Source organism: Phocoena sinus, chromosome 17 (genome assembly GCF_008692025.1).
Source record: "Phocoena sinus isolate mPhoSin1 chromosome 17, mPhoSin1.pri, whole genome shotgun sequence".
NCBI classification, from domain to species: Eukaryota; Metazoa; Chordata; class Mammalia; order Artiodactyla; family Phocoenidae; genus Phocoena; species Phocoena sinus.
Window position 1 is genome coordinate 64671963 of NC_045779.1, and position 493939 is coordinate 65165901.

Here is a 493939-nt window from a genome sequence, read left to right on the forward strand (position 1 = left end):
TCTGTGTCCAAATTTCAGAACCTATAGAAACTCAGCTGACCAGAACAGAATCTTTTCATTTTTGAGGCTTTTATAAATTCAGCAACTCTGTCTGGGAAAGTATAGAAATCATATCCTATAAAAATTACTGTAATACTGGAAAGGTATAAAAGTGTTAGCCTTGGGAAGCTATAAAACTAAAAGTAAAGATTACAATGAAGAAAATAAACAAATTTAAATTCCTCGTATTAGCGCTTTTACTACTGGTTTTCATAATGCAAGTGTATGCAACTTTTCAGATGGGCTACCTATGGGCTACCAGTAAGATACCTTTCTTGTTCTCACTCTTGCTTTCCATCTCTCTGTAACATTCCTCATAGAATTAGCCAAATATACTGAATGTTATCGGAAGTCTGGGGCCATAAAGAGCTGGATGTGTAGCTAAACACATCTGTAGTGCAGCTCTTACCCCCAGAACTCCCAGAAGAAATGTGTCCCTCCAGTACTATCTCCAGGGTAGGAGACTGACAGAGTTAAGGGGCTCATTTCCAAGGCACCACAGCCTCTGCTGTGGGAGTATTTTGCTATGGGATTATATCATCATTTCAAGAAGAATGTATACCAACAATCCATGCACTCAGTTGAAAATATGCTCGTAGACCTCCTCTTAGTTTGCAGTACGCGGGCCTCTCACTGCTGTGGTCTCTCCCGTTGTGAAGCACAGGCCTGGACGTGCAGGCTCAGCGGCCATGGCTCACGGGCCCAGCCGCTCCGCGGCATGTGGGATCCTCCCGGACCGGGGCACGAACCCGTGTCCCCTGCATTGGCAGGCAGACTCTCAACCACTGCGCCACCAGGGAAGCCCTCTCCTCTTAGTTTTTGAGCCATATATCAGCAGCAAGTCTGCTCCTTGTACAAGAGGAGGTGGAAACGGTAGTTTCCCTCACATCTATGAGTAGTATCTCCCCTCTGGCTTTCCAGTGTCTCAGAAAACATTTCCCTGGAGTATAATCATTTCTGTAGTCAAAGTGACATGCTGTGCTTGTGCTGTCTCCTTCATAAGGTGTTTAGAGCACGTAAAAGAATCTGATTTATTAGATTCATAGTTTTAATTATTTGTTTATATAACAGCTTGATTACAAATTTGAAATCAATGTTTAAAAGTCAGGGGAAATTTAATGTTAATTTTTAATGCTTTAGTTGATTATGTGTAAATAGTGAATAAATATTTAGAAGTGTGAATGCTAAATATTAAAAGAAATGTTGTTTTAGAGGTTAATGAGTTAATACATGCATTAAATAAAAGACAGCTGAACTTTTCTGTCTATTAATAGCCACTCAGACATTAATGCTATGCCTAGCCAAGAATAGGTGTTATAAAAGCTAGTTCATTAACTTTTGAATTTCAGTCTCCTTATCTGTACAGGCAAGGGGTTGGACTCCATCATTGCTAAGGTTTCATCCATCTCTAAGATACTGGATTATTAAAATTCAGGAACTCTTTTGCTCATGTTTATACCAGATTTTTACCATCCCAGAACAATCAACCACACAGATACATGGAAGTCAGATCCTCCACAACAACTTACACCTCCAGCATGCCTTTCATTCTTTTATAATATCACAGCTACCTCTGTGTAAATAGACTGTCAGCATTTCATCAAGGCACATGGCTCATTGATAGGTTTGCCGGGCACACTCACAATCAAAACTCAGCCGGTCTCGTGACCAGCTTCAGCACGTCTTGGCTGCTGTCAGTAAACTTCTTATTCTGTGCGCTAGCTTCCCACAGCAATGGAAGAGAACAGAACTGCCCACTTCTGACATGTTCCGTTAAATTTTTACAAAGGTTGAACATTTGAATAGTGCTTCACTGTTTACAGAGCAACTTCCCTTTCTCACGATTACCCTTGTTTTATAGATGAACTAAAACTCAGAGAAGTCAAATGACTCCTCAAAATCTCACAGCTAGTAAGTAGCAGGGCAGGACTCGGACCCAGGTAAGGCTGACTTTAAGCCCAATGGCTTTTCCGTAAAAATAGCCCCAACTGATAGCAACATCTGTGGACCACATAAGGTGGTCATGAAAGCTGTTTTCCCATTTGCTAAAATAGAAACACTGAGTAACACTCATTCCAGTATCTCCTCTCCAGTATATTAGTTCTTGGCCAAGGTTGTCTTTAAAGGCTGTACAGAAGGAAAAAAAACACCTGTGGTTTCAATTAAAGTGTATCAATCAATAAAGAGAACTAAGAGGAACTCCAAAATGTTGGTGCCTTTCTGCCTGCTGTCTGTGCCTGGTGCTTAGCTCTGTTATAGCACCATGGAGGAGTGTATTTTTTCCTTCCAACTGTTAATTGCCAACTGCTAACTGCTAACTGGCCAAGGTTGCCTTGCTGATATCACGCCTGGTCATGTGACCTGCTTTGGCCAGTGAAATGTGAGCAGAAGTGATATGTACTAGGTACCAGCAGAAGCTTTGAAGAGCTACTCTCTTATTTCCACTCTCTCTCTTTTCCCTCTGTCATGAGATCAGCATCTTCTAGACACAGGCTTCTCCTACTAGCATGGTCCCATAATGAAGATGTGGAGCAGAGTTTTAGGCAACCTATAAAGATCAAGTAATGTGATACTTTATTTTTGTCAGCCTTATTTTTGTCAGCCACTGAGATTTGGGGGGCCATTTGTTATTGCACCATAATTTATCCTAAGCCAACAGATTCAAGCAGTTATGCCATTGTATTGGAAATTTTGGTCAACTCCACGGGACACTAGACTCCTCAAGCAGGTACTATTCTTTACCATCTTTCAGTCCCAGAGCCTAGCAGAGTGCCTGGCATACAATAGGTAACAAATGAATCTTTGATGACTGGATGAATGGATGGAAGGAGGGATGGATGACCAGTAGGATCTTAGAATGATACTGTGAGTTCAAAATGGAGCATAGATTCCTCAGGATAGAACCATGCACTAACAAAACTCACATGGATGCCACTGTGGGCTCTGATTTCATCAACTCCACTGCTATCCAAATAATCGTGTAGGACATAGCTGATTACCTCATATCATAATATTCTAGCTCCTGCCATCCAAATCTGCACTTCCTAAAACATCATCTCTAGATTTTGCTGTTTGTGTGACTCCATGAGCCAGCAACTTATGTAGACTAACCAGGAAGACACAATAGGAAACATGGCACAATAGCTGTCTGCTCTGTCCCTGATGTCTTCAATGTGGCTGACCCTCCCACCCACCATGCGCATGTGAGTGGGAGAAAGGCAGGTTCAGGCAACAGCTCTTAGCCCAAGTATTCACCAAGAAGACACTGTGATGTTTCTTCCTTCTTTCACTGCCTGCTGTTTTCTACATGGCTGCATGTTAACAGTAGAGCATAGTAGTTCAGAGAACAGTCTTGATAGAGTTGGAAAGACCTTGATCAAACCTTAATTACACTATTCACATAGCATTGATGCCATTTGGAACTCTGGAACTATCAATAGAATGGCCTTTCAGGATTGTCCCAAGTTCAGCCAAGATGAAGAGGCCAGTGTAGAGAGATCCATTTCTTGAACCCTTTTTTCCATCTTCAAACCCCGTCACATTTACAGCCATTCAGCCTGTTTGCTGTGACCCTGAGCTCAGGAATGTGGCTGGACCACAGTCTGGGAGCTGGAATATGCAAGTTGAAAGAATTTTTTAGGAGACTTCTCTTCTTGCTTCTCCTCCAGTTCTGACAATAGATCAATGCATTTCTCCAGAATCTGCCATGAAAAACCTTACCTGAAGCTGTCAGGACATGTCAGATGTCACCTGCTATATCAAAAGTCCTTCAGAGTTATCAGGAACTTTTCTTCCCTGGCACGTGCCTCCTAAATCACGACCCAAACAACTCTGTCTGCTGTTCCCAGGGGAAGGAGAAGCAGCCATTCATCCCATCCTTTTCCTTCCTGCCCCCAAATGATCAACTTCCAGCCCCTTTTTCTCCTCTGGAGCTTTGTTCCAGGTCACAGCCAGCAACTGTGGGTTCAACCACTCCCTTCCTCTGAGGAATCCTGTTGACAGAATACATACAAGATGATGCACCCTAACAGCACAATGACTAGGTGTTCTTTGTGGTTTGACACCTTAACCTAAAGTTTGCATTGTTTCTCAGACTTTGCCTCTTTTCTAGGACAGTTCCACCAGGCTGCTAATGTACTAGGAAGCTCTTCCTGCAGAACCCCTAATAGGCTGCCCCTACTGGAGCCTGTCTCCCTCTGGCTCTGTCCTGACCCCTCTCACAGGCTACATCCACTGTGGACGGACATTCTAGCAGCTGGGGAGGGGCTCAGTGCCTCACCAGCAAACACCACCCTCCCTAGGAACTGTGAGGAGTCATGCCACAAGTTGGGAAGTGGCAGGAGGGATGGGCTGGTGAAAAGTAGGAGAGCACAGAAGGTATGGCTGGTGGCCTAACACAAGTCTGTTCGTATAAAGCTTATTCAACTTAAATTTCCAGTAACTTCATTAGAAATTCTGGTGACGATAGTGGTTTTCTAAGGAAACAGAAACACAAGTGCAAAAGGCAATTCTCAGGAAAGGAATTCCATGACTTTTTTCTACATGAACATTTTCACATGATTTCATGCTTAGAAACATGGGGAAGTCCCAACATGGATGCTGCGTCCAGCATTCTGGGGACAGGAGGAAGAAAACCTAATGTATTTACTGTATGCCAGACCCTGTTCTTAGCACTTCCTCATGTTAATTCCTTTAAACCTCCTAACACCCTATGAGATAGGTTCTATTACGATCATCCCCACATGACTGATGAGGAAACTGAGGGATACAGGTGTTAAATAAGCTTGCCCAGGTGGCAAGTTTGCCAGGTGGTTACAGAGTGGCAAAGCTGGGTGTCACATGTTATCACTATTTTTCTGTATGCAAAGTAATGTCCATTGAGTACCTAGGTATTCAATCCTCTAATTCTCTAATGAAACTCTCAAAAATCCTAGGTAAGTATTATCAACTTCTGTTTTACAGATAAGAAAACTAAGACAAAAAAAAAATTTAGTGACTACCAATGTCACAGAGCTAGCAAGCTAGGATTTGTTTTTTTGTTTGTTTGTTTTGGGTTTCTACTTTTTATTTATTTATTTTTTGTTTTTTATTTTTTAAAATCTTTGGCTGCATTGGGTCTTTGTTGCTGTGTGCAGGCTTTCTCTAGTTGTGGTGAGCGGGGGTCTACTCTTCATTGTGGTGTGCTGGCTTCTCATCGTGGTTGCTTCTCTTGTCGCAGAGCATGGGCTCTAGGCATGTAGGCTCAGTAGTTGCAGTGCATGGGCACTAGAGCACGTGGGCTTCAGTAGTTGTGGCATGCAGGCTCAGTAGTTGTGGTGCACAGGCTGAGTTGGTCTGCGGCATGTGGGATCTTCCTGGACCATTGTTTGAACCTGTGTCTCCTGCATTGGCTGGTGGATTCTTAACCACTGCACTACCAGGGAAGTATGTGGTTTCTACTTTTTAAAAAAAATTTTATTGAAGTATAGTTGATTTATAATGTTGTGTTAATTTCTGCTGTATAGCAGAGTGACTCAGTTATACATATATATGTTCTTTTTCATATTCTTTTCCATTATGGTGTATCACAGGATATTGAATATAATGCCCTGTGCTATACAGTAGGACCTTGTTGTTTATCCATCCTATATATACTAGTTTGCATCTACTAATCCCAAACTCCCAGTCTTTCCCTCCCCCACCCCCCCACCCCACCCCTTGACAACCACAAGTCTGTTCTCTATGTCTGTGAGTTTGTTTTGTAGGTATGTTCATTTGTGTCGTATTTCAGCTTCCACATATAAATAATATCATACGGTATTTGTGTTTCTCTTTCTGACTTATTTTGGCAAGCCAGGATTTGAATGCTGAGATGGAATTCCACCTTTTAAGGTGGCTGAACAGCAGAAAGATACTACTTTCCCAAGGAGATGAGGAGCAGTGGCTGTTTTCTGTACAATTGTTCTAGGACAGGCTTGTGGCCAGAAGTGGGAATGAGCCTGGACAGTGAGGGTGGGCACTGCCCAGTGTCCCAGCAGATGGCTGCCCTCCGATTCCAGAGCCTTGGCCAGCAGCCTGTCTCTCTTCACGCCATGACCTATTTTTGCTCACCCACTTAGCTCTCTGGCCTATTTCTTTCCTGAAGAATTATTTCATAACCTTCGCTGAGTAACTACCACATGCTGAGCGTAGCATTCGTGAACTTGGAGATGGAAAAAAAAATGTATCTTCAAATGATGCAGAGCAATATTCTCAATCCAGGTAGAAAAATCAGAAGGAAAATTAAGAAGATTCTTGGACCTTCCCTTTCCCTTGCATCCAGGTTGGCTTCATTTTTACTTGGTATGCCTCAGATGGTGACAGTCAGAGGGCATCTTTACTTGGTATGCCTCAGATGGTGACAGGTCATCGGCGACTGGGGGCCTGGATTGCTAGACCCGCTTTTCAGCTGGTTCCTCTGCATCCAGAAATTTCCACAACCTATTAGGTTAAAATCTTTCTCGACCCTGCTTTTCAGCGTTGCATCTTAAGTACGTCAAGCTGGTTTCCCATTGCCAATAAAACCCACTGTCCCTGCCGGGTCCTGCTGCCAAAATCAAAGAGTGAGTCAAAGAGTGTTGGTAAGTGATATAGAGGTGTTAATTTGGCAATGTGGTTGGATACTGTTGGAAGAGCTGAGCTATAAGATGCTAGGACAGAGGGGCTGCCTATACAACTAAATGGGTGTAATTAGATGTAAAAGCTCCCTTTTCCTCTCCTTTCTGTTTCTCACGTGCAAACCTGCTGGTTCTGGTGTTTCTTCCTTGCTTGTTTGTTTTGCTGTAGGCCTCCTACCCTACTCCTCAAGGTATCTTATCTCTGGCTCCACCTTATTGCCTTATTCTCCAAAGAGAAATCCATGAATCTTAGGATTTTATAGAACGTAAGGTTAGAAAAACAGCAAACATAGGGAAGTTGAAAATCTCACAAATTTCTTATGGGCATGGCCTCTTGTCGTTAGCTCTTGGCTCCCTCACAAATGTTGATTGGAAGCCCAGTTGGACCAGGACTCAGCTCTGAAGGTGGGGCTCACTCAAAGTCACTCTCCTGGCCTGACTCCCACCCTGGGATTTCAACATCCAAATCAGAATGTCTTACTCCCCCTGCTGGAAACTCCCCAGGCTTCCCGGTGCTTAGAGCAAGCTCTGCACTCCTTTACCTGGGCCTCCAGGCCCTTCAGGATTTGGATTCTGTTCCTCCAGCCTCATCTTTACCACTCTCCTCTTCATCCTGTACTCTACCCGATCTGGTCCTCTTGCTGTGCTTTGAACACCTCCAAGTCTCTGCACCACAGGAGCTTTGCACAGGCTAGTCCTTGTCCCTAGAACACCCCCATCTGTAAGGATGATTCCTTCTCATCTGTGGGTCTCAGCTGAGACAGCTAAATGCAATATGTGATTCTGAACTGGATTCTTTTGTTGGCATCACTGACATAACTTGAGTAGAGTTCTGAGAATTAGATAGTAGTCATTATCAATGTTAATATCCTGATTTTAACACCTATATTTTGGTTATGTAGAAAAATTACTGAAAAATCATACTGACAAAGAGAGGTGATTGCGGTAGCTTGTCTCCAGCATGGCTGGCCACCACAAATTCTTTCTCCCCTATACACGCAAGCCAGAGTTGCAGCCTGCTCCCTTAAATGTGCTCCCTTAAATGTGTCCTGACTTATGACTGTTTTGATCAACAGAATACTACTGAAGTCAGGCTGTGTGACTTCTGAGGCTAGGTCCCAAGGAGTCTTGCAGCTTCTGCCTGTGTCTCTCAGAATGCTTGCTCTGAGGGAAGCCAACTGCTATGTAAGAAGTGTGAGTACCCTGAAACCACCATGCTGTGAGGAAGCCCAAGCTAGTCACATGGAAGGATCAGGTAGAAAAAGATGCCCTCTGACTGTCACCATCTGAGGCATACCAAGTAAGAACTGCCCCATTGAGCCCATCAGGCCCAGGACTCTGAAAGATAATAATAACTTGTTTTAACCACGTTTTGGGTTTGTTACACATTTGTATATAACAAGAACAGTGGTTATATTTGAATGGTAATGGAACTATGATATATATAAACTTCTTGTTTCTCTCTCTCTCTCTTTTCTTTTTTTTTTTTTTTGCATTAAGCATTTATTAAATTTGTAATTAAAGAAAACACTTATTTTCCCCTAGCACTTTGGGTTAAGAGTAGCATTACCTACTCCCAAGATATGGCTGTATCCACTAGGCAGAATGAATTACTCACCGTGATATCCATAGCATCTAACACAATGGATGGATACAGCAGATGCTTCATATTTGTTGAATAATTGATGTATGGGCAGCACATTGAATAAATTCCTTCCGTATAAAAGGCTATTTATTCATCCATTTAGTTACTTAGAAAGATTTATGTTAGTCTGGCATCATGCTTTTTTTTTTTTTTTTTTTTACAATTAGTTCAATGCTTTCTTTAAAAGATCTCTTTAAAGGAGCCTTAAAGACACCAAAAAGTGAGGCCACATGTTTAAGGTATGATTTATCATCTTTTCCCCCCCTATACATTTATATCTCCATGTGATTTTCTCTGCTTCCTTCTATAACTTCTACTCTATGTGGACATTTTGCCACCATACCTCTCCCTTTGTACATGTCTAAGAAAAGGTAGCACAAAAAACTAAAATTATAAACCAATCTCTTTTAGGAATAAAACTTAGATGAAATACCAACAGCTCAATTAAATCAATATATAAACAGACTAATACTTATGATCAAGTAGGATTAATTTCAAGAATACAAGGATAACATAACATTAGAAAATTGGTTAATATTAATGAGTATGTTCCATAGATCAAAGGAGAAAAATATGATCATCCTAATTTAAAAAAAATTCTTAGTAAACTGTATCTTGAGGAATACTTCCTTAACATCACAAAAATTAATATTAAATGAACACTTACTGAGATATAGTACAGTGCATTAAGTTTTAGGGACTAAAACATTAAATAAGACAAGTTTCTGCTTTCAAGAATCTGAAACATGTACTATTGATCACAAAACATTACCAGTCTCCTTTTTCTGCAAGTGGACCTTTGATCTCATAACTGGGAATTAATCCAAAAGATATATTTCAAATTAAGATATTTTCATAATGTTTACTGCAGTATAATTTTTAGTAACAAAATCTCTTAACCTTAATGTCCAATAATAGGGGGATAGTTATGGAAATTTCTTTGTATTAGCTCAATGGAATATTACACATTCATTAATAAGTTTCATTCAGTACCCACAATGTGCCAACAACCTACCACATAGACTAAATTAGTTCAAAGACAATGTAGTAATGTTGAACACTGTATATGCAGTAAAACTAGTTGTAAAAAGTATAAGAGAGTTTCTCAGCATTTTGGATCAGATAATTCTTTGTTGGCGGGTGTGGGTTTGTCCTGTGCATTGCAGGTTGTTTAGCAACATCCCTGGCCTCTACCAGCGGGTCAGTAGCACACCCTCCTGCTTAGCTTTGACAACCAAAAATGTCTACACACGGTGCCAAATGTCTCCCGGGGAGCAAATTTGCCTTTGATCAAGTATAATACATATTCAACATATAACACAATTTTCCATATATAGTTTTGTCTACAACTATATAAAAACCTATATGTAAATGAAAAAAAAGTGGAAGAAACAAGAGGGAATAATACTTGCTATGATTATTGATGGAATTCTGGTTGTAATTTCTTTTCTCAGACTTTCTAATTATTTTAGCAGTAGATACAGCCCTTTTTTTTTTTTTTTTTTTAATTTATGGCTGTGTTGGGTCTTCGTTTCTATGCGAGGGCTTTCTCTAGTTGCGGCAAGCGGGGGCCACTCTTCATTGCGGTGCACGGGCCTCTCACTATCGTGGCCTCTCTTGTTGCGGAGCACAGGCTCCAGACGCGCAGGCTCAGTAATTGTGGCTCACGGGCCTAGTTGCTCCGCGGCATGTGGGATCTTCCCAGACCAGGGCTTGAATCCATGTCCCCTGCATTGGCAGGCAGATTCTCAACCACTGAGCCACCAGGGAAGCCCAATACAGCCCATTTTTAAGATGTGCCTTTTGAACAGATTTAGGAAGAGCTTTCAGTCCAGGAACAGCAGTACTCGGTGGCAGTGCCAATTCACCTTGGTGGGTGGATGTGTGGTCTTAATTTCCCTTATGTATCCTCTGAGTTCTAGCACTCCACAAAGTGCCCTTGGCTAGCTGTACATCTCCCTACATGTGTGTATCAGGACCACCAATTTCTGCTTATAGCAGTTCCCAGATGACTTGGTCTATAATTTCTGGTGCACCTTTGATACCAGCTGTGATGGTTAGTTTTGTGTCAATTCAGTTGGGCTACAGGGTGCCTAGATATTTGGCCAAACATTTTTCTGGGTGTTTCTGTGAGGGTAATTTTGGATAAGATTAACATTTAAATCAATAGACTGAGTGAGTCAGATTTCCCTCTATAATGTGTGTGGACCTCATCCAATCAGTTGAAGGCCTGAATTGAACAAAAAGGCTGACCCTCACCTGAGTAAGAGAGAATTCTCCTACCTGACAGCCTTGAACTAGGACATTGGTGTTTTTCCCATCTTAGACGCAAACTGAAACTTGGACGCAAACTCGGGTCTTCCTAGGTTCCAGATCTTTGGACTGAGACTGGAACTAAAGCATTGGCTCTTCTGGGTCTCCACCTTGCTGAATCCGTCTGCAGATCTTGGGACTTGTCAGCCATCAGGACCAGCAGGCAATAGTTACAAAGATAGATAGATAGATATAGATTTGTTATAATATAAGGAATTTATTTGTTTTATTTATTTATTTGTTTTATTTATTTATTTGCATACTATTTACATACTATCTCCTGTTTCTCTGGAGAACCCTAATACACCAGCAAAGTTTCACCTCCAGGTTCAAACTGGGCCTTTCCAGAGAAGTCCAAACAAGGTGTCACCAGACTTGTAAATTCATCAGAATCAAACACGAGCCCCCACTAGTCTGGTTTCCATGTCTAATTCTCAAAAGGCTTTGACCTTGGGGGATTTCCCTGGTGGCACAGTGGTTAAGAATCCACCTGCCAATGCAGGGGACATGGGTTCGAGCCCTGGTCCAGGAAGATCCCACATGTCACAGAGCAACTAAGCCTATGGCCACAGCTACTGAGCCTGCGCTCTACAGCCCACAAGCCACAACTACTGAGCCCGCGTGTTGCAACTACTGAGGCCTGCATGCCTAGAGCCCATGCTCCACAACAAGAGAAGCCACCGCAATGAGAAGCCCGCACACTGCAACGAAGAGTAGCCCCTTCTCGCCACAACTAGAGAAAGCCCACACGCAGCAACAAAGACACAACGCAGCCAAAAATTAATTAATTAATTTTTTAAAAAGGCTCTGACCTTGGGCTGGCCCATCATGTTGCTTATCACTACTCAGATCTGACCTTTCTCAATGGGTGAACCCACACTAAGCCTTTGTGCTCAAGGGCAAAGGTGACCTTTCCCTTTGCTTCTTCTTTTACTCTAAAGACATGATTTTGGCAAACTGTCTACATATACCCTAGAAACAACCTCAACTTGCTTTTGTATTGATTTCACTTCTCCACTTTCAGTGTTGGAAAATGATGGAAATCGGCAATCAGCAAGAGACTTCAATGCCCTGCTATGTGACTGAGAGAGGACAATTCTCTCCTAGCCCACTGAGCTTTTTTTTTTTTTTAGAAATGCAGCAAAAATGTATTCTGACAGATGCCTTTGGCTCCCTTTGCAAACACAGCTATATAGAGTAGGCTCAAAAAAGTGACAGGATGTTGCTTTAACTGCACTGGTGATGGAGAATGAGTTAGATAGGACACAGCATACACTGACACAACAATCACCCATCACAACTGTGGCCTTAGGATGCCCATGAGCTTTTGGAGGCAGGCATACTTGCTTCAAGTTTCCATATATCTAAGTGTTCCCAGACTATGTTACTTTGTGACACAGGAGGGAGTTGTTACCAACCAGTCTCCTTTGCCTACCTCACAGCAAGCCAAACGCTGAGATGCTGAAGTTCATAGCTGAGAAAGAGTTTATTCACAAGGCAGCCAAGAGACGAGACAGGAGAACAAGTCTCATATCCACCTCCCCGGTGAGGAACTTGAGATATTTATGGAATAAAGAAGCAGGCTGGTCTTAGGCATGGGGAAAGGGGATTGGAGGTAGGGAAAAGGTGAGGTAATTGGTGTCCTAAGCAGACATACCTGGGTTACATACTTCTTCATGGGACACATGTTCAAAATTAGAGGCACTTAGCATGATCTGAGGGTGAAGTTTTCAGCCCTCTGACTTCAAAAGGTCATTCATTGGACAGCTGCACAGGCCCAGTTTTGTGATCAGTGGGTCCAAGCAGTGTTGGCTGGCTGGAACTGGGCAAAAGCTGATTACAGATTCCTGGAAAACAACTTAAGCCTCCTCCTGCCCCATTACTATAGTGACCCATACGTCAGAGGCATTGTCTATAAGGGTGGTTAAGAAGTCTGGTGACCTCTGTGACATAAATCACAGCAAGATCTTTTTTGACCCACCTCCTAGAGTAATGGAAATAAAATCAAAAATAAACAAATGAGACCTAATGAAACTTAAAAGCTTTTCCACAGCAAAGGAAACCATAAACAAGACAAAAAGACAACCCTCAGAATGGGAGAAAATATTTGCAAAGGAAGCGACTGAGAAAGGATTAATCTCCTTTTTCAGCTCATGCAGCTCAATATCAAAAAAAAAAAAAATAACAACCCAATACAAAAGTGGGCAGAAGACCTAAATAGACATTTCTCCAAAGAAGATATACAGATGGCCAACAAACACATGAAAAAATGCTCAACATTACTAATCATTAGAGAAATGCAAATCAAAACCACAGTGAGGTTATCACCTCACACCAGTCAGAACGGCCATCATCAAAAAAATCTACAAACAATAAATGCTAGAGAGGGTGTGGAGAAAAGGGAACCCTCCTGCACTGTTGGTGGGAATGTAAGTTGATACAGCCACTATAGAGAACAGTATGGAGATTCCTTAAAAAACTAAAAATAGAATTACCATATGACCCAGCAATCCCACTACTGGGCGTGTACCCTGAGAAAACCATAATTCAAAAAGAACATGTACCAAAACTTTCATTGCAGCACTATTTACAATTGCCAGGACATGGAAGCAACCTAAATATCCATCGACAGATGAATGGATAAAGAAGATGTGGCACATATATACAATGGAATATTACTCAGCCATAAAAAGAAACGAAATTGGGTTATTTGTAGTGAGGTGGATGGACCTAGAGTCTGTCATACAGAGTGAAGTAACTCAGAGAAAAACAAATACCGTATGCTAACACATATATGTGGAATCTACAAAAAGGGTACTGATGAACCTAGTGGCAGGGCAGGAATAAAGACACAGACGTAGAGAATGGACTTGAGGACCCGGGGAGGGGGAAGGGCAAGGTGGGTCGAAGTGATAGAGTGGCATGGACATATAGACACTACCACATGTAAAATGGATGGCTAGTGGGAAGCTGCTGCACAGCACAGGGAGATCAGCTCCGTGCTTTTTGACGACCTAGAGGGGTGGGATAGGGAGAATGGGAGGGAGGCTCAAGAGGGAGGGGATATGGAGATATATGTATACTTATAGCTGATTCACTTTGTTGTACAACAGAAACTAACACAACATTGTAAAGCAATTATACTCCAATAAAGATATTTTTTAAAAAAAGGAAGGATAAACTCAAAAAAAAAAAGTCTGATGGTATATTACTTAGGCTTCATGAAGCTCGGAGGGTATGCACTTAAAGAAAAGGAAAAACAAGTAAAGCGGGCTTAATTAGTAAAGGCAGGTTACAAGCAGAGTAGTTTTTAACAAGCTGTTCCATAATCTGCTGTTCTGTAAGACACACCTGAGGACTTCTGTTAAGGCACCAGCTTCTGTTAACCCTATGGGATATGGTTCCAAAGTCTGTACTTATGTGCTAAAATTACGGGATCATAGGACTGAAGATACTGTTCTTAGCTGAACCCAAAGGATTCTGACCAGGGCCATGCTGTTGAAACAGGCTGGGTAACAATGGAACATAAACATAGCCAACCCATGCTTAATTTTCTTCTCTGTCAAATCTGGGCAACCTATTTTGTAGGGTGTTTGTGAGAATCAAATGAAATAATAATAACAGTGATAATAGAAAATACTTACATAGTACTTATTACACGCCAGGCACTGTTTTAAGCACTTTTACATGTATGAACTTATAGCAGTAGTAAAAAATTAAAAATTATAAAAGCATTCTGCAAAAGTAACGTGGTTAGTATTAGAAACATAATCACTAATCAGTGTTATCTTGCACTTTTGCATAAGTAACTATATCCAGAAGCAAGTTCTTGCTATAACAAATATGGCAGTGACCACTGAGATACTAATGGTGACCAGGAAACAAAATGATCTAGCCAGCCAGATGTGGCAGCCTATCCTCACTCTAGGAAGCCTCATGGCCTTAACCACATGCTAGAATCTGCCTTTCCCAGCAGAAGGGCATGGACACTGATAATACCCAAGCTGCTTGCTGCCCAGCTGTCAGACCATACATTGTCCAGGTTGTCCTTTCTGACTGTTTTCACCAGCTCTTACTCTCTGTCCTGTAGAAGCCATGTCATCTTTCCTTCCTTTATTCTTCAGTGCATCCTCCAAGTACTGGTCATCTCTCTTGAGCTTTGGGGTCCAAACTGATCAGCCACAGTGGTACAAAACAAAGAGAGAACTGCTTCTTCATTGACCCAACCAGCTCTGTTTTTTGAACTGTGTTATTCAGAACTGAAAAGGCAGTAACTTTCAAAAAAAGAGATGAAGATTTATGTCTCTTGCTGAAGAAAAAAAATGAGCAGGGCAGTGTGCAGTGTACCTGTCCCCTCTGCTTCTTCCCACTGATTAAGGTCAACATGCATCCAAGTATTCCTGAGACCGTCCTGGTTTCCAGTTATTGTCTCAGAATAATTATTCATAGAGCTTTTCTCACTTTCTGAAGTGTACTGGCTTGGGCAATAAATCATATGGTTACTTTATTTATGAACAGCCGTGGAGTGCTGCATCCTGATATAGGGTGAGACATGCTAAGAGTAGGGGCTGGAAGACCAGGGCTCTAGACCCACCTACACCACTGGGCCATGGGCTTGGGCAACTCACTTACCCTCTCAGAACCTCAGTTTTCCTGTCTGCAAAATGGACATGGTTCCTGCTCTGTTCTCTTCGCAAACTTGCAGTGAGGAATAGGTGGCATTTTGGTATGAAAGCACTTGATCAGCTTTGCACTACCACACAGATGAAAGTTCTTTTTATGATGACAATATAGATCAGATTATTTCATCCTATTATCTAATACCTCACTAGGCGTTTTCTCCTTCATGCAGAGGAAGAGAATCCATTTTAGAATAGGGACTGTCATAGGTAACAACTGACTTGTTCTGCACATGAACTTGACATTATGCAGGTGTCACATTGTAAAGTGCCACACCCTTTGTGGATTTCCCCTCCCCCCTTTCCTCTCCCACCCTAATAAAGAGTCTCCATGTAATTCATCCCAAAGGACATGGTTGATCTTTCTGGATACTAATAAACAAAGAACTTGATGGTCCCAATCCTTTGTGAAAATTCACATTCTTGGTCATTTGTCCTGATGTTTCCTAAGACATTTATTCTTTTGTGGCAAAGAAAAATCTCAACACTGATTGCCAAACGTTGGTGATCTGAATACACAGGATTTCCTGATAGAATTGTTTTCTAGTGCAGAATCCTATCTTCACCTTCTCACCCGTATGCGCTTCCCACAGAGATGGTGGACAAGGAGGCATGACTTCCTTCAGGGACGTGACAGGCTTGTCTGGGCAGCTCCACTAGGACTTAGGACCCATGAGGTTCCACTCCTGAGAAGAGGTCACCATTCATGGAATATATCCCCAGCTTTGCTTGCCAGAAGCAGGCAGGCACCCAGGGCATCAGTTTTATTTTATCTGGACTTTCTGAACAATTAGTGGCCCAGTGCCATTAGAGACGTCATTTGTCACACTATAAACTTTGCAAAAGAACACAGAGGAAGCAAACCTGGAGAGCAGAACAATGAACCATAAGTCAGAGATGCTCCTTCCTTAGATCTTTCAGGATGCGATTTAATGAAGTCAGTTCTCAGGATTTCATCTACAAGTAGAGAAATCCAGTGAATGAATTCAAAAGCTTTAAAGATATCCTCTCAAATTGAAGCGTTTCTTCTTCTCCTTCTTTAGATGTGAAAGAGAGAGGAAGAGGAAAGAAAACGCATTCATTCATTCAATAAATATTTATTGAGCTTCCAGGTATGTTTTTGATGCTGGGAATACAGTAGTAATTAAATAGACAAAGAACTGCCTCGTGCAGTTAACATTCTAGTCAAAGAGAAAGGGGAAAAGCAAAGAAACAAGTACAAAACAGAATGTCAGGTAACAGTAAGTGACTGGGGTGCAATTATTAGACAGGGGTGCCAGGGAAGGACAGAGTGGGTAATAACAGTGTTACCTTTGCCTTCAGCCAAAGGGCTTCATCTTCTTTCTGCAACGCCCTTAGGAAGAGCTCTTTGACTGAGTCCCAAACCAGGCCCTTGATATGCTAAAGAACTTTAAATAATCCTCTCTCAAAACAAGAGCTTGGTAAAGAATGCAATTATTGTCTTGCAGCAAAATCTTAGTTTTGAATGTCAAAAGCTAAATATTACCCCAGTCTGTCTCTTTGTAGTCCCTCAATAATAAGTCGTGATATCCCCCCAAGCAGATGAATGGCTCAGGTGAGCTGAAAAAAAAGGTAAAATGCATAAGCAGGTAAATAATTTGCATAAGCACCCTCATAATTTCTAAGCTCCTACTGAGCTGTAGACACTGTGCCAGCTCCCGACAGAACAATGTAAATAAGATAACGGTCCTTTGCCTCAAAGACAAGCCTCATGGAGTCATCTATAAGATGAAGAGCTGGGACCAGATCGGTGTTTCTGAACAGGATGCTTTTGCATTTGGGACAGGACAAATTTTTGGTGTGTAGAATCTACCATCCTGTACTGTGTAGGGCATTTAGCATTCCTATCCCTTGCAGTCTTAGTTTGCTAGGGCTGCCATAACAAAATACCACAGACTGGATGGCTTAAACATCAGAAATTTATTTCTCACCATTCTGGAGTCTGCAAGTCCAAGACCAAGGTGTCAACAGGTTTGATTTCTCCTGAGGCCCCTCTCCTTGGCTTGCAGATGGCCATCTTCTTGCTATGTCCTCCCATGGCCTTTTCTTTGTACACTTGCATCCCTGGTATTTGTCCCTTCTTCTTATAAGGACGTTAGGATTAGGGCCCCACCTTTATGACCTCATTTAAATTACCTCCATAAAGCCCTGTTTCCAAATACAGTCACATCAGGGGGGTTAGGGTTTCAAAACATGAAATTTGAGGGGACACAATTCAGTTCATAGCAATTGGCCAACTAACTACTGGTAGCACCAACCAAAGATAGTCAAATATATTCTCACATATTCTCAAATGTCTTCTAGACACCTAAGAGGAATTCCTGTTCTATGTTCTACAATGCTGAGGATTTCCACATCTACTTTACATAGTTACAAATACCTGCTTGCCTGCCAACTTTGGCTCTCATTTTCTGATGACTGGGAGATGGTTCTCTGAGAAAAGTGCTTTCTTAACCAACTCCAGTAGAAATGCAATGCAGTACTTATATCATTAGGTAAAGCTGATAATATCAACTCTCTTTCAGAGTTTGGCAGCCCTAAATTAAAATACTATTAAACACAGGCAGATAGACTTAAAGTGTTATTTATATAGTGCCTCCCTAGACTGAATACATTTTTTTTGACAAATGAATATCATAAAAGTCAGTAGCATCTGTTTTGAGATCTAAAGCAAAAAGTATTTAGTGAGGAGTGTAGAGGGAGGAAGAGTCTCAGGGGAATAAAACGTGAGTTCTAGATACAAGGAGAAGACAAAGCATGACCCTCCGGCCAGCTGAAGTTAAGACATTAAACACGGTAACCAGGAGGTCTTTTGCATGTGATTTCCATATTAATACCAGCCCCATGTATGGAGTAGTTACAGTGCCAAGCATGGTAATATGAACGTTCCATATATGCTGTTATTTGATTTAATATTGTTAAAAGCCAATTAAAATATAAGGATATTTCTGCAGCTCTTCACTCTTCCTCAACGTCCCCCTTCCCCCTCCACACATACACCTCTTGATCCAATTTGGAGACAGAGATACCGTGAATGAGAGTGATGGTGCACTGGCCTAGGAAAGTGACAGTGGGAGAGCTGAGAAGTGGACATATTTGAGACTTATTTAGGAGGTGGGCTCAGCAGAATTTAGTGACTTTGGGTTGTTTACGGGCTAAGGGAAAATGAATAGTCCAAGATGGTGCCCGGGGCAACTTTTTGCCAGGGGCTGGCATTCACTGCAGAATAAAATACTGGAGAAGGAATGGGTTCAGGAATTCAAAAGAGATCTATAGGGCTGCCATTGGGCAGGAAAGATTTTGTTGAGGGCCTTCACTCCCTCTACTTCCTAGGGGCTTTGTAATTATCTTAAGCTCTTTGTGTCAGTTTCCTCAAAATGTGAAAAGCTGGAATACTCATTCCTACATCATACAGGATGGTTGTGAGGATGAGGTGAGAGAACATACGTGACAGTGTCTGGGGCATGGAAGGCATTGATCAAATATTCTTCTTCTTCACCTTCTTTCTTCCTGTCAACTCTGGGTCTGTGATTCTACAGATACCCTCGAGTACATCAGCATCTGTAGGGATGGGCTGAGAGACAAAGGGTAAAATGCAGAGGCTGGATGAGGTAACATCTGGTATATTGGTAGATCAATCTGAAATTAGAGTTCAGGTGAAGAGTGGTATCCAAAAAGAGCAAGTGGAAAAATGTCCCAAAGAAATTATGCTGCTTTCACAGTTCTGACTGGTAACCACTCTGCTTTCCAGAATTTGGTGTATTTAGAAATGAATGAAGTACTCTTAGCCACAGACCAGGTTTCATAATGTGTACTCACACCTCAGATTTCCAAACGGTGTCCTCCTCTTCTAGGTTCCTGCATAATTCGAGACCAGTTTTCCAGCTTTCTACGTTGTACAGCTCTGTGGCTCTAAGAACTAGCGTGCGCCTCCATAGCCAGGAATGAGGCCTGCTTCTTCTTGATCTTCTGTCTTCTGGAGGAAAATTGGTTTGCAGTAGGGTAGTGGCCAAGATGAGAACACTGCAGACAACTAACCTTAGAGAAAATCTGGCCAAAGAGGAGAGGTCAGACCCTTAATATTCTGGAGACTCTCTCTCTCTCTGTGTGTCTCTCTCTCTGCCTCTCCCTCTGTCTCTGTCTGTCTGTCTGTCTCTCCAGTATTTAATTCCAAATGGTTCATATTAGAAAGTATCCATGCTCATAATCCACTCAGGTTTATTTTTGTTAAATCTAATTGTTACAAATAGCACCTTATGTTTGCACAAATATTCTTTGAGATTATACAGGGATGGGTTAATCTGCTTAATTTGTATTCTGTGGCAGGCTCACCAAACAGCTGCCTCTGGAGCCACCTGCTGACACAGTTTAGGATCCCGAGCATTTAATGTGACTAAGGAAAGAGTCATCCGGGCTAATATGAGAAAGGCACAATCTACACCCTGCTCTCTTGATCCCCTTGACTTACTGTAACACCAGAAGCAAATCCATACAGACATTTCTTTCCCCTCGCAACCCACACACCCAACCCTCCCACCCACCTTCAAAAAAGATGTTGCAATTTCCTTGGTATCTGTTTCAATCAGGAAATCCTCTGTAGTGGGAGTCTGTGGTTCTTGGGCTTCTGATATCTCTGGCGCTCTGTGCCAGCTCCTCCTCCTTCCCTAAGCTGAGTCTCTCCTCCATTAGACTCCACCTCGGAGGTGCTGAGTCACAGGTACTTGGAGCAGTGATTGTTTCAGTAGAAAATCTCTGCACATATTCCCAGGCCAAATAATGCCAGGAGAAGTGGGAAGGGGAATGACAAAGAAAAGGAGCCAAAGATCTGCTGAAAGCACCAGAAAGCCCACCACTAAAAGTAATGAGGATAATCCTCAGGATGGAGAAGATGGTACCCAAGTTACTTTGGCTTAGAGTAGTTCAATTTCTTAGTAAAGAGTCACAGATCTTGTATGTGAGGCAAAGAATTTAATGATTAGGACATCACACTGCTACTCACCACATGGCTGTGTACCATCTGCCAATCAGTGATTCCATCATTTAAACCACCTTCTCTTTTAAAATGCAAATATCCCTGCAAAGGCTAAAACCTGACAGTGGACAATTTAGTGTGAGCTGTTCTGATCATACAATCAGATCAGCGCTGTATTACTCGACAAAATACCGTATACTCAGTGGTTATGGTTCTGGAGGTTGAAAGTCTGAGATCAGGGTGCCAGCGTGGTCCGGTTCTGGTGAGAGCTTTCTTCTTGGCCTGCAGGTGGCTGCCTTCTGACTGTGTCCTCACATGGTGTGGAGAGAGAGGGAGTGGGGTGGGGAGAGAGAGAGATATCAATCTTTGGTGTCTTATAAGGGCATTAATCCCATGAAGGTCCCATTCTCATGACCTCATCTAAACCTAGTTACTTCCTGAAGGCCCCATGGCCAAATACCATCACATTGGGGGTTATGGCTTCAACATACGAATGAACCTGGGGGCACAATTCACTCCATAGCAAGTACCAAGTTTATCTCTTGGGCACAGGATTATTCCTGGGCTTTGGAAAAGAAGAGAGAGGATTTTTTTTCCCCTGCTGGTGGTGGCGGTGGTGATGGTGATAGTGGTGGAGAATCAGCAGTGGTGGGACACTTCTCACCATCTTAGGCAAGCAGGAGGATGCAGGGAAAGAGGGTGGGATTTGTAGGCAGGAAGGTTCCTGTTGTATAACAAAGAATTTGGCTGGTCTTTGTCCCCAGGTCCTGCGAGGGAGCCTTTAAATACCTGGAATTTCCCAAGTGATAGGAGTGTCCCCTTGGACCACACCTGGGTTTATGCTAATGAGGAAACTCCTGGTAGGACCCTAGAGAGCTTATGCAAATGAGATGGTTCAGGGTGGGGGTTGGCACACTGAGGAAGACCAACTATGTGATCAGAGCATTAGGGCTTTTAACCACATGATATCAGTACAACCTCAGAGAGGGGAAGGGGGCTGAAGATTGAGTTTAACCACATGAGCACTAATTTAATCCATCGTGCCTACATAACGAGATGCCAATAAAACATCTGGACACTGAAGCTCAGACAAGCTTCCTTGGTTAACAATACTCTGTGTATTTTTACACACTGATGTGTCAGGAGAGTGATGTGTCCTGACTCCACAGGGAGAGAACACAGAAGCTCCATGTCTGGGGCCCTCCCAGAACCTCACCTTATGCATCTCTGCTTTTGGCAGGTTCTGATTTGTGTCCTTTTCCTATAATAAAACTGTAATAGCAAGTATAGCTCTTTCCTGAGTTCTGTAAGTCATTCTAGTGAATTATTGAAGCTGAGGGGATAGTGGGAACCCTAAACTTAGTCAGAAGTGCTGGTGACCCCCTAATTTGGGACTGGTGTCTTGAAATAAAGGCAGTTTTGTGGATGACTAAGCCCTTTACCTGTGAAGTTTGGCCTGACTTGTAATTAAATTCTGTGTATTACAAGTGTCAGTGTTGCAACTCACCAAGCAAACAATGGCCAATTACACTTGTAATTTTGCTGAAGGTCTCAATGGGGCAGTTGTTTCACTGGAAATGAGCCTGGGTTCAACTTAAAGGTGCCATTGATCACACCTGGCCATAAACATCAAACTCCCCTAAGAGAGCCTCCTTCCCCAGTCTGCCTCTCAGGTTAGTCATTTTCCCTTTCCCTTTCCTCTCCAACTCTGTACCACACCCAATGGGAGAGAAAAAATTTGATGAGAAGAAAAAAGGGAAGATATGGGCAAAGCCCTAACCCCTCTCCCCTACCCCACGCCTCCACTACTTTCACCCTCCACTGCTAGGTTACAATGTGTTGGCGACTGTGGTGTTAGTGGATTCCCTATCAAACAACAAGAGATCACAAATGTTCACAAGGATGTGAAGAAAAGGGGACCTTTTTACTTTGTTGACGGGAATGAAAACTCGTGGAAAACAGTATGGAGGTTCCTCAAGAAATTAAAAATAGAACTACCATTTGATCCAGCACCTCCACTTCTGGGTATATATCCAAAGTCAATGAAATCACTATCTTGAAGACATATCAGTACTTCCATGTTCATGGAAGACAGTTTTAACTGTTATTCTCATTGGTTCTGGTGCCTGGGAACAGCCACGGTTGAAGAAAGGCAGAAGCTCACTTGACTAGTCCCCTGTATCAGCCAGCCAGGGGTCAGGGCAATCTATTCAAACGCCTGTTCAAGTTGACCCTCTCAGGAAGTCAAGATCAGGTAACACTAAATATTTGTTGAATAAATGAGTGAAAGAACAGAGGAAATAAGAGAAATGAGAGGAGAAATAAAAGAACTGGATAAGTTTTTCAAGCTTCAAAATAGGATATGCCCTCAATGCCTTCCAGATCTTGTATCCTAAGGAGTTAATTTAACCATTCAATATTCCCTGCCTCCTACTATGTGCTATGTGCTTGGAATATAAGAATGAGACAGGATTCCTGTGCTCAGAGAGCTCACCTGTTCACCTGGGTAAAGATATCTACACAGCCTGCTGCATCGTAAGACAATATGGTAAGCAAATTCATTCATTTATTCATTCTTGAATCCATTTCAAGATGTTTACTGGATGCCATCCTCAAGAAGCTTGTAGATATAGAAGAAAAGCCATTCTTTTCTGCTCTCCACATTCCTGCAGCCCCATAAAATAAGAACTTCCATTTTTTTTGGAAATAGCATAAAGTATCTTCTGCTCTTTATACCCCTGCCTCAATTCTTACCCCTTACTCATCTATGGGGTCAGGAAAAGCAACTTATTTGAGAGGTGAGATAGGGCAGAAAAGACTGAACATGTGTGTGTGGTTCAACCCACCATGGGCTAAGATTTTCCTGTTCATTTTTCACTTGCTCTCTGCTTCTTGTGCATATGATCAGTAACATTTCTGGGCAGGGCTTTTCTGCCCTGCAACTGGGAGAGTAAGCCCATCTAATGCATGGGAAGACATAGAAAACCTTGGACCCAAGGCCAAAGTCTTGGGTCCAAGAAAGTACATGATAAAGAGGTCTTGGGAATCCCCAAATTTTACTGGCAGGAAACAGGCTATGAAAACTACTCAGCCACAAACATGGGCTACTGTTGAAGGGAACCAGAATATGACACCCCAAAATATGCCTCTGACATAAAAATTGTTTTAAGCTGATGCAGTTAAGAAAGAGCAAAGGTAAAACATGCTCTCTCTACCCTCCTCCTTTTCTGCTGAAAGGCAGGATATAAATTCTCCTTCACTGCAGATGACTCTAGACTCTTATCAGTACCAGAGGAATCTACAAACAAACCTCACTCCATTAGGTTCCTCCCATATATTTACTTTTTCACAGTTCACTGCCCTTCAAAGCCTAAACTGCTTTCCTTTGTCTTATCATTTCTCTACTGATTTATTGTGCTTTGTTGAAGATGCTATGTAAGCGAGAGATCTACGCCATCTCTTTGAGTTACTCTTTCCCTGAGTCTCTCCCATGTATATATGAAATGTACATATTAATAAACTTCTATTTATTTTTATTTTGTTAATCTGTTTGCTTTTTTGTTTTGTTTCATTTTTGTTTTTGTTGCAGAGGGCCCAGCTGAGAACTTAGAAGGGGAGAAGAAAAATGTGTTTTTCCCCTCTCCTACACTGGCAACAAGATAACATCTAAATTTTAGGACCTTTCTGTTCAGTCTTATTTCTGGCCACCATGCTCTTCCTACTGAATGCCAAACTGTTTGTGGTTCTCAGAACACAGCTTGTTCTTTCACAGCTCTGTGCCTTACTCTCCCCCACAATGTCACTGCTCCTGGCATCCCTACCCTCATCACTCTCCCCAGCTCCCGTCTGTCTGTGCAGAAAACGTCCACTCCTCATTTCAGCTCAAGTTTCATCTCCCAAGTTCAGCCTCCTCTGACTCTGTGCCTTTCAGTCCCAGCTGACATAATACTTTCAGAAATCTTGAGGCTTTTGTTATGTCAACATATATCTCGCTCACACTATTAGACAAAAGCAACACCCACAAATCATGAAATAACCTGCTTCCACCCTGGCCTCTTTGGTGGTTGCTGCGGGCAAGGCCCTAGAGACTCTTTGAGAGGAGCTCTTCAATACAAACCCTTAAGATCCTTAAAAGGTCTTTTGTAATTTGCTGACCCTTATTTAGACTATATTTTTTTCCCTAGGAGCACCTGATATTTGAACATTTCCCAGAAGCTATTTCTTAATTTTAACATGTTCTCCATCTGGAGAGGCTGAGATGAGAAAAGAAATTTTTTTCAAATGCAGCAGGTTCTAACTCCTATATATTCAAGGGCTGGTACTTTTAACTTATCTCTCTTCTCTCACATTTTATCATAGGCAGCAAGAAGAGGCCATGTGGCACTTTTAATATTTTATCTTGAAATCTCTTTAGCTAGAACAAGGGTCAGAAAAATACCACTGATGGGTAGGCTGTCCATTTCTTTGTAACTAAAGTATTATTGGAACACACTGGTGCCTATTTGCCAATTTTGTAGACTCGTGCCTTCGTGCAATTATGGCAGAGTCGAGTAGCTCCTCGAACATGAAATAATTACTATCTGGCCCTTTACAAAATGAGTTTGCTGACTCCTGACCAAGATTGTTTAGTCCACTAGGTATATTTCTTGTTTTCGATGTTGGCACAGATGACAGTGTTGCCAAATTTCTTCCACTACATAACAAGGACCTCTTTCCTCCATCTTCCACGTCTCCTCATTTTCCTTTAAACCCTCACTGACAATCTCCTCAAGATCCTTAGTCTTCCACTAACTGCTCAAGGACCTTCCCTTTCTGCTTGCCACCTGTCTCCGTAGGCAATATCACATGTTTTAGGTTTTTGTTAAAAGTAGTACCATTCTTCAGTGTACTAAATGTATTCTGATTGTCCATAGCTGCACAACAATTCATTCCAAAACCTAGGAGCTTTGAGTAAAAATAATCATTTTATGATTTCCTCTCATAGTTCTGGAGGAAGACTGGACTCTGCTGGTTGTTCTCACTTGGGGTCTCATGTGGTTGCAGTATGATGTTGGTTGGAGCTGAAGTCATTGAAAGTCTTTCTCACTCAAGCCAGAATAGCTTCACGTGGCTTCTCCAAGTGCCCTGGGCTGCCTTGCAGCATGGTGGCTGGGTTCTAAGAGCAGGCATCACAAGAGAATAAGAATAAGTCACATTCCGTCACTTCCCTCAGACTCCACAGTTTGAGACAGTTGTACAGGATTACTCAGTTCAAGGAGAGGAGACACAGAAGCCATCACTGGATATAAGGAGTGTCAACATCACCTTGCAAAAATAACATGTAGTTCGGGATACACTGTGGTGACCATCTTGGGAAAACACAGTGCTACACACCCTGCCGCTCGTCTACAAGAAATGTCATATTTCTCTACTTTTCCAAATCGTGGTTTGCCTTGGTGCACCCCACTGACAAGGGTTGGTGGAAAGTTCAAATTCACTCCTGTTCTTGTCTTCCCTTGGAGTTAAACTAGAGCTCTGAGTCTTTGTACAAACCAGAAATTTTGAGTAAGGTCTTTTTCTGTCCAGTGGTTGGTGTTGACAGATTGCCACGGCCAGAGTATTCAGTTAGAAGGCAAGCGGCTCTGTTCATCCAGCACCTAACTCGGACTGGGGTGCTGGCCGCAGCCACCTTACATGTATCACCCAGCCATCCTCCCATTGGGAATTCTGTCTCCAAGCTAGCCAAAGGTCTCTGCCACTCCATGGAACTTCTATAAACTTTGTCCACGTGTCCCCAACCTTAAATCCATCTCTGTAGCTTCCTTACTAGTAGCTTTCATTCTTAGTTAGTTTCCATTGCAGAGAACAGAATCTCCTTGATTTGACATAAGGAGAAGATTTGCTATAACCATTAAATGGCTTTTGGAATCCTTGGGAGGGCTGAAGAAACAGATTGGGGGCTGAGTTTTCAGGAATGCCTCTCAAAACTGCTGCTTCGGGACTTCCCTGGCGGTCCAGTGGTTAAGACTCCCCCTTCCAATGCAGGGGGTGCAGGTTCGATACCCGGTCGGGGAGCTAAGATCCCACATGCCTTGCTGCCAAAAAAACAAAACATAAAACAGAAGCAATATTGTAACAAATTCAAAAAAGACTTGGAAAATGGTCCATATCAAACAAAAACAAAAACCCTGCTGCTTCAGCTACTGCCATTACTTCAGATAAGTCTGGTAAAGCTAAAATGTAATTGTAGCTTTCTGACTATATTAGTTTGCTTGGGCTGCCATAAAAAAAATACCATAGGGGCTTCCCTGGTGGCACAGTGGTTGAGAGTCTGCCTGCCGATGCAGGGGACGTGGGTTCGTGCCCCAGTCCGGGAAGATCCCACATGCCGCGGAGCGGCTGGGCCCGTGAGCCATGGCCGCTGAGCCTGTGCATCCGGAGCCTGTGCTCCGCAACGGGAGAGGCCACAACAGTGAAAGGCCTGCGTACTGCAAAAAAAAAAAGGAAAACTGAAGGACTGTTTTGGTGTGGAGGTGGGAGAGTCAAGGGTTTTGTTGATAGTGTAAGGCAGGGGTCCCCAACCCCCAGGCCACAGATGGGTACCGGTCAGTGGCCTTTTAGGAACTGGGCGGCACAGCAGGAGGTGAGAGGCAGGCGGACAAGCAAGCTTCCTCGGCTGCTCCCCATCGCTGCCATTATCGCCTGAACCATCCCTCCCCCCAACCCCGTGGACAAATTGTCTTCCAGGAAACCAGTCCCTGGTGCCCAAAGGGTTGGGGACCACTGGTGTAAGGATCCCATGAAGGTGGGAAGTAAAGTGACTGGTAGTAGAGGGCTCATTTTCAGTGCCAAGCACCAAGGCTCTGTTGTAATAGGAAGGAAGGAAGAGATGGTTGCGGTGCGTACTTAGTAGATTTGCATGTTTGATGTGAGGGAGATGACGGCTTCTGTTTTCTCTGTAATGAAAGAGGAGAGTTTAACTGCTTCTCTAAGTGTTATTCATAACGTTGCCTCCTAAACTAATTGTTTTATATGTGGATGGATGCCTTAGCTCTCTCACTGTTTCACAGGTAGCTAAATATACCTCCTAGTTCATAGCAGTGGGAACACACACAGAAGGCGCTTAAAATACTCGCTTCATTTTAATTCTAATGATGATGAGAAATCTAATGATGGCAAAGAAAAGTATAAGCTCCAGTTGGGCCCCTATGATAAGGCGCCTGATAAGCGTGAGGGATGAGAATCAGAGTTGGCAAAAGACAAAGGCCACAAGGGAGAGAAATCCACCAGGACGCTCCTTCTTGTCCGGTAACCTAAGGGTTAAGACCAACGAGAACGAGCCATCACTGTTTCCTAGAGAGGCCCCAGCGAGCCCGCTGGGGGAGATGGGGGTACTTCCTGTTTCTGTCTTCCGGGTTTGAGAGGTTAGGAACGTGGCTTGGTGGGGTCAGAAGCAGAGGCGACGCTTAATTCCGGGACGGCTGGGCTTGCTGGGGGTGCGGGGCGCCTTGTGTGTAACCCCCAGCACAGTGAGTTCCTTCTCGGGTGGAAGGGAGCCGAGGGCTGCGGGCCAGAGGAATGAAGCTGCGCCGCCCAGGAGAGGGATGTCAGTCCCGGAGAGGGATGCGGTTGCTGTGAGGGGCGAAGGCCCAGCCAGCATCTCTCGTTGCAGGGGCAACCGCGCCAGCCTCGCCTGCGGGGTCCCTTGAAGGACCGTGTCGACTGGAGATGATCTGCTCCCCTGGAGCTCACCCCGTAGTGTACCCCCGCCTGTGCTCCCTGCCAGCGCTTCTTTAAGCTTCAGGCAGTGCATTTTCTTTGGAAGTCTTTTTAATCCAAAGCACCGCCCCATCGTAATCACCTCTTTGCTCTAGGAGAGTGAAAACAGCCTTTCTCTGTTGAGTGACATTTTTTAAAAATTATTTTAATTTTTTTTGGGCTGTGTTGAGTCTTCATTGCTGAGGGCGGGCTTTCTCTAGTTGCGGCCAGTGGGGGCTACTCTTAATTGCAGCGTGCGGGCTTCTCATTGCGTTGGCTTCTCTTGTTTGCAGAGCACGGGCTCTGGGCGCATGGGCTTCAGGAGTTGCAGCACGCGGGCTCAGTAGTTGTGGCTCGCAGGTTCAGTAGTTGTGGCTCACAGGCTCAGTTGCTCTGCAGCATGTGGGATCTTCACGGACCAGGGCTAGAACGCGTGTCCCCTGTGTTGGCAGGCGGATTCGTAACCACTGAGCCACCAGGGAAGTCCCTGGAATGACATATTAAGGACAGCCTCTTAATACCATTTATGGCCTTGAGTTTGCTACCCTTTTGCTGAGAAGAACCTGAGGGCTCTTCTGTTACCAAAATTAATAGTTTCTTAGCAGGGAAAATGGTAGCATGGGTATCTGTTACCCAGACTCTTGCTTCTTTTGTAAAGACTTTGATAGAAATACGTAATTCAGACGGCAAGACATATTACTCCATTTGAACAACTTTCCTTTTTTTTTTTTTTTTTTTGCATTCAGGTATATGTTTTTTTCCCCCACTTAAACACTGGGCATATTTGTAATTTAGACAAGTTTCTTTTAGACTGAGGGTGCTTAGAGAATGTCAGCTTCCTTTGGCATAAGGTCTAGGGATGTGAATTGGCTTTCTAAAAACACAGTCAATATAGGAATTCCCTGGTGGTCCAGTGGTTAGGGCTTGGCGATTTCACTGCTGGGGCCAGGTGTGGGGAGTGGTGGTGGAAGTCAATATATTCCAAAATAAAGGTCCTGATCATTTGCAGGTTGGGATTATGCCCAGCTCTGCTTTCTGCTCTAGTTGTTTACTGTATCAGATAAGAATGTTGAAGTCAGTGTCCAAACAGGTTTGGGACTGAATCCTGCTCTACTACTTTCTGGTTGTGTGTCCTTGGGAAAGTTTCGTAATGTCTATTTTGTTCACCTACAGCATGCTGGTATCTGTTTATACACTTCAGAGGGCTGTTGTAAGAATTAAATGAGACACGTGTAAGGTATTTAGTTCACTGCATGCCACATAATAGGCAGTAATAGGGTGAAAATTATAAGTACACCATCTTTTGTTTTCCATATGTGTGCCTTCTTTTGAGCTTCCATTTTTCCTGAATTGTGCTATTCTTTATATCCTGAAATGCCAAGTCCGTGTATAACTGCCTTCCAGTGAAAGGTCACATTTCCAGTCCCATAAAGTAGCTCAGGGATTGTAGTTGGGTCCAGAAGATAAAGTTTAGGCTGAAAAGGATATTGTGATTATGATAGAGAGGAAGAGGCAAGGAAGAGTTTCCTCGTTGGCCTCCCTTTTATGTTTAGAGATTATTGGCTATAGTTATTCTAGCCCTACCTTGTCTTAATTTCTTGTTACTAGTTAAGTAAATCCTAACTTTCTTTTGAAATTGACTTCAAAGGTTTCATCCTTCTGTCAAGGACCCACTTATTCTTTGTAAATGAAACAGGGTGCTTTCTCTTTAGCTGCTTCTTATACCTGCATATTGATTCCTTAATGTCTTATTATTGGTGCCTTTTCCAAAAAACTACTTCATTTTTTTCAATTAAAAGTGTTTCTAAATTCCAAGTGGACAGTGAGTATTGGTAGTCATTCTGTTTTTGAAGCTTGATCCTCAGACTTTAATGTGAAGGTTTAATTTTTAAATTATTTCCCTAGGAAAGGTAAATCAGGTAAACTCATAATTCTAAATACCTGCATCTGAGATAAGATTTTCTAAAAGGATTTCTAAGGCCCATGTTTCTTATTTTTAGTATGGTCCACAGAACATTCTATGCTTACAGTTGTTATGTTGCAGTAGTTGGAGAGGAAGGAAGAAGGAGAAATGTTAACAAATGCCTTCAAGCATAACCTGTTTCCTTCCACAGGATTTCTGATCCCTAACCTGACTGTGACCATTGTGATGGAACAAGAGCAAAAACTGTTGGTCTCAGATTCTAATGGCTTCACAGAGAGGGAGAGTTTGAAAAGCACTTTTACAGGTGAGGGATCAAGAAGATCTGAATCCTTTGGAAATTCGTTATACAATGTGCTGTAGAATGTGTAGAAAGATCAGGGCATTAGAATGAGACAGACTTTAATTTGATTCCCTACTCTGTCACTTCCAAGCTATGAAAACTCCTACAGCCTCAGTTTTCTCATCCTTAAGAAAAGTGAATAATAATATCTGTCTCACGTATTTTTTAGGATTAATGATACGCTATATGTAAAGTTACTGTTCTTGCTAAGTAGTGGGTATCATTGTTATTTCTATGTTTGCTTAGGTTTAAAAAGAAATTTTTAAAATTAATTTATTTTTGGCTGCACTGGGTCTTCGTTGTTGCGCACGGGCTTTCTCTAGTTGCGGCGAGTGAGGGCTACTTTTCATTGCATTGCATGGGCTTCTCATTGTGGTGGCTTCTCTTGTTGCAGAGCACGGGCCCTAGTCGTGCAGGCTTAAGTAGTTGTGGTGCAGGGGCTTAGTTGCTCCATGGCATGTGGAATCTTCCCAGACCAGGGCTCGAACCTGTGTCCCCTGCATTGGCAGGCGGATTCTTAACCACTGCACCACCAGGGAAGCCCCTGTTAACATGCTCAGATTTTAACTAAGGTCTTATCTAGTTTTCACCTCAGATAGTGTTCTATTCATCTTCTCCCTTACTTTTTTCTATTAAGTCTTTATTTTTAACTTGATATCCCTTGTGGCGATCGGTGAGAACTATTCAGATACCTCATTAGTGTTGTTGTAAGTACAAAACGTTCGTCTACTTGATGAACACATAGAGTAAAAGAATTAAAACTAGCTATAAAAACTTTTTTTTCATATAAAATAGTTTACGAGGTTTGAGTTTGTTATTCCCTCTCTTTCACCATGATTCAGAATTTCTTTCCCGTGGCAGAGACTAGCGAATGTGTTTAGACTATTTGTTTATTCTTGCAGGAGATGAAAGTAAGAATAATTTGGAAACTGTTCAACACAGTAACTCTAAGGCAGATAAAGAGAGAGCCTCAAAATGGTCTAAAAGTGATGGCCCACAAAATTGTAAGCATGAGGACACAAAAAAAATGCCATTGACATGGTCCCAGGGACGTGAAACTGAGTGTGATGATTCCTGTGAGAATGATGGCAACTTGGAGAATCAGGGAAATTCTACAGGAAAAGAGGAGGAAAAACCCAATCACTGGGAATGGGACCCAGGACAACATACCAGGGCTGCCATCCAGCAGACTTCATCCTTTGGGGACAAACCTTACAAATGTTCTGAATGTTGGAAAAGCTTCAATAATAGTTCTCATCTTCGAACTCACCAGAGGACCCACTCAGGAGAAAAACCTTATAAATGTTCTGAGTGTGGGAAATGCTTCAGTAACAGCTCTCACCTGATTCAGCATCTGAGAACACACACAGGCGAGAAGCCCTACCAGTGCGGTGAATGTGGGAAAAGCTTCAGCAACACCTCCCATCTTATTATCCATGAAAGAACTCACACGGGAGAGAAACCCTATAAATGTCCTGAGTGTGGGAAGAGTTTCAGTAGCAGCTCTCACCTTATTCAGCATCACAGATCACATACAGGTGAAAAACCATACGAATGTCCGGTTTGTGGGAAATGCTTCAGCCACAGTTATGTCCTAGTAGAACATCAGAGGACCCACACTGGAGAAAAACCTTATAAGTGCCCCGACTGTGGGAAGAGTTTTAGTCAGAGTTCTAGTCTGATTCGCCACCAGCGGACACACACAGGTGAGAAGCCCTACAAATGTCCTGAGTGTGGAAAAAGCTTTGGTTGCAATTCTACTCTAATAAAGCATCAGAGAATACATACAGGAGAAAAACCCTATCAGTGTACAGAATGTGGGAAGAATTTCAGTCGAAGTTCAAACCTTATTACACACCGGAAGATGCACACAGGTGAGAAATCCTGTGAAACGTCTGAATATGAAGAAAGTTTGAGTCAGAACTGCAGTGTGATAGACGAATGCAGAATCCAGCCAGGAGAGAAACCATATAAATGTTGTGAATGTGGAAAGAGTTTTGGCCTTAGCTCCCACCTCATAAGACATCAGAGAACACATACAGGAGAAAAACCTTACAGATGTTCTGAGTGTTGGAAAACTTTTAGTCAGAGTTCCACCCTGGTGATTCACCAAAGGACGCACACAGGAGAGAAACCTTATAAATGTCCTGACTGTGGTGAGTGCTTCAGTCAAAGCTTTAACCTTATCAGGCATCGGAGGACCCACATAGGAGAAAAACCTTACAAATGTACTGACTGTGAGAAATGCTTCAGCAGAAGTGCCTACCTCATTCAGCATCAGAAAATTCATATAGAAAAGTCTTCTGTGTCTCCTGAAGTTGAAGATTTTCCTCATGAATGGACTTGGAAAAACTGTTCTGGGGAAATGGCTCTTATCTCTTCATTTTCAGTCCCAAATTCATCTCCCTCCTGAGTCCCAAAGTCTGTTTTGGTTTTTTTCCCCTTTCTTTTCTTATCGGAGCATTACAATTAAGGTGTTCTCTGATCACAGGGTTATAAAATTTCTTTGGTTTGTTTGCCAAAACATTTGGGAAAAGTCAACCTCCCACCTTAGAGGTTGGGAAGACCCAGATCATCGGGTCATCGGATCTGCCCAGTGAGAGATACTGCCAATGATGGAGAGAAAGAAGAATATTTTTTATTTAAGGTAAGATAGGAATAGCTTCAAAGAAAAACATGGAGAGAAATCCTGGGAGTCTGAAGATGAGATTGTCATTGAATTTCCTTATTTCCTGTTGCCTGATTGGGTAGCAGCAAATCATTTCTGTCCTCGGGGATTTACCCAGAGAAAGGTTCATTTTGAACAAATAATGTGATTTCCTGGCTATTTTGTTGGGTCTTAAGGAAGAAAAGACTAATTTTTTTTTTTCTAATGTGTTTTTATTTGCTGAAAATTAACTTTTACAGTATCTGGAACTGCACTGCCTGGTACAATAGCCACTAGCCACGTAATGGATATTTAAGTTTAAATTAAAATGAAATGAAATTAAAAATTGACTTCCGTAGTCACACAGACCACTTGCTGAGTGCTCAGTAGCCACACATGACTGGTGGATGCTGTATTAAATATCACAAATAGTTCTTTCAAGATCATCATTCTTGACAGATCTAGTTCCTATAAGACTGTAAGAAATGTGCTCTGGGGTTTCTGCTCTCCAAGAGGAATTTCAATATAGACTAGAAATGGTATAGAGTTGTTTTTATTTTTTTAATTTTGGCCACGCTGTGTGGCTTGTGGGATCTTAATTCCCTGACCAGGGATTGAACCTGCGTCCTCGGCAGTGGAAGTGTGGAATCCTAACCACTGGACTTCCAGGGAATTCCCTGGGATAGAGGTTTGAAGGTACTCAGTCCAAAAATTGGCTATTCTGATGATTGTATGTTTTATATTCAGCCATCTCAGTCATCTAGTGACATGATCCCATTGTCTCGGCCAAAGCCAGATTAGGATGTAGGATTCTTGAATTCTATTTTAAGGTTTCCTGTCAAATGGTCCTTTCCCCTCAGTTTTACTATTCTATAAGTCCTCATCAGATCAGAAACTGGGTTCTTTTTCTAATAATTAACTCACTGAGTCTGAGCCAGTGTCCAGGGACAGTTTGCCATTGGAGCCTCAAATTCCTTAGTTCCAGCCTTGACAATTTTCTTTTGCCCTTTGGCTTATGTGGTGTGTGGATCTGGTAACTGAGACATAATCCTCCCTGCTCGTCTGTCCAATGGGAATGGTGCTTTGTAAAGTATTAAGATATTCCCTATGCCCCCACCTCCAGTTCTTCCTGCAGTGCAAAAGGTAGATGTACAGGATGGTCAGGACTTGCCTAGGATTTCATCTTTTTTTTGGAGTCAAAAATATATTTTATGAAGAATAGGTAGAGATGCATATTAGGAATGTGGAGCCAGAAGGGGCCAATTACAGCTGCTGCAAAGGGCTATAGATCACTGGTGGGTAGCTGAATTGCATGGGGATTATTTCTTTTGTGATTGTGGTGCCCCTGATACTGGTGAGGCAATTGTGTCTTTCTATATTGTGATAGGATTTAAAAATGAAGCAAAAGCTAACAATTATAAGTATTCAAGAAGTCTTTGGGGGTGATTTTCTGCTTTCAGAAAGGGGGAGAATGTTATTGGGCATCATTGGCTTTAATGTGACCCTTACCTAAGCATACTTTTACCTATGTATGTTACATAGTATTATGCAAATTGTCTTAAACTCTAATATCTGAGGATAAGTGTTCATAGTAGTTTTTACCACAGACAACTGAGTTTGATTAATGTTTGATAAGAGTTTGATTAACGATCAGTTGCAAGGCAGTAGCTGATGAGGTGGTGCTCAATCATCGATCCTAGTATGTATGGCAAGTAACCACTCTGAACCCGTTTCCTCATCTGTAAAGCAGAGATAATGTCTAGCTTGTGGGGTTTCGGTAAGGGTTAAATAAATGTCTGTAAAGCAGCTAGCCCAGTGCTTAAAATATAATGGGTCTAAATAAATGGTAATTGTTTATTATTAATGGAAACAAATTGAAAAATATCCTCCACACATTTCAGAAGCAGCAATACAGCCCCAAGCTTTCCTACTTGGGGATTCTTTGTGACAAACCTCAGGAACTCTGAAGAATAAGGTAGTATAAAAACACAAGACTGCATTGTGTTTTAAGTTTGCAGACTGTTGAAAACACTTTTATTTGATTCAGCTAATTGAATTTTCTTGTTATTCATGAAACAAAGGATTCAGTTTAAGTCAGGAAAGAACAAAACAGCAAGTTCAATTTCAGTTAATTTGCATCTGAAAGAGATTAACAATTGGTACAATTTATGTCTTATCACCATCCCTACACTATGTTTTATGACTGCCCACAATTATATAAAACCCACTCCACAAACCTCAAATGTCTGTAGGAGCATAGACATTCACATTTTAGATGGGTTAAGATGGGCTTTATTAGTAAAACAATTTGTCAAGCATCATTGTCTCTTTGGATTAAAAATTAGGAAAGCAGAAGAGAGATTTGTCGCTTACAATGGAGAATTTAACATAGTCAAATTTAATCCTATTTGATGCCTTTGCCTCACTTTCATTCATCAGCAAATACGTTCTTTGTTTAGCTCCCGAAGAAGTAAATATTCTGTATTCTCTATTTTTCTTGCCAGCACAAAGGATTCGACACCTGATTAAATAAAGCATTCTTTTTTACAAGTGATGTGTTTCATAGTTTCTTTTTAATTAAAAAGAAGACTCCTTCCTGTATTCATTTTTTCGTACTCACAGTGAGGGTTTGTGTATTTTTTCCCTACAGTGGAGTGGGGAAATTCATGTTAATGCATATATTCACAAATGGAGCAGGGAACTCACTCCCCAGCTGCTTTATAGCCTACAAGGAGGTATGCAAACGTATGTCTCTATTAAGTACCTGAGATAAAAGTTTACTTCCATCATTCTAAGCCATTGAAGTTTGATCTACCAAATGGTCTTCTCCTTGGTGCTGTAGAAGTTTCCTTATTGATGGTGAGAGGTAGTAGAGTATGGTATGTGACAATTGCTCCTTATACATTAGTCCCACATATTCACCTTTGCCCATCTCTCAGTTTCTGGTAATCATTGTAGTGATAAGACTCATTGCTTTTTATTCTGTATTTGAGTTTGTGTAATTCCTTTCAAGCAGCATAATCATTCATTCAGCGAAAATTTACCTGATGCCTAATATGTGTCTAGCAGAGGTCAAATGACAGTAGGAGGGACAGATGTAAGGATAGATTAATAGTAGGAAAATGTGCAGCTTTTCAGATGACTCCTTTCTCCTTGCCAACTCCTAAATTATGTTTATTATGCTGAACCCTCCATCTTCAGATTTAATAATTTGATAATCTGAGGAACTAGAGATAACTGTAGATTAAAGTGGGTTAGGTCTGCTCTGAAAATGCAAGCTTGGTGAAGTTTGACACAATACTTTGCACATAGTGGTGCTCAATAGTTACTGAGTGGGTGTCACGTGCTTATATGTTTTATGGTAACGTCCAAGAGTATGTCCTTCCAGGATGGGTGTTTCTACTAGACTGTCAACTCCTTGAATGAGAGAATGGACTTCATTTTTTGTAATCCCAGAGCCTGACAAAAAGCCTGGCATGTGAAGTGTTTGTTGGTTTTGGTTGAAGGGTATTCACCAATGGATAAAGTCTACTGGATTAGGCTGTATAGCCTCAGTGTCCCCCTGGGCCCTATAACACCATTGCTTGCCCAGTCCACAGAGGCTGGGGCTGACTTGGAAATGAAAGTGACTGTCCTAGGAAGCTGGGCCTATCCTCACACTAACGCTAGAGGACCCTAAAATGTCCCAATTGTTCAGAATCCTATGGAAGTAAGACCCTGGGCTTTTGGTTCAGACTGTCTAGGAGGGGTTTAAAACTTGTTTCAAATTCATGTTTCAGTCACTTACTAGCTTTGTACTGTGTACTCACCTTGTAAGATTTGGTAAGCAGTGAATGAGGTGAGATACCTGACATAGAATAGGTGCTAAGGAAATGTTTTTCTTACCTGTTCACCCTCATTTGCTTATAATTTTGCCAAGTGTAGGCTCTAGGCATGGAAATGTTCAATCGTTTTTCGGATTGATTGTTTCTATGTTTCTAAAATAAAGATATTAAGAACATTTAGTTCATGGCTTTGTTGTGAGGGTCAGTGAGATAATATATATAATATGCTTAGCATTGCTGATACCTAGTAATCACTCAATATTAGCTATTGTTACCATCATAGAGTGGCTCGAGACCACAATGGGTCTTTGGATTATCTTTGAAGTTAACCTCAGAGACAATCAAGTCAAGGCTAAGGATGGTCCAAATGCTTGCTTGTAAAGATAACAGATGGAAACAAAATCTTGGTAATCATGACATAGTGGGCACGTAGTCACTTACAAGCAGAGGTAGCTTATGGGTGCTAAGATAGCTAGCTTGCTGATCTAACATTGCTTAATTGGTAAAATCAGTAGATATTCTAGGATCTGACACAGTGAGGGAGGAAGTGGAAGCTTTGGTTGAAAAGGGATCATGATTAATTTTGACCCATGCTAAGTCATATGGATAGATGGTCAGATTAAAGAAAATATTGACTAGACTGACAAACACAGGTGAGAAAAATTTCCCCTTAAAAATAGCTTACTTTCTGATCATTAAATTGTACTTCTTTGTATATTTTACAATTAGCAAGTATTAGTGTAGGAAATACATAAAAATATGAAGACCAAAATACAAATGACCCATAATCAATTTCTCCAGAGATCATTCACCATGGAAGTTCTGGAATCTCCCAGTAACCTCTTTTCTGAGCATGTATCTGAATAAATATTTTTACAAAATGGATAATATGGACTATGTATATAGCATTGTCTTCATTTTTTCCTAATCATATAATTTTCCAACTAATTGTTTTAAATTAGTTATGAGGTTTTTAATGGCTTGATAATATTACACTGAATGATGTACCATAACAATTTAAGTGTTCTGACCTATGTTTATATTGTTTCCTGTAATTTGCTATTAAAAATAACACTTTTTTGAATAGGTTTTTTTTTGGCTGTTTTTGTTTTGGTATTGTGGTTGTGATTGTTTGGTTTTGCTTTTTTGCTTTTTGTTGGTGTACAAATCTTACTGTCCATCTCCTTTCTTAGAGTGAATTCCTAGAAGTAAGATTATTGAGTCAAAGGGCATAAAAGTTTTTAAAGGTATATTACTTCATTGCTTTTCAGAAATGTGTATCAATTTAAATTGCCCCAATGAAATAATTTTGTTAAACATCTTATGGAGCTAATGGGGGAGATAAACATGTAATTCAAGACAAATACATCTAATTGATGAAAACCTTTTTTTAAGGCAGCTTCTTTGGATATGGATAATCTTTTTCCTTTTTTTTTTTTTTTCTCATCCCTCTTACCCTGTCTTGGGTTAGGATCAGCTGAGACTCACTTTGGGTTGAAACACTTTAAGAACTGCTTGGCGATATGAAACTGGAAATCAATTACAAGAAGAAAACTGGAAAAATAAAAACACCTCACAAACACATGGAGACTAGAAACATGCTACTAAACAATCAGTGGGTCAACAAAGAAATCAAAGAGACAGATGAAAATGGAAACACAACTTTCTGAAATATATGGGACACAGCAAAGGCAGTTCTAAGGGAGAAGTTCATAAAGATACAGGTCTACCTCAATAAACAAGAAAAACATCAATCTAAATTAACATTAAAGGAACTAGAAGAAGAGTAAGCAAAGCCTAAAGTTAGTAGAAGGAAGGAAATAATAAAGATCAGAGTGGAAATAGATGAAATAGAGACTAATAAAACAATAGAAAAGATCAATGAAACTAAGAGTCGGTTCTTTGAAAAGAAACAAACTTGACATGTCTTTAGCAAGGCTCATCAAGAAAAAGAGAGAGAGCCTAAATAAATAAAATCAGAAATGAACGAGGAGAAATTACAACCAATACCACAGAAATACAAAGGATCATAACAGAATTCCTTGAACAATTATTTGCCAACAAATTAGACAACAAAGAAGAAATGGATAAATCTCTGGAAATATATAATCTTCCAAGACTGACTCATGAGGAAATAGAAAATCTTAATAGACCAATTACTAGTAATGAAATTGAATCAGTAATATAAAAACTTCCAACAAGCAAAAGTCCAGGTCCAGATGGCTTCAAAGGTGAATTCTACCAAACATTTAAAGAAGAGCTATTACCTATCCTTCTCAAATTATTACAGAAAATTGAAGAGGAAGGAATATTTCCAAACTCATAGTACAAGGCCAGCATTACCCTGATACCAAAACCAAAGACATAACAAAAAAAGAAAATTACAGGGTAATATCCCTGATGAACATAGATGCAAAAATCCTCAACAAAGGGACTTCCCTGGTGGTGCAGTGGTTAAGAACCCACCTTCCAATGCAAGGGATGTGGGTTTGATCACTGGTCAGGGAACTAGATCCCACATGCATGCCGCAACTAAGAGCTTGCAAGCCACAACTAAGGAGCCCACTGGCCTCAATTAAGGAGCACATGTGCCACAATGAATGAGCCAGTGAGCCTCAACTAAGGAGACCGCCTGCTGCAACTAAGAAATAAATAAAATAATTTTTAAAAATCCTCTACAAAATATTAGCAAACCAAATTCAACAATACTTTAAAAAGATCATACACCACGATCAAGTGGGATTCATTACAGTGATGCAAAAGTGGTTTAACATCCACAAGTCAGTCAACATGATACATCACATTAAGAAAACAAAGGATAAAAATCATGTGATCACCTCAATAGATGCAGAAAAAGCATCTGAAAAAATTTAACATCCATTTATGATAAAAACAAAGTGGATATGGAGGGAACATACCTCAACATAATAAAGGCCATATGTGACAGACCCACAGCTAACATCATACTCAACAGTGAAAAGCTGAAAGCTTTAAGAGCAGGAATGCGACAAGAATGCCCATGCTCATCACTTTTTATTAAACATAATGTTACAAGTCCTGGCCACAGCAAATAGTCAAGAAAAAAAAAAAAAAGACATCCAGATTGGAAAGGAAAAAGTAAAACTGTCACTATTTGCAGAAGACATAATACTATATACAGAAAACCCCAAAGACCCCACCAAAAAAACTATTAGAACTAGTAAATGAATTCTGTAAAGTTGCAGGATACAGTATTAATATACTGAAATCTATTGCATTTCTATGCACTAATAACAAACTATCAGAAAGAGAAATTAAGAAAATCCCATTTATAATTGCATCGAAAAGAATAAAATACCTAGGAATAAATTTAACCAAGGAGGTGAAAGACCTATGCTCTCAAAATTATAATGAGGAAAGAAAGGTAACACAAATAAATGGAAAGATATACCATGCTCATGTATTGGAAGAATCAATATCAATAAAATGTCCGTACTACCCAAAGCAATCTACAAATTCAATGCAATCCCTATCAAAATACCAATGGCATTTTTCAGAGTAGTAGAACAAATAATCCTAAAATTTCTGTGGAACCACAAAAGACCCCAAATAGCCAAGCAATCTTGAGAAAGAAGAGCAAAGTTGGAGGTATCATGCTCCCAGACCTGAAACTGTACCACAAATTTATAGTAATCAAAACAGGATGGTACTGGCACCAGAACGGGCACATAGATCAATGAAACAGAATAGAGAGCCCAGAAATTAACCCACACTCATATGGTCAATTAATCTATGACAAAGGAAGCAAGAATATACAATGGGGAAAAGACAGTCTCTTTGATAAATAGTGTTAGGAAAACAAGACAGCTACATGCAAAAGAATGAAATTGGACCTCTTTGTTACACCATACACACACAAAAAAAAACAAATGGATTAAAGACTTAAAGGTACAAACTGAACCCATGAAACTCCATGAAGAAAACATAGTAATCTCTTTGACCTTGGTCTTAGCAATATATTTTTTAAAAATATGCCTCCTTAGGCAAGGGCAACAAAGTAAAAATTTAAAAATGGGACTACAGCAAACTAAAAAGCTTTAGCACAGAAAAGGAAACCACCAACAAAACAAAAAGGCAAACTCCTGAATGGGAGAAGATATTTGCAAATGATATATTTGATGAGGGGTTGATATCCAAAGCATACAAAGAACTCATACATCTCAACATCAAAAAAACAATAGCCCAATTAAAAAAAAGGGGTACAGGACCTGAATAGACATTTTTTCTGAAGAAGACATACAGATAGCCAGCAGGCACATGAAAAGATGTTCAGTATCACTAATCATTAGGGTAATGCAAATCAAAACCACAATGAGATATGTCCTCACACCTGTTAGAATGGCTATTATCAAAAAGACAAGAAACAAATGTTGGTGAGGATGTGGAGAAAAAGGAACACTTGTGCACTGTTGGTGGGAGTGTAAATTGGTGCAGCCACTGTGGAAAATAGTGTGGAAGTTCCTCAATAAACTAAAAATAGAACTACCATGTAACCAGCAATTCAACTTCTGGGTATTTATCCCAAGAAAATGAAAAGATTTTCATCAGGGGCTTTGATTTGCCTGAACAGGAGAACTGCTTGAACCTTTATTGAAGCCATTTTGGTTTGCATAAGCAACCAGTCAAAGAGTTTGCCCAGAAGCTGGGCAAATCTGTGCAGAAGATCAAGAGTTTCACCAAGTCCTTGGATTTGCTGCTAATGACAAGATTTCATTCTTTTTTTTTATGGCTGAGTAATATTCCACTGCATGTATACCACATCTTTATCCATTCACCTACCAATGGACCCTTAGGTTGCTTCCATATCTTGGCTATTGTAAATAGTGCTGCAGTGAACATAGGGGTACATATATCTTTTCAAATTAGTATTTTCATTTTTCTGGATGGATCTGGAGGGTATTATGCTAAGTGAAATACAGGCATACTTCATTTTATTGTGCTTCACAGATAATTGCATTTTTTACTAATTGAATATTTGTGGCAACCCTTCATCAAGCAAATCTATCATCACCATTATTTCAACAGCATTTTCACCCTTCATGTCACTGTGTCACATTTTGGTAATTCTCACAATATTTCAAACTTTTTCACTATTAATATATTTGTTTTGGTCATCTGTGATCTTTGATGTTACTGTTGCAGAAAGACTACAGAGGTGATTAAATGATGGAATGAAAAGACCAAATGTGCTTTTTGTTTGTTTTAAAGGTTAACTGAATATTTACCTTAAAGGAGAAAAAAAATGCATTCTAGTCAAACATTCCTAGATTCCTAAGCCAGATTTCCTGGGCTTGGGTTCAGGCTCTGGTATGTATTAGCTGTGTTACCAGTTCTCTGTACCTCAGTTTCCTTGTTTGTAAAATGGGGCTAAAAATAGTATCTGCCTGATAGTGTGGTTGTGAGGACAAAATTAGCTAATGTACGAAAAAAAGTTTTAGAATGCTGCGCATACTATAAAAGTGTCAGCTCTTGTCATGATTACGAAAGTATTATTACTTTCTGCCAGTAAGTGGGTGATTTTGTGTCATATTTCGTTGCCTTCGCTTCAGGCTTGAGTGACAGATTTTTGCTTTGGAATAAGTGCAGCCAGGCCAACATTCAAACATACTTAAGTGATGGTTATATAGCATTTAATTCAGTTCAGAAAGTATAGGCATTTAGGACGTGCCTTATGCTAGGTATCACAAATGCTCTTCTTGCCCCCAGTTTGGAAGTGTATCTTTGACCGTACACACATGAAGAAAGTGACTTTCAAAGGATTAAAAAGTTATCTACTTAGGGAATTCCTTGGTGGTCCAGTGGTTAGGACTCTGCACTTCCACTCCAGTGGCATGGGTTGGATCCCTGTTCAGGGAACTAAGATCCTGTGTGCCGTGGACAAAAAAAAAAAAAAAAAAAAGAAAGTTACCTACTTAATATGAAAAAAATCCTCTTATGATAATCTCTAGTACAGGGTAATCAAGTAACAATCATCCTGGTGATAGTTGTATTCTCTTCTACAAGAGTCAGCTGACCAAGCCGTCTGTCGTTTTAGCAGTATAGGAACTCACAGATACCAATAAGCAGTTTATTGAAGAATTATCTTCAGGAAAACGATTTCCCACACGTTAAATTGATTTTCTTTTCTTGAGTTGTTTTTAATTTGATGTGTATTTCAAGCAGCTGAATTTGTTGATACCAGTGAGGAATGTCAAGGAAAAAATCAAAGTCTTGGTTTTATAATGGAGAAAAGTTAAAGAAGTTATTGATTGAGAGTATTGGGGAGCTTCCCTGGTGGTGCAGTGGTTGAGAGTCCGCCTGCCGATGCTAGGGGTCACAGGTTCGTGCCCCGGTCCGGGAAGATCCCACATGCCGCGGAGCGGCTGGGCCCGTGAGCTATGGCCGCTGGGCCTGCGCGTCCGGAGCCTGTGCTCCGCAACGGGAGAGGCCACAACAGTGAGAGGCCCGCGTATCGCAAAAAAAAAAGTATTGGGGAAACACAAGATTGGAGACCAGGAGTTTAACTTTTGGTTTCATCACTTATAAACTGATTTGGCCAAGCCACTTAACCTCTTTGTTTCATATTTGTTATTTTTTAAATCACAGTGGTTTTGAGTGTCTAATGATGCCTGTGAAAGCGTTTTGACACATAATTATTTCATTAGCAGATAAAACATAATATTTGGGGTAAGAAATGATAAGTACTACACTTACATAAATCAGTAAACTGCAAGGAACTTTAAATTTCATGAAGACCTTGCCTTCTCCCTTCAGAGGTTGACTGATTTTACTTGTGCAAGGTCACAAAGCTGGTTAGTGGCAGCCAGAATATAGGTCTCCTGATACTAGTCACCTGGCCTTCCTACTACACCACTGTCATTCATCATTCATTCATTCATTTTTATGGACGATAAATTAAACGCAAAATATTGTGCCAGGTGCTGTGGGTGATTCTGATTTATCAGACAGATCCTCCTTCTCTCAAGGAACGTAGGAGCTAGTGGGGTAATAACCGTAGGTGTATAGTCAGAGATTGGGATGATAAGGTATGAATAAACGCTTGTGTGACCTGGTGAGGATCAATGGAGACTTGGTAGAAGAGATGACAATTCAGCCATGCTCCAAATGGCAGAAAGGATTTGTACATAAGTCTTAGGGTTTAAAATAGGCAGTCCGGGGTTACAATAAGGTGAGCAAAGGCCTCAGTAAATTCTAGGAAGTTTCATTTTTTCATAACAAGGGCCAGCTCTCACCCTGAGAATCGTGTAGATTTTATTGTTCCCTCCAGAATGCTTGCCCTGGAAACAATTCATGTAACTTGCCTGGTGGCCTTGCTTGATTCACTCCAGGACGAGTGAAGGGCTGCTTCCCGTTTCCATGGTTCCCTGCCCACCCACTTTCTCAGGGCACTTACGACACATCTCTATTTATTTTACTTCTTTGCTCCGCACCCTCCTCCCTGTTTCTGATGTTAAGAGAACAAGGGCTACGCGCACAGCGTAGCTTCAGCCTGAGTACAGTGACAAGTGCACAGCTGCCCGACAATTTGGGGTGAAGGAAGGGAACACCTGGCATATCCTCTCCTTTCTTCCTCCAGCAAACGCCTGCCTACTCCTTCCAGATTCAGCTGTGAACGTCACGTTCTCCATGCACCTGTAGCTGTTTCTACCGCCTCCCAGCACACAGTAGGCACAGGACAGAAAGACTGTGTCTGATTCCTCTCTGTGACACCTGGGCCTGGCAGGTAGTAAGCGTTCCACAAATGCTCGCCGGATGAATGGAGACCTTCCGACATTAGGCGGCGGATCTACGGCGGGGTTTCCTTGGAACCAGCTCCACCTCTTTCCGGGTAGAATCCCAGCGGCTGGGACCGCGGCACTCAGGGCATCACCCCCTCCAGCCACACTCCCTCCCGAGCCAGCCAGTATCTTCCCATCCGCCCAACGGGCGGCGGGCCCCCATCCCCACGCCCCCACCCCACTCCACGCAACCTCGTCCCAGCTCCTCTCTGGGCGGCACCTCGCGGGCCGCGCCGCCTACGATTGGCCAAACACGACATAGCGCCATCTCGGCCTACGGCGCGGTGCGCGCCGTCATTGGTTGGCGGAGGCGGCGGGCGGTGACGGTGGGCGGGGTCCCGTCCTCTGGTCCCTGGCCCAGGCCTAGCCCATCCTCCGCGGAGGCGCACTGGGCCTGACCATCAACTAGGGCTCCAGGCGGTTACTCTGGTTACTGCCGAAGCGCCGTGCTGGAAGGCTGCCGCCGCCCGCGAGGGATGCTGGTGAGGAGTCCGTCGGGAGCCCTCGCCGCCGCCGCCTCCGCCTCCGCCGCCGCCGCCGCCGCTGCCCTCTAAGGGTAGCGCTGTGGAAACTGCCGTGCAGCGGCTGGAAGGTTCGGGGGCTGGTGCCTCGGGAGCCGCGGTAAGGTGGAGATCTCGAGGTAGGGGCTGCGCTTCCCTGCCCTAGAGCCGCAGTCTCCAGTCCGAGGCCATCTTTGGTGGGCGAAGGCGGTCCCGGCGAGAGAGGAAGCTCACTCCTCACCGCCGCAGCCCTTGGCGCTTTCCGACCCGGCTGGGCCATCGCTGTCGGACGAGGCGAAGCCGCATTTTTCCCAACGCGAGATATTTCTTTGATGTTTCTCCCCGTTCCTCTTCTGAAAGGGCATCTGCTGCTGGTGAGAGAGAAGAGCAATTTTACTGCACGACGAGCCAGCAACAAAATTTAAAACATCATCCGGAATAGCCCCCAGGACCCTCCTCGCCTTCCAGAGAAAAAAAAAGGGGGTGGGGAAATACATGGATTGCTTGAAAGGGGAGAGCCTCGTCGGGAGCTGTTGGAGCAGGAGATTTTTAAATACTGTTTTTTAAATCCTGGAGAACGTTCCCCTCTTCTGATACTTTTATACTAACTTTATGTGATTTTGTAAATTAGTCCGATTTGAATTGTAATCCTGGACGGTGTTTACTGGACTTTGGCCGGTCCCCCGTGCTACTTTTGGCAACACCTTTTGGGGAGAACATCTAAACACCAAAACCCTACCAGAAAAGATCGGATCTGAACATTGACCCGGTGTCACCGAGGAAGCCTTTAAACCATGTGGACTTTTCTTGGCATTGCCACTTTCACCTATTTTTATAAGAAATGCGGAGACTTCGTCTCTCTGGCCAACAAGGAGCTCTTGCTGTGCGTGCTGGTGTTCCTGTCGCTGGGGCTGGTGCTGTCCTATCGCTGTCGCTACCGGAACGGGGCCCTCCTCGGGCGCCAGCAGAGCGGCTCCCAGTTCGCGGTCTTCTCGGATATTCTGTCAGCCTTGCCTTTCATTGGCTTCTTCTGGGCCAAATCCCCCCCTGGATCAGAAAATAAAGAGCAGCTCGGGTCTAGGAGGGTAGGTTGAATTCCAAGTGGGCAAATGAATGAGTGTGTTATATTAAAATTAGGACTGGGGTTACTCAAATGTAAATATTCTAATTTAAAGGGCGAAAGGCTGCAGGTTAGATACTGTGGTAGGAATTCTCATATAGCTGGGTTTTTTTGTTTGTTTTAAAAGCTCTTGACTGTTCCTTGGCTAAATCCTTGAGGCTCTTAGGAATGATTGAAAAACCTTTGTTTCATTTAGTGTTGGTGGTGCCGATGCTAAATAGAATTGGTTAGATTATGGATGTTGATTTGATGATGGAAGTTGAAATGTTTGAATCACTAGGACAGAATCACAATTCATCTGTGTTGGAAAAAAATATTTTTTTAATTTAAATCCTTTGGTAAGGATTATGTTTGAACGTGGGAAGAAAGAAACCCGCTGCAGGTTAAGTCTGCGGCTTATAAGAAGGGACCCAGCTGCCTGGGGAAAGTCACAGAACAGTGGGAAGAGCTGGCAGAGTAAAATGCTGTGTTTTAAAGTTTTAGGCAAAACACCCTCCCCTCCCCACGTCTGCGGAGCCTTGAGTAAATCAAGGTCCTAAATCAAGAGACTAATTGATGTGTGCATTTCAGCCACGTTCCTAAATCCAAGGTGGGTCTTCAAATACACGTGAAGTTATGATGATCCCTGCAAAGACAGCAGAGGAGGACGGTGGTGGGAGATGAGGGGGGAAAGGTTGTCGAGGTCAGAACATTTCAAATTTGTTGCCCTTGGGTGTTTATACTTTTTCCCAAGAGCACTGGAGGATTCTAAGTATGGGAGTAATGATATTCGATTTTTACTTTTTAAGAAGCACATTCCAGTTTCTGTGTGGAGAGTGGATTGTAGGAGTACAAGAGTGGAAGCAGGGATGTGGGGTAAGAGACTCCAGCAGTAGGCCAAGTGAGGGACGACAGTGACTTGACGTTAGGGTGCGTGGCCAAAATAATTCACTCTTTTTGGGTTCTGGATCCACATCATTTTCCTGTATCTGCAGTACAGATCAGCACGGTTTGCAGAAGAGGGGGGGCTTGGTTTAGAAGTTTTGCTTCACCACTGCTGACTGTGAGACCTTTGGCAAATTGCTTAGTTTCTGTAAGGATCCGTTGCCTCTTTTAGGTGGGAACAGCACTAACCTTGCTGGTAGTTATAGCGAATTGAATGAGTTAATGTTTGCAAAATGCCTTGTTCATAACTGTGATAAATAGTAGCTATTAACATTAGTCTAAAGGTAGTCTCTGTCAGGAACCTCTGAAGTGGTGCTGAATTCAGTGATAGGGTGGGTGTGGGTTGGAGGAATGGGAGGGGAGGGAGAGGGAATCTTAAATCCTCAAATTGACATCTTTGGTATCTTTGAGATAGTGTCCCTCTGAGGTCACTGAGCACTAGTCCAGGTGGCTGGAATGTCGTTATACCGTAGAGAAATTTGGGGGTAGGAAATCGGATTACCAGCAGTCACTATTGGTTCCACTTTGTGAATACCTCAGGCTTTCTGCTTATTTCCTAAATACCTGGGAATTGGTAGACTGTAATGAGTACTAAGTTCCCATTAGTGGAAACTGCTAATCTACTGACCAGGCTCTGAAAGACGTAACTTTCTCCAGAGTTCCCCTTCCAGGATTGTGTGTGTGTGTGTTTAACAGGGAAAATTTAGGAAGAAAAACTAATAACAAATGGCTAAGATGACAAAAGGGGCTTTTCTTGCTCTCAGAACAGTAATTTAAATACAGACAGTTGCTCTGGCCATTAAGAAATACTGAGAATAAGAGTAGACTCTATTGTGAAAAGATAATTTGTCTAAGAGAAATTATAAAAAAGTAGAATGGATAGGAATGCCCCAGTCCATTATACAGGTGGAATGAATATTAGAATCACAGAGAATTAAAATTCTAAAGGATTTTAGGTTTTATCTCCTTCCTTTTTTATTAAAACCCTGTCAAAATGGCATTAAAACCCCATCAAAATTGCATTTAGTCTTAATCGATAAGGTCAGAGAACTCAAGGAGGATGGTTCCTTGCAACTCTGAATCTGAATTGTATCCATATTTGTGAATCCACATACCAAGAGAAAATACTTATTACAGTATTGAATTGGTACTTCCCTGGCGGTCCAGTGGTTAAGACTCTGCTTCCAATGCAGGGGATGAGGGTTCAGTCCCTGGTGCAGGAACTAAGATCACACATGTGCAGTACACACGGCTAAAAAACAAAACAAAAGAAACAAACAATATTGAATTATTCTTAAAAAAAAAAGTAACAGGCACTGTTATGCTCAGTGGGCATAAATCTCTCAAAACAGGCCTTTTTCATCTTCTTATAATCAAAGTTAAGGTTTTTACTGTCAGCCCAATGAGTGATAGGTTTAATGTTTGTCCTTATTCCTAAACTGGAGGGCCACTTGTTTGACTAGGCTCTCATAAGAGTATCAGGATAGGGGAAAAGGAAGGTAAATTAAATATATTCTTATATGTAAGGACTAAAATTGTGAACAGGTCGAATCCCAAGGGACAGAATGAGTTATTCTCTTGGAATTTTACGATAAATATTCTCAATTAATAGATCAATAGCCAGGATTTGACAGTCTTTTTGTTATATAAAAGTGATTTTAGATTAAGGTAGATTTTTCAGATGAAAATCCAGAGGGAGAAAATAAAGATGAATAGTTGAAATATTTACAGGGTGCTGAATAATTTGCAACATGAAGTCATATCAGAAATTGTGTATGGGACTTCCCTGGTAGCGCAGTGGTTAAGAACCCCCCTGCCAATGGGACACGGGTTTGAGCCCTGGCCCGGGAAGATCCCACATGCCACGGAGCAACTAAGCCCGTGCGCCACAACTACTGAGCCTGCGCTCTAGAGCCTGCGAGCCACAGCTACTGAGCCCGTGTGCCACAACTACTGAAGCCCGCACACCTAGAGCCCGTGCTCCGCAACAAGAGAAGCCACCGCAATGAGAAGCCCGCGCACCGCAATGAAGAGTAGCCCCACTCGCCACAGCTAGAGAAAGCCCGCGCGCAGCAATGAAGACCCAACGCAGCCAAAAATAAAATAAAATAAAATAAATTAATTAATTTAAAAAAAAGTTGTACATGATTTGCATCTGGTAGATGCTCAGTATATGTTTGAAGCATTGAGTAATTAATGATAGAATTTTCCCTGTAAGTCTTTGAAGCCCCTTGTAAACATTTTTTATGTTTGGCCTATTATGGATTTATAAATACGTGACAGCATTTTCTAAATATGTCTGAATGATGGAAGACACATTTAATTTTATTGGGATATTATTGTACATTTTTGTTTAACCAATATTTTGATATCGTTTTTTATATATGATCTGGATTTAAAAACATAACAGTTCATTTGGTTTGATAATGTTTAGGGTATAGTTTTTACCTAAGATGCAAATGTCCAGTGTGTCTATATAGTAGTAGTATGATTTAAAGACAACAAATGTGGCTACATAATTCACTTTTTTTTTTTAAAACAGTGCAAAAAAGGAACCAGTATTTCAGAAACAACCTTAATAGGAGCAACTGCCTCTACGTTGATATCTTCTCAAAATGATCCAGAAATTATCATCGTGGGGTCTGGTGTACTCGGCTCTGCTTTGGCAGCAGTGCTTTCCAGAGATGGGAGAAAGGTGACGGTAATTGAGAGAGATTTAAAAGAGCCTGACAGGATACTTGGAGAATTTCTGCAGCCAGGCGGTTATCATGTCCTTAAAGACCTGGGTCTTGAAGGTAGGTTCATAGTGATTTTTAGGAGTTACGTGGCATAAGCAAGCACTCATTGCTATGACTGGTAAAAAGGTATTCCATTTTATTTTCATGTATAAAAGTTACTCTATTCATTTACCAACAAATTTGCATGAAAATGAGAGCAAAGGAGAAAATAAGCATGAGGAGATATGAAGTAGCCTTAGTGAGATAAATGAAGTGGCTAAAACATTGTAATGGTCAAAATTGAAGACTGGAAAACCAGAATGAGGACATGAAATTTAGTGAAAGGTGAAGGGAACTATCATTTGTAGAGTGCCTATGATGTACTTGTTATGGAACCTTTTTTTTAAAGCATCATTCATCCATTAACCCAGTGCTTTTTAAATACTACTCATTTAGGAAATACTTATATTTGCTGTATGCTTTGTATGAGGTGCTGTACTGGGTGCCAAGGCTATACCGGTAAACAAGACAGATCAGCTATCTACTCTTGGGAATCAAAATATAAATATAGGCCCAGGCTGTGAACTGAGAAAGAGCTGGCTTGGTATGTAGGGTAGGCAGTATGTTGTAGTAATTACCAGCATTGATTCTGGCACTAGATTGCCTGGGTTTGACTACCACCTCAGATACATAAAAAGCTGTGTGATCTTGGCTAAGTTACTTAACCTCCCGTGTATTAGTTTCCTCACCTGTAAAACTGGCACACTTAAAACAGTCCTTGTCTCGTAGTTTAAGAGGATTAATTAAATTCATAAAGACAAAGCATTCAGAACAGTTCCTGGTATGTAGTAAGCAGTATGTGAATGTTTGCTATTTTATTCAATGAACTGAAAAGGAGACCCATGTAGCCAGAAAGTATTGGGTAGTGGGGAAAGGAGAGTGGCTTGAGATTAAGGTTGGAGAGGTAGGCAGCTGCCAGGTCATGCAGGGCTTTGAAGGCAGTGGAGCAGGAATATGACAGGATCCTGTTTACGCCTCTATAAAGGCTTCAGACCTTTGACAGCTACTCACAATGACAGACACACCTTACATCCTGACTCAGTACCTACAAACATACCTAAATCAGACTGAAATTTTACTTTTTAAATACTTGTCATGATTTTACCCAAGTATACAATTCACAGCTCGAAAGTCATTTCACAATTTACCGTTGAGTCACATCCTGCAGTTTGGAGAAAGCTGTTTTAAAAGAACGTGTGGATATGGTGTGGTGAATAGCCTCCAAGACTGTAGTGGTGCGGTAGCAAGAGTCAACTCAAGGAGTCTGGTGGGAGCTCATTGCTAAGTCCAAATGACAGATGATGGTGGTTTGGACTAGTATGGTAGAGAGGATGTAAAGAGAAGTGGACAGATTCATGACCAAATTAAGAGGCAGGAATGGCATGACTTACTAAAGGACTGATGTGAGGTATGAGAGAGGGGGTATTAAAAAATGATTCCTAGGTTTTGATTTGAACAACTGGTAGATGGCGGTGCTGTTTGCTGATAAGAAGACCTAGAGAGGAACAGACACTGGGAGGAAGTTGGGAGACCTGTTGAGATATCCAAGTGGAGATGTCAAGTTGAATATATGAATCTCGAGTGCAGAGGAGTGAGTGATTTGAGCTGGCTGGAGTAGACATTTCAGAGATGTCAGCATATTGGTAATACTTAAAAGCCACAGCAGTGATGGAGACCAGCCAAGGAGAGTGTGCAGGGAGAAAAGAGAAGACAGAATAAACCAAGTCCTGGGAAACTGATGTTTAGAGATTGGGTAGAAGAAGAGGAGCTTGCCAGGGAGACCGAGCGGGAGCCAGCAGAGTGGCAGGAAAGAGCCAGGAGAGTTTGGTGTCCTTAATCCAAGAGAGGAAAATGTTTCTAGCTGGAGGGGACGGGTACGTATCAGGAAAGGAAAGGAGCCATGTCATGGTTTGCTAATGAAGGGTCAGGTAAGATGAGTGTAGAGAAAGGGCCATTGGATTTGGCCATTTGGAAGTTGCTTGTGACATTGACGGTGTTTCGGTGGAGTTGTGTAGATGAAACCTAGACTGAAGTGAGTGGGAGATTAAAGAACTACTAGAGACTAGAGAACTACTCTCGAGGAGTTTTTCTCTAACAGAATACAGAAACGGCAGAGGTGAGATGCAGATGTGAGGATAAAGGAGGGTTTTTTTAAAAAATTAATTTATATTTGTCTGCATTGGGTCTTTGTTGTGGTACGCAGGCTTCCCATTGTGGTGGCTTCTCTTGTTGCAGAGCACGGGCTCTAGGCGGTGGGCTTCAGTAGTTGTGGTGTGTGGGCTCAGTAGTTGTGGTGCACGGGCTTAGCTGCTCCGCGGCATGTGGGATCTTCCCAGACCAGGGCTCAAACCCGCGTCCCCTGCACTGGCAGGCGGATTCTTAGCCACTGCGCCACCAGGGAAGTCCCCAAAGGAGGGGTATTTTGATACTAGATAGAGCATGTTTGTGTGGTGACAGAGAAGATAAAGTTGAGAGGGAGGCGACTAAGGGGGTTACATTCATTGCTTCATTTAACGAATATTTATTAAGCATTGGCCATATTGTAAGTACTGTTCTGGGTGCTGAGGCTACAGTAGTGAACAAAACAAAGATTCCAGCCCTCATAGAGCACACATTCTAGTTGCTAGTGTAGAGGGTGGTGATAAAAGATGAATAAATACAATTTAGAGTGTATATTATGGTTATAAGGGCTTTAGAGAAGAATCAGAAAAGGGACATAGGGAGTTGAGGGTGGCGTGTAATTTTAAATAATGAAGTGGGAGAAGGGAAAGCCTCGCTGAGGAGATGACATTTGAGTAAAGGACTGAAGGTGATGAAGGAGTTAGGGCTACCTGGAGGAAAGGACTCTCTCTCCAGGCAGAGAGAATCAAGGGGAAAAGCCTGGTGGGAGGAGTGAGCCTGGCCTCTCTGAAGAGCAAGGAAGGAGAATCGTGTTGACTTGAGTGGTGTGAGTTATAGAGAAAAGGTCAGATGGGCAATGGGGGCTGGATTCCACTGTGGTCCACTATATGGATTTGGCTTTTACTCCAAAGGGAAGCCACTGGAGAATTTTAAGAAGAAGAGTTATTAGATTTCACATTTTAGAAGTATGATTAGAAATATTATTTTAAAATATTCTTGTTATTGTGTAGAAAAAAGAGTAGATCAAGTCAGAAGCAGGGAGACCTGTTAGAGATTATTGCGGAATCAGTGAGAGTTGTTGGCTTGGACTAGGGTCATAGCCGTAGAGGTGGGGGAAGTGGTCACATTCTGGGAATATATTTATCTTCGGAAGGAAGAGTCAGTAGGACCGGCTGATGGATCAGATGTGAGGGATGAGAGAAAGAGAGGAGTCATGGTATTTAAATGAGACTAGACGACATTGCCAAGAAGAGGTGCAGGACGACCCCTGGGGTACTGTAACGTATAGAGGTCAGTGAGGTGAGCCGGAGCCAAAAAAGACGACCGAGAAGGAGCAGGTGAGGAGGAAAAGCAAAAGACTGCAGGGCTCTGGACCCAAGTGGAGAGAGTGCATTGTGAGGAAGGGAGGTCCACCTCTGTCCTTTTAAGTTTCCTAACCACCACCCTTCATGAGACGGTCACTTGAGGCAGATGTGACAGTATCCTGAGACAGGATTTTGTTACCTTTATCATTGAACATCAGGCAACTGGAAATGCCCTCAGACTAATGACTGGACTTAGAATCATTTAGAAATCCAGCCTCAGGGGATATGTCCAAGGTTGTGGCAGCAAACCTCAATGGGTTCTTACGGGTAGTTCATGTAAGGGTGAGGAGAGCCGTGCAAGAGGGAGGGGAGCCACTGAGGTATTTTAGCCAGTCCACGCATCATGTGTACCTTTAGTATCATAGCAAGAGTCCTTTTTAACATTCATTATGCTATCAGTTCCCCCTCAGGTGTGATGAGCTATGGATAATAGAAGCCCTTGAAATAGTTACTTTTCGGAGTGTGGACTTTTAATATAATACTGACTGACCCATCCTGGTGTGTGGGTTTTTAATAAGTGAATTGATTGCCCTTTGGCTTAAGCTTAATATCTAGAACTCTTCAAATGAATACATTATAATTTAAATGCTATATCTTTATAATAAGTCTCATTATCCAGTGGGGAACCTCCTCCTCACCTCACTTTCTTTAGGATTATCTTGACTTTTCTTGGCCTTTTTGCTTTTCTGTGTATAAAATTTAGAATCAGGTTTCAATTCCCATGAAAACAAACCCTGTCAAGATTAAGACTGAAATAGCATTAAATGTCTAGCTCAGGTTTAGAAAAATTGTCTTGGACTTCCTAGCCATGAATGTGGTATACTCTCCCTTCAGTTAGGTCTTGAGTGTATTTAAATAAAATGTCATAAATTTTGTTTGTCTTTTGTTATATTTACTCCTTGACTCTGATTTATATTTGGACTTCCATAAGTGATACCTATTTTATTATGCACTGTATACTCATTTTGAGGTTCAGACTTCACACCAGGTCATGGTACAAAGTTATGATTGGATTTCTTATGGATGACTCCACCCATGGCCTATGGTAGATGGCTTACTTCCATGCCATGTCTCAGGGCGTTGAATTGATTTTTTCTGGTCTCTGTCGTATTGACAAGAAATTTACGCATGGTGCCAAGTTCCAACGTCCATTGCCTGTGGGGGCCCCTACCTCCTATCCAGGAGTGGCCCTTGTAACTCCAGCCTTTTAGGCTTGTGGTTCTGATGCCCTTATGCTATTGCCTTTAAAACTTGCTCACTGGTTTGACTTTGAAGTTGCTTTTCATTTTTAGCATATGCAGTTTTTCTGTTGGTTTTGTTTTTTAGCTTGCCTTTTCATAGAAAGCAATTCTGCATTTTTCAATGTGGAAGAGTTTTCCATGCCAGTTTATCTGATATGTTGATAGTAGTAGTCTAATATTGGAGCTATATGGTTAATAGTTAGTGACAGCTCTAAGTCCCATCACTGTCTTCAAAGTTATTAACTATCTAGTATTTGTGAAGCCTGAATTTCATTAAGGTTTAGGGTGCCATCTTCCTGCCTGCTTAAGGAAGTAAAAGTGCCAAAGTCTGTCATGTTTGATTTCATCAATAAAGTAGAAAGAGAGAGAAAGATTTTTCAAGAAATCTTAAATTAGACCTTGTTTATATACTTGACTTAGGATAATTTACCCAAGGAAAAGTTTTACTGTGCTACTATATACTTTTCACATCGTCTATATACTTTTCACATTGTCTGTTGTGTTCTAAATTGGACAGTTTTAGCATTTAAAGTTCTTCCATAATATAATTATGGCTTAAGAAAAACAAGCTATCTCAGTAGCTGACAAAACAAAAGTAGAAATACTAGATGGGCTTTAAACATTTAGGTCAGTAAACACTGGCAAAGAGATCCAAAGTGAATACACTGCTAACTGGAAGCTTTTAGGATGTATGTGTACTTTTCTCTGAATGAATTTTAACTGGAGTAATTTAGAAACCATACCAAAAAATTAACTTACTTTGGTCCTAGGTCGGATGTGTGACAAGTATTCATCCAGCTTGTCCCTGACTGGACTTTTAAGTGTGACTAAAAAGCATATCAGAAACTGATTTATTTTGATCTTAGCATAGATGTGTGATAAAAATTGTTTATTATAAAGTTTTCCTTTCATCAGAAATGAAGTTATTTTAATGTACTTAATCCTAATATATTTTAATGTATTTAAATATATATTATGTGACTATTTTAATATACATGCTAAAGTCCACTTTTTCACAGAAATGTATTTCCAATTCTGTTAGCCATTCTTTAACATAATTTTAAGCCTGTACATAGTATTTTCTCAGTTCATACTTAATAATGTACTTTACCTAACTTAGATTCATATTTAGGTTATTTACAGTTATTCTTATTAGAGGTAACACTGTAGTGAACCTGTTTTTGTATACACCTTTAATAATTATTAAAAATATAAATTATATCTTTAGGATGAATATCTTAGATGGATTACAAGACTAAAATTATTATATCAAAGGATGCTAACTTCTTCATGGTTCTTGATAATTATTGCTGTACTTATTTTCTAAAATGTTATTACTTTATAATATGACCAGTAATATATAAATTTATCCATTTTATCTTTAGCTCACTAGCAATTTTGAGAGATCTGGTGTCTTATTGTTTCAGTTTTATTTCATTGATTTTTTTTAAATCAAGTTTTGAACACTTTCCCTGATATGTTCAATGTTTCTGTACTGCTTAGTGTGAATCATCTATACACTTTTACCCATTATTGTTAGGGTCTTAATATTTTTCCTATGAATTTTAATGAGTGAATTTTATATGTAAATATTTACCTTTTGTGATATTACGAATTTGCTAAGACTTGTCTTCCAGAAGCATTAAGATTTCTGAAATAGTTATATTAATGTCCAGTTCTCCAAATGGTATCATAGCTTTATGAACACAGAAACTCATTTTCAATGGTCCATGTCCTCTTGGTGCCTAGTGTAACTCTGGGTATATTACAAAATTGATTTTTTTGACCTGAATTGTTTTGCAGATACAGTGGAAGGTATTGATGCCCAGGTTGTAAATGGCTACATAATTCATGATCAGGAGAGCAAATCAGAGGTTCAGATTCCTTTCCCTCTGTCAGAAAACAGTCATGTGCAGAGTGGAAGAGCTTTCCATCATGGAAGGTTCATCATGAGTCTCCGGAAAGCAGCTATGGCAGAGCCCAAGTAAGACTATAGCTTCAAATACATGATGCTAAAGAAACACATTTAAACTTGGCCTTCGTACAAATACTATTTTATACATTTCATAAGTGTTTGGGTATGGGTTAGAACATAGCTATTATACTAAAATAAACCATAAGTTAGAAGAATGTTAGCTCTTCAATGCCTTTGTTAAGAGTATCATATAGATAACCTTCCTTTGAATGACATATCCTTTGACTAAATATGTGATCTTTTATGTGGTTGGAATTTAGAGGATATAGTTGTTGTAATTAAGGTTTAAGTTCATATGTGCCCATTTGGGAGTTGGGGTTTGTGGTTATGGTACTTTTTATTAAAAGTCAGGTTAGAGAACTTCAAGAGAAGATCCCTGTTCCATTCATATTAAGGACCTAGACTGACAGAACTGGCTGCTTCTCTCTCTCTCTTTATTGAGTTATAGTTGATGTACAATATTATGTAAGTTACAGGTGTATAGTATAATGATTCACAGTTTTTAAAGGGCTTCTCCTCTTAACTATTAAATTATATTTGTCTCTAGCCCTATGCATTAAAATGGAGGTTTAAGTTTTAAACATGAGAACCCTCATGTCATTGGCAAAGGCTTAAGTGTAGACAAAGCAAGTGAAATGAGTGGATTATTCTTAGAACTGAAAGAATTTGGTATCTATGGAAGTAGTATATGTTCACTGTAGAAAAATGGAAAAATACTCAAAAATATAAAGAAGATTGTAAAAATTATCCATGATCCTTCTAACTAGAAGTAACTACTCTGAATAATTTGGTAGATAAATTCCAATTCCGTGTATGAATTTGTGTGGGTATGTAAAATATTTCTGCATGTACTTTATTTTTTAACGAATGAGATAAAACCTCGTGTTACTTTTTAAAATGCTTTTTAAAAAATCATTACATTAGTAATATGTATTCCATTTTAAGAAATTAGAAAATTAAGGGCTTCCCTGGTGACACAGTGGTTAAGAATTCGCCTGCCAATGCAGGGGACACGGATTCAAGCCCCGGTCTGGGAAGGTCCCACATGCCACGGAGCAACTAAGCCCGTGCGCCACAGCTAGTAAGCCTGCGTGCCACAACTACTGAAACCCACACGCCTAGAGCCTGTGCTCAGCAACAAGAGAAGCCACCGCAGTGAGAAGCCCACACACCTCAACGAAGAGTAGCCCCCGCTCGCCGCAACTAGAGTAAGCCCGTGCACAGCAACGAAGACCCAACACAGCCAAAATTAAAATAAATTAAAAAAAAGAAAGAAATTAGAAAATTGAAACCACACCAATTCTAAAATCCGTTAATGATCTTTTTGCTTTTCGTCATTCCAGACTTTTTTCTATGTACATGTGTGTCCAGTTTACATGGGTAAACTCGAGATAAAGAAAAGGGAATTTTTCATTCCTTATTTAAATTGTTCAGTTGTGCTACCGGAGAATTTATTTCTGTTTATTTATCTTTTAGCACAAAGTTTATTGAGGGCACTGTGCTGCAGTTACTAGAAGAAGATGATGCTGTGATGGGAGTTCAGTACAGGGATAAAGAGACTGGAGACATCAAGGTGAGGTATATCAAATATTAGCTCTTCCTAAGAGATTTTTATTTTCTTTTTCTCCTACTCCTTTAAAAAAGTAGGCTCACCAATTTATTATTCATCAAAGGGACCAAGATCTAAGCCCTCTGCACCAAACTGAACACATGTTCTTTAGAGCACTTCAGAATGCTGTTCAAATAACTTCAGAAACAAACACCACGATTTTAACTGTATTAAAAACTGAAATGAGAAATGTACCCTAGGAGAGAAGCAGAGGGGAACTGGAAGATGCAAAAAGGAAGGATTCAGCATAAAAGAAATAATTAGAATAAGATATTGTTTAAGTAAGAAAGGCAAAAAGTAAGAGAATGTCTGGGGAAATAGCAGAATAAAATAGTTTGCTCCTGTTGGTTTAGTAAAGAAGAGAAAGTCCAAGGCTTATCTGTTGATTCTTCCCAGCTGCTCCATAGGGTAACCACGTCCTAGGAATTATACTCTAATGGGGGCAATTACAAAATAATATAAATACATACATCTACATGTACAAAAATTCTTCTAAGCCCTAGCCACTAGCCACTAACTGTGAAGTTAGAAAATTCTAGAATAAAGGAATGTGGTTAGTCCTTGGAATTTGTAATGAGATTCAATCCTCTATGGGCTGTGCTTGCTTTGTAGCAGTTTCCCCCAGTGTCCATCAAAGTAGCTTAATCCCAGATGGTTTGGATGGTAGGGCTTTGGAGGAAGGTGATCCTCAGGGACTCAAGGGGAAGGGTCTCTAGAGATTGGTCGTGCATTACCTTCAGCCCATGTAACAGCTCCTTCAATAGCATCATCTTCAAATACGCTGTAATGCCCCATAATGTATTTAAATTTGTTCGTGTACCTTTTAAAAGAATGTCCTTTTCACTGTGTACTTCTAACCATTTAGCTGAGTATTCTTTGTTTTTGTTGTAGGAACTCCATGCTCCATTGACCGTTGTTGCAGATGGACTTTTTTCCAAGTTCAGGAAAAACCTGGTTGCCAATAAAGTTTCCGTTTCTTCACATTTTGTTGGCTTCCTTATGAAGGTACCATAGGAATGCAATTGTAGGAAATAAAAGCAACTTGAAACTTGAAAATTATTAAAATATTTTATTTATTTGTTTTTCTAGAATGCACCACAGTTTAAAGCAAATCATGCTGAACTTATTTTAGCTAATCCGAGTCCAGTTCTCATCTACCAGATTTCACCTAATGAAACTCGAGTACTTGTTGACGTCCGAGGAGAAATGCCAAGGAATTTAAGAGAATACATGACTGAAAACATTTACCCACAATTACCTGGTAAGAAATAGTATTTCACTGCCATTGTAACCTACTGTCTGCAAGCAAGTCTCACAAAAGGCCCTTCATTTCCAGTTCTCACTGAAGCTTTGTCTAAATTAGGCCAAAGATAAGGATGGCAGGTGAAAAATTCATCCAGTCAGCTACACTGGAGCTGAATGAACTATTTAAACTAGCACATAAAAAAAATCTCCAAGTAAAAAAAATAGTTTCAATGTATTTTTTCTTAGTAATAATTTATAGTTTTCTGAATAATCATTAATAGTGGCATATATGGTATTTTTTAAGGTAGTCTGGATAGCAGTGTAGGTATGTGAATTCTTGAAATAGCTCTTACACTTAATTACTTCTTGTGCTTGGTTTTTGTAGAAATGGTAGCTACCATATATTGAATGTCTACCATATAAGAGGTGTTTTACAAACATAATTGAATGTCTACACAACTACCCTATGAGGTAGGCATTATCATGATCCCCATTTTACAGATGAGGAAACTAAGATTCAGAGAGGTTACTTAGCTTCTCCAAATACAAACCTTTAGTAAGTGGCAGAGCCAAGGTGGAAAGCAGGTCTGTCTGGCTCATACATCTCTGACCTCAGAACATGAGGGTTATAAGGGGTCTTTCAGACATCTTTGTAAAACACTCATTAAAATTATTATTTTTTGAGAATAGGAAGATGTAAGAAAGAAATGTAAACAAATTATTAAGAATATTGATAAAATTGAAGGAAAACCCTGCTTGCCAGTTATGATATGATTATAGTAATAGCACATTATCCTTGGTATGACTACATTTTATTTAAATATGTTTTTTAAGTTATTTTTTAAATTAAGCAAAGTTATTTTTTAAACTTAAGTGAAAGCACTCTATTTAATAATTAATGGAATATTAACAGAAATTAAGGTGTACATGGACCAATTTAGATTTTTAACAATGACATTTTCAGCACTTCAATACATTTTCACTCAGTTAAGCCATTTTTGAAGCTTTCAGATGGAAAGAATGAGTTATGCATATTTAGGAAAAGGATAGTTAATAATGTGATAGTTTTAGCATTTTTTTCTTTTATATAGATTTTTTTCCCCCAATCCGAAACTTAGTTGCAGCAGACTGCCCTGTGTAATTTTATGCTCAAATTAGCTAAGTTATGGAAATTCTACTCATTGTAGGAAGGAATAGTTTCAGCGTAGGCATTCTGCTCCTGTATTGCCAGATTACGAATTGTATGAAAAGAAAGTTTATTTTCTATGCAGGTAGAAGCACAAAACTTTAAAACTGGGAAGTATCTCAGAGATAAGCTAATCCAACTGTTTCATTTCTAGATGAAGAAACTAAAGCTCAGAAAGGTAGTGCTCTATACACCTTACCCTTTTTCTACTGTACATACCCTCCTGCTGTTTGTGAATTGGTGGTATATTTCATCTGATCTTATAGAATATGGTGGTGACAGTAAATTAGGCGTTAAATATATGATACCTAGCATTTAACATTTGCAAGAGAGGTGGGTGGTTTTTCTCCCTGTCTCATCTCATCTGGATTTGCTTCACTTTTCCTCAAGTTTTCTGGTTCACCCAGCTCTATGTTTATCTATTTACATTAATTTTCTCTTAGATTCCTTAGTAATTCCTTAGCTTGAATAACTAGGTGCTTAATGAACAATTTTAGTAATAATTAGTTCTTGATTTTTCGCAAGGAATATATGTAACAACCATAACAGATGTGTAGTAGGTATTTGTTTATTCTTGATAAGAAAATGTGGTAACTTGAAATTGGAATGTTATAAACCATTTATTTGGTGGGGTGGGCTTTACTGCAGATCACCTCAAAGAACCATTCCTAGAAGCCACTCAGAATTCTCGTTTGAGGTCGATGCCAGCAAGCTTCCTCCCTTCTTCACCAGTAAACAAACGAGGTATTATTTTATTGGACTGATTTTATAAAAGATATTCCAAATATTCAGAATGACATGTATGTGGTACAGTTTGTAACATGTGGTATGGAAACTTGATTACTGTGGATTAATGCATTAGTAATACCAAAATTAGTTTTATATCTATTATTTAATATTCAGTACATATAGGTCACTGTTCTAGTTATTGGAGATACAACAGTTAATTAAATACAGTCCTTAATCTAGAGAAGGCAGTTTTCTAGTGAGAGATATAGACATATAATTTCAGAACACTGATCATAAATGCTGTAATGAAAGCCCACTCGTGGTACCCCAGATTCACTGCGAAGGGGTGGGGTGTACAAAGCAGGGAGGGGAGCCTGTGAACTGGGAAGGGTGATTAGGGAAGACATTGCCCTGGAAACAAAGCTGGACTTGGGGCACGGAGGGTGAGTGGGAGCTCATCAGGTGGACAGTGAGATGAGGGACTTTTTCTTTTTTTTTTTGGCTGCGTTGGGTCTTCATTGCTGCCCACGGGCTTTCTCTAGTTGCGGCGAGCGGGAGCTGCTCTTTGTTGCGGTGCACAGGCTTCTCACTGCGGTGGCTTCTCTTGTTGTGGAGCACGGGCTCTTGGCGCACGGGCTTAAGTAGTTGCAGCACGTAGGCTCAGTAGTTGCGGCACGCAGGGTCAGTAGTTGTGGTGCACGGGCTTAGTTGCTCCGTGGCATGTGGGATCTTCCCGGACCAGGGATTGAACCCACGTCCCCTGCACTGGCAGGTGGATTCTTAACCACTGTGCCACCAGGGAGGTCCCGAGAGATGAGGAACTTCTAAGTAGGCAGAACAACATCTACAAAAGCTAGGATGGCCGAGAAATGGCGGCACTAAGTGAACTCAAGTAGCTTCCTATGGCTGGAGCATAGGATAGGTGTCAGAGTGGTAGAAAGGTAAGATATTTATTTAAAGTTTAGTTTTAATCCTATAGATGATGGAAAGTCATTGAAAAGTTCTCTTTTATAATAGCTTTATTGAGATATAATTCACAAATCACATAGTTCACACATTTAAAGTGTACAGTTCACTAGTTTTTAGTATATTCATAGGTCTATGCAACCATCACCACAATTAATTTTAGAACATTTTTATCACACCAGTAAGAAACCCTGTACCCATTAGCAGTCACGCCTCTTTTCCTCCCAGTCCCCAGGCAACCATTAATTTACCTTCTGTCTCTATAGGTTTGCCTCTTCTGGATATTTCCTATAAATGGAATCATACAATATGATCCTTTGTAACTGGCTTCTTTGAGGTTCATCCATGTTGTAACATGTATCAGTCCTTCATCTGCTTTTATGGCCAAATAATATTCCATGTATGGATATGTCAGTACTACATTTTGACTATCCATTCATCAATTGGTAGACATTTGGGTTGTTTCTACTTTTGGTTCATACCTGTGTATGAGTTGTTGTGTGGACATTTATTTTTATTTTTCTTGGGTATATACCTAGGAGTTGAATTGCTGGGTCTTAGGGTAACTCTGTTTAAATGCTTTGAGCAACTGCCGAACTGTTTCCCAAAGTGTCTGACCCATCTTACGTTTCCATTAACAATGTATGAGGGTTCCGATTTCTCCAGATCCTTGACATTGGTTATTATCTGCCTTTTTGCTCATAGCATCCTAGTAGATGTGAAATGATATCTCACTGTGATTTTGATTTGTATTTCTCTGATGGATAATGATGGTGAACATATTTTCATGTGCTTATTGGCCATTTGTGTATCTTCTTTGGAGAAATGTCTGTTCAGACTTTGCACATTTTTTAACTGGGTAAATTAAAAAAAATTTATTAAGTTCTAAGAATTCTTTATTCTAGATATAAATCCCTTATTAGATATGATTTGCAAAGTTTTTCTCTCATTCCATGGATTGTCATTTTGGTTTCCTTGATGGTGTTCTTTGAAGTTTTTAATTTTCATGAAGTCCAGTTTATCTTGTTTCTTCTTTTGTCACTTTTGATGTCATATGTAAAGTCTTTGCTCAACCCAAAGTCATGAAGATTTACTCCTATAATTTCTTCTAAGAGTTTTATAGCTTTAGCTTTTACAGGTAGGTGTTTTGATTCATTTGAGTTACATTTTATGTATGGTGTGAGGAAGGGTGAGTTCAGCTTCTTTTGTATGTGGATATCCAGTTGCACCAGCCCCATATGATGAAAAGACTATTCCCTATTGAAGTGCCTTGGCAGTCTTGTCAAAATTTGACTGTAAATGTAATAGTTTATTTCTTTCAACAGTATTTTGTAGTTTTCAGAGGGTAAGTTTCACATTTTTGTTAAATTTATTCCTAAGTATTTTACTCCTTTGCATGCTATTATAAGTGGACTTATTTTCATTTTAAGATTCTTCATTGCTAGTGTATAGAAAAACATTGACTTTTGCATATTTAACTTGTATCTTGAAGCCTTGCTGAACTCATTTATTAGTTCTAATAGTTCATTGAAAAGTTTTAAACAAGGTAGTGGCACGACTAGAGTTTTGTTTCAAAGATATTACTCTGATATGTTGTGGAAGGTGGTTTGGAGGAAAGTTCAGACTAAAGCCTATAGTAAGGCTATTTAATTATTCCATGTAAATGATGATGAAGGGCCTGAACTAGGGTGTGGCAATAAAAATGGAAGGTAGAGAATGGATTTGGGTAGCATCTAAGATGAAGAATGCATGAAACTCAGTGATTAATGGTAGTAAGAAACAGTGAGGTCTCTTGATGGATCCCAGGTTTCAGGCTTAGATAATTTTGCCACCTATTTGCTGACATCGGAAATATAGGGAAAAGTGTGTAAGTTTAGGGAAGTGTGGAGAGATGATGAGTTCACTTTTGGACATAGTGTGAAGGGCTGGGAGGTCATTTGAATGGCCAGGTGGAGCCCCACTGAAAACAGGAGGGTGGAGCCCTGAGGAGAGGTGTGAACGGGAGCTGTCGATATACTGTGGCTCCTGAACATTAACAGCTATCATTTGCTATGGAAAAACATGCATCATAAACTACCAGTCATATGAACAAACTATACTGCAAAGCAGAATGAAAGCCAGTGCCAAATTGATATAAACAGCATGCTGTGAGAACATATCCTAGTTGGTGGGATTGGTAATGTTCCATGGAGAAAGAGGAATAAAAGCTGGTTATAGTTCGTGGTTTTTAGTGAAGGTGTTAGACTAATACATAAAAAACTTGGATTAATATTAGAATATACCTTTTCATAAATTAACATATATTATGTGTATTCTATAATTAGTTATAAATGTAGTATATTGTGACATTACAGAAAAAAATTATCCATAATTCTGCTACCTTGCCACTATTATTATGGTTGGCTATTTCTCTCAGAGACAAAATTAAATAAATACTTTGTTTAACTTCCCTCTAAGTCATAGGTCATTAGCCAGGCTGACAACTGATGGGAACCTTAGTCAGGAGCTTGGTCAGGAGGTGTATCTCGAGTCAAAGTGCAGAGCTTTCTGCTTCCGTAGTTTTGTTTTTAAGGGGGCCTAATTTTCAGCTAAGATTCAATCAAGGCTTATTCTCCTAAATTAACTTCTGATGGTTTTGGGATATCTGCCTATTCCCTTGGAACCACACAGACATCTCTCTATAACATGCTGGCAGCAAATATTACTGTGAAACGTCAACGACCTCTTGATTTTTTTCCCTTGTGGAAGGCTTGCTGTTTATGCATGGATGCCTGTACATTCTTTGTTTTTTCGTGGAAGAGGCCTTATAAATATTTTGACATTGTTTGACTTAATCTTAGGGTCACATGTGAGCTTTTTTTGTTGTTTTTTAAAGATGATGTTGGGGGTAGGAGTTTATTATTTATTTATTTTTGGCTGTTGGGTCTTCGTTTCTGTGCGAGGGCTTTCTCTAGTTGCGGCGAGCGGGCGCCACTCTTAATCGCGGTGCGTGGGCCTCTCACTATCGTGGCCTCTCTTGTTGCGGAGCACGGGCTCCAGACGCGCAGGCTCAGTAGTTGTGGCTCATGGGCCTAGTTGCTCCGCGGCATGTGGGATCCTCCCAGACCAGGGCTCGAACCCGTGTCCCCTGCATTAGCAGGCAGATTCTCAACCACTGCGCCACCAGGGAAGCCCGTACATGTGAGCTTCTTGAGGGCAGGGACCATGCTCTTGTTCTCACTGTATCCCTAGGGTCTGGCATATATTAGTTACCCAATGAATATTAAGTGATTCAACTCTTGAATTTTTGCCTGAATAAATTTTAGTCATGATTTAGTCCCTTGTATTTTCACATTCTCATTTACTAGCTCACATTCAAAATGTTTATAAATTACCAGAGTAGTGTTTTTGTTTGTCTTAAAGGATGCTCCAGGATGATGTCATAATCTACTTTCTCTCTTTTTATAGGTGTTCTTCTTTTGGGAGATGCTTATAACATGAGGCATCCTCTTACTGGAGGAGGAATGACTGTTGTTTTTAATGATATAAAACTATGGAGAAAATTGCTAAAGGGTATCCCTGACCTTTATGATGATGCAGCTGTTTTCCAGGTAAGATATTATTCTTTGACAAAAATGTCACAAAACACATTTCTTTCTGGGGCCTAAGAGGAATGGGGCTTTGAAGGGGAGGTCTGTACCTAGGAGCCTGGTCCTTAGTAGTGATTCTTAAGCAGTCTTGTTCAGGATTAAGAACTTGACTTGTAACCTATGAATCTTTTAGAATCTCTGTATTTGGATATTATATAACATTGGATTACATGGGCCACTTAGCTTCAGAGATGTAACTCATTGGAGATTTTTTTTTTGGTGGGTGTGTATATGTTGAACAAGGCATAATTACTGTACAACAGTCCTCAGGATAACTATCAGTTCAGGGGATTATAAACATCAGTTTGTGCTCTCTCGCTCTCTCTCCCCCTCCCTCTCCCCCCTTCCCCTTCCTTCCTTCTTCCCTCCCTCCCTCCCTCCCTCTCTCCCTTTCTTCCTTCCCTTTACCATATAATAAGTGATCTTTTTCCTTTTTAGGCCAAAAAATCATTCTATTGGACAAGAAAAACGTCTCATTCCTTTGTTGTGAATATCCTTGCTCAGGCTCTTTATGAATTATTTTCTGCCACAGATGGTAAGTGCAGATATTTTTAAAAGAATATTGCTGAAGTGCAGGGTTTTAGCACAGGAAGGGAACTTAATTACAAAAAAGTTAGTGATTAGGCCAGAACTAGAAATGTTTCCTGAGTTTGCTAACTTCCAAGTTGGTAGTCCTTTTTGACTCAGCCCTTGAGCAAGATTTTTTCTAATCATGTAGCCACCACTTTGTGTGGAAGGCTGTTGCTTCCGAAGACAGCCTTAATAGCAATACCTCACTAATGTGTCATTATTCACCCCTCTGGTCCAAATCAGATGCATAAGATTGCGATGCAGATCTTATGCAAATGATGGAAGATCTTTCTGGCCATGAATTAAAAGGCAATAGAGTTGTTAATCTTTTTCTTCCTGAACACTAGTTTTAATTTCTTTTCAAAGTAGTATTTTGTAAAATGAATATGCGCTTCATGTCAAGCCTAGATTTTGTTAAAGTGCACAAGCAGAAATATTCCCACGCTTTTGTTTTTGTTTCCATATGAGGTGATGGTCAATCTATATGTTAAGGAAAACATGACTAAGCAGAAACAGTGGTAGAAATGGAGGAAAAGGCATCTGTGCCACCTCCCAACTATGGCTGTGTACAAATTAGTGAGTGGCAGGTTAGTAAAACTAGACCTTTACGTTTTCAAGAATAAATATAACTTGAATCTCATTACCTCAGGTGTTTACGACAAAGCTATTTCTATGACCTGGCTGAGGCCCTAGTGATCTGTGCTTTGGTGATCTGATTACAAAGGATGATACAGTACAAATACTTCCTGTAGAGTTTCTAAGCCATCGTTCTTGCTAAAAGAAAAGACAACTTACTGTGATATGCCAAGCAAATCTCTCTAGTTGAGCATGGAAGTTACAGTGGCTGGTTGGGCAAGAAAAGAACTAAATTTGGAGTGTTTCTAAGCTCTTCTTTCTAAGCTTTTCTAAGCTCTTGAGTTTCGTACATGATGAGTTTGAATCTGCCGACAAAACAACATTAAAAAAGTTACGAAATAGTGGAGGAGGAATGAGCTTTATTGGAGTAAAACGTTACCTGTTGTACCCTTTTTCATCTTTTGTGAAGAACAATCTAGACATACTTGAGAAGAACATTGGTTCTGTACTATTAAAAAGGTTATTGATTGATTATATTATGTTGTGAGGGTTTAATGAATTATTTTGAAAAGTATAAAAAATGTACACATATAAGGCATTATTATTTACTCTTCACAGCTGTTGTTTTTACTTGATAATTTACTGCTCCGAGATATGGATCAGGCATCTTAGAGACTGGGAATCTGGTTTCTAGAACTGTGTTTTTATAAGAAAAGTGTTTACAACAAAGTAGTTTGCATCATTTAATGAATTTACAACACAGTCAAGGAAATAGCTTTTAAATAACTAACTTCTAAGACCTGCATGTTTAGTAATTATTTACTAGCAGAAAAAGTTTATTCACACTTAAATTACTATGTGTAATGTGACTTATGAAATTTAAAGGAAATCTTGGGTTGCTGAAATGCCAGCACTAGATTTTTTAGAAATTATCTGTAAGGTGTAATAAATGTTACACATTCATTTTTTTCTGACATTTCATTAATACCCAACATAAATGTGTGGATAATTTGATCGGGAGTAATTTTTAACTTTTATTTTAGATTCCCTACATCAACTAAGAAAAGCGTGTTTTCTTTACTTCAAACTTGGTGGAGAATGTGTTGCTGGTCCAGTTGGGCTGCTTTCTGTGTAAGTTGTTTCGATGACACAGAGGAAACGCGTGTTCCAGGTTTTCTTAGGACAGTTGGGTTTATGAGTGACTGCAAGTGCCATTTTATCCTTCAGTTTATCATTCAGTAGTATCCCAAACAAAACGTAGCCCAGAGAAATGAAAACAGGCAATAGTTAGTGCTGCATTTTTGTTCTAGGAAACAGGGTTGATTCTATGGGAACCATGATTAATAGAAGTTTATATTTAGAATTTAATTCTGTTGGGACTCAATGAAACTCAGTAACAGTTCTGATGGTGCAGACATATGTAGAATTATTCTTGGAAAGTCTGCAAAATGAAATTCTTTAAGATTTTTCCCCTTTGTCTGCTATCTGAATGTCAACACTGTTATCTTTTGAAACATCTAGACTCAACAAGCCAGGCAATCCAGCTATTTCAGACCGAGATCTCAAGACTAGTGAGAGAAACAGCTCAAAACAGACAATTTAATAAACGAAGAGGAGGTACTGGCTTCTCTGACAGGGGTGAAGTCTAAGTAGTTTCTTGTAAGAAAAAAAATTTTTTAATTTGTCCCTTAGCTGGCAGATACAAGCTTGTAAAGTCCCCTAAAATGTAGAGTGTGTGTTTACCTTTACAGATGATATATAATTGGAACCTCTTTATGAGTCAACTTTCATTTCCAGGTCTTACTAATATATATACTTTTTATCTTTCCTATTTATTACAGATTGACTCCTAATCCTCTGGTTTTAATCGGACACTTCTTTGCCGTTGCAGCCTATGCCACATATTTTTGCTTTAAATCAGAACCTTGGATCACAAAACCCCGAGCCATTTTCAGTAGCGGTGCTGTATTGTACAGAGCGTGTTCTGTAATATTTCCTCTAATTTACTCAGAAATGAAGTACTTGGTTCATTAAGCTTCAAGGGGAACCATCTGTGAATGAATACTGGGAACTTGCCAAGTCTGAAGAGACTTGGAAGAGATGTACATAGCACAGTACTATACCTCTTCTAAAGTGGGAACTCTTGGACCAAGATTGGGATTAATTTGTTTTTGAAGTTATTTGTATATAAACATGTAAATATATACTTTAGTTTGCAATTTCAAATGAAGGGTACAATAAGATAGACATGTAAAAGAAATGACTGTTACCATAAATTAGTGCTAACACTGAGGAACTGCAGTTTGTCTTTTGAATTCAGTATTTGGGATGAGTTATTGTGGGGCATGCAAATAAAATGAAGAACGAACTCTCATGTCTTTTTGTCTCGTGCTGTGGACTTCTTTACGTAACTTCATGAAAAAGAAACCAAAGTGGGATGGAAAATGCGGAGGGAAACCTATTCTGTTAAATAACTCCTGACGCTGGGGAAGCTGCCTTAATATCTCTGGACCTTATTTTCCTCATCTATCCACCTGTCTTTCCTCACTTATGCAACTGGTTAAGGTTCTTTTCTGAGTTCTTGGAAAATATCACATTTATATGGAAAGGCAATCGAGGGCTTTATATAAATTCCACTGTGTAACATTAATAAGCCAGGCTAGGCTTATTTCAAGAAACAGTGAATGAACAAATAAGCACTTGCAATATCTGGCATAATGCCTTAAAATCAGTCAGACTTTACTGAGTTTACAGTACATTTGAAGAGATTATGGACATTCAGAAGGGTATCATGAGACTTAAGTAAATCCCCAAATATCACCAAAGTAAATTGCTTCCATGAAAAGAGCAGTAAAAGACAACCAGGAATTTTAAGTAACTACTTCAGATTCTAATGATTAGGGCTAAAATTTTATTTATAAAATAAAGCTTTTATAATTAACATTTCTCTTGTTCAACTTTTAAGTTGAAATTTTTTCAGTTGAGGAAAATTTTCACTAGCCAGATCACTTCGCCTTGTTTTAGCACAGTGTATGTGGACTCATTTGCTTGGTTTTGTGAAATTCCCCTCTGATAAATCATACACTTCAATTGTCTGGTTAAAAATACACTTTCTTAGATCTCACCTTTTTATTAGCAGCTGGCTTTCTATGCGGGGAACATTTTCACAGAGAACTAAAGCTCTCATTTCATGCAGTTACTGCAGTGCATCTGATTACAAATGAGAAACAGCAAGATAGTTTTGAGAAGTGGACGTACGATGGCCACAGACTTACCAGCTGAGTTCACATGTCAGCTTCGGTGGGTGAGACTCCCAAACTCCTTACATGCCAGGCAACTTTCAGTTCACTTTTAAAATTCCTCCCTGGGTTTCCACCAAGCTGGGCTGATAAGCCTTCTGCTTCCCTCTGCTGACTAGATGCTTTTTAAAATCCTTTCTACAATGATGGTGAAATGAAGCATATAAAGTCATTTTTTTTCTCCTCCAGTATCTTAGGATTTGAGACCTTCTGACAAAAGAAATAACTTATCATAAAATCAGAAAACTGAAGGGAACCAGAGAAATCATTAGCCCTGATTTTATAATGATGCCAGTAGGCTACCTTGGGACAAAGTTTACCTAGTGGCAGAATCAGGACTCAAGCTTTGCCTCCTGACTACAAATTAATGCTGCTTTTCTTACTACTTGCTAACTGACTGTCAAGCACATTTCAGATACTGGGTGTTTTTTGTTTCTTTTGCTTGTTCCTCTCCTCTCCAGAGGACATAGCTATACAGTCAGAGTTAAAACACCTTTCTTACTCTTATCCAAATTGCCACAAGAGGATGGCACCTCCTCTTTCAGGGTAATTTTCATTCAGGAGTGATTTAGAATTTTGGAGGAGTTAAAAGCTAATGGCTAAGCTGTTATAAAAAAAAAAGGGAGTGGGGACTTGGGGTGGGGCTCAGGGCTTGCTGAGGAAGGAGCAGCTGAAGTTGGGGAGTCCTACAGAAGGGCTGCAGGGAACCCCCAAGGTATCTGGATTGGAAGAGGACATTGAGCCTCAGACATGAACAAACTTCCATGGTACGTGGTCCACGGATTGCATGGTCTCTGCATCTGCTACTAGTCTCTCTGGTCACCATGTGCCTGCCAGCCTGTCGTGGATGTGACCATGGACACAACACTGGACCTACCAGGCTCCTCTCTTACCTTCCAGACAAGGTTTTTTGCAGGGTGAATATGTGGTTTTTGAATCACAGGCAGAAGGATGACTTTGGGTACTGGCAGTACTATTTTACTGAAAATCTGGAGTTGCACAAATAGTTCTTTAGAACATAAAACTAAATGGATTTAGACACAACAATTACACTCATCATTTATAAGAGGCAGTACAAAATGTGTTCTGCTTCTACATGATATAAACTGTATATAATACCATGATTTAAACAATATTAATTAATTAGTTCCGTGAAATACATCTTACTCAGAACGTCTGACGTTTCCCACAATAAAGGGGAAAAAAATGCAGTTCTTCGAGCAGTTGGGTTTCTTTTCATTTCCAAGTTCATTTTAGTGACGGTGGGAAGATTTAGGGATAATCCTTCCACTGAAGACGCAGACGTCAAAAAACGTCACAGGACTGTTCTGAACTCATCAAAAATGAAATTAGGCACGTGTGCTTCAGCAACCTAAAAAAAATAAGAGTTAACTTTCACAGTGTTCTAAGAAGCAATTCAGATTTTCCCATATGAAAAGTAAAGACGCGAAGACATCCTTTGGAGCAAGTGAATCACGGGGAAATACTGGGCCACTAACTGAAACCGCCACCTTCTGCTCCTGGTGTCCTACCGCTGGCGTCTAACTTCCTGGCACTGCTGACATCTGAAGGGATGCTATCCAGCTCCCTGTCCCCCCACCCCCGCCCCAGACGTGAGCTCCTTGGCTCTTAAAGGCACTTGGATATGCAAGGATGCACATGCCTCTGGGAATTACTAAGGAGTAGTCTCAGGTCACCTCATAATTAACTGATGGCCAACCTCAGTCACTTGCCAGAACGGGACATCTGGCAAGTGACTGAGGCCAGAGGAGGAAGACCCTCAAAGGCAGGCATTCCTTAACTGTGCTGGGGAAGCCCTCAGAGGGGTGGGACTGGGTAAATGGGGTGGAATGTAGAACTAGGTGATCTCCAAGCACTGGAAATTGGTAGTCTTTAAGAGCAGTATTTAATTCTTTTCTGACTATAAAGTTATCACCTGCTAATTAGAGAAAATTTAGCAAATGTAGAGAAGTATAAAAAAGGAATAATCTCTAATCTCAATTCCTTAAGAGAAAACTAAAACTGCTAATTATTTTGTATCAAATTCTTCCAGTTTACACACACTCACACACACACTCAAAACTAGAATCACATAATTTTCTGTCCTTCTGCTAAATTTTATGTTCTGAATATCCTTACATGTACATCTTGGTGAACTTTTGCATATATACCCAGCAGGTAAATTTCTAGCAGTGGAATTGCTGGGATCAGTAAGATATTACAAAAGTTTTTTTAAATAGATAAAGTCAAATTGCCCACTCCAGAGATAAGCAAATTTACATTCCCATTGATAGTACTGAGAAGTCCCATTTCTTTGAAACTTTCCCAAGCACTGGGCGCCCAACATTTTACTTTTTGCCCATTTTACTGTTATTTTGATTCATGTCCCTTTAATGTAAGGTTGAACATCTTCACAAATGTTTCTTGGCCACTTGTATTTTTCCTGAAAACTGCCTGTTTCCTGAAAACTCCCATTTTTTTTTTTTCGGTTGGATTGGTTATCTTTTTCTTATTGATCTAGAAGACCACACTATAAGTTAGAAAAAAAAAAGTTCTTTTGTTAATAGTTTTCCCAATTTTTAAAAAAAAATTTTGAGACATCTGACAGAGAATTGTTTCATTACATTCAGCACTTATAAGAGGTGAAATCTCTAAATCCTTTGTGGCTTCCTCCTTTGGTGTTATATATAGGATGTTCTGCTTTAGCCTAAGTTTTATGAATTTTTTTTTTTTTTTGCGGTACGCGGGCCTCTCACTGTTGTGGCCTCTCCCGTTGCGGAGCACAGGCTCCGGACGCGCAGGCCCAGCGGCCATGGCTCACGGGCCCAGCCGCTCCGCAGCATGTGGGACCTTCCCGGACCGGGGCACAAACCCGTGTCCCCTGCATCGGCAGGCGGACTCTCAACCACTGCGCCACCAGGGAAGCCCAGTTTTATGAAATTTTTAAAAATTCTAACCCCCCTCCAAGTTATAAACATTATCTGGGATTTTAATTATAACTGCAATAAGATTATAAACTAGAAAGAACTAATACTTGAGTTTCCTCATTCAGAAACGTGGACTTCAAAATTTTATAGTTTTTTCCTAAATATTCTTTCATATTTCTTACAGAGTTTATTATTCTTGGCTATGTTATTTCCTTGTTAATTCTGTCAATAGGATCTTTTTCACATTATAGTTTTGAATTGGTTATTAGTATATTCACTTTGTATATTATGTAATCAGCTTACTTTCTGAATTCTTATTGTTTTAATAGTTTTCCACAAGTTTCTATCGGGTATTCAAGGAAGACAAATTCATTCTCAATAAAACAAATTTGTCTTTTCATTATGCATTTTAAATCTTTCATTTCCTATTCTACTGTCTGGAACCCGTACAACAAAAGCAGCAGTGAGCGTCAGCATCACCATGTAACTCTTATCGTCCTGACCTTGATGAGAATGCCAGTAGCACTTAGAATTAAGTCTGACCTTGCTAGTTAATTTTAAAAGCATCATCTTTGGTTTTTGTTATAAAAAAGTAACTTTGATTCCTAACCTACTAATTTTTCAAAATCAGAATGGCTTTTCAGCATCTATTGAAGGTTTTTTTATATTTCAGGGTCAAGCTCTCCACTCTCAGCTAAAACTTACCAAAGTGGAATTACTACTGAGAAAAGAAAAGAGTATCTTAGAAGGTGGAAAGTAATCTGTCATTTTTGGAAACGGTGGTTGTATAGCACTTCAACCATAGTGTGAACTTAGCCCAACTTGCTGTGGGAACCAGGTTACTGTAGAGATGAAAAACGAAGCACACAATCATTCTCTACCCCGACCCCTTAAGGAATTCTCCCCTGGAGCTCATCTTAGCTCCTCCTCAACAGGCTGAGCTGCAGACCGGACGAGGGTGTGGTAGAGTGCAAGAAGAGGGAGGAAGCTGTGTTCAACCCTGTCTTCTCGCAAAGCACTGAACACGTGGAGGAGGGGGGAACATCTTAGAGCCGAGCCGGGAGTAGAGCAGGGCAAGGGGCTCAGACGTGTCCACTGGGAATGAGCCTCTGGACTTCACTCCTCATGGGTCCAAGGCCATGCTTCATACCATCTTTCTACAAAAAGGGCATTAATATTGTTCTTTATCTACTGCTTACCCTCCTGGGTAGCTTTGTGTACCGAACATAATCCTCCAGAAACAGAAGGGCACCCACAACATCTGCAGGCATTTCTGGTATCTTCTGGCTGCAACAGAGAACAGTCTGGATCAGTTAACTGCTTTGTACACAGTGGACCCTCAGTCAAAATACTGAAAGACTAAAAAAATGACAGATGACTAAATGAAGCCAAAGTAGAAACAAATCTACAGCACCTCTTCCTGAGTCACAGCAAGCCAGACCTTGCTGGCCTATCTTCAGAACACAGCCCGGAGGACGGAATCAAACTTCTCTGAACGGCCTACACGGGCCTTCACCACATGGTGCCTGCTGACCCTTAAGGGTAGCGGAGAAGGAGACTCAGGACCGAGCATCTCAAGCAAATAACTTGTTTCTATCCCAGAAAAGCCACATTTGGGGTGCGGGAGGGGAGAACTAAAGGTTTACAAGCTTTATATCACGTAGGAACTTCCGTGCAATTTGTTCCATTACACACCAGGAACTCGAGCTATGCTGCCCACGAGGTGCTCCCCGACACTCCACTGGAGGGTGGAGCCATCCCTGGGGAGTGGCCCCGTGGGAGGACACGGGCTCACTGAGGTCTGAGCACAGTGTCCAGGATGGCAGAGGGGCAGGCCTGTACTTTCTCCCCACGGAGCTTGCTGCTGGTGGTTATGACTCATTCACAATGTGTGCTCCCAGGGCTCCTCGGCAGAGTGACTAAGGACGGGCACACCTTTAATTGCCCCAAACAAGGAGATGTGCCCCGACCTGCTTTACAGAGCAAGGTGAGCAGTCAGTTCCTGTCTCTACTAGGGGGATGATACGAGGAATTTGCCATGCGAGGTTCCCAGCCCATTCTGTAACATCAATTCCATTTTTTCCTGGTTGGCCTTCTGTACCTTGTACACTGCTCCACTGTGGAGCGGATAAACTGGCCGATCAATGCCAGGAACTGTTCTGTGTACCGGGAATGAAACTGCTTCAGCAGGGTGAGCAGTCCCAGCACGAGTGGCGGCCAGTCCACAGGGTCGGCAGGTTTTCGGCAGACCATGCCTGCAAGGACCGACAAATTACAAATTACCACCAAGCGAACTGCTTGCCTTAGGCAACATTCATTTAGTATGAATGTTCGTCAATGTCAAAATGTCTGGGGCCCACATCATCACTGGCAGATGATTATGTGAGGGAATGATAATCCAGGATTACATTTTGAATTAGGCCCAGGATTTGGTGGAGGCTTCTAGTGGTCTGAAGGATTCAACATCCTAAAATGGGTACTAATTTTTATAATTACCATCACTGTTTCTTTTGGATTATATAATTAATGGATGCAACTGTAGAAAAATTTAAAGATATAGATAAACGTAAATGAGGAAATAAAAATTGCCTAGAATCGGCTTCTGTTAATGGCACCATGGCATACTAAATACCTTGAACTACTCTCTTAAATGAAAACATTCAAAATGCTGGATAAAATTTTAAAAGTATCTTTAAACACAAGGTTAAATGTTACACAAGAAAAGAACGTGCAGAAATCAGGACAGTCGAAGAAGGAAATATGTCAAGTGAGTGAGTGAGTGCCAAAGCTGGCCTTTTCACTAAGGATTTCTGCCCAAATCTGGAGACCTTGACCTTCTGCCTGAATGGCTGTATGGGGAACAGGAGACAGACCACAATGTTGAAAACAAAACAAAACAAAAGGACGTGGGTTCGAGCCCTGGTCCGGGAAGATCCCACATGCTGCGGAGCAGCTAAGCCCGTGCACCACAACTACTAAGCCTGTGCTCTAGCACCCGTGAGCCACAACTAGTGAGCCCGCATGCCACAACTACTGAAGTCCGCACGCCTAGAGCCCATACTCTGCAACAAGAGAAGCCACTGCAATGAGAAGCCCGTGCACCGCAACCAAGAGGAGCCCCTTCTCGCCACAACTAGAGAAAGCCCGTGCGCAACAAAGACCCAACACAGCCAAAAATAAAAATAAATTAATTAATTTTTAAAAAAAGGCAATCAACCCAATTTAAAAATAGGCAAAAGACTTGAACACTTAACAAAGAAAAATATAAAGAAACAAACAAACAAGATATAAAGAACGGCCAAAAAGCACTTGAAAAAGTGCTCAACATCATTAATCATCAGGGAAAGGCAAGTTAAAACTATAATGAGATACCATACACACTCATTAGAATGGTTCAAATTAAAAAGACTGAGATGGCCAAATGCTGATGGGTTGTAAAATGGTACAACCACTTTGCAGAAAGGATTGGCAGTTGATTATAAAGTTAAACTGGTCAGACAGACCCGCAGATCCCATATTTGGGTTTTTGTGAAGACTGGAAAAACTTACTTAAGATGCCAAAACAAGTTACCTAACCCAGGCCTTGGCAATTCCAAATTACTCAATGCCCACTGCAAAAGACTCTAGCCATACTCAGAACATGGAGAAGTAATCCTTTCCAGGTGGAGAACAAAAGTGATGTTTACAACAAAAACTTCCTCTGAATGAGCACCAGAGATTCTTCCTTAAAAGACCAAGGCAGGCGTGCGTTTCTCAGATCAGTCTTGAGAACAATGCTTACAAGGTTAAATAAATGTTTTTAGGGTCCACAAACATGCTGATGTTCCTTCCTCAGTCTTGCTTTTCTTTAATTTGATCCCCGACTTAACACATCGGCCTAATTCATGAAAAGTACTGTAGCCAGGGAATTTCTCTGGTGGTGGAGTGGGCAGAATGCAGGGGACACAGGTTTGATCCCTGGACAGGGAACTAGATCCGCAACTAAGAAGTCAGCATGCTGCAACTAAGAAGTCAGCATGCCACAACTGAAGAGTCTGCATGCCGCAACTAAAAAGTTCCCACATGCCGCAATGAAGATCCCACGTGCTGCAACTAAGACCCAGACGGCCAAAATAAATAAATAAATATTAAAAAAAAAAAAAAAGAACTGTAGTCAGGTATACATACATTTCTAAGACACTTAACAGTTTGTTCTGTTTTGTTTAAAGATCTGGGAATTCTGATCTTCCACTATCACTATTCCACTGGAATAGTGACATATTTCCCATAAGGAGTTGTATAATCAAGGAGCCTGACCTTAACCATACATGCAATGAAAGAAATATTACCTAAGAACGAGACCACTGAACAAACTGTCTTAATGAAAACAAGGTATCTTCATGCACTGACAATTCACCATTTTAAAGAAGCATATATTCTTATTTTGTAATAACACAGGGACAAGAGAGGGAGGTCATGAATCTCTGAATCTTGAGATGAACTTTTAAGTCCATCTTGGGATGGTTCTTTACATTGATTTTGACCAACATACAGGAAAGGATCCAGCATCAGATAAGCATTTGCTCTGTGAGAGGTACTGTCATAGGTATTTTTGAAATCTGCCTGGCGTGAGAGGTTAAGTAACTTGGCCAAAGTCACACAGGTGATAAGTCATGAAGCCAGAATCCAAACACACATGTGTTCCCTCCCTCTTATGGCAAGGACTTACTGGGCGCCACCATGCCCTGCATTCTGTGGCTGTAGCAGGTATTGTTATTGGGGCTGTGTCTGGAATCAAGGAATCTTTTTGAATGAGGGAATAAAAACCTTACAGAGAATCCACATCTTTATCCTAAAAAAAAATCTTTTGGAATAGGAAGGGAAATACTTGAAGGAAGAAATATATTTTGGAATTGCTGGCTAAAAAAAGTATATGGTTACATTCATGGAAAAGCTCTTACAATACTTTTAAAGTAAATTAAACTCTACAGCAGACTCTAAAAATCTCTACTTAGATATAAAGTTTGGAGACAGAGGAAATACCCGGGAATCTTATAAAAATGTTCAAGATAAAGTCAATGACAAAAAAACATTGGGTTATATCCTTGGACAGGACAAATATACTGATAGCCTTTGGTATCTATTGTTTGTATCAAGTATTTTCAAAAATAAAGTACTGGATATCCCTAGATTAGTCTCCTGTATGTAACTATATTTTTACTCTTCATACCAAAGTTCCAGATACACAGTAGGCACATGACACTTGTTGAAAGAACATTAACCAAAAAGAAGTTTCTTTCCCACCATAATCAGCTCCTTAAAGAAGAGAGAGAAGCAAAGGTCCCACACATTTTACAAGTTGGATAATCAGCCACTGTAAATTAAAGGTGGATTATACTTGGTTGATATTAAGTCCACCGTCTGCATCATATTTCAGAGGCCCAAAGACATGGATTTTATAAACATGCAATTAACTATGAAAGACCTCATGGGTGACATAGCATTCTATACCAAGAGCTGTTTGGTTAGATGTTAATCTACCGTTATTGTTCCTTATTGCAAAGAATAAATGTCATACAGTACCGAGGTTTTTGCTGTACTGAAGTTTTGGCAACTGGGCAATCAAAAATAGAAAGTTGACAACCGGGAAGTAGGGTAAGCGCTTTGTCGTTATGTATATCTGGAAAGAGAAGGGAAGAGATGGGTTCTTCACATCACACAATACCACAGAACACACTTTCAAATGAAAGCTGCCATTTTATTTGTTTGCTCTTCTGACTGCTGAAAACTAGGATGGTTCCATTAACTTGCTGCCTTCAGAGTTTTATTTAACACCACTGACCATTCCCCCACCAAACAGATACCCACTTGACAATTAGCCCTGTTGGGATGGGAACAATTTTGCTTAGATTAGCAGTTACCTCCCCCCTGAATCCTGTTAATGTCAGCAACAGAAGGAGGGGAGAAAAAGGCGATTAGCAAGAAAGTCAAGGCAAAGCTGGAAGGAGGGCAGAGGGAGGGAAAGAGAAAAAGGGAGAAAGAAAGAAGGAAAGATCCGCAGAGCAGTGCGTGGCAGCATGTAAGCAGAAAGCAAGCAGATGTCTCTTTGTCCAGTGGCTTTCCCGCAGGCAATGCCACAGAGCAGTCTCTGGATGTAGCATCACCCCAGTTCACGGGGCAGAAAAGTACAGTCAGAACACACCCAGCCGTCTCCCTCCTCCCCGTCAGACTGGTTCCCTGGGAGGTGGGGTGGCATCCTGGCCAGGAGCGCCAGCTCTGGTCAGACTGCCAGGCTCCATGGCTGGCTAGTGTGGAGCCCTGGGAAGTTATCAACCTCTGAGCCTCAGGATCCTCCGCCAACAAGGGCACATTTAAGGGACTGCTTTTTTTTTTTTTTTTTTTTTTTAAAGTAATTAACTTATTTATTTATTTTTGGCTGTGTTGGGTCTTCATTTCCGTGCGAGGGCTTTCTCTAGTTGTGGCAAGCGGGGGCCACTCTTCACGGCGGTGCGCGGGCCTCTCACTATCTCGGCCTCTCTTGTTGCGGAGCACAGGCTCCAGACGCGCAGGCTCAGTAGTTGTGGCTCACGGGCCCAGTTGCTCTGCGGCATGTGGGATCCTCCCAAACCAGGGCTCGAACCCGTGTCCCCTGCATTAGCAGGCAGATTCTCAACCACTGCGCCACCAGGGAAGCCCTAAGGGACTGCTTTGAGATCAAGTGAGAGCACCCATCGTGGGGTTAACACAGTGCTTGGCACATAATTACAAAACGATAGGTGCTATTTAGGTTCATAATTTTTTACCCCAAACCAGGGGATTGTACAGATTTCAGAATTTCATATTACAATAAAGATTTTAGAAAGGTAATATAGAGTCTAGTGTAACAACCTGTAATGAAAGTTATCAGTATTTCGGCATCAAAACATGAAAATTCACAGGAGTATAAACAGCCCCAAGACAGTTTGGGACAGGTTTTGGCACCAAGTGAGATCTGGCACCAACTTGTGGAAAAACTTTCAGTTCTCAGAGGTTTATGGAGATCAGAATTGCAGAAAAGGACTTGTGGCCCAAGACTATGATTGTGATTACTGTCAGCCACAGAGGGAAGTATCTCTGGGCAAGAAGGATCAATGCCACCATTTAGCTGCAGTTCAAATACCAACCCGCAGAGAAACCTAAAACGCACCTCCTATAGATATAGCGCTTTTCACTTTTCAACGAGTTCTGACAAACACTGTATCACTTGATTCCCACAGCCCCGAGTCAGGCAGGGACGGTGTGATCATCCTCATATTACACGTGGGAAACAGGAGCCCAGAAAGGGCGGGAACTCAAGAGAAGGGAGGCTCCAGGATGGGAACCAGGTCCTCCCAGTACCTGAGCACAGCGATCTGGGCCAGATGGCCTTAGGTACCACCCTATCCCCCACCACACCATCATATACTTTAATCGTTAACCTTGTTCAGTGGGTTGTGGATGCCAGCTGCCTCCAGGTAGGCTGTGATTTCATATAAGAGTGTGTTATCTTCTTTGGGGTAAGGAAGTGAAGGGTCCTGGTAGTGGGCTTCAATATCTGCTAGGAGAGCCCTAGATGAAGGAAAAAAAAAAAACAAAAACCAAAACAACAGTGATAAACATTAGAGATAAAATGAATCTAGACAACAGTTAATACAAGCTATGATCTTCCAGGGATCCAGTGTCCTCACCTGTAAAACAAGGGCTTGATCCTTCTAATTCTCAATTTCCATACCTGTGATTGGTTACAAATGGAAAATTTGACCTAGAATTACATTATCTTTTGGAGTTCACCCAAATCAAATGCTTTCACCATTCAAAGTTTTATGAATTGACTGAACTGTTTTTTCACTACCTACTTTGTCAAAAGCACTGACTTTGTGACCAAGAAGCACAGATTATTTATCGTTAAGCAGGAGGCTCGAAATGAGAGTAAGCTGAAGGAGAGGTAAAGGGTGTGGCTGTGCACCAGGATGCGTTCTCACAGCCACACCTGGGCATCAGTGCGCTTCCACCCGCCCTCAGGAGAATTAGTGACTCAGTCCTGTGGAAAGCCAGGTGTGGATTTTGGTAATAATTGCCTTCTCAGTCTGTGCAAGTACCTAGCATGGTGTCTGGTGTGTATTAAGTGATCAATATATGTTGGCTGAATAAATGAGTCTATCAAAAAAAAAGAAAAAAAAATGAGAGACAGACCAAGACAGATTTGATTACCTATGGGAAGAAAGCCTGTAAATTCAGAGAGCCTTCTCACTCAAGAAGAACTTAAAAGAGCAGGTATTGAACAAGAAACTGGAATGCTAATTGATGATGAACAATCCAGGCACACGGCTGGCTGTTTCAAATGCCGGCACTTACTTATTGAGATTCTCCAAAGCAGCTGCCAGATGTTTGGAGTCAAACCGACAAGAATAATTTAATTCATTGGCAATCTGTTGTCTCAGAATCTGCATCTGCCCAACCTGTGAACAAGCAAGAGAGAGAACAGGTAAAATACACAAGCATTTCAAGCAGCGAGGAGACAAACAAAAAGATGACGAGCTTTTATTGGAAGGATCACAACATTCTAAAGAAACATTCAAGGATTTCCTGGACTGCCTTTATGGCTAAGGCCAGCATCATCCCTAACGGAGCAGAGGACCCTTCAAGAAATGTCTAGAGAGATTCCTGTACACCAACTTCAAAATAGCCCTGACGTCTAACAGTTTACAAAGTGATCCATTCATGCTCAATTGTCCATGGATTAAAGGTGTGTGTTTTGAAGCTCTATTTTTGATCTTTTGGAATAAATTGGAGAATTTACCCACTAATGAGAAGCCCTACTTCCTTTATTTGTCCTAAACTGAAATTTCTCAAGTCCTAAGGATGTCATTTCACTCTAATATTCGGTCAGTATAAGCCTGTCTACATCACTCAGGATTACAGATCAAGAAATAATCTAGGTAATAAAATAGTCTACATACAATCTTCCAAGAAGGCCCTTCTAACAATGATAACCCCGAATCCGGAGGTTCTTAACCTTTTGTTGGCACCTTGGACCTCTTAAGGAATCTAGCGCAGACTATGGACATTGTCTCAGAATAATTCTTTTGAATGTACGAAATAAAACATACAGGATAACAATGGAAGCCAATTGTAACAAAATGTAATTTGCAAGCTATTAAAAGAATGGATTTGTGACCTGGAGTTATGCTAACATGGTGGATCAACCATTGTAATTTCCAAGTAGTGATGAGCACAAAGGATATTTGGAGGTATCCATGGCGACTGTCAGGTGTTAGGGAACTATCTTTGGGTCAGTTTGAGGTAAGAGTTCAGCTGGCTCTGACAAGTTCAATTTGTTGGTATAAAGTCAACAGTATACCCTAACTTTTTATGCAGTAAATTCTTTCTCTTTTCTAGAAAAGCTATCCCTAAAAGATTAGCAAAGGGGAGAGAAGGAATACGGAGGGAGGTTGTTTAGTAATGATGGCAACAATAAAGAAGAAATGAACACATTTCCTCTGAGCTGTTGGGAGCAGAGAAAGGAAAAAAAAGAGTGGTCTTCTCTAAGAGCGAAGGAAAGGTATCATTTAGATCAATGGAGCTTATAACAGTTAAAAGTGTCAAATGACCTCAAATGTACTACCTTTGCCCACTATTCTTATGAGGCTACCCTACTTATGTCAAGAAAATAAAAGTCAATCCAAAAAAATGCTATTTGTAAGTAAGAAACCTTTTATTAATAGAAAACTATTATTATTTAAAAATTAGAATAGGGCAAGGACAAGAAAACAGTGGGTTCTTCCAGGCCACTCAAAAATGTCCCTCCAACCTTGTCTCTGCCCATATAATTCCTTGCTTAATTCTAGATACTGTATGTCAAGGATTCCCTAGAAAATACCAATCTGGAAATGGAAACAGAAATAAAGGCAGTTTTAGGTAACTTGTTCTTATTTAAATAAGATCCTGGAGAGGTTAAGGAGCCTGGGAGGTGATAAGCTCATTCTACCTATTTGTTCGCCTATTAGAGAGCTTTGGACTGTCACTCTTTCTCTCTGTGATTTCTCTAGAGCTGCACTGACCAAGAGAGCAGCCACTGGCTGCCTGTGGTTGTTTAAATTTAAACGATTAAAATAAAATAAAATTTGAAATTCAGGTCCTCACTCCCGACAAGCCACGTTCTAAGCGCCCAACAGCTCCATGTGGATAGTGGCTGCTGTCACTGTTGAACAGCACAAGTATTTCCGTTCTAAGCGCCCAACAGCTCCATGTGGATAGTGGCTGCTGTCACTGTTGAACAGCACAAGTATTTCCATGCTGTTCCAGATTATTATGCCCATTTAGTGACTGCAGGTTCCCTAATTCAAGACAAAAAGACAGATTGGTCCTTGGGGGTTTTAATGTAAAGATCAGTGATTTAGACCAAGACTTGACTACTATTGAATTACCACCAATTATTGATACAACTAACAGTGGTCCATAACAGTCACTGGGAAACCTCCAAAGCCTCTTCTAAGCATCTCTGTAATCTCTCTTGGCTTCCTACAGAGGTGAGACTCAGGCCAGTCCAGATTAGGGTGGCAAACTGACAGCAGCTCATTAATGAACTTGTTACATAAGGATGGAGTATAGCTGAGGGAGGAAAACTTCTATTTCCTTCTGTGAAAGCACCTCTTGCCAAAAGTCATTTCAAAAATGAAAGTTTTCTTCAGTGAAAGAAAAACAATAAATAGGCCAATGAAAAGCACAGTCAAGAACAGCCAAAGATCAAAAGAACTCAGAAATAATGACAAACTAAAATGATGTGTTTTTGTTTTGATGGCCAAAGAAAGAAGAGTGGCTTTCTTTGGGCAACCAAGTTACAAGAAAATAATAATTAAAAAACCATAGCCTTGCTTCTCCCCTCTCTCCCACAACATACCTTCATGATAGCTTCCAGATAAGCGGTCCATATCTTCTGTGTTTTGGCAATGGCAGAAAAATAAATTTTATTCGAATTTGCTGAAAGGTTAAAATATGATTTTCTATTTAGTAACTTTGGAAAGGCTACAGTGTTCTCTCTACCTCAGCCTCGTTTTAGAACACTTACCTACAATGCTTTTTAGGGGGCTGATGGCATTCATGAGGGTTTTTAAAGTATCCTGCACAGTTCTGTCTCGCAAGATAATTTTCTGAAACATGCTGAGGAAATTCTAAAACAAGAAGGCAGGATCGAAGAGCAAAACATAATGAATAAATACTCCAGTTAACTAAAATGCTATGCAGAACACAAACTAGCTGCATTCACACAACGCTACAAATAGGATGACGGGGAAGCAGCAACTTCCGGTTCCCATCAGAAACAGTCAGGAGGAGTTGCTGGTTTCCAAGATGAAATTCACAAGAACAGTCTACCCATAAAAATACTATGCTGGCCAAAGAAACTCATTTATTCTCAGTTCTTATCTGTTTAACAGGAGTCATATACACATGCCTGATATCAGTCTAGGAAAGCACGAAAGAAAGGTTAAACGAACTACTCTCTTCTCCACCAGGGTAGCAGAAAACACGCACGAATGCCAAAAAGCTCACCTGTAACTCTTTGACAATCATAAAGCACAGAAGCCTGTCTAACCCATTCAGACCGAAAGTCCCCAAGGTGTTCTGGATTTCTGAGAAGAGGCGGCTGCTAGTCACCTCTTGATGGGTTTTCATATCATACCAAGTGTTCAGCTGGTCAATGTGGCATGTCATTCTAAAACAAAAACAAAACAAACTCAAAACCCAAAAGCAGCTCAGAATTCATCCTGAAGGGATGTGGGATGCAACAGGATTAGGGGCATTGGATACGAAGAACAATGGTTTCATGATTTGCGCTTTAACAACCTCTGCATCTAGGCACCCAAGACATCTCACGGTGAACGTTCACTGGGCCAGGAAGGCAAAATTCAGTTAAATCACCTCTTCCTGCCCTTGCTATGTGACCAGTTTGACTGCTTCATTTCCACTGGGTTGGGCTGCTGTTTGGAGCCCTGTCTTGAGGACAAGGCTAGATTCAGCCATCAGGCTGGAAGGCTTTAGAGCCCTGTTGTCTCTCTGGAGGGTCTTTCTTTAAATATCCAGAGACTAGGGACAAAACACAGTCTTGTGTCATTTCCAATTTGGTAAGAAAGGAACTTCGAATCCTTGTGTCCTCACATCTGAGACTATGATGACAAAGCCATTTCCTCTTTCCTCCCAGTTCTGGTCATTGACCAGCAATTCCCTTTTAGACTCAGGAGTGTGAAGATGGCAATGATAACCACCAACAACATTTACCGAGTGCTTCCTATGTGTCAGGCACTGGGCCAAGACCTTTCCGTGTGCTCACTCTTCATCCTCAGAATAGCTGTGAGGTACGAGCTGTTTGACCTTCATTTTATAGATGAAATAACCGAGGCTTCCAACACCATACCCATAACCACCATTTTAATGGTTCTCAAATGTTGGCGTACGGACCTTAAATCACTGGTAGAGCGTGTTAATAAACAGACGCCCAGATCCCATTTCTGGAGAGTTGGATTGGGTAGGTCTGGGGTGGAGTCCCAGCCTCTACCTTCAACAGCCTCCACAAAATAATATGCCCTCAATCCTAAGAGCCAATATGTATCTTTACTGAAATGAGGCTTGGGAGGGAATTAAAAGAGGCTCAGGAGCAGGGAATTTTAAATTTGGAAGTAAATGGAAGAACAAGATGACTTCCAGAGCCACAGTCTACTTTCAGGCCTCAGTGTCCTGCCTCCAGCGGTCAGTGCTGGCACTCTGAATGCGTCAGCTGAGAGGCTCCCAATTCTGATGATGAAATCATATACGACATGGAAATCCCAATCATGCTTAATCCTTTCTGCCAGTATTAACACGGCACTAGGTGAGTCAGGCGGATAGTTTTCTAGGAGGGCTTCGGTGATCAACCCATCGGTGCCCAAGAGGAGTCACAAAGTGTTTCGGATCATTTATGCTTTCTGGCCCATGAGGCATAGACAGAACTCATTTCTGCTGAAGGTGACATCTGGTTTGTGAAGCTTCATAAGTTTCGAAGGACAAAATCAGCCTGAATTTGAAGGTAGTATAAAGAAGACATGTGATACGGACATTCAACTTACACAAAGCCAACTATGCACGCACAGCTGAACTGAAAAAGAAGAGAAATCATCTTTCCATGGGTAACCACACCAGGCGGAATGACCGAACAAGCACGACCCAGGGGTGAACATAAGACAGCAGGCAGGAGCCTGCTTTCCCCTTGGTTGGGCTTAGTACTAACTGCTTCATCAGAGGCTCAACTGAAAAAAAATGAGGAAAACTAGCTCAGCTGGACTTCTGAGACAGGCAGCATCAAGCCTCCACTGTGGTGCCCACCTGAAATATTCTCAGGGCTGTTTTGATTATGAGATTTTCACCCATGTGACTGTATATAAACTGTGAGTCACGGCTGCAAGTCTGCCCTTGAATGACACATGCTTTAACAGTTGGGCTCCAGAGTCAGAGCACCTGATGTGTATTCTGAGTCCACTGTTTATTAACTTCTGGGCAAGTGATTGAGCTTTTCTGTGCCTCAGTTACTTTGATTTAACGTGGGACGAATAACAATGCCTACCCCTTAAGACTGCTGTGATGAGTAAGTGAAGGGATGTGTGCCAGGGGCTAGGAAGGGTGCACAAGGTGAGTGCTCAAGAAATGCTGGTCCTGGGACTTCCCTGGTGGCACAGTGGATAAGACTCTGCGATCCCAATGCAGGGGGGGCCCAGGGTCGATCCCTCGTCAGGGAACTAGATCCTACATGCACCGCAACTAAGAGTTCACATGCCGAAACTAAGGAGCTGGTGAGCCCGCATGCCACAACTAAGGAGCCCATGTGCTGCAACTAAGGGGCCTGCCTGCCGCAACTAAGACCTGGTGCAACCAAATAAATAAATATTAAAAAAAAAAATTCTGGTCCTTATGCAGAAGTGCCTGGGTGGGGCTAAGAAACAAGGAGGTCATCTTAAAAGGTCAGGGTATGAGCTGGCAAGTGCAAGAGCCAGTGACTGCAATGCAGGAGTGTGCCATAGGTACACAGGCACAGAGGAGCAATTTGGAATTTTAAAAGTTTTAATTAAACCAGAGAGTCCACAAACCCAAGTGAGTAAAATGTCAGCTGGAAAGCAAGAGAAGCAGACTAAAATAAGAGGTGGCCGAACAGACCTTATAATTGTTTTCACCTATATGTCTTTGGACTGGGGTCTCCTCAGTCACACTGAGGAAAACATGCAGTCTCAGAAAAAGTGAAGTTAATAAACCCATTAGAAAGGCTCCAATTGTGGCAGGAACAAGGGTGTGATCTAAGTAGATGTGATATACGTTTAGAGAGACACTGTCCATGGTGTTCAAAGCCCGGTGGAATTCAGATACACCTACTTTGGGTCCGTGATCCGCAAGATTTCTCTGCAGAGTCTACCAATAAATGTTACGGACTCATCCACAGGGGTAAACTTTGGTATTGGAATATGTGTGGACTGGTACATACTTTGCCAGTCTTGAATCTAGAAAAAAAAAAAAGAACCCCAAGAACATAAATATTTAGTACATCTTTGATAAGGTAACCTACTTATCCTTTTCTCATATAGTTTTACAAAGACAATGTTGCATGAACAGTGAATATAAATGCTCCTTGATTTTGAAGAAGAAAATTTTTAAATTGTATTAATAGCCTCTCAGAAATGCCACATATAATATATATAAAAAAAGAAATATCTGTGAAAAAGTGAAGTGATTGAGGAGAAGTGGAAAAAGACAAGAATTTCTGGCTTTCTGTCTTGTAAGTTAACATGTATCAATGTAATAATAAAATCAAAAATATAAGGCTGGAAGATACATAATCTTTTGAAAATGTCACCTGAATCATGTCAGTCACCTAATTAAAAACTTGCAGAGTGGCTCCTTGTTAACTACCAACTAAAATCAATCTTCTCAGCTGTGACACTTAAGAATTTGGTGCTCAAGTAACCCAATAAAAAAACAGACATGGGGCTTCCCTGGTGGCGCAGTGCTTGGGAGTCCGCCTACTGATGCAGGGGACATGGGTTCGTGCCCCGGTCCGGGAAGATCCCACATGCCACGGAGCGGCTGGGCCCGTGAGCCATGGCCGCTGAGCCTGCGCGTCCGGAGCCTGTGCTCTGCAGCAGGAGAGGCCACAGCAGTGAGAGGCCCGTGTACCGCAAAAAAAAACAACAACAAAAAAACCAAGACATTTTTCCAAAGAAGATATATAAATGGCCAACAAGCACATGAAAAGATGCTCAACATCATTAGTCATGAGGGAAATGCAGATCAAAACTACAATGAGATGCCATTTACACACACTGGGATGGCTATAATTTAAAAAAAAAAAAAAGGAAATTAACAAGTGTTGGCGAGGATGTGGAAAAACTAGAACCCTCAGACACTACTGGTGGGAATGAACAAATGGTGCAGGTACTGTGGGAAACAGTTTGGTGGCTTATAAGTTAAATGCAGAATTACTAAATGACCCAGCAATTCTGCTCTTAGGTATACACTCTGATCAAACCCAGCTGACCTCCTAACTCTTTGGAACTCCTGATCACTCGAGTTATAACGACTATACCAGATAGCTTCATTCTGTAGCCATTTAATTAATTAAGTCTGCTTTCTCCTTAGGAAAGTAAATTCTGAGAGGTGAGGTGTCATATAAACTTTTCTGTGACCCTCACAGCTTCTGAAGGTATTCGTGACTGTGTAGTGGTTACTGATTTTTAGTAACTATTGAAATAAACTTTGTTGTTGGCATTTCTGAGGTTTGGGGCATGTCAGAAGTAACAAATAGAGTCAAGCATATTAAAATCTATTTAGATACCTTTGTTCTTAGGAAGTTATTACACTCTTGTTCCACATTGTAATTTATAATACGAGATACTTCTTCCTGCCAAATCTTCAGACCGTAAATGTTGACATAGTCCTGAATGTATTCAAAAGAACGATGGAACCCATCCATGGTAGCTCCCAGCTCTTTCAGCTTTGGCATCAATTCACTTGGCTGTGCATAATAAGAAACAGAAACCTATTATATTGGCATAGACTGTCACCCCCTAATACCTACATTAGACTTTAAAGGATACCCCAAGTGAGAGACCGCAGTGACGGTTTGGGACAGCTCTGGAAATACTCATTTCCTACCTCATCTAGGAGGAATGGTAATTTATGCCAGACATCCAGCAAAGAATAGATTTCATTCATTTGGAAAGAAAGCCTCATATAAAAGAATATATAAAAACGGAATGTCAGTGATTTCTCTCATATCATTTGATGACTCTAATCTTAAGAGTTAAAACATTTTAAATTGAATTTACTGATGTGCAAGGTACTCTAGATGTAAATTTCGGGCCTATTCTTTTTCTCTTGAGAAAAATGACCTTATTCCCAGAAAGATCAAGCAAAAGAAAAAATTACAGCCTTTATAGTGCCAATCTGTTTTAGGTTTAACAAATTCTTTTCGCTATGAGAAGGAACCTGGAATCATAAACATAAGTTTAATTCTTAAACTTGGGGATCAACAGGTGAAGGAAAGGACTGGTTTTGAAAAGGATTTTCTTTATGAATGGATTATAATATAGGATCAAAAAACATGTCAATTGACTGTTACTGAACATGACATAGTAGATATATGTTAGAAGGTAGGAAAGGTCTTGTTCATAACAGTTAAAAATGGTGTTCTAGAACATTTTGCAAGCCGAGTAGAGGGAAAGGACAGACCCACTTTGGTGATCTGGTACCTTGGCTCGAGGGTTGAAGATCAATCCCCTATGAAGAGCAAAAGCCACACGCTTAACCAGCTCCTTCCTTATTCCATCCTCCAGCAGTTGTTTTGGGTCCACCTAAGTGCAAATCAAAAAGCAATAAATTCCAGGAAGGAAAAGCTCAGTCCTGAAGAAATCCGGAGGAAAGATAGTTTCCAGAGTCCTTAAGGGAGCACTTTCCTATCTCATTACTTGACAATTAGGATTTCTTTTTTGATTTTGTGCAGCTTGGATAGAATTATTAAAACCTGTCACCTCTGTAAGACTTGGTTTATCTCAGTAAAATTCATGATAATTTTACAACATGACATTTCAAAGATGGTGGGTATGGAAAGTTTTAAACTGCCTCACATTTTAATCATTTCATTAAAAGTTAAAAGTGCCTCTTCTCATCACCAGGAGGAGGTGGTAGATTGAAGGGCCTGCATCTGAAGTCAGTGCACATGTCTCCTATGGAAGTTATCTGAGGGCATCTATAGTCGTATGAGCAGAATCAAGTTTGGGGTTGGACCACTGAAGATTTAACAATTCTCTTTTCTTTCAGCATTCTTGGGATGTTGTTAGTAATTAGGGAGATAAAATAGGAAAGCAACTCTGCTATCTAACTATATAGCTTATTTTGCTGATTCTTTTTTTCTGTAATGAGAAAGCTTTTGTTATTCCCTAAAAAACAGTCTCCTGTCAAATCCATAAAACATCATATAGTTTTAACACACTCCTTTGAATTCCCTGAGACTTGTTTCTTTTACTTTTAAATTTGTCAAGAGCTACTATTTTAAAAGTTATAAAGACAATTGATGTGTTCCATCTGGGTTTGATAATATTTAAATTTCAAGGAAGATAACTGGAATGAAAAAGTTGCTGAAAATACAAAAGCCAGAGGAACTTGTTGGACTACAGCGTGACCATGCAATCAGTAAGAGCCAGACTGTGTAGAGATAACAGGTCAAAGGCCTTGGGTTCTTCAATAGACAAATTTTAAGGAAAGAAAGGAATGAGGGAGAAATCTGAGGAGTAAATCAGCCTTAAAAGACGTATATTTTTTGAATTGCAAGTCTGAACCAGAGTGTCTAGAAATTTATTTTTGGATAATAAAACTAAACAGAGAGACTGGGAGTAGGTCAAGCCCATGAGGAGGATCCTGCGGTGGGAGCTGTGGCTGAATTATATCTCTGGGCTTGAGTGGTGGTGAGAATGAGTGGTCTTTACCTTATAATAACCGATCAAGCTACATAACTGTTTCTGTAGCTTTCAGCATCTGTGCTCTATTTTACAAGAGAAAGGTAAATTATAAATAAACATAGTCAATGAGAACAAAATCAAAGAAGCAACATGAAGTTTCCAAAGAAATATTCCTTATAAAAACAGATTTAGTGGAAAAGAGTTAAATGTTTTATGAATCTCATGGTCTTAAATGGCTCTACCCAATTCTTCCTAGACTTCCACCAATCTGTGGAGTGCTCCCAGGGAAGGGAAAGACCCCTTCACACAGCCCCTTCCTCGCAGTTCTGTCCACACCCCCTGTGGTTAACAACAGTTAATAGTTTTCATATGGATCCTCCAGACCTTCCTCTGTTAATTTATATACGTATTTGTCCTTAAATATATTTAATTTAAAAAACTATATGGGATCATAATACATACATATACATATACACACTGTTCTGCAATTGCTTTTTTCACTTTACGTTTTGGAAATCTCCTAGTGGCAAGTTACTTTTGAATGGCAGCAAAGCAATCCACAGTATGAATGCACCATGATATATTTAGCCATTCTCTTACTCATAAAATGTCTAGGTTATTTCTATTTTTTTGGCTACATCTAACAATGAACATTATATGTATATCCCTGTGTATATCTCACTTGTTTTAAGTCATATTAACTGAAGTGATTTTAAACTCTTTGTAAGGGTTTGAAATAGATCCTCAACATTCAAAGGTTAAAGATTAGTGAAAGCCACAGGATCCCACAAAAAGCCCTGAGTTGTTAAACTGGCAGAGACAGTCTACTAAGTTTGAATGAGGTCAAGATGATATTCCCTCTGCTTTTATTATCTGAAAGATTCTGGCAAAAGACTTACATTTTTCTTAAGCAATCCTTTCTTTGATAATTATTGCTAATTACTAGGTTTTATTACATCCTACTGGTCACTTTGCATTTAAGACTAACCTGGTCCTAGGATTTATCATCATTTAAGGATGTTAGGAGTGATAACCTGTGTGTGTACTCTCTGAATATCAACTGAATTAAACTGGCACCAGGCCTAAAGCATGTTTAATAGAATCTATTAATATTCCAGGACTACAATGGTATTTCTTTAACACATTTCCAGAAACCACATGGTAAGGTTCTGTTTCTATTTAGGTTCATTTCCTGTATTTTCTTGCATTTCATTAACACAAATGTTATGTCGATGAAAATTTTTTTAAAAATCAGAAATGTTAAGATTTTGCTGATATCAGACAAATGGAAAAATAAATAAAAGCACCATGAACTGTGTGACTGGGTCACATCACATCACTAGCATTTTAGGATTACAAATTAAAACAGCAATGAGATACCACCTTAGACCCCTTTGGAGAACAAAAATTAGAAAGTGGATAATGGCAAGTATTGGCAAAAATGGGGGAAGATACACAGGAAACAAGTCATGTGAGGAGGCACTCTGGCATTATTGAGACAAAGTAAGTACAAATGTGCCCTAAGACTCAGTGACCCACTCCTGGGCAAGCAGATTTCAGAGCAATTCTTACACAGGTCTGTGCTAGGAACAGGTTCAGAGATGCTCATCTTGACACTGTTTATGGTAACAGGAAGCACAGGTGTGAAAATGAGTGGCATAGGTGTCTGTGCCCTGGGGAACAGTTAAGTAAAATATGGAATTCTCTGCAGCAGCAAGAAGTAACCAACTACCTGACCCACAGCAACATAAATTAACTTCAAAGCAGTAACTAGTGGAAAAGTTGGAAAAAGAATGAGACTTAGAGAAGAATATGATTTAGATAAATCAAAACCATGTGCATACATAAAATAACACCACTTGCTAAAAATAAGGATACTTGCATATTTATGGAAAGAAATCAAACATATAGAGTGGATGCTATGGGGCATGGGAATGGGCATGGGCATCCAGGAGAAGAGAAGGAAAAAAAATAAGAGAGGAGCTTGCATGCCTCAGTGATGGCAATGGCCTGTGGTCAGAGGGGTACAATGATCTCAGCTCTCTGCACCTGGAGTGCGGTATAAAAACACTAAAAAGAAAGAAAGGCTGCAGGCAGGGAAGGGAGAAACAGTGACTGAGCGAGCTACTTTGTCTAAGGGAATTGAACTATTTTGTTTTCTGTGTTATTACAAAAATTCAATAAAACAGATTTTTGTTAGAGTTAAGGAACTCCTGGGTGTTATGAAAAATAAGGATTATAATGCTGTCTTTTCCTCTGTCAATGAGTAAAGTGAAGATGTGAAATGAGTAAAGTGAAGATGTGAAAGCTGCATGTGAAACAGCGAGAGGCATAAGATGGTAACACTACCCCACAGGATAAATTCTGCAATAATCCAAAGGACGAAGACTTACTACGGGGCCACAAAGGCCAGCATTAAGACCATTACCTTGATGATGCCGACCAAAGTTGTTTTCATCATTAAGATGCCTTCAGTAAAAATGGAAATAGCATGAGTAAGCTTGGCAACCTTTAACAAAGAAAAAGAGGTTAATGAAGTACTTCTCATAAACGACCCATCACTTCTATGGGAAGCTAAAATAATTGACTAACAGTTCTGGAATGGGCAAAGACAAGAGAAGCAGCGTGCAGCTTTAGGACACCTGTGTATACACGTCCTGGTCAGAAATGAGGTTCTGTGGTGTTGACCACTGTTAGACATACTGGGTGGCTGAGTCAGAAGATGTTAAATCGTTCTTTACCCTTTGACCAATCATTTCCCCTTCTTTGGGCTCAGCATTTCATGCATAAGATGAAAGCAGGACTCAGTGATATGGATGATCCCTTCCAAAAAGAAAAGGCTCAAGGGGATTCTGAGAAGGTAATCTCCTACTGCCATCCACATTCTTTTCAAACAACACCAGGAGACATTGGTAAGGTTGACTGAGGCTATACTTTTGAGTTAGAATCAATGTAGAAATTCTGAGCTTGACAATCTCAATTCCACATTCATGTAACTTTTGGAGCTGTGTCAGAGGATATGAAATTGATGCTTGTTATCACATTTTCAAATTTCACTTGATTTTATTTTTCACATCTTTAAGTTCAGGGAAAAAGAAAAGCAGAGGTGTTTTGGGAAGAACAATTTCTGAGGCTGCTTAACTGTGGAGTGGCCTTAAAAGTCTGGCTGCAAGAAGTGGTTCATGGACTATGGATTACTTTGAGCCACTGATTTTGTGTACAAAGCAGGAACCTGAATGGGAAAAGTCTAGGCAATGTAGCCCAAAGAGAAAAAAGGTTGATATGCTGAGACTATTCAAAAGAAAAGTAACCAGCTGAGCTCTACTCCCTCTGAAAACATTCTGGCAGGCGAGGCCGTGAATGACACCAGGACAAGTTAACGAATGAAGGTATAATTGCACTAAAATGGCAAAACCTGGTTATTGCTGAGAGTGTGGGAAAAGATCAATAAGCCAGAATTGATCTGGTGGTCCTGGGGATATGGCAGGTGACACGGACCTGTGCTATTTCATGGTTTGGGGGTTTCAAAATCAAAAGGCAGAAGTCAAAGGGACACAGCACCTCATATCTTGGGCCAAGCTGGGCATAGTCCCTCAGCTTGTCCTTGTCCAGCCGGGTTGGCACTTCAATGATATCGTGGGTCTGAAGCTTTATGATCTTTAGAAGGGAAGTAAACATGCTTTCCGGAATGATCTGCAAAACCTTTAATGAAAGGGAAAAGAGGAAAAAACAAACGAACCTCTATTTTATTTCTTAGCTGGTAAATGGTATGATGACAGTAAGCACAGTGCCCGTGTATATGAACAGCCCTTCGTCTGCAGGAAGGGCTGCTAAGGGCCTCACAAGAGCTATTTTAACAACTGCTCTCAGGCACAGGGCTACTTTCCTTCAAACATTAATTGCTCACAGGATATAGAGCTAATTCTCATAGAAATGATGCAAAAGATGTATCATTTCCACATTACAAGTTTCTAAAAGGCTGAGGTTCAGAGATGTTAAGTAACTTGGCTGTAAAGCCCTCAGCTAGGATGTGACACAGGAAAATTTTGAATCCAGGCCTGTCTGGCTCTATGCTACACCACAAGTTGTTGAAACAAGGACCAAAATGCTCCTGAAAACTTTGATTAAGTTCCAACTAGAATGTGCTGGGTCTAGATCTGGCTCTTTTACCAACTATGACTTTGAAGAAGTCACTAAGATCTCTGTTTCTCCATCTCTACACCTATAAAATGGGGGCTAATACCATCAGCATTTAAAAAATAGGTATGAAAGTTCTTTGAAAGTAAAAACACAGCTGCACACCCACAGTACCGGTAAGAATAAGTTTATTTTCAGGTATTGCAAATTTCTGGAATTAAATTAAGAATAAGGGAAAGGTATACAACACTACTATGTATAAAATAGATAAATAACAAGGATCTGCTGCAGGGAACTATATTCAATGTCTTGAAATAACCTACATATGTGTAAAACTGAAGCACCTTCCTGTACACCTGAGGCTAACACAACATTGTAAATTAACTATACTTCAATTTAAAAAAAAAGGATAAGGGAAAGGAACACAGGTGTACTTTTTTCAGGGTCCCAAGCACATCGTTTGTATTTAAAACAGCAGTTAGTTTGCCATTAAAATAAACACCATCTTGATGCATTTCTTACCTTTCTCACATAGGACACCAATTCGCCAGAATAATATTGAGATACACTGAGAAGGTCAGGGCTATTTGCTTGATTAATACGGAGAAGGGGCAGGTCAAGGGCAGAGGCAAGCTGGAAGGAAAATAAGATGTATCTGTTTCTCTGTTTCAAAAAGTCCTAGAAATCTCTCTTTTTCCAGAAATAGTAACATACAACAAAACTCTTGGGCTTTGCCCAAAAGAGAGTAACAACTACTGAACTTCATCAATGTCATTCATAGTTTCTGACAAGATACAATTTTTTAAAGTGACAGTCATCTGCTACGGCAGTGGTTCTCAAATTGTGGTCCCTGGACCAGCAGCAACAGCATCACCTGAAACCTTGTCAGAGATGCTGATTCTCTGTCCCACGCAGATTTACTTAATCAGAAACTCCGGGGCTGGGGCCCAGCAATCTGGGCTGTGACAAGCCTTCCAGGTGATTCTCCTGCATGCTCAAATTTGAGCCACTGAGCTACAGAAGGCAGCTACTCCTCTATGGAAATCAGACATTCTGATTGATGGACTACCATACTGAGTCTAATCTAAGATGACATGGCTTGTAAGAAGTGCCATTATTTTATGCACTGCTCAAAAAGAAAAATCATGCCGACAACTATGATATACCATCAATTATACAACACATCCCAATTACAGAGATGTTAAAATATGAAAGTGCACCTCAGAATTGATATATATGGTAATTCCATCAGAAGACATTAAGTAAATTATTTGTTCATTTATCACGAAATGAAATTACCTTGAGAGAAGGGCCAATCTATGCCCGTGTTGTTTAACATTATTCCCTAACCTTTAGAGGAGATCCTAGATTGTAGCAGAGGCTCAACAAGAATTTTTTTAAATGAATAAAAGGATTTTATTCATGTCTAGCGAATAAAGGACCCATAGGACACACATTTTTAGTATCCTGTAAAACTTTAAAAAAATCTATTCATTTAAAAACAATTTTCTCTAAGACACTAACTTCTATTATTAATTCAAACTTTATTTCCGGCATCTTTTGCAACTATGCTCTCATGAAAAACTTCCTAACAATTTTCAGTCTATAAAAATACTTAAATTAACCAACTTTCTAAAAAGGTGAAATCTTGAACTGAATTAATGAATGAGGTAATAATGAAGGCCAACTCTTCCCTAGTAACTGAGAATGCAATCTTACTGTTATCTGCTTACCTTTAGGAATGTAGCTCTGAGTTTAGTGACCATGGATGGGTTTACCCTTATGCTCTCTTGCATGATAGATGTGAAACTGTAAAAAGAGATAAATGGTAAGGAAACATTCATAATGGCCTTCATTGAGGACAAATGCCAGGCTGTCCACATTACCTGTCAATTAACTGCCAAGCAAAAGAAAGGTCCCCAACGATCTGCATTGTGATCAGGACCTCCTCTTTAATGTTAATGGTTCGGATCATTTGGTGGAGAAACTTGCGAGTATCAGCAAGAAACTGACACACTTGCAGATTTGATTCCAACTGGTGAAATTCTTGAACCTGAGTTACATAAACACACTGGATTTTAAAATTCTGAATGGCCTGTATAGTGTTCACTTTTCCTTGAAAACACTTCCAATAAAGCACACTACTTACTAAGAATGTCTTGGCAAAATTTTAATTTCAAATTATAATTTCAGAAATGTATAAGCCAAGTCAGAAAACAATGCATAATTTCTGAGATTAGAAAATGTTCCACAATTTCTTATCCTGTACATATATGACGTAATAAGCAAATACTCCCATTTTCCATTTCAGTATCAATAAACATGTATTGAGAAATCCTTCTAATTCTGAAAATTTGCAGGATTGTTAAAAAAACAAAATAAGTCACATCACAACCAAGGTGCTGGCACTTGCACATCTTTAAGTTCTTTTGATGGGCTCTTTAAAACAAAATAATGATTCCACAGCGTTTTGACATTTTAAGTACATAATTCAAGGGGCCTGGGCTATATGCCAAAAGAAATAATGCAAAAGAGAAAAAGTATCAGAGATTTACAAAGTTGCTTATAGTGGTACTATAGACTAGAAAATCCAAAAAACAACCAAAACAGAAATAGCACAAGTGAGCAATTGTTCTGGAATAGCTAGGGAAACTGGCATGCTAACAATGGAGCATTATACTGTGTTGCTATAATAGTGGCCATCCTAAAATCCTTGTAAAAGTAAGAAAGAGCCTATAAGAAAGTCTTGCAAGTGAAAAAAGTCTTAATGTACACTTATATCAATTGGAAAGGGTTCCAGATGAGGATGGATGATGTTTCATATAATCTATATGTTTATTGTTCTGATGCTTTTGTTTATTTTCCTGGTTAAACATACAATTAAACTTTTAAGAGTGTGGAGGTATAGGAATTCCCTGGTGGTTAGGATTTGGCGCTTTTACTGCTGTGGCCTGGGTTCAATCCCAGGTCGGGGAACTGAGATCCCGCAAGCTACGTGGTGTGGTCAAAATTTAAAAAATAAAAAAAAGGATATTATAAAAAAAAAAGGATTGTGGAGGTATAATTCCTTTTTTTTTTGTACAATCATTTTTAAGTAGATAAAAGAAAACTTTTTTTCAGAAAAAATACATCACTTTAAAGCATATGATCGTTATACAACTATTCTCATTTTTGTGTATCCATCCCTTTCCAGGTTTTCTCCCCAAGGCACACACTTTTTACAAACCTAAAAGTAGCACATACAGTGCAATTTTGTTTTTGCTTTTACCTCCTTACCACAGTTTTCCCAATGTTTCTATACTGTCTTCATAATTTTTTTTCCAAGACTACATGTTCCTGCGAATTGAAGTATCATAATTTTTACTACCATTCTCTTTATTATTGTCATTTAATTATTTTCACAATTTTAGGGCACTGCACATATTACAGTGAACACATTAATTTATATTGCTTTTGCTTCTGATAAAATATTCTCTTAAATATATTTCCAGGAGCAGACTGCTGGGTAGGTCAAAAAGTATGATTCATGATCCGAGAACTGTCATTTAAAAAGACTTGCCTTACCTCTTCCAAAGCCTGTATTAGTTGCACAGTTTTTCTGCCCGCAGCAGTAGAATCATCATAATTTAAAGACAATATTTGTTTTGAGATCTCTCTGAACCAAGCTTGAAGATTTTCTATTAATACAGAAACAAGAAAAGACTACTGAAATCCCAGAATTCCTGCAGTGGTGGCTTTGAATTTAATTAAGTAATCCTCTACAAATCTAGCTCTTAGTCACAGAGCTTTTACTATGTACCTAACATTGGTCTTAGGAATTTTCCAAACAACAACAACAAAAATGCCTCAGGCATGTGACCTAGTAGAAGAGATGAAACTTTCTATATAAATAGCTTAGTTTATAACACCTGGCAGAAAAGGGTTAAAGGCCCAAGTTTTGGGTGGGCCAAAAAGTGCCTTTGGTTTTTTAAGTAAAAATAAAAGACACATTTTTCATTTTCACCAAGAACTTTATTGAACAACCTAATCACACTTTTTGTTCCACTACTTTCTGCCAATTTTCAGGCAACTTCATAATTCCATCTTCCCAGAACTCTTTATGTTTTTGAGCAAAGAACTGTTCCAGGTGCCTTTTACAGTCTTCCAGGGAACTGAAATTTTTTCCATTAAGAGAATTTTGTAAAGACCGAAATAAAGGGAAATCCAAAGGTGCAATGCCAGGTGAATACGGCAGATGAATCAGAACTTCCCAGCCTAGCTGTAACCGTTTTTACCTGGTCATCAAAGAAACATATGGTCTTGACTTATCCTGATGGAAGATTATGCGCTTTCTGTTGACTAATTCTGGACGCTTTTCGTCGAGCGCCACTTTCAGTTAGTCTAATTGGGAGCAGTACTTGTTGGCATTAATCATTTGGTTTTCCAGAAGGAGCTCATAACAGAAGACTCCCTTCCAATCCCACCATATACACAACATCACCTTCTTTGGATGAAGACCGGCCTTTGGTGTGGTTGGTGGTGGTTCATTTCACTTGCCCCACGATCTCTTCCATTCCACATTATTATACAGTATCCACTTTTCATTGCCCATCACAATTTGTTTTAAAAACGGAACGTTTTCATTACACTTCAGTAGAGAACTGTATGTGGAAATATGGTCAAGAAAGGTTTTGTTGCTTCACTTACGTGGAACCCAAACATCAAAGCGATTCACATAACCAAGCTGGTGCAAATGACTTTCAACTTTTTTTTTTTTTAATTGATTTATTTTTGGCTGCCTTGAGTCTTCGTTGCTGTGCGTGGGCTTTCTCTAGTTGCGGTGAGCGGGGGTTACTCTTCGTTGTGGTGCACAGGCTTCTCATTGCGGTGGCTTCTCTTGTTGTGGAGCACGGGCTCTAGGAGCACGGGCTTCAGTAGTTGTGGCACATGGGCTCAGCAGTTGTGGCTAGTGGGCTCTAGAGTGCAGGCTCAGCAGTTGTGGCGTGCGGGCTTAGCTGATCCATGGCATGTGGGATCTTCCCGGACCAGGGCTGGAACCCATGTCCCCTGCATTGGCAGGTGGATTCTTAAGCACTGCGCCACCAGGGAAGCCCAGACTTTCAACTCTTGATTTGGATATTTTGAGTATGTCGGCTGTCTCCCGTATGGTAAAACGTTGATTGTTCTCAATTATTGTTTCAATTTGATTGCTATTGAACCAACCGGTCTACCTGACTGCGGAGCATCATCCAGAGAGAAATCTTCAGCACGAAACTCTGCAAACCACTTTTGACATGTTCGATCAGCCACAGTACCTTCTCCATAACTGCACAAAACTTTTTGTGCGTTTCAGTTGTGTTTTATACCTTTCTTGAAACATAATATGCCACAAATGTTGTTTTTCTTCCATCTTCAATATTAAAATGGCTATTCAAAAATTCACCAATTTGTATAAGTGTTTTTTTAAATGCATGCTGATGTGACAGGTGTCACATACAATCTAACAAAATTGTTTCGAATGAAGTTAAAGACAACTAAGTGCTACTAGAGCCACCTTACGGGAAAAACTGAACTGGCCTACTAGAGCCACCTTACGGGAAAAACTGAACTGGCCCACCCAATAAATGTTGTAAACTGATGTGTGCAAAGACAGTAGTGCAGGTAGGGAGGAGTCAGGAAGGAACTGAAGGATGTGACACAGAGTTAAGAGGATGGGTAGAGGTCTGGACAGGCAGAGGGAGGAAGAGGGAAAACCTGTCCCTAGATGAAGAGACAGACATGAGCAGAGGCTTTGGGGCAAAATGACAATGGCGCGTCTTGGAGGGCAAAGAGGGACCAACATGCAGGAGAGTGAAGTGTGAGTGGTGAGTTGTGGGGAGTCTGAATGGATTAAGTGGCGCCATTTGCACTCACAAACCAGCCAGGCATTTCTCAAGGCAGAGATGGGGAAGGCCGTTAACATGCTCTGAGGACCCTCAGTGAATCAGGCCAAGTTTTAAGCTTAGTCTCATTTAATTTTCACAAAAATCTATGGAGTAGGAATTAAAAGCCATTTCTCAGATGAGGAAGCTGATGCCCAGAGATATTATGAACCCTCTGCTGCGTCACACAGTTACTAAATGGAAGAGCCAGGACGTGCAAACCGTCAAAGGCTTCGCTCTTTTCACTTCACCAAGTTGATTCTGTAAAGGTTTTTTGTTTTATCAATGGAATGATTTCACTTTAATAAAAGCACTTAAGGGCTTATAATCTAAGTTATTTTAAGAATTGACATAAAGAACTAGCTATAATTTTTAAGACTTTTTCTAGGACCGAGGGACAGCTATGGAGTAGCTAAAAGAACATAGGAGGTAATGAGTGAGATACAGGCTCTGGACCTTTGTTACCCTCGGCAAGTGATTATAAAATAATAAAGATGTTTATCTCACAGGGTTGTAAGGATCAAATGAGAAATATCTGTGAAAGTACTTCCTAACTGAAATATGCTATAGAGCCAAAAAAGTATAAGATATTGTTTTGAATAAGCTTTGAAACATTGCTAGTATTTATAAGAACTTAAAAGAGACTAGAATACAGATTAATGTGTCTGATTAGACAACTAATCTGGTTAGATTGGTCCTGGTGATTCTTTGTTTTTTAGATACAATATGCTGACCTGCAAAACATGTTGCTAATTTATATCACACCACTAAAAACTGCTCTAGTTTTTCCAATAGGAATATTAATGAAATTTGGACATATTTTTTGACCAGCAACAAATAAATCAAATACAATAGTCATAAGCTTGTATTAACAATAGTGAAGCTTTTTAAAATAAAAATCTATATTATTCATCAATTCTACTGTATAATTAACTTTATCAGAAATAAATTTGACAGTTAAAACAAATATTAAGCATCAAAAAAAATAGTTTAATTTGTCACCTTAAAATTCAGAATGGTCTTTCAGGGGCAATTTGAAAGGATCCTATCTATAGGACAGGATCCTTCAAAAATCTGAAGTGATACCACAATTTTCCTATAGATAAAATTTCCTAAAAGAAGCAAGATTAAAATTGTTAAAGTAAAACTTGAGCTATGTTGTTTCAAAACAGTCTGCAGGTCCCCACTTGTGCCACTAGATGGCAGATGCGTCAGTGAAGAAGAACCAAATAGGACTGAACACAAGACTCTTAGATATCATTTATGTTAGCAGTCGGTAATATTCTTGGGTGAAGTATCCTGAGAAGATCATGAAAGTTATGCCCCCATCCCCATGCACATAAAGTTACAGACTAATGACACACCAGTTTTGCATACTATGGTGGTAGGAGGAGGATATGACTCTATAAAATACTATTGTATTTACGAACCGGAGTACAAGAACCCATGATTTAGCCCAACCTCTTACTTCAAAGATAAGAAACCTGAAGTCCAGAGAGAATATGAGATTGACCAAGGGAGCACAAGGCTAGAGCAGCCAAAACTAAACTTCTGATCTTCATTAGCAACATCCCAGCATACAATGAGGACACAGTAATGACTTTTTACTCTGCTGGTTTCTAATAATCTGTGTATACTTTTCAAACACACCAATAATTCCTCTTCAGCAATTACCATTTTTCTCCACTCTGGTTAGGGGTTTCACTCCTGAAAAGACATCAGCAAGCTCCGTCATCCGCTCTGAGCCCTCCTTCTTGTAATGTTCCCATTTGGCCTGCTTTTCCGAAAGCATTTGCTTGAACATCTGTTGAAGAGACAGAAGAGATTTACTGATTTAAAAGAAAATCCAGCTTAGGCAGTTTACTAAGAAAGCCTGAGCGAAACCCAATTTATTATAAAAATAGGTGCCTAACATCAGTCTGATGCCACCTCTTAAGCATTACTACTTTATACAAATTGGGGGGCAAAAGCTAGACCATCTCTAAGACAGTGGCTCTCAGACCAACTGAGGCAAGGTGAATGTTGGTTCTGAATTGGCATTAATGTCTAGGGCTAGTTCCTGAGGCCACCTGATCCAAACCCCCAAAGTTACTTTTACAGAACCTGGACATTCCCAGGCGTCTGTGATTTTTATTATGTCCATAGAGGCTTTTTTAGGAGTAAGACCAAGCCCAGAATTTCCTTGACTGAACTCAAATCCTCCAGGTCCTTAGGTCAACCTTGTTAAAATGCAAACTACCACCCTACTTAGGCCCTTTCCAACAGGTTCTCGTGGCTTTTAAGATGAAGAATAACACCCCGCAAGGCCCAGCGCAGGCTGCCCACCTGTCAACCTCACTTCCTACCACCTTTATCTTGCATTCTCTCCCCTGCAGCCAACTGGTCTCTCAGATCCTTGAACTGGCCAGGCTCTTCCCTACCCAAGAGGACTTAGACATAATCTGTCCTCTCGCTGGGATGTTCTTCATCATGCTCCCCCATCTTTGTCTTAGCTAACTAACAGGTTCCTTCCTCAGCTCCCTTCTGAAACTCTTGCTTGTCTTCTTAGGGAAGCTGTCAAAGCTAGGACAGGATCCTTTATTTTAGGTACCCAGAGACCTATGTTCCTCTCCTATAGAGCTATACCTGCTTTTATTCATTTTCATTTGTGTAATTCTCTGATTACTGTCCGCATGCCTCATTAGACTGTAACTTCCACCATCTGGTGCATTTTTTCCTATCACTGTATCCCTAATGACTTGTTTAATCCTGCCCTTTTCCTATAAGAATGATCTCAGACAGCTAGAATCTGTAGCCTGAATCAGAGACACAGCTATAAAATCCTAATCTTTAAAAAAATTTTTAAGCATAAAAAAACTAAGAATTTGGTGATTATTCATTCAATAGTTTTACCTCTTTGAGTATAAACTCAAATTGTGCAGTATCCAACAGCAATTGAAAGAGGATCTTCGGATTGTACCTAGAGTCTGTTAGAATCTGGTCCTTGATTTGACGAAGGCGTTTGTTGTTTGGGTCACAGGCTAGACATGAGAGAAAAGAGAAAAGAGTTTCCAATTTATTAAACGTGTAGAAAATATCTACAATAAATAAGATGAATTCTTAAATACTTTCATTTCCCTTTTAAGCATTTAAAAAGTAATAAGCAAAATATATATCAATAACAGGTAGTAAAATAAATTATATTACACCTATGCTATGGGGTATGCACAACTGAGCTGTTAAACATGACACTGAATCTGACATGGAATGTCACCGTGATGTATTGTTGAATGAAAACAGCAAACTGAGAACAGTGCTGCCCAATTTTTTAAGCGTTGTGTGGGTGGTTTATTATCGATTGTCCAATATGATGGGTCGAGCCTTCTGGCACCATTTCCTAAGTGCGTGGCCTCCTTGTGTCCTGTTTGAAGCTGCTTTTGTTTTAAGCATTGATCTCTGCCGTTTAACTACGGACAGGTGTGCAGAAAAGATTTAACACAGCAGGCCCAAGACTGCCGTCTTCAAAAAGGCTTGTTTGCAAGGCCGGCTCTTGGCTGGCATTAGGGAATGTGGATTTTGGAAGAGTTCCCACCATTTTGAGAACTGGTAAGAATGGCCCACCATGCTTTAACTCTTTGTACAATGTGGTTTATTATGAACACCTGCTTTCCTCTGGGAGTTTGGAATTTTGTTACCTGCCAGGTAGAGGCTGCCTTGATGAGCCCCCAATAAAATCCTGGGCACTGAGTTTCTAATGAGCTTCCCTGGTTGACAACATTTCACACATACTGCCACAACTCATTGCTAGGGGAATTAAATGCATCCTGTGTGACTCCATCAGGAGAGAACTCTTAAAAGCTTGTGCCTGGTTTCCTCTGGACTTCACCTCAGGCACCTTTTCCCTCTGATGATTTTGCTTTCTATCTTTTTCCTGTTACAAATCATCGCCATAAATACTACTATATGCCGAGTCTAGTAAAGCATTGAACCTGGGGTGGTTTTGGGGACCACTGATACAACAGGGAAGCAGGGTTACCCACACAAAGATGTGGCACCTCCAAACAGGAAGAACCAGACCTGAGACCATTCTGCTCTTTGTAAAGGCATGACTGGCACTCAGAGCTTTCTGGATTATCCACCACCTAGACCCCTCTCAGCCAGAGAGCTTATGGCTACTAGGCCAAATTCACAAAATTAGGCAGTGATGACCCAGGGGTAAGACACTAGATGTCTTGATTCCCTGGTCAGCCTCTCAGTTGCCAAGCTAAATCATTTCAAATAAAATAAACATTATGTTAAAAAAGTATATAGGATAAAAAATACTGATATTTGCTGAAATTGGTTTACGGGGTCAATTATTTATGTAAGAAAGAAAAATAAAATAGGATAAGGTAAAATGTTTACAAGTAAAAGCTACTTAGATTGCAAATAAAGTCAAAATAAAAACTTTAAGACAATAAACATTGTCAGAAAGTTCACAGCTGATAAGGTACAAGGACCCTGTTAGTTGCTCTAATATCACCCGTGCTTATTCCTGCTTTCCAAGCCCTCCTATCAGCATCTTAGGAGGTCTGGCATGTACAGAACGACCACGCTTTCCGAGCACATCAGTGGTGTTTTTGGTGCTTCAGTCACAGTGAAGCCCGAGCAAGGCTATTTTACATATTGATTTCCAAGTTACTCCATCGGAAGGAGACTCATGACAACCTGGAGGAGGGCTCAGTTTTCACGGGAAACTGCAGAGTTCTGATTTACCATGCATTCTCCAGAACTCCCTAGGAAGAAATATATTGGCACTGATGACATTGATCACACAGAGACAATTTTTCAGCTTCATGTTTGCCTAACGTAAAAAAAAAAAACAGAAAAAAAAAAACAAACTTGGAAGGAGTTCCACTTGTCTTTATATTAACTCTAATTCAACAAGAAATCTTCTGATACTAATTTGCTTTCACTGTTGCACAGGAGACATCACTGTGCATTAACAATTAGCTGCAGAGAGTTAACAGGAGGGAATACGAGAAATCTGCACCTTCCTTTCTGCACGCCACGGCCAAAACACCATGAAAGCTAAATAAGCAGTTACCCTCCCCACATATGACTCACAGCCAGATAGGCAAATCATTTGATTCTTGTAAACTCTGAACTTGTGCGATCAGGTCAGACAATTGCCAGCTCAGAAGTGGAAACAGATGTGGCCGAAAAGCAGAGAACCTGGCAAGCCGAGGCTGTCCCTGGCAGGGGCACAAATCCAGGAGACCGCTGGCTTCCAGAACGCAGGCACGGCTGTCAGGCACAGTTGTCCAGAAGAAAAAGAGGAGGCTGAGTCACTAGAAACCCACAGTTGCCTTTATGACAGGATAAAGAGAGGGCTCGAGTTGTTTATATGCTTCAGAATGTAAGACTTTTGGTAAAGAAGATTACAAGCTGAGTCAATGTAGTAAAATCCTCAAATTAGGACTGGATTTCATGTTAAACATAAACTCGACTAATTAAAGACTGGTCCACTAGATGATTCGGCCCTGTATTCATGCTGAGAGTAAACTGTAAATTGGAGAGAGATCTAGGCCAAGAATCGAAATGATGAAAAAAACAAAACTGGAAAGCAGCATTTGTGGGAAAGATTTAAGAAGCTGGAGATTTCTGGTGTGAAGAGGGAAGGCTGAAGAGAAATTCCACGTTTTCAAAGAGATGAAGGATGAGGAAGTCCACCTGCTGTTCTCACTGCTGACCACTCACAGGATGTGGAGACAGGCGGCAGCTAGAGGAAGTGTCAAGGGCATCTTGCCTGGCCGGTTTGGGAGATGGGGCCACTGTGTTACCGAGGTAGGCTGCAGGATTATCTGGCGTGTGGACAGTTTTTCTTTGAGAGACACAGTCTTACTTGAAAGAACAAGGAGGTGTTGAAAGTGGGACCAGGGTAGGTGCTCAAGAAAAGTTAGCTGAGTGAAAAACAAAAAGCAGAGGCTTGGCTTTCCAGAGCTGCTAAATGACACCACTCTTAGGGGAAGGAGCGTGCAGCTCTGGAGGAGGGAACTCTTTAGTAATTAATATTGATCGAGCATTTACTAAGTATGAGGACTGCGTCAGCTCCGAATAAGCTCAGGTATTAGTCCAACCTACTTAATTTTGTACTATTAAACCAGGGGTTTTAAACTCATGGGTTTAGGGAATTCCCTGGTGGTCCAGTGGTTAGGACTCTGCAATTTCACTGCCACAGGCCCGGGTTCAGTCCCTGGTTGGGGAACTAAGATTCTGAAAGCCGTGCGGCAGAAAAGCTCCTGAGCCTGATGGCTAATAGGGTCTCTAAGAGGATCATGACCCAGGAAAGATTAAGACCCCATCTACCGTAATTAAGCACCCGGGTCTAGCCAGTTCCTCAGCAAAGTGGAGCCATGTTTCTCTGTCCTTCTAAAATCATACTTTTCTTCCATCATTTCCCCAGACTAGAATTTCTTCTGCTTTTTACTATAAAATCCTATCAAGGGCTAGTCAGTTCCTGTCTCCTCTGTGGAGCCTTGTTAGACCACCTCTGCCCTTCTACCCCAAGCAATGTTTCTCTTCTGCTCTGGGCTCCGGACTCAAATCCTACCAACTATTTTACACATCTGGCTGTTAGGTGCTGCCCTGGCCCTTGTATTAGTTTCCTATTGCAGCTGTAACAAATTACCATAAACTCAGTGGCCTAAAAATGACACAAATTTATTCTCTCACAGTTCCAGAGGTGAGAAATCGGAATGGGTTTCACTAGGCTAAAATCAAGGTAGCAGCAGGGCTGTGTTCTTTTTTGGAGGCTCCAGGGGAAAACAGTTTTTTTGTCTTTTCCAGCATCTAGAAGCTGCCTGTACTCCTTTGCTTGTGGCCCTTTCCATCTTTAAAGCCAGCAATGGTCTACTGAGTCTTTTTCATGATGCCATCTGTCTAGTTCTGACTCTTCTGCTTCCAGAAGAGTCCAGTTTAAGGATATCCCAGTTTAAGGACACTTGTAATTATGCTGGGCCCACTGGGATAATCTCCTTTCTTTAAGGTCAGCTAATTAGCAACATGAATTCCATCTGCAACTTGAATCCCCCTTTGCCATGTAATATAACATGCCCACAGGTTCCAGGGACTAGGCCATGGACATCTTTGGGAGGGTGGGGTGGGAAGCCATTATTCTGCCTACTACAGATCTGCAGCTATATTTTTTCATATGTAGACATCTGATCTCCTCAGTCTGACCAGTGACAAGTTCCTCAAACTTGGGAGGTAAATTTCCTCATATTCTCAAGCACCTAACAGGACCTGACACAGGGGCTGTTCAGGTTGGCCACTGCTTTATCCAAATTGACACAAAAATGACTAACTTAGAAAAGCAGCGTGATTCTCATTGAAGGGCTAAACCACTTTGCATCACGCAGATCTGGGTTCGGACGCCTATATATGGATGAATGCAGATGGTCACACCTTTTCGTGTGTTACCTGAGTCTGCGGTATGAAGCATCAGCCATCGAATGGTGACATTGCAGTCTCTCAGGCAGTTCAGAAGCCTCGGGATGTTATCCAGAACCAGATCCTCCCTCAAACAACCTTCTTTCAGGAACTGCTGCGCTTGTGCGTGCGCCCTTTCGCTGACAGTAGCGTATCTGCTTGCCTGTGAAAAGAAAAAAAGACCTGAATTACATTTCAGAGAAAGAGAGAATCACTTATCTTGAAAGTGAATCACACTCAAAAGAATCCCTCGACAAATAGTAACATTTCCATATGAGACAAACAGCACACGGACTGTAGTTGATAAGGCTCAAAGGCAAGTGGCTTATTGGATATTTTTGAAAAGAGCACTGGACTTAGAATTGAGAGACTAACATCTAGAAATATTGGTGTGACTTTGGATTTAACCTCTGAGTACTGGTCTCTTCAAACGTAAACTGGAGAACTGGAGTCGCTGGCTCCTGGTGTCGCTTCTATTCGTAACTTGGATGGAAAGAGACACAAAGGCAGAAGCTAAATTGACCATTCTTCCTATTATTATCGACTAACAAGGCAGAGCAGAGCAGAAATACTCAAAAGGTGAGTTTCTACATATAAAAGCTTAACAAAAGAAATACATCTCAGCATATCAAAACTGACCAGCCTTTTTGGAAATTTGGTCATTCTGCTTTACCTAAAGCAAGAGTTAAATGGTAAACATCATTAACCTAGTCAGGTTAGTTTAAAACAACCACAAGATGTGGCACTGGAAGCCTCTGAAGAACTTCTTGTAATGTCATGAACGAGAAGATGTGATTTTGGAAAGGAATTTCAGCCATGAAAAATTAATGCTCTGGGGCCAGTAAGTATGGGAGCGCCACTTTCTCTAATATATTTCTAGGGGATGTGCCAAAACTGAAATTATTTTGTGCATTATTTATGGAATTCAATTTGCTTGAATAAAACATGCTGAAGTTCCTTGAGTCAGTATTATTCTATGCACATTTGGAAACTCAAAAACTCAGACAGATAGGCTGAGGAAGATAATCACTGTTTAGAAATATCAAGTATGCTCCCCAATAAAAAGATTTTATTTTGATTCTTCTGTTTACTCAGATATTTATTTCCTTTTGCCCTGGGTTCTCAACAGAGACAGAATATAGCCATTTCAACTTTAAGGAGATGCCTGTCTTTAGTCTTGTTGCTTACTTCACACACCCGAAATGATGAGCTTAAATTACAGTGAAAGGGTCTATTGTCCACATCCAATTACCATCTTCAACACTCATCCTTATGAAAGCATTAAAATTCTAGCTACTAGTGAAGGGAGCTCTGTCCAAGAGGACAGTCTTTAAGCAGGAGTAAATGAAGTCACCTGGGGCCAGATGTCACACTGGTTCATTTTAGGGTGTTGACTCTTCCTCAGGATCCAAGTCTCCAATTTATACAGCCCACATAAGTTAAAATTCTACAATTACCTCTCTTATTCCAATGTGCAAAATTCACCTTTCATTAATCATTGCACTAAAATGTCTATGTGGGCATCTTCCAAATCGCTTAGGAAATCTACTTAGCTCGTTTCCTACGCCATTAAAGCTGGTGTGCAGTTGTTTGAGAATCCTCCCGATTAGCCAGAACCTACCTGTTCTCTGACGTTTGAAAGGTCCAGGGTATTGTTTAAAGCAGTTTTTGCAGCTTTGTAGGGTTCCCAAGCATCTGCTAGATTAACTGTGATCCCCATGTAAATACTAATGACCTGAAAGAAGAGACAATCGTTCAGTATTTGTTAAATATCTACTCGCTTCAAGGCAAGGGGCTGGGAAAATACAAAGTTATAGAAGACATCACCCACTCCTTCAAGTTTAAATGCCGTTCTGGTGAAAAACCAAGATTTTCCAAATATACAGGGAAGTGGTTTTCCTTATGAGCACTTGGGAACAAGAGTGACTATTAAATGTTGCTATTCATGGGAAAATAACTAAAACAAGGTTTTCCTTTCAAACTGCTGTGTGTAGGAGTCCTTGGATGAACAAAAATGAAAGGGGAAAGAAAAGTAGACACTTTGACTGGAGTAGGGGTTTTCCCAAACATTTTCATCTCACCTTTATACTCTTAAAATCAAACTAAACTTGTCCCCCAAATTTCTGTGAGCAGAGTGGCATTGTGTTTCACATTCATTCTTTTTAAAATTATATGCAGTCCCTCTTTATCCCTATTAATATTCTCCTTTAAAACTCTTTGTGGTCTAATATTTTCTCACTAGCTTTTTATTGGTTGGCATTTGTCTGGCATATCTTTTATTTTATTTATTTATTTTTAAAAATTCCTTTATTTTCAGCGCGCCAGGGTGCTTTTTCAGGAATGTACCTTGTAACTATCATGTAATTGGACTTCGACCTTCCTTAATACTAAAAGTGTTTCTGAGTATAGCATTATGGACAGAACCTCTTTGTTAAGCTTAGGCAAACGAAGCCAGACTCTCGGAACTTTCCTCTTGGCTACTCAACTCCCAGCACATGGGTATGATTCATTTGTGGATAGGAAGCATCATCTCCTAATTATAGGCTGCTCTCCTCCCCAGTAAAGCTCCTCATTCAGGCCCCTCATAATAGCTGGTAAGAAGTGAAATAAAATCTGCTCCCTGAGGACGTGATCCAATTCACTGTCCTCTGTTAAAAACTCTATGTGCAAAGAAAACATTGCATACATATTAAGTACAATGTCAGTCTTAAACCTTTAAGAATCAATATTTTTAAGTGAAATAATGTTTAAAAAGTTATAAGCACATCCTTGCAGTAATGTAAACCTTGGCCCCATCAACATTAGCTTATAGATAAAACTTACTATAAATGTGCAATTCCTATTCACAAAGTGACAAATTAGGTAAATTCTGCTAACTTAGATTCATAAAATAGAAAAGAATAAAGAAATGCTATGTAACTTAGTTGAATCTCAGTAGCTAAAGCGAGATACATTTTAACACGAGGTTTTACCTTGAGACTATCCATTTAAAGAAAAAAAAAACACAAATGGAAGTTTCAGGGAATTTTACTGACTGATTTATTCCTTCCTGATTTATAAAATTCTCGACAGGCTTAAAGCAATTTTACTTAAGTGAGTTTATGTTTCATTATTTCAACATTATGACCTTTGGATTACAGGCCAAAAGAATGGAAAAATCAGTTCTCCGGCGAGCTTATCATAGAGAAAAAAAAGACTAATAGCAATACTTGCCCAATTATCTGGAAAGTATTTATCCACTATCTCTCTCATTTTTGCTTGATGGGTATGAAGAATGGAAGGCTCAAAGTAGAGAATTACATACAACATGGCGGCCTGATTTGCCAGAGCTGTGCTCCGATGTTCTGGCAATGGATACGCTGAGACCTGCAAGACAGAGACCAGACCAGGAGAGGCAGATGTTAGCAACAGCTGAACTTACGTGTGCCAAATAAATGACCCAGTTCTAGGACACATCAGCCTCTCAAAAGTCCGTGTCCTTTGAGGATCCCGGGCACTGGAAACAATTCTCGGATTATGGCACTGGGAACCAGGGCCTTCTTTCTTATCTCTAGCCACATGACATTCTCTTGACTATCCTTGACTCTGCTGCAATTCTAACTCTTTTCCCTAAAAAAAGAAAAAAAATGTAACCCTGTGTCTCCCACTAGTTGTCCATTTCTGAGTCTCTCCCATCACAGACAAGCTCTTAGAAATGACAGATTCCACACTCACTGGTGCTCTCACCTCCTGTTTATTCTTCAACTCACTGACATTTGATCTCCACCATTACCTCAATGGAACTCCCTAGGGCCACTCATGACCTCACAGTCAGTTAGTTCAATGGACTCTTTTTAGCACTCTCACTTAAATTCTCTGAGGAATGAAATTCTCTCCTCCTCTGGTTTCCCAGACACCACTCTCTCTTCTCAGTCTGCATGCTTTGTGCTCTGCTTCTCTCTGTCTTTCATATGCTGCTGAGTCCCAGGGCTCCATTGCCTCATGTATTAGGAATCTCTGGCTCCACGTAGTACATGGCGCCTCGAGGACCATGAGCAGAAAGGGAGGTAATTATTACAAGGACAGACACAGCAATGCCTCATGGAGCCCGCGGGCAGGAATGTGGTCGGGTCCTGGGATGGGCCTGGAGCTTCGAACCAGAAAGCCTTCACTGTTTCTCCCCTGGATGTGTTTGCTCAACTTTTCTCTCTCTCCAGACTGTTCTCTATCACATGGCAGAATGAGGCTGCCCAAACTCCAAGTCTTGCATGTTGTGGGTAAACCCATGTCCAGAAATCGTTTCTCAGGCCCAATTCCAAATTACCTGGAGACAGGGAATCTGATCCATCTTGGGTCAAGTGACCGGCCCTGGTCCAATCAGCTAGGGAACAGAGGAGGTGGAGGGCAGAGAGGGGTGGACACACAGCACAACCACAGCTCAACCCCGGTGTTAATAGAGGTCACAGGGCAAGGAGAAAATTGAAACACACTCCCTTGAGATATGGACAAAGTGGACCGCCTAAGAGGCAGAAGGGTTAATAGAAGGGTTAACGAGAGGCAGTAAAGAAACAGCGTGGGCTTTGAAGTCATACAGGCCTGCATTCAAATTATGGTTCTGCTGCCTGCTTATGTGATGTTGTGAAAATTATGTAAGCTCTCTAAGCCTTATTTTTCTCAACAGCAACATGAGGATAGTGCTGTCTATTCTGAAAGATTATTGTGAAAAATAGAGAAAACAGTATTTGAAAAAAACCTCCTATGATTCTGGTTCATGTTGAATTCTCAATAAACGGCAACAAATATTATGGAGACCTGGTATCTGCAGGTAGCTCCTCATTTTGAGTTGTCTTAGAAAACCAAACAAAAGATGTGGCACATATATACAATGGAATATTACTCAGCCTTAAAAAGAAACGAAATTGAGCTATTTGTAATGAAATGGATAGACCTAGAGTCTGTCATACAGAGTGAAGTAAGTCAGAAAGAAAAAGACAAATACCGTATGCTAACACATATATACGGAATTTAAGAAAAAAGAAAATGTCATGAAGAACCTAGGGGTAAGACAGGAATAAAGACGCAGACCTACTGGAGAACAGACTTGAGGATATGGGGAGGGGGAAGGGTGAGCTTTGACAAGGCGAGAGAGAGTCATGGACATATACACACTAACAAACGTAGTAAGGTAGATAGCTGGGGGGAAGCAGCCGCAAGGCACAGGGATATTAGCTCGGTGCTTTGTGACAGCCTGGAGGGGTGGGATAGGGAGAGTGGGAGGGAGGGAGACGCAAGAGGGAAGACATATGGGAACATATGTATATGTATAACTGATTCACTTTGTTATAAAGCAGAAACTAACACACCATTGCAAAGCAATTATACCCCAATAAAGATGTTAAAAAAAAGAAAACCAAACAAAACAAATAACAACCAAAAACTCTTTATTTACACTTAACATGTTCATACAAAAAACTAGCAGGCTACCTAAGAACTGTACAGAACAGGTGTGCTCTGTAATAAATGATATCCAGTTATCACAGGTCCAACTCTTTACTCTCTTCTAGTAAGAAAATATATATATAATACCTAAAATTACGTTTTCTTTAGGAAAATGAAGTCAAATGGTAACTTTCTCTGGTACCATTTTGAGTGAGTGAATGGTACACATACTGGAGAGGAAAGTGAGCCTTTCCAACCCTGCTCATGCTGCCTCATTTGCCTGGGCTGCCCGGATATCCCCTTTGTCACCGGTTGCAATCTTGCTGCCCCTGTCACATGCTTCACAACACTCTGCACTTCCCCTAAGGTAACACCCATCTGGCTTTACTGGAATTCTTTTGTCTGTCTTCTTTCTTCAGCTACAAGCTCATTATGAGTAGGGACCAGGGCCTGCCTTCTTCAGCAATGCATCCCCAGCACCAAGCACACGGACAGGCACATACTGCACACTCAGCAATCATTTAACTGAACCCCTAAAAGAATGCATCTTCTTTCCAAATATAGCTCAAATCTCATCTCCTCCTTGAAACCTCTAATACTGCCCTAATTAATATCCCTCTTTCCTTAACAATTCCAAGGCACAACTCAGAAAGTTTTAAATAGTTTCTAGCTGCTTTTACTCTTCTGAGGAAGGAGAAAAGAAAGGAGCAATTGAGGAGGAAGGTGAAATCAGTCTTTTAAACTATTAGGACAGATTTAAAAATAGACTTAATCCCCACCTGGTTATAAATATCATCAGATCTTAGCCGACCGATGACCATGCTGATGAAGGTCTCGTTGATAGGCACCCTCTGGAAGTAACTGTCAGGATAGCTGGGTGGTCTTTTGGCTCCTGGTTGGCTGGAATAACCTGTACTTCGAAGCAGCTTACAAATATCATCCATATTCGAATCAGCAGAAGATCGAGCAGCACTGAGCCATGTTCACAATGGGAAATAAAGGGCCAAAGAAACCGCATATATCAGAAATGCAAAGTCCAGCAAAGCAGAAGAATTTCAGTATAAACTTGACTTTATATAATTTTAGATATGACTGTAGGTCAATTTATATCCCTAAAATTCAAAATTATATTTTCAACAAGCCTGTTGTAATATACCAAACTGATAAGATGGGTTCCTGTATGTATGTACAGTTTTATGTGAAGGTCCATGATCCGTTTCCCCAAAATCCTTGGAGCTGGATTTGTTTCAGAATACAGCGTTTTTCAAATATAAGAAAGTAATGATACATATATCATGTACGATATAATACTCCAGCAGGGTCTTAGATGGCATTCCATGATCAAGATATATTAATATTTCTACATTAAAATTTATGAACATTCACACAAGTGATATAAATAAAGACTGTCTATAGCCTCATGTCTGCTCCAGAAAGGTGCTGACTCCAAGATTTCAACTTAGGTCAGGTTTGCTGCCAACGCAGTTGCTCTGTATGCATGTTGTGCATGTGTGTATGTTCATATATTTTTGTCAGAGTTCTTTGGATTTCAAAATTGTGGATAAAGAATGTGAACCTGCACCAATTTTCATAAATTTAAACAATAATTTTTAAAAAGTCTATCAATTTCAAGTGGGATATACCAACTGGTTTTTCTTGGCAAGATGTACCTTCTACAGAGATTTAAGCAGAACATCTGTGATTTTTCTGGTGGCTTGAAGTAGTAATCCCCCAAAGAGACTCAATCTTAGACTTGAAGATGACCTCCTATCTGATGTAAGAATGTCCTTTACTACTGCTCTGACTTGTAATTGCTCAGTGTCTCTTCAGTAGTGGATCCTCACATTCTAATGAATTAGCCATTATACCCTAAGGGACAAAGCCAGATTGTCAAAGCTGGGCTTGATTAGCAGATTTTTTTTCTTCTTCTTCATGTTGTTTATGGTTTTTGTTTTTCCAGGTACTTTCAGAAATAGAGGCAAGACCATTCATAGCCCATTTTTAAAAACATGGATGGTCAAACTGATGTGAATGAATTACGCATGCTGGTGGATACTCTCCTCACATCCTGATAAAGCTAAAGGAACAGGCCAGCTGAGTAGCCTAATTTACTGCTGAGAAGGCAGCAGTACCAAGTGTGGCTGAAAATACAACATCCCCAAACAATCCCTCTCTGTTGAGGATCTGCATTTTTGCCCTATTTATTTTGTCCTAATTTGTAAGTCTGAAAATGTCAATTCTAGCCTGCACATCTTTAGCCCAAGTTCCTGACTCCTGCTTATTGACTGTTTCTTCCCCAAATCTTGATTATTTCTGACATTAAACCTGTATCCAGATTCTGACTCATTTATTTAACAAATTGAAAACTGTATATTAGGGACTGAAATCACAGCTGGTTAAGGTGGGTCCTGTTTTTAAGACCCTGCTTCTTGAAGTCATAGCTCCGTAAAGACACATGTAACACATGGTTGGGATGTGTGTTACTGTTTGTTCTGTTTTTGGTTCTACATATACATGGGTAAGAATTCATTTTCAACCTGGCCCTGAATGATAACTTTTCAAAATGTATCAACCTGAAAATGATAACAGAAAACTCATTCATTTCCTTACATCTGCCAAGGAGTATTTGAAAACTTAAAAAAAAAATTCATTAGACTGCCAAAATTCCCAAATTAATCTTTCAGGTAAGGAAAATTCACATTCCTTTTAAAAAAAAACTGAGGTATCATGATGGACATGATAAGCTATATATCGCTAATAATCTACAATAAATTACTCTATATATACTAGATTATAGGACATATAATCTATTACAATGATGATCTAAAACACAGATTGTTATATTTCTACATTATGTATTATACTTAGAAGTGATAAGAATCTTACACTTTTGCATTCTAGATCATATAGCTGCTGTTCACAATACAAGGAGGATGGACACCTACACTGTACTTTAACAATAGCAGTGCTTTTGGAGGGATACCTGTATCGATAGTAAGAAACGAGCATTCTCTCTCTGATTTCTCCTTCAATCTTTTGGTCGATGACCAGGAGCATAACTCCATATAGGTACAGTGCTTCACACTATGATGAGAAAAAGACAACAGCCAAGTTCACAGGAGTACACACGCTTATGGAGTGAAGCTGATAATGTGTAGAAGGATCACTCTGCTCTGGTTCCTCCTAAAAACTCTATATTACAGGGAGAATGCAGGTTCCCCCCAAAGGGATCTCACCTTCTGTACAGAATGAGCTTCGAAAAGTTTATGCAAAGTAAAGTTTAATTTACAATGACTATCTTTCAGTTGGTCTATTTTCCTATTTTGCTTGGGATACCAAAATGGAATCCCAACATTATGAATACATTATAAGTCATTCACTTATTTAACAAACATTTCTTAAGTGATCAAGATGTACTAGGTACCAGGCTAGATGTCTGGGATGCAAAAGATAAAGAAGATAGGATTGTTACACTGAGGAAGCTCATAACCTGCACATAATCTTTATTCACTTGTAGCTCTGCTCAAAGTCTACTATGTTCTAAATTCAGACAAAGACCTGCCAGTTAGAAGATAATTATCAGTTTATTTTGCTTCTCCTTAAAGAAGGATACACTGTATGTATTTGTGACTTACAGGAAAAGAAGTAACGCTAAGTTTGACATTCTTGATTTTTAAATTTTAAGTGGTCACTACTACTTACTAGAAGTTGTTTTCCATCTTCATTGAGAAGCACCGTTTCCAAGGTTTGCTGAATATAAACACCTTCATTGAGATCATCTAGATACCTAGAAATGAAACCCCAGAGCAAGTTATTCACTGATAATAAAAATGTTAATATCTCTGAAGAAGGACAGTAAAGATTTTTAAAAGATTAGGCAAGATACCAGGCATTCTGGCCTTCAAATAGTTTGTGGCCATTCATGCTCTTGGGAATAGATTGGTGAGCAGGAACTCATAGTGATCAGGGCCACAGATTATTTATGGCCACTCCAAGTAAAAGGAGTATTCCATAGTCCTGATTTATGAATTACAGATATCTTGGGAATAATGGCATAAAAACATGGACTAGTTAGTTTAAAAGCTAATGAGTAATGAATTCTTATGGGCTAGAAGGAAGACAATATTGTCTGGTCAGGGATAAGAAGGAAGACTATGGTTACCAACGCTACAAAAATAAGTTCCTTTTTTTTTCACTTCTCATATATAATAAACTAAATTAGGATCAAGATTGAAAGCCAACTGACTTGGTACAAAGCAAGATGATCATAATCCTTAACAAGAGCAGGAAATTATATTAAAACTCTAAAATACTTAAGATGACTAGTGCCACAGGAAGGAAAAGACAATTATCCACGGTATAAGCTAGTAAATTTCTTAGTAACTCAGAAAGATATACACATTCTAGTCCATCCCTTCTCCCTCTCCACTATTTACTATCAAAATAAGCTATGACTAAATTAGTCAATACCTGTTTAAGTCTACAATATATTTATGCACACTTTGAAATGCTAAATAAAATCTGGTCACAATTTCTGTGTTGTTTTCCCGAAACTCTTCATCTAAATCCTGTAGCTCTGGCTTAGCTTCCAGTTTGCTTTCCCATAATTCTGGACCCTAAGAAGAAAAACACATTTATGTGAAACATCAAGAAAAGAGTCACAAACCAATAGAACTATCGGTAACAATTTCAAAACAGTGTTTTAAAAATTTGTTCTTATGCCTCAAAAGGGATATCAAAAATTGAAAGCAGAGGAACAGAAAGTAATGAAGATCTCAGAAGCACAGATATAAAATCCCTTTGAAAGAAATGGACTTGAATTGCAACCACAATTGACATGCTTTTAAGTGTGGGGTACTTCAATGTGAAACACATTATACCAAAGTTAACTTTTTAAAATTTGATTATATTGTGTTAGGGCTTCCACACAGTATATTATTTTAAAGTTAGCTGATACTAAATTTGGTTGAAAAGCTTTTCTTTTTAACTCCTTCTCCATAATTACTTAACCTCTCAGAGTCTCCTGGTTTCCAAGGAAAGCATGCTTTTGTAGAAAAGACTGGTAAGAAAAGCTGTTGAGGAAGATTACCTTAAAATAGCTGAAATCAAATATGATATCTCCGTATTTCTGTTGATCAGCTCGGTCTTTTAACCTGAATACAGCAGGAATAAACTCAGAGAGCCTCAGAAGTTCAGCAATGATGGCATTGCCACAGGAAACAATTCTTAGGATTGCTTGGCCACAGAGGTTATTCTCAGCCAAAAAGTCCAACATCGTGAGGATAATCAACTACTCTGTGCCCGGCCACAGGGAAATGTGTAACTGGCTTCAGAGCTGGGGTCTGTAAATCATCAGATGAAACCAGGTCTGCAGATACACTGGCCGCTCCATTAAAGGACCTGTATCCCCCCCCCACAAAAAAAGTATGAAAATCTCCATTTTTTTAAGGAACCACGTGAAACACACACACAATATTTTTCTTCCAAACTCACTGAAAAAAATTTATAACACATAATGAGTTCTGATATGGAGGGAGGGCATTTAATTTCCACTCTTCATGTTTTCCTTGTAGAGGAACTTTGCTAAATTGCTACTCTTGGCCTCTTTCTCAACACTTTATTCACTTCTCTCCATGAGAAAAGACTTGATGTAGCTGATCCCTGAGCTTGTGAGAAGGTTCCAAGGTGCCCCAAATTGGGAACAGATTATTAAATTTTCCTTACAGGAATTGTACCACTTCTTTTACCTTTGGGAAAAGATAACTATGTCCTAAAATCTACTAGAATTAGATGAGGGAACAACCTTTAAAAATGTTTTTTTCAGGGGATTCCCTGGCAGTCCAGTGGTTAGGACTCTGCGCTTTTACTGCTGAGGGCCTGGGTTCAATCCCTGGTTGGGAAACTAAGATCCCACAAGCTGCGCAGCACAGCCAACAAAAAAAGAGAAAAAAAGTTTTTTTCATATGTCAAGTATGGGAGGTCCTGTGATTGAGACTAATATATGCCTGAGAAATGTGACAGGGTGACTCTAAACATAAGGACAACTATTTCATACTAAGCAGTGGAGAAGTTCTGATTAGGAATGTATCTTCAAATGATATCATCAAAACTTCTGACTAAGTTTTATGCTTAACAAAATTGAGAGTAAAGTTGCAGAAACTCTGTACTCAATGGACAAACCAAGAATGAGTCAAAAGCTGACTTCATCAAATCGTGATTTCGATAATACAGTGTTTTGTACTCCACAGTTGTCTTTCATAGTATGAGCTTTAAATGGGTAATTTTTGCAAAAAGTTTCCAAGGCATCCTTCATTTTTCCAAAGGGCCTCCCAATTCTTTTTCACCTCATTATCTTTTGAAGTGTTAATTGTGTCACCATCTTTGTTGCATTTCTCTCCTCTAATTGTTAATTTAGCTAGGTCATCATTTGTGAACTTCATGGAAGCCTAAATTATTTTTCGACTTCATAAAGGCCTGTGACTTCCCAACATTTGCACTTTCACTTGGCATTAGGATCCTGCTCTATCAACGTGATGTCAACAATAAAGAAAACTGACCAAGGGACTTCCCTGGCAGTCCCGTGGTTAAGACTCTGTGCTCCCAGGGCAGGGGCCACGGGTTCGATCCCTGCTTGGGGAACTAAGATCCCCACATGCTACATGGCCTGGCCAAAAAAAAAAAAAGACTGACCAAAAAGTAAGAAAATTAAGAATTTAAAGACCAAATAGACAGCTTTGGACAAGGATATGTGAATGAGGACTAATGTTACAAGTGGTCAGTTTATTAAGATGTTTACATCAATGCCACTTTTGAGTTCCTCTGTAGCCACAGCAAAACATTCCTCAATGCCTGTCACACATTTTTAAAGTTCACCCACGTGATGAGCCACCTACTGTAGGTATCTATTACCTGGAAGCTCTGTATAACCCTTCAGGGTTTTCTTTTTTCCTTTTGGAAGTTTCTATCATTGATTCACAATTTGGAAATGTCTTCATTTACTGGGATGCTGTGGCAGCAACTGCTGGCTCCTCAACAGTACTTCCCACTCACCTGCTCCTTTCTTATTCTAGAGGACAAAACATTCAGATCCTCACTTTCCCTCCTTTGAAGCCAGGTTAGACATGTGACTCACTTGTGACCGATGAGATAGAAGAAGTCTATGGTAGAACTTTTAGGAAATATTTTTTTTCTCCAGCTACAAGGAGAGAGGCATGTCAAGAGAAATTTCTCTTGTTGCTCTGGCTATCCTCCTTCTTCTTGCCTTTGAGTGTGGTCCAATGAATATTTGATGCCTGAAGCTGCAGTAGCCACCTTGAGACCATGAGGTAACAGGCCTAAGAGAAAAAAACGCCAGGAACCTGCAGACTGTGGTGCGGAAGGAAAGAATCTAAATTCTTATTGATGTTACTGATTCCTTGATTCAACTGTGGCACTACCTACCTCTGTAATCCTTGTTAAATGGACTGCTTTATGGTTTACCTAATGTTAACTGGGTTCTGGATTATATGCAGGTGAAAGCATTTCCAATGATACAGATTCACTTACTCAACAAATATCTACCCAGTGCCTACTATGTGCCAAGCACTGTTTTAGGACCTGAGGCTACCGTAGTGAACACAACTAACTTCCTGCTTTCATGAAGCCTACATACTATTGGGAGTGGGAAAGAGATAAACAAATAAACATATTACATATCAGGCTTTGATAACGCTGTAAAGGAAAGCATGACAAAGGGATGGAGCATGTGTTATTTAACATACAGGAGTGTGTAAAAGCCTCTCTGGTAAGATGATATTTGAGCAGAGGCCAGAAGCAAGTGAGGGATCAAGCAGTAAGGGTATCTATAGCCCCTAAGATGGTCCCCAACGACCTCCACCTTCCTATTCATTCCCTGAGTGTGACTTACTGTCTCCCATCTAAAGAAGGGAATAGGGCAGATGTGAAAGATACCATTTCTGAAATGAGATTGCAAAAAATACTGTGACCTCTGGCTTGGGAGCCCTTTCCAGCGTGTGTGTCTTGGGAGAAGCAAGTTGTTCGGTTGTGAGACAGCCCTGTGGAGGAGCCCTTGGGACGATGGAGAAGTCTGCCAACCACCACTTGAGTTAGCTGGAAAATGAATCCCCCCAACCCCAGTTTGTGTTCACAGCACAGCAACCTCCCAAGAGCCCCAGAGCCAAAGGCACCCAGCTAAGCCACATAGCTGATTCCTGACCACAAACGTTAATAAGACAATAAATGCTTATTGTTTTATAGCCACTAGGTTTGAGGGTAATTTGTTAGTTTACTGATAGTGATCTAAGAGAAGGGCATTCCAGGAAGGGGTTACAAGTAAGTACTACGGGACAGAAGCAGAGATAGGGGAGGTGGAGTTGGGTCCCATAGTAGAGATCACTGAGAAGCCACTACAGTTGTCCACAACTCTCTCTCGAGGGTTGTGTATAATACATATTAAGGCATAAATTAGTAACAAGTGTGTTCAGTTTTCTCTGTGATGCTTGCTTGTTAAGACACGTTGATCTCTAACAGGCTGAATTTCAGATAATTTCATTCCATTTTTCCCACTGAAACGGCCTGCCTTGGAAAATAAGACAAGTGAGAAAATAAAGGAAAATGAGAACAAAAGTCACCTGAAGTCCTCTGAAGACCACTAAACTAACCCAGGTCTCAGGAGGATGAAACTTTAGACTCAATTCAGAGGAGGGAAGGCTATGATGAACAGGTCTAACTGCTACCATTTGGATATCAAGATAGGACAGACAATGTGGCCAAAGAGAAAACAGCTTAAAGCAAGGCGACATGACCTGCCTTCTTTCCCAACAAACAGACAGACAGGTATACTCAGTGCCTGCACGCACGTGGTCAGGGAGGCTTAGGCCTGGGATAATGACTTAAGTTAAAATTCTTGTGTGTCCAAGTCTTATTTTAATCCTTTTTACCTAAGAGTTATACTGCAGGCAACTTTCAAAATATTATTTGGCTAAAGTCTTTGGTAAATAGCCTCACTGTCGGCTGAAAAACTGGTCCTAAAGAACAGAATCTAAGAAGCATAATTAAAGATGCCTAATCATGCTGCAGTGAACTCAGAGGTAGGTGGCTTTATAGAAGATGTTAAGACTTAGTTGAGATTAAAAAAAAAATTCACTCTAGAATGAGATGCAAATAAACATGGTAGAAGAAGCTATATTAAATCTTCCTTTTTTTTTTAATTGGGGTATAGTTGCTTTACAATGTGTTAGTTTATGCTGTTCAGAGAAGTGACTCAGCTATATGTATACATATATCCCCTAATTCCCTCTTTTTTGGATTTTCTTCCCACTTAGGTCACCACAGAGCACTGAGTAGAGTTCCCTGTACTATATAGCAGGTTCTCAGTAGTTATCTATGTTATACATATTAGTGTATATATGTCAATCCTAATCTTCCAGTTCATCTCTCCCCCGCCCCCAACAAATCTTCCTTTTAGAGGTTCTGCTGGTGCTAGGGATGAAGACAACTCATAAAGACCAGCTTTCTCAGTAGAGGCTCTCTTACTATTTGACATGCAATGAAACCAGAGATCCCACTCAATTTCCTAATTTTGTTTTTACAAGGCACCCAGAAAAGTGGTTGTAACTTCATTTTCAAGAATTTGGTACGGAATTATGATTTTTAGTTAGGAAAGTAATCCTAGACAAAAGACAACATGCCTTCAAGAATAAAGCATGGCACCATCATACCAATTACCCAATGAGTACAGAACTGAATTCTGAAAATTAAATTGCCCTGGGAAGAACCACTCTTTATCCTACTCAGAGGACAAAAGAAGACTGATCTATTTTAATCCTTTTATAAAACGGCAGTTCCATAAAGAAAGAAGCACTGGTCTCCACCAATCCGTTATCAGGAACAAACTATAGCGGTTGTTGATCAAAAGGGACCGGCATATCTCTTCCAGAAAAGTTCTAAAATAAGCCTAATCACTCTAGTCTGAGAATCCTGAAAAAGAAAGAAGAAAAACCGGAAGGTGTTCCCTGTTGTGGGCAAAGGCAGTAAAGCCTCTCTCTCCCCCTTCTCCCAGCAACTCCTAGGCTGGAGGAAGCTCCACGCACTTGGAATCAATCAGGAGAACCGGTTCCATTACCGGCTCTGTGTTTTTTAGTTTTTTTAACTGTACGACCACAGACAAATTAGGACCCTCGAAACTATTTTTTGAAATTCAAAGGACTTTGGCATGTCGTACATAGGTGGGGGAATTAAGGTGCAGAGAGGAGCAATGATTTGCCCAAACTCACAGCCCGTGGTAGAAATGGAATTCAAACCCGGGTCCGTCAGACCGTAGAAGTTTCCACCAACCACTCAGGTTTCTGGAGAGTAAATGGAAAAATGACGACGTCCACAGAACACTGCTCCCGGAAACTTGGAAGGCTCAGACGCAGACTTAAGCAGCTGTACATCACTTCCTAAAGCGCCAAAGAGGTGTGGAAAATTGTTTCCACCTGAGTGGAGGAGATGCAGAGCCCGGACTGCAGCACAGCTCCAGGAAAACCCTCAGTCCTCCACGCCAGGCTCTCCCATCCAGACCCCACCCCATGCCGCAGAAGCCCCCACCAAGGCCAGCGCGGCCCAGCCCTGGGGCGGGGGAGGGGACGGAGGACGTGAAGGAGTGGGCGCGCGCACAGCGCCCCTACTCACCTGTCACGCGGGCCGCGCCAGGGCGCACGCGCAGGGCCGGCGGTCGCACGCAGAGTCAGCTCCCCGGCCACCACCCCTCCGTCTCTGCAGGGGTTCCCTTCTACCCCCAGCCCTTATCCACAGCCGGCCAGACCCCGGCTTCCGCCCGGGGCTCCCTCAGCCGTCACATGACAAAGGGGCAGAGAGCGGGGCGGGGGCGTCATGTGACCACTCGCCGGCGACGACTGATGACGCCTGAGCCCGCGCTCGCCGTTTCAGCGACAGAGGAAGGGAGTTAAGGAAGTAGTTGGGGGTCCTGGTGTGGGAAGTCTGGGCGCAGCCAGACGGAGCTACATCGGGCAGCCAGGTAAGGCAAGAGTGGGGCATGGCGGTGGGGAGGGTGATGGGAGGTGTTGCCTCCCTCTCGGGCTCTTCGCCGGTGCCCCGAGCTACGGTCTGTGGACCTGTGTTATGGTCCTGGTTCTTTTCACGCCACAGCAATGAGGCTGGGGCGGTTTACCTCCCTCTCCAAGACGCCATCTCTCCATCCTTGGGCTCTATGTGTGTGGGGCAAAGATCACGAATTCTTTTTTTATTTTTTATTGAAATATAGTTGATTTACAATCTGTTAATTTCAGGTGTCCAGCAAAGTGATTCAGGTAAATATATATGTATAATTATATATATAGAGAGAGTGATTCAGGTAAATGTGTATATATATATTCCTTTTCAGATTCTTTTCCTTTATAGGTTATTAAGATATTGAATATAGTTTCCCGTGCTATACAGTAGGACCTTGTTTTGCCTATTTTATATATAGTAGTGTGAGATCACGAATTCTTGATCTAAATAAATCTGGTTTGAGCCGGCTTTCAAAGCAGGGCCTTGGGCAGATCGTTTAAATAAACTCTCTGGGCGTCAGTTTCCTTTTCTCTCCTATAAATGGTTGTGAGGATTAACGATAATGAGAACGAATTGTGTAGGGGCATCAGTTTATGGCTTGCTATAGGGAACCTAGAAATGGTGTTTTCTGTTATTGATGTAGCTCTGCCAAATCTTTATTGGTCACCGATTTTGTGTGAGGAGCTGTTCTATGTTATGTGGAATCTGTCAGAATTCTAGTTTAAGTTGCTCCCAGGGTGAAAGAGTGGCAGATACGGGAGCAAGTAGTTATGACGGTTTTTAAAATAGAACGGGGTGGGGGGGGGGAGGGGGAGAGAGAGAGAGAGAGAGGGATAGTGGTAGCATAAAGGAGAGAACAAGCAACTGAGAGAGCTTCATAAAGATGTAACCTTGCATATTGGAAAAGAAGATACAGTTATGGCTGAACTTGTATAGGGCCCTGTGGATTTAAAGGAGGTCAGCACAGTATCTAAATTATTTGCTCTGTGCTTACCACTTGTACAGAAAGATGAGAGGAGTATTTTTATTTTTACATTAGCTAATAATTGGCCTCACCTACAGAGAATCTTATAAACCTGCTCTGTTCTGAATGTTTGTGTCCTCTTCCTACCCCCACCCCCCAATTCATATGTTGAATTCCTAAAGCCAGTGTGATGGTATTAAGAGGTAGAGCCTTTGGGAAGAGCTTAGGTCACGAGGATGGAGCCCTCCTAGTAGGCTTAATACCTTTATAAAAGAGGCTCCGGAGAGCTCCCTTGCCCCTTCTACCACGTGAAGACACAGAGCTAGAAGGCCCTGGCCATGAATCACCAGAAGAGGGTCTTCACCAGAATGCGACTATGCTGGTGCCTTGACCTTTGGACTTCCCAACCTCCAGAACTGTGAGAAATGTTTTTGTCGTTTATACGTTACTGTGTCTGGTATTTTGTTACAGCGGCACCAACAGACAAGACAAGGCCTGTTAGGGAAGGCAACATAACATGCTAGGGAAAAGCTCAGGAAGTGCATAACCTTGTTTTAAACTTTCTTTGAGACCATAGGTACAGAGAATAAAACAGTCACAGTTCCCTGGGGAAGGCTCCAAAGGGGGTTAGTTTAAACCAGGGTTTCTCAACCACTGCACTGTTGACATTTGGTGCCAAATAATTCTTTGCTGTGGGGGGCTGTCCTGTGAATTATGTACTTAGCTGTACTTAGTGGGAGAAATAGGGAAAAGTGCGTTTAGTCCATCTTTCGCCTCCAGCCATTCTCTTTGCTCCTCGATCTGAGTCGTTCCTGTTGATAGTGCAGAATTAACAGACGAATGTTTTCCCCACCTCTCTGCAAGTGTAAAGTTTCATTGGAGTAATGTGAATTTTGCATTCATATAAGGATGGCTACCATGTAGTAGACACTTTACATTTATCCTGGATTACATTAATCCTTATATACACTGTGTCGTAGTCAGCTCAGGCTGCTATTAAAAAAATACCATAGACTGGTGGCTTAAGCAACAGAAATTTATTTCTCACAGATTTGGAGACTGGAAGTTGGGGACCATGGTGCTGGTATGGTTGGATACTGGTGAGAGCTCTCTTCCTGGTTCGTAGACAGCCACCTTACTGTATCTTTTCATGGTGGACAGAGAGAGCAAACCTTGGTGTCTCTTCCTCTTCTAATGACACTAATCCCATCATGAGGGCTCCCCCCGCATTTAAACTTAATCAACTCCCAAAGGCTCCATCTCTATATGTCATCACATTGGGAGTTAGGGTAAACATAAATTTGGGGGGGACAAAGTTACCTCAGTGTTCTCCATACTTGAATTATTTGGGGTGCTTCATAAAAATACAGTTTCCTCAGTGTCCACTAGAGACTGATTCAGTAGGTCTGAGATAGTATCCATTAATAACTGTATTTTTAGCAAATATTTCAACTGATTCTTAAGATCAGACAAGTTTGAGAAAACTACAAAATTTAATTTAGGGGACTTCCCTGGTGGCGTAGTGATTGAGAATCAGCCTGCCAATGCAAGGGACGCGGGTTCGAGCCCTGGTCCAGGAAGATCCCACATGCCACGGGGCAACTAAGCCCCTGCTCCACAACTACTGAGCCCGCGTGCCACAGCTACTGAGCCTGTGCTCTAGAGCCTGCGCTCCACAACAAGAGAAGCCACCGCAATGAGAAGCCCGGGCACCACAACGAATAGTAGCCCCCACTCACTGCAACTAGAGAAAGCCCGCGCACAGCGACGAAGACCCAACGCAGCCAAAAATAAATAAATAATAAATAAATTTATTTTTAAAAATTTAATTTATTGTTATAATAATGCTGTGAGATAGATGTGATTATCTCCTTTTTACACGGGAGCAAACTGAAGATAGAGAAGTTAAGCAACTCAACCAGAGTGATGCAGTTTTAAGTGGGGTGGACAAGGTGGAATTTCCAGGCATTCGTGTCCGAGGTCAGTTCACTTATGCGCTATTCTGTATTGCTGCTCACAGTATTGTATGATTAACTTGATGGTAATATTTGCTCTCATTGTAAAAGATTATATGCCAGACATTATTCTGAGTGTTTTGTTATGCGTATGAACTCATTCAGTCCTCCCAGTAATCCTTGAAGTTGGCACTGGATCATGCCCATGTTGCAGAAAGGAAAAGTGAAGCATTGAGAGGTTAAATAACTTGCCTAAAGTTATTCAGCTACTTAATTGGCAAAATCAGGCTTCGAGCTCATGTAGTCTGGCTCCAGAGGCTACAGTGTTTAACCCCTACTAGAGTTTTTAGTCATTAACCCCTACTAGTATCACCTCCATATTCTACTCTATAATGTAACTAATGTTTATTTTTAATATAAACGTGTTTCATGTTATCTTTAAGTAAAATTAATATTCCAGGAGGATATATCATGTTCATACTGTGGCTTTACTCCATCTGGCTTACCCCCTGGTGTGTGTGTATGTGTGTGTGTGTGTGTGTGTGTGTGTGTGTGTGTGTATACACTTTGATAATTGTGTTTCCAGAACAGTGCTATCCAATGCAGTAGCCATTAGGCACATGTGGCTATTTAAATTTTTTTTGATTTTGCGTTATTTTAATATAGCAAAGCATTGACAAGAATAATAAATAGGCAACTTATTTGATAAATTTGGTTTTATAAAAATATTTGTTGAACAGAGTTGCTTGAAAAGAGGCAAAAAGACAGTATGTAAAAATATTAGTGATGAAATATTTACATATATCTATTTCAAAAATTAGAATAGAAAATATTCTCCATCTAGAAGCATTACTTCTGAGATTACCAGGTTCCCTGGCACCTGTAGTGTTTCACAATTAAAAAAAATCATGGTCTTCAGAGAAGAGTCATATGAAGGTGTCAACAGTTTCACATTCATATCATGACATGCAATTTTGAAGAGAATCATGGGAAATTCTATGAAAAATTAAAATAATAAGACCACATTGAGATAATATATCTTCAGAAAAATACTAGTGTCATAGTATTAAAGACAGAGATGGCTAATAAACTGATTAATGAATGTAAATATGTACCAAGAATGACAGTTTCTTTTTTTTTTTAAGTTTTGGTAATCAATATAAAAAGATTTCTAAATCTGTTTTAATGCATGTAGTTATATGTTACTATTATTTTTTAAAAGTGTAGTTGACTTCCAATATGGCTATTTAAATTTAAGTCGATTAAAATTAAATAAAATTTAAAACTCAGTCACGCTAATCACATCAATAGTCATGCTATTATGACTCTCAGTAACCACTGCTAATCAATAGTCACACGTGCCTAATAGCTTCTGTATTGGACAGTGCAGATTATAGAACATATTTGTCATGGCAGAAAGTTCTATTAGACAGTGCTGCTCTAGACAATTTAGACTTACACTAGAATCAAGATTGACTAGAAAACTGAATTCTTGAACCATATCGTTTGATCTTTGCAGGATTGTGTTTTTTGAGTAACAGTTGGTGTTATAATAGGTATACCCCCAAATCTAAATGGCTTTGCACAATTGAAGTTTTTTATTTCTTTCATGCATGGAGCCTGATTGGTGGGCAGTTTTCCTCCAAGCAGTGAAGTAGGAACCTAGGCTCCTTCCATTTGGTGGTTCTCTATCTTCAGTATGTGGCTTCTAAGGTCATTGCTTGCCTGTTTCAACCTGACAAATGGGAAAGAGTGTGGAGATAGAGTGCCATTTTCATGGATGGGGCCTGGAAATGGCTTCTGTTTCACTGCCTTGAATTCAATCATACTGCCACACCTAACTGCAAGGAAGGCTGCAAACTGTGGTCTAGCTGTACGAGCAGGTTGAAGAGGAAATGGGTTTGGTGGGCACTGAGCTGGAATCTGCCACACATGTCCTGCCTGTCCTTAGCTTACCTTGAGACATAATCTAAGAAACAGTCCTCAGAAGCTTACTATTACTGTATCGTAAGAATATTATTAAGGACATTTTTCAGTATGATTCTTATTATCTCATACGTGATGATCCATGCTGCCTTGATTGCCATGGAAAGCCTTATTTTTCTTGAGTTCTCGGTGTACTTTATGGAGAAAGAGAATTCTGTAATTTTCACTTTTTGTTTTGCTTGGCAGGAAATCTCATAGCCAAATTTGTATTTACAAATATAGTGCTGTGTAGAATCATAAAGAATCCTAAAGCTTATATGATTACATTCTAAATATTCTCATGTACTTGGTTTTCCCTTTAATCTGTTTTTTGGTCCTGATTTTTATGAATTTACATATTTTCCCATCTTATTGCATATGTTTGTGTTTATATTGTGTTAACCATCCCAACTTGTTTGGTGTAATAAAGTGAGATTGTAAATAAATACTCTCTTTCACCAAAACACACATATTCAAAACACCATTATTGTTGTTTTTTTAAAAATTTTTTTTATTGAGGTATAGTTGTTTTACAATGTCATGATAGTTTCTACTGTACAGTGAAGTAGAGTTCCCTGTGCTATACAGCAGGTTCTCATTAGTTATCTACTTTATACATATTAGTGTGTATATGTCAACCCCAGTCTCCCAGTTCATCCCACCCACCCCCCCCCACTGCTTCTCCCCTTGTCATTATTGGTTTTTCATTCATATACACGGTCATGTCTTCTCTCAGTGTGAAATTTTAACACCACAGAAACTCCCAGAAGATAACATAATGAGAACCCTTGTTCCATCATCTGGATTTTAACGTCTGTAACATTTTGCCATATTTGCTTCAGGTCTTGATTTTTAAGATCATTTAAAGAAAAAAAAACAGATAAAGTCCCTGGACCTATAAGGTCTACCTGGACCTTTATCCTTCATTAAGACCCTCTATGCTATGTTCCAAAAAATACTTGCTGAGTATTTGTTAATTGAATAATTTGAATTGATGACGAGTTGTATTGTGGATGTTTGTAGTAGACTAACACCTCAAAAATAGAAATTAACATCTTATACATCTTCTCTGTGACCTTCCCTTTTTATACCCTGTGTCATTTTTAATGAATCTAATGATTGACAGGCCTACTTGTTGAATGAATGGATGAATTTAATGAAAAGGGACCAATAATTGAGAAACTCCTGTAGTAATCCAGTTGTGAGGTAAACATGGTGGCAGTGGAGAGGATTGGAAGGGCCACAGATACTAGACAGCTCAGAGACAGTTAAGCAGTCTGTCCATGGTCACTCAGCAGTACAGTGGCAGAACCTGAATTCATGCTGTATCAGTATGGTTATGAGAAAATACCTTTTGCTACCATACAGCCTTTCCTCTAAGCCTGTGTAAATTCTCTCCACTTTTCTGGATGGTTTCAGTGGACTGAATTTCACGTGGTTTGTGAATTAAGCAAAGATGTCTTTTTGTAGGGAGCTTTACGTAATTAGTCCAAAGCTTAAAGAGTTGTTGATTGAAGATACAGATTAGGGAGTGTTTTAATATGAAGATAATAATTGAAACTGTTACAGTGGGTGAGCTACCAGAAGATAAGAATTTACAGACAAATTCTGTTTTTTTCTTAAACAGAATCTGGGATCTCACCAAGTCTATAAATCTTAGAACCCAGAGGAACTGTCAGAAATAAAAGTTTTCTTATAGTTTTCAGAATTCAATTTGTATCAGATAAGTTAAAAATTACAGGTTTTCAAAATTCTCCCTTATTAAACTATTTTATTGCTACTATTTTCATTTTTTTGGAAGAATGCTTTATATGAGCAATGTACTTTTTCTGACACACTTATGTTTTAGGTTTTTAGGAACTGTGCTGTTGTTGAATTCTTTAGAGAATCAGGGAATCTTTTGGAAGAGGGTGTTCTCCCTCCTTTATATACTGAAGTACATCTTCTTTATTTATTGAAATTCATCTATTGTGTTTGGTGGCCCAGATGATGGGACAATGCTTTGATACCCTTTCAAGTGATATAGAATGTAGATAATTGTGTAGCACTTGTGGGATATTGGATACATTTATATGGATGTTTATAGTGGTTCTGTTTTCCTATGCAGTTATTATTCTTATTCATAAATTTTGTTTCATTGTGTTTGAAAACTTAGGTAATAATTTCAAGATGCCAGGGCGTTCCACTTCAAGTTCAGGTTCAGCTGGTTTTATATCCTTCAGTGGTGTAGAATCTGCACTCTCCTCCTTGAAGAACTTCCAGTCCTGCGTCAGCTCTGGAATGGACACGGCTTCTAGTGTTGCTTTGGATCTTGTGGAAACTCAGAGTAAGTAATAATTAAAATTTATTTCTTTGTGTCTATTTTGATGTAACCCTGAGTGGTGGCATTGCTCTAGGGATGCAAGATACTGCTCACCTTTTGGGTAACCTTGGGACAATCATTTAATCCCTCTGGGCATCTGTTTTCTCATCTTCTCTTACATACCACATAGTGATGTACTGCGGATAAGATGAGATTGACTCATTCATATGTGTTCAGACCCCCATGAGCCACTAGAGACTGCACTAGAAATTTATGGGCTGAAACATGAAGGTATCTGACCTCAAGGAACATACAATCAAAAGTATGTGACATTTGTGGGACTTCCCTGGTGGCGCAGTGGTTAAGAATCCGCCTGCCAATGTGGGAGACATGGGTTCGATCCCTGGTCCAGGAAGATTCCACATGCTGCTGAGCAACTAAGCCTGTGCTTCACAACTACTAAGCCTGCACTCTAGAGCCTGTGAGCCACAACTACTGAGCCCACACACCGCAACTGCTGAAGCCTGAGTGCCTAGAGTGCATGCTCCGCAACAAGAGAAGCCACCGCAATGAGAAGCCTGCACACTGCAACGAAGAGTAGCCCCTGCTCGCCGCAACTAGAGAAAGCCTGCGTCTAGCAACAAAGACCCAACACAGCCAAAAAAAGAAAAGGATGTGACATTTGTGAACTGTACAGTATACAGCATTATGATAGTTATTTTCCAGTAATTTAACTATATTTTGTTCATGCTTAATTACTCAGTAGACAGACTAAGCCGATGCTAGGGGTACTGGTAAAGGAAGGCCTCTACAAAAGATGAGAAAAGTTCAGTCTTGCTGCGCTTGACCACAATTTTTTGATGAGAAGATCTAGAAAGATGTTATTTGTTTGTTTGGGTTAAATTTGTTTTTATTTTATATTAAATATGGAAGCAGGGGAGCAACATAATCTTTTTGTTTTTCTTTTAATATCACTGTTTTTCAGCAATTTGATTGTGATGTGCCTTGGTGTGATTTTCTTTGTTTATTCTGCCTGGTGTTCTTCGAGCTTTATAGATTTGTAGGCTTACAGTTTTGATCAAATTTGGAAAAAAATTCTGCTGCTATTTCTCTTCCCTCTCTTCTCCTTCTGGGGCTCCAATTACATGTATGTTAGGCTGCTTGGTAATGTCTCATAAGTCACTGAGGCTCTGGTGATTTTTTTCAAGTCTTTTTTTCTCTCTGACTTTAGTATGAATAGTTTCTTTTGCTGTGTCTTCAAGTTCATTAGTCCTGTCTTCTCAAGTGTCTAATTGACTAAATCTATCCAGGGAATTTTTAATTTCAGAGACTGTATTTTTCAGCTCTAGAAGACATGAAAAAGAATTAAATGGAATCTTATTTCTCTCCTCATTATGCTCATGTTTTCCTCTGTATGCTTGAGCACATGGAGCGTATTTATAATAGCTACTTTAATATCCTTGTCTGCTAATTCTGGCATCTCTGTTGCCACTTGTGTGTATTATGTTGTTGAGTTTGGGGATTTTGTCATCTTCTTTTAAAGAGTATTGACCTTTGTTTTGGTTGGCAGCTAAGTAATTTGTGGATTAGGCTGATCCATCCCAGGCTTGTTGTTAAACTTCCTTAGGGCAGGTCTAGTGTAGCTTTACTTTAGGGCTAATTTAGCCTTGTTACAAAGCTTGCTCTTTCTGGAGTCTCTGTTGATTGCCCAGAGAGTTCAGCGAAAAAGCTCTACTCTGCTGGATGGAATTTGAATGTCTTCCAGTCCTGCGTAAATTCTGGGAATTGTTCACTTCACAGCTCCCAGCAGTTGTTCCTCAGCAGCTTAGGATTCAGCATCAGACTCAAGGGCATCTCTGTGCAGATCCCTCATGGGCTTTCCCTGCATGCCCCCTTCTGTCTTGCAAAACCCTGCTACTCATCCTCCCTGAACTCCAGTCTCTGTCTTCTCAGTCCTTTAAGACTGCTGTGCTCCTCTTGGATTCCTCTTCCGTTTTGCAAGCAAGAGGGCAATTGGAGGACTTACCTCACTTGTTTTCCTTTTCGCAGGCATCCCAGTTCTGCTCTGCCTATTGTCCCACTGCCTGAAAGCAGTTGCTTCATATATTTTGTCCAGCCTTATAGTCACTCATGGCAGAAAGGCCAGTTCCATACTAGATATTCATTCACAGCTGGCAGCAGAAGTCACCCATCATCTTTAGTGGGTGGCCTCTAAAGGTCTTACCCCTGTCCAGCCTGATTTGTAGTCTCTTTTTGATGGTGATAGATATTCGGCTTTGGTAGGTAGTCCTGGGAAAACTCATAATAAGATCTTAAATCATAAGAGAGAAGGGCTGGTACGTAACCTCCTGGAGGATTGTAGTCAGTGTTTTTCAGGATTTGCTTTGAAGGCTTCTTAGTATGTTTGATACCGAGTTCATTTTTGTTTGTTTTTGTTTTATTTTTTTAAAATAAGAAGTATATTTTGATGCAAAATGCAGCATCTGTTTCATTTAAAAAGAAATATAAGCATCATGTTTTGAAAGATTCATGCTCTAAAGCAGGGATTGGCAAAGTTTTTCCATGAGGGGTCAGATAGCAAATGTTTTCAGTTTTGTGGGCCATGTGGTCTCTGTTGCAGCTCCTCTGTTGCAGGTCTGACAATTATTATAAAAATAGTTTTGACCCTGTGGACCTTGTGGAAGGGTCTTGGGGACCATATCCTGAGAACTGCTTATGAACCTGAATTGGAGTGCTTATGAGCAGGACTTTGGTGACAGGAGAAACTCCCTACGGAGAGGATGCCTAGGGTGACCCCCACTGGAGTAATAGAACAAGAGCTTGTTAGGAGAGCAGTTTTCACCTGACACCCGACTGAGGTGCCGTCTGAGGACCCAGAGAGTAGAAAAATACCTGGTATTTAAGTAAATTTGAAAGTAACTCAGCCTCTAACAGTAAATGAAAGACTTTTAGGAGACAGAGCCAATATTGCTACTTAATTGCAGGACTTGGAATCAGCCTGATACGGTCTCTAGTCCCAGTTCCAGCTTTAGTTCTATAACTTGCTCAAAGATAGGTAATTTCTTTGAACTTCTAATTTTTTATCTGTGAAATAGAGATAAAAATGCCCATTTTATAAGGTTGTTGGAGTTAAATAAGATACTATATGCAAAGTGCTCTTAGCATAGTGTTTATTCAATAACTATCAAAAAGTATAGCCAGCAATTAGAAATTTAAGGGTCAGAGCTTAGAAGAAGGACCTGTGATGTGAAGAGGGGAGCAAAGGTGGATGAGTTTGGAGTCTATTTAAGGCTTTTGGTTTGTGTGCAGCTAAATCAGTAATTCATGTTAGCCAGCATTACAATGATTAATAAAGGTTTCTTCCTTCAGGTTGTTTACAGTTTAGCTGGGAAGCAAGACATATACATGCTGTTCAAACATTAAGTGAACACTGAGGGCCTAAACATTGAACATTAAGGTCCTGAAAGAAGTTAGGACTTTATTATTGGATGGTTTAAAGTAGAGGAGGAATGTGGCAAGATCCAGGTCTAGAAAGATAACCTCATGGCAATACTGAGGATGCTATGGAGGATGGAGATACCTCAAGTAGCTAATGAAGTTATTTCAGTAGCTCAGGTGGAAAAAGTAAGTTCAACTAAGATATCATAGTTGAGGTGAAGAGGATTCGATTTGTGTGCTTTGTGTCTTATATTATGCCCCTACATTGTGATATAGGCAGGATAGGGTAATGTAAGAGTGCAGAGCTTTGTGTACAGAATGCCTGGGTTCTTGTCCCAGCTCCATCACTTATTATTTTTGTGTCCTTGGACAAGTTTTGTAACCTCTGTTTTAGATTTCTTATTTGTAAATGGCATTATTGTGGGGAATAAATGAGATAATGCTTACAAATTACATAGAGCAGTCATTAATACTTAATAAGTGCTCAGTAAATGTTAGCTATCATTTAGTCATTTGGTTTGCATTTGAGTTGACTATTTTCTTGGGCAATAGTCCATGGACTGGGAGAAATTAAAGTGCAGAAGAGCAAGTGGGAAAGTCCATCAACTATCTTCAGAGCAGAAATATTCCCTTTTCTTCTTAGCCTTATAAGATTAGACACACTTTCTGTTGACCTTTCGGGTTGCCCAGTTTCATCACAAATTAGAATGAATTTTGACAAAATAGGTGGTAACAATCACTTGGGGATCATTTTCTCACTTTGCACCACAATTCTCTTGTCACTATATTATTAAATTATTGGTGGAGGGGATTCCTGCTGCCGAGAACTTGGGTGGTGATGTGTTTCGTTTTGTTTCCTGTTGGTTGCATATTCCTATACAGGTGCTTGTCCCTATTCAACTTTCTAGCATATTTGAAATTATCACCTTTCCTCGTGTTACGTTACAGCATATGGTGTCTGGGCAATTAGACTTTTGCTGCCACCCTATCTATTAGTTTTTCTCTAAATTTATTGGTATTCTTGTAATTCTTTATTTGAACTAACTGGGAAATGAAATTTGTTACGTTAGGAGATTTTTCAGATAACCGGAGCTTACTTTTCAGATTTTAAAGTTTATTATGTACTTTTCTGTCTTCTTAAGCAGAATGTACTGATCTAATTTATCAGAGCTGTAGGTATCAACATCATCTTTAAGCAACTGAATTTTCATAAGCCCTTTAAGTTTAGTCAAGTAAATTTGAGGAATGGCCCTTCCCTAAAATGTTAGTGTACCTCAGGGTTGCATCCTCTCGTCCTGCCTTCAGATGGCCTTCAGAGGTTTGGTTAACATTCTGCGATTCCATGGAAAATGTATGTGCCTGAGGATTGACAGTTCTTATCAGATTCTTGCTGAATATTTGTGAGGAACGTTTGGAAGAAAAGAGTAAAAGGATGTATATTTAAATTGCCCAAGGGTCCAGTAGATGAGAAGACTGTTGGAGAGCTTCTGGATTTTACTCTCTATATTGCTTTTCTTTCTGTGACTTGCTGAAAGAAACAGAGCAGAGAGACTTCAGTTATTATGGTCAGGCAGGTAATTGGATGTTTGTTGAACTATTCTGAGGTACGGTGATGATAATGACGGCCATAATGATCAAAAGATGATAATAGCTTGATTGGCTACACACGTCAAATGTGTGCAGGCACTGCGCTGTTTTCACAAGTGATTTCTCACTTGGTCCTAACTAATCCTTCAAAGTAAGGACTGTTGTTATCCCCACTGGGTACATGAGCCACTGAGGCTTAGCGAAGTTAAGTGCTCTCCAAAGGTCACACAGTTACGGAGTAAGTGGTGGGAGTTGAGATTTGAGCATAAGGGACTTGATTGCAGTTTCTGCCCGTAACCATTACACTTTATTGAAAATTGATTGTGTTCGTCTAATGGCATTTGCAGCAATTGGATAATATTGAAATAACATTTAGTGGTATTTAGCTCAGAAAATTTTGATTATTTTGTTGAGGTTAACATTATCTGATTTTTCTTTTTTGTCCCTCTTCTTCTTCCTTTCCTTCTCCCTTTTGAATTCCGAAATGAGGTTGCATGCTTTTTCTTAAACAGCCCATCAGCTTTTGTCCTGTTCTGCTAGTGAAGTTCTCAATGACTTCCCTTGGACACTCACGCGTTCCCTGGACTTTAGTGTCTTCTACTTGTAAAGGCAGAGTTGAGTCTGGTCATGGAAGGAAGAAGCTGGGAACTTTTGGGGTCATTGTACTGACCCTAGTCTGTCTATTAATGGACTTGTTGTAATGTTAGGAAAATCAGTTCCTTTTTGGTTAAGTGATGGCTGTCAGGTGTCCTCTCCATTGCAGCCAGTTGCAGTCCTGACTGATAGAAGTGATACAGTGAATTGATTGAATGATAGTCTGTTCTTTCATGTATCCAGAATTTGTATTCTCATTAAGAATCATCATCTTTTTAAACCCGATTCCTTTTTTTCTCACCTTGGTCTCCACCTAGGCAATAAACAGAGCTTTCACTTTGTGACAGTTACTTTAGAGTTAATGATGAACAAAAAACAGCAATCAGAGTTAAAAATTACATGGCCTTAGAAATTTGTGCTTCTCATGAATAACTGAACTTTCAGATTTGCAAACCTTAAGCATTCAGTTCAGTGCATACTTCTGAATCTGGATGCTTTGGTGGGTAATATTCTAGTTTTTCCCCTGATATAAGGCATTCTAAAAATCTAAAAATTTGAGGGATAGAGAGAAAAAGAAAATTATGAACACCCATAACCCTATCACCCATCACCTAATTTTATGAAAAAGGAGTAATTATTTTACTTAAATCTTTTATGTTAAATTTATTTTGAAAATTACTTAATGGTTTGAGAAGCCAGCACATACTGACCTCACATTCTTAAGACTTCTTTTCTTAGGAAGATCTACATTATGGATTTTCATTATGCTGTAATAAATTTCTCCATCTAGAGAACTGCTTCTTATAGCCAGGACTCTAGTTAAAGTGGGAAGGTTTCTTTTTGGCCTTGCTCTTATACTTTATTCCATAATTATGTTATTGAGTAGAAGCAGTAATTGGAAAAAAGTAGTAATAGCGGGGTGGTGGCCACAAAGACAATAAAAATAACCATAAGAAGCCAATGTTTGTATTTCTTATATAGCTTTTAAAGCTGGAGTCAATTATAAAAGCAAAATGTTATTATAACTTAAATGAAGGCCATTGAAAATTATGGTATCTGTAGTGTTAAAAGTATAAAGGCATTGCCTACAGAGTGGTAAAAATCCAGCTCTCTCAAAAAGCTCAGTTGTTTTGCCTATATCTTCATATTTCCCAGATGTAAGGAAAAACTGCACTGTTTCTACTCTGCTACTCACAGTGCTTGTGACACTTCTAGCTCCACTTCCCACTCCAAGCAATTCTCCAATTCTCCAATTCTCCAACTGGGTGTCCTACAATTCAATTCAATTCTGATACTATTTACCTGGAGTTAGTGTCAGATCTCACAGGTTAAGCGCTCAGTCCCATAAGACTGCCCCCACTGCCATTGGGTTCTATAATTTGCTAGAGCAGCTCACAGAACTTAGGGAAACAGTTTATCTACTAGATTACCGATTTATTATAAAAAGCTACATCACAGGAAGAGCCAGATGGAAGAGATGCAAAGGGCAAGGTAAGTGGGAAGGGGCACGAGCTTCCATGCCCTCTCCAAGCTTGCCTCGCTGCCAGCACCTCCATGTGTTCACCGACCTGGAAGCTCTCTGAACCCTGCCCTTTTGGGTTTTTATGGAGGCGTCATTCAGTACCCACGCACGCGCAATTAAATCATTGGCCACTAGTGATTGAGTCAACCTCCAGCCCTCTAATCATGTGGTTGGTTTCCATGACAACCAGCCCCCATCTTGAGGCTATCCAGATAACCCCTAGCCACCAGTCATCTCATTAGAATACAAAAAGACTTTTATCACTTTGATGATTCCAAGGGCTTTAGGGGCAGAGACCAAATATATATTTCTTCCTATTATGTCACACCAGGACTGTGTGTGTTTGTTCATTGTAGTGGCATCTTTGTAGACTCTACAGTTAATCAAGTGAAAAGAACTTGTGATGAAATACATTTTTGGAGAGGATTGAAATATGCTAATAAAAAGAATCACAGGGAAAATTTTGACAACGATGTATATATTAGGGCAGTGCAATAAAGTGAGAAAACAGCCTTGTAACATCTATTAAGGCCCACAAAAAGATTTACCAGAATGAAATTTCCTGTTCCTTTTCCTCAATCCCTCTTCTTTGTCATCAGCAGTATTCATATTGATAATCCATTAATGCCATTTTGAGGCTGAAAGGAACCTTAGCGGTTAGGTGATCTCTGATGCTTTTACTCACTGGTTCTTACTTCAGGGAATGGGAGCTTTTCAGAATGAGTGAGGTTTGTCAGCCTCTAGGGTTGGGCAGAGAATAGGAATGAGGAAGTGGGGGTGTGTGACAGCCCTCCATTCTGCTCCCTTACTGGTTATGAGAACAAAATGAGTACATTCCCTCTCTTCTTAACATTAATAAAATTTAGACTTGCTTTCAGATTGTGCTCAGGAAGTTGCCTGTGAGCACATGATCTGAAAATCTGAGCATGTGTTTTGTCTGGCACAATTAGGTCCTTGAAATTTAGAAGGGCAACATGTCCTCTTCTCAGAATCTAACTCTTTGCCCTGCTTGATTTTTCTCCCTACTACTTAACGTCACCCCACCTTCTCACATACTATATCATTGGTATAGTTATTTGGTTTGTTGCCTGTCTGCCCTGTGCGTAAGCACCATGACTGCAGGGATTTTTGCCAGGTGCCTCTAATTCCCCCGCCCTCTCCCCTGCTGTTGCCTCTATCAGCACTTGGTATATAGAAGGCACTCAAGAAGTGAATGAATATATTTAAAACCTAGTAGGAAAATTAATATAAAAATTTCCTCTAATTGAGTATCTAGCTCATTTATATATGCACACAGGTTCATATCCGTGGATCCATATATCCACTCCATCCCTACGTAGACCCCATCTATATAGCCGTATATGCATAGTGTATATACAGTAGTGGGTGGTTTTGCCCTCAAGGCACCTTTGGCAACGTCTGGAGACATTTCAGGTTGTCACAACTTAGAGGCTCGTGGTGAGTGTGCTACTGGTCTCTACCAGCCTCTAGGTGTTTAGGTGTCGCTAAATATCTTACAATGCATTGGACAGCCCCTGGGCAACATCCAGCCTAAAATGTCAGCAGTGCTGAGGCAGAGGAACTGTGATATACACATATGCACATATTCATTAACTCTGGTAAAAGGAAAATATTGTTTTTCACCCAGAGAGGTTTTGAAATTTGCCTAGTAGAAAGCATAGGCAATATTAGGGGTTCTTTAGGTAAATAATACCTGAACTTTTATTGTATGTACTGCTTGCTGGAAGTTAGGGATTTTTCCCTGTTTTCAGAGGTTCTTCATGTTCTCCTTATATTTTATATTTCTTTTTTGTGTTTATTGTATTTCCCTGTCTGGTCTGTAAGGTCCTTGAGGGTAGGATTCATCTATAGTCATCCTCATACACCACCTTCAGAGCCTGGCAGAGGGCTTTATACATTTTAGGTCGTCTGCAAATGCTTATTGATGTATCAGTCAATCAATCAATCAAGTAATTAAGGAATTTGGGTGTTGGGTTGAAGCAGCCATAGTAGGAGAATTAACCCCACTCACAGAAATGGGCAAATGCCACAAATGAAGCTGTTCTCATCAACTGGAGAGCTGGACTTTCAGGTTACCAGCATGCCACGGGGCATTTCTCACATTGGAACATATTTGCATTTGGTAGGTACGGTTGGTAAAAAGACTCCAAAGGTCACAAAGCCTGAATGCTGGGGGAACTTCAGGGTCAGCCTTTTTCCTCAGCTGGTGAGATTCCTGGTACTGTTGACTTGTGTCTTCGAAATATGTGTGAGATGTTGCTATTAAATGTATCACTACCATAATTGTATTGTTTAGTCTTGACCTGGGAACATGCCTCACCTTTTGATGTAAGCGTTTCTCAAAGTGTTGAAGTGGGTGAGGAAAAGAGAGCCGCCAGAGCTGACTATAGGCAGATACTATTAAATAAAGGTGCGTGCGGTGAAAATCACTGAAAATCACTGAAAGACGTAGCTGTATCCTCATTCTACAGATGGGAAAATGAGGCTCACTGAATTGAAGTAACTTACCATAGGGCACACACCGAAGTGGCAGCCAGGGAGTTTGAATTTGAAACCAGTTTGGCCTGATTTCAGCCCCTTGACCTAGATTAATCTGGCGCCCCTTTCTCTTTCTGATGGCCCTCAGTTGATGGCAGTAATCCTTTCTAGCTGTTAGTGATGTGAGAGGCATTTTTTGGGTATATTTTCTCTACTTCTTAGTATATTTTCTCTACTTCTTATTGCAATTATATGAGGTTTTACATCTTTTTTTACAAATGAGAAAATTTTAAATCCATCTTAAGATTAATTAGTGAACAATTGAGCATTTGAACTGGCAAAGTAGTACGGCACTTAGCCCCGTACGGTGGCTCAACACAGATTCGTCTTTGCAATGATAGTGACAACGAGGAAAGTTCTTTGTAAAAAATCAGTTCCAAGACTTTTTTTCTCGTGTTTAAAAAATTATTATTATTTACATTTTGCTTTTGACCCATCTTTCTGTGACATATTTTTATGAACTCACTTGTGGGTAGAGGGAAGGTTTGAAGAGAAAAAGGAAAGAAGAGTTTTGTCAGAAACTCATCCTATTGTGGGCATTTGCTCTTAAAATGTTAGAATTAAATAGTTGGTCTCTGTGGATATCTAAATTTATATCTTGAAAGGACAAAATCAAAATTAATAGAGCAAGTCTTTGAAATTTCTTTATATTTTATGCCGCCGATATTAATGTCTGTGATGTTACCTGTCATATTGGAGGCTTGGTTTTGCATGGTTAGCCTCTCAGAGTTGATTTTTTTCTGTTAACTGGTAAGTTTGCCGTTTAAGCCATGGAGTAAGGGATGGTATATACTTAATTGTGACTGTGTGGACCAGTGGCCATACGGGGCGTATATCTCATGACCCAGTTTTCTTACTTCAAGCATATAACTTTTTAATCTTGAATAAATAGATATTTATTAAAAGGGTTTTTTTGGGCTTCCCTGGTGGTGCAGTGGTTGAGAGTCCACCTGCCGATGCAGGGGACGTGGGTTCGAACCCTGGTCCGGGAAGATCCCACGTGCCGCGGAGCGGCTGGGCCCGTGAGCCATGGCCGCTGAGCCTGTGCCTCCGGAGCCTGTGCTCCGCAACGGGAGAGGCCACAACAGTGAGAGGCCTGCAAACATCTAGGTGCATTATGGGACTTCTCTTACTCAACCTCAGTTTAAGTCAGTTTAAGTTATTTAAAGTAACCAAGTTCTCCTCTAAGACCTAAATAGAAAATAAAGTTTAGCAGGGAATCAAGAGAAAGGTTTTTCTCTTTTCTCTTGATTACTTTATAACATAGGTGCACAGGAATCATTAGGGTAGGTGACTCAGTTTAAAGATCACTAGTGTTCTACCTCCTTGGCTTTTCATGTGTTCCCCCTTTTCAGGTGAGCCCCCTTAAGATGCCATAACCTGATATCCTGATACCAATAAATGCCTTTTCTTTGTTTCACAGGGCTTTTGCTTTTTTATTGTATTTTTGTTTTGTTAATGTGTTTGGTCTTTAGAAATTAGAAATTGAGCACTTTTGTTCATTGATGAACCTAAGTTTTTAAAACTTTACACTTAATTTTTGTGTAAGGACTGATTAATCCAGTGGTTCTTAAACATGGGAGGGAACCACTTAGAGGGCTTGTTGAAACAGATTGCCGGGCCCCACTGCTAAAGTTTCAGTAGATCTAGAATGAGGCCAAAAATTTGCACTTCTAATGAGTTCTCTGGTGATGCTGATGCTACTGGTTCAGGGACCACACTTTGAGAACCCTGGTCTAATCGTTATTTCCCCTTTGACAGGAGAAACCTATGCCACTAGGTGGCACCAAAACACTTCTCATGAGGTAGCCATTGGCGCCTTACTGATCTGTGTGTGTTGATTGCGGGGTTCAGGATTGTGTAAGAAGTACAATCACTAAATTATTGGAATCTAGTAGCTTGGAGCCTGAATTATTCCATATATCTCAAAATACAAAAATTGTGCTGTTTCTATCAGACCAGAAAAACTGTAGGGCTATTAGGATCACAACATTTTAAGATCAGCTCTTCCAGGAATGAGGACTAGACCGCTCATTTCCACTAGCTTTATTTCTAGTTATCACGGTTACTCAGTTCATTTACCAGCAATAGATGCAGGCCCTGTCACAAAATAGAAAGGTACATCTCATATTTATTATTTATTATTCTGAGTTAGTGATCTTGATTTTTGTTGTTGATAACATTTAAAAACCACTTTAAATTCTATCAGTGGGCCAAATGTATGGGGCACAATTTGGGGATATTAAAAAGTGTGAAATGTATTTTCCTCTCCTATTGACTTCCTTAGTCAGAAAGTTGAGTAGTTTCCTTTTTGAGAGCTACGGAGAGGAAAGTTTGAGCTGTTGTTGGCCTCACCTCACCTCACCTCACCTCACCTCCCCTCCCCTCCCCTCCCCTCCCCTCCCCTCCCCTCCGGTTGCGGTGCACTCTCACTCCGTGAATTTCCAACTCTTCCAACACCTCCAGATTTTCTTTCTTCCCCAGACTGTAAAAACCTGAAGGTTGGCTTGGTTTCTGCACATGATGGAATGTGTGGAAATAATTGCTTGCTGTACTCTCCTGTTTGCTAAGCTCCCATCCACACTGGGATGTCCCTTTTTGAAATAGTAAATGAGTCATATTTTAGTTTTTAAAACAGAATACGTATAGTACCTAAATACTGCCTGGGTTTTTCTAGATGCTTGCGAATAATATTTGTGTTGATTCTATTTTTTCTTTTTCATTTCTTTTCTTTTTTTTTTTTTTAAACCTTTGGAGCAGAGGCATGAGTTAGGTTTCAGTGACCTAATAGGTATGAAAATGACTATTACAGGAAAAACCGAAGTGGAGTCACTCGATCAGATTCTAAAATTAGACTAGCTCTTTATCATATATCTTTGATCATTGAAAAGAATTAAGACTAGTTTAATTCTAGGCAAAGATGACAATTCATGGCAGAAGTAGAACAGGCTTTAGGATCGTTTTTGAAACATTAGATCCTTTTTAAAAGAAATAAAAGTTTGTCTTTCCCTAAGCAGAAAGGAACTTTTAGTAGGTTGGTGATTAACAGGTGAAACCAATGTGATTATTCTAGAGAAGATTTTTTTATTATCCAGACCTATTTCTCCCTCTTTCTGTACTTCACACCTGAAATTAAGTGTGTGTTCTGGGGGCTTCCCTGGTGGTGCAGTGGTTGAGAGTCCGCCTGCCAAAGCAGGGGACCCGGGTTTGTGCCCCGGTCCGGGAAGATCCCACATGCCGCGGAGCCTGCACGTCCGGAGCCTGTGTTCTGCAATGTGAGAGGCCACAACAGTGAGAGGCCCACGTACCGCCCCCCCCCCGCTAAAAAAAAAAAAAATGTGTTCTGTATAAATGTAATGTGTTATTTGTATGTAGCAGCACTGTCCAGTAAAACTATAATGTGAGCATGCGTAATTTAAAATTTTCCACTATCCTCATTACAAAAGGTAAGAAAAAAGAAGAGGAATTAATTTTAGTAATATATTATTTAATGTGTCTAAAATATTACCTCGACTTGTAATCGTTATGAAAATTGAGTTATTTTTATACTTACATTCTTTTCTCAGTCCGGACTAGCCTCATTTCATATGCTTAATAGCTACACGTGGGAAATGGCAGAGGGCGTTTCACTTTTCAGTGACTATCACAGGAGGGCAAAAAATTGTAATGGTAGTTAGATCATTTAGTTTTGCAGCTTTTTAGCAGTTTTGGTGAATATTCACATTGAACCAGTTGGTAAAACAAGATAATACTATCTATTGATTTCTTTTCCTTTTTTTTTTTTTGTACTTGTCAGTCCTTTACCGCTGGCATGATTGGTATTTTAGGTTTTTTCCAAAATTGTTTAACCCCCTTAAAATCACTTACTTCTCCAGATCCTATTAATATTTGCCTCTTTTTGAAATGTCGCATCCTAATTTGACTCCATACCTACAGTACTTCCATATTTTGTAACTGATGTGGTAAATTAGTTTCTTGCTAGTGTTGAGCAAGCTAGAGAGGCTAAGCCTCTTAACTTCAGCCAGAATATACTGGTTGCTGTAATCAATTAGGCCTGTCAGCAGTTGACCTTGGAAATGCTAATTTGCTTATCCCTGGGTTCTGCTTCAGGTACTGCCTTTCCCTCTGTGGGTGGGAGTTATGAACCCAGTTTGGAGAAGAACTAGAGGCCCTTGGGGCAAGCTCCAAACGGATGTGCTTCTTGCTTCACTTTTGCATGTGACCAAGTTGCAGGAGGCATTCCTTGCATGAATTTCTTTGAAGACCTTTTAAAGTCAGCACTTACGCCTAGACAGAAGTTGAGAGGAAGCTTCATTGACATTTGGGTCTATCCTTCCCCTGCATTCTAGCACCATCTGCCATAATGAAGTTGATTAAAAATGAATCCATTACTATTTCATTATATCCCTTGATGGGATTTTACTTATGATAAGTAACCTAGCTTTCTTTTTAATCCCTCCCAGTTAATTGTTCCATTTTTTATGGCTAAATAATATTCCACTCTTTGGATATACCACATTTTGTATATGCATTCATCAGTTAATAGACACTGGATTGTTATTGTTAATAAATTATTATTTGGATGTTATTAAGAAATGCTACTCTGAACATTTGTGTACAAATTGGAATCTCATTGTGGTTTTGATTTGCATTTCCCTAATGGACAGTGATGTGAAGCTTCTTTTCATGTGCTTACTGGACATTTGTGTATCTTCTTTGGAGAAATGTCTATTCAGATCCTTTGCCCATTTTCGAGTTGGGTTATTTCTGTTTCTATTTTTGAGTTATAAGAGTCTTTATATATTCTAGATACAAGTCCATTATCAAATATATGATTTGTAATTTTTTCCCCTTCTGTGAGTTGTCTTTTTACTTTCTTGATAGTGTTCTTTGAAGCATAGAAGGTTTTTATTTGAGGAAGTCCAGTCATCTGTTTTTCCTTTGTTCCCCATGTTTTTGGTGTCATACGTAAGAATCCATTGCCAAATCTAATGTCATGCAAATTTATTCCTAGGAGTTTTATAGCTCTAGCTATTATATTTAGATCATTTTGAGTTAATTTTGTATATGGTTTGAGTAAGTGGTCCAATTTCATTCTTTTGCATGTGGCTATGCAGTTGTCCCAGCACCATTCCTTCCCCAATGAATAGTCTTGGTACCTCCTTGTTGATAATCAGATGACCATTGACACACAAGTTTATTTTTGCACTCTCCATTAATTTTATTGCATTGATAGAATTCTGTATGCCTATCCTTATGCCTGTACCACACTGTCGTGTAGCTGTTGCTTTGTAGTAAGTTTTGAAGTTGAGAAGTGTAGTCCTCCAACTTTGTTCTTCTTTTTAAAAATTGTTTTGGGTCTTTGGGGTCTCTTGTAATTCTATATGAATTTTAGGATCAGCCTGTCAGTTTCTAAAAAGAAGCCAGCTGGGATTCTGATGAGATTGCATTTATTTAGATCTTATTTAAGTTCTTTCAACAATGTTTTCAGAATATTAGTTGTACATTTCTTCTGTTAATTTATTCTAAAACATTTTATTCTTTTTGATGCAATTGTAAATGGAATTATTTTCTTAATTTCATTTTCATATTCATTGCAAGTGTATAAAATCGAGCTTGTATCCTGCAACCTTGCTGAACTCATGTGTGCGTGTGTGTGTGCGTATGTATTTTTTTTAGTGGATTCCTTAGGATTTTCTTTATGCAAGGTCACGTCATCTGTGAATAGAGATAGTTTTATTTTTTCCTTTCCAATCTATTTGCTTTTTATTTCTTTTTCTTGCCTGGCACTAGAACCTGCAGTAAGTTATTTACTCAATACTGAATACAAGTGGCAGGAACAGACATCCTTATCTTGTTCCTAATCTTAGGGCAAAAGAAAAGTCTTTCATCATTAAGTGTAATGGTCTCTGGAGGACTCCCTTCCTCCTGCAGTGTCCTGGCAGCACCCTCTATTGAGAAAGCTTAACATTATGCTCACTGTAAGGAGAAATGCTTAAAGCAATTTCATTCATTATCACAGAGCATGTATAAAAAGATAAATTTTGAGCTGAGAGGCAATAAATTGATTAACTGGCACAGCACACAAATAAGCAAGTGGAATAAAGCTTTAAAAGGGCTGTGATAGAAACCTGTGTGCAGGAATCAATGGGGGCATCATGGAGTTAATAGTAGATTCTAGCTGAGGACCTTTAGGAGAAATTTCATGCCAAAGATGATGACCAAAAGATGAATAGTGTCTCCTATAGAATGGGAGAGGGTATCTCTGAGGAAAGCAAAGGTGAGAAGTAGTCCAAAGAACTTGGTATCAAGATCTGTGAAGGATCTGGGGTTTTTACCCTACATGGACGCTATCAAGTTAGCCTGCCACAGTTTCGTGGATGCTGGCGGAAGACAGGAGACTCCTAGGTAAGAGACAAAGGCCTTTCTTGTACATCAAGCCATGTGAGTATTATGGTCCTGTAGGTTCACTCCCCATCCGAGTCCTTACAGGGGTGGTATGGAAGAGCCCAGGGCGATACTGTGGTGGGCTTGGGTTGGAGCTGAGGAACCTTGAGCTTGGGGAACCCAGATTTTTATAATGGGCAGTAAACCTGCCTGACTTTTGCTCTGGAGGAAGACATTATCTTTATTACACTGCCCTCTGCTTTGGAGGGAGACACTATCTAGTCTTCCAAAGCTTTGTTCATTATGCAAACATCCTTGAAAAGATAGGCTGGAACAAAAGGGCAGTGCATGCTTCTACAAGATGTTCAGAGATGTGTGAGACCCGTGAAGAATTGTTTCCCAATGCCTGGCAGATTCAGGGAGATGCAAGTAGTTCAGATTGAAGATTATCTTCAGTTTGGGCCTTTCTAAGATTTTTACCACCATGTGTTATAGCTTTAGTACTGTCACATCGAGAAGATGTCGTACATCTCACAATATAGTAATAAGGCCTTGGTTACTGCCAGGTTCCTTTCTTCTTTCCCTTTTTTCCCTAATGGACAGCAAAATACTTTGGTTGGCCAGGCAGAATAATTTAGGACTTTAAGGACCAGTTCTGGAATCAAGTAAACTGGGTTCAGACTTGGCTATGCTAGTTAATAACATAGTGACTTTAGGTTTTGGTTTCCTCATCTGTAAAATAGGGGATAATATTGTAAAATAGGAACTAATATCTAATGAATGTTTAATTGTGTGACGACAAACATCTCCCTTATTCCCACCTTATTTAGGGTTGATGTGAGAATTGAATAATGTGTTTAAAGTGCTCTCCACAATGCTTGGCACGTAACACTCACATTTTATTGGTCAATTACCTTTTTTTATTAAACACATACTATTATTTTTATTTATTTATTTATTACTATCAGCTGTAGTTTTTATTCAGTCTCCAAAGAGTCCAAAGAGCTATTTTTATTAGATCTTTTTTTTTTTTAATTGAGGTATAGTTGATTTACAATGTTGTATTAGTTTGGGGTCAATTACTTTTTGACCAATACAAATAACAACCCAAAAATGTGTTTTTTTGTAGTTATTTGGGCCCTTTGCAGAGTAGAAAGGTGGATCCTTTGGAGCTCTTGGTTGAGAATTAGTATTGTATAAAATTAGTATTGTACAAATTTAATAATGTACAAATAGCCCTGAGTTAAAAATGCAAGTTCTGGTATCTACTAGCTGTGTAAGTTTGAACCAGTTACTTCACTTCTTTGTGTGTGTAAAATATGGCCAATATCTCCTTTTCCTAGTTCAAAACAGTTTATATGCTTTGTCATATGCCGGATCTACTTCTCACCTTGGCTGGTCAGCCTGTAAACACGTACTTCAACTATAAAGAGAATAAGTGAAAAAATGACTTTAAAGTATATACCTTCCTATTGGGATGGAGAATAGCACTGAGAGTGTGTGTTGAGTGAGGACCAAGTGTGTTTGTGAGGAGGAGGGGGAGAGGGAGTATGGGCATTACCTTCTTAGTAGGAAAGAAGTGACATCTGTGATGGTTTCGGAAGCAGAAATGTGTTCTAGTTTCAGAAAAATTAGTATGGGATTTAATTTCAAGCAAAAAGGATCAGAGCTCCTTTGGGACAGACTAAAATAGACATTTAAACCAGTTACAAAGAAAGATTATGTAAACTGTTACATAGAGGATGCAGTTTTTGTTAGTGCCCTCTACTCTCTTAGAATGGAGACTTCCAGAGTCCTTAGGTAGTTTTGGAGTTTGTTGAATTTGAAAGAATTGCCCTGTATCTGCCTTATCTTTCCAAAGAGCACTATGCACTTGTGTTTAGATACTTACTAATTGGGAAGCGAAATACCAACACTAGTCCGGTAACGAATCCTACCAGATTCACATATCAAATTCCTATAATACCCAGAAGGCTTCTTATAGACCCAGAGGGCTGTCAGAGATTACCATGCAGGTCTAAGAGATGTTTCACATGCTCAACTGTGAAGCACTTTCTTTTCTTTATTGTTTTATTTTTTGGTTAACTGATTGTATGTTCCATTAATTTACCTCTCATTCAGGTATTTAATGAATGTTTGCATTTTCACTCCAATGATATTGTTTTTGCTTCTCATCCTTACCATTCTTGGCAATATCACCGGTGGGGGAACCTCTCAAAACATAAGCAAGGGCTTCCCTGGTGGCGCAGTGGTTGAGAGTCCGCCTGCCGATGCAGGGGACACAGGTTCGTGCCCCGGTCCGGGAGGATCCCACGTGCCACGGAGCGGCTGGGCCCGTGAGCCATGGCCGCTGAGCCTGCGTGTCCGGAGCCTGTGCTCCGCAACGGGAGAGGCCACGACAGTGAGAGGCCTGCGTACCGCAAAAAAACAAAAAACAAAAAAAAACCCATAATCAAAATCCTTCACATAATCTGACCCTCACATTTTAGTACAGTTATAGCACAAGTGGAGCAGATGACAGCCATGTGAATAGGGATTTTAATATACTTTTGTTCTATATTTAATGCTTTTAATTGGTCGCAATTGAGCACCATGGGAGTAGATTTCTCAAAAGAACCTTCAAAAAATACATTTGCCCAGATTTGAATTATCAGTTAGAGTTTAACAGGTGACTGATTTAACTTCTCTTTTTCATTAAGAGTACATTTTAACTCTGGATCTGGAAAAGAAATGAGGTTTTAAGAGATAGGACAGGCACTCATACATTTATTAGAGATATTGAGTATTTCTCATGTGCTGTATAACTACTCTCCAATGATGGCCCCCAGCAAGTCTTCCCATCCTTGTGATTGCATGCTCTTCCTCCTATCAAGAGATGGAGCTTACTGGGGTAATTTAAGGAGCAAGAGATGAAATTGGTACCAGGAGTAGAGTTTAAACCCACGTTGGCATATGCCCTTATTGCTGTAAAACAAACTACCTTGAAACTTAATGTGTTAAAACTGTAAACTTTCTTTTGTTACTGTCTCATGATTCAGTGGGTTGACTGAACTGGGCTGGGAGGTTCTTCCGCTCCATGTGAGGTCAGTTAAGATGGCAGCCATTTGGGGGCTTCACTGGGTTAGAGTTTGCAAGGTGGCTCCCTTACACAGCTGGCAGTTGGTGCTGACTGTTGGCTGGATGATCAACTGGAGTTATTGACCAGAGCCCTAGGATTCTCCTTCACGTAGCCTCTCGACATGGTTTGGGTTTCTTCCAGCACAGTAGCTGTTCCCAGGGGAAGGAAGCAGAAGCTGCCAGACCTGTTAAGATGTGGGCTCAGAAGTTCCAGAACCTCACTTCTACTGTGTCTAATCAGTCAAAACAGTCACAGGACCAGCCTCAATTTATGGATAGAGAAAATAAACTCTACATCTCAGTTAGGGGGGAGCGTTCATGTGAGGGCCGAAAGGATTAATACTTCCTGTGCTAGGTGTTGCCAATATAGCAGTGACTAAAATAGACCTGGCATTTGTGTACTGAGCAGAGGCTGGAGAGAATAGGAGAGGGCTGCAACAGGGGTAGAAGGCTCTCATAAGTCAAATTAAAGAGTTTGGACTTTTATCTTTCGGGCAGTGAGAAGCTGTTAAAAAGTTTTTAAAATCGGAATAAGGTAATTTGTATTTTGCATTAATTCTCTGGCTATAATGTGGGAAATGGCGTCCTAGGAATGAGCCTAGAGGTAGACCAACCAGTCAGGAGGCTGTTGGGGTCCCAGGCATTAGATAGTAGTGACTTGATGAAATTCAGTGATCTACTGAATATGGAGATTAAGGGAAGGGAAGGAGTCAACAATGATACTCAAATTTCTGACTGAAGTATCCCCGTTAAGAAAGGCCCGGTTTGGGCTTCCCTGGTGGCGCAGTAATTGAGAGTCTGCCTGCCGATGCAGGGGACACGGGTTCGTGCCCTGGTCCGGGAAGATCCCACATGCCGCGGAGCGGCTGGGCCCATGAGCCATGGCCGCTGAGCCTGCGTGTCCGGAACCTGTTGCTCCACAACGGGAGAGGCCACAACAGTGAGAGGCCTGCATACCGCAAAAAAGAAAAGAAAAGAAAGGCCCAGTTTTCTAGCCTGGTGGCCATTATTTTGCTATTGCTGTGGGAACAACTTACCACAAACTTAGTGGCTTAAAACAACACAAATGTATTATCTTACAGAGCTGGAGGTTAGAAGTCTGCAATGGGTCTCCCTGGGCTAAAATCCAGCTGTCAGAAGGGCTGTGTTCCTTTGCGGAGGCTGTAGGGCAGAGTCATTTTCTCGTCTCTCTCAGTTTCTAGAGGCTGTTCATACTCCTTCCATCTTCCAGGTCAGCAATGGCCAGTCAGGTCTTTCTCATCCCGCATCACTGTGACATTGACTCTCCTGCTTTTCTCTTTCACTAATAGAGACCCCTGTGATTATATTAGGTGCACGCAGAGTAACCCAAGATAATGTATCTCCCCATCTCAAGGTCAGTTGATAAGTAACCTTAATTCTCTCTTTGCACGTAACATACATACTGACAGGTTCTGGGGATTAGGAAATGGACATCTTTGGGGGGCTGTTATTCTGCCTCTGACAAATGGGAACTGGAAGACAAATTTTTGGGGGGAAATGAAGTCAGTTTTAGACATGTCTCCCGAGTAGAGATGACCAATAAGCAGTTGGTCTTTGAGTTCAAAGTAAAGGTAGGGTTTGGAAATAGCCTACATGTGGGATTTGAAGCTGTGAAATATATATTTGTTTCTGAGAATATGTTAACTGAAAAGAGGGCCTGGGCCAGCATTCTGGGGGGGTTGGTGCGGACAGATGAGATTGAGGAGGAGCTACTGGAGGGTTAGGAGCAAATCTAGCAGGATTTGGTTTCAAGGAGCTTGTTGTATCTTTGCCTGGAAAGGATCCTTAAACATCTTTTTTAACCTATTTCTATTACAGATCAGGAAACTGAGGTCCAGAGAGATGAAATAACATGTCTAAGATAGTTGAACTAGTTGACAGATTTGCTTCTTGATTCCTGCTTCAGTTTGTTTGCCACACTGCAACCTGAGTCTGTTTAATCTTTTTATTTTGAAGATGGTGTTGAGAAAAGATTCTGCCTGTGTGTGTGTGTATGTGTTTCGTTGGGATTCTGAATACCAAGAGAGAAAGTTTCAGTAATAATGTTATCTAGCTAATGCCTTAATTATATGCAAGTAAATTCTTTATACCAAATAACAGTTAAGAATTATTTTTTTAATCATGTAGACTTTTCTAAGTGTAGCTTCACCTCTTTGGGCAGTCTCTCTTTCACCTCATTTTGTGTGTACGTGCTTGCTCTCTCTAAATAAACTTTTTATTTTGGAATAATTTTAGGTTTACGAAAAGTTGCAGATAGCGCAGAGAGTTCCCATATACACTCACCCAGGTCTCCCAGTTGTTAAGATCTTACATTTCCATGGTACGTTTGTCAAAACTAAGAAACAACATTGGTACATTACTATTGACTAAACCAAATAGGAAATTCCAGACTTTGTGGATTTCACTAATGTCTTTTTTCAAGACATTGTCCAGGATCCAGTCCTGGCTATCATATTGCATTTACTCACCATTTGCATTTAGTCACCATCTCCTTAGTCGTCTTCATCTGTTTCTTTTTTTCATTTTTTCTTGGTTTTTATAACCTTGACAATTTTGAGGAATCCTGGTTAGATTTTCTGTAGAATGTCCCTCAATTTGGGTTTGTCATGATTAGATCTGGGGTATGTGTTTTTGGCAAGAAGACCACAGAAGTCTAGTGCCCTTCTCATCACATGATACCGGGGGATACATGTCATCAACATGATTTACTGGTGATACTGACCTTCATCACCTGGCCCCAGGAGTGTTTATCAGGTTTCTTTACTGCAAAGTTACTTTTTTTTTTTCTCCTTCTACATACTGTTTTTTGGAAGCAAGTCTAACTCCACCCACACTCAAGCGGGGAGAGTTAAGCTCCACCTCCTAGAGGGACAAATAGCAACATAAATTATTTGGAATTCTTTTATAAAGAATTGTATTCTCCCTGTCCCAGCCCCCAAATCAGCTGTTTCTCCAAGGAGTTCTGGTTCCTTATATCGGAAAATGGTATTTAGAAACTAAGATCTGGGCTCTGGGTGTGCTTGTTGCTACCAGAATGTCACTGCTTCTAGGTCCTTTCAGCAGCAGAGTTAGGAAGTATATGTATGGATACTAACACGTGTACACACATAACTGTCATTATTTCTGTATCTATCCATCTGCATTTATATTAAGGTAACCATGTGTTCATACTGACGTCTTCAACTCTAACCTAGTACCACGTGCTTAAATTGTAGTAGTATTCTTCCCTTGTTTATCTGTAACTTCCTTCTTCAATGTTAAGAGATCTGGTTCCCACTACCCACCATCCGTTTACTTATTTGTTTACCCCAATATACATGTAAAGCAGTTTCAGAATTATTAACCCATACCTCCATGATGGACAGCTTCATCAGCTAGCATACAATGCTTATGTATAGTTCTTCTTGTCTTTAGTATTAACAGTTTTCAGTCAAAACACCATTCAAGGTTACTTGGGTCAGCTCCTTTTTCCCCCCACTTCCTTCAGTGAGCTTATTATGTCAAACATTTGTAATACAGTTAAATTCCTTTGTCATAGTCTACGTTCCATCCCAGGATGCTTCTGATCCCTGATTGTTGCTTTCTTGTTGTTCTTGTTGTTTTTGTATGCGTTAAGGTTTTGTGAGTTAAATTCATATAGGTTTTGACACTGCAGTCTCTGTCTGAAAACGTGTGCTATACTGAAGACATGTTTGCTGACAGCAGTATTGGAAGTGTTATTCTGAGACCAGGGCTATGAATGAGACCGTAGTCATGTTTGTAGGTCAGCATCCAGGGTTAATGAATCTACCATGTTCAGAGGTCAGGAATAGCCCGTATATCAGGAGCCATCAGTAGTCACAGGTTTGGAGGTGGTGGGGTTTAGAGGATTAGGCAGATCTCAAATACAAGGTAAAGAGTTATGTTATGTCATTGAATCAGGACACAGATATTGGAACTTAAAGTGATGGCAAATGGAATCTACATGAAAGGACCATATTAGGTGTATGTGGTACACAGCCAACAGGAGCAGCACTGTGGTAGCTGCCGTGAGTTCTGAAATGGAAAGAATGCTTGGAGATTTTAAGTACTTGAAGGGAAACATTCTTTCTCTTTGAAAAACCCATACAGAAATGTTTCTCAAACTGTAGTCCTCAGCAGCCTGTCTTAGAAACAGCTGGGATGCTTATTTAAAATTGCAGAATTGGAGCTTCTGAAAGCAGAGCACAGGAGTCTGTATTTTAAAAAAGCATCCCAAGCAATTCTGATACATCCTGAAGTTTGAGAACCTCTCCTCCTGTAGTGAGGGTGAGATGCCTTGCACAAAGTAGCTGTATACTTGTGTTTACAAAGTGAATTGCAATGAGTTCTCATGCCTTCTGAGCAGAGAGCCAACTTCGCAAGTAATGTTAATACAAATATCTAAGGCTTATTGAGTGTTCATTCTGTGCTAAGTGCTTTCAGAAGATTAGCTCATTTAAGTTGTATGGAGAAGATACTATTATTATCCTCTTAACAGAAGATTGATAAAATTAAGGTTTAGGAAGTTTGAATAACCTCCTCAAGATGACAAATAATTCTTAAGTGGTAGATTCAGAATTCATACCCAGGCATTCTGCCTCCAGAGTCCATGTTGTTAATGATGTTTGAAATCTCTGCTTTTAGGAGTTCATGCCAGCCATCCCTGTAGTTTCAGAGATAAATTAACCCATCTAAGAAAGAATAAGAGACTGTTAAAGTCACACTACCATTTTGGTGCTTCAACAACTAAAAGTTTGCATGTGTTCATATTTTACTGTTCATATTCAGTGTTAGAGTTATATTCCTGAATCCTGAGAAGAGGCATGTATCCTAAAACAATTTTAAAACTGTTTAAAAATACTTAAAATAATTTGACAGTGTCACATGAATGTAAAAGCACAGTACATAGAGGATAAGAGTAAGATCACAGATGTATAGATTCTTAGACCTGAAATGGACCTTAAGGTCATCAACTCTCTCTTATAGTGAGGGAACTGAGACCCAGAAAGATGAAATTATTAACTCAAAGTCTCTGAGCAAATTATCGACAGCCCCAGTTGTCCTGATTCAGTTCAAGACCATCTCCACTTTCATTCTGTTTCTTGAGTATCTTTATGAAACAATTAAAAATTTTATAACTAGGATTATTTTTCAAGTCCATTCCATTTAGATGAACCTAATTAAAAGTTGCACAGGTGTTCACTGGGGGTGACAATTCGTGGCTGAAATTAGAAGCAAATCTTGTAAATTTGCAAGGAATGTTGGATGCAGTTGCAAAAATAGATATGAATAAATGACTGTGATATTTAAGTAGAAAAGTTTTTTTTTTTTTTTTTTTTGTTTTTTTTGCGGTACGCAGGCCCCTCACCGCCGTGGCCTTTCCCGCCGCGGAGCACAGGCTCTGGACGCGCAGGCCCAGCGGCCATGGCTCACGGGCCCAGCCGCTCCGCGGCACGCGGGATCCCCCCAGACCGGGGCACGAGCCCGCGTGCCCTGCATCGGCAGGCGGACTCTCAACCACTGCGCCACCAGGGAAGCCCGAAAAGTTTGTTTTAAAACGAAGGCTTTTGTAGAATGCATTATTTATGGGATCTTACATTCAGTTCTAGTCTTCTAGCTTAATAAAGGGCCAAAAATAATTCAGGAGTATAAAAATAGGAAAACAGCTGGCTGAGTTATAGATTTGTTGAAAACATGGATTTGAAGTAACATTTCCTTTTTTGTCTTAAAAATTCTTTGAATTCAGAAAGAATCTCAGAGAAAAGCAATTTATCATTTTAACTTTAAAACAGGGCTTCCCTGGTGGCGCAGTGGTTGAGAGTCCGCCTGCCGATGCAAGGGACACAGGCTCATGCCCCAGTCCAGGAGGATCCCACATGCCACGGAGCGGCTGGGCCCGTGGGCCATGGCCACTGGGCCTGCGCGTCTGGAGCCTGTGCTCCGCAACGGGAGAGGCCGCGGCAGTGAGAGGCCCGCGTACCGCAAAAAACAAAACAAAACAAAACAAAAAAACGTTAGAACGATGCATCTCAAATTTTACCAGGCTTCAGCATCACCTGGAGGGCTTGTTAAAAATACAGATTGCTGGTCCCCTCCTCAGAGTTTCCAATTCAGTTGTCTGGTGTCAGACCTGAGAGTTTGCATTTCTGACAAGTTCCGGGGAGATGTTGATGCTGATGTCAGGCAACCACTCTTTGAGAACTCTGAAGTCAAGAAAATGATTTACAATAAAAAGCAGTCATACTCCGGTGAGGTAATTACAGACTGGAAGCTGGTCTCTTCGGTATCTGTTACATAAAAGATTTCTGTTGATTCATGTTTCTATATTTTACTAGTAAAACCGTAACGATGACACTGAGAGACATTATAATGTTATGAGGTCCCTTCTGAGTCACTATGATAAAATTAAATTGTATTAAATGTGGTTTAAATTATATGGTTAAAGGTACTTTTTTGGTAATATAGTTGTCTGAAAATTAGGAATCTGTGTGTGGAGTATATTAAGGGAATACTTTAGTCATTCCATATGCTCACCAACACTTGGTCAGGGTACGCTTTAGCCATTCTGTTAGATACGCAGTGGTATCTTACAGTGTTTTAATTTGCATTTCCCGGGTGACTGATACTGTTAAGTACCTTTTCGTGTGTTTATTTGGCGTTCATCTCTGGTGAAGCGTCTATTCAAATCTTGTTTCCAGTTGTTTGGAGCTATTTTTTATTTTTTAGTTTTTTGAGTTTTGAGAGTTCTTTTTGTATTCTGAATACAGTTCTTTATCAGATATATGATTTGTGATACCTTCTCCCAGTCTGAGCTCTTAACAGATTATTTTGAAGAGCAGAAGTTTTACATTTTGATGGCATCCAGTTTATCAATTTGCTGTCGTATGGATTGTGCTTTTGGTTTTGTATCTAAGAAATCTTTGCCTAACCCAAGTTCCCAAAGATTTTCTTTATAATTTTTCTAGAAGATTTATAGTTTTACATTTAAGTCTGTGATCCATTCTGACTAAATTTTTGTATGTGGTGTAAGGTAGGGGGTATAGATCAAAGTTTCTTTTCCTGGTTTTTTTCTTTTTGCATATGATAGCCAGTTGTCCCTGCATCATTTGTTGAAAAGACTATCCTTTCTCCACTGAATTGCATTTGCTTTTTTGTCAGATCGGTTGTCCATATATGTTGTATGTTTGTACTTCTGGACTCTGTTTTATTCTGTTGGTCAGTCTTTATCCCAATACCATGCTACCTGGATTACTAAAGCTTTATAACAAGTCTGGAAATTGGATAGTGTTAGTCCTACAACTTTGTCGTTTTCAAGGTTCTTTTGGCTTCTAGGTCCTTTGCATTTCCATATAGATTTTAGAATTCGTTTGTCAATTTCTACAAAAGGTCTGCAGAGATTTTGATATTGTGTGCCCTGCAGCCTGGAAACTCCCTCAAGATAGTAAGATGGGCCAGTTATAGGTCTTATCTCATATGGTTCCAATCACTCTCCTTCCTTCTTCCTTGCATAAGTCTGTTGTCTTGCAAACCACTTTTCATTTGTTTTTTGTTTTGTTTTGTTTGTTTGTTTGCGGTACACGGGCCTCTCACTGTTATGGCCTCTCCCCTTGTGGAGCACAGGCTCCAGGACGCACAGGCTCAGCGGCCATGGCTCACGGCCCCAGCTGCTCCGTGGCACGTGGGATCTTCCCAGACCGGGGCATGAACCCGTGTCCCCTGCATCGTCGGGCGGACTCTCAACCACTGCGCCACCAGGGAAGCCCCTCATCTGTTTTTATTTTGAATTTTTTGTGTGTTTCAGGCAGGAGAATAAATTTGGTTCCCATTATTCTGTCTTGGCCAGAAGTGGAAGTACTATGGTAAACTTTTGATAAACAAGAGTAACGTCACTTGTACTTGAGAATTTGTTAACAACATGGGAAAAGGATTAGAGGGGAAAAGATATTGGAAAAGGAACTCATTAAGGAAGCAAACCAATAATATGAGAAAGAAACAATAAAGATTGAAATTAAGGCAGCTGTAGTTGGAAAGGAGATAATAGTTGACTTGAGCGGGCAGAATTGATCGAACTAGGGAACTAGTTAAATGTATTATGTGCTAAAGAGAGGAGTCAAGATGACTTCAGGGATTAGGTCTTGTATGTGGTTTATTTGTGTTTGGATGCAGAGACTGAGTGCCTGTATGTGGGATGTGATTGATTGGACCCTCCCATTTTATAAATACTACTGCAGTGTTCCAGAGCCACTTAGTTACTCATTTAATATTAATAGTTCTTTATTTCTTACTTTGCAGTTCATTGTAATTGTCATCCAGAAACCGATACAGTAGTGGGAGATAATTCCCATTACAGAAGTAGTTTACTTCATCCAGCAGAGTTCTCTGAGACATTTCTAGTCAGTTTAGGTGTTTATAGATTATTATTTCTTTGATAAAGAGGCTTTTTTTTGAACTCTTGAATTTTATTTTTTTATACAGCAGGTTCTTTTTTTTTTTTTTTTTTAGCAGGTTCTTATTAGTTATCCATTTTATACACATGAGTGTATACATGTCAATCCCAATCTCCCAGTTCATCCCACCACCACCACTCCCGTGACTTTCCCCCCTTGGTGTCCATACGTTTGTTTTCTACATCTGTAGGCTTTTAAAGAAGGCAAGACAGAAACAGTATTTGGAGTCACTACTGATTTAAGTCAGGCAAAGTGAAAATAAAACATCTTAGAAATGATGAGATAAGTAATGAGAAAAATAAGAATGACCTTATAAAATCTCTGAGACATCTTTTCAGGATCTTGTACTACGTGGAGGTACAAACATAAGGAAAAATGCTGATTAGATGGGACAGTTACTATAATGCTTGTAGTAAATTATGATAGACGTATTTTCTGGCGCTGTCGGTGATTTAAGATTGATTTGCCATTGTTTTCATGAAATCAAATATATGTTACCTCCCAAAAATAATTAACATAGCAATTATCCTGCAACAGATAGGAACGAGGAATACAGTTGTTCCCTCTTGTGACTGTGGCGCTTCCACTCTTAAAGAAACGTTTCTCAGACAGAATACTTCTCGTTTAGACCAACACTTGAGAGTTAGGTAAATGACAGAGATTACAGTCCCTGTCACCATAGGTCTTATGATCTAATAAACTTCTTATCATATCTCCTTGAACTTAATTTTATAGTTTTTGAGGACTTAATTTCTGTTTAATTAAAGTGTTCCTTAATTAACTTTCTATTTTAAAGTAGGCTTACCCCATTTGTAATTTTTTTCTTGGTTTAAATGTATTTGAAATGAGTACGGTGATATGCTGGTCTAAGGTAGTTGCTATTCATTACCCTTATTTTGAGTAGCCATCTCATTTTATGAACTTACTTGATGTTTTTGTTCTTGATCATCCTAATTTCTCTCCACTCCCCCATCCCCTGTTTTGTTGTTGTTGTTTGGTTTTGTTTGTTTGTTTGTTTTTGACCAGAGCAACTACCCTGATACAGTAGGAATGCTTTCTGCATAGATCTTAGGAAGGCATTCGGCAAAGTCTTATGACATGGAAATGGGTTATGCCAAAAGGATGATGATTACTGATGATAACTGCAGTTAGGGGAATGGACTCTGTTATTTAATCGACCCTGATTTGCATCTTCCCTCTGCAGCTTGTTACTTGTATGATGTTGCTTCAAGGTACTTAACCTCTCTGAGCCCATTTTTTTTCTTCCATCAAAGGAATGACAGTGTCTTATCCACAGTTATTGCAAGGATTGAATGAAATGATGCATGTAAATTGCTTAGCATAATGTCTGACACATAGTAAATGCTCAGTAAATGTTAGCTATTATTTTATTTAACTTCTTGGGAAAAAAACTAAGGTAAGGTTGTCAAATTTATGGATCACAGAAAATAAGGGAGGCTACCTGATATTTAGATGACATTTTGAAATTTGGAAAGACCTCCGCCTCCTGAATAAAATGGAGTAACAGCTTTCAGAAACGTGAAATTTGACAATCTTAAGTTTTGAATCTTTAATTGAAAAATTCAATGGTACCAATATAGGAAGGGAGAGGTCTGGCTTAATAGCAGTTCCTGTTGAGTTTTTTGTTTTGTTTTTAATTGACAAGGTCAACCCAGGATCACAGTGGTACACATGTAATAATAGTATTATCATAGTCTTAATTGGTTAGCCTGTGGCTGTAATTATCGTTTTTTTTTATTCCAGAGTCCATCTTTAAAAAGGGACACTGGTACATGAAGCGTGTTTAAATGAAGGCAGGAACTTGAAGGAACTTGATGATCATTAGTTATTCTGATGAAGCAAAGACTCGCAGAGTAGGAGATATTTAATAGCCACCTTCAATAGTCATTCATATCTTTGAAGGACTGTGAGCTGGAAAAGTTGACTCTGTGTGGCCCAGCAGGTGGCTCTTCTGTAGCTCTGGAGTTGAGGACCGGGGTTCAAGTTCTACTGACATTGAGGCATGACTTCAGTGGCACCACTTCACTTCTCTGAGCCTCAATTTCCTCAACCATAGAAAACAGAAAGTAAAATAACTCTACACGGAGGTTATGAGGTGTAAATGAGTGAATGTGTGTGAAAGAGCAATTCAGATTTATTGTTGTCATTGCCTAGAATTATTCTAGGGAGGCCCTGAATCAGCTCTCTCTTTGGACCAACTCTAATAATTAGAACCGCTCAGCAGAGTAATAAGCTTTCCCATAATACCAAGAGCCAAACAAAGGCCACATAGTTATATCAGGGCTTTTTAGAGATTTTTGTGTAGAGTGGAAATTTGTAAGAGTTCCTTGAGGGAAGATACAGTGTTTATCTTGTTCACTGCTCTCTCCAGGGCACCCAACACAGCGCCAGGCACATGGTCTGTGTTTCGTAGGTATTTGTTCAATGAGTGGATGGAAGTTCCCCCATTAACACTCATATTGTATTCTTTGTTTAGCATTACTCTTTTCTTGTATTTAATGTTTGTGTTCTTTTCCCAGCTGTTTTTGTTTGCCTTTATGTTATTTTAGAATGGATATTTTGACTAAATATCAAAGCATATTTTGACTAAACTGAAGCAGCCACTCATGGTTCTTTCTATTCAGGCACATTTACTGGCGACTAGGGCACAGAGAGAATACTGATATGATTTTCAATGTCAGGCATTGTGAGATTTGTCTTTCTCCAAGTATGGCCATTTAAAATTTCTTATTTCTCTGCTTCTGTAAGTATCTTAATTTCTGTAGACCTTTTTAAGAGAGGATGCCTTATATGTAGAATATTTCCATGGGATTGCATTCCCAAGCACCTCATAACAATGATTGTCTCTGGGGAGAGAATTTGGGGATTGGAGACACCACCTTATTGTTCTGTTTGAATTTTTCAACCATGTGCTTAATTACTTTCTTAACTATATGCCCTATTACTTTGCAAAAGTGAGGTGACTCGATGACTCCATAATTCAATAGATACTAGACCATTTGAATAAGCTTTTCAGAGAATTTATGCTTATATCTCTTTGCTAAGTTTTTCATTGGGCAGTTTGTCTTTTTCTTGCCTCACTGTGTTTTTTATTTTTTATTTGTTTTTAATAGATACTAGCTCAAGTGAAATAGGTTTGTATTGGGGAATATTGCAAAGTACACATAGTTAACAGTAAAATAGCCTTCTTTTATTTAGGGTCCACTATGTTTAAGACATCCTGTTGGGTGCTTTACCTACATTCTCATTAAATGTTTTCAGTGTTCACATGAGGTTTAAGCCTTACTTCCTTTGGTCTTTGCTGCCATAACTTCATGCCAGAGCTTTGATGTTGAACCAGAAGTCAAAGCCAGGCTTTGTTTCTTAAGCCTCCTGGGCCTTCAGCCCTCCCACTGTAGCTAAAACTTGGGCATAGTCAAGGATTTGAAAACCAGAGAGAAATGGCTGTCATTGAAATTAAATATGTTGGCTGGAATGCTGCTGTAAATACTGCTTGCTGCCTTGAATTCACTGTTTCTTTCCAGTCTGCCAGGGATTAGATAGGAACAAATGGACAGGAAGGGTATAGAAAAAGGATTTAAATCATGTAAAAGACAGACTTGACCTTGAAGATTCGAGGGGCTTATAATAGCTAGCCAAAAGAGGTCTGTGGATATGTTTTACAATGATTGATGCCCATAGCCTGAGATTCGTAGTGCTTTTGGTGACTGGTAGAGACTAGATTGTATCCAGAGATTGAGTTCTAAGTTTAATTCTTCATAGAATTTACTTCAAGCAATATTTTGAGTTATACCTTTACTATGGTGGTTTATACACATTCTAAGGAAATATCTATCTATATAATGAAAGACCTAGGTGGAGAGGACCGAGGGCATTTATTTAGCCTCTGCACAAGCCGGTAAACATCTGATGCACACTACCCTTCCAGACACATTCACCCCCTCACTTGTTAAACCTGTTAAACCTTCTGTGGGCAGGCTTAGCTGCTCCTTCTTGCTTCTAAGCATTTTCCCCTCTGCCTGGCCTGTAGTAAGTGCTCAGTAAGCATTTGCTAGGTAAGTGAGTTTCTGGACAGTAGTGTGTGGGTGGGTAGGATAGCGGATTGTTGACAAAGCTTCTCATAGAGCGTTGCAGTCTTGTGAGTTTAACTTCATGCTTTGGTCTCTAGTTAGTAGAAACAGCTGAGAGAGTTAAAGAGATGATCTTCACTTGATTCTTTTTGGTTCTAAGGGCAAACTGCTTTCAGCGTTTAGACTAACTACATTTGCAGAGTAGTTATCCATTCTGTAATAATTATAATGGCAGATAACATTTTGTCAGTGCATACTGTGGGCCAGGCCCTGTGCTGATCATTTTCTCACTTAGTCATGTTGTGAGTTAGATACTGTTATTGCACCCATTATACAGAAGAGGAAACCGAGACTCAAAGTTACGTGCTAAAGACTACACAGCTAGCAAGTAACATAACCTAGATTTGAATGTAAATGGACTCCAGAGCTGGCTTTTTGAGTTACTGTATTATATAACTTCCCTCTTCTGTATGACTATGATAAGAAAATTGTATAGGGGGTAAAGATGATTATAAAGGTCAGTATTTCACAAAGATTTCCCCCGTATTCACTGAGCTTATAAAAGAGCCAGCTGCTTCCTAGTTTGTGTCATAAACTGTTACACTTTTCACTATTATTTCTGGTGGGAGGCAGTTATGTAATGTGGATTCAATTTTAATTTTACCACACTAATAATATCTGTGTGGAGGAATAATGGGGACTAAAGTACGGGGTAGTGAGAAGTAAGCAATTTTCTATTAAATATTGCTCAAGCAGTGAATAAGTCATTAAATTTGACTTCTGATGAATATATAATGATTGCTTAATACTAGGCTGCCAGGAAAAACATACACACACCCACTCATAGAGGAAGGTGTGTGTGTAATATATATTGCTTGAGATAGTTGGAGCTATATTTTAAAAGTGGAAGGGGTTTTTTTCTACAGAAGGAGGGAGAGGCAATATGCTTTATACTGCCATTTATTTGAGTTCATCCAAAAAGAAGAAATTTCTTGCTTACAAAATATAGAAGAATCAAGTTTTAATTGGAAGAGATTAGGAAATACTTATTCCCTGTTTCAGAAAGTAAAAATCTCCCTATGTGCCACCTATTCTAGGAAATTTAAAACATAAATTGGGCGATTCCTGGCCTCCTCTCCTTCCTTCCTCCTTTCCAAAACGGACACATATACTTTATGGCACTGAGAATTTATCAGATCCTTCTGAGTGTGTGATTCATGTGGAATTGGAGTCACAGCCCCAGAAGAACACTAAATGACTGCTTTGTCTGAAAGGTTTGGTATATTCCTAATAAAATGCATGGAGTTGAATTTATTCAACTATATATAATTGGTATTGTTCCTGTTCAGACATGCCTATGCATGACTTTGTAGAATAAAAATCACCTGCTTCTGTGGTTTTTGTTTGGTTAGGACAAAATCTCAGGAAGCAACTTGACCATGGGCAAAACTGCAGTTGAATCAGGGACAGAAAGTTGGAAAGGACAAGTAGATGAAATTTGTCTTGAGGGTGTGCCGCCTGAACACATACACCTGCACACGTGTCCTCGTTGTAAAGGTAAAGAGGGCTTATGGACCAAGAAGGCGTGACGCGTCCGGTCCTAGTCTGGAGCTTAGGGAGAATTCTGGAAAACGACCCTGTGGCTGAAATCATAGGCAACAGCAGAGCAAAGGAAAAAGACATCCAGTAGTGTAGAGAGGGAGCCTAGAGATAAAGCTGGGATGGACATGCTAGGGGAAGGAGGAGGACAGGTGTCTTCATCGTCATGTTTGTTTCACTGAAGGCAGTTCTGCTGAAGACTTGAAGGACGTTGAGGGAACTTATTTGGCTCTGGGTCCTGTGTGCTCCCGGACCTGCTTCAGATGTGCTTCCCAAACCTTAGGGCTAGGCCTCAGGGAAGAGAATTTATTTTCTCTCCAGTGCATGGCTTAGGCTGCTCCTCAGGACAGCTGTGGCTTGGGAGGGGCCTTAGAATAGTTGGTCAAGAAGCTGCACCTCTTAGTGGCATCAGTTACCTTCCATTCTTGCTGAACTGGTTGCTGGTATGGAAGAAGAGCTTGACTGGTCTGTTGACCATGCCCATCTGGACTTGGGGAAGCCAAGATAAAGAATCTTCTTTATCCCTATTTTTTAACCAGTAGCCAAGAAAGTGGCATTATGTGGAGCAAATAAGGCGGGAATAGACACTAGACAATCTTGGAACTCACCCTGGATAAACTCTCATGAGTCTGAACTGTGCTACATAAGAATTACCATATTGTTAAAGGCTTACTACCTATTGATACCTTGTTTAGCCACAGGGGACCTGAAATTTGTCTCACCTGAGTCTGCCTACATCTGTGAAAATAGCTAGTCTCCTCCCTTGCTCTCCTCTCTCAGACCTCCCTCTTCTCCCTCATTTTGCCCATCTTTCACTTTTGAGACAACCCGCATTGATTGCTAGTTTCCATATAATTGTTTTGCTTTCGTAAGTGTTCGTGCCTCAGCCATTATCTTCCTCCCATTGAAGTCTCATGAATTTTAAGTTGAATTTGATTGCAACACTAAATCACCCATTTCTGCTTAATGTTCTTTATGTAACATGTACCTTTAATGCCTTATTCAGCACTTCAAAATGAAAGAATAGTAATAGTTCTCATATTGCTGTTAGTGCTTCCTGACATTGAACAACAGGTGACATGTCTAATGATTAGCGTGGCTGCCTAGATTGCATAATTACAGGTTTGTTTGACTTTAGGAGAATCATATGCAGGCCAACTGCATCCATTCAGATACTTCTTATGCTAGATAAATATCAGAGCACTTCAGTCTAAAAAGAGGTCCTCTTTCAGCGATTATCACTCTTTAGTTTTCTAGGGCTTGCCAATGAACAGGAAAAAACAAAATGAAACAGAAACCATCCTTAAAGAATGGGTTTAATTCTGTGGCCCTTCCTGGTCTAAATGACACTTTGTGAGTTCTTCAGGTCCTGTTAGCAGCGCATGGTGTTTGGGATAGCGCTGAGCAGGGTCACTGGTACAGACAAGGCACGTTTGCCACGCTACTGGCGTCCTTACAGAAGCAGTTATAATTGTTTAATACAAATCAAAGATTATCTGTGCCCTCTGGACTTAATTTGCTGGGGCAGGGGTTAGGGGGACATATTTCAGCGAGTTATTGAACTAACTTCTTGGAGCAGTTTCTTAATCGGTGTGCCAGATGTGTCACACCGGTCCCACCGAGTCTCTGAGCTCTCCCCAGGAGACCTCCCCACATATTTATTGGCTTGTAAATGAATGTTCAAGTGTATCATTTAGGTTCATTTGATTAACACAAGCAAGGGTTGATTATAATAAATTAATGCTCCTTGAATGGCACATTGAAGAAAGGAGAATCTTCCTAGACTCCCAGACCCCGCTTGGCCAGGGGAGGACAGTCAAAGACACGGATAATAGGAATGGTTTTGACACTGGGCTCCACTCAGAAGTACCTCTGCATGTGAAGCCTTCCAGGGCTCTTCCCTTCCCCTGAAACAGTTCCCTGTTGCTGCCCTTGCATGGCTGCTACTTCCATCTCTGTTGTTGCTGGTGCTCTTGGCCTGGTACAGATTGACTTGCCAGCTGCTAGAGCTGACTTAGTTATTCTCCTAGCATTCAGTGGGTGACTTGGTTACTTTTATAGCCCCTCCAGTTAGCCTTGCTGATGGGAAGATCACTCTCTTCACCAGTGTTAAAACTTAGCAATCTTCTAAAAGGGGAAGATCATTTTCTTTTTGTTGTCGGTTTCCTCTACTAAGGAATTTGGGAAAGCTTTTCCCAAATGTGATCGGACTGGGCCCGATCACATCTGAGTGGCGTTGGCCAGTGTCCTACTTGGAATAGACCACCGGGAGCTGAGATGAAGCTCAGGGCCATGACTTGCCCCCCAGTCCCCCCCACCCCAAGGGTTTGTTCCCTGGATATCCATGGAGGAGTTGGAGGTGCTTGTCCTTCTCACGTTTAAGCACCTTTTAGCACAGGAGGCTAGTGTACATACTTTGCAGCTAGAAGGTCTGAGTTGGAGGCCTAGCTCAGCCACTCACTACCGTTGTGTCCTTGAGCAGGTTACTTCAACTGCTTGGTGCTTCGGTTTTCTCATATATAAGGTGGAGCTAAAACTACCTTTCTCTTAATGCTGCTGTGAGGTTTAATGTAAACACAGTACGCTAAGTAGTCCTGGCTCATAATAAAGTGCTTACCAATTGTTAGGTACAGCTATTATTATTATGTATATATATTTTATCATTGCAGTTACTTTTTGGCTTGCAGAGGTGTGCTACAGTAATATTTGCCTCTCTGAGATTGTCATTCTGTGAATTTTAACATCATTTTTGTAATCTCCCCCCCACACTCAGCGCTGGTGCCAACCTTTTTCCTGTGGAAAAATCACACTGAAAATAGAACAGGCAAATAAGTTTATATTACATGTCTTCCTTGCATTTTAATTCAATTGAATATCAGAGGCAGGACAATTTCTGGTTTGGTGAAAGTTTAATTTTCAAATTTATTATATGATAGCCATATAAGAATATTGAAGGAAGAGTTCCTATAGTTCTTTGTTGGATCCATCATTCTTGCCCTCAAATGGATTAAAGTCTGTTTGGAAAAATGAGACAAATTCATATAAGAAAACAAGATTGTTTATGGTTCAAAGTGCCAAAGTATCAAGTATAGTTTTTAAGATAAATTAAGTGAGATCCTTCTAGGCTGGCAGAGTTTAAAAGCAGGTAGGGCCTGAGCTCAGCCCTTGAAGGATGTGTAGGATTTGGTTGGTGTGGATTTTTACGAAGGGCTTTCCCTGTGAGAGTGGGAGAATTTTGGTAGTGGGATTATATACTGTGGAATGAAGGAGCAGGGAACCTCTAGCTGGTCAGTCTCTCTGCACCTCCCCAACGCCCCAGCCACTTTTTAGTCAACAGCCAGCTCCCTGTTTATGTGTTTATCCCTCTTTTCCTCCTGAGTTCTTCAGGGCTTTATTTAGCCTTTTTCATGCAACACTATGCTCTTTCCCCACCTCAGTTCTTTAGTGGAACAGGACACATTCCCTGTGCCTTCCTTTGCCTGGTATTTCTGAAACATGAACACAAATAACATACTTAGAAAGAGGCTTTATTGTAATAATAAGGGAGACAGGGGTTAACAACTACTTGATACGGATGTTCTCATGACCTGTCTTCCAGATGCCATTGTGGGAGTCTCTTGTCTTCCGTCTCTAGTCTCTCCAAGCCCTTTTCCCCAGCAGATGAAAACATTGACTTGAGCCGGAAGTTATCTGACTGAGCATCACTTCCAGGTGTGGTGTGGTGTGGTTCTCGGTTCTTCTCAGGAGTAGCTTCCTGCTCTCTTCTGGTGTTTCCCCTTAGTCGCCTCAGGCTGCACTATTCATCACTTAGGTTCTTTAGCTTGTCCCAACATTCTTGGGCCCTGGAGCCTTAGCTGAGGCTGCATGTCCGCAGTTGGCCTCCTCAGGTACTTCCCTTAGGCTTCGTGCCATCAAATACTGGCAGCCATCGCTCACGTTCTCCTTTGCAGGGAAGGTCTCCTTGGCCTTGTATTTAAAATTGTTATCTGGTTCAAGTCTTGCTGTTGTCTATGGACCTTGATAATGAGAATCATCATCCTGCTTACTCTGAAAACTTTAATGTCGAAGGCATATTTTTAAGTGCTTTAAAAAATTAACTCATTTAATTCCAGAGGGAGGTTGCCAACGTTATGTCAATTCCTACTGATTTAAGCCCCTGACACATTTTTATTTCTCATACTTGAAAGACTTTTGCTGCTGATACATCCTTTAGTGAGTTTCTGTTTAGGTTGAAGTTGCCACTAATTATTGCACTTTTGATAAAGCAGTTTATGCTGTTAGTCTCTGCTCAGGTTACCAGCTTGACCCACTTTTTCAATGGTCCCAGTGTCAGAATCTATTACACATAAAATATACTGATTCCACTAAGAAAAGGAAAAAAACACACTCACACACACATCATCATTTCCTTTAACTAGATAAGGTTTGTGTGAAACCGGGGGCCTATTTTTCTTTCTTTCTTCTTTTTTTTTTCTTTTTTTCATTATTTTAAATGGGAAAAAATTAAATTACAGGCCAACCCCAAACCCCTAACCAATTTACTTAAATGTAACTATATACAGTAAAATGCCTGTATAAGTCACAACCCATCATTATTAGGATATAAATTGTTTAAAATTCTCTTCCTGATCATCAAGCAATTAATAGGATTTTTAACAAACATTTGTTGTATATATGGCAATAGATACACGTTGGTACCAGCAACAGCTAAGCAACATGTCTCTTTCATTGATGTTTGGAAATTTTCAAACGGTCTAACAATTTTATATGGAATATGACTTGAGACCTTTCTCATATACCGCTTTGTTAAAAATGTATTTAATTTGGGGAATGTAAATACAAATTTTTCTTATATAAACATTGCCCCTTCCCACTCCTCAAAAAAAAAAAAAAAAAGCTTATATTGAGGGATATGAATATTCTGTGAAGTCTGGGTGTTACCAGCCAAGAGATATTCTACCAGAAGATATTTTATGGAGGGTGCTTATAATTGACTACTGTAAAACTAAAGCATAATTTAGAAGTCCAGGAAAATCATTTTTTAAAAGCCAAATGCATGTGGGTTTTATATTATTTCATGACTTAGAGATGAACTGTTGTACTGTTCTTCAGAGTAGACAGGAAATACTGCCATTTGTCTGAGCCAAGTTATTTGAATGAAGAGTCTTTGAGTGTGTGCATCCCCTAATATGATTTAAGGACTCCAGTTTTATTTTCATTTCTTTCAGCTTTTTTAATGTTAACGTTTTTATTATCCTGTGTTCTCTATCTTTTCCCGATCTATTATTAAATTGTGTGTCTAGAGCTTAAAAAAAAAAGTTTAAAAGCACTTTGAAGAATATTATCTTGCTTTTCCGATCTACTAGTCGCTTTCTATAGTCTCCTGTTTTCTGAGGGTCTTTTAATTTTTAAATATAGTAAGTATAGTTGTTTCATGCTCTGACTGATATCTGAAACATTTGGGAATCTGTTTCTGCTGATTTTTACTCTTTTTGGCTTGTTTTCTTGTGTTTTTCCTTGTAAGGTTTTTTGTTTTGTTTTTATTTTTTTCCCCCTGTAATCTACTCATTATCCTTAACAATTATTTGTAGGGTTATTTGAGGCCTCAGATACAGGTGTCTTTTCCAGAGGGGAGTACGTGTGGGTACTTTCATTGTGAGACCACCTCCTACCAACATCAGAGCTCAGGTTCCCAGCACCACTCAGGTGAGGGGAACCCAGGCTGCAAACCCAGGCTGTGGCTTGTTGATACAGTTTTTCAGAAACATGTTTGTTTTCTCTCTCTCTCTCTTCCCTCTGTTCTGCTCAGTGGCCAAGGCCAACCTCCCTGCAGCCTGGAGGAGCAGAGTGGGATTACTTACGGTTCATCTTTATTCTGATGAGTGGGGACCCAGTTTACTGGGGGAGGGTATGCAACTTTGATTTCCTGTGTTCAGCTTCTCTTTTTTTGGTTTTCCCTAATTTTGCCCTGGTTGTTTCTTACTATCTTGTGACCCTTTTGTTTTTAAGGAGATTGCTCTTTTTCCTATTTTATCCAATCATTTTACTTATTTATTCATTTTTATAAATTTATTTATTCATTTATTTCTGGCTGTGTTGGGTCTTGGTTGCTGCATGCGGGCTTTCTCTAGTTGTGGGGAGCGGGGGGCTACTCCTCACTGCCGTGCACTGGCTTCTCATTGTTGTGGCTTCTCTTGTTGCAGAGCACGGGCTCTAGGTGCACGGGCTTCAGTAGTTGTGGCACATAGGCTCAGTAGTTGTGGCTCACAGGCTCTAGAGCGCAGGCTCAGTAGTTGTGGTGCACGGGCTTCGTTTCTCTGCGGCATGTGGGATCTTCCCCGACTAGGTCCCGAACCCGTGTCCCCTGCATTGACAGGCGGATTCTTAACCACTGAGCCACCAGGGAAGCCCTCCAGTCATTTTAGTTGTCTTCAGTAGGAGGATTGGTCCACATAACCCAACCTACCATTACTAGAAGTGGAAATCTTCCTTATTTGATCTTTAACAATACTACAAGGTTCATGTGCAGATATATAAGTGGGCTGCTTCAATGGATGAGGGAACTGAGGCTGAGAAAAGTGTAGTGGTTGATTTAAGATTGTCCAGGTAGGTGGCACAGCCTGGAACTCCTGAGTCTGAGTCTACATTTCCACCTTTGAGACTTTTTCTACTGGGTGTCTTTGAATTTTGAATGAAGCAGGCATATATTGAAGGCATTTAAAAAAATATGCAATACCTTTACAAAATCATTTAGATAGACCATTGACTGATAAATTATGTTGGTACAGCTTTTTCCAAATACGGCATTTTAAATGGAAAATGATCATTGCTTTCCTTTCTTTTTCAGCTGAAGTGAGTAGTGAATACAGTATGGATAAGGCAATGGTTGAATTCGCAATGATGGATCGGGAACTAAACCATTATTTAAAGGCTGTTCAATCTACAATAAACCATGTAAGTTTATACCACTCACCTAGTTATATTTGGTTACAGCTCACTGACTTAGAAACACAAATCAAAATTCTTTTCTAACCTTTAATAATTTCTTATCCTTACTGTAGTAGCTATTAATCTCTTCTTAATCAGGAAGTTCATAGAATAGGAATCTTAAATATTTTCCCAGATAGGCCACCTAGGTTTAATTAGGATATTACATCTGTTTTAGATTTCCTTGCATTTTTTGGTCTCGAATTTTTTAGTCTAAGCCTCCTTCGAATGTGAGCAGTTTTTTATAAAATGCTACAAATTGCGTAGGACTTGTTTTTATTGTTATATTTGCTTAAGCATACAATTGAGACCAGGTTTAGTTACTCATTCTCCAGCTTTAACGAATATGCAGCTATTGCAAAATTCATAGAATCAGATAATAGGGAGAGGTTTTAGAGCAAGGTTACAAATAGAGAAGCATGGCCTTTTGGTTTTTCCAGAAGCCAAACTTGTCTTTGTTGGCTCCAGCATGTCACAGGAACAGCACACAAGGCAGTTAAGGTGGGAACACAGCAACATCCTTTTCAGCAGTACTGTGTTGAGCAAGAAATGAGCAGTATGATTGCAGTAATGCTTCTGAGAAGTGCTTTGTCCTCAGAGCAGTGGAAACTCCCCTTTGAACTGATTTCATATACCTGTGTAATAGGATGTCTTGTACTTCTGGTTTCTTTATTTGCTTTTTCTTACTTCTATCTATGGGAAAATTCCAAAAATAAAATGCTTTATAAGATTGGCTACTATTCAGTGGGAGATAAATTTTTGAATATGGTTTAATACTAAGCTATAGTTAAATGGGTATATATGTTCATGGTTATATGCAGTTTTTCTGTTTTCTTTCTTTAAAATTTTTTTTCTGTTTTTTTAATGGTTAATATTTATTAAGTGTAGCAGTTGTGACTAACTTAAGAATGTCTGCTTATAGCCAAGTAATACACTCACTCAACTTGTACATTTCTGGTGTTTCTAACCATTGTGACTGTCTTGGGACTGTGAATATTCCTTCCATAGGAAAATATGAAAATGATGTCATGTTAGATTCTTCAACTAGATAGCAAAGCACTTAGACCAGAGGTTTTCAACTCCAGCTGACCCCTAGAAACAGCCAGTCCCTACCCTACACTAAAGAGATTCTGATTTCATTGATCTGAAGAAGGATTGGGGCACCAGTATTTTTTAAAAACCCATTCTGTTATGTATCCAAGGTTGAAAACCACTGCCTTAAAAGAACAAGGCTGACTTTATAGAATAAAGTGTGTTCGTTACCAAAGATCAGAGTTAAGCTTATTGTATAGATCAATCCTGCCTTGACCCTTAACATTCTATGGAGGTTATTTGATAGGCTTTTCTATCTTTAACCTTGATGTTTTGCAAATATTACAGCACGATGTACATTATAGATAAGAAAACAGATTTTGGAAGTTGAAGAACTTAATGTGGATTTTTTTTTTTCTATTAAACCCTAGGATTCACAGATATGTAAGGTATTTTTACGTGAAGAATTGGACTTTTCCCCCTTCAAAAAACTGAGTCATAAAAAAAGAAAAAGCAACGCTCACCCTCATGCACATTCAGTAGTTAATAGCATTTCTTTCATCCTGAGGCCTCATCCCATTACACCCACCCTACTAATCAGGAAAGAATATAATTGGAGTTTTATCCAGCTTTTCAGCCCTAACCTTACGCTAGACTATGGAGTAACTTGGATTTAGTGATTCTAATGCTTGTCGGGAAGGTCCCTGGTCTTTAATAAGAGAACACATGTTTATTGCGGTTTTTTTCTCATGCAAAGTTGTGCTCTCTATATAAGCTTGATATGAGACCAAGAATAGCAAATCATAGTTTAATAAGATTTCTAAGACCTAAAACCATATAGGGACATAGTGGGGATGTGACCATTATATTAAGGGGAATATTTTACCCTCTTTATATACTGTGTACTCTTTACATAGTATGGACATTTATGGACATTGCTATCTTATTGCCTGTTTTGATGAGGAATAAAGAATGAACAGCAGATTCAGAGAGTCCAGAATGGTATAGCTGTTCTGTGCTATAGAAATAGCAGTGGTCTAGGGATCAGAAATTCTTCCAACCCTGGTGCTTCCATTTTCTAAGTTATGATCCCGGGTCAAGAAACTTAACCTCTTGGAATCTCGTGTTCTTCATCTATAAGATTCTTGGCCTGCCTATTTCACAAGATTATTATGTGAATCAGATTAGATATTGTGTATCAAACACTTTGACATTCATAAAATTTGATGGAGATAAAGATACTATTTTATTACAAACCCAGATTTCCAAACATACTCCTGAGGAAGGTGGAACTGGATCTTTCTTAACGAGTACTTTGCTCACTTTATTTCAGGGCTTTGAAATAAAACTTTTATTGGCTTTGACCTGTCCTCTGGAATTCAGGAATCATATAGGATTAGCTATAAGCGGGTAAAGTTTACAATATGAGGTCTTTATGATCTCTAAAACAAAGAAATTGTTTTAAGTCAGATTATTAGGAAAGAATACAGAAAATAGGAGCCCCTGTTGAGTCTCATTTCACTTCTGCTCTGTCATAGACTTTTAAGAGCTGCAGTACTTCCATTCCTGTATCATTTGCCAAGATTCTCATCCACCCCGTGGTCTTTCTGTTTATGAATTTTCATATAGTCATAGAAAGTTAAAAAAATTTTTGTCATCATCAAAGAGCATTAAAGTTTATCATTTAAATAAAGATCTCGCTCCTGCTCTCACCTTCACAGAATTCTGAAGGTTATACACCGCTGAAAAGGTTTTAGAAGTTTACTTTGGAACCTTAGATGTGGTTCAATTTACCAACAATCCCTGGGAAGTCCCTTTGGCATCCAACAGAAGCTCTCAGATTGCCTTTCTTTGTCCTTTAAGAAAATAGAGCTGCTAGAGCTGAAGAATAGAGCTGAAGACTTTATTTGGAATCAGTATTTATTTCAGCGCTCTGAAACTTAAAAAAAAAAAAAAAAAAAGGGACTTTGTCCCAGCTGTTTTGTAGAGGGAATATCATGCAGTGAGCACCTAAGGGGGGAAAAAAAATTCCCAGACAGTCTATAAGTTATTTATAAAATCTTTCAGGATAAGTGGGCTATATACCTGTCACAACTCTTTAAAACATGTAGAACCGTAAACAGAATTTCTGTATGAACGCTTTGGAGACTTTCAGTCATGAGACTACACGTGATGAAAGTGTTTTGAAAGGTATAAAATGGCACATAGATATGCTATGATACACTTACTTCTTTTATTGCTGTTACTGCTGAGGAAAAACTTCTCTCAGTTTCATGTTGAGAACAGAGTGATGTTCTGAACATTAGCTTTTGATGACCTAACGTTCCCTTCCTTGATTTCTAAGCTTTTGTTATTTGAGTATCTTGAAGGGGCACCATTGGCTGGCTTTTTGTTCTCAAACATTCACTGAACAAATATTTTCTAAACATACGTGTGCCAGGTACTTCTAGGTGCAAGAAAGAGGAGGTCAATCAGCAAAGCCCATATGATCTCACCTTCAGAATGTCTGAAGCCTAGAGAGGGAGACAAACATTTAACAAAGAACAATACAGATGTTATTTAATGATTGTTGTGCTGTGTACTACAAAGGGAAAATAAAGTTTTCAAGGAGTTAATAACTCAGGGGGCATATCTGCTGGGGGGGGAGTGGGTTGGTGGTTAGGGGACTCCTTCCTGATGAAGTGATATTGAATCTAAGATGAAAGTCAAATGAGCCTCAACATGGGGATCATGATATATAACTTCCCTGTCTATGTGACTTTTGCATGAAATGGAAGCATCTTTTTTTTTTCCTCAGTGTCAGAGTGTCAGAGTGCCTTGATCAATCCAAAGGCTTAATTTGAGAAAATTAAGCCAGAGAAAGCCGATTTTTATACATAGAAAGTTTAAAGTCTATAGAGTAGTTGAGTAACCTACCTAAGGTTGGTCGAGGATTCATTCATCCACAGATGTGACCGGCTACCATGTGCCAGGAACTGTGCTTATTAAAGCAAGTTATGGCAGTAGTTGATTTAAGAATAATTTCATTACCAGTATTCTGCTTCTCAAGCCAGTTCACTTGTCAAATGGGTTATCCCTCTTGAAGTGAGACTCTTTATCATGTATTGAATAAACAGTGGTAATACTGTGTATTTCTGGTTCTGGATTTATGTGGTGGTTTTAAACTAAACGTGGAGTCCATCGTGGGCTTCAGATTCCAGAGGGTGGGCACCAGCTTAATTCAAGGAATCTTCAAATCTATTCTCAGGTATGTGTTTTTTCAAATAAGAGATGATAAAGCGTCCACCAGTATCGTTGGGGTGGTCTTCGCAACTTTTTTATAGTGTTAATTCTCATAGTGAGAAAGGATGGGCCCCCTGAAGCTAAATGACAAATGACCTAACAGGTTCAGATTAGTTGTAGATAATATTAGCAGTCAGTGGTAAAATATATATTTCCTGTGCTTTTTGATGAGCAGCCTAGTCCTAGAGTTTAGCAAAAATAACTAAAGCTTAGGATTCACATTATACTTTGCATTTTCTTTATCATGATACTTAATAGTGCAATATTACTGCAACAAACTTCAAATCTTAAAAGAATTGTCAGATTTTACCTATATATGGTTCTTTTAGTAGGTGCTACCTTAGCATGTTACTTTATGGAAAATCCAGAGTGTTGAATTTTCTTCACCTTCCTCTATTACTCTGTTTTGGGCTACATGCATCTTAGAGATTATCTAAGATTTGGAAGCATTTGAATCAGATTGCTGCCACATATTTGTTGTGTGTGTGTGTGTTTTTTTAAATAAATTTATTTATTTTTATTTTTGGCTGCGTTGGGTCTTTGTTGCTGCATAGGCTTTCTCCAGTTGCGGTGAGCGGGGGCTACTCTTCATTGCGGTACGTGGGCTTCTCATTGTGGTAGCTTCTCTTGTTGCAGAGCACGGGCTCTAGGCGCGTGGGCTTCACTAGTTGTGGCACGCAGGCTTAGTAGTTGTGGCTCACGGGCTCTAGAGCACAGGCCCAGTAGTGGTGGCGCACGGGCTTAGTTGCTCCTCGGCATGTGGGATCTTCCCGGACCAGGGCTCGAACCCGTGTCCCCTGCATTGGCAGGCGGATTCTTAACCACTGTGCCACCAGGGAAGTCCCTGTTGCGGTTTTTTAAATCAGTTTTTTATAACAGTTCCTACCAAAAGCGTAGGGAGGGAGGATATTTTTCTTCTTAACCTAACAGGGGCAGTTAGTTGCTGGATCGGTTTATTGTGTTGTTTCTTATAAATCTGTTCATGGATATGTCCTGTGTACTGTGACTTTTACTTGCTAAGCTAACCTGAACATTTAGTCTGCATTTTAAAAGTAGCATGTTGAGAGTTAGAAGAGTGGAAATATACCTCACGTAAGTTGTTGAAACCAACACAATCTCAGATATAATAAAAGAACAAGGTGGGTCAAAGGTATAGCTTACCTCAGCCTTGACATTATGCAACTAGTTTAGAATGTTTTTAATATCACTTCCCTATGCCTCTTCACCCTTCACCCTTCATCAACTGGTAAGCTTTGCCTTTCGTAAATCTTATTTTAAAGTTACCTTAACATCTTCTGCTTTAACATGAAATCTTATGAGCTATCTTGTAAGTTGGGAGTTACTATTTTAGTTATACCAGATTTGGGGAGCATTTCTCACTTAGAAAGCTAAAAATTTATAGTATCGGAAGAAAGTTCCAGGGCAGAGGATGTGATTTATTGGCTATCACCATCTTCTGACTGCATCTAAGAATGCACCTCACATTGTGAATCATTGACAGAAGAGGAAGCAGGGTAAATTTATTTGGGATTATGACAGTTGAGGACAGAAGATTCCTGAGCATGAGAGAAATGACTGTTGTCAGCAGAATAGCAAGAAGGTGAGAGAGGACAGTGGAATTAGTGAGAATCTCTTGGAGCCAAGTGGGAAAGTACTGTGGAATCCCCCTCTTCTCCACTGCCCGCCCTCCATGGTGGTGTGTGGTCTCTTAACACCTTTCCTGTCAAAGTTAACAGATGCTCCACATATAAGCCTTTTCATCTGTAGGAATATTGCCCAGATGTGGAAATTAACCAGGGGGAAAAAAAGTTGACGTAGGTATTCACTCTTCAGCCTCTTGGCCCTGGAATGTGTGATTACTGGTAATTAATTTCTATTCCGTTCCTTTAGAACTCCCTCTGTAGTTATTCCGAAATTAAGGTTGTGTTTGGTAGCATTTTTTCTAATGCTAACAGAGAGAGTTAGGTCTGGATATAGTATTTCACTAATTGAGTTGTCTCTATAGGAAAGAATCCAGATATAAATCTCTTAGGTTACCAAGTGAAGTAGCTACTAATAGGTGAACATTCTGGTCTTGTGCCATATTAAGACTTCTTATCATGGGTAGTTTATAGAAATCCATCTTCGTGTTTTTTAGGTACTAAGCGTTGGATTTTATTCATAATTATAAAAACGTCTACACTCTACTGGGTCTTAATGTGCCTCTAATGCAGCATTTTCAGAAGTTTGCTCTGTAATACTAATTAATCGCGATGTGAGTAAGTATAATAGGAAAAAAGGATTTTGTGGTCAAATAAGTTTGGAGAGTGCTTGATTAAAAGAATTTCCTTAAAGACTCCAAAGCCCTTAATATGCTTTTATGCACTGTGATTCTCCAAAGGAGGAATATTTAGTAATTTCCTAACCTTACTTGAAAACCTCTTTGGGGGAAGGACTGGTACTCTACAGAACCCAGTTTGGAAAACGCTTCTGTAGTCTCAATCCCTGTACCTTACAGAAGAGGCTAAAAGATGGATTCAGCAATTTGTGGTAGAGTTTTTGTGACATCCAGGGAACTGGGGAGTATATCAAACCCCCTACCTAAAATGGACCTACAAGATGTTTCTATGCAGAAGATCAGGAAAGGGCCAGGACTCTGAAAAGACTATGTGTTATTCCAACAGTGAAAGAGAGGAAAGAAAAGTTTTTAAAAACATTCAATGGTTGCTTGGCTATGTCTCTTTGAAGCCAACAAGACCCCCAGTGTGGGGTATTGGTTCAGGAAAGTGGAGAGAAGGAAAAGTTTTCAAGGAAATGAAGAGAGGAGGGGATAGTTTAGGTAGAAAGGACACAGCAGCAGTGTGGACAGAAAAAAGCATACAGACTTTGAAAGACCTGGTTCAGCACAACTCTCAATGCTTATTGAACACCTTGGCCTCAGTGGTACTGGGCAATTCTGGCAGGTAACTCCTTGAATTTTTTTTTTTTTTTTTTTTTTTTTTGGCTGTGCCACGCGGCATGAGGGATCTTAGTTCCCCGACCAGGGATCGAACCCACGCCCCCTGCAGTGGGAGCTCGGAGTCTTAACCACTGGACTGCCAGGGAAGTCCCACTTGAATTATTTAAATGATGTGAATGTTCTTTAATATAGCAAACTCCTGCTTATTTCTGACGTTGGGCATAGTCCGTATGTAGCATCAAACCCTTATTTTAGATAATCACTTGAGCCTCCTTCCATGTCAGACTTTTCACTGTACTTGATAAGTATTAAAGATCTTGAGATGTTGGCCATTCCCCACTATCTAGCAGTGGTGCTCATGGGCAGTGAAAGAGTGTAGGCTAACTGCAGAAGAGAGATGGGAAAATAGTTCGAACCACGGAATGGATCACCAAATGTTAAGATTCACTGTAAAATGAATGCATTTGCAGAGTGTGGAGTTGAAAGCAGTTGCTTGTTTATTAATCTCATCATTAAGCTGTTCAGTTAGCGCCAATAGTATGCTTAGTCTAATGAAGAGACAAAAGCCTCTTGACGTGTGTATATAAAATAGCTACAAAATAGTACTAACAGTGAAATAGTTTGACACAGACAATAAAAACATGCTTAAGAAATTCAGAGTAAGGGAGAAGAGCCTTTGCTTAAATTCCGGCTTTTCTACCCTCTCACTCTGAGCCTCAATTTCTTCTTAAAGTGGGGGTGATAGAATATAGGTCAGAGAGTTCTGGAAACGATGAAAAGTGATAGCATGAAAGCACCTAAAACAGTTCTGTCAAGACTCGTTTATAAAGTTGCCCGGAGAGTTCTGTAAAGGAGAAGTCATTTCCTTTGATCAAATTTAAATAGTATCTGAAGAGGAAATTTGAGTTAAAATTTAGACAGTAGAGTAGGCTGCAGGAAACCGTTGGGAAAGGGCAGAGATGATTATGTCCTTGAGAGGTTGAAGGAAGGGCTTCTTTCCTTAGAAGGAGTCTTCTGGTAATGGGGGCAGAGAGGATGTTGGGGGGAAGTTGGTGCTCATACTGTTGTAAGCCAAAAGGATTGGGCAGAATATGGGGGAGCAGGCCAGTGAGATGCATGGCATTTGGCCAGTTGGATGTGAAGTCCCCGGATCAATAAGTCTACTTCTGTCTGTAGCAATGACAAAGAGACTGCTCCCTTTAACATATGCTAGTTAGGGTTTCCCTGGTGGTGCAGTGGTTGAGAGTCTGCCTGCCGATGCAGGGGATGCGGGTTCGTGTCCCGGTCCGGGAAGATCCCACATGCCACAGAGCGGCTGGGCCCGTGAGCCATGGCCGCTGAGCCTGCGCGTCCGGAGCCTGTGCTCCACGATGGGAGAGGCCACAACAGTGAGAGGCCCGCGTACTGCAAAAAAAAAAAAAAAAAAAATATGCTAGTTAATGGCAATGGAGGGGGAGCCACACTAGAGATACGGACCAGACAACTAAGTGAAAACTTCGGTAATTCACGAATAACATTTGATGTTTTCCAAAGTAAACAAAAATTACTTAAAGATGTAAGCAAGATAGTTCAATAAATAGCATAATTATATATACCCAAGTGCACAGAGAGAAATATATCTTCACTTACATTTCCATCTTTAAATAATATTTTTTTATTAGTAGCACCCATTTGAACAAATATTGGGAGAGAAAAATGTGTTGGATTTACCCCTCTGATGTATCATATGCAAGTTGTCAGCTCTGTTTCAAATGTGTAATCTGTATGAATCGTTGACAAATGAAAGAAAAGAAAGTGTATAAATGGAGAGACTGTAAATGGATTTAATTTTTCAAGCCCTGTGTGAGTTTGCAGTTGTACTGGTAAGGAAAGCTCTTTCATTCTGAAGTGGAGCCAGTGCCCAGTGAACTGTCATTGAGAGAATGGTGAGGATTTCTTTTCATTCTGTTTCTCCCTTAAAGCATAAAGCTTCTAGCAATAGTGACTTTCATTCTTTTGTGTCATGGCCAGCCTGATATTTTTAACCCCTTGAACTTTCTGAAATTTCATTTCTTTTTGGGCTTTTTTTCCCCCTAATTTATTTTTATTTTTGGCTGCCTTGGGTCTTCATTGCTGCACGCGCAGGCTTTCTCTAGCTGCGGCAAGCGGGGGTTACTCTTCCTTGTGGGGCACAGGCTTCTCATTGCGGTGGCTTCTCTTGTTGCAGAGCACGGGCTCTAGGCACGCAGGCTTCAGTAGTTGTGGCTCGCGGTCTCTAGAGCGCAGGCTCAGTAGTTGTGGTGCAGGGGCTTAGTTGCTCCACGGCACGTGGGGTTTTCCTGGACCAGGGATCAAACCCATGTCCCTTGCATTGGCAGACGGATTCTTAACCACTGCGCCACCAGGGAAGTCCCATCCTCTTTTTTTTTTTTTAAGGGAAATTTGTGTCACATAATACAGGATTCTTTAAAATAGTGAAAATCCTTATGTGCTGTCCTCACCAAATCAATTTAATTATTTCTTCTCTCCTTTATTTCATCTTAAAATAATCATTCAATTATCTTCTAATAGAAAATGATATTTTGGACTTCCCTGGTTGTCCAGTGGTTAAGAATCCACCTGGCAATGCAGGGGACACGGGTTCGATCCCTGGTCTGGGAAGATCCCACATGCTGTGGAGCGACAAAGCCCACGTGCCACAGCTACGGAGCCCACGTGCCGCAACTACTGAGCCCACGTGCTGCAACTACTGAGCCCACATGCTGCACAACGAAGAATAGACCCCGCTTGCCGCAACTAGAGAAAGCCCGCTCACAGCAGCGAAGACCCAGCACAGCCCCCCAAATTAATTAATTAATTAATTTTTAAAAAAAGAAAATGATATTTAGAAAGACCAAGTCATTGTTACTTAAAATTGAAAACAGTAACCAGGAATAGTTTAATACGATTGCATCACGTGACTGATTTCCAGACGTCCTGACTTGCTTGCTTTTTACTTTCTCCTTGGCTGACACGCAGGGGTCTCACATGCTTCAGTGCCTTCCAGTTGTCTCATCTATTTGTGATTCTTGGAATGTTACTGGTAGTGTGGAGCAAACCCTCTCCACCCATCAGGTTACTCTCTGTCACCCTGAGGTTTATTTTAGCCCCTACCATGACACAGAAGCCAGTAAAACCACATGAAATGCTAAATCAGAACTCTAAATGGACTAAATGCTGGGTGTATTCAGAGCATTCCTCTTACAAAATCAGAAATTAAATACGGCTCATGAGGTATAGTTACACAGTGTTTTAAAAAGCCTAAGCAAAAATATCATATGCTCAATTTTTTCTTAGAAGAAATACTTAACATATTACTTAAAGCACCTATAAATAATATAGATGAAATTAGAATATGTCATGCCACATTTCCTATAATAGTAATGGTATTGCTCTGCCAGAATGTGGAATGAAAATGTGTTGGCTTTGTAAGGTAAAGTGTGTATGATCCCATTACAATAGTAAATTGTTTGGTCTTACTGTTCAGTTTAATTATTGTGGTTTTTTCTACACCTGTGTACTGAAAAGCTGTGTTGACCTTAAGCACGTTTGCAAAATGACCTAGTAATATCTGCACCTACCTATGACAGAGCAAGTTCTTGATTAAGAAATGAGATAGCCTATGTGAAAGCACTTGAGAGGTAGAAGTGCTATATAAAGGCAAAGGCTCATTGTTCTGTCCTGTTAACTTTTAACTTCTTTCCCTTGTCTCGAGAGTGTCCACCACATGCTGATTTAAACTGGTGAACTCTTCTAAACCTCCTAAATTCGGAATAAATGGTAATAGGTGACTTGTGTTTTGTTTCCTTGTGTTTATTTTCTCATGCCACAGCTTAAACTGGAAGGAAAAAATGTGTAAGTTTTACACTCACCTTTTGTCCTTAATTTAGTCATCCTTTTGGTAAATGCTTACTTCTGCCCCGCCCCCCCGCCCCCTGGCCCCAAGAGTTTTGCAGAAATCTCATGTAACAGTTCAACAAGTGACTAATGTAGATTGGGCTTGGTTAGTCTCTGAGTCACTTTATTATGAAACACTTAAACTTGAACATCTATCTGTAACAATGAGGAAATAATATAAAACAATTTATACTTTCTGATCTTATGGTTTTAGTGACTAACTCATCAGGCAACAATGAAGAAGGAAATTAATGAAAATTCACAATGTCAGACGAAATTAGACAAAAAGTCTCAGTAAATCATAATCACCTTCACTTCCTTTCCCCCTTTTCTCAACAGTTGATGTTTCATTGATAAGAGCGTTGGGCTGGGAAATAAAGATCTGACTTCTAATCCTTGTTCTGCCAGGCTATGACCTTGGACAAGTCACGGAAACCTGTGCTTCAGCTTCCTCATTTCTAAAATGAGGAATAATGCTATTTGCCCTACATACCTCACTGGGCAATTGTAGATAAAATGAGATTATAAATAGGAATGTGTTGTGATACTGCCCCCTCCAAAAAAAGTGAAAGGTAGTATATAGTTATTATGTCCTGACTGTCCCCATCTGACATCTCATATCTGAATGGCCACAGGCCCAAAGAGTGAAAGAGACTGCCTAAATATGCCAAAGAGGATCAGAAGGGAGTCTCTGTTAGCTCTTGGAACTGGAAAGAAATAAGATACATTCCCAGTGTTTGGATTTCTGAATTGAATCATGAAATACAGTTTCCCATAGAAATAACATTCAGTGGCTAGGTTTCCAGGCTAGCCAATTTTTAAAAAAATGATATAATCATAAATAGTTCATTGTGATCCAATTTCTATAAACTGTAACAAAGCCCGTTTGTGGTATTGGTTTCAGTTTGGTGTTTCAGATGTTCTGGAGGACCTAGCCTATTGGATGATAGTGAATTCACTTCTCCTCTGGCTTCCCCAGTTACTTGATATTTGCCTACAGGCTGTTGATGGTTTACTTAAACCAGATTTGGAAATATCGGTTTCTACTTCAGTCCCCTGGCCCTTTGACTAAAAGAATCTGAAGCCAACTTTCTTTGCCCTGGGTAAGGGATGAGGAGCCTTCTGGGATCCCTGACCTCTTTAATGATCACAGTAACCTTCCAAGTTAGGTAAGGTGGATGATGGACTCTGAGCCTCAGGAAGGTTAAGGGTCATACGCAGGTCACATGCTTAGTCTTAAGAGGTGAGATTGAATCTTGTTTTTTTGATATGTCATTCAAGGCTCTCTTCATGACATCTCCATACCTCAAGACAGATGTAGTGGGACTTCCCTGGCAGTCCGGTGGTTAAGACTTCGCCTTCCAATGCAGGGGGTGCAGGTTCGATCCCTGGCCGGGGAGCTAAGATCCCACATGACTCAGGGCCAAAAAACCAAAACATAAAACAGAAGCAGTATTGCAGCAAATTCAATAAAGACTTTAAAAATGGTCCACATCAAAAAAAAAACCAAAATCTTAAAAAAAAAAAAATATATATATATATATATATATATATGAAAGATGTAGTTTGTTGAATGCACTTTGAATTGTAGTTTTAGTTGGGAGAAAGAGTGTTTTTGTGTAGTCTTGGTTATAAAATATGCTTATGATCTTATACATATCTAACTGTAAATTTCCCAAAGGTAAAATTTTAGTCTGAGTGAAAAAGACTCTTCACACTGATTTGACATGCATAGGGAGGGATTCTGTTAATATTAAAGAACTGCTTGAGGAAAAGAATACTGTTATATGGAACTGTTATATTAAAAGATGGAATGGTCAGTCTTTCCATAATAATAGTAAGCCTAGCTAACATTTCTCTAGTGCTTGCTATGTGCCAGGCATTGTTGAGGAACTTTTTTCTTCTTGCCAGCTTAGACTACAGATTTGCTCATGGATTAGTTTTTAGAAGCAGGGAGGAAGAAGTCTCTCTGTGGAAGAAGGCAGTGAAATGGTCAGTAAGTGGCATGTCATGGAACATGTAAAGGATGTTTCACTGGGGTAGTGGAAATAATACTGCAGCTGGAATCAGAAGACGTAGCTTCATCCTTGCTCCTCCACTGCCTAGCTGTGTGACACTGGGCTAGTGATCTGTCCTCTTAGAACCTTCAGCTTCCTTATTTATAAAAAGAAGATAATGATACCTCATGGGACTACTGCGAGGATTAAGTGTGATACTGTAGGTAAAGTTCTTAACTACGTGTGCCCTCACAGGAAGTGAGGTTTTATATAGTAGGCATTGAGAGAATATTAATTGCTTCTTTTAATCTCCGTGCACAATGTGTTTGTGAATTTAAGTTGGAGAACAGACTATGAAACCTGGTTTATAAATTTTTAAATATCATCCAATTTAAATATGGTCTTTTCCTTTGCTGCCTTCTTTAGTGCTTCAGGGTAACGTGCAGGGAATCAAGGAAAACAGGTTATGGCTAGAAGATCTGGGTTTTACAGGGTGGCCACCAAGTCTGGAAACATAGGTGAATATGCAATAACTGGCTTAATGATATAATATTATAGCCCATTATGAAATCGTATTGTCTATGCCTTCAGACTTGGTGGCCACTTTGTAGTTTTAGCTTTGTTATCTATTCGGTGTTCCATTCAAGGAAATTATTTTCTCTCTCTGGCAGTGAGAATCAAATTATATAAATTATTCTCACAAGTGCTCTATGTACTATGAAGCACCTGTTTATTTTTTTCTTGTGGTACAGTGGCTTTTGATTAGATAAGATGGAGAGAATTCATTTTCATTTACTCAGGAAATGTTTCTCATAGGTGACAAAATGGAAGGTGAAAATCAGTTTGATAGCTTTAGTAGTGGGAAATAATTTCAAATGAAAGGACGCCCTATGAATTATAGAGAAGGCAACATCAGAGAATTTGATAGGTGGCTAGATGGGAATGAATGGAGTAGATAAAGGATAAGGAGCATTAATAAACCGCTGGATTATTAGTAATTCCACAGTCTTTACTGTGTCGGGTGAGATGTGATAACTGAGAGAAGGATCCGGCCTTGTATCCTTGGATTGCCCTCATTCTGTGCTATGGATATGTGGTATGATATAAAGACAAGGGATTTGAAATCAAACTTACTGTTTATCAGAATGTTAGAAGATAACTTATGGATTTTTCAAAAATGTAAAAATAGGTATTTTTACATTTAGATATAGGTAGTTATAAGCAAAATAGATGTAAGCAAATAGATATAAGCAAAAATAGATATTTTGCTTCTTTCTTTTTCAGGCCCTATAGTCACATTAAATGGGTTTTCTGATGGAAACTTGGCAAGAACAGAGGGAAGAAAACAATTAGCATTTCTCTTTGGTTACAACAGAAATGGTGAATTTGTTCCTTTGGTTATTCAGATCCTCTAGTTCATGGAGGGAGTTACTGGAGGACCCAGGAAAGACATGGAACGTGAGAGAGAAGTTCTTCTTGTCCTCACGTCGGCGAGCGTGTAATGGGTTGGGTACTCCTCAATGGCCCAGGTGCCAAAGGCTGGTCTTCTGGTCTCGAATGCTCCACGAAACAGAGCACTGCTGCCCCGTTCTCCTCCCAGGTCTTTTGCTTTCTTCAGGAGAGAGAGCACCAAGTGTGTATATCCCTTCCCCTATCATCTCCCCTCCACACACACTCACACACACACACACACACACACACACACACAGACTGGAGCAAGAGATACTTCTTTCATTGTTCAGATTCTAAAGCAAAATAAGCTTCAGTATCACCAACCACTGCTGAGCTGAATGGAAAAGTTTATCTAAATGAGTATAAGAAAATCAAGATCCCCAGTAGTTAGAACTTTCCTTAGGAGCCTTGATTTTGATGGATGTAACAGAAAATAAGCAGGTAGGGGAGGGACTATATAATACAGGCTTTGTGCATTGAGAGCTGCATTGAGAGAATTGCTAAGTCAGTCCTAAAGCAGAGGTTTTGAAAGGAATTATGCTAGAAGGGTGGGAATAGTTTAGATATGAAAAAAAAATCAGTGAGATTCATTTTTGTAAAGCACATGTTTTTTCCATTAGAGAAGCAAACATTGGGACCGTTTTCCCAGTTCCATGTCCTTGAGGAGTGAGAGCAAGAAAGGGTAGAACCTTAATCCTTGACAGTAAAGTATACACCATCTGGGAAACTTCTCCTTGACTATCATTTTGTCAGTGTCGAAACTAACCTGAAAGTCAGTTTGGTTGTCCAAAGGTCTCCTTAATCATGTACTTAGAATATTTCATTTGATAAACATTACCTGGCTTATCGTGACAAAAACTGTTGGAAGAAATTTTGAAATCACTAATCGATAGATTTAGTTTCTACAGAGCATTTATTCGTTTATTTATTTGGGGACTGCTCCTGAGTTTAAGCCACCCTTCTTAAGAATATAACGTCTGTGTCACAAACTCATGACGATTGTGGTAAATATCGACACTGAACACAGTTCTTTGTGTAAATACTAAGGTATGCTTAAAAGGTCCCTTTGACAGGCTCTCAGGAATTTCTGCATTTATAAACTGCATTCGGTGCAGAGAAAGGAAACATTGGGAGAGGAGAGGAAGAAAAGGAGAAAGACTGTAGTTCTTTTCTCCCCGTTCCTGTTTTTCAAAATGCACAGTGCACTCCGAGGCCATTGGTTCCTTGTGGCTTCAAGCTTTCAACCCCCTGTCTACTTGTTACCTCGCCCTGCCTGTCTGACATCACATAAGACGTGGTGCACTGAGAATAGAGCTTTTTTTTCTTTTAAGTGCCTAGTGTGTTTAACACTGTACTAGGTACCTTGTATGCATCACCATGTATCCTCACAACAGCTGGGTACAGCGGGTACCATAACATTCTTGTCTTGTGTAGATGAGGAAGCTGAGGCTGAATGAGTTGAGGGAATGGCCCTAGGTTACACACCTGGTGAAAAATCCAGAGGACATTGTTCAATCATTCCCTTATTTGACTTTGCTACTATGGAGGACTCCCTCCTGTTCGAATTGTTATGTTCCCTTAACTTTCATGACAACACACGTCTGACTTTTCTTCTTGCTTCCGGCCACTTCTCCAGAGTCTGCCGGTGGACCCTACTTCACCTCTCCAGCCATAAAATCTTGGTATTCCTACCTGTTCTTTGACTCTTTGTCTTCTTTGCGCTCTCTTCTTGAGCTTTTAACTTGAATTACTGTCTTTGTGCTGCCGAGTCCCAAATCCTTCTTTCCATTCCAGAGCATGAGTCTGAGAATCACACACATGAATTCAATCACCTATTTGATCTCTCGCTTCAGCGTGCTCCTTAAATTCAGCAACTCAGAGAGTTTCCCCCTTGATTTTCTTCTGAGATTCTGTAACTGAGGAAATGGCGATATCCTCCCCCACAGTTGCCCACATCAGAAACCTGGTTATTATCCTCCCTTCTCCTAGCTCCTCATGGCTCGCATTCCATCACCAGATCTTACTGATTCTCAAATGAGGTTGCCTGCCTCATCCCCATGTTCACAGTCTCCACTCTCCCATGAATAGTTTGCTGCATGAAGTTTTGCTTTCTTCTAGTATGTTTTCTAGCTAGTAGCCCAAAAACTGTTTCTAAATTGGAAATCTGATTATTTTACCTGCCTTTTTCACAACTCTGCCCTCTTCACTTATTCCTTATTACTTTCAGGATTAAATTCAGACGTCTTTACCTGGTCTGTAACCCTGCTTAACTTGGTAGCCTCATTTTTTACCATTCTTTTATGCTAGTTCTTGGCATGTTCTCTTGCTTCTGGGCTTAGTACACATTATTCTTTCTGCTGGGAGTGCTCTTCTCTCACTTTCAAATAGCTAACTCCTTCCTGCCCTTCATAAACTTAGTCTAGCTCTTTTTCAACAGCCCTCCCTGACATCACCCGGTCTCTGTCCGCCGAATGTGTCTTGTGCTCTCATAACACCATACACTTAGTCGTTTTCCATAGCGTTTGTAACTATAACCCTATCGTCTCTCCAAAGCCATGTCTCAGATATACAGCTGTCTTCTTTTCATTCCCACTTCATTTCATTCCCATAGGCATTTCACTTTTAACCTTCCAAAACCAGCTGTTCCTCCAGACTTCCCCATCTCAGGAAGTGGCAACTGTACCATTTCATCTAGAGAGGCCAAACCCAAAGTTGTCCTAAGTTCCTTAATGTGTCACAGCCCATATCCAGTTCATCAATAAAGCCTATTGTTTCTACCTTCAAAATATAGTTAGAATCTGACCACCTCTTGCTACTTGCTACGTCTTGCTACCCTAATGTGGGCCGTTGTCTCCTTTTGCCTAGATGACTGCAGTAGCCTACTAACTGGTCTGCTTCTAACTGGTCTCCTGCTTCTGCCCTTCCTCCCCTAAAATCTATTCTCATCATAATAGCCAGAGTGATCCTATAAAAAAGAAAACCAAGTCTTCTCACTCCTCTGCTCAGAACCTTCCCATCTCTCTTAGCCTAGAGGCTAAAGGCCCCACGTTGGCCTCCCTGGCCTGGGCCCCTTACTCCATCTTCACTTCTGACCTCATCTCCTACCACTCCACCCTGCCCTTTTTAATTTTCTTCAGGTCTCTGTTCCAGTGTCATCTTTTCAGTGAAGGCTTCCCTAGCCATCCATCATACAGGAGCTCACCTACCCCACCCTGTTTAACTGTTCTCGATAACACTTATTACCATCCAGCTAATTATATCTTTTCTGACTGTTCTTCTCAACTAGAACTAAAAGTCTGTGAGGGCAGAGCCTTGGTCTCTGTTTACCACTGTATTCCCAGCATCTAGCGCAGTGCATGACCCCTAGTGGGCACTCAGTAACTCTGTAGTGAAGTCTAAGAAGAAGTTGTCATGGATTTAGTAGTTTTGCAGACATGCCAATCCAGCGAGTCCCAGATCCCATACTGATGAGCATTTCCAGTGCTTGTAGTTATACCACTCCTTTCCTCAGTTTCCCAATCTGTAACATAGGGATGTTCTTACCACTCAGGTTGTTTGTTTGGGGAAGATTAAATAAAATATCCCTGTGAAGTGCTTAGCTCAGTACCTTGCCCATAATAAACTATAAACTGAGAGCAGTTGTTGCTACTGATGCTCTGCTAATTCTTATTAGAAGACCACATTTAATTGGTTATCCATTAGATTTTAAATTCAGCTGTATCTTAAACTTGCTATTGCGATAATAATGATAGTGTGGTTGCCAGAGGCGAGGGGAGGGGATGAAGGAGGGGGATTGGGTGAAAGTGCTCAAAAGTGCTCAGACTTTCAGGTGTAAGATAAATAAGTTCTGGGGATGTAATGTAAAATAATAATAATGATAGCAATATTAGTTATTAATAATAGGAGCAATTATCATTTGAGTGCTTACTGAGTGCCAGGAAGTATTCTGTAAGTCAACACTTGTCAGTGGAACTTTCTGCGGTAATGGAAATGTTCTATATCTGCACTGTAAAAAGGTAGCCACTAGCTACGTGTGGCTTTTGAGCCCTTGGAATGTGACAGTGTGAGGAACTAAATTTTATTTAATTTTAATTAATTTAGGTTTGAATAGCCACATGTGGCTAGTGGCTACCATATTTGCATTTCAAAGCTCTAAATTCTTTAAATGCATTAATCCATTTAGCATTCATGACAATGCAAAGACTTTGGTAGAGTTATGGATGGGGAGATCAAGTTTCTGAGAGGTTGCCCAAGATTTCACAGCTTGTATGAGGCAGAGCTGGGATTTAAAGGTTAAATCCTTAGGTAATCTGGTTCCAAGGCACCTCCTTCATGTCATTCTCAAGAATTGAAGTCCCACAGGCCAAGGGCCAAGTTGACACGTCTGTGTTCTTGTTGCAGGGAAGCTGAGAAAGTGCATTTCTGGTTCCTGCCCCAGTGAGGTTATCACTCATAAGGTGGGAAATTGCCCAAACAGAGGAAAGGTTCAAAAGATTCTAGACCAGTATGGCTGCTCAGCCTCTGTATACGATTTCCTTCCAGACTTATTAATCTTGCAAACCGTGCAACAAGAAAATGCTTCCTACTAACATATTGCAGCCCTCTCTCATAAAAGTGAAAAATATGCTCTGTCTTCCCCCCAAAGGGGGAAAGATATGACGTCTTAAGTTACTGTTTCCAAGTCTAGGATATTTGGGCCACACTTACTCCTTTATGTCCATACTGTTCCATTATGGTACTCTGTAACTAGTGAGCCACCAGCTTACTTTTTATAAAATGTTAGGAGGAAAGGAAAGGGAGAAATTAGTTAAAAACATAAATATGTACATGTCAGACCAAGGAAGAAATATGACGGGATACTTAGCTTTTCCTATTGGTCCTGAGCCGTAGTTGGCATTTTAACTCCCTTCTCCAATACCCATTTCATGTTCACCGTCAACCAACTCCTGAATGAGGTAGGTTTTTATCTGGCTATAACACCTAGGCTTTGTTTCCTGGGATATCTGTGTTCTTGATGGTTCTACCTGTATGGAGTTGTTACGGACTTTCATTATTTTTTACCACTAGACGTGGCAAAACCAGGAGACAGTCCAGGTTCCAGATGCACACCTCCTTTTCCTCACTCTGTAGCAGCAGTCCTGTTTACCCTTGATAATTCAGATTCAGTGCCCCAACCAGTTCTGTAACCTCACTTTTTGTCTGTCTAGTCAGTGTCATGAGAAGCTCAAAATTGCTAGGTTGCTGTTTAAGTTTCCAAATCAGTGAAGGCATTGTTGAGTCCCTTGGTGAAATCATTCTTCTCTTGAGTACTAAGACTATTAGACCAGCAGAACTCGAGTTGCAGCCATGGGAGAAAAAATGCAAGTTGGTCATTAGGTGTGATGAGGGGGAGAAGATTTACAACTCATTCTACTTTCATCCCTTGGTTCCTAGGTCCATGTGTCCTGACTATCAGAGAAACAATGTCACATATTATTCACTGGTTACAGGCATCCTGTGGGACATTAACCTCATGAGGCGCTGTCTCCCAGGCAGCACTGGAACTGAATCTTCAGTAGATGATTTAGCATTTTAGGAGATCATCTTTCTGGATAATGGGGTACTTGGTGAGACCAATATATCCCATTAGCATCAACCCATTGCTGTACTTTTTATTCTCAAATCTTGAGTGAGATACCATAATGATAAATAAGGCATTGAGTAATTCTGTAGATGACAGAGGCTTGGTGGACAGGAAAGGCAATTCCAAATTCAGAATAAGTGTCTTTTCATGTGAGAGCTAACAAATGACCACTGAAGGTTGAGGATATCTGCCTGAAGTCAAGTATGTTTTCATAAAATTAAGATGAGGTATAAAAGTTCATTCTGAGTTGGTACTTGGAGGCACATGCAAAGCAAAGTTAAGTTGAAAGGGGGTTTCTAACACAATTTCTAACAAACTTCCAAGGGGTGTTGGGATTATCAACTGAGATGATGATGTCAAGCTTAGCAGGTGCCAGTCATAGTAAGCATTCAGGAAATGTACAGCTGACCTTTGAACAGCAGGGGTTGGAAATGCAAGAGTCCACTTACACACAGATCTTTTTCAATAAATACACAGTTGGTTCTCTGTATTCACTGGTTTCGCAACCTGGATCCAATCAACCGTGGATCAAAATTTCCATCTGCAGTTGGTTAAATCTGCGGAAAGGAAACCTGCAAAATGGGAGGACCGACCATACTGTGCCATTTTATCTAAGGGACTTGAGCATCCTTAGATCTTGGTATATGTGGGGTCTCCTGGAACCAGTCCCCTGTGACTGCACTATTGTTTGTAAGGAAATGTGGTAAAATCAGTTAGCTAATTCAGGGCCCCCGCTTAGAGCTTGACTGCCCCTATTCATTCTTTCATTCTCTTCAAACAGTCCTCTGCCCCTCCCCCTCCCTCGCTCCCCCCACTCTAGACAGGTCCCAAATGTGCAAGTCCCCAGGGAAAAAAAGAAAGAAAGGGGGTTTGAATTAGTTGCAGCCATCTGTCACTGACTCAGTATGACCTTGGGCAAGATGCTTAACCTGTGAGCTGCCCGTTCCTCACATCTGTCAAATTGGGATAATGACACTTGGGTATATAAGGCTTTGAACCACTCAGATGAAAGATTTTGTGCAATTGCAAAGTGCTTGTTAATAACAACAGTAAAAAATCCTCATCTCACCCTCCCCTCAGCATGACCTGTGTTTAAATGGAGCAGTGCCTAAAAAGATTGCCTATGAAATGATGTCCTCTATATTTCTGTGGTTACATGCTCTCCTACCATCTAATACGTTTCCTTCACAGCACTTCTCACAGCTGGTGATAGTGTATTTGTTTGACTCTTTGAATAGTACTGTTTTACCCCACTATACCCCAAACCCCATGAGACCAACAGGGACCAGGTTAGGCTGTTTACTATTGAATCTCCAATGCCTAGCACAATGCCTGCATGTGGTAGGCATTTGGTAAATATTTATTAAATGGATGAATAAATGAATAAATAAATAAATAATGCATATTTCTATGAATTCTGCCCAGAGAAGGAAAGAAAGAAAGAAAGAAAGAAAGAAAGCAAACAACAACAGCAACAAAGCCCAGAGAGACAAATCAGAAGTTTGGTTCCTTTGCCCCCAGCCCACACCCCCCCCACCACCAATATGGGAATCCTGTTACTGTACTGTATAAATATGCGACTCCTGTTGTTCATAATCTTATAGTGGGATTGGTGCCATGAGAAATTATTGGAGTAATTTTCAACAGCATAAATGTTTAGTAACAGATGCACATAGATGGCAGGTTGCCTCATTCAACTGCCATCTGTTAGACAACTGTCTATTCCAATAGGACTGGTCCCTTAGAACTAGACCAATGGCACTTTCTCACAGGTTTAAGTTTATTCGTTTTCCATTTTTTTCTGAAAGGCTTGAAAGAGGAAAGATGTTTCCATGTCTGGTTGGCCGCTGCCCAGTAATGGTGTATTACAACACCTTGGCAAACTGAGAAGTGCATTCAGTGTGTCATAATGTTCAACGAGGAAGTGTTCCCTCTTTGGTGTTTTTGTCAGAAGTCAAACTATATAATGGCACTAGGAAACTCACTCAACTACAAATAACTGGGTCCAGCAGAGTTCAGTGCAGATTGTGCAACGGACAGCAGAGACGGGCATGAGATGAAGGGTGTAACCCATGCTGGTCATCATTAGTGTGTGTGATACATGTTTTTTTTTTTTTTTTAAACAGGGCAAAGGCAGTGTAGTAAACTCTGTAGAAAATATGATGTGTCTCCATTGCAATTAGGTTATAGTCAGTGAAAGCATAATGATTCTTAGCCTGGACATGTCTTTCATTGAAAACTTTTCCAAGCTTTTTTGCTATATAAAGGTGGAGACAGTGTTGGCCTATATAAATTTACCCTGTGCATGACCAGTTGGGTTGGTGGTGTGTCGTAAGTGTGGGCCAACCTCCATAAATGTCTCAGTGCTTAGCATAATGCCTGGTACCCAGTTGGGGCTCTAAATGTTTGTTGAATGAATGTTCTAGGACCAGTTGAGGCAATTCTCTCTGGATAGCCTTAGATCAGGCTGACTATGAATTAGAACTTGGAATACTTAACGTACGAAGCATAGTGCTTATCTCTTTTATGTACCTATAATAAACTTCTAAAGGCTGTGTGATTTCCAAAATGTAAATCATCAGGTATATGTTATTTTGGGAGCTAAACATCTAACAGTGGCTGTTCTGGAGAGAGTAAATCCATCTGAGTCTTGGTTCAGTTGCAAGAGTGACTAATTTTATACTAGATTCTCACATGATTTCAAAAGTGTATGAATGACTCAGCCCATTTAATATCCTTAGCTCCTGTGATCTCCCCTCCCAGTGAAATAATAGCTATCAGGCAATAATGACAACTGGAGGAGGAGACCTTGACTTTGCCCTGTGGCAATAAAATAATACACTTTGAGTAATTGCATATGTGTACAGTATTGTTTGAAAGAAATGAAGTGTATTACCATCATATAAATATTAAAAATTTTATTTTAAAGCATGTTGAAAACAATACATAGTTTCAGTATGGGTAAGGACCAAGTTTGCCATTGGTTCCTACCATTATTTCTTTTCCTAAAACATTGAGCCTCTGTTCATAGGGACAGAGCCACCAGAGGTCTGACTTCATTGTTACAGTCAGCTCTGTGGTTTGCCTTCCTTTGCTGACGTCAGAGAAATACTGCAGTCACAGGAGTATTGGGTTCCAGTTAAATGCAGCTAAACATTCACAGTGATTGTGAGCTCAAACTGAGCAGTTAGTTGGAAAGTCTCTGGCACATTTGGCGATCTGTGTGTTCTGTCCTATCACTGCTCCATGTTTTTGAAACAATTCATTCAACAAAAATCTGCATATTTTGGAGTCAGCACTTTGTGCGTGTGCATCTGGGCTCTTGCTAAAGTCCTCAGTGAGCCAATCATAGAGTCCAGCGGACACTTCTCAATCCTTATTTAGCTTGACTTCAGTGCAGCATTGGACAGATCTTGAAATGTCCTAGACTTTTGGGACACTTTCTTTTGGTTGTCTTCTTAACTCTTACACTTTTTCTTTCTAGACTCTTCTAGCTATCCCATACATGTGGTATTCTCCAGAGTTCTCTCCTTACTTCTTTTTTTTTTGTTTCTGTTTATTTCATCTCCTTGGTAATCCCATTCATTTCCATGGTTTCCATTAAAATCCATACCCTGATTTCTCCACGTGGGTGTTCATGTCAGTCCACAGAGCTGCGGGCCTGGATATCCAGCCACCCTGGAGATATATATAATTATAAACACAACAATAACACTTACTCCTCATTGACTGTTCTCTGTGACAGATGATAGCTCATCAGTGCTGTATTGTTTCATCCCATCTATTCCTCTCCACAACACTGTGAGGGAAATACTGTCATTACTTTCTATCTACAAGTGAGGAAATTAAGGTTAGATGCATTTAGTAACTTTTCTAAGGTCATTCAGTTAGCAAAGAGCCTAATTTTTAATCTCAAGTCTAGAGCCCAAGTTATTCATTAATACTTGGGATTAGCATGTCAGAATGGAATCCTTTACTTTCCCCTTTCTTCCCCACACCCATCCTTCTCTGTCCTATTTGAAAGGACCATATTTCATTCCTAAAGTAGAAGTCTGGGAATTGCACTAAACCTCCAAAGATTGCGGATCACAATAGTACTTTGCTTTTTATGTGCAAAATATCCTGTTTGCGCTAAACAGAGGTTTCAAACTCCTGGCTTCAGGCTGATGTATTGTTTGGACTATACATTGTTTTAGAGACCAAAAAAAAAAAAAAAAAAAATAGGTGTCACAGAAATCTAGATTTGTAACTTTTCTTTAGAAACCTGGGCTTGCTCTCTCACGTGGCAGCAGTCACCCGGAGCTGTGCAGCGGCTTCCTCTCACCTGGGGCTGTTGCCGGCTACTTTGACACGGTCCTCACCATTGCCTGTTGTCCTACACTTCTTGGGGGTTTCCTCAGATCCTTGCGTGTCCAGCCTTGTGGGCATTTATGAGCTCTGGTAAAGACTATTGTTGTGCTTTCGCAGCTGGTCTTCTCCCCTCTCTAGTTTTTGCCCTAGTACTTGAAGGATTTTCTCAAATGAAATCTGTTACTTGCTTTCTCTTAGTGTTTCTGATTTGTGTTTCCGCACTGGCTGCTTCTCAGTCCACAAACACGTTGAAAGCTCTGTGCTAAAGTTGGAAGGAAAGAGTAAGAAAATTTAATGTCTACTGTGTACCGAGTTAAACACAAACATGGTGTAATTAAGTCTCCATGGCACTGACACGGGTGTTCCTGATTCCTAATGAAGTGAGAGAAACCCAAGGCCTAGAAGGACTGTCCCCAAATCCACAACTTAGGGACCCAGACCTGCCTGATCCTGAGGTCCATGTTCTTTCTCCTCCATCATGTCAGCTTCACTCCAAGCTACTGTTGACCTCTGTACAAATAAACAAGTGTCTTTTGCTGTCTCTTTCCCACAATCTGCTTCCCATCTCTTTCTCCTTCCTTTGCTGCCAGACTTTGTTCACTTGCTCACACGGAACTCTGTTAGTCCCTCTTCTCATGTCACTACAGTAGAATTTGGTGTCCCTGTAATTCACTAGTTCATCAAGGTCATTTGAGCACCTACTGTACAACAGATAGTACACTGGGCACCAGTGAAATAATCCTTGCCCGAGAGAAGCTTTGCAAGCTAGTAGGTTGAAACAGATAAATAGTTCCAGTGCAGTGTACCAAGTACCTGGTAATTAAATCCAGTGGTTTCTTTTTTAGCCCTTATCTTACTTAAGCTCTCTTGCATCATTTTTTCCAAAGGACAAGCATCTCTTAAGGAATTTTCTCTTTTCCTTTCTTCTTGGCATGCCTTACTCCTGGTTTTCTTCTTTGCTCTTTTTTTTTTTTCCTTAAGAGGTCCTTTTGCATTTCTCTTCTCTTTTTTCACATGCTCTCATTTTAAATTTAATTAGTTGCCCATATTAAATGTTAAAAATCTTGAGGTCATTATCAGTTTCTTATCTTCCTCTCACAAAATGACTCAGCGATTCTGCTTCAAAAATAGTGTTACAGTTTGGTCAAGTTGCCCGCCCCTCTACCATTAGTTAACATAGTCCAATAACTTCTTTCTCCCTTCCTATCTTAGTGCATCCTCTGTGCTTTAACTACAGCCGTCATTAAAAAAAAGAAAGAAAGAAATTTCTCATGGTATTATTACTTTATTCCTTAGAATATTTTAGTGTCTTTCCCTGCTGCCTATCAGGTCAAGCCTCATGTGCATAGCCTGGCTCTCAAAGCTATTCACCACCCTACTCCCAACCAACTTTTCTGGTCCTCTCTCCTGTTTAGCTACAAAGCTTAGCTGCCCGGAGAGGGCACTCACTGGGTAAGTAGGTAGTACTTAAAAACATGACCTTTTCTCTCCCCAGGGCAGTATTAAATTCTTTCTCTAAGTATGGTGTCCAATAAGTTTACTTCTCAGTAGTGTCTATCATTTAAAAATTATAATGGTGTAAAGATTAACAATCTGTTGGGTTGGCCAAACAGTTCATTTGGGTTTTTCCATAAGATGTTATAAGCTATTTTAAAAGTTCTGTTTTCAAAATTCTTTAGCCCAGTGTATGAACTGAACTGTGTTCCTCCAACATTCATTATGTTGAAGTCCTAACCCTTAGTATCTCAGGATGTGTTTGGACATAGGGTCTTTAAAGAGATAATGAAAGTTAAAATGAGGTCATGGGGGTGTCTCATTTTAATACAATGACTGGTCCTTTTAAGAAGAGAATATTTGGATACAGACACATACAGAGGGAAGACCGTGTCACAGGGAGAAGCTGGCCATCTGCAAGCCAAGGAAAGAAACCTCAGAAGAAGCCAACCCTGCTGTCACCTTGGTCTCAGATTTCTAGCCTCCAGAACTATGAGAAAATAAATTTCTGTTGTCTAAGTCACCTGGTCTGTGGTACTTTGTTATGACAGCCCTACCAAACTAATACACCCAGTGACTTAAAACTGAGGTTTTGTGTCTCGTATCTAGGAACTTTATCCGTAGGAAAGCGATGGACTGAGGATCTAATAGATCCTCTCCTGCCATCTCAAATTTCTTTGAGGTATTTTACATTTGTCCTAGGAGAAGAGGGCCATCCTTACCTTTTCCAGACTAGGTAACACTTATGATCAACTAACTACTCAAAGAATGGCTTTTTTCTTTCCCCTTTTGGGATTATGTATCTGTTTATCTTGAAGATACAAACGAAGCAGGAAACCATTAAAAATATAGCTTAATCCCCATTTATTGCATTGATTTAAACAGGTAGTGAGCTTAGTATTTTCCAGGCTCTCATTTTGATAGCTAGAGTACAGTAAGTTCTCTTTGCAATGGATAGCTATGCCAACTGCAGCATCAAGTTTCCAGAGAAGATATTTGCCGCGGTGAATTTTATGTGCTTTAGAGCAGTTCTCTTGAGGTTCTGCTGTGGGGGGAGAAAGTACTCTGAATCGCTAAATTTGGTGTGTTCAGGTTTTCCTAGTCATACTTCAGGTTGCTGTGTTTTCATCCTCAAAATGCCTACCCTCTCCATCCCTCAACCCCGCACTCTTCTGCCCAGCTCCTCAGCTGTGGTGTAGTTGAACGAAGGAAATGAAGTATGCTGAGTGGGTTAGAGACTTTGTTGGAAGAGAACATCTGCATTTGTTGATAATCTGCTCAGATCAGATCTTCTCTGACCGTTGCAGCTTAAATAATAATTTCATACTGATCGAAGACCTTGAGAAGGTTCACCTGTATGCCTGCCTGTGATGTCCCCCTTAACATCTCAGGTGGATGTGAGTTGACTTTGTTATATAAATCCAGAAAGAGAGCCCATAATTCTTTTCTAAAAACTCATAATTTATTTTCTGTATCTATCTACTCTGACCTCTTCATGCTGCTATCTTGAACTTGTTCTGTCCAGTGTAGAGGCAGAGGATAGCCAGTTACCGCGTATAATAGCTCTTATTCTTGAGATATAAGGCATTATTTCTACCTTCTCTAGCCAAACTGAGCTTTATTGGTTTTTTAGGCTTACAGGACTTGGTTTAGATTTTTAATTACGTATAACTTGTCATTAAGGCCTCTCCATGTTTTTTCACACCTCTCTTTGATGGTGGATCCAGCACTGGTTGAGTTTCATCAGTACGATGAGTAGACAGTCAGTTCCTACACTCTGTACTTTAAATATGGATTTAGGCATTTTGGTTTCGTGCTTAATTTTCATTTTCGATTCAGCTGATTAAAATGCATACCAATTGAACAAAAGAAGATTATCTAATTCTTTCCTCCATGACAAAAGCTAATCGAAGCAGAGGACTTGCAGATAGTCTTTTGACTTTGAATGGTAAAGCACAATTCTTTCCACGTTTTTGCCTGTTTGAAAAATTTATAATAAAATATTGTGAAGGGTAAAAAAGAATAAAGATTGAGAGTTTAGCCTTGAACAGAATAGGGGCACTTTTTCCTTGTGGCAGCAGGTGGTGGAAGTTTAAGGTTGAAATCTTACCTGTTTTGTGAAGTAGGAGCCACACTCACCTGCTGGGACCAGGGGCCAGAGAAGAGGAGTGCTGAAGAGAATGAAGGATGGAATGAGCCCTCGGGAGGAAGGAGAGGGGACTGAACAGACCTAAGTAAAAGGAAGGAGCCATCATGTTCAAGTTCTGGTGAAGGTGGAGGACACAGTTGCACTGGTGTGAAATTTTTCCCCAGCAGTTGTCTGGACGCAGCAAGCTAGCAGGGCAATTGAAGGCATAGCTTAAGAAAGGAAACTACGGGATGGGATGAATGATTCCCTCTGCTGTTCACTAGCAGTCTGTCCTGGAACAAGTCCCAGCGTTTCTGGTTCTCTGTTGGGGGGAATTCTGTTTTCTACCTCATTGTACTTTTATTTGAACGAAATGAGAGAAAAATACTGTTACAAGACTGTGTCATTGTTAACTTTTAACTAAAGTAATTTTATTGTCTTCCTCAGGTAAAAGAAGAGCGTCCAGAAAAAATACCCGATCTAAAATTATTAGTGGAGAAGAAGTTTTTGGCTTTACAGAATAAGAATTCTGACGCAGACTTTCAAAATAATGAGAAATTTGCACAATTTAAACAACAGCTGAAAGAACTAAAGAAGCAATGTAAGTCAGCATGCTTTGCTTTGGTTTGGCTTTTTGAAATTAGGGAACTGACTGGATGAACAGTCCCAGAAATCTGATTTTATAGAGTTCGCTTATCTGCTTGGCTTGATCCTCTTTCTAAATTGCTTTTGTATTGTTGTTGCAATTCTGTATTTGGTCTAACTTTGGTTCACATCAGCCTGTCCATTTCTGAAAACCAACAGTTTCCACAAAGTGCTAAGAAAACTCCCCAGCAGGTAGAGAAAGTTACACTGTTACTGCTGGGGAGGGGAATTGGGAAGATAAAACTGAAAGCTATTTTATTAAAATAACGGTGGTGTTTTTTCACATTTTAAACTGCTGTGCCAAGCTTTAAAACAACCATACCTTGATTCTAGTTTTGCTGTTTTAGAGTAGCAAGAGCAGTGTCTTCTCAAATATGAGACCAGAATTCTCCTGGTCCCTCTATCTTGGTGGTAGTATAAATTCCACGTGAGCTTTAGATTTGTTGCCTTCCTAAGAAACTTTATTATACTCAGGTTTTTAATGAACATAATTTTGATTTAAAAATGAGAGTGGAAAAAATTATTAGTTGTACCCAAAAAATCTTGTAGGCAGTGTTGGCAGAAATATATGTTTTCTGTACAGTGAAGTACATATGTCCTTTTCTCCCCCCCTCTTTTTCCATATAGTCCACGTAACAATTTTATGTAATTTTACTGTTTTTACATTAGCATCAACTGTTGTTCTTTCTTTTAGGTTTGAGGCTCTTTTATTCCTTAAAGAATTGAGGCAAATAAAGTTTTTTTAAAAACTTTAGTTTCATGTCACCTTCATTTGTGCATACACATGGAACAGGAATGCATGATATAAGATATAAGTTTACTTCGTGTTCATATTTGTACTTAGTATAGGAATTCATATTTTGAAATAGGCTTTCTTTTAAATATAAGCATTTTCTTTAAATTGATGCTGAGATCTCAAAAAATGACTGAGGAAGCTGCTTTACTTTTGTCTATTTTACAGATAACTTAAGTTTCACAATTTGGAATGTTTTGCAATCATGATGAGACTTTTGCTTTTACTGTAGATTTAAACAGTAAGCACTTTTTCCCACATTTTAAATCCGTTTTTTTGTTCTTCATTGAACAACACAGCTACCAAAATCTCCCTAATATAATTTGCACTGTTCCCCCAAATGGGTAATAATCCCCCAAACAGGTAATAATTTGTTAGTGCCTTTCTGGTCTTAAGATGCTAGGGAATTGAAGTTTTGGTCTTGGTCAAAATAGCCAAATGTATTTTATTTTTCTACTTGGAGCCAGTAATCACAAATTATGGCAGATTTAGCAACCATCTGATCATAATTCTTGATTTTTTTAGATGTTTTATAATACAGATTAAAGGACAAATACCCAAAAATAGAAATTTCTTCCCACTTTGTTATTGTTTACAAAGTTACTATTCCATAAGAGAAAACTATAAAGATCTTTAGAATCATATGCTCACGTGAAAACACTTTATAATTAAGGATATATAATTCAACAAAGTGATTATTATTGGAATTATAGTTACTGTTTCTTTAATTCTCTCTAAAATTGGGGGTGAGGGAGAGGTTTCCCCAGGCCAGCAGTATATACATCATTTGTCTAGACAGTTAAAACTTCCGACAAAGTAAACTTATATTGAAAGAAGAGCTCCCTTATGTAAGGTTTCCTTACATATGATAACACTAGAATTAAGACAGCTTTCCCTTTTATTTCTTCTAAAGTAGTCTTTTAAAAAGTCTCAAATGGTAGAACAAGCAAAATATTAAGACTCTCTTAAGATGCCCTATAAGATGCATATACTTTACTTGCAAAATGTGACTTTTTTGTGCATTATTATTAACGCTATCAATTAAACTTGCACCATGCCTACTGGATTTCCTTTCTTTAGATTTAATGCCAGTGAGGATGCTGATTAGCACGGGGCTCCTACAGTTTTTGTGGAGCCAAGTCAAAGGGACTGTGATTTATAAAGAGGCCAGTGAATCTGTTTATTTTGAGAGATGTTCTGAAGGCAAAGAATTAGAATAGTAATTTTTTTTTTTTTTTTAAAGATTGGAAAAGACAAGCCAGGGAGAGATACTTGCATCTAGTTGTCTATTTTGACAAAGGCTGAAGCGTTTTTATGGTCTGCACATAGCAGAAGAGTTCTTTCATGAAAATCACCCCACATTTTCACCAGATTTATTCTACGAGGACATAAATTTTATGGGATTAAATTTTACCAAATCAGGATTTAATGAAAGAAATGCCAGGAAACTCAGGTGGGGGAAGTCGAGAAGGAGATTGAAATGAGGCCGTCTGCCAGGTGCCCTGACCTAAGGACGAGCTCCCACTCGGCCTAAGCGGCCCTGCCGGCAGGAATCCGTTCACCCCACTCTAGCTCAGCAGCCGGTTCTCAGACTCTCTGGTCTCAAGATCCCCTTACATCTGCCAGTTTACTGAGGGCCCCCCAGACAGCTTTTGTTTCCATGGGTTATAGCTGTTGACGTCTAATTCGAAATCAAAACTGAGGAATTTAAAAAATATTAATCCACTTCAAAAAATCAATCATATGCCCATTACATGTTAATACAAAGAACATTATGACTAACGTTCATATATTTTCCAAACAAAGAAAAATTAGTGAGAAGATTGGCATTGTTTTCCATTTTTGCAAATCTCTTCAGTTTCTGGCTTAATGGAAGGCAGCTGGATCCTCGTATTTGCTCCTGCAGTCAGTCTGTTGTACACTGTTTTGGTTGAAGCATACAAAGAAAATCTGGCTTCACATACAGGTGGTTGGACTTGCTGAAAGGATCTTGCAGACCACTTGAAGTTCTCACTTTGAAAACCACAGATTTAGGCCAGGGATCAGTAAATTATGGCCCATCGGCCAAATCCAGCCTACCCCCTCTTTTTCTATGGCCTGATAGCTAAGAATGTTTTTTTTTTTAATATGTTTTAATTGTTGGGGGAAAATGTCAAGAGAAGAATAATATGTGACATGTGAAAATTATATAAAATTCAGATTTCAGTGTTCATAAATAAATTTTTGTTGGAATGTAGACACACTCATTCATTTACATGTTGTCTGTGGGTGCTTTACACTATAATGGCAGAGGCGAGCTGTTACATCAGAGACCACTTGGCCCACGAAACTTATATTTACTATCTGGCTCTTCACTGAAAAAGTTTACCAACTCCTGGCCTAAATTAAAATCAGAAACAAGGGAAGGTTTTTGTTGTTGTTGTTGTTTTGTTGTTGTTGTTTTAACTTCAGATTTTTTTCATAAATACCATGCATTTGTCTCAGGTATATTCAGAACACCTTGTGTGCCTGCTGTGTATGAATCATTGCAGCTGGTGCTCTGAGATCAAAATAAGGTAGAGTCCCGGTACCTGGAGAAGACAATATATACAAATGTGAAATAATGTGAGAGCCATGAAAACAAATATTCAATCAAAGGCAAAGACAAAATGTCAAAAACAAATATTGGGTTGGCCAAAAAGTTCCTTTGGGTTTTTCCGTAAGATGTTATAGAATATTATATATTCCACAATATTATATAATGTGGGCCCTAATGGAGAGAGTCAGAATAGGAATGCAGATTTTATCTGTTGTCAGTTGATAGGGGCTGCCTGGAACTGTGTGTTCAAAAAGATTCTGAGGCTGGGTTCGGGCCTAGCAGAAAAGAGTGTGCTGGAGGATTACGGTGGAAAAGAAGAGGAGCATTACAGATAGCTGGTATTTACCATCCCTAGAATATCAGGGTAACAGATACATTGTACTCATTTAAGAATATGCGTACTCTAAAGGTCCCATACTTCAGTTGCACACAGTAAGGTTTTTTAGTAGTTATTTGCATCTTATGGATATTGCCAGGCATTCAGTCCATCTTCTATGCATAAAGTATTTTATCCCTGGGTACCCAGTGTCCTCTGTATTAGAGATACTATGTTGCCCCAACTCCACAGGATTATTACCAAGATTAAATGAGATAGTAGATCTTTGCAAACTCTGAAAGCTTACTTTAGACTTAAGTTATTATTGAGAAAGAGCTAGTACAGCATAGTGGAAAGAATATGAGTTTAGCAGCCAGAAGCCCTGGGTTTGAGTCACTTAATAAGTAAGTAGCCTGGTCTCCCTACCAATGCCACCCATTTTTCTTAGTTCTAATTCTTGGAGTCATGTAAATCGAGATTGTGATTGAAGATAATTTTTGTACTTGGCGGTGGTGATGATAAATGAGCTAGGGAATAATTTCACAGAAAACTACTTCCCTAAATGGTAATCATGTTCTTACTAACCCAAGTTGTAAAATAAACAATATGACTTGGTTTAGGGCAGACAGAACCAGACTTTGTTACATGAAATTATTTTCATTTATCTGACCAACGTGTTCACATAATGTTCTCTCTTCCTTGCCTCTTTTACCTAAACAGTTTACACTATTACAACTCATGGTCTCCTGCAATTTTAACATCAGGAGAACTTAATTAGAATGTGCAGACACCTCTATACAGACACTTTCTCAAGTCATCAAGTAATCTTTTTGGCGTCCTTTATTCATTTACCCATTGTATGATTAGCAGGCATCAGAAGCTTTAGTGTAGGTCATCAAGGCAGAAATTGAGGGCATTTGACAATAATTCATACTTAGAAACCCTTACAGTTTAAGGGCTTCACTTTGTGTTCATAATAGAGTTTACTGTAAATCTGAGATCTTTAGTATTAAAATAAATTAATATGAAATGTAATTTTGATGGTACCTTTAAATGTTATAAGAGCGGGCTTCCCTGGTGGCGCAGTGGTTGAGAGTCCGCCTGCCGATGCAGGGGACACGGGTTTGTGCCCCGGTCCGGGAGGATCCCATGTGCCGCGGAGCGGCTGGGCCCGTGAGCCATGGCCGCTGAGCCTGCGCGTCCGGAGCCTGTGCTCCGCAATGGGAGAGGCCACGACAGTGAGAGGCCCACGTACCGCAAAAAAAAAAAAAAAAAAAAAAAAATGTTGTAAGAGTATGTCTTTTTTAATGCAAATTTGCTAATCTGAAGATGTTCACAAATTTAACAGTATATTTAGGTCATATAGGAGATATGCAGAATATAAGATACAGAGATATTTGAATCCATGAGTGAAACTCAGAAATCAATTTCAGTGATAATGATATTTGTATCCGGATATATCTATACAGACATAGGAATTTACACTGTAATCTTGTAATTATATGGGTTCACAAAATAACTATGTACCTTCACTTGAAACATGCTCATTATAGCTCTCAAAACTGATAAAATAGGGAGTGGCCATTCACTTCACAAAAGGATTCACCTCAAGGAACCCGTTAGATAGGGAGTTCTTAGGAACAATAGAATACCTTTACTTTACTGTTCCTTATGGGTTGCTTACCCCTTCCTTCAGCATCTATTCAAAGCCGCAGTGTAGTTCCATTGGGTAGGCACTTCCGTGTTTTGCCTACTGCTGTATCCCTTGAGGTCTAGGCACATGGAATGTATATAGCACAGATCCTTGATAGTCACAAGAGTCTTCAGGAGAACTGTCATATACTTGAGAGCTTAGGCTGTATTTAAAGGAGACCCCTGCCACCTGTGCCAGTCCCTTGTTTCTATGAGTGAGGGTGGACCCGGTGTTGCCAGATCTTCAGGTTCTTTTGGAAAACCCAGAAGCTTAGCTGATTATTTTTCAGTTACTAAATTTTAAAAACACTGTGCAAACTCAGTTTGTGATCTTTGATTTTGCCTTCTCATAATACCATTTTTCAGTGCCTTGTTATGCACTTAACGAGGGACATCAGCCTTAATTTGGCCAATTAACAGTAGATTATGATTTCTTCAGAGAAAGGGATGGTTTTGCTTCAACATACTTCAAGAGGTAAGGCCAGAATATGTATTTGACGTCATTTGGGAATGTGGAGTAGAAACCCAGTGGATTCTCTTGAAAAGCAGGTGGAGATTTTATGGTGAGGGGCCAGGTATGGGAGTCCCTAACCCACTTGCAGGTGAGCAGTGGAGGTATAGAGAAGATTAGCATCTTTGAAGATTGGGAAGTTGTGTGTGAGTTTTGAAGCCTGGAAGGAAAGAGATGAGGAAGAAACAAAGGTGGTGGTGCCAACAGGGAAAAGGGTTGTGCCTAGAAATCCGTTGGATGCATTTAAACTACGCCAGGTGTTGATCAACCTGACTTAATCCTGATCCCCTTCAACCTGTAAATTTCTTTGTTGTACAGCATAACTGTCTATCCAAACAACGTGTGTTGCTGGCCGGCAGTTAACCAAAGCCCAAGCCCAAGAAACATCTCTATGTTTCTTTTGTTCTTCATCTAATCAGGGCTCAGGTAATATTTACAGAACAGAATTATTCAACTAGGAAGAGAGGGTCAGAACCTATTTAACGTAGTCTGATGATAAAACGTCTTTTCCCTTCAATACTGTGTCATCAGCAAAGAAGAAAAGAAGAGGAAGAAAATTAGCATGTATAGAGTTGGGATCTAAAATCAGCAGCAAAGGTTAACAACTTTTATTGTCTTTGAAAATTCTTTATTTTTTAAATTACTCAGAAAAGACAACATACATGACTTTGTGCTTATAACCCATTATAGTGATATGTTGGTGTAAATGTATAGTATATGTAGTAATACATAGATTTTAATACCATAGCAGCATAATGCTTAGGAATTGATGCTCACTTTTAGTGTGATTGCTTAGAACATTTAAGTAAATTTATACAAATTTAAGTTCGCTGGCTCTTCTATAGACATTTTTATCATCTCTGTGGCCCTCAGTTCATCTTCATTTTTTTCTTTGTTGTTGACGACACCATCACCATTCATTTGCTGGATGACCATTAATTGCTGAGAAATGCTAAAAAGTCTTAAGTTTCACAACAGAGATTGACTTTTTCAGGCTGTATTGCATTGCTGGCCTAAGGACTCATGCTCCTTGAGTGAAATTTATCTCTATGCTGATGTTTCATTCTCTGTGTATTTGCCTCTCTCCCTCTTCCTCTTTGAGTCATTCAGTCTGATTCTTTTGTGGCTCTCTCCTCCCTTCTGCTTTCTTTGTGTTTCCCACCCCATATGGTTTCTCTTTCCTGTAGGTCTTTACTTATGTAAGTGGTAGCTAAGTGCTACCATTCCCGTCTTAATGATGAAGCAGCTTCAGAGAGATTAAGTGATATGCCCAAGGTTACAAAGCTAGTAAACAGTGGAACCAGAAGACAGGAGATGCCAAGGGTAGAGAGAGAGTATTAGGAAGAGGTGTAACTATCCTCTCTCTTCTGTTTCATAAAGTTATTTCCTAGGAATTTTTACATCTTAAAGCACATTTGAGGTACCAAATAAATAATTAGTGAAGAAAAATATTAATTCAAATTAGATTGATTCTGTTGTGGTAGAGTTTTAGTCAGGGCATTAAGCTATCAGGGAGCTCTTTGGTAGTGAAAAATTGGCTTTTCTACGTGTGCATTGTAATAAACAATAAAGATGCCCATCTGCTCCGCCTTCACTCTAGATTTTCCCTGGTCCTTTTGGAAAATAGTAATATTAGAAGTAATAACCAGGTTTTGTATAGTGCCTACTACGTACGGTATTTAATCAGTGCTTGTTGGATTAATGAATAACGTACAGGCATTGTTGGAGGGCCTACCTATGGAAGTGGTATGGAATTTGCATACTTTATATACATTATTATTTCTCACAAGGGGTATGGTAGTTGCATACTTTATATACATTATTGTTTATTTCTCACAACTCTACAAGAGAACTGTACCATTTTGTAGATTAGAAAATATGCAAAGAGAGGTAATATAACTTCCCTTAGATCATAAGTGCTGAAATTCAAACCCAGGTTTAGGTGACACCAAAGTTCATGTTCTTTCCCTTATATACCACACCAACTCTTGAAAACACTTCCATGTTTTTTCTCTTCTCTCAACTCAAGCATTTCACGCATCTCTAAAAATTGATGTGACCTAGGACTCCTGAGTAGTGAAGAGTTTGTTTGGGTCTCCCAGATTATAGATCTACATTGATGTCCTCTGATGACACTGATGGAATCTGTTTCATCTAGCTGAGAGAGAATCTCTTGCTTAGTCACTTCCATTTAGAGATCAGAGAGTAGGAATCATCTCAGGCATTATATAGTACTTTGTATGTGCTTGATATTGCCTTCAAGGTAGCCCCTAGAGAAACACGTAGTAGCTGAAGCCCATTTTATAGATAAAGAAGTGTGACTCAAAAGGCAAGTGGTTTGGTCAAGGTCACAAAGTAAGGTACAGAGTGAGACTTGAAACTAAGTCCTTCTTTTCCAGATCCCAGTAAATAGTGCCTAAGAATGCCATTTCCGGTGTGAACAGTTGCCGTGCCTAGGGAGAGAGGAATAGGATATTTATTGCACCACAAGTTTAGAACAAATTCCAGGAAATGTATTTCAAGCATAACGGCAATAATCCCATGCACATACATCATCCCTTTTAATCTTTGAGACATCCACGTGCGGGAGAGGAATGTGTGAAAAATGCAGGTTCTGTTTTTAGCAGACTGAATCCTGGAGGTGACATATTTACCCAGTGTCTCACAGTCAGGAGGTCACATGGATAACAAATACATCTCCGAGGAAACTGGGAAGCTTTAGAATGAGAGATGACTATAATTAAAGTTATTAGGGAAGCAAGATTGAGTTTATCAAGGGAGAAATGAGTCAGCAGCAAGTTTAAACAGACTGTGAACTATGGGTGTTTCTCTCCTGGTGGATTATTTTGAGAGAGTGTGATGCCATCTGTGCCCAGAAAGCAGCCCGACCGAGAATAGGAGTAAATGTCCTGGGGACGATGCACAAAATGCTTAAGAAAAGAATTGTCTTGTCCTGTCAAGTTATTAGTCCCTGAGGCTGGAAGATTGACGTGTTATAGTCGTTAGATTAGTATATAATGTGTACCCATCTGTAGTTGACACCCACCCCAGCCCAGCCCCTGGCAACCACTGTTCTTTGTTTTTTTTCCCTTTTCTCCATATAGTTTTTACTTTTCCAGAATGTTGCATACATGGAATCATACAGGGTGTAGCCTTGTAAGTGGCTTTTTTTCACCGAGCAGAATGCATTTGAGTTTCGTCCACAGTTTGTTGTTGCGTTGCGTTGCTGAGTAGTATTCCATCATATAGATGTACCATAGTTCATCTGTTCATCTATCCAGTCATCAGTTGAAGGACATTTCAGTGGTTTCCAACTTGGGGCCATTATGAATAAAGCCGTTATAAGCATTCACGTACAGGCTTTTATGTGAATATAAGTTTTAATTTCTCTTAGATAAATATCCAGGCATGGGACTGCTGGCTTCTATGGTGAGTATGCATTTAACTTATAAGAAACGGACAGACTGTTTCTGTTTTGTAAATAAGTTCATTTGTATCACTTTTTAAAAATTAGATTCCTCATATGAGTGGTATTATATGATGTTTGTCTTTCTCTGTCTGACTTGCTTTACTTAGTATGAAGATGTCTGGGTCCATCCATGTTGCTGCAGGTGGCATTATTTTGTTCTTTTTTTGTGGCTGAGTAATATTCCATTGATTATTTTAAATTAAAGTTACTTAAGAAACAACCAGGGGAAGGTGGACATGCTGACTTCTTTTGCCCCTCCCTGGAAGCAGGAAATAAATCTCCCACTTGAAGGGTACCCTCCCTATACCACAGGCAGAAGGCATCCTTCTCACCAGAGATAGGGAATTTAGGGCCAAGAAAGTTGTGTAAAAACACCTTGTTACTCCTTCACTAACTTGCTACCCCAAGCCCAAACCCCTTTTACTTGTCATTTTCTCACAGATCTATTGTTTCCTTGTCTAAAAGGTATAAAAGCTGCCTGCTTGGGTGACTTCTTTGAGTCTTATTTTTATAGATTCTGTACATACAAAATTAAATTTGTTTTTCTCCTGCTAATCTGTCTTATGTCAACTTAGTTATTAGACCAGTCAAAGGACCTAGAAGGGAAGAAGAAAAGTTTTCCTCCCCTACAATACTTACATGAATTACTGAAAATTAAGATACTTTCCCAGTATTTGTAAGTTTCTTTTGATCTAGTCAGTAATCCTATCTTATTACGTTAGTCCATGAGAATTTATTCCTTATGCCTGTATGTTTGTTTATATTGATGATCAGCTTCTTAAGTGATTTATTAAATCATCTTTTTCACAGTCCTTTGTAGAATTTTCCTGGGGACTGATGTGAAATTTGGCAATATTTAATATCACAACTTTTTTTTCATCCCCTTTTGAAAAAATACTATGGTGACCTTGGTAAATCTAAAGTCACCCAACACCTCTCTCTATATCCAGGGTTTTTTTTAACACAAAGATTACTGACAATATTTCTTCAATTGTATCTGAAAGTTCACTCAATATATTTTACTTTAACACATTTTAAGTATCTAAGGATGACTTACTGTATCTTATCTTCATTAGACTTCAGCTCTCACTTAATAAAGTTGTAGAAACTTTAAAAAAGAAACTGACAGACTGTTTTCCAATATGATACCCTCCTGCGTTCCTCTCTCAGTGTATGAGAGTTGTAGCTGCTGTGCACCCTCACCAGCACTTGGGTTACTTTGGTTTTGTTTTTAATTTTAGCCATTCTAATAAGTATGTAATGTTATCTCATTGTAAATTTAATTTATGTTTTTCTAACGACCAGTGATATTGAGCATGAAGTTCATTTTTTATATTTAAGTTTTTCATATAACGTTCATGTTTTTCTATTCATGTATCTCGAACATTTATCCTTTAATTCATTCAAGAATCATCATAGTTTGTGGCAGTGGTTCTCAAAGTCTGTTCCCACACCAGCAGCGTCAACATCACCTGGAAACTTATTAAAAACACAGATTTTCAGGTGCACTCAAGAGCTACTGAATTGGGAACTCTGGGGATGGGGCTGAATTTTAACAAGCCCTCCAGGTGATTCTCCACTAAGCCAGACTTTGAGGACCATTAGTTTGCAGTAGTGGCACTTACCCATCACTGGATATCAGTATCAGCTGTGCACCTTAAAAATAAAATTAGAGCTCAGTCACCACCCGCCAAAGATACAGATTTAGCTGGTGTCTGATGGGACTCCAGGCATTTTTTTTTAAGTCCTCCAGGCGATGCTGATGTACAATCAAGGTTGAAAATGATCTACCAAAGGTTGTTTAGCTAGGCATTGTAGAGGACACAAATCTGACTTCTAATTCCAGATCTCATGTAGCTTGTTGTCTAAAAGGGAAGATCCAAAAATACACAGCGTAGACATAGGCACATATAAATTACTCAGTAATTATCTAATAAATTAAAGTGTACTTGGTGTCTTGGGTTTGAATGGAAACTATAATTCTCTATCTCAGAGCCTCATTTTTGTACTCCATGTTGTACTTCACATTCATTCGTTCAACCAGTGTTTATTGAGTGTGATGGGAATGTAACAGTGAAGGAAATAGACAAGTCCCTGTGCTTATGGAGCTTACATTCTGGTCTTTGGCACCTAGTTAGCATCTACTCACTTTACAGAGTTTAGGTGGAATGCGGTACACATCTTAATAGTTCTAAAAAGATGTTGTCGATTCATATGCATAATTTGATAGCCTTAACGATCATATTTTCCTATTTTTGTTATATTCAAGAATTGTCCTTCAGAGTTATCTGCCTTGTATTTGTTAATATTAGTCATGAAATCCCTTTTTCTTGATAACTTTTTAAAGTCATGTATTTAATCAGCTCCATTGATAACAATGTTAAGGGCAGAGACTGTCCAACCCATAGAAAGATCCTGGAATTTGGAATCAGAAAATATACATTCAGATTCTGGCTCAACCAAATAATAGTTTGTATTTTTGATCAAATCAATAGAATTTTACATTTCTGTAAAGTGTAGGTCATATCATAATAATAATGCTTCCTAGCCCACAGAGTTGTATAGGGATTAAACCAGATATTTTAAAATGAAAAGTGAAAGTGTTTTATAAACTGTAATATACTCCCCAAATATTAATTTCCTAATCTTTTTTAACTTGCTTAAAGGCATAACTTTAATAATTTCTATTTCCAAAGTTACACATTTTATACATCATTAGCAGTTGGCATAAATCCTCAAGTGCAAGGAAACAAGCTCAGAGTGTTTTAGTCATTTCGTAAAAGTGTTAAGAGATTGTAATGAAGGATAAAATAGGCTGTCAAGTAGTTAAGGAATGTTCTGTCATTGACAAGGGTGTGAACAAAAAAATGTTGATAAGGTAACAAATCATTTTTCAGTACAATATTGGTTTTGGCAACCTTTTCTTGTTAGGGAGGCAGGGAGTGAAGTGTCAGGAACAGCCCTAGTCACATAATGAACCATGCTGCGTCTGGTGAAATGTGTTCATCGTGAGTGGACATAATGGAGCAGATAAAAAGGAGCTGCAGCTATTATGACTGTGTCCTGCCTGAGTCTTTACTATATTAGGGATTCTCTTACAGGTACACTCTACGTTTAACTGCAGAGGATCTGCTTTGTGTTTGAACCTGGCTATTTAGCCTTTTTTTTTTTTTTTAAATCACCTGCTGACTTATTTCAAATTATATTTTTTAGTGAACTAGCACCTCTGTTAGGCAGAACACTGGGCTAGGCAGCAGGACCACAGGCAAGTAATTAATGTCTTGGGAGTGAGAGAAAAAGGATACTGGTCACTTGAGATCACAGGGTCCTAGGACTTGACTCACAGAACTTGGAGAGGAAATGAGAGTGGGGTGGAGGGGGTTGATGAAAGGTACTGAGTAAATAATAAATGTAATAAATAAATAATACAAAATAAATGTAATCAGTCTATTTTTTAAAATAAAATAATAAAGTTTCCCAGGTCAGATAAATTAATCAATTTTCTTTAGTATGGGGTGCTTAGTCTTCATCATGCAGTTTGCATTTGGTTGGAATGTCACCTTAGCCAGAGCAGCACTTGTCCACGGTGACTGGCACTGTCCGCAGCGCCTAGCACAGCACCTGGCATGGAACCAGTGCTTCATGTATATTTGGGGAATGATTGAAGGATTGCAAAGCGGGGTTAAAGCTTAGTTTATGGAAGCTTTTTTCCCCTCCGTGGGACAGATATTCCATGACGGATCCTGTGATGCACACTAGTCCTGGGAATGAGAGGACAGAGTAAGGCGTTGTGTCCCTTTTCATCAAGGTTGCTTTGGTAGGTCTGGGCAACAACCATGCTCTAAGTACAAAGTGTGGCTGCCAATTGGCTGGAGGTGTTCCCAGACTTTCTGGCAACCTTCCTTGCCCAGTTTGACCATTGGCTACTTACTGGTAGAAGGTCCTTCCTTCCTCTTTCCCTAGGGGGGGATACTATTCATTGACTTCAACTGCATAAAGCAGGAAACTTACAAGTTAGACTCAAGAATTTTTAATTCCTTCCCCCAACCATCAGGCTTAGTAACCTCCATCTCTCCTGTTCATGTGATAGCATTGACTTTTCCACCCGCACATAAAACATTAAGTTGATGATGCTTCTTACATTCGATAGTAGTATAGAGTCAAGAAAATATAGTGGTTGCTTATTTAGGTATATTTTCCTTCTGCTTTAGAGGACAGTGGCTTTATTTTACATTAACCAAAAGCAGAAGCAGAAAGTTATTCCTACAAAGAGATGAGTAAGAATTTTCAGCCAGTTAACAAGATGGGCTACCTAGTCCCATTCCTAGAACCCTCTACCAAGCCCTTCTCCGATTCTTTCTGCTCTCACTGCTACTGCTGCTCAATTTCCCATTTTACTCTCAGCCTCCGTGCTCCCTGCTCCACACTGGCCTCTTGTCAGTTTCTGCCAGAGTGATTGATCGTTCTAAAGTATAGATCTGGCCATGGTTGTCCACCATGTGGTCTTTCAGAGGCTCCCCCAACCCTCCTAGAATAAAGGCCCTTTTTGCAACCAGGTTGTTTTGTTTTGTTTTGTTTTGTTCTACTTTTTCACCACTTTCCTCTGTGCCCTTTGATCCCAACACTTGCAGTCCCCAGAAAGTATTGTGTTCTCTTTCACCTCCAGACCTTCACATTTACTAGATCTCTTCATGGAATATTCTGCTTATTATCCACCTCTCCCTTCACTTGGTTACAACAGAGTCTACCCTTCTGTCTTAATACAGATATCACTGACTTCTTGGAGTCTTCCCCACGGCAGAGTAAGTGCACAGGTATCATGTGAGACCTTTAAAGAAGATTTAATCTGGAGAGGGATATCTAATAGCAAAGATTAGGAAGGTTATTTAGCATGTGAGATTATTTGGCAAGAGAGGAATTTGAAGTAAAGTTTATAGCGGCTTTGAAATAGGCTGATTGTTTTGTTTAAATAGTGTGCAAAATGGAAACCAATACTGAAATATCCTATTTATACTCTGATATTTGAACGTGTATGCGTACTGTCCTTTAAAATATTCTGTGTTCACTGCTTTAGGCGATGGTGCATGCCAGCACAGACAAACTGACTGAAATATATTAACTTTCTCATCTTGACTGACTCATTTGACTTGAATAGCAAGTTCCCCCAGGACCCCACCTCTAAAAATAGAAAGTATATTATTATGTTTTCAGAATTCCAGGCTTTGAGAAGCAATAAGCTATTCTGGTTTTGCTATGATGGCCGTTGGCCTACAGCTGAATTCTGGTAATTGCACGAGCTGGAGACTAGAGTTTGAAGTTGGAGGAGAGGTGGAGGCCCCGAAGGGGCAGAAGGTTGGGAGAAGCGTGTTAAAATTATAGGTTATAAATACCAACAATGTAGTTATGAGATATACCACTGTATCTGAGGATCAAGCGTAAGCTTTGATATTACAATAATAATTTAAGATAACTATAATCAACTGAATATTAAAGGTACAGAATATATAGTGAGACTCTTTAAAATGTTTCTCTGGTAATTGTACTTTGGGGAATTAATTCTAATAAAATAACCCCCCAAAGCAAATTCTTTTATACAAAGATATTTCTCAGTGATATTCAATAGGAAAACTTGGAAACTATCAAGAGATTTGGGGAAATCACTCATCTAAATAATGAAACGTTAAGAAAATGCTTTATAATATAATATTAAATTTTAACGCAGTATAAATATTGCATATGTATTGTGATTACCATTACTGGGTAGGAAAATACTGTAAGCCATGAACAGAAGTGGAAAAAGGCACAGGACATGATTACCAGCAAGTAATCCAGTTAGAGCATAAGTACCTGGGACATAAGATTACAAGGGTAAGTTGGGGCTGATTTATGGAGTTACTTGTTGCCTTAAATAGGATAGTTTAATTAGTAAGCCACGGGTTAGGGTTAGGGTTAGGCGCATTAAGTTTTTCATTAGGTGAGCCATCTGATTGTATTCAAACTGTAAGAAGATAAGTCTGGCTGTGGTATATAGGGTAAATTGAGGTGGGAAGAGGTCTTGTTACAGTGGTCCAGTTCAGTACTGATGACATTCTTTTTTCTTTCTTTTTTTTTTTGGCTGTGTTGGGTCTTCATTGCTGTGCACGGGCTTTCTCTAGTTGCGGTGAGCGGGGGCTACTCTTTGTTGCGGAGCGCGGGCTTCTCATTGTGGTGGCTTCTCTTGTTACGGAGTGCAGCCTTCAGTGGTATGGGCTCTAGAGCGCAGGCTCAGTAGTTGTGGCGCCCGGGCTTAGTTGCTCCGCGGCATGTGGAATCTTCCCAGACCAGGGCCCGAACCCATGTCCCCTGCATCGGCAGGCGGATTCTTAACCACTGAGCCACGAGGGAAGCCCCCTGATGACATTCTGACTTACAGTGGGGCAATTGGAAAAGACGTCAAACGCAGGAGGTGTAGTGGAAGTAAAATCTTTAGGACTTGTCCACTCGTTTAAAACAATAATAGACGTAAGAGAATAAGGAGTTGAAGATGGCTCTGAGGTTTCCGGTTTGGGTAACTGGGGAAAAGATAATACCATGAAAAGCAGCAAGATGTCTCATGGGAGAGCTGGTCTTCAGGTGGGGAGGAAGACTCAATTGTCAAGTATATTGAGTTTAAGGGCCTAGGTTTTGGCATAGATCTTCAACAAATGGTTGGAAATGAGGAAAGCACTGGTGTTAGACCGGGGCTAAGGAGAGGAGGAGAGAGGCTCTTCACACGTTCCTGAGCAACAGCTGGAGCAGTGGGAGTAGGTGACCCATGCAGGGGGAGGAGTCCAAGAGAGTCAAGGAGTGGAAGAAAAGGAGGAGCCAGCAAGGGATGCTCGGGTGGCTGAGAGGAGGACCAAGGGGCACATGGGCCAAAAGCATTAAAGGGAGAAAGAGTGTCTCTTCTTAGTATCATTTTCTTACTTTAGTTGAATTTCCTGTTAACAAGGATGCACAAACTTCTCAGTCCTAGACCGAAAATTATTCATATTTTTCGTATTTCAAAATTCATAAACTAAATTCCATAATCTAATAAGATTGGGGGGCAGAATTAGCCATTGCTTTTGATTTTCTGTTTTTCCTTCTTGTTGGTAGTATTGATTAAGAGTTTGCTTCACTGCTTCTTTTGCCCCTCCCAGATAGGGGTGTTTAAAAATAAAGATTTTTATCCAATTTTGAAGCAAGAAACACATTGTGTAGTTTTAAAATAAAATTCTCATGGTACATGAGGGGATGGAGATGAGTTGTATTCATTTATTAGATAATAGATTTTTTTAAATCAATCAAAAAGCTCACAATTACTTTTTAGTTAGAAATTGTGCTTTAATCATAATTGGAATATTTTATTCAATTATAATTAAACATATAAAAATGATTTGCATTGGCTCTAAAGTTCAAAACTGCTGTGGAATAACAATCGGCATTGTGACACCACGTAGGCGTTCAGTTTTAAAAAATGGTGTTGGGCTTCCAGCTATCAGTCAGCTTTAGTTGTGGAATGAGCCACCCCAGAACTTAGTGACTTGACAGACCGTTCATTTGGATCCTGATACTGTGGACTGGCCACTTGGACTGGGCTTATCTAGGTGGCTCTGCTGCTGGTCTGGCTGGGCTCACTCACACAGCTGCAGCCAGCTGCCTGGTTGACTTGGGGATTCTTGGTCTAGGGCACCCTCCGTTAGCACAGCTTGTCCCTGCTTCATGCAGTCTCATCCTCCCGCAGATTAGTCCAGGTTTGTCCACAGAGTGGTAGAAGGGAGATAAGAGCAGAAGCAGAGGATCTCTTGAGGTCTCCGCTTGGAAATTGCACAGTGTAACTTTTGCTAGGCTATTAGTCAAAGCAATCGCCAGGCAGCCCAGATTCAAGGGATGGGAGAGTGGACACTGCTTCTTAATGGGAGGAGATAGAAAGTGCTGTGGCCAGGTTTTCACTGTGTGTGTGTGTGTGTGTGTGTGTGTGTGTGTGTGTGTGTGTGTGTGTGTTACTAACCTCTCTTCTCAATATGCAACCCTCGAAATAAGGGGTAATTGAAGTAACCTCACTTTTTTGAGTCATCCCTTTGATCAGGGACGTGTTTATTCAGATATCAAAGCAACTGAAGAGATAATTTAGCATAAGTAAAATTTAATTACAACTGGTTTACTTACGTGGTATATGTTAATTATACATACAACAAATTTATATTTGAAAATGGCTATTTAGTGCCTGGCATTAGGCCAGGTATCTAAGAATAGAGAAAAAAGAAATGTGGCATATTCTTTTGTTTCAAGAAGTTTGTATTCTTACAAAATGGGCAAAGTTTATATCCATTCAATCCAACAAGCATTTATTATTGATGTGTCGAGGACTGGGCTTTAATCAAAGATAGTGCACACAGCTGGCTGTGACTTTGTCCTTTTAGTGGAACAGAGAAACAGATACTTAAAATCATTGTAATTCAAAGCAAAGTAATAAGTGCCATGAGAGAAATATAAACTGAGTGCCGCCGAGTTAGAAAAAGAATAGGAGGCAAATGATCAAATGCCAGGATATGTGATTCATATAATTAACACCTGAGAAGGGCGAGAGCTTTGAAACCAGAGGCTGATGGCTTCATAGAGAAAATGAGTTTTGAACAAGACTTTGAAGAAGAGGTAGAATTTAAGTGGAGAGGTGAGAATCCTATTCAATTTAGGATTGAGTTGTGTTTTCCCAAGAAAGTAATTATTTAATTAAAGAGAGCCTTTTAAAGTGACAAATATTAAAGAGCATGCGATAATACTGTAGAAAGACCCTGTAGAAAACATCGTGCTGGGAAGATGGATGGCAATTTTTTTTTCCCTCCAGTTGTGCCGAGGCTTAATTTTCTTTCATCCGATATTTGTGTACCTTGGTTGGAAAACTGAGTATAGAATATCTATTTTACTTTATAAGGGCTATGCACACTTCATTTTCACTGAGTAGTGCTCACTTTACTTATATATTGATTGGAAAAGTAGAAATAAATATCGTGTGTCCCTGCTGACAAGGAAATCCAAAATTAACAAAAGTAAGGAAACCCCCATTGAGTAAAGGGGACTGGTACTTCCTACAAGCATGTCTGGATCTATTTAAGAGCTAAGTTGGTAGAAATTAATTGGGAATTTCCTTTCCTAAATTTGACAAGTAAATTTGCTTTTCAAACTTTCTGTTCTAGTTTGTTCTATTTAAACAATTTAAACTATTATGAGGAGGATTGATTAAAATGCATTTTATTGGGGTTATGACTGAAGGCCTCTAAGTCAGAATCCCGCCATGTTAAAAAATGCATTTCATTTAATGCTAATTGAATAGTACAATATCTAAATATATACCAATTGCCAAAGTGGTCAACATAACTGTATAATTAACAAGAGTCTAAGAATCATTATTTTAGTAAATCAGAGCCAGTATTTCACTGTTTAAGTGGCATTTAAAATACATAAATCCCATTGTCTAGTCTCTCATTGCCTTGTCCTATGAAAGCAGTGATGCTTGACTAATACTAACTTGAACCTTACGATGTGATGAATTCGTATAGAATTTTTTGAAACTTTCCTACTACCACAGTTATTTTCAGTGATGAGAATTTTGAGAATTTATAGTAGCTTCTATTATTTCATTTATCTTAATAGCTGGAATGTGTTTTCATTTCAAAGAGAATGTATCACAGGGCTACTATATATTGAAAATGAAATAACACATGAAAGTATTTTGTAAACTGCAAAGTCCTATGCAGATATTTGTGAGATCATATTATTGTTCTGAGATTGGCACATATTCTTTCAGGTTCGCTAATAGTAGTTCATAGCTTAGTTCTAGAGTCACACTTTTTGAGTTCAAGTCTGGGTTTAGCCCCTCACTAGCTGTGTAACTATGGATAAGTTAAAAACAAAAAAAACTCTTTGTGCCTCAGTTTCTCTGTCTTTTAAAATGGTATACTAAGAGTATATCCACTTCATAGGGTTGTTGGAAGATTAAATGAATTAATAGATGAAAGTCACTTAGAACAGTGTTTTGCACACCGTAAATGTTATATGTGTTAGCTGTTGTTTTCATCACCAGCATTATCATCACCGCATGATGTAGAATGGATAGATAATTGCTCTTAGATCCATGCTAATCAGGTTTTTCGCTATGGAATTCTTCTACTCTATGACTTGCAGTTTCATCAGACAGAGAGCTTACTGAGATCACGGACTGAGTCTCATCAATTTTCATGTCCTCAGCATCTAGCATAGTTCCTGGCTCATAGTAGACATTCAATAACTGAATGGATTACATTATATAATCACACACATGACCTATTCAGAGAGAAGTACTATAGAAGGAGTGTGGGAAAGGGGGTAGCATTCAGTGTCTGTATACTGTTAGTCTCTCTTTCTGATCCACCTTCTCTTTGCAGAGAAAAAATGGTTTCCTCTCGTTCCTTTCTGCCTCTCCAGTCTGTCCTCTTGGAAACCTCTTCAGCCTCACGTAGCCACTCCCCGTCAGGCTGATTTCACTACAGTGCCTTCTGTGGGAAAGCTTTGATGACCACTGCTGCCCGAGATTGCCTCTTTTTTTCTATGCACAATATACATATATATTCCTGGCCTTTTTGACTGTTTTTATCTTTTGATTAGGTAATATATGCACATAGTGTAAAATAGACAAAGTACAAAAGACTGTGGTGAAGAGAAGGGTCTTTGCCTTCCTGAGAGGCAGTTACTATTGCCGCTTTCTTTTGTATCCCTGTTAGAAGTATGTGTATCTGCGTGAGTGTATATTGATGGTAGCATATTAGACACGCTGTTCTAGTTTGCTTTTTTTTTTTTTCACTTAATAGATTTTGGATATTCTTCCATATCAGTACATTAGGGCTTCCTCATTCTTTTTATTGGCTACATAGCAGCTCGTAATTTTTAACCAGTCCCCTGATGGTGGGGATAACTGTTCTTTGTTACCGACATTACTGCAGTGGATATCCTTATGTATACAAAATTCCACACAAGTAGGTCTGTATCTGTAAGATTTAAATCCTGGGAAGTTGCTGAGTCAAAGAATATATAAATTTAAAAAATTTTACTTTGGAGGACAAATTGCCCTTCATAAAGATTATATTAATTTAAATTCCCATCAAAAATGTATGGGAGAGCCCATTTCCAACATACTGGCCGACTCAGGTGTTATTAAACCTTTTGGTCTTTGCCATGTACATAACCCAGGGAAACTGCTCTTATTCTGCTTCATATCGCTTGTTATCCTTTAGAACATTTCTGTCTCTCTCCCATACGTTAGCAACTCTTTGCAATTTTGAATAATCTTATATTTTCATTGACTATGTTCCTTAACTTTTAGGAGAGTTCTACTTTCTGATGTTCTATTCCACTGACATATACTTGTCAGACCACGTATCCCAAGTTTTGGCATGAAAAATACACTCATTCTTTCATGCATCTTTGCATTGTTTTCCCCCTCAGTTAGTTACATGTCATAGTGCTCTATGAATGTTATCCTAAGTGGGCAGAATCTACCTATTTATGTAATTTATTTTATACTGTTTCCTGCCTTTGTGTTAAATATTCTAATTAACATGACGGGTGTCTGTTACTATATATACAACTCATTCTCGGTACTCAAACCCAGCCTATTTACTAGTACTGGCTTTTACCTTGTCAGAGATGCTAACACAAATTCGCTTAAAGATACCAATAAGATTTTATGACTTATTTCCTAGTAGCCCTAGAGAGAGCCTTTCTGGGTCTACTCTGCAGAGCTAGGTGAGGTAGGTGGGAAGAATCTCATAAAAGATGCCTTTCTTGGGTAATGGAGAAGCTCAGGGACTTGGCTGAGCTAATGGGCTGCCCCTGCAGAGCCGAGGCCATGAGAGCCAGGTAGCTGGGCAGGGAGGCCTAGTTCTTAACGAGGTTATCACGCGCACCCCTCCAGGCAGCAAGGTGAGAAGAGTAGAGCGGGCAGTGAAGTTGTTAGCCAGGCTGAAGTTTGAGGCAGGGAAGGATTCGGGTAAGTCATTCAGTATCAAACCATTGAAAGTCATTGCCAGGGAATGAATTATTTTGACAGCTTAGATAGTTTGGAAATTGGGGATTGTTGATCAGATACAGAGACACAGCGGGCTAGAAAGTACTGACTCACGGAATCAAACTAACTCCTTTATTAAAATAACATTTCTAACGGTGGGATGGGAGAGGTTTGTTGTATACAGCTGTACAGTTTATTACACACTACACAAAAGCTCCTGGCTGAGGTGGCAAGGGGTGGCTAAATACCGGTCTGTGTTCTAATCTCCAAGGCATGTGCCCCATGTGCCCGGAGGAATGTGTGCCTCTTTCTAATTCATCTGCTCATTTCAAATGCTCAGGGTAGGCAAGCAGAGACTTTGTTCCATTCGTCTCATGTCGTGGACTCAAAGTGAAGAACATTCTCTAATCTGTTTTTAAAACTTCTGGGATCAAAGTGTAATAATATTTTCTGATCCAAAAATTGCTTTTGGCAGTAAATGATAACAACTGGTCATAGTTCAGTTCCCTTTTATAAAATGAGGATAGGAAAGAAGAGAACTTAAGTATTTGGCTTTAAAAGAGTAAACCCCTTTATGAAAAAGAAATCTGAGACATTTGTGCTCTTTTTTATTTTTAAGCCTTTATTCTCATCCATACAATTTTCTTTTTTGAGAACACTGGCAGCAAAATGCATCAGGCCTTAGAAGAATGTCTTTTCAGCCTTCATAGGGTTATCTCCATCCCAACAGTGTAATGAAACTAGTCCTGTTATTAATTGCATCCTCACTTTGCCAAAGGGTTCACCATTCTGAAATGTGATTTGAATGCCCATATCCTTCCTAGGCCTAAGCTTCTCTCTGGTATTTTGATAAATAAACATTTTATGGGCTGGTTTGGCTCAAACTCGGTGTCTTAAACAGTAGAGTCTACATAAGGCACTCATGCTGCCCCCTTTCTTTTCTCTGTCTCTGTCTCTGTCTCTGTCTCTATTCTCTGTCTCTGTGCTTCTCAGTCACAATTCTGACCATTCCCTTGTCTTATCTCTGGTACACTTTAACTGTGTTTCCTTGGTAGCCCTTTAAGTTTGCAATTCTTGCTTTACATTTAGGATACCCTGTGATCATAGAATTAAAGCAGGAAATTAGAATGTAGAATAAAGATCTGCCCCTAAGAGTTTAATAGAGAAGCATTTTATGCTGAATAAAGAACATTTTTATTTCTAGTTTTAAGAAATGTTTTTGAATATTTTCATTTCGTACCAATATCATACCCCCAAGCCCTCTTCATATTTGATTACCATTAGGCTGGGCTGGGCTTAATAGCCAGATAAACACAAGGTTGGTAGACAGAATTAGGGAACTATATCAAGGTTTAGAGTACCAAGGGTCAGTAGTAACCGGTCACTTCCAGCCAGAATATACACAGACAGTGAGGTCAAGACAAGTCATAGGTCAGAGCAAGGTAGACAAACTGGGAAACCGTATTAGCATCCAGGGCCCATGGGAACAAGAGAACCCGGAATCTGGGCCTCTAGGACACCAGGAAATACGTGAACGTTAAAGGGATGAGATCAGAATTGGCAGAAAAGGAGGCTGGAACCAGGCAAAGAGGCTGAGTGGCGGGGGCCCAGGGTCCAGACAAAGGGACTAAGGGTCCTGGATAAGGAAACAGATCACTGGGGAGTCAGTGCAGGGCACAACATGAAAGAAAGGAGTTTGCCACAGAGCAACCTCATTTGTTTAGATTTTTCTTTTTAATTAATCGACATTTTTTTTTTAAAGAGCAGATTTAGGGTTACAGAGAAATGGAGCACATAGTACAGAGATTTTTGCCTCGCCCCCGCAGCTACAATTTTTAACGTCTTGCGTATTTGTGTGGTCTGTCAGTTACAGTTGATGAACCGATATTAATACATTACTGTCAGCTAAAGTCCACCATTTACATTAGAATTCACTCTTTGTATTATATTGTTCTGTGGGGAGATTCGATGGTAGAATATGTATAACATGAAATCTGTCGTTCCAACATTTTTTCAGCATGCAGTTGAATGGCGTTAAGTGCATTCACCTTGTTGTGCAACCATCACAACTATCCATCTCTGGCACCTTGTCACTATTCCATAATGAAACTGTAGCCATTAAATGTTCCCATCCCCACCCCTAACCACTGGTAACCACTGTTCTGCTTTCTGTCTCTGTACATTTGACTGTTTTAGGTACCTCCTATAAGTAGAATTATGTAATACTTGTCTTTCTTGTGCCTGGCTTATTTCACTTAGCGCAGTGTCTTCAAGGTCCATGTTGTAGCATGTAACAGAATTTCATTCCTTTTAAAGGCTGAATAAGATTCCATGGCCTGTATATACCACATTTTGTTTATCCATTCATCCATCAATAAACACTGGAGTCGTTTCCACCGCAGGGCTGTAATGCTACTAATGAACGTTGGTATACAAATATCTACTTATAATTCCTGCTTTCAAGTCTTTACACCTAGAAGTAGAACTACTGGATCAAATGGTCAGTGGGTTTTTGACTAATGCATAATGTCTTGTATCCACCATTATAATATAAAGAATAGTTTCACTGCCCTGAAAATCTCATGCTTCAACTCTTCATCCCTCCCCATCTTTGCCTCTGCTTAAATAAATGTTCGTATACTCCTTCTGTGAAGATTTAGTTACTGTTTATATTCCTCTTAATATGGAACTTCCAAGTACAGATAAGTAGGATCCCTGGTATTGGTAGAGTTAGTGAAATTGGTGATCAAGGTTGTGAGGAAGCAAGAAATTCTGATAAATTGTTTTTCGGCCCTTAGGCTTTTAGATTGTGAAAGTTACCTATACAGTAAGCAGAGAGGTAACAAATACAGAGCTTTAGAATACATGGGTTTCAAATGAGATGTTTTGTAGGGATACAGGTTTGTAATTTATCTGTTTATTCCACAGAGACTTACTAAGCATCTACTATATGTCAAGCCTTGCACTAGATGCCTTCTGTGGGAATTAAGATGCCATTCACGCAAGCCAGACCTAACTGGTCAGCTTTTTGACTCAAAGGGACTGTCGTTGTGCCCAGTGCTGTCATTACTGGGTGCTTTGTGTGGCTGTTTTCCAGACTTGCCTTGCTCGGATTACCATTTCTCTATCTTCTCCAGTTGCTTTCTGACCTAGACCTTTCCACTCTACTTTCTTTGTGCCGGTGACCAGTTAAATATAACAAACAAACATCTACTGGGATATAACATGAAGAGGAGAAGGCTGCGTCCTTCAGGTGGCTGTGTTCATGAAAGCAGTGGTCTCCACGTATTTCTGACTGTTCTCCCCCATCCGGAGGAGCATGCACCTCCTGATATTTTGTTCATTCATTTTTAATACACGGTCTGCATAATGTCGGTATATACATGATTAGTGAAACAAAGTTTTTTTTCCCCCTCATTTTTTAGACAAAAGTTAATTTTGAATAAAAGTTCTAAGAGTTTGCATACTGGGGTGCATGCATCCTACTTTGGAAACCTGGGCTGGGATAGCTAGCTGTAATATTTCTTTGCTGAGCAGAATAGCTAACCATGGTATACGACTGCAGCGTAGATTCTGTAGATAAAGCTGAGGATTCTAACAGCTATAAATAGACGGCAGATTTAATTAGGGGAAGGTCTTGGCATCTATTTCGTAGTCACTGTGTTACTCAAGTGCAAGAACTCCATGTGCATTTGCAATAGAAATAGCATATTCTGAAAAACTGAGATTTTTTTTAGATCAGTCAGATATTAGCCATTCATTTCTCAGAATGAGAATTTCAGATTCTTTCCATTATAGGTTATTACAAGATATTGAATATGGTTCCCTGTGCTATACAGCAGGTCCTTGTTGTTTATTTATATCATATACAGTGGTGCGTATCTGTTAATCCTAAACTCCTAATTTATCCCTCCCCCCCGCTTTCCCCTTTGGTAACCATAAGTTTGTTTTCTATATCTGTGAATCTGTTTCTGTTTGTAAATTAGTTCATTTGTATCATTTTTTAAGATTCCACACATAAGTGATACATATGACATTAGTCTCTCTCTCTCTGACTTCCTTCACTTACTATGATAATCTCCAGATCCATTCATGTTGCTTCAAATGGCATTATTTCATTCTTTTTTATGGCTGAGGAATATTACGTTGTGTATATATACCACATCTTCTTTATCCATTCATCTGTCGATGGACACGTAGGTTGCTTCCATATCTTGACTATTGTTAATAGCGCTGCTATGAACATTGGGGTGCATGTATCTTTCGAATTAGAACAACCAGTATTCTTTAAACACCCTGTGAGTGTTCATATTACCAGACTCTGACCATTCACTGTGCATGATACTATATAATGATTCCATTTGGTATCTATAGTCCACATTTCCTCCTGGTTTTGCTAGATAATTTTTAAGCACTTCAGTCCCCTGTGGCTGCACCATCAGAGACATGTAAGTGGTTGTGACTCAAATAAAATATTACAACATATTGAATATAGTTCCCTGTGCTATACAGTAGGTCCTTGTTGTTTATTTATAAACAACAAGGAGCCAAATAAAATCCATGAACAACAATCCACTAAAGGTACTTTAATGGTACAAACTTTTAAATGAATCATGAATAGTATCCTTTCTGTGTAGTTGGCTATTAGGGTTCTGGAGGGGCAGATAGACAGAAGGAGATGAAAGAACAGCCTAAGTTGCATTTAGTGTTTCCAGTGTTCCAAAGCCTGGCTATAAATGAAAGAAAGATGAGCATTCCTACTTAATTTATCTGGCTAGATTCCTGTGCCTAATGGCTGCATATATACCATAAACACTGTGAAGAAGCAACCATGGAAACACTTGTTTTCTTGTTGGGCTAAATTTACTCTGGGTTGAATATTAACACAGTGCCTGGCAGTACTTTAAAAGCAAAAATAGCTTAAGCGTGACTCACTCTGAGTCATTTACTGCTAGTGTGGCTATACTGCCTAGAGCTTGACATTGAACAAGTTGGCAGCCTGTATTGCTACATTTTTTTCTAGGAACTCTGAACACATTTCATTCTTGTGAATTCGCTTGTGCAAGATATTAAATAGAGTAATATGTTTATTTTGTTTCAAAGTCAAATGAATTTGAGAATGGTGAAACTAAAGTATTTTTCTTGGGCTTTCTGGAAAAGCCAGATTCTCAGAATTCTCCTGTGGTTAAGGACTTACTTTATTTTATAAAGAATTAATACAATGCTTAATAGATGCTTGGGCTTTTCTGATCGAAAACATCAGACTGCCATGAAAATCATTGCAAAAAGACAAGCTTAAGTTGTACCAAGTTGGATTCATTAATTTTCCGACATTACTTGACAAGATGGATTGTGCCATTCAGAAAGCTTTTTCTTTTACTTTTTCTTACTGCTTCTTCTAAAAAAAAAAAAAAAGTACGGTGAGGCATGCAGCCTTGGAGTTTAGTTGGGTGTATGACTGTAAACTTCTCTCTTGTTATTAAAGGTTATATAATGGGAAGTTCATTGGTTTTGAAAGGCAGACCAAACCCACCCACAGGATTTCTATTGGCCCTTTAAATGCATTGCATGCCTTTCCCTGGGTAACCCGTGTGGTTGAGAAAGGAGTGAGTGGCTTGTTGGCTCACTGCAGGAAAGCCTCTGAAGGTTGAGTTGATCTCATCTGGGCTGGGGTTAGGAATGGCTGGGAATCTAAAACTATATATATGAGGATGGTTTTCCCTTGATGTTGCAATCTTTACTTTAACATGTTTTTGTGTTTAGTTTCTGGAGTTGCCTAACAATATAATTTCAATTGAGGCTTGGTTTCAGCTCTTTTATTATAAACTGTGGGGAACAGGATTTTTTTTTTTTTCTCTTGAAGGGCACTGTCACTATGCCTTAGGATTTCAGTGATTTGTATAGAAAGACAACCTAAAACCAAAATGAGCCTAAGCTAATGATTGATATTTGAAATTGTTTTACCATAAAATTCTTACATGAGGAGATGTAACTCTGGCAGAGAATTTCAACATAGTTGCATAAATGGTGCTTCATATTACAACTTGTTCTGTACTTGACTTCATTGAAATTAATAAAAGGACCTCTTTCAGAAGGATCTGGTGAGTTAACATCATTATTTAGGAAAAAAAAAAAAAAGGAAAGGACTTACTCATAATGTATCCTGTGTTGCTAAGTTTGCAAAGTTAGCTATCTCAACCACACCCAAAAAGCCCTTTCAGAAGACTGAAATCCACTTATTCATTTATGCTGGCTTAGAATTTTCTTCCCAGTAAAGTAAAACATGAAAGAGCTGAGATCGATGTGAAATCTCCCTGAGATACATAACGATTTCATGAAGACTAACATTTGGAAATGGAGTTGCTGCCAAGTCCTGAATCTAATAATGTAGTTCCTTATTCTGTGGTTAAAGAGATCCTTTAAAGCAGGGCTTTCCGACTTGGGCCTTATGGGTGCTAAAAATATCCCCAAGGTGCTTTTTGTACCCCAAAGTAGTACCATCGCCCTGCCCTAGATCTAGAGGAGAGAATGCCAGGCCTGCTGTAGCCTTCCCTGTGTCTTGGTCATGTGGTCCCTCTGCTGCTACATTTTGGCGGCATATAAATGAGTTAGTGATTTGTGTGGCTTGAAAATTAGTTCAGCAAGGTTTAGTTAACCAGCCCTTTCTGGGTTGTAAACTGAAAGGGCCTAGTCTAAATGAGTCTCAGCACAGCCCAGTAGCCACTCTGTTATTATGCAGTTACATAGATGTGTCTTTTTCCATAGAAATGTATTAATTAAAACAACATTAAGACTTCACTCAGGGTCTAGCATAAAGTTGGCACTTACTAAAAGCTCACTAAATCTGAATTTATTTATACGGCAAATATTACAGCCTTATTTGATCCACAAAGCTTTGTTCCTTTTCTTTCATTCATTCCTGTACTCAGACATTTATGAGCTCTTGTTATATGCCGGAAACTGTGAGATATTTGAGACAAAAAATTAGTGAGCCTTCAAGAAGTACATTCTTAACTTGGAAAGGCAGGTGTACAAGTTATTAAATACATTAGTCATATGCTTTTTTTTTTTTAAGTGTAGATACAAGGATGTTGTTATCTTGCAGTAGTAACATTTTTTTTTTAAACCAGTGACAATCATTGACCTTCTTTGAGCACTTCCTGTGTAGCCAGCCCTGTTCAAGGTGCTGTGAGCCGGGTGGTGGTATCATCTCCATTTTACAGAGTAGGATATTGAGGATATTGAGTTGAGCAATTTGCCCAACTTCATATTCGTGATTCAAACCCAGAAAATCTGGCTTCAGAGTCCATGCCCTTAGCCATTACGTAAACTGCCTCTTGTTGACTGCCTTTGTTGAGGAAAAAGAAAGAACTCTTTAGAAGTAGGAGAAAACGGGAAGTCAGCACACCAGTGATAATATGATCTCTTTTGTGAGATTTTTCTTTTTTAATTAGTGATTGTTTTGGAGTACTTTTGTAAAATCTATTGCTAAAACGAAGTGGCTCCATAAGTGGGCTACATCTGAGAGAGATGGACTGCTTACCCAGCATTACCTTTCTTAGGCTATATGTGCTGATCCCTAAAATGAGCTGAGTCTGAGAACCTAATGTTCTTTCACATTACCTCAGAGACTAAAATCAGCTCTTAAACCAGTGTTGGTTTCTGCCGTTCAGAGAGGCACCGTGGGGCAGTGCCTGGAAACAACTCAGCTAACAGGAAAGCCTTTTCCTTCAATGGAAGGCAGTGCCACTTCTCATCTTGCGGCTCTTTTAAGCTCTCTGACAACCTCCTTCTGTCCCTTCAACTCCATTCACCTCAAACTCAACAATTCCGTTTTTATAGTCAACACTACTAACCAGTTATTCAGAGCCCTGCAGCTCTTGTTTCTTCCTTGGCCCTGTCTCAGTTCCTGAGAGCTGCAAGAGAAGTGGAAGAAGTAAAAAATCACCAGCCCACCCTGTTCCCGTAACCAGTAGTTTGCCAGCATCCCCTACAACGCAGGGTCTAAAGGTACAGTGAGGGAAGAAGTTTCTCCAGGGAGGTCCCTGATAGTTAATATTTGTTTCGTATTGTGCTTTGGGGTACATTTGTTTTTATTTAGTAAGATGCTCCCTTTCTTATTTCTTGGTACATTTTACAAGGAAGTGTTCTCTTAACATGGGAGCAAATCATACGTCTTTGCTGAACAGAGCTGTTTGCAAGGACACTTGAGTTTTCACTAGAGGGGGCACAGCCTTTGGCAGTTGTAAACAGGTTATCATACTGTTTGGTGAGGTTTAAAATAACACACCTTAACTAGGGATTGAATGCATTTCCTGGTACAATATTAGCATTTTCTTATTTTTCAAGTAATGATTTCCAAATGATTTTTTTTTATTTTCCAAATGATTTTTTAATAGACTTGTTCCAGTTTTATCAAAGTATATCCTTCAGTCTCTGAAGTTGCCCCCACTCAGCACCCACATATGTAACACTTTATCTACACTTTCGATTCAGTACAACCTTTATATTTATTTGTAAAAAAGAATACATAAAATTTTCTTCAAGAAAACCAGAATCAAGCATTTTGTCTTGAGCTTTTCCTTGGCACATTAAACTGCCACATTGGGAGTCGAGGTGATGTACTTTGGAAATAAATGCATTCCTACCCTGAGGACATTATGATTTTTGACTTAATATTCTCGTGGCCCAGTCTTTGTGTGTTCTTTGTTTGAAACATGTCCGATCCTGGCGTTTTAAAATAACATTTTATAAATTTGCCAGGAAAGGAAGGTGACCATACAATTAGCAGAGGGTAAATTCTAATCATGGGACGTTCGCGTGGGCCGTTTGTACTTGAAGACAGTGCATCCTTTGTGATTGAAGATAGTGCAAATGAGGACACCGGATGGCCAGGAACAGAAAGTGGGGAGGTGAACAGCTGCTCTGTCTATGCTGTGCCCCCTCATACCTGCAGCCAGGGTCAGTTCTAGATGTTATCCTCTAAGCTTGGGGACCTTGAGGGTTTGGGCAGCCAGTTTGGGCATTGCAGAGTGCTCCAGTGTTTTTCTAGGTTTCCACTTCCTGGCTCCTGGAGAAAGGAATGCCACTTGTCAGAGAGGGAGTAGGAGTGACTCTTGAGAATAAAAGTGTGGTTTTGGAAGTGAAGTTGGGGGGCGTAGAAAAGAGGGAGAAGCAGAGGAATAAACACGAATGGGGGAGAAACTTTAGGGAGGAAGACAGTGGAGAGGAAGAGACAACTTTCCCTCTCCCCCTTCCACAATCTGGTTATTTCCACTTTCTCCCTTAGCTTCCGCTTTTCCCTGCCCCTTCAGTGACACTGCCCTCCGAAACCTGTTCCCTCCTCCCTCTCTGTCATCTGTTAGTGTCCTTCCCAGTCCCCCGTCTTCACCCGTTCACCCACCTCTATCAGCTTCCTTTTAGTGGCCCCTTCCCACTTTGCAGAGGGCTCCACCAGGGAGCGCCACATTCACGGCCACAGCTGGTGCGGCCGAAATTATTCAGGGTCTCTTTTAGAATCAGCCTTCACTACCCAGCAAGCTTAACCAACCTTTCAGGTTCCCTTCACGTCAGAATGAACCCCTGTACTCATCCTCGTCCATCTTCCAGTCGGGTTGGACAGTCTCCAGATCTGTGAGACGCGAGATAGGAGAGGACCTTCCATGTCCTAGACATTGGGGTAGAGGTCTCCTTAACGGTGTCCGCATGGCTTCTGCAGGTAACGGTGAGGAAGCATGGGGATTGTCCCTCACCTGTGGAGAGGGTGACTACAGCTCAGACAAAGCAAGTAGCGTGGCTGACAGGCGGCTGAGCTGGAGCTAACCGAGTCTCTCCCCATCCAGAGCTGGTGCTTTGCTGCCTACTGAATGACCAGTCAGATGTTTACTTACTCCGCTTTCTGTTTAGAATTCAGGAAAACTTCTCTTCATATCTTTCTCTAAACTACAGCATTAACTCTCGGTGTTTGATCATGTCTACACAAATATGTTGCAATTAATATTAAGAAGCAGGAAGTCTTTTACTGGGCTAATAACTGTTTTAGTATTTGCAAATCTGGTTAAGCTTTAATTAGAATTTCTTGACGTTCAATCCTTTTAAAAACGACTTTTCTAACTATACAAATGTATGTGTTGTAGAAAATTTAGATAATATAAAAGACAAAAAATAAAAATTGCCTGTAGTCCCACCACTTGGAGATAACCACATATTAATGTCTTCTGTATTTCCTTAGTCTTTTTTTTCTTATAAAATATGTCCTTGCAAGATTGGGATCCATTTTGTGTTCTGATTATTTCACTCAGTATAGTGTGAGTTCATTGAGTATTTGAAAATATGATTTTTAATTGATGTCTAATATTCCATTTATGTATGGATCATGATTTTCCTCTTTGAATCATTACCCTCTATTAATATTCACTCACTAGTAGGCTGTCAGTGGATGACAATTGATATTATCAGTTTAATAGTTTAAAAATAATATCTTGTTCTTTGAGTCTGAAATGTCAAAAATTTACCATTTTTAAGTCATTTCTTTCTTGTTTTTAATTTATGTATTGTAAAGATTAAATAATAGTGTATTTTTCAGGTAGAAGTTGTTTTCTAAAAATTACTTCAAAAGTTGAGACAAGTGATTGGTGTTTTGTTCTGGTAAAAATTTACTCCTTTTGGAAATGTTGTGATACATGTATTTATTCAATTGGCAGACCTTTATTAAATCCCTTCCAGTACAAGGTGTTAATTGCTGAGAATTAAAAGAAGAAAAGCATGCTTTCTGCCTTCAAGAAGCTTATAATTCATGCAGGTAACATGTAAACATAAGTTTATATTTAATTCAAATATAATAGTAATATTATAATGCAAAGAAATAAATACGAAAGTAAAGCTGTAAACAGTGTGCAGGGAGAATGCGAAGGAAAAGTGGTTAGTTCTGATCAGTGGAATAAAGGGAAGACTTCCTGGAAGAGTTGACATTTGAGCTGGGCATTGAGGCATGGGTAGAATTTCACTTGAGACCGCAGTAAAGGACATATGAGGCAGAGGGTGTAAAATATAATCAGAACCACAGGGGCCTGAGAGCGCATGTCATATTTGAGAGCAACATGTCTTGCAGATGGGTCGGTGTGTGATGTGCCAGGGTCGTGGGGTCAGGGGTAATGGGAGCGAGGCAGAGGGCAGTAGAAGTAGTGAACCTAGAGCACGAAGGGATCAAACAATTGATGATCGATTAGTGTGTGTCTGGCTCTGTGTTACTTTCCTTCTCATACACAGATGATCGCATTTGATTTACGTAACAGTTTTGTGAGCTATTAATACCACCATTCGAAAATGGAAATAAAAGGTCAGGGAGCCTAAGTGATTTCCCCCAAAGTCACAGAGCTCGTAAGAGGCAGGGCCAAAACTCAAACCTAGGCCTGAAAGTCATGCTTTTTTTCCCACTACTTTCCTAGGTTGAGCTAAGAGTATAGAAAGTTGTAAAAACCACATTCCAGTGTTTGGAATATTGTGTACATAGTGCTTTTTTTCTTTTCTTTTTTTAATGAGTGATATTATCTGACTAGTGAAGATACTTCTAGTGGCAGAGCAAGGAATGAGTTGGAAAAAGATATTGCAAGAAGTGAGGCAAGACATTTCCTGCAGAAATCCCAGCAAGACATGGAGAAACTGAGCTACTGAAGAGGTGGTGGAAATGGAAGGAAAAGAAGTGGAAGAGATTTTGAGAAAGAATGTAAGCCCTTAGTAGACTGATGGTCTGAAGGCAGTGAGGAGGCCTAGATTAGATTAGTTGTCTCAACTTTTTAAAAATCACATACTCTAAATAGTTAAATACTTTTGAGCATGAATCCAATATGAAAGTTTTAATATTTAACCCCCTCTCCTGTGGATTTTTCTTGTGCATACTCATTTCAGGGATCACTGGAATTAACTAAGAAGAATGGGTGTTCTGGGAGGTTGGCAGGAGGAAGGAAAGGGTAGAAGCGAATTAGAGTTTGGTTTTGGACATGATGGGTTCAAGATGCCTAAGGTGGTGCAGTCCCTTGAAGATGCTTCACACAAAGTTGGAAGTGAGTCCTAAGGATTATAGAAGGAGAACAATACCAAGCTTATGTTCTGGTGGTTGATTGTTTTAGTGTTTTATCATTTGATTCTCAACTAAATATTTACAGAGTTCTGAAACTGTTATACTTGGTCTAAATTAAAGAGTATTCTTCAAATAAATCTTTTGTGTAGTCTAAAACATGAAGGTCTTTTAGACTGTAGTTCATTCACCTATTTAAGACTTCTCAGAATATTCAAAGGTATCAACCCTAAACGTGTTTTCCAAACAGAGATTCATCCAAAGCTCAGAATGCCTTTACAAATGGCTTATGCTTTTCAGTGACTTTCTCAAAACTATAATTTTCATTTCCTTCTGGCCATAGCTCTCTTACTGAGTTAATACCTATAAGGCCTAACCCAGAATACTTTCAATTTACTAAAACCTTCCAATTATATGATTAAAGGCACAAATGCTGGTTGATGTTTTTGGTTTGGTTCAGTTTGGTTTGATTTTAATTACGAATACGTCAGCCAACAAAATCTTTTATCATTGATATTCAAACCATGTTTCCCTTTGGGGAAGTAGGGATGAGAAACAGCTGTAGTTCCTCTACATTTCATGAAATCCAATTAACTTTCTTCCTTTTGTCTATTTTCTGCTCAGTGTCAATATCAGTATCCTCGATGAATATTTATTGAAGGCCCGAGGAATAGTAGCACTCATGTAAGCTGAGCACATGCTGATGTGGAAAAGCACCTTTTCTCTTTTATTGCTTATTGGATAAAAGGCACAAAGGACTTGCCAGACTAGGTCACGTTCACAAGATGAGTCTTTGGTGCATTTGGGCAAAATAGATTCTCAGAACAAGTACCTGAAAATGGAAACCTTCCTATTGGAGGAAATGACAAAGCAAAATCGAATCGATGGGTCTCCCTGATCTTGACCCTGTCTCTGTTAGACAGCAGGGGGCAGCTGCATGAGATGTTAGTGCTTTTGCTGCCTCTTCTCTCCCCTGAGCTCTGTACACAGCAGCTACACAACTGCCTGGACGGACAGCAAATTTTTGAGACTCTGAGATACAAGATTAAGGCCTTGAACACAATCACAGTATAGATTTGTGGTTGATAAAAATTACAGTATCTGATTTTACATCTCACACATATCGTCCTGGTCTCTTGTTTTTAAGTCTTTCTTCCAGAGAATTTTTGAGAAAACAGATATTTAGGACTGTTAGTCACAGAGCAAACCTTACAGTCTCAGGATGTTTATAGTTGTTTTACAGGTAGTAGCAGGATGGTCCAGTAGACAGGAGGTGCTGTGCCACATAATGAAGAGTTAGTAAATATGAATGAGTGATTGCTGCCATCCCTTCAAGAAAACAACTTGTTTCTGTAGCTCTTCAGTGAGTTCACAGTCTGTTGCTGCTTTGTATTTGGCCAGCATGCAACAGCACAATTATTGTAAGAGCAAAGTGATTAAAGCCTTTTAAGACCCTTATGACCTTTAAGACCTTTATGACCTGCCATTTTAATATTGATAAGTACTCAGAGACTAACCTATTTCAGGCCCTTCTCTTTCCCTAGAACAGTTTTGTTTCCTTTTGTGTTGCCACAGAACTCTGATCATACTCATCCTGACACTTTTGCACACTGTAGGACACACCCACTAATGAATAATGAAATGTTCTAAGCAGCAACCCAATTGTAAAAGGTCGTGACCAGCATTTTATTAAAAAAGAAAAGATACTGAATAGGGTAGATTAAAAAATACCACAGTGTGAATCATGTATAGGAAGAGTAGTGTTTCATAAAACTTCTGTTTCACTTAAACGTGTTTGTGTATCCTGGGTTTGTAATGTAAAATGTATTTCTTACTGTAGGTCATAGTTAAAATCCTGTTTTGAAAAACACTTCATTGTAGCATGAATCACGTCGTCATTTAATTGTTTTATAAATCTGTCCGCTTGAAAAAAGGAATTGCATTTTCTTTGTCTTTTAATTCCTAATACCTAGGACAGATCTGCCTGACACAGGTGTTTAGTGAATGTTTGTGGAATGAATGAAAGAAAGAAATGAAATTCACTTAACTTCTCTGAGCCTTGTATTTTTCATAAATTAGAATGTCACCCGCCAGATCTCAGAGTGTTAATGTGAAGAGCAGCTGAGATAATGGATGCGAGAGTGCTTTATGTAAGTACGATGTGCAGAATAAGGATTGTTATCTGGCAAAAATTTTGTTATTGTTGGGCAGATAAGCCTCAGGAACTCCTGAAATCTTAAATCAGTGTTCTAAAGATGACATATTTATTGCAGTACTATTAATAGTACTGTATTATCATCCCTTTTTAGGTAAAAAGTTAGGAGACAATCTTCAAAAATTAAGTATGTGCCTTTTCTTTTTATTTTTAAAGTTTTTATTATGGAACAGTTCAACATACAAAGTAGGCACAGAAGATGGGCTTCTGTGCACTCAGCTCTACCTTCAACCAAGCAGTAGCAGCTTGAGCCAATTTCGTTTCATCTGCATCCTTTCCTATCTCCCCCTTTCCACGTTACTGTGAAGCAAAGATGCACTTCTTTTCTTCTCTCCCATTCCTCTCTCTTCCCCCACCCTCCTCCCTCTTTTGTTTACCTTTTCAAGTATGTAGAAATATTCTTAACATTCTTTTAAAATAGAATCATTAGTACCAAGCAATGCAGGTTAGGAGTTTAGACTAAAGTACTGTGGTACCGTGTGTGAATGAGCTATTCTCTGACAGGAACTAGCAGGTAAACAAGATATTTTATTTCCCAAGATTTTCATCCGATGGTGACCAACTCCATTGCAAAACAGTGATCACATTCCAGAGTCGTAAGTAGTTCTGGAGGCTTAGTTACACAATCACCAACTCTGTCATCTTCTTCAGAAATGTGACCTTACAGCAAAGTAAGGAGTCTGAAGTATGACAGGTCACTTTTTAAGTTTTTTGAAGTTTTGTTTTCTATCATGTAATAATCCTCAAGCTTTTGACCTCTAGCTAGGCAACAAAAAGTATCTAGCTGAAACTTTTGGAATACTGTTAAAACTATAATAAACTGTGCTTTAAGACTACAGCCCAGGGTTATAACATGCCACTCAGCAGTTAAAATCCACTTGGAATCCAGAAAAGAATTTTTAAAGCGTCACTTATATTAGTTTATATTGATCTTTGTTTGATTTTCATAATTTTGTGATTTGGCCCCTAATATGATAAAAATACAAATCCACATAATTTTAAACCCTAAAGATATTTAATTCTGTCAAATTTTATTTGCCTAGAATTTTTCTTCCTTAAAGTCAAATGTAGAGTTTGTTTTGATTTTGAACAAGGTATTGCTAAGTTTTGCCCACTGCAACCATTGAATAGTCAGAAACTTTGCATGTCTCAATTGTTTTGAGGTTTTTATGTGTTCTTGAAAAAATGTTTCCAAAGTAAAATGAATATAAATGCACTTTTATTTTAAAATATTTCAAGCCATATTTGTACTAATACAAGGAGGTTGCCTTATACCCAAGCGGGGAGGGTTATGGGTTGAGAGTGACAGAGAGATGGAGGAGGTGAAACTCACATGGTAAGAGTGTCACAACTCCAAAAATGTTGTAGATTGCACATCTAGGTCAGTTTCTGTCAGGGACATCACCATTCTTCCAGTCTTCCCTGATGGAAACCAAGACAAAGTCTTTATCTTTTCCTCTTTCATTCTCTACATCCAATAAATAGATCTTTATTGATTACTTATTTAGAAAAATCTCCGGGCTTTATCTTTTCCATTCCTGCGACCAGGGCATCAGTTCTGATCTTTATCAGTGTACATCTGGACAATTAGCATTTGAGAAGAAATGAACTGATCCATTTTGACCATGCCATTGTATGTACATTTAATTATTAAAACAATCCTGTGAGGTAGGACAGTTATCTGCATTTTTCAGATTGTATAAACTGGGTAAGCTCTTTCAAGTACATGATATTGCTAAGGAATCTCCTTGCTCTGAGTCTTTCTCCCCCTGTAATGCATTCTGTGCAAGAATACCAAGATGGTCTCCCTAAAATGTGACTCTTAATTTAATAACTTACTTTGTAAAACCAGTAGTTACTGATCTAGCACTTTACAAATTACCAGGGACGTTTCATTTCATTCTGCACAGACTAGTCCATGAGGTTAATGTTATCTCATATTACTACTTCATAAAGTAACCTGTAATGACTTCTGTTTCCCATCACGCCAATTTTAAACTCTTAATATTAATGACATTCTACATTTTATGCCCTGGCTCTACATCCATTTAATCCTGCCTCTCGATGTAAACTGGAGTTAGCTTTAGCCAGGTGAACGCACTTCTTTATGGTCCTCTCTGGGTACCATTCTAATTTCTCCCCTGATGTCTGCTCGCAGCACAACTCTTGTTCACCAAGCCCACTTTCCCCCCACTCCTGCCCTCTAACTTAAACTCTACCAGTCCTGCAGGACCTGTTTCAAGTCCTACCTTTTCAAAGAAGCCTTCCCCAATAATGTCTGTCTTCCTGGATGTTTTTAGTTCTTGATATCCTTTGTCGTATATGTTTGCCCTTGAATAGAATTTTTAAAATTTCCCCTAACTATAAAAGTAGTATATGCTTCACGTACAAATATTATATAGGATATTTGAAAGTGAAAAGATCACTCCTGGCTTCCCAATTCCAGTCTGTAGAAGTAACTACTGTAATGTGTCTTTAGGGTCGTATTTCTGTGTATAAGCAAGAATATCCACAGGCACACACACACACACCTATTTACACACATGGAGATAGCTATAGATTTAGATCTATTTTACGCACCTACACCATCCTACAGCATTTTTTTCCCCACTTAACGATATATCTTGGAAGTCTCTTCATGTCAGTGAATATAAGTGATTTCATTTAAACATATATCTTTATCGCCTCAAATTGTTTCATGTCAAATTGTTTTATACCTATACATCTGATCTTCCCTCACAAAAAGAAAATAGAAACTCCTCAAGGGCAGGAGTAATTACGCATTCATTCTCTTTTCCAATCCTTTACTCTTTGTTCTTTGTACATTTATTGCATATTTCACTATTCATGCTGTGGGAAATCCAAGATGTTTACTTCTCATAACCCCTAAGGAGTTAAGATCTAGTAGATAAGAATCTACATTTATACACAGAACTGTAACACAGGAAGAAATTGAGAAGTGACACCAATTTTTGTTACTGGAAATATGGCTGATTAAGTTATTTGAACAATTATCTTGCTGAAAATTATTGAAACTGTTGAATATGTATAAGAAAACATCCTCAGAGCAGCAAAGACCTGAAAATCTAAGGAACCGTAAGGAAAAGCAAGAGTTCAGCGAGAGTTTTTTTTTTTTTTTTTTTTTAGGGTTAGGGTATTTATTTATCTATTTTTTACGTCAGCCAGAGTTCTTTAGAGAACTAAAGCTGCTTTTACCCTGAGGACATTTGCTGATCCAGGCAAATTTGGACTTTGCCTGCCTCACGGGTAGTAAAACTACACAGAAAACGTGTAAATGGCTAACGTAAAATTTAGTGTAATGATTTTGGGGGCGGTGCAGAGTTTCTGGGGTACTCAGAATTCTCTGTTTATTGACCTGGTGGGAGTTCTGTGGGGTATTTTCCAAACTGAGCTTATTTGTTTTGTGTACTTTTCTGTATACATGTCATAATTTATAACCAAAAATTAAACATAAAAGAACAAGTTATAAAACAATAATATGATCTCACACGTGTGTATATTACATAAATGTATATGTGCATGTGTGTATATTATATAAATAGAATGTGTAATATATAAATTTCACACATTGATAAAATATAGAAATTTATGTTTATATATGTGTAAAAATATGTGTGTTTGGGGGATGCAAATGTTTGTGTGTGTGTACGCTTTTCAAATACAGAGAAAAAGATGTGAAAGAGTATTCTCCAACTACTGAAGACAACCTTGAGAGGTAGAATGGGGGGGGAAGAAGCGAGAAAGGAACTTACTACACTTTGTGCTTCAAACCACTGTTGTTACTTTTTTTTTTTTTTTTTTTCTTTTTTGCGGTATGCGGGGCTCTCACTGTTGTGGCCTCTCCCGTTGCGGAGCACAGGCTCTGGACGCGCAGCCTCAGCGGCCATGGCTCACGGGCTCAACCACTCCGCGGCATGTGGGATCTTCCCGGACCGGGGCACGAACCTGTGTCCCCCGCATCGGCAGGCAGACTCTCAACCACTGCGCCACCAGGGAAGCCCTGTTGTTACTTTTTTAAAATAATCATTATTATTTAGTGTATTTTAGAAATAGATTTAAAAAAAGTATGGCTTCTGTCTCTGCCCCTTATATATAAAAGTAAGCTTTCCACCGGGCTCCATACCACTTGGCAAAGTACCTTTTTTTCTTATTTTTTAATGTCTTGTTCCTTTACTAGACTGTAAGCTCTTAAAGGGAACAAGACAATTTTTATCTTTGTATTTCTTATATCTAGTTAATCCTGGTATATAGGAGAGGATCTATAAATGCTAGTGAAAAATGAATGAAAAGTATACCTTATAGAACTTAGGGCTGTAGGTGTCCAGTAGATGTGTTTCCTTAGAGGCTCTTGTTACACTTTTGAATATTATTTTGTATCTGGCACAGCAGTGGGCGTAAAGTTGGCACAGTGAATGCAGGTCGATTTGAATTTAACTGACACTTTGTGGAACCTGTAGGCAAATGTGGAGTCTACCATGTCGTGCCCCTCTTGATCCCAGAAAGCTGGAAAATGAAAATACTCTCTGAAAATTAAACTAAGAAATTAACAGCTAATAGATTAAAGCCAAGGGAGGCAGTGTGATCTTACGAGACATAAAGACTCCTTGGGCAGAAAGATTTGACTATAACCTAATTGAGGGTATTGACATCTTTAAAACACACAAACATATAAAATGTCCATCAGAAGGGCATTTTCTCTGTCTCCAAAACAGAGAAAAAGAAAAGCTATTAATGTAATCGTCATGATACCTAACAAAGCACTGTCTGACCAGTAGCGCCTGCCAGGTTGAGGCAAGCATCCAACCTGCCTGGCAGGTGGATAACCCTGTGGTACAGAGCTGCAGAGCCTCATGCCATTTTGCACTGGAATCCTGCATAATTAACTCCACTTGCTCTGCTTCCGTGCGCACCAAGCTTCCCTCTGGTAATTTGCCTTCCCAAGGAGATAATTCACTATCAGGCTGGTACAGACTGATGCAGATTCAGTATGCCTGATTCTTCTGGTGTTCACTGTAAATAATAAAGTCGCCTTCTTTTTTTTAATACATCAGTGTCTTGTGAGTTTTGTTAGCATGAGTCTGCATTCCTGGGTCCAGTCAATGAGAATCGGGTATCAGAGTCTGCAAGGCCCATCAAGGTAAATACTACCTTGTGGGCATCTGATGGAGCGGACTGCTGGATTTCCCAGGTGATGCCCATCCGTGTCGTCTTGCTCCATGTTCCCTTTCCATTCCACACTTCACCAGAAAAAGTCTTCCTGGAAGTAACATGTTAAGAACATCTTAATAATGTGCACATTACAGCTAGAGGGTACCAAATAATATTATGTCAATGACAGTAGACCCTTATCCTCTGGGTGAGTGTTATCTGTTTGGTTTTGTAAATTTCACACCTGTATGGATGAATGGAATGTATATTGTAGATGTCACATGGTGAGGACCCCCAACAACTCATATCCAGTTCTGGCTTCATACCCTCTTCTGGCTTCACTTCTGGCTCTCATCTCATTGTCAGCATTGATCCTGGCGTCATACTCAAGTCACTTCCTAACCTGGGTCTCTCTTGCAGCAGTGAAACCTAAAGAAGATGGAGGACACAATGATTTCGACCAGATTAAGGATAAGGATGCAAGTAGAGCAGGCAATGAACGAGGTTATAGAATTTTTTTCTTCCATTCTCATCTTTCTCTCTTTCCTCAAAATAGTCCCAGTAGCATTTGAAAGGGTTTCAGAATCCCACACACTGCTATGGAAAAAATAAAGCACAATTTCTCAGTGCCATGTTCCGCTTACCTATGAGTACAATGGCATGTAAACCAGATTTCAGAAAATCATTAACAGCAGTGTCTTGCCAAAAAGGATATCAGAGTAGATAACAGGGCAAAACTAAACTACAACTCTTAAGTGGATCCTGGAATTTTTAAAAAATTGATTCTTGCATCAAATAAGTACACGGTTAGGTGGGACTTTGATAAACGGTAATTTTTCCCCTTTCTCTCCTGTTCCTCCCCTTTCACCCCAACTTCCAGCCAGAATAATTGATCACTAAATTTCACCATAAATTTATCAGGGATGTACCCAGAGCAATCCTCGTTATCAATCTGATTTAAAATAATATATCTTTTATTAGTAGATTAGGACCTCACAAAGATTTCAGATAGCGCAGGTAAATATAGAATCTTTAAAAGACTTATTTTGTACAAACTTGGTTCTTTGAAACTATTGTTTTGACGATCACAATTTTGTCCATTTTATACAATGGAGTTCTGCAGCAAAGTAAGACACTATTGGATTATTGTGTTAAATTCATGAGGCTCCTGTATCTGTACATTACTCAGAGCTGTTCTTGTAGACTGATGTTAGATGGTATGGGGATGAATTGCTTTATAGGTTTGTGGGCCATTCCTGATTATTTAGAGGCTGATTAACCAGTCAATGAATTCCTCAGGCCTTTTGACCAAATTCACCGTCCTCTGGCTTTCATTTTCTTTGGATGAAAGATGATGCTAACGAGGAAAGGGTCCATTTTTCATCCCCACGTGGGCAAGGTTTGTTTCACAGCCAGAGGCAGCTTGAATGTAAGATCAGGTTTACACTGTGGACCCTACGGTATTGGAAGTTAGGCTGGGTAGCATCAAAACACTCAAAGTCAAGCCTATTGTCACCTCTGAAGTACTTGTCCTACTTTAGTAGATTAGTAACAACATGTTATAATATGAAAGTTTGCATTTTCTAAAGCAAAACAGGCAGTATAGTATGTTATATGGTGATATGTGGAAATACCACCCCCCCAAAAATAAAAAGAAAGAAAGGAAAATCATATTCCCTAGCTTCATTAAATGTTAAATTATTGGGGAGAGGCTGACCATAGTCAACATTTATAAAAAACACCTACAACTCTCAAAACTACCTGTATTTTTCAGAACTTAAGTACATTTCCTTACTTTACCAAAGTGCATGATATCTTGGCAAGATTCTTGCAAATTTTGAAGTGCATAAATTACCCTGAATAAAGACAAAGGAGTAGAGTGAGCCAGAGAAAGATGGTCACCTGAATAGTAATGAGCATTTGACCTACTCCTCTCCCTGCCCCTCTTTTCTCATAAGCCCAGGCCGCTGCCTTCCTTTTTTCTTTTTTTCCTTCTGTTGAAGGTCACTGTCTAGACAGGGATTCACTGGACAGAACTGCAAAGACAACTAGAGTGGTGGGACAGAACTATCCTGAAGTTAGGCAGCGTTATGGCAAGCTGAAGATGCAATTTTCAGAACTGTACAGATATCTTCAGACTTTGACATCCTTTGTGATGAGGCGCTAACCTTTCACACCCTGGCTGCGTAAGGACCGTATATAAAATGGCAGAGTAGACAGAATTTCTTTTTCATTCTCTGTTCTACCTTTCTAAATTCTTTTTCTGGCATCCTCTGGTTTTCTTCAGTCCTCCTGCAGCTGTCTAACTTCTCTGATTCTTGTCCCTTTTCAGTAAAAGGTTCACCATAAGGCTTGATATCATTAAGTCAGTCTCTGGGTATATTTGTCTGTGTTGTGTGTATGTATCAACATTTTGTTTTTGTTTGTTTGTAATATAATTTAGAATATTCCTTTCTAACCAAATAAACTCCAACGGTAATATTTCTTAAGTTTCTAGGATTATTGACTCTTTAGGCAGTCTGAAAGTTACCCTCAAAAACGTATATACACATAGAATGTTGGGTACAATTTCATGGCGTTCGTGCCCTCTTCGTACCTGTTTATGGATCCCAACTGGGTTCAGAATCCCTGTCCCATGATGAAAATTCCAGTTATCTACTTGCATGGTCACTGGTGATATTTGAAGATATATTCATTCACCAGATGCTCATCGAATGCCTACTCTGTGCCAGGAACTCTGCAGGGCATTGAGATACAGTGACCAGGACACTGGCGCACCCGTCCAAATTTACAGTGTAGCTGAGGAGACAGACAAATAGACAGACAACTACAATACAGAATAGGTGCAGCAGCAGGGAAAGTACAGGCTACTTCAGAGAGCACGTTAAGATGAATGCTTAATTCCATTTTGGGGCATCAAGAAATTCTCTTTACAATGATACCTGAGTTGTTCTTCTAAGTAGAAGGAATGCTATGTACATAGTCAAGAGAATTATAGACTTATATGCCTGTTGAGAACTTTACGTTTGATATTAAAGGGCCTTAAGTTGAGGGATGATAAGTACTGCTATAACTGAAAAAGATAACTGACTGTAGCATGGAGAATGGGTTGGGGGAAGCAGGACTGGAGGCTAGGAGACTTCAGTAGTAACCAGTAGACACTAATAGTGACCTTAACAGTGCCGGTGAAAAGAAGAGGATGAGTTGAAAGGATATGAATTAGAAACCACAGAATTTAGTGATTGAATTAATTCCTTCAACAAATATTTGTTGTGCTGCTGTGTGTTGGACACTCTGTGAGGTATGGTGGTGAATTGTAGAGACACCATCTCTATCTTCAAGTCTAGTAGTCATGACCTCCAGGCTTCTAGATTGGACAGCTCAGTGGATGGTGATGCTGTCCTCCAGAGATGGAACAGACGTGTCTCCGACTGAAGGTCCCTAGACAGGAGAAGTGCTTCTTCAAGCTATAAGTGCACCTGCTGAGATCCCAGGATGTCCCTGCAGTTGTGAATTGCTGTGTCTAATGAGAGACGTTACTGATGGTAGAATGTTTCCATATGAACAGTATTTGAGGAGAGACTTGAGAACCACTGATAGAGATGACAGTTGGAGCCAGGAAGTGGATGAGATTACCCAGAAAGAGTGTATTGAGTGAGAGGAGAGGAAGGGTGAGGATTGGACCTGGCAAAACAATGGAGAAAGAAGAGGAACCCAGTGAGAAAGCCAGGAGTATGTAAAGTGTGTTCCTAGATGGAGCCAGTGGAACAGATGGGAGGAGTAGCAGTATGGCAGCAGCAGTCAGCATCAGGGTAGGCTTCTGGTTCAAGATGATGACCTGAGCTTACAAATTACATTTCACACGTTCACCACCACCTTAGCTAAAGGGAATTATGAATCTTCACATCACAGGTAGCCAGCAGAAAATAATGAAATTTTATGCTATGTGAATTATATCTCAAGAAAGCTGTTATTAGGTGAAGAGAATAATAATGATGAAGAATTCAATCTTTAAATATATTCTAACAAAATTGTTGTATTTAAAAAAAGAATAAACTATAAGCATCACATGTGTGCGGGTGGGGTAGAGTGGAGTGAGGGAGAAGATGTGCAGGCGGGGTAGAGTGGAGTGAGGGAGAAGATGTTATCCACAAAAGAAGGAGAATACATTTGTATCCGGTTACCTGGTAGCACTATATATGCAAAAAGCAACAGAGCATCACCTTAGACATCCAGGGGAAAGGGTTGTTACTCAAATTTTACGGCCAGCTGAGGCATCTTTTCTTGAAAGGGCATCAGAAAGGTCATCTTTGATATTGAATGATTTGCCGAATATCCCACTCATGTACTTGCCCTGGAAAAAAGAAAATTATGCGAAGACATGCCAGCACCAAATAAGTAATTAGCAAGAATAAAGAACCTGATAAGGGGAAGAAATGATAGTAGGGTGTTTTTTTTTTAAGTGGTAGGGAATTAATTGTGAATAAGAATTGTCAATATAGTAGTAAGCCATAATACTAATGATAAATGAGTCCTCAGAAAAGAATTATGTAACAGACTAATAATAATGGGGATCTGCGATTATAAAGTGTTTCAACAATTTGGCAAGCAGAAGGAAGATGGAAGAGTGCAAGGAGATTCCAGAAACTGTTACTTTCTTATTGGCATCTATTAAGAAGTACAGGATATGGTGGTGCAGTAGTTAAGACTCCATGCTCCCAATGCAGGGGGCCCGGGTTCGCTCCCTGGTCCAGGAACTAGATCCCACATGCATGCCGCAACTAAGAGTTCGCATACCACAACTAAGGAGCCGGCGAGCCGCAACTAAGACCCAACACAACCAAATAAAAAAATATTTTTTAAAAAGGAAGAAATACAGGATAAAGAAAGTAAAGTCAAGCAGTACTTGAGTAGAAATAGGATGAATAACTTCCGAATCAATTGGCTAAGAATGAGGGGGAAAGCAGAAGTTTTGGAAGCATAAAAAACAGAATATAGTTTTAAATTAAAAATGAACTTATTACCACGCAGTGACTACGCTGTTCTGTTAAATGACAAGGATTCGCTTTTTTAAAAAAATCCAACTATAATATGATCCTGAGGCACACCTTTAAAAGGAAAAATGAGAGGTCTGTAACCATAGATGCAGAGGGAATTTTTAAAAAATAGATTTGAAAGGAGTAATATGTTTAACCTTATGACAATGAATTAAATCTGCAAAATGAATGACTGAAAATAGATTTAAAACAAAAAATAACCAAAATTGACTCAAAATGGCCAAAATTGTGAATGACGTTTACAAAAAGAAGATTAAAAGAAAGATTCTTTGCTCCCCAAATGTGCAAATCCTAGACATATTAATTGTTAAATTCTGTCAGATCCTAAAGGAACGGATATTTTCTGTGCTAGTTAATCTATTTTAAAGCATGGGAAAATACAGAACATTTCCCAGTTTATTTTAGGAAACTAGGATGACTTATGACCAAATTCCATGTTTTGTCTTTTTCTTAAAAGTTAAGAACACTTTCACATAAAACTAGATATATGAAATCTTAAGTCAAATATTAGCAAATAAAATCTGGCGGCATATTGAAAGAACTGTACATATGATAAATTTGGATTTGTTTCAATAATGTAGCATTTATCATTAGAAAATCAATTAATTAGTAATCATGTTGAGGTCAAAAGAGGAAAGCCTCTTCCAGCCGTTTACTTCTATGAGCCAAGCATTACTCTGGTGATCCAGTGGTGAACCAAAGGAACCAAGCCCCTTTCTCTGTGAAACATAAGTTCCGCTGAGAGAACAGTAAGAAATAAACAGACAGATACTGTAATAAGCACATGTAAAATTTTGGTGTGTGATAGATTTTCAAATCAGTGGGGGAAAGTTGGCTTATTCAAGAAAAACATTTGGAACCATTGATAATGTTTTAATGACACTACTTTAAATCCAAAGTTCATATTTTACATTAAAATACATTCCAGATGAATTGAAGGTTTTAATGTTACAAATTGAAGCCGAACTATCAGAAGAAGTAATCAATGAATATTTATATTGCCTCATGTTCTGTTAGACCTTTTCAATCATGTCAGAAGGAAAAGCGCTTGGAAAGATTGACGAGCAGAAGGATAATGTCGCTCTGTTTCTGAGACGATAAGGACAAAAGCAACTGCTTCAAACTTGCAAACATTCAGCAAAGCATAACATTTGGAAGATGTATTTGAAAGTTTTATATACAAAAAACTGAAAGTTCAAGGGGTAAAACCCATTATTACTTAATACATTAAGTTTTTGCAGCCAAAGTCCAGCTGTACTAATAAGACTCACGAACATTTTTCAAGTGTTTCTTGCAAGCTAGATGTTGTTCTGATGCTTTACATGTATTATCTTATGTAGTGCTCACAACAGTCATCTGAAATAGGTACAGGTAGTATTTTACGTATTTTACAGGTATGGATGCAGAGACACAGGAAGGTCGTAGTAGCCTGCCCGAGAACACCCAGCTAATAATTGGCAGAATCAGCTTTGCAACCCAGTCTAGGGCCAGAGTCTACTTTCCTAATGAAAGTAGGAAAGTAGGAAGACATGTTGTACCAAACATGTCTCTTAATTTTCTGATTTGTTAAAATCATCAAAAAAAAAAAAAGATTCAGGGAGGAGATAAATTTAACTTAATCTGTGTGAAGAATAAATTTGGATGATAGTTTTTCAACTCACAGCTGAAAATCCACTGGGAGCTTGTGAGGAATACTTTTCTCACATATATGCAGTCTGTGCTGGAAGGTCTTTGTGGCAAGTGTTTAGAACTGAAGTTTTGTTCAGTTGCCAAAATAACTTCCAGAAAAATCACTTTGGAGAATTTTTGAGTAAAATATTTCCCTGTTTACTCCAAAACAAATTAGTGGACTTTGAATGTCACTCATTTCATCCACATATATTTGCAAGGCTGGTTTTTCTCCATCCGTGACTGTGAAAGCAAAGTGGTTTGATCAGCATGGCCCACGTCAGATTCTCTTTCCCACACCACTTAGGTTAGAAGGGGCAAACATTTTCATCAAGCAAAAATACTCAGTGCTTATGTTGATCAGAGCTTTTAAGCAAAAATTTTTTTTCCCTCAACATCAAACAAACACCCAACTCAATTAAAAAATGGGCAGAGGACTGAGCAGGCATTTTTCCAAAGAAGACACACAGATGGACAAGAGGCACATGAAAAGATGCTCATCACTAATCATCAGAGAAATACAAATCAAAACCACAATGAGACATCCCCTCACACCCGTCAGACTGGCTGTTATCCAAAAGACAACAAAAAACAAATGCTGGAGAGGATGTGGAGTAAAGGGAAGCCTGTGTACTCTTGGTGGGGATGTAAACTGGTGCAACCAGTATGGAGGTTCTTCATAAAATTAAAATCGAACTACCATATGATCCAGCAGTTCCACTTCTGGGTATTTTTCTGAAGAAAACAAAAACACTGGTTCGAAAAGATATATGCACTCCTATGTTTATTGCAGCATTCTTTACAATCGCCAAGATATGGAAGCAACCTAAGTGTCCATTAGTAGATGAATGGATAAAGAAATTACATACACACACACATGTATAATGGAATGTTAATCAGCCATAAAAAGAATGAAATCTTGCCATTTGCAACAACATGAATGGACCAAGTGAAATAAGACAGAGAAAGACAAATGCTGTATGATTTCACTTACATGTAGAATCTAAAAAAAATGAACAAACATAACTAAACAGAAACAGACTCATAGATACAGAGAACAAACAGGTGGTTGCTAGAGGGTTCGGGTGTGGGGGAATGAATTAAATAGATGAGGTAGATTTAGAGGTACGAAATTCCAGTTACAAAATAAATGAGTCACGGGGATGAAATGTACAGCATACGGAATATAGTCAGTAATATTGTAATAACTTTATATGGTGACAGGTGGTAACTAGACTTATCGTGGTAATCCTTTTGTAACGTATAGAAATAGTGAATCACTATGTTGTACACCTGGAACTAACATAGTATTGTAGGTCAATTCTACTTCAATTTAAAAACATGGTTCCCCCAAATCTGCCATTGTTTTAATATTTTAAGTTTGGGATTAAAAAATATATATTTTAAACATTAAAGGCAGGATTGAGATTTTTAAGTTTAGTTGAAGGTGGCATGGACTTTTAAAAAACATTGAGAAGCTATTTTATATGTATGCTTATTGGTATGGAAATGTGAAGATGCTCACAATGGATTTTTCAAAAACAGCAAGCCTTCTACATCCTCTCAGATTTTTCTAGCTCTCTAACTCATCTGAAAAGGACTGAGATGCTGTTGGAATCTCATGATACTATTGAATTTCTATTTATCCTTCTCTTTTTAAAAATAAGTGTAGTGTATCTCTATTGATAGATTGCTATTGAAATGTTTATAGCATAAGTCTATTATTTCCTTATTGTGGATGAACATTTATTAATTAAAAATAACCCTCTTGGAACTTCCCTGGTGGCGCAGTGGTTGAGAGTCCGCCTGCCGATGCAGGGGACACGGATTCGTGCCCCGGTCCGGGAGGATCCCATGTGCCGCGGAGCGGCTGGGCCCGTGAGCCGTGGCCGCTGAGCCTGCGCGTCCAGAGCCTGTGCTCCGCAATGGGAGAGGCCACAACACTGAGAGGCCCGCATACTGCAAAATAAATAAATAACCCTCTTTTACTTTTATTCTCATGAATTGACATTTATCTGAAATTATTATAGCTATAATTTCTTCTGATTATCACTTATTTGTCATGTCACTTCCAAACATTTATTAGTTTTTATCTTTTAAATCAGTCTGAATCTTGATCTTTTTTTTTTTTTTTTTTTTTTTTTTTTTGCGGTACGCGGGCGTCTCACTGTTGTGGCCTCTGCCTTTGCGGAGCACAGGCTCCAGACGCGCAGGCTCAGCAGCCATGGCTCACAGGCCCAGCCGCTCCGCGGCATGTGGGATCTTCCCGGACCGGGGCACGAACCCGTGTCCCCTGCATCGGCAGGCGGATTCTCAACCACTGCGCCACCAGGGAAACCCTGAATCTTGATCTTTAAATAGTGAGGTTTACATTGACAGTTGACAACAATGTTATTTATAACATCAATATTAGCCTACATATACTAAATGTTTATGTATATTATAATAAAAGTATATACAATATGACCCCCATTTTTATAGAATAGACTTAAATCTCTGATATGCCATATGGAAAAGAATCTAACTCACAGCTATTAAAAGTGGTCTATCTTCGATGTTGAAACTACAAGTGGTTTAAATTTTTATTTATATATATGTTCAAAGTTTTTGTGGTAAAAAGGTTATGTTTCCTAATTTTAAAAAGTTTAATAAGGGACTAAGACAGTAAACTGTAGGACAAAGACAAATGTCAACAGCTATCTTATACTCCAGCCATACCCATTAGAAAGTATAATGGGAGGGAGGGACAAAATTAACAAGCAGAGAACCCAATTCTCGATAATAATATAAAATGCCAGAAATGAGCTTAAGAAATATGTAGATCTTTTCAAAAAGCAAACTTAAATTTTTCTGAGGTACTTGGAACAATGGGAAATTATATCACAGGCCTCAATAGGAAGACAGTGTTTTTTATTTATTTTATTTTAAATATTTTATTTATTTTTGGCTGCGTTGGGTCTTCTTTGCTGTGCGTGGGCTTTTTCTAGCTGCGGCGAGTGGGGGCTGCTCTTCGTTGTGGTGCACGGGCTTCTCATTGCAGTGGCTTCTCTTGCTGCAGAGCACGGGCTCTAGGTGCGCGGGCTTCAGTAGTTGTGGCACACGGGCTCTAGAGCACAGGCTCAGTAGTTGTGGCACATGGGCTTAGTTGCTCCGCGGCATGTGGGATCTTCCCGGACCAGGGCTCGAACCTGTGTCCCCTGCATTGGCAGGCAGGTTCCCAACCACTGCACCACCAAGGAAGCCCCAAGACAGTGTTTTTGTTTTTGATGTTGGGGGTAGGAGTTTATTTATTAATTTATTTTTGCTGTGTTGGGTCTTGGTTTCTGTGCGAGGGCTTTGTCTGGTTGTGGCAAGCGGAGGCCACCCTTCATCGCGGTGCGCGGACCTCTCGCTATTCAATGCCTCTCGTTGCAGAGCACAGGCTCCAGACGCGCAGGCTCAGCAGCTGTGGTTCACGGGCCTAGTTGTTCCGCGGCATGTGGGATCCTCCCAGACCAGGGCTCAAACCCGTGTCCCCTGCACTAGCAGGCAGACTCTCAACCACTGTGCCACCAGGGAAGCCCCGAGACAGTGTTTTTTAAATGGGAGAGACTTGAACATGTTTAAATTCTAATGCAAAAAAGAAGAAACTTAAATTTTTCACACAAGGGAAGGAATGATATTTCTTCAAGTAGCATCAGTAGCATCTGGTGCCTGAGTAGACAGGGACCTTGAATAAAAGCTAGGAGGTAGTGATATTTCCAAATTTCTAACTTAGGTTCCTAGGCAGAAGAGGATATCATTAACTAATAACAGCTGAATAGCAACCGTTTATTGAGGGCTTATTAGGTATTAGACAATGTGATAGTTATTTTCATAAGTTAGCTGATTTAATCTTTACCACCATCTGAAAGTTATTAACCCCACTCTAGATAAAGAAGCAGACTTTTTGAGCAAGGATAGATCAATCGCCTAAAGTCTGACAGAAGGCTAAGTGTCAGAGCTGAGATCTGAACTTGGACCTGTAGTCTAAAGTCTTTTCTTCCTACAGTATACTCCACTATGCCTTCACCACCAGGCAGAACCCAGAAGGAGAAGCAGGCTTTGGGTTAGGACCATGAGTTTGGTTTTTTAACATATTGAGCTTAAGAGATTAACACAATATCAGTTTGGAGGGAAACCATTGGAAATGCAGTCTGGAGTCTGGAGAAAGACTCAGCTACAGATATCCTTACCAGAAGGTCGTTGAACCCTTGGAGATAGCTGAGATTGCCCAAGGGGAGGGAGTAGTCAGCAAAAAAGAGGATGGAACTAATTCTGGGAACACCAGCCTTTAAGAAGCAAGTAAAGAGAAGCTAATGTATGAAACTGGAAAGGGATGCTTAATAGAAGAAAGAGGAACAAGCGGGTAAAATAAACACACTGTACTTCATCAGTTTTAAGACAAGTGTTTTTGTATTTTAATATCTCTAAGATTGGCATATGTCTTATTATCATCTTATAATTGATGGATTTTTTTTTGTTTTTGCTTACTGTATAAAATAATGGGGCATTTTATAACTGAAGGAATACAGCTGACCCTTGAAAGCACAGGTTTGAGCTGCACGGGTCCGCTTACACTTGGATTTTCACCTGGACAGGGGGTCGGTGCCCCCAACCCCGACACTGTTCAAGGGTCAACTGTATTTTAATGTGGTAGTTAACAGTCAATTAAAAATCAATTGTGTTTATCCATTTCTAAATTATTTTATAATGAAAGCATATGTTTCACCTGTATAGCTTATATAAACAGTGCATAAATTAGATTAAATGGATGGTTAAACATGGAGTGAGCAGTTGAGAGGTTCAGGACTCAAGCCCTGGAGCAGAGCAGGGCTGTTCAAATCATCCTCACCTATCCCTTGGGCAAATCTCTTTACTGCCTTAAACCTTGCTTTTCTTACCTGTAAAACAAGGATTCACAAATGATACCTGTTTCTAAAGATTGTTGTGAGGAGTAAATGAAAAATACACATAAAGCACTTAACATTGTGCCTGACAAATGAGTAAGCTGTCAGTCAACTGTAGCTATCATTATTGTATTCTGTATTGCTATTTCAGGTTGCAAAGAAATAACTGTCCTTTTGTTCCCACCGCAGGGTACTGCCACGTCTCTTTAAGTAAAGCTAGGTTCCATCTGAAGTAGGCAAATATGTTGGAAGCTTATGTAAGCTCCATGTTGCCTTGTCTTGAAGACTGTTCAACTGTTACCTGCTAGAGAATTTGAATTAGCAGGTGTACACAGATTCTGAACCATTTTGTGCCCAACCCAAAGCCTTGCTTATAGTTGGTACCTAAAGTACTGTGATAATGATTAACCCCGAGGGACAGCCTTCCTTTTTGCTCTAAACAAAAAAGATGCAGCCTTTGTGGATGGGTGTTTGGGAATTCCTGCAGTATGTCTCAGATGGCTTGCAAGAGTTTTATGTTTTTCGTTTTCTTTTTCTTTTTTTCCTGTTTATCTCTGATCTGTTCCTGGAGATCTTGTTGTTTCTCAGATGTTGTATTGGGCAAGATGTAGTCACTGCATAAACATTGGGTAGGAAGTGCAGATAATGTTATAAATATACCTCTTAGTTTGTGTAGTAAACCAGCATCCCATGTGATTTATCTTTATTATTTATTTATTGCTAAATTAGCATTGTGCCCTTCCTCCACATTGCTTAAAATGCAGTCATATAGGCAGTCTGATTTCCAAGGTAATTGCATTTAGGAAGTTACATTTCCTAAATGTTCTGCTAGGCAGGAAAAGAACTCTGAGGGAAAAAAAAATTCATTCCTTTGGGGAAAACTGATACTACTTTCTTGGTAAAATGCTTCTATGTATTCAGTGAATTGACAATTCCCACCATTTTTTTTTTTTTTTTTTTTGGTAGTTGTAGTCATTATAACTTCTATAAGATTATCTAGTGTTTTGGAAGCTCCTGAGAAAGCCTAGAAGAAATTAAATATTTTCAGGTCTAACTGTGTGTTTCTAAAGCTATAATTAGTTATCTCTCTGTATTCAACAAATTAATTTTTTTTTAATTTGCTCAAAATTCAACTTTTAGAATTAGGCTTGTAATTTCAACCTTATCAATGTCAAATTATTTCATTTCCTTTGACTTTAATAATTACATTTAATAATTCAAACTCGAATACCTCAGTTCACATTTGTGTTTGGATCAGTCATGTTTAGATGCCTAAAAATTAGGGTCTTATGCATTCTTGCATATTCTGTTTAATGTCTAGCTGCATGTCAGTGCATAGTATTTGAGTCATCGGTGTGCCACAAAACATTTTACCAAGACACATAGTGCATCATCAAGTGATTGAATTATACTGACAGCTGTAAATGGGACACAATTTGCAAAAGTAAATAGTGTCCTCCTTTAAAAGAAAGAAAATGAACAGTGCTCATCACTCAGACACCAAGGTTTAATTAACTCTGACTTACTAAAGGAAAGAAAGTGAGCAAATAAGTAGCATGTACTTCCCACAAATAATAAATTATGAATCATTGCTATTTTTTATATAACTGACCCACACAGAATCTTTGCCATATTCTTTTGTCTATGTGCCTCAGGTTTTTTTGTTTGTTTTGGTTTGATTTGGTTGGGTAAAATGAAAGACTATGATTTGACTAGATTATAAATCCCTCCAACTTCTAAAATGCTATAGGACTGATTTCCTTTGAGCCTTGTTCCTCTTGCTAATTGATGTGGTTGAGTGGTCTGGAATCAGCCTCCTTGATGCAAGTTATTGTGAAGTTCTGTGAAGGTAGTTTGGTCCAGGAATGAATGTATTCATTCATCAGACCCATGGCATGACCGTGAGTCCTAAAGGAGCTCATGGTCCAATAGAAGAGTATGATGGTTTTAAAACATGGCCCCCCAAATTCTTTGACACTCCTCCTGACAAAAGTTAGAGCTCTACCTACCCCCTACCCCCACCCCCCACCCCTTGAATCTGGGCCCTGTGATTGCCTGAAGATAGATTATAGCAGAAGTCTATTCTGTTTCTACTCAGGAACTATATCAGTTTCTGGGCCCAAGCCTTAAGAAACTAGCAGCTTCCACTTCCTGTCTCTTGGAACACTCACTCTTGGAACCCAGCTACCATGCTGTGAAGAAGCCTAAATGCCCCTGTGGCAAGACCCAGGTGGAGAGGAACTAACAGGCAACACCTGCTTGTCAGTGCTATGAATGAACCATCTTGGGAGTAGATTCTCCGACTTCGGGAGAGCTGATCTGGCTGACACTGAGTAGAGCAAAGACAAGACATTCTCACGGAGCCCTGCTCAAATTGAAAATCTGTGAGCAAAATACGTGACTCGTGTTCAGCCACCAAGTTTTTTTTGTCAGAACAAGGAAGTAGACGTGCAAGCAATTTTGAAGCAATGTAGAGTTACAGTGATGGCAACGTGCACCGGGTATCACAGGAACACTGAGGAGAGACACCTAATCCTTCTATCAAGGAAGACCTGCTCAGGGAGATGACAAGTCAACTGAGTCTTGAGTGAGGAAGGGTTAGCCAGGTCAGGGGAGAAAGGGTTGGGTGTTCTGGGCAGAAGGGAAAACAGTGTGACGAGAAGCAGAGGCACGAAGCAGCGAGGTGTGCATGAAGAGTTATGAGCATTGAGTGTTGCTGGAGCACAAAGCTGGGAATGGGAAGTACAGATGAAGTAGCCAGGGAGGTGGGCAAAGTTTGAATCATGGCAGGCTGCCAATGAAGGCATACTGTAACCAGACAATTTGGTGTTTCTGTTATTGTTCTAGGTAATACCAGAGCAATCTGATCAGAGTTTGTGTTTTAGACAGATCCTTCTACCACCATGGAGAAAATAGGTTAGAGGGTTTTGAAACTGGGAGCAGGAAAATCAGTTAGGTGGTCATTGCAGAAGTGTAGACAAGGACAGGGAGGCCTGAATTAACACTACAGTGGTGGCGATGGGGAAGAGAAAGTAGATTCAAGAAATATTTAGGGGGTTAAAAAAAAAAAAAGAAGTATTTAGGAGACAGAAAGGATAACACTCAGTAACCATGGAGAGAAAGGGCAAAGGAAGACGTAGATTTCTAAGTTAGGCGACCAGCTAGATGCCAGTGCCACAGAAGGGAGCAAAGGAGAGCATAAGGAAGACTATACAAGTCAAAAATTAAGAGATTTAAACTATAAAGATTTGGCAGTCACTGTCACAGATGGTAGTTGAAATCATTAAATGGATGAGCTCCTAGGGATGAAGCTCTAGGAGTACCCTGAGATTTAAAAGATGGTCAAAGGAAAAGGAGCTCACAACAGATTTGAGGGGAAAAAATAATCCAAGAAGTTTCAGGAGAACCAAGAGAGAGTTGTCTCAGAAACCAAATGAGTAGAGTTTCAAGGAGGGGATTATCTTGTGTGTCAAATGTCATCAGCCAGTCGAGTAAGATGAGGATAGATGAGAAGTCACTGATGACTTTAACCAGGCAGGGCAAAGCCATGTATCAATGGTTAAGTGAATGGGAAGTAAAAAAGGTCACAGATGGTACAGCTAAGGGATGAAGCATAATTGGAGAAGAACACAGGGACATGAGAGCGTTTGGTGGTGCTGTTGCTGCGGCTGGTGGTTTTAGGGGGATAGAAAATAGGTAAATTTCCAAGGGGCTCGTGCCAGTAAAGGGGAGGAAGTTGAAGAGAGAAGAAGAAGAAAGTGTGAGGGCTGAATCGGGAGATTGGGATTGACATATACACACTACTACACATAAAATAGGTAACTTTAAGGACCTACTGTGTAGCACAGGGAACTCTTCTCAATACTCTGTAATGACCTATATGGGACAAGAATCTAAAAAAGAGTGGATATGTGTGTAGGTACAACTGATTCACTTTGCTGTACAGCAGAAACTAACAACATTATAAATCAACTAGACTCGAATAAAAATATTTAAAAAAAAAAAAAGAAGGTGTGATTCATGCAGTAACATCCAGTTGGAGGTAAAGGGGCATAGGGTCAAGGACAGTCCTTTGAGACTGGAGGAATACCATAAGCGTAGGTGTACGTGGTGTTATATGAGTTGGACAGGGCTGCCACGAGCTTTGCAGTGGAGTGCCAGGGACCTTGGTTGGGTCTCCCCAGAGAATTGTAGAACAGCAGCATTTTAGTCTTTGCTGGTCTGCTCCTGTTACAGCAGCTCCCACAAATTTTTAACGGTAATACTTATCAAGAAAATAGTAACTTCTGTTAATATGGGCTTTGTAGTTTCTAAATCGGTGCTCTCAACAACTGTGAAAGAAAGATGGATCGTGTCATTCCAGTTTATAGACTAGAAAGTGGGAATCTCAGGGGTTAAGGTCATGCTGCTAGTTAGTGGCTGAGATGATAATAGAAATCAGATCCTCTGACTCCTAACCTTTTTCACCTATGCCACACTGCTGTTTTGAAGCTAAAACTAGATTGGGTTCATCGAATCCAACCTCCCCTTTTACAGATGAAGCAACTGAGTCAGCAGCCTGGTAAAGTGAAAAGAACGTGGATACTGTGGGTCAGGTTTTCTGGGAAGCCAACTCTGAGGTGGAGATAAGCGTGGAGAAGTTCATCAGGGAGTGCTCTGGGGATGAGCACCCCTGGAAGGGAAACGAAGGAAGCAGGACTGGGCAGGGGGGACAGGCAGGCTGTGATGATACAGCCTCAGCAGAAGCTTCAGCCGACCTGCAGGGAGTTCTGAAGATGGATGACCCTTCAGAGCTGTCCTGAGTGGGGGAAATGGGGCCAGGCCTTTATACCTTACTGATCGGCCATTGGATGCTGGTCACCCCAGAAAGGGGGCATAATCTTGGGCAAGGTGATTCTCTTCAGCTAAAGTGGTCCCCAAAGGAGACTGAGAGCAGAGAGCTTTCTGCCAGCATTACTCCTGGCTCCCTCATTCCTAAGGAGCATCTTTGGAGTCAGCCACCCGTGGGTTTGAATCCTGTCTCTGCTGCTTCCTAGCTGCTCTGTTAGCTAGTTAATGTTGGCAGATTCTGGGTAAGCTTCTTTAACCCTCAGGATCCTCTCCTGTAAAATAGGAAAAAAATAATGTGAGAACTCACTAAGCCTTGATTTCCTTATTTGTGAAACAGGAAGATAATTGAACCATCCTTTGGGGGAAAGTTGTTAAGAGGATCCAATGAGATTATAAAGTTACCAGAGTACCTGCCACTTTTAGGAAATTAGTTGTTATTATCACACCGTAGTTCGGTGCCAGATACATAATACTTGCCATGAAAGTTGCTCCATAAGTATTTTATTTAAAAATGTTCCAGAAAGACTCAGTGACTTCCTAGAGGCCAAAGTCAGGGCTGGAATGCATCGTACTACACTACTCTCGGGTTCAGGCTTCAAATCTGGGAATATGGGAGGAGATACCTCTATGGTGAGTCAGGGTGTGACTGTGGAAGGAAGTGGGCCCTTGAATGTGACTTTACCTGGGAGAGTCATTGCTTTGGCTAAGTCACTGGTGGTAGCCCAGTGTGCAGATGTGTTTTTCAGAATGGAACCAAGAGGGTAAAATTAAAGATGAAGTCATCTGAGTAGCAGCACCTCAGCAAAACAGCACTGCGGCAAAAAGTGCTTTGATTCATTGGGGCTAAATATAATAATATCTAATAGTATATATATATATATATATATATATATATATACACACACTATAGATAGTATATATATATAGTATATATATGCCATATGTATGTGTGTGTGTGTGTGTGTGTGTGTGTGTGTGTGTGTGTGTATATATGTATGCCATTTTTGTGCATCCCCAGCAGATCTGGATTCCAGTCCTGTGAGCTCCCTCACTTACTGGTTTCTGGACCAGGGATAATTCACTCTCCCTCTCTGGGCTTCAGTTTCCTGTATAAAATGAGGATTTGGGTCTAGGAGAGCCCCATCCTATTCTCTCATGGTTTAGTTCTTTACTTCCAAGTATACCACACAGCACAGGTACGTTAAGTCAAAGCACGGCTGCTATTAGCCCATAGATGAATAATCTTACTCCACAGGTACAGGGGAGCATAAGGTGCTGAGGACGGCTGCAGACAAAAGCGCTGGCAAAGAAATCCTAATATTTACATTTTAGTGAAGAAAGGGAGAAAAAATCTCTGTTTTATGAGTCAACCCAAGTATTCCATAGTCATCGCAGAATTATGTTCTTACCTGCAATTTTTTGTGGAATTATCCCAATTAGTTTGACGTTTATTGACAGTCACCGTTGTGCTGGATACTGTGCAGAGCAAGTGTATGTAAGCTGCACCCCAGCTTTGTTAATCTGGGGAGAGCATGCAAGGGTGATCCAGTTCACAAGGTTGGAAATGCTGCACTTCTGGTTTTCTATCAGAAAACCATGTTAGGTGTTCAAATGTAGTCTAGATCCAAAATCGTAGAGCCTTCATTGTTTCTGCAAGCATCTGTTTTTCCCTTTTTCAGTTTGGCTGTGCTCTGCTGTTAACTATTTTCATGTAATTGGGTTTATGACAAGTAGCTTTTGAAATATTGCCAACTAAACTCTCATTGGAGATTCCTCACACTGAAGGCCTTTGAATGTTAACTCTTTTGTTATTATCTTGAATTCTGGAAATTTAATCTGTATACTTACACTTTTGAATTTTTTCTTGCCTGACCCATTATACATTTTCACAGAACAAATATTTAATCCGTACGATTTTGTAACCAAGGGATTTAGAGATTAGCTTTGAAAATGGGTCAGGGAAAACCGTCTACTTTGGTTTAAAACTAATCAGGTACGGAAGTTAAAAAAAAGCAGTTTAGAAGCTTTTGAAAAGCATTTGTGAAATCAATTTTATGTAATTTTATGAAAGCTGCTGTCTGTATAGCTGATGTATGAGTCAAACCTTCACTTAGTCTGGCCACTCCTCCTCCATCCACTTATTATTATTCATCCATCCTTTTATTATTACTTTTTTTTGGCCACGCCACGCTGCACAGCATGTGGGATCTTAATTCCCTGACCAGGGATTGAACCCATGCCCCCTGCATTGGAAGCACAGAGTCTTAACCACTGGACTGCCAGGGAAGTCCCATCCATCCGTTGTTTATTCTTTCATTCACCAAATGTTGCTCTAGACACCTGGGGTAACAGATGAATAAGAGAGCCAGGGTTTACTATGTGCCAGTTCTGTGCCAGGTACTTTGAAGCCTGGGGACTCAATGCTTATAGCTCCACAGTCTGGTGTAATGGATGAGCCATTTACTGAGAATCCAGTTGTTTTCCTAAACTTACTGGTAAGCTGTATGACTTTAGGTAGGGCCCATTCTGTGTCCGTTTCCTCATCTCTGAAGTGATAATGCTCACCCTATTTATTTTATAGCTTTGGTGAAAGAAATAAAATAGTGATTTTGAAAGAGCTTTGAAAAAAAGTATCAGGCATTATATAAAGACAAGTAGTAATTTTGAGACCATGGTAGTGGTTGTGATCATTTTGTTGCCGCTTTGAGAAGGGCTGAGGATGAGTACATATTTATTTATCTAGTTTCTCCGGAACTAGATCTGTATGTTTATGATGGTCAGCCTTAGCAAAAATGTCCACTTGGTCCTATAACGTTTTGGGAGGTCTTTTCTCTTAGACGTTGGAATGCCCGTTTATCCCTGTTGGATCATGGAATAAATCATCATATGGGGAAACTAAAAAATTACTTCTAGCTTCATGTTTGATTTACTGTTAGGTTTTAGGTCTACCGTGTTTATGTTCTGGAATGCAATAAGAGGTCTGATCTTTCCTAGAGCAAACCCAATCCTAGATGCACTCAAGAATCCCTCTCAAATATTAGCTCTAGAGTATGGAGAGATTTTTGCGTTTTACTCACTGCTGTCTCCCCAGTGCCTAGAACAGTGCTTAACAATTCACACTCACTAAAGTTATTCTTAATGAGTGAAAGCCTCAGTCTACCTACCAGGTAGTGTTCTGGTACTCTGATACCCCCAGCTAGATGGCTTTTTGAAGGCAAGGGCTATACTTTGTCTCTGGATTTCCAGTGTCTGGCACATATTTGATGTTTAGATGCTGGTCAAATGAACACATGGACAAGTATAACCCAGGGCCATGATGGATGCCCCAAGATCAGGACTTCCCAGTCTCTCCCTTGAGTAAGCCCTGAAAGCAAGAATGGGACTTAGTCCCAGCAAGTCTGAGGCATAGCCCAATGGCCTGCTACAACTGTGGAATTTCACTGAAGTTTTTTTTCTTTAATCTTCATTTTATGTTCTCTGTAGACTTTTTATTCCATTCATGTTCTGTACAGACTTTGTTCTTCAGTGAAGTTTCTTAAATAATGAAAATGGTGTATGGTCATAAGGACAAACAATACCATCCATGTTCTCCATCTATGGGAGGAGAGTGCATAGGACTATATGGAGGTGTAAATGATCTTTTTCTTTTAAGATTTTGCTTTTCTTAAGTGTGTATCAGAGGGTCCTCCTCTATAGTTGGGAAGAACAGAAAAAGAAAACTCTTTCCATCTGATCATTTTCCTTTTTTTTTCTTTTATCAACGTTTTCCAGACAGAATTTTTATTTTTATTTATTTTTTAATTTTTGGTTGTGTTGGGTCTTCATTGCTGTGCACAGGCTTTCTCTAGTTGCGGTGAGCTGGGGCTACTCTTCTTTGCGGTGCACAGGCCTCTCATTGCAGTGGCTTCTCTTGTTGCCAAGCACGGGCTCCAGGCGTGCGGGCTTCAGTAGTTGTGGCACGTGGGCTCAGTAGTTGTGGCTCCCGGGCTCTAGAGCGCAGGCTCAGTAGTTGTGGCGCATGGGCTTAGTTGCTCCGCAGCATGTGGGATCTTCCCGGACCAGGGCTCGAACCCGTGTCCCCTGCATTGGCAGGGGACCAGGGCTCAAACCCGTGTCCCCTGCATTGGCAGGCAGATTCTTAACCACTGCACCATGAGGGAAGTCCCTGATCATTTTCCTTACACTTGGCCTTACTTCTGAACAATTTATGGGCATCCTAGAGAATTTCAGGTCCGGTATACCTGTTAGGGACACACAAAAAAGGAAAGTGCTGGGAGTTTAAGATTAGAAATAGAAGGAAAAATAAAAGACAGAGCAGCAATAGACTTGTTTTTCTTTCCAATTAAGTCTTAGCAGAGGTAAAGGGAGTTGAGGGCAAGGAAACAGACCTTGGAATTATACTCCAGTGTTTATTCAGAAGGATGAGGAGAGATGTCTCTGGGAATATCATAGGATAAAAGCCTCTGATTCATAAATAAAGACATTGAATATTTACTTTGCAGAAGAGACACAGAAGCAGAAAGGGGTCCTTTTCCTAAGCATATGTTGTTTTTATTGCTTTACTTTAATGAGTATAGATCTGTATAGGGGCTTTTATTCTTATGGCATTTTAATGGAAGATTGTGAAAAATGAGGCCAGAAGTTCAGGAGCAAACTGCTGAGGGAGTTGAAAGCTAGTCTAAGAAGTCAATACTTTATCTTATAAAGGTGATATTGAACTACAGAAGAACTTTTGAGTTGGGAAGGGCCTAGTCAAATTAATATTTTTAGAAGTTTAACCTGGTGGCATTATGGAGGAAAGAGAAGAAACTGGAGACAGGAAGAGTGCTTACTTGTGTGTTAAAACAACAAGTATCTTTGAGCAGTATTTTTTTGGTTGGTAAGATTAGAAAAGCAAGTAAAGGGTGGTTGTGAGATATGTGACAGAGGACACTGGAATTAGGCACTGGGACTTAACATTGGTTGTTAGAAGGAGGAAGAGGTTAAAGAAAAAGGACCCCAAGTTTTTAGCATGAGTTCCATAAATAATGGTCAATCTATTACCAAAAAATGCAAAAGGAACGGTTTGGGGTGTGAAGGAAAGGATGGTATATTCAGTTTCAAGCATGTTTTCTTTGAAGCAGTGGTGTGATGAGCAATTAGTATATCCCTTAGGTTGTGGAGGGTACAGACTTGGAACTGGGAAAGCAAGTCAAGGCTAAAAGTGAATTATTTAGAAGTTGTGTATCCAGATAGAATGTTGGTGTTTTAGCAGGAACAACACAGAGGGCTGAGATGGACACACATCCATTGGCTAAAAATGGGAAAGAAGTGTCATAGGAGGAATGGTCTGAGATGGAGGAGGTGCAAGGTCCCATAGTCTTGCAGGAGCCAAGGGAGGAAGTAATTTCAGGAAGAATGATGTGGCCAGCAGTGCCAGAGCCTGCAGATCAAAACTAATGAGTAATCACAGGAGTCATCTTGAGCTTAGAAGATGAAAACTGAGATCCAGGAGGAGGAAGAGTGTCAAAAAGTGGGAAGCTAAAATAAGAGGTGATTCTCTTGGATGACCATTGCGTGAACTTTAACTGACATTAACTCGACAGATGACACTGTTCCTGGATGACTGGTGGACAAGTAAATCGCTCATGTTTGATCAATTTCAAAGACTTTTTAAAAATTGGCAGATATTGGGGAGAGAGCATGTCTTATTTTTTATGTATTTTTAAGTTTCATAATTCTCTTTTTTATTTCCACAAAATAGGAACTTCTTGTGCACAGCTGTCTTTGCTCATTCTCCAAAATGGATTAAGATAGATTTGGTGCTCTTACTTTAAGTAAGAGAAGCTGGTTTATATATGACTGATTTGGTTTTATGGGTCCAGTAGCATTCCAGAGCCGGGAAGTAAGATGCTCTTTGTCATTCACTTTTTCTCCTATATCTGGGGAGCAAACAAAACCATACCACTTTAAAATTATACTCCTCTGTATGCCACTCAGTATTTGATTAATATATTTCCTGTTCCTGTCAAAACTTCAATGAAGAGTTTTTTTTTTTTTTTTTACAGCAGGGGTTCTGATAGGTGTGAACATTCTATGATCACAGCTTCCTACAAAATCATTAAGACTCTAGTATTATGCTTTGAGTGTTTGCTCCTTGGCAATAGTTCATGGAATCTGACCAAATCTAAAAGCTTAAAGGGCAAACTTGAATCATTGAGGTCTGTCTTGCAAAGGATAACTTAGTTCAATTGAATCTTAATAACAAGATACTCTGAATCAGTTATCATCATCATCATCTGTATTTAAAAACATCAATCAAATTAGTTGCTCAAGAGCCTTTTACCAAGCTGAGAGCGTAACAAAAAAAGTCGACATAACTGGTTACCATGTCCTCTGGAAGCCTTTCAGTCAGTCATTCATTTAACATTTATTGGGTACATATGTAGTTTATGGCAGGCTGAGGTAAAGGCCAGCCGCTGCCCTTAGGGTTCTTCCGGACTAGTATCTTTACAAGTAACAAGAGTATCATTATAGTGTAGTAGATGTAGTAGCAGTAAGCAGCGAGCCAGCTATAAGGGAGAGAGTGACTAGAGGATCATAGGAGAGGGGTAAAAAAATGAAGTTGGAGGGCTTCCCTGGTGGCGCAGTGGTTGAGAGTCCGCCTGCCGATGCAGGGGACACGGGTTCGTGCCCCGGTCCGGGAGGATCCCACGTGCCGCGGAGCGGCTGGGCCCGTGAGCCATGGCCGCTGGGCCTGCGCGTCCGGAGCCTGTGCTCCGCAGCGGGAGGGGCCGCAGCAGTGAGGGGCCCGCGTCCCGCAAAAAAAAAAAAAAAAAAAAAATGAAGTTGGAGACAGTGTAGAAAAATTCTTTTATCACTTGCAAAAGAATCTGAATTTTATTCTGAAAGCAGTGGTGTGTGTTGAATTGTTTTATACAGAAGCAAATCCTGATTAGCATTGTGTTACATGTGGGGTAGGATGACCAATCAATTGAAGGGGGAGGGAAAACTGGAGGTAGGAAAACGGATCTAAGACTGTTGTAGTCATTGCGGTAAGTGAGGAGGGTCTCATTTAAGGCACTATCAAGATGGGCCCAGAGGGAAGTAATTGAATTGGGGAGAGATTTGGGAGAGGGCAGTAACTGGTTGGATGGAAGAAATGGGGAGACAGGGTAGAGTCAAGGACAAGTTTCCAACTTAAATTCCCCAGGCATTGGGGCGGGGGGGGGGGGCGGGGGGGGGGGCGGGGCGGGGCCAAAAGACAGAGGTGTCAGCCTTTGGCTATCTCTGACAGGAGGGAGATTACAGCCAATGCGTCATCCAAGGCTGATTCAGTCTCTGACATGAATCCTACCTGTTCATCGTTGAAACCAATGATGAAATGACTTTGGCCTCTTAAAACTGAGACCTTTGGAACAGTGCTGAATAGGTATGAATCAAGTTTCAAAGGTAGGAGCCTTAGAGTTCCTACATCAAGGTTCTGGAGAATGTGTAAAAGTGCTTGCTTTTACTGCAGTGGGACACTCTTCTGATAGTGGCTTTCGGTCCTCCTTCTTAATACTCTGTAATCATATGTACGTTTTACGTTTCACCTTGATAATGATTATTATACTTAGCACTTTGTATCTTCAAAGAATTCAACCACATTGAATAATTAATCTGCATAATATCCCTGTGAGTTAGTAGGTGGGGATTATTGCCCCATTTTCCAGATGGGAAAACACAGAGAGATACTCTGCGACTTGCCCAAGGCTATATAGTCTCACATTGACAGAACTGATATGTGAGTCTTCAGCTGCCTTTATCTTATCGTACTCATACTACAAGTTTATTGTCAGTCTTAACCTATTAGACTATGTTTGTCACTTCACTTATTCAAAAATCTTAGCATTTAGACCTAGAAAAGGGTAGGATACAGGAAAGAGTGAAAGTGGCAAAATGACTAAGCCCTGCATGTGGGTGGTGGGAGGGCAGGGGTTACTGGGAATAGTAATTATAACCAAGTCTCAACTCCAGTGTAGCCAGGGAAAGAATTTCCATTTTCCAATGACATGCAGTTAAGCGACATCATTTCAGCTAACAGACCAGCCAGGCATTGTGTCAGGGAGTCTCCTGTGGCCGTTGGTGTAACACTATACACAGCAACAAGAAAACAGTTATTGTAGAAATTGTGTTTTTTATATAAATATAAAACTGTTGGGCTTCCCTGGTGGCACAGTGGTTAAGAATCCGCCTGCCAATGCAGGGGACACGGGTTCGAGCCCTGGTCCGGGAAGATTCCCACATGCCACGGGGCAACTAAGCCCATGCGCCACAACTACTGAGCCTGCGCTCTAGAGCCCGCGTGCCACAACTACTGAAGCCTGCGTGCCTAGAGCCCGTGCTCCGCAACAAGAGAAGCCACCGCAATGAGAAGCCTGCGCACCGTAACTAAGAGTAGCCCCGGCTCGCCGCAACTAGAGGAAGCCCGCGCACGGCAACGAAGATCCAACACAGCCAAAAATAAATAATAAAATAAATAAATTTTTTTAAAAAAGAAAAAATACCAAAATACTGTGTGGTGTGGTGGAAAGAAAACTGACTTTTCAGCTAGAGCTAGACAGACCTGGGTTGACATCTCTTCCAAAACGGAGCTGGATGACACTGGGCCAGATCCTTATCCCACAGCAGTGTAAGAAGGATTAGATGATGATGTATGTCAACTGCCTGGCATGGAACCTGACAATTAGGGCTTCATTAATGGCTGCTGTTATTTTTATTCTCATTCAGAGACAAGATGTAATGCTCTAAGGGCCTTTTGATTTTTCTGTTGAATGACTGGACCAGGTAAATTCAACTCTTGAGGAATGACAGCTTCTTAAAGAAGCCAGTGAAACATTTTGATATTGAGCCAACTAGACACAGTATCACCCCTTGTTCACTAACAAATATGGGAAGGTAATTTCGGTAGGTCAGTCATCAGTGTGTGCCTTCCAAAACATTATAGTCATGTTACAGTAAACTTTATATTTGTTGCGTCACAAAGATTTATTGAAGTGATAAAAGTTATTATGGAAAACAGCGTGCAGTAACTATGGTAACAGTTATTTGATCTCACAGTAATTGGCTAAGCATTTAGTTGCACAATACTTGCACAATGCCTTCCTGGTTAGTTCATTAAACAAAATTAGCTTTTGTTTGAACTGCCTTTCTACAGTGTCCTAAATTTGATTTTAGTTCAAAAGAATTGGAAAGTGTATTTTAAAACTACCTTTCCAACTTACAGTTTAGGGACATGTTTGAGATTGCAACTGGTTTTTATTTAATGCTTTATTTATACCACAGTATGATCGTGATTCATCAGCTTATCCTCTGAAGTGTCTTTCAGTTTAGTAGAGTGGGCTAGGAAATGCGTGCTGAAGTTAAGAGACCAGTTTCTGAATTCAGGCCCTGTTTCTGACTCATTGTGGATCTGGGTCAGCTGGTGCCCTTCCCGTGACTTAGTTTCTATACCTGTGAAATTGGGTTGCTGCATTTTAAGTGTTAGAATCCTGAGATCTCGTGAATGTGGCCATTTCTTGGTAACCTGCTGGTCCTCTGACCACCTACCTGGAGCTAGTAGGGGCCCAGGTGTTCTCAGGTACACCCCCCCCACACCCCGGCCCCAGGTGCCTCTGCTGCCCTGACTAGCATAACTCATGCTGCATTCAGGTTCCTCTCCTTCTGCAAGATGGATTGTACAGCAGATGAGTCACCGAAATGATGTCATTCTCAAAGGACTTCCAGAGCTCTTGAGACCAGGGCCTCTCAAACTGTGTTCAAGAAAGGCATATCTACTCTACACCCCTCCCCACTCACCCCCAATATACAGGCAAAGCGTAACCCATACTGTCTGGCAGGTGAGAGATCCTGAGCACAAAGGAAAGCTTCAAGCTTTCAACATTTCAAAACAAAAATAATGAAAATGAAACCAAAAAATGCTTTAACTTATTTACTACAATTGAGGGGTAAAATTCCAAAGTAAATGTAGGGTTTTTAAAAATTCAGTGAAAGTTCCTTGTATTAATTTCGTTTTAATTCCTGTCAACGTAATGATTTTATTTTTAGTTCAGTTAATTGTTTAAAGACAAGACTAGCTTTTAAAAACTAGTTGCTTTTTGAGCTGTGAGGCAAGCTCTTCTCTCAATTAACTGGATGTCACCTACCAGTTTTCCATTGGGCAAATGTTTCGGGGGCCATGACATTTCCAGTTCTGTGCATATTTATTTGCCTAATTAGTTTGATTTCTATATAGGATAAATGCATCTTTAGTTTATCACTGACTAGGGTTAGAATTCTAATGATAAGAATCTATTTGTGCTTGGTTGGTCATGAAATTTTTTTGGCCAGTCTGCGGACAATAAAAGTAATAAATAAATGATAAGTTATCCCAGGTGGCTTCAGCACCTGACTCACTTGTTTTTTTTCCCCCATCTGTCCCATTTTTGCTTTTATCCTGTATGATTTTGGCATCTACGCTGGAAGGACTCTTCACACCTCTCTTCTCTTTCACATATGCTTCCTTCTTCAAAGAATAATATTTTTCATTCCATTTAGAAAAAATTTTTGATGTTCTTTGATGCAACTCTCATTGCAGCTTCTGTGAAACTTGCCCCTATTTCTCTCCCACCATGTTCCCTGTCCCCTGACTCTCCCATGTCATTTGTACCTAATTCTTGGGGCATACTTCACATCGTACCTTATAACTTTGGGTTAAAAGCAATCTTCCTTTGAGTTAAAAACAAGCTCCCCCAGAGGTAAACCACTCCTTATTCCTCCCTGTATCTTCCCATGGTATCCAACATGTAAGATCATGCCCATGGACAGCCAGCCAATGAATTAGCTTCATTTTATTGGAAGACCTAGTATTTTTTTTAACATCTTTATTGGAGCATAATTGCTTTACAATGTTGTGTTAGTTTCTGCTGTATAACAAACTGAATCAGCTATATGTATACATATATCCCCATATCTCCTCCCTCTTGCGACTCCCTCCCACCCTCCCTATCCCACGGCTCTAGGTGGTCACAAAGCACCGAGCTCATCTCACTGTGCGATGCAGCTTCTTCCCACTAGCTGTCTGTTTTACGTTTGGTAGTGTATATATGTCCATGCCACTCTCTCACTTCGTCCCAGCTTACCCTTCCCCATCGCCATGTCCTCAAGTCCATTCTCTTACATCTGCGTCTTTATTCCTGTCCTGCCCCTAGAAGACCTAGTATCTGAACACAGGACTCTCTGTCTCCAAAACCCAACCTCTTTCACTTTTTCTAATCCATTGGCTCCATTTTGGTGACTCAGCCCAACATGAATTCCACACTAAGCCAGTTCATTAAAGCAGTCACCACCACCCTATATTCCTTTGATCTCTTGGTCTTGTGCTGTGCTATCCGTCAGCCAGAGGTCTCCCTCCCCCTCTGGGTCTCCTGTCCTGCTCTAGTGCTCTGGATCTCTGCTAAAGAAATCACACAGATTCTTCCAGACATGGCTTTTTACAAAGACAGGCCACCCAGTTTATTTAGACAGAGAATGTCCAACCCACCCCCAGCCCCTGCAGTACCTACGGTGACATTGACAGTCATGAGCACATTCTCGATACAGCCTTCCAGGAAGCCATTACTGATTGATGAGAATTGAGGTAGGAAATAAAACCTATTTGTCACTCTGATCCACTCCCTGACTTGCTGCTGCTGAGTCATTTTCCCACTCTTCTCTATTAGTCTTACCACTAACGAAGGAACTTAACATAAAACCCTCCTCCTTACTCCTGAAAAACTGGGTGACTGATTGTTTTCTTTTTTTTTTTTTTTGCGGTACGCGGGCCTCTCACTGTTGTGGCCTCTCCCGTTGCGGAGCACAGGCTCCGGACGCGCAGGCTCAGCGGCCATGGCTCATGGGCCCAGCCACTCCGCGGCATGTGGGATCTTCCCGGACCGGGGCACGAACCCGTGTCCCCTGCATCGGCAGGCGGACTCTCAACCACTGCGCCACCAGGGAAACCCCTGATTGTTTTCTGGACACACCTTTTCCTTGCTTTTGCTCTCACTGCTTCTTCTATGTGGCCCATCTTCCTCCTATCACTGTTGGTAGTATAATTAGTAACAGAGTAGTCCTGTTTTATTGTAAGTTTCATGAAGGCAAACTCATGTGTATTGTCCCTCATTGTCTATACGGTGCCTGATAGAATACACATGGTAGAAACTCAACGAGCATCTGAATAAAGAAAGAAGGAAAGAAAAACGGAAGGAAGGATGGATTTGGCACAGGTAGTGTACTGCACATATATCTTTTCATTTCCTTTAATGACCCAGAGAAGTCAGTATTATTAGCTCTATTCCAGATGAGAAGATGGAAGCTCATAGAAGTGACTCTGCTAGTAAATGGAAGAACCTGTGAAATGTCTTTCACAGACCTGCCCAAATGCCATCTCCTCTGGAATGCCTTTTATTATCCCTTCAGCCATGGCCACAGCTCTACACACATGTAGGGGACCCCATCCACATAGATGACACTGTGAATGGCGCCCCCTGGAGTTGTGCCATTTGGTGGCTCTGGTGATAGCTCCCTCCTCTTTGTTTTCATGGTACTTGAGGTCTTTCTAACAACAGTTTTCACACTCTGCCTTACATCCTATGTTAAAATCCTGTTTCCCCTACTAGGCGATGAATTCCTTGCGGGGCGGGAAAGTGCTTTCTGCATCTGTGTCTCCTGTTGGACGTCCGCAGAGTGGCTGTTGAATGGTCGGACATCCTGTCTGCTGGTTTACTGAATTTGAACTTCTGTGACATGAGCTCTATCAGCCATCCTCTTCCTCCCTCTGTGCTCCCTCCCTCTATGCTCACCCTGTATCTTTCCTGCCAGTTCCCAAGGAAGGCATCTCCTCCTCAGATGGCCTCTCTCTAGCTATTATGGTCAAGGCCATCACAGTACTCATTAACCGCTAGGGGCACAATGACTAAATGCTATTGTACTTTTCAAGAACCTCAAAAATGTTGGCGATCTCAAAAGAAAAATTATTGGCTCTAAAACAAAAATTACAGGATCAAAAATAAGTGTTAAAGCAAACAAATATAAAACCAAATATTTTGTCATCCTCATAAAATGTTAAATTTAGCAGTGATTACTGAGAAGTCATAGCAAACTATAAATGAGTAGCCGATGGCCAAATAATTTAAAAAACAAGACTACAAAAATTCTTGCAAAACTATTTTGGCAATAAAATTATTTTTAATTTGGGTTATGAATACAGCTTTTAGTATGGTTGATACGATGTGGTTTTTTTGTGGGGGGAGGGTTCCAAAAATTAAACATACTTGAGATCTTAAAAATAAAGCATCTGGGTTTACAATGCTATGCACATAGCCCTAGAAGTATTTGCTGGATTTTAATTGATTGCAGTTAAATGATGGTGGTTTTGTTGTTATGGAGGGAAGGAAGCATGAATATTTTGTTATCTTACTTTTATTCTGTTTTGTTCTACTTTATCTTATTGATGAAAAGAAAAAGAAAGTGAAGGGAATTCTCCCGTCTTATGCAGAATGAGTGCCACATTCCTATGTAGATACTCAGCAATCTTTGGGGCTCTCAGGTGGTACCAGTAAGAGCTTCCTGAATGCTCTGTCCTGGCCCTGCTCTCAGGTTTACTTGCCATCCTGTCTGGTTCCTTCTGAGAATAGGAAGTCCAGGGCGGCACAGAAGTCTTGAGGGCAGAAGGCTGGAGTTAATGAAGCAAGGGAATGGTGAGGCCAGGATGTGGGAGCAGCCGGGGAGCAGAAGTACACGCCATACTAACACATGTGGAACTGACCTCTCCCCTTGCCCGTCACCGCCAGGGTGACTCAAAGTGCTGACCTGAACCACTGTTGTAGATGTTGAGTATGCAGCGACCCTGTGGACAGTATGGTAGAGGCACTTCGTCAGCAATGAGTGAGACAGGCTGGGACCTGGGACACCCTTTGCTGCAGTGCTGCAATGCTTGCACCCAGACACAATTCTTCTCAAGCACCAAAATACAAAGAAACTGTATGGGACTAAAGTAACTGCGTACATGCACAGTTGGGACAAATTCTGGACCCAAAAGATACAAAAAGACCAAAAAACCGAACTGCCATTTTGAGGGGCCTGTAGCAAAACAAGGGTGTCAGGAGCCAAAGCAGGGTACTGAGCATGCCCCCCTGCACACACCACCACCGGAGGGGTGAGCAAACCACCTAAGCCATGTCTCTGGCCCAAGCCCTGCACACACCCCTACCCTCTCCTCACATAAGGAACAAGCTCGCCACCCCTTCAGGGAGCAAGCAAGCCAGGGAACCTGTTGTTTGTTCTCGCTCCCTGCTGCTGCAGCAGGGGCCCCAATAAAGCCTGGCCTGAATTTCTTGTCTGGCCTCTATTCAGTTTCTGTTGATTGGAGGAAGGCCAAGAACCCTGGTTGGTAACATGAGTGTTGAATATTTAAAAGTTAGGTAGTTTTTTTTGTTTTGTTTTGTTTTGTTTTGTTGCGGTACGCGGGCCTCTCACTGTTGTGGCCTCTCCCGTTGCGGAGCGCAGGCTCCGGACGCGCAGGCTCAGCGGCCATGGCTCATGGGCCCAGCCGCTCCGCGGCACGTGGGATCTTCCCGGACCGGGGCACGAACCCGTGTCGCCTACATCAGCAGGCGGACTCTCAACCACTGCGCCACCAGGGAAGCCCTTAGGTAGATTTTTGACATGCTTTTGCTTAGATCAGGAGGAATATTTTTCTTTTTCTTTTTCTTTTTGTTTTTTGGATGTTCTTTTGTTTTTCATTCTCTAATATAAATTGCCATCCTAGAAGCTGATATTCGCTTTAACTTGTTCAAAAACTGCTGTAGACCTTCATAGCTTTCACTAGCGATTCCTAATGTTAGTATGTTATTAAGCTGGAGGTTCATACCTAATATTACCTCCCTGCTAAATCTCTAGCAAGGATTCAACTCACAGTGAGAACCAGGCTGTGATTGGAATTGAGGAACAGTCAGCTGGAGGTCAGAGCCATAGTCCAAGGTGAAACTGTAAAGCCTATTCCATGCGTTGAGTAGTTGGTATAGTTATTAGAATACACCAACTATAACCACCATGAAAGGAGGTTTTTTTTTTTTTAATAAGTGGATTCATGTGATCTACCATCACTGAAAGTTTATAGTTGCCAGTTAAATACATATGTATTTTTCGAAGGAAATCATCAAAAAGGACATTCCACTCTTTTTACAAAGCTATTTTCTGGGTAAATATTTTGATAGATGTGGTTCAGTGCACCTGGGAGCCCGAGGCAGTGAGCACAGATGCAGTGCTGAGATAGATCAAGGGTCTTTTTTTTTCTCCCCGTGTATATTGCAAATGGTTGGTTGTGGTGGCATGAACGTTAAACATTTTCTTTGCCACTGTCAGAAGAGTAGTTTCCTTGTGAAAAATGGTCTTACTATTTAAGAATGATAATGACCATGCTAAGACTTCTCTCAAATAAATTTACAACAGAGTATATGACAATTCAAGCATTTTGTTGAGTAAGATGCCTAATTAGAATCAAGTTACTAGACTGGAATGAGTAAAGTCTGCTAAACTTGTACCAGATACAACCTAAGTGTTTAGGGTTGGAACGTTTACCAGCTGTAAGGCCTGAAAGATACATTAAGAGGGGAAGGTTGCTACTTTGATTTTTCTTTTTTTTTTTTTTTGAAGCTTAGAGTTGAAACACTAAGCAGGGTTAAATCATAACTTACAATTTATTAAAATAATCAAGTACGCCACCAACTTTGTTGTTAGCAAATAAACATACACATTTAAAATGGTGGCTGCTTGGGGACTTCCCTGGTGGTCCAGTGGCTAAGACTCCGTGCTCCCAAGCAGGGGACCTGGGTTCAATCCCTGGTCAGGGAGCTAGGTCCCGCGTGCTGCAACTAAAGTGCAACTAAGACCCGATGCAACCATATAAATAAATAATTTTTTTAATCTTAAAATAAAATGTTGGCTGCTTGCCTATCTTCTCAGTAAATCAGTTGTGTGAAGTGACATTTTTAAATTGTAACACTTTGTTTTTCCTTTGAGCTAAAGTCTTGGCTTTCATCAGCCTTAAAAAAATTTGCCCTTGTGAAGGTGGCATTGTTTATTTGCAGAAAGATGACATAGTACACCCAGCACAGTCTTCTATACTCTTCATAAATTAGCAAGCAATGGCTTGAACTCTATACCAAGAGCATGTATTTCATTTGTCACTTTTTGTTTTCCTGCTGGAGTATAAGTTCCTTGAGGGCAGGAACTGTCTTTATGTCCTCATGTAGAGGTGGTTGAATAAATGTTGAAGGACTTACTGCTAAGAAGGTGACAGTTTTCTTGAATACCTTAAAAGCTATCCAGGAAACAAATGGTAAAGATGATTTTTTTGAAGAAACCAAGAAAAACCAAGGTTTCTTTCTTAGCAACACAAGCAGGAACATGGGTCATGTGAGTTAGTTAAAGGAGTCACACTTCTTCCAGTCCACCTTTGCTGGAAGTTGGTTCATTGTAAACTTAGTCTTGTGTTTCTGTTGGAGAAAAATAGGTCCAAACATTCCCTCAGAGAAAGCCTACATAAATGCAGCAACTGAATTTGATTTTCTAAAGAGTATTTCTAAACTGATGAAATGTCCTTTTAAAACCATTTACCTAAAATGTTCTGTGATTGCAACATCTGCTAAGCCTATTATGTTCTTTTATTAAACAGTTTTATTGTTCTGTGTGCAAACTGCTTATTCAAAGCAATAAAGCAGAGTTGACTGCAGACTTTCTAACAAGCAGGATTTTTTTTTTAACAGTGAAAGAAACTACATATTCCCTATCATTATACATAGTATTAAAACAAAAAATCCTATTCAGAAAGGATTCTGTTAACCTCCTTAAGAAAAAGAAGGTATCTATTTGAAGTCTAGCTGATTATAATATAAAATGTTACCGAATATGTAATTCTAGCAGTGCTTTTGGCTCCTTAAATGTTTTTTTAGGTTTTTGTTTGGGACCTAGACAGGAGAAATCACTTAAATGTCTGTAGTTTCTTTTTTTTGTTTTGTTTTTTTAAATAAATTTATTTATTTATTTTTGGCTGCGTTGGGTCTTCGTTGCTGAGCACGGGCTTTCTCTAGTTGCAGCGAGCTGGGGCTACTGTTCGTTGCGGTGCGCGGGCTTCTCATTGCGGTGGCTTCTCTTGTTGTGGAGCATGTTGGCGCGTGGGCTTCAGTAGTTGCGGCAGGCGGGCTCAGTAGTTGCGGCTCTGGGCTCTAGAGCACAGGCTCAGCAGTTGTGGCGCACGGGCTTAGTTGCTCCGCGGCATGCGGGATCGTCCCAGATTAGGGCTCGAACCCATGTCCCCTGCATTGGCAGGCGGATTCTTAACCACTGAGCCACCAGGAAAGTCCTGTAGATTCTTTAACTAAGGCACAGAATTCAATAGTAATTCACTGACTAATTGAGGAAATATTTTTACTACATTATAAAATCCAAAATTTGGTAAGGGAAATCTCACTTTATCCTGATGTAGTTTATCTGTAACTATATTTGGATTGAATAGACATGTTTAATTTAAGACTTTCTCAAATGCATACTTGCCTCCCTGGCTGCTGCTCTACTAAGCTCAAGTCTTCCTAAATAGTAGCACAACTGCAGAGACCACAGAATTTTTCAGGAAGAAAATCCTGCCCACCCAGAAGGGGTCAGTAAGTGCAAATGTCAACATTTTGCCTATAACCCATGTGACAATTATAAGCAGATTAAGGTGGCCTTAAAAAAGAATCAGAGCTTTGACCGGTGACAGCCTTTCTTCCTTAAAACACGTGAGTGAGATATAGTTAGCTATTTGCCCACACTGTGCAGAGCGCTGCAAAACAACAGCATGGGCCATGTGACCTGGAGCCAATGAGAGGATGCTAGCCCAATTTGTAACTTTTGTGATGGTGCCGTCACGCTGGAGACATTCTAGTTTTGGAGACAACGAAACTAAGTGGAGAGAGAGCTGTCGGTTTATCTGCAGCAAAGATGAAATCTCAGTCACTAAATGACTAAAATTTCAATGTACTTTACAGCAAGGCCGGCAGTGTAGTCTGTTGGGTATATCAAAGGGGTGATTTAGAATCTTAGAAGGCTCTGATGCCCTTCCAAATCTTCCTTTACACTCTATCTAGCTCATAGTTTACAAACTCAGGACCCTATAGGGGCCAAGGAGGAAAGTAAATGGGTAGAGCTGGTTCCATTGAAATTGGCAAGCTAGAGAATAGATGCCCAGTCTAGTGGCAGAATTTGCAGTTTTTCTAGAGAATTTGAAAATTGGGACTTTTGAGTGAAATCTCTTAATTTTTAAATATTGGCTGTTGATTGGAAATTTAAAAGCAATATGTAGCCGAACAAAACTTGTCTGCAGACAGTGTGTGATTGGTGCGTATTACCTCTGCTTCACTAATTTCCTTGATTTGAGAGGCAGAACTTACCCTATTGATTTGGGGCTTTTGTCTCTTAATTTTAAAACACAGATATAACCCTGAGAAAGTCAGCACTTCGGTATATCAATGAAGACTTGGTAATTTCCACTGAATTCCACTCAGCACACAGTTACTATGCATCGTCTATAGATCATACATTGTGCTCAGGCACTGAAAATGATGACAGCAATGCTCTACAGCCCACGCCTTCAAAGTGTCTGTCCTCTGTGCGAGAGCAGGACGACCTGTGTTATGTAGGACTTGGAGCCCCAGTGTAGAACTATGTGAGGCAGCCCCGGACTCTCCTTCTTGCAAAATTTTTACCTACATTATGGATGGAAATTATGAGAACACTTTTGATGAGGGCAGCTATGCCGTTGTAGGAAGGCCATCTAGCATAGCTGTTGAAAGAGCAAGTCATAAAGCAAACTACCTGAATTAGAATCTTGATTGTGCATCTTGATAGTTGTGTGACCTTGGGCATATTCTGTCATCTCTCTGTGGTCTCACTTTACACATCTGTAAGTGGGGATAGTAATACTATCTATATCACAAAGTTATTATGATGATGAAATAAGGTAATGTTATATGTAAAGCTCTTAGCACAATGCCTGACATGTAGTAAATTATTAACTACTGCTACTATTGTTGCATTTAATTTAAAAAGCACTGAACTCAGAATCAAGAGAACTGGGTTTAGGCACCCACTCTGCCTCTTTCAGTAGCTGTGACCAACTAGAAATCAATCAACCTCTGTGAACATCAGTAAGATTAGGATAATGTGAAGATTAAATGTAATTATGTATTATAACACATACACAGATGAAAAGTATTATTTAATAGTGGGAAAGGGCCGTCAGCATAACAGCATGGGGAGGGGACACAGCACAATCCATGTGTAGATCGTAGGGGAACCCAAGGACGATTTTGCCTATTTTTCAAAAAAAAATTTTTTTTTTTTACTTTGGGGTACTTCCACTTTGTAAAAAAATACCCCCTTAAGGAGAGAATATTTCCCCAACCCTCACAACTCCTTTATTCAACTTGCTTTAGAAGAGTTCCAGACTGTGCCTAAGACTCAGGATGACATGAAGATGCAGAGCTAAGGCTGTAATCCACAAGAAGGCATGAGAGATCGGGCAGAGGCTCAGTATATTGAGACCAACCAATCCATTAATCCTTGTCTCCGAAACGAGGAAACAGGATTAGAGATTCCACCCATATCCAGAACTGTTGAACCAGTGATTTTTGTACCACCCCCAAGATACTTAGATTCAGTTGTTTTTAGGACTTCAGCTGTCTCTCTGACTTCCCACGTTTTTGAAGACAGCTGTCAAGTTTGTTTTGATATCCTTAAATGTCTTGGGGAAAAAATGACGTAGTGGATATGGGGGCACCTACAGAGCTTCTGTGCCATGCTCAATGGATGTGACTTGAATCTGAATCTAAAGAGAAGACTTTCCTGCATCACTTTATTCTGTGATAATATTAGTGTAACTACTGACAACAACAGCAACAAAAAGTGTAGTACCACAGTCCAGGGAGCACTTTCTTTTTGTTTTGTGAAAAACAAAAAATAGCTTAATACAGCCAAGTGAGGATAGATAGATAAGAACAGTGAAAACCCTGTTCCCGTCTTGGAGCTTGTGGAAAGAGAGCCTCATTTGTACATATTCTTTTTCTAGCTAATGTGCTAATGGGCTCAGAGATAACACCTGTGTAATTTATTTTTAAAAATCTTACTGAAATCTCCATCTCGGTAAGATTCTAGGAAAGAATAGCAACAGCTGGCCTCACATCTGCTTGAATGATGCCATGTGAAAAGGATTCTAAATATAGTTGGAATTGGAGTCAAATGTATGTCTATGCTGTACTACAAAGTATCAATGGAACTAGATCTGAAGGAGCTGTCGTTAAAATAACCTAGAACTAAAATGGTATGATTTTCTCTGGAAAGCACCAAATATTTATCTTAAGCAATCTTTGCTTAAGGTAGCAAACTTGAAATATAACTGGTCCATTCCCATTTGCCAGATGGAGAGAAATACCAGAGCTTAGAGGAGTAAAAATAATCACATCAGCCCAAGAACATAGCTTTTTAATAAGCTATTTTTCATCACATTTGATAGCTCAAGAATGCCTTGTTTCTATTTTTCTCAACCCTTGAATTTTATAGCACCTGAGTTAGCAACTCTCAACATCCTTACTTCCTTCCCTCTCTTTCTCTCTCCCTCCCTTTCTTTCCTTTTTTCCTTCCTTCCTTCAACAGATATTTCTTAAATACCCACTCTGTGCTGAGTAATTTATTACACCCTGAGGAGCCAGAGAAAAAAAAGATAGATACAGTTTTTACTCTCAACAGAGTGTTTAAGTGACATAGTAGATTTTATACTTTAAAGATGGAGGCTTAGATAACACTGTACTTGTACTTACTTACTCTTAGTAAGTATCAATAAATAACAGCTATATGTGGGGCTTCTCTGGTGGCGCAGTGCTTGAGAGTCTGCCTGCCGATGCAGGGGACACGGGTTCGTGCCCCGGTCCAGGAAGATCCTACATGCCGCGGAGCAGCTGGGCCCATGAGCCGTGGCCGCTGAGCCTGCGCGTCTGGAGCCTGTGCTCCGCAACGGGAGAGGCCACAACAGTGACAGGCCTGCGTACCGCAAAAAAAAACCAAACAGCTATATGTGAAAAGAATGCAAGATTCTATGAAACCTGTAACAACAGGTCCAATATAATAGCTACTATTTATGGAACACTTACAATATGCCAGGAATTACACACACACACACACACACACACACACACACACACACACACACCCTTACATAGATACTTACCCAGTGTTGTGTTTAATTATTACAACGTTCTAAGGGTAGATGTCATTATCCCAATTTACAGATGAGGAAACTGAAGCTCAGTGAGGTTGGATTGTCCAAGATTACATGGTTAATAAGTGACTGAGCCAGGATTCAAACCCAGCTCTGTCTTGACTAAAGTGAGCCGTTAACCATTAAGATGCACTTTGAAGTCTTATTTGTACAGTCTCCGTTGCCTGTTGCTGCACGCTGACCCCAGACACCCTGCCACTAGTAGCACTAGTTTCCCCACCCTCCAGTGCCTGGAGTAACTAATTTGTACTTCCCTTCCCTAACCTTCTGGTTCTCAGAATCACAGGGCTACCAGAAAATCAAAAGGAATTAATCATCAGCAAAAGTTGAAGGTCTTTGCTTTAACAGTTACTTTCCTTTGTATTGATACATGACTTTACAGTGGTAATGACAAAAACTATTCAATGGGCGATCTCTTCCAGATTTGCACAATTTTCAGAGACTCCAAATAATGTCATTATATGTACCTCATGCACCGTATGTTTGCATAGAGCATTATGTTTTACAAGACACTTTCATGTCTAAGAACGTGCTTAAGCCTCACATTCTGGGCTACAGCATCACCCTGGCCTAGAGCACAGAAATTGCTCCAAAGTCAGTAGTTTCTAGCAAAGCTGAGACTGAGATCTGACTCCTAACAAAATCATGTTTGTGTAGTGACTGTAATCCCCTGGATGGAGGGATAGTTTTCATTGTTTATCCCAGAACTTCAGGAGACACCGATGAGGTAAACTTTCTCTCCTCTCACTACCTGAGTGCTTCTCTGTAGGGCTTTATTGAGCATGTAAGAAACTTTCTGACTGATAAGATACAGAGTTTGTCTCTTGCTCTCTGATGTTGCTTCAAGCCCAGTGTCACTGTTTCATGCCTGATTTGTTGCTTCCCACAGATGCCTGACCCTACGACATATTGCTTGACAACTCTCCCGGCTAGAGACAGTTAGAAGCTAAAATTTGTTAACATGGATTACGTAATTAGGACAACTTTCTCCTCCGGGACCTTTTCCTTCAGTTATGTCTCTTCCGCGGTATCATTAGTCTCTCCATCTCTGCCGGCTTTCCTCTCAGCCTGGAGACCCACTCGAGTCTCTCCATCTTTACCTTTACAATGATTGATAGATAATAGAGAGAGAGAGGCCGAGATCATCCTGCATTTGCTGGTGCATCTTCCCTTGCTTCCCCTTCTCCAGCGAGCTGCTTAAAAGCATGGTCTGAGTACCCAGGGTCCCCTTCCTCTCTTCTTTCACTCCTCTGTCAGGACAACCTGGTCTCCTCCACCGCGCCAGTGCACAAATCTCCAGCAACCTGCAGATTGCACGGATTTTTAGTCTGTATCTTACTGAGTTTCTTTGCTTCGTTTCAAATCTTAATGCTGACGACTTAATGCTGCTAGAAGTGCATTGCCCCTTACTTCATCTCCTTTGTTGAGTTTCCTGACCCCTCTGCCTTCAACTAAAATAATATTTTTTGGGATTGTGTCTCTGGCTGCTTGCCGCCCTCTCTACTGACTTCCCTTGTGTTATTTCAGTTATTGTCGCCCCACCACCACCACCTTTATGCTGCTGGGTGACAACTCCAGCCAAAGCCCTGCCCTATTACCCTTCTCTCCACTTGGGTGACGCAGCACTGCAGCTTCAACATGGCCTTTTATCTTCAAAAATCAGCTTTTCCTCCTGCAATTCAAGTAAAAAACCTTGAGTCTTAATAGACCAACTCCCCTCCTTCACTCCCACTAATTACATCTCAATTATTTTGCCTCCTAGATAATTTCTCAAATCTGCTGTCTCCCTATGCCCTGGTCCTTTCTCCTGGCATTTGTCTTATGTTCTTCCTTGTGTCTGAAATGCTTCTCTCACCTTTGTTTTTATTATTGTTAACGTGGTTAGTGTCTTCTTACTCATTCTTAAAGACCCATTATAAGCCTTATTGCCCCTTTACTTTATGTACATATCTGTCTTAACACTCTCCAGATACCGTTTATCTGTCTTCCCCACTAGGCTGAGCTTCTTTAGTACAAATATTATTCCCTAGTCTTATTCATCATCATGCTCCCAGAGACTGCAGCCTAAAACTTACTAAGGACTCAATAAATATTTGTTGAACTGAATCAAACTTTCTAGAGCAATCAGGACACGTGAACAGCATTGGGAACAGGAGCTTTGGAGGAAAATATAGACAGTTATCCCAAGCACCTTGTTCGTGCAGCTCTTACAGGACTACTGGATATTAACATGTAGACCCTCTTTTCTCCCCCATCTTTGCCTTGTACGTGAACTTTATATGCTCCTTTCTCTTAGCACATCTGTCTGTGCCTCTACTCGTAGTCTGCCTGACTCCTGCTTATTCTCTTGGGCTCAGCTCAAAGGCCGACCTCAGGATGGATTAGATGCCTCTCATCTGTGCTGGTATGTCTAGCATGGCACTTAGCAGAGGGCATTACGGTTTCCTGTTTCCTTGTCCGTCTTTCCCAGTAAACGGTGAGCTCATTTAGGACAGAGACCAAGTCTTACTCCTTAACGTTCACAGTGCCTGACGTATCTCTGAGGAATAATGAGAGAATACACTTTAAAAGTAGATGTTTGTGGGTGTGCTGTTTTGAAATCTCTCAAGTATATCCATCCCTTTCCCTGCACATCCCCCTGACCCAAATACAAACCCTAAGTTTCTTTTCTTGAGTAAGACCTTAAAGCCATGTATTTTAGGTGTGTTCAAATTCTGGTGTCTCCAGTAAACAGTTGTTAATCAGACTAGCTGATCAACTACTGAGCTTAAATCAAAACATTCATTATCAAAGCCTTTTTGTTTATGAGTACAAATACACCATTGATGTTTATAAGAAGAATTATTTTCTGCCCTGAATGTTAACTAGCCACAAAAGCTGGTGTACACATGTGATAGTGTTTTTCACAGAGTTTAAAGAATGTTGGCCTTTGATGTTCTGCCCTTGAATGGAAACGAGCCTACTTTTTAAAATCACTGGTGAGGAAAATGCGAAACTTCTAGGCAAACACCTTAGAAGCATTGTTAGCATTCGTAAGTATTAAAATCCAACAGATGCATTGTTTATAACATAGGGGAAAAGCTACTTTTTTGGAGAATAGCTCCTATGTCTTATGCTATGAAAATGAATGAGATTAAATAGAATATTAATTTTCATATTAAATAGAAATGTCTCAGTTAAGACATGATTGAAAGCAAAAGACCCTAACACAAAATAGCTTTAGTGAAAAAAAAAAAAAAAAAAGCTACAAGGAAGTAAGGGTGTTTCATGGGAAAAGGGATGAGAACCAAAATATGAAGTGGGCTCTTTAGGTCTTCCTCAGACCATAAAATCTCCCATCACTACTGCTTTACATGACTTGCTTCTTTTTTCTCTCTCTCTCTAGACTAGCTTTCTCAGTTTCCCTGGCCATCTGGCAGAAGATGGCCACGGCGTAGCCTTCTAAGTCATATATCCTCTTTCATTTCAGCTGAAGAGCTCAGACTGAATTAGAATCTCTCAGTTCCAATTCCAGACTCTTAGAAGAGAGATGTTGTTCTATATAGCATAGGCCAGAAGTTCACTGTGGTCAAGGAGACAGAGCCATGTGATACATACGTGGTTACCTTGGCACCCGTATGAATGCAGAAAGAGGCAATTCTCAGGCAGGATGGGCCATTACGAGCTAGACAGACAACCCTGACTAGCACCCAAAACCAAGGAAGCATGAAGTGAAAAGTACAACATAGTAGCCCTCATCCCAGTATATATCATTTATAAGCTTATTGCCTGTTGCCTCCACCAAACTATATGCACCCTGAGGCCAGGTACTATATCTTAATTATGTTTAATCTTAAGTTATGTTTAATCCTAGTACCTGGAGCAATGCCTGACAATAGGCATTCAGTTAATATTTACTGGATGAACAGAAACAGATATAAGTTCTGCCTTCATGGGAATTACAGTCTGGTAATGAAAGCAGGCAATAAGCAAACAAGCAAATAAAAAGCTATATGGTAGTAAAAGCATTAAAAACATTTTAAGAAAGGGAGAGAGAGAAAGGAGTAGTTAGTGAGCAAGAATAAGAACTTTCAGAAGGTCGTTGATGGTGTTAAAACCCGAAGTAGCTATATACCAACTTTGTTTATTCATCCCAAGAGGCTGGAGACAATAATCATAAAAGATTCCATTTACATTTCATTCCATTTATAACTTTAACACACACAAAGAAATTGTGGTTTATATTAAATACATGGGCTTCTAAAAGATTGCTGTAAAGAACTATGTGAAGAATTATAAATAAATGTGCTTAGTGTTTGCTGATAGCTTTTAATTTTTATCTGACAATTTGTGATTGTTCAGCTCCTAACTCAGAACTTGATATAATTATAAAACAGTTCTCTGAGATGGTGAGTGATTAATCAAGTGCACAATTAGAGATATACTTTGGCCAGCTCTGCAAAGAGATCTGGATTAAGATTACAAATAATCCAATGCAAAAGACATGTTCTCTAAAGAAGAATCTGGCAGGATCAGATGATGATCTTTCAATCATATCCACAAAACACCAGGATGTGTTCTGTGGATATGACTGAAAGATTGTATCCAGTGATTTTAGTGATAGTAAAAGAGACTAAAGGAGAAGGGATGTAGGAAATGTGTTTTATTAGTAAGCTTGTTGCCAGTATTTAACAGAGAAAGAACTATTCTGGAAGCAAAACAGCTCTCCTAAACAATAACTAACAAAGCCTTTACCGAGCTATATTAATTAGAGTAACTAACAGGTGCTTCTGTATAAACAGCTACAGAACCCCAGTGGCTTATTATTGTGTATTTTTCCCTATGTAAAGTTCAATGCAGATTGGATGGGGACAGAATGGGTCTGGTCCATAAAGTTACTCAAGGACCCAGGCTCTTTCCATCTTGTGGCTCCTTCTGAGTCCCCTCCATTAAGGCTGGTCCATGGAGAAAGAGTGAGATTGGGCCAGATCTAGACAAGGAAGTGCACATCACTTCCACTCACATTTCATTGAGTAGGACTGCGTCACATGTACCACACCTACCTATGGAAAGGCTGGAAAGTCATACAGTTAGGGACCCAAGAGGAAGAGGAGAATGTGGATATAGGTGAACATTCCCAGTGTCTACCACACTAGCAATATGTGGATTCAAGAAGCTGTGGAAACATGGGGGAAAAAATGTCATGAAAGAGCCCTTTGGGGCTTCCCTGGTGGAGCAGTGGTTAAGAATCAGCCTGTCAATGCAGGGGACGGGGTTTGAGCCCTGGTCCAGGAAGATCGTACATGCCGCAAGGCAACTAAGCCCGTGCTCCACAACTGCTGAGCCTGCGCTCTAGAGCCCACGAGCCACAACTACTGAGTCCGCGTGCCGCAACTACTGAAGCCCACACGCCCTGGAGCCCATGCTCTGCAACAAGAGAAGCCATCGCAATGAGAAGCCTACGCACCACAACTAGAGAAAGCCCACGTGCAGCAATGAAGACCCAACACAGCCAAAAATAATAGATAAATTAAAATAAATAATTTTTTTAAAAGCCCTTTGTATTTCCAAAAGAATTTTGTTGATAAAATTTTAAATTTTTTCGAACAAGTTGTCTTAAAAAAGAAAAAAAAATAGGAATTTAGGAACTGTCACTCAGAAGCTTCATACCACTGGTATTATCATTGGCTTCTATAGGCCACTTATGTGCTTCCCTGTCAGTGATGGAAAATCCAGAAGAAAATTAAGACCATACAGATTCTGAAAAGTACCATATCTAATCACAGTGCGGTAGTTCTCGTCTTTCCGCCCAAAGCACAATTATGATTGTGACATACCCATCAAAGAATATCATCTCCTCCAGGAGGGTTTTACAACATGAAAAACAAAATTTAACTGTTGGCAGGTCATACTTGCTTAAAACCTGGAGTAGCATTTCCCAGCCAGAAATTTGGGAAAGAATGAGATTCCATAGTTGTACTTTGACCTGTCCCAGTGGGGCTGGCTTATATCTGATACCATATGCTCCTCTCTGTGATAACAGTAGCTATGCCTGAGTTCTGTTTCAGGGATTCTGTAAATCTAAATTCTATTACAGTTATAGCCTACACTATTGAGATTTGCTAGATTCCAGGCATCATTTGAAGTACTTTACATCTTCATAGAAATTCCTGTGGCCTGTACTACAATTATTCTCATTTTGCAAATAGTGAAACTGAGGTACAGAGATGTCAGCGAGGAGCAGAACTCGAATTTAAATGCAAGCAGACTAGCTCCAGAGCTCATCCTCTTAAACACTAGGCTAGAGTATAGGAAAACCCAAAATAACAACCGCAAAAGACCGCCTGAGAATTTCCTGACAACAAATAGGAAATAAGAGTACTGTCCCACCTTGTACACTCAGGGGTCTTGTCTGATAATCCACATTGGAAGTAACCCCTGCCCAGGAAGTTCCAGATTTTATTCAGGGAAATGCAACCCAGGCAAATGAAGAGCATGAATCTTTTTGTAACCAGGAATGACTGACTAAAATTTGGGAGACAGGATTGCATTTTAGATGCCCCAGATTTAATTTGGCATATAGCTGTATTGGTGCCGATAAGCTTTCCCCATGTAGGGTAAAACATTCTTGGTTTGATTTTTATTTACCAACTCCAGTTGGTTATTTTTAAATGTATTTAAATTCCATTCAATAAATCATAGTTGAGCATCCACTATGTGGAAAGCTTTATGCTAATTATTGCAGGGAATACAAACAGGAGGGATGCTTAATCATCAAGGATACTGATTTGTAGAGGTAGCAGGATTACCTTAAACATTAGTGAGGTCCCTGAAACTCTGAAGGCCATTATTTAGGTCTTGAGCCTTTAGCTGATAGGTTACACGCTGACTGTTGTGCCAGAAGTTACCCTTGCTGTAGTTAGATGACCATATTTCCTTCTGTCTGATGTGTTAATATTCCTTTTTTTTTAACAGCTTTATTGGATATAATTCACCTATCATACAGTTCACCCATTTAAAGTACACAATGCAGTGGCTTTTAGAATATATTCACAGAGTTGTGAAACCAAGCACCAAGCACAATCAATTTTAGAACATTTTCAAAAAGAAGCCCTGTATCCATTAGCATTCACTTCCCATTTTCCTCCAACCCCCTCAGCTCTAGGCAGCCACTAATCTACTTTCTGTCTTTAATAGATTTACTTCTTCTGGACATTTCATATAAATATGCATATGTGGTCTTTTGTGACTGGCTTCTTTCACTTAGCATAATGTTTTCAAGGTCCATCCATGCTGTAGCATGAATCAGAACTTCATTCTTTTTAGTGCTGAATAACATTCCATTGTATGGAGAGAACACATTTTATTTATCCATTCATCAATTGATGGTCATTTGAGTTGTATCTAATTTTTGGCTGTTATGAATAATGCTGCTATGAACATTCGTGTACAAGTGGACATATGTTTTCATTTTCATTTCTCGTGGTATTTGGGAGTGTAAATGCTGGGTCATATGGTAACTCTATGTTTATCCTTTTTAGGAACTTCCAGACTGTTTTCCAAAGCGACTACGCCATTTTACACTCCCACCAGCAATGTGTGAGGGTTCCAATCGCTTCACGTCCTCGCCGACACTTGTTATTATCTGTCTCTTTGATTGTAGCCATCCTAGTGGTTGCGAATTGGTATCTCATTGTTTTGATGTGTGTTTCCCTGACGGATTAATATTGTAATATTTATTTTACCAACCTAAGACAAAAGCTTCAATCTTATGCTTTCTTATGCACATAACGGAAACTGCCTTACATTACTGGCTTGACTTTCTAAAACAAAACCATTGTTCTATGCAAGACGAATGTCATTTATGGGGTTTGAGTTACACCTGGAAGAATACAACGTGAAATGACATGGAATTCAGATTATGAACTCATATGGGAAATTTGTTTTGCAGGATGAATTCATTCACAGTGTTTTGAGACCTTTATCTAAGCTACTCAAGTACTCTTATGTGACATTTGCTGGATAATCTAGACAGCACTTTGGTTAAGTCCACAGTGTGATGTCATCCAGTAAACGCTTGAAAGTGGAGATGCATGTCTCCTCTGGTTTTATCAGTCTAGATTAGCAGTGTGGTTCACAGCACAGTGAACTTTTCTCCTCTGTGATCCATCAGTCCGTCTCTCATTGTGGGCCAATAATCTGTCACCTGAAACTACTTAAAATAGGTTGGACTTTCTTGAATGTCATGTTGCTGTGATGACATTGGGGTTTGGCTGCAGAAGAGGGGAAGCACTGTTTTATGACTTTTGGTTGCTTCCATATCCCTTGTTTCCCGTAAAAGCACTGTGATTTTTAGCCTTTGCTTATATGCCTAGACTTTACTCTGTACCAGTTGTACCTTTCGTCTCTTTACCGATTGAGGCTTCTACTGTGGTTATCTTTGTCTTTCTGTCAAAGAAAAAAAAATGAGGGGCTTAGAAGGTATCAGGGTTCCACCATCTTGATTTTGCCAGTTAGCAGATATGTTAAAAGAACATCGCCAAAGGCCATTTGGTGAGAAAAGAAAAAAATAAAAAGTTGATCAGAATGAGAGGATGCTTTCTTCAGAGGTCTCAGGATCCCTCAGAAAGCATCCCCCAAAAAAGAGACCCCCCCCCAAAAAAAAAGAGACCCTAATGGCCTGATCATCCTCCCTGACCCATAGAGAGAATGACCACATAGATCCAGATTCTCCCCATTAGGCTCTACATGCCTGTTTCCAGTTAGCACATCTTGGAGAAGGTCTGGGAGGAACAAAGGAGGGAAGGAGAGAAAAAGAACTATGAGTGGGTAATTAATCCCTTCATAATATATCATCATATGTTCTGCCTTATTTGTTCCTTAACTTTTTTTTTTTTTTTTTTTTTTTTTTTTTTTTGTGGTACGCGGGCCTCTCACTGTTGTGGCCTCTCCCGTTGCGGAGCGCAGGCTCAGCGGCCATGGCTCACGGGCCCAGCCGCTCCGCGGCATGTGGGATCTTCCCGGATCGGGGCACGAACCTGTGTCCCCTGCATCGGCAGGCGGACTCTCAACCACTGCGCCACCAGGGAAGGCCTGTTCCTTAACTTTTAATATGCATTTTTGTAGCTTGGTTTGGTGTGGAGGAGGGGAGATTGGAAGTATCAGCCAGGCTTATGGGCAGAGCTTGAATTTTGCCTCCTCCCAAAATAAAGGGAAGTAATAACTTTATACATTTAGCAAGCTGGGTATGTTTGTTTGTTGAAGCTTTAGTAAATTCTATTATGAGCATTCTATTAATTAAAATATTATTTTGACTAAAACTTAAGCATATGATGACCCAATGATAATTGTTGCCTCTAATGAAAATCTTAAACTACTGCATATCCGTGCCCACGTGCCTTTAGAACTATAGAAGAAGAACTAAAGAGTGTTTATTAAAGTAAGAATTATAGTTTAGAGCCTTATTTTTGCAAATGATTAGCCCTTGAGTAATAAAACATAATACTGGCTAGCACTCATTGAGCATTGGTTTATGTGCTAGTGTATACTAATAGCTTTACATAGATTATCTCATTTAATTCCTTCCATAGCCCTCTGAAATAGGTACTGTTATTATATCCCCATTTTACAAACTGAGGTTTAATGAAATTTAGTGCCTGCCTTATCCAGAGCTCGCACCCTGAGCTCTCCAACAAACGACTTCCCCTGTGTACATGCCATATTAATGAGTACTATAGCCCTCCCCTTCCCTCAACCAAATTACATACTAGAAATAGCGGGAGGTGGGTAGAGGGGTGGGCAATGGAGAAATGTGAGAGAAAATATGAATGAATGAATGGAATAGCAGACCTCAAATAGGGAAGAAAATTGATGAGTTTTGCTGTAGTAGAGTTTGTTTTTATTTTTGTCATGGTAGTTTTTATTAAAGCTTTTAAGATTCCTTTTCCCTCTTTCACATTCTTGCACACAAACGTGAAGCAATAACTGCTTAGGAGAGGCAAACCCGAGGCTGGTTATTCCTATAGGAAAAGGCGAGGTATATCTTCCATGGAACAAAAATGGATCAGAGATTTTGCTTGCTCTTTTCTGTTAAGAAATTAGAATAAAAAAGAATATTATACTGGTTTTCCTTCAGAAAGCCACGCACCTCTGATTACCTATTTTGCATAGAAAATATAGGGTATATTTTAAAATTCAGGAAGCATTTTCTTTGTCATTGCAAGCATAAAGTTATTTATAGTCACTTATTTAATTAAATTACTATGATCACTTCGCTGGGCCATTTTACTGTGATATCCTAAAATCAATGAATTAATTAACATCTCTCTCACATTCACTCTCTCTCTCACACACACACACACACACGCACACACACACGCGCTTCCTACACACCCATTTTTAACAGCCTCTATTTCATACCATTCATCCTTTTTACTCAAGGTGTGTCTGAGTATAAAGTAGCTGAAGTAAGATTCCTATAAAAATGGCTTGCCAAAAGGCAGCTCTTGGGGCTTCCCTGGTGGTGCAGTGGTTGAGAGTCTGCCTGCGGATGCAGGGGACACGAGTTCATGCCCCGGTACGGGAGGATCCCACATGCCGCGGAGCGGCTGGGCCCGTGAGCCATGGCCGCTGAGCCTGCGCGTCCGTAGCCTGTGCTCCGCAACGGGAGAGACCACAAGAGTGAGAGGCCCGCGTACCGCAAAAAAAAAAAAAAAAAAAAAAAACGGCAGCTCTTTAAGCCCATAATCTCCTCCAGTGTAAAAGAGACTCCCTAGAGTTTATCTCACCCAGCCCTCCCCCTCTCCTGTGAAGGTAGCCCTTTTTTAATCTGCTCTATAAAATCTCCACTAAGTAGTCATCTTTGATTGAGGTACCTCCTGGGACAGGAAGCTCCTTCCATTTTCAGGAAGTTCTAAGTGGTGAAAATGATTTCCTTTGTTGAGCCAAATGTTGTGTTCTCTGATACCTGCTTTACTCACCACTAACCTTTCTGGAATGAAACAAGGTGCAAACTAGGGTGGAATATCTTAATTAACAAACATTATTTACAATAGGCAATTATGAAATGCTTCAAAATAGTAATATGTGTACTTTGTAACATTAACCGTTGATGTGGGAGAAAAAGCACGGGCTTTGAAGTCAGATAAGAGCAGAAATGATGCTGACCGTATGCACTGTTGTAAGCACTTTCTATAAGTTAACTCAATTAATCCTGACCACAGCCCTCTGAAATATGTACTACTGATGTCCCCGTTTCTACAGATGGGAAGATTGAGACACAGAGTTAAGAAACTTGCTCAAAGTCACCGGGCTAGAAAGTGTCGGAGCCGGCATTTGAAATCAGGCATTCTGGCTGCAGAAACCCCTCTCTCAGCCCCTAGACTCTGCTGACTCAGCCAGAGCATCTAGTCCTGCGGCTGTACCTTATAAGCCAGGCGATGCAGGGAGTTTCCTTAAACCGCCTTCACTTTAGTTTCCTCATCTCTAAAAATGGGCAAGATTATTATAAGAATTAAATGGAATACCATTGAACATGACCAATGGTTCTTAACATCTGTGAGTTTGGTTTTGCTTTTTTTTTTTTTTTTTTTTAAATACTTTGTGGTGTGTGGTTTGCTGTCACCGGTTTGAGACTCATGTCAACATTGCTTCAGAATAAGCAGGGTGGGGTTTTTTTTTTTAAATTAATCTTCTTGATAACTACAGAATTCATTACAGAATTAGTCAGCATGGGTAGGATTAAGTTTGGGGTGATATTAAAGAGTCTGACTTCATAATCCCAAGGGGGTTGTTCCTCGGATACTTAAAATGCACTTCCTTGCTCCATTTATCGCTGAAATATTTATCTGCGTGGATACTCAAGGCAGCACATTTCATGAGTGATGCTAGTAAGATGGAGTGTGTCGTTATTTTTCCCTCTATTTCATAGCTCCTTTACTCTGACCCAGTGAACTATTCTGAAAGCAAACCTTTAAAAGTATGAATAGCATCACCTGCAAATATTTTGAATTTTAAATCTGTACACGGTGAGACTCAGGAGGTTATAAATATTTTGGTTGATGTGGGTTATCATCATAAGTGTTGGCTGAATCACGAGATAATGTATCCTTGTGCTGCCTTTTTTGAAAGAAAGGAAGACCCCTAGAGAAAATACCACAACTGCTTTTATGCATTTATTTAAGGAGAATTAGGGGCTAATTAATTTCATCGAGAACAGCTGGAGAACTTTTGAGTGTATGGCAAGAGAATGCCATGTGGTTTGAAGACTGTTACTCTGACCCCATAGTCATGCTTTTCTTGAACTGTAACTGGGTCACTTCAGGGGCTTTGTCATTCAGATCTCACTCCAAGCCAGATCGAAGATAACAAGGCAGGTTCAGAGATGTCAGAGGTTGTGGTATCTCAGTAGAGTGACGCTGTTCTGTTCAACAGTCATCTGTTGAATTTAGTCATTAGGCACTGCGGAGACAAGCATGCAGTGGACACTGTCCCCACACGCAAGTGTCCAGTCTGTGGGGAAGGCGGGAACAGGTGGTTTCAGTACGGTTCAGCGCACCTTACGGTGGAGGGAGATACTAGGTGCTTTGAGAGTAGAGAGGAGGGTCACCTAATCTAGCCTGGGGGAGGGGGCGTGGGCATGAGGATGGGGCTCACCCAGGAAGGCCTCCTGGAGCATGGAGTGCTGAGATGAGTCGTAAGGGTGGATTAGCACGTGCCAGGTGACAAATAATGTCCTGACTCACTGGCTTCAAATCGTATCTTTATTTGACTGTTACAGAAAAAATTCATTTCTGTGTCTCAATGATTAGCTGATTTTGTGAAGTATAAGTTATAAGAAAAAAACAAACAACAAAACCAGTTGGGCTTTTTGGTCCCTGAAATGAACAGTCTGCCTTACCCATTTGGCCTGACCTCCTCCATCGTAACTGGAGCAGGATTGGCCGGGGAGTGCGCTGGAACTCCAGTGGCACGGGCTGGTGGAAAGGGGGCCCTGGGGAGATGGCCCGCCTGTATGGCCGGCAGCCCAAGGGAATTGTAGAATCGGCCAGAGTCGGACAGCATCATTCAAAGTAGTCATCAGCCCTGAAGGTTGGTCCCTCGGCCAAAAGTAATAGTAGGCAGTGGCTCCTGACAGGCAGCCTACATCCCTTATTACCTTGGTGACCTTCAGCAAACTCCTTCGCCTCTCAGTGCTTTGTTTTCGCTCAAGTAAGGACTAGTAATGGGGGTGAGGATTAAAGGAACTAATTCATAGAAAGCGCTTGGAACAGTTTCTTGTTCGCTGTTAGCAGACAGAGTGCAGTTCTCTCTGAAGGGGACCTAAGCATGTCGGTACCTGTGCAGTGCAGTGAGGTGTTTAGTGCTGAGCTCGCCTCCTCTACAGGGCACTGGTTGACCATCCAAGGCAATTTATTCATTCATCATTCACTCAGCACACACCTGCTGGATGTTTCCTAGGTGCCAGGCACTGCTCTGAGCACCTGGGGAAAAATGAGAGGAATCAGTCCATGCAAAGGAAGAGTCCTAGAATGTTCCAGGAATGGCCAAGAGGGCCATGTGGAATGAGCAAGGAGAAGCAATATAGGAAATGAGATCAGAGTGGCAACAAGGGGCAGATCTCACAGAGCCTCACAGACCATTGTGAAGACTTTGAGGTCGAAGTCAAAATGGAGTGAGAACCAGAAGGAATTAGAACAACTACTGCTGTTTACAGAGCTTGTAGAAGTGCTTCACCTGTGTTATCTGATTCGATCAGAGAGAGAGAACAGATTAGAATGATGATGTAAGGCAAACGACACTGTCCCCAGGGAGGAATCTGAGCTAAGTGGGGTCAGGGGGGGCTGCCTGGAGCAGTATTGGAACCCGGATCCGTGTGACTTCCTGATACTCTCCTGTAATTGAATGAGCGTATGGATGTGTTTGCCACCAGATTGGCTGTAGCAAGACTGATTTCAGCATCTACTTGACCACTCCACAAGACCAGTGCCCAGGAACTGGGGAGAAACTCGGTGTCCGTGCTTTCAAAGGACTTCAGAAATCAGGGACAGAGAATCGGAGTGCACAGCGCTCACCACACAGAAGTGCTTTTCCGGGACACCAAGCAGTAGGACACAATGTCGGAGCTCCAGCATCACACTTCCCAGCGTCTTCGGTTTCTCCAGTGGATGCTGTAAATGTGGTCACTCCACATTTAAAGACCCTGGTGTGAGTGAATGGTTGTTTTTTTTTTTTTTTTTTTTTTTGCAGTATGCGGGCCTCAAACTGCTGTGGCCTCTCCCGTTGTGGAGCACAGGCCTCGGACGCGCAGGCTCAGTGGCCATGGCTCAGCGGCCATGGCTCACGGGCCCAGCCACTCCGCGGCATGTGGGATCTTCCCGGACCGGGGCACAAACCCGTGTCCCCTGCATCGGCAGGCGGACTCTCAACCACTGCGCCACCAGGGAAGCCCTGAGTGAATGCTTTTTAAGGGCAGGGCAGGGTAGAATCAAAACCCAAAATACCAAAGGTTCAACTTCCTGTTTCTAACTACCTTAGACCAGAAAATGAGGCAGCTTTCAGAGCAGGTGTCCCCACCCATGAACCTGCAGTTCAGCTTTGACTCACAGGAGCCTGTGGGAACTCAGACTCCTTACTCTGAAAGAAGTTGTTCTCAACTGAATGGATACCCCCAAAGTCAGGTTGAGTGTTCAAGACCAAACTGCAGTGCAGAACGTAAAGGACAAACAGAAGTCTTGTTGGGAATGAGATCATTTCTTTTGCAGTTTGTGAGACCAAATAATGACCTACACAATCAGCTTCTTAATTCATATTCAGCTATTTTGAAATCAGTGATGATTCTTTAAGGAGGTGAACTGTAAGATAAAGAAGAGGAGATTAATTTTTTCCAAGCGTATAAATTAGCCACCTAATATGTGCAAATTAAGTGGTCTCTGCCCCCCTCCAGCTGTTTGGGAGGGACAGATAATGTTCAGTTATGGTGCACTCTATCTAGGTGTTCTGTTAGCCATATATTTCAATTGCTGTACATAGATTCAGCTGTTCACACTCAGCAAAAATGGAGACAAGGACGACAGTGAAATAGTACAGGTGATGCCCATCAACTACTTAAGCTTATATCAGCCAAAGAAACAGCACTCTTTCCAACACGGAAAGAGAAATTGTTCCGCTTTTCTAAGAGATGGTCAAGTTGGCTTTGAGTCATATGAAACTTTTATTTTATATTTGACTTTAGAGTTCATTCTCTAGATAAGTTGTGAATTCATTGTATTGACACATATACGGGCCAGAATCAAACCTGATTGTGAATTCCAGTCTCTGACAAGATTTAGACACAGGCAAATTGTTTGACTTCCATTAGTGGCTAGTGAATAGCCTCATTTTCCAAATTTATTTTTTTCATTAAATAATGGCATTGTTGTGATGAGTAAGTGAAAAATATATATAAAGATCCCGACAAGTCATTTTGTGTAAGTGATAGTTCCACCCCGTTCGTAAGAAGTGTAGATGGATGTGGATTGTACCTCTGGGAGCCAGTGAAGGTGTTTAGGCTGGGGAGTGACGTGATTCATGTAGGTTTTAAGGAAGATGACTTTGGTGTCACTGTGATGTGTGAGCTAAATATAGAGAGACCTAAAGCAAGGAAATGAATGAGCAAATAAATGGTGACAAAGACAAGGGCCTGGGTGAAGGCTGTGTCAGCCGAGATGCAGGACGAACCCAGATTGGAGAGGTTTTAAACATAGGATTGAGAGAACTTGGGGACTATTTGAATCAAGGGGGAGTAGAAGGGTCATCAGAAGTAAAGGATGACTTTGAAGTTTTCTAGCTTATGGAGATACTGAATTAACTAGTATCCATTTTACGTTTGGTAGTATATATATATGTCCATGCCACTCTCTCACTTTGTCCCAGCTTACCCTTCCGCCTCCCCGTATCCTCAAGTCCGTGCTCTAGTAGGTCTGTGTCTTTATTCCCGTCTTACCCCTAGGTTCTTCATGACATTTTTTTTCTTAGATTTGAGCTAAGGAATTTAATACATCATTTGATTTAGTCATCATGCCGACTTTATGGAGTAGGTAATATCGGGTGATGTGACTGTTGTAAAAATTTAGACTCAGAGAAGCCCGATGCTGTATGACCAGTCAATGTATCCCTAAGATTGGAACGTGGATTCTTCTGACACAAAAGCCTCGCTTGAAACTGCAGCAAGAAACAGGCCTTTACTGCAGAGAAGGGGAAATGGAGTAGGGTTGGGAGGGTGAAGATAAAACTTAGTTCTGGAAACGTTAACCTTGAGTCACTTATGTCAGGCAGAGATATCTTGAGGGCAGTTGGAAAATCAGGCCTGTAGCTCGGGGAGGGGGTGGGGGGAGATAAAGAAATTTGTGCGTTGTTGGCATGTGGTTGGCATGGAGGAGTGAATGAGGTCACGCAGCAAGGGATGTATAGTTAAAGAGAAACAGACCCTAAGGAAATGAAGGTGAGACGTTGAATGCTCACCTAGTTTAGGAGTTCAGAAACACTCGTATACCTATATGCAGTGGAATTTTTTCTGGCCAAAGTATAGCACTGTGCTCTGGTGTATAAATTTGACTGCCTTTTATTTTTCGTTAGTTAGGTATTGAGTGTCACTACGTGTCAGTCATTATTAGAAGTTGGTCCCTACCTTCACAGAGCTTGTAGTCTAGTAGAGAGCCATAAATGAAGAAGCAATTAAAGAGTAACAAGTCATTATCAAGTACAGTATAGGTTTCTGTGTTATTATAGAATGCTCTTTTAGAGTCCTGTGAAAGATTGGTTCCAAAGCTAGACTTGGGGGTCAGTAGCCAAGGAATTAGGATCACAGGTCGTGATATGGAATAAGTTTATAATTAAGAAACAATTGCTGGACCTAAAAATAACTAAAGATTATCTCTGCAGAAATGCTTGAGAATGATTACAAGAAAATTTGAGATAATATGTACTGAAATTAATTTGTTCACAGGTTATACAGGAAGCTGGGTTTTTTAGGTGTGTAAGGCAAAAATTAAATCTACAAAAGATGACTTCTGCAAGTCTTTGAGGCAGGCTGAGGCACCATCTCTAAGTCAGTCTCCCACAGACAGTTTTTTCTCAAGGGTTGCAGTTTTTTTTCAGGTGAGCACCAGATGAAGTCGTCGGCTTGCCATGAGGAGCCGTGTTACACTAGAAAACACATATCTTTTAATCACAGACTTGCACTCCACACAACAAGACCTGCACAGCACGGGAGGCACACGGGGAGCTAGCACCACTGAGAGAGAGCCGGCTGCTGCCGCCGCCCCAGACCCCTTCTGGGACCCCGCTGTCCAATCTAAATCCTGTCTCTGCCTCTTTCTCCTCCCTACGATGCTTGAATCTCTGTATATAAAATGATATGATGCATCCACTGTAACAAATATTGAGAGTCAAATGGGCACACTGAAATTTCTTAGATTTTTTTTTCCTGGATGTATAATTGCTCTGATACCTGCATAAAATGTGGAAATAGAAAATTTATTTTCCATCAGAACAGGAAATTACCAAGCCTTCGTATTGTACCGTAAGTAGCTCAGTCTCAAATTACAGCCTTTACCTTGATATTCATTCCTCCTTTGGAGAGGTTATTTGCATAATGGTTAAGAGCACAGCCCTGGAGCCAGACTGTCTAGGTTTGAATTCCTAGTCCACCGGTCACTGACTTTGTGACCTTGGGCAAGCTACTTAACCTCTCTGTGCTTCAGTTTCCATATGTGTAAAATGAGGGTAATAATAATACCTATATCCTTAGGGTTATGTGAGGAATATAAGTTAATATATATAAAGCACTTAGAACTGTACCTGGCATATACATAGTAAGCATGTGTACCTGGCATATGTAGTGAGCAATCCATAAAGGTTTGGTGTTAGTGTTATTACTGTATTATGCTAGTGGATAAAACAGCATTTTAAGATGGTAGCCAGGGCTTCCCTGGTGGCGCAGTGGTTGAGAGTCCGCCTGCCGATGAAGGGGATACGGGTTCATGCCCCGGTCTGGGAAGATCCCACATGTCGCGGAGCGGCTGGGCCCGTGAACCATGGCCGCTGAGCCTGCGCGTCCGGAGCCTGTGCTCCACAACGGGAGAGGCCACAACAGTGAGAGGCCCGCGTACCGCAAAAAAAAAAAAAAAAAAAAAAAAAAGATGGTAGCCAGGCCAGTGAGGATAGATTTCCCCAACCCACTGCAAATCAGTCACAGGTCAGCTCTCCTTTCACTTAGTGTGGAGGGAAGAGTCCAGCATTTATCTCCTCTTATTCTCTTTCAACACTGAGGATCAATGGGCCATGGTAGAACTAACTGAGAGGGTAGTCAATTTCAAGCCCCATAGCCAGAGACAAGGAACTCTCTCTCCTTTAAAATAGAAACCTCCTTCCTTCCAAACACATGTGCAATGGCTATGTTTAGAAATCTTCCAGGAGCAGGATGGGAAGATAGCTGAAGGCATGGTATATGGAATGGTGCCTCGTGTATGATAAGGAAGATGGGCAGCCAGCCAGCCAGCCATCGTGCTCTCTCTGTTCCGTAGTGTGTTGTCAGATCAGAAGGGGGATATGACTCTTTTCTCTCTAGCTGAACTTTTGTGTCAGTCCTACTGAGCTGCCAACTGAAAGCCCCTGGTTGCCACAGTTCTTGGGCTCCTTTGTCTCAGAGCAGCAGAGAACAAACCCTAGATTTTTAAACAGGTGGTATGAGCTCCAGCTTGGAGTCAGCTTCACACCTCATACTGTGATGCGACAGAGCATCTCCCTGCTAAACCCCTTCCCTGACTTGCCCTAAGATCCTCTGATACTGACCTCCTTACAACAGGAAGCTGCAAAGCTGTACACTTGATACAGTTAGTAGAATAAAATCATCGACTTCTTGGACTTATTTCTAAAACCCCACACAGTGGAGTTATAAAGGGCCTTTTGACCAAGCAACAGTGTAGTTTACTCCCTGGAGGATGTGTCAGATCTTGTTTCCTTTTAACTGCTTAAGGGTTAAAAACCACTACTGTGGCCACAGAGGTCAGACAGCAGAGTGTGTGAGCTGGATCCAGCCCCCAGATGTGTTTGCTTTGGCCCACATAGTTGCATATGCATATATCAGTTAGTTGCAACATAAAAAATTGGGAGATTTCACATAGCAATCCACATTTCCAACTTTTTATTTTAAATGTGCCAGATCTGACAACGCTGGGTCTTCCCTCCTTCCCATGGGGAACAGTTTGCCTGAGTGGGAGAGCTGCCCCCATCGGCCCCTCCACTTTGCAGGGTCCCCACCTGGCCCACATCCTTTACTCTTGCTCATTTCCTAGCCCCAGAGGTGTTGACGTTTATAAATCTCTTAGAGCCTGGTGCCATTTTCTTCACAATATAATCCCAAATGAAAAGGGAAAAATCTTCTCATTACATTCCATGACCCAAATGTAACAAGATGCTAAATACTGAGTCTCGGGCCTTTGCTCTCTGATTTAAGACGAAGAATCACAAGTAAAACATTCATTGTGTCATTTATTTAAAAATCACACAGTTGAAAATTATCCTTGCCTGATGTTTTTCCTGAGCCAGAGAACAGTCCTTTTTGTCCTCTAACCTTTTTCATGGTAGCATTTTATGCTGTTCTGGTTACTACCAGGAATACGGGCTAAACAACAACCCAAAGTAGAACCCTCCGGCCTTGTCCTTAGTCCTCTCCTTTTGGCTGCTGAGAGATTTGAGGTTATAGGCTGGCTCTGGGGAAGAGAACGTGGAGATCTAGGGGGGAAATAAGGTACACGTTTCGCTTCCACTGAGTCATGGGGCCACATAACACAAAGGTGTTGTATGCCGAAGTATTTGTAAATTGCTTTTACCGGGAAGTCATTTGCCTCTCTCTCTTTCCGAGCTGCATGGCTAGCCCTTCCCGCATGGTTCTGCAGGCCCCCCACCCCTTGCCATTCAGGCGAGCATACCTCAGTTGCTGAAATCTGCCCCAGCTCGAATTCTTCTTCCTTTGTACCACTTATTTATTCTGAAGATGGAACGAACGAAGAGTACATTTCTTGTACCACCTGCCAGCCACCTGAGGGCAATTAGAGCGTGGTAACATGAGGCCAGCGCACAGCAGTCCATGAAAGAATTGTGTCATGGAAGTACAAAGTGTAGTTATCACTGTGCAGAAGTTTAGTTTGCAAAAATGCATTGAACACTGGGCGCTTTGGATAAAAAAAGTCATATGTGAATATTAGTCATTCATTCCATTGTCATCACTGTTTCAGTTTACCATAGAGATGTTTTATTAGTTCGTTTAAATTCCCATGACTCCAATTTCACGTGAGGTCGTGGACTCCTCATCTAAAAAGTTTTTAGTAGCTTTGGTAGGTCTGAAATTTTGGAGTATTGAGCAAGGCCTACACTGAGCTAGAACATGATCTAATAAGATTGGACTGTCAAAACAAGAAGCACCAGTCTGTGATTACAAGGTTTTTAAGAAGAAAATGTTAAAGCTCTGCTGTGAGAACCTCAGAAAGATAATAAAACAGGTTGGAAGCCAGTTTCTTTTTCATTTCTACTCTGATAGGTGAGACATCGCCCTATTTAAGCAGCAACAAAGGCAGTGGAATGAAGTGTGATTAAACAGAAACAATAGATAGTATCTTTCTATTGGGAAACTCTAATTGTGTAATCAGTAGGATGAAGCATCAGAAAATACTTGAAACATTTTGTTAGAGCCCCAAAGGATACTCAGAGAGGCTAGCTCCAAAATGCCCAAATAGAGAAGATACATCACTACTGGTTAAGAACTCAGATTGGAGTCAGAAGTGAGTTCCATTCCCAGGCCTCCACTGTGAGATTTGAAGCAAGTTATGTAACCTTTTTGCTCCTCAATTTTTTTTTAATCCCTAAAATGGGAATTGGAACATTATAGAATTGTCATGGGGATTAAAAAGAGATAACGTGTGGAGACTTCCTGGGGCAGTACCTAGTAAATGATGAGTGCCCAATAAGTGACAGCAATAGCTATTCGGTTACATGGAAATTCGCAATCACTTTTTATTTTGGATATTCAACATGGTTTTCGAAATAAAGGCCAATACCAAAGTTTATTTCTAAGTTTTCCATGATTATGTTTAAATCTCCAGTCGCTCTCAGCCCCTTTCCTTAGTTTTGCGTATACTTACCAGTATCTCGTTCATTCTCCAGTCATTTTTCACTCTCGGCCAATACCATTCTAATGAGTAAATGCTTAAGATCCAATCTGAATGGAGGTTTAGGCTGACTCTGGGACTGAGTCACTGATTTATTTCAGCGTTCAGGAGCTTTTCTTTTTTTGTTTCCTGTTCATTTACTGAAGATTATAATTTTTGCGTCATTCCTTCTGCTGAATTACAGTGTAGCAAATGACAGAACGCTTATGAAATGCCTTGTGTTTGTAATCACTTACAATAAAGCCTTAATAGAGAGTATAGTTTATTGATGAATTTATATAGACTACAAGGGGGAAAACCCATTGCTCGTGGTGTTCTCATCTCTAATATGTTACATAATTACTACAACTGAAAGTAATTGATTTTACCAGATTCACTGGGGGTCAGAGTTACATCCTGGTAGTTACTACCTTCAAACTATCTTCTTTTTGTAACTTCGGGGAGGATTTTGTTCTGGGGACCCTACTGCTGCAGCATTTGCCCTTCCAGAGAACTTTGATCTGAACACCCACAGCTAGAGGCGGAAGCAGATCATTCCTTTCCTCTACCAACTAATAGAAACCTTGACGAAAAGGGCGCTCCTCAATTCTGGATGAAATTAGGCGTCAAATAAGAATTCCCTTTAGCTCAGTTCTTTGCTTCATTTAAAACCCAGAGTCTTTGTAGAAGTCTGGGGGGGGGGGGGGGAAGTACACAAATTGTTATTTCATTTTTCCCATAAAATCTCCAAAGAAGGGAATCTTATTTTCACCTTAGACTCTCAGAAACATGGACAATAGAACCAGTTCATTGCTCCAACATAGTTTATGATGTCACCAGAAATTCTTGATAAAACTGTCAGCATGAGTATGCCATTGAGTTCATAAGCCATGCTTTATTCGTGCTTTGTTGTGTAATATGTCAGCATTTCCCCTTTCTTTCCTGTAAACTGTAACTTTTCTGGTGATTGGCATTTAAAGTCTTTTCCTGATTAAGGAATTGTCAGCTGAAATCATCAGGGATTTCCCCTTAGCTGTTCTGAAAGAAGTCTGAAGAATTTAATGTGTTGCTTGGAAATTAAGAAATTTGGAATGGCTTGTGTGAATCTCAATGGTGAAATAGAATCAAGAGAGGATTGTTTTTCTTGAAAATAAGATAGAGTTACAGAAGGAATTAGAAAAACTTTAGAAATAATCAAGTCTTTAAAACATTTAATAAACTGTAATTATCTCTGTTCTGTGCTTTTCAAAAGATGTACTTATTACACTTTAGGAGCTATTCTGAAATAGAAACATTAAAATAAAATTTCAGATGCTTGGAAAGTGGTTTCTTAATTTCTTGATTTACTTGGAGTTAACAGAAATCTTTTTTGTTTTAAGACATTGTTAGAAAACTTTCTGAAGTGTCAATCCATGTTGCATCCATAGTGCCACCAGAACAAGGATGGTGACTGGGGTAGTATTAAATATACTAGACAGGACAAAAGGAAACAGATCTATTTCAGGCACAAGGGTTATGTAATGAGCTTTCTGCCCAGTGACAGGATGGGATGGGGTGAGTAGGAGACAGCTGGTTGGTGTGATAAAGAGTGGGGGACCTGTTTGAGAAGAGTGGTTAGGGAAAGCCTCTCAGAGGAAGTGACTCGAGCTGAAACAGAAGGAATCGTCAGGGATAGAGCACAGGGAAGAACTCAGCAGGTACAAAGGAAAAGGAAACAGCATGTACAAAGGCCCTGGGGCTGGCGTGAATTGTTCCGGAAACAGTGAGGAGGCAGATGTAGCTGGAGCATAAGGCAGGAGAGGTGAGGCAGGACCTGAAAGGTAGGAAGGGGCAGCTCTGATAAAAGTCCATCACTGGGAGAAAAGAATTAGCAGTTGTGTTCATTTTATGAAAGCTTCTTACTAGTGTGTTTCAGATTATCCCAACTCTAAATATGGCATGTGAAAAACACTTCGAAGAAATAGTAAAAAGCCTGTATGCCAACTCTGAGCCAGCTACAACTTCCAGATTTGTGTCTGATGACAGATAGGCTGTACTCTTAGCTGTAAAGAGCAGGACCTCGTGACTTGCCAGCTACACCTCTCTTGTTGTCGTCAACTTCCACATAAACTAAGGACACCGAAGCAAATCCTCAAAATCAGTTTTGCTTTGTGACTGCTCTTCTGCATTCACCCTAAACCCCAGCATTTGTGCTACATGTGCCCCCTGTAGTTAGGAATAGTTTCCTAACGCCCCCGTTCCTTCACAGACAAAGTGGGGCACAGCTAACTGTGACGACAAACAAAGGGGAAACCCCACAACTTTACTCTCCTTCTCTCAACAGGTTAGAGATATTGGTTTTGCAGGACAAAATGAAAAATCCAAGAGACCCAAAATGATAGACCCAAGATTCAATTTACCAGCAATTACCAATACCAAAAGTGGCAGAAAGCGACTGATGCTTTCTTACTCTCGTCTTCCAACAAATACCTCCTGGGGAGCCCTGTGTGAGCAGCTTACTATACCACATTTCTAGTTCTTTAGAATAGTGGAAAGTGAAAAAGATTGGCATGTGGTATTCAAAGGCATGGGGTATTCAAAGACTGGTATTTGAATAGGGTAGCAAACATACAGAGATTTGAGTTGGATGGATGTAGGAGATGATTTGTTCAAAATACTTTAGCAACTAGAAGCAAAGCTTTTAATGCCTGAGTGGATATTCGGAGCAGCAGGCCAACTCTTCTGTGCCATTAAAAGCTCATACAGATTCCATAAATCAGTAACGTGCCTTTCTAAGCTTGCAGTTTCCTTTCAAGGAGACTTGCATTTTTAGACACTCAATCCCTCCCTGAAAATAACCCAGCCCAGCCCAGGTAGTGGTTGTCTGCCAGTTGTCTTTCTTACGCCTTTGGAAGTGGGGCTGTGATCCTGGCAGTTGCTTTCTTTTCAGTAGCAAGTGCTGTACAGGGACCTGTGGGCTTTCTTTTAAGCTACTGAGTTCCTTCATTGTACACCATGCCTGAACACCGTGCTAGCTATTGGTGATACCGCGATTAAATAAGATGCTAGATGGGGTCTAGATGGAGAAATGGGCAGAGTGTGAGAAGTACTATAGGAGCAGAGGTGTAAGCAAAGTGGTATGTAAGGGCAGAGTGAGAGCAACTGATTCAAGAAGGGAGGTGAGAATCAAGGAGGGCCTCAGAGGAGTAAGTAGACTCACATGGATGAGTTTAAAGGAAGAAGATATAATTAGGCACAGGAAATCACATGAGCCAAGACAAATACAGAAGAGTGACCATGCATAGCATGTTCCTTCATCATTGACTTTTCTCATGTGACTAGACCTTTTTCCTTTTAGAGTGTGCGTTGGGAGCAGATAGAAGGAGAGTTACAGGGATAGAGGGACTGGGACAAGCAGAGTGGAGGAGTGTAGGGGTCGGGAGGCTCCACATACGAGGAATATATGAGGTTTAGAGTCAGAAAGACCTGGATGGCCCGTAGGCGGTTCCCTTACCTCAGAACTGCAGTTGCCACATCAACAATGTGGAAAAGCTTCTATCTGGGTTCCTCTGAGGATGAAATGAGGTGCATAGTCTATAGCATAATCTGTAGAATGATCAAGGGCTGGACTTGGAGTCAGAAAGACCTGTGTTCAAATCACGCTGCCTTCTTGTGTTACCTAAGTAACTGTGCATGTCCCTGACCCTCAGTTTTCTCACCTGTACAATGGGAATAATAGTATCCTCCTCATGGACTTAAGAGGATTCAATTAGCTAATTCATGGAAAGTGCTTATTAGGACAGTACTGGCTACACGATAAGCATTAAATGTTAGCTGTCCTCCTCCTTCACCACCACATGTCATAGACCCTCACAAAGGTTAGCTCATTTCCCCTACGGAAGTATAATGGTTTGCAGTTTTCAGTCCCTTGGTAATTTATTCACTCTGACTATGCTGAGAGAGAACTTGGCCTGTTTAGCAATTATATTTCCTCGGAAGGGGTCTTCCTTTCAGGCCTCACTGCATTCATTTTCCTTGGTTGGACAGTAGCCTCATTTTTGCCAAATGCCTGACGGTGACAAGCGTCATCCCCAGGCAATAAATAGCGTACTTTCTTCTCGGATTCTACTCTCCTGGTTTGGTAGTTTCTACACAGTTTTACTACCTTTAACAGCACATGCTTAAGCTGAGTACAACTCAACTATATATATCTAAGCTCAATATTGTGGTAAGCATATGGCCCAAGGCCCTGCTTTCAAGTGGCTGACTGCCTGGTTGGGAAAATAGAACTTACAGAAAACAATTAGGCAATTTTATGAAGAAAGTATGACAAGGTACAAAGTCTATTCTAAATATGTTTATGACACTGGCAGTAAGTACATTGGTCATGGGGGGCAGGGTGGGGACAGCGGGGGAGAAGTTGCTGGAGTTTTTAGGGGAGGCACCAAGCTTTGGGAACTATCTTATAACCAACCAACATATCTGAAAATAACCATCAGTTTTGGTTTCATATCATCCCTCCAGCTTCCCAGCAAACCCTAAAGATGAGTCCATCCTGGGAAAAATAAGACTATGATTTAAAGCCAGTGATTCCCCCAAAGATCCCTTTTTTATACCTCTAGTCTCCTCCATGCTTTGAAATTCTTGTTTACCAAACTGTATTTATAAGTAATAATCTGTATTTTCTGTGTTTCATTAATCAAAGACAGTTGCCCAACAGAGATCTTCATCAGCATAAGAAACAGGAACTCAGTATAGCAAACTGTTATCTAATTTCAGTTTACTGAAGAAAAAAAAAACAAGAAACTAAACTGTCTCACTTATTAATTATGAGTTTAGGATATAAACTCCTGTTACCGTCATGTACATGTGTATATCCAGGGGCTATGAAAATTCCAGAAACCATATGGGAAAAGATTGATAACTTGGACTACATAAAAAAAAAAATTGAAAATTACTCATGGCAAAACAACAACAACAACAACAACCTGAGGGAAGTCAAGGAGAAACCATCCACTGACTGAAGGGGAAAACTGTAGTTCATATGGTAGGAGATTAATTTCCTGCACAAGTTCTTACAAATCAATAGGAAAATGAAAAATCAATTTTCTAAAAATTCAAAGGACATAAATAGTTCCAGAAAAAGGAGTACTGGTCACCAGTAAGCATATAATAAGATGTTTAACCTTGCAAAAGAAATGAAAATAAAATCACTTTTTTGCCTATCAAAGTGGTAAAGATGTACATTTGATAATACTCAGTGTCGTAGAGTATATGGGAAAGTAGGCATTCTCAAAAACTGTCAGTAGGAGTATTGATTGTAAAACCTTTTTGGAGGGCAGTTTGGCAAAATCATGTGCACTTAAAATGCACCTACCATTTAACCTAACAAAGACACCTTAGATAATTTATTCAACAAATAAATCCACTCCCAGAACCAAAGGTATGTATGCAGTGATGTATATTGCCACATCTATTATATCAGCCAAAAACTAGAAGTAAGACTTCAGCTTCTGATCAAGATGAGGCAACACAGACCACATTTACCTCCACCTGACCTCTACCTGAAACTTTAATAAAGAAAAAAAAAAAAAGGACAAATTATATGAAATAATAGCTCCTAAGATGTACATCACACATCAGAAAGCAATGATCTTTGAAGACAGGAAAAGAAAATGAACCCCTGATTGCTCCAGCTCACTGCTTGGAGAGAGTCTCCAGGCCATAGTACAAGAAGCAGAATATAGGCAGATCCCTGTTGTCTGCCTTATTGGAGGAGATGTAGCTAAAAGTCCAAGGAAGCCAAGATAGTCTAGAGTAGAGAGCTGTGCAAAGACAGAAACTTGGAGAGCTGAGGAGGTCTCCCTTGAGTATTGAGTACAGAGGAGTGAATGCATATGAGGAAATGACCCAAGGCCAGAGAAAGAAAAATCTAAAGGATCAGAGAGAACAGTGCCTGGAACTCACAGAGGGATGGGAATAATGTCTGTTCTCAACAGCCAGAAAGGACAAAATTTCATATTTCAGGGGTATTGTTAAAGTCTTGCCTCAGTAGTGGAGCAAAAATTAACCATAGATTAAACACAGCTCTGGTCGCCCTGAACAATCTCAAAAGCAAGATCCCAGAGGACAAAACTGTTTCCAGTTAATTTAACTGCATCCCAGAACAAAACTCAAGAATGTTTACAAGAAGACAAAAATAAATGTCACCCCACAATGCTTGGCATCCAGTCAAAAATTAGCAGGCAAGCATAGTAGCAAAAAAAGACAACCCATAATGAGGGGGAAAAAATCAATCCATTGAAACTGATCCAGAAATAGCATAGATATAAAAATAGGTAGGCAAGGGTATTAAAATAATTGTTATGACTGCATTCCATATGTTCAGAAGGCTAGAGGAAAGATTGCCCATATTAAGTAAGGAGATACATCTTTTTAAAGACACAGATTAAACTTCTAGAGATGAAACCTACAATGGCTAAGATTTTTTTAAGGAAGGAGGGAGGGAGGAAAGAAGGAAGGAAAGAAAAGAGCACTGTATGGGATTAACAACAACATAGACATTGCAGAAGAAAAGACTAATGAACTGGATGACACAGCAATGAAAACTATCCAAAATCAAACACGCACACACACACACAAGACTTTAAAAAAGTGAAAAGGGCACCAGTGAACTATGGGAAATTTTCAAGGAGTCATATGTATGTGTCATTGAGGTTCCCAAATGAGAGGAGAGAGATAGGAAGACTAAAAAAATATTTAAAGAAATAATGACTGAAATTTTTCCAAATTTGTTGAACGCTATAAACTCATAGATCCAAATTCAACAAACCCCAAGCACAAGAACACATGAAAGAAACTACACCAAGGCATGTTGTAATCAAATTGCTTAAAACAAGTGATAAAGAGAAAAATCTTAAAAGCAACAAGAGTGGGAAAGGATGCATTACATACAAATCAACAAATATAAAGATGACAGCACATTTCTCATTAAAAAAAAAAAAACAAGCTAAAAAACAGTGGAGCAAAATATTTAAAATACTGCAAGGAAAAAGACTGTCACTCTAAAATTCTTAAAAATATCTTAAAATATCTTTTAAAAATGATGAGATAAAGACTTTTTCAGACACAAAATATGAAAGAATTCATCAGCAGGACCTGCATTACAAGAAATGTTAAAGGAAATCCTTCAAGGGATCAGAAAATGATACCAAATGTAAAGCTGGTTCTACACACAAAAAAATAAAGAGCATCATAAATGATAGCTATATAGGTATATATCAACATTTTTTCCTTATTATTTTAACCTCTTTAATCATTAACTTTTTTAATAATTTTTTTTATTTTTATCTTTGGCTGCATTGGGTCTTGGTTGCTGCGTGCGGCCTTTCTCTAGTTGCGGCAAGCGGGGGCTACTCTTCGTTGCGGTGCGTGGGCCTCTCATTGCGGTGGCTTCTCTTATTGTGGAGCCCAGGCTATAGTTGTACAGGCTTCAGTAGTTGTGGCACACAGGCTCAGTTGTTGTGGCACACGGGCTTAGTCGAGTTGAGCTGTACTCAGCTTAATCCACAGCATGTGGGATCTTCCTGGACCAGGGCTCGAACCCATGTCCCCAGCATTGGCAAGCGGATTCTTAACCACTGTGCTACCAGGGAAGTCCCTAATCATTAACTTTTTAAAGCAGAAATAACAACAATGTTTATATCAGATGTAGAAATAGAATATAGAATATATGACGATAGCACAAAGGCCAGGAGGGGAGAAATGGAAGTATACTGTTTTAATTCTCTTATAATATAGATGGAGTAGTATAGTAGTATCATTTGAAGGTAGACTGTGATAAGTTAAAGATATGTACTATAATCTAAAGCAACCACTAAAATACCACAACAAAGGATTATAGCTAATAAACCTACAAAGAAGATAAGGTGGAATCATAAGGAATACTCAATTAATCCAAAAGTTACTAGCACCCATTCCCCTCCCCCCCAGAAAAAAGAAAAAGAGGAAAGAAGTAATAAAGAACGGATGGGACAAATAGAAAACAAATAGCAAGATGGTGGGTTTGAACTCAATCATATCAATACTCATTAAATATAAGTGGTCTAAGCATAGCAGTCAATAGACAGGGATTATCAGACTAGATATAGAAGTAGACTCCAACTATATACTATCTATAAGAGACTCACTTTAAAAAAAACAAAAAGAAAATCACTTTAAATATAAAGACACAAATAGACTAAAAGTAAAAGAATGGAAGCACATGCTGACACTAATCAAGAGAAAACTGATGTGACTATATTAATTAGAGAAAGTAGATTTCACAGCAAAGAATATTACCAGGGATAAAGAGAGTCATTTTATAATGTGAACGAGGTTAGTTCATCAAGAGGGCATACATTAAAAAAAAAAAAAAAAAAGAGGGCATACATTGATGCATCTAATAAAAAAGCTTCAAAATTATTGAAACAAAAACTGATAGAACCGCAGGGGAAAATAGGTGAATTCGCAATTGTAGTCAGAGATTTCACAACAACTGATAGGCAAGTACTCCAAAAATCGGTAAGGATATAGAAAACTACCACCAAATTTCACCGAATTGACGTTTATAGAACTTTCCACCTAACAACAGCAGTTGTTACTTTTCAAGTAACAACTTTTCAAGTGCATATGCGGTATTTACTAAAAGAGACCATGTCTCAATAAAATTAAAGAATTCAAGTTACAAAAGTATGTTCTCTGACCACCGTGGAATAAGTTAGAAATCAGTAACAGAAAGATATCTGGAAAGTTTCTAAATATTTGGAAACTAAATACTTCTAAATAACCTGTAGTCAAAGAGATCAAAGGGAAATTTAAAAGGATTTTTAGCTAAATGAAATGAAAACATAACATCAAAATATATGGAGTGCAGCTAAAGCAATAGAGAGAAATTTGTAGCATTAGACACCTGCTCATGTTAGAAAAGAAGGAAGTTCTCAAATCAGTCACCTCAGTTTCCATGTTAAAAATTGGAAAAGAAGAACAAATGAAATCAAAAGTAACCAGATGAAAGAAAAAATAAAGATCAGAGTGGAAATTAGTCAAATAGAAGTTAGATAATCAGTAGAAAAACTCAGTGAAACTAAAAGCAGTTTGTTTGAGAAGATCGACACAATTGATATACCTCTAGCCAGACCAAGGAGGAAAAAACAAAGCAAAACAGAAAGATTCTATTAATTACTAGTATCTGGAATGAGAGATGTTACATCAACATAAGCATTACACGTGTTAGAAGGATAAGTGAATATTATGAACAGCTTTATGCCAATTAATCCAACACCATAGATGAAATGGACACATTCCTTTAAAGCCTCAAACTACCAAAGCTCACTTATGAAGAAATAGATACCTTAAATAGTGCTGCATCTCTTACAGAAATTTAATTGCAGTTAAAAAAAAAAAAATTCCACAAAGAAAAAAGATGGCTTCATGATGAATTTTACCAAATATTTAAGGAAGAAACAATACCAATCCTACACAAACTTTTACAGAAAATCAAAAAAGAAAATACTGGGACTTCCCAGTGGTGCAGTGGTTAAGAATCTGCCTGCCAATGCAGGGGACATGGGTTCAAGCCCTGGTCCGGGAAGATCCCACATGCCACGGAGCAACTAAGCCCGTGCGCCACAACTACTGAGCCTGCACTCTAGAGCTCTCGAGCTACAACTGCTGAGCCTGTGTGCCACAACTATTGAAGCCCACGCACCTAGAGCCCGTGCTCTGCAACAAGAGAAGCCACTACATGAGAAGCCCGTGCACCGCAACGAAGAGTAGCCCCCGCTTACCGCAACTAGAGAAAGCCTGCGTGCAGCAACAAAGACCCAACACAGCCCAAAAAATTAAATAAATAATTAATTAATTTAAAAAAAAAAATACTGCCCAACACATTCTTTGAGGTCAGCATTACCCAGATACCAAAAACAGTTTTTACAAGAAAGCTACAAATAAAATAGTCCTCATAAACATAGATACAAAAATTCTAAACAAATTTTTAGCAAATGGAATCCAAATATATATTAAAAAGATAATACATCATGACCAAATAGAATTTATTTCAGAAATGCAAATTTAGTTTAACATTTGAAAATTGATCAGTGTAATTTACCATATTAATGGATCAATAGATGCGGAAAAAGCATTTGACAAAATCCAATATTGATTCTTGATAAAAGCTCTCAGCAAACTAAGAATAGAAGGGACCTTCTTAAACCTAAGAATGGTGTTTATGAAAAACCTGTAGCTAAAATCATAGTTTGTGGTAAAAAAAAAGAACTGAAAGCTTGTCCTCTCAGGAAACAAGCAAGGATGTCTACCCTCACCACTTCTATTCAGCATTGTACTGGGTATTCTAACAGTGCACTAAGGTGAGAAAAAGCATAAAAAGCATCTAGATTGGAAAGAAAATAGTAAAACTTTTTATTTGAAGATGACATGATCATCTGTGCAGGAGATCCAATGGAATCTCCAAAAAAGCTACTAGAACCAGTAAGTGAGTTTAGCAAATGTGCAGGATACAGGATCAATAAACAGAAATTATATTTCTAAATACCGGCAATAAACTATCAGAAATTGGAAATTATTAAATGCCATTTATAGTATCAAAAAATATGAAGTACCTATAAATGTATCTGACAAAAGTGTGCAAGAGCTGTCCACTAAATACTACAAAACACTGCCGAGGGAAGCCAAAGAAGACCTAAATAAATGGAGAGACACACCATGTAAATGAGCTGGAAGGCTCAATTTACTTAAGTCGTTTCTCACCAAATTGATCTGTTGATTCAAGCAACCCCAATCAAAATCCCAAGTTTTTTGGTGGGGAGAGGAGGGAGAGGGCGTGGATATTGACAAGCTTGTTCTGAAATTCATTTGGAAATGGGAAGGACCTAGAGCAGCCAAAATAACTGGGAAAACGAGGAACAAATTTAGAGAAGTTATTCTATCTCACTTCAAGACTTTTAAAGCTATAGTAATCAAGAAAATGTAGTAAGATAGACACAGTTAAACAAATTAGTGGAACAGAATAGGGTCCAGAAGTAGACCCATATAGAGGCAACCAGTTAATTCTCCACAAACATGCAAAAACAATTCAGTGAAGAAAGGATAGTCTTTTTCAACAAGTGGTCCTATAGCAATTGACTATCCATATGTTTAAACAAATAAACTTTGAAAAGATATTGAAATGGACAGAAAGTATTGAAGTGAACAGACACTTAAAATATGCTGGTGACAAATAAGTACATGTGAAGTCTCTTTAGTCATTAGGGAAATACAGATTAAAATCATAATGAGATATCACCACACACCTATTAGGATGGCTAAAATTTAAAAACAAAACAAGACAAAACTGACCAAGTGGTAGCAAGGATATGGAATATGTCAGTCTCTTACACAGCTGATGGGACTGTAAAATGATACAACCACTTTGGAAAACAATTCAACAGTTTAGTTAATGTATACCTACCATATGATCCAGCCATCCCATTCCTAGGTATTACACAAAAGCATTGGAAACATATGTCCATACAAAGACTTCTAGTACACAGATGTTCATAACAGCTTTATTTGTAGTCATTCAAAACTGGAAACAATCTAAATGTCCATCAACTGATGAATGGATAAACATTCTATGGTATATCCATAGAATGTAAGACTGCTCAGCAAAAAAGCAGGAACAAACTTTTGATACATGCAGCAAGGAGCCAGGAATAAAAAAAAAAAAAGCACATACTATATGATTCTTTATATAAAATTCTTTGCAGTGCAAATTGATCTAGAATGGCAGAAAATGGATCAGCTGTTGCCTGGGAGTGGGGAGTGGGAAGGGGTGGAAGGAAGGGATAACCCAGGGCAAAAGGAAATTTGGGGAATGATTGATTCACTATCTTGATTGTGGTGATGGTTTCACGGATACATACCTATGTCAGACTTATCAAATTATACACTTTAAATATTTGTTCGTTGCATGTCATTTATACCTCAGTAAAAGAGGGGGACAGGAAGCTACTTAAATGTTATTTATTAGGGGATTCATTAAGTGAATTCTAGATACCTATAAAATAAAATATTAAGCAGCTATTTTTAAAAATGAAGTCAACTTGTGTGTGCCAGTATAAAATGATCCCCGAATATATTATTAGATGTAAAAATCAAGGTGCAAAACGATATATATATTTTTTTTAAGGTTATTTCTTTTATTTATTTTTGGCTGCATTGTGTCTCTTGCTGCGCGTGGGCTTTCTCTAGTTGTGGTGAGCAGGGGCTACTCTTCGTTGCGGTGCACATGCTTCTCGTTGGGGTGGCTTCTCATGCTGCGGAGCACGGGCTCTAGGTGCACAGGCTTCGGTAGTTGTGGCACACGGGCTCAGTAGTTGTGGCTCGCGTGCTCTAGAGCGCAGGCTCAGTAGTTGTGACGCACGGGCTTAGTTGCCCTGCAGCATGTGGGATCTTCCTGGACCAGGGCTCAAACCCGTGTCCCCTGCATCGGCAGGCGGATTCTTAACCACTGCGCCACCAGGGAAGCCCCCAACAATATATATTAACATATATATGGTTCTCTTTTGAATGAACAGTAGACACGTGTGTGTGTGTGTGTGTGTGTGTAAGGGATTTCTTGAAGTATACACAAAAACCTAACAGTAGTTATTTCTGAGGACTGGAATTGTGGGTTGTGGACAGGGAGAGAGTCTTTTATTTCTCATTTTATTCACTTCTGTTGAGTTTTTTTTTTTTTTTTTTTTTTTTTTTTGTTGGGGGTAGGAGTTTATTTATTTATTTTTGCTGTGTTGGGTCTTCGTTTCTGTGCGAGGGCTTTCTCTAGTTGTGGCAAGCGGGGGCCACTCTTCATCGCGGTGCGCGGGCCTCTCATTATCGCGGCCTCTCTTGTTGAGGAGCACAGGCTCCAGACGCGCAGGCTCAGCAGTTGTGGCTCACGGGCCTAGTCGCTCCGCGGCATGTGGGATCATCCCAGACCAGGGCTCGAACCCGTGTCCCCTGCATTAGCAGGCAGATTCTCAACCACTGCGCCACCAGGGAAGCCCTCTGTTGAGTTTTTAACCATATGCATGCATAATTTTTAAAAATAAGCCTAAAAAGAAAACTCTGGTTTAAAAGAGAGAAAGAGAAAGGAAAGGGAAAAACAAAAATTGGGAATTAATTACCAACTGAAAAATACTTGTTTTTTATTCCTTTGAACCATTACAGAATGTTGCCTTTAAAGGAGACTTTAAAGATTATTCCGGGTTAAGAAATTGATTTTATGGGTTTGTCCGAAATAAATATTTTGTGCCTCATTTCTTGGTCAAGTTGAAAGCAAGAGAGTATTAGTTTTCAAAAGGCCCTTTCACTGAGCTAAAAAACAAACTTCTTAGTATTGTGTGCGAGGGACAGCTATATTACAAGAAAGCAGGTGCAGAAGTAAGGAGGTTGGGGGTATATTTTATACAAGTATTGGGCACAGAATGTCCAGAAATAAAAGGTGTTGAAAGTAATATTTCTTTAGGAATATTATAGATTGGAACGTTTGACCTGAAGGACTCATTTCTCCAATATGGAAATATAGGTATATAATTGTCAAAGAATTTAAAGGCAAAACTGTATTAGGTAACTAATTATCATAGGGATTATTACAAATGGGTTTAACAAAGGTTCTCAACATCTCTAAATGGGTCTGAATGGATTATAAATAGATAATCTGGGAACTCCCTTTGAATCTTTTGAGATTAGTATGTATTAAAGAGCTCCTCCTCAATAAAAGGTTGCCTATTTGTGAACTGTTCTAATTATGGGTGAGGTTTTCCAGCACAGGGAAATACATTTTTAAAAACTGTGTGCTTTAGTGAAAGTAACTTTTAAGGAAATAGCACTGGTCATTTTTTCAAGTTTGTTAGTCACTTTTAAGAGGCAAACATCCCCCAAAGACCCTTCACTGGCCCTTTTCTACAGATTCTTTTGATCTTTTTAAAAATTCTCACATTGAAATTGACTGTCAGAATCATGTCTGCAAGTAGCATGTTCTAACCCCAATGGTAGAGACCTTCGTGATGCATTTGTCTTTACAAGTGATTCCTAAACTGTTTATAAGATCATGCATTAATGCAAGGGTGAAGTGGAGCTAAGTATAATAATGATATTCCCCATTTAAAGATCAATTTCCATACCTGTCGCATCAGCTTCTAGTGAAAAGAAAATAAACGTGTATAAAAGCACACGGAGAGCTATGAACCTGTGAATGACTGAGCACCTCAAGAGCCGGAACTGGGTTCTGTGCCCGGCAAAGGGGTATCTTGATGCACATTTTCATTGGAGAAATTCGGGGTGCTGAGCCCTATTGGTTTGGTAACTTGATTAGCTGCCAGGCCAGAAGTGGTGATGAGTAGGTCTCTCCTGAAAGCCCAACTCAGGGATTTTCAAAATGTGGTCTTGAGGATCCTCCATATGATTCAGAGGCGGGTGCACAGAATCTCAACCTTACTGTTTGTTTTCTTATGTGAATCAGTGATAGGATATCCATCATCACTGTTTCATCAGAAACAGTATCAGCCTTTCCATTAATTCCAGTCAGCTGGGTTTCCATTTTCTTGTGGTTTTCCTCTTTCTTTTTAGTGACAGGGGAGATACAGTCTTCAAATGTTATAGTTGGAAATAATATCCCAGGTCATCTAGTTCTAACCCTCTCATAGATGAGGAAATGTCTGGTTACTGCGTCAGCGAGACCTGAAGTCAGATCTCCTGACCCCAGCTCAGTGCCTCCTCTGCTACCTATGTCGTGCCTGTCCCCTCAGACAAACAGTCTGCAAGCCAAAGAAAAGTGAAGAGCACTGTTTAGACTCACCCAAGATTGAACTGTGAGTTTAGCTGCAGAGCAAACCACTCTTGAATCATGTTGCAGCATCAAGGATGTTCTCAGTAACATTGCCACCTGGGAAACCAAGTCTGAAGTGTAGCAAGACCAGGCTGACCTCAATCCACAGCAGGGCATCCTTTCTTAATAGGTTCTCTCAGTGAGGCAATAAAGATGTTCTTGGAAGTGTTTGAAAACCCAGCGCAGCCTTGCTGTTGCACCCCGGGTTTGTTCAGCCCAGGGAACTGCAGTAGCTCAGCACTGCAGGAACCCTAGGCTGTGTGCAGGGCTATTCAACTTGGCTCTTCCTTCAAAGCTGCCACAACCCCTTTGAATTGCCATTGTCTTTTAATATCCTGTTTCCTTTCTTTTTAGTTAACAAGAACATTTCCTTTTGAACAAATACTGTGCTTTGTTTAGTTTGAAGTTAGGTGTTTGTGTGGATTTCTACTTGGAATCCACATCAACCTTTGATTATAGACAACTTCATTGCCAGATGGCCTTATTCTCCGGCAGCGCACCTGTCCGGCTTGTTCCACTGGACAAACTCAGAGTCTGGAGGCCCTTCCTTATCTTGTGACCCCATCACAGTATAGAGACTGGTAACGAGTGTGGCCTCTTGGACCAGAATTAGCAGTGGTCCTCTCTGTGCCTCAGTTTCCTTGTCTGTAAAATGGGTATATTTGTAACCTGCCTCATAGAGTTGTAGTGAGGCACATAATGAGTTGGATTAATTCACACAGAGTGCTCACTTAGCACGGCATGGAACGCAGTGAACACTCAATAAAACGATGGGGGGTAGAGGTAGTGATGGTGCTGATACTAGTAGTAAGAATGGTCATTATTAGCACTTCTCTCCAGACCCCTACAAAAGAACCACCGTCACCTAAACTGTTGACTTTGGGGCCAATGAGGTTAGGAGTTAGAGTCAAAAGTGGGTAAGCTGAACGGGGAGGGATGATGATGTAGGAACAGGAGTGGATGGGTTGCTTTAAGGATTTGGAGCATGTAGCTTTCAGAGGGGTGGAAATAAAGCTGCTCTCTTGCTAGGGAAAAGCAGAACTCGTTCTGTGACCCACCATGAGAAGTATGGCAATCTGCTCCACTGCCCTTTTGATAATCTCCTTGGGAAGGAAGGCTAGTCTCAGAGGAACACAGATCTGCTCCAGAGGTTTGAGTACTTCACGGACCAGTGATAAGCTGGCACCTGGAGGACTCTAGATTTAATTCCACGTCTAATGACATTCATCTCTTCAGCCTTGAATGTATACTAGGTGCTAAAGAAAACAGTTTAGATCTAACCCTTTAGAGTTTCACATCCCAACAAGAAGGGGCAGTCCACATGGGAAGCCTGCGGGTCTGGGATTTGGATGAGTGGTGGGCGTCCTGACACTGGCACTAAAGAGCACGAGGCCTTGAGCGCTCACCTCTCTCCAGGTCACATCTGTAAAGTGCGGGGTTTGAAGTAGATGACCACAGGCTCCTTTCAGTTTTAATGTAATACTGAGTCCACTAAAAGAGAAACCCAAATCTTGTTCCCCTTATGTGTTCAGTCTTTGAGTTTGTGCGGACACTCTCAAAGAGGTGGTAAAATGTCTTATATATAAAGGAAGAAAGGTTTCTCATAATTTTGAACAAGTCATTAGGCTTCTATGACTGTTTCCTCACCTGCAAAAGGGTTATCGGTACCCAGGGCTCTCCCTCATAGGGTGCCTCCTATGAACATGAGATAATAAAAAGATTGTAAAACACTGTGTAAATGTCAAGAGCCGTGTAATGGGAAAGAGTAACCTCAAATAGGGTAGGAAAACAGCATGCGAAAGATGAAAACTATAACTTTTCTTCTTCCTGAAGTTTAAAAAATATGTATTTTCCGCTTTGCTTTTTAACAGAAAACAACTGAATGCTTTTTGTACACTTTTCTATGAATATAATAGCACAGTTTGGGGGCCGACCTTCAAAAATCAGACCGTGTTGTAAGAAGTTACTTCAACAGAATCCAAATTGGGTTTCAGAACCGAAATCCCCTTGGAAAGAATTTAAGACAGACTTATTGTATTTTTTTTTTGAAGTATAGTTGGTGTACAATATTATGTAAGTTACAGGTGTATAATATAGTGATCCACAGTTTTTAAAGGTTATACTCCACTTATAGTTATTATAAAATATTGGCTATATTCCCCGTTTTGTACAGTACATCCTTGTAGCTTATTTTATACATAATAGTTTTCATCCCGCACCCCTACCATGCCCCTCCCCCTTCCCTCTCCCCACTGGTACCCACTAGTTTGTTACTGTATTTCAAATTCCAATCAATAATGAAGTTGCAGCCTATAGTCTGGTCCACCTCTTGCAATCACAGGTTTATCTGCAGGGGTAAAATTTGGAAAGTTTAGAAAATGATGGAGGATGTCTGATCTCTAGGGTGCTTCTTATAAGCCTCAGTCAGCTATGGCCTTTAGAAGGACAAATAATAGTTCCCTAATTCATTTATTTGTCACCGTTCTCTGAAGAGATCAAAGCTGCTTTGTGGACTTAAATCTATTTAATTCTCACAACATCCCTGCCATGTAAGTAGCTCCTATCACCCTCACTCTGCTGATATGGAACCCACAGCCAGATATGAAAACTGCCTTTTCAAGGGCACTCACACCATCAAACCAACATCAAGAATGGGAGGTGGATTCAAATTTTCTAAATTATATTTATTATCTTCTTTCCATTTGTCCAAATTCCTCTAAGTGAAGCACATCTGAGAATTCCATAGAAGACATACTTTTGTCTCCAATTCATAGATTCCTAGAAACCTGGCAGATTTGCTGAGCTTTCCTATTCAGTGTTGGATATTCTAGAAATTTTGACCTAAAGCTTATTAGATATTAAGGTCATGCTTGTAGTATTACGTGGTTTATGGAGTCAAGTATACCAGGGTTTGGCTAGCTCTGTGAACTTCAGTTTTCAACAAAATGTGAATACTTGCATCAGAGTTGGTTCAGTGAAACGGAGTAATGTGTGTAAAATGCTTACCACAGGGCCTGGCACACATAATAAGCCTTCAATAGATAAGCGCGCTCAGACTACAAAGCAAACCGATTCTTGGGTTCATTCTTCCCTTGTTAATAAGACTTTAACTGAATCTTTAAGCTTTCGCCAAGCAGATCCAGATGTATTACAGGTTTTTGTTTTGAAAAGAAGCTTCTTATGCTGCTATAGCAAGCCTGTTGCCTTTTCCCATTCCTCTTCAGCCTTTCAGGCTGGCTACGCAGGACTCGCTGCACTTTAGCTTGGATTTCTATCAAAACAAGGTTACCTCTTTACTGACCCTGTGAGTCTCATGAACCAACATTTGATTTCAAAATTCTTTGGGTTTTCTTGCATGTGGTAAGCTCCCATGTAATATGCTTGGATATAGTCCAGTTTGGGTTCTCCTCAAGAGACAAAGAGAAGGATTAGATGATCTAATGGGCCTTGGAACTTGGAAGAGACAAAGTTGTCTGAATGGAACGCTAAGCTGTGACGTCAGTGTCATAGGCATTTATAGCTGCCAGTGATCTTTGTTCCCATAGGGGGGCACATGCAGGAAATAAAGTGTACTGAGCCCCACTCCAGATCCATGGAATAAGGGTCTCCAAGAGTGGGCCCGGGAGTCTAGATTTGTTTCTAATATTGTTTTCTTTGTGGTCCTGATACACTGCCAGGCTTGAGAACCACTGCTCAAGGCCATTTTCCAGATGAGGAAAGTAAGGCCCCAAAACTGCCACCTCCAAGATCACACACATGGCTAATGGCAGAAACCTGCCTGGAACTCAGGTCTCCCTCCCAGTCAGTCTAGGGTTTTTCCACTACTCACTCGGACCCCTGGGCCCACTGGTGACTCCGGAGGAGTGGATGGAGCTGTCTGTGTCTGTACGTTCTCATCGGTGTTATAGAGATAAAAACTCCTGACCTTACAGGGCCATTGGGAGGTTAAATTAGTTAAAGGGTATTCAGTTCACTTCGCTCTTCACTCAGAGCCTGTTCTTTAGACTGAAAGAGTGCTAAACTAAGCCATTTTGCAGAGAGGTCTGAGTCATCTAGTGGCAGCTGTCTGTGCCTCACGGGAGGTGCTTTGATCATTGTCATCTAAATGCGTGTGTTAAGTACTGTCTGTGGCACCTCGCTCCAGGCTGCGCTAAGTGAGTTGCCCAGGTGATGGTCTCTGCCCTTGAGAACAGTGCTGAGGCTAAGGGGCCTAAAGTTTATTCACACAGCAGCAGAACAACACAGATAGGCAGATAGGCAGACAAGACTGGGCATCCGAATATACCGGATTCAGAGAATCTAATCTTTGAGCCTAGAGGGAGCTTGGAGACATCCAGTCTGCCTCCCTGGCTTAGACAAGTGAAGTGCCTTAGCCCAGGTCACATAGCAAGTTGGGAGCAGGTTACCTGATCTGACCAGCATTCTCCCCACCTCCCCCTGCTGGAGCAGAATTGTTTTTCTCAAGGGTTAGAAGGTAACAGTGTCTATTATATTTAATCAGGAAAGTTGGGAGCTGGCATTTCAAGGACATCTTGAGATGAGAGAGCTCAGAATGTGGGCATAGGGGATGGTGGGCAGAGTGTGTGTGAGAAGGATTGGGCCAAAAAGGATTATGAAATAACTTGAAACAACCTAGAAAGAAGTCTTGAAGCAGTAGATGAGGTTCTTGGGCATGTTTTGTACCACAGAGGGAAGTCATGGTGGGACGGTGAAAGGAAGGTCAAACACTCAAAATTACTGCCACTAAAAGGTCTGGGATGGGGTGGGATGGAGTGGTTGGGTGATGGGAAGCAGATCTGGAGGTTTAAGAAAAATCTTTTCCCCCGTTTCTTGACAGCTGTCATATGTCGAGGCCCATATTTAGCATTTTACGCAAAATGTTTTTATCCTCAGAGCCACCCTACCACACAGGTGTTGTTTTCCCATTTACAGATGAGGAAACACTCAGAAGGATTGGGTAACTCGCTCAAAAACACAGAAGTACTGAGGGAGGCAAGATTTAAGCTCATGTTGTCTCCTTCCGTGAGGTCTCTCTGAGAACACTGGGAGGAAAGTTATAGACATCCAGCCAGGAGGAAATTAAAATTGTCCCTTTTTGTCTGTAAACAAAGAAAGGAACAATAGAGGGGATATTGCACAGGCTGAGAGGTGGGAAACCAACACCAGCTCTTGGAGTAGTCTGAATTATGCCCCAGAGAGGACAAGTGGAACATGGCTAAAGGTTACTTATTTGTCAGATCATTAACATGGGACATGATACAGTGAGACAGAGGAGAGGAAGACTCACAGAAGAAAGATAAGCAGATGTCATATAAAATAAGAGTTACTGGGCTTCCCTGGTGGCGCAGTGGTTGAGAATCTGCCTGCCAATGCAGGGGACACGGGTTCGTGCCCCGGTCCGGGAAGATCCCACATGCCGTGGAGCAACTAGGCCCGTGAGCCACGACTACTGAGCCTGCGCGTCTGGAGCCTGTGCTCCGCAACAAGAGAGGCCGCGATAGTGAGAGGCCCGCGCACCGCGATGAAGAGTGGCCCCCGCTTGCCGCAACTAGAGAAAGCCCTCGCACAGAAACGAAAACCCAACACAGCAAAAGTAAATAAATTAATTAATAAAGTCCTACCCCCAACATCTTCTTAAAAAAATAATAATAATAAATAAGAGTTACTGATGATTTAGGCTCTTTCAGATTGAGGACTAAGCATTGCTCAACTGAAGGGGAAGGTTCAAAGTGGGTAGGTTGGTTGATGTATCCTCTAAACAAATAATATAGTGGCACTGGGTGAGCTAGATCCTCAGAAAACATCACTTATGGCCCTGTGTGCATATGGCACTGTATTAAGACACTATAACAAGGAAGTGAATAGTCAGGATTAGGAAAATAACAGACTAGGAGAGGCCACATATTATCACACAGCACCTTGTAGTGGAGGGAGAAGAACAGGGAAAGTTAAGCCCTGACAGGACCTCAGTGCCAGGAAGAGGGGATCATTGAAGCGGTTTTGAAGAAGATATGAAAGAATTGAGGCAGAAAACAAAAGCAAACGCATCCAGTCTCCTGGAATCCAAGGGAAAAGAAAGGGAGAGAAGACCTGATGGGTGAATTATTATGTGCTGCGTACATTAAAGAATCAATTTCCTCAAATTAAATAAGGTATTCAGTTAAATTCTCAGTCCTCACAACAGTCCTGCCAGTTGAGTGTTGTCCCGTTTTACAGACGAGGAAATTAAGGCTCTGAGAGGTGGTGCCTTTCCAGCCATCAGACAGCTAGGGGAGGCAGGATCCACCTAGATCTGACTCTGAGGCCCTTGCTCCTTCCTCACTGCCCCAGTCACAAGTTGGCTAGGAGATGGGGGGGACTGGTTATGTGCAGAGTCAGAAGCTATGAAAGGATGACGAGGATCAGAATGGATTCAGAGAAGTGAGGATGCTGGTGGTCTCGCTGAGTGAAACTGCTGTGGAACAGAAGTGGGAGAAGTTGACCACAGGGAAATTCACATGGTCGGGTTCACGGTTCATTTGCCATGTGTGGCATTTTACTGTCTGAAACGTGGAAGAGTAAATATTAGCTGCATCCAACTTGTGCTTTTGGAGAATGTGAGTTCCTTGTTTGAAAATTCTTTGCAAGCCACATTTTAGTCTTTGGGCTTCCAGATCGGTACCTCTTCATATAATAGTTCCAAGAGAAATACTGGCTCCAATGTGTGGTTTTCTTTTTTTTTTTTTTGCGGTATGTGGGCCTCTCACTGTTGTGTCCTCTCCTGCTGCGGAGCACAGGCTCCGGACGCGCAGGCTCAGCGGCCATGGCTCACGGGCCCAGCCGCTCCGTGGCATGTGGGATCCTCCCGGACCAGGGCACGAACCCGCGTCCCCCGCATCGGCAGATGGACTCTCAACCACTGCGCCACCAGGGAAGCCCGGTTTTCATATTTTTAAACTGATGGTCCTGTTGGCTACCTAGACATTCACACCAGCAAGACATCTGGAAGTTATGGGAATCCTTTCCCCCAACTAATACAGTGATTTGGCCATCTATGCTCAGTAATGTCCCCAGGTCTGACCTCCTTGCCCTTTTCAATGACCGGTGGGCCACTTAATGTTTGTGAGATTATGGGTTTGTGTGAATTGCAACTAACTGGTGAAAAAATAATTATAATTTGGGGAAATGAGGTTTGTCTATATCTGGAGTATGAAAAGAAGAATGGACAAATGTTTTGTTTTAAAAGTACCTAAGTGTCTGTGGCATAGTAAGAAAATGTATTTCAGCTACTGACTTAATTTCTGTTATTGTTGCTGACTTATAGCCCTACTCCTCCTCTAAGTATGTGTCAGGTCTGAACATAATTCTTCTTTGTAGTCCATTGACTCTTGTAAAATAATGCTGTGATTATAAGGCTTCCTGAATACTGTTTTCAACATGTTAGTAATAACCGCATTGTACCTATCTGCTATACTTGGGTAAACATCTCTGTTGCTCAATTTATACTTAACATTGGTCATAGTGAAACATGTTTTCATCACTTGAAATCCAAATTTTATTTGCTGGGTTAGTAATGGCCACTTATTTCTGTAACATAAATTAGGATGTTGTGCAAGTTTGGTTTGCAAATAGGTTGACTCTTGAAGGCAACAAGTTTGCCTTGGAATCAGTATGAAGAGTCATTTGAGTTGACTACCTAAATATTCATGAAAATCTTTGTTTTTTTGGTTTTCAGAGAGTGGTAAACTTTGATAGTTATTATAAGGATAAAGGATTTAAAACTGGAATGGTTTTTTAAAACTATAGAGTCCACCTCCCTTCCTCTTCTCATTCCTTTATTTTTCAGGTTGGAGAAAGAACAATAGCTTAAGTGGCATATGACCTCCCAAGTGGCAGAACCCAGAACTGTCAGTCATTTCCACTTAATATCCACCAAAGTACTGTTTTCCTCTCATTGGCAAACAGTTCACTTGAAGGCACTGTGTTTTTCTACCCTAGATGTTGGGCTGGAAAAAAAAAAACTGCCTTTTACATAAAAGCTCTTGAAAATGTTTCTCATACATCATATCAGCAGAACACAAAAGTTTCTTCCTGCCAAATGTCCCCAAGTCCTCTCTGCTTGAATTTTCTTCTCACTTTTCTTTTGAAAAGCCGTGTTCCCTTTGCACTTAGGAAGAACGAATCTTATTTGTCCTGACAGCAGTATGCAAACATCTGTTGCATCACAGTTCCCAAGCAGAGTAAAAAAACCAACAGTCCTTTCCTGAATTTCATTAGCAATGGCAGCAAACATTTCATCAGAACCTCAGAAGCAATCCAGAGAAGAAAAGAAAAATCAAGTTAGCAATTATATAGTTAACATTATACAAGATGAAAGCCTGCATTAGAAAATCCTGAGTGCTGTAAACTCTACTTTTGAATCTGCCTTCAGGCTGTCTGTCCTTTCAAAATGTGGTGCCTGTTGGCGGGAGTAGGATTTGAAATGAAATTCATTACAGGAGTAATAAATACAGTGTGTATGGTGAAACTGAATGTTTATGGAAAAGGTTTTTTGATAAGGACCGAATCAGGCCATCACAATGCTCAAGACATCTTTGGTTATGAAATAAGACCAAAGGTTTTTTAAGAGAGTCTCTGAAAACTTATTTATAGCTCTGTCCCTGAATTTGCAGTTGACCTGAAGGGGCAAGGATGAGTGGACAACTGGGGAGAACACAGAGTACCTCATCACAAGATATAACTTATCCTGAGAAATCTTGTCCAAAATGTTACACGTTGATAATTCACATACGGAGAGGAAAATTTTTAACAAGCGCCCTGACACCTTGCTGCTCTGGAAGGGTCACTGCTTAGCAGTATCTGGTGTCATCCAGGTCTGCCTCATTCCCCCAGCATCCCTGAGCCAAGCACTTAGAGTTCTCCAAATGTACCTGGACCTCTCTTGCCTGTAGGCCTTGCGGGAGCTCCCCACCCTGCTTGGAATCCCCTTTCTCCTCTGGAAGCCATTGCTGAAGTTCGTAGAACTTATTCCACTGTATTTTAACGGCACTCTCTCCCCTGACGCTAGACAGTGAGTCATTTAGGTCAGGAGCTCTGCTCAGCCTTACTGATGTTGGTGAACACAGTACCCACCAAGATGACAGGCCCTCAGTTCATGGTGGTGGCTGGGTGGGGGGAAGAGGAAGAAGCAAGCAGACAACCTCCTGGGTAGCTTACATTTTAGGATGCATTTAAATAATAATAATAGTAATAATAATAATACTGGGGTAATATCAGAAAACCTGACTTTAATATTGCTTCCTTTAGTGTAATATACATAATAGGGTATCTGTGCAAATCACTGGAGTTGCTGCTCTTAAACCCATCCGCTGAGGATGATGGAATGGCAAGCATTGCTTTCTCTCACCTTTTTGCCTGTGCTCATCTTACCTCCTCTTCCTTCACGATTCTCCCCAGCATCACTGTCCCTCCTGCAGTCGTGTTTGGAAGCCTCCCGGTAAGCTCCCCCGGACCCCCTAAGCTCACGTCCATCCTGGTACTCAGCCCACCAGGATAGAGTCATGTGTTTTCTGGTCCATTTCAACCCCTGGCCTTTGCATCCTCCGTGCCTAGGAAACAGGGGTGGTCAGCAGACATTTACTCAGTGAAAGTTACATGAATCATTCCTTGAGCCCCCAAATGAGGAAGAGAAAATAGATTTTCTTGACATTTTATTCCCAATCCATAAGCTTTCAGTACTGTAGTCTCTTCTTACAACCTAAGGTTTAACCCTATTTAGGGCTACAACTTTCAGTTATCTGACAGCTGTGAGACTGCTACCAGAACTGCCATCCTGAAACTGGGTTAAAATTTGAAAGCTGATGCTCTTTACCGTGTCCTGACAATGATTAATTAAGTTTAATTGCCATCTTTGTATTAATTCTGAAAAATAAAGTAACTGAATTCATTCTGAAAAATAAGAGAAACCAGTCGTATTTTTAGCACTTATTCCTTTCTAGTTTGCCATCATCTGTAAATCTCTTGTCAGTTGAAGCACGTTTGACTGTATTCCATTCTCCTCACTTGTTTTCACTTTGCTGGTCAATCTCCTTACATGTTGAATCATATTTTTGGAATGAAATAGTCATAGGCTTTTTTATCATTAGCTATTTTACAATTTAATTTAGAAGAGGGAACAGAATGATAAAATTAAATACGAGAGGCCCTCTGTGTGTCATCAAGTACCCTCGTCTACTTTTGGTAACAAAAATAAAATTCCCTTTTAAATAATTTCTAGCTCATTCTGAACCAACTCTGTACAGCTGAATGGCCTTCAGACTGTGTGAAGATTATGAGAGAACTCATCTCTCCCTCACGATGAACCCAACCATGTTTTTCCCGACAATTAAAACTTTCCTTTTCTTAATTTCATTCCATCGCTCCTAATTATGAGCCCTGTAATTAGTGTGCTCATTACCTCCCCGGCACAGTGTCTCTTGCTCCTTGATGTTCCCCCTTTATGTATTTTTAGCCTCCTCCGCTATCGGCCCCTGAATTCCCTGCTACCTTTTCCCTCACAGGGCTGCTGGTTGAGGGACTCAGAGTGAGTCTTCCCCGGTCACTTAACCTGCTGTCTCACCACATTTGGCTTTTGTCTCAGTTTTCAGCTGAGGAAGAGAATTGTCCTCAGGGAAACCGGAGAGCTACTGTACAGCCTTGTCCTTCTGCGATGTTGGGGGATGTGTGCTAATGAGTCGATGCTGTCTCACTACTTCCTGCACAGTCCAGATCAGGTCCACACTCTAGGCTGGAGACTGTGGCTCAAACAGCATCACCCTCATTAGAAGCTCAGAAAGGTAGTTAGTTGAGACCTTTCAGTTTTTCTATAGAGTTTGTAAAGCAAGTTCTGAGAGCCTTTTTGCTTCTTTCCTTCCTTCCTTCCTTCCTTCCTTTGTTTTGTCCCTCCTTACCATCTTTCACTCCCATTAGTGCTACCTTTTGGAGCTCGTGAATGTCCGTAGACCGTACACTGCAGCACTAGAACTTGGACCCCCACAAAGGCTTTGAAAATGAACAAGATCAGCCAGTCGCCCTGCTTTGCGCTTTCAGAAACTGTCTCCAGGGTCCTCCTTCCTCATGATGTTCTTGTTACTGCCTGGATGTATTTGTTAGGTCCTTTTTTCCAAAGAGGGCAAAACGTTTCATCTCATCTTCACTGTATCCTAATGAAATAGTTGAGAAGAGACAGTGTTCGCCTGAAGGAACTTCAACACCTATCCCCCAATTTATGGTTAGAGCCCCGTGGTACCTAGTCTAGACTTAACCCACCCCGTTGAAGTCCATGCCTTACAGAGCTCTTCTCTGGGTCTTGCGCAGAACCGCTTTTCTGCAGAAGAGCTAGGGGGTGAACGGTGTAATTTTTAAGCCGCCCTTAAGATTGGATGCCAGGTATCAACCCTGAGCCCCTATCATGCGCTACGCACTGTGATGCAGAGATGATGAGCAAAGGTGGTCCCTGTTCTTGAGCGGCTTACAGATTAGTCAGGGAGACAGTGGCAGAAACAGGTAATTACCGAGGATTTAAATTTGGGAGGGATGGGGGAGCCCCTGAGTGAGAAGCTTTCCCAGAGGAAGGCAGTGGCCTTGGTGAGATTCTCTGTGTTTCTGCGTGGCCCAGCCACTGTCAGGCCCGCTTCTGCCTCCCTTAGCAAGCTCGCTCCTAATTACCACCTGGCCTGGAGTATGTGAGCTCTCACTGAGAAAGAAAATTTATCCCTCCTGACATCTTTAGGTGTGAATATGGAAAAGAGTAAATGCTAAGCATATTGTCAAGTGCTGTGAATGTCACTGGACGAGGAAGTTTTAAAAGTGTGATTTCTCCATGTTTACAAAACGAACAAATGACTCAGATCTATTGTACACGCATTCACAAGAGCTGTGTCCTAAGCTGCTCCCGATTTTGAAGTCATGTGTCTTCTTCCTTTGCATGTGAGGAAGGTTTTATAGAGGGTGGAAAGGGGAGCGGGGAACAGAAGGAAGGCTTGGCCACAGGACTTGGTTCTAGGTGTGTGAGCGCCGCCAGGGCCCTTCCTCGGGCTCTGTGGTGTGGAAGATGCCCCATACCCCTCACCCCTTGCTTCCTTTCTTCTTTCTCTCTCTCTCCCTCCCTCCCTCCCCCTCCCCCTTCCCCTCATCCTCCTCCCCATTCTCCTTCTCTCTCTGTCTCTGTCATTTTTCTTCTTCCTCCCAGTTGGCAGGGATTTTTTCCCCCTTTGGTATGTTTTCTGTTAGGCTAACTTCAGACAAGACCCTGAAAACTGAAAACAGATGTCGAGGTGACGCAGAGCGTCTTGTGGGTTCATCACTTTCTGAAACCCCGACTGGCTCTGCGCACTTTGCAGGCTGGGAGCCGGGCTGCGTTTTGGGTGGCTTCGCTGACTTTGCGGCTGACAGGACTGTTGAGCCTCACTAGATCTGGTCCCTCGGGCTCTCACCTTTTAAAATTTCTTCCATATGGAATGCACTTTGGGGATTAGTCCACTTTCTATTTTTTTTTCTTTCTTTTTTTTTTTTTGTTTTGCGGTATGCGGGCCTCTCACTGCCGCGGCCTCTCCCGTTGCGGAGCACAGGCTCCAGACGCGCAGGCTCAGCGGCCATGGCTCACGGGCCCAGCCGCTCCGCGGCATGTGGGATCTTCCCGGACCGGGGCACGAACCCGTGTCCCCTGCATTGGCAGGCGGACTCTCAGCCACCAGGGAAGCCCTATTCCCCTTTCTTTTTTCTATTCTTTTTTTTTTTCTTGTTTAAAAATGACTACACTGTGCCACCATAAAGAAGAATTTTTAAATGGATCAAAAATAAACCTTGATACTCTTTATCAGATGCATGTAGAAAGGAAATATAAGCATATTTAATTAATGCCAGATTCTGAGGCGTCTTGTAACTACCATGCTGGGTAAATCCTACGGAGTAACATACCTGATTAGAATTGAGGCCTGCCCTCACTTAGTAAGACAAATAATTCCCCCTTCACTGAGCTTTATCCCACAATGGACGTCTTCAGTGCCTCTTTACCTTTTATCGTCTGAAGATCAAAATTTATCATTTATTTTGAGAAGCTTTACAAAACAAAGTATGATATTGGTGCTGGCTTTATTCTGTTATTAAAGTCTTGCATTCTACACAGGAATTTCATTTTTGTTTTGTCTAGAGCTTCGAAATTAGAGGAGGTGGAAGAGAAGATGTTATATAAATTACGTTGTGTTGGATTACCTTGTAGGGGAGCAGATAAGTTTGAAATATTACAACTGTCATTAGGATAATAAATCTCGAATGTATCAGGGATGGAAATGGTGTCATAGTCCCTGTCTTACCCAAAGCTGAAGTGTTGCAGTTTTAAGGTTGAGCAACTAAAAATTGTAAAGCTCCTTTTTAAAATATTATGATCTCTAGACTTGATTTCGTTATCTGTTTCATTTTGACAAATTGAATAAACAAATCCATCCATCCCCATTGCCATGAGTCCTACTTTCTTCTTAAATATTACTTGGTCTCATAAACAGTACCGGTTATAAAAAGTACAAATGAAATAATTATTCTTCAAAAATTAAAAAATGCCCTTGATTCCTTCTCTACTGCCCGTTCACATATACAGTAGTTATGCCACCAGGACACAGTGGACTGCAATATTTTGTCATATTTTCTTTCAGTCTTTTTTCTGTATACCATATTTAAGATTATTTAATCACACTACATATATAGTTTTAATTTCATTTTTCCCACCTCTTGTTATAAGCATTTTCTGATGATAAAGATTGTTCTTAATTTCTATCAGATTTTGAGTGGTGATGTCACCATTCATTGAAATTCTCAGTCTGTCAGTCAAATATCTAGATTTCCCCAGTGTTTTTCTCTGTTATAAAAACTGCTGTACTTGAATGTCACTACATGTACAGTCTGGCTAAACTCAATAGACTTAAGATGATTTACACATTTTTCATAACTGATCGTTATTGTACTTTCCCCTGGGCAAGGGAATAGAATCAGAGATGATATAAAGACATAGTGTGGAATAGTTTGTTTCTTGGAATCCGACCTCTATCATCTTGCCTTTTGGTAGTTTGCTATTGCTTTTTGGTAGTTTGCTTTTGCATTCTCTTTTGGAACAGAGAATGGAGAGTGGAATGACCTAGACGGTGTAAAATGGCTGCCTTTCTGGAAAAAAGTAATTAGATCAAAGACCGGCTTGTCTTTTTCTAAAATATTTGCCTACAGAACAGCCTTCTTTACTGTTTTCATCTTATTATCACAGTCAGTTTATAGATAACAATAATCAAAGCATTCTCTTGCTTTGGCAACCAGTCACTCAGTGAACATTTATTAAGTTCCAGCACCTTGCCTGGCTCCCTGAGAATATGAAGATAAATAAGGCAGAGCTCCTCCCCTCAAGGAATTCATAGTCTAATAGGGAAGATGGAGAAGTAAACAAATGGTTACAGCATCTACAAAGATATTCTGGGGGCTGAAGGAGGTATCACCTCTGCTTTGGGGCTTCACGGAGGAAATACTTGAATTAATTTAGTCTTGAAGTGTGGTCACAGATTGCTAGGGGAAGGGCTAGCAGAGAAGTAGAATAGCCTGGCAAGTGTGAGCAAACTGTAATGAGTTTGGGATGGATATGGGGAATGGGATTGAGGAGGGAGATGAAGATGCTCTGGGCCAACTAATGAAAAGTCTTGTTCTTGTGTTTAAGCGGCCATGGCTTTAGAAAGATGAGCTAGGGTGTAGAAGGAGGTTGGGGAGAGACTGAGGCAGATAGATAAATAAAGAACTTTTGCAATATTCTAAATAGGAAGGCTGGGGACTTGAATTAGGACAGCAGCAGTGAGCATGAAAAAAAGAAGGAGACAGAGTCAAGGTAGTTTAAAGATAGAGATTGGAAAGCATATAGAAATAAGTTGCATCTACTGTGTTGGGTACCTGGATAGGTGGTATTCGCAACCCTCTAAAATAAGGAAACGTAAGATGGACCCAGATGGGATTTCTCATCTTCTGATCTTTGCTTGTTTCATACTCTTCCGTGGATCTAAACAATTGAGAGTTGTATACCTTCTCGATGCTGGCAAGTCAGTTTTCCTATCATGTGGTTTTCTAGTTAATTGCCCAAAGCAAAGAAATAGAATGTGTGCATTCGGTGGTCTGCTTTTTCTTAGAAACCTAGAGATGGGCATCAAACGTTCTCTGTACTTGCATAACAAGTACTAAATGCATGTACTGAATTTGGGGATATTTTCAGTATTTATTGACTTAAAGTGGATATTGTATGACCAGATCTCAAAGGATTGGTTTTTGTCCCGCCAGTAGAATGCACCGGGTTCTGATTACTTTAAAACCCTCGTATTTTGACATATGACGTATTTTGACAGTATTTAAAGAAATGGAGGCAAATTAATACATGATGTCAGCAGAGGACAAAGAACGTGTCTAAAACAACAGCAGATAAATTAACAAGTGCATGATAATGTGACAGGGTACATCTTATGAGAATCTCAGCTCATTTGGAGGTTACAAGCTGAAACTCTTTATTCAGTTTACTTTCAAGATCTTTAGAGGAGTTTGTTGAAAGAGCTGTGGAAGTGAAAGCGGCCAGGAAACTAAAGATGTTGGTAGTGCCCTGTCAGCTAACTACAACTGGGCTAATTTAGGCCTCCCTCTGCCCTGGGCATGGAAGGGCTCATCCCATTCAGAATCCTGGGTCGAGCAATCTTGTGGTTTCTCTTTGGGTGAGTCCATAGCACATCGTTTTCATTTACTAGAGCATATATGTTGCAGGTACCCACTCTGCTAGCTCCGTGGGAATTCTGAGTAATAATATTAATAATCATAACAATATTTATTGACCCCCTGCTATTTGCCAGACACCCTTCGAAGAATTTTTCATACATTAGTTCATTTAATCATCATACAGCTCTGTGAAGTAGGTTCATTCTCTGTGAAGTAGACTGTAAACTCCACTTTACAGCTGAGAAGATGGAAACAGAAAAAGGTAAAGTAACTCACCCAAGAGCTCCCAGCTGATAAAGTGATGGGACCAGGATTTAAACCCGGGCAAGCTGTCTCCGAGCCCATGTTCCTAAACGCGCTAATCCTCACTGCCTGAGTGTCCTTCCCTCTTCTTATCACACCTCCCTGGAGAGCCTGGCTTAGTCATCACTTTCTCAGGGAGGTTCACCTTGATTCCTCACCCCACCTTCCGAGATCTTCTAGGTTACTCCTCTTCTTTGTACAAAAGATATTTGTTATTTCACTCACTGCACAGAATATAAGTGTTTGTATCTGTCTCTCCCACCAGACGTGATTTTAATCCTCTTCATATCCACGGGCATTTGTGTAGCCTTTGGCACAGAGCAGGTGTTCGATGAATACAACTTGAGTTGAGTTGTTTTGGCTTGAACACACAATGCTTGTCCTCAAGGAGCTTTCAATCTACCTAGAAAAGAAGTTCCATCCACATGAAACAACTGAATAATGAAGAAATTTAAGCTAAAAGAGTATGGTATATACAGTAGGTGTTATAGGATTTCAAAGGAAGGAGATTGGCTGCAGGGATTGGGTTAGGTTGAGTTTGGATGCGTCGGATTGTGTTTGGTTGGACTGGATTGGATTGGATTGGGTTGGATTGAATTGTATTGGATATATATAGCTTCTTCCAAATGCATAGAATCTGAGATGAATGTAGATTATAGCTAACTGAAGAAGGAAGAATACTGATCAAAATGTTGACCTGAGGTAGCTGCGAATTAAATGCTCATGTTTAAGGGGGCAGCAGAGTTGTTTCAGACAATGTGAGCTGAAAGGTCCTCCTCATTGTCACAGATCAATTATGAGCTCCTCAGAGAGGCTGACCCTGTTCGTTCCTGGGAGCTTCTTGCCACAGTATCTTGTATGTGCATAGCCCTCACAAGACTGCTTTGTGTTGTATGTATCTGTCCTGTGTGACTGAACTCCCTGAGGGCAAGGATTATTTTTTGCCAATACCAAGCATACAACCTGGCACAAAGTAGTGATAAAAATAACAATAGCAGCAACAATTTACAGTTATAAAGCATTGGTTTATAATAAAATATATACATGATAAATAACGTTTATCAGAACCTAACTATGTTCTATCCATTGTTCTGATTATTAACTCAATCTACCTTTGCTGAATATTTTTTGTTGAAATTGTGTTTGTTGAATTTTGCTATCCTATGAAGATTATAACACCTAGGAAATTTTTAATTCTGTAGGCCCTTTCTGGACATGATCTGCATTTTAATTCTGCAAAAGCTGTTCACACACAGAAGAGTCTTAGCTCTTAGCCAGTGCCAGAGAGTTTCAAAACTAGGATTCCCTCAATAATAACTTGACCCAACCAAAGTGCTAGCATTCAGGGCAGGCCACTCATCCCAGGAAGAAACTAAGAAGCATTCAGGACAGGCCACTCATCCCAGGAAGAAACTAAGAACAAGGCTAGATACCCATTAGTAGTAGAGTAGACCCCGAAACAATGCGCACGCACGCGCGCGCACACACACTTCTCTTAATTCCAAGCCAAAGAGACCGAGCCTGCTGACCCACTTCTTTTTCCGTTTGGAGTCTAAGACATGTCCGAGTTCACAGATGAGGCCACTCATAACGCCGCCTGTGGGCTGCTTGGTGGGGCAACAACTCAGGAGTCGGCACAGACACATATGCAGACACTGTGACTGCAGAGCTTCCAACTTGGAATCAACCTTCTTTTGCAGGTCAGGGAGGGGATCTCCCATGTACCAGCTGAGCTGCTCCAAATACGCCATCCCAGAACAGTGCAAGTAAAATAATCCAGGCAGCCCAATAAGCATTTCAGGCAGGCAACAAATATTTGTAAAATATTTGCTACTAACTTTTAAGGGAAAAGTGCTTTTAGAAAAATGTCTGAGGCTTAATTGAAAAAGCACATAGCAATCAACTTTTATTCCCAGCTGACGTAAGACTGTCTGTCAGCCAAATTTGGGTTGCCTGAAGACAGACAAGTGACTAATACTAGGGCTGTGTGTGGCCAGGCCCAAGTGTATTTTCTGACCACAAAACCATGTCTGGATTCTCCTTTGTAATTACTACACGGCCTGCTATAATCGTAACACTTACATTTACTTGCTGCCTTTGACGTGGAATTCAGGGTCCAAGGCTGTACCCCAAGCTAGAGTGAAGTCCTCTCTGTTATTTGCCTAAAACCTATAAAATCATTATTGTGTGAGACATGTGTGTGTGTCTGTGTCTGTGTGTGTCTGTGTTGCCGCATCTGTTAAATATGTTAAGTATATCCTTGTGAAAAGTATGCCCACTCCTGCCTTGTTGGATGAAGCACTTCACTAATGGGATGTTTATTGAACACCTACCACTACATGCCAAGGACATTTTAGAACCTAGGAAACAGCGATGAACAAGACAGTGAAGTCCCTGCTTTCCTGGAAGAGAACAGGAGTAGGGGAGAGTAGAAGAGAGGGAGACAGACAAGAAAGTAGCCCTTAAAGAGATGCTCTGTGCAGCCACAACAGAGCGATGGGGTAGAGGAGGGCTGGTGTCTTCTTTCGCTTACGAGGTCAGAGAAGCCTCTTCAAAGTGATGACATTGAAACCGACATTTTAAAATGACAAGAAGGAGTAGCACAAGCAAAGATCCGGAGGGCAGAACATCCCAGGCAGGTTAAGATAGCAGCCGAAGACGAGAGAGAGCTTGGCATGTTCCAGAAGCAGAGGAAAGACCGGTGCGGCTCGAGCACGGTGGGTGAGAGGGGGACTGGTCAGAGGAGCTGGCTGTGTAGGCCCCTGTAAGAAGCAGGCGGGGGTGGAGGGGTGGAGGTCGTGCCCCCTGTAAGAAGCAGGGATTCTAGTTAGGAGGCTCCTGAAGAGGTCTGGGCAGAAGGCCATAGTGCTTTGGACTAAGATGCAGTAGAAATCGAGAAAAGAGGCTAGATTTCGATTTAGGGAATATAGTTGAGAACCAGTCAACAGAACTTGCCAGTGGTTTGGATGTGAGGAATGAAGGGAAAGGAATAATCAAGAATGATTCCAGGGACCTCCCTGGCAGTCCAGTAGTTAAGACTCCACGCTCTCAATGCAGGGGGCACTGGTTCGATCCCTGGTTGGGGAGCTAAGATCCCGCATGCCTCACAGCACGGCCAAAATAAATAAGATAGGTAGGTAGATAGATAGATAGATAGATTCCAAAGGTTTGGGCTCGAGCACCTAGGAGGAGGATGACTGAGATGAGGATTTAGCTGTTCACTGACAGCAGCCATCACTGATTAACCGTGAACCCACATCTTGGGATCCAATAAATGCCCTCCCCCACCTCCTAACCTCACATCACTGGGGAATATTCATAGACTTTTGGAAATCCTTGATTGTTTACCTAATTACTACTACAAGCATTTTCATGTCTTCTCCTTTTGGTTTTTATTTTATGACATCAAAAAAAATCCCATTCAAGTTACTAACTCAGTCCTGATACATCCCTCCTGGGTGCTCTGTAGATATTAGTTCCTGCCCAGGTTTCCCTACTCAGCACTTCGCTTGGGTGCCTTGGGCCCCGGGCATGGATGTTAGGTGTGGGTCTGAGACCCATCTGGGCGGAAGCTGACAGCTGGCGCGTATACTTCTGACAGCATATGCCTTGTTTATGTGGATGGAAAACAGTGTGACTCATCATCTTGTTCTTCCTTTTTTAATCAGAAATTCTTTTTGAGATCTCTTGAATAACAAACGGATTTAATCTGCTTACTTCTTTGTTATAATGGTGATATTTTCTACTTTTGCCTTAAAAATATCGTGGAGGCTTCAGTTTTCTTGTCTATTCAGTAGGAACAACAATAGAGTTGTTCTTCGTGGGTGTTTTGTGCAGATTAAATGAAATAATGTATATAAAGTGCTTGGCATAGTAGCTGCTATGTAGCAGTTAGTAAACTTGAGGTATTATTAGTAATAAAATAATAATCTGGGGGAGGGAGGGATGGCTCCCAGAACCTATACACTGGTTTTAGTATTCAAATTAAGCAGGCCAAGAAAGTAGAGCTATACATTGATTTACTGTACTAACTCCCTGCCTGACTTTGGACAAAACCTATAATGTCTTTGGATCTCCATTTTCTCCAATAAATGAGAGAATAAGGATAAATAACCTCAGTTTAAAACTTTTGTGATTCTAGTAGACGATCTGTATTTTTTCTCTCCAATCTTCCTTTCAGCGGGCTTATCAAAAGGTTTTGTCTTTGGGCTTCCCTGGTGGCGCAGTGGTTGAGAGTCCGCCTGCCGATGCAGGGGACGTGGGTTCGTGTCCCGGTCCGGGAAGATCCCACAGGCTGCAGAGCGGCTGGCCCCGTGAGCCATGGCCGCTGAGCCTGCGCGTCCGGAGCCTGTGCTCCGCAGCGGAAGAGGCCACAGCAGTGAGAGGCCCGCGTACCGCAAAAAAAAAAAAAAAAAAAAAGTTTTGTCTTTTTGTATAGATTAGCGTTAAGTGACATTTATTGCCAGATGTGACCTTTTGTTTTAGCACACTGTAGAATCCCAACGTTAATATCACTTTCAATAAATATAGATTTCGGGTGAGGAAATGTTCTAGCTCAAGAGAACTTTAGCTGTTGAGGCTCTTTCTCTTTTTAGACTCTCGGTCCGTGGGCTATTACTCACCATTGGCATTCTTTCCCAGTCTCACTTATGTCACCTTCTTCTTTCGTGATCGCTGCTGTTGATAGCCACCTACAGCTTCTAAGTTCCCCACTCAGCCTTCCCTAGTGGTTGGCATTGCATTTGAGTTGCGCTTTCTTGCTTCCTCTACTTTTTGAAATTTAAAAATAGAAAATTAAAAAAAAAAAAAACCCACAGTCTTTCACATTGGCTGAATCCTGTTATTCATCCAACAGATTTTCTGGTGAATTCCACAGTATAACGTATACGGTCAGAAATCTATCAGTTCAGAGGAAGCCCTGTGAGAAATGGACAAACAGATACTTTTATTTTGACTGTCAAACGCACAATCAGAAATGGGCGGCAGCAGCCCGCAAGAGGAGGCTTTGGAAAGTCAGAGAATCAGAATACCTCTCAGCTCTGCTCCTTGACTTTTCTCCTTACCTGTCCAACTTTCCTGAACCATCGTGAAGAATAATTGGGTTGGGGCTTCCCTGGTGGCGCAGTGGTTGAGAGTCCGCCTGCCGATGCGGGGGACACGGTGTTCGTGCCCCGGTCCGGGAAGATCCCACATGCCGCGGAGCCGCTGAGCCTGCGCGTCCGGAGCCTGTGCTCCGCAACGGGAGAGGCCAGAACAGTGAGAGGCCCGCGTACCACAAAAAAAAAAAAAAAAAAAAAAAAAAGAATCATTGGGTTGGTAAGAGGACTCTTTTTTAAGAGTCTGACTCTTGCGCTATTCATACCAAAGACAGGTCCTGGGAAGCACAAAGACTCTTCATAGATCTAAGGAAAATTATTTCAGAAGCCGCAACTCACATCATAGCAAACATACTAAGCTATGGCAACTTCCACATTAAATATAATTTTATGGCTGGCAAAATTTTTTGAAGGTATTTTTACAATTTTGCTTTGGAAAACGGTTGGCTACAAGTAAGTGATTTAACCTATAATTGGCTATTAATTTCTCAGCAATTATCTTAGCATACTTGGGAATTATTAAATTAAAACCTAAATCCAGCGTATATATTGCTTCCAAAGGAAATATTTTTGGTTACCAAATCAACAATTAATGAAGTTAACCCAACATTACATTTTGTAGACCTTTAAAATTATTTTCCGTTTTGTAGTTATCCTGTTTTGAAACCAGTAAATGGTTTGCAAGGTCTCAGACCTTTTTATCGGCCCTTGAAAAGCTGAAAGGCCCCAGGCATCATACCTTAATGACCAATGGTTAGAAAACGCTCTGTCTGAGAAATCCTAAGCTCTGAGGGCTTCACTCTTGCCTTCTTCAAGGAATAAGCGCTGTTTGGGGGACATTTCTCTAAGAAAATACAACAAGCTGGCATATAAATAGCACTAGTTGCTAAAACAAAGAGAAACCCCTACCAAAAAAACAGAGTAATTGGGGGCAGAATCCCTGGGTCTCAGCCATAAGTTCACTGGGTGACCTTGAACAAGTGCTCTGTGGCCCTTTTCCTGTCCCCAGTAGTACTTTTCCAGCGTATACTTCATCTGGCCAAGGGGGAAGGCCAGGGCCAGCAGTTGTAGGAACTAAAAGATGTGCAGAACCATCTCAACTTAATAAAAGGGTCTCCCTCACACATTAAAAGCGAGACACTTTTTAATGTCTATATTCAATATTTTGCCAAAATGAAAGAAGGAAGGGAAGGGAGAAGAGAGAAGGGAGGGGAAAAAGGAGGAGGAAGGACTACACTGTCACTGCACTGTCACACTTGTGTTTAAAACACTACTGATCTTTGATTTCAGTGCAGAATGACAAGTCTGCCTTCTCCAGAAGGAAAGGCTTTCATATGAGATTCTCTCAGTACCCCATCCAGAAGCCATCTATTATCTAGTTTCCCTTGGTGAGGGGCAAGGACCATGAAAAGAACACAGATATCAGAATCAAATAAGTTGTATTCAAAGCTAGCCCTACCGCTCATTTACTCAGCAGTTCTCAAAAGTGTGGGCCAGGAACGCCTAGGGTACTCTGAGAGCCTTTCAGGGTACCCACAAGGTCAAAACTATCTTCATAATAATACCAAGATGTCATTTGCCCTTTTCACTCTCTTTCTTTTCATAAGTGAGTTTTTCCAGAGGCTATGTGATGTGATATCACGACAGACCGGACACATATACACAGATATCAAAATCCAACTACCTTATGATGATCTCTGATAATATCTGAAGTGGAATCTCCTCCAAATCTTTTAGAAAACTCCACTAATGGAATCTAGCTGAGAAACTGAAGGAAGAAAACTATAATACATACTTCTTCTTCACTCATTAGTGAAGTTCTTCACTCATTAGGCCCTTTTCTTTCTTTGACCAAAGCCTACAAACTTTTTGCTCCTTTATCAGGTACTGTGTCCTTTGATTTAATTTTATTCATCCCCCAAAATGAGAATAATTCCAATGAAGTATTCCCTGACTTTCGATGTACAATGGATTACTAGAGTTATATTTATTGCTCTGCCCTGCAGACCGTGATACTCACCTCTCTGCCACCATAGAAAGCATCAGAAACGTCATTGTTGTTGGAAGTTGCCTCAAGGAGCCATTACACTATGGAGTGGATGGAAAGACATATTTTAGGATAAATATAATTTTGCTCACTTATTTTCGTTCTTTGAAATTGTTTAAACTAGGCCTTCTTAAACCTCTTATCACTTCTTACTGGACAGAAATTAAATGTGTAGACATCATTTTTAGACTGACGAAAAAATAAATATATAGTATGCAAACCGTGAAAAAAAAAATCCAACCTCTTCTAGTAAGCCAGACATTAAAGATATTTTCACAAATGTAAATCAGTGCCACTCTTACCTCTAACTTTTTTTTGTTCTGGAAAATATAATTACTTTTAATTTTTTTAATGTCATTTATGTTCACATGTCATGGGGTTGTTCTTTTTAAATGAATTAATAAATACATATTTTTAAATTCCTAAGTCTTAATGTCTAACATGGCAAATCTTGATAAATATAAACCACATTTTAAAAGTTTATTGGCATCCTCAATAATTTCTAAAAGTACAAAAGGGTTCTAAGACCAAAAAGTTTGAGAATTGCTGTATTGTCCAACAGTAACTATCATTTATTGAATGTGTCTTTGTGCCAGGAGCTATGCAGAGCACACTAAATTCTTCACCTCTTAATCTTTGCAACAAAGTTATAGAGACGTTAAAAACAGACCTTGCTAGCACGAGGTCTCACAGCTGGAAGTGACAAAGATAACCACGTCTTTCTGACTCCAAAGCCACATTCTTGATTAGTGAACAGTACTCCCTCACAAATTCACTCTCTGTAACTTTGAAAAAGTTATTTCGCTGCTCCAAATCTGTTTCCTTACCAAACATGGGCAGAGTCCTGCCTCCCCTGCAGAAGAGTTAATATGCATCCAAGCGCCTAGCACAGGGGCTAACACCAAAGAGACCCTTCCATCCCTTCCTGTCCTTGACATGTTAGACCAACGAGACTCAGCAACTTCCCTTTTTTCTCTCTAGGTGGTCTTCAAGCAGACAGAGAGGCTGACGGCACAGAAGGAGTTGATGAAGATATGATTGTGACCCAAAGTCAGACCAACTTCATCTGCCCCATTACACAGGTACTGTTTTCTCCTTCCCCTGAAAGAAAAAGCGATTCACTTCATAGAGGCAAAGGGTTCCTGTTTGCTTTCTGACTTCATTTCATGTCTAGAGTTGAGGAGGGAGGAAAGGAAAGGGATGAGAGTTGAAGAGTATACCTGGGAAAGAGTTTTCAGTCAGTGATGCCCTTAGGGATCTAGGAATAAATTCCTGGCCCACAGGCCAAGTGTCATTGGTGCCACTGGTCTCCCTGCATTTTCTGATGTGGTCATCTGCCCTAAGAGTTATCTAGAGCCATGAGACGGGGAGGTTAAACCTCGGAAGCCCCAGGTCTAGGCAAACATAGTGCCAAATAATTGTTGGCTTGGAGAAGTTACTGGAAGCTGATCACTATCATTCCTGAAAGCCTGATGTCTCCTTGATTGCAGTTGGAAATGAAGAAGCCAGTGAAAAATAAAGTATGTGGCCACACCTATGAAGAGGAAGCCATTGTTCGCATGATTGAGTCCAAGCACAAGCGGAAGAAAAAGGCCTGGTGAGTTGCCACGGGAAGGGAAGTGACACCTTCCCAGGGGTGGTCAGTCCGAGGCTGTGCATTCATGCTGGAGGAAAAGGCGTTTAAACTTCTCCATTGAAGTCCATTCAGCCGGAGGGATAGTGTCAACATGGAAAAGCAGGACATGAGGGAACAAATTAGTAATCTGTTCAGGAAGAAACTGAAGGAGCTTCAACCACACCTTCAGAACACAAGAAAAAGGAATTGGATGTAATGTTAATCATTAGATAATAGGAATTTTTATGAATTTGTGCTGGAGCCTGAAAAAAATAGAGAACTGTGATACCGAGAGATTTCTTTTCCCCTTTCTGTATGCACTTACCCAAACAAGAAGGAATGGTTAAAAGAATAATTTTTTTTTTTTTTTGCATCCTGCAACACAGGTAGTTTGTTTAAAAAAAATATTAAGTCATCATCCTAAGATAAGAATTCGTATCCAATTGGTCTTGATGATCAAGATTTGATTGTCTGGGAAAACCTTTCATATCTTTAATTACGTAAATAACTTCCCAAATGGTTTAAGTAAATTCATGGATGACTGCAATGAGAAAAAAAATTTTAATTGGAACGTTTAGAGAATCTTTCTTTTATATATATATTTCTACCCCTTTCTCTCTCTCTCTCTCTCTCTCTCTCTCTCTCTCTCACACACACACACACACACACACACACACACACATGCACACATGCTCCAACCCTGGAGGACCATGGCTCCGTTCCTGTAATAACCTAGAAACCTGAGTTGGCTAGCCTAGCTTTGACTTGGTTGGCATTTCTTATGCTTTTATCACAGATTTGTCGAAGGAATGGAATTGCAGGTGTGACCAGTTCTCAGTGGACTTGTGATAACAGGTCCCTTTGATGTGTGGCTTGCTTCTTCATCGCCCAGAAGTTTGCTGGTCCAGACCTAGAACTGGAATTCCCCACCACTCCTCATCTGGGTGTGGACTTAAAGATAGGGCATTTGAGACTGCAGATATCTTGATGGTCATTCAGTCAAGTAGCTTGGCCTATTTATTCTAGAAGAACTGCCTAATGACTACAAAATCGAGATTGTTTGAGCACATTTTTATCTGTTTTGACTTTCCAGCTTACAACTGAGATACCATATTTCCCTAAGGAACCTTTCATTTTCCCTTATGAGTGTAATTTTCTTTGTTTCTGGACTTCTAAGGCTACTTTTTCTCCTTTTTTCTATGTTTAGTCTCTGAAAAACAAAATTTTAATTTGTTGACATAATTGCTAAGAATAGGTATCCCCAGATAGTTCTATGTCACAGGTCTTCTTCCTTAAAGTTTGTGACATTCTCCTCGAGTCAGATTTGAAAAGGGCAGGCACTGATACAAAAGCACATTTCTCCCAAGTCCCAGGATGGCTGGGAGCAACTCCCAGAGCAGGCTCACATTTAAGTGCATCTTCTTGATTACATACTTTGATTTTGTAATGTCGTTTGCCTTTTTTGAATTGTAAATGATGTTTGGAAGCACTTGAGTAACACCCGTCATTTGGAAAAGGTGGGTATTTTTCTGTCGTACTTCTATAACTTGGGTGCAGATTCCGCAAACTCTGCAGGTTCTCATAGCTTAGTTAAGAACAGTTAAGTCCAAGTGGAGGAAGTCTGGAAGGATTACAGCGAAGGCACTATGTTTGCTGGGCCTTGAAAAATGAGAAGGATTTCAGAGAATGGTGAAGAAGACTCTTTCTAGCCAAGAGGCTCGCCCTATTCAGAGTCTGTTCCCCTTGGGGGATAGTAGGTGCAGCAACGGTTATTGCATGTTAGTGGGTGACTAGAAGGATGCTCTGGACAATAGCAATAGGGGAATGGTGTATGTAAATTCTCTCTCTATTCTATACTCATTGTAGAGGGTGTTAAATGTCATGATTTCATTAGTTTCCTCACCTATAAATTGATGATAATAGTTGTAATTGCCTCATTGGTATCTTTGGAATTTGAATAAGATATATGTAGAGCACTTAAAGTACCTGTCACGTGGTCAGTAAACTTTATCCCCCATCATCATTATCCTCATCATCATTCTTGCCACCATTATTCTGTAGGCATGAGAGAACACTGCAGGGTTTTGAGGGAATAAGGCGAGTCAACCTGGGTTTTAGGAAGTTACTCCAGTAGCAGTTCAAGAGATGGATGAATAAAGGCATGAGGTGAAGATGTCAATTCAGACGCTTTTGCAGTAGATTAAGTTACAGATAATGAGAGCTGGGATTGAGGCAGGAGTCATAGGTGGAGGGAAATGAGGAGGAACACGATCGTGGAGGTACGATGGACAGAATTTGGGAGCCGGAAGTTGAAGGGAACAAGTGGAAGGACGACTGACATTTCTAAACTGGGTGTCTAGAAGGATGGCGATGTCATTAGCCGACAGAGAGGTCGTAAGGGGAACACGTTTAGGAAGGAATATAAGAGGCACAGTTTGGGTCATGCTAAGTTTGAGGTCCTAGCAATACAGCCATCTGGAGGTATCCAGGAGGCACAGAAAATGTGGGTGTTTGAGCTCGGGAGAGAGCTCTGAGTGTGAGATGTTGACTGTAAGGTTATTGATACAGAGGAGTCAGAGCAGCACAGGTACAGCTCTGGACCAGATGTGACAGCCAGCTGAGAACCCCCAAGGACGGGACCTTGGCCTGGCTCTGAGCAACGCGAGGCCAGGATCCAGCTCTGCTCTGCTTACCGCGTTCCCCCAGCACCTAACATAGACCCACAAAAAAGCATTCTGCCATTTTGAAAGGGCAATCAAAGGAAGAAGACTCCAACCAAGCAGTCTGAGACGTAGCCAGGAGAGAAGGGATGAGAGATAAGCGAGTTGGGTATCACAGGAGCCAGTGCTGGAGTGCCAGGATCTTGAGGATGAGGTACATTGTATTCGTCAACAGGTCAGAATCCAGGGCCTCTTCAAATCCTACTCCAGAGGTTCCTGATTAAACGCGAATTCGTGTTGTTTCCCAGGACACATGTTAGGGCGATGAGCAGTTCTAGCTTCCCCTTGTTTAAAAATGTCTATGACACATCCAGTCTGAGAAATCTCAGTTTTTCCTCCTTGCTGGTTCCAACTATGTTTTGTCAGACAGGAGTTCCAGTTACATTGTGTTACTGGCACTGACCCCATTTTAAAGTCTCCATTGTTGAGACTCTAGCCCTAACTAAATACAATAGTTAGAATAATTCCTTAAAACACATCTCTTAATAATCAGGCTGTTTATTATCTTACTAATAAAGCTGCCTTATGATTTTCATATTAATAAGATATTTCCTGTTATCCATAGTCATTTCTTTCCTTTTCTGTTTAAGAACAGAGGCTATATTAACAAACAGTCACATTTAAGAGTACGGAGAGTACAATTAAGTTGAACAGAAAGGTGTCGTTGAATAGCAGAACTCCAGCATTGCGCTTGGAGGCCCTATTTTAACCGTTTACCAACAAGTCCGTTAACCTCTCAGAGCCTCAGTGTCTTCATCTGTAAAATGGAAATACCGACGTCTCACAGAATTTCAGGATCAAAGGAACAGTGGGGAGTTCCGGTCTAGGTCTGGACCAGCAAATTTCTTGGCAGTGGAGAAGCAAAGCACTCAGGAGAAAGCTCTTTTTGGACTATAGCGCGCTGAACAAACAGCAGTCGGGTTATTGAGGTCAAGACCGTTCATGTTTGTATTACTTACCTCACTGCTTGGTGACACATTATTTTAGACTCAGAGGATGTAGGATAGAGTTACACTCTGTGTTTAGGTATGATGGGAATCCATCCCACTCACATTTCCAGACCTGCTTTCTAGAGCTTGGGCTGGACTTTGGAATTCTTGGGGCCCAGATCCAGGAGCTCGTCAGACCCAGAATCCTGTACTTTTGAGCTGATGCTGAGGCCTAGGGTCCCCAGAGCCTCTGGGACCCCCTAAGACTCGGTCCCTTCACTCAGCAGACACTTACACGCTTGCCCACTGCTGCAGTGGAATGTTCTGCCCCATCAGTGACCCCAGTTCAGGACCCAGCCTCTCCTTCCAGGCCTGTAGGTCTGACTCTTTCACAGTAATGACACGAGAGCTTAAGACTGTGTGTTGCCACGCCTATCTTGCTCACCAGGATGTCGTGGGGATGAATGCACTAATGCTTATAGAGTGTTCTTTCTCCGGAGGAGGAGTGCCCTGATTCAGTATCATGTCATTATGACCTTGTCTTCTCCTCTTTAGTTTAGAAACTTGTGTTTGTTTAATTGAGACGGCGTGAGAAACAAGGTTCTCCTGCATCGACCTCTCCTCTGGGAAGCCTTCCTGGAACCCCCATTTGTGCTGCACAAGGTGCCCCGCCCCTGTGCTCCCACAACGCCTGCCTCCTGCCAGCATTGTAGGTGGGCCCGGTTCTTCTCCACAAGGTTCGAGAGAGAACAGAAGTTGTATCCTAGAGCAGGAACCAGCTTATCAAGCACCTGAGTGAATTCCTGGACCGTTGTTACATGCATCCTTCTCATTCTCGCAGCAACCCTATGCTCTGCCTTCCTAGAGGAAGAAACTGAGACCCATTAATGACATCAGTTGCCCAGAGTGTCACAGCCAGGAGGCTTGAGCCCAGGTCTTTTTCACCCTTGAGCCTGTAGTTGTGTCTTTAGGCCATCTGGCTCCCGTTGGGAGGGCTTTTTGGTTAATGCCTCTGTCCCCTGGGCTGATACCCTAAGTGAGCTCAGACCTCTTTGTGTGACACGGGTGGCCCTGGGTTAAAGTGCACGCCAGCTCTGCAACTGACTGGTGTGGTTAATCCCATCACACATTCTCAGAATGCTCTCATTTACTGACTAAAACCACTGATGTCATCAGGAAGTCCTCCCCACCTCGCTCTCCACTTCCCTAAAGCAGCTTATTCACTGTCTGACTATTGGTATTAAAGACTTTGTTCTGTGAAGTGGGGGGGATTACAGCCTGGCAGTCAGTGCGAATGATCAGTGGGTTGATAAGCATTAATGGAGGGTCATCCCAGCCACCGACTTCAGGTTGCATTTCCATGTCATGGAAGTTGAAGTGATGAAAACTGCCTTTGCTGAAGTCAGGAAAGCGTCCGTATCCTTTTCATAATCTCACCTTATTTACTTTCATACTGAAAGAAAGAATTCACTTTGAGACAGCAGGGTGTTGTAAACCAGTGTAAAGCATTTCTCAAGCACCTCCAATCCTTCCCCTAACGCAAAGCCAAATCATCATACCTGGGCCAAATCACCCCCATCGTCTTTCATATGATTGCCTTTCTTTAATCACATTTTAACACATGTCCCCAACCATACAGGACACATTTCAGTATTTTGAATATAAACGTTGTTAGCAAGCATACTATTCAGTACATTGATTAATGCTCCTCTAATATAAAGAGGCCTTGGTCCAGAAATCAAGACCAAGAAAAAGTGTCACTTTTGTGTTGAACTGTGGAGCTTTCTACTGCTAGACAAATTAGAGCTCCCATGATCCGCTTCCTTCCCCTTCTGGTTTATAGCGTTTGTCTTGAATTTGTTCTTTTTGATCTGTGCTTTTTGGAGGGCTGTCTCAGATCACTGGGCCAGAGCTCTGTGTGGGGCAAGAACCTATATTTGTATTTTACAGCTGGGTGCTTGGAACTAGCACAGGGCCAATCACGTAAGAGGGTCAAATGAATGCACGAATGTGCGCCCGTCTGTGTTGGAGGTATGCAATCTATAGACAGATCAGCAACTTTCATCAGGAGACTGGTGATAGTCATAGGAGATGGTGAAGGGAATGAAAGTTATTGAGCACTGTGTTGCCTGGAGCCCCGTGAAATTGGGATTCTGCCCCTATTATAAATCTGAGGACACAGAGGCTCCAAAAGGTCAAGTGAGTTGCCGGTGGTCTCATAATAAGCAAGTAGGCATTGGGGTTAGAATTCAGACCTAGGTTGGCTTGACTCCAAAACTGGGCACTCTACCAGAGTCTGGTTCATGTTGAGAAGAAATCAGGTGACTTCATCCAGCCCACTGCCTTCAGAGGAGACCACATGTAAACAGAACCGTGACTCACCCACTGATTTCTTCAGCCACAGCTTTTCCCCTGAGTCCCCATCAGCCCACTCAGTCTCTCCACTGGGAGGACTAGTGGGCATTTCAGAGGCAACATGTAGCAACCAGGACTCCTGCCTGACTCCATCCCATCCTGGCTTTCCTGTTGTTTCTATGGAGATGAAGGGTATCACCAGTCCCCTTCGGCTCGGGCCAGACTCTGCACAAAGCTCAGCTCTTTCCTTTACCCTCCACATCGGGTCCATCAGCAAGTCCCATAGGTTCTATTTCCGGTTGTATCCCAAGGCTGCTCACTGCTACACCCTCATCCAAGCTGCCCTCACTCTGCTGGCTGCTGCACAACCCCCCCTCTCTCCCCTGCTTCCCCTCTGCCTGTGTTCTGTATTAAACAGCCAGAATCATGTTTTCTAAATGTAAGCCAAACCCCATCCCTCCCCTATCTCCACCCCTCCATTGTTTTCACATTTAAAATAAAATCCAAAGCCCCACACGCCCTCCAACCAAGTCTCCAAATGCCCTCCCTCTTGCCCTGGGCATTCCAGCCACACTGACCTTGTTCTTTTACTCCCGGGCACCAAGCGACTATCTCCTTGACTTCTACACGTGCTGCTGCCCCAGCCCGAGCCTCAGAGCCTCACGCAGCCCTTGTTCTAGATAAGACCTCCCAGTGAGCCTTGCCCTGACCCCCTCTAGATAAGCCCCTTAGCTCACACTCTCTCCCTTGACCCTGCTTTTTAGCCATTGTAGCACTTAATGCCACGTGAACTCACAGCAAGCATCTATGCAGTTGAGTTAGCGAAGGTCTGTCTCCCCCACTGCAAAGTGAGTGCTGTGAAGTGGGCATTGCCCTGCCCCCGGTGCTGGACAGGCCCTGGCTCAGTGAACAAATGACCCGGTGAGCAAATGAATAAGTGTATATCGGTCCTGATTTTTAAAGTGTGCTCCTTTTTTGGTAAAATGTCCTCACGTAAACACTACTCAGCTGTAAAAAAGAATGAAATTTTGCCATTGGTAGCAACATGGATGGACTTGGAGGACGTTATGCGAAGTGAAATAAGTCAGAGAAAAACAAATACTGTGTGATATCACTTACCTGTGGAATCTAAAAAATACAACAAACTAATAAAACAAAAAAGAAGCCAACTTACAGATACAGAAAACAAACTCGTGGCTCTCGGTGGGGAGAGGGAGGGGGAGGGGCAAGATAGGGGTGAGAAGAAAAACAAGGGGTTATTTTTGGATTATATGAAATCACCTGTGAGAAACTTCCGAAAATTGTAAAACACTATAGAATTTAAAGAATCTTTCATTCAATTAAAAAAAAAATGCTCTCACTTAAATTCTTCCATGTGAGAGAAGTTTATGCTGAAGGCATTAAGGTGAAGCGGCCTGACTTGATTTTCTCATCCCTCACAGTTGCCCGAAAATTGGCTGTAGCCACACAGACGTGAGAATGTCTGATCTCATCCAGGACGAGGTGCTGAGAAGGGCGATTGAGAGTCACAAGAAGAAACGTCGTCAGTCTGACTAGGAAGACCACCTGCCTGCAGGGAACTCCGCAGCCTACCTCCTACCCCAGCCATCTGTAGAGAGGGATGCTTGTCAAAGCACTTCGACTGGCTGCATAGCATACTTTGGGGTAAAATTGAAGGTTTTAGTGTATTTGAAAGCCTTTTTCTATGTTACACTAAACATTCAAGCATATTATATTGTTTATTTTTAAGTGTTCTGCAATTTTAAATAAAACTTTGATTATCTGCGTGTGCCCTATCTGTGCGCCTCCCGAGGTGTAAATGCTTCCAGTGGTAAAGCCTGGGTGGTGCCAGGCTTCTCTATTTCTAATCCATCAGACTGCTTTTTATTATAGTTTTAACAAAAAAAATGTCTTGCAAGGCATGTTTGAAATGCAAACACATAGAAACACCCCCAACTGCAAGCATTTTCTATCAGGATAGTAAAGAATAGCATGAGGGTGTAAAGCAAAGCCGGCTTCCTTACCTATATTTACTTTGTATATTGACAGTTCCAAATATGTAAATGTTTTTGTCATTCTGATGGGCACAGAATGCTCCAGTAGCTGGCTTATCAGTGCGATGATAATTGATGCCATAATGGAAACTTCGCTGCAGCCTGCTGAGATCCTGAAGCGTCATCGGAAGCAACCACATCCTGGCTGTTCTCGGCCTTGCTCCGTGGCTTTCGGTCAGTGGCTTCAGCCCCGTGGGGCTGGGGGGTCTTCAGCCACGACATAAAGATATTGAATAAGATGTTCTGTACTGTCCCTTCAGCCCCAAAAGTCTGTAGACTTATGACCAGCAGGGTCTTTAAATTGAATACCGTTGATTTATATTCCATTTGTATAAAAAGTGCTAATCGATTCATAGTCTACATAGCAGCCTTTTATCAACTAGAATAATCAATTAAACCTACCAAAGCATACCCTGACTACACTAGGAAACCAAGAGTAACTAATAATGGCTAACATTTATTGAGCACTTACTGTACACCGGGTGCTATTCAAAGCACTTTACATATATATTAACTCCTATAGTTTTCACAGCCCGATGAGAGAGGTACAGTTATTATTCCCACTTTATCGTTCCCACTAAATGAGGCACAGAGAAGTGAAGTGACCCGTGGAAAGTCACAGAGCTAGTAAGTGGCTGAGCTGGGATGGGAACTTAGATCATCTGGTCCCAGGGTCTGGATTCTTTTTTTTTTTTTTTTTTTTTTGCAGTACGCGGGCCTCTTACTGCTGTGGCCTCTCCCATTGTGGAGCACAGGCTCCGGATACGCAGGTTCAGCGGCCATGGCTCACGGGCCCAGCCACTCCGCAGCATGTGGAATCTTCCCAGAGCAGGGCACGAACCCATGTCCCCTGCCTGGGCAGGTGGACTCTCAACCACTGCACCACCAGGGAAGCCCTGGATTCTTAATCGTATGCTCTCCTCCTCCCTATCGATTTATTTAGAATCTAAAAATATACTCAGAGTCCACATTTAAAAATGGAACCTTTTGTAAATAAACAAGCATATACATGTTTGTGCAAAAAAAAAAGTTCACTAAAATGCAGGAAGTAACTGGATTTGATATCTAATAGGCAGTAAAGGCCATGAAATAATAACACATTTGAGTTTCAAAGCATAGTATAAAATGGAGCAATTAATTTTGAAAACACTTTTGTGAAATTCAGAAAGGAGTATGACATTCAGTTGTCTACAAACTAATTTTGAGTTTCTTAAGATGCTTTACTTGAATCAGACTTCCAGAGGAAATGATTATGTTTAAGAGAGAACAAACATACTTTTCATGGAATGTGGTTCTTTTGTGAAATAATTTGTTTCCTAAACAGATAGGGGCAAGCATGAAATGCTTGCCCAAGGTTGGATTTGCATTTTCCCCTACTCTTTCTAAAGAGGATTCCGGAATATTGGTGTGGACACTGGTATCGGTTAGAAAAATGCAAACACCATTCTACTACGGAAAAGGTATTTGTATCCTATGACATTTTTCCTTCTTTAGTCTCCAGAAACATATACTTGTCCAGCCAATTAACGAATTTGAAGTTTTATATAAAACTTATTTTTATCTTTGAAGATTCACCATTTGGTTGTCATTATCAATCTGGTATATTTGTTAAATTACCATTACAAGAGTTTTCCAAAAAAGTGAAACCTTTTCTTCAAATGAAGTCGTATTTGTCTTACTGAGAAACCCAATAATAATATGACAGCTGGAAGGGGAGCAGTTCTAGTCAAAGAGGAGGTGGGAGTTCAATCCCCTTTTCCGCAGGGCAGCCCCAGTCTTATCTGAGATCACCCAAGGCCCTATGAGTGACATTTGAAAACTGCACCAGATATTGTAGCTAAACCATTTCTTTCGGATGACTGGTTTAGGACTTGGATAATTGTGTGAACATGGCATTTTTAAAAAATTGCTAGTTCCTTTAAGAAATTTCCAATTGAGTAAGTTTAAAACATTACCACAAACTCCAAAGAATCAGATGATTTCTCTCTCACCTTATATAGAAGTTCAAACATGGAGTGCCCAGTTTGAAGCAACTCCTGCTGGGAGCACTGCTCCCAACTGAACATGCCTCAACTCAAGTTTTCTGTGAGGACAGAGAGATTACAGGACTGGGGGAACCAAGGCCACTGGGAACTGATCGCTGGCCACACACCAGGCTCAGGTCTAAGTGCCTTAAACATATCACCTAAGTGAATCCTCCCTACAACCCTAGAGGGAAGCATTATCGCCCCATTTTACAGATGAGGAAACTGAGGCTTGGGGTCATTAAGTCATTGGCCTGAGGTCACTGGCTTGTGAGTGGTGGTGGTAGAGCTTATATTGGGATGGAACCATGAGTGCAGAGGGAGTGCTCTCATCCACTGGGCTCCCACTGGGCTCCCTGCCCCAGGGCCATAGAGGATGCATAAATGGTCAGCAGACCTGCACTTCTGTGCCATCTTCCTTATTTCTGCTCCTGAGACCGCCATTTCCGGCGGGGGAGGAGGGGGGCACCGTTTTCCAGTCTCGGGTGCATTTTGCATAGCCCTGTGCTCCTCCCCTTGTCCCCTCTGCAAACACCCCACCAAGTCCAGGCCCTCCCTCCTGGCTTCACACTTAGGCTGTTCTTCTAGCCTTCCAGCTGGTCTCCCACCTCACAGCCGCCCCCTCCCATGTTAATCTACTAGAATACTGATTGGGTAATTCTATATCCTTTCCTACCGAATGAACTTCAGGCCTGGCCTTCAGGATTCTACTCACAGACCAGCCCCACTTCTGTCTCCCCAACACTTCAGTTCACCTGCTCTCTTCATGGCAGGGTTTCTTCCAGAAGTAATGGCATATTCCTAACCAGCACATGCAGATGACCTTGGGCAAGTCACTTTACTGATCCAGCCTTCAGATTTGTCACATAAGCTAAAAGGTTTGGACTTCTTGCCAAGGTTTTCTTAAACCCTAAGATTCCTCTTCAATGAATCAGTCCTATGCAAAGTATATGGCCCTTTTGAAGGAAAACAAGCTGACTTGGAAATTAGAGTATATTTGAACCCAATGTATATGTTGCATCTTTAAGTATTTATTCAGCAAACACTTTTTAAGGCCCACTTTATGCCACGTTTTGTGTTGGTCACTTGGGATACAAAAATATTCCTTCCAGAGCGCTTCTTGTCTAGTTGGGGTAGACAGATATGTAAAAAAATAAATTGCATAAAGGGTTATGTGAGTGCCATGTTTGGGGAACAGTAGCACAAAGAAAGGAAATACAGGAAAATTATTGAGTAAGTAAAAATTGTGTTTTAGTAAATCAGGTCACAAGATTCAAAATAAGTTAATCAAAAGTTTGTGAAACCTTCTGATTGGGATATGGGGGATAAATCCTGAGGGTGGATAATCCAGTGGTACTGGAAATCTGTTATGTTTTGGAAATCTGCCTTCTAGCTTGTGTCAAACTTTGTGGAAGGGGGTAACTATTCTGAAAGGAAGGCAGTTAAATCTGAGTGGGAACAAGAACTCTCATATATTGCTGGTGGAAATGCAAATTGGTACAGTCACTGAAAAGTTTGGCTTTTAAAAAAAATGTTAAACATGAATTCACCCCACAACCCATCAATTCCAGTCCTGGGTATCTACCCAAGAGAAGTCAAAACTATGTTCACACAAAGACTTGTGTGTAAATGTTCATAAGGAGCATGCTTTAGAATAGCAAAAAAGTGGAACCGATCCAGATATCCAACTGGTGAGTGGCTAAACAGAAGCTGTGGGTCCATACAAATGGGATACTATGTGGTTATAAAAAGGAATAAAGTATCAATGCTTGTGACATGGTTGAATGTGATGCTGGTGAAAGGAGCCAGTCACAAAGATCAAATATTGTATGAATCCACTTACATGAAGTGTCCAGAAGAGATAGCTCTGTAAAGACAAAGTAGATTATTGGTGGCCTGAGGCTGGAGGTGAGGATGGAATTGCTTTGGGGTGAAGGAAATGTTCTAAAACCGGATTGTGGTGAGGATTACACAACTCTAGATTTATTAAAAGTCATTGAATCCAACACTTAAAACAGGTGAATTTTATGGGGTATAAATGATATTAATCAGCTGAGGGGGGCACTGCTTTACAGGAGAGGGAGGGGAGGCCTTTCCTCCTGGTCATTTGAAAAGACGGGACAGCTATAACAGCCATTGATGCCCCCAGTTCAGCTGGTAACCACATCTCTATCAATATTCTGAGAATCGATTTTGCATCTTAAAGATTAACGTGAAATAAAAAAGAGTTCTATTCAAGCCTCAAGAAATCCAAGAAAAAAGAAGCAATTACTTAAACAAAAAAATCTGTTAAGGGTTAATGAGAGGATAAGATAAATAGGATTGCTAACAATAAGGAACTTGATTTTACCTATTTCTATGTCTTAATCTCCCAATTGTAGATTCATTTTATCCGCAGTGATCACTAATAGTAATCAATAGTTCTAATTAGCTACTTTTATTATTTTTTTTAAGTATAATGGAGTGAAAACCCTGGCTAGTTCCTTTCTCTGTTCATCCTGCCATTGGGAAGGATGAAACTGAGTCTCCAAAAACGACCCCGTAACCATTTAGTGGTTGGCAGAATGACCCAAACTTATAACAAGACCATAAACATTTATGACCACTAAAAGGAACATTTAGTGGGGATTTGTTTTCATGAACAAATACAGAATTTGTTTTAAAACAAAAAGAAAAAGCAAGACACACTTACGAAAGGAAGCGCAGCCCAAGGACCATCCTCCGTCATAACCAGAATACAAACCAGAAGTGCAGTGCTGTTAAGAAAGAAGTCAGAAGGCTGCTGGAATGTACGGGAAAAGCTGTCGTTCAGAGTCAGGGAAGACTGGCCGTCAGGCTTTGTGTGGGCCCTGAGCTGATAACGGTCCCCACAGTTCACAAGGAATGCGGCGACACTGATGAGTCCAGAGATCAGCACAAACAAGGCTCAGGATGATGAAACGTGGATGCTATGCTGGAAGGCACTGGGATGTTTTTGCCCACGGAGAAAAAAAACTGAGGCTTCTGTTTTACACAAAACATGGGACTTTTTGAAATACTCCAAGGACAATTGACAATAAGCTCCATAAGAGGGCCAATTAAAAGTTCTTTGGTACTCAGAAGAAAATAATTACTGTTAGCGTCTCAGCACAAGAGCTCTTATCCAGGAAACCATGAGACTGTGAAAAATATTCAGAAGGTTTACAAATTAGTACGGGGAGGAAAAGGACATCTTTACTTTTACTAACCTCTAATCGGAATTTGATTCCCTACAATTATGAATGCAGGCAGTGAACTCCAGGAGAATTAGCAGTATCTGACTTCATCACCAATAAAAATGACATTTTCACATAGCATTCTTGTTGCTGTAAAGATAAGTTTATACTCATCTCTTCTTTTAAAATACAGTGTTTAGTTTGCTTCTGGCAATGATGGACTAACAGAAATTGGATTTACCTCCCACCTTTAACAACTAAAAACCTGAACAAAATATGTATGAAATTGTGGTTTTCAGACATTGGATGCTGCCCTTGCTTCCTGCCTAAAGAGTTCCCAGGCTACCATAGAGGGAGAGGGACCTAGCTGGAGCCTGGAGGTCTGTCTGAGTTGAGGAGACAGAGTTGAAGATCAGGGAGGCCAAGTAGCTAGAATTCGCAGAGCAGAGAGCTAGAGAGCAGAGAGCTGCTCAGAGATTGAGCTCTGGAGACCTGCAGAAGGGTCCCCCTGGAGTCTTCAGCTGAGTCATCATCAGCTCGTGCCTGTGAGGAAACTACCTGAGGCTGGGAAAGAACCTCCCAGAGGATCAGCGGGAACAAAAACCAGAGCTCACACAGGCCTAAGATGTTCCTTCTCCCACCAGCCAAAGTGGGGCAGAGTTAGCCCTGGACTAAAGGATGCATTTATCTGCTTAACAGTGCTTATAAGCAAGCCTCAAAAGCAAGGGTAGGCAACTTTTTGTGTGAAGGGCCAGACAGTAAATATCCTCAGTTTTGCAGATCACTTGGTTCTCTGTTGCAATCACTCAACTCTGCCATGGTAGCACGAAAGCAGCCACAGACAGTACGGAAATGAATGCTCGTGGCTGTGTGCCAATAAAACTTTATTTATAGACACTGAAATTTTAATTTAATACAATTTTCACATCACAAAATATTCTCTTAATTTCTTTCAACCATTTCAAAACAGAAACACCTTCCTTAGCTCATGAGCCATACAAAAACAGAAAGGGAAGCCAGATTTGGTCCCTGGACTGCAGGTTGTTGACCTCTGATCAAAAATATTGAACTGTCTCTGATTTACAGTGTCCAGACAAAGGCTCAAAGATATTTAAAAGAATATAAAAGAAATTTAAAAAGCCAGCACCCAGCAATGTCAAATTCACAATGTCTGGTATCCAGTGAAAAAGTTCCAGGCATGCAGTGAAGCAGGGAAATATGATCCGTAATGAGGAGAGAAATTATTCAATAGAAATAGACCCAGAGATGACACAGATAATAGAATTAGTAGGCAAGGGCATTAGAAGAGCTATCGAAAAATATACTCCATGTGCTTTAGAAAGTTAGAGGAAAGCACAGAATGTTGTGGAGAGACATGGAAGATATAAAAATGGCTAAATCAAATTCCTAGAAATAAAAGAATATATCTGCAGTGAAAATTACACTGGGTGGGGGCTTTCCTGGTGGCGCAGTGGTTGAGAGTCCGCCTGCCGATGCAGGGGACACGGGTTCGTGCCCCGGTCCGGGAAGATCCCACATGCCGTGGAGCGGCTGGACCCGCGAGCCATGACCGCTAAGCCTGCGCGTCTGGAGCCTGTGCTCTGCAACGGGAGAGGCCACAGCAGTGAGAGGCCTGCGAACCGCCAAAAAAAAAAAAAAAAATTACACTGGGTGGGATTAACAGCAGATTAGACACTGTAGTAGAAAAGATTAGTGGGGTTGAAGATACAGCAATAGAAACTATTCAGTGGAAACACAGGGAGAAAAAGGTCACAGAAAACAGTAAACAGGGCATCAGTGAGCTGAGGGACAGCATCAAGCAGACTGGCACACATGTATTTGGAGCCCCCAAAGGAAGGAAGACAGATAGGAAGCAGAAAAAGTGAAGAAATAAAACACAGTACTTACTGAATCTGCTAGATCTCATTTACTGTGTTAAAAGAGAACCATATCTACTAGATCACAAATTCATTTTTCAAAATGGTTCCATAACTATATTTCAGTATTATTGGTTTCCTTTGTAATCTTATGCTTTCAAAAGCATTATTCTAAACAGGGGTGGAACACTTCACTCAACCACCCAGGAGTCCAGGGCACAGTGAAGGTCTACAGCCCTGTGGACACTTGTACCTGTCTCTGTTGTGGCCCTCTCTCTCCCACAGTTCTGGGGCATCCTCTGGCGGGGTGTGCTGAATTCACACATCTCCAGCCCCTAACACAGAGCCTTGGCACCTCACAGATGCTCACTGATTAGTAAAGAGGACTTGGAAAAAAGAAGAATGTTCTCTATGTCCTTGGAAGATTAAATAAGAAGGAGTATGCATAAATTAATGAAGGTAAAGTTTCTCCCAGACCCGTGGTAGTTAGCATCTGTGAGAGTTCATCTGACATATTTCACATACATTATCCCGTTAATCCTCCCAACTGCCCTGGATTCAGATAAGAAAACTGATGACCAAAGATGAAGTCTTTTCCCAGGTCTCTGAGCTTGTGAGTGATGGGACCGGGGTTGGAACCAGAACCCCCAAAGCACATTCCCCTGTGTCAGGGCTGTGGTTTGACAGGAAAGAACTGCTGGGTGAAGGCAGACCAAGTCCTGGGCCAAACCATGAAGTAAGTGTGTGAAGTCCCTGAGGAACCAGCCTTAGTGGTTCAGATCCTCTCAGATGGAGTCCCCAGAGTCTTCTAACACTCGGGTCTAACTCCCTTTTATTAGGCCACGGACCCTCAGGGAGGGGTGGTGGGTGGTGATGAATCAGATATTGTGAGAGGAGGTCCCAGCTCTTGGTCTTGCCTCAGCCTCTCACAAGATCTCTAACTCCCTTCAGAGGAGCCTTCCGGACCTCCTTCTTGGTTCCGTTGGTAAGCAGTAGAGGGTGGGGGGTATTGGGAGGCTGTATTTCTTCAGGCTGCATGTCACCTCCATACAGCTTCGGAAGAGCACCCAGTTCTTGCAACCCGAGTCTGATTTCTATCCAAGACAAGTGTTTTCCTCCCCACTACCCTTCACCAAAATGAAAGATAAGCTCCCACATCACTGAAATGATTCTTCTGCTAGAGGTAGAAGTAATACTATGAATATGTACTTCAAGGTTGGCTGGAATACAATCCAGCAAAAGTGTGGAAACTTCTCAGAACCGAGGGTCAAGCTTCAGCACCCCTGGGTGTGGGAGATGGTGGTGAGAGCTTCCTTGCACTTTATCTCATGCTCTCCAGCTGCACTGGGTACCTTCTACCTTGTGACTTACTGTGGTGTCTCATCTCCCTCCCTAGACTGGGTTCTGAGGGTGGACTCCACATCTGGACCGTGTATATTCCCCAAGCTTCAAGGTTTCTCAAAGGGAGGTCCAGGAACACCTTTATCCCGGGATTTGAAGAGCTTGTTAAAAATGCAGATGACGACTGAGTCAGAATCCTGGGAGGCAGGTCCAGGAATCTGCGTTTTAACAAGTTCTCCAGCTGATTGTGATTCACACTTCACATGAGGACTGTAGACATCTGACATATAAGGAGAGGCCCAAATGAATTCATGTTGGGTTAATAAAGCCAAACAGAATGGCATGTATACACAGTAGAGCTACAGCTATCTAAACACCACATTCTTATGTCAAAAGCTCAAAAAAAGACCGTAGGTAAATACAAAGAGTTGTACCTATTTTTCTTTCTTTACTTAAAAAAAAAAAAAAATCATCTGCTGAGTTGAAAGCTTGATGACCCATTTCATCCTGACTGTATGCGACACGCCCTCCCTGCCAATTCAGATTTCACTGCACAGACTATTTTTAATCGCCCCGCTTGGTGGCAGCTGTTCATCTCTATCCCCCAGGGCCCCATATACTGTAAAGTCTCAATTAAACCAAAACAAACAAAAAACCCGTCTTACTGGCTTTCCCTTACCAATCTAGCTTTCATACACGTTGAAAGCTTGGAAATGGACTAATGTGGTTCCACAGAGAGAAATCTCTAACCATCCCCTCATCTGGATCTAGGCTTGGTCCCTATGTTTGGCATGAATATCGGATTCTCCCAGAAAGTAGTGTTTCCCAAACGCCAATTGTTCAAGCTCCTCCATTGGTTTTACCACACTCTCATAACCTGTACTATCATTTGCTTAATTTTTTTACTTTAATCAAGCCAACTTAAAAAAAATGTTTAGCCTCCTCCTAAGTAATAGTATACATGAAATTGCGCGTTTGATGTGCTAAGTATCTTTTAAAACATATTAAAATAAATAGGTAATTCTTGAAATAAAAGAAATAGGTATCTTGAAGCAGCTACAATCATCCCGAGTGGCCCTTTGGGAAACTCTTGCACAGAGCGGGGCTAGGGGTCCAGGCCAGGGCCCAGAGCCTTCCCACACTCACCAGGGTTCTCTTAAGAACCACCCTCCACAGGCCGCCAGCGCTGAAATCAAGTCCCTTGAGAGGACATTGACACCACTATGGCAATTAATCATCAAGACATACCCGCCCACCCACTGTGGTTGGGATTTCAGCAGGCACTGCAGAAAGATGGCCCGGGACCAGGTTTGTGCTGACCCACAGATCTGAGTTTCACATGAGAAGTGTGAGTCCAGGAACAGGGCCTTCTGGGCCCCTGGGGCTGCCTGGTCTGGTTCATGCCCCCAGCACTCAGCCAGGCATTCCTGCTTCTCCCCCGAGTCAGTAACCAGGAGCTTACCCACACATCCCATCTGTTTCCTGAAGGCAGGTGACATCCCTGCCAGCTGTGGAAGCTTCGTAGGGAGAAACCAGTTCTTGGCACCCTAGAGCACTTGTATTCTACAGATCTTTTTCCTGCGGATCCGTGTTTGCCTTGGAGGCAACGTCCTGCATCTCACCACATGTCAGAGGTGACTGTTTAATACCAGCAAAAGAAAACAAGCTTCACACCGCACCGAGCTAAAGGTGAAGTGACAGCTGGCGGATGGTTGATGATTCACCCAGGTGGACACGGAACCAGAGGCGTGAAAGGGACTGCCACCCAGGGCCCGTATCAAGTCACAGATGAGAACCCCGGCTTGGCTGCCCCCGGAGCGAAGAGGGATTGCAACATGTTTTTTGCTAACCTCAGCTCTGCAGAGCAGGGCACTCAGGGAGTGAGGTTTAGGGAAGTCAAGCATCCTTCGGCATTTTTCCCAGAACAGCTGGGCTTGTCAGAAGACGCCAGTTCCAATTTCACTCTCTTTCTCACTAGCTCTGTGACCTCAGGTGACTCCATGAAGTCTGCTGTGTCTCTGTAGCTTCACCTGTGAAAAGGAGGTCTTACCCCCTGCTCTTGGGGCTGGCTGTCCAGAGCCAGGGGGACAGTGCATGTAGAAGGAATTGAGCACTAATGGCTGAAGCCTGGCCGGATGCTTGGGGAACCAGGGAAGCCTGCCTCAGCTCCTGTTCTTGCTTTCAAGACAGTTCATTTGAATGCGTGTGAACGAAGAAAATTAAATAATGCAAAGTACCAACCAATTTATAATGGGTTACCTGGGGGGCTGGGATCGGGGGGTTTGGACCAGGTTTGAGGGTGGGGTAGTTCAGTTTTCTAAAATAAACATTCATGTCTTTATAATTCATTACATCTTTTTTCAAGGGTAATTCGAGAGTCAAATTGTGCCACCAGCTCGGTGAGGCAGACACAATCCTTCAGGATGTAAGAGGAGTGACAAAGCCCTGTGGGCATCAGTGGTCAGAAAAGACTTTGTGGACCGGAGAGACTCACCTTGGGCCTTGAGGAAGGGACAAATTTGAATGGACTGGGGGGGGGGCGGCGGCAAAGGTCAACGGGCAGCAGCAGGAACAAATGCCCCATGTGGTCCCAGTGGGGCAGGAGTGAGGGGAGGTCAGGCGGATGGGAGCCCAGACTCCTACTGGGGACTCGAGCCCGCAGCGGGAGCCACTGGACGCGGGTCAATATGCATGTACTGTCCGAGTGTGCAAGGCCTATAGCAAATACTAGGAATTTAGCACTTGGGGCAGTTAAGAGACAGCGGAGAAAGAAAACTCTCAGGTTTTAAGAGGGAGGGAAAAAAGTTCAAACCATAAGCAAAAAGACCCAGGGACAGTTAAACCACAGAACATATAAAAAGAAGCTGCGCCCAGGGATTTAATAAAATTTCCACATCTTAAAAGTGCACTGGGTGGGGTCTGGGAAATGAAAAACAGTCATTTGTGTCATCCTCGTCTCCCCCAGGGAAACCAACTGAGAGCCACTCAAAGCTTGGGCTTTGGCTGATGGGGGAAGTGGTGAGGGAGAGCAGATAAAATCTGACCCCTCCCCTCTCAGACTCAGGAGCTTTGCAGGAGATGCGCTTGGACCTCACAACGGATGCCAGCTTGGCCGACACCTTCCAAGGAACACACAGGGCGTTGAGGGCTTCTGTCCTGGGCTGAGTCCCCGTCCAGGGCCCCAAGCCTGGCCTTGGGATTTGGCAAGAGTCCCTGACCTCTCAGCCTCCACCCATGAGATAACAGGACAAGAACCCCTCACACCCTCGAGCAGAGGTTGAAAGGGTGAAATGAGTCAGGGTACTGTTCTCTGTCCTTGTTGTTTATTCACAGCTCAGATAAGACACTTGGTCATGGCCATGGCTGTTAGACTGTTTCTTAGGGAGAAAGAGCGCTTTTTCTGTCAGTTCCCCCGCAGGCAGCCTCCCGTCTGGACTCTTGGTGCCCGGGGCAAAGCCTGAAACTCTGGGAGGGATGCAGGAGTTAACAGGCTCCCCAGGGTAGCCTGGGAACCACCCCACTGGAGTTCCACCCAACAGATTTACCGAAAAATTCTTGACCAACGTCCGCGGGTTGGAGGTTCATGCCAAGGACTTAGCCAACACTACCGCTTTGGATTTGCAAATCTGCCCTCTGAATTTGAACATGCAGTTGTTGAAATTTGTTTTCTGAACTATGTGTGTGTGCACACAATGAGGAGGGATGTAAAAATACACACCCTTCTTACATATCGTCTGTTCTTGGAAATGCTAAAGCCGTCTCCCGAGGGAACCCAGCAGTAGCAATTGCAGATCCCCGACCTAAGATTCTGAATTCCAGCTCTGCCATTGACTAGATGTGTGCTTGGAGCAAGTTTCTTTATGGACCTCGGCCTCAGTTTGCACATCTGTAAAATGGGGGGAGGTGTTTGTGAGGATAAATAAGGGAATGTATGTGAAGTGTGAAGGTGGAGCCTGGCACGTTATAAGTGCTCGATAAATAGGAGCTATTATGAGCAGTTTTCATCCCAGAAATCTTTATTGAGTACCTTCTATGTGCCCAGCATCTAGGCTGTGAACAAAACAGACAAGAAGTGAGGGAGCTGGGCAATAAACAGCAGAGGAGCAAAATGCATAGTGTGTGAATGATGACAAGGGCCGAGGAGAATAACAGAGCAGGACCAGGGAAAAGTGTAGAAGTTGCAAATACGGTAATTAGGACAGGCCACAGGAGAACGTGCTGTTTAGGCAAAGACAGGGGAGAGGTGAGGAAGCCCTAGCCACGCGGATGCGGGTGTGAGGGAAGCGTGGTCCAGCGAGGGAGACCCCCACCGCTGCAGCAATGCCGCTACTGCTGCAGCCCTGGGCCTCCATGCCCGCTGGGCTTTATGTGGGGGAGATGCGTGCTGCTCGGGACTCTCCCCGGAAGGTTTTGTCTCAGCACCAGTTGTCTCCCTCAGGCCCATTCCATCTATTCCATCCCATCAGTCTATGGCTTTCCCCATCACTCTGCCAGACAGAATGTTCCGCCTTCCCCGAAGCTCCGAGGCCCTCACCTGGCTGTGGCCTGTGCAGGTGCTACTCTGCTAGCCTGGACCCTTCCTTGCGCCCTCACCGCCCTTCCTTTCCACCTGCTAGCTCCTCCCCCAGCTCTCAGCCTGGCTGTTCTCTCCTCCACGAAGCCTCTCCGCCCCTGTAAACCGCCCCCCATCCCCGCCCCATCCCCGCCCCACCCCCGCCCCACCGGAGTCTGCGTGCAGTACCGTCTTTGGTTTCCCCCTGCAGCCTGCGCGGTCCCCATCCCAGCTTGGACACAGGGATGCGCTAGACCGTGGGTTCCTTCAGAGCAGGCTCTCGCGCTGCCATATGGCAGGGTATTTGTGAAAGGATCTTAGGAAAGCCGGAAAATGTCTCCTCCCCCAGGGCCTCCAGCCTCTCTTGGGAGCTCCATCAGGACCAATCCCCTCTAGGCCTCAGGTAAAACTTAGCCCTCTGGGGTAGCGTACTTTGGCGGGGCATCTCCTTTTTCCTCCAGAAGCTTCCCGATAGTGTGGGTGGAGGAAGAAGCACAGTCTTCTCCAGTGGGGGAGTGGAGAGTGGGTGGGTCCTTCCTGGGGTGGTTAATCAATTACATTCCCTCAGGATGGGGGGCTGGGGGCGGGGAGGACTGGTTCCAGGACCCCCCCGGGAATACCAGAATCTGAGGCTGCTCAAGTCTCTTATATAGCATGGTACAGTATTTGCACATAACCTACGCACATCCTCCCGTATACTTTCAATCATCTCTAGATTATTTATAACACCTAATACAATGTAGATATAAATACGACGTAAATAGTTGTAAATACCATGTAAATGCTATGTAAATAGCTGCCAATGTGGCAAATTCAAGTTTTGCCTTTTAGAACTTTCCAGAACTTTTTTCCCCAAATATTTTCAATCTTTGGTTGGTTGCATCCACGGATACAGAACCCCTGGGTACTGTATCTTGTCCACAAACCAGCCGAGGGATTTTCTTAATCGCTATGGGTGACATGAAGGAAATTACAGAGTTCAGAATCATCTTGTCTTTCGTCAATATCAAGAGGAGCCCTGAGATTAGTGAAAATGGAAGCAAAAGCTCCGAAAAAATCTAGTGGAAAAACAGTGAGAGCGAGGAGAAACTAAGCCATGGGGAGTAGCTCTGTGAGCCGAGAACTGAGCTTTACTTCGGACCTGCGTCCGCCTGCCGAGGTCCTGAGCAGGCAGAGCTTGAAAGGTCCCTGTCCTAGCAGGGGGGTGAGGCGTGCATCCACGTGGGTGCAGATGAGTCTCGCGAAGGGCCCAGAAGGAGAGTGTCAGGTGGTGATATTGAGGCATTGATGTAATTTTTACTCCACCCTTCCTGGGGGGAGGGGGCGATGATGGACTTGTGGCCTCAGAAAGGGCTTCTGGAGAGGTGTTCCTGCTGTTCTAAGTTGGAATATCAGAGGTCTCATTCCACGACATGCTGAAGACCCAAGGAAGATGGGTTCCAGAACAAACTTAGATCTTGGTGACTGTGTGGTACACCAACCACAGGCCCCTCCAGGACCAAGGCATTTGTTTCCGCAGCTGCCAGGAGCTCGAGCTGCAGAGCTGAGGCCCTCTGCCTTCCCCGGGGCTGCTGGTTGACAGGGGATCACAAAGGGGCCAACTTTTTAAGGCCACCCGAGCTCCAGAGCCTTTGTTGCAGGTGCATTACTCATCTCCCTCTGCCCAGTTGTGCTTCCTTCGCCCCCCGCCCCACAGTTGTGGTTCCCAAGAATGCTCCCCACAGACTCCCCATATGCAAATCTCTGTCTCAGAAACTGCGGGGAACCTGACGCAAAGCAAAACCTGCATCTCTGAACTGTTACGTACACGGTGAGTCAATTCCATGAGGGATCCCACCGGCAGCGTGGGCTGGCCTGGGAACCCGTGGGACTGTCATTGGGTACCTGGGAGAAGGCGTTCAGAGAGCCACACAACTGACTTTTAATGGCCTTTGAGGACAGAGAGGGTCCAGGCCATCACTACTCCCTGGGGACAAGTGGACCCTAGGATTTCCAAGCTGGAAAATTTTCTCTCTCTCTCTTTTTTTTTTTGGCATTTCTATCCAGTGATCGGCAGCCTTCACCATCTGGAAGTTCTTCCTTACTTCAAATTGGAATCCCTCCTTCTGTGATGTATCCCCATTTCCTCTCCCTTTTCCTTTATGGAGCTGTGTTCTTGCCAAGAAAGAAAGTTAAAAGGGAACAAAGACATATGGTTTTCCTATTCAGACTGACACCCACAGTTTAGGAGAGTCAGAGGAAAGAGTTCAGAATAGGGCAACAGAAATACATTTGCATGGACGGCACCAACATCTGAAACTCATTTTTTTAAAAAGTAACCAAAACAGTGAGTTCTCCTTTTTGTCCCGTTTATTAAATTCTGTAGTACTAAGAATATATTGGAGACCCTACTCAGAGGTGGCTTGGTACAGAGAGCTGTGGATTTGGAGTTTGACATTATGCATTAAAAGCCTATTTGCCGGACTTCCCTGGTGGCACAGTGGTTAAGAATCTGCCTGCCGATGCAGGGGACACGGGTTCAAGCCCTGGTCCGGGACAATCCCACATGCCATGGAGCAAGTAAGCCCATGTGCCACAACTACTGAGCCTGCGCTCTTAAGAGCCCGTGAGCCACAACTACTGAAGCCCGTGCACCTAGAGCCCGTGCTCCGCAATAAAAAAAGCCACCACAGTGAGAAGCCCGTGCACCACAATGAAGAGTAGCCCCTGCTCGCTGCAACTAGAGAAAGCCCATGCACAGCAACGAAGACCCAATGTAGACAAAAATAAATAAATAAAATAAATAAATTTATTTTTAAAAAAGCCTATTTGCCATATTTGCCTACTTGCCACCTGCTAGCAAGGTGACCGTGGGAAAGGCTCTTTGCCTTTGAGCCTCAGTTTTCCTTATTGTACACCAGCTACACCTGCCTGGGTCACAGGCTTGTTGAGAGAGTTCAGCTGAGGGCATGAAAGAGCCCAGTAAACCAGGAAGCACTATTGTAGTGTGAAGAGTCAAGACTGAAATCCTGAACAATTCCTTGAGCAATGACTTGGTACAAAGTCCCACCACATCTTTTTTCTTTTTGAGAAATAGACAAACTAAAATTCGTATGGAAACGCAAAGGACCTAGAAGACCCAAACAATTTTGAAAAAGAGCAAAGTTGGAGGACTAATACTCCCTGATTTCAAGTCCTATTATAAAGCTACAGTAGTCAGGACAGGGTGGTATTGGCCTAATGATAGACAAATAGATCAATGGAACAAAAAGAGAGTCCATAAACAGACCTACACATAGATGAATAACTAAATTTTTTTTAAAAAAAACAAGGGTGCAAATGCAGTTCTGTGGAGAAAGGATAGTCTTTTAAATAAATGGTTCTAGGACAATTGAATGTCCATATGCAAAAAAATGAACTTTGGACCATACCTTGTGCCATATACAAAATTTAACTCAGAATGGATCATAGGTCTAAATGTGAAACCTAAAACAATAACATTTTTAGAATAAAAAACATGGGAGAAAACCTTTGTGTCCTTGTGTGAGGCAAAGATTTCTTAATTGCAACCTCAAAAGTATAGCCCATTAAATAAGTGGATAAATTGAACTTCATCAAAATTTTTAAACTTCTGCTTTTTAAAAGACACTATTAAGAGAATGGTAAGCTAAGCCACAGACTTGGAAAAAATATTTGCAAATCATGCATCTGATAAAGGACTTGTATCCGGAATATGTAAAGAACTCTCAAAACTCAGTAATAAGAAAACAAACAAGTATAAAAAGTGGGCAAAAGATTTGAACAGATCTTTTATCGCCAAATACAGTAAACAGATGACAAGTGAGCAGGTTTGAAAGATGCACAATATCATTAATCATCAGAGAAATGCAAGTTAAAACCACAGTAAGATACCATGACTCATATTAGAATGGTTGTCATGGACTAATGTTTGCGTCTCCCACAAATCCGTATGTTGAAGTCCTAACCTCCAATGTGATGGTATTTGGAGATGGGGCCTTCGAGAGGTGATTGATTAGAGTAAGATGAAGGTGGAGGGTGGAGCCCCCATGATGGGATTGGGGTGTTGAAGGTGTTGAGGGTGGAGCCCCCATGATGGGATTGGGGCCCTTATAAAGGGATGAAGAGACCAGGGATCGCTCTCTTGCTCTCTCTCTCTCTCACTCTCTCTCTGATGTTTGAGGACACAGTGAGAAGGCAGCTGTCTGCAAGCCAAGAAGAGAGTCCTTACCAGAACTGGTCCATGCTGGCACCTTGATCTCAGACTTCCAACCTCCAGAAGTGTAAGAAGATAAACTTCTGTTGTTTAAGACACCCAGTCTGTGGTATTTTGTTATGGCAGCCTGAGTGGACCAAGACAGTAGCTAAAATTAAAAAGACCGGCTAAGGGTTGTCAGGGGAGTGGGGCAGCTAGACCTTTCACACACGTGAGAATATAAATGGTGCAACCATTCTGGAAAACAGTTAAGCCATTTCTTACAAAGTTCAATCATACCTACCGCTATCTAGTCTTTCTCCTCCTAGGAATTTGCTCAAGAAAAATGAAAACATAGGCCCACACAGAGACTTGTCCACAAATATTCACAGCAACTATACTAGTAATCACCACAAACTGGAAACAACCCAGCTATCCGTCCACAGGTGAATGGATAAACAAACTGGGGTGTCTCTATCACATGGAGTACCAGGGCCTTGGTCAGGGGCCAGTGGGCCGTCAGTGGGTCAGATGCCCAGCATTCAGGGTGGAGGCCTGAGGGTGATATTCCAGGTGGGCTGACTCTCTGACATAGAGCTGGTCCAATCCTGCACACCTGGACCTCAGAGACTGCCAGGCCCGGAGCAGAAGTGGCAGCTGGTGGAAGTCTGAAGCATGAGTCTGAGTGCTGACCTGGCCACTACTTGCCCTATGACCTCGAGCTGATCCCTGAATCTTTCTGGCACAACAGAAATGTGATTCTAACTCAACTTCCTCTGGGATTCCTCCTGACCCCCTGACCCTCCCATCAGAGCCTTCCCACGCTGGGCCGTGTCTGCCTTGTTATGGGGTTGCTCCATCATGGCAGCGACCTGCTTGTTCACCAGCAGCTGGCACACAGTTGGTGCTCAACCCGTGTTTGCCAAGTGATCGAAACAGCCGCTACGTGCTAGGCACTTGGCATGTGACAGTTCGTTTAATTTTCTAAACAATCCTGCAATGTGGGTCTCATCGTCCCCACTTTAGAGATGAGAAAACTGAGCCTGAGTGAAATGACTGAAGTCATCCAGAGACACAGGGCTATTAAGAGGTGGTGCTGGAACTTGAACCCTGGCTCATTAGACTCCAAAGCTCCTGGTTTGCTGCCCCACGGAGCTCCCCCAGCCTCTGAGGAGGGGACGACCTTGCCTGCCTTTCCCCCCACCCCCACCGGCTGGACCCCATGAGACAGTCTAGAGAGCGCTTGGCGAGGCTCACCTTGCCCCCAGCGGGGTTGCCCCTAAGAGAGCTTTGTGGCCGACGAGGGGGTGAGCTCACTGTGTGGAGTGCGGTGTGTAGGCCGGGTGGCCGGACTGGTTTGTGTTTGGGGTGTGCCACCCGTGAGCCTGGTTGGGTTTCTCGCAGGTTCCCACGGAGCTCAGCTTTTTCTGGGAGGTATCTGATGCTCTCTTCCTCGCTGGCTGACCGGGCAATGACTCTGCTCGCCCCTCTGGAGGCCTCAGTCTCCAGCCCGACCGAATTACTCAGGGGAAGTCAGAGCTCATCATTATTTGACTAATCCTCATGTGGCAACACACTGGCGACTGTTTTTTTAGCCAGAGGCAGGGCCCGGCCCGAGTGAGAGCTTTCTCCCTGCAGCTTTGCCCCGTCTGGGTCTGCAGGCTGAAAGCAGGGTGCTTCCTCCTTCCCAAACCCTGGGAACCTGCATCACCCCATGTATTAGTTTCCTAGGGCTGCTGTAACAAATTACTACAAATGTGGTGGCTTAAAACAACAGATGTTGATTTTCTCACTGTTCTGGAGGCCAGAAGTCCAAAGTCAAAGTCCCAGCAGGGCTCTAAGAATCCTTCCTCGGCTCTTCCAGCTTCTGGTGGTTCCAGGTATTCTTGGCTTATTGGCTGCATCACTCCAGCCTCTACCTCCATCTTCACATGGCCTTCTCCTCTCTCTCTCTCTTTTTCTTTTCCATTTATTTTTAATTTTTTTTATTGAAGTATATAGTTGATTTACATATAAATTGTGTTAATTTCAGGTGTACAGCAAAGTGATTCAGATATATATATATATATATATATATATATATATATATATATATTTATATTTGTTTCCAGAGTCTTTTCCATTATAGGTTATAAAAACATACTGAATATAGTTCTCTGTGCTATACAGTATGACCTTGTTGGTTATGTATTTTATATATATATGTCTATCTGTTAATCCCAAACCCCTAATTTATCCCTCCCCCATCTTCCCCTTTGGTAACCGTAAATTTGTTTTCTATGTCTGTGAGTCTGTTTCTGTGAATAAGTTCATTTGTATCATTTCCTCTCTGTCTCTTATAAAGACTCTTGTCATTGGATTTAGGACCTACTGGGATAATCCAAGATAATCTCATCTCAAGATGCTTAATTTAATAACATCTGCAAAGACCCTTTTTCCAAGTAATGCCACATTCACAGGTTCCCAGTGGACAAATCTTTTTGGGGGGCCACCATTCAAGCTGCTGCATCCCAGAAGTTGCCTCTGTCAGAGCCAATTAATGGCACAGACGCTTCCCTCCTTGATGCTTCTCTCATTGTCCTTTCCTCTCCATTCCAACACTGCTGTCCTGTTCAGACTCGCTCTTCTATTGCTGGGACAGGTGCAGTAGACTTCTAAGCTGCCCCATTTTCATCTCCTCCTCTCATTCTCTTCACTGCTCCAGGGGGGATTTTTCTAACCCTCAAATTACCCTGTATCATTCTTGCGTTAGACACTTCAAAAGGACAAGTCCAATCTCCTTGGTGTGGTGTTTGAGGCCCTGAGCAGTGCTCAGCTTCTTGTCCAGGCATCTGCCTACACCTTCCACTCTGACCCACCAAAGCTGTAAGGCCTTTAGACAAACTGTCCTCTCACCTTGAAATGCCTTTTATTTATGTTCAGTGCCCAGCAGACTGGCCAGAACCTCAGGGTGGTCTTCGCCAGCTCTTCCGCATGTCCTGAGCACTTGTCACCCATCAGCGTTATCCACTGACATGCCCAGGGCCTCCCTCAATAGAGTTAGAGCTCCTTGGGAGCCAGAAGGACACAGGCTTTACCTCTGTGGCCACCATCATGCCCAGCGCAAAGCTTAGCACAGGGCAGGCGCTGGTTAAGGGTCATGGTGAGTGACACAGTAATGGTAAGTCACTCAGAGGCAGAGACCCTGCTTAACTCATTGGTTTAATTCTGACAGCATCTTCTTTTTTCCCCCCGCACATCTTGGTTTTTTTTTTGGCTGAGCCACGAGGCTTGCAGGATCTTAGTTCCCTAACCAGGGATCGAACCCTGGCCCTTGGCAGTGAAAGCATGGAATCCTAACCACTGGACCGCCAGGGGATTCCCCCACACACATCTTAAAATTATAGGAATTGAGATCCTACAATGCACAGTGGAGTTGCTTGAAAGAGCTTGCCTTTTGAAATCAGACATAACTATAAAGCCTCCTCGGTCACTTATTCTCTGTACAACCTGGGCAGGTCACTGGATTTTTGGAGTCTCTACTTCCTCATCCGAAAACTGGGACTGATTTTGCCTCCCTCATAACACTGGCAATATAAACATAGTGTTACCATCTGACACAGAAATTCCACTCCTAGGTGTTTATCAAAGAGAAACGTGTCCACACAAAAACTGGTACACGAATGTTCACAGCAGCATAGTTTGTAATAGGCAAAAGGTGGAAACAACTCAAATGTCCATCAATGGATGAATGGATAAACAAAACAGTCTATCCATACAATGGAATATTACTCAGCAGTGAAAAGAAATGAGGTATGGATACATGCTACAACATGGGTGAACCTTGTGCTACGTACAAGAAGCCAGCTACAGGGACTTCTCTGGTGGCGCAGTGGTTAACAATCCGCCTGCCAATGCAGGGGGACATGGGTTCGAGCCTGGTGCGGGAAGATCCCACATGCCGCAGAGCTACTAAGCCCGTGCGCCACAACTACTGAGCCCACATGCCACAACTACGGAAGCCCGCACACCTCAACGAAGAGTAGCCCATGCTCTCTGTAACTAGAGAAAGCCCGCGAGCAAGACCCAATGCAGCCAAAAATAAATAAATTCATAATTGAAAACAAAAGAAACCAGCTACAAAAGACCACGTCTGATATGATTCCATTCATTTGAAATGTCCAGAATAAGCAAATCTATAGAGCCAGGGCCTGCTCCCCTACAACTTCCTTACAACTTTTCCCCGAAGGTTTTACCAACCTACGTAAGGGGCCCAGGGTTGGGCTATAGCAGATGTAACAGAGAGCCTCTGTCACCCTGGGCAGGTCACCTCCCTCCCCTGCCATCTACTTCCTCATTTGTAAAATAGGAATAATCATAGCTGCCTCAACCCTCAAGGAGATGGTGACTGGTGGATGGGATCGCAGAGTGAAAGGGCTTTAGAGCCCGTAATTACTATTTTTGATATGACTCCACTTTCCAGGGAAGTACCCAGGAAGACATCTGAGCGGGAATGTGACAGCTCCGTGTACCTGTCTGCTTGTTTCTCTATCTCTACTCCAGTCTGTCAGCTCCATGGGGGTGAGGACTGTGCCTTTTTGGGTCATTAACGGATGCTCAGTGCCTGGCATGGTGCCTGCACACAGGAGGTGCTGCAGAAATACTTGTGAGTAGAAGAAAACATGAATGACTGTGGCAAAGAGGATTAAAAGAAGGAATAAAAATCGTATAATATGTCCAACGGGTGTCTACCCACCTCTCTGCTCACTCCTCCCCCGCCTGCCCCGTGAATGCCAGGGCCCCTCGCCTGCTTCATTTGTTCACCAGCTCTTTGTTTGTTGGCTGAGCTGAGCTTGACACCAGTAGATGCTGCCAAAAGGTTTTCCTGAGCGGTTGTCCCCTTTCTCCAATGGATGCACATCCACCCTGCCCCACATACTCATCAGTGCTTGATGATACGCGTGCGCGCGCACACACACACACACACACACACACACACACACACACATTTTTTAGGCCGCTCCATGCAGCATGCGGGATCTTAGTTTCCCGACCAGGGATCGAACCCGTGCCCCCTGCATTGGGAGCACGGAGTCTTAACCGCTGGACCCCCAGGGAAGTCCCAGCTCTTGATGATATTAATCCTCCCTTTCACTTGAACAATTCTAAAAGGCAACTTTTAAAAGGCGTGATGTTCTCTATTTTCTAATACTCATGAAAACAAACACAGAAATATGAAAAGGATCCATTCAAGCGCCACCTCGAATCAGGTGGTACAGCCCTGGAGGGACACCTGCATCCCCTCTGAGGACCTGCCCCTCCCAGGCCCTCCCTTCTCCGCTCCATCCTCAGGGTCTCGAGTCTCATCCACTCCCAGGCTGCAGGGAGCGCCTACCGTGCACTAGGCACCCTGGGGGCTCTGCACAACCCCCAGCTCCGCCGCCAGCCCCCACCTCAGCTCAGGCTCTCACAGCAGACACCCAGGAGCTGCCGGCACAGTCCTGTACAAACACAGGCAGACCTCGGAGGTATTGTGGTTTCGATTCCAGACCGCAGTGAAGAGAATATCTCAATAAAGCGGGTCACACGAAATTTTTGGTCTCCCAGTGCATATAAAAGTTATGTTTACACTATACTGTGTAATGCTATTAGGTGTGCAATGGCATTATGTCTAAAAAAAAGCAATGTACATACCTTAATTTAAAAATACAAAACAAAAAATAACAGCAGTCACATCAAAGATCACTGATCCCAGATCACCGTGACAAATCTAATAACAAGGAAAAAGATGAAATATTGCGAGAATTACCAAAACGTGACACAGAGACACAAAGTGAGCAAACGCTGTTGGAAAAATGGCGCCGATGGACTTGCTTGATGCAGGGTTGCCACAAGTCTTCAATTTGTAAAAAACACAGTATCTGCGAGGACGATAAAACAAAGTGCAATACAATGAGGCACGCTGGTACCTCAAGGAGATTTTCATCTCCAGCCCCACCTTCCGACACAGTCTGGAAAACGGGCTTGCCCTCCAGGTGCGGAGTCAGTCTCTCAGCCCAGCCAGTCAGGAGCTGTGCCCCCCCGGGTCCCCTGCTCATCCCTCGCCCCTCCCCACACGAGGCACCCAGATCCGGGTCCCCTCCTCTCTGACTACCCCCTTGCCAGTGCCACTGCCTTCATGGGATCCTTGCCCTCTCCTGCTGGCTGGCCTCTGACAGCAGCTCCTAAGCGGCCTCCCTGCTTCCAAGACTCCTACCCCTTTCTGTCCATTCCCTCGAGGCAGCCAGAGTTAGACCTAGAATCACAGATCTGGCCATCCACCCCTCCCTGCCTGTTTCCCAGGGCCCCTGGGACAAAGTCTACAACTTATACTGACACTCAGGCCCCTCCAAGTGTAACCCTCCCCGCTCCGCATTTTCTCCTGTCCCCTCCCCCTCACTAAGCCAGCCGCGGTGCCTCCAAGGCTCTGCTCAGGCCGAGCCCTTTGCCTGGAATGCCCGTCCCAATTTCTGTGCGATAACCAGAATTCAGCTCAGCTATCACCTTCTCCAGGAAGCCTTCCCTGATCTCACCCTGCCTAAGCCCATCTCAGCTGGGTTTATTAGGTGGCCCTGCTCTGAGCCTCCAGGGCCCCCTGCTCCTCTCCACGCTCTACTGAACTCATCTGCAGGTGACCCCAGGGGCCTGGCTGTCCAGTCTGTCTCTATACCCCTGAGTCTGGCAGGTCGACAGCGGCACTAAATTGAGCTGAAGCCCTCTCCTCTGCTCTGGGATCTGACCTTACGTAAGGCTCCAAAGCTGCCATGGCAGGAAACAGGTTGTCACCACGGCCTGAGGGACACCGGGGCCAGCCAGGAAGAGAGTGGTTTCTTGGGGGGAGGGGAGGCGGGGCGGTGGAGAGGGGGACCTTCTCACGTCCTTCGCAGCTAGCTGGAATGGCTCTGGGCGGGCAGGCGCCTGTGGGAAGTATGACTGGTATGCAGGCTCCAAGCTGCTCCCGCCCTCCCCGCTCCCCCTGCATCTCAGTTTACACAGGTCTGGCCCTGGGGGGCAGGGCTGGACCCCGCTCTCCCTGCCAGGCACTCTGAGGGGCAAGAATCCCCATTTTTCATGTTGTCACAGAAAAATGTCCACAATGCTTAGAATACCTACTCTACCTTCGTCCGAGGTGATGAACTGAGGCCACGTGGGCATGGCCAGACACAGGGCAGTGGGGAGGGGTTTTGAGACTGCCCTGCTCTGGGGTCATCTCAGCCCCCATGGATGCTGGATGGAAGGCCTGGGCAAATTAAACGGAGACAAGAGAGTCCGGACCCTGCCGCTGGCCTGTGAGCTCTGGGCTAGGGATTCGCCACTTCTTTCCTCATTTATCCTCACAAAGGAGCCCTAGGCGTTGGGTGATCATTTCAGGTTCAGGAAACTGGGTCAGAGAGGTTAAATCAGCTGCCCTGCTGGAAGAGGGCAGGAAAGACAGGGCCATCTGACTTTCAAGCTCTGTCCTTTTTTTTTTTTCTTTTTTTTTTTCTTTTTTTTTTTTGCGGTACTCGGGCCTCTCACTGCTGTGGCCTCTCCCGTTGCGGAGCACAGGCTCCGGATGCGCAGGCTCAGCGGCCATGGCTCACGGGCCCAGCCGCTCCGCGGCATGTGGGATCTTCCTGGACCGGGGCACAAACCCGTGTCCTCTGCATCGTCAGGCGGACTCTCAACCATGGCGCCACCAGGGAAGCCCCAAGCTCTGTCTTTTTTAATACGTTTTTAAATAAATAGGAATAAGGCTTCCCTGGTGGCGCAGTGGTTAAGAATCCGCCTGCCAATGCAGGGGACACGGGTTCGAGCCCTGGTCCGGGAAGATCCCACATGCTGCGGAGCAACTAAGCCACAACTACTGAGCCTGTGCTCTAGAGCCTGCGAGCTACAACTACTGAGCCTGTGTGCCACAACTACTGAAGCCCGCACGCCTAGAGCTCGTGCTGCGCAACAAGAGAAGCCACCTCAATGAGAAGCCCGCGCACCGCAACAAAGACCCAACGCAGCCAAAAACAAATTTATAAAATTATTTAAAAATAAGTTGGAATAGTGATAATATAGCCTTGTTAAAAACAACAGACTAGTATACATATCTGGGAAGAAGCAAAAAGCAAGCTTGGAATTTGAAGAGCTGCCATAAATTATTCCCTCAAGAAAGAATCTCCCAGCCCTCCCCCACCCCAAATTCATGTGGCCTACACCCCTGGCCCATCGGGGAATCTTCTCACAAGTCACTCAGTCAAGGCCTGCGCTCTGTGGCCGTCCCCCTTTCCCCTGTGACAGGAAGCTCCAGTTACCAGGGCCGTGGGCCATACTAGTTACCACCAGGGTCACATCACCTGGGATTCATGCGGTGTCAGGGAACAAGCCCAGCGCACTCTGGGAACCTGGGCTGCTTGGTGACTCTGCCTCTACATGGGTAAGTCCTGTTACATCTCCTAGCCTCAGTTTCTGCAGAAATGGTGTGAGGTTCAAAGGCAGGGAAGCGTGGGTAAGCCCTTCGCAGACTGGAAAGTGATTGACAAGACCGGAAACGTACTGATGTCATTATCACCGTTTGAGGCCCTGAATGCACTTTCTGGTTCCACTTGGCTTCCAGGAAGTTCCCTGGGAGTCTAACAGTGGCTCATCACTTAAGTGAAGGAAGGACAAAGTACTGATGTTCTCATAAGGTGTTAGAAACACAGTTAATTGGGGAAATATGTAACTCATTCAGAGGACACCTGCCCTGCCTCTGTCAGCCAGGTGGCTGAGCAATTGCTGGGCCTCTGAGCCACTCAGGCCTGGGGTGCCCTGTGCCAGCTCAGCCACCAAAAGCAAGACCGACTAGTGTGTCTGGCACACAACACCCAATACCTAGGGCCCAGTATACTTTTAGGGGCCCACGCAAATGGTTCAATTTTCATTTCTTTTAAAATCAGAAGAAAAAATGAATATGTCCCTCATTATACCAATGTGTTCATAAAATATAACGTTAATTACTAATTTATTTCATGGAGGAAGGGGCCCATGGAGGCAAACTACCTAAGGCCCATGAAAGTCACAGCAAGGTCCTGGCAGACAACAGTGTCTGGGGAACAAGGCGAGTCCTTTCCTGGTTTGGGGCCACTCAGCTTGTGAAAGTGGTTTGCAAAAATGGTCCCAATTCTTCTCACTACAGAGGCAGCCTGTTTTTCCAGCCCTTGAATCTAGACTGGCACTCTCAGTTGCTTTGGACATGTGCCATGGAGTGAGTTCTGAGCCTAGGCCTCCAGAGGTCCTGCAGCTTCCATTCTCTAGCTTTTGGAACCTCAGGACCACTGTGGGAATAATCCTGGGCTAGCCTGATGGGTGATGAGAGACACAGACTCAGCTTCTTTGTCATCCTGGCCACAGCCGGCCATTCCTTAGAATCAGAGCTGCCCAGTTGACTGTGGACACAGAGTATGACCAGCTGAGATGGACAGAAGAACGGTCTAGCTGAGCCTGGCCCAAAGTGCAGGCTCACAGAGCTGTTAGCTAAATAAATGCTCATTTTAAGCCACTACGTTTAGGGGTGGTTTGTTATGCAACAAAAGCCTAATTAATGCAGCTGCCTTCTGCCCGGAGGAAGAACTTTTGAATGAGGAGGGGCGGGCTGTCATCCCATCGTCTAAGTGGGACAAAGCCTAAGGGGTCAACTAGACTAGTGTTGTCCAAAGGAAGTGCAATGTAAGCCACAGATGTGAGCGTGTATGTAATTCTATTTTATTTTATTTTTTTGGTGGGGGGCTCTTTTTTTAATTGCAGTAGAGTTGATTTACAATGTTGTGTTAGTTTCAGGCGTACAGCAAAGTGATTCAGTTTTTTTTCCATAATAGGTTATTCAGATTCTTTTCCATTATAGGTTATTACAAGAGATTGAATATAGTTCCCTGTGCTCTACAGTAGGTCCTTGTTTGTTGTCTATTTTATATATAATAGTGTGTATCTGTTCATCCCAAACTCCTAATTTATCCCTCCCCCACTCCCTTTCCCCTTGGGTAACCGTAAGTTTGTTTTTCTAGGTCTGTGAGTCTGTTTCTCTTTTGTTAATAAGTTCATTTATATTGTTTTTTTTAGATTCCAGCATATGTGTAATTTTAAATTGTCTAGGTGACATATTGTTAAAAGTACAAACAGGGAGATTAATTTTATTATTTATTTGTATTTTATGTTTTAGTTGTGTAGAACTACATTTACTCAAATGGAAAGATGTCTATACAATAGTGGAAAAGGCAGGTTATTAAACAGAAGGAAGCCATAGCTATTTAAAAATTCTCCCCTCGAGTAATTCTAATTTTTAGTTTAGGTTTCGAACCACTCCCAAGTTGAGCCCCTTTCTTTCAGAGATGGGGCCAACTGAGGCCAAGAGAAGGGAAGTGACTTAGTACAAAAGCTAGGAGGAGGGCCAGGGCTCCCCAGCCCCCAGACCAAAGCTCTGTTTCCCAGACCCTTCCTCACTGAACCAGGAAAAGGAACGGGGGACGAGGGCTTCCCTGGGTTTACAGAGCAGTAACTCTAAGGGAGCCAGCAGCTGAACTCAAGGTCAGGGGAATGAGCAAAGGGAAACGTGGGTGGCACTCCCTGATTTAAAGCTGAGATGAGCACTGTTATAATCCTTACTTTATTGATGGGGAAACTGAGGCACCGTGTGGTTAAGTCACTTGCCAAGGTCACACAGCTGGAGAGGGGCAGTCATGACTTCAAGATAGGCAGGTCTCTGGAATCCTTACTGTCAAGTGTTCCCTAAAGCTACCCACAATCTTTCTTACCTTCTTTTCTCCCTTTTGGGCCCTGAGTACAGACCCTCGTCTGCAGGAGGCGGTGGCTGTCGCGAGGGCTGAGAAGTGGGCCAGAGGAGAGTGTAGAGACAGGACCAGGGGGGCTTCACAGCTGCTGAACAATTGTGCTGGGCCAGGTAAGGTGCTGGGTGCCTTAGGGCCACCATCTCATTCCGTCTCCCAGAGTTCAGAGTCAGTGGGAAGTTGGTGCTTTATCTCGCTTGACAGAAGAGCCAGGTGAGGCTCCCAGAAGTTAAGGATCTTGCTCTCCATACTGAGCTGCTGTGGGGCAGAGCTCAGAGGCTGCCTCTGAAGGGGCTACACAGGCCAGGGGCTCTAGGTGAGGCTCTGAGGGAGGTGGACTCTGGCCTGCCCTTCTCTGTCTCCTCCTTCCCACCTGAGGCACCCAGCCATGGCTGAACACTGCTAGGGAGGACAGAGAGCAACAACGGGGTGTATGCGCTGTAGGTGGCCTGCGCTGTCCCCACCAAGGGACCCCTCCCTCGTCTCTCCCTGCTTCCTTCTTTCCACCACCATTCCAGTTAGCCTCCCTCCCTGCCTCCCTCCCTTCCTTTCTTCCTATCAACAAAGGATAACTGAGGATACACTGGTAGGTGAAATAGATGTGGCTGCTGGCCTGACGGCACTTGTAGTCTGGGGCAGTGGGGAGTGGGGGCAGGCACTAATCGAACAATTGCACAGATAATTTTCTTATGATGATCAGTGACATAGAGGAACTGTGAACGCTGGATGCTGGGAGCAGTAGTAACAGTGACTCAGCTAATTTAGTTTGGGGGTTCAGAGAGGTCTCTCTGGGGAAGGGACATATCAGCTAAAACCTAAAGGATGAGTGGGAGTTGGTGGGGAGGAGAAATGGGCAGGTGGTGAGATAGAGGCTTTCAGAAGCAGACTCAGCATATGTGCAAAGGCCGTGAGACAGAAAGTGGCTGCCACGTTTATATAGAGAAGGTGTGTCTGGAACATGACTAGGAGATGAAGTTAGAGTAGGGAGGGCGTGGAGGCGTCCAGACTTTATTATATTTGACAGAGGTGTTTGGTGAATGCTCTGAGAGGTAGCATTAGGCCCCCCCATTGACCATCCACTTTCCCTCCCTCTGGCTTCACTCTGAGCCATTGACCACTGGGGTCCAGCCAGGCGTGCTGTCCTTGATGTCTGTGTTTTTTGTGCCCACAGAGGGTGCACTGATTCATTCAAGTTCCCCCACTCCAGGCAAGAGGCAGCACCTGCTCTGGAACCCAGGCTGCCTCGTTTAATTCCAGGGGCCACTCACATGTGTGTCCCGCCTTGTGGGAGCAGGCTGGCAGGGTGTCAAGAGCCTCTGTAAATCTGGACTCATTTCTTCCTTCCCCAATGCAGTCGCATTGTCCGTGCCCGCAGGCCCTCCCTTGCTCCACAGATCTGTGCTCTCCATCACTCCTGCTTCTCAAGCCTGCCCGGCAACCTCCTTGGTTTCCCAAGTACCCTCTCTACTGCCCACAGAAGCGATTTCAAACTTCTCTCCTTGCCATCAGGCTTCAGAATTGCCTCGGCCCCAGTCCCCACTCTTGCACATCTCCCCATGCCTGGCACACGGAGGGTGTTCAGAATATACTTTCAGGGCATCCCTGAGTGCGGGGCAGAGGCCCTCTGGCTCTCTTCTTCTCTCTGCCCCGGATGAGGCAGACCTCAGGCCTCCTAGCTCCAGAAAGGGACACCTCCATGTTCCCAAGAATCCCCCCTCCTCTATCTGTGTCCCCTACTCAGGAACTGCTTCCTTTCTGTTCCGCAGTTACTCACACTTATTCTTATGCAGAGAGAGCAACAATGGACCGCAATTAACCTAGTGTTTCCTGCGAGGAGTTGGCTGAGGGCTGTGAGTCACCCTCAGGGCAGTGCCAGAGTAGGCTCAGCCTCCCCTGCCTCCCCAAGGGGGAGCGTGTTCAGACCCCACATCCTGCCTCTCCCCGGGGAAGAGAGGCAATATGGCGGTGAGGAATGTAAGAGGTGAAAGCTCCAGCTTTGCAGCTAGATGGTTACTGATGCCCTAGGGCAAGTCCTAACTGTTCTTACTAGCTGTGTCACCTTGGCCATTTAGCTTAACTCTCTGAAGACGCTCAGGAGGGAGAGACTGCAGAGCCCTCCTCACAGGACTTGGTGAAGTCTGAGTGTCCTCGTGCCTACAGAAGATCTGCCACATTGAGGGGCTCACGACAGGAAGTCTGTGCAGACATTGGCAAGGATGATGATGATGGATACGATGATGATGGTGGTGTTTGGAGCCATGCTCTGTGGATGTGGGAGGCCACCGGATGGCCTAGGGACCTCTGGGAATGTTCTCGATGCCTCCCCCCAAATCTGGCTTCTGCCGAGGCTCAGGGGACACCATGGAAACAATGGCTGCTCTGGGATAGGTGACTTGGGCCTCCTGGGCACTGCCCTTGAAAGGGATAGAAGCTGCCTAGGGAATGTGAAACGCCAGGCAAGTAGACTCCACGGGCTGGTCAGAAGGCAAGGAGGAAAGAACGTCTCCTCGAGGGAAATCCCTGCTGCAGCCCCAAAAGAGAAAATGCAGCGGTGCCCACTCACTATCTACCCAGGTGGTCCATAATCTCCCCCAATTCCCACCGAAGCATCCACTGGCCCTGGTGGTGTCACTTATTCTGGGGACACATTCCCTGAGGCAATGACATCTCAGAGGGTGTATTTTGGGTAAAGATGGGAGATGCCTTAGTCTACCTCAGGGTTCCCTGCCCCTGACCTTAGGTTCCAGGCATGGAGAAGGAAAGAGAAATTGGCAAGAAGGTGGGCAAGGCACATTTTTGAGCAGCTCAGCCCAAAATGTTTATTGTGTCCATTTCTCATTTGGACAACACTGCCACAAGCCCATTTTACAGAAGAGGAAACTGAGGCTTAGAAGTAAGGATTTGCACCAGTGACAGAACTTGGGCTGACCTCTGGCTCGTCCTACTCTAATGTTGATGGCAAAATTGAGCTCTAGCTTAACTCTCAATGAAATGACAGAAAAAAAATATTTAAAAACAAAACAAAAACACCCTCATATTCATTGGAGCTGTCCCCTTGAAATCCCAGTATATATATATTTTTTACTAAATACAATTTTATTTTTAAAATTTTCTTAAAAATTAAAAAATATTAATTTTTATCCTTTATTGAGACATAATTGACATACAACACTGTATAAGTTTGAAGTCTATAACATAATGACTTGACTTACATACATCATGGAATGATACCACGATAGGTTTAGTGAACATCCATCATCTCATGAAGATACAACATTAAATAAATAGAAAAAAAATGTTCTTTTCCTTGTGATGAGAACTCTTAGGTTTTACTCTCCTGACAACTTTCAGTTATAACGGACAGCAGTGTGAATTATCTTTATCATGTTGTACATTGCATCCCTAGTACTTGTTTATCTTACAGCTGGAAGGTTGTACCTTTTGACCACCTTCCTCCAATCTCCTCTCCCCCACCTCCCACCTCTGGTAGAGACAAATCTGCCTCTTTTCCTATGAGTGAGTTTGTTTGTTTTTGAAGCAAAACTGACCTGCGACATTATGTTAATTCCTGGTATACAGCAGAGTGATTCCATATTTCTATACATTTCAAAATGATCACCATGATAATTCTAATTGCCATCTGTCACCATACAAAGATATTACATTAGTAGTGGCTATATTCCCCACACTGCACATTTCATACTCGTGACTCATTTATTTTGTAACTGTAAGTTTGTACCTCCTAATCTCCCTCACCTATTCCTCACTTCCTCCCACCCCACTCTCCTCTGGCAACCACCTGTTTGTTCTCTGTATCCATGACTCTGTTTCTGTTTAGTTATGTTTGTTCATTTGTTTTGTTTTTCAGATTTCACATATAAGTGAAATCATACAGTGTTTGTCTTTCTCTGTCTGACTTATTTCACTTGGCATAATATCCTCAGGGTCCTTCTATGTTGTCATGAATGGTAAGATTTTATTCTTTTTTATGGCTAATATTCCACTGTATGTACATAACACATCTTCTTTATCCATTTACCTATTAATGGACACTTAAGTCCCTCCCATATCTTAGCTATTGTAAATAATGCTGCAATGAACATAGGGGAGCGTATATCTTTACAAATTAGTGTTATCATTTTCTTCAGATAAATATCCAAGAGTAGAATTGCTGGATTGTATAGTAGTTTTATTTTTAATTTTTTGAGGAATCTCCATATTCTTTTCCCTAGCAGCTTACCAATTTACATTCCCACATGACATTACTAGGGTTCCCTTTTCTTCACATCCTCACCAGCACTTATTTGTTGTTTTTTGGATAATCGCAGTTCTGACAGGTGTGAGGTGGCGACTCATTGTGGTTTTGATTTGCATTTCCCTGATAATTAGTGATGTTGAGCATCTTTTCATGTGCCTGTTTGCCATCTGTATGTCTTTCTTTTTTACTTTTTAAAAAACTTTATCATATTTTATTTTTTGCTTTGCTATTAAAATTTTTTTATAAACATACTCTTCATATTTATTTTATATTTAAGAATCATTGTCAGTCCATTCACCATATTTTATTTTATTTATTTATTTATTTTTTTGTAGTACGCGGGCCCCTCACTGTTGTGGTGTCTCCCGTTGCGGAGCACAGGCTCCGGATGCGCAGGCTCAGCGGCCATGGCTCATGGGCCCAGCCGCTCCGCGGCATGTGGGATCTTCCCGGACCGGGGCACGAACCCGTGTCCCCTGCATCGGCAGGCGGACTCTCAACCACTGCGCCACCAGGGAAGCCCCACCATATTTTATTTTTAAAAAATTTTTGGCTGTGTTGGGTCTTCACTGCTGCGCACAGGCTTGCTTTATTTGCGGCGAGTGAGGGCTACTCTTTGTTGTGGTGCACGGGCTTCTCATTGCAGTGGCTTCTCTTGTTGTGGAGCACGGGTTCTAGGCACATGGGCTTCAATAATTGCAGCACTGCAGGCTCAGTAGCTGTGCCACAACAGGCTTAGTTGCTCCGCAGCACGGGGGATCTTCCCGGACCAGGGCTCAAACTCGTGTCCCCTGCATTGGCAGGCGGATTCTTATCCACTGTGCCACCAGGGAAGTCCCTTGCTATTTAAATCTGTTTTTAAATTTTATTTTACTTTTATCTTTTTCTTTTATTGGAGTATAATTGCTTTACAATGTTGTGTTAGTTTTTGCTATACAATGAAGTGAATCAGATATTTGTATGCCCTCCCTCTCTCTTGAATTTTATCTGTTTTTTAAGGAAATAAAATGTTAGAGTTTCAGCTATATACCCATTCCTTTTCCCTTCCCCCTCCCATGTTTATCTTCTTTTACTATACAGTATTAATCCATAAACAATTTATGTTTTATGTTTTGCAGTTCACATCAATGACACTATACACCACACATTATTTTGCACTTTGCTTTTTTTTACTTAACGTGTTCGTGAATTATTTATGTTTATGTGTAAGAACTTATTTCATTTACTTCATCTGCTATAAACCCACCCATCATATAACTAGAGTTTCTTTATCCACCCTTGATGGAGGTGTTGTTGCTTCTGCTTACACCCTTTAAAAATAGGGCTGCAGTGAAAATCTTTGTGCACACCTTCTCTTGTCTATGGGGAAGTTTCTCCAGGGTCTTGCAGCCTCCTTGAGGACAGGGATTATAGCCCCCCCCCTCCCCCAGCCCTGTCTAGAGATGGGCACATAGCAGGTTCTGATATTTGGATGTTTGTTTCATAAACTTATTTATTTTTGGCTGCATTGGGTCTTCACTGCTGCGCGCGGGCTTTCTCTAGTTACGGTGAGTGGGGGCAACTCCGTTGCAGTGCGTGGGCTTCTCATTGCAGTGGCTTCTCTTGTTGCGGAGCATGGGCTCTAGGCGTGCAGGCTTCAATAGTTGTGGCACACAGGCTCAGTAGTTGTGGCGCACGGGCTTAGTTGCTCCACGGCATGTGGGATCTTCCCGGACCAGGGCTTGAACCCGTGTCCTCTGCATTGGCAGGCGGATTCTTAACCACTGCGTCACCAGGGAAGTCCTGGATGTTTGTGTGTTGAATGGGTGAATTCAAGAAGTTCAAGACCACCCAGACAGCACACATAGGGCAAACTGTGCTAGCTGCCTCTCTAAATCCCTTCCCTTTTCCTCGTTAACACAGCATGCCCGCCAAGTAGTGGATCGCCATTCGCCTAAACCAATCATAAGAATCCTGTTCCTGCTTTCCAGCTCCCCTAGTGGCTGGGAGTGGCCACGTGACCCAGTTCTGGCCAATGAGATTGAAAGGATGTCTGGATGGGAGTCTGTGGGTGGGCTTTGCTTTCCTGGTGAAAGGGGGCTCTGAGACTCTTGGCTGAAGATGGCCCGGACAATATCCCCTGCTCCTGGACCCACACTGCTTTGCAATGTGACTTTGCTGCTCCTCCATCAAGAGGTGGAGTTTATTTCTCGCCCCTGTGACTGGCCTTGTGACTTGCTTTGTTTGACCAAAATGTAAAGAGCATAACATTGTGGGACTTCCAAGGCTTTGAATTTCCAAGAACTTTGAAGCAAACTCTTGTTCTCTTGCTATTCTGAAACCACCATACAAGGAGGCCTCAGCAAGCCTCCTAGAGCAGGCAGGGGCTGGCAAACTATTCTTATAAAGGGCCAGACAGTAAATATTTTACTTTTTTTTTTTGGCCTCACCTTGGCATGTGGGATCTTAGTTCCCTGACCAGAGATCGAACCCATGCCTCCTGCACTGGAAGCACAGAGTCTTAACTACTGGACTGCCAGGGAAGCCCCTAGATAGTAAATATGTTAGACTTTGTGGGCCATTCAGTCTCGGTCACAACTACTGTGCTGTTGTAGCATGAAAGCAGATAATACGGAAAGGAATGTATGTTCCAATACAACCTTATTTACAAAATCAGGCAGCGGAGGCATAGTTGGCTAACCTCTACCTTAGAGGATGAGAGAGCAGTGGAGGGAGATTGTTCCTTACTGCTGCTGTAATAAGTGATGTAACACAAATTTATTATCATACAGCTCTGGAGGTTCCAAGTCCAAAATTGGTCTTACTAGGGTAAAATCAAGGTGTTGGCAGAGTTTGTTCTTTCTGGAAGTTTCAGGGAAGAATCCGTTCCTTGCCTTTTCCAGCTTGTAGAGGCCACCCACATTCCTTGGGTAGTGGTCGCCTTTCAGCAGTGGCATCACTCTGACCTCTGCTTCCGTCATCACATATCCAATAGCCAGCATCAAGTACCAGATATTTGAGTTAGGCTCTCTTGGACAATATAGCCCCTACTGAGCCTTCAACTGACTGCTGTCACATGACTGAGCCCAATAGACCAGTAGGAGAACGGCTAGCTGGTCCCAGCCCAAACTCTGACCCTCAGAAACATGAGCTAATAAATAATTGTTGTTTCCAGCTACTAAGTTTTACAGTGGTGTTTTAAGTGACGATAAATGACCGATACAGAAATATTTGACACCAACAGTGCCACTGTTTTGTGCCCTTCCCTCCTTTTTCAGCCTTGAAGGTAGATGTGATATCTGGAGCTGCAGCAGCCATCTTGCAACTTGAGGGAAAGACCAACAGAATCATGGTGAGTATGGCTTTGACATCACTGTGCTGCCAAAATAACAACAGTCCTTGTTCAGTTTTGAATTTCTTTTTACGTGAGAAAATAAACCTGTATTTATGCAATACTATAATTCCAGCTACTTGCAAACTAAATAACATCTCACTAATACACGGCAAGTTGTCAGGCCTCTGAGGCAACTAGGAAAGAGTCAGGGATAGCTAAGAATTAAGAAGGCAGAAATGATGTTTGACGGGGGAATTTCGAAACCTGGGTCCCAGTCGTGTTCGGTTCCTGCTTCTGAACCTTGACCTGCCATCAGCATAAACATCCAGAGAACCTCCTTCCAGTGGAGAGAACTTGGAAAGGACCCAAATGAGGAATGTCTGAAAGACACCTGGGTTCAGACTCACTGATGAGACTTGGAGCTCTTGTCCCTTGGCCGTGTCTTCTTGAAGAGAAGTGACTCAGGACAGTCACAAAACTCTGAGGCCCGTATTTATTTACACTTGGACCCTTTCACTACTCTGGGCAGGAAGATTTCCAGCCTTAGGTTGTTCTCCCAAAGGAATTGTTGCTGGGACTGGGGAGTGGCCGGAAAGAAGCTGCACTTGACTCATAGCAAAGAGTCGATGGAGCACACAGGTGAAGGCCAGGTGGTTGTTTCAGCAGGAAACATCCCAAAGCAGGGCCAGCCCAGGTCCCCTTCTGCTCCTTCCTCCTTCCTAGAAGGTTCCAATTCCATCTGTGAAGAACCCCCCTGCACTTCCTTCCAAACACACACACACTCACACACACACACACACACGCACGCACACGCACACTGGAAATGTGCTTTCTCTCCTTTCATCTACAAAAGCTCTTTTCTTCTCCATTTTGTAGATAACAACAACGGTTACTCATTAATGACTGCTTACCATAAGCCAGGCCTGTGCTAAGAGCCTCATTGGTATTACCTAAGCAAATCCTCACAGCAAGCCTGTAGGTGGGTTTAAAATTGCTCATTTGACAGATAAGGAAACGAACATAGTGAGGTTAAGTGACTTGTCCAAGGTCACACAGGCTGTAAGTAGCACAGCCAGGATTAAAATCCAGGCATTCTGATTCCAGAGCTCAGACTCTTAACCACAACCCTCTCTCACCTGCAGAGGAGGAAAGTAAGGCTCAGAGAGGTTAAGTAACCTGCCTGATGTTGCAGAGCCAAGATTTGCACTTGGGTCAGTCTGGCTACAGGTTCCTGTACTTGTTCTTACCCTGACATCCACCTCTGTTTGCCTCTGAACCCTCCTGACAGCATCACCCATCACCCCCAACTGTGGAGAAATGAGCACTAGACCCAGTGTGTGGAAGTCAGATTTGAGCCTTACTTCTGCCCTTTCCTCATCCTCTGACCTTGCGCAAACCGATGTCGTTGGCTGTAAATGGAGACTTGGGTTTGCCCCTCCCACCTGAGTGGACTTTGTTGATTAAATGTGATTAGGGGTGTGGAAGAATTGGATCAACTGTGGGGTTGGTGGTGGTGTTCTTGCTGTTTTTCTAATGCCCCAGCCTGGGGTAACTGTATTTCTGGACTAGCGTTTGACCTGCAGGGCCTTGTTCTGGCAGTCAGGTGAGTTTGGGGTTTCCTGATGCTGTGGGAAATTACCACCCTCCATAAAACACTCAGGAATGCAAGGGGTTTGCAATCAGTTACTGCATCAGGAAGACTCTCTCTCGGTGGGACCATTTTACCCTCTTCCCCACCCAGGTGCTGGCTCAGCCAGCCGGAGCTGGGGCATTGCGGGGAAGGATATAGGTGCTTCCTCTCCCACCACCCAGACAGCACCTGCAGCAGGACCAGCTGGACCTCGGATCTAACCCAAACACCCCCAGGAAAGTGCTGGTCCTCTGGGGGGATATGACGAGAACCAGGACAGTGAAGCCAGCCTGGGAAGTGGGGTGGGGAACATGGATGGACTGGACAGCAGCCCCCTGCCCCACCCCACCTCAGAGGGTCCTCAGTCCTGCCCTGCCACTAAGCAGCTGTGACACAGGGCAAGCAGCACGCCCTCTCTGAGCCTTGGGCTCCTCATCGGCAGAACGGGAGACAAATTCATCCGGATCCCATAGGGAGATCAATGTGTGTTTTCACCCTCACTTTTTATTTATTTCTTTATTTTCAGCTGCATTGGGCCTTCGTTGCTGTGTGCAGGCTCTAGAACACAGGCTCTGTAGTTGTGGCACACAGGCTTAGTTGCTCTGCGGCATGTGGGATCTTCCCGGACCAGGGTTCAAACCCCTGAACCCTCACTTTTTTTTTTTTTTTTTTTTTTTTGCGGTACGCAGGCCTCTCACCGTTGTGTCCTCTCCCGTTGCGGAGCACAGGCTCCGGACACTCAGGCTCAGCGGCCATGGCTCACAGGCCTAGCCGCTCCGTGGCATGTGGTATCTTCCCGGACCGGGGCATGAACCAATGTCCCCTGCATCGGCAGGCGGACTCTCAACCACTGCGCCACCAGGGAAGCCCCACCCTCACTTTTTAAATTAAGTCCTCACTAAGCTCTAGCCACAGTCATTGTTATTATTACTCTCTGACTCTGCCTGGCCTCTTTGACCCCAGCAGCACCATGGAAAACCCGCAGTTTCAGTCACCTCGGCCCTGCCACCATGACCTTGAGACCGTTCCTCTGACCTCCGTGAACCTTATTTTAGGGACGGGACTATACTCACCAAGTCTGTGGGTCAGTGGTATGAATTCAATGAGAAAATGGGTCTGGAGGGCCCGGCCCAGTGCCTGGCGCAGAGGAAGTGCCCGTCAATGGTGGCCTTTATCATGAGTCCAGCTTGGATGGGACCCTGAGGGAAGCGGAGCTGGGGAACAGAGGAAGCGATTGTACAGAGGTGAGTGGGGGAGGGAGCCTCCCGGGGGCGGGCAGTGACAGTCCTGGGCTGCCCGGGCCCAGCGCAGCCCTACTTCCACTTCGTTCTCTACAGCGGCATTCATCCTCTCAGCCTGGGAACAGCGAGGGAGGGAGCCCTTCCGCGATGCCGCACCGGACACCCTCAGGATTTTCCCATGCCCTCTGTTTGCTCGCAGGTTCCCACCCGCGGGCTCATAAAACGTTTTTAACCCTCTCCTGCCCCAGGAACTCTTTTCCCGCAAACATCATGAGGGACTGGACTTTCAGATGATAAAAGTCATCCCCGAAGGCAACGCGGAGGTCTTCCTAAGCACCAGCGGGCTGGGGCTGCCACTGTGCACGTCTCTTCCCACAATTCTGTGCTCAGTGGCCTCATGTGGGTCCTTCAGAATGGGCCACAGGGGAGTATTTACACCATGGAAATCGGCAAATACTACAGCGCTGCACAGCTTATTAAACATTCACCGGCACCCCTCTGTCCCCCAGCAACTTGGAAATGAGGTTGACGTCGGAGTTAAAGTAGGATTGGTTTTCAGTGGAGGAAACCGGGGGGCAGACCATACAGGTGTGAGAGAAGAGTTGGGGGACCTTCGCCCCCTTCCCTGCCAAACTCCTAGCAAGGTCAACTGCGGTAACTTCTAGAAAGAGAACTGGAGAGTGATGGTAGTTTGGGAAGCAGAAATCTAATGAGACAGTTGTCCTGATGTCTGTTTGGAGAAGGATGGCAGGGGGCTGGAGTGCATAGAAAGGGAGCTGGTCCGAGGACAGGGGTCAAGCAGCACCCATGGCATGGACGGCAGCCATGCTGTCTATCACTGGCATCGCCCTCTGTTCGCCCGGCGTCCCTCCTATCAGCTTCCTTCTTCAGAACCCGGACCTCCCTCTCCCATGAGCTGTGTCTCACACCGACTGCACCCCGGGAGTGAACTGGATTGATCCATTCTGATTGCCAGGTGTACCAGTTAGCTAGAGCTACTGTGACAAAACACCACAGACCAGGTGGCTTAAACAGCAGAATCTTATTTTCTCACTGTTCTGGAGCTCAAAGTCCAAGATCAAGGTGCTGGCAAGTTTGCTTTGTTTTGAGCCCTCTCTCCTTGGCCTACACGTGGCTACCATGTCCTCACATGGTCATCCCTTGGAATGTGTGTTATCTGTGTCCTAATCTTCTTTTCTTATAAGGACATCAGGCATATTGGATTAGGGCCCACCCATATGACCTCATTTTCACTTCATTACCTCTTTTAAGGCCCCATCTCCAAATAAGGTCACAGTCTTCGGTACTGGGGATCATGGACTTCAACATGTGAATTGGTGGGTGTTGCAGGAGGTTGACCACAATTTAGCTTACGGCAGCAGTAATGGATTCAGAAATGGGCATATGGCCCAATTCAGGGCAATGGTATAAGAGAGGATGTCTGCTGGGGGTGGAGCGGGGGCCTCTGGGGAAACCCTCATCTCTCCTATGGGAGAGCACAGGGAGAGATGCTCTCTTCTTCCTTTGAAAACTGTCATGTTGGGATGTGATACCCAGGCCTGCTGGAGCCGACAATGAAGGTGGTACCTGGAACCCTCCAGGGCTGAGTCGGTGGATCAGCCAACCCTGGAATCGGCCCAAAGTTGTCCTTTGGGTTTAAGCTGGTTTAAGTTAAGGTTTTGGTTACACCTGAAAAACACCCTAACTGCCATTTGAAGCAGAGATAGTCAGGGGTCCACCTACACCTACTCTCTCCATCTTCCTGGGCTCATGGCAGGACACATGTCATTTCTCAGCTTCCCTTGGAGTTGGGTGGGACCATGTGACCAAGTTCTCACCAATGGAACGTGAATATGAACGCAGGGCACATGTGCCCTCTCCAGGCTGTAGGGGGTGTGCCTCCTTCACCCGTTCCTCCCCTCTAGCCAGAGAGGACCTGATGTGGTTGAGACCTGGCCTTGACCATGTGGATGATATGCTAGACCCCCAACATGGAGGGAACCTAGGTCCCTAAAAATCTGTCAATCAGTAATGGTCACCTCGGAAAGTTACAGGGGAGAGAAACAGTTTCTGTAGTCTTCACACAGCTTCTTCCTGGCTATCTTTGGTAAAGCAGTAGAGCTTTGCTTTAACTAATACATCATCGTTATTCTAAGGTGGAGAGAGTTTTGCCAGAGCAAACTTGATGGCAAATGTTTCCTGCAGAGGACTTTCTTTCCCTTTAGGGTCAGAGATGGCTTCGAGCCACCCCGGCTGAAATAGACTTCTTAATACTGCCAAGTCCCCTTTGTGGATTCCATTTGTGCAAGTAAGTTTCCGATAATGTGGCTTCCTGTGGGCGGCTTGTCCAGGCAAAGGGAACGCTTTCATTGATCTGCTGATGCGTACATCCTGCTCTACCAGATGCCTGCCTTTATCAATGTAGTTCTCACTATGTGTCAAGTTCACAGAACCCGGTTCAAGTGAATCTGCTTCTGACGTGTATCCAGACTCTACAAGGACAATGTCAGGTTCCAGAGCCTGGCCCATGAGGAGGCTTCTGGCAGAACTAATCTCTCCTTCCTGTGTGTCCCTCTTCTATTATGTATTTCATTTTGTTCGGACCACAGTGCTCTGTGCTACTGACTTCCTTCCCATTCCACTGGGAGCTCACAGAGGACAGGGCTGCACTCCACTACCGGTGGCTAGTACACCGGAGGAGCTCAGTAAGTATGGGCCCAATGAAGGCTGACTTTGGCCAAGGACAGAGATCCCTTCCCGAGCCCCAGTCCAGATTCACCCCAATATACAAAATAGGAATAGTCCCCAAAGGTCTTGAAACAAGTTTTGATAAGTTGAATTGTGTTTTACATGCACTAGGTAAGCCCTCCCTCAAACCCACAGGTGAAGCCATGTGTAGTCTCACCCCCCATACCCATACGTTAAGCAGAGGCACTGACTCTATGGTTTCCTCAAGAGAAATGGATAGAGAGAGACTGTGAGGGAGGGAGGGAGAGGGAGAGAGAGAGAGAAAGAGAGAGAGAGAGAGAGAGAGAGAGAGAGAGGGAGGGAGAGGGAGAGAGGGAGAGATCAGGGAATGGAGCAGAGGAACAAGGGAGGACAAGTGCCTGGAGATGGTCCAAACTTGGGTTTGAACTCTGGCTCCCAGTCTTTCTAGCTGTGTGACTTTAAGCAAGTGACTTAGCCTCTCTTTCCTCAGCTGACAAGTGAAGATGATCATATCAATCTGTAGGGCTGTTGTGAGGATAAACGACATAACATATGCAAAGCACATAGAGTGGGTATCCAGCAGAGGTGGGTCTTCTTCTCCAATAAAGGCAAATCATCTTTGACTGGACAGTCTCCCGGGGAAGTAGGTGGCCTGAACCCACAGGCTATGTGGACGACTACCCCTCTGCAATCTTTCACAGGAAGCCAGACTTTTGTCTACCAGGTTTGCATAAGATGAGTTATAAAGTCTGCAAACCCCTTGACATCTGCCCCTACTGAATTTGCAGCTGCCAGTCAGACCAGAGGGGAAAGGACCTCCACGCTGGGAGCCGGCAGGCCTCTCTGCCACAGTGCTGAGATGGCCCTCCCACCCCACGCAATTGCCGCGACCCCACGTGATCTGCCCCAGCCCCCTCCGCCCTTCAGTTCTTGCCTGCAGCCTTCCTCAGGAATACTGCAGAAGAGCCACAGGCCTCGAGTTTTTTAAATGGAAATCCCAGAAACCAAGCAGTCCTGTACACGGGGCCAGGCTTCCTTTGAGAATGAAGGGAGATGGGCTTGGCTGGCTGCCACCAGGGCCTCATTCAAGCTGAGTGAGGGAAAATGGTATGTTTGAAGAGGCAAGATGAATTACTTCAAAATAGCCTGAAGATCTCAGATCAGATCACGGTAGGGTGGAGCTTTTTTTTAATGAGAAAAGGGAAAAAGAAGCCCGTAGGATGTGTGTGTGTGTGTGTGTGTGTGTGTGTGTGTGTGTGTGTGTTGTTTGATGAATGCTTTATATGTCAAGAGGACTCACTGTGAGGCAGAGCTAGCAAGGTCTGAGCACAGGGGCCTCCCCAAATCCTGGGAGATGCTCAAGGAGCTTATGGGCCAATTATCTGAGTTTTGAGAAAATGCCTTTTCCTTCCTGTCAGCTCAGCTCATGCTGATCCCAGCAGAAGAGAAGAAAGTGTCTCTAGGCAGTAGGGCCACCTGGTCGTGAAATCCAGCCTGCAGTCGGCTGGCCAGGCCCTCTGCCAGGTGTGGGGTTGTGACCATAAGGAGGAGGGAGCTCCCTTTTCTCGTCAGCCTCTAGAGGTGTCCTATGGGCTGGTGAGGCCCCTGCCTGTCAGACCTCCTAATTTACCTAGAACAGTTTCAGAATGTTATACTGGTCATCCATTGCTGTGTAACAAATCACCCTAAAGCTTAGGGGGTAAATGATTCTGTGGGTCAGGAATTCAGAAAGGGCAAGGTAAGGACGGCTCTTGTCTGCACTGTGATGTCTGGGGCCTCAGCTGGGAAGAAGGGTAGCTGAGGCTGGAGGATTCACCCCCAGGACGGCTTCCTTACTCACCTATCTGGCGCCTGGGCTGGGATAGCTGCAGGACAGTCTCAGCTGGGTCTTTCTTCTGGAGGGTCTACCTGTGGCCTCTCCATCACAGCGTTCTCAGGGTAGACGGACTTCTTACCTAGCCACACAGGGTTCCAACTGCAAGTGTCCTCCAGAACAAGACAGAAGCTGCATGGACTTTTGTGACCCAACCTTGGAGGCCTCAGAGTGGCACTTTCATTGTACCTGATTGGTCAAAGCAGTCCTGAGCCTGTCCAGATGTGAGAGACTCTGCCTCTCAATGAAAAAAGTGGCAAAGAAGTTGCAGCTATGTTTTTATAACTATTACAGTGGTCTTCTGGGCTGGGCAGACAGGAGGAAAGAGGGGCACCCCTTATACCTAGACTACCCCAGTCCCTCTGATGGGGAACATCTGTTTCCAGGCTATGGGCCCTTCTCTTTTTTGCCATCTGGAGCATCTCTTGGGAAAAGAGGATCTCAAGGGAGCACTTCTGAGGATGCAAGCTCAAAGAGCTCCAGGGGCCATGCTGCTAACATATATGTGAGGTGGCAAGTGTTAGACAATAAGGAACAATGGGGACTGTGGTAAACTAGACAGTGCATCATCACTGCAATGACCTACAAAACATGCTGCAGATTGGATCTGGCCTCTGGGCTTCTGATTTGTAACCCTTGACATTAAATAAAAGAATCAGTAGCAGAGATGGGGCCTCAGAGATACAAAGGCCAATGGTTTTCAAACTCTTTTTCTCCAAAACAGTGGAAGCCTTTTCTCAAACACGATCTTACAGAAGCAGCACGACGTGGAACATGTGATGGAAACTGGAATGGGCAGCCCAGAAACCCACATCAGCTTCCTGCTCTCTTCTTTTTTTAAAATAAGTTTATATATTTATTGTTTGTTTATTTATTATTGGCTGTGTTGGGTCTTCATTGCTGCATGCTGGCTTTCTCTAGTTGTGGCGAGCAGGGACTACTCCTCGTTGCGGTGCGCGGGCTTCTCATTGCGGTGGCTTCTCTTGTTGCGGAGCACAGGCTCTAGGTGCGCAGGCTTCAGTAGTTGTGGCTCGCGGGCTCTAGAGCACAGGCTCAGTAGTTGTGGTGCACGGGCTTGGTTGCTCGGCAGCATGTGGGATCTTCCCGGACCAGGGCTCGAACCTGTGTCCCCTGCACTGGCAGGCGGATTCTTAACCACTGTGCCACCAGGGAAGGCCTCCTGCTCTCTTCTTAAGTTACTGCCATGAAGCCCAGTGTTCCAAGGAACCCAGCCCGAGAACCACCCGTTTACCATCTTCGTGCAAAAAAGGAGAAAAGTGAGGCCCAAACTGGGGAAGTGACCTGTCCAAATCCACACTGTGAGCTAATGGCAAAGCCAGGCCTTGAACCCAGGTCTTTTCTGACATGACGACCTATGCCCTTTCCACAGGCAATACAATGAATGCCTTACATGTGCAGGAAGCTTAATAGTCGACAAAGTGTTCTCACCTGTATTAGGACAACGTGCTGCCTTGTGTCTGTCCCCCAACCCCTTCCCAGCCTACAGGTGATCTTGGTGAGGGCAAGTGACTCACCAGCTCAGCAGTTAAGGGCTGGACTGGGGGAGGGAGGTGATTCCCCAGCCAAGTGGTAGAGAGGGTTAGCCATTGTCCACATGCTGGAAGAATTAAAGCAAAAATGACCCAAGAGCCAGTGGCCAGGGACAACTCACAGATGAAAGGTGCAGCAAATAACTCTGAAGAAAGTGAGGGGTGTTTCACCATTTCATCTAAGGCAGCTGTGGAGTTGTGCCTGCCCCTGGATCCGGGAAACTTCCAGCCTCTGTCCCTGAGAGGCTTCCAGTCCAGCCACCCTGACAAGTGCATGTAAACCCTGGACAGGCCATCATGGAGATAAGTAATAGATTGTCCGTGGTCTTGCAAGCCCACCTTTTCTGTGAAGTCTGCCCTGATCCTTCCTTCCTCTCCCTGCCAAGTTATTCTCTGCCTTCTAGGCAATAGACTGCAGCCATTTGTTTATATTTCTGTTTATTCTGCCTTTTCCACTAAGGCTCATTCTGGAAGGGCAGGGATTATGCGAATTATGAATCAGGTCACTGGAAGAGCTTTTTTTTTTTTTTTTTGTGGTACGCGGGCCTCTCACTATTGTGGCCTCTCCCGTTGCAGATCACAGGCTCCGCACGTGCAGGCTCAGCGGCCATGGCTCACGGGCCCAGCCGCTCCGCGGCGTGTGGGATCTTCCCGGACCAGGGCACAAACCCACGTCCCCTGCATCGGCAGGTGGACTCTCAACCACTGCGCCGCCAGGGAAGCCCTGGAAGAGCATTTTAAAGGCAAAGGGCAGAAATGAGCATACGAGGAGGTGGGAGAGGAGGTGTTGGTGGAGCTCCCAGGAATCCGCCATGGGGACCAGTGCCTCTCTCTTAGGCCTGGGCGATCCAACCCTGACCTGGCCCTCTGCCCGCTGCATCTGTCCCCACATGGCCAGGGGCTGTGCCTGTGTAGAGCCTGTACCTGCTGGCCTAGACCAAACTCCAGGTACCCAGGACTGGGGAATCCTCTGCCCCAATGCCCAGAACATGCTTCTAGGGTCCAAGAGTTCTTTCCTGGGTCTATTTTCCCAACGTGACCTGCTGTGGGCACTTCTAGGACTGTGGGTGGTCAAGGAAGGGCCAAGGGCAGCACCACGGATGAAGATGTTGGCATGGCCAAGGTGTGCCCTGGAGACCTTACAGGGGGAAGGCAGGAGCTGGGGCGGGGGGGAGAGAAGGGGTATCAGGTCACAGACTCTCATTTTCACTTCCGTCCAGCCCCCCACAGATGTTAGGGGGAGGCCTGGATGACCTAAGGCTTCCTGTGTTCTTAAAATTAATAATTAAAAAAAAAAAGAAAATTAAAAAAAAGAAGTAATATGAAATCATCATGTTAAGGTCAGATTTGAGGCTCTATGAATGTTAATTTTCTATCTGTGTATGTGAATGTTTGGTGGGGGAAGGGTAAGTTCTTAAAAGATAAAGATTTTTACTGAACTAAAAAAAGAAAGATACAGGAGGAGAAATATATGGATAAACTTTCTCTTCATTGGGAGACTGGGTGGTATATAAAGCAGAAAGAGCCAGACTTGAGGTCAGCTGGATCAGGGTTCCGATTCTAACTGGCCACCTTCCTGCTGCGTGATACTAGACAAGCTAATCGACTTCACTGAGCCTTCTTGTGGATCTGTAAAATGGCGGTAATAACTAGTTTATGAGATAATTTTGAACGTTAAACAAGAAAATAGACAAGGTTCTACCATATGGGAGGAACTCAGTAAATGTTCATCTCTTTTCCAGTTTTTGGAACCTTATCGTAAACACTAATATTGTTTTTCTTAAATATGTCCCGATTTTTTTGGAATGGGTACGACATTCAGAACCTTCCTAATGGCGCTGCCAGGCACCTACCTGGGCATGAATGGAAATGAATCAAGCCTGAGCTCATCAGTAGCCCAACTTTGTCCCCCAAAAATCCATACAGGTTTTCCCCACATTATGTAATATGTGCTTTCCTGAGACGTTGGAGGTAAATCAATTTCTTCCCCAGTTCATCATGTCATCCAGTGAGCATCCGGTGCCAGCTCAGCGTTGTGCTGAGGCTACAAAGGGGACACACACACACACACACACACACACGCACAACCAACTGTGATTCTTGCTTTCAAGTTTCCTATATTTTTTTTTTTTTTTTTTTGCGGTACGCGGGCCTCTCACTGTTGTGGCCTCTCCTGTTGCAGAGCACAGGCTCACGGGCCCAGCCGCTCCGTGGCATGTGGGATCTTCCCAGACCGGTGCACGAACCCGTGTCCCCTGCATCGGCAGGCGGACTCTCAACCACTGCGCCACCAGGGAAGCCCCAAGTTTCCTATATTTTTACCAAACCACACCATAAATGTGCCAAAGGAGCTTGCTAAATGGCATCACATGGTAGACCCTTTTATAAAGCAAAGAACCCTTTTAAGACAGGAAGAATTACTATCCAATGCACATCCTATTTACTTATATATTTGTATTTGTCAATTTGAATTTTCATGGTAAAGGCCTTTTCCAACTCCAGCATATGGTAAACCGATAATGAATATTTGTTGACTAAATGAACAGAGTTCAAAATCAAGGCATGCCCATATTTGATAATCATATTTGTGTGTGGGTAGATAACTCATATGGACAAATAGTTTATAGCTATTTGTTCCCATAAGAATCTTGCAGGGGAGGAAAAACAGGCCTTTGTTATGCCCATTTCACAGGTGAGGCAACTGAGGCCTATAAAGAGTAACTGACTTCCTCAAATAAGTATCTGAAAAGTCTGACGGAAGTTCAGTCTAGACTTTGCCAGCAGGGAAAACCCCAGCAATGAAGTCAGGAAAATTTTAGCTCACTTGTCCCCTTGGCTGACTTGATCTCAGGACCTGTCAAGAGTACATGTCTGTCCTCCCAGGCATGCAGGCTGGAGGCCCCCAAAGCTTCAGCCCTTTCTTTTTCCATATCCTGTTGCCTTCCAGGGCTAGACATTCAACTCTGAAATCTGTGCCCTATTCTCCAGTCCCCTGTCTTGGCCCAAATGCCTGTTCTCCATCCCTGTCTCTCATCTCAGGCCCTCCCTGTGGGTGACCCTCTGCCCTTGAGTACATTTGTTTGGTTGTCACTTACTAAGCCCCTCCTTTATAACAGACGCTGGGCTGGGGACTGGAGACACACGGCTGAATAAGACATGGCCTCTGCCCTCTGGAACACAGCTGAGTGGATAGTGCCATGAGAAAAAGCTAGATGGAGGACTCAACAGCACTTGGCAGGACATTTAAATTTGACTGCTGTGCAGGGGAAATCTGTGTGGGGTCTTGAAGGATGAATAGGAGTTCATCAGATTGGCAGTGGGAGGGGAGGGAATTCCAGTGGGAGGAAAGAGCACAGGCAAAAATGCAGAGGTGTGAATTAGTAAGATCTGTTTAGGGCCCTACCAGGAGCTGGCATGGGTATGTTGCTAGTGAGGAGACAAGAAAGGTGAGACTGGAATGGGAAGTAGGGCCAGGAAAGCGGGTGTTTGGATTTTATCATCTGAGGGTCCCTGCCAGGTTTTTAGGCCAGGGCCTGATGTGATCAAATTTAAATTTTAGAAAAAGTACTCTGATAGCAGTGTGGGGAATGGATTAAGGAGCTCAAGGATACATTTTGTTTTGTGTACCATTATATCTCCAGCAGCTAGTAGGTACACTGGCAGAGTAGGTGCCCTTGTATGTTGAAAGGGTGAATGAGTGATCCAGTTAGCAGCTTACTGCAGAAAACCAGGAGAAGCTTCTGAACTAAGATCATGAGAGTGGTGAAGAGTGGATTGACATGGGAAAGGTACAGGGTTTGTATCAGTCAGGAAAATGGAACCCAGGCCAGGAAGTACAGTGGAAAAAAATTAAAGCGAGGAACTAGTTATGAAGGTATTGGAAGAGTAGAAACAAACATAGAACAAAACAACACAGCGTGCGGGGTGGGCCCAGAGGTTATCAACATCACGAAGCTGCTTCCACCCTAGGGCAGGAGGGATGAAAGTTGTGTCACTTGATCCCAGGAGCCAGAGTGCCTAGAGCAAGCTAGGGCCAGGAAGAGGGAGGCGGTGCCTTGGTCGGGTCCCCCAGGAAGCCGACTGGAGATGGAGATTAGCATGCAGGAGGTTTATCAGGGAGTGCCTGTGGAAGGGGAGGGAAGGAATAGGACTGGCTGGAGAGAAGAGCTGTGCTGGAGGCAATCTCAAGGAAGAACTCAGTTGACCCTAAATGGGCGGCTGAAGCTGGGTTGCCCTTCAGAGTTGGCTCAAGTTCGGGCGAGGAGGCTGGACTCCACAATCACCTGTCATTGGATGTGGACCTCCTGGGAAGGGAGTGTGAACTGGGGCAAGGTAGCCCTTCTCAGTTGAGGCAGTTTCCAAAACTCCCAAAAGGCGTTCCTAGCAGTCCCGGGATGGAGGATTGGGGGGGTGTGGGTGGATAAATCCTTCATTCCTGTAGGGAGATCTGGCAGCACATGGCAACAACTACACAGAGGGGCTGCCTAGCGGGGCCTGGGCCACAGAGGAGGTGCAGCCAGTGCCCAAAGCAGCACCTTCCCATCTCCCTCCAGGGTCTCCCTCTGGGCAAAATGGGCTGTAAGCCAGTGGGCAAGGGAGCATGAGAAATAGTCTGCAAGGGGCAGCTCCAAGAAGCTGAGGAGGGGGCGGCAGGGGGTGGCTGTGAGACCTAGCAGGTCTAGGATGGACCCAGTGACAACTGAGTGGGGGATAGGAAAACGGTGGATTCAAGGGGAAAAGACTGCCAGGGATTCTGGCCCTGGGGATGGGTGGTGGTGATGCCTTTCTCTCAGAAGAGGCACTGAGGGAGATGCACACCTTGGAGGAAGATGCTGGTGGCCCATGCTGAGTTTGCCATCCAAGTGCTGATGCCCAGCTGGCAGCTCAATGGATCTTAAATAAATAGCACAAAATGAACTTGAAAGAAGGAAAACCTCTGGTGGGTTCTCGCCTGGTTACAGGATTAAGTGCAGCCTTCTCAGCAGGCATTGGAGCTTTTCACATTTCCCCCAATGACACGTGCCGTGCAGGCTCGGCTCCGGCCTTGCAGCCACCCTGGCCTCTTTAAGCTGACCCTACCCTTCTCCACATCCCTGCCCTCCCCCCACCCCACCCCAGCAACTCGTTTACAATCCCACACATCCTCCCAGGTCAAATGCCTTCTAGGGGGAATCCTCCCTGACTTCTCTTTTCTCTGTACAAATTGTAATCTTCCCTGAGTTCCCACAAATGCTTAAGAGCTTGAATGCATTCAGTAGCTATTTGACCACAGCAAGTAACTTAACTTTGCAGGCTTCCTCTGTGTGAAAAAGGGCAAAAAATAACCCCACTGGGTGGCTGTAAAACTGCAGTGTGTGTAAAGTGCACGTTACAGACCTCAATTAATGTTAGCTATTATTACTAGTTTTCATCTTCTAATCCCTAGCGTCTAGTTTAGCAGATGCTTCATTAGTATTTGTTGAACGAATGGAGATTTGATATGGAAAAGGATTTATCCTTGGGGCTCGACCTGGTTTTAGAAAATGAAGTATTTAGCAGAAGTACAGAAGGAACTGTCTGATAACAGTTATCTATGTTGGGTGTCCAGGGACTCCAAATGGACCTGGTTCTCGAAAGAAAGAAAACCGACAGATTCTAGGTTGTTTTTTCACGGAGCTTTGTGCGGGGTCTGACACACATCTCGAGCTCACCCAAATCACGTTGCACGAGTGCATGCACACGCCCTGGCAGGGTTGCCCGGGTGTAGGCAGCATCACTGTCGGTGGCCGGGATGACTTAGACTTCGCTCCCCGGCCACCACGGAACCGGGCTGGCCCCGGCGTCCTAGACCCTGCTGCGCGTGTGGAGGCTGGGGCGAGGGCAGGAATTCGGCGACGGCCACGTGGGCCCCTTCCGCCCTCTCCCCACATCCTTTGTTTCCCACCGGCCCCGGCTCAGGAAGCTCTTTCTGCGAGTCACCGCGAAGGGGCGGCCCGAGAGCCCGGAGGAGCTATTTCCGTGCAATCCAGGCGGGCGGCAGGCGCGGGAGGGGCGTGGAGGTGGAGGCAGCGCAGAAGGCCCAGTGTTTGCTCTTATTTCATCCAACAGAAGGTTCTATTTGTGGAAGCGAACAGACGCTGGGGATTAGAGCTGGGAGGGGGCGGGAAAAGGAAAAAAAAAAACCCACATCCACTACCACGCGCAGGTCTTCCCCGGAACCACCGCGTGGGGGTGAATGACTGATTCTGGAATTCATCACCTTCTCTCTCCTCCCTTCCTCCGGCTACCGCCGGGCCTCGGCGACGCCCACGGCTCCAACCGGAGGTCCCAAGGCTTGGGGCACTGGGGGGATCCCCGGGGCAAGAGGTGTCACCCCGCGAATGCAGCGAGCGGCGGGTGCTGAGAGCCCTGGTGCGCGCGCCCGCAGTCCATTGTGCTCGGAGTGAATGGGGAGCGCGCACCAATCAACGGTTGCTTCGCCCCCCACGGCCCCTCCCCTCCCGCCCACTTCCCCGGGACCCTGACGTCACGGGAACTTTTCCTCCGCCCCCTTCTCCGGCTTCTCGCGCTGAGCCCGCGGCCTGCGGGAGGGCGCGCGCCTCCTCCCGCCTGGACCGGCTCGGGGGGCGTGTGCGCGCGCAGGACACGCCACCTGCGCCGGAGCGCGCTCTGCCCGAAGCATCCCCAGCCGTCGGGCCACCCCCGTCGCCCCCGCCGGCCCAGCTGCACCTCCCCTCCGCTCCGGTGACTGCTCGCCCAGCGGCAGGGCCCGAGTCGTCGCAGCCACCTCATTGCACAACCCGGCTTCCCAACTGTTTACACAGCCCGGCCTGTGAGTGTATGTGTATACAGCGTGAGTCACCGGGAGGCGGAGGAGGTGGAGGAAAAGGAGAAGGAGGAGTGCACTGGCCGGGATCGGTGCGGCGCACACACTCACACTCAGTTACCCTCTCCGAGCGTGTCTGTCTCGCGCACACTCACGCCGGGAGCCCGGAGCGCGTAGGATCCCGGGCGCCGCGGAAAAGTTGGTCCGGCTTTCGTTCCGGCACTTCTTGCTTCGGGAAGCGCATTTGCTCCGTGGCTCCGCCGAGCCTGCGGAATCCTGTTCTCGCTGCTCCGGACCTCGGAGGCCGCCGCCGCCTCTGCTTCCCCGACTGTCGGCAGCCTCTACAACAATAGCGAGGCTCCCCGAGCCGGTACCCACGGGGATCCGGGGACCCGAACCGGCCTCCTTTCCCCGGACGCGCGGCCACCGTGGTCCTCGCGTGTACCGCGAGCGCCCGGGAGCGGCTCCGGCTTTGCCCCCCGTGGGGGCAGAACCAAGCTCCGTCTGCAACCTCCATCCCGCGGGCTGGAGTAAGTCGCGGCGCCGGCGCCGACCCAGTTGCACCTTCCCGCGCCGATCCGAGGACGTACAAAGCCGGGGCCGCCCCGGCCGGGGACGGGATGCGGGTCGGTCCCGTGCGCTCTGCTATGAGCGGCGTCTCGCAGCCCCGCGCTCCGGCCTTGCTGCTCCCGGTCGGCCGGGGCGCCCCGGCCAAACGCCTGCTGGACGCGGACGACGCGGCGGCCGTGGCGGCCAAGTGCCCACGTCTCTCCGAGTGCTCTAGCCCCCCGGACTACCTCAGCCCCCCTGGCTCTCCCTGCAGCCCGCAGCCTCCGCCCGCCGCTCCGGGGGCTGGCGGCGGCTCCGGGAGCGAGCCGGGGCCCAGCCGCATCGCCGACTACCTGCTGCTGCCCCTGGCCGAGCGCGAGCATGTGTCCCGGGCGCTGTGCCTCCACACCGGCCGCGAGCTGCGCTGCAAGGTAGGCACTCAGGGGCCGGGACCCGGGACCCGGCGGGGGGTCGCGGGGTGAGGGGACCCGGTGGCAGGCAAAGGTGTTTGGGGTCTCGCCCACCGTCGCCCGGGGGCCGAAGGTGCTATCAGGGCTTGGGCTTGGGGCAAGGCGGATAAGGGGGTTTGAGCCCGTTAAGGCAGCATTTGACCAGGGTCACCCTATTGGGGATTGAGGGGTTCGGATGGAGTGGTATAGTGGGGGCTTGGCGGTCGAGAGGAAGTGCGGTGCTCAGTTGCTTTACAACATCTATGTTATTTGCTTAGCGCCGAGTTTAGTGCGTGGCGTTCCACATAAGTTGTGGAATTGATATGGATTCCAGGGCCATGCCATTCCCCCTTTCCCATTCTCCTCGCTTCCCCCGCCCCTCTTTCTGGAAGGACGCCCTGCTGTGGGTGCCTCCTTGGAGCTTGGAGCAGCTGGCAACTCTCTTGCTGGGGCTGCGAGGCACCCGGGCTCAGCCGTGGGTGGTAAGGGGGCGGGAAGTCCGTGTTGGGCTCCGGTCTTGGGGATTCCGGCTGGAACCCGCGCTGGAACCGGAACCCTGTCCTCCCCAGAGAGCAGTCTGAGAGGGTCTTCCAGCGAGGGCGGGGGGTATTTGGCCGGAATAGAAATGTTGGAAAGCCCACACCGACTAGGAACCCTCGCTTCCATTCATGTCTTGCTTTTCCGGCCCGCAATTTTCCTTTGAACATAAGGGGCTCCATCCTGGAGGGGATACAACTCTTGCAAACAGGATCCTCCGCACTCTCCTCCAGCGCCCACAGACGCAGAACATTCCCACAGGCCATGCACCCTTTGCGAGCTGGACACCCGGGCCTCAGACATCCTGGAGAAGCCTCCGGGCTGCTCGTTTTCACCGGAAACATAGGGTCACCCCTCAGTTTAAGTCGCTCTTTGGTTTTCCGCAACTCACCTGACCCCCCCGAGCTCCCCTTCCCTGGCCTCGCTGCTGCCACCTACTGTCCGACCCGAACGAAACTTCACGTGTGTGATCAAGCCCAGTTTAAAGGGGGGCAAAATCTTTTCTTCGTGATGGCTGGGGAACAGAGCTCAGAGGGTATGAGTGTGGGCTGGGGTGGGAGGAGGGGGGCAGCGGAAAGGTTTTTCGAGCTGGTGCCGGAGCAACCGAGCGTCAGAGGTGGGGTGGGTCTGGTCATTGTGCAACCCCTTCCAGTTCCTCCGAGCAGATAATAGCTGAATCCAGATGGTGACAGCCCGTGTGTCACCGTTTCCAGTTGAGTCTAGGATATGAGTAACCGGACTAAACAAAAGGCCCTTAAAGAGACCAGCCAGCTTCTTAGAGAAGATGCTACCCATGTCCCGAGTGAAAGTGGGGATGGGAGTTGGTGGGGGGGGAGATAAGTAAACAAATGAACCGCCCCCCCCCCCCCTCCCGAGAGGATCCCGTATCCCTCCTGTGGGAATTTTAACTCAAGACTACTTATACCTGAGTCACAGCCTCGGCAGGTTCCTTAGGGCTGTGTTGACAGTCTTGCGCTTGGAGTCATCTGTTCCTTCTGAGTAATGACAGAGCTGTACATTCTCCAGCTGTATGTTCTTCCACTTGGAGGCTGCAGAGTCACCATGTCCTGTGCTCTCTCTGGTCTGCAGGAGGTCATGCATTTCCAGAGGCTGCTCCTGGAGATCCCAGGGGGACCTCTATTAGCCACTTTGCACAGCATTACCTGCCAACGAGAAAGGGCCACAGGGGGTGGGGACTTAGGAGCTTAGCTCTCTGGAGCCGGAAGGCCATACCTAGAAGATGTCTTTTAAACCATCCAAATGGTAGCTCTTTGGAGATTTGCTAGCCCTAGATGCTACTGCTTTTGGGTGTTAGGAGTAGCCCAGGCTGCATCAGGTGGGGTTGCAGAGCTAACAGGGGTTGCAGGAGGTTGGGGTAAATGAATGGAGCCTCACTTTCAACCAAAGCCCAGAGACTGAGAACTGCAGCCCAGCCCAGGATCTGGGAGGCAGCCTCTGCTTTTCTAGCCTCCTAAGTGAGTCCCCTTCTCTCTGCAGGTGTTTCCCATTAAACACTACCAGGACAGAATCCGGCCTTACATCCAGCTGCCCTCACATAGGAACATCACTGGCATTGTGGAAGTGATCCTTGGGGAAACCAAAGCCTATGTCTTCTTTGAGAGGGACTTTGGGGACATGCACTCCTACGTGCGCAGCCGGAAGAGGCTGCGGGAAGAGGAGGCTGCCCGGCTCTTCAAGCAGATCGTCTCTGCCGTTGCCCACTGCCACCAGTCAGCCATCGTGCTGGGGGACCTAAAGCTTAGGAAGTTTGTCTTCTCCACGGAGGAGAGGTGAGCGGCCTCCACAGCCTCTCCTGTGCCTTTTGACTCCAAAATGAGGGTGCAGGTCGAGCAGTTAGGTGCAGGGTGTTGGTTCAAAACAACACCAAGGGCTCAGTTGTCTCAGAGTTAGTCTTTAGAAATCCTCTCTCCAGAGGGGCCAAAGCCAAAGTTGGTTTTTCTGCACCCTTGTGGACGTGGCCTGGGGACACCTTGGTGCATCTGTGGGATGTCACGTGAGGACAGGATGCCCTCCCTGCTTCCACCCCAGGATCAGGTTTATTCCCCATCATTGTCAGAAAGGTCAGTTCTCCTGGGGTACAAATGTCAGTCTGCCCTTCACAACATCCATTCCTAGAGGATGTCTTCAAATCCTTGTTTATACCGAGTGGATTTTTTTTTCTTGTTTTTTTCCCCCCCTGTTTATTTATTTATTTATTGTACCTAGTAAGTATCACAGAGCTGGTCAGACTGTCATAGTTGCAGAAACCTATCCCTTTCCTTCACACTACACTCCTATTATGAGTCAGGCTTGGCCCCCAATATTTTCTCCCCATTCTCCGCTGACTTTTTAGACGTCTTGTTTGGATGTATCTTCAGAAGATAGCCACAGTTGAATGAGAAATGGAAGCTGGCTAGAATTGGTTGCTAAATATAGATCATGGCTTACCTCATAAAGAACAAGATGAGCTCGATAAGACAATAATGTGACATTAAGATTCAGAGTTGAGGTTTCAGTTGAGAATTCAGGAAGCCACAGGAGATAAACCTTACCTGATTTTAAGAGGTGGGCCACATCCCTTGTGGAAAGATTAAAAGCAATACCATTGTAGAATTGCACAGGTGGGTGTGTGTTACTTCGTTGTAGGTATTCATGCAGGGCTCACCCCACCTGTGTTTTTTTTACCCTTGACTTCAGGTCCTATGAAAAAGTATAGGGTTGAGTTGCCAGAAAGCATGGTTTTGTGTCTGACCTTGCAAGAGTCATTGGATCATACTGATTAGCAAAGAAAAGCAAAGTGTTGGTACTGAAGAAGTTTCCAATTCCTGGAACACTCTCTTTTGATATGGTGATGTATTTTCTGAAACACACCTTACACACCTCCTTGCTTACTGTTGAAATCTGCTATTGCACAGGCAAATGTCATGTGCGTGGAGTTTGGCAACCCGAGGGTTAAGCAATGACAGGCTGACGCTATTCGTGTAACCAGCACAGGTGCAGGGTTTTAGCACTACAACAGCCAATCAGTGGCAGACAGTGTGGGTTGAGTCATATTTTCCGTTTACAGAACCAATGGGTATTTTACATAACGACGGGAGGGGGGGACGGGGGGCGGGGGAGGTCAGGCTGAGGACATACTGAAGTTAGTACATGTATACTACACTCCAGGGAACAGGAAGGCAGGAAGAAGAAGAAAAAAAAACAAAAAAGAACTAGACCTTTGAGAGGAAAAGGAATTGACCCAGTAGCCCATACCAAATGTTTGCGTCTAACTTCACAACGAGTGACTTACTGACACAGGGCTGTTTCAGAGAAGCTGGGGGGAGCATAAGTGATCACCATGTATTGGAGACTCCCCACATGGCTCTGGGCTTTGGGGGAGCCAAGAGGCTTGAGTGGTTGGATCTGAACAAGGAGGCACCTGCAGCTTCATCAGAGAGCCTTAACTAAAGATGTTTCAAACCTTAGTTGTTAACCTGAAGAGATAAACCCTTACCTGAGTAAATGAGCTCAGGTGTTGATGTGCCATCCTAGGGTGTGCGTGCGTGTGTGTGTACGTGCGTGTGTGTGTGTGCACACATATGAGGGCGTTTTAGGGCTCCTGCATCTTTCAAATCCACCGGATGTTTTTCTTTGTCCTTTCTGTCCAGGCTAAGCATTCTTTGCAATTAAACATCCCAATAAATGTAATTAACATTCCATGTACATTTCCCGTCATGGCGTCATGGCTTGGGCTCAGGTGGACAGAATCCCCTCTGTGTGTATATATCGATGTGAACAGGAGTGCTAACAACCTGTGTGCAGTAACAGTGACCTTGGGCTCCGTGTTCTGTAATGCCAAGCAACGGGTCCAAGTAGCCCTGGCAGTCAGTGGCATGATAAGAGATAAGATCGGCTTGTAGGATGCCCAGGCTCTCCCTGAAGCAGTAGGAGAAGCTGCTCTTCCCTGATAGCTTTTGGAGAAATGTCAGCATTCCCCTGAGACAGGCTCCCACTGCTGCAATGTGAACTTTGTAAATTGTGTAACCCCTATTAGGATATGTCTTATAAGCTGTAGCATAATGAATAGTATTTGGGGCTTTGCATCATACCCTCCACCCCAGGCTCTCTCTCAATACTTTGCTAATGTTTATTGCAGTTTGTATTGGTTTGTGAAATCCTGAGTCCTCCAGGGTGATGCAAGGCACTGCTAACTGGATGAAGGGGTAACTGGCATTCCTTGGGCCTTTGCGATGAGTACTTGTGGGCGCTATTATTGGGAAGGCCTTGGTTTTCATAGTAGCTGGAAGTAATGGCTTGTTTCCTCTCTCCTACAGAACCCAGCTCAGACTGGAAAGTCTAGAAGATACACACATAATTAAGGGAGAAGATGATGCTTTGTCAGACAAACATGGCTGCCCAGCCTACGTGAGCCCGGAGATTCTCAACACCACAGGGACCTACTCCGGAAAGGCAGCGGACGTTTGGAGCCTCGGGGTGATGCTCTACACCCTTTTGGTGGGACGCTACCCCTTCCATGACTCAGACCCCAGTGCCCTTTTCTCCAAAATCCGACGTGGACAGTTCTGCATTCCTGACCACATTTCCCCCAAAGCCAGGTGCCTCATTCGCAGCCTCCTGAGACGGGAGCCTTCAGAAAGACTCACTGCTCCGGAGATCTTACTCCATCCCTGGTTCGAGTCTGTCTTGGAGCCTGGGTACGTCGACTCAGAAATAGGAACTTCCGACCAGATTGTTCCAGAGTACCAGGAGGACAGTGACATCAGTTCCTTCTTCTGCTAATCCCCAAACCTCAGAAACCTCATAATTCTCACACATGGCATTTCCATTTCTAAAGATGGACAGGCCTTTCCTGCAGAGCTGTTTCCCTTAGTGAACCTTCGCCAGCTGTCCCTGTGTCAGATATGGGGGTTCCGCATCTTTTACAGGTGGCAAGGAGTATGGATATCCTGCAGCATGTGATCAAGTGAAATGAACATTCTAAAGGGAGAGGAAATGAATCGCACAATGGCATTTTGGGCAATAACCATATTTTTAACAGGGTGACAAATAATTTGGGCCAATAAACCTGCCATCTTCGAACTTGTCTTTGGTAGCCAGACTTTTGCTACCCTAGCTTCTCTGATCGGAAAGTTGTTTTTTCTGGTTTGGTTTAACACTCACCCTTTCTTCATCTTTTCGGAGCAGACTGTTTCAGGGGCAGAGGAGCCTGCCTGAACCACGAACCCAGAATTTCTCCTCCATTTCCTGCCAAGACCTCATTTGCACTAATGCCTTCTTTTCTGACCTTGAAATGCGCCCTCCCATCCCTTCACTATAAAAGTACTTACCAGCTAACTGTGGAAAAGTATCATAAAAGATTCAAACTCCTGGCTATTTTAGAACTCTGAGCTCAGACAGAGAGACTGGAGACTTTTAACAAGAATTTGAGCACTTGGAAACCATTAGCTTTCTTGGTTCCCCTCAAATATGTTAGCATTTATCCTTCACTTTTTTCCCCAAGACCATCTCAGGGTGGAGCATTTTGTCTAGGAGGAGAAAGATAAGAAGGCTCTCCACTCCCTCTCCCAAGAGCAAATGTTAAACATCTTTGTGCTTCAGAGAAAGTGAATTTTGGTTAGTCTTAGTTCTCGGACTAACTTCCAGAATTATACTTTAACCACCCCCATGGGTATGGTCTGCAGTTTTGCGTGACAGGTTGTGAATATTTCAGATGTGGTGTGGCTTATGAATACATCTGTATCATCAGTATCTGGGATGAAATAGCAAGCCCCAAATCTTTAAACTTGAAAGGGACGTTAAAAGTCATCTGGTCCAACTTCTTTCGTTTCTCTGCCACCTCCCAATGCAGAAATCCGCCCCCCGACACACAGCTTCTTTCACAGGTTGGGTCTGCAACCTCTTTATGAATGCTTCCAGAGATGGGAACTCACTACCTACAAAAGATAGAGCTTAACAAAGAAACTGCAACTTGCATTAAAAAAACAAGTACAGATGAAATATCAGTAAATAGACAGTACTGAAATCAGGTGATTAAACGGGTAAACCAAACATACTGTATTTTGAGAAATGGCACAAAAACAGGCAGTCACTTTTAAGGGCTACGCCTAGGCAAACTACTAACATGCATTGTGAGAATACCGTGTATACCTCACGTACTGTGTACTTTGTACATATAGTGTACCTTTTATACATATGTCCGATTTTTTTGTTGTTTTGGCTCTGACGCTTGTTCTGTTGTCTGTGTCTGTCTGAATAACCTGCGTGTCTAAGGCCACGTGAAATGTGAATGATCATTGGCAATATTACCTTGACAGAATCATGGGACTTGGAGAAGAGGGAGGACAGAAGCCTCCGTCCCACTAACGTTCTTGTGGTTGCTTGAATGTTGTATCTGTGATACATGACCCGGCTGAGGACTCTGGGCTGGCTGGGGCTTCGAAACACTAGATCCTTCCTGTACATGTGTATATATGTGAGACGGCTGTTTCTGACTTGTAGAGAAATTTTAATAAATTTTAATAAATCTGGTTTCGTAAATGGGTGACTTTCTTTGGAGTCCAATCTGCCACTGCCTGGTGCACTTTCACACTGAGGCTGCAAAGGTCTCTGGCATCAGGGCCTGGGATCTCAAGGAGGAGACGGAGAAGTAAACAGATGATGATTATTATGTATGACCTTTGACAGCTGAGCCCATTCACTTTTTCCATTGAAGTGAGCACATTCATTTTGATGGGTGAAACCAATTTGGTGAATCAGGTTGGTGAGGGCTATGGGTTGAATTTAGAGTTGAGAAACATTTCAAGAGGAGCACACATAAAAGAGTCTTGAGTTGTAAGAGTCCCTCTGACTTATGGTCCTTTTTAGTTCAGGGACCCTTGAGAATTTGATGAAAATCGTGGACACTTCTCAGAAAAATGTACATGTGTATCCAACAGAATTTTGTTGTAATTTCAGAGGTCCACATACATCCCTGAAGGCATCACAGGACTTCTGATGAGAACCAACCTCCCCGCTTACCTCCCCCATTAGACTTAATTAAAACGGCTGAGGCTCTTCCTTTTTTCCTGTAAGTGTGAAAATGGAACTAAAGGAAGGAAAACTGAAAGCAACATTATTTTGAATTACAAAGGCAGAGAAAGAAAGGATTTTGATTTGATTAGGTGTATAGCCTCACTATCACATCAGAATTTATTCTACATGAAGTCAGCATCCAGAGTGATTTTTTTTTTTTTTTTTTTTTTTTTTTGGGTTTTTTGTGCCTCCCACTGCTATGGCCTCTCCCGCTGCGGAGCACAGGCTCCGGACGCGCAGGCCTAGCGGCCATGGCTCACTGGCCCAGCCGCTCCGCGCATGTGGGATCTTCCCGGATCGGGGCACGAACCCGTGTCCCCTGCATCGGCAGGCGACTCTCAACCACTGCGCCACCAGGGATGCCCCAGAGTGATTTTTAAAAAAATATTTTCATTGTAAGTGTAACAAGTATATAGAAAAATGCACGTAGAAGTGTGTGGCTCTGAATTTTCACGAAACAAACACACTGGCCTAACCTACAGTCAGGGCAAGGAAACAAAACACTGCCAGGACCCCAGGAGCTCCCTCCTGCCCGTTTCAGTCCCTACCTGACACCTCCTCCAAGGGTTACCACCATGGGACAGAATTTTAACTCTAAGTTCTAATGGTAAAAGTTAGAATGAGGATTAAGTCATCACTCTGGGCTTAAATGAAAAGGTATACAGAGATTACAGGTGACACAGTTACCCTTTCTAGGACTTAGGCTGAGATCACTCAGGAAAGAGACCTATGACACCAAAGTAAGTGCAACTCAGGCCTCGTGACCCAGGAACTTAAGAAATGGAAAAAGCACAAAGCAACACAAGGAATGGTCAGATGCCTGAGTGGCTAAGAGACTAGGAAGCTGGGAGTTGATCTAGGGCCATTCCACGAAGAAGACCCTTAAACCCCAAAGTTCCTGGGTCCTCAGAACATACACTGCAATTTCTCCCTGCCCTGATGAACCCAGGTGAGGCTCTGCACAACTCCTTGGGCACACAGAAGGCTAATACTTTGGACTTCACAGAGCTTTTTAATCTAAGGATTTCAAAATACTTTGCAAGCAATTAAGGTTACAGCACCTTTTTGTACTGTCGTTGCATGAACAAAGTGGAGAGAAATATGGGTCAGGATTGGCTGGGATGACACGTGATGCCACAAATCCATAAATTTAATCTCTTCAAAGGTTGGAACAAATCTGGGGCAATCACAACCAGTTACATTATAGAAGGTTGGAAGGAGAGTGTACCGAGTACTGGTTAAAAGGCTGATCACTTTTATTTTCTCTTGTACCCTCAACATAAATCATTCAAGTAACATATCAATGACTGTTTATTCATATTGTACTCTCTAGAAGTTTTCACTCTTTTTCTCCCCTTTTCCTTCTCCCTCTCCTTCTCTCTCTCCTTTTATATTCACAGCAGCCGAGTGAAATAGGCGAGTCAAATATTATTTCCTCCATTTGATAGATGAGAAAACAGGCTCGAATGTCTTTCAGGAGCTACTTAGAAGTAAGCAGCTCAGGGCTGGGACATAAACTCAGGTCTTTTACTCCTTGTCTAATGTTGCGGCTATGTCTGCACACGGCTGCTTAACTTCTTTTGGTAAGAATGACGACTGGAGAAGACGGTTCAAGACAAATACAGATACTGAGATTTTAGTCCCCTCAAGGTCTTCACAGGGATTCAGTATGTCAGTTATAAAGGTGGGAGCATTACTGAAGATGAGAGATATCCATTATTCAAAAAACATTTACTGTTCTCCTACCATGTGCCAGGCACTGTGGTAGACCCTTGGGAAACAGATGACCAAGACTCAGTCGTAGCTCAGTGAAGAGAAAGCTCCATGAAGTTGGGGACTGTGACCGTCTTTGTCACCCCTGGCTCTCAGCACTCAGCTCAGTGCCTATCACAGGAAGGTGTCCAGTACCAACACGGATGGATGAGTGGGTAGGTGAGTGAGTGAGCGGATGGACGAGTGGGTGGGTGAGTAGATGAGTGGGTAGGTGAGTGGATGAGCGGATGGACGAGTGGGTGGGTGAGTGGATGAGTGGATGGACGAGTGGGTGGATGGATGTGTGGATGGATAGATGGAGGGATGTCCTCCAGCACCTCAGAGCCTAATGGGCCTCCAAGTCAGAGAGCCGAGAGCACAGAAGCCGGGATCTTGTGACTGGGGTCTCTTCCTAGCTCTGAAGCTCTTCCACTATTTGACCTTGAACAAGCAGATCTACCTCTCTGGCTCTCATTTGCTCATCTTTAAACAGGAGTGATACTCTTTGACTTCTTCGGCCTCTTCAGCTGGTATTCTGTGAAAAGAGACTGATTCTGTGAAAACAGGGCCTACAATAATCTTTGTCAGAGGGACCATCGGAATAGCTTTATGCTTCCTTTTAAAACTAGTCACAGGCAGCGTGAAATTAGAATGAGAATTTCATACTGGATGAGAAAGGGCATTGTAGCAATGAAGATGATGGAACTGGCTGTTCAATATGACTTTGGCTCCCCTCCAAAAAAAAAAAAAAGAGGAGTAGGATCTCACTACCAAGCCCTGGGAACTACCCATATGAGATTTCAGTGGATTCTTAAAGATCCCAGTAGCAGTCAATGACTTACGGTTCCTAGAAGAGGTAGGAAAAGAGGAAGATGGTCCCTTTCACAAATATCACACCTCAGTCGTGCTTGATGCTTGACAGTATGCGTCTCATTTTATCTTTTCAGCAACCCTGTGAAGTGAATGATTTGTTCCCATTTAGCAGATATGGATGCCAAGACCTAGAGGCTGAACGGTGTGTCCAAATTCATGCAGTGGGTGGATGGGACTCAAACCTAGGCCTATTTGACTCCAGATCTTTGCCTTTTCCAGTCCGGTGCTTTACACTTTTGGTTTGATGTGCTAGACCAGCAACATGATATCTTCTTTTTGGAGCAGCCATTGTGCTGGGAGATTTTTTGCCAGGAAGTGTACCATATGCTGGGTTACTCCTTGCTTTAGTCTATGATGTCTACTTGCTGAGACTTATCAACAGAGCCCTCATGGCGTACTAAGAGCTGTGCTAAGTGCTTCACGTGAATTAACAAATTACCTCACAGCACCCCTATAAAGCAGTACTGGTATCATCCCCTTTTTATAGATAAAGAGACTGAGGTTCAGAGAGGGTGAGGGATTTATCCAAAGTCACACAGCACAGCATTCATCCAGAGCTCTTAACCATGAGGGCTTACTGCCTCTTGGTTTTTAGAACTGGGAGACTTTGTAAACGATTTAGTCCTAAATGCAACGTGGCATCCTGGAAAAGGAAAAGGACGTTAATGAGAAAATGAGTGAAATCCAAATAAAGTCTGGATTTTAATTAGTAATAATGTGTCACTGTTGGTTTCTTAATTGGGACAAATGTACCACGGAAATGTAAAATGATAGGATCAGGGGAAACCGAGGGAGGGATATTCGGCAACTATCTGTACTATTTCTGCAACTTTTCTGTAAATCTAAAATTATTCCAAATAAAATGTTTACTATAAAAAAAAGATTTAGTCCACACTTATCCCATTTTAGGAGGGGACACCAAGGCTGAGACTGGGGAAGCCACAGCCAAACAGCAGCCGGGCCACTCCTGACCAAGCTCCCACCCCCGCGCCTGCATCCTGCAGCTCAGCTTCCTGGGTGCTAGCTGGTGTGCTGTGCGTGACCTTCTAGAATGTGTCTGGACCCAAATGAGATCAATGTCAGGCACGTCCATGGAGTGAGCCAGAAAAATTTTGGATGTAAGGCACGGCATTTTGAAAACATCGGTTCTGAGGTCTGTCCTTTCAGACAGTGACTACATGAGGGTCCCCAGCACTTTCCTCACCTGGCCGTCGCACTTGGTCAGCACAGCCCGGCGAGCCAGGCCCGTGGCTGTGCAGCTCAGTCATGATCTCAACTCCACGCCTCGTTAGCTAGAAGGCAGCAGGCGCATCCCCAGTAGAAGGCTGGACCGCGAGGGCCTGTGGGGTCAGGGTTCAAGTACACTCCAAACGGACTTCCCATCCCCGTTACACGCGAGGAGGCCTTTGGGAGGTGAAGAGCCACCAAACCCGCTCCCTGTGGAGCTGTAGCTGTCAGCAGCCGGGAGGCAGGTTCACCCACACTCCCCCTATTTTATGGATGGGGAAGCCAAGCCTGAGAGAGGGGAAAGAATAGCCGATTCGCAGCCAACGCTCGTCTTGTATTTGAAATTTTCTTTCTCAGTAGCTGCAGTCAGAGTTGGTTTCCAAGTTCTTGCTGATCAGCACCTTTCTCACTTCTTCACTGGGGAAGTGAATTTGTGGAGGACATTTCACGGATAGCCCCTGAACACTCAATATGCTTTCGACACACTGCTGGATGTCCTGTGCCAACTATGAACACAGAAAGGGAATAATTAGAATGACTGTGATGATAGGAACCCACGTGTACTGAGTACTCATACCTGCCCAGCACTGCCTTAGCCCTTTACAGGCATGGCCTCATTTCATTCTTATAACAACTCTGTGAGGAAGGCACTCTTATTTGTCCCATTTTACAGGTGGGTACATGAAAACCCAGAGAGGGTAAGTAACTTGCTCAAGGTCACACAGCTAGTAAATGGGATCTGAACATAAGGCGTCTCATGCTAATGAATATGCTCTTAACGTGTGAGTGACCTGGTCCCCCATGTTGGCAGATGTTCATCTTTTATATTTATTCCCACAACTAAAGTCCTATCACGTCAGTAGACCCTGAGATCTCTTGGGGTAAAACACTTTATACTTCCCAGAGCTGGCAGGAAAGAGGAAAGAGCTTGAACTTCGGGGTGAGAGAGACCTGGTAGCAAATACCAGCTTCATAGCTAATTAGCTGTACGACCCAGACGAGTCACGTGACTGCTCCCTGCTTCAGTTGCAGTAATAATGCCACCTGTCCCCAATGCTGTGGCGGTGAGGGTTACGTGAAGTAAAGCTGTTCAGTGTCTAGGTCAAGGTGCCTTGCAGGTGGCTTGAAATTCAGGCAAATCCCTTCAAAGTAGAAAGAATCCAGGCTGGGAAGTCAGATGGACCTGGATTTGGATCCCAGCCTCCCTCTTTACTTGGTCTGTGGCCTTCAGCAAGTTGCAAAATCTTTCTGACGCATCATTTCCTCATCTGTAAAATGGGTACATAAAAATAAGTGTTTTGCAGAGCTGCAGGGCTGCGGGCAGGATCGGTGATAAAACACACAAAGGGCCTGGCCTGGGATTTCGGTCACAGATTAGTGTTCCCATGTTCCCATTGTCATTATTACACGTCCCCCTCTCTCCTTTGTCATAACTGTTCTTTTCCTTCTGGCTTGCAGGCTTGCCAGGTCAGAGTGTTGACTGTTCTAGGGGGCAGCTTAGATGGGAGGGCCAGTCTCGGGGAGCAGGGCAGTGCCCAGAGCATTAGCCTTCCCACTACCTGCTTCCCCGGGGGGCGCCTGGTGACCTTGGCCTTAGTCAGTCCAAGTGAGCAGAGAGCAGTCTGGCTTCTCTGGCTTCGCCCAGCTGGCCAGCTCCTCCAGCGTCTCAGAAACCCACCTTGGGAGCCCGGGGGGACTTGAAACTGCCATTTCACAGATACCCAAGAGGCTTCACTGGGACCCCACAAGGAGAACAGGGATTAAAAAAATTAACCCATGCCCAGTTTCTGCAGAGGCAGAGGTAGCTTAGTTCTAGCCAGCAGGGTGGCAAAGGGAGGAGCGTGGAGTTGCAGAGGCCCAGGATTTGAGGTGCGGCTCTAGAACTTACCCGCGGAGGGAACTCACCCACCTCGGTTGTCTTATCTGTGAAATGGGTTAGTGAGCATTCGCACTTCCTGAGATTGTGCAGTTTAGATAAGATCATGCCCGTAAAACATTTCCCACATGCCTGCCATGTATCAAAGTCTCAACAGATGCTGGCTACCAACAACTGGGGTCAATGATGGCCAAAAGCAGTAAGTCAACTCATTAAAAAAATATGCTTAGTGGTGCTTCTCATGAGTGGGGTTGGGGATCTTGTTAAGATGCAGATTCTGTTCATCAGGGCTGGGTGGGGCCAGAGACTCTGCATTTGCAACCAGCTCCTGGGTGAAGCTGACTCTGTTGACCAATTAGGGCAACATGAGATCGCCACCCATTTTCAAACAGAGACCTGTTAAGCCTCAGCTAAGGTGAGGTCATTCCTGAAAATGGGTATATTTGGGGTAAATCCAGGAGAGGGGAGCGGCGAGGAACTAATATTACTGAGTAGCTGCTTGGCATTGGGTGTGTTGAAGGAATCATCTCTTGCAATCCTCACGGCATCTCTGAGGGATATTATCATCTCCTTTGTACAGATGGGGAACGGAGACTCAGATGTGAAGTGCTCAAGGTCACAGGGCTCACTAAAGACAGGACTGGGATATGGACTTGTCTGTCTGCCTCCAGTCCCATCACCTTTCTCAACCTGAGAGGCAACGGCCAGAGCCTGAGAACACAGCTGAAATAAGACCTTGGTTTCCCAGTTGGCAGAATGAGTGGCCTGTGTGTAAATGACCTCTAAGCTCCCTCCCCAGCCTCCTGTTGGAAGAGTTTGCCAGTCCGTGTGCTCTCTACTCTTACTCAGCATTCACTTGGCTGTGTCCCTGTGCTGCTTCCTTATTTGGTGCTGGCGTTCTGGTTGCAGATGCACCAAAGTCACCCTGTCAAGTTGGGAACACCAGCAGAGCTGCTGGACCCAGTCATCTTCCCAAGAGCTGGCCAAGGCGGTGCAGTGGTGAGAATAAACTCAGCACCCGGGCCAAAGAGAACATTCTTCCACACCCCAGAGATGAGGCTTTCGGTGTCCCTGCAGGTAGAGAAGGCCACTTGCGTCAACTGGAAGTCATGTGGGGTCCGGTTTCACCTGGAGCCCAGTGCTGGAGTCTTAACCCCGCAGGGCCTGGGTGCTAAAGGGTTTTGTTTGAACTCACACTTGGTGAGGCAGGCAGAGGCACCTACATGCCTCAGGTGGGCTCACACATACCTCCTGGGCTCATAGAGCAGAGGTTCTGAGAACTGGGCAGGAGTTTAGAAGGACATGTTGGCCGGAGCTAAAATCTCTGGGTTCAAATCCTGACTGTGCCACTTTCTAGTGTGTGATCTTGGGCAACTTATTTAATCTCCCTAGACCTCCGTTTCCTCTTCTGTAAAATGGGGCTAACGGTAGTAGTCGTCTGATAGGGATGTGGTGAGAATTGAATGAATTAATACACGAACAGCCCTTAGAACGGTGTCTGGCACATGGCAAGCAAGCAGGCCATCTCCATAAAATGTGAAATCTGTCAGAGCAGGGACTTACCTGTTTTTATTGTTGGATACCTAGTACCTGGAAGAATGACTAGAGTGGCGGATGCTCATGAATATCTGTGCAATGATTGAATCAGAGAGCTCTAGAGTGTGGTTTTCAAACTGTGTTCCAAGGAACGCTAGGGTGTCTGGGGCCACTGCATGGTGAGTTGGCGGGAGTGGGAGGGAGAAACACTTGAGAAGGAGTCAGCATCATTCTGTTCCTTTCGCCCGCCCAGAGCTTCTCCAATTTATGCGCTGGATCTATGGTTTCTACATAAAATAATATTTAGAGGAAGACTTTTGCAGCTCAAAAATTATTTGAAACTATCAATATCCAACATTTGGTCCCTAGACTGTCAGATTGCCCCGGGTGAGGGTTAAGAGTGCTGATTTCCTGACTCCACCAATGATCTGCTGAATCCCATTTTCTTGGGAAAGGACATGCATTTTAAATCAATTTCTTAGGGGATTCCTATTCATGCTAACATCCAAAGAACACGCTTCAAATCATTTTGCAAGTGGGGAAGTTGAGACCTTGTTAGGTGATGTGCCCGGCTCAGGGGCTCCCAGGCTGGTGTAAAGGTGTCTTAACTCCAAGACCAGTGCTCTTTTCATGCTGCAAATTCTGTGACTCTTAAACAGGTGAGGCCCTTGCAGAGACCCCTCCCAGGTTATGAGAAGGGGTGCTGGGAGGGAGACAGGACCGATCAACACTATCTCGGCCTTGTGGGAACTTTCTGCCTCTGGGAGCTTTGCTCTGCCCACACGTACCGCAGGGTAGGCACGCAGCGGGTGTTGGAATGGAAGAAGGAGCAAATGAAAAAATGACATTCTTATGGAGAGATAGAAACAAAACATGTGCAATGTAATGGCAGGTACTACTGAGATCTGGGAAGAAAGTAAAACTAGGTAAGGGATACAGAGTGATAGGTTGAGGCACTATTCTAGATAGAATGGGGACAGAAGGTCTCTTCTGAGGAGGTGACTTTGAATACAGACCCAAGGAATGTGGGAGATGGAGTCATCTAGTGGAAGAACATTCCAGATAAAGGGAACAGCAAGTGCAAAGGGCCTGAGACAGGAAAGTGCTTGCTGTGTTTGAGGACCTGCAAGGATTGTCTGAGGCTTAAATGAAACAATGGGTGTAAATTTCTTAGGATAGTGTCTGCTGCACGTTGACTGTTACAATTACTGGTGTCATTTTATCTCCATGATGAGGACAGGTTCCATCAGATTTGCATTTTATTTTATTCTACTTTCTGTTATTTAAAAGTCATATTCATTGAGGTAGAATTTCCCTACAGTAAAATTGACCCTTGTCTAGTGTACACGTGGATGAGACTTGACAAATGCTTCCACCTGTATGAGTCCCACCACAATAAAGATTTCAAACATTTCTGTCACCACAAAAGTTCCCCTGTGCCTTTTGTAGTCACTCTCCTTGTTTATCCATAGCCCCTAGCAATCATTAATCTGATTTCTGTCTCTAGAGATTTGGAATCATACAGATAAAAATTTTTATGTCTACCTTCTTTCACTTGGCAAAACGCTTCTGAGATTTCTCTATGCTGTTGTATGTATCCTAGTTCGTTCTTTTTTACTGCTAAATAGTATTCCATTGTGTGGATGGAAACCTATTGTTTACCCCTTCACCAATTGAAGGACATCTGGGTTGTTTCCAATTTGGGCTTATTATGAGTAAAGTTGCCATCAACATTCATGTACATGTCTCTGTGTGAATGTATGTTTTCATTTCTCTTGGGTGAATACCTAGAAGTGGAATTGCTGGCTCATATGTTTGACTTGATGTAAGAAATCACTGAATTGCTTTTCAGAGTGGCCATACTGTTTTGCATCCCCATAAGCAATGTATGAGTGTTCCAGTTGCTCCACATCCTCACCAAGATTTTGTATTGTCAGTTAATTAGTTAATTAATCAATTAATTCATATTTTAGCCTTCCTAGTAGACGTGTAGTGGTAGCTTGCTGTGGTTCTAAATTTCGCTTCCCTAATGTCTAGTGAGGTCTGGCATCTTTTCCAGCGCTTCTTTGCCCTCTGCATCTCTTCTTTGGTGAACTGGTGAATCTGGTCAAGTATTTTGCCTATTTTCCAGTTGGGATGTTTGTTTTCTTGTTGAGTTGTAGGAATTCTTTTCATATTCCAGATGCAAGTTCTTTATCCAATACATGTTTTGCAAATACATAGTTCCTCCCTGAACATAACTTGTCTTTTCATGTTCTTAAAGAATGCTTTTTGAGGGGGTGCAGTTTTACATTTTTTTAAAGCCCAATTTACCACTTTTTTCTTTTATGGTTCATGTACTTTCTAAGAAAAGTTTTGCCTAGCTCAATGTTACAAAGATTCTATCCCGCATTTATTTTCTTGTAAAAGTTTTATCGTTTTAGGTTTTTTTTTTTTGCGGTATGCGGGCCTCTCACTGTTGTGGCCTCTCCAGCTGCGGAGCACGGGCTCCGGATGCACAGGCTCAGCGGCCATGGCTCACGGGCCCAGCCGCTCTGCGGCATGTGGGATCCTCCTGGACCGGGGCACGAACCCGTGTTCCCTGCATCGGCAGGCGGACCCTCCACCACCGCGCCACCAGGGAAGCTCCTTGTTTTAGGTTTTATATCTGGGTCAATGATACATCTTGAGACTTTGAGTGAACTTTCATATATGATATGAAATAAAGGGCAAGGCTTTTTTGTTTTTTTTCTTCCATATTGATCGGCCAATAGTTTCAGCACCATTGGTTGAAAGATCTGCTTTACTGAAAGTTATAAGGCTTTGCCCACCATTCCATGTACAATAGACATTTTAGTCCAATGTGAGTGATGAGAGAGAAGGGGTGAAGGTACAGACTGGGGGGAGCGTCGTGTGAGAAGCGGAGCTCCAAGTCCTGTACCAAGTGGCACATATGGTAACGAAAAGCAGGCATCTCCACGATGAAACCGCCAGCCCCAATGCAGGGTGCAGGCCGGCCGGGGAAGTGCCTGGTCTGGTGTTTCTCTTAGTGTTTCTCAGAGATTTGCACTCATCTTGCGTAAACTGCAGATTAGGAAGGCATTAGGTAATGAGAGGGTGGCTGGAGCGTATTACACACCAGGCTGGCGTGAGGCCACGGAATGCAGCCTACGGGGACGGCCATGCTCAGCAAGTCAAACAGAGCTGGAACCTGGACGGGATGACTTCCCCTCTCCCTCCTGCAGCCAGAAGAGAGCTTCTGCTGGGTCCGGCTGGTCTCTGGAGCCTCAGTGTCTCACAGCCTCAGGAGGTGACTGTGGGACAGGAAGGTCCTGGGAGCTGCGTAATTCGTTCCACTTTAAGAAGGAAGCGAGGAAAATATTGAGAAATTTAAGAGAAATGGACCAATACGGTTGGAGTCATTAGCATCCCTCTGTCGCTGATAGATCAAGCCGGCAAAAAATCATATGAACATAGATACGCTAAGCAGCGCGATCCGGCAAACTGATCTGATTAACTTTACGGTGATACTAGCCTCATAAAATGAATTAGGAAGTGTTACTCTGCTTTTATTTTCTGGAAAAATTATGGAGGATCTGTAGCCTTTCTTCCCTTTAATATTTGGTGTAATTTACTGGTGAAACCGTCTAGGCCTGGTGATGTCTTTTTTGGAAGGTTTTGATTATTGACTCAATTTTCAAAATGAATATAGACTTATTAAAATTATCTATTAAAAAAAAAAAAGAAGGAGGTATGGTGCAGAAGCTTTGCCTAGAGGAAAGTTAGCGACAAATAAAAATTCATTCCAGCCCTCCTGCTTGCACCGGCCCCTGCCCCAGTCCCTGCATTGCTGACCTCCCTCAGGACCACTCAGATGACTGATGCTCAAATATTTGGGGAGCATCTTGGACGAGCTCACAAATTCTCCCTTCATCTTATAGGATGAAGGCATGACCCCTGCCCTCTAGGTGTTTACGTTCAAGCTGTGGAAGATGTGAATTCACATGGTTAAAGGTAAAAAGGAAACTAATCTTCACTGAGGGTCTCCTCTGTGCCAGACACTGTGTCAGGGGGTCCAGAGGTTATCGGATTTATTCCCACAGCAACTCTATGAGACCGAGATGGTCATTCTCATTCCTAAGGTGAAAACTGGAGCTCAGAAAGGTTAAGTAATTTACCCAAGATTGCACAGCTAGTAGTGTCAGAGCCAGGGTGTGCACTCAAGACTCTCAGACCCCAGAGCCTGTGTACTTTCACTAATCATGTTGCCACATTATGTACTAAGAACTCCTCTGGGGCCTGTGGGGGTCACAGAGGGGAAGGAGCCTCAGTGTCTAACTACAGGCCCTTGATGTCTGGTGAAGGGTGAACAGAAATAACTATGATATTGAAGTAATGCAGACAGTACCATGGTGCTCCGGGGGGTCTGGGTAGCATTTGTGGAGGAGGTGGCATGTCAGAGGGGTCTTGAAAGACAGAGGCCTGTATTCTGCAGATATGGGGCTGGGGAAGAAGACCCTGGAGGGAGAGAACAGTGGTAGGAATAATAACAGCACACCCAGCATTATTCTGTGCCAAGACCTGTCATGCCTTGCAAATCCAAACTCATTAAATCCTTGTATCAGTCCTAGGAGGTAGATACTATTATTATCGTTATTTTACGGTAGGTCAGAAAGGTTAAATAACTTGCCGGTGGTCACACAGCTGGTAGATGATAGAGCAGATATTAAACCCAGGCTCTGGAGGGGGAAGTGAAGTCAGCCAGGAGTGTCATATTTGCAGGGGCAGCAGGGCGGAGGGTCAGATTGAAAAGGTAGGCTGGGGCTGGCTCCCAGAGAGTTCACACGCCAGGCTGGGGAGTCCAGCCTTTGTCCTGTGACCTTGGTGACCTCTGGGAGGCTTTGAGGTAGGGGAGTGATGTCAGCAACCTGTGTTCAGGCAGATGACTCTGGTAGAAGGGGATGCCCGAGAGGAAGCAAGATCGTAGGTTGGAGAGGGGTTGGGAGGTTTCTGTCCTTACCCCGGGGGGCACGGATAGCTGCAGTCTGTATGAGGGTTGGGGAGGTGGGGGTGGGTGGCAGGGGGAGGGGACTTGCCCAGATGCAGGCCTGGCCTCTTATGCAGCGGGCGCTGAGTGGGAGATGGATGAGCTGTGACATGTGCTCAGACCACGATGAACAGCAGTGTGACATGAAAGGCTGTGCTGTGTGGTGTCCATGAAATGCCATTGGAATCCTGGGCCTGGAGGTCAGACCCCTGTGCGCTGGGCTGGCTGAAGGCAGCTTCAGTGCAGAGGACAGAGGGGGTCTCCCCAGAGGATGGACAGACGGAAGGAGGAAGCCATGCACAAGGGTTTCCACTGTCTTGATGGACTCATCTGCCCACTGGGGATGCTGCTACCTGCCTGCATCAGAGGGTTCACAGGCATGTTTTGAAGGCCAAATGAAACAATGCTTGTAAAGCACGTGGTGAATTATTATCTCGTGCCCACATAAAAAAGGAGCTTGGTCCCCTGGGAAACTGGGGAGCAGCTGGTGGCTGTGGGAGTTGCTTCACTGGTCAGCAAACGCACTGGCTTCTGGTGACCTGGAAGGGGGCCTGCTTTGTCCTCTGATGACAGCAGGTTCACTCCCCTTTCTACAGGAGCAGTGACTGAAGGAGGGCTTTTCACCTTGGAGCAAAGTAAACCTAGGCCAAATGGAGGCGCTCTCAGTCCTAACTCACCAAACCTCAAGGGCACTATGCCAGGGTGGAGGTGTGGCTGTGACTAGTGCCTGGTTCTTGTCTTCCCGAGGCTCTCAGTTTAGCGGCCCAGGTGTGATAGAGTATTCCTGTCACCTTTGAGTAGGATTGCACATCATTGCCACGTTAAACACCCGTGTGGTCGTTTAACTTGCTTTGAACAATGAAATGCCAAAAGAATAAATGTGTATTACTTCTAGGTGGAAGTTTTAAAAGTCAACAACCTTCTTTAATGTGTTTTTCTTTTCTCTCTCTCATGATGACCAGCAATGTCCCCAAAATGGGATGTACTGTCCAGTTGAGCTCCTGAGTGAAGCTGAACAGATGGGCAACCAATCTGTGCTGGACACATAGGGTGAGTGAGAAGTAAACCTGGGCTGTTGTAAGCCACTGAGAATCAGGCGCTCTTTGTTACTGCAGCATAACCTAGACCATCCTGACTAATACACCAGGAAACAGTCCACCACGGTGGTGAGGGAAGTGCTGGAAATGAAAAACATAGTGTTTCATGGGAACATAAGGGAGTAGAGGAGGGAACAAAGATTAACCCTGTAGGGAGAATTCTTTGATGGTTTCTTCTTTTGATCCGGTACTCATTTACTCCTTCCAAAACTTACTGAGGTAGAAAGCATTATCCTCATTTTTCAGGTAAGGAATTTTCAGCTCAGAGATGTTGGATTTCTCAGTGTCATTCGGCTTGCCTTGCATGGAGACGGCATTCAAGTTTAGGTCTCCCTGCTACCTATACCCTGGACTTTTCTTCTTTTTGTATTAATAATAGCTAACACCTTAATACACATTAATAATAGTAGCACCTCTCATGTGCAAATGTCTGATGGTGTTCTAAGAGCTATGCGTGAATGAACTCAGTTAATCCGTATGTCAACCCCATGAGTGGGTGTATTCTAAACCATCTTATAGACAAGGAAGCTGAGACCAAGCGACTTACCCATGTCACACAGCTGGCGTTTGAAGCCCAGAAGTCTAGCCCCAGAGTCCATGTTCTTAACCACTGTACTAGGTTCTTCTGTGCCCATGGGGGAGACAGAGGACCCCTGAAATAACTCCTCATTCTATGTGCTTTGCCTGGGTGATCGCGCCACCACCCATGGCTTCAACCATTGTATGCCAACTGTGTACTCAGACAGATCTTTTCCCACTTCTCATTAAACCTCCCTTCCTGGACGTCTGGTGCATATCACAAACAACCAGTTCCAGTCCTCGTAGGTCATCTTCAGGCTCCAATCAGCAAACTGTATCAAGTGATCCTTCTGCTGAAAATCCTGCCGTGTCTTTTCAATGTCTTCCCTTAGTATTGGTGCCATGGCCGTTCCTCTGCCTCTTTCTCCAGTCTTTCTTTTTCCTCCTCCCTTTGCTGATCTTCTTTTCTAGAATATTCTTTTCTGACAGACTAACCCTTTAAGACTGAGATCAATAGCAGCTTTACTTAGGATAGCCCCAAACTGGAAGCAGCCCAAGTGTCCATCAGTAGGTGAATGGATAAACCACCTGTGGTACGTCCATGTGATAGAGTACTGCTGAGCGACAAGAAGGACTGTACTCGTATACAACAACGTGGACGACTCTCAGAGACATGAGGCGAAATGAAAGGGACCAGAAACAAAAGACTGTATGATTCCAGGAAGTTCTAGGAAAGGCAATACTATAATAACAAAATTCATCAGTGGTTTCCAGGGGTTAGGGGTGGAGAGGGCAGGGATTGTGTACAAAGATGCACAAAGGAAAGTTTTGGTTTTTTTGGAAAGAAGGAAGTAGAACGCTCTTTATTCACAGATAATGACCACTTATATAGAAAACCCTATGCAATCTGCAAAAGGACTCCTAGAACTAACAAAGGAAATTTTTTTTTTTTTTTTTTTTTTTTTTTTGTGGTACGCGGGCCTCTCACCGTTGTGGCCTCTCCCGTTGCGGAGCACAGGCTCCGGATGCGTAGGCTCAGCGGCCACGGCTCACGGGCCCAGCCGCTCCACGGCATGTGGGATCTTCCCGGACCGGGGCATGAACCCGCGCCCCCTGCATCGGCAGGCGGACCCCCAACCACTGCACCACCAGGAAAGCCCCCAAAGGAAATTTTTTTTTTTTTTTTTGCAGTATGCGGGCCTCTCACTGCTGTGGTCTCTCCCGTTACGGAGCACAGGCTCCGGACGCGCAGGCCCAGCAGCCATGGCTCACGGGCCCAGCCGCTCCACGGCATGCAGGATCCTCCCGGACCGGGGCACGAACCCGCGTCCCCTGCACCGGCAGGCGGACTCTCAACCACTGCGCCACCAGGGAAGCCCTCAAAGGAAATTTTTAAGGTAATAAAATTATTCTAGATCATGCTTGTGGTGGTGGTTACACAGGCGTATACATTTGTCAGACTCATAGAACAGTTAAAACAGATTATTTTACTTATGTAAATGACACCTTAATAAAGTTGATTTTTTAAAAAAAACTTTATTCATGGGGTCTGGCCTGGGGAAGCCTTGCAGATCTCTATCTCTATACCCCAACCCTCCTCGTGCTGTATTTTCTCAGTCTGTTTTCAGACTCACATCACTTTTTCTGTTTTGTGTCTCACATTAGACTCTGAGCTCCCTGAGACGTATCTTGCACGATCACCATCACTGAGCACAGTGGCTCACACTCACTGGACATGCAAGGAGTATTTGGCTAAGGAAGAGCTGTTAACGACTTGCCAAAAGTAACGGAGCCACCTGGAGATACCTTTCCTTGCGTTCAGCATCCTATTCAAGCCCCCAATCACTTGGCTGGAAAAATCTCTGACCCAAATGCTGCAGGCTGTATCAAACCTCAGTTAAACAGCTCTCTGGTCTGAAGAGAGGTGAGAGCAGAGGGTGCAGATGGGACCTGACCACACATCACTGCACCTGGAGCAAACTCTGAGCAGAGGGTCTCTTGGTCACCATCACACCCTCATCCCCTCCCTGGCCCAGCTGTCTATCATGCATCCTGGAATGTAACCAGAATCCCCAGGAGGGAAGGGACCTTATCTGTCTTTCTCATAGATAGTTCTCGATGCTTGACATGCAATAAAATGGCAACAGCTCTTCTAAATGACTAAATTGTCAAGTTTGGATACCTGGAATAAGCAAGTTGTTAGTTTGTAGCTAAACATATTAGAGTCATTTTAATTTCTGGAATGGGGGGCAGCCCAGGCAGGGGTCATTTCCCCATCCTGCCCCCAATTGTCTTTAACCTTAAATGGTGGTCTGACGCTTTGGGGGTAAGAAACACAAGAGAGGTGGCGTCTCTGAGGTGTTAAAGTCTTGATGACCAGGTACATTTTGGAGGGGAGTCGTGAGTGGGACTGGGTTACTGACATTTTGGACAATGCTCTGTAGAAAAATTTTTAAAAAGAATTTCATTTTTTAAGGATAGTTTTAGAGTTACAGAAAAATTGCAATGATAGTATGGAGAGTTCACATATATTCTACAACTAGTTTTGTCTATTAGTAATGTCTTAAATTAGAATGGGACTCTTTTCTTTTTTGTACAATTAATGAACCGATATTGATATATTATTAGCAACTAAAAATCCAAAGTTTATTTAGATCTCCTTAGGTTTTTTTTTTTTTTTGCGGTATGCGGGCCTGTCCCTGCTGTGTCCCCTGAGCCCCACCAGCTGACATCCTGTGCCAACTGTGAACAAGGCCATCTTAGATCATCCAGCCCCAGTCCAGATGCCAGAGACGTACAGTAGCAAAAGTAACTCCAGCTCCGACTGATACTAGCAGAAGATTCCAGCCCAAACTGTTGACCACAGAACCATGAGCTAGTAAAATGGCTGGGATTTTCAGACACTAATTTTTTTTTTTTTTTTTTTTTTTGCAGTACGCAGGCCTCTCACTGTTGTGGCCTCTCCCGTTGCAGAGCACAGGCTCCGGACGTGCAGGCTCAGCGGCCATGGCTCACGGGCCCAGCCGCTCCGCGACATGTGGGATCTTCCCAGACCGGAGCACGAACCCGTATCCCCTGCAGTGGCAGGCGGACTCTCAACCACTGCGCCACCAGGGAAACCCAAGATCTCCTTAGTTTTTAATTTAATGTCCTTTTCCTGTACCAGATAGCACATTCCATTTTTGTGTGTGTGTCTCCTTAGGCTCCTCTTGGCTATGATAGTTTCTTAAACCTTCTTTGTTTTCGATGACCTTTTGAGTTTGACCTTTTAACGAGGTTTGAGGAGTAACAGTCTGGTACTTTGTAGAATGTTCCTCCATTGGGATTTGCTTGATGCTTTTCTCATGATCAGTCTGCAGTTACGGGTTTTCGGGAGGAAGACCATGGAGGTAAAGAGTTGCACTTATTTTTAAGATCTAAACTCAGTTAGTTTAGATGAAAATGTGTTGTGGTTGACATTATATGCTCGCAAAATTACCATGCTGATAAGAGATAAGAGAACCTGAACCCCAAACGAAAACAAAACAAAAAAATTACACATATTGTTTTGCACCTAATTTCACACACCCAACACCCCACCTGCAAAGCAACAATTACTGCAATTTCTGGATCTTGATAACTTTTTCTAAATGGACTCAGAATGAACCAGGAAGCCATTGCCTTTCCCTCCTGAGATCAAGCTCTTTCTGCTTCAGGGTTTTCTTTCTGAATGAATCTTCTTGGGATCAGAAGGTAGGGAAATCATTCTGTTCTCAAAGGTCTGTCCAGCCAGGGAGCCCCTTACTTTCTCCCTTCCTTCCTCACACATTTATTAAGTTCCTGTTATTAAGTTCCAGGAGCTATGCTTGGGCTGAAAAGATGACCAAGCCCTAGCAGGACGGATGCCTGCAGAGAGTTGGGTTTGGAAGGAGAGACACACAATGAATGAAAGCTGTCACACCTTTCAGGTCCTGGGGAAGTAAGGATGTACCTGGGACTGGGTGACCCAGTGGAGGGGGGGTGTCATTCTTTGGGGTTTGTATAAAGCTTGCCAATCAAAAGAAATTGGGCAGCATAGTAAGCAAATAAAATGAGCATGTTAACGAGCAGGGTGGGCTCTGCTTGCCAGGGGCCGATGGAAGCAGGAGTTAGCAAGGACAGTCTCTCCCTGCACACCATCAGGCTTTGGGTGAGCGAGAGATGCATTTCCCTTCTAAGTTCTGCCTGTGTGATGGCAAACAGTTTGCCTTGTACCCAAGCTGGCTTGGGGGAGGTAACCCAGTTTATCCAGAGGCAGCGCTATGTTGTACCAACCCCTAATCCTTAAGTCCTTGCCTCTTTTCCAGAAAGCTAATGTCAAAACAACCCCCGGGAGTGGGCAGCACACTGCTTTGCAAAATGTTATGAATCTTGAGCCAGAAGGTTTGGGTTCAAATTAAAATTAATGAAAATTGCCTCTGTTTGGGGGCCATATGAAAAGCCAGCTTCTCTACTAAAGAAGCTGTGTGTACTGTATCATCCAATCCTCCTAACAGTATGAGATAATCACACTAATAGTTACAAATTATTGAGCATTTATTTCGTGCTAGGGCTGTTTAAAGAGCTTCCTGCGGATGACCTCATTTCATTTTCACAACAACCCTCTAAAGGCATACATCTCAAGCACGGAGCTCGATCAGTTTTTACCTCTGTGATCACCCAGCACCTAGATTAAGATACAGGACATTTCCCAGCAGGCTCCCTCGTGTCCCCTCCCATCTTCTCCTCACCCCGAAGTGACCACTCTTTTGACTTGCAGCACTGAAGACGAGTTTGACCCATTTAAAAAATTATTTTTATTAGGGAGAAATTCATATAACAAAATTCACCACCTTAAAGTGTACAATCCAGTGCCATTTAGTACATTCACACGGTTGTGCAACCAACAGCTCTATCTAGTTCCAAAACATTTTCAGCACTCCGCAGGGAAACCCTACACTCATTAAGCAGCTGGCTCGTATCTGAATACCGAATATGATGAATCATACACTGTGGCCTTTTGGGCTTGGCTTCTTTCTCCCCACATGTGTTTGTGAGAGTCAGTGTGTTGTGTGTGCCGTGGGTACCAGTATCATCCCCACATTATAGATGAGGAAACCAAGGCACAGAGAGGTTAAGTAACCTGCCCACGATCGCACAACTGTTACACAGTGGAGCTGTGACCCCTGGCAGTGTGGCCCCGGAACCCTGATCCCGGAGCGTGCGCCATATTGCAGGAGAGGAAACCAGCTCCAGGGAGTGAGGTAATAAGCTGAGAGCAGCCAGCCAGGGTTTCAGCGAGATTCCTCTGACTGCAAAGACCAAGCTATTGATAACTAGGCGATTTCCCCGTTGACTAGCTGTGTGACGCGGGGCACTTTTCTGGGGCCTCAGTTTCCCAATCTCAGTAAAGCCTTCTGAACCTTCCTTGTTGGGCTGTGGGAGGTTAGCTGAGAGCCCTTGAAAACCTTGGGGTGCCATACAAACCCAGTCATTAGGATTTAGTTGGCTCTATGCTGTCGCAGTCCTTTGGGAACTTGGCAGGGGCTGGCCGGGCCCTCGAGGAGAGCTGGCACTGCTTGGGGCTGGGGCAGTGGGAGCCCAGCCCTTCCTGTTCTCTCTGAGCGCTTGTAGAGCTTTAGTATTTCCTGTGCTTGGCTCCGTCCAGAGTTATCATGCCAAACCTTGAAAATCCAGGGTCTCTGCCTGTAAGGAAGTTCACCTTCAGAAATATCCCTTCCCAGCCTGTGGCCTAGAATATACATCCTCTGGACAGGCCCTGCTGGAATTCCACAGGATGGCATTGTTTTCCTTATGAAGGTAATTATCTGTTGGTTCAGAAGTCAGATTAGGAGCAAAAAAGAAAGTCAAGGGCGTTTTTCTCATTAGCCCATATGTACCACTTTATTCCCACTTTAAATGGCCTTTTTTTTTTTTTTTTTTTTTTTTTTTGCGGTCGGTACGCGTGCCTCTCATTGTTGTGGCCTCTGCCGTTGCAGAGCACAGGCTCCGGACACGCAGGTGCAGCGGCCGTGGCTCACGGGCCCAGCCGCTCTGTGGCATGTGGGATCTTCCCGGACCAGGGCACAAACCCGTGTCCCCTAGCATCGGCAGGTGGACTCTCAACCACTGCGCCACCAGGGACGCCCTAAATGTATCTTGAAATGAACAATTCCTTTAAACTCCATGTTTAACTGACCTTGAAAGAGGACCTGCCTTACAGATGCTTTAAAAATACTCAATTTTAGTACAGCAGAATTTTTGGCAAAGAGGTACGTTCTGAAGCAGGCTGATTTATATATGAATGTGTTTCAGTTGTTCCTGTTTTGTTGAAAGGGCCTAACGCAGATGATATCAAGAAACCCACTATTTGTGCAATATTCCAAAAATATTTACTATATAGGGCAAATAAAATACTTGAAATAATCCTAAAACAGTTGTACCTGGGGCAGATGGCCTCTCAGGGTTTCTTCAGGCTTTATGGCTTCATAGTCTAAGGAAAAAATTTTAAAGTAGTTACTTGACCTGAGGGGACCCCATACTCTGTATGGGGCTGTACTCTGAAAATTCAAATGATTATGATCTCTTAAATACTATTTCACTCTGGGGAAGAGAAATGCCAGAATAAAACCAAAAGACCATCACCGCAATGATGGAGAATTAAAATGGACCTGCCTGTTCTTTTCAATGCATATCTTACTAAGGTTTGGATCTTTTAAAATCACCTTATCAGTATAATTCTTTAGAGAATGTTAGGTCGTTCTCCTGCAGGGATAAAACTGCACAAGCACAGGACACCATGATTGGTTAATACGTACCTTGGTGTGTTTCACTTTGAGCCTTGTCATCCCTTAAGAATATTGTGGTGTGAATGTGTTCACTAGGCCTGCATAATAACTGACCTCTAGACCTGCTGAACTTTGCCACATGTGACAGTTCACATAGGTTAATACTGAATGTAAACTAAAATTACAATGAGAATTGTTTTATTCAATTTTTTTGGCTGTAATGCTTTTTGTGATTTTTAGAAGAGGAGGCACCTGTGTTACTTTATTACTGTAAAATTTTCTTAACCAAAATTTGGTGAATTTCACTAGTCTACCTCACATTTTGTTCACGATTCTAAATTGTCTTAAGTTGTGTCTACAGTATGTTCTTGTCCTTTAATTTGGTGAATGTATTAAAATTCTCTCCCACCCCCCACTCCCAGGAAAAAAAAAAAAAAAGAGAAAGTCAAGGGACCAGATGTGGGGCAGTGCTCTCCAAGGGGCTGGTGCTTTGTTGAAATGAGTCCCGTTATGTACCCAGGGCCAGAAAGGTCGCATATCATACAGAGCGGACTTTATACTGTCAATCCTATAAATGAAGAAAGTAATGTCATATCATGAAACATCACGCTCCTGAATAACAGTTCTCATCACCCTGGGATTCCTGCCAAGTTTCCAGTATTCCTCTCAATCTGGTAGCCATTTCGTATGTACACTGGGAAAAATGAATTCAGGTTCTGGTGGCCTCATCGATCTGCTCTAGTATTCCTTTGGGCACCAAGTCTTCCACTCTAGCCTTGCTTAAATCCCAACACTTCCCTTTCCAAGTGGTTTCTAAGGGGAAAAATAAAAAGAATGTTCCAGAAGGCTCTGCTGGCTCAGGGATGATTTGCCAGAGCAGTTTCCTGGATTACAACCTCTCCCCCATCAGCAAATCATGTGAAACCAACTCTCATCAGCTGTAAACCCTGAATGTGGGAAAAAGAGCTGACACACAGGGCGGGTTTTCATAAAGTTGACATTTCTCATGAATAGCAAATTCCTGAATGTGGGCCGTTGACCAAGCTCAGGAATTCTCATTAGCTGGTGCTAATCAGGCATGACTCTGGCTGCGCCTGCTAAAATACTAAAGTGCTCTGTATGGGCTGCTGAGCCCTTTGCCTCCCTTGCGGCTCCGGCCCTCCTCAGGGACCCCCGCCACCTCACAATCCAGCAGCAAAAGGGTTAGTGCTGACCTGGCAAAGGCCTTCCAGACGAGGTCCAGCTGGGGTCTGCACCTCGTTTGGCTGGATCTGTGGCAAACTGGTGAGTAAATAAATTACACACCCCTCCTGGCTGTGGGGTAACAGTTCCTTCCTCAGGCCCTGCAGAGACATAGGCTCAGGCCCCAGGCTTCTTCCTGCTTCCTGAGAATGAAACCTCTGATCCCCCCACTTCAGAGTTGAAGGACATCTAGGAAATGAGTAAAGCTGATTGTTTCCCATCCAGAAGCCCAGTCCCACCCCTCTCACATCCACACTCCCCAAACAGTCAACATTAGCTATTTTTTTTTCCTACCCTCATCTCTGTAGCATTTCCTGGTTTTCCCAAACAGAATTAGTCACTTCCTTCTCTGTGTTCCCATCACACTCAGAAGGCACCATATGTCTGTGGTCCAATTTTATTTTACACACACTGTGATTTTTCTCCTATGGACATGTGAAAGCTTGTATTTCTTTTTCTCTTTTTGCTTTGGCTTCTGGGAAGCTCAAATCCTAATTTGTAACTTCACACGGTCAAGGGATTGATGTGTATGTACTTTGTGAATTGACTCTCCCTGGCTTTATCTTACATGCAGCCTTTCTTTCCTCCATTTCTTTGTTTATATATATTTGGATTATCTCCATCTACGTGACCCCCTACAAATTAAAAAACATTGTTTTGCATTATCAACTTAAATGAGGTGTAATTTACATAAATAAAATGTATCCACCTTAAGTATATAGTTTGATGAGTTTGACAAATGTATACACCCATGTACCACCGCTACAATAATGACAGGGAACACATTTCTATCACGCAACATTCCCTTGTACCTGGTCCCAGCTACCGCTGATCAGCTTACAGCCACTGTATATCAGATTCACCTTTTCCTAGAGTTTCGTATAAATGGAACCATACGGCATGCGGTCTTCTGTGCCTGGCTTTGTTCACTTGGCGTAATGCTTTTGAGATGCTTCCGTGATTCTATGTATACCAGCAGTGGTTCCTTTTATTGCTTAGCGTTCCATTGTGTGGATATATCATAATTTGTTTGTTCATCCTCCTGTTGATAGACATGTGAGCTATTTCCATTTCTGGGCTATTATGAATATAACTGCTCTATTTATATACAAGTTTGTATGTAGAAAATAAAAGACAGCTGATGTATTATTCAAGGTCCTCCAGAGAAACAGAGCCAATAGGATTTATCTCTCACCTATCTATCTGTCTATCTGTCATCTATCTGTCATCTATTATTTAGTTATTGAAATTGGCTCACATAATTATCTAAGCTCTCAAGTTCCTAGATCTGCAGCTGGCAAATTGGAGACCCAGGAAAGCTGATGTTTCAGTTTGAGTCTGAAGGCAGTAAAAAAAGTCGATGTCCTAGATCAAAGGCAGTCAGGCAGGAGGAATTCCCTCTCACTGGGGGAGTGGTCAAGGTTTTGTTCTATTTAGGTCTTCAACTGATTGGACGAGGCCCACCAGCATTAGGGAGGGCAATCTGTTTTATTCAGTCTACTGATTTAAATGTTAATTGTATCCAACGACAGCCTCACAGAAACAACCAGAATAATGTTTGACTAAGTATCTGTGGTCCAATCAAGGTGACATATCAAATCAGCCATCACAGCTGGTATCAGTAAACACACAAATAAACATAATCCAATTGGATTATTGATTTTGGCTTCAGGGCTTGCCTCCCTGAGTGGGCCTGTTCATCAATTAGAATACATCCATCTGCAGGTAATAGGAAGTCCAATACCAATGGCTGCAGTAAACAGATATTTTTTTCTCCTCACATGGCAAGAAGTTTGGAGGTGGGGGATGCTGGCATTGGTTCCCCTGTTTGATGGTGCCACCAGAGATCTGAGTTGTTTCTCCTCTTCATCTTCCACATCCTGCTGTGGTATTATGGTTGCAGGATGCAAGGTCGCCATCCTGAGGCCTCAGGTTACAAGCAAGGCAGGGGAAAGGGGACTAGGGAAGCAGAAGGACTGGGAGACACAGCTGAATCTGTCCCCTCTTCTCAAGAAAGTAGAGGGCAGTTTCCCTGGCAGTCCAGTGGTTAGGACTCGGTGCTCTCACTGCTGTGGCCCAGGTTCAATCCCTGGTCAGGGAACTAAGATGATACAGCCAAAAAAAAAAGAGAGGGAGAAAGTAGAATCTTCCCAGAAACCCCACCTGGGGGATTTCTCCTTATACCTCACTGGCCAGAAATGGGTCATGTTACCACCCTCAAGTTGCAGGAAACCGAGCATGAGGATTGTCATGTGTGGTTTGGTCCAGTCAAAGACACTCGGTTACCTCAAGTGAAATCAGAGCTTGGTAGCAGCAAGGAGTGTGGAGTGGGTATTGGGCAACAACTAACACGTCTGCCACTCATGAAATTCAGCATCAATGCCTTCATGTGTTGCCTAGCACACAAGGGTGCCTAAGAAATGTGTGTTTGGTTGGGTTGATTTCAGAAGCACACTGGTGGGGAGAGTTGGACCACAAATCAGAGAAACAGGGGTCTCCATCCCAGCCCTGCCGTTCCCCACTCTGTGCTCTTGCGCAAGCCACTGAACTTTCCCAAAACTATTTCCCAATTCTGTGAAATGGGACTCATTCTTCCAAAATTAAGATAATGCCAGTGAAATCACTTTGCAAAGGACAAGACAGATATGAGTCAAAACCACTACTACTGTGGAACCCCAGAAGATTGAGCTTTCTCCTCAAATCTCAAATTCTCTGCCCCTCGTCCTGCCCTGCTATACCTGACGGCCCATGAGGTTTCTCAGATTCCAGGGGGGATGGAGATAGTGTCCACCTCATGACTGGACTTCATCCTCTCTGCCTTCTGAGCAGCCCATGGACAAATACGGTGAGTCTCCAATCTTCCCCCCCCCACTCTTAGCACCTTCTAGAGACTGGAGCTTCAGGTGGAATCCCCATGTATGCACTCACTCCTTGGGCCAGTGCCAGGTCACGGGGTCACCAGGGCTGTTTACTACCCTGACCTTGCTCCCTATCACTCAGGAGTCAATGTTGTGTAAGTTCATCCAACACCACGTCCCCCCCGACCCCCGCCATGAATGGTTTCACCAAACACCGCAGTGGCCTGGACGCTGGCTTCCCACACTCACCCAACAAACTCTTGGCTCCTGACGTCTTTCTGTAACTTTCTGTCCTTATCTTCTCCTTTTCCTTCCTGTGACATTTTAATGCATCAAGCTCTTCCTGTCTTGACATTATGACTTAACCCTACCGGCGTTAGCTTTTTTTTTCTTTTAAGTTAATTAATTAATTTGGTTGCACTGGGTCTTAGCTGCAGCAGGTGGGCTCCTTAGTTGCTGCAGGCGGGCTCCTTAGTTGCGGCACGTGGGCTCCTTAGTTGCGGCATGAGAACTCTTAGTTGCGGCATGCAAGTGGGATCTAGTTCCCTGACCAGGGATTGAACCCAGGCCCCCTGCATTGGAAGCACGAAGTCCCATCCATTGCGCCACCAGGGAAGTCCCAGTCTCCTGGCTTTAGCTTTTAAATTGTAGTTCCTTTTCTTTCCCCTCATTCTCAACTCGTATATCCACCACCTCAATCCACTACCTTCACCACCATCACTTCCCTGAAATAAATAAGCTCCCGAGAGCCAAACGCCCTGGAGATGTGTTAGATTTTCTCTTCCTGGTGCTCTTTGTGGCATCCACATTTCCCCAGACACTTCTTGTCATTCTTCTTGTCTTCTTCAACTTTCACCCCATCCTCCAGCTGACCCTCGAGTGCTGGTGTATCCCCTGTTCTGACCTCACCCTGTTCCTCTTCTTGAAACACAGGCAACCTAAACAGTTTCTTCTCCTTCCGCTGTTGATGTTGCCCAGATCAATATTTCCAGCCCAGGTCTCCCATTTCAGAACACTCTTTACCAATATGGAAGCTGAAACACACAGAGGTTAAGTAATATGTCCATGTTCACAACTATGAAGGGGATGAGTATTTTTTCTTTTTTTTTTTTGAGGTGTAGGTGGTTTACGATCCTGTGTTACTTTCAGGCGTACAGAAAAGTGATTCAGTTATTTATACATATATATTTTTTTCAGATTATTTCCCATTACTGGTTATTGTAAGATATTGAATATTGTTCCCTGTGTTAAACAGTAAATCCTTGTTGTTTATCTATTTTATATATAGTAGTTTGTATCTGTTAATCCCACACTCCTAATTTATCCCTCCCCCTCCTCCCTTTCCCCTTTGGTAACCTTAACTTTATTTTCTATGTCTGTGAGTCTGTTTCTGTTTTGTAAATCAATTCATTTTTATCATTTTTTTAGATTCCACATATAAGTGATATCATACAATATTTGTCTTTCTTTGTCTGACTTACTTCACTTAGTATGATAATCTCTATGTCCATCCATGTTGCTGCAAAAGGCAATATTTCATTCTTTTTATGGCTGAGTAGTATTCCATTGTGTATACACACCACATTTTCTTAAACCAGTTGTCTGCTGATGGACACTTAGGCTGTTTTCATGTCTTGGCTATTGTAAATAATGCTGCTATGAACCCTGGCATGCATGTATTTTTTGGAATTTTCATCTTTTTGGAGTTTTCATCTTTTCCGGATACATACCCAAGAGTGGGATTGCTGGATCATATGGTAGCTCTATGTTTAGTTTTTAAAGGAACCCCCATACTGTTTTCCATAGTGGCTGCACCAATTTACATTCGAAGGGGCTGAGTATTAACTCCAGCTGTTTATTTCACCGACTTGCTTGCAAACTGTCTGTAGGGGAAAGAAGAGACAAGGTACAGCAAGGGGACTCACATTTATTGAGGACTCACTGTGTGCCAGGGACTAACTGAGCTGGTCACCTTCTTGTCATTGCATGTACTCTTTTGTGATTTCATCAATCAATGTTTTATAGGTGAGGAACTGGGGGACCAGGGAGGTGGAATGCAGTGCCTTGGTCACAGCTGGTAAGTAGGGCAGCTTTTTTAAAAATTATTATTATTTTAAAATTTATTTTGGCTGTGCTGGGTCTTCGTTTCTGTGCGAGGGCTTTCTCTAGTTGTGGCAAGCGGGGGCCACTCTTCATCGCAGTGTGCGGGCCTCCCACTATCGCGGCCTCTCTTGTTGCGGAGCACAGGCTCCAGACGCGCAGGCTTGGTAGTTGTGGCTCACGGGCCTAGTTGCTCTGCGGCATGTGAGATCCTCCCAGACCAGGGCTCGAACCCGTGTCCCCTGCATTAGCAGGCAGATTCTCAACCACTGTGCCACCAGGGAAGCCCCAGTAGGGCAGCTTTAACTCAAGCCTCCTGACACCAAAGTTCGGGCACTCTCTTTTTCATTACCCTGTGTATCTCTTTCTTTAAAAATCCAGATTTAGACAGATGGCCTTTTAGTTCCAATGAGTCCAGACCATGTGACCTTTTATGCCATCTTTTGGGATGAGGCCCTGATGGGAATGGCTGCAGAATGGACGCATAACACAGCAGCAGGCACAGACACTGTCTCGAATTAGCCCGGGTCAGCAGTTGCAGTCTTGGCAGCCACGTAATGTCAACCCTGAAATTCCTTGGACAGGCTCCAGTGGGCTCCACAGCCAGCAGGACACTGTGAGAGCCATGGGAAATCTGCTATCTACTGTCGGGCCTTCCTGTTAAACTGGGACTCAAATTGTTCCAGAATTATCTGGCTGGTTGTAACTGCAGAGGAAAGAATGAGTTAATCCTCCTGTCTGGGCTGTTCGCAAGAAGCTGTGTGCTTTGCTTATTAAAGTCTGCCCAACGTGGGAGGGAATAAATGGCCCTTCCAGGAGGGAGCCTCCTTAAGCAGTAGAAATCATTTTCTCTCGGTCAAGTGCAGGTCGGGGATTGGAGACCTGCCCACAGGTTTAAAATAGTTGGTACCAGGCCTGTGGATCTTGTCTGCTGCGTTCTGTTCATTTAACAAGACTCCCTCCTCTGTTACCTCCTTAATCAGGCTTCTGCTGAGAGAGTCTTGTGCTCACAAAACTTCTGAACTGCCTTTTCAAATTGCCCTAATTTTTTCTTTCTCATTTGGTGGTGGTTACCGTCATAAACACAAATTTCAGAAAGTCACAACACACCAAATGAAAACCCAACCACTCCCTCACTCCCCTGCCAAAGTAAATCTGATGTGTAAATTTAACCTTCTAAAAACATCCAATTTCATCTTGCAGAGAAAGCTCTCTAGATGAGGTGTAAACACAATTTTAAATCATAAAAAAAAAAAATGACAACAGAAAACACAAACCATAAAAGAAAAAAAATGATAAATTCTACTTCATCAAAATGAAAACATATGCCCTTTGAAAGACAATATTAAGGAAATGAGATGATAAGCCACAATCTGGGAGAAAATATTTGCAAGACAAACAATCTAATTAAGAAATGGTCAAAAATTTTTTTAATAAACACTTTACCAAAGATCATGTACAAATGGCCAGTAGGTCCATAAAAAGACGCTCTGCACTGTTAGTCATTGGCGAAATGTGAATAAAAACCAAAGTGAAATACTAATACACAGACACTGGAATGACTAAAGTTAAAAAGACTGACAATGCCAACTGGAATTCTTGCACATTGCTGGTAAGAATGCAAAATGGAATGACTGCATTTTATTTTTAAGGTGGTAAAAAAAAAATGTGCTATATTTAGAATTAGCCAACTGGACTCAGCTTAGATGATCCCATTTTTTTTGCAACATCCAAAATATTGTAGGGAGGGATCAAATGCACACTGTCTTCTCACCATGAGACCTGGTCAGAGTGTTGGCTTTGGCCAGCCCAGGTATTAGAGCTTCTTTTTTTTTTTTTTTTTTTCTGTACGCGGGCCTCTCACTGCTGTGGCCTCTCCTGCTGCGGAGCACAGGCTCCGGATGCACAGGCTCAGCGGCCATGGCTCCCGGGCCCAGCCACTCCGTGACATGTGGGATCTTCCCGGACCGGGTCATGAACCTGTGTCCCCTGCATCAGCAGGCGGACTCTCAACCACTGCACCACCAGGGAAGCCCAGTAGAGCTTCTTTACAGCGTTGTTTGGTCTCACGGTTATTGAGCTTGATATCCATGATGAGCACCAGTATGAACTTGATCTTCTTGGCCAACTTCATGGTCAGGGTGCCTGATGATGGCAAATGGTCAAGCTTGTTTCTCCTGGGGATGCTCTTCCTTAGTTAGTTGGGCTGCCTCTGGGCCACAGTGTCTTGGGCCGCTGGAGGGTAAGTGACATATGGCTCTTCATTGTTTTGGTGGCTTTAGACATATTTCAGCACTGTCTTCCTGGTCGTTAAAGCCTTTGCTTTGGATTGGGTTTTGGTAGAAACAAGGGCTTCTTTTTTCACTTTTGGTGCCATCTTTGTAAAAATCTGGGAAACGACTTTGGAAAACACTTTGGCACTTTCTTATGAAAGTAAACATATACTTTCTGTCTGATCCATCAGTCCTTAGAGAAATGAAAGTATAAGTCTACACATATACCTGTATGTGAATATTCACAGCAGCTGTACTCGGTAACAGCCCTAACCTGGAAACAACCCAGATCTTCATTAGCTGGTGAATAGACAAACAGATAGTGGTACCTCCATGCACCGGAATACTACTCAGCAAAGGAATAAACTCCTGATGTAAGCAACAACACGGGTAGATCTGAAAATCATTACACTTAGTGAAAGAAGCCAAACTTCAAAGGCCACACATGTGATTCCAAAAGTACAGAGACAGAAATCAGGTGAACCGTTGTCAGGGGCTGGGGGAAGAGGGACGAGAAGGAGATTGGTTGCCAAAAAGCCCAGGAGACCTTCTGGGAATGACAGAAATATTCTCTATCTTGATTGTGTTAATGGGTATGTGACTGCATTTGTCAAAACTCATGAAACTATACTCTCTCTCTTTTTTTTTTTTTTTTGGCTGCATAAGGTCTTCGTTGCTGCGCGCAAGCTTTCTCTAGTTGTGGCGAGCGGGGTCTACTCCTCGTTGCGGTGCGCGGGCTTCTCATTGCGGTGGCTTCTCTTGTTGCGGGGCACGGGCTCTAGGCACGCAGGCTTCAGTAGTTGCAGCATGCGGGCTCAGTAGTTGTGTCTTGTGGGCTCTAGAGCGCAGGCTCAGTAGTTTCGGTGCACGGGCTTAGTTGCTCTGCGGCAAGTGGGATCCTTACAGACCAGGGATCGAACCCATGTCCCCTGTGTTGGCGGGCAGACTCCTAACCACTGTACCGCCAGGGAAGTCACTGTACTCTTAAAAAAGATCAATTTTGTTGCATGTAACTAATACCTCAATAAACCTGGCTAAATATGAGGCATAAAAGCTATTTTGAGCACAGGCTTTAAAATTGGTGGGTCTGGGTTTGAACCCCTGCATTCCCACGTTATCTTTGCGACACTGGACAGATGTCTTGACCTCTTCGTGTGTCCATTGCTACATTTATAAAATTGAGTGTATTGGTCAGGTTAGGCTAACTGCTGTAACAAATAGACCCCAAATGGGTCATAGTTCAAGAAAGTGTTTTTGGTTACATTACAGTCTAAGGTGGTTCCAAGTTGGTGCTGGCTGTTCTCCATGCAGTCACCTGGGGATGCTGGCTTCCAGCGGTTTTGTCGTCTTAGAGATGTAGCTTCTAAGGTCACCCTGGGGGTCATTTTAGCCACCTATTCAACCAGAAGTTAAAGAGTACATGGAGGTCTCATGGGCCAGGCCTGAGTTATACCTCTATTCATGTTACAGTGGAGAGAACTCAGTCACAAACCACACCTAGCTGCTGGGAAATGTAGTCTAGCTGTGTGCCCAGGGTGAAGAGAAGGACATGGGTTTTGGTGAGCAGCAAGCAGACTGGGATAAAAGGATGTGGCATATAACATCACACTAAGGGCAAGATGGTTGGTATGAATGTCAGTCATAACATCTCCATAATATTATCCCAGCCTCAATAATAATTATAATTTATATTATAGGACAGGGGCCCCAGACTCAAATGCCCACAGGACCAAGAATATAAAATAATTGTGAGTTTGGACTGGGTTATAAAAATAGGGAGTGGTGAAGTCTAGAGCTGAGCTGGAGAGACAATGTCTTGTCTAATGGCCTATCGACTCCCCCAGATCGTAAACCCCTGTGTTGGGTGAACAAAATGCATCTGTAAAGTACCTATAGTGACTTACAACAAAGTCTCGTATTCTGTAGATGCTCGATGGTCAGCCAGGGAGGCAGATTCTGTTTGTGAGTCGGCTTCCAAAATCCATTCTTCCATTTGTCCTGTTGTGAGAATCGTGGCTGGGCACATAGATGGACAGCTAGATTGCATTTCCCAGCATTCTTAGCAGTTTGGTGTGGCCACGGGCCTGAGTGGTTGCCAGTGGAAGTGATGTGCGCCACTTGTGGGTCTGAGACTTGAGTTACTTGAAAACTCTTCTTTACTCTGGCAACTGGAACCCAGCTGTGATGGTGACCCAACTTGGATCAGGCAGACAGCAATGATATTCTAGTCTAGGGGATGGTGGAACAATAGGACATAGGAACCTGGGTCCCTGAATGACCAAGTGGAGCATAGCCTCATTGCTGACCTGGACAGCTCGTCTCAGGACTGTTTCATGAAAGAGAAGCCTCCCTATTATTTAAGCCATTGCATTTTTGGACTTCCTTGTTACAGCAGCCCAGTCTTCACCTGATTGATATGATCAGACCCATTTGCCTGTCTCACCAGCTTTATTGTTTCTGTAATTCTAATCCAGACTTCAGCTAAATTCAAAGTCACTACCATGTCAGAGGCCTTCGGAGTTGTTCATGGATAGTCAAAACTACTGACTGTGGAAAATATCAAACATCCAATCAATCAATCAGTCAATCAATCAATCAATCAATCAAAGAACATGTTTAGAGATTGTTTATTTTCAGCTTAGGAACAGGAAGAATGCATCTCAGGAAAAGGAAAGGGGAAGGAAACTCCTTTACTGAGCCTGTCTCATGGGCCAGGTGCTGGACTAAGCATTTACAGATGTAATCCCAGGTTCTGACCACAGAACTGCTGTTACTTTACATTGCAGATGAAGAAATTGTGGTTCAGAGAGATAAAGTAGCTTGGTCAATACATGGCATGGAGTTGAGGGAATGGGCTCAAACCGGGGTGGCATAAAGGAAATGGGCCTTGTACTGGTTGCGAGGTGCCCTTAACCTTTTGCAGCCTCCCTCTTGGAGATGGGAGCTCAAGGAAGCCTGGATGTTTATGAGGGCAGGTGAGCAGAGCTTCCAAAATTGTAAACCTGATCATGTCATTCTCTTGTTTACAACCCTTCAACAGGCCCTCATGGCCTTCCAGATAAAACCCCAAATTCTTACCAGCTTGGCAATCGAGACTTCAGTCACCTGACCTCTATTTTCTAGCCTCACCCATCATCATATGCTTCTTGTACTGTTCACAGGGAACAGTGTGAACAAAGAACAGCTCTTTGTTCCCTTGCCTCCTGCCCTGACTGTCCACTCTTCCCAAACCCCCTCCCCTTTGCTGACTTCCATATGTTGCAAGATGCAGACGTCACCTCCTCCAGGCAGCCCCCTCTCCCAAAAAACCCTCTGTTCCTGCTGGGTTCATGCTCCCGCTCTGTGCTCTCTCAGAGCCGTTGATTGGCTGTGTGGCCCCGTGTATATTGTGTAACCTAACTGAGTCTCAGTTTCTGCAGCTGTAAAATGGCTGTGATAGGAACTGTATGGACAGCACAGAGATGTCGACAGGTGGAGAGAGGTCATGTCTGTGGAGCTCTCGGCGTAGTGGCTTGCTCAGAGGATGCTCTCAGCCTGTCAACCACTCAGCACCCTTTAGTGTAGTTCTCTCCTTAAGCATGTGCCTCCTGCAGGAGATTGGAAAGGACTTGAAGGTCCCACGTAGCGCTGTATCTCCAGCATCTAGCCCAGGGCAGGACACAGCAGTGATCACTAAAGGTTGTGCAGAAGCCAACACCTAGGAGTTTCTCTGGCTCTTTTCAGGGAAGGCCCTGTAGACTAATGATGTGACTGACTTATTTGGTGGAGTGGTTACCAGCATCTGTGCTTTGAAGATATGCAGGGACCTGCCCGAGGCCATGCAGACGGTATTTCACAGAACAAGGACTTTTGTCCTCTGTACGGCCACCTGATTGACTAAGGGAAGGAGGTGTTTTGTTATGGAGTGGGAAGGAGAGGGGACAAAGAAAGCACCAGACCTGCCACTTTCTTTATTTTGTTCTCTGCAGCTTGCGTCTGAGACGCAAAGCCCTGGGAGAGCAAGTTCACGTGCATTAGAGCAATGCCAGCCCTCACCATGCCCTCGTCCCAGGGTTCTGACAAACTCTCCATGGCGTTCTCTTGTTTATCTGCCCAGAGATCCTTTTGGGTTGGAACTATTTTAATCTCCATTTTACAGATGAGGAAACTGAGGTTAAGTAACTTGCTGAGGTCACTCTTTGTAAGGAGCAGGGCTGGAATTCAAGCACAGGCCGTGGGACCTGAAGCCCACACATGAACCTCTGTGCAATGCTGTCCCAGGCTTTCCAACCCAAGTTACATCAGTTACTCAGCACATCTCTCCCAGGCACCTCCTGGCAAAGGCATTATGCTAATACAGAGATGCAATGATTCCCAGAGGAGGGAATAAAGGAAAGCTACACACAATCACAGGCCATCGCTGACATTGATGAGGTATTTACTGTGTGTTATGTGCTATTCTAGAGACTGTGCACGTGTTAGACGTATTTAATTCTCACAGGGAACCTTTGTGATAGGTGCTAGGGTTAATCCCCATTTTACAGCTCAGGAAACTGAGGTTTATAGCTTGCATAAGGATGCATAGCTCCTAAATGGTTGAACCTGCATTTGCACCCAGGCTATTACCCCATGCAGCTTTGCAGGGTGCAGTCATGCTGTGGGTAGCATTTGGAATGGGCTTTGAAAGAGAAAAGGTCAAGGGGAGATGCATGCAGCTGGGTACCAATGAGTAGGTATCCAGCAAACCCTTCCCACCTTGAAGTCAGTTCATATGGTAATCCACCACCCAGGGTTGATAACATCTCTGGGAACAGCTCGGAACACCCATGAGAAACTGAGCGCAACAGTTGAGCAATGCAGCTTCATCTCTTGGGGAATGGAAAAATCTGGAAACGGAGGTTCTGGGAGTTTGGCAGAGCCGCAGATCTGAGAGTCCCTTCCATTTTCTCCCTCTAGCCTCAATTTACCTTGCCTGTTTCTCCACCTCTGAGCCTTTTCTGTTGCCTATGAAACTTACTCTCCCCTCCCCCTGCCCCTCCAGTCTCCATCTGCCCTTTAAGGTCCTTCACTGCTTGTGACGGTTGTATGCCCTCCTTCCCTCCCCAGGGCAGAGCCAGCAGGCTGTGGGCACCTTTATCCACATCATTCTTGAAGGGCCAGCTGAGCCCTGGGTAATATCTGGGCTGTGGAGGCAGACCCACCTGCACTGACACTGGTAGAGGAATTAAGCAAGTGACTTAGCTAGTCCTGGATTTGTCCAGGATTAAAGGTTCAGAGACGGAGAGTAAATCTTCTTCGGTCACGTGGAGAATTATTAGAGAATCCCTTTCCTGGTTCTGCTTAACTAATCTGAGCCTTTAAAATGGGGACCGTGATACCTTCAGGGGTGGCATTTCCCTCCGTGCTCAGTCTATGTAGAAATTAGCCCTACTTCCCACCCACCCCTTTATCTTTGTAGATTTATGAAAAGTTTCCTACCACTTCTTCTATGAAGTGGTAGGAAACTAGAGGTCAGAGGATCCTGCTTAGAGCATTTCAGTAACCCTGGGAGTGTCTTGCCCATACAAAAATGCTCAAAAGATGTTGGTTAACAAAACGGCCTTTCAAAGAATGTCCAGAGCCCAAGCAGAGTCCAGAATCCCTGGGGCTGTTTTGGCATTTCAGCTGCCATGTCAGAACAGTACCCTTGTGGTGCACAGGGGTCGGCTTTCCGGAAAAACCTGTTCTGGGGACAGAGCCCAGCCCAGGGGAACAGGGTGTTAGGCAGCCATCCCAGAGTGAGACCCCATTTATCTTTGTGCAGCTGGTTGGAAGGGAGCTGAATAATCATTTACGTGCTCGTTGTGACAGGCACCTGGGCCCCAGGTAGAGACAGGTGGCCTCAGGTAGCCTGGGTATTAATGTGGCTAATTATGTAGATTGCTTCACTGGGAGATGGGAGAGATGATGGGGCCCTGGGAGTCGCAGTGGGAAGGCAGCCCTTGTGGGACCCAGCCCTCGGTGTGCTCATCGATGTGCTGTTTGGGAAAACTGGGGTGCCCCAGCCAGTTCCTGAGGTGGCTGATCCCCACAGCTGCTCTCTGCAACAGTCTGCGTCTCTGGGATGATCTTGGCATGGCTGCAGAGGGAGAGACCGGCCCTCCGGGAAGGAGAAACTCTGGGGCCAGGTAGAGTGGCGCTGACAGATGGCTTGATAATGATCAAAAGGTACACCTCCCAGGTCAGGAGGGAAATGCCGCTCCCTGGAAGTAGGGAAAAGAAGAAACTTGCCAAGGACAAGTCCTTGTAGGGTATTTGATCCCAGAGAAGGGCAAGTGTGTTTTCACTATTGATCTGGGCTTGATCTTATTTCTAGCTCTGAAGAGAATAAAAGTGTAGGCTCTATTTCCTGTTCTCTATGGCTGGAATTGGCCACACCTATAAAGTTCTGTGAAGACTAGTGACGCACCAGCTTATGCTGGAGCTTTAAAATAAAAAAAAAGTTAGAGAAAACCAAAGATCAGTGTCATTCACGAAACTACCGACCTCACTTTACAGTGAGTAAAAAATTACAAATTGGCAAAACAAACCCAGTCCATTTCCCTGTATCTCTGCCCTCACTGTAGGTGCTCCAACCCCAGAGAGTCTTCTACTTAAAGATAGCAGTTTGGAGATCTGAGCAAACCCAGCCCAAGAGCAAGTCGGTGTGACTTAGTTAGTCAAGTGGAAATAAGCCAAAACTTTGGGAAGAGTCTTAAGCACAGCTCTCAGGAAACCAAGTGGTGTATCTCCCACCTATTTTAAAAATGTGTCCCCTGGTTTTTGTGAACACCTATGACTTTGGGAAGCATTTGCTGTGTTTATGTATTAAAAGCTTTTTACAAGTTCTGAGAGAACACTGAATTTGGTGAGAGTGTCACTTCTTGGTGTTTTGGGGGGATGGGAGTGAGGGTGAGGGATGGGCAAACCAGTGTGACCTTGGCATTTCCTCTTTTTGAGCTGGAGAGCCCGTTGCTTTTCAGGAATAAGGCTCTGATTCTTTACCATGCTAAACTGGAAAAGTGTTTCTCCTTCCCTTGTAGATTCTTCCCTCTCTTGCTGTTTGATGAGACAAAATGCAATTCAAGCACAGTTCTTTGTCCACAGTAGACGTCTAATAAATGGTAGATCTCTTTCTGGCTCTCTTTTAGTGCCTTTCTCTCCTGGTTGTCATGACAACATATCCCTCCCCCGCCATTGATTATAACATGCTGTTTTCATTTAGTAACAGCCTTTATTTATTTATCTATCTCTTTATTTATTTATTGGCAAGGTTGGTGTGTGTGGTGGGGACAAATATTGACTGCAAGGGGTACCCTGATTCCCTCAGTGTTAGCATTTGAAAACAAAAAGCGAATCTTAGAATTGAAGGGAGTCACTAGCTTATCTGAACGGACTCAGGAGCAACACGGCTCAGAAAAAGAGGCACAGGGTCAAGGCACTTGGGAGCGTTTGATGAAGCTGACCATGTCTGCCATCGGGAGATGCTTTCTTCCTTTGGCTTCCAGGACGCACTTTCTCTCTCTCTCTCTCTCTCTCTCACACACACACACACACACACACACACACACACACACACACTCTTTCTCTCTCTCAAAAGGAAAATTTCCCCACTGTTATTATGATACAATTGACATGTAACATTGTGTAAGTTTAAGGTGTACAATGCAGTGGTTTGATACCTGTATCTGATGTGAAATTTACCAGAATAAGGTTAGTAAACACATCCTTCACCTCACATAATTACCTTTTTTTATGGTAAGAACTTTTACTACCTCTCTCATAGCAACTTTCAAGTGTACAGTACTATATTGTTAACTACAGTCACCATGCTGTACATTAGATCCCCAGAACTTATTCGTCTTCTAACTGGAAGTTTGTACCTTTTGATCACTTTCACCTCTTTTCCCCACCTCCCTGTCCCAGCAACCATCAGTCTGTTCTGTTTCTGACTTGGGTTTTCTTAGATTCCACATGTGAGTGAGATCATGAAGTATTTGTTTTTCTCAGACTTGTTTCACGTAGTATAATACCCTCAAGTTTCACCCATGTGGCAAGTGGAAGGATTTCCTTTTTTAATGGCTAAATATATTCCATTGAATATATATATATTATTCATTCATCCATTGATGGACGCTTAGGTTGTTTCTATGCCTTGTCTATTCTAAATAGTACTGCAGTGAAATGGGAGTGCATATATCTCTTCGAGTTAATGATTTCATGTCAGCAGTGGACATGTAGTCAGCAGTGGAATTGTTGGATCCTATGGTAGTTCTGTTTTTAATTTCTTGAGGAACCTCCATACTGTTTTCCATACTGGCTGTATCAGTTTACATTCCCACCAACAGTGCACGAGGGCTTCCTTTTCTCCATACCCTCACCAGCATCCATTATCTCGTGTCTTTTTCATAAGAGCCATTCTAACACATATGAGGTTGTATCTCATTGTGGTTTTACTTGCATTTCCCTCATTAGTAACAGTGAGAACCTTTTCACATCCCTCTTGACCGTTCGTATGATTTCTTTGGGCAGACATCTCTTCAAGTCCTCTGCCCATTTCTCAATAGAATTATTTGTTTTTCACTTACTCACTTAAGGTGCCCTAGAGGCATGGCCAATGATACCTATCTAAGACCGCTGCCCAGTTTCCTCTCCAGTGATTCCCTTTTCTACGCGGGGTTTGGGGCTGGTCGGGATGCTCTGGCAGTGTGGCTGGTGTTCAGATGGCCGGCCAGGACCCAGGGGCCTTCTCCTGGCCTCCCGACGGATGGCTGGGGCCCTCTGTGCCACACCCCTGGACTCTTTTTTGAAACACATAGAAAAGGGTCAGGAAGATGGGTTCTCCTCAGGCTGAGGATGTTTACTGGGTCAGGCGGACTGATTGCAAAATGGAGATTGGGAAAGGGTGAGTGGGGGGCAGGGCCCAGGATCTCAGGGCTGTGGTTGGACCCCAGCAGACCCTCCAGAAACAGCCAAGTGCCCTGCCAGCTGCAGTGACAGGTGATCCTCAGGTGCCACTGCTTCCAAGGGCAGCCGACGTCTAAGTGCTCGGTAGAACCCACAGCCCATGTCATGTCAGGCTTAACACACCTAGAGTGACACCTGGCGCGTAGTGTTCAAGCCGTGTTAGCTGTTGTGATTACTAAGAACCCTGTGCCTGGCGTTGCTAAGCTCTGCCTCCACTAGAACAGGGCCCTCTGCCCCCTGCCGCTTCCTTTGGTGACCAGTCCCACCATCCACCCAGGAGGGTGGAACGGGTCCTCTGGACATCCTGAGAGGGGCAGGAAGGGCTCTCGGGCCCTAACCTAGCTGCCAGGCAAGACCTGACCTGTTCTCTTTAAGACCAAGTGTCTGTTAGGCCGTTTGCTGAACCCTACACCATGCAGGTTAACATGTGTTCCCACATCCCAGAAATGGGGTTACTGAAATGGCAACAACACTCACAGACCAATGGTGGCAGCGGGAGGTGGCAGAGGGCCCTCTCAGCAGCTAAGAGGCCTGGACTTTCATACCAATCACATAACTTTGCACTTTAGTTTTCCCATTATGGTGAGCACAGTTCCTGCTGAATCCTTCCGAGGGGTCTTGGAAAGCATCAGATGGAGTGAGGGGCAGAAGGTGAAGGTCAAACTCCAAGCTCTGCCATTTATTAACTTTGTACCTTTGAGCAAGTGACTTATATCCTCTCCCAGCCTCAGGGCTCCTTCCTGTACAATGGGAATTATCATACCAACCACTGGGGTTGTAGACTCTGATCACAGCAGTCACGTGAGGAGGGTGAAGGGCACAGCCAGGGCCTGAAATGGGCATCCGTGTGGGCTTGCATGCTCTACAGCACCCCCCGGGAAATGGGGAGTCCTCATGCTGTCTTCGTACGGATTGAAGAGCCAGCAGGGTGTAAGGTCCTGCTTTGTGCTGTGCTTAGAACCTTCCTGGAGAGACTGTCCTAGGCCAGAAACCCAGGCCGACGTTGCACAGTAAACCATAGTCAGTTAAGATGGCTCTGGAGCCAGGCTGCTTGGGTTCCAATCCCAGCTCCGTTTCTTCCTAGCTGTGTGCCGTTGGGCAAGTAAGTGAACCTCTCTGTACCTTATTTCCTAATCTCTGAAGTGGGGGTGATAGCAGTATCCTCTTCTTGGGTTATTTTGAGGATTGAAATGAGTTAATTTCAGAGCACTTAGAGTAGGGTCACATCAGTGCTTATAAGTAAAATAAATTACCACCCATCTTGTGCCCTTCCTGAAGCCCCGACCCCCTGTGTCCGGCCACTGTCGGGAAGTGAGGACACAGGGAGAAAGCAGGCTTCGATGTCCCTCATCCTCAAATGATTAGGCGAGAAGAAAGGAGGAAGGTCAAAACCACCTGCTTGCTTTGGGCTTCATCTAAAGTGAGAAGTGAGGTCTGCTTTCTGCACCTACCACTTTGGTGAACATCTGTCTTTCGGCAACAGGTAACCAGAAACCAGAACTGGTCAAACCAGGGCACCTGCCCTGCACCCCCCTTCCCCCTCTCCCTCCTGACCCCTGGTTATAAGCTCTGCTGGCCCTCTGTCCAGGCAGGCAGAAAACACTTCCATAAAGCACAAAGCAGGAGGTCCCATGCCCAGACCCCACGGACTGGCCTCAGGTGGACAGAGCACTGGACTTGGAGCCCACAGAGCTGGTTCTGGGTCTGGGTGTAGCTTTGGTTCTGGGGCAAAGTCTTAAAAGCTCCCTGAGCTTCAGTCTGCCCTTTGGTAGAATAGGGATTGTCATGAATACACGTCAGAGACAATAGAGGCAAACGTGTGTTGTAAATAGGGAAGCTCAGAACAGTGGGTAAGGGATTATCATTGAGTAGAGCTGCCAGTGCGACTGGCAACTTCCACCAGGAGATTCCTGCACAGCCTGTCCTGGGTGCGGGGAGTGGGGCTGTCCAGACTCAGCTAATGGTGTAGAGTCTCAGGAGAACCCCACATGCTTGTGGAGCTTGGTCGGCAGGAGACTGGCTGTGGGCACTAGAGGTGCGGCCACATCCCCGACCTGAGATAAGAGTTCTTATCTGGTTTCTGTCGCTGTGGGGCTTTGGCAGGTCACTTTCCTTCTCTGGGCCCTGGTTTCATCTTCTGTGAAATGAGAGGATGGTGGCAGGAAGCAACACTGTGTGGCAAGCTATAGACCGACTAGGTAATGTATGTGAAATACTTTTGCAAACTCTATGGGCTACAACATAGAAATAGTGCTGGCCAGACATTTGGGCTCTAGTCTGGCCTCTGGAGCAAGCATGCTGTGTGACTTTGGGCAAGTCACTTCTCTCTGAGCCTTGTTTTCTTCATCTATGAACTGAGCATCTGGGGCTGGATCAGTAGTTCCAAACCAGCTACACATTAGAATCCACTTGGGGGACGGGTATAAACACACAGACGTCCCACCCCTTCCCAGACCAACTCAGTCAGAATATCTGCGTGGGGCATCAGGGTCATTTCCAAGCTACCCATTTGTTGCCAATGCTTGGCCAAGGTTGGGACCATCTATCTGGTTGATCGGGAGGGGTCCCTTTTGGCTTAAGCTTGATAGATTTCTTGGAAGTTGGTGAGATATGGTGGTCACAAGTGTCACCAACACTGGGGCCGCCATCCTCCCTGCTGAGAAGCAGGGATTCTAGCCCAGCTGCAGAGCATCTGTCCTCACCTCACCTCTGGCTGTGCACTAGAATTTCCTCGTGGAGTTTTTCAAAAACTTCCATAACTGGGCACCACCGAGAGCAGAGAATACAATATTTGGGGGCAGGACCTCCCTATTGTAAAAGAGCCTCCCAGGTGGTTCTAATGTGCAGCTCGAGTTGAGAGCCACTGGTTTAAAAAGGGCCAGTGGACCGGAGAAACAGAGACCCCCTACCTCCTGGCCCCTTCCTTTACCTGCCCGGGGTGCTCCCCCCGGATGGTGTGCTCTGAGTGAGGCAGGTGGTCTAGAGGTTAAGGGCGTGGACTCTGAAGCCAGGTGGGCTGGAGAATTCCAACTCTACCTCTTTATTGGCTGTGTGACTGGGTTCAAATTATGCGACTGCTCTGAGCCTCAGTTCCCCAATTTGTAAGCTGGGGCTTATGGCAATACCTACCTCATGGAGCTGTGGAGACTGAAGGAGGTAATGCCTGGAAGGTCTACAGAATAGGGCTTGGCACGCAGTGCATGATGGCTCTAACATGGGAGCAGGGGCTGAGTCTTGTTCACTCCAGACCCTCGAGTTAGAGTCCAGTAGCCCCAGCAGTGACCTGTTAGGTTGGATTAACCAGAAGCCTCTCTATAAACGATAGGCTCATAGCCCATATTTCTAGAGTTCCTTCCTTGATCTTTTTTCCCTAAAAGCTTGTTAGCTAATTCGGCAGTTCTTTACCCTGACTGTGGATCAGAATCACTGGGAGAACTTTTGAAAATGCAGATCACCAGGCCTAACCCTCCCACTGCCCCACCCCTAATGAGTTCTTATGTAGCAGGTCTTAGGTGTGGCCCAGGAATTTGGGATTTGGAAACGCCTCTCAAGGGACTTTCACGTTCAGCCAGGACAGAGAAACGCCGCCCTTGATGTGAGCCTGTTGACTTACCTCTGTATGCGCACTCACGGATCAGAGGAAAGTTGCCAGTCTGGGAATCTGGATTTTTGATTCAGAAAATATAACTTTGCCAAACTATTTTCTAATGGTGAGGAAACTTTTCCGTGGAGCCGTTTATATTGGGTTGGCCAAAAAGTTCATTTGGGTTTTTCCGTACCATCGTATGGAAAAACCCAAGTGAACTTTTTGGCCAACCCAATATTTTCTCACCTTGTGGTAGATTGAAAAACAGATTTTGCAGCAACTCCCATCAAGAGGAAGAGTCTATTTCGCGATTCCTTGAACCTGAGCTGGTTTGGGGGAGTCGCTTTGATCCGCAGAACGTGGCGGAAGTGCGGTTGTGTGAGCTCTGGAGCCCAGGCATCCGGATGCTTTGTGGCTTTCACCTTCGCCCCTTGGGATGCTCCCCTGAGAACCCCAGTGTAAGGCAGCCAGTTCACCGACTGGAGGATGGGAGGCCACACGGAGGAGAAATGAGGTTCCCCAGACAACAGCCAGCACCATCTCGCAGACTCATGTTCTTCCATCAGGAAGACCGTCTTGGACCTTCCACTCCACTGGCCGTTCAGCGGACCCAGACAAAACCAACAGAGGAGCTGTCTAGCCGACCAGCAGAAGCGTGAGAAATCATCAGTCATTGTTTCAAGCTGCTATGTTTTGGCCTGATTTGTTACATAACAACAGATGTCTGAGATACATCTTATCCATCCCTTTCAACTCAGGATTTCTATCATCAGGACAGGTCCCCAGAATAAGGGGACCAAAATTGATGGACTGGAACAAAACTTACCCCTAACCCCCTGGGGTTTGAACCTGGCTCCCAGGTTTAGCCCAACATGCTAAACAGCCCAGAGGAGGCCCACATGGGGGCTACTGGGGCCAAGGTGATGCAGACCCCAACTGGCCTGTTCACCTTTGGAAGCCTCATCCTGTAGGGGCCTGAGGCTCCAACTGTCCCCACCAACCTCTGACTGCGCTGTAGCAATATCCATTCTATGGCCCCAGAGCCTTGGGAAACCCTGGCGCAATCATGAATGAGTTAAATGCTATCTGATCAGAAGCCAGAGGGCCTGTTTTCATTTTCAAAACTCTGTGTGTCAGTGACTCTAATGCAATGTCCAGCAATGTCTTGAGCAAGTGACCGGCAGGGGACATAGGATGCTATTTACTCAAGATAGTCCCATCACGCAAAAGCAACTTGCCTAACCGGGTTTGTAAGCGATTGTTACGAGACCACCATTGCAACAGGGATGGCCTTGGGTGATGGTCTCAGGAAGGGGCTGATCCCTTCCCCCAGGCCAAATTTGGGGCCATCTCTCTGTTTTTGGAATCCTTGGGGCCTGGGTTTCTGGCAAAGAGCAGAGAAAAAGGGTGATTGGGAAATCCCACGTGGATGTGGAATGGTCCTTTTAAGGATGGGTGCCCTGGGGAAGAAAGCTTCATGCTTCTTCATGGTCCATCTCCCCAGCCCCTTGGATTCTGCCTCCGTTTCTCCAAATTCCAAATGCAGTTTTCCTTGCTGAGAGCCAGTTGCGCACACCTTGCTGTTTTGGTCTTCCAGTTTACAAATCCTCTGTTCCCTCTGCCGGTGGAAACGCAAAGCTTTCCCCCAACTTCTCTTACTTCCAGGTGGAGCCTCCATCCTGTACCTCATCATCCTCAGTGTGAGTCTTGGACCATCTCTTTGCTCTGTACCCCCCAAATCCCCAAGATCTTGAAACTTTAGGAGATGTTCTTGAAGATCTTCTGGGGCTCACAGGGAGGAGCCCCGTCTTCTCCCCTGTCCCCCACCACCCCATCCCCTGCTCGCTCCCAAGTCTTACTATTTCTAAGGCAAATCACCTCTCTCTTACTGGTCTTCCCCTGCAAATCCCCTCCCAGGCTCACCCTGCCTCGCAAGTACCCATCAAGGTATTTATAATTCCCCCCTCCTCACACACCCCAAACAAAAACAGCTCTGTCCTTCAGAGAAATCCTGGCGTCGGCTTTCATTTATACACTTTTTCTGTCTTTATTCCATGGATTGAGATATAACTGGGCAAGACCTTTTAACCCGGGATCTCCAACTCCCCAGCCATTTGCCTATCTCAGCTTTCAGGAGGGTGAAGGCAGATGTCTCGGGGGGAGGTGAGACATTTCTGCCACTGAATGCCTGTCCCCTGTCGCCGTACCTAAATGCCCACATGCACCAGCTGCTCTTCTCAGTGTTTTATATAATCTCTTTGAATTTGCAAAGCAGTCTTAGGAGGTAGATACTATTAGTATCCAGATTTTACAGTGATACACAGCTGAGACAGAAAGTTAGTAACTTGCCCAAGACCATGTAACTCGGAAGCGATGGCACAGGGATCCTGCCCTGGTGCTGTCCTGGTCTCTGGCCCCTTCTTTGGGGCTTTCTGGCCTGGGTCTGTGCCTGCAGGCCAGTTCTCTCTTAGCAATCAGAGCTGTGGGTGGGTGACAAGACTGCGCTGTAGGTGGGTAGAAGTTCAGGATGTGGATTGGAAGGGATGGGGTGTCCAGTGGTGAAATGCTGCGGGCAGGTGGGCTTGCCACCAACCTCTTGCCATTGCACCCCAAGGGCAGTAATAAATCCTGCCGTCTTCGGGGCGGTGGCCTTACAGAACAGGGTGCTGTGTCTGGGGGTCTGGACTCTTCCTCCTCTTTCCCCCATTCGTCCGTTCCCCATCAAAGTGAATGAGCCACTCAGCTACTTCAAAGCCCTTTGCAACTCAGGTTGCTCACCGTGATGGAGGGATGTTCCCTGAGAGTCTCTCTTGGCCCCTGGAGGCATTGCCCAACACCATGTTTGTCAAATGATCGACATGGTCTGGTGTTTTGAAATAAAGTTCTTAAAGAGGAGGCAAAAGATTTTTTTTTGTTTGTTTTTTTCCCCACAGAGAATTTCTCTGCACTGCGGGAGGGGTGCGTGATCTCAGATAGATAAAGAAACCTGTCCTAACTCAGAAAATACAAACGTGATTAGACTGTCCATTGGCCTTTGGGAGAAAGCATTTTTCTTCCCAGAGCAGCTGAATGATGGGAAGTTTATAAAGCAGTTTATAAAGCTTGGGGGCTGGGGATGGTGAGGGAAGAGGTGATTACCGCAGGCTGAATGGTGGGAAGGCGGATGAGGGGAGTGGATGATGGGATGAACTGTTCAGCTCCCTGTGGAGAAAGGCATGTGATTTAAGGGTGTGTGCGTGTACTGGGTGCTGGGGTTAGGGTGGGCTGTTTGGTGTATTGTGGGAAGCGGGAGAGTGATTATATGGGTCAGTAGTATTAAGGGATGGTGCTAGGGTGGGGCTTGGGGTATATATGTGTTTTGGCTGGAGTGTAGGATTATGACTCGAATAGTGTATTAACAGTGTGTTGGGCAACAGGTAACAGAAAACTCAACTCAGCAGCTTCAATAATAAGGGGATTATTTTTCTCACGGAACAAGAAGTCTGGAGGTGGGAGGGCAAGAGGTGGTACAGAAACTCAATGGTGTCATCCGGGTCCAGGCTTTTTTGATCTTCGCGCTCTGCCATCTCGGTGTGTTGACTTTCAGCCTTCTGGTTACGAGGTGGGCATCGTGCCCATTGGCCAGGCAGGAGGAAGGAGCAAGAGATCACACCAGCTGGGGCTGTTTACTTTTTATTAGGAAAGTCATAAACTTTCCCAGATGCATCCTCACTTCCCAGCAAACTTCTGCTTATATTTCACCCGTCACGACTGTGCCATGTGGTAACCCCTTAACAGCAAGGGAGATGGGGAAGTTGATTATTTGGTTTTCCCACCTATCTTCTAGAGGAGGACATGGGAGAAGGAGGCGGGTGTGGGTGTGGATCGGCCCAACTCCAGTGCTGCCCCAAATGGGAGACTGAAATGCTGTGGGGATGGGTTGCAGTGTAGGTAAGAGGGTAGTTGGGAAGGTGGTCCAGCAGAAGGAACACGACCTTTTTATTCAGACATGATGCAGTCACGGAGTTCTTGGCAAGCTGCTTGCCTTTTCTAAGCTCTGGTTTCCATGTGCGTCTGCTTCGTCCTTTCAGGACACGGGCACTGCTGTGTGTAAATGCCCAGCACAGCACCCAGCACTTAGTTGGTGCCTGGCCAAGGGGATTTTTGTTATAACCTGTGTGAATGTATATGGGGAGTGGGGTTTAGCAAGGAGGGGAGGGATGCTCAGTGTCGGCTCCCCCATCCCTGTCTTGATCAAAAACTTGCTCTCGTATTCAGCTTTAAGTCGCAGGTCCCTCTGTGTTTGTGTTTCAGGCAGGGTCTCTCAAAGGAGCTCGTGGGGTGGGTAGGGGGCGGTGTTTGGCCCCTTTAGGGCAGAGGCCCACAGAGGAGACAGCCGGGAGGGGTGGGGTATGGGAGTTGGGGCTGGATGCACCCCTTCTTGAGAAGAAGTGGGTGTGAGGCAGGCTGTCTGGCACTTTCCTCATGGTTCCATCGAGGAACCCTAGAACGTGGATGTCATCATCATTCCTCTCAACACGAGGAAGCTGAGACTCAGAGAGGGGAAGCTCATTGTTCGGGATGCCACAGTTTGGGGTTTATGTGGGACCTGGAGGGCAGAGGAAAACCCAGGGCGTCCTGGGGCGTGGGGGTGGGTGGAGAATCAGCCGGGGCTGGGCCTCCTGGCGCAGGTGGGTGTGGGAGACTGTGTGTGAGAAGGTGGGCTCCCAGCTTCCCAGCGGCAAGCCAGGCAGAGACTGAAGGGCACTGAGGTGATGAAAGCTTTGTGACTCATTTCTACCTGGCCCACTGGCTTTTCCACCTGAGCTCTCTGGAGGCCAAGCAGCCCCGGGGGTGCGAGGGTTGGGGGGCTCCGAGTATCTTTCCAAGGCCTCCCCCTCCCCCCACCAGGGCTGGTCATTTTGGGGCTTTTGTCCTTGAGCCTTTGCATATGTCATTCTGGCTCTCAGCTCGCCTTCCCTCCTCCCCACCAATGGCTGCTTTCACAAAAGTGGCCCAAACCTTGCCTCCTCCAGGAAGCCTTCTCTGATTGCCCCCACCCACCACACACACCTGCTACCCATCAGTGCTTAGAGGGCACTTGGCTTCTGCAGGTGGGTCCTGCTTTACACAGTATGAAGGTGCTCAGAGGAGACAAATAAAGGGGAGGACTGTTCTTCACTTTACAAACGAGCCAGTCAAATATCAATCATACACTAGAAAATGATTCGGTGTGAGGAAATGAGATTTAAGCCCAGGCTACTACTAAGGCCTACAATGAAGGGCACATGTGTTCAGATTCAATCACTTACATGTTTTATTTTTCCAAAACCAGTTGAATTCACTTCCCCTCCCCCTTTCTCCTTTTGATGGGAAAACAGTATAAAAATAACACCAAAGATTTCTTTTTTTGGAAAATAGAGAAAAAAACCTCTCCACCCATCAGCCCTCTTATTTTTGAACATTCCAGTCTCTGTTCACATGCATATCAACTTAAATAGCTGCAACTGTGGAACTTTGACTTGACTGCTGGGCTCTGAGCTTCCTGAAAGGAAGCAGAGACTGATGTCATTCACCTGAAGGCCAGCAGGGTGCCAGCCGGTGGCAGACACAGGATACAAGGGTTATTGTTACTGTCGCTATCACTCCTAGCTTGGTTGAATCAGAGGTTGAGATCACTGCCCTCCTTTGGCAAGTTGAAGCAACCCCCTCCCTCATTTGATCCTCACAACAATCTGGCAGGTTAGATGTTATTCCCTTCATTTTACACAAGAGGAAAGCCGCTTACCTGCCCAAAATTACAAAGTGGCCGAGCTGAGATTTGAACCTAGGACCTTTGAGTTTAGAGCCCATAGTTTTTTCATTGCACTAGGGTTTCTCAAACTCAGCCCTATTCCCATTTGGGGCTGGATATTCTTGGCTGTGTGGGGCTGTCCTGTGCATTGTAAGATGCTGAGTAGCATCCCTGGGCTCCACTTGCTAACTGCCAGTAGCGCTCTCACCCCCACCCACTGTGACAACTAAACGTGTTTCTAGACGTTGGCAAATGTCCTCCAAGGGACAAAATACCCCAGCAGGACTGAGAACCACCGCAATACAGTAAAGATTAGCAGACCGTGCTGCCTTTCTTTGATTTCCTTTCCCAGGGTTTAGGGCGGCATATATACAGTAGGTGCCAATCCATGGGGCTGCCTGCTAGGGCCCCTTGCTGTCTGGGTTTGTGGTTGGTCCAAAGGCAGGTCCAGGCTGTGTAAGAGGCACAGAAATGAGGATTTGTGTCCAGTCTCTGGCTCAACCCATGGGTGGCTGTAGCATCTCCTGGCACCCTTCTAAGAATTTGGGGTTTGCTTGTCCCTCACTGCACCCAGATGTGTTTGGGAGACTCATACTTACGGGATGAGTCCTGGGCTGTTGCTAGCACTCCCTGCAGCACTGGACAGATTAGGAAAATGCACCCCTTCCTTAGCCCTGTCACAGGGCACAAGGCTTGGCGAACAGAACCTGGGCTGGATTCCCGCCTCCGCACACCCTCTCAGATGCTCTTGAAGAGTCCACAACCTATACAACCTTTCACAGCAACCCCAACGTAGAACATTTTGCAAACTCTCTTTCTCCCCTTCCACCCCATGATTCCACCCCATGAAGGCAAAGTCTCAATAATGGAAGCTCACGGATGACTTTTGACCTAAGACTCGACCTTTTCCTCCCCCAGCTTTGCCCTGGACTTGCTCCTTTATTCACTCAACAAACACGTTAAGCATCTGTTTTGTGCAAAGCACACATTTAGAAACTTGGGTTTGGAGCGTCAGAAATGAGGTAGTACAATGTAGCGTGGTGATTCTCAAAGTCTGGTTCGGGACCCTTGCAGGGGTTCTGTAAGACCCTAGGATTTTCCCTATAGACTTTAATCCAAACAGCGTATTGCACAATCCTGAATGTAGGAACAGAGGCGGAAGCTCAGCTGTCTTCTCTTAAGCTCAGCGTTAAAGAGGTTTGCCAGATGTAAAACAGTGCCACCCTTCTCAGTAATTCTTGTCTTGTTTTGGAAAATAGGGTTATTTTTCATGAAAAGGTATTATTTATGTTAAAGTGAAATGGGTTTCTTGTTATTTTAGGTGAATTAATAAAGATGAAAAATTTTTAAATTTTAATTTCTAATGGAGCAAATATCAGTAAATAGAACCCACAAAAATGAAAGCTCACTGGGGGCCTCGGTGATTGTTAAGACACTAGAGAGGGCCTGAGGCCAAAAGTCTGGGGACTCCTCATGTGGTGACAGAGCCCTGGACTTCAATACCAGCCCGGTTCTTTTTTTTTTTTTTTTTCCGGTACGCTGTTGTGGCCCCTCCCGTTGCGGAGCACAGGCTCCAGACGCGCAGGCGCAGCGGCCATGGCTCACGGGCCCAGCTGCTCCGCGGTTTGTGGGATCTTCGCGGACTGGGGCACGAACCCGCGTCCCCTGCATCGGCAGGTGGACTCTCAACCACTGCGCCACCAGGGAAGTCCACCAGCCCGGTTCTTCATTAGCTGGTTGTGAACTTTGGGCAAGTGCCTTAAATTTTCGGAGCTTCAGTTTTCTCATCTGTAAAATGGGAGCCCAATGGCCTCCTCAGACGGTGATTGTGAGAATTTCGGCTCACTTGCTGGAACCCGTGGTCTGTTGTAGGTGCTACTGGTCCTGGAGGTGAGCTGAAGGTCGTGTGGAGGTGCTCAAGGGGGAGGTGTTGAGTGGACACCACCATGGGGGGGTGGGTACCAGCCTCCCCTGCAAGGTAAATATGTGAGGATTGGGAAAGGTGGTCAAAGGAAAGGAATTCAGTTTGTGAAATAGCTTCAAAGGGGAACTGGAGGCAATGTGTTTTGCCTTTGATTATTTTGATGGTAACCACTGTTGAGTTTTGTAAACTGCTACTTACGGTCTCTCCCTCTCTTTTCAACGGACAGAGAGGCCTTCTCAGGGTGCAGCTACCTGACCTTGCTGGGGTCCATTCAGGGGAGGCGACCACCATGTCTGCCGGACACACAGCCCTGGAAGTGGCTTCAGAGAAGTCCAAAGACCCAAGAGCGCCAAGAGGGGACCAGACGTTAGTCCTGACGAGGCAACTGACGTGAAACTTCACAACCACAGGTGCCATCTTGGGGCAGCAAAATGACCCTTCCACCAGCCTGTCATGGTACTGAATTTCCACCACATGAGATTTCTTCTTTGGGCTATGGTTCTTTTTTTTTCTTTTTTAATTAATTTATTTTTGGCCGCGTTGGGTCTTCGTTGCTGTGCGTGGGCTTTCTCTAGTTGCGGCGAGCGGGGGCTACTCTTTTTTGCGGTGCGCGGGCTTCTCATTGTGGTGGCTTCTCTTGTTGCGGAGCACGGGCTCTAGGCATGCAGGGTTCAGTAGTTGCAGCATGCGGGCTCAGTAGTTGTGGCTCACAGTCTCCAGAGCGCAGGCTCAGTAGTTGTGGCGCGTGGTCTTAGTTGCTGGGCGGCATGTGGGATCTTCCCGGACCAGGGCTCGAACCCGTGTCCCCTGCATTGGCAGGCAGATTCTTAACCACTGTGCTACCAGGGAAGCCCTGGGCTATGGTCCTTACTTACCAGAAAACTTCTACCAAAGTATGAATAACTTGTCACCAGCCAACGAATTCCTCAAGGTGGCCTTATTTATTTGATAACAGAAAGCTGGGCTTTGGGGTTATGAGATGGAGGATAGGTAAGTTTTAACTGTCACGGGCCCTATCGAGTTTCCAGCCTCTATGTCTTGGCTTTTCCTTCTCCTGGGGCCCCTGAGACCCAGCCCTGGGGTTAGGACCACTTCTGTTCTGGACATGATGGGTCTCAAATCTTTAAGTCTAAGCACCAGGGACTTAGCATCCTTTCTCTCGTCCCTCAGCTCCCTTTTGTCTTATTGTTTCCAATTCTGGTTCAAGTCTTTTATGACCTCCACCTAACGAGGCTCTACTTGCCTAAATACCAAGAAATGTCAAATTGGAAACTTGTAGGGTGATAACTGGGAGCTTGTGTTGGCCCTGAGATCTCTATCCTCATCCTGACGATGCTGTTTACCTACTGCCCTTCTAATGAATTCCTGGTGGCTTCATTAAGGCCTCTAGTGGGTGCATTTGACATAGTAACACTTCCTCTCCCAAATGTCCACATCCTAATTCCTGGAATTTGTGAATATGTTGTCTCACCTGGCAAAGGGACTTTGCAGATGTGATTAAGTGAAGGCTCTTGAGATGGGAGATTATCCTGGATTATCCGGAGGGCCTGATATAATCACAAGTGTCCTTAGAATAGGGAGGCAGGAGAGTCAGAGGCAGAGAAGGAGAGGTGATGATGGATGCAGAGGTTGGGCTGATGCGATTGCTGGCTTTGAGGGTGGAGGAAGAAACAGGCCATGGGCCAAGGAGTGCAGGTGGCTTTTGAAGCTGGAAAAGGCAAGCAGATGGATTCTCTCCTCGAATTTCCAGGAAGGAACACGATCCTGCTCGTTTAGCCCCTTGAAGCCCATTTTGGACTTCTGACTCCCGGAATTGTAATAGAATAAATTTGTGTTGGTTTAAGCTGGTAAGTCTGTGGTGATTTGTTACAGTAAAAATAGGAAACAAATATAGTTGGGAATAAGGACTGTCAGAACCTGAGAAAGTGGTAGGTAGATACCCCTCAGGATGCAGAGAGATGTCCTAGTATAAATAACGCATGGGTTCTACCATCTAGGAGCTTACAGTCTAGCAGTGGGACCCAGACTGAAGGCAAAGGACTCCAGCGAGAGGCGCAAAGTGATGAGCGCTAGAGTGAAGCTGCAGATCAAAGGCAGGTGACAGAGATGCGGCTTCTGGTCAGCGAGTTCCTGGGAGGAGTCCTATCAGAGGTGACATTTGAGTTGGTCTTTAAGGGAAGGATAAGATTCCCGCAAATGGGCAGAGGGAACAGCATGAATGATGGCACAGAAGTGGGAGAGCAGAGTATGAATTTAGAACCCAGGGCAGAGTTGGGTTTGGAGTCAGTGATTTTCTATCAGGATGTCTGGCTATAAGCAACAGACAACCTCAAGTCCTTTCATACGGAAGAAGCCCCGAAGTAAGGAGAGTCCAGGTTGGCCAACATGGTGCCTCGACTACCTGGCCAGGGACCCCTGTTCTTTCCCTCCCCTGTTCTGCCACCGTCATCTCACAGGGTTTGCCTTGGCCACGGCTCTTCACCGCAGGAGGGCTGCTGGTAATTCAGGGACCTAGTACAGACATGACAGTGTCTAGCAGAGGATGGGGGACTGTTTCTGTTTCTTCACATGAATGTCTACTGATCAGCAAAGAAACCTTCCCTAGAAGTTCCCACTCCTCTTTTCCTCTGCATGTTTCCAAGGCCAGAATTTTATCTCCTGCTTACCCGCAAGACGACTAGTTTAGGGAAGCATGTGTTTAGAAGAGAATAGACTATCAAACAACATTTGGGTTCTGTTAGCTAGGAAGATGGGGAGATGCATTTTGGATAAGCAACCCAAAGTGTGTGCCACGAGGGATGTGGAATTGGGGATGAGTGAGGAAGGGTGGGGAGAACTTAGATGCCGAGTGGGCATATTGTCAGTTCATTTCCCTGGGTTTGGGGAGCCATGGAAGGTTGTAGAGCGAGGGTGTGACCTGACCAAAGCTGAGCTTTAGAGAGATCACTCTGGCATTGTCTTGGAGTGAAGAAGGGTGTCCCTGGAGGCTGAGAGACAAGTTGGGAAGCTAATGCAATCATCCATGTAAGAGGGCAGTGGGAGTGAAAAGGAGAGAATGGAAGTGAGAGGCATCATGGGAGCAGAATGACTGGAACTCGAAGGCTGATCCCATTTCTCCCCACGTCTAATCCATCACCAGTCCTGCTGGCACGGATCTCTGCATTTTCATAGCTGATGCCCTACTTCAGGTTTCCTGCTTCTCCTGCCAGGCGTACCACCCTCCTTGCTTCCTTTTTGCTTTCCTCTAATCTAGGGTGTCTCAAGCTGAGCTCTGTCAACATTCTGGGTCAGACAACTCTTTGTTGCAGGGGGTGGGCTGTCCTGTGTCCTGTAGACAGCCCTGTAGATAGTCCACTACCTGCTGGACTCAAGCTGAGGGGCTGAACCAGAAAACCACGGAGGGGCTGTTTCTTGTGAGGGTCTGAAATCTGGCAGGTCAAGTGAAGGCAGTTTTTGTGACCAGAGACATTGTGTGGAATGTGACAGTCTGAGGAGTAATGCATCTGAAAGCTGCAAGTTATCCTTGTGCCTTTAGAGAAGACACCGCTGGGTGCGTGTAAGAGTGCTTGGGGTCTGAACACAGGTGGGAAGTTCTCTCTGATACAAACAGACCTCACAGTTGTGAACGCCTGCTGGCTTTTGTACCAGCTGTGTGGCCTTGGGCACCTCAGTTCATGTCTCGGAGCCTCATTTTTACCATCTATAAAATGGGTATACATATACATACCCTCTACCAAGTGAGGCGTATTTTATAGAGTTGCAATTCAGTTAATGTCAATGTATATAAAATGCCTGGCAAGTCCTAAGTGCTCAACAGGTGAATAAATGGAAACTGTTATTGGTACTTAATCTCACTTCAGCAGGGAGTCTTTGCACCCTGCCCTGGAGCTCCTTCAGCTGTGTGCGCGCGCGCGTGTGTGCGTGTGTGTGTGTGTGTGTGTGTGCGCGCGTGTGTGTGTGTGTGTGTGCGTGCGTGTGTGTATGTGTGTGAGGGTGGCAGTCCGGGGAGGTGGCTGCAATGCCTGCAGGCTCTAACTCCTGGGGTAGTCAGGGCCCTCCTGACAGCTCGGCTGCCCCACCTGCCCAGATCACAGACACCTCACCCCAGGTGGCTAGAGACAGCCAGTTGGGAGTGGTTTGGTTTTTTCACAATGGCAGTTTCCTGAAAGTCACCCTGACTCTGGGCTGGGGATTGCTGGGTACCAGCCAAGGGGGGAAACATAGAAAGAGGAAGGCACTTCCTGTTAGAAAGCAGAGGGCTGGGAGGTGAAGCAAGGGGAGCAGGGAACCCGGGCCCCAGAATTGAGGGGGGGACTGTGGACGGGCCTCAGCAGATGCCCAGGACCCTCACGGCCCTGTAGCGGGAGGGGCTGGCATGGCCTCCTGTGGCCGGGTCTGACCGGGTCTGGCCAGCTCTGCCCAGGTTGGCCTGCAGACCTCTCCCTGTCTCTGTCCAGGTCCCATCCAGTTTGGGGCACTGCCTTTCTTTGCCCTAACTGAGGTTGCTGCTCCCCTTTGGCGCCCTCCTGGCTCTCAGACCCTGGACTGGCTGCTTTCGAACCTACTTAGAAAAAAGAAGAAGGAACCTGAGGGCTTCCCTCCCAGAGAGGCCACCACCCAGCAAGGCCAAGCCGCATGCGGTGGCTCCTTCTAGCTTCCCTGAAACTCCAGGAACGGGGGGCCTCCTGGCTGTGCAACACCCCTCCTCTGCCCGTCCCCATCCCACGGAGCCCTCTGCTGTCCTGGGCTGCCCCGGGCTCCTTCTCTGCAGGGAATATTAAACGTCTGTAAGAGTCCCCAGCTTGCCCAATCGCGATGGACGGAAACCACCACAAACCCTCCGGAGGTGACCGGACCAGCTGACTATTCGCCTGCTGTTTCCTCTCTTTTCTCGGTACCCAGATTCTACCTGCTCACCCTCTTTTGCAGCTGCCTGTTGGCCTGGGGATTCTGAACAGGTTTTAGTACCCCCCTGAGCCTCAGTTTCTGAACCTGTCAGATGGACATGTAATACTAACAACCACCTTTCAGGGCTGACATGACGATCCAGTGACTAAATCTCCTCTCACATCAGAGGCTCGTGGCTCGTGTGACCACGTGTCCCAGTTTGCCTGGGACAGCCGGGTTTACGCCTGTTGTCCTAGTGTCATTATTAATAGCCGTCACTTTTACTCTCAGAAGTGTTCCTGTTTGGACACTAAATGACACAGCCATGGTCCGTTCCCTCTCCTAACTGCTGGAGTCCCTCTTCCCTCCACCAAGGGTAGGCTGGGTTCTTGCCCCAGCTCTGCTGCCAAGCCCAGTATGGCCTTGGACAAGCCACCCCCCTGAGCCTCTGTGTCCCCCGCTGTGGGGCTACTGTCACCCGCCACCCAGAGGGCCTGGGTGTGTGCTGTTCTGCTCTGTGCCCCCAGGGCCTGGCACACAGTAGGTGCTTCGCTGGCCGGTTGGCGGATCTGCTCTAACTGGAGAAGCCACCTGTACCTCACCTCCCACTCACAGTGATGCTGGTCTCTGAGTCAGGGCCGGCGGAAGCCTGTGGTCAGCGCCCCAGGGTCACCCGCTCGCCTCCAGGCCACCCCACCCCAGGCGGGGCACAGGCCCTCGATTCCAGCTGCTCCACACTTGCTGCCCTGAGTTCTCTGAGCACCTGTTTCCTCAGCCTAAAGCTGGGAGATTGGGCAAGACGGTGTGCCAGGCCGTTGCCAACTCGAGCTGGGTTTCTGGCCGCAGGGGCCACACGTCGTGACAGGCTTGCGGGGTACCGAGACCACGGTCTGGACCCTGGCTCTGCCCCTCAGTCAGGGTGTGATCTCGGGCAGGTCGCTTATCCTCCTGGGCCGCCATTTTCTCAAGTGAACAACAGGGAAATCTTACTTAGGCTGTGAGGTAGAGCCCAGGAGAGGCCGTGCTAGGTGTGCACAGTACTGGGGACCCAAGTAGGCACTTCACACACACTTGTCCCTCCCTCCAGGCTTTGCTTGTGACAAGAATGCAGCTCTCTCTCCCATCCCCCTTCCTCCTGACAGCTCCCCTGGGCAGGGAAGGCAGGACCACTGTCCCCAGCTGGACGATGGGAACCTGGTCCCCCTTCACCACACGTTATCTCAGTCCAGAGAGGTGTGACACGTGGCCTAACAACTATGTAACATTTTACCAAGAGGAGGAAGTCAGCAAACCACTGTCATGGAAAGTGTCCAGTGTGGACCCGATTGGCAGCCTCACCCATCACACTGATTTCTCAGGGATGAAGCAGGACGGTCCGGGGTGCACGTTTCCTGAGCACCTACTAGGTGCTGGCATTTGCACTCACGTGACGCCACCTCATCTCACTACGACCCCGGGAAGCAGCTGTTGTTCCTCGCGTTTCAGGACGAAGCCTGAAGAGCTTGCCTTGCCCAAGCCCGTCTAACTTCTTCTCAGCAGACTTGCTGGGGAGACTTGAACCTGAGCGTGTGTATCACCTAAGGCCAAATACCTTCCACCACCTTCCCCATCTGGACCCCCCAGACCTTCGTTCCATCCCCCTCTCTGTCACAAAGGTGCTTGCCTCTTGGGATGCCTCAGTTTCCTCCCTCCCCATCAGCTGAGACCTTCCTCCCACCTACTTCTCAAGAATGCTTTGAAGATGAATCAGAGTGTGTTTTCCCAAAGCTCCTAGGGCCCTCTGGGGCCTCACCAGGGCAGCGTGTTTTTAGTTAAAGCACAATTACAGCGGCAGTGCAGCCGTAACGAGTGGTCTCCAAGCATCCTGTTGCCGAAGCAAGTGGCAGGCATCGTTAGTCCCATTTTAGAGACGGAAAAGCCGAGGCCGGGATTATCATTTGTGACCTGCCCATGGTGCCACGATGAGTCAGCTGAGGAGGCTCCCTGCAGCCTCCTCCCTTTGTTCCCTTTCCCTTTGGGGAAAAGGAGGGTCAGAAAGAAGAATTGCCACCCCTGGGAATGTCGGGCTCTTCTTTGGAAAGGGAAGGGGTACAGCCAGACTCAGTGGCTCCAGCCCAACCTAGGGTGGGGTTGGAGAAAAATGAGGATGGGGGTGGTGGTGCCCAGGATCCTCTTCCTTACTGGACCCGGGCCCCCGGTGGTAGAGCTGGGACAGTGTCCCCCAAGTTTCTCCAGCTGTTACTTTGAGGCTAAGACCATGACCAAGGTGGTGATGGTGGTGGTGGTGGGGATGGTGGTGTATGTGTCCTGGTTCTTCTAGCCTGAAGGGGAAGAAACTGATGTGGAGGAGGGAGGCAGGGAGGGAGGCAAAGAACTCCCATTTGCTCAGTGCCTTTCATATGCCACACACTTTACATCTCATCCCCATTCTACAGTGAGGAAACTGAGGCCAGAGGGATGAAGCATTTCGTATGAGTTGCACAGCAGGTGAAAAGCAAAGCTGGGATTTCAATCCAGGCTTATTTAGCTGGAAAGCAGTTGTTTTGGAAGCAGCCCGCCCTGCCTCTTTGGGAGAGGTGGCTTCTACACAGGGTTGGCTTCAAGCTTGTGTGACTTTTGTGATCACACAGGACCCTGCACTCACAGGGACCCTGCCCTTGGTTTAATTGGTCCTGCTGTCACCATCCTTGAAATTCTTAATAATTTTTGAACAAGGGACCCTGCAAATGGTTGGCCAGTCCTGGGTCTATGCACAAAAGGTTATGGGACCCGATGCCCCTAACTTGCAGAAGGCTTTGGGCTGGTCACTTCCACTAAGTGTCCCTATCTGCACAGTAGGAGGCCAGGTGAAAGGTCAGGCCTCGAGAGCATCCCATTCACAGGGCCTGAGCTGCGGACGCTTGGGGAGGACCTCTTGTGGGAAGAAGGACCCCGATGGCGATAGAAGCTGGGGTTCAGCCTGGGAGGACCTGGTACCTGGTAGAGCTTTAGAGAGGCTGACAGGTGCTGGAGACCAAAGAAAAGGGACACATAAGCCCTCTGGGATGCTGTGGGCTGGTGGAGGGCCTTACTTCAGCTATTAGTGTAGAAAGTCACTGAGAAACTGTTGACATGCATTGTCGTGACTCTGATGGTCAGAACCGGATGGGAGGCGTGACCAACTTTTTCTTTCAAATAAACACACTTGGACTATTTTCAAAGTTGTCACCAGGGGAGACTGTGGACATATTCCAAAGATGTCACTGGAGGGGCTTCTGTGCCCTGAGCACATCCCAGCCGACTGCCTCTGGTTTTACCGGCATCTGTGGTGGGTGGACAGTTCCATGTGAGTTCTGACTCTTACTCACAGCCTCCCATCTCAGGCACTGGACACGTGACTCTCTGCTTTCTCTCTTGGCCCCAGTTGGAGTCTCCCACTCAGCTCCCCTGGTGCAGGGGCAGCCCAGAGGTCAGAGGTCCCAGAAGACTCTGGTTCCTGTGCCTACCAGGGCCACTTTGAAATCACATGTTTGTATTGACTTTTCCTCCTTTTCTGATTCATTCCCCTCACCTCTCATTCTGGCATCTTGGGGCTACCTCCTAAATAAACTGCGCTTACCTTTGTCCTCGTCTGAGGCTCTGTTTTGGAGGAACACAAGCCGAAATAGGTGGTATCGCTTACAGCATTGTCAGTCTCTCTTCTGGACTGCCTTTCGGAAGCTGAGCCCCGATCTTTTGTATCTCCTCGAACGTGGCAAACCTTTCATCTTCCAGGAGGGGGAGATTTCTGCCAGCAGCCAAACATGATCCAGAGCAAAGCTTGGTTTCGAGGTGGGTGATAAATCACATTTGGTGTGGAGTGGGGCTGGGTGGAGGCCCCAGCAGAGGACTGGCCTTTGCCAAGACTTGGCTTTGAGTCTGATCTTGGTTGTGCCTTTGCTGTGTGATCTTGGGCCAGTGACTTGACTTCTCTGGGACCCAGGGGCTTCATCTGGAAGATGAAAGGCAGTAGCACTCAGCTCCCAGATTTGCTGTGAGGATCGAGCATATCTGTGCAATCATTTTGTGACTGAAAAACAGCTGTACATACACAAGTTATGATTGGTTGAAAACAAGATGGTGGCAGAAGTTCAAGAGGTTGGGGCCAGTAAATTGTGAAGGCCAGTTCCCCATGGGAGTCTGAACACATTTGATCAGTGTGAACATCATTGGAAGGGCCTCCTAAGAGGCTTCTGGGCCAAGACAACTATTTTCTAGCTGTGGTTGTCCTGGTATGCTGGTTACGAAGCAGCCCTTTGTCCTCTGTGGGCGAGCCTTGGAGATACTGTTTGTACAGAGAAATGGTCTGGGTTCTGAGCTTGCTTTGTGCACGTTCGTGAGCTAGTTCTTGAAGAGAAACATGTGACCCCAGGGCTTGGCAGATGATGCGCTGCTCTGGTGGGTGTGGGTCGGGGCCTTGGTGTCGGTGTGAACACCACGCCGGGGTTGTCCATCTGTTCAGCAAATATTTTTATTGAGCAGTTGCTGTGTTCCAGTCCCTCTGCTATTGCTGGGAGTACAGCAGGAAGCCCCGCCCCTTCTTGGACCACATTCTAATCGAGGATAAAGGGATAAACAAATACAGACATAAGGTCAGGTTGTGCCATGAAGGAAGATAAAGCGAAGCGAGAAAATGGAGAGGCACCAAGGCACTGATTCTGACTTAGAATCCTGAGGGATTGGGTTAAAGGTAGGGGTAACAGGCAGTGCAAAGGCCCAGAGGTGAGAGAAAGAGAGAGGAGAGAGTCAGGGAGAGGGAGGAAGAGAGGCGGAGGAGATTAGGAGAGAAAGAGGGAGAGAGAGGAGGTAAAGTGAGAGGACTCAGGAGAGGTGAGGAGGACACGGGGAGGCCAGATCACGGAGGGCTTTGTAGGCCAAGGGAAAGTTCAAGTCCAGCGACTCCTCATGTGCAAAGTGAGGGCTTGGACTCGGCAAGTAGTTTTCAACTCTAAAATGTCTGGTTTTCAAAAGCACCGATGCCCAGGCCCTACCCAGCATCTCTGGAGATGGGGCCTGAGCATCCGTGTTTATTACAACTGCCCCCACCCCCCACCCCAGGTGATTCTCTGGGCAGCCAGAATCAAAAACCCACTGGACCCAAAGGGCTTAAGGCCCGCAGGAGGAGCTCCTGCCGGGGCCACCTCCGTCCCTTCTGTCCCTTTTGGCGTCCTCCTTAGGCTCAGACCAGCTTCAGCCTCGGCCAGCAGCCTGCCTCCCCCGTCAGACATCCTGATGTGCAGGAAGAGAAGATCAGCCGTGTCAGGTCCTTCCTATCCACAGACCCCAAGACCAGAGGGCACAGGGCAGCGGCCACCCTCGGCCTCGGGAGATTTTGTTTACGGTGCAGATTTCACTTCAACAGAGCCGCACAGCTGCAATCTTGCCTCACTGCCGTGGCCAGCAATGGGGGGCGGCCTTCACCCCGCCTGCTAGTTTCTCAAGTTCCTCTTTTGGGCATGTGCCTGCCCCTCCGTGTTCCCGTGGCTGCGTGGAAGTGGACTGAGGCCCAGAGGGTGACTAAGAGGGGAAGCCCCTGTGCCGAGGCTCCCAGAGGCTCCTGGATTGCGTAAGGGCTATTTCTGAGGCGATTGCAGACGATCTGATGAATCATAGCAAACACACATGGCTCCGGTGGTGGGGACAATCCTTCCTCATGAAGCTGTGGAAAGCGGAGCTTCTCAAAATGAATCAGCAGCCCCGAACACCACGTCTGTGGGAAGAGGATGAGGGTGCGAATTACACATTTCCAAAGTGTAGGGGTGTGACCTCTGGGTCATGGGAGCGGGGGCTGCAGGGACCCAAGTCTGTGGTTTCCTCCATGACTCAAAAGGCATCCCTCGCCCACCTGAGCCCACCACTGGAATCTAGCGGCACTCCATCATGGAACAAAGTCTCTTGCACTTACCAAGGAGTTGAAGACTGGAAGAAATCCGAGGAGGTGTCACTAGTGTAGCTGCTTGATGGCGACACACAGGCTTTGGATCCGGAAACCCCAGAGGCCTCCCCTTGACTGGGTGGCCCATGTGAGAAGTTCTTGGTCATGAAGAGAAGGCTCAAACCATTCCTGTCAGGAGATGGGGAGGCCCTCCCTGCTCCCCCAAGCTCAGAGGAGTGTGAGCTGAGGGGCAGAGATGTGTGCTGGTTGGGGCCTCACACTTTAGAGTTAGACAATACTGGGTTTGAGGTCCAATTCCAATATGGCGACTTGGTGCATGTGCCCAGACATAGCTGAGCCTCATCTTTCTCATTTGTAAAATCAGGAAATAATATCTGCCTGGAAAGACGGTTAATAAGGACACATGAGGATTGCATGAGGCAACAGGACGTAGATGCTAAGAACTTGGACTCTACAGCTGGGGGTTTAAGTCCTTGCTCTGCTACCGTGTGTCCTTAGGCAGGTGACTTAACTGTTCTGTGCCCCAGTTTCCTCACCTATAAATGGGGATGATATAATAATAGCATCTTCCTCATAACTGATATAATAAATAAGCTAATATATGTAAAATTGAAAGAAAGATGTCTGGTACATAATGAGTTCTCAGTAAGTGCTAGGTATCATTATATAAAGTGATTATCAGAGCACGTTATCATAAATTAATTACAGCCAGAGCTCAAGAAAGTGTAGTTGTCATTCATTATCATCATTACTTTCTTTCCAGAGAGCTGAAGTGAATTTTGATAAAACCTGGGAGGTGCATTGGAGAGAAGAAAACCTGAAGTTAGGAACAAACAATCCTAAACTTTGTATGGAACCACAAAAAACCCTGAATAGTCAAAGCAATCTTGAGAAAGAAGAACAAAGCTGGAAGCATAATGCCCCGATCTCAAACTATATTACAAAGCTATAGTAACTAAAAGAGTATGGTAATTAACATAAAAACAGATACATAGATCCATGGAACGGAACAGAGAGCACAGGAATAAACCCACGCATATATGGCCAATAAATTTTTGACATGGGAACCAAAAATATACAATGGGGAAAGGACAGTCTTTTCAATAAGTGGTTTTGGGAAAATTGGACGGCCACATGCAAAAGAATGAAACTGGATCACTATCTTACACCATATACAAAAATTAACTCAAAATGGATTAAAGACTTGAATGTAAGACCTGAAACCATAAAATTCCTAGAAGAAAACATGGGGGTAAGATCCTTTGAAATAGGTCTTGGTGATAATTGTTTGTGTCTGACATAAAAGCAAAAGCAACAAAAACAAAAATAACAAGTAGGACTACATCAACTTAAAAGCTTCTGCACAGCAAAGGAAATCATCAGCGAAATGAAAAGGCAGCCTATGGAATGGGAGACAGTAATTGCAAATCATATGTCTGATAAGGGCCGAGTATGCAAAATATATAAAGAACTCATACAATTAAGTAGCAAAACCCCAAACAATCTGATTAAAAAATAGAGGCCCTGAATAGACATTTTCCCAAAGAAGACATATGATGGCCAACAGATACATGAAAAGATGCTCAACATCACTAATCATCAGGGAAATGCAAATCGGAACCACAGTGAGTTATCACCTCGCATCTATTAGAACAGCTATTATCAAGAAGACAAGAGGGAGTTCCCTGGTGGTCCAGTGGTTAAGACTTCATGCTCCCAATGCAGGGGGCCCAGGTTTGATCCGTGGTCAGGGAACTAGATACTGCATGCTGCAACTAAGAGCCCACATGCTGCAACTAAAGGATCCTGCACGCCACAATGAAGATCTCACACGAGGCAATGAAGATCCTGTGTGCTGCAACTAAGACCCAGTACAGCCAAATAAATAAATAAATATTAAAAAGAAAAGAAGACAAGAAATAAGTGTTGGCGAGGATATAGAGAAAAGGGAACCATAGTACACCATTGATGGGAATGTAAACTGGTGTAACTACTATGGAAAACAATATGGAGGTTCCTAGAAAAATTAAAAATAGAACTACCATATGATCCAGCAATTCTACTTCTGGGTATTTACCTGAAGAAAATAAAAATACTAATTTTAAAAGATATATGCACCCCCATGTTCGTTGCAGCATTATTTACAATAGCCAAGATATGAAAACAAAGTGTCCATTGATGGATAAGTGGATAGAGAATATGTCACACACACACACACACACACACACACACACACACACAAAATGGAATATTAGCCATAAAAAGAATGAAATTTTGCCATTTGTGACACCGTGGATGAACCTTGAGGGCATTGTAAGTGAAATAAGTCAGACAAAGAAAGACAAATACTGAATGATCTCTGTTATGTGTATCTAAAAAACAAATAAACAAAACCCCAAACAAACAAAGCTCAAAGACACAGAGAACAGATTGGGGGTTGCAAGAGGTGGGCGGTGAGAGAGATGGGTAAACTGTTTTTTTTTTTTTTTAGTTTAAATACATTGAATAAAAAAAAAATCTGAAGTCAGGAAGACTGTGGAAGTCAGACTTTGGGGTTCCTTTATAATTCTGCTTGGTTTTGTCCAAAGCAGAGGGGCACTTTGTGATTAGCTGGATAGTGGGAGAAAGACAAGGGGGAGAGTCTGCCTTAGAGAAGACTGGAGTTCCAGGGTGACCCCATTTATCTCTCTGCAAAGATGGAACAACTTCGCAGAGTGCCCAGTCCATACTGCGCAGAGAAGAGCCTGGAGATACTTCAGCAGTCCGCCCGGCCCCACGGCAGAGTCAACCGTTGAGGTTCAGATGAGAGTTTTCACTCATACGTTTGTCCGAACAGCACGCAATATTTATGGGGCAATAGCTGAAAATTCGAGAGGTTTTCTTCTGTGGTTGTTGCTGGTGGACATGTTTCCCTTACAGACATGCTGTTTGTAGGATCTGAGGTTCTGGTTTGTGACTCTTGTGTGCATAAGCTTGACAGCTGGGCTTGAGGTTAACCTAATTTCTGTAACTAGAATGTCCTACTAGAATGGTTCTCACCCTTGGATGCAGATTTGAATCACATGAAAAGCTTTAAAAAATAATGGCGCTTGGGCCCCATGCCAGACCAATTGAGTCTGAATGGCCATGGGTAGGTTCAGGCATTGTATGGTTTAAAAGCTCCCGGGGTGGTTCCAACGTACATTGAGGGTTGAAAAGCCACTGTTCCAGTCCATCTGCTGCTCTGAATTGATTTTTTTTTCTGCTTCCTTTCATCTTGAACTACCTGCCCCATCCCACCCCACCCTGCCCCATCTCACTCCATTCCATTTTTTCCCTTTTATGTTCCACTCCACTCCACTTTATTTTATTGTGAGCCATTCTACTTGAATACATTCCAATGAGATTGATTGGTTGAATGATTCAATCATACAAAAATTATTTATGGGAGGCCTACCGTATACCTGATACGAGACTAGGAAGGGCAGACAACAGCAGGAAGCAGGAAAGGATGAGGTTCCTGCTCTCCTGGAATTAGAAAGGGAAACAAGCCAATAAATAGAGGCTATTTACAGATGGAGATTTAAAAAAAATTAGGGAAGAGGGTGTGAGAGTGATGGGTGGTCAGAGAAGGTGACATCTGAGCAGAGACCTGAATGAAATGAGAAAGCTGTCATAAGGTTATAGAAAGTTCTAGAAAAAGAAAAGAAATGAAGACCTGAGAAGGGAGCACTTTCCCTTCCAGTTCATTCTATTCCACACATTACATTTCATTCTTTTATTTATTATCTACCTTATTCCAATCCTTTAAATGCTCTCCTAGATTATTGTTTCAGTCCTAATTCGTTTCTTTTGACTTGGCTTAACCAACTGGGTTACTAGTCTAATATCAGGTAACAGGTAGAGATGCAATGATTGCTAATTTGGAGGTCAGCCGGTGGAGATGGCGCTGTCTCACTGCGGGGCTCAGCTCAAGTCTGGACAGATGTTCTGCCTGACGACCAGGTTCAGGTTTAGAAAGAAATTAGAAATTGGTAGCCGCAGATACACTTCCCCACGTGTAGCCTGCTGATCTCATGAGTTTTTTGTGTCATGATGTGCGCCAAATATAGGACCTTAGTAGACATCATAAACCCATTTGGATTCAAAATACATGCCTCATTTTCTCACCTGCCACAGTGTCTGAAATTGCCTTCTTTGGGTCACTTAGTGGGAGGCCTTCTAGAGATGAGCAGGTTTAATGGGGTTCAGTTAGTCTATTAGAGTCCCTTGGGATCTTGCATAGACTAGGATCCTGAGGGAATGGGACATAGGGCAGGCGTGTTAGTCTGCTCAGGCGACCATAACAAAATACCATAGACTGGGTGACTTAAGCAATAGACACTTAACTGCTCACAGTTCTGGAGGCTGGAAGTCCAAGATCAAGGTGCTGGCAGATTTGGGGTCTGGTGGGGGCTCTCCTCCTGGCTTGCCGATGGTGGCCCTCTCACCGTGTCCTCACACGGCAGGAAGAGAGAGAGCTTTGGTTTCTTCAACTCTTCTTATGAGCACACTAATCTCATCGGGGAGGCCTCATGACTTCATGTGAACCTACTCACCTCCCCAAGGTCTCACCTCCAAATACCGTTACATTGGGGATTAGGACTTCAACATGTGAATTTTAGGGGAAACATAAACATTCAGTCCATAACAAAAGGCAAGATTTGATTAGAGAGAAGAAAGACCTAAGACCTGGTAAAGTAGGGGACATATCTCAGGATAGTATGAGGGCCCTGAGGCTGTGGACATGGGGTGAACAGGGAAAGCCAAGGCCATACATGGTACATCAGTGTTCTACTGAGGGCCAGGCTGATACCTTGTGTGGCAATTTAAAGACAAGTCTGCAAACTCATTGATATACATCCCATTGAGAGGTGAGGTTTATGTTTCTCCCTGCCCCATACCTTTTTTTTTTTTTTTTTTTTTTTTGCGGTACACGGGCCTCTCACTGTTGTGGCCTCTCCCGTTGAGGAGCACAGGCTCCGGACGCGCAGGCTCAGCGGCCATGGCTCACAGGCCCAGCCGCTCTGCAGCCTGTGGGATCTTCCCGGACCGGGGCACAAACCTGTGTCCGCTGCATCGGCAGGCGGACTCTCAACCACTGCGCCACCAGGGAAGACCTCCCTGCCCCATATCTTAAATCTGAGCTAGCCTTAGTGACTCACTTGTAAGCAGTAGAATGCAGTAGGGGTTTTGCCACGTGATTTCCAAGGCTAGATCATAAAAGCCCATGGAGCTTCTGCCTGGTTCTCTTGGGTCACATGCTCTGGAGGAAGCCAGCTGGTATGTAAAAAGTCTGAGACTGCCACGCTAGAGAGGCACATCTGTGCACCTAGCCCAAAACCAGCCTCGACCACCAGCCATCTTGGACTTAGTCTGGATGTGACTGAGCAACCCGGGATGTCCAACCCCACCAAGCCTTCAGATGACTGTAACCCTAGCCGGCATTGACTCCACTCTCATAAGGGACCTGAAACAAGAACCGCCCAGTCAAGCCATTGCTGGGTTCTCAACCCACAAAATCATGAGCAAGAGAAAATGACGGTTCTTTTACACCACTGAGTGTGGGGGTAATTTATTTCATAGCAATAGTAACCAGAACGCCTTGTACCTCGCCAGCTCTCTGTGGCCCACGGTGATGGACCAAACATCCAGAAAAATGACAATAGCAGCACACAACAGGTTGCCCCAGGTAGTTGGAGGGGAGAGGGAAGAATAAAAAGGGGTATAGAGACAGATGCAAACTATTACATATAGAATGGATAAACAACAAGGTCCTACTGTATAGCACAGGAACCGTATTCAATATCCTGTGATAAAACATAATGGAAAAGAATATAAAAAGGAATGTGTATATATGTATAACTGAATCACTTCGCTATACAGCAGAAACTAACACATTGTAAATCAACCGTACTTCAACTATACTTCAATAATATAACTATACTTATGGAAAAAAGAACTTGTAGACTTGGAAATGATTTTAGAGATTAACTTGTCCGACACCTTTCCTTTGAGAGGCTGACAGGAAGTGACTTGCCCCAGGTCACCAGGATTGTAGGTGAGAGATCTAAGGACTGGAAACCAGGTTCCCACATCCAGACTCCTACTTTCCTTCTTCAGATTTTGTGGGTCAATACAGGGCTTTGGGGATAAGGGGATGGTAAGGCGGTTGGTTCTGGTTTCCCTGGAACGAGTTTGGATGTCACTAAATGAAACACTATCCTAGACCTCCCTGGAAGTGACTCCTCTTGGAATCCTTTGCCTAGAATGTTCCCCCTCTGTCCATCCCTGCATATCTGGATCCTCCCAGGCCATCTTCTTTCTGATGCATTCAATGATTTAATGTATAAATATTCGTAAGGCACTTCTTATATGCCAAGAGCTGTATTGGGGTCTGGAGCTCGCTTGTGGGGCAAGGTAAACATGGACCCTGCCCTCAGGAGCCACCCTGACCTCCCCACTTGGAAAAAACAGCTCACATCTGAAACTCCAGCCCTGTTGTTTTCACTCTGCGTAGGACACCACCCCTCTGTGTAATAACTGGATTCGTGACTCATCTCTGGAATCGAAGCTCCTCCAGGGCAGGATTAGTGCTGGTTGGTGGATGTCTCTTCTAAAGCATGTGGCTCAGTACCTGACCCAGCTGCCCTGGCTGCTCTGTAAGGTAGTGACTTCCCTGTCACTATCAGAGTGTGTGTGGGAGGACTAGGGTGTCAGAGGGTTAGACAGGGGAGCCTCATCCCTCTAGTGGAGAGCCTTGGTTCCTTATGTGATATTGTAATGGCACCTGCCATTTACTGAATGCTCACTGTGTCCTGGTGTGGTGCTTTGGGGTTTATATACATTTAATCCTCACATCCAGGAGGTGGTATTGTTTTAATACCCACACCTGCCCCAGCTGGGAAGTTGCTCCATCAGCCAGGCCTCTTATTATTTTAGGATGTGTTGATTCATTTATTTCCATTCTTGAAGTACAAGGGCATTGATGTGTTTCCAAAATTGGATGCAGGGCAGGTGGTTGTAACAGGAGCCGGAAGATGAGAGAGGAGAGGAGAGGACAGCTCTTTCTCTGCCTTTTCAAGTTGTGGGTCAGAGAACATCAAAGCAGGCAGAGTCTCCTTAGATGTCACCTGATCCAGCCCCCTAATTTTATAGATGAGGAAACTGAGGCCCAGAGAGGGGAAGGGAAGCCATGATGGTCCCTCTCCTTCAGCTGGGTTCTGTTGGCAAGTGAAGGGGCGTGGGCTACTGTGGTCAGTAAAGGTGCCCCACACAAGGTCTTCCTCCACCCTCAGAGAAAGGAAGGTTTAGGGCAAGGCAACTATGCTGCTGCCTGGGACTCGCACACACACACCACAGCCTCATGCAAGAAGGAGCAAGTTAGGTTTCTCCAGCCAAAGCGGAGGGCAGAGTCACGGAAAAGATGCACAGTTCTTACTCAGACTAGAAACATTGGCAATGCCCCTGGCTGGCGTTCTCAGCCCGTTCGGAGCCAGAACTTCAGGGTGAGAGTAATAGAGAGCTTTTTCCTGGGCTGCTGTTGGCAAGGCATGTGGGCAAGTCGCAGGCAGAATTGGCCCCCAAATAAATAAGACCAGGTTGCCTGGGCTTGAGCAAACCCACACTAAGAAGGATCCATAGAACATCTGAGCTGGAGGGAGCCTTGAGAACATCTTACTCAGTGGTTCCCAAAATGGGTGGGTTCCACGGCACCTTAGGTATTCCCATCCCCTTCAACTGGAGCAGATCTGCTGCAGGGATATACATTGTGGTTCTCCTACTAAGGTTTGCCATAAACTCCAAGCAGCATTTTTTTCCCCCTTAGATTTGCCCTAATGCCATAGGGTCTGCCAGGGCTTAAACTGTAACCGTGTGTACGGTAACCAGAATTTGCTGCATAGCACTTCTTGGCCTCATTCAAAGTTGGCAGTCTTCTGTGTCACTTAGAAATTGGTTTGGAGCATTATTCTCTTAAGAAAAATATAACTAAATAAGATCTACTGCAAATAATGAAAAATGTAGTACAGATACATCAAACATAATTATAGCCACAACATTTTCCTTGGGAAAAATACAACTCTTAGGGAAATAAAATGTACAATTGAAAAATTTTCCAAAGGAAAAACACCTTAAAGGAAAATACTTTTCTTTGAGATAGGGAAAAGAGTATGTCATTGTTTTTTCATCAAGATGTAATCTGACACAAAAAGCAGTCACAGAATTGCACCAATTCCATATCCATTTTTCTGAACATGTTAAGAATAAAAGGAGTTTATAAAGCAGAACACACTTTCTGTATTTTATACTTTAAATTGATGGGATTCTCCTACAAAATGTCACATCACACCAGATCTGTTTACAGACTGTACAATACTTTTCGTTTTGTGGCCCGACATGAATATGAACATATGGTTTCTGCCACCTCTCTCTCATTCTGGTGTTCGTCAGAGTCAGGAAAAAATAATGAAGTCACTGAAGTGTTATCTCTCTAGCAATAAAGAAGAAAATATATTTAGTGCATGCTTCATCATTTGTCAAGAAACATTTCTGAAAAATAAAACTCATTTACCCAGTGGTTTACAAAATAGAAAAAGCATTCACTAGGAAATGCTAAATCCTAATGGATGATTAGCTGAATTTGCTCACTCCAGAACCTGAAGAGGCTTTCCAGGTGTTGTGCTTTTGTCTGAGTGGTGAGGATGCCCTGGCCTTTCCCAGAACCCATTACAACTGATGTGGCAGGACCCTGCATCTTCGTGGGTTTTATCGCCCATCCTCTGGAGTGCTTTTGTCTTATAGAGACCTCCAAGGTACTTGCCACGTCTTACTCATCACTTACTGATTAACAGGAAGTCATTAATGTGGTTGACCAATGTGCCGTTCTGTGGAACGTCCAGATGGTCCAAACTGCTACGACAGAGTGTAGAGGAGTCAATGTAGCCCTAGGGGAAGACTGTCCATGTGGAGTGTTTTCCATTCTACACAAGTGTCAGCTGCTCCTGGTCTACCTTCCTGAGATACATTTGAAGGAATACCTTCATCAGCTTAGCTCAGTGGCCACACTCCAGCCCAGGCTGTTACCCTGCTCAGTAGAGATACTGCATACAGCACAGTTGCGATCAGAGCTACTACTTGGTTGTGACAGCCTCTGAATCCTTCTAGGGTATTTTTAGTGGCCCGACTAACAAATTAAATGGAGCTATGGTGGGAACTACCATCTCTATATCCTTTAGATCTGTAAGGGTGGCATTCATCTTTCCCTGATGTAATACTGATTTTGATTTACTCTCTTAGCTGGTGGGGATAGAGTGGGGGGTGGTGGAGGCAGTTCCAGAAGTTTCTACCTGCCCTTCCCCTGCTACGACTGTTCTGACTCACAGGCCAAGGAAACTATACGGAAGTTCTGCCAACTATCAAGTATGTCCATCCTGGTTGTATATTTAGGGACTGATGAAATGACCACTGGGTGATAGGTCTGAGTCTGGACTCCATTTCTTACCCAGCCCCCTGGACCTTCTCATTCTAACAGGGGCCAAGGTAATATTTTGTATTAACTCAGACCTTATATCCAACAGTCCTTAAAATTCCTGGATATTTTCCTTTCTGGAGTGAAACCCTGGAGGTCACTTTGACAGGGTGGTGCAGGGTTCTTCTTCCTGGGGGGCTGCTCTTTCCTTTGGTCAATAGATTCCGTGTCTGAAAATGGGCTCAGGTCTGGGAACTTGGCAAGAGATCCTGATTCTTGATTTTTTCTGGTTGCATAGATTGAGCAATTGCTCATCTAACTTGTCTTTAGGGATGCCGTGTTCTATTAATCATTTCCATGGCTGTTGCTTCCTGTGACTTTTGCCGCTCCTTTACAATACTTGTGTTCATGTCCCTTCTGACGGCTAAGTGCCATCTGACATCTATTATTTCGGGATCCTATCATTCCCATTCCTTTCTGGGAAGCCTAGCAGACCCAGTGTTTTCTGGCTGAATAAGGTTATAACTTGGCCTTAGATATGGGTTTGGCAGTCAGGAGGTAAGGTGGGCCTCTAACTGAGTGGGAGATGGGGGCATATGTTTTCTTGCAGCAGAGAGAAGGGGAGATAACTTTCTGCAACCTTTTAAAGCCAAGCAGGAGTGTTTGTATTTAGTAGGAGTCCTGGACCACTTCTGCAGGCTTAGAGAGTTCTGGAGAGTCTGGGGGCCTCACGGTTCTTGAGTGCATCCACGTTCATGTTCCTATCCCAGGTCTCAGGGCCCCACTTCTTTCGAATGAAAGCTCTGACCTTGGCATAAGAGCATTGCCAGGGTTGAGACTTTTCTGGTGCTCTGTTGCCCTTATAGTGAAGACCCGGGCCTGAGTCTCAGCCTTTTCTATCTTCTGACTGCAGGAGATGAAGGCTCTTTAGATGTTGCCAAAGAGGCCCTCTGACGTTGACATTTTGGAGAGCCAACCAAGTTTATTGTCATTATAATTAGTACCTTATCTAAACCTCTCCAGAGCCTGAGATTTTGCACGTACGAGTTCATTCCCTTCCGCAGGTAATCCATCCCAGCTTGCCACCAGTGAAAACCTTCATGTTTCCACTGTTACATCACCCCAAGGGCTGTGCTTACTCAACTTACTCCCAACCTGTCCCAGGGCCGGAGCACTTATTGTCAGCCAGCTGGTGAATGGGTGAATCAAAGTCCCATTTTAATCTGCTTCTTTAGACCACCCACTTCTGGTATCAACTCTCTAAAGTCAGACACTCTGGGAAATAGATTCTGGGACAGAAATTTGAATTCAGGGTGTTTCATGCGGAGTGCTTTGGGGACCAACACCTGCAGGGATGAAGCATATAGGATTGGCAGAGGGAGATGTTGAATTCTGGTGCAGTTGCCAGGGAGGCCTCAGCCAGTCCCATGGGGAACTCTGAAACTGAGCTGGCCCTGCAGAGTTGTCCCAAATTAAGGCCTCGGAGGTTCTCCATTGACCAGCGGTGGGCTGCTCACAGGATGGGGTGATAACTCCGGGTGAGGCAGTACCCTTCAATGAAGAACAATTTCTGGGGAGGGATGATTCCTGGGTGAGTGAGGGCCTCAGTCCTAAAGCGTGGTCTGGGCAGAGACCATAGCGTCCACTACAGCAGTGGTTCTCAAAGTGTGGTCCCCAAACCAGCCACATCACCATCACCTGGGAACTTGTTAGAGATGCAAAATCTCTGGCCCTACCCTAGACCTGCTGACTCAGAAATTCTGGGTATAAGATCCAACAGCCTGTGTTTTAATAAACCTTCCCGGTTAGTTTGATGCAGTGGAATTTCGAGTTCCATGGTACTACAGGGGGAGGATCCAGCAGGTCATTTATGAAGAAAAATCCTTCTGCCCTAGTTCAGTTTCAGAGGACATTCCGAGAGGCACGTCTGATGGTGGGAAGCAGATATAGAGTGATATCTATGTATAAATGTTTTCCTTGATCTACTTTTTAAAATGTGTTCATATGTTTCTCAATGGACTGATCCATGAGGGCAACTGACTCATTTGTTGCCTCACCTGCTTGGGCCCTGAGGTGTTTCCCAAAGAAAGTTCCAGCAATTTTCAGGAAGTACCTGGGTCCTGAGCAGCTTAGGTGTCTAGGAATATTGACATAAATTTGAAGTGTTTGCCAGTGGTAACGTAAATCAGAAGCATTTCCACTGAAGCAACAGCCCAGTAGAAAGGGTGTGGGCTTTGGCATCAGGAGAACCTGGGTTTAGAGCCTGGTGGACCCTAGGAGACCATGTTTCCTTTCTTGTCTGTGAAAAAATGGAGTTGATGTGAAGAGTAAGAGGACACCACACGCAGTAAGTGCTAAACATGTGAGCTCCACTTTCATTTCCAGCGTCCCATGTTCTAGTTTCTGCCCTGCCATAGCCACTCAGTGTGATCTTGGGCACATGCGGTCCCATCTCTGGGCTGTCCCCCATTGACAGAGCAGAGGGCATTGATCTCTTCAAGTGCCTATGAGTGGGAGTCCTGTTGGTCACGCTTGTCCTTCAGGCATTCGGGACCAGGAAGGGAAGAGTCCTCCAGGGTGTGGAAAATCTCCCTTTGAATACAGTCCTAGCTCCTGCCCTGGCCTAGGAGGCCCTGCCTTCGTGATCTGGAGTCTGGAAGCTTCTCAGAACTGCCCTCCTCCTTGTGCTATGTGCTCCAGACACACACTGTCCCTTCCTGTCTTTGAGCAAGCCAGCCTTTCCCCCATTTTATAACCTCTGCATTTCCAGCCCCCTCTTCTGGAACATTCCACCCCAGTTCCTCGCATGGCTGCCTCCTTCTCATCTTCTGGGCCTCTGCTCATTGTCACCTCAGAGAAGCCTTCCCTAATCTCCCCACTAACTCAGTACCCTCTCCCCTGCCTCAGTTACTATGGCACCGGCCCATCTGTTTCCCGCAAAGCATTTTTCACAACCTGAAGCTCTCTTGCTTTGTTTTGTGGTGAGTTTACTCAGCTATCAGCTGTGCTGTCCACTCGAATGTACAGCTCTGTGAGGCTGGAAACTCTGATCCGGCCTGACTCATGAGAGTGTCTCCAGCTGTGACCCTAGCACACAGTCAGTGCTCAAAAAATATTTTTGAATGGGTGAGGGAATGGAGATCTTCCTGGGAACTCAGCCTGGCTCCTCTCTCTGTTTCTCTGTCTCTCCTTGACCAGCCCGCCTTGGCTCTCCTCACTGAGAAATGGGTTTCAACAGGCAGGCCCATTTCCTCACGTCACCCCATTGCTGCACCTGTGGCTTTTGCCATCCAGCCTCAGGAACCGACGGGAGGTGCTGGATGGGCTGGGTCTGGCTCTGCTGCCTCGGGGGCCCCCTCCCAGCTTCTCAGGTCTCAGAGGCCAGGGGAGAGACAGCCAAGCGAAAAAGGGGCTGGACTTGGCTTTGCCCGCCAACGAACCAGCAAACACACACAGAGCATCTGGTTTTGAATTTCAGTGAGGATGTGTCAGCAGAGCCTGGGTTACGCCAGTCTGGGGTGGGTGGGGAGGGAGATGGAGGGGGGTTATGTCACTGGTGAGGTGCGGTGGTGTAACGTACAGTGACAACATCAGCCAGGCCCGGATGTGGTGTCAACAAACACAGCACGAGCAGCGCTGCTGGCTGGGAGGTGGGGAAGTGTTGGGTGACCCCTCAGGGAAGGGAAGAGAAATGGTACTTTCCTGGGCAGGTGGACCAGATGCCAGGTGCTTTCACATGAGAATTCCATGAGGATTCTTACATCAGCCAGGCAGGGCTCATATTCCTGATGCCTCTTTTGTAGGTAAGGAAATTGAGTTTATTGAAGAAACATGTCCAAGGTCATTTGACCTGGGTATAGAGGGGGATCAGAGGTAGTTCTCAACCCAGCTTCGTTCCCCTCTTCTTAGGAACTCTGGGTGGACACGGTGGCCCACGAAGTTCCTCAACTCATAGAGCACACATCCCAATCCCACCAGTTTTTCCCAGGCTTCTTTGACCTTCCCTGGGACGAATCCTTCATGTGCCCTTATATTTCCAGCTACTGTAGTTGAAACATGTGAAGTTGCGGGCTTTTTAGGTCACAAGCAGCTGAACTGTTGCCATTTCACATAGTTTAGCCTAACTCTTTCACCCTTCCACTTGCTAGCAGAGTTCTTTCCCCTTGTACCTGTCCCTTAAAAGACTACGGGCTTACAGAGGGCAGGGCCTCAAAGGGCACTGGAGTTGGTGGGCTTTGGATGGATGGGGGAAGAAGATGCTCTTGGGAGAGAAAGGAAGGAAATTTTTATTTACCAAGTGTCTTCTATGTGCTGGATACTTTCTGGTTGCTTCTACACATATTCTTCTTCAGTCTCCACTGGAGCACCACGAAGTAGGTCTGATTGTCTCCACATTATAGAAGAGGAAACTAAAGTTCCAAGAGCTTAAGTGCCTTTTGATGGACCACACAGCTTAGGGAATGGCAGAGCTGGACTTAAGCCCAGGCTCATGTAACTCAAGAGTAAAGTTCTTTTCACATGAAGAACATTGATATTTGAAGGACGCCATCAAGGGCAGATTTTAGTACCATGTATTGCAAGCAGGAGGCTATCTAATTATCCGTCTGCTTATTCATTTCATTTATAAGAATTCTTACGATGTGTAGGACACTAAAACAGCCCTGGTTATTGGTCTCATAGAGGCCATAATTTAGTTCCTTAGTTTTCCTCTAAGAAGCTATGAATCTACTCATCATTCACTCACTGATACATCAGTCCATTCAGCCATCCATCACACCCATCCATCCATCCATCTATCTGTCCATCATTCATATAGTCATTCAATTGACTCACATATTTATGCATTCATTTTTTCACATGCTCAATCATATACTCATTTAATTGCTTTGTTACTCTTTCCTTTCATTTATTCCTTCAAGCTCTTAGAAGTTTATTCTTTAATTCACCCTGATTCATTCTTCTATTTTCTTTCTCCCTTTGTTGGTCCATTTAATGATATCTAATTCATTTACTCATTCACTCACTCTCACATTCATTCATTTCTTTCAACCATTTACTCATAAACCATCTATGAAGTCTGTTCTGTGTTCCGGGACCCTGTCATCTCTGAGTTCCACAGGGAGGCTGTTGCTGTCCCGGTCTTTTTGATAAGCCAGTGAAAAAGAGTCCTCTGTGGTGTGTATCTAGTGGGAGCTTCCAGGAGCTGTGGAGGTCAAGGGCACGTACTACAGCCCATCCAGTACAGTTCCTAATCTGGGGAGCCTCTCTGGAAAGGTGACAGTCTTCACACAAAGCGTCACGTAAGAAGTGATGGACTGAGAGATGCTGCCAGCTTTCAGCTTTCTGTCTTTCCTCCCCTCCCACAGAGAAGACTCTCCTAAAGTACTTGGTCTTCCCCGACTCTGAACAGGGGCTGAGGAGTGACTGGCAGGGTGGAAGCAATGCCTAGGGAGATACGAAGCCTGTTCCATGAGGCTTATCTCAAGCCTGTGTGGCAACTGAAGACAGAAGGCACAAGAAGAGGAGGAGCTTGGCGTCGATCTCATCAGCAACTGTTTGTTTTGTACTTATCTGAGGATGGGGGCGAGGTAGGGAACGGGACTGAGTTGCAGAAGGAATTTAGAGTTGATACCTGGAAGAATTTCCCAGCATCAATGCTGTAAGGTCAAAGGGAGATACTGCAGCTGCTTTTTATCCTGTACAATACTGCAATACTCATGGACGGGTCTTCAATACGTGCTTACTGAATACACAGGACTAGTTATCTGGAGACAGGTCAAAAGCCTCCCTCTGCTATTCATTCCCTCTGGGGTCATTTCTTCTCTAGATTTCACTCCCCTGAGCCTCTGTGTGTTTATCAACCTCGTAGGATTATGGTGAGGATTAAATGCCACAGTATGTGAAAGTGACTAGTCTGGCCAATGCCTTCCACCGAGTATGTGTTGAGAAATATCTGTGGCATCTGAATTCTGGAAGTCCTGTGCCCCATAGTAGTCCAGGAAAAATAAACCCAGTAAGTCATTAGCATGTTTTAATTTATGGGGGCAAAGAATGTTTATTCACTTTGGTTATTAGCTAGCATGTTTTGGAGTGAGACAGAGCCGGGAAATATTTAGAGCTGGGTGTGGGGTGGGGAGTAGCTTTGGGAGGAAGAAGAAAGAATAGACTTGGAAGAGTCAATAAAGATGTTAGGAGAACACTTTATCCACCTTCTGGCCCAGTAATAGGAGAGGGTTGGGAGAAAAAAAAATAGCCATTGAAAAATTTTAAACATCTTTCCCCCACTTTGTGTACCTCTGCTTCCTGGACTGTCCTCCTCCGTGGCAGAAGAGGTTCCAGTCAGTTCCAGTTATCAATAGCATCTCCCCTTTCTTGGACACACTTACCATCACTTGTAGAACGTCTGTTATTCCTGCTGCATTGTGAGCTACTTGGAGCACCTAGCATAGGGCCTTGCCCATAATGGACATTTTGAAAATAGTTATTCAGTGAATAAATAAGAAGATGGATGAGACTTTCTTTGGATCACTACAAGGAATTGTGCTACCTGCATCTTTGAGAGAAAGGAAAGCAAGTTAAGTTTTTTCAGAATGATGCCACGTGGGATTCTGAGTGACAAGATACAATCTAAATATCTGGGTTTGATGTTTGCCCTTTTGTCTTGACAAATATGATGGTAGCAAAATGATGAACAGCAAGGGCTTTAGAGTCAGATGCTGTGGACTTGAATCTTGGCCCTTGTGCTGAGTACCCTTAGGCAAGGTCTTTACCTTGTCTAAGCCTCAGTTTCCTTATCTGTACAATGGGCACATTAATAGCACCACGTATAGTGGAGTGGTTAAGTGTAGATTCTAGAACAGGACTTCGGAATTCAAATACCAATTTTACCACTTAGAAGCAGTGTAATCTTGTGCAAGTAATTTATTCTCATCATCTTCATCTTCAAAATAGAGATAATTATACTATTTACCTTATAGGGCTGCTGGGAGGATTAAATGAGTAAGTATATATAAGGAAAGTAAACCATGTCTAGAAAGTAGCAAGCTCTATAAAAGTTCAGCTCATATTATTACCCACCTCAGAGAGAAGATAGACTAAGATAACACATGTAAGGTGCATGCTTAGCACAGCTCCTGGGATGTCCCAGCTGTTCAATACCTGTTAGCTGCCATTATTATTTCATGTTTTATCAATTTAAATGCACTTTCTTTTCCTTTCTGTCATCTCCGAAAACAGGATGCACCTATAAGTCACATTGGGACAGAGGCATTCATGATGTGGTTTTCTCCACCTGTGCTTCAAATTTGGCAAAACAATGTCAGCAGCTTGGAAGAAAACCCCAGAGACAGTGCTGGGGCCACTCTCTGAACACATGCTGCATTGTTCCTGTGATCGTCCCTGGGCTCCTGACGGCACAGGGGATGAGCTTGTGGGGAAAACCATGGATGTAGACAGTTCTCTTTCTTTCTTAGAGGCACCTCTCACAGTCCCTGGCATCTTAGATGGATGCATCACGGTGCTGTGCATATGCTCCTGCCAATCACTGTGGTCTGAGCAGCCAGCCCACTGTAGCCAGGGCTGCAGGGTGAGAGCTAGAGGTGGGAGGAGGGGAAACAGACCTTGAGGTCCCTGCCTGGAGTTCCTGTGCACTGGGGCAGCCCAGGCCTCCCCTGTTCTCCCCGTAGCATCCTGCTGACAAACTGACTTGCTCTGGCTTTTGTTGGATGGCTCGGTTCTGGCTCACTGTCAGCCTTTATGCAAGTCAGTTTGCTTCACCTGGGCAAGTTGCAACCATCTGGGCTGAGCCTCTCTGGTGACTATACAAGGGACAGGTCTGGGTCGGGCAGGCAAGTAGGTCTGATGAGGGCGATGGGGCAATTTCTGGAGGCACCACCTTGTAGGGAATCTGGGCTTTCCCTCCAGGGCTCAGGGCATGGGCAAGGGAAAGAAGGGTGGGGACCCGTACCCCCTGAACGTGATAGGCCTCTCTGAATATCAGCGAGAGAGAGCAGGACAGAGTCACACAAGGAGGCGTATCCTCCTGTTTCCATGTGCCCAGGGCTTATGAGAAATGAGGCAGTACTCTTGCTTCCCACCCCCCTAACATGAACTTCTCCAGGCGTTCCCCTTTGGTGTCTGGAGGGTTCTGTGGGAGAGGAAATTTTGTCAAGAAGAGTAGGCGATAATCACTTAGCTTTGGTGACGTTGGGTACAGGTGATGACATGTGGGTATCAGGGAGGGAAGGGCCCAGGACGGAGCAAGAGGCTGGATGAGGTAGCCCACGCTCACATTGTGCGGGAGGAGAGCTACGAGAACGCACTCCTTCCTGAAAAGTATCCCCAGCGTGTGAGTACATATGTGTATGTCTTTACTCCCAAGTCCAAATTCTCTGGCTAAAATAATGATATTTTGAACACACCAGGCACTGTGAATCCACCTCCCAGGAAAAGAATAGTTGGTTTGGTTTGGCTATTTCTAATCTGAAAACAATTAAAAAAAAAAAAAAAAAGGAAGAAAGAAAGGAAAAGGGAAAGAAAAAAAGGAAGAAAAAGAAAGAAAGTCACACGAAGACAATTCTTTCTGTTACAACTGTAGGATATTGCTACATTGCCATAATTTGTGCTTTTTGATTTGTTTTTTGATTGATTCATTCATTGAGCAAACATTAGGGAATGCCTAAGACGAATCGGTTGCTAAGAATAAGGGGCACATAGTAATGAAACAGAGGGTTCCTGGCTTCGAGAAACTTCCCAGGTAGTAAACAAGCAAATGCTTATGATATGAAACATCTGCTTGAGTCACTTGATCTTCATAACCTCCCTTTGAAGTAGGCATTGTTATCTCTTTCATAGATAATGAAACTGAGACTCCAAGAGGTGAAGCAACAAGGGTACATAGAGAGGACTATGGGGGTGCAGAATGGTTTCCACCTGGGAGTAGAGTCTGGCAAAGCCTTGGGTGGGGTGGCCTTTGAGCATCGAGATGTAGGCAGAGCTGGCCTGTCGCAGGTGGAAAGCAGAGGCAGCCAGCTCTGGAACTTGGGGCACAGCCCAGGCAATGGTGAGGAGAGGGTTAGCTGCTCACAGAGCAGTCAGTGAGGCTGTTGGCTAAGACTGAGGCCCTGGGACCTTCCAGTGGGAGAAGTTCAATTCCATGAAAACAGGTCAACACCCTAGTCATACGAGGAATCGTCATTGCAAAGCTGAATCGCGTGGAGTTGCACAACTCCGATGGCATGAGCAGCTGTGTGAGGAGGAATAGCTCAGCCCTGGGGAGAGCATAAGCGAGTCTCCTCTAAGCAAATCAGCTCAGCCAACATGGGCCTCGAGTCCATGCAAACCAAGGCGGCCTCTAGAGAAAGCCAGCTGTAGGCAGAGGGTTCAACAGAGGCTGTGGCCTCTATTGCCCATTCGTTCATTCTGCGAATATTTACTGAGTACCTACTACGTGCCAGAGGCTATGCTAAGAGAGAATTATGGCACCGTCTGTACAATCAAGAATTCAGTCTAGTGAACGGATGGACCAGAAAATAGTAGATTACTGTAATGATACAGTAATGAGCTCTTGCTATATGTCAGGCATTGTTTTACGTGCCTTGCGTGTATTAACTCTTGGGGTTTTTTTTGTTTTTTTTTTTTTTTTTGCGGTACGCGGGCCTCTCACCGCTGCGGCCCCTCCCACTGCGGAGCACAGGCTCCAGACGCGCAGGCTCAGCGGCCATGGCTCACGGGCCCAGCAGCTCCGTGGCATGTGGGATCTTCCTGGACCGGGGCACGAACCCGTGTCCCCTGCATCGGCAGACGGACTCTCAACCACTGCGCCACCAGGGAAGCATTCACTCTTGGGATTTTTAGAAAAGGCTGGTTATGTTATTATTCATATTTTGCAGAGGCAGAGATGGGGACATAGAGAGATGAAGCTACTTGCTCAAGGTCACAGAGCTCATACATAAAAGGCGGAGCCAAGATTTAAACCCAGGCCGACTGGCTCCAGAGCCCAGGCTTTGAACCACAGGCCTGGACCACCTCTTGCTCATCCACCAAATCAACTATTGATTCAGAGGCGGCACGGGACGCTACAAGAGCCCAGAGAAAGGGTTCCCGCTGCAGCTGGTGGAGAGGGGGCAGGAAGGACTTCCTGGAGGAAATGAGACCACATGGAGGTCTGAAGGGTGGTGGTGGCCGCCCAGGCTGCGGAGAGGTTGTGGGAAAGATCTAGGCAGTGGAGTGGAACCAGAAAAAGCTGCTGGTAATAGGGAACACAGACTGAGAGGAACCCATTCCGGCTGCAGGGCAGGAGGGGCGAGGGTCTGGGGTGGAGGACGAGAGAGGCATGGGTCATGGTTGGAGAGGAGCTGGAAGTGGCTCCCTCTGGCCTGGTGCTACCCTGGGTTCCCAAGAACCCCAGGGACTGTAAGCATATCAGTCATACACTGGCCCACCCAGAGGCCCGATTGCCTTCTTGTAAATAAACAATCCCTTGCACAAATCCCTGCACATCGAGTGACAAAGGTACATACTGAGGCCTTTCCCTTAGGACATCAAGGACGCAATGACTTCACCTTTTTGAAATTCAGTTTCATCATCTATAAAGTGGGATTTGTAATAATCCCAGACAAGGTGGAGCCTGATAGGATGTTTGCGGGGGACCCAGATCCCTTACCCTTGTTTTCAGCAGATTTCCATGTGAGGGAAACTTCACCAAACAAGTGAAGCCCTCTGGGAGATTTTAGAGCAACAGCTTTCAAATGCAGGTTTCCAAAAATCTTTGAACATGCAGGAATACGCTAATAAAAACAACATGGTGATTTCTATTGTGTCACCATCCTCTCCCAGGAACGGTGTCCAATTGTTATCAGGGTAGCGTGCCTTCAGACTTAGAGTTCAGATTTGGATGTCAGCCATAACAATCTACCAAGCTGGATGAGTAATTCTGATAGGTGAGACTGGATCCATCAAACACCATCTGCCTCTCATCTTGCATGGTCAATTTCTCCAAACACCACTGGTTCCTTCCTTCGAGGTCCATCAATTTGGTCACTGAGTCATTCTTAATAACCATCAAGGGCTTGTGCCCTTCGCAGTATGTTTTAAGATGATGTGGAAGAAGGATAAGCACCCCTGCTTGGTCTGGCAATTGGAACTGAAACAAAATGCAATGGTTCGGGACATGTGTAGCATTCTCATGAAGGCCACGTGGAGTCACCTGTGTTGGTTATGTTGATGCAGACATGAAGAAAATTAAACTTTGTATCATTCTTAGGAAAATGAAGCTGTGGGACCATATGTACTTCATATGTACATCTATATTCTTGAAAAATGTTGCTTGCTGTTTCATTTAATGCTTTATTCCATATATGTACATATTCATGTATATACGTATACAAAACCTCAAAAAAGTTTTTTTGTGCTCATGTTCATAAAATACATATTTAAATTTAATAACTAAGAATCAAATTCTTAGTAAATAAACAACACTGTTATATTGTTTTCTGAAAGAAAAAGGATTTAAATTCCCAAGATATTTTTTCTTCCAGGATTTTTTGGTACTCATTTGAAAGGATGATTTTTAAACTCTGAAACCCTCTATGATTATTTTTCGGCATGATTCTTCTACCCCGTCCTGAATAGTTTTGAAATGTTTATCGCTTTACACAGATGATAAATCATGAAGAAAGAAAAAAAGAAGTGATTATAGATAAGTTTATTTTGCAGCCCTTGGAAAGAATTCCTGAAATACTTAATGTGTATTAGACAAAAGATAAATTCAAAGTTGGAAGTTAACCTCAGTACCTTGCTCAATCTATCAGACACTTGATATTTTAAGAATCACTTTATACAGTCTCCTAAATTCTGTAATCTCTGAAAAGATGTTAAACCCAAATGAACACAAATTACCATATTGGATAGCCCAAAGACATTTTCACAGAATAACACAGCTTCCTGCCTGTTGCACCTTCACTCTGCATGGAAATGCTTTGAAAAAAATCATCAGCTTTTTCTCATCTGCATGAGTTGATAGTATTGAGAGCTTTTCGGAGTTTTTTTATTTCTCGATCTCACATCAAAATTTATTACTACCGAGTCTCAAACTTTGACGTAGCCTTGTGTGTATGAAATGCTTGGCTCTCTTTTCACCAGCATTGCTGCAAATCCATTCAATTTTCTGCTCTTGTTAGCAACTCTGTGATAGGCCTGGCCAGGAATTTTGTTCAGATCAACTCCATGCTGCAAATCCGTTTTTGCAACCATGTGCAAATTGATTCCAGTTTTCCCTTCAACCTTAATGCGTCCTAACAGCCTGTCTTTGTTTATGTTGGGCCTTGAGGTCTACTTGGATCTCTGCTGCACAAGATGACAAGTCTTCCTTCATTGCCCTGCCAGGAGGCTCATCACACATTATTGACTAAGCCAAGGAAACACTGATCTCATTCTTACGCCTTGAAACATTTCATTCTTCATTGTTCTTTGAAAGATTTCATTTAAAAAATGAAATCACTTTTATAGTGATCAACTAGGAAACTCCTCAGGCCAGGTAAGTTCTCTGAGGGCAGGGCCTTTTGCCTGTTTTTAAAAAATTTTCTATTTTTGCACAGCTTGACACACAGTAGGTACTTATTATATATTTATGGAATGAACAAATGAAGTTTTTCTTTTCTTTCATGGTTCACTCTGATTTCAGATATACCCCCCAATACTCCCAATTTCCAGGGAACATAGATTGGTATGTTATTTTTATTTATTTATTTTAAAAATTTACTTATTTATTTTTGGCTGTGTTGGGTCTTCGTTGCTGTGCATGGGCTTTCTCTAGTTGCGGCGAGCAGGGGCTACTCTTCGTTGCGGTGCGCGGGCTTCACATTGCGGTGGCTTCTCTTGTTGCGGAGCACGGGCTCTAGGCACGCGGGCTTCGGTAGTTGTGGCTTGTGGGCTCTAGAGAGCAGTCTCAGTAGTTGTGGCGCACGGGCTTAGGTGCTCCGCGGCATGTGGGATCTTCCCGGACCAGGGCTTGAACCTGTGTCCCTCACATTGGTGGGCGGATTCTTAACCACTGCGCCACCAGGGAAGCCCGAGAGCAAGTTTTATAATTTTTAAAAATTTTGCTCACAGAGCCAGAGTGCTGGCAGGAATTTTTAAAAAGTATGCTGGGACAACAGGCAGGACAGCACCTAGGCCTGTGAAAATGTCATCATCAGTTGACGTCTGTCAATATGCTCATCGTTCTATTTGCTACGGTGATGAAAATTAGGTTAATACTGCTGTGGATCGAATATAACTGTGATGTACAATTTCACAGTTAGGAACTGATTTCATATAACCATAACAACAAAATAGTTACCTTTATTGAGTATTTACTATGCACCAGGAACTGTACTAGACTCTTTGCATGGGTTATCTCATTTAATCCCAATGCCAGCCCTACCAGAGGGGCACTTTGACTGTTCCCAGTTAGCTGTGCCTTAGAGACACTATGGGCTTTGCCAAAGATCACAGAGTTAGCACCTGTGAAGCTAGTGTGTGTGTTTCTGATGGGCACAATTTTCTTTTCTTTGGAAAAATGTCATTGGGGGAGAGAGTAGGGTGAAGAACAGGGAGACTTCAACTCTAAATAGACACTTCACTGTATCCAGTAGCCTAACCCCTTGTTATGCCCTGAATTGGCCCCCTCTTCTGCAAAGATTAAAAAAACCAGAAAGTTCCAACCTGGTTGTGGGGGGTGAAGCTTTGGTGGCAGCAGGAGTGGAATCAAAAGGCCATCAGTTATACCCTGGGCAGTCAGGGAAAGGGAGGCTAAGGGAGGGGAAGACGTTGGAAGAGCTGTCGGCAGTGTTGCAGCTTGGTCGAGATTTGGGCAAGCTGAGAGATTTAGAAAGCTGTCTTATTTAGGACTTATCAGTAGAGTGTTCACCCTTGTTCTCTGAGCGTAGCACGTCTTCAGTGGGAAGAGAACACTCAGAAAAGATGCTCTAAGAGCGTATTAATCAGGGTTCTGCAGAGAAACAGAATCATTAGGATATATATTGATAGATGGAAAGAGATTAATTATGAGGGATCAGCTCACATGATATGGAAACTGAGAGGGTCCATGATCTTCTATCTGCAGTCTGGAGACTCAGAAATCTGGTGGTTCCAGTCCAAACTCAAAGGCCTGTGAACCAGAGAAGCCAATGGTATAATTCCTAGTCTGAATCTGAACGCTTGAGAACCAGGTGTGCCGAGGCCTGAGGGCAGGAGAAGATGGACATCTCAGCTCAAGCAGAGAGAGCGAAAATCGCCTTTCCTCTACCATTTTGTTCTATTCGAATTCTCAGCAGATTGGATGATACCCACCTGCACTGAGGGGGGTGATCTTCTTAGTCTATCAATTTAAGTGCTAATCTGAGAAACACCCTCCCAGACGCACCCTGAATAATGTTTTATCAGCTCTCTGGGCATTTCTTAGTCCAGTCAACTTGACACATAGAATTAACCGTCACAAATCACAAGATGCTGGTCAGATACTTGCTGCTTCGCAGGGAATCTTGTGTGTACGAGAGCTTTTCCCAAGAATAACTCCAGCCACCACTTGGTGATTACCTTGCTGGTCACCCTACAACCACCCTGCAATACAGCTGTCTCCATCAGCTCCACTTTGTAGATGAGAAACTCAGCACTGAGTGAGGTAAATTGATTTGCCCAAAGTCACATAGCTAAGAAGAGGCAGATTCAGGATCGAAAGACAATGCAGAAGAAATCCTGGTGATTGGCAGGCACGCATCTTGTTTAGTTCTTTACTGACTGGTAACTGGTCAGGGTGTGGCCGGACTCGGGTTGACTGAGGTGAAGCAGGTAGGAGCTAATGACCTTTGTTTCTTTAGCACGGGGTGTAATAAGCCTTAGTTTCACTACCGGTAATTAATAGGAGTAACTGCTTAGACCTGGATTGTTAAAAAGCACCTTGACATCTGTCATTACATTTAATCCAGGCAAGTCTGTGATGTAGGTC

General features: G+C 42.6%; 5 protein-coding genes across 12 annotated transcripts; 4 read left to right on the plus strand and 1 right to left on the minus strand.

Moving 5' to 3' along the window:
• The first annotated feature begins 27754 nt into the window (after positions 1-27754).
• Positions 27755-35502, plus strand: ZNF572 (zinc finger protein 572). 2 transcript variants are annotated; one of them, XM_032610646.1, is made up of 3 exons: positions 27755-27812; positions 30156-30269; positions 31208-35502. In XM_032610646.1, exons 2-3 carry the CDS (start codon positions 30191-30193, stop codon positions 32716-32718), a joined length of 1590 nt encoding a protein of 529 aa, XP_032466537.1. In that variant the 5' UTR covers positions 27755-27812; positions 30156-30190; the 3' UTR covers positions 32719-35502. The 2 variants fall into 2 exon arrangements, with proteins under 2 accessions (XP_032466537.1, XP_032466536.1); XM_032610645.1 differs by lacking the exon at positions 27755-27812 and adding an exon at positions 28051-28180.
• Positions 35503-44983: 9481 nt separating this feature from the next.
• Positions 44984-69503, plus strand: SQLE (squalene epoxidase). 3 transcript variants are annotated; one of them, XM_032609942.1, is made up of 12 exons: positions 44984-46178; positions 49680-49932; positions 56444-56624; positions 58092-58188; positions 59116-59229; positions 59314-59485; positions 61304-61399; positions 65798-65940; positions 66418-66514; positions 68169-68256; positions 68647-68742; positions 68967-69503. In XM_032609942.1, exons 1-11 carry the CDS (start codon positions 45888-45890, stop codon positions 68726-68728), a joined length of 1614 nt encoding a protein of 537 aa, XP_032465833.1. In that variant the 5' UTR covers positions 44984-45887; the 3' UTR covers positions 68729-68742; positions 68967-69503. The 3 variants fall into 3 exon arrangements, with proteins under 3 accessions (XP_032465833.1, XP_032465832.1, XP_032465831.1); XM_032609940.1 differs by lacking the exon at positions 68647-68742 and having other exon boundaries at positions 45026-46178; positions 68967-69499; XM_032609941.1 differs by lacking the exons at positions 61304-61399; positions 68647-68742 and having other exon boundaries at positions 44989-46178.
• A 340-nt stretch (positions 69504-69843) lies between these two features.
• Positions 69844-125070, minus strand: WASHC5 (WASH complex subunit 5). 3 transcript variants are annotated; one of them, XM_032609938.1, is made up of 30 exons: positions 124899-125067; positions 124499-124666; positions 119314-119624; positions 118695-118840; positions 117927-118011; positions 117208-117308; positions 115004-115196; positions 112020-112172; positions 110428-110541; positions 108798-108969; positions 104250-104377; positions 103032-103161; positions 99022-99134; positions 97344-97510; positions 97191-97266; positions 95980-96090; positions 94882-95022; positions 93749-93829; positions 90115-90216; positions 89199-89378; positions 87743-87867; positions 84899-85061; positions 84417-84519; positions 84249-84328; positions 81704-81807; positions 80788-80917; positions 78914-79010; positions 75453-75606; positions 74551-74638; positions 69844-71796 (listed from the first exon to the last, which is right to left on the minus strand). In XM_032609938.1, exons 3-30 carry the CDS (start codon positions 119497-119499, stop codon positions 71740-71742), a joined length of 3480 nt encoding a protein of 1159 aa, XP_032465829.1. In that variant the 5' UTR covers positions 119500-119624; positions 124499-124666; positions 124899-125067; the 3' UTR covers positions 69844-71739. The 3 variants fall into 3 exon arrangements, with proteins under 3 accessions (XP_032465829.1, XP_032465828.1, XP_032465830.1); XM_032609937.1 differs by lacking the exon at positions 124499-124666 and having other exon boundaries at positions 124899-125070; XM_032609939.1 differs by lacking the exons at positions 75453-75606; positions 124499-124666 and having other exon boundaries at positions 124899-125070.
• A 49-nt stretch (positions 125071-125119) lies between these two features.
• Positions 125120-349011, plus strand: NSMCE2 (NSE2 (MMS21) homolog, SMC5-SMC6 complex SUMO ligase). 3 transcript variants are annotated; one of them, XR_004346450.1, is made up of 8 exons: positions 125120-125244; positions 132319-132489; positions 172675-172781; positions 201473-201626; positions 340584-340684; positions 341093-341199; positions 345422-345800; positions 348664-349004. XR_004346450.1 is itself a non-coding variant. In XM_032609944.1 (8 exons), the coding sequence occupies exons 2-8, from the start codon at positions 132333-132335 to the stop codon at positions 348776-348778; spliced, it is 825 nt and encodes a 274-aa protein (XP_032465835.1). In that variant the 5' UTR covers positions 125120-125244; positions 132319-132332; the 3' UTR covers positions 348779-349004. The 3 variants fall into 3 exon arrangements, 2 of the variants coding, with proteins under 2 accessions (XP_032465835.1, XP_032465836.1); XM_032609944.1 differs by lacking the exon at positions 345422-345800 and adding an exon at positions 242953-243036; XM_032609945.1 differs by lacking the exon at positions 345422-345800 and having other exon boundaries at positions 348664-349011.
• Positions 349012-400391: 51380 nt separating this feature from the next.
• On the plus strand, positions 400392-408297 carry TRIB1 (tribbles pseudokinase 1). Its single transcript, XM_032610183.1, has 3 exons — positions 400392-401625; positions 403678-403970; positions 406497-408297. Exons 1-3 carry the CDS (start codon positions 401266-401268, stop codon positions 406960-406962), a joined length of 1119 nt encoding a protein of 372 aa, XP_032466074.1. The 5' UTR covers positions 400392-401265; the 3' UTR covers positions 406963-408297.
• Positions 408298-493939: the final 85642 nt, after the last annotated feature.

What these genes read in the sequence shown, in the direction of transcription:
- ZNF572 (XM_032610646.1), top strand. Translation starts at nt 30,191, where the DNA reads ATGGAACAAGAGCAAAAACTGTTGGTCTCAGATTCTAATGGCTTCACA. An exon ending in TTTGAAAAGCACTTTTACAG is followed by an intron (nt 30,270 to 31,207) that starts GTGAGGGATCAA and finishes TTATTCTTGCAG; the next exon opens with GAGATGAAAGTAAGAATAAT.
- NSMCE2 (XM_032609944.1), top strand. Translation starts at nt 132,333, where the DNA reads ATGCCAGGGCGTTCCACTTCAAGTTCAGGTTCAGCTGGTTTTATATCC. An exon ending in TTCAATCTACAATAAACCAT is followed by an intron (nt 172,782 to 201,472) that starts GTAAGTTTATAC and finishes TGTCTTCCTCAG; the next exon opens with GTAAAAGAAGAGCGTCCAGA. An exon ending in GAAAGAACTAAAGAAGCAAT is followed by an intron (nt 201,627 to 242,952) that starts GTAAGTCAGCAT and finishes TCTCTCTTGCAG; the next exon opens with CAGTGAAACCTAAAGAAGAT.
- WASHC5 (XM_032609937.1), bottom strand. Translation starts at nt 119,499, where the DNA reads ATGTTGGACTTTTTGGCTGAGAATAACCTCTGTGGCCAAGCAATCCTA. An exon ending in TTGATTTCAGCTATTTTAAG is followed by an intron (nt 118,841 to 119,313) that starts GTAATCTTCCTC and finishes TTTTCTTCTTAG; the next exon opens with GGTCCAGAATTATGGGAAAG. An exon ending in CTGATGATATTTATAACCAG is followed by an intron (nt 112,173 to 115,003) that starts GTGGGGATTAAG and finishes TCTGTCTTGCAG; the next exon opens with GTCTCAGCGTATCCATTGCC.
- TRIB1 (XM_032610183.1), top strand. Translation starts at nt 401,266, where the DNA reads ATGCGGGTCGGTCCCGTGCGCTCTGCTATGAGCGGCGTCTCGCAGCCC. An exon ending in GCCGCGAGCTGCGCTGCAAG is followed by an intron (nt 401,626 to 403,677) that starts GTAGGCACTCAG and finishes TTCTCTCTGCAG; the next exon opens with GTGTTTCCCATTAAACACTA. An exon ending in GTCTTCTCCACGGAGGAGAG is followed by an intron (nt 403,971 to 406,496) that starts GTGAGCGGCCTC and finishes TCTCTCCTACAG; the next exon opens with AACCCAGCTCAGACTGGAAA.
- SQLE (XM_032609940.1), top strand. Translation starts at nt 45,888, where the DNA reads ATGTGGACTTTTCTTGGCATTGCCACTTTCACCTATTTTTATAAGAAA. An exon ending in TTGTTGGCTTCCTTATGAAG is followed by an intron (nt 59,230 to 59,313) that starts GTACCATAGGAA and finishes TTGTTTTTCTAG; the next exon opens with AATGCACCACAGTTTAAAGC. An exon ending in ATGATGCAGCTGTTTTCCAG is followed by an intron (nt 65,941 to 66,417) that starts GTAAGATATTAT and finishes TTTCCTTTTTAG; the next exon opens with GCCAAAAAATCATTCTATTG.